Source organism: Atheta coriaria, unplaced genomic scaffold, assembly GCF_025399875.1.
Source record: "Atheta coriaria isolate IRGN ID8LTWV9N9 unplaced genomic scaffold, Caltech_Dcor_3.1 hic_scaffold_2_pilon, whole genome shotgun sequence".
In the NCBI taxonomy this organism is placed as follows: Eukaryota; Metazoa; Arthropoda; class Insecta; order Coleoptera; family Staphylinidae; genus Dalotia; species Dalotia coriaria.
In genome coordinates this window covers 944,783-1,482,833 of record NW_027045444.1, presented here as the reverse complement: position 1 = coordinate 1,482,833, position 538,051 = coordinate 944,783, and the positions used below count along the sequence as shown (strand labels likewise).

The 538,051-nt window shown below is 33.0% G+C and overlaps 33 protein-coding genes, 6 long non-coding RNA genes and 1 other non-coding gene across 50 annotated transcripts; 24 read left to right on the top strand and 16 right to left on the bottom strand.

Annotated features, from left to right (window-relative positions):
* Positions 1 to 27,370: 27,370 nt before the first annotated feature.
* Positions 27,371 to 70,610, bottom strand: bi (T-box transcription factor bifid). The gene is given in 8 exon segments (XM_065315130.1): positions 27,371 to 29,286; positions 29,289 to 29,359; positions 29,990 to 30,174; positions 32,147 to 32,223; positions 32,584 to 32,730; positions 55,400 to 55,553; positions 56,057 to 56,170; positions 69,648 to 70,610. Coding segments are annotated over 8 exon segments (2,061 nt in total). The 5' UTR covers positions 70,277 to 70,610; the 3' UTR covers positions 27,371 to 28,602.
* Positions 70,611 to 70,931: 321 nt separating this feature from the next.
* Positions 70,932 to 100,788, top strand: LOC135801172 (uncharacterized). 3 transcript variants are annotated; one of them, XR_010550322.1, is made up of 3 exons: positions 70,932 to 71,062; positions 95,301 to 95,487; positions 100,356 to 100,788. It is a non-coding gene; the product is annotated as an uncharacterized lncRNA (long non-coding RNA). The 3 variants fall into 3 exon arrangements; XR_010550321.1 differs by lacking the exon at positions 100,356 to 100,788 and adding an exon at positions 99,302 to 100,136; XR_010550320.1 differs by lacking the exon at positions 100,356 to 100,788 and adding an exon at positions 95,580 to 96,154.
* A 37,059-nt stretch (positions 100,789 to 137,847) lies between these two features.
* anchor (integral membrane protein GPR155 homolog anchor) lies at positions 137,848 to 142,680 on the top strand. Its single transcript, XM_065314541.1, is given in 10 exon segments — positions 137,848 to 138,509; positions 138,570 to 138,859; positions 138,922 to 139,188; positions 139,191 to 139,228; positions 139,287 to 139,408; positions 139,751 to 140,156; positions 140,212 to 141,023; positions 141,085 to 141,280; positions 141,336 to 141,637; positions 141,699 to 142,680. Coding segments are annotated over 10 exon segments (2,739 nt in total). The 5' UTR covers positions 137,848 to 138,396; the 3' UTR covers positions 141,892 to 142,680.
* A 1,616-nt stretch (positions 142,681 to 144,296) lies between these two features.
* LOC135803291 (uncharacterized) lies at positions 144,297 to 148,101 on the bottom strand. The gene is made up of 2 exons (XM_065316885.1): positions 148,066 to 148,101; positions 144,297 to 145,033 (listed from the first exon to the last, which is right to left on the bottom strand). Exons 1-2 carry the CDS (start codon positions 148,099 to 148,101, stop codon positions 144,305 to 144,307), a joined length of 765 nt encoding a protein of 254 aa, XP_065172957.1. The 3' UTR covers positions 144,297 to 144,304.
* Positions 148,102 to 148,459: 358 nt separating this feature from the next.
* LOC135803290 (neutral amino acid transporter 9-like) lies at positions 148,460 to 155,209 on the bottom strand. Its single transcript, XM_065316883.1, is given in 12 exon segments — positions 148,460 to 148,875; positions 149,163 to 149,205; positions 149,208 to 149,418; positions 149,481 to 149,585; positions 149,643 to 150,070; positions 150,147 to 150,311; positions 151,009 to 151,166; positions 151,530 to 151,638; positions 152,357 to 152,387; positions 153,786 to 154,011; positions 154,700 to 154,808; positions 154,905 to 155,209. Coding segments are annotated over 12 exon segments (1,761 nt in total). The 5' UTR covers positions 154,912 to 155,209; the 3' UTR covers positions 148,460 to 148,706.
* A 3,048-nt stretch (positions 155,210 to 158,257) lies between these two features.
* aspr (asperous) lies at positions 158,258 to 161,499 on the top strand. 2 transcript variants are annotated; one of them, XM_065315466.1, is made up of 6 exons: positions 158,258 to 158,415; positions 159,068 to 159,161; positions 159,702 to 160,019; positions 160,087 to 160,346; positions 160,431 to 160,843; positions 160,901 to 161,499. In XM_065315466.1, exons 2-6 carry the CDS (start codon positions 159,092 to 159,094, stop codon positions 161,337 to 161,339), a joined length of 1,500 nt encoding a protein of 499 aa, XP_065171538.1. In that variant the 5' UTR covers positions 158,258 to 158,415; positions 159,068 to 159,091; the 3' UTR covers positions 161,340 to 161,499. The 2 variants fall into 2 exon arrangements, with proteins under 2 accessions (XP_065171538.1, XP_065171529.1); XM_065315457.1 differs by having other exon boundaries at positions 159,068 to 159,503.
* Positions 161,500 to 162,021: 522 nt separating this feature from the next.
* LOC135797842 (uncharacterized) lies at positions 162,022 to 162,838 on the bottom strand. Its single transcript, XR_010549639.1, has 2 exons — positions 162,645 to 162,838; positions 162,022 to 162,316 (listed from the first exon to the last, which is right to left on the bottom strand). It is a non-coding gene; the product is annotated as an uncharacterized lncRNA (long non-coding RNA).
* On the top strand, positions 162,281 to 173,874 carry LOC135797797 (solute carrier family 26 member 6-like). Of its 3 annotated transcripts, none has more exons than XM_065310326.1 (13): positions 162,281 to 162,490; positions 167,200 to 167,834; positions 169,164 to 169,273; positions 169,388 to 169,545; positions 170,201 to 170,488; positions 170,549 to 170,713; positions 170,780 to 170,884; positions 171,472 to 171,605; positions 171,753 to 171,915; positions 171,989 to 172,165; positions 172,744 to 173,016; positions 173,091 to 173,382; positions 173,441 to 173,874. In XM_065310326.1, exons 2-13 carry the CDS (start codon positions 167,791 to 167,793, stop codon positions 173,569 to 173,571), a joined length of 2,040 nt encoding a protein of 679 aa, XP_065166398.1. In that variant the 5' UTR covers positions 162,281 to 162,490; positions 167,200 to 167,790; the 3' UTR covers positions 173,572 to 173,874. The 3 variants fall into 3 exon arrangements, with proteins under 3 accessions (XP_065166398.1, XP_065166406.1, XP_065166392.1); XM_065310334.1 differs by lacking the exon at positions 162,281 to 162,490 and adding an exon at positions 164,208 to 164,566; XM_065310320.1 differs by lacking the exons at positions 162,281 to 162,490; positions 167,200 to 167,834 and adding an exon at positions 168,543 to 168,682.
* On the bottom strand, positions 167,200 to 168,507 carry LOC135797836 (uncharacterized). The gene is made up of 2 exons (XR_010549638.1): positions 168,384 to 168,507; positions 167,200 to 168,305 (listed from the first exon to the last, which is right to left on the bottom strand). It is a non-coding gene; the product is annotated as an uncharacterized lncRNA (long non-coding RNA).
* On the bottom strand, positions 173,471 to 175,528 carry LOC135797815 (farnesol dehydrogenase-like). Its single transcript, XM_065310348.1, has 4 exons — positions 175,216 to 175,528; positions 174,694 to 175,158; positions 173,982 to 174,110; positions 173,471 to 173,919 (listed from the first exon to the last, which is right to left on the bottom strand). Exons 1-4 carry the CDS (start codon positions 175,321 to 175,323, stop codon positions 173,878 to 173,880), a joined length of 744 nt encoding a protein of 247 aa, XP_065166420.1. The 5' UTR covers positions 175,324 to 175,528; the 3' UTR covers positions 173,471 to 173,877.
* A 1,646-nt stretch (positions 175,529 to 177,174) lies between these two features.
* On the top strand, positions 177,175 to 180,744 carry LOC135803289 (uncharacterized). Its single transcript, XM_065316882.1, is given in 11 exon segments — positions 177,175 to 177,455; positions 177,522 to 177,569; positions 177,572 to 177,662; positions 177,727 to 177,982; positions 178,071 to 178,181; positions 178,262 to 178,370; positions 178,424 to 178,558; positions 178,897 to 179,064; positions 179,125 to 179,266; positions 179,970 to 180,336; positions 180,407 to 180,744. Coding segments are annotated over 11 exon segments (1,809 nt in total). The 5' UTR covers positions 177,175 to 177,331; the 3' UTR covers positions 180,665 to 180,744.
* A 151-nt stretch (positions 180,745 to 180,895) lies between these two features.
* On the top strand, positions 180,896 to 182,652 carry Cpr57A (Cuticular protein 57A). Its single transcript, XM_065310362.1, has 3 exons — positions 180,896 to 181,034; positions 181,079 to 181,259; positions 181,529 to 182,652. The coding sequence occupies exons 1-3, from the start codon at positions 181,023 to 181,025 to the stop codon at positions 181,972 to 181,974; spliced, it is 639 nt and encodes a 212-aa protein (XP_065166434.1). The 5' UTR covers positions 180,896 to 181,022; the 3' UTR covers positions 181,975 to 182,652.
* On the bottom strand, positions 182,201 to 185,279 carry LOC135797829 (brain-specific homeobox protein-like). The gene is given in 3 exon segments (XM_065310374.1): positions 182,201 to 182,373; positions 184,322 to 185,001; positions 185,004 to 185,279. Coding segments are annotated over 3 exon segments (1,017 nt in total). The 5' UTR covers positions 185,168 to 185,279.
* Positions 185,280 to 193,912: 8,633 nt separating this feature from the next.
* LOC135803128 (ankyrin repeat domain-containing protein 50-like) lies at positions 193,913 to 195,922 on the top strand. The gene is made up of 2 exons (XM_065316742.1): positions 193,913 to 193,933; positions 194,045 to 195,922. The coding sequence occupies exon 2, from the start codon at positions 194,063 to 194,065 to the stop codon at positions 195,500 to 195,502; it is 1,440 nt and encodes a 479-aa protein (XP_065172814.1). The 5' UTR covers positions 193,913 to 193,933; positions 194,045 to 194,062; the 3' UTR covers positions 195,503 to 195,922.
* A 1,157-nt stretch (positions 195,923 to 197,079) lies between these two features.
* On the top strand, positions 197,080 to 203,585 carry LOC135803288 (serine/threonine-protein phosphatase 6 regulatory ankyrin repeat subunit B-like). Its single transcript, XM_065316881.1, has 3 exons — positions 197,080 to 197,111; positions 197,198 to 199,087; positions 200,893 to 203,585. Exons 2-3 carry the CDS (start codon positions 197,216 to 197,218, stop codon positions 203,389 to 203,391), a joined length of 4,371 nt encoding a protein of 1,456 aa, XP_065172953.1. The 5' UTR covers positions 197,080 to 197,111; positions 197,198 to 197,215; the 3' UTR covers positions 203,392 to 203,585.
* A 359-nt stretch (positions 203,586 to 203,944) lies between these two features.
* TRNAF-GAA (transfer RNA phenylalanine (anticodon GAA)) lies at positions 203,945 to 204,017 on the top strand. Its single transcript has one exon. It is a non-coding gene; the product is annotated as a tRNA-Phe (tRNA).
* Positions 204,018 to 209,196: 5,179 nt separating this feature from the next.
* LOC135803286 (kinase D-interacting substrate of 220 kDa-like) lies at positions 209,197 to 210,219 on the top strand. The gene is made up of 3 exons (XM_065316880.1): positions 209,197 to 209,779; positions 209,886 to 210,126; positions 210,168 to 210,219. Exons 1-3 carry the CDS (start codon positions 209,197 to 209,199, stop codon positions 210,217 to 210,219), a joined length of 876 nt encoding a protein of 291 aa, XP_065172952.1.
* Positions 210,220 to 211,136: 917 nt separating this feature from the next.
* LOC135803358 (leucine-rich repeat transmembrane neuronal protein 1-like) lies at positions 211,137 to 214,138 on the bottom strand. The gene is made up of 6 exons (XM_065316951.1): positions 213,895 to 214,138; positions 213,571 to 213,827; positions 212,478 to 212,869; positions 212,214 to 212,421; positions 211,972 to 212,147; positions 211,137 to 211,551 (listed from the first exon to the last, which is right to left on the bottom strand). Exons 1-6 carry the CDS (start codon positions 214,049 to 214,051, stop codon positions 211,275 to 211,277), a joined length of 1,467 nt encoding a protein of 488 aa, XP_065173023.1. The 5' UTR covers positions 214,052 to 214,138; the 3' UTR covers positions 211,137 to 211,274.
* A 601-nt stretch (positions 214,139 to 214,739) lies between these two features.
* On the top strand, positions 214,740 to 215,343 carry LOC135803412 (uncharacterized). The gene is made up of 2 exons (XM_065317016.1): positions 214,740 to 214,862; positions 214,915 to 215,343. The coding sequence occupies exons 1-2, from the start codon at positions 214,818 to 214,820 to the stop codon at positions 215,257 to 215,259; spliced, it is 390 nt and encodes a 129-aa protein (XP_065173088.1). The 5' UTR covers positions 214,740 to 214,817; the 3' UTR covers positions 215,260 to 215,343.
* Positions 215,344 to 216,138: 795 nt separating this feature from the next.
* On the bottom strand, positions 216,139 to 217,029 carry LOC135800084 (uncharacterized). The gene is made up of 2 exons (XM_065313188.1): positions 216,872 to 217,029; positions 216,139 to 216,568 (listed from the first exon to the last, which is right to left on the bottom strand). The coding sequence occupies exons 1-2, from the start codon at positions 216,923 to 216,925 to the stop codon at positions 216,227 to 216,229; spliced, it is 396 nt and encodes a 131-aa protein (XP_065169260.1). The 5' UTR covers positions 216,926 to 217,029; the 3' UTR covers positions 216,139 to 216,226.
* Positions 217,030 to 218,703: 1,674 nt separating this feature from the next.
* On the top strand, positions 218,704 to 223,552 carry hoe1 (OCA2 melanosomal transmembrane protein hoepel1). Its single transcript, XM_065313539.1, has 9 exons — positions 218,704 to 218,856; positions 219,456 to 219,593; positions 219,668 to 219,843; positions 220,334 to 220,518; positions 220,591 to 221,064; positions 221,119 to 221,509; positions 222,055 to 222,765; positions 223,225 to 223,318; positions 223,391 to 223,552. The coding sequence occupies exons 1-9, from the start codon at positions 218,801 to 218,803 to the stop codon at positions 223,473 to 223,475; spliced, it is 2,310 nt and encodes a 769-aa protein (XP_065169611.1). The 5' UTR covers positions 218,704 to 218,800; the 3' UTR covers positions 223,476 to 223,552.
* A 1,834-nt stretch (positions 223,553 to 225,386) lies between these two features.
* Positions 225,387 to 242,702, top strand: LOC135803407 (scavenger receptor class B member 1-like). Its single transcript, XM_065317008.1, is given in 9 exon segments — positions 225,387 to 225,711; positions 235,199 to 235,417; positions 236,448 to 236,539; positions 236,785 to 236,945; positions 240,884 to 241,226; positions 241,375 to 241,768; positions 241,824 to 241,904; positions 241,907 to 241,941; positions 242,002 to 242,702. Coding segments are annotated over 8 exon segments (1,713 nt in total). The 5' UTR covers positions 225,387 to 225,711; positions 235,199 to 235,221; the 3' UTR covers positions 242,413 to 242,702.
* Positions 242,703 to 249,235: 6,533 nt separating this feature from the next.
* On the top strand, positions 249,236 to 251,607 carry LOC135800287 (farnesol dehydrogenase-like). Of its 2 annotated transcripts, none has more exons than XM_065313484.1 (3): positions 249,236 to 249,672; positions 250,546 to 251,013; positions 251,326 to 251,607. In XM_065313484.1, the coding sequence occupies exons 1-3, from the start codon at positions 249,631 to 249,633 to the stop codon at positions 251,518 to 251,520; spliced, it is 705 nt and encodes a 234-aa protein (XP_065169556.1). In that variant the 5' UTR covers positions 249,236 to 249,630; the 3' UTR covers positions 251,521 to 251,607. The 2 variants fall into 2 exon arrangements, with proteins under 2 accessions (XP_065169556.1, XP_065169545.1); XM_065313473.1 differs by lacking the exon at positions 249,236 to 249,672 and adding an exon at positions 250,076 to 250,454.
* A 96-nt stretch (positions 251,608 to 251,703) lies between these two features.
* Positions 251,704 to 253,625, top strand: LOC135800278 (farnesol dehydrogenase-like). The gene is made up of 3 exons (XM_065313461.1): positions 251,704 to 251,866; positions 252,779 to 253,246; positions 253,333 to 253,625. The coding sequence occupies exons 1-3, from the start codon at positions 251,771 to 251,773 to the stop codon at positions 253,528 to 253,530; spliced, it is 762 nt and encodes a 253-aa protein (XP_065169533.1). The 5' UTR covers positions 251,704 to 251,770; the 3' UTR covers positions 253,531 to 253,625.
* Positions 253,626 to 254,086: 461 nt separating this feature from the next.
* On the top strand, positions 254,087 to 256,233 carry LOC135801848 (farnesol dehydrogenase-like). The gene is made up of 4 exons (XM_065315373.1): positions 254,087 to 254,204; positions 254,320 to 254,422; positions 255,429 to 255,890; positions 255,969 to 256,233. The coding sequence occupies exons 2-4, from the start codon at positions 254,327 to 254,329 to the stop codon at positions 256,161 to 256,163; spliced, it is 753 nt and encodes a 250-aa protein (XP_065171445.1). The 5' UTR covers positions 254,087 to 254,204; positions 254,320 to 254,326; the 3' UTR covers positions 256,164 to 256,233.
* Positions 256,234 to 256,343: 110 nt separating this feature from the next.
* On the top strand, positions 256,344 to 257,898 carry LOC135801857 (farnesol dehydrogenase-like). Its single transcript, XM_065315381.1, has 3 exons — positions 256,344 to 256,485; positions 257,077 to 257,538; positions 257,622 to 257,898. Exons 1-3 carry the CDS (start codon positions 256,390 to 256,392, stop codon positions 257,802 to 257,804), a joined length of 741 nt encoding a protein of 246 aa, XP_065171453.1. The 5' UTR covers positions 256,344 to 256,389; the 3' UTR covers positions 257,805 to 257,898.
* Positions 257,899 to 260,793: 2,895 nt separating this feature from the next.
* On the top strand, positions 260,794 to 265,845 carry LOC135803411 (very long chain fatty acid elongase AAEL008004-like). Of its 3 annotated transcripts, none has more exons than XM_065317015.1 (4): positions 260,794 to 260,955; positions 264,602 to 264,915; positions 264,977 to 265,345; positions 265,556 to 265,845. In XM_065317015.1, exons 2-4 carry the CDS (start codon positions 264,667 to 264,669, stop codon positions 265,730 to 265,732), a joined length of 795 nt encoding a protein of 264 aa, XP_065173087.1. In that variant the 5' UTR covers positions 260,794 to 260,955; positions 264,602 to 264,666; the 3' UTR covers positions 265,733 to 265,845. The 3 variants fall into 3 exon arrangements, with proteins under 3 accessions (XP_065173087.1, XP_065173085.1, XP_065173084.1); XM_065317013.1 differs by lacking the exon at positions 260,794 to 260,955 and adding an exon at positions 264,227 to 264,412; XM_065317012.1 differs by lacking the exon at positions 260,794 to 260,955 and having other exon boundaries at positions 264,227 to 264,915.
* On the bottom strand, positions 261,288 to 262,491 carry LOC135803292 (farnesol dehydrogenase-like). The gene is made up of 3 exons (XM_065316886.1): positions 262,333 to 262,491; positions 261,798 to 262,262; positions 261,288 to 261,735 (listed from the first exon to the last, which is right to left on the bottom strand). Exons 1-3 carry the CDS (start codon positions 262,426 to 262,428, stop codon positions 261,550 to 261,552), a joined length of 747 nt encoding a protein of 248 aa, XP_065172958.1. The 5' UTR covers positions 262,429 to 262,491; the 3' UTR covers positions 261,288 to 261,549.
* Positions 265,846 to 265,979: 134 nt separating the features above from the next.
* LOC135803282 (fatty acyl-CoA reductase 1-like) lies at positions 265,980 to 268,240 on the top strand. The gene is made up of 6 exons (XM_065316879.1): positions 265,980 to 266,453; positions 266,536 to 266,939; positions 266,996 to 267,105; positions 267,162 to 267,354; positions 267,446 to 267,703; positions 267,979 to 268,240. The coding sequence occupies exons 1-6, from the start codon at positions 266,244 to 266,246 to the stop codon at positions 268,238 to 268,240; spliced, it is 1,437 nt and encodes a 478-aa protein (XP_065172951.1). The 5' UTR covers positions 265,980 to 266,243.
* A 61-nt stretch (positions 268,241 to 268,301) lies between these two features.
* LOC135803408 (putative fatty acyl-CoA reductase CG5065) lies at positions 268,302 to 275,554 on the bottom strand. Of its 2 annotated transcripts, XM_065317009.1 has the most exons (9): positions 275,416 to 275,554; positions 274,925 to 274,966; positions 271,346 to 271,577; positions 270,592 to 270,989; positions 270,289 to 270,398; positions 269,656 to 269,848; positions 269,354 to 269,590; positions 269,023 to 269,280; positions 268,302 to 268,752 (listed from the first exon to the last, which is right to left on the bottom strand). In XM_065317009.1, exons 3-9 carry the CDS (start codon positions 271,562 to 271,564, stop codon positions 268,656 to 268,658), a joined length of 1,512 nt encoding a protein of 503 aa, XP_065173081.1. In that variant the 5' UTR covers positions 271,565 to 271,577; positions 274,925 to 274,966; positions 275,416 to 275,554; the 3' UTR covers positions 268,302 to 268,655. The 2 variants fall into 2 exon arrangements, with proteins under 2 accessions (XP_065173081.1, XP_065173082.1); XM_065317010.1 differs by lacking the exons at positions 274,925 to 274,966; positions 275,416 to 275,554 and adding an exon at positions 273,315 to 273,566.
* On the top strand, positions 270,277 to 272,341 carry LOC135803413 (uncharacterized). Its single transcript, XR_010550796.1, has 4 exons — positions 270,277 to 270,370; positions 270,638 to 270,725; positions 270,782 to 271,007; positions 271,667 to 272,341. It is a non-coding gene; the product is annotated as an uncharacterized lncRNA (long non-coding RNA).
* Positions 275,555 to 279,879: 4,325 nt separating the features above from the next.
* Positions 279,880 to 281,158, top strand: LOC135803281 (fatty acyl-CoA reductase 1-like). The gene is made up of 3 exons (XM_065316878.1): positions 279,880 to 280,255; positions 280,681 to 280,935; positions 281,045 to 281,158. Exons 1-3 carry the CDS (start codon positions 280,055 to 280,057, stop codon positions 281,156 to 281,158), a joined length of 570 nt encoding a protein of 189 aa, XP_065172950.1. The 5' UTR covers positions 279,880 to 280,054.
* A 1,525-nt stretch (positions 281,159 to 282,683) lies between these two features.
* On the bottom strand, positions 282,684 to 284,947 carry Miox (Myo-inositol oxygenase). The gene is made up of 6 exons (XM_065317011.1): positions 284,813 to 284,947; positions 284,538 to 284,736; positions 284,257 to 284,465; positions 283,870 to 284,006; positions 283,565 to 283,795; positions 282,684 to 283,077 (listed from the first exon to the last, which is right to left on the bottom strand). Exons 1-6 carry the CDS (start codon positions 284,813 to 284,815, stop codon positions 282,969 to 282,971), a joined length of 888 nt encoding a protein of 295 aa, XP_065173083.1. The 5' UTR covers positions 284,816 to 284,947; the 3' UTR covers positions 282,684 to 282,968.
* Positions 284,948 to 285,312: 365 nt separating this feature from the next.
* LOC135803243 (uncharacterized) lies at positions 285,313 to 286,811 on the top strand. Its single transcript, XM_065316837.1, has 3 exons — positions 285,313 to 285,737; positions 285,917 to 286,057; positions 286,125 to 286,811. Exons 1-3 carry the CDS (start codon positions 285,620 to 285,622, stop codon positions 286,190 to 286,192), a joined length of 327 nt encoding a protein of 108 aa, XP_065172909.1. The 5' UTR covers positions 285,313 to 285,619; the 3' UTR covers positions 286,193 to 286,811.
* A 7,384-nt stretch (positions 286,812 to 294,195) lies between these two features.
* LOC135803406 (uncharacterized) lies at positions 294,196 to 395,802 on the top strand. The gene is made up of 11 exons (XM_065317007.1): positions 294,196 to 294,995; positions 311,746 to 311,871; positions 391,247 to 391,385; positions 391,450 to 391,517; positions 391,576 to 391,842; positions 391,905 to 392,460; positions 392,571 to 392,713; positions 393,070 to 393,177; positions 393,245 to 393,394; positions 393,453 to 393,716; positions 393,825 to 395,802. Exons 2-11 carry the CDS (start codon positions 311,817 to 311,819, stop codon positions 393,923 to 393,925), a joined length of 1,851 nt encoding a protein of 616 aa, XP_065173079.1. The 5' UTR covers positions 294,196 to 294,995; positions 311,746 to 311,816; the 3' UTR covers positions 393,926 to 395,802.
* A 9,849-nt stretch (positions 395,803 to 405,651) lies between these two features.
* Vps29 (vacuolar protein sorting 29) lies at positions 405,652 to 406,768 on the bottom strand. The gene is made up of 4 exons (XM_065316850.1): positions 406,615 to 406,768; positions 406,331 to 406,522; positions 406,013 to 406,248; positions 405,652 to 405,932 (listed from the first exon to the last, which is right to left on the bottom strand). Exons 1-4 carry the CDS (start codon positions 406,615 to 406,617, stop codon positions 405,815 to 405,817), a joined length of 549 nt encoding a protein of 182 aa, XP_065172922.1. The 5' UTR covers positions 406,618 to 406,768; the 3' UTR covers positions 405,652 to 405,814.
* A 642-nt stretch (positions 406,769 to 407,410) lies between these two features.
* CBP (sarcoplasmic calcium-binding protein) lies at positions 407,411 to 409,280 on the top strand. Its single transcript, XM_065313404.1, is given in 5 exon segments — positions 407,411 to 407,994; positions 408,320 to 408,457; positions 408,521 to 408,829; positions 408,887 to 409,055; positions 409,058 to 409,280. Coding segments are annotated over 5 exon segments (774 nt in total). The 5' UTR covers positions 407,411 to 407,895; the 3' UTR covers positions 409,117 to 409,280.
* LOC135800243 (uncharacterized) lies at positions 408,795 to 409,489 on the bottom strand. Of its 2 annotated transcripts, none has more exons than XR_010550126.1 (2): positions 409,286 to 409,489; positions 408,795 to 409,118 (listed from the first exon to the last, which is right to left on the bottom strand). It is a non-coding gene; the product is annotated as an uncharacterized lncRNA (long non-coding RNA). The 2 variants fall into 2 exon arrangements; XR_010550127.1 differs by having other exon boundaries at positions 409,342 to 409,489.
* Positions 409,490 to 409,810: 321 nt separating this feature from the next.
* On the bottom strand, positions 409,811 to 449,905 carry mbo (Nuclear pore complex protein Nup88). Its single transcript, XM_065316877.1, is given in 7 exon segments — positions 409,811 to 409,954; positions 410,019 to 410,264; positions 410,324 to 411,334; positions 411,337 to 411,529; positions 411,565 to 411,692; positions 425,918 to 426,087; positions 449,693 to 449,905. Coding segments are annotated over 7 exon segments (2,028 nt in total). The 3' UTR covers positions 409,811 to 409,887.
* A 46,247-nt stretch (positions 449,906 to 496,152) lies between these two features.
* On the bottom strand, positions 496,153 to 497,880 carry LOC135803200 (uncharacterized). Its single transcript, XR_010550763.1, has 3 exons — positions 497,367 to 497,880; positions 497,019 to 497,103; positions 496,153 to 496,231 (listed from the first exon to the last, which is right to left on the bottom strand). It is a non-coding gene; the product is annotated as an uncharacterized lncRNA (long non-coding RNA).
* Between the last annotated feature and the right edge of the window lie 40,171 nt (positions 497,881 to 538,051).

Sequence of the window (538,051 nt, the reverse complement as noted above, 5' to 3'; positions counted from 1 at the left end):
TGTGTGTATGCGCTTTTAATTCGTTTTAAATCATGCACGGGGGTAATAGACTGCTTAGTTACATGTAAATCTGTCAAGCGGTTGGATTTTTGGACGTTATTTATGATTCAATTGGGATATTTTTGTGAAAAATGTGGAAATATGATAAAAAATAAATGATTTATAATTGTAAGCAAAGAAAATTGTATTGGAGTGTAAAGTTTGAGAGATATTTGAGTTTAAAGTTGAAATTTATTTGAAAATTTTTTGTTGTAAATTATTTGCAACTTTAAACATAAATAACTTAAAAAGTAATTGTTATATTTAAACTTTTTAAAAAGTGGGTTTCAGATAGATTAATTCTTAATATTATTTGTTGATTCTGTAAAAATATACCGAGTGTTGTAGGAATTATGATCAAAATTTAAAAAAATACAATTTTTTGATTTTGTTTATATTTTTAAGGATTATTTATACAGTTTAAGCAATATTATAACCGTATTCACAAAGTATTATCTAGATTAAATTTTTTATCTTCTGCATGTTAAAAAACTAATTTTGATGTAATAGTTTTAAAGTTATTTCAGTTTAAAGTCAAAATTTACTTTTAAAAATTTTTACAATTTTTTAACCAAATTTTATACCTAAATATCTTCAAAACTAATAAATAAATTTTAAATCTGTAAAAACTGTCATATAACCAATTTAATTCTTAAGTTACACTACAAATTTTGTGCTAATTAACCTAACAGATCAAAAGTTACAAACAAAAAACAAAAAAAAAACAATTGACGTTGATGTAAGATTTGCTCCCAATGACACTCATCCCATACTTAAACTATACTTAAACTAATTTAAATCCCGAACAAATTTCCAACTGAAATCCTCCATTGTTTCTCATCTCGTCCACGTCCGCCCCCACATGATGACACTTATTAACCGACTGCCGGCAAACAAAATGTCGACGTGCAGCACCTACAATGCGCATTGTGTTACGCGTCAGCGTAATTCGTGTCTAACTATTTATAAACTATGAAAAACCACCACACACATGCGTGTAATGACAATAATAAAACGAGCAAACAGTTTGTCGAATTAGCGTTAAATTGGCCGGAACGCTGGAATGGGAACGCACCACGCGATCACGGTTGACAATCGACGCGCCATATTGCCGCGCATGCATTGTTTTCTTCTTCGACTTATATATTTGTAGTTAAAATGTGTGTGCGGTTTAAATGTTACCTGTGTATGCACATATCATGCATGAATTCGTTCGGTTCGGCTGGCTGGGATAGTTTTACGTCCCGCCTCACTTCGTGTCCGGTTTTGTTGTGTGTCGTCAACGTGTTATTTATGACTCGCAAGGCTGATGTCAGCTACACCTTGTTTTCGTGCATTAATCATGGGTTTAACGTTGTAACTATTTGAGCGTCAATTCGGTGTTGTTTTCGAAGATTGACTGACGCAGGGTTTTTGTTCTATTTTTAAGGAAACAGTATGTTGAGGCTTTTGTTTTGAATAATCGTTATTTTAGGAAATGAGAAAAAAGTTTAAGGCAGGATATTTGGTAAACTGTTAGGTATATTGTTATTTTGATTATGGCAGGTTAATAACAGACTAATTAGTTATGTGTATACTAATTTTTAGTTTAATTAATGTATTATTACAGGAGTTATTAAAGAATTTATGAAAAATGTCAAAATTTGCAAAACTTTTGCAATATTTTACAAAATCATCAATAATTCTTGTATCACTTTGTATATTAGGTTCAAATTGTGAAATTTAAATCTTAATTAGATAATCTATCATTCACATTTTACGGATTCAAATTATCTTTTATACTTTCCACGTTATTAACCATTAAATTCAAGTAAACTTATTATAATTAATTTTTTGAAAATTATTTATGAAAATTTTTAGTTTTTCTTTAATAACAAGAAAGCTATTGGCTTCATTGTAAAAATTTTTGAACTAGTGAATTACGAATTAAATTTTGCATCAGACATAATAAATATTTTAAAATTATATCTTGTATGTAACAGGTTATTAACAATTAAAATTCAAATTAACAATATTTACACCAATTACGCTGTATCTATTGTTATAAAACTATTATTACTTTAATTTTTGCATCTATAGACGTATAATTTAATCCTTAATTTGCTTGTAAAAGAATCAGTACGATATCTTAAAAATTACAAAAATTATTCGCAAAAAACTAAACAAAAACACTATTTATACTTCTCACTTCACAATATAGTAATACGTAAATATTACCAAACCAACACTAGTTATAGTTATGCTATATCGCCCCGAAACCCAATGGACGGTGAAATTTCCATCCGTCGCTAATAACACCGTCACAAATGTATCGAATTCGACTGTCGACGACTGTTGATAGCGGCGCAGTCGAGTGTACAAAACGACTTCGTCCGTCACTGCTGCTGACTAGCCTCATGCGCCTGGTCTATGGGGGTGTGGATTGCCCCACGGCCTACGAAATGCAATCGGCGTAATTAGATGCTGCTCAATGTGATAGAAAATTTGCAGTGGTCGTAAATATGCACTGCAGCGGACAGTCGAAGGAAAGTGATGTTTTTTAAGAGATGAAAAATGTATGTAAATGAATTGAAATTGGTTGTTTGTTACATTTTTTGTTATAACTTTTTTATTTTTGAGAATATTTTGTTGAAAATTTAGTACCTTATTTGTTTATAAGTTCCTGATAATACTACGTTTAATTCATGTTTTTTGCACTAATAGTCTTTGTGTAATTAATTGGTAAAACTAATAATTAGATGCGATGTTTATTTCTATTATTGACTTTTAAAACGCTGATAATTTATGCAATAATTGATAAAATTACACTAAACTACTAGAACATAAGAACAATTAACCTGACTATCAATACCTGAAGAGAAAATTAGTCTATCTTAATTAGTTTCACCACAATTAACTACTAAACTCATTTCATTATTTTTAAGTGATTTTTACACAAAAATGTGTCAACATTCAACATTTCCATCAATAATTCCTTAATTTGTTAATCAAAACTTCTGGAACTGCACAACCATAATACAATATAATTTTTTTATCGTTTCACCTTTAAAATTCTTATCTTTCGTTAATACTTACTAAGTTATCACTTAACAAACATCTTCAAACTAAAAAATATTTAAAAATAGAATAAATCATTTCAATTCTTTATTTAAAGGATCAAAGTATTTACTGCATGCCTCAATGAATACATTCACTTGTAAGACACGTTTTTCCGGTAATGGTGATGGTGGTGGTGGCGACTGCTGGTCATTTTCCAGTTGTCACTGACATGCACGCGCGCCGCCGCCGCGTAATGGATTGATTCGCCCCCGGGTAAGGGTGCGCGACCGTCGGCCGATCGAAGCGATCACTAATGCCTGCCAGACGGTAGCTGACCGGAAACATTTGTCGAAAATCAATCCGGAAGGCTGAGAGTCAAGATTTCTTACTTAGAAACTAAAAAAGCAAAAAATTTAAAGTTAAATAAAAAGAGCAATGTTTAGGAGTAGATATCTCTGGAACTAAATATGATAACAAACTTTTGTTTACGTGGTTTTATAAAACAGTTATTAATTTTTACTTTTTGAAAAATTTGTAATTTTATACAGAGTGATACAAGAATTATTCACAAAAATATAAGAAAAAGCAATTTTGACTTTTAATAACTTTTGATCAAGTTTAATAATTAATTATGTCTAAACTAACAAATATATTTGTATATTTTATTAACACACTAATAGACAATTTAAGTAGCTACCCTCATAAAATTTTTCATTTTCCTATCTCTTACCTAACAAAAGTTATGTGTCTTTTTGTAACTTAAATCGAAATCTTCAATTTCAAAAGAAAACGTCAATGAATTACATCATGAAATTATTTGTATTGTATCTAATTTAGACATTTCACCGCTGTCCAATACACACATCTCCATCACAGCCACCCCTTGTGTCTTTCTGACACTACCCCCCGAATGACATTTAACGGACCGTCGCGTCCGTCTGCCTCAGACATTAACACCCCCGAAGATACAGCAATCACTGGCAATCGGATAAGTAACCAAGTATCCGATATCTATTTCAACCCCTATTCTTCCTCTGACCTTTAATCTTTTAATCAGCACTAAATCAAATCCAAAATTACAAGCGTTCAAAATATTATTTATTTGCGCATTTCAATTTTCCGGTTTGAAAATTTGAAATTCGGTGAGTAAAACATAATTGTGCATATTTCTGTAAATAAGGGTGGTATTAGCGTTGAGGGATTACGTGAATTTGTTGGAATTTACAGCCCGCAACTCTTGGGTGGAGTTTTTTCGGCAATTTCCGGTTTTGCCGGAATTTCGTTGAATATCGCTGCATATCAATCAGCTTCGACAGCCGTTTCAGCTTAAATCCATATTGGCGTTGTTTTTTGCTTTAATTTACAAATCAATAGGAGTACGGTGATGAAATTTCAGAAATATATTTTTTAGTTAATTATGAAAACATGCATGCAAAAAAGTTTTAGTTATTTATTATGGTTTTTGCGTTATTGATATTTAAATTTGGCAAATGTGAATAATTTTTGAATTGAATAATCGTATTATGATATTTGTTACAATTTTGGCGGTAGAAGCTTGAATAATTTATGAATTGTTGTGAAATTTGGTGAAATTATTTATAGAATAGTGGTTTATAAGCTGTGGGTAAAATTATTTTATTTTGGCTTATATATTTTGTGTTAGAAGCTTTGAAATTTGATGGTTTAGTAAAAATTTAGAAAATGTTTTTTATAAAGTTAATTTACATTTTGAACACAAATAACTTAGGAAATAATTAAGATAAATAGAATTTTCTTTCACACGTACCTAGAGAATATAATTGTTAAAGTAAATCCATAATTTTATTCAAATATGCTAAATAATACGATAGTTATTTAGAAAAAACAAACAGAAAACAATTGTGTGCAAAAACATGTTCCTAGTATGTGTAGAGCTACTTTAAGACACTATAACGTAAAAAATAATTAAAATAATTTAATAAATCCTATTCCAGCTGATAAAGCAACTAATTCCTTATATGTGACCTAAGTTTCATAAGAGTATACAGGGTATTTCAAAAGTTATTAAAGAAAAACTAAAATTAGTCGTTTTTTTAGCAATTCTGTAAGTAATATCTAACGATAGTCAATTTTAAGCCCTTATTACTCCTAAACTAATTAAGGTAGTTACAAATTTAAATCATACACTTATAGAATAACTCAATATTAATAAATATACAAAATTTCATCAAAATAGCTTAAGTATTATAGAAATTATTCAACAAAAACCAATTTTTCCCAAATTTTTGCAAAATTTTTAGTTTTTTTAGCTTAAGTCACTCCACCACTTACTCACAAACATAATTACAACTTTAAACATAAATATACAAAGTAATACAGTTATTATAATCCTAAAAAATCCTAAAAACTTAATATTTCTCGACAAAACATATTTTTTTCGTTTTTTCAAATCATCTCACATGATTCATTGTGTTACGCTCAACGCGCATGTTTCACTCCATCCGCGGTAAGTAGCTAGTACTTACAAATTGAAAACAAATCACGTAGGCCGCGCGTCGGTAAGCGCACGCAAACCTCAACATAACCTCAACCGTGCCACACATACACGCATATAAATATTCCGCCGGTGCTACGCTTTAGTTTACTTCGCTTGTGTGTTTCGAATTCGCGTTGGTTTTTCGGCCGGCGTCCGCCTTTGATCTTTGTGCAAACAAAACCCACCAAGCCACATACACACACACACACACATTCACATATTCATGCACTTACACATAATAAATGCAGAATAAAGTAGAGAGTAGTTTACCTGAGCGACGGCACACATTTTAAGCAGCTACCTGAAGCGCACACGCACTGCAACTGCACTGCACCGGTTTGTTATTATTCCTCATCTTCCATAATCCCGCGATTCCGCGATGTAAACGATATAAATTCGTTTATGCGATGAAACCGCGTGCGTCGAACTTGTTTTTGCGTTGTTATTTCATTCACGGCGCAGGATGGAAAAATGTGCGCGTGCGTTTCATGAATGAAATCAGTGTGAGTCACTGTTACAATTTTTCGCGTTTGTGAAGCAACCAGCAGGTGTATGGGTATGAAAATTGGTATAGGTATTGCTAGATATATTGTTTATAATATACCAAAGGAAAAGTTGTAAGTTATTTAATAGTTTTGTTTTTATTTATGTGTAAAGTTAAAATTTGGTTTTTTAGTAGAAATTTTTGTTTTTTATTGATTATTTTGGTATCACTTGATATAATTTCTTAAAATTAACAGATTTTATTGTCAGAGAGTTGTGTTATCGATTAGTGAAAAGATTATTTAATTATCTTTATTACTTTCTGAGATATTTGAGTTTAAAATCAGTTTATTAAATAAATTTTTATTCTTAAATAAGCTTTTATTAAAAATGCACATATTTAGATTTATTGCAATAATTTTACTTTTACTAATAGAAAATCAATGAAACTAACCTATTATTATAACAATTAAATTATCTTTATTTTCCATCAAGGAGTAATCAAATATCTTGAATAGTTTAAGAGTTATTCGTCTTTAAACTTCAAAAAAATATTAAAAAAGAAGTATAAAACACTTAATTATATATTTTTTAGTAATTTGCTTATAATTTCTGTATCATTCAGTGTATTTCCATGAAACATTCAAAACCTAACTTGTATTTAATCACTTTACAAGTAACTTCCAAAAAGTTTGAATTCCTTCCGTTAGTTTTCGAGTAATTCCATCATAAACTACATACTAAAATTCATTCAATATCATTCCGTACACGCGCATATAATTAATAAATTCGCCTGATCAACACCCGTATATTATGCGCATTAATTTATTAAACCGCCTCCACCACCGCACGTCGTTATGACTAGTCAATTAACGCTGCAAGTTTTCCGCCGCGCTGAAGTTTAACGGTCTGCGAGGACAATGGAAATTCATAATTTGTCGATTTTCCACGTTTTATAATTTAGTGTTTACCGCCGCGTGCAGTTCGTTATCGTCGACGATTAGGCATTAAATGCATGTTGTCGTTAATATTGCATCGCGATGTGCCCGAACACGCAAAATCATGCGATTATTCTGTGTTATCCTGCGGGTAGCGTTAATTATGAACAAGTTTTGCAGAAGGAAAAAAGTTCAAAACTTTTCCGATAAATTTAAGTGCAAGTTTAGGTTTGATTTACTTACAAACTATTAAAGATAATTTAATTTTGTTTGCAGGGTTATATGCAGTGATTTATGCTTAATATATTGTGATAATATCAAGTTACAAAATTACTTCATTTTAAAGTTATAAACAAAAAAGTTGAATAAGTCACATAGAGCAATAACAATTTTGATTCAAAAATGAAACTTAAAACAAGAATAACGTAAAAAGTATTGCATATTTTTATGATTTTCTTGTTGTATTCTATAAATGCATTAAATATGTGTATTTTGATAAATTTTTGTTGTTATATACAGGGTGTAACTATAAATAAAACTCATTTTATTTCAGAAATCAATAAATTTCTGAAATAATTTAGTTTTTTGAGATTAATTATTGTTACACTCAGTATATTTTATTATAAACTAGCAATGTTAATCAGTATTAACTCCTTTATCACATACAATTTAAAATTTTAAAATCCATCAACAACTTTTCTTTTTATTATGATTTAAATTTGCATAATATTTTCTCACAACTGTTTCTCAGTTAATTATTTTATTAAACGTTTTAAAACACAATTAAAAACGATTTAATTACCCCACACACTCAGACAACTTGTGCCCCATCAATAATTAAGCTCTAATCAAGCGTAAAATTGCAATCCGGGTTTGCAAATCGAAATTAACGCGAATTAAAACGTTCAATTTCGAAAATAAAACCGTTTTAAAATGCATTCGCATTGTTTTTATGTGATTTCGGCGGCGTCCATTGTTTAATCAGTTAATCATTTATTAGTGCGTTTTAGTGCGTCTATTGCGTTAAGCTGCGCGCTTGCGTTTGCATCGGCGCGCTCGCAATTAAAAACGATTAAAATTTAAATTGAGCGCAATTATGGTGGGCGAGCGCGCACGACGGAGATGATTGTTTTAAATTAATTTGTCTCGTCGTTTGCGTTTTTATTGTATTTGGCTGTGTATGTATGTGTGTGGTTGGCGTGTAATTGTGTGCGGGCGAGTGGTGAGAATAAACATGTTTATTAACATGGTAATTGTTTAATTCGATGCTTTTTGTTTTGATGGACGTGATTTTACTATTTTGTCTGCTGTGTCTACAGTTTTGCGGTTATAGTAATGAAAATTGCTGGAATTATTTTTAATTACATGTGTAATCATCTAGTGTTATAATAATTAATTTTTGTTAATTAATTGTTGTGTTATTTAACTTCAAAGTTGATTATTTTAAAAGATATTGTAGAATTGTATTTATATTTAAACATTTGTAAATAACTTGAGCTGGATTGATGATATTTTGATAAAATTGTGGGTAAGTGCTAAAAATGCAATTGTTTATAAGTTAGTAAAAGAATTTACTAAATATTTATAATATTTTCTGAGTTATACGTCTCTAAACTTTGGGGAACTTAAAATAGTTGAACATAAATTTTTATTTTAGTTTTTGTTGTTTATTTATTGTTACACTCAGTATATTAACACGAAATTTACCAAAATTGTTTATAATTAACTGCTTAAGCAGATCAAATCAAAAAATTTAAAATATCTTTATTAGTTTTTGTGTTATTCTTCTCTAAACATGAAAAACTAAAAATAATCAAGGAAACAAAAATTTTATTTCAGTTTTATTGTTATAACTTTGTTAATACCCTGTATATTTAAACAGAACTTATCAAAATTATAAACAACTAAATTCTCTATCAACTCCAATAAGAAAAATTAAAATATCACAAGTAGTTTCCTTGTAATTCGCTGTCAAAGTCCAAACTTACCCAAGGCGTGCGTTTATAATCGCAGGTGATATTTTGTCGGCATTTAGCGCACGCATAAACAGCCGATAAATTATTATCAAGCCACTTTGACAAAAAGCGACACTTGCGTAACGGATACACACGTATACGAGCCGTCTAACCCTCTGCCCTCAACCCGCTTCCATCGCATCGAACATAAAACATCAATTCAACTCTTTCAACTGAATACTGTGTTGCTGGTTGGCAATCGCACGCTCGTTTAGCATTTAACATATTTGTCGCTTCGCGTCAAGAGTTCGAAAAACGATAAACAGCCGAATGTGTGTACGCATGGATGGGGGAGGTGAGGCGGGGAGCGCTACCATTATGACCATCATTACGCGCGCGCGGAGGGCAGCTAATGATATGCGCGCTCGTTTAGCACCTGTTTCGTTTTGTGCGCGCTTGTAAAGCGATACGAGCGGACAAACGAACGCGCTTAACTAATCAACTGCTTGTGATATACCTTGTGGGTAAGTGATATTTTTGTGCATGGGTTTAAATTTATTTTGGACGTAGTTTTAACTTAAAAAAAGTGATTTTATGTTTTTTGTTAGTATTTTGATGGTAGTTTCTGGAATACTTGGTATAATTACATAAAATATAGTATTAATATACTTATATAGTTTGTTTATAGGATGATGAAAACAGATCTTTAATATCTTAATTAATTTTTGAGTTATTAGCCTACAAAATTGAAATTTGTTTTGTTAAATAAATTTTTTTTATGATTTGCACATTTTGTTGAATTTTCACAATTACGACTAAACCACTGTATCCATAACAACCATATTTGCAATGATTATTTGCATATTAATTATTTACAATTTGCCGTAAAGAAAAATGAATTATTCGTATTTGTTCTTAAGTTATTTGTTGTTAAAGTTGAGCTTACTTTAAACCACTCTGTTTTGTAAACTTTTTACAAATTTTACTATAACTTCTATTATACCCTGTATATTTTATCAAAAATTTATTTTTATACACAGCGATAAACCCTTTTTAAAATACATTCAATAAAACTAATTTATTCTTATTACTTTTGCCGTAATTAATTCTTAAACTTTTATTTTAAACTCTATTACCTAAAATTCCTCTTTCCACGCCGTATATTTAAATGCTTGTACAGAATAAAACTGTTAAAATAATGAGTGATGGTTGTACACAATAGAGCAGAGTGGAAACGAGCGGATAACGTAAATATGTTAAACTGTTAAAAGCTCGACTGCACATTAGACACTTTTCGATTTCGTGCGAACGACACCCATATTAAACGCATTAGGCGATTAAACAAACGACATTAGAATCGGCGGTGTGTTGATAGGCAAATGCGCATTATTCAACGAAAACAGGAAGACGCACTCAGGAAGACGCCATTTAACATACAACAGAGGTCGTAAATTAGAAACAAATTCTCTAAACAGCCAAACAAACAAAAAGAATTTCATTTGTTAATTGCATGTGGAATTAAAGTTTATTTTGCCAATAATTAGAGTATTAAAAGGAGTAAAGGTTTGAAAATTCGTACATGTACGTAGAAATAGTTGCTTTATCAGAATCTGTTTAAGATTTGGTTGTTTATTAAATTATTTTTAGAGTTAATTAACTTTAAAATTGATTAAAAATAAAATTTTATTAATTTTTTTTGTTTCGATTTTAAATGTCAATATCTTTTGCTAAAATAAAGATAATTTAAATATCTTTTCAAAATTATAAATATAATCAAATTGTGAATATTTTTTGCATCTTTCAAGTCAAAATTTTTATTAATGCAAAAGTTATCAACAAAATCCTAAATTTTTCACCCCAAAAGTTTTGTTTTCTGTTTATGTTGACTTTAAATGTCAATAACTTTTGTTTAAATAAATATGATTTAAATTTATTTTCAAAATAATGAACATTATCTAATTGCGGATTCTTTTCCCAATTTTCAAGTCAAAATTTTTATTAATGCATAAGTTATTAACAAAATTACAAATTTTTTACCCATAAAGTTTTGTTTTCTGATTATGTTGACTTTAAATGTCAAATAACTATTGTTTTAATAAAGATAATTTAAATATCTTTTCAAAATTACAAACATAATCTAATTAAGCATATTTTCTGCAATTTTCAACTCAAAATTCTTATTATTGCAAAAATTATTAACGAAAACGCAAATTTTTTCCCCAAAAATTTTCCTACGTGGTAATATCAGATAAAACCGAAATAAATTTGACCAAAAAACCTGCGCCCATCCATGAAACAAAAAAAAAACGTGTAGTAAACTTGTAAGCCGGCTTGTAACGCGTGTTCTAAGCGCGCATATCTCTCGGAATATCTTCGGCTGCGCGCCGTCGGAGAGCCGATTGATTGATGCGCTCCGCGCGGCGGCGCCTTCGTGTGGCGACAGGCGGACAATGCGAAGAGGTCGAGGATGCGACTGATGCGAGGATGCGCCACCGAAAAACCCGGCACCGGCCGAGACAAACGAGACAAAGCCCAGTGTACCAGCGTATCGACCCACATAAAAACGCTCGTAAATTTTACGCATTTTAAGTATTTTCAGCGCCACGACGTCGAAATCAGAAGCAGAAGATGACAGTTTGTTAGCACTCCAACCAGAAATAAATATTTATAATTTAAAGCATAATAAACTCAAGTTTTAAATAATAAATTGCATGTTTTAAAGCAAAATTTTTATGTTTAAATCATTTTCAGTTATTTTACTCCTTTGTGTCTTTCTCTGCGTGTTTATTCTTCGCCGGCGATTGTCACAGATAGACGTTTGTAAAAAACACATCGTTGGCTTGCTACTAGTTGCCACCGTTGCGTTGTTTCCCAAGTTGACTTAACTTTAACTCAACTTAACTCGCAGTTGTTAAAGTTGAATGCGTCGCGTTGGAAGTGTTGAGAAACATCGCCGACGTGTCGCGAGAAAATCTCTTTAACTAGCTGCGAGAAGAACAAGCATGTGAATAGCGGTCCATCATCGTGCCATCAACAGCAGCCGCCTGCAAAGTGTCTGCATGTCTATCAAACTTTGCAATCTTGTCGACGTTTTGCGTGGAATGTGTGGAAAATGTTTTTTTTTAAGAAAAAAAATTTCAAACTTAAATTGCAGAAAAACTGATAATTAAATTTTTTAAAGTGTGATTGGTAGACAATGTCAGTAGGTATTTATACCCAAATTTTCAAAAAAATATACCAAGTGATACGGTAAATGTTAAGAAAATTAAAATTATTCAAAAAATTTTAACTAAATATTTCAATTTTAGGACTGAATAACTCAAAAACTGTTCAACCAAATTTAAATATCTTTCCAGATAAATATAAAGCAACTATTCGAGTCTCTCCTCCCCAATTTGTACCCCATTCCATCGAAAGCTGTGACTCCAACATCGAAAAATCGATCACGTTGCACTCTCGCCGTTATCTCACATGCATCTCCAGGGACGCAAACAAATTAAAAGCGTAGGAATCGACGAATATATCGAGAATTGGAAGCAGATAAGAAGTGGAACGCATCGGAACGCATTGAGGCATCAAAAGCTCGAGTCCGAGGGTGGTGGATAAATGAGCGACGTCGAGCTTATCTTGTTTTCCAGCTTTCCGAGTCGCGCGTTCGCATTTGTCGTCGCATTAATCTAACGTCGATTCTCGGAGGCTATCGGAGTCGAGGCTGAGTTCCGTGAAGTTGTCGGATAGCGTGTGTCTTAGGTGGTCTCGGCCAATTACGAGATGTAAGCGTAATAAAAGTAATAATTAGGAGATCTCCGGACGTAAAAAATCAAATTTTTAGAGTTTGAAGTTTGTGGTTGAATTACGGAGAAAGTTGAATAGGAATTGAAGATTTAAGTAGTGGGATGCATAAAGGGGTTAATAAGGAAGCATTTTGTAAATATTGTGTAAAAATATATAGGGTGTATCAAAAGTTATCGTAAAAAATGTAAAAGTGTAAATTTTTGTAGTTAGAAATTAAAAATATTTTTCTAACTGCTATAATATCCAACCTATTAAATATATTTTTGCTAAAATTAATTAGTGAACTTAGAATTAACCATATTTTATAGCAGTGTTTGCAAAATGATTCTAATGCCCTTAGTTTCTCTGTTATAAGTCATTAAAGTGTAGGTGTAATTGTTACACGTCATGCAGGTTGAGAGTAGAATAAACTTAAATTTTTTTTCCTTATATTTCTTATATTTTTACTCATAATTGCACAATTATAGGTGAAATAGATAAAGAGATAAACAATGAAGCCTCCGTGAAATTTTGGTAAAAATATACAAATTTTTAATTTGAAAACTAAAAATATTTTTCAACCTGCAATAATATTGACCTGAGTAAAGATATTTTTATGAAAGTTAGTCAATACACCAAGAATTAACCATATTAAACACTATTTTTTTACAGAATAATCCTAACTCTCATAGTTTTTCTGTTACAAGCCACCAAAGAGGCCCAGGTGTGAGTGTCACACGTCTAGGGCGTTGAGAGCACAATAAACTCGACTTTCCTCACCTATTTCCACGAATTTCCACGCCTTATCATCGAATTACGTCAAATTACATCCATTACGACGACTTCGTTACTTAGCCACCCCTTAGTGCTAAACTTTATCACCTTTTCAGCGACTCCTCCTAACCAGGTTAGAAAAACAACACAAATCGTAGCCAGGGCGAGAAATATTTATAGGCGTCGTCGATAATGGCACTTTTCGCACAGATGTGACCTAATCTATCCTAAAAATAAAATAAAATAACATAAAAAATAAATATATCATCAATTCACCCGAATTAAAACGAAATATTTGCTTTTTTTCTTTTCTTTTTTTCTTCGTTTAATTCTCGTAACAATTAAAACGCACAACACTTGCCTGATAACATCTGACATTCTTCAGTGCGTTCGAAGTCGGCATTTGAACTATTCGAAATATTCGTCAGTTAACAGCGTAGCTTCTTGAATTTTATTTTCGACTAGTCGCCCTCTCCCGCCACCGCTATCGGGACGTTTATCTATTTTCGTTTTTTATGCCTGCGTAGAGGTGCCATTAATTCGGCGCTTTATATTTATTTGTTTTAAAGTATTGCCTTTAAGAGGCGCATATGTTTGTCGCCGGGCATCGGGTGTTTCGGACAATTATAAACGATTTGATTGTGGGAATGAAGATCGTTGAATGAAGATAGGCTGCAAACCGATGTTAAAGTGACTTTGGGCGTTAATTACAGGTAAAAGAACTTAACAAATGTGTGTTTTGTATAGTGTAGGTTGAAGAGAATTTAATTGTAAATAAGTTACTAAAACTTCATTTCATTTTAATTAATATTTGATAAGTTATAAGGAATTTAATATAAAGAAACAAAAATGATGCAATAAAAAGCAATAATGAATTTTGATATTATTTAACTAAAGAAGTTTTTAATATAAATGTTTTATTTTTTAGAATTAGATAGATTATTTATACTTGCATAAATTGTCAAAATTTTAATTAAATATGCAGAGTGTTACAAAAGTTACACGTAAAAAACTAAAATAAATGATTTTAAATTTTTCCCTAAAAATTGTCAATTTTTACATCACATATCTGATAAAATATTTGAGATAAATCAAATTTTTCTTCAAATATATAAAGATACATTAATTTCATATAATCTATAAAATTTTTCTTTAAATATACTGAGTGATTCAGAAATTATAAGCAAAAACATAAAAATAAAACCAAATTACGCGTAATTCAACAAAAATTGTCACCAAACTCACACCAAAACTACAAAAACAATGTCAAATTCTACAAACTAGTCCGTCTTTATCATTCGTCACGATCAGTTTTCGTAAAACAACTCTTAACACGTCGCCAGCATGATTTCCAACACTTGAGCGCACTAACAAAGTGTCATCTTACATCGTTTACACGTCGTACATGCGCCTGCATGTTGAACGTTTCTCAGCGCATTAATTTTTCGGGTAAAATCTTTGAATCGCCGGCAAAAGTGTTTTGTTCGAGTTTATTACGTGCGCATTGCGTCGCGTATAAATTTATTCGTTCGCTTAATATTCAACGCGTCCGTCGACGAGCTCGCAGTTCGGTGAGAAGCGGTGTTACGTTTCACTTTTCGAAATTAAATTGGACCGACACAGCGGAGTAGTGATGGCTAGAATTTAAATTGGTGGCTGTCGTGGCCAGCACGTGAGAGCACGGACGGAGACACACGTGAAGACAACTGAAGACACCGTTGTTTAGAACAAGTGACAATTACGCTCGAGTGTTGAATGTGCGTGAATATCTCCGAATAAAACTTAGGATTTCTTGGAAAAATATGGTTAATTAATAGTGTAAGAGGTTCTTTAAAATATATGCCCTTTTGTTTGTTTTTAAGTTTTTGAGAAGTTCCCCAAAATGCTAATTAAAAATAATTTTTTTTTCTCTAAAATTTCAAAAAGTTGTAATGTTTAACACCCTGTCTCTTCTTTACAAATAAAGATATCTAAAATATTTTACCGTCATATTATAGCTAAGAAGGTCCTCTATGCCATACGTATTTTTATTATTTTATTATCATTAACAAAGTGCCTTAAAATTGCCGTCAAAAATTGGTATTTTATGAAAATATGTAAAATTTTCCACAAACAACACTCTGTATCTCGGGCAGAAATAAATAAATTTAAAGTTTCTTTTCACCTAATTATAGATAAAGATTCGGTCTATAAAATGAGTTTTTGTTTGACTTTCTAAACCCTTAGCAAGTGCCCTAAATTGACATACAAAAATTTAGTTTTTTTGAAAATTTTGAAAACTTGTCTTGGAAAACACTCTGTATCTCCTGTAAAAATTAATCAATTATAAAACTCTTTTTGTCATTTTATAGTCAAAGAGTGCTTCTATAATACCTATATTTTCTTAATCCTCTAAACCTTAAGGAAGTGCCCTAAATTTACTGTCGAAAAATGATAATTTTCAAAATTTCAAAACTTGTTAAATGCTTTTGAAACAAATAAAAATCAATTTTTTTACAAATAAAAAACCGACATAAAACAATTTTCTTGTCATCAAACTACAAATCACCTAATTACAACCAACTTGCGTAATTTCCAAGACCCGCTACAAAGCAACCGCGCACGCCAGCCGAAATCATATCGGAAATCGACATCGCAAATCCCGTTCCTCAATAAAATTTTAATTTTCGCACAAATCGCATAAAATCGAGCGAATCGCGCGCATGATGCCTAGCCGATAACACCGGCGGCTCGCGGCGACCGGCCATAAATGGTAAATTATGCATGAGATAATCGTCCGGGAGTCGCGGCGCGCCGCGCAAAACAAACAAAGCGAACGCAAATGAGCGCGCACGCAAATCCGCGCGCGCGTGCAAATAGAGATACACGCTGGCGTAGAACGAGTGCGCGAGTGCCCGGAGAGAAAATTTATTCTAACTAACGGCTAATTGCATTGTGCGGTGGTCTTTTTGATATCGCCGCCGTGAGCGCGCGCGCGCGAGCGAGAGTTGCGCGTCGCGCTTCTCGGAAACTGTTTGGATTTAAACTAATTACATCGGGCTACCAGTGTTGAGCGGGTTGAGCAAGCGCGGCGCAATCTTATTACTCGGCCCGGAGAAGATTACCGGTCGTCAGCGGACGAATTCGAAAGAGAAAGAAAAAAGCAGAGGAGAGATGTCGTAGAGTTGACTGAGGTGGTTCAAATCTTAGCGTGTTGTTGGTAATTAACAGCTTTATAACTCACCGAAGAGAAAATTGATTTTTATTCAAAAGTTTTATAGATATTCAAGGTCAAAGTTAAAAGTTTAAAGTAGGTTCTAAATTTTTGTTTTTATTAAATTAATCATAACTTTTTTAATTAATGGTATAATTTTGTAAAAATTTGTGCATTGATTATCAATTAGTTTTTCTTTAATACGGTTTTTAAAAAACTGAAGTATATTTAATACTCTCAGAGTTATTATGGTTTAAAATCAAGTAAGTTTTTAAATACAACATTTTATGTTTTTTGATAGAAAATTAATCATAATTTCTGATACACCCTGTATATTTAAATGAAAATGATAAAATCAGATAACAATTAATTGCTTTACAATATTATCCTTTTAAAATTTAATTATATTTAATACTTTCCTAAATATTCGTACTCAAAGTTTGATAAAATTTCATCTTTGAAATTTTTATAGGCTAAAACAAATTTCCTTATAACTTTTATAATATACTGTTTATTTTAACTAAAATTGGTAGAATAATTACTATTTAACCATACTATAATATTATTTTTAAAAAACCTAATTATCTTTAATATTTTCTGAGTTATTCTTCTTTAAACTTCCTTAATTATTTAACTTTCAAACTATCAATTTCCAAAAAGAATTATTACATTTCCACCCCTAAAAATACCAAATCACCCCCAAATACCTCACTGACCATACTAAATCTCCACCATACATCCCCACAGCGTGTCGAATTTAAACTTATCCTTAAATTCCACCCGTTTTTGTATCATCTACATTGACTTCCCCTCCTCACATATCTTACATATGGAATTCGACGCATTGCAATTCCGCAACCGCACAAACCGCACGAAAATGTGTCATAATATTAGAAAAACGTCATAAATTACATCAAATTATAGAGATTACGGCGAGGGCTGGGGTGCAGCGCGGTCAAACGCTCGATGGTTATCAATTTTGCGACGACTTTCGGACAGATTACTGTTTTGATTAGCTGCTGCCCGAAGGGAGACCGCACATTGCAATTTCATCTCTGGAACGTGACAATACTAGCCAAACATGTGTAACGAATCAAAGATAAACGCAATTGAAGTTATAGAAGTTAAATGATTTAATAAAATAAGTTGATATTTGCGAAAAAAGAAGATTTTTTAATAAAAATTATATTTTACTGTAAAATGGAACTTTGAACTGCGATAATTTATAAAATTGTAAAGATAATTAAAAAATTTAAAAACTATTTTATTTGAGACTTAGGTGTCTATAAGTGTTTAAAATTTTGTTAAATTATACAGTATGATAGAGAAATTATGAGCAAAAATTTAATTTTTGATATTTTTTTAGGTAAATTTTGTTTAACACTTAATAAAACAATAACTCTTAATTATTTTTAGAAAATTCGAACGGCATATGATTAAACATGCTACTTTTAATAATTGGTGAAAATTTTATTAAAATCTACCAAGGGATACAAGAATAATTTGCAGATATAGAACACTTTTCTATTTAGATTTATTTTTAAAAAGATGCAAGTTTAATCTGCAATAATTACTAAAATAACAAAGATAGCTATAAATTTTAAAAACCATTTTATTAAGAAATTAAATATCTACTCATGGTTAAAATTTGGATGAATTATACTAGATGATACCATAATTATATCAAAAAAATTATTTTTTGCAATATTTTTACCAAAATTGAATTTAACTCTTAATAAAACAATACCTATTACATATTTATAAAAAATTTAAACTGTATACTATAAAATAACTTATTATCAATAATCAGTAAAAATTTGATTCAAATCCACCGAGTGATTCGAGAATAATTCAATATTTACAAAACTAAAACAACCGCAATTAAAATAAACCAAAACTCTTACTCTTTTTATTTGTCCCGTTGTGTTGTTTCTCCTGCAAAACGTAAATTAATAAAAGCTTCTCGTTTGAGAACCGCCTCGCGTTCGCTTCACATCGTCACGTCGTAAACGCAAGCCTCTCCTGCGGTTTCTCTTCACATCGGCGAAGAAGCCGTCACCTCTTCGGTGATCCTGCGGCCGCGCGCAACGCATCCAACAGAGATGTAAAAGGAAGGAAGAGTAATTTAAAGGCGAACGCGGCGCTTTAACGCCGCCGATTATTGTGCGCCATATATTTATGGACGGACGCGAGCGGACGATCAAAGCGAAGCCGCGCCGCGCCGAAACCTCGACCTCTTCGCGTCCTCTCCGCGACGTCGACGACAACTTTGCTCGTCATACAACTCGTCCGCGATGGTTTAATTCATGCGTAAAAGGAGCATTTAAAGAGTGTTTTGTTGGTTTCGGTGACACACTGTATGCGCCTGTGTGTGCGTATGCGTGTGGCGACGCGGCGGACGGAAGGGAAACTCAATTAATCCATAATTAACTCGGTCGGAATTAACTCCGGGCAATTAGTTATGAAACCCACGGCGATGGTAAAACTTTTGTAATTTTATTACCAAATAGTCGAGCTCTCACACATACGTGCTTAGATATGCTTCGATGGTCGGGTGTTGCGTTAATTTTGGTTGTTTTGCGTTTGTTTTTCGATATTTCTTTAGCGACGCGCTGTTAATGTATTGAGCAATAAATATTTTATGCATTTTGTTACACTGGTTGCATGTTTTTATTTTGGAAATTTTATGATAACTTTTGATACACTCGGTATAAACACATAAAAATTACGGGGTATGTAGATGATTAATTTCTGTTTAAATTGTTGGAAAGAAAATTTGAATATGTTTAATAATTAAAAAGTTATTTGTAATTAAAATAGAACAAGTGAATATTATTTTAAGAAGTAATTTAAAAATTAAGTTTAAGCTTAAATAACGCAAAAACCATCAGAGGAAATCGTTTATTATTTACAGTGTCTTAAAGAGTGACTATACTAAAATGTACCACCAAAATTTGATCAAATTATACCAAGTGATAAAAAAGTTATACGTCCAAATATAAAATAATTTTTTTGAAGCATTTAACAAAAGCAATTTTTACAACTTCAAGGATAATTCATGCAGCACTCTGTATACTTGTTTGAAATTCAGTTATTGTATAAAAGATTAGTTTCTTTTTACGTTGCTAAAAGAAAATGTCAATTACTATCATTATTTTCATAATTATAGGGCCGCAAAATAGAATTTAATATAAATTTTTGTAATTTTTATTTCAAAATATTTTAAGTTGGACTTTAGTCATAAATATCTCAAAAACTAGTTAATAAAAGTAAAATTTTCTTTCAAAAATTGATTAAGTAAGTATTCCTAAAAACATATGCAAAATTTTGTTAACATATACAAAGTGTTGCAAAAATTACACCCCAAAAACTAAACTTTTTCAAACATTATTTTTCTTTATATTTTATTTTCTTAAATTTTTGTTTGTTGTTTTTTATTCTTTCCGTGTCCAGTTAGAAGATGTCAAACATTAAATCGACTTGTTGTCCTCGTTCGGGAGGCGCCTGGACCGAGGGCGCGCGCATTAGTCGCATTAGTCGAATCGCTGCTCCTTTTTCGATTCTCGAAACTCGACCACGTCGCCGAAGAGACAAAAAGTGAAACGCCAGAGAATTGAGCGATAACCATCTGATGTCTGCCCCGCGGTCCACGGAAGACTCGTCTTTTTTGGATGTCCGGCGTGCGCTTCGTGGAAGACATTACTGAAATATTTCCGATATAGGTATTAGACTTGAGCATTCAAAGATAGACTCGATTCTTTGGAATTAACCTATAAATATCCAAAAAATAAATTTAGGAAAGTTTAAGGATGAATAACTTTAAAACAAATAGAGGTATTGTTGTTTTGAAAGTGTCATTAGAAAATAAGGTTATGTGATTATGTACAAGTTAGATATGAGATGTATTATACAGGGTGATACATGATTTGTGTGCATAAAAGTGAAAAAAATCAAATTTACTTATACTTCTTGCAACACCTTGTATAATGGGTTTAAAATTTCAAATTCAATTTGTATAAAGATTCTTTTTATATATTTTCTAACAAAATTGTTTTATCTTTATTAGTTCTTGAATTATTCTTAATCAAAAATGGAACCAATTATTTTTGAAATCGAATTTTAACGCTGAATCATTTATTTAGTTTTTGTTAAATATCTTTATAATTACAAAGCAAAATGTTTTGATATTTGCAGGGATTATAAATATATACTTTCTTAATATATTGCGGTAAACAAAATGCTTATATTTTCATTATATTAGAACCAATTTGAATTTAAAAACAAAATTTGCTTCTATTTTAATTATTTTCTAGAAAAAAAATCATTTTCTTATCATAACTTTTGAATCACTTGGTATATTTTCTAAAAATTAACAACAATTACTCCCAAAGATCCAATCTATACAAATCTTCAAAGAAATCTTTTCTATTCCGATTAGTTTTCTAGTAATCTGCCATGAAAGTTGATTCACACTTTACGCAGAAACTTTTCACTTGCAGCAATCAGCGGAAAAAATCCTGTCACGAATCGAAAACAAACAGCAAAAAAAGAACACCGCGTAGCATAGCAAGCCGGCAATGCGTTTGCACACGCAGGTGGAAAAAAGCGAGCGAAGAATTCGCCATTAACGCGTCCGACTCGACAATCAGTTGTCGCGGCGCGCATTCGCGACGACCGCGCGCGTGATTTCGCTCTGCGCCGATAAGTCAAGTGACAAAGGCTCGTCAAGAAATTCCTGCCGTGTCCTTACAAAACCTCCTTAAACCACAGCACAATCACATACACAAATGCATACTGAATGTATCAATAACAAACCAAAATATTACAGAAAACTGCATGAAAACAATCAAAGAAACAAAAATTTTGCAAAAATTGTTTTAAATTTAAAATTATTACTGAAAATTTTATTTCTTGTACGTAATTTAAAGAAATATGATGTAATTATTGATTTCTGGTTGAGTTTCGAGGTATTTTAACGATTTTCCACGTTTGTTAAGTGAGTATTTGAGAGCTTTTTGGTGCGTTCGGTGTGTTTGGTGTTAAATAAGTTCCTTTTAAAGTGGCTGGCTCAAAGCGAGCCGAAACAAAGCCGCGACGGACACCCGACCATCCGAAGGTGACAAAATTTATCGTTTCGACACTTCGCGCCAACAACCTGCCACCGTGCGCACCTTCGTTATCGCTTAAAACTCGAGAGGAACGAAAATTAAACCAAAAAACATGTGAGTCAAGCTTAAAAGCTCTTGAACTTTCATCTTTACCTACAATACGCTTTTCACAACTACCAGAAATACGTTTTAAGTAAAATATACAAAGTGTATCACTAAATTTAATAAATTTTAAATTTTTTTATCAGTAACTTAAAAACTAATAAAAATTAATGAATTTTTTCTAAAACATTTTAAATATGATGTTTTTCTACATTAATTCTATGAATTTCAACAATTTTTACTAAATAATTAAACAGTTATTCAACAAAACTAATTTTTCAACTATCTAGGTCATTCCAGAAGGCCTTCCAAGCAATAAAATCAAATATTTGCGCATAAATAGCGCTTATTGTCGTTTTGTCGTTATGGGTCGATTATTACCGGCCGCAATTAATTATTACAGCAAATCGTAAAAACAAACGTTTTTAACGGCCGCTAACGCGTCGCGATCGCCAATAAATTGCTCAATGCGCACACAATGCAAGGTTACGACGATCGCCGCGGATAAATCGTCGATCCGCTTATGATACGCGCGCATAATCGGCGAAAAACATAAATTTCAACAGCTAATTAATTCTTTCTGTGCGATTTACGCGCCCGTGTTGAGCGTTTCTCACCGTGATTGATAATGCAAACGATTTGTGCGCCTAATTTATTGATCGCTAAATAGATTTGTATGAAAATTGCAACGTGGGTTTTCAAGAATGTGTTTTATAATCCAGTGAAAGAATCATGACGATATCTTTATTAGTTTTTGTGTTATTCTTGATTGAAGTTTTAAAAATTATTGTCAAAAGCAAAAATTTATTTATTTTATTCAAACTTAAATTACTAACAAACTATTTAATATTTTTCTTGGTTTTAAATACATAAGTATAGATAATTAATTTTTTTATAAGCATAATAATTTTTATATACAGGGTGTTATTGTAAACCATTCAAAAATCAATTAACATAAAATATTTTATTCTCAAAACACACAACTTCCTATTTTTCTGTTAAATAAATCAAAAATCGATATATTTAAATAAACCCTCATCTTTCTCCCGATGTTCCATGCCTCCTTAGAGACTAATATATTAAAAAGCACTTATCCGGAGCCAGAACGATCGAAAAATGATCCCTTAATCTCCTTGGTATCTACGGACGAGGGTCAGCGGTCAAGCGACGTTCGAAGGACCTAATCATAGGAGAATAAAAAGATATCCAAATAATACTCCTCGAAACGCACGGCGCGTGGGAGGCTATCAATGACATATCAAATTCTCGCTGATCCTTAGGGACAAGAAGGGACGAAATGACCACTGATAATCCCCAGAGTCCTGTATGGTTGGCTTTTCCAGTCTTGCAAAATTTTTGGGGTTTTCAAAACACATGCGTTTCAAATTACGCAAGAAATAAAATAAAATAATTTATAAAAATCAATAAAATATTTTTTAACACTTTTAAAATTTTTTCTGTAGATTTTAATAGATTACAAGGATTTCCATGATAAAAGACACAAGATGATAATAAGGATGCTATGAGACATTAGTCATTGCTGTACACGTTTTAGGGGGACACCTGCGGTGTTATCTATTGTATGGGGCCGACAGGACGCCGCTTCCTGCCTTCCTGCGCCATCCTGCTGTTCCCGCTGCAGAATTTGCAAAGCCGAGCTTTGCGGCGGCGACGGCGACCGCTAAATAGATTTTTATTACTTTTATTGCGACGTTTTACACACTCCGTGTATTTTATTGAGATTTACTGCGTCGCAGGAGAGCAGACTCCGGAAGGTTTAACAAACGAGGGTTGTATGTATGGACAGGTTGAGTTTCGGCAAGCTTTGAGCTTTTTTCTTATAGTTGAAGAAAAAATTAGTAGGAAGTCAATTTTAAATTTAAATTACTCAAAACACCCTGTATATTTTAGAGAGATATTTAAATTGGTATGCCTATATATGTATATTGTTTTTAATTATATAACTAAATATCGTTTGTAACTTTTGTTACCTTTTTTATAAATAATTATAAATAAAAGTTTGTTGTTTAGTCGGCTGTTGTAGTCTCCAATGAAAAATCAATTTTAAACTTAAATTACTCAAAACACCTTATTTGTAGAAACTTGATTTAAACATAAAATTATAGAGGGATAAATTATTTATATGCCCACTTAATTTTAAATACAGATAGTTTAATTAAAACTAATTAAAAATAAAAATGTAAAATAATTGATATTAAAAATTTTAATTTTAAGTTTAATTTTTCATTTGCAAGCTACTTTGATTTTTTAAATTGTTTAACTCTACTTTGTGATAATTATTAATAATATTGTAACATGTTTGACTTATTTTCATCAACTAATTATTAATTATGTCAAAAATAACAAGAAAAACTATTTTTAAATTTTAATAATAATTTCCTTAGAAAACACTGCTTATTTTCAAAAAAATCATTTGCCATCCTATACATGCTATAATTCTCTATAACATATTAAAAATTAATACCTCTAGCTTTACTACTTTTCTGTAAATTAACAAAAAACTATTTATTCTTCCCTACTCGGCTGTTGTAGTCTCCATGAAAACTAACCTCGCACAGCTTTGAAAATTAATGAATCAATTTGTATGTGACGCACAATCGGCTCAACATTCACTCGCTCGGCGATGAGTTGCGAGCCATTCTGCATTGTCCCAGGCGTTCGGTTTTGATCGAAGAGATTATTATATTATAAATATTGCCAACGACATCGACGACTGATTCATTGCGATCGCGATTCGTTATTGCATTCAACATTTTTAATCACCTGATTGTTTGCTAATCGTAGATGATGGCATTGCAGCATGTTATTGACGCATAAAACTTTTAAAACACAAAACGGACTTAAGTTAAGTAAAATGTGTAGTAAAGACTTAAGTAAGACTTAATGTGTTAAAAGTATACACAGGTGTTCATTGTAGGTCGTTCTAATTATTTAATATGTCGATAATTATTGTTATTATGAGTAATTATTGCCGGTTGAGTGATTGTGTTTGAAAGGTGTGTCGTTTTTAATGACTTAAATCCTTTTTAAATGTCAATTTTATTAAGTCTATTATTAAGGCAGTTGCGCATGCGCAGTAAAAAATAGGCGGAGCTCTTGACACCAAAAATATTTTTTTTGTTATTAATTAACAGTTAATAAAGCAGAATTTTGTGTTTTTATTAAATTTATTATTAAGATCAGTTGCGCATGCGCAGTAAAAATAGGCGGAGCTCTTACCAAAAATATTCCTTTTGTTATTAATTAAAACTGAATAAAAATAGAATTTAACATAAACATAAATTCACGACTTGTCGAATCGTAAAATAAATACAAAACGAAGGCTGAGCATAAAATGTAACAATTAACAATGTTGTAAGTTAATGACATAGCGGTGTGATTGGTTGCCTGCTCGTAAAATATGCTCTACGAAGCCCGAAATTGTATATAAGTATGAATCAACTCATACGAAATCATAGTTTATTGCTTTTTAATTAACAAAATCAACAAATCGTTAAAATTTCAAGTTTTCAACAAAAAATCATTAACTTTTTAGTTTACTAAACATAAAATTATGCACATGCTCCGCCTACTAACCTATACTATGAGTCTGATGCGTTTGCGCATGCGTATTAAAATGTTAATAATTATTTAATTAATTACGGCGGTGTGTGGCATTTGATCGGCTTGCGAATATGAAATGGAAAGGAAAATAAAAGCGCAAAGAGAAAAATTAATCCCGGACGATTAAAGCGCGGCGGCTCCGACAAACGCGCCGCGAATGGAGATTCGTTTCAATTTGCCGCCCGAACGGAATGCATATACACACATACGCGTAATTTACAATTTCCTATTTAATGATAATTAATAAAATTATTCCGACGCGCTTTTCGCACACTGCTTATAATCGCACATTCACATGTACACAAAAATACACCGAGAGGAAATATAGATACTGATATTTACATAAAAGTGTAGTGTAGATTAACAATCACTTCACGTGGATATTGTGGATATTGCGTATCGGTGTAATAAATATTATTGAAGAACTGGTAGTAGGTACTCTGGTGGCCGGATGAGAAGTTGTTGAGGAAAGTGAATTAAAGGCCTGAAGAGAGCTGAAATTGTAAACTTCAAAGTCATGCCGCCGTGGGAGATGCGTGAGAGAGTGTGCAAAACATTGTAATTTAATATTATTTTTAATTATCAGAGTAATTAGTGAAAATATAAAATTTTATAAAAATGGGAATATTTTAATTTTTATAATTGATTATGATAGTTTAGGTGATTTAATGAAGATTATTTTAGTAAAATATTTTGATAAAATGTTTAGTTTTAGAGATATTGATGTTTAAACATTTTTTTGAAAAATTAAAATTTTAAAAAAATTAAATTTTAGAATTATTGAGTTTTGATATATGCTTAAGTTAATTTGATTAATTTGAAGTAAAATATTTTAGTAACTTTTTTTCATTAAATTATTAATTTAGTAGTTATTGAGCAATAAACTTTTTTTTGCAAAAAAATTTAAAAATAATAAAAAAATATTTTTTAATTTTTAGTTTTTAAAAATAGATTATTCTAATTTGACTGTTTTAGAATAAATTATTTCAATAAAATAATTTAATACCATTTATAGTTTTCCAGTTATCGCGTTTGAAACTTTTTTTTTGACAAAATATTTTTGAAAAAAATATTTTTTTGAAATTAAATTTTTTTATTCCATATAAAGTTAATTTCACTAATTTAAAACATAATATTTAAATAAAATATTTTGATATCACTTACCATTTTCAAGTTATTGGCCCTCAAACTTTATTTTTGCTAAAATTCTCATTTTTTCATAAAAATCGCAAAAAATCCAAATAATTTTTAACATACGCGATAATGAATCAAGTATTTATTTATATTCATGTATATTTATAATATGTATAAGTTCATTTATGTATAGGTACACTATGCACTACGTAATACTCGTGTAAATATTTACAATTTATCATTTCACGGTTTTTGTTCAATTTTTGTTTCATATTTGCATAGTCAAGTGTTTAAAATGCACAAATCTTTAAATATCCAATAGTCAATGCATTAATTAATAAATTTCAATTGAATTAATGAATCATAATAAAACGTAATTCAAATTAAAATTGATTCCATTCACAAATAAAATATATTTTTACTTTAAAATGCTATAATTTTTCAAAAACTTGAAAAAATTTACGTTTTTCAGAAAAAAATAAAAAAAATAATTTGGAAGACAAAATATCATTAAAACAAATTTCAATTAATCAATAGTTTGGTAATTATTTAAATTAAAACCAAAAAACATTTTTTTTTAATTTTAAATTTTTTTGTTTGCAATTAAAATTATAGCATTTTTTAGTTGAACCTAAAACAAAACACAAAACACAAAACAACAGAAACAAGGCAAAGAAAAACAAAACGTGTACTTCCTGATAAAATTTTCGTCTTATATTTTTATTATTGCAAGCAAATATTTTCATCGATTTTCCACACATCACCTGCCAGCTCGTCGTCAAAACATTTTAAAGTATTATCTTACTGGAGAGCAACAATTTCGAACGCACAAATTAAATATTCGTATAACCTCTAATTGCGTTATCGTTATCAAATCGCGTTAAAATTTAAATTGTTCATTAGTCGAAAGATGAATCAAAATGTTATCTTTTCAGCTAGATTTACACATTAAAAAAGGAACTTTTTGAAAGTTGTCGTCGCTTAATATACATTTACAATTTAATTTACATTTATATAGTCACAGATGCATTTATTTGACGCAAAAAGTAAATTTTTCATCGTTTTGTTTGGTTTTTCGAGAATAACTCAAAAACTATTTGAGATAAATTAAAAATTTATAGAGATTCTTGTTAAGCATTAAATTTTACATCAATTTTGTTTTTGATATAAGTGACAACATTTTTTTATCAATAGTTATCAAGCAATTTGTAAAAAAATTATAAAAATTTTTATAGTCAATTTCAAATTGCAATAACTATGTGTTTATCAATTTAAACATCAAAACATTTGCTGAATTATATGTAAAATTTATTACTTTATCAAACACTGAAAGAATTAAATCGTTATCTCTGTTAGTTTTCGAGTAATCAATAAAAAACTAAAAAATTTCTTGCGTCAAGTAAAACCATCGCGACCCGCTCACATTCTCTCACTCGCGTAGTAATTCTCTCATCATGTATACAGTACAATGTTTAAACCTAGGACTTTATACACTTTTACATTCCTCGCAATTTGAAAAACTTGTCTTTACACATTTTTATAAGTTTCCCAAAGGTGATGATGTTTGGTTGAGGTATTTGCAATAATCTGTCAAAAAATGTTTAGAAATATCACTTTACATTTATACAAATTTCATTTTTCCCCCACTCCTGCCCGCAAGCACCACCATCGCTTAGTTCCTGCTGCATTACACACTGTTTATATTACTTACTCAAGAATTGGAATTATTTAATTTAATAAAATTTGTACTTTTTTGTTTCTCCTCAATTATTACAATTAAATTTGTTTAATTTGCATCAAAGTTTGAGTAGGTTGAGTAGTTTTAAAAAGCACTTTGTGATTCGTGAGTACGGACACACCTTTAATGTTTATTTTAATATAGTTTTTAATAATTGTTTTTTTTTTCTGTGTGGTTCATTCACTATTATTGATTCGGTTTATCCACTTTTTCATCGTTGTTGTTTTGCTTTACGTCGAGACCGTTGACCATCTTCTCGATACTTTTCAAATCATTAGGGCTGGCGGCAGTTTCGGGTTTGGGTGAAACCGTGCTGGACCTCACCGGTGGTGGTGTGGTTGACCCTCCACGAATGGTACGACTACTCGGCGAGTTGCTTAGGGAACGAGTATGATGACTGCTGGGAGTGACAGTTTCAAAGGCGCTGCCGAGTGGAGAAGACATTGCACCTGCTGCTCCACCGCCGCCACCGCCACCAGAGGGCAGTGTGTATGGTGTGAAGCGATGGCCGCCCTTCAGGTGGTTGTGTAGAGAGGTAGGTGATAAGTGGTGGGGGTTAGGATGCGCTAGATTAGAGTAGTGGCTGAATAATGCTGGATGTTGAGCGGCGAGGGCCAGCTGAGCGTTGAAGAGGAGTGATGGGTTCATGGTTGGGTTGTGTGCGCCGGTGAAGAGCGACAGGGGTGGTGCGAATGGAGATGGTGCACCCGCACCTGGGTACATACCGTGGGGGTATAGGTAGGGTAAGAGGTGAGGTGGTGGGTGAATTGGAGGGCCTACTGAGATGTTGGGTGATGGGTATTCACCGGGGTTTGAGGGGCCTGGGCCGTCTTTTGTTGGTGAGGACCCGCGAGGTCGGAAGGCTGTGCTACCGGGGACTCGGAGCAGGAGGATTCTGAACCGGAATCGTCGTGGAGACGGCGTCTAATGTCGTCTTCATGTCCTGAAACAACAGAAAACTCTAAATTTAAAATTTTGTGCGAATTTATTAAAAAATGTAGGAGATATGAGCATTTTTCTACTGTAAGTTCAATTTTAGCTAAAATGCACTTTTGGTTTTTAGTCAATAACTCTTGAACCAATAAATATTTTTGAATGCTCTAAACGCCATTTTGTCTTAAATTTAATTATCTATTAGAGTGATTATTATAATGTATTAATAATTTAATGTAACTATTATAAAAAGGCAAATTAAATCACAAAATACTAATTTTTAAACAATTAATTAACTTTAAACCAAAATAATTCCTACTTTTAGTAATATTATGTAATGGGATAATCTCCTATCATCAAGAGAATTTAATTTTGTATTGATTTCTTTTATTTTTTATCCAATAATATTGTTATCTAATAGAGATACAGAGTGATTTATAAAAAAATGTGTTGCAATTTTTTTAAATTTTGATTTAAAAACACCGTAACTACCTAACTAATTAAACTAATTTAATTTTGTAAATTGTATATGAATACTCAATTCTTTATCTTTAAAATGCTTTTTATTTCATGTTTCTACCCCTATTTTAACCCTATAAAAATTTAATTTTCCAAAAAAATCAATTTTTTTCTTCCTTACCTGAGAGATTCATTGAAGCAATCGACGTCTGCGGATGCAAACTAGGTCTAGGGCTATCAGCAGTACCCACAACATCCAATTCCGAGTCGTCCGTCTTGGAGACGGTGGAGCTGTCGGCGGACATGCGCGCCGGCAGCGGATGCGACGTCTTCTCATCCGGATGCCGAGACGCCAGCAACGCCTGCCTGTAACAATTTAGAGCAAATCCGATTAGAAACTGCGTTGCGCCGCAATAAATAAAACTTGCAAAGGCTTGGGGGCGGCAGGGCGGCGACGCACAGGGCCGCGAATTAGGAATGGAAATTCGGTGCACTTTATGCACACCCACGCGATCATCGCAAACACAGCGGGCGGCCGCGTCGACAAAAGGACATAAAAGCGAATTTAGTGGGGTTACAAAACGGGTCAGGGCATCGAATGAATAAATTTGCATTGTAAGATCTTCAAAATCGCGTAAATATTTAAATTTTTGGTGATTTTCCGTCTTTTTTGGAGGTTTTGTTGGGTTTTACGGAATTTATTGTTCATTTGTGTTAATTATTGCGTTGTAATGAGAGAACCACTTGGGCGTTATGGTTGAAATTTAGTACGGATGAAGATAATATAATAATGCATCTATTTTGCAAAGTACAATAAAATATCTTGAATGGTTTCGCCGTTAGATGGCATTATCTAATCATTTTCAAAAAAACGTATTTGTAACATTTTGTATTAAAATGTTGATAAAATGCGTTGTAAATAGAGAACCACTTGAGTGATCTATTCGAAATTTGGTGCAGATTAAGATAATATAACTATGCACCTATTTCCAAAAGCATGAAAAGATATCATATATAATCTCGCCGCTAGATGGCATTAAGTGAACATTTTGCAAAACGCAATTTTTGTAAATTTTGTATAAAAATATTTATAAAACCCGAACTAATGGTCCAAAATCCTCAAAATTTGGCACCCACCCTCCTAAGTAACCAATCTATTACCAATAAAAATTTCATCCCTATACATAAATTATTCTCAAAGTTACAGCATAAAATGTCCACTTTACTATGACTATCACAAAATAGTCTCCTTTGATGCGGTAAATAGAATAGCAAATTATCTCAACACCAAGGGTGACAAATGCTGCGACAGTTTGGCGTGCGCTGCCCTTTAATCAACTAATCGCAGGAATATTAAAAGCCACCGCTCGTGAAAATGTAAATTGGGGATGACACCGCCGGAGTGAGACACTGCCGGGGCGAATATAAAACGTTTAAAGTTTGCATTGCATTAGGAAGCGCGTCGCGCGCCAAGGGAGCCGACCCGCAAATTGTCGCCGACGGGGTCTTCGGGGGTGGCGCGCCCGAAAAGTTGCGTTACAATTTTCCGTAATTGCGAGCAGCGCGCGAAGAAAGGACACGGCCGGAATTAGAATCGAAACAGACGTTCCGGGGTCGGCGTGCATTGTGGTGGTGAGTGGTGGTTGGCATTTGGTGTTTTTAAGGTCAGCTACTCATCAATTCGCAATATACAGGGTGAAAAATACTTTTAGACTTTTCATCTTATTTTGGGTCTGGGGGCTAAAATATTGAAGGGATTTTGTTCAAATTTTCAGAAGATCTATTTGATAAGAGTAGGTAGCTGATACCATAAAAAAATTGTGTTTTGACAAGTAAAACGGCCGCTAGAGGGCGTGAAACTCCATATAATCTATTTTTAATCACCAGAAAAACAGCATCAGCATCATATTTTTACTGTACAAGCCAAACTATTCATCAAAACCTAACCAAATTTCACATCCACCCTTTCAATAAAACAATCTACCCTTGTTCTAAATTTGACTATAATAAAATTAATATTTTGGCCGCTAGATGGCTCCAAACATGAGTTTATAATTGAAGCCCGCAAAAATATCCACAAAACATTCAATATTCTGCCAAATAATGATTTCACCACCCTGCTTAACAATGAATCGGATACACAAAAGGGTATTTAAGGCTATGTTACGTTTCGGCATTAGGGTGCGTTTAAATTCGCCCGGCCGATGCGTTTTTTATATTCGCGTGCGTTTAGTGAGTTTAGTCATTGATACAACATCGCAGTCTGCACCCTATTCAATAGAGTTGTTCCGGAATGCAGGGTTGTGCCATAAGGGTGAGAAACACATTAGATACTTACTTCTTTTCCCGCTTGCCGGCTCCGGTGTCGCGGAATCCTTTCGCAAATGGATTATTGTCGATTTTCAATTGGGTTATCTGCAAAAACAAACAAAAATGTTTAATAATTAATTTAAGAGGGTTGTAATTATTGGGTCATGACCAAATTTGGTACAAATATTAACAATGATACTAAGAAAGTAGACTGATTTTTTGTTGGATGATATAATGTTTGGTTTGTCCGCTAGATGGCAATATTTGTATTAAATCAGTATTTTTGAAAATAATTCTTTTTCACCCTATAAGTCAATAATGGGTCATCTAAAAATTCTGAAATAATTCATGTATACTTTAAGGTAACCAATATTACTTTGTGCCAAATTTTATTAAAATTCATTGATTAGTTTCCAAGATATTTGCTTGTAAAATAAAAAGTTTATTAAAATTCTAGGAACTTACCTTCTCATTTTGATAAGCAGTAACAGCAATAAATTCGGTCTCTTTGAAGACATACGTCCGGAAGGTTGAGTAGGGCAGCTTGAGAATATCATTCGCTCGCACAAGATGAAACCGCGGCTGGTATTTGTGCATTGAGTTCAGTATCGTCTGCAAAAGAACAAAGCAACACGTGTTAATCCCAGAAATACTTAAAATAATCATCGAAATTCGGCATAAAAACAACCACCACATCCAAAATACATGCACACACATTCATTTTTATTTATACCCAACACTTTTCGGCATACTTTACGCGCGGTGTTCCTCTCAAGGCCCGCCGAAGTGACTTATTAATTAGCGGCGCGCCGAGCGCTGTTCGCACGGTAAATTCGCGAGTTTACGATCAATCCGAGCCGGCGAGCGCGCATTTTACGATCGCGTCGCGGTCCGGTTCGCGCCGGCCGCATGGTGTGAGGTATAAAATATTAAAATAATAAACGCGCCGCGATTAATACACCGTCGGACGAGGCGCGTACTGAAAGAAACGCCGCCGCCATTTCGAAGGTAATCAATGCGCTGGATTTTCGCCGTAATCGCACGAACACTGCGGCATATTTAAATTATAACATGTGCTGATATGTGTTGTGTTTTATAGTTCATGAAAATAACATGAAAAGTATTAAAATTTGAGTTTTTTTTTGGATGAAAAATTTGTAATTTTTGTTGAAAAATTTTACCTTGAATTTGACTTAGAGTTAAATATGGTTACTTTGCTTCAATTTTGCTCAAATTTGGCACAAAGGTAAATAATTTAATTAAGTTTAATCACGAAAATTTTCAGGGTGATATGTTGAATAGTTTAGTCGCTAGATGGCGACAAATGAAAAATTGTTAATACTGCAATTTGAATTTACTTATTTTACATTTTACCCCGTAACTTTTAATCCCTTGTATATATTTACTTCAAATTTTGTAAAACTACTTACAGGTATATTATCTAGCACAGTACCAAAATTCAAATGGATCCGTTATATAGTTTGCCCGCCAGATAGCAATAAGTAAAAAGTTTTAAGAGGAGCAGGTAATTTTTATTTGTCTTACGTTTTACCCTGTAACTTTGCACCTTTTTAATGGATTTTTTTTTTAAATTTTAAACAAATATTGCTATAGGGCATATCTATCTATGGTATAAAATTAATTAATTTGTTGTAATTATTTAAAAAGATATAAACAAAAAACTAAAAATGAAACTTTTTTTAACACTTTTTCTTCTTTTGCTTATAAAAAACTACTCTTAAATATAATTTTCCCAAAACTTTGTACACATATTGTTAGATAGATAATCTATACCCTGACAAAATTTTATTACAGTGTCACCCCCACAGAGTGAAATACAACACGTTTAATTTCCGTTGCGTTACACTCAATTTTTACGTTTCTCGCTAAATTTCCACCGTAACTCATCCGAATTGCAAGCATCCCGATGCTTTTCATCCCCCAGCATATCGTCTGCTAATTTAATTTATCGCCAGACTCCCCCTTCGCGCGCCCTCCACATCCTTCGCGTATCGAGCGGCAGCGCCGAAATAAACGAGGCGTTCTTAAAGTGATAAAGTGGGGTTTCCTACTCGACCGATCATCCCTTACACATCCCTCTCTCAATAAAACATCCCTTACAAGACACAAGACGTTTTGGCATAGTTACAAATATATCCAAAGTGAAATCCGCCAAAAAATATAAAATTTTTCAAAAAAATTTAAAATAACACTCTGTATAAATGATTAGTCTGCTGGAATAAGACGCACAGACTCAACCCTTATGTCCTCTTGTGCTCGCCTTTGCAAAATGCGATGGTTGGAGCGAGAACAGGAATAAAACTCGTTTTAGTAAGACGAAAAAAAATTGTGTGTGGTGGAGGTGAATGCGTGTGAGTGAAACGGCCGGTGGTGAGGAAGGAAGAGGGGCAGGAAGTCGATGCGAAACGACCGCGAATTTAACCACCACCACCCTTCGCTGCGAAGAAAGGATCGATGTTGCGACTTCCTGTGCGAGTCGACGCGAACATACGATTTTTTTCACTGCATCAGCACGAAAACCACCCTGAATATCGTAAAAATCTGCTTGGATTGAGTAAAAACTGAGAGATTTTTTACTATTTTGAGTGTTGTGATAAGACGGGTTGAGATAAAGTGATTTTTCTTAGTAATGGTTATAAAGGGTTAAATTACCTATAATTTGATGTATGGTAAGTGTTTGTAGGTTGAATAGTTTAAGAGTTATTGCAATTAAAAGTTGAGCAATATTAATTAATTACTGTTTTATAGATCAGTTGAGAGTTTATTAGAGAAATTGTTTAGTTTTTTAATGATAACTTAAAAACTATAAAAGATATATTAATTTTGTAAATTGAAGATGAAAACTATTTAAATTTTGCATAAAATAGTTTTTTTTATGAAGTTTCTAGACGTTTTAGTTTTAACGTGAGAGGGCGTTGAAGTTGACTAATTTCAAAATATGTTTTAGTTTACATTTTCTGTTGTAACTTTTAAAGTTTTTAACAAAATTAATTTCTGTAAAATGTGTTTTATAGCTTATTAAATTTCCTTTAATATAAAAATTATTTTATCATAATAGCTTAATTTTTGTGGCCTGTAGAGCAGTTTGAAAATCAGTTTAAAAACTCGCTTTTTTTGTAACATAAAAATTTGCATAAACTTGTATCTAAAACTAATTCTAACGATCGACGCTCGTCCGGTAAGTGTTAATCTTCGTGTCGCGGCGGTGGCACGCGAGAAAACACGCGCGCCGCGGCTATTTTCAAGCCACTTTCGTGCCCACGCCGCGGATTTACGGAAGATTACAAGACGGCTTACGCGGTGCGCCGTAAGCGCATAATTTAATTACTCGCGGCACGATATTCGAACTGGGTCACTTTTCCACACCACGAACGCATCCTAAACACACAACAACAACAACAACAAAACAAAACTCGTATTAATACCTACATGTGTCACAAATTAAAAACATAATTACAAAACGCAATATTTTGTTATGTTATGTTTACAAAAGTGTTATCAGGAGCAGTGGCGGCGTTTGATTGCCACTATCAACTATCACGATGTGTTATAATTATAATTAGTTCGATGTGTTGACCTCTGTGGACGCGCGCGTAATGAGAGTGTAATTTTAGTGCCGATAGCGGCGCCTTTATTGCGATATGTTGACAATTATCGTGGCGAGTAAAAATCTTCTCGGGACATTCGGTGCGTGATTTTTACGCCGGACAAATTATTTATCATTATCGCATGTGCTGCGGCAAGGCTTTGATCTTGAACCGCCGGATGAGAATTAAATAATATACTCGCATTACATGTTTAATTGCACGGAAAAACAAAATTTTTATTTTTTAATTTTAAGGGTGTAAAATGTGGTAGAAAAAAATTCAAACACATGGTATGTAGTAGGATAAATTTTCTACAAAATGAAACTAATTTCATATTCCTAGCATTAATCATCCCTTAATTACCGCCCTTTGAACATGAGACGTTGTTAAAGTTTGTTACTCTTTGATTTTTTTGCACAAATTTGTAATTTTCGGTATGAAATATTAAAAATTTTGAAAATGTTATAATGTATGTTAAACTAGAATAAATTCTGCTTCATATGATGTATTATTCATATTTTTAGCTTTTATCATTCCTGTATAATCGACATCTAAACTTGACATTTTATTTAAGTTATTTACACTTTGATTTTTTGAACAAATTAATAATTATTTATAACAAACCTTATAAATTTTAAAAATATAATTTAACTATCTTAAACTACAATAAATTCTGCTTCATATGACGTTTTATTGTTCTTTTTATCTCTTATCTACCCTTAATTATCGCCTTCCAAAGTAAAAAGTTAATTTTACGACGTAAATTTTATGTTTTTCTTTACTAATTTATAATTTTCAGTATGAATTCATATAAATTATAAAATTATCAAGTTCTAAATTAAAACTAGAATAAATTCCCTTTCATATGGCGCTAATTTCAACCCTCTACGTCAGCCCAAACGTAAATTATCGCTCCCTAAACTGAAAAGTCCATTTTGGATGTCTCGTCTGCGCGTCTAATTCGTGTTAATAACGGTTTCGTGCGCATTGCGTATACTGCGTTCGTGTGTGCGTCGGTAACAAATCCGTGTCCGATTGTAAAATGTCTCTCTAAAACTTCCCCGGCGGCGGCGCGGACATAAATTTTTCGAATGGCCTATAATTAGTGGAGATTTAACGACGCGCGAGCGCGGAAACAATGGCCGCCGAGGAAGGAAACACGTGAAAACGAGAAGTCTACACAGGTATTCTAATGCATAATTAAAGATTCTGACCGATTAATTAACGATCCCCGGCGCGGTGGAAACGAGGGCCAGACATGCGCAACGAACAAAAAACAAACGGACGATGGACAACGCACAACAACAACGTCCGAAATGCCGAAAACAATAGGTGGCCCACACGAAAAAACGACCATTTAATACTAAGTGTTGTAAAATGTACTTTTCAGTTTGATCGAGAATAACTCCTAAACTAATTATGATAGAAACATTTTGTAAACGTGGGTTTATGAACAATTTATTTGTGTATAAAAACCCGCAAAAATATTTCGAAAATTTTAAATATTACAAAAGTTATTGCAAAAAAACTATGATGATGCAAAATTTAAATTTTCAAAATGTAATGTTTTTTCAAAAGCTAATAACTCCTAAAATAAACAAGATATAATCTTCATTTAAAGTCATATTTGTTAATAATTAAACACTCTATCTGACGACGTTTTGAAAAGTTAAGTACCTACCCCTATTTTCACGTAATCATCCCTTAAACTTGAACTTTCATTAAATTTTTTAAAATTTTGCTAAAACAACGTTTTTCTCCAACATTCAGTGTATTAATCGGCGCTACGCATTTGTAATCGGATATCTACATACATACCCACACACACAAACCCATTTAGGGGTGGTAGTGGTGCCACCCTCGTGTTGACCAACGTGGGCCCGTGTTTTAGTCGACTTTTTCGGCCAGATCGGCATCGATTGATAACGGAGCGCTCGTTTGTTCGAACAATCGAGCACACGCCCCCTCCGACCGCCCCCGCCCCAGCCCGCAACCCTCCAAACAACAAGACAGCTTTATCGCCCATCTGAATTTCGGGCCGTGTACGCCAAACTCGTGTTCGGCGATAAATCCTCGTCCTGATCGACAACTGCTCGTTGGTAATTTTAATTAATTACCCTCCGATAGTTATTTCTAGGTATCTAGGTGGAGCTAGTGGTCAGTCAGTAAACATATGCGCGCATGCATACAACGTGTGTTTGATTTTCGAGGCGAGCGCGCCTCTGAAGTTAATTCGTGTGTCAATATTTGCCCGAGGTCCTTTCAACTGACGCCGCCGCGGTTTTTACAAAGTGCGAAAAACCGGTAGAGAGGCGCGCGCTTTGTTTGCCGAGTCGGTAGTGTGGTCAAACAGTGCGTTAAACCGACTTAAGTTGGTTACTCAAACTTGACCTAGCGTGCTTTGTGCGACGCGCGGGTTTTTTCAACGTACTGTCGAACCAATGGAGATAATTCAATTCTGTTTGATTGTGGTTATAGAATATTAAATTCTTAATAACCCACCATTTAAATTAATAATGTATCACTAATATTTTATTAGTTATGGCAAATTAAAGTTTAAAAATTAAATAAAACCGTTTATTTTATAAAATCTCTTGTATCTCCTGAAGAAATAAAAATAAACCTATTTTGTAAAGTAAAGCTGTTAGTGTAATAAATTTCCTACAAAGTGACGTTTAAAACATGTTAATATCTTTTGTCGTTTAAAAGATACCGTGTGTTAAACTTGAAAATTTTAATTTATAAAAAGTGAATTCGGCGCCAGACGTGTTTTCTCTATCAATTTCGATTCTTGTCTAGTCTCGTTAGCCAACCTGAGCGATGTTGAGTAAAACAATGAGCAATAAACGCAGCGGTGCATTAAAAGTGCCCCTTTTTCGCTCGCTTGCTGGCTGGCTGCGTTTTTGTTGGTTTAGGCGCCGCTTTTTAGGGCCCGGTCGACGCGGCCACGCCGACTTGTTGTTCTTATTAATTTTCCGGACGTAGGTAGACGAAAGCAAGACAAGAAGGCAGCGACCTGGCCTCCGAGAATAATCGAGTTATAAAAATGAAGGCGAAAGATATTATTTATGTTAATGATGTGCGCGCACAACCCAAAGACCCACAAAATCAACCAAAGATCTTTTAAAACTGCAAGGAAACTTGGTTATGGTTGTTAATTTGTTACTGCAACTTTGACGCAGCGTAACTTGAAGAGTTTTTGAGATATTGACATTTTGGAAAGTTTAGAGTATTAAAGATGTAATAATCTATTAAATTTATTTTTCAAATGTAAAATGGCTCTTTTGGTTTAAAATATATATGACTTTAAAATGGAATAAACAATTTAAAATCATAAAAATTAATTTTCTTCTTTCAGCCCTTATAACTTATGATATTTTGTAACTAAAAATATGAATTTACGTTATAATATACTTGATTTAATATTCTATAAATCAAACTTTACAAAATTGTTTTATCTTAATTAGTTTTTGAGTTACAAGCAATTATGTAAAAACATATTTAGTAAAAATAAGTTTTGAGGCAAAATTTTTGAATTTATTTTTCAACACCTTGTATCTTGGGAATTTTTAAAGATATTCATTCCATTTAAACACTATTTTGTTGTAAATTAAATCAACTTTAAAGTCCACTTTACAATGTCTTCTTATCACCTAATGTTTACACGTTATCAGCCCAAAAACTCCAAAAAACAATTTTATATAAAAAAATTATTAACCTCACTTTGCACCCCAATAATTCCAAAACTCTTATACCTACAGATACCAACTAAAAACCACTTTATAAAACATTCAATTCTCTGCAAATAAACTTTTAAATCAAGGCTCTATCACGACTGGTTCATGAGTTATAAGCAATTTCCTCTCTTTTTTCAAAAATGAAGAAAAAGTCATTAATGCAATAAATAAAATTTTTTCCAGATTGTCGACAGCTGAAAATAAAAGAGTCCAAGAGAATCTGCCAGCAGAGGGCCGCCGAGAGGCGTGTTGCGGTGGCGCCAAGGTGGCCACACGAATTAAATAGCCAACGCACAACCTCCACAACTCGTTTCTGGCTCCGCACACACAATCCACGCAAGAAGTAATAAACGATCATCGTTTTATCTCGCGCTCTCCTCTCTCGTTTATTAAGTTACACATGCACGGCCATCCAATAAATTGTTTAATTGTATGCCATTATAACATTACGCCCGGTACGTGATCGGTGTTATTACGGTCGGAGCTCATTGTGTGCTTGAATTTTCACACCGCACGTAAACTGCAACATACGAGTATATTTGTTTTGTATTTGTTCATTTGTGTTTTGTTTAGTTGTGTTGGATGTGTTTGTGTATGTTATGCATAATATCGCGTGTCATTTTAATTCGTTTCATGCCGCGTATCGTTATCACCATCGGCGATCTACATTCGCGCGACACTCTGCGAGAGAGTCGAGTGCGTGCGAGTATGTACAAATGTTATTCGCAGGCGTGTGGGTGATTAACGCTATGCCGCCCTTTAATGAAAATTAAACGCTGGTGACGCATGCTAATTAACATTTTTTGAAAAAAATGTAAAATGTTAAGTTTAATCGACGATATCTTCTAAAATAATATAGGTATATATGTGTTTAAATCGGTATGATAGTTTTTGAGTTATTAACAAAAATCTAAAAAAATTCAGGCAAAATTTTTTGTCAACTTTAACACCCTGTATTTTCTATACTAATAAAGCTAGGTTAATGTTTTAAAAACATTTTTATGTCAAATTTAATTGTTTACAATTCTATTAAAAGATATTTTATTTATCTTTTATAATAACCGAGATATCACTAAAAATGTAAAACATTTACTTTTTAAATCAAAAAAAATATTTTTCTGTTTTAAAACCTGATAACTAAAAAACTAATAGTGATAACACATAATACCAAACTCCAAATGACGTGTAATTTAATAATCTTCCAAATACTTTTTACAAAATCCTCAAATTCTACTTAGTTTTTGAGTTATGCCCATTTTTATAACCGTACTCTAAACTTATGAAAAAATCTCTCTAAAAAACCTCGCATAATAACTTCATGACTCGATAATCGCACTCGACATTAGTTCCCAAAGCATGGCGCAACGATTCGTAAGAAAGCCAGAAATTACAGGCCTGCGTGTGGCTTGCAGGACCTCTCTCTGGGAGAGCGGTTGCGCCTCCTCCGCGTCGTGCGTCGGATCGTTATGGGAGGTTGATCATTACGCTCGATTATCGTGCATTAAAGGTCTTAATCGGGAAATATTAATTTGGCTCAATCAGCGTGCAGACAACGGCAGACAATGTCTGTTGGCCCGACAATTACGGCTCCGGCCCCGGTGCCGGCCACCAGCGCGCGACTTCGATCGTGATTTGTGACTCGAGCCACACACGACGACGAGCTGATTATTAGAAAAAACAAAAGGAATGCGGTATTATTGAGTACACGAAGAATTATGATGGTGGAACAATGAATTTTTGTGTGTTTTTTTTGTTTTTTGAGCTTGTAAGGCGTTGTTTTGAGCGAAAAACAGGCGTTCAGTGTGTGGCATGGGAGAGTGATAAGTACCCCTCATCAATCATCACTGTTTCCACCGAAAACACTAACTGGGGGGACGGGACACTGACATTTATGGAGGAAAATACTAAATGTTGCAACAAATTCTGCGGAAAAATTTAAAACCAAATTTTGAAACCGCGTAACTTTTTAACTAATAAAGCTAGGGAATTGATTTAAAAACTATGTTATGTGGAATTTATACTTCTATGAAAATATTTTTTGACATTTAAAATATCATAATTGGTTTTGAGGTTATTTTAAATTTAAGAAAAAATACATTTTTTGGAAAAAAAAATTTTGACGCCCTGTAACTCTGCAACCAGTTACACCAAGATACCAGGTCTACGTATTAAAAATCCCAATTTTAATCAGCTATTAGTTGGTTTTTAAATTATTTTACTATCTATAATACTTTTTGATATATCATCAAATTTGTAACTAATTTCAAATTTTTGCAAAACAAAATTTATTCAAATTTTAACTTCAAATAACTCTACAACTTTTATACCCACATAAATGATCCAGAAGCAATATTTTGTGGAATTTACTCGTCTTTAAAATGCTTTTTGAATTTTTCAAAAATCTCTCACCGTTTTGGCACAAACCGTAAAAAACCAAACTTGTGATTATTCACGTGTAATTACCGCGAGACAGATGTTTGGCACGACCTGGTATACACCAGCTAAAAACGTATTCGTATGCGCGAGAGCGTACCGGAGCCATTTACTTTAGTTTTCGAGTTCATCATCGCCGTCATCATCGATGAACAACGCCCCGAGCTGTCCGAGCTAAAACAAACATATAATTATGGATATGAAGAACCTCTGCGCGAGCCCAAGCTGGCGGCCGTGTTGTGCCATCTCGTTCCAACGCTCACTCCAACAAGGTGATGACGGTTTGTGTGTTTTGTAAATACGTAGGTATCGGTCGCCGGCGAACCACCCCTGTTGCCGCTACGGCCCGAGACCGTGGCACCCGCCGCCGAGGCCCCAAACACTGTTATTATGCTCTCCGCACGCTCATCTCATCCATCTTTCGACGCACTGCGCTTCTTCGACTTGGACAATGTACATTATTCCTTCACGTTTATCGTCCGTTTTGTCGTTGGGAGTTGTTTTTGTTTGTTTTTTTTTCGTTGAGGTGGTTTAATTCATCGTTTTCAGAACGGAAAATAATGTTAATTTTTATGTCCTTACTTTGGGTTAAGATTATAGTATGATGGCAGTAGACGTCAATATTGAATTGCAGCTTATTTTAAAGGGAATTTAATTGGCTATGAGGTGCCTTTTGCAGAATTTAAAAATATTGCTTTTTGCAAAAGTTATTTAGCAAGTTCTAAAATAATTACAAAAGAAAAATTCGCTTTTTTCCATAATTTTAGTGAAGTTCAACACGTTTTTAATATATTAACAAATATGACTGTAACATTAAATTTAACATCAAAAGTTTTGGAATTTAATCGGCTATAAACTGGATTTTAAATAATTCTTCTCATAATTCTTCTTCTTATCAGCATTGACGTAAACTTCTAATTAGTAAAGTAATTACAAAAGCACCTACCAAATAAATCGTGTGTTTTGTTTTAAAATTAAACAATGACGCTATTAGTTATTAGATAATATTTTACTACTATTTTATAGTAAATTTAATTGGCAATAAGATGGTTTTTACGGAACTGAAATATATTAATAACAAAAAAAGTTATTAATAAATTTATAAACAAAAATAAAAGAAACGAACTTTTTGCAATTTAATTTAATCTTAACTAAATTTTGCAATTCATTTTAACTATAGATCCCTAAAGATATTTTTATCAAACTTTGTCTCAAAAGTTTTGCAATTTAATAAACTATTAAATGCTTTTTAAACAATTGAAATATTCTGAAAACCTACTGAGTGAAACACGAAAATGTAAAATATTTCCAAAATCCACAACAAAACATTTTTGGCGTTTAGCCTTTTTTCGAGTGTTATCCGTCTGTATTCTAAATTTTGGGGCAAACAAGGTTAAGCCGTTTAAAGGTACTCTCCAGTTGCACCCCCTCCGGCGCTATTTACCACTGCCGTCATACAAAGCAAACTCTTTCTCGATGCCCCGCGAAACACAAAGACGCCGAACAAAAGCCGCCTGAAAGAAATCCAGAAGCCCACTTACGAACAAACCATCCACAACACAAATCCAAACACCGTCCAAACACACACCGGGCTTTGCATAGGCAGCGGCCGTTTGTCGGCGTCTTCTCACCGAAATTACGGAATTACCCACATGCTGCTGCTGCCGCTGGTGGTGCGGTGCGTATGGGCATTAACCAAATTAACAAAAGACGATCGCCCACAGGCCCACAATGCGCGCAGGCTTCAAGAACAAATCGGAGCGGAAAATGAGCCATGAGAGACAACTCTGGATGAGGTGGTTGAATGAAGGGCGAGATGAAGAGATGAAGATGCGCTTGGCTGGAGGAGCAAAAAATTTCGGGGCGCAGATGACGAATAATTAGATGAGAGCGGAGATCAAAAGATTCCCGAAGTGGAGCCAGAGACAAAACGCGCTTGGTTGTATGAAGCAGATGAAGATCTCTTTGCGGTCGTCGGTTGTCATTTGCACCTTTTGGTGAGTATACCGAAAACAAGTGCTATTCACTGCTTTTTTGCTTATAAGACACCTGTTGTTGCAGAAATACAGATTTTAGGAGGATATTTTTTTGCATTTTTTCAAATAACTTTGAAAGTATTTAATATTTTTTGATTTTGTAAAAAGCATCTTAAAGGCAATAAAATTTTTCATTAGTATAGCTGAAATTAATGTTTGTTATCATAAGAGATCCTAGTGTTATCAAGTGATAAACTCAAAATTTTAAGAAATTATTGATACAATTCTGTATTCAAAAGCAATTTACATCCATACGTTTTGGAATTAGGAAATTTTTTAAAAGTCATCTTATTGCCTGTAAAATTCTCTTTATCATAACCTTAAACATTCCAACCTCAAAAAATTTTATGACAGTTTTATTTAATGCTAAATTTGAAATTAGTTTTTTTTCAAAAATATTTTTTTGCTTTAAAACTTAAATAACTTTAACAATTTTTAATATTTTAAAATTTTGTAAAAATCATCTGATAGACAATTAAATTCTCTATAAAATTGCTTCAAATATTTTTAATATTTATAAAAGAATCTATAAGTAATGATGAGTTAAACTCAAAAATTATTCCAATTTTTTTCCTAATCCAAGTAATATACTCAAAAACACCTCAAATTCCCTCTTATATCTCAACTCAATCACTTTTTCAACCTCACAATAAAAAAATAACCTCCTCGTTTGACAATAATGCGACCCGACACTCTCGCCCGAATGAACCCGGAGCGCGTCTCCTCGGCTCAGCATTAACATCGCGCTGAGGGTTTCCGCGCCGGTGACCAGCGTCGGAGGCGTCCGAATGTTGGGCCCCGACGTGGTCGGCGCGCTTTGGCGGCGAGATTCAGACAAAGCCGGCGGCGAGAAATTGTCCGGCCGGGCGACAAGTTACACGCACCTTCGAGGGCACGCCGCGCGCGGGGCCCAAATATGCGCGACAAGATATCCGCGCGCATCCGACCGTAATGGATGCGTTTAATTTTTGGCCCATCGGCTCGGAAAGTCAAAGGAGCCGCATGGTGCGGTCGCGATAGATGGACGCGTCGATATCGAGTACATTTCACAAGAATATTAGTCATTTTGGATCAAAGTTTTTTTGGTGAATTTGAGCAGTGGTTTAGTTTTTTGACTGGGAAGGTTTGAAGAAATTAAGTGAGGTTATGTTGTTATACATTTTCTGAAAGATAATTAAATTATCTATAAACTACTGAAAAGATTATTTCAGAATGTTTATTAGTTCTTGAGTTATTGTTCTTTAAAGTTAGAATTAAATAATTTTTTGGTTGTTTTATGCAGTGAGTGCTTCAATCAATATAACTCCCAAAATACTTTTTGTATTTTTTTCGTTTAAAAACCAGTTTATAGATAATTAAATTATCTTTAAAAGAATGTATCAACAAATAATTTGGGATTATTAGTTTGCCTATTACAACGTTTTTAAAATACAAAATATTTTTGCAAAAATTGAATTTTTGATATTTTTAGAAAACTGCTTCCAAATTCTAAAAACATGAAACACATAAATAAATAATATATATTCTTAAAGATAATTAAATTGCCCTTAAAATGACACTATGCATGACTTCCTAACCCTTTGCCAACCCTAATTGGCCGATGTCAAAGTTCAATGTTCATTTCGTAGCTCCGTAGCTTCCATCATTTTTCGCTTATTATTTGCTTATTAAGGGCAAAACAAACATTTTCCACAACCCGCCTGTCAACACATCGGTTTTCCCGCTATTCATTTGAGGCTTCGCCTTGTGCTTCACCCCATGTTAATCCATTTTGTCGGGCGTCGCACAAACGTGCTCCCCGCTTGTACATACAAGCAAAAGGGAGAAAAGGGTGCGAAAGGGTGTCACAGGGTTGGTGCCGTGCCACCCTGCTGCAGTCCTGCGGCCCTTGCACCTAATGCAATAACCACATTGAGGAAAAACGCATTTTTCAACCGGGCGCTCCCTCCTCGGCACCTCTCGAGGTCTTCATGGGCGACGCCCCGAGGCGTGGTTGGCCGGCGCGCGCTCCCGCCGAATGAAGACATATGTGTGTTGTGCGGGTCGAAGCGGGGACAGCAGGAAAGGAAAGAAAAAAGCTGCTGGCGCCGAACCGGAGTGAACAACTTCCACGCTAAGGAGAAGAAGTAGAAGAAGAAGAAGGCAGGACAAGCAATTGCAGCCGTGGTGGTCCGACATGGTGGGACATTTGTCAAGATTTAGCAGGACCCCCTCTCTCCACTCGGGGCCTACCGCACAGCAGGTTGGAGTAATCGCGTTTGTTGCAGGCGGTCATTTGTCTTACAAAACGAAATCCAATTTTAAACCGCAAATACCATCACTTCCAAAACACTTACAAGGGTCTACCATATATCATTCGAAAGGGAATTTAACCCTCTACCATGTTCTTTTTAAATATTTAAGATATCATTCTCAGTTTTTAATAAACATTAATTTGGTAAACATAAAAATAATCATAAAATTATTTACAGTGTTTTCTTTAACTCCTTGTAGAATTCTTAATTTTATAACCTCAAAAGATTTATATACCGCATTCTAACCTCAAATAAACCCTCTTTCATATGCTATTATTCCTAAATAGGTATCTTCTTTTATATTGTCATAATTCAAAGTTAAAATCAATGTTTAAAAATTTTTGTAAGTGCATAACATAAATCTGTTGTTTATTGACACTTTACGCCTCATTGTGATTGACATATGACGTTTTTGTCAGAGTAAATAGGTGCTAATTGTTGTACATTACTGCCGTTTGACACTTTGGGTAAAATTGTCAAAATTAGCAAGTCTTTCATTGGGTTGTATGCGTTTTATGCATGTTAAGTAGTCATAAAGTCAATATCAACATTTATTTACTGCTAAAGTCCAAGTAAAGAAATGAATGTCAACGTGTCATATATCACTGGAAAGCTTGTTAAAAGATGCATTAAATGAATCACTTGTTTATCTGTGATTTTTAGTTTTTAAGTTATCTTACATCATAGAAAAATTTTCAATTTTTAGTTTTAAAATGATTTTTGTTACTATTTTATTTATATCGTGAAGTAGGTTTTATTTGTTAATAATATCTTTTCATATTCGGATAGATTATTAAATTCTCTTTAATTTGACTTATCACATGTCATTGTAGACGTATTAAATACAAAGTAATCTTTACTCGAATTTGGCATAAAAAATCGTCAATTTTTAGCATTTTCACTATGATTTTGTTTATATTTTTGTTAATAACTAACTTAATATAAAATTTCTAAACAATTTTCATATAAACCTAGACAGGTGATTAAATTCCCTAAAATTTAACGTCTCCCCATTATTCTAATGATTATTATTATGGTAATAATCAACCATCAAACTCAAACTAGCTATATAATAAAAAACTCGATTACTGCTTAGAAAATACGCGCTGTCAACGTGCGTTGATTAATGGCATCATTACACCACGAGGTGTCGATGTGAGCCGGCGCCACAAAATGGATGCCCGCGCCATTGGGGTAGTTTTCGTAGAACAATACACCGCGGAATGAAAACCTAAATAAAAGCGCTTACAAACACACCCCTTCTGTGGCATCATGGCGCCCGAACTTATAATCGTTAAGTGCGCATTAGCATCGAGAAATCCCGCACAATCGAACCACATTTCCATCCCTTAGAGACCCAGGGCAAAGAAAAAAAAAACAGAAAACACAACACGAGTGAAACGCGCGCATTAGCGATATGATTATTAACGACGTGAAGGCGATAAATCGATAACGCGCTAGTATTCCTAACGACTGTTTGATGTTTGTCCATCGGGGTGATTTCCATCCCTGGCGCACACCCCTAACAAATGCAATATTCATTTGTGCAGGAAATTATTAAACACGAGACCGAGCAATAAGCAATAATCATAAATTTGTTACACTTTGAATTTTTAACCCTTAAAAACCTCGTATTTCTATTTTCATCCCTTTGTATAGAAAATGGAAACCACCCTTAGTTGTAGTAAAGACATTTATTATTGATGTCAGATGCATGTCGTATTCGTTTCGTGTCGTACTGGTACGTCGACGACGTTTTTCTTCGACTCGCCACCCTACATCCCCTAACGATAGACATGGCGGCGGCAACGGTGGCAGTGGTGGCGGTTGTCTATTTTTCAACAGTTCGCCGCGCGATTGTTTGTTTTGTCGCTCGTCGACTCGCGTTAGCGAATGCTTTATGCATGTCCGATGCGCTTTTACGTGACGCCTGCGTGTTCGTTACATCAAAGTTTATCAAATCGCCCGTTAACTATTCATCCCTTTTCAACGTCGCTTGGAAGGCATTGCATGTTTGTAAAAACTTTGATTTTTATTATTGTTTTGAAGTAAAGTAAAGAAGAGTAAAGTTTAATTTTTATGTTTTTGATTGTAACTTTGGTTAAAATAAGGGTAGAAAGTTGTTAGGGGTGTTGTTTTAAAGCCAGTTAAATTATCTTTCGGATAGATGTTAAATTTTGTTTAAAAATAAGGGTTTTGTGCTTGATTTCTACAAGTAAAGTTGATAAATATAAAAAGTTTATGTAAAAATGTATTGAGGTAGTATTTTAGCAATAACTAATAAAATATTAATGTAAATTTAAATTTTTTTAAAGAAATGGATAGCTAATAATATTTTCTATTGTATTCGGTAATAAAATTGTCAAAAATTGCAAGAAATACAAAAGATATTCACCCTCAAACTAAAATTTTTAATTTTTTGCAATTTTTGCGTTTTGTTTTTTACTTATTATTTTTTAAATAATTAAACTTTCACTAATGATAAATAAACGTGCTAAACACCATTTTGTAGGTGAATAAATTATCTACAAAATTAATTATAAGAACTGCCCAAAATCTTATGATTAAGTACCTTTTTTGTTGATTAAACTTAAATTTTCAAAAAAAGTTTTACAATTTTTACCATGAATTTTGCTTTTATTTTGCCTATAACTAACAAACTACTCATTATAAAATAAAACCCTATACATCATTTTAAAGCTGATATAATTTCCTTTCATGTGACACCTTAATAATTCTCTTATCTCTATTTTTTATCACCTTAACTTGACAATAAACTAGCACTATATGTCCACTTCCACTTTCCAACACTCAATTCCCGCCTTTACGATCGATTTTTCCCTCTTTCCCCACTATACAAAATTTGTCATCTGTTGACATTAATAAATTTAACTTTTCCCATTTCGACGCGCCGAAAAAACAACTTTTCCGTTATTACCCGTAGTTTTTCCGCGTTTTTACGACGCGCATAATGGAACGCGTCGTGCAACTCCCAGTTGCGTGCCACCCCACAACCCCCGAGGTACGAGTAGTGTGGAAAAACTACAACTAGAGAAAATGGCCACAAGAAGGGAGTCGGCCGGGAAAAAGAGAAAAAAGGTGGTAATAGCGGTCGTGCAGTTGGCTGGTTATTGAACCACGCACGAACTACATAAGGGTGCAGAGGGTATAAGGGTAGTTTATGTCAAAACCGGAAAAATAACCCACACACCAACATAATATTCAGTGTGTTGTTATATTTGTGTTTGTGTGGAAAGAAAATCGACTTGATGCAAGTTGTAAGTTGTAAGTTTTTCCATGTTGTTGTGTGTGGCACCCCTCGATACACCTTCCCGAACACCATAATTCCGTAGTGTTAATGCTACATCGAAATGGCCACTAATACAACAAGGTGTTCACTTCATGTCCGCGAAGCACGCGATCGTGCTCGCCTTTTTTCCTTGCTTGGTGTTTTTTCTTTCGTTCTGCGCGCGTTTGTAGCACCGCCATCATCATCGGCCAGCACACGCACTCTAATTCCGGCGCGCTATGGATTATTGCGTTCAATGTCCTCGAAAATTCCGCTAGATAAGTTTTTTCGGGGTGATTAGAGGCATTGCTGGACGAGAACAACTTAATTTTTAAATTCTCAACGTGAAACATTCCGCAAAAAGCGCCATTAGCGTATGTGGAATATGATCCAATATGGCCGACCTACGTCAGTACACAGGTAATTACCTGTGGTATAAACTAACGTTTACAGATTAGAGAATTTTTTGTTGGATAAAGAGTTATTTGCTGTCAAAGTTCAAATTATACTTAATTTTAGTTGAAATTTTTATGAAATTTTTCGACTTTAAAAGGAATTTATGCAAATTCTGATAAGACTTTGATAAAAGTTGATAGTGGAGTATTTAGAGAATTTAATTGGCTATCGAATGATATACCCTTTTAAAATAAATATTGATTGTGTCAAGAAATATTAAGGTTTTTCCGACTCAAGTCAAATAAATATTTTATTAAATATTCTATTTTCAATTTTTTCGAAAAACTTCAATAAAGTGCCTTACAATTTGTTCAAAATTAACAAGAATACACCAAATTAAAGCTAATTAGTTGCTCTATCAACAAACCTATACATATTTTAAATTAAATAATTATCTTCGGATTTATCCGCTGTCAAACTACAAACTTCTCTTAAAAATCACATTTTTTTTTCAAAATTTCAACTTCAATTAACAATTACTCTAATTTCCTATAAAACCTTCACACAAATGAATACATCACTTTATAGAGAATTTATCTGGCTTACCACTAACATCATCCCCTAATTCCTAGCTTATACCAATCGCCCGTTATCGCCTTTTTTCTAACACGATGCCACTTGTCAGCAAACCACTACTCTCCTAGTAGTTTAAAAACGAATAGATCTCAAAGATCTCCCCGATAACGCCGACTCCACAGCACTCCCCGATGGTTAGACCGCATCGACTGCCAAAGTTAACATCATCCCTTATCTAGATCTATCCGCGCTGCGTCTATCGACCCCAAAACCAAAAGATGTGCATCTGGTCGACGTAATCCAATCTAACGCATCTCCTATTCACTTTCGAACCATCGCATCCCCCTGGGCGCCCCTTGAATACGAGTGTGAGTGCTACCACACTTTTAAATCGACGACTCGATCATGCCCATTCCCATTGGATGCGAAAATATCGCCGAGTAAGGAATATCGATGAGAGCGCGTCCTGAGGGGAATACGCAATGAGAATCGGGGATGAAAATATCGAACGCGCACACATTTCGGCAAGGAGTGAGGCGGGATGAACAGGGCGAGTCGTGGAATCGCATTAAGTAAATTCGCGAGCGCGTACACAAAGTGCGGGAGGCGGCAGCCTGCTCGCTTTCATCCCTCAAAAGGAGGCGCTTTTCCCTTTTATGATGCCACAAACAGACACTACGTTTTCCGGGTGCAGCGGAATAGAGTACAATCGGTGAAATGGAAAGTGTAGAATGGGGTTGTAGGCCTGAGATACTTTTTGGACATCTTTAAAGCAAGATAAAAGGTGTGCAAAGTAAAAAAACTCAAAAATTTTGAAGAAATTTTTACAAAGTTTCAATTTTGAGGGTTGATAACTCATAGTAATCATGAGATATTTTTAAATTTTAAAATTCTAGATGATAGAGAATTTACTTGTGAATCAATATATGTCAAAATATTAGTAATGCATATTGTGAATCATAAGTTATTCTTGTTTTAGTAAAATATTACTCTTTTAAAAAATCTTACTATTGTATTTTTGTCTTACTTAATTTCATTTTACTAGGAGTTCTTTTAGGGGTAGAAAAGATTCTTGTACACCATTTTATAGGTGATTAAATTCTACATCTAACTGTTTTAAACAATGTCCCCATATCTGTACCATTCCCTTTGAAATTTTAGAGTAAACTTGTAATTTCCAAATTTTTACAAATTTTTCAACTGAAACACCCTGTAACTTTCATTAAACTTGAAAAACCTACTCACTCAGTATATCAAATTAAAGGGTATAAAATTCTACATGTGACAACCCTAAGAAACATCAAAACTCATTGATCTTCATAAAGAAATCTTCACCTAAACTTGAAATTAACAAAGTTTTTCCGTTTTTATCACCTAAAACACTCTGTAACTTTCTTCAAATTTGAAAAACCTACTCACTCAGTATATAAAATTGAAGCGTATAAAATTCTACATCTGATGACCTTAAGAAGTATCCAAAAATCATTGATCTTCCTGATGAAATCTTTACCTAAACTTAAAATTAACAAAATTTTCCCTTCTTTTTCCACCTAAAACACCCTATATCTCCTATAAATTTAGAGATACTTATTTCCTCTGTATATAAAATCAAAGAATATAAAATTCTGCGTCTTGTGATGCCGTACATTCCCATTTTGCATGCTGGCGTGTGTATGTAATCCGGTGTCAAACAAAGTGTTTGACCGAAGCCGCCTGACCATGAATCCGATATACCTGCGCGCATTAATTAATTAATGAACGCGCTCGTGGCGGGGATATTAAAACAAAACGCGCGAGCCTCCCGAGTGAAATCACCAAGATAGTCTCCGGTCTCCGGGGCCGTGGCATTTTTATTATCGCACTCGACGGAGCCTAGCGTCCGGCGCACGTCTAGCTGTGTGGTCCGCGCGCGAGTGTATCTAACTTAACTTAAGTAAGATACACTACACAGCCAGGAGGAATTAAAATAAAATTCCATATCGTCGATTTCGTTCGTTTCTCCTTTATATACACACACTTATCTCTATATGATGTGTGTGTTGAGAGTTGAGAGTTTCGAGCGCGGCGTGATTTGAGAAAAACCGGGCGCTAATTAAGTGTCCGACAGTCTCTTTTCAGCGTCGTTTAATAAGCGTCGTAAAAATCGTCGTCGAAATCGTAAAAATGAAATCTCTTTCCTGCGACATTGTTGGGCTGGCGGCGCTGCGAGCGTCGTCGGTGAATATCAAAAATTTCATCAATTTCACCGCAATTAGACTGGACCCCGACCGTTGGGCCCCTGCTCCGCGGAATCCATTTCCATTCAGCGATACTCGGAAATCGGCAGCGGCGCGAATAAAAATGCCGGGGATTGTTCACAGGCAAAGACACTTACGTTGAAAACTTATGCTATAACCGGACTGCAAGTGAAGCTTTTCTTGCGATATATACATCAAATCATAGGTAATTAAATTATCTATAAGGTGGAATAATTATTTTTATAGAAAAGTTTGAAAAAAGTTGGAAAATTTGATGGTAAAGTCAAAAATTTGAAAAATTTTTATGAAAAATTGTTTAAAAACAGTATAACTTCCGTTATAATAAAGGGATTTTAGTGGACCTGACTTCAAATTATAGCCAGTAAAATAACCTATAAGTTGATGTATAACAATCCTATTTTATATAATTTTTAATAAGAGTTATTTAACCTCAAAATCAAAACTCTCAAATTTTCACTTTTTGTTTTTTGCCTTTTCAAAGCAATTAAAGCCTATTTATTTAAAACTCAAATATTTAAAATTAACAACAATTATAGCCAATAAAATTTGCTATCATGTGATATGTCATTCTCTGCAATTGCTTTATTTGTTAGTATTTTATTAAAGATTTAAGTTGTAAAATTATTTTTTCCAATGAAAAGTTAAACAAAAGCCTTTGTAGAACTTTTGGTGATAAGAAAACATTATCGAAGAAAAGTCTAAAGTAATCAGTATTAAATTACCTACAAAATGATGTATTACACTTTAAATTTCCACAATTTCTAAAGGTAGTTCTTGGCCTTTAAAGTTGAAACAAAAAATTTTTTTTGCACATTTTTGAATTTTTTTCAACTTTTTCCTGTTTTCTCCGAAAATTGATGACTAAAACCATAATGAAAAATCGTGTTTATAATCCAGTGCCAGGCAGCTCATTAACAAACTCACGTTTCGCCCACCGCTCGCGTGATAACTGCTGATAAGCCCACATTTCGGGCATGCGAGACCGCACAGTACGTCCGCGCATTAACGGCGAGACATTAGCTACTGTTAACTGAGCCAACAAATATGTCTCCACACTCATACACGTACGGTGTGGTCTCCCGACCATCTTCACCACGGCTCACATTTCTCCGTCGGTTTTTATGCGTTTTATGTCCTCTGCACCATCACTCGGCCGCTGGAAAATGCCCGGTAGCCTAACGGTGGCCGGTGGCAGCGATAACGCGCTCGTAATTTAGATATCCGCGTACACCGAAAATCACTTAGTTTTAACGCTGCGCGACCGCTCCGAACGCATTACGTTATCTCCGCACCTTCTTCATCATCACCAGGAGTATCGGTGTGTGTGTGTGTTTTATTGTGCGCCGGCTCGACGAATCGTTTAACTAATGCGAGAGCGCTTCTGTTATTACACCTCGGTGGAGGGCGCTGCATCAAAGGTGTGCGCGACGATATCGCGCCGGTCGATCGCACGTTAAACCTGGTGTATAGGTTACTCGTACTCGAGATGGTTGGTTTTCTTCTGCGCTGGTATCGGTTTATGTAAATATGTCGATGCGCCGGGTGTGAGGTCTGAGTATTTTGTGTACGAGGAGAGTTTTTTGATGGTGATCGCGCGGTCTGTCTTTCGGGGACGATAACGGCGCAACTAAGTGGAGTACGTACAAATAAATTATGGCGTTTTATAGCGGATTTTAGTGGCTATCTGATGGTATGTTTACCAATTTTCTGTCATTACCATGGAAATAGTTAGCGATCATTTTCTAAGATCACCATAAAATTTTTTTAATTTGGTTGAAAGTTTTTCAAAGTTAAAAATATACCATTTGTAAATATATTTATGAATATTGTTATATATGTCTAGAAAGGTATTTAAACATACTTTATTTTAGTTTTCAAAATGGGTCAATAACTTTTTGCAAACAAAAGTTATTGTCCTTTAAAATACCAAGTGCAAAAATGAGTTGATTTTGCAAAAAACAGCATAAAACTTAAAAATTCGTAATAAATCAACAAATCACTCAAATTTATTAATTAATACTTCAAATTATACCTAATTAATATACTTTTATGATAAAAGTTTCTCCGTTCAAATATCTCTTAACCGCGCTTCATAATTCTGTGTCAAAATTAAATATTTCTAGATATATGCCGTTTTCAAACGTAATTTTTGTAATTTAAGTTGAAAATACGCCATTTTGAAACATATTCTTAAATATTATTAAACATGTCCGAAAAGTGAATTAAATATACTTTATAATGACCTTTTAACCACTTTAATAACTATTAAGAATCAAAAGTTAAAAGCATTTGAATTTTGCCTCTTCAATCAAAAAAATATTTCTTCACCATGTTTCGTCAGCTTAAAAAATTAGTAATAATCCACCTATTCAACCAATATTAACAATATTTACATCAAATTAAAGCCAATAAAATTTCCTTCCAGATAAAATTTTCTCCCATTAAAATATCTCATATTCTATCCCCAAATTCCCCAAAAACAAAGAAAAAATAAAAATACCCAAAATGGACTCCATTGACTTGAGTGCATCAAGGTGCTTTGATTTCTTCCCCACACACCCCTCTGACTACCAGGGCGCGTATACAATCACACACATTCATATACACATAGAGGTTTATAGAAGGGGCGAATGAAACGAACGTACAATACTTACAAAGCCGTGCTTGTCACTGATGTTGTTCGTCAGCTTCAGCTTGTGGAAGGAGACCACTTTCTGCATCCACTGCTCGCCGGTGGACGGGCTGTCCGGATGGATGTACATCCGTTTCGGCATCTCCGGGTCGGCTTTCCCAGCGACCATCCAACGACTGATAACAATAAAAATATTAATCCCCCCGAATATCATCAATAAAACTAAACTACTAGGTTCAAAAAGATTCTACAACTAAAAAGATAGAAAAAAGGATTTGTTTTAAAAGAGCTAGAAAGATCTCCGGTAATTGACTAAAAGTGTTTTCGTATGTAACCAAACTTGCATGCAAACTACCAATGAGTAAATGAGGTTAGGATTTTTGTATTTTGTGGTTGAGGTTAGGTTACAAGACGCATGCTTCGTGCCTTTTTGTAAATTTTCACGCATCGGGTATCTGTTTTTTTTTTGTTCTGTTTTCTTTTTTGTCGGATTTCGGGCTTTGATGAAAATTCCAAATCGCAGCAAAAAAACTGAATAATAAAAAAACAAACACCCGAAAGGATTTTTTTTTGTTTGGAAAAATTATCCGCGCACTAGTAAGTATATTGTTTGGATGGAGAATAAAGAAGAATGTTATTTGTACTTGTCCAGATTGAACTGGAGAATATGGTGGCTAACCTGTTGTGGAATTTATATCTACAATCGTCAGCGGCCACGATGTCCATTAGCAGAATGTATTTGGATTTTTTATCAAGGCCCGATACACGCACTTTGTAGGCAGGAAACATGCGCCTGAAACACAATATCGCACAATCGTTGGTAACGGAGGGCACACAGAGAAAAGAGGTGGTTTTTGTGTACACAGTGAAAACACTTTTAGTTTTTTTTTTTTGAGTGAAATTTTGCGATGGAAACCCAATAAAATCTTTCTAGCTCCGCGGAGAGAACTTTAGAGGGTTTCACCTGTTGTGAAATTTGTAGCGGTAATCGTCGGCGGCGACTATGTCCAAGAGGAGTATGTATTTCGCCTTCAGGTCCAACCCGCTCACTCTGAACTTCATTTGCGGGAACATTTGTCTGGAAAGTCATTCCCAAAACAATCATCATTTTGGTCAACGGCTAAAAATGTCAGTGTTTTAGCGATAACTCGGAGAGTTTTTAGTGTATAGGGACGCCATCTTGGATTATGGTTCTTTGATATATTCTTTATAAGATGACAATTGACAATTGGTAAATATTCAATAATGGGATCTATTGTTTTTTGACTGCCAAACTTTGAAAATATTTTGGGTTAAAAGGAAATAATTTTACTATTTTGGCGATAACTTGGAAAGTTTTAAATATATAGCAACGCCATTTTTAATTTCTCTTTTCGAATATATTTTAAATAATGTGACAACATTTTGTGATAATTCAAAAATTAGATCTATTGTTTTTTGGCTGCCACAAATTGCAAAAATTGAGAAAATGTAAAAAAAATTAAATAAAATTTACTTAAACAGTGATAACGCGGGAACTACTGATAAGAACACCACTAAATCTTGGATTTATATTTTTCATACTATTATCAACGTTGTTCCAAAATTTGGTTAAAATTTGATAAGCAGAACTATCATTTTTTACCCCTTAAACATGTGTTAAGTCCATGAAATTTCAAAATAAGAAAATTTAACTTTAAACCTCCATAACTCAGAAACTAAATTATCCATAACCTCAAAATTTTTCTCAAATATTCTCACATATCTAATAATAATATGTATAAAATTTGAACAATTTCCAATAATTATTACACCCATTTTTTATCCCTTAAAATAATTTTTTCAATTTTTTTTAAATTCTTTGTATTTTACTCTTAAAATCGGCCCAAAATTTTATAAAATCTTCTTCTTATCATTCTAATATTTTTAATTTGATTTAGTGAGGCACATATCGCCGTGGTTGACCTTTTCCTTCGCCGACGTGCCCTTTTAAACTTGACTCCCTGGGCGTAATTCGACACTCTTCGCATTTGACGCGCCACAAATTGCTGACATCTCTTATCACCAACAAGATAACACGCACTCGGCAGTCGCGCGAGTATCAATTAATCATCACACAAGACGCGCATTTTATCGCCGTCGACGCGATAAAAAGGCAATTTGTTAATGACACCCTGTCGCATAAATCATTCACATGATTGTCGATACCAGAATCGAATCGAATCAAATTGCGATTTGTACCATAACACATACATTTTTATTAATTCAATATTTTCATATTTCGACTGCTTTTAGCACTTAACAACAACAAAAAAATCACTTAGCACCATTTTGACGCATTTTTTTCGTCTAATTTGAGCGTTTGCGTTATCATCCTTGGAGATCTGTTTGTTTTGCGTCTTCTCGACTTGTTCTCAAACCCATAATAACTCATAATTATAATAAGTACTTTTAGAATACTTAATTTCTATGCGTTCGGGTACTTAATGTTCCATTCTTCACGTTTTTATTTCGGTGTGCGCGCGCGCTGAGGGACGAGTCTTCCTTATTTGTCTTTCATTACGTGCGGTGCACGAGTGTTGGCGAGTTAGTTAAGTAATAACGGCGCAATAAAGAGAGAGACGTGCGCGGCGCACAGGCGCCGCATAATTGAACCGAGGCCGAAAAGTCGCTTACCAGACCAGCACGGAACAAAAAACATCAAAATTTTTGTTGTAAAAATTTATATTTTTTAAATCTTTAAAACTCAAGAGGTTTAAAAGATACATTAATTAAATTTTGTATAAGTGTAGAGGGGTGTTATATGAATATTCGCTGAAAATTTGATGTAAATCCGACGAGTAGTAACAGAGTTATAAAGCTTTAAACTTTAAGTAACTTCTTTTACGAACTGACTTAACTACATTTTCATGAATAACTCCTAAACTATTAGGAATATTTTAACCAAATTTGGTACACATAAACATGGTACCTTTATCTACCTCTATATAAAATTTCATCCCTATAGTGCCCTTATTACACCCTTAATTTATTAATTAAAAATTTTATGATTTTTATTTTTGCTGTAACATGCAGTATGAGAATGATAATGGTCAGACGATGGGTCCGATGGGTTGCGGTGCGCCCCCCCACGGGGCCGGCGCCACCGTCCGCCGCGTGTGCACACGCAGGAGCAACAAGGCGCCGAACAAACAAGACGAAGACCCATGCTAAGTCGGGTACAAAACGTCGGGCCGTGCACGCCGGGGTATAATCGTTTAATATTTAACGGCGAATGCGCCAATGCAACCCGACGAACACGCCGCACTCGCAACGTGTGCGCGCGCGCGCTCTCGAACAAACGCTTTTTGTTTTATCGCTGCTTTCGCATCGCGATCAACGTTTTCGGCTTGTTAGGAGACACTCAAAGAGAGCAAAAAACAAGGGGCTGATGGCAAACGGCCGGGGCGATTAAACAAGCGTCGAAACTAGCATATTAATGACGTGGAATAATTTTAGCGGGCGCGCCAGTGACTTAAGTCGCTTTAATCAAACAGTGAAAAATATTCCGCAAGTTTAAACGTGGATTACTCCTAAAGTATTTGGTATATTTTAATGGGGTTTGAAGCAGCTTATAGAGAATTTAAGAAACTATAATGGTGTAAAGTTTCAATAAATTTGTTATTGTTAATAATAAATTACAGAGTGTTTAGAAAAATAGTGATTTTTCAGAGCAACAAAAGTTTGTGTATTTTGGGAGTGAATTGTAAGCGAACTAATAATGTTACAGAATTATGACTCAGTGATTTTTGTAGCAAATTTAATCCTCTTTAAAATACTTTTTGAAATATTGTAATATCTTAATTAGTTTCTGAGTAAATCTAGAAAAAGTACGAAGTAATTATGAATAAAACAAATAAAGTTTATATACATTAATTCTAAAGTCACCAAAAATTGATCAACTTTAAACCGCGATAATTTATAAACCAATCGGAATATTTGAATTATACTGAAACCAAAATAAAGGAAATTTTATCAGTTATAAGTCATGTAAATTTTGATATAATCCATATTACAATTATTGAGTTACAGGGTGTTTTGTTAAAAGTTGATTTTTCTCCTTCAAAAAAATTGTTCAATTTTGACACTAATTTATTAACAAACTATTATAACCACAAAAATGAAATAAAAACCATTTTGTAGCAAATTTAACCCTCTATAGAATGACGTATAAACAGAACCAATCCCATAATTACTCCCAATGGAATCTGTTAAAACCTTTCAAAATGAATTTTTGCACCGCAAATTAAGTCATTTCTGCTATAAAAGCAATAATTACAAAGATATAATGATGGGTGGTGGTTTTTATTAATGCCTCGATCCATCATCCGGGGTGAGGTCCACTATACGATGATGAATTAATGCCAGGCGGCTCGGGAGGTTTGTTTGCCTATCCTACCCATGCCCTCCTCACCTAGTCAAGGGGGGTTAATCATCCAAGGCGCGCACATAATGCTCACCCCTCAAATATAAACTACACACACACACACCACCAAACCCCAAAAACCAACCCCGAAACGTAAAGAATAAAGGTAAATAACGGAAGGTGCGTTTAAGTGGAGCAGCCTTCACGTTATTAGCCCCAGTATGACAGCTGCCACTTCATCCTCCGAAGAGAGAGGATACTCGAAAGCGAAACTTAAATTTCGATGCAAAATATTTCAAAACTAGACGTAGAAACAATAAAACTTAATTGTTTTATTATGCGAGCCGACTGAAAAGTCGAAAAGGTCGAAATTTATTCGGATTGTTTTTATGGGCCCGAAAGCAAACGAAAAATGCTTCCATCGGCATTAGAACGCGCCACTATAAATCACCCTGTCATCCAAGTAGCCAGCCAGCTAAAAGGGACACCGATGAAACCTCGTTTTTCTAGTTTAACATGGGTTTTACATTGTTTTAAATTAATTTTTGAATTTTAAATTCTTTAAAAATACACAACAACTTTAAACTTAGATTGCGGCTAAAGTATTTGGAATATTTTTAAAATTAAGACGGCATTTTATAGCCTAAGAAATACTGCATTACATAGAATTATGTTTGTTTAAATATATTAATAATTGTTTAAATTATTTAATGTTAAAGTTGGCATATATAAATATTTTGTAAAAAAATCTTGTTTTACTAAACACTCTGTAAGTACAAAGCTATTAAAGATTTTTTAAATGTAAAAGATTCCTTTGATAAACAATTAAATTGTTTATATAATAAAGTTTTAATATTTAAAATAAAGTTATTATTAAAAAAGTTACAACAAATCAAAGTTGATGAATTCAAATATCTAAATTTAAAAACGTAAAATTAATAAATTTTATTCGAAACGCTATAAATACCAAACACGTTTGTGCATTTCAAAGTTTTATAGCTCGTTTTGAAGCTAATAAAATATCCTATAAAACCACTTTTGAATTATAATCATAAACCTAATATTTTGTAAGTTATCGCATTGCAAACTAACAACACACATTTTTTTACTAAAAATAACAACATTTTAAACAATTAAAGATTACTCCCATAATATTAATAATAATTAAAAACTTTTACCAAAACATAAAAGCCAGATAAATATAGAATAAAATGAAACTTGTCCGACTATCATATCATTAATAGTTCGTCTGTTATCCGATTGTAAAAAACGCCATTGCAATTTTTTAATTAAAACTCGTAAACCCCATGCATGATCGGCGTTCGATTATTAGTCGAGTGTGTGGTCCACATATTATAACAGGTGGTCTGCGCATGCGCAGCGCGCTTAACAAGGTGAAGACACAGTCAGGAAATCATAAATCAGTCGATAATAACACACAACCGATGTACGGCTGCGCATAGTATTTATATGCCTCTATGTGTGTAGTGCGCATGTGTGCGTGGATTAAGCAAAGACCGAAATTAACGCTCGGATGAAAATGTTAGCCCCGACTAATTCCTAATTGGTAATAGTTTTTCGAAATTGCCCCTCGAGCCAAAACGAACTTCTAGGTGTATCATCATCGCGTGTCTTTCTCTACCTGTGCGCTCTCCATCTCGGTGTGGCTTGTGGCTTGTGGGTAATTTAGTTGTTACGAGCCCAAGCAACTTAAATCTTCATTTTCGTGTGTGTGGACGAATTTAGAATTTATTGCCGTAATAGAGAGGAGCATTTTTTTCTTCTCTCTGCTCAACTCGTTTTTTTCTTCTCGTTGCGCTCAAACGAGCAGTTCTTCGCTTCGGTTAAATAATTGCTAATTAGTCGTGGACCTCACACGAACGCCGCAGACGGCGGACGTGCCTTAGCTAAGACACTAACAAGTTAATAACGCTCTCTTTTTTTGTTACGCGAGAGCTTTTTTCCACGATTTAAATCAGTTAAGCAACTGTTAAAATGCGAGAAACACGGATATATTAAGATATGAATCAAACGCCCCGACAAACGCTCGCAAACGATAATATTTGCATTTTTATTGACAATATTGTATTTGGAATTTAATTAGCTACAAAATGACATATTAGTTGACAAAATCCGTTGAGGCGTTCAAAAGATATAAGGCAAAATGTAAACTATTACAAAAGTGGATTAACTTAAGTAACTTTATGTTTAACCTTTAATAACTCCTAAACTATTAATGATAAGAATATATAACAAACGTTAGTTTGTAAAGAATTTAGTCCACTATTGTGTGGATAAATTTGGTTCGTTTATAATAAATGGTTTTTGAGATACAGAGTGTTTAGTAAATAAATCACCAAAATTTAAATTATGAACTTTAAATTACAATAACTACTTAAGTAATAAAGATATTTAAAATAACTAGAAACCATTTTATCAACAATTTAATCCTCTATAACTTCCTGAAATTTGACATTGAAATTATTATTATTATTAACAAAATCGTAAAAAAACAAAAAATTTGTCATCTCTATCCAAAAACTAATTACATCCTAGTCCTAAACTCTTGCGCAACAGCATGGAATGTGCCTGATCATATAATTTCACGTTTTCTCGCGGTCCTCGTGGCCGTAGCTCATGGGTGTTGAGCGTGATGGCCGTGTTGATTTTGATAATAATACGTTAATCGTGTGGCGCACAGCGCTGATCGCCGGGAGTCATCGCAGCGATTGCGCGCTGGAAAATAACAAATAACAGTCTTTCGGGGCCGCAGCGAGGCGCCCGTAGTGGTATAACAAGAAGAAAATTGGTTCTGGTTAGCACCTCGCGTCTGCATCGCGGTGGCGCCACACCGGCCACGAGGAACACCCAGCGATCTAACGCTGGCGTCTTCACAGCCATCAAGAGCGGCTTAAGTATTTTTAAGAGCTGTTTGAAGAGAGCGTTTACAGCGTACGACGTATGGGCTTTTTTGATGATGGTAAACACAATGCTGGGAGCGACTTAAGTTAAGTAATATTTGTTTGCTGCGTGATTTAGGTGGTATCAGGGTTGACTTTTGAAAAGTGTTTTATATCATTTTAAAGAGAATTTTACGCCCTATAATATAGTTTTTACAAAAATGTAATATATTAAAAATTGTAAAAGTTATGAACAAACAAACAAATTTTACAAAATGTAAAATATTTCACTTTTTTTAAATTAATTTTGGTTTTAATATGGCATGTTTGGTAATTTTTTTCATATACTTGCAAATATTCTTTTATATTTTGTTATACATCATTTTATAGATAATTTAATTTGCTTTAAAATAGTATTTTTTGTAAAAAAATATCATTTGTATTCAAAAAGTTATAAACAAAAACAAAAAATTAAAAAAAAATTAGATGTAATTTGAACTTTGACATTAAATTTAAGTAATTTCTCAACTTAAAACATAACCTCCAAATACTAAATATTAAAGACAATTTCACCCTCTACATAATGACACCCTCCCCATAAAAATTCCACCCCTCGTTCCCTAATTATTGCATTTTGAAATTTTTAAAACCAAAAAAAGTGAAATTTCTCTCTCTGCGGTCAAAGAATGAATCTTCGATGGGCATCTCGTCCATCATCGCTCTTGTTTATTTTACGTTAACACCAAAACACCCGAGAGGTACAATCGAGACGTATAATTATACGCCTGGCGCTGGCTGGCTCCGCGCAACCGTCAATTACGCTCACGTCTACATCGTGGACACTCAAAACACGGCCATATCCTGCCGACCACACACACCTGAACTGACCATTGACCAACACATCCCCAAACGCATGTAGGTATATTTGGCGAAGGGGCAAAAAATTGTTGGGAAGTAGGAATACCATAATCAAGAAGTGTTGGTGCGTGTGGTATGCGAATGAATGAAGGAGCAGAGATGAGAAGATGTGAGGATGGGTTGTGTGTGAACACATGATTTCGACTCGACGGACAAACGAGGTATGGTTGTATGGTTGTGCGCTGCGGTGATTAGGTAGGTAGTTTTCTCACCTACCGAACCTATTATTAACGAAACACTGCAAACGCGGAGTGCATGCCCGCCGGACGGTGACGATTACATAGGTTGAGCTTAAAACCCACAGTCAAGAACAAACAACAGGTGCAACTTACAGAGATTCTTATTTTTGCGTTCAACAAAAACATTTTTGTCCATATCTCCTAAAATATTAGTTATATTTAATTTTGATAAAAATGTGGTGATAGAGGGTTAAAATACCTTTAAAATGATGTATCACACTTTAAAAATACGTTTTCTATGATGAGTAATCATCAAAAAACAATATTTGACTTAAATTAAGTCACTTTTCACTAAATCCTCAATAACTCCTAAACTACTTAAGCTAGAAACTTGTGTCACATGTCATTTTATAGATAATTTAATTACCTTTAATATTATGTATGACAAAAATCCCTTCATCCCTTGAATAAGGGTGTTTTTTAATGTTTAAACTTTTAAAATTATAATTTTAATTTAATTCAAATGCAAACAAAGCATTATCTAAACATTGCATCAGATTTTGAAATATTGTTGGCGCGCGTGTATGGCCGTTCATTAAGTCAGTTAACTTAAGTCAGTTTTCAGGATGCGGCCGCATGCAAGCCCCAAGGGGCAGCAGCGATACGAAAATTCGACAGCAGGTCGACGCCACTTGAAACACATACAAAGTGTTTGCATAAACCTTAAAATAAGTACACCTTGACTTGACTTAACTTAAGTAACATTTTGAGTAGGTATCAAAATATCGGCCTGAGACTCTTGTGAGGACGCGTAAGCTAACCTATAATTATCGAAAGATTGTGTGGAGGTCCGATGATGTCTTCTTTTACAATCGCTTTTTTGCTGCTCGCAGGAATAACGGCGGTGTGTTGTGTATGCGTGTAAGTGTATTTTTTCTTGTTGACTTAAGTCTGTTCAAGTGGTCAACTCGAAGCATGTGCGGCGTACGCGACCCAGGCGGTCAATTAAAAGTGCTCATTACGTCGGCTGCGCAATTAAGAACTTGACTGAGTAAAAAAATTGAGTTTTTGGTTGTAAGTTGTGAAATAATGTCAAATTTAAAGGACTTAAGTTAAGTCATTTTATGATTTTTGTTATATTTTTGCTTATAACTGCTCATGAAAAATAGGTATACTGATAAGCGACACGTGGGGTGATAGCTGATTAAATTTGCTTTTAAAAATGTTTAATGTTTTATAAACAAATTGTTAAAACATTGCTTTATTTGTTGTTAAAATTCAAGTAGTAAGTTGGATGTTTTGATGTTTTTGAAATTAATTATATTTAAACGTCTAACTCATGAAGTTTTTGAGATATTTTAACAAATTATAGCTTATTTGAAAGCTAATTAAATTCCCTATAAAATTTTGTATTTGAAATTGTATTATGTTTATTGTAACATTGTTTAAATTAAGCTTAAACAAAAAAATAAAATTTTTCAAAAATGTATATGTGTTTTTTTACACAAAATGTTTAATTAAAAACAAACAAATTAATTGAAACTATTTTAAGTTACATAGTTTGAAAGCTACTTAAATTCTCTTTAAAATAACATAACCTCAAACTTTCTACCCCACCCATTCCAGAGTTATCCACGTTCAAAGTTGAGCAAAAACTTTTGAACAAATTTTCACTTTTTGCGAAATTAGTTGAACTTCCGGCTTCAGCGGAGCGGAAAACACAAAAAGCGAGCGGAAAAGCGTGAAAAAGGGAAAACGCTCAATAGAATGCAAAAGCACTGTGTACACAGCAAGTAAATTAGCATTTTTCAGCGCTTTCGAGTGGCAATCATTACCTTGCACCCACTCGACGCCCCCAAAAACCACCCTTATACACATGTACCACACACATCAACACAAAAATTTAATAAAACGTCTTAATATTTAACTCAAATCTCTTTAAAAGTTTCAAAAAAATTTTTTCACCAAAATATAAAAAATATTATAAATACACAGCTAAGGGTAGTAAAAACCACCCCAGCCGGTCGAATATTGGTCGAGGGGTGAAAAAATACATGGTAAAATGTAAAAGGGTCGCAACCACCTCCCTGCCGCTCTCCATGCAAGTTTTCACCCTATGTTATAACACAACTTTGAACTCTCGATCGAAAGCTCGCAAAGCTCGCCGTCAAAGCAACGCATGACACACATCACATTTATTTTCAGAACACGAAAAATGAGAATTAGTCTTAGGCGTCATTTTTACGTTTTCACACTTCAATTTCGGCGTCTAATGAGAGCTTTTAAGCTGCGCACATTTTTAGAGCGTGTAATTGTTGATTTACAGATTTATTTTCGGGGCGTTCGCGTTAAGCGATTCTTCACACGAATTCGTCGCGCCGCTAATTAGGATGCTCGCACACAACGCATCACGCTTCATTATCTTATTTTATGTATTTGGATTTGTACGAGATTCACGCGTTTTGACCGGAAATGTATGTGTAAGATTTATTTGATTTTTGTTTTTATAAGAAAAATAAAATATTTTGAGTTAGAACACAATTTTAAGTCACTTCCTGGAGGAAATATGTGGATTGCATGGTGTCATTTTAAAGATAATTTAATTCTCTATCTAGTGGTATTATTATTAATATTATATACCGAGTGTTTCGAGAATTATTTAATAAAATGTTTATAAAATCATATTTTTGTAGTTTTTTTTTAAGTTTATCACTAATTCCATAAATGCAAAATAAAACCCTTATATATGTTCTAGAAGATAATTTTATTACCTACGAAATAACGTTTGGTTGAATGAATTCTAATAATTAGTTCCCAAGATATCATTGATTTACTGAATTAAAACATTAATTTTCTTCAAACACTAAAAATATTAATTTTACTTAAAAACTTTCAACTTTGAAGTCAATTAAAACAAATTTCTCATAAGAAAATGTTACTGTGTTATATATCACAGGAAAGCAAATTTAATTCCCTATCCACCTACATTTTTATAATTTTAATATACCAAGTGTTTCATAAATTATTTACAATAAAACAAAAAATAATTTTTTTTCTTAATTCTGACATTCATCATTAATTTTAATAAACTTCTAATTAAGTCCTGATTCATAATAACATATTTTCTAATAGATAATTTATTTAGCTACAAAATGATGTCTCAATGAATAAATTCCGACAAACCGCTCAAACCCCAGAAGCGATTTAGTAAAATAATTGATGAAACTAGTCGATAATCCACACAAAGTCGCCGCTAATGCACCTTATTATACTAGTTATTATCCACCAAACACTTATATTCGTTACCCGACGCCATTTTCGCACAGTGCCGCTTACTCAGCGAGTTTATTAAAGTTTTACTCAAGTTTTGAATATTTTCACCGCTCTGCCATCGCCTTATTAGGCACACAACAGCCGAACGTCTAGTGACACTCGCGCATCGAGTGTGTAATAAAATGCGCTGAATAATGTTCTGCGGCGGGCCGCGAGTCTTGGAGTAATCGCCAATTAGAATAATAATCGCGCGTAATGGCCGCGCATGCGATGCGCACATCACTACGATTATGCTAATCGTTTCATTTGTGGACTCGCCGCGCGGCGACTAAATTAACACTCAGACACACTCGCAACACGAAAACGAAACAAAGAATACATATTTATGTTACACTATAATTCATAATTCAAAACAAGAATAGGAACACAAAAGATGATTAGATATGAAGAGTGATACACATTAATTTGTGTAGGTTTTTTGTTTTTGTTTGTTAAAAAGTCTTTGTTTGTCGCCGAATTGGACTTGATTAAGATGCGAGATGATGGAGTAAATTAATGTGGGAATAAACGGACGCATTGCTGATTAAATCCGGTCGCTGCGACCAGCATAATGATAATAATTAAGTTGAAAAGTATTTAAAGCGAACGCAAAGTTTTTATTAGAAAATTACACTGTTTGTTTAAATTGAAATTATGGGGATTTAGCGTTAAGGAAATGCGGCTTGTTTGACATCATTTTAAAGCTTATTAAATTATCTGTCATTTGGTGTAATGTGTATAATAATATCATACTTATAACAAAAGTTATTTGAGATTTAAATGGAAAAAAGTAAAAATTTTCGCACGAATTAAATTTCTTTTTTTAACCTCAAATATTTCGTACTTGTGATGAATAAAAATAACATAGTTATACATCATTTTGAAGCTAATTAAATTATCTATCAAATTGTGTTTTGCTTATTAACGTCCCATTCTTGTATCAAAAGTTATTAACAATTCAAATTCACTTAAAAAATTAAAAAAGTTCAACTTTAACCTCAAAAATTGTTACTTTGCACTCAAGATTTACTTATTATTAGCAAATAATTATAAAGTCCATTTAATTATCTTTCTAATGATGTCTTCATTGTAAATTTCCGATGATTTGTTCAAAAGTTACAAGCAAAAACGTCTCTTGAAATTTTTCGCTGCGCAAAACGCAACTAATTAGTAAGCGTTAATTTATTATTTGGATAATTAACGAGTAAATAAATGCATTCAGAAGCCGGTAGAAACAAAGGCACGAATTATGAATTATGCTGCATACTAATTTTATAACTAACTCAATTCCTGTTAATTAACTTTTGTTGAGTTTTGTTGAGTTTTAGGTTATTGCAGTTACCTACGTGCCGACGGAAAGTGAAAAATGAACTCAAAATAAAAAAAGCAGAAGTTCTGTGAAAAATAGTGCCTTATTTTGTAGGGAAAATATTTGAGACATTTTAACAAGTTTGCTGCCGACGGTTTGTTGTAGTGTCTTATCAGTTATTACTTATCACATATCAGTTTTTACAAAGCGCGGTGTTTGTGTTTTGGCACCGCTAAAAATGTCAAAGTAATCACACGTCAACGCGTAATCAATGTTTCAGTCGACAATTATCACATACTACATTCATAAATGGTTCTTGAAATAGTTTTTCATGGTTTAAAGTATAAATAATAAGAAATTCCTTGTTCAAAAAAACAAATTTTTGAGTTTTTGTCAATTTTTGTATATTGTTTTTAAAATTTCGCTATGTTTATGTATATTATTTAAAAGAGGATAAAATTTTCTTTAAGATGAAGTTTATTTGAAAAATATTGAACATTGCAAACAGAAGTTATCTTGATTTGAATATACGGAAAATTTTATCAAAAATACTTCAATTTTGTTCGATGACAGATTAGAATATTTTAGCAACAATTTAGTTATTAAAACTAACATTGGTTATATACAAAATTTAATTGTTTTTCTTATCACGTTGAAAGCAGAGTGATATATCAACTACAAAAAAAGTTATTGATGTTTAAAGCAAAAAAATCAAAATTTTTAAATTGTCTTTTAAAAAAATTTTGTCAATTAGCAACTTTAAGGGCAGATTCATCCCTTTTAGCCTTATTCCACCCTAACATGTTATACACCATTTTAAAGATAATTTAATACTCTATCAACTCATTTTTGCAAAACTTCTTTATATATAAAAGTATTCGAGAAATTTAGTTTTTAAAAACGGTTGACTATTCCACAACTAATTATCTTAACGGTTTTTTCACTTTGGGGCTGATTTTAAAACACTTTGCTACCTCTAAACTCAAATTCAAGTACTTCTTTGCATGACAGATTTAACCAGCTACAATTTGACATATCGCTGGTCAAATTCCATAGCACCGTTCTTGAGTAACACGCCTTCGAAATAAACACGGATTAGTTAAGCCTAATCTTAAGACCTCTCCAGCGCGTTAAGTCAACTTGGCGCCTACTTAACCAGTCTCACATTACGAGTACCTACTACCTCCTCAAAAACCACAAATTCCTTCATTTGATTCGATTCGTTTCTATCCCTCATCATCAATCAACATAAACAAAAATAAATTTACCTTCCACTTTTGGTGATGACCATCTCCGTCCCCAACTTATGAAACTTCTCCCAAAGATCCTTCCCTTCAAGCGTAACCTTCGGATCATCCACCACACCATCCTCTTCCGGTTGTATCGCCCTCAACGGCCTCACCATAGCCGGATGATGCTGATGTGCCGCCACCGCCGCCAACACTACATCCTCAGCAGTGGTATACGGATGCCCCGACAGATGCGGATGATGCGGATGTCCCAATTTGGGAATCAACGTCCCCGGATAACAAGCATGTGGATTCTGCCCTCCGAAGGCAGCTAACGCCGCCGCCGGGAAGTATCCACTCGGTGGAGTTCCACCAGCGCTATGATCTCTCCTCTCGTTGGTATTCTGAACACCTCCACCACCTCCCGCACCTCCAGGGGACGTTGACGACGGCGAACTCGCACCCCGACCACCACCGGCACCAGCTCCCGAGGAGTTGTTGGTCGCGGCGGTCAGCAGACTGCTCACGGAGAAGTCCGTCTGTCTTGGCAGCTGCAGGAAGGGGTGGTACGCCATCGTCGTCTGCCTCTCGCCGCCGCCGCTGTTGATCGTCGCGATGCTCGTATTGCTGCTGGCCAGGTGGTGATCGAGGGCAGTTTCGAAACGCATTTGGCCGTCCAGTGCTCACCCAGGCACCGAGCTTTTTTCCGGGTCAACCGCACAAGAAAGTTTTAACTCAACACTCAACTATCCTCAGATCCCTTTGGATATCTTCCACGGATACAACTTGAAAATTCATATACTGCCCATGGGCGATGGAATCCACTCAAGGGTCATCCTTTTGGAGCTTTTCACTGAAACCAACACTGGAAAACAACACGCACTGTGGGATTTTATGTACACTTGGATATTATTCTACCCGCCGGAAAAAGGGTTGAATTGCGGTTTTTGGTGGTGCGCGGCGGTGGTATAGTGTCGCTCTCGACACCTCTGCGCCTCGTTGAGTGTAACGTAAGACTATGGGAAGGTTGGCGCGCGGCGCGAGAAACGGCTTCCTGCCAACGCGCCCCTCCTCAAGCACACCTATCGCGGCGCCGCGATAAACCCCCACCTAGCACACAAGTGTGTTAATGACGCGCCTTGCGACCCACACGATTGGTTCACGAGGCGTTTGAACCAACACCAGACCAACACCGTGCGCAGCCAATCGGGAGGCGTTGCGCCCCACCCAGATGGTCGCGCGTCCGGCGACACCTACTCATCTACCCCCACCAACTTTTGCGGATACACACCACACACTATCACCTCCTTTTTGCTGTGCGATCGCCTGTGTTGGTGAAAGAGCTTTCGGGCGATGTGAACGTGTCGGAACGCAAACTTTACGCGTCGGGTCATCGTGGTGTGAGTGACTGAGCTTTCACTGAGCTTTCATACACAAAACAACAAATATTAAACGTAAGTATTTTTTATTTTATTTTTTTCTATGATATCCATCTAGTAATTTATTAAAAAATACAAAAAATTGATTTTGAATTATTTTAAAAATTGTGATAATGGAAAATGTGAGCTTTTCTGGTGTGAAATAACCACGCCCTCAGTTTTTCCAACGCTGAGGAGTGGTGTCGATGCAGGCACTTTGTGTGTCGGGTCGTGCGGTGTGGTCGGGGCAGCACCACCTCCCCCACCATGAGGAGCGGGTGGCAGCGTCGGATTCGGCGCCTCGCGCAACAGCCACACCGCACACGTCCAACGGACACGAGAGATCGAGAGCTTTTAGTTGGCGTTTTCCCAAGGATTGGAAAAGCTTACACATTTTTACTAAATTGTGCTATCTATATCAACAACGGCTCTTATCTTGTTTCCACAGTTGAGTTATTCGTGGGTGTTAATAAAATGAAAGCTTTTGATATCAGCTTAGAGTTTAGAGTGTTTTGAGTGGGAAGGTTTTTATAGGAATAGTTGGTTGAATTTAAAAATAGGATTATTTTGGAGTTTTATGAGATAATTGATTTTTTTAAGGAGATAGTTATGAAGGAATTATGTAGGTGTAGGGGTGAATAATCTGGGTGGAATATACAGGGTGGTTAGGCTAATTATTTGGAGTGTAACAAACAGTTTTGTTTTGGTTGAAATTTATTAATTTTTAATGTGCAACTTTAATCAACTATAACTCATAAACCAATTGAAAAAAATGCATTTTCTTTTTTGATACGTTTAGAGAAATTAATTGTTATTAAATGTATTTTTATTTTATAACCACTTAATAATATATTAAGTGGTTTAGACACAAATCAATAAAATATAAGATTTGTCACTTTTATTATGTGTTTTTAGTGATATCTCCACTTTAATCAACAATAACTCCTAAATTAATTCAAAAAATTACTTTTTCTTTTTTTATAATTATCAAAAATTTTATTGAATAATACTAGGTGTTTCAATAATGTAGTTTATTGTATAATAACTTGTGTTTTATAAATAAAATTGAGAAATAATTTGTTTTTATAAACATCTTTTACTTTTCAAAATTAGGGTTAATTTTACCATCAAATAACTCAAGAACAAATACTGATAATTAATTTTTGTAAACATCATATGATAAAACAAGTATTTTAGACTAATATTGCCTAATTTCATTAAAGTTTAGCAATTATTTCTTTAGTTATTACCAAAAATATAAAAAAAGTTAAAAATAATTTGATTTTACTTAAGTTTTTTTTAAACTAGGATTTAATTAGCGAAATTTTCTTTCCTAAAACTTTTAAAGTAACCAAAATACCTATGTTTAATGTATTTAGTAAATAATCGATGATAAACTCGAGGTTAGAAAGACAAATGTGTTTCTCGAAGCGTACTAGACATAAATTTGAAACGTGTTACGCAGTTTGTGAGTTTGAACTGTTTGGGATAAAAGTACCTAGATGCGAATTGGAGCAGACGTGACGCAAAATGAAGGGATAGAAAGGGAGTTTTTGGAAAACGAAAAGAGTCGTAATCCGGGGCGTCGGCGGTGGCGTCAGCGGCGTCGCGACGCATTTTACTCTTTAACAGTTTAAAATAAATAAAAATGTTCCAGTTTACTGAGAATTTTTAAAAACACAAAAATACATTATAATGCTGATTTTGATTGACATTTCCTTATTGATCGGTTCTTGTTCTGACGAAAACAGAATGTAATGTAGAGGTACTCACCTGAATTCAGTGTTCTTCAGTTAGTTGTTTGAGAAAACTTTCTTTGCCTGCATCGACGCTCGTTTGTTTCTCGTCTTGAGACATCGACGAATAATGGAACGGAAATAAGCACCGGACGTTCGCCTTCGTCTACAAATTCAGTGCTTCAAAGCTTCAAACTTTGTTATTTTCATTCATCAATGCAATTGAGAGCTGAAATGTTGATCAATGTTTTTCTAAGCTACATTATCGAATGAAGAATGTTGTAAAATTTTAAATTTTAGAAGAGTTTACTTTAAAGACCAATAAATCGAAAAGTTTTGAAGAAATTTGACGGAATTTTTATCAATTGATGCAAAAACTTATCTGCTTTTTATTTTTGCAAGACATTATTTTGTATCTTTAATAGTTTTTGCGTAATTAGTAAAAAACTAACAAGTTTCATTTTGGAGAAAAATAATTTTTTAATTTGGTGTTTTAAAAGCTTATAACTAATGAACCATTATAAATAATTTCATTATTCTTTGACTATATTATAAAATAATTAATCTGTTTTTAAATCACGTTTAAATGATTAATAAATTTATAATACTTTTTGAGATATATACGAAAAACAAACTAAAATCAAATAAATATATTTTTTACTTTAAAAATAATAAAATCAAGTAAAAATAAGTGAAAATCATAACATATTTTATCGATGCCAGTCACGTGATAGTTGATTGAACACAGTGACATGCTCCCACGAGAAAAACTAATTTTCTTCGCGCAGCACAGCGACCTGCAAGCGATCAAAGTTAAACTCCTGTCGACTCCATCAATTTCCTGCGCACGACAAAGTGTGTGAACCGTCCGGCCTGCTCTCATGCACACAACACACATACACACACAAATACAAATACATATATTCCAATGTTTCAAAACGTTTATGAAAATGTCGTTGGATTTTCCTCCATCTCTGCCGATTGTGTCGCCGTCGCCGTCACCGTCACCGTCGCCAGTTGCGTCGTTACGCCTAATCGATCTCGCCGGAAAACCGAAAAACCGCCTGCAAACAAACACAACGGCAAGCATTCACGACATTCACGATCGTTAGCTAACATTTCACTAACGTTTCCTAACATTTGCGACTTGCAAGAGGCGAAAACGTAAGAAAAACGCAACAAAAACGAAAGCACACGCGAGTTGAGAGTGAAAAAGAGCGAAAACGAGCAAATTTCGTACGAGACGAGTTGTGTCAGGACCGTCATGACCGTGGAGACGATGTTCCATTAATTTTCCGAAAGTCACAACCGCTTTTCGACGAGATTTTCACATGAAAACGCACGGAAACGCAAATTATGATAAATTGAAATTTTCCCAATGCGACACTTTTTTTAGTTTTTAGTATTGCGCATGCTACAATTGATGGATTCTACTGAAATTACTAACAGAGGTAACCAATTAAATTATCTATTAATATATCAAAAGAAAATTAATTTTCATTGAGTGGTTTATGAGTTATAATTTGTTAAAGTTGACTAATAGAATTTAATTATGATTGATTTTTGAAAACATGACATATTTTAGTTTTTTTATGATAATTTCTACAACACTTTGTATAAAACTGCCAACTTTTTACAGATTGTTAATAGATAAATTATTTATAATTATAAGTTGAAACAATCGAATTTTGTGTACTAAATATTGACTTATTAAATATTAAAATTAATTAAAAGTTTTTTGGACAAATTTCACATTTTTCTCAATAATTACCAAACCACCCAGTATAAAAACACTAACTTTTCAAAAATTAACACATAATTAACTATTCTATAAACATCTGCAAACAGAATTAAATTTCCTCCAGTCGTTTTCATGTTATTGGCCATTAAACTCACCAAATCATGACCAATCACATTTTTTGTAATTTATTCAGTTTTTCACCCAAAAAACGGTCGCCAAGAGTCCAAAAGTCTAAATATTTCTACTCTGCTGTCAAGTGGATCAAGGTGTAGTCGGCGGTGGTCCGTGCTCGTCAAATTAGCCACAAATTTTCGGCGTTTCGGTGATTTTACGACTGCTCTCGGCGTCCAAATTAAAATATTAAAAATATCTCGATCTTTTACGAGACTACTTTTATGTGCGCTTATACAAATATTTACATTTTTACATTTCTATTAATTAAAAAGAAAAGAAAAAGGTTGTGGTCGATGGCGACGGCGACGGCGAAGAAGTTGGTGAGGTAATATACGGGACCACCGCGACTCTGCTCCGGGTCTAATTTGCATCTGGACATGAACATAATTCTCGTCGACGAGTTTGTCTTGAAGCCTTCAAACGAATAGAAACAGCAAGGGTTCCCTTGGATTTTGTTTATGTATTTAGGTTTTTATTTATTTCGAGATTTAGGCGTAAAATATTAATTTCTACACAATTTTTGTGTTGCGAGAACATTTCATCAATTTTAATCGTGAATAACTGTTAAACTATTAGCAAAAATATAAATGTTGTTTAACACATTGATAGATAATTTATTTCTTAATATTTATGTAGGTTTTTATTGATTTTTAAATATTTTTTTAAAAATTATTAAGGAAAATGTGAATGAAAACATTTTTATTTTATTTTAATGTGATTTTAGATTTTATGCAATTTTAAGTGCAAATTACTTTTAAACGAGTAGATATATCAATTTGATTCTTTCAATAGTTTAAACATAATTTAATACTTTATGTAATTGCTTAATTTGATAGTGATATATTAATAATTGCAGGATTTATAAGTAAAATACTAAAAAATGTCACAAAATTTTAATTTTTAAGTTGTTAATTATATTTGATCAACTTTAATTGTTAATAACTTAAACATTTTTAAAGATATAAACAAATTCTTTTAACACCAAGTAGATAATTTATTTATAAAGATCCACACATAATTTTATAAACATTTGACAATTTATAAACAAAATATTGCAAAAATCATAAGAAAATGCATTTTTGTAACAATTTTTTGTTCTGTGAAGTTTAATAACAAATAACAACAAAACTATTAAAGATATAAACAATTTCTAAACGCCAATTCAAAAAGAATTTAATCTAAAATATACCCTGCAAATTTGATAACATTATCTGTAATTCTCTAGCCTCTACATAAAAAAATATCTCCAACAACAAAATAAATCCAAACTAATTCTCTCCGCACACGTGATTAAAACCATTTCAACGAAGAATATTGCGAATTGATCACATATTCATTACGAATGCGTGGCTTGTCGCTCGTCGCCAAATAACGGCCACAATTGTACGCTGCACACGCATTGTATATCTCTACTCCAGTAAGTATGCATACGTGTGTGAGTGGGTGATTGTGCATTGCGTGTACACCGTGCAGCAGCGAGCATGAAGTATCGAATTACGCGCCCGCCACCATTAAATCCCACTCCCCGAGATCCGACCGGCCGATAATCGACATTCGACAATTCGATTCGAATATGATTTTGAGAGACCGCGAGCGTGTGCCGTGTGTACCTAGCTATATATTCGCTCGGTGCTTAATTAAGAACCTATCGACGGCACGACGCGCATGTTGCGTGGTGCGTGTGGTAAAATCGAGCATTAAACATGCATTAGATTTGCGTTGACACGGAGAGGTAGATGGTGAGATAGTTTATTAATGGTCAAAAAACATTTTTTTAGGAATTTTGGTGTAGCTGCTTGGGAAGTTGGTCAAACGGTATCAAATTTTGGGGAATTTATTGATAATTAAATTATCTATCATTATATGGAGTATTAGTTATATTTTGATTAATAGTTTGATAGTTATTAAGAGCTTAAGTTGGTTAAATTTAATTAAAACAATTTTTTTTGTTGTAAATAACAAATTTCTGTTTTTTGAGGATAATTTCTACAAAAATAACACAATTTGAATCAAATTTTGCATAAATATTAAGAAACATATTGTTTATGGATATCTGTTAAAATAATAATATTTTATTCAACGGTCTATTAGTTATTAGCAATAAAACTCGGGTCAAATTGATGAAATCAATAAAATTTAGTAAAAAACCTAATTTTTACTAATTTGGTTATAAATTCTTCAATAATATGATTAAATGGATGAAATTACGCAAGTATATTGGCAAATAAAGTATCTTCTAATCTGTTAAAAAATAATTTAAATAACTTCATTCATTTCTTTGTTATTAACGTTCAAAGTTGACTAAAATTGCATTATAAGGTTAATATAAATAAAAAAATCATTTCTTACATTTATGCGTTTTCAAACCACAAAAATAATTAACATATTAACAAACTCACGTGATTTGATAAAGAGATAAATTGTTTATAAAACACTAAAAAAATAATGCCATTATCTAAATAACTTTCGATGATATTAATGATTAAACTTCATTAACATTTTTTTTCGATAAAATTGCATCTTTTTACTAATATTAAGATTATTTCTAAATATACAAATAAAATACTAAACTCCAATCATATTATTATTAACAATTATGTATCTAAATTTGACAAAATATTTGAAATATCTCAAGTAGTTTCAAAGTTATTGAAGGTTAAAAATGCCCAAATTTTGCCAAAAAATTGATTTAATTTTTTAAGATGACAAAATAATTTTAAATAATAATTATTAATAATTCACCAATTCTACACAAAAATCAGCCATATATTCTTATAAATAATATATCCATATATCAACAATAAAAATTTCATCCCTTAATTATAATTGCAAATCAGTAAAAAATCAATTTTAAAAACCAAAAATTTTTCTTTCAACAAAAAAGCAACTAAAAATGGTTTCTGCATTTTCACTAACCACAACTATCCTTACCTATCACTAGTTCTACCTACCTAAGTACGTACTTACCCTTAGGTAACACAAGGCAACACTACGTAACACAATACATTTTTTCGTTTTTATTGATGCGGATGTGTGCAACATGCGTATTGCGCACTGTATGTGCATTTGAACCAATGACACAATACCTGAAGGGGTGTGTGCAGTGCCCCTTGTGCACTAAACCTGCATGGAGGTAGATGCGACCGGTGTGCACGCATAATGCACACCACGTAACGTGCAACTGCAGAAACACAATAGATGCATCGCCATCACCATTACCAACACCATTGGCGGCCATTTTGATTTTTATTCATTCATTCACAATCACGATCTACAAGAAATTCTATCTTCCAGATCAATGAATACAAAGTAATTCGATATTTTTGCTTTTATTTTACTTTATTTTCGAAAATTGCGGTTTGAATCTCATTCTGCGTTCTGATATAATTGGCGGTCGAGACTCAAACGCAGCCGAAAATCACACCGGCGCCAAGTGTTTCCTCTTCGAGTTGAAATCGCATGCGAAATGGCAAACAAGAAGACAACAAATGCGACACTGATGGAAAAAACAAAACAAACGCTTGTCTTATGTGATGTGCGGCAATTAAGCAGCGTTGTGGAGCTTTTTCGAAGCTTTCGCTCGGCTGAGGATGACGAGCGATGACATGACGGGACGAATCAAAGCGTGACGCGCGCCAGGCGCCGCATCATTCGTCATACGCGACCAAACTTTTCAGCATTCATACAGGACAACATCTTGCATCTGTTTGGAAGAAAGCTCAAAGCTTCGAGGACGTGCAATGCATGCTGGCGCAATAATTACGTCTTCAGTTGGCGTCAGACGGAAGAGTTGAATGTATTTATAGATGTTATGTGAGTTATGTCTGTTCATGTTGTGTCGAGTAATGTTTCAGCTAATAAATGAGCTTTAGAGTTTGGGTTTATCAAATTTTTATCAGGAATGTATGAAATATTTTGAATTATGTACATGAAAATGTGAATTGTAAATTTTTGAAAATTTTTCTTTGATTTATATGCTAATAACTTTTAAACTATTGGGAATAAATAAACAAATTTGACATCGTTTGATAGATAATTTTATTGTTTATTATACTGCAAAACTCTAAATAAATAAAATTATTATTGCAAAAGTTACAGCAATAAATATACAATATTGCATTTTTAATAAAAATTATAGTTTGATCAAATTTAGCTTTGAATTGCGAAGAGACTATTAAAGATAGGTATATTATTTAAAAACAAGTTGATAAACAATTTATCTCCTAATATCTGTGTTTAATTTTGTTTGTATTGTGTAATTAGTTTTAAAGTTATTGCGAAAAGAGATAAATATTGCATTTTAGCAGTTACAAGAAACTATATATAAAAATAGTCAACTTTAACAACGTGTAACTTATAAACGGTTACAAATATTGTTATTGTCTATCACTGATGATAGAGAATTTAATTGTTAATAACATTTGTCATTTTCAATGATATTTGCTTATTAACCCGCAGATAACAGAGCAAAATGTAAATTATGACATTTTTAAGTTTTAATTAGCATTAAGCAACTTCATCAACAATTAACACAAAAACTACTTAATGAAAATTAATTATTTCTTTAAAAAACAATAAACAATTTAACTTTTAACCACTTCTAAAAATTTCATGCACTTCCTGCAATAATTCTAGAGATTATCCTAAAAAAACAAAAATATTCCAAATTCCAAAATTTCATCATTTCACAAAATCCATCTAAACACAAATAAAACAATAATCAAGCAGTATTAATACAATTAATACACTTGTACACATCTATAAATTAGTATCCAATTATCAGCTACTCGGAAATAGTAATTTGGACAACAAAACATCGCCTAAATAGCGTTAAACAATGTCCGAAGCAAAACAAAAACATATTGCATTTACACGACTGCTGTTTGCCCTGCCGACAATCAAAACAATTATATCCTCCATCGGCCAATTAGAGTATTCGTGGAACATATCGAAATTAAAAACATAAATACACACACTCATGTGTATTACCATCGATTTCCGCATAACATATGCTTCCACTTAATTTTTCTTCCATTCAGTTCACTTCTTTTCTTCTCGAGTTCTTTGGTTCTTTAATTTTGTTTGTTCTGTAATTTGTATTAATTCCATACTTACTTATACTGATTGTTGGAAATTTCTTAATGAAAAGCTAATTACATGCGCATTAAGTGCAATTACTTAACGCTAAGTGCCATTCAACTCAATAATATAATAAAATAATAAGTAAATAATACGTTTAACACAACAAAAACGCAAAAATATTTTTTTTATATAAAATGAACGCAATAAATTATTACCCACCTGTTATCATGTAAAATAAAACAAAATTTAACGAAAAAAAATGGAGTAATAAAGTTATGATAGCTAATTAAATGGGAAAACGATAAAATTGCGATCGTAAATTTAGTCATTATAAAATTATCAACTGCGCATGCGCAGTATACTTACTTGGAACATGGACGCATCGCATGTTGAAGGTTTGAAAGTTTGAAAGTTTAAGGTACACGGTGTGAGGTCTGTTTAAATCCTCGTTTGGCACGTAATTAGCTTGATGGTTAAATTTACTTTTATCTTGCGTCTTGTGCACAACCACCGGCCGTCGTTATATGAATTTATGTGTTTTAAATAAACGCATAAATTACGTGCTTGCAGTTTGGGTATTGGTGAATTTTCAGTTTGAGCGGCTATAACGGCTGGACTAATTAGGTAATTTCGGATGTCTTTTTGGTACTTGATAGAGTACTTAATAATACATAATTTTTGTAATTTTCAGGAGATTTTATTGATTATTTTGGAAATTATAAGGAAAAAAGTGCATAAAATGAAGTTTAATGAATAAAAATTACGGAATTAATTATAAGTTTAACAATTAATATCTTCGCAACTATCAAAGATAGATTAATTTTGTTGAAAGCAATTGATAGATAATCTAATTGTTAATTTATATTATAATTTTCTAGTTGTTTTAATTATTGTAACTGGAATTATTTGCAATTAACTAAGCTGATGCAATATTTAAGTCAATAATTATTAAATAAATAAGGGCAAGTTTGACAATATATAACTAAAGAACTAATAGAGATAAACAAATTTTGTTTAGAAAATTTATTAAAACAATTAATTGTTAACATATAGTGTAATTTTGAATCTATTATACAGGTTGTATTAAGAATAATTTGCAAAAATGTAGAACAAAACAAAATTGAAAACATTTTTAAAAATTCAATTAAATCATAGATTTTGTGAATTAATTAAACAAAAACTATTACAGATAATTTCATTTTCTTTATATAACATGATAAAAAAACTCTTTTTTAATTTATATAAATTTTTTGATGTGTGTAAATAGTATATAGTTAAAATTATATGCCAAAAACTAAATTTGATCAAATTTTCATAAATTTATGTTAAAACAAAGTTTAACACTGAATAACTTTTAAAATAAATAAGATAATTACAATCTGTTTGCACTAATATATGTACAAATTATCTCTGTATATATCCTATTTTTCCTATATTTTTATACTGAGTGTTTCAAGTTTTATTAACAAAAAACTAAAAAAATCACATTTTTACTCATTAAACCAACTAAAAATAACTACAAATCCAAAATCTTTTACATAACACTATGATATAACACAATATATAATATAATAGTGCTATATCTAGATAATCAGCCGATTTGTCCGCCAGTTGTTCGTTCGTGTCGACTGGCAGCGTGCGTTCTGTCGGTTTTGCGCTATCATTACGACCAACCACAAAGTGTGCACCGCGCACATCGCACATGAAGCGTACCTGAACGCTCGAAACAAGTACGAGTATGAATTTATAAAAATAATACGAAAAAGAAAAATACAACGACAAGTAGGTACAAAGCGCACAAAGCGTACGAAGCGGACGAGTACAAAACTGTTATTAGCGTTATTACACGCTGCGGACGGCGCAACGGTTACGAATTAAATTAATACGTTGCGCACACTAATACTAATCACGTGTGTGGTTATACAGGTAATAGAAGGTAGTGAAAAGGTGAGTACAATGGTGCAGTACACAGTCGTACACAGATGTGAAAAAGTTACAAACAATGGCGGTGTACACGTGTATTAAACATGTATGGACTTTTATTAACAATATTATATAAACACTTGGGTTTTATTTTTGTGTTGTGGTGGTTTTGTATTGTTTTCTGTGAGAATATTGTTTTATATGCTAAGAAAATGAGGTTTTTATTAAGGAAATTGAAAAGAATTTGAGGGAAAAAAATGTTGTGACTTTAAACATTAATAATAAAAAATCTGTTAAAGATTTATAAGTTTTTATTTTAGTATTTTATAAATTTGTTATTTTTTTACTTATGTTGTTAATTTTGTTTGAATATATTAATAATTGTAGGTTTTATAAACAAAAGTTTAAAATAATTTTTTTTGTTATATTCAGTTTTGATTTCGCACGTTTTTTGTTACATTTTGGCTCATAATTTCTATAAAATTTAAGATAATTTTATGAAAATATACTAATTTATTATAAATAAATTTATCTATCTACTACAGTTTTTAAATTTACGGAAACTTATTTACTTTCAAAGATATTCATTGTCAAAATTAGATCTACTTTCAAAAGCACTATTTTTAGTTTTTGCTTATAATTTCTAAACATTTTAATATTTTCCAAAAAAAATTTAGTATAACAATTCACAATTAATCACTTTATAAACTCATAAAAAAATAATTACATTTCATTAAATACTTTTTGAGTTATTAACTGTCAAAATACACATTTCCTCAAAAAAAAATAAAATAAAAACATGATTGTAACTGAAAATATCCAACATAAAAGTCAGCATGAAATCCAAAATCAATGCCCTAATAACAATCATTATTGACACGCATGTAAATCGTGGCAGACAGTAATCACATATGCATATTGAGAGACGTCAAACAGGAGGGCGTGTTGAAGAGATCTTCGATTTTCATTCATTCATTCATCCAAGAATCAAGAAACATGAAACGTAAAAACATGAAGAATTGAATAAATACGTACTTACTTTAAGGTATTTACTTTAAGTAGCAACATATGTCATAAGTACTTAAACTGAGATTGCTAACCACCTGTTTCTTTAATGTTTAATTATTAATAATTATAGGCATTTATTAACAGCAAGTTCATAATTTCTTGGAATATTTTGTTTTGTCAGATATAAATGAGTCCTATTGTTGTAATACTTGGTAAATGTACATATAATTTGGAATAAGTATTGTAATTAAATATATTGTTATTATTTTAGAAAGAAATTTAGTAAATTATTATTGGTTATTGTGATATTTATGCCTAAAGTGCAAATTTCAAAAAATATGCATTAGTAATTTTAAACATTAATTACTCAGTAATTATTTTATTAATTTCAATTTTGCTTTTACCATTATTTGAAATAATTAATTTTAAATAATTTTGATGATTTTTATTAATAAATATTTATTTTTAGAGGAGTTATAGCGCAAAAAGTAAGAAAAATTATTTTTTGGATACATTTATAATCTGCTTCTTTTGTTTGTAATTTTGGAGGTTAATAACGGAAGTAATAACTTACCTATTTATAAAATTTTGACTTTACTTGAAAGAAAGGTTTATTATGTACACTTTTGTGCATTTTCGCTAACCTAACATAAGTTTTGAGGTATTTTTAGACAAAAAAACAGAAAAATTATATTTTTCCTAAATTTTGCAGATTTTGAGTTTTAAATCCAACTTTGAATGTTAATAACTCAAAAATGAAGACAATTATAATATTTCAGCTTATTGATATCAATTAAAAATACATTTTTAAACATATTTGCCAATTTTCATTAAAAATTATTAATATTTGCAGAATTTACAGCGTAAAATCAATCAGAAAGCATTTTGTCACTTTTTTTTTATTATACTCACCAACATTACAATTAAATAACATAAAAACTATTTATTAAAAACTAAATATTTTTATATCATCTGATAAATAATTTAATTCTTAATAAATGTGCAAAATTTGGTTAAAATATATCAAGTGCAACAAAAGTTGTGCAAGCAAAATGTCGCATTTCCATTTCTTCACGAAAAGCTTGTGGTAAAGCAATAATAGCAAATAATAGCAACAAAGAAATGACTTCCGGCCGCAACATGCCAACAATCACGACGTGGCATACACAAATTCGTAATATTTCACCATGTCGTGAGTGTGAGACGATTGTGAGAACGGAAGCGCACGAGAGAAGTACGAAAAGTTTTGTCGCGTAACGCGATGGCGGCGCCATTTTCGCGAGAATCGCGCAAATCGCACGAAACGCGACGCACGACATGTCATCAACAACGATGCACACGGTTTTCATACACGCCCACGCTTCATTATCCTTCATTATCAATTTCCTTGATGTCACTCTAACGCAAAACGAATGCGAAATAAAAACCAGACAAAAAGAATAAAACATAAGTTAAAAGTCTTGAGTGTGCATTACGCTTTGCTAGATGCGCACTTTAGACTAAATATCATGTGAATTGCGATTGGTTGGCTGGCTGTGAGTTGTCGGAAGCTAAAAATTATGTAAACGCGCAACGAGTACGCCTCGAGTAAGTACAAGTTGGAGGCACAAATTAGATGGGACGGATAAGTGGCAGGTTGTCGCGAGCGAGGCAGCGAGAGCAAGGGAAAATCGAGGAAATTACCGCACTGGACGGCGAATTAAACACACGTAAGGATTTGCTATGGATAGGCTTCTAGAAAGTTACAAAATGAACAAAGAATTTTTGAAAAGTGGAAAAATTATTGTTTTTCTTCGTTTTTTTATCGTAACTTTTACAAAAATTGAGATATTTGAGTGAAAATAAAGGAATTTGTTGAAAATAAGTTAATCTTTAAGGTAAAAATTAAATTTTTGTGATTCATAAAATATTTGATGAGTATTTACTGTTAAACTTTGATTAATATAAAGAAAATTGATTTAAATCTAAAATAAATGATTTTTTTACTAATTTGGCGGTAATTTCTGTAAATCTAATTAGTTTTCAACAAAAATTAGAAAATATATTTGCAATAACATGCTAAAGAGCTGTATTAGAGTTCAGTTAATTTTTTTTTTATTAGTAAATTAGTTATTAAGCTTTGAAGTAAGATTAAAAATGATAAAAAAAAGTTATTTTTCAAAAAATGATTTTTTTGTAAAATTACATATAACTTTTACAAAACTTAACATAATATTATTGAAACTACACAAAAATGTTAACAATAAATTGGTCTTTCAAACACATTTTTCGAAATTAAAATATATCAATTATTTCCAAAGTTATTCGCACTGAAACTTGCAGTTAGCAAAAAACTGATGTTGAAAACTACTAAAAGTGATTTCATTTAGTTTTTTGGACATAATTCCCATAAGAATTAATATTTTAATCTGAAATTAGCAAATATTATAAACAATTAAATGCTTTATTGTTTAACAAAAACAAAATCAAAATTGATAAAATATTTCTTGAGTTATTGACATTTAAACTTGAATAAACTTTCTATAACGTTCTAAACTGTTTCATCAACAATTTTTGTTAATAATAACTAAATAAACAATTATATCTAACAACTAATTACCTTAAAGCAATGCCAAATAATGAATCTATAAATACCCGTTTAAAAATTTAACTTTCCTCCACCAGTTCCCGAATAATCGTCCTTCAAACTTGAATAACAATTTCCTCGCTTGTTCGCCTTCGAATTCGAAGTCATCGCGACGCGGTCGTAGTTTTCACGCTGTTAAATATTAAACGATCACGTCAGCGCACCCGAGTTGGAAACGAGAGGACGTTCGGAATGACGCGCCGGGCGCCCTTTCACATCTCTTCTCCTGCATCTCCAGCATCTTCGCGGCGCGCGGTGTGTGTGTCTCCTCGTGAGCATCGGCCGAGCATGATTTATTCCGGTCGCGTCGCGAAGCGAGCACGACGTCGTCGGCGCGGCTCGGCGATCAATTTTTCTTCGGCGCGCCGGCCGCGCAATGAAAAACGTAACGAGACGTCGGTGGTGGTCTCGCCCGTTCGCCCGCTGTCCGCTAGCGCCGCCCGCGTGCCATATATGCTAAACATCTTTAACCATTTTATGCTTGTGGTGCTTTTTATTCTTCTTCTTTTGCTGCGTTTGTTTGTGGATGAGTTTTATTCAAGAAGAAATGCCGATGAAATTATTCATGTTTGGAGCTTCATAACTCAATTGATAAGGAAATGTGGATTTTTTTGGTGGATTATTGTTGATAACATTAATAATATACTATGTGCAAAATTTGGATTCGATTGATGTATTGTTGTCAGTTTTATTGCTAAAAATGTAAAATTTTATTTTTTAAACTTTTTATTTTGAAAAACCAACTTCAAAATCCAATAACTATTGAATTAATCAATATAATTTAAATTTTCTCACACAGGTCTTAAGAGAATTTAATAATGTATAAGTGAGCTCAATTTCGTATAAAAATAATAACAATTACAAAAGTTACAACAAAAAAATAAACAAAAATCATTTTTTACTTTTTAATTATTCTTTTTTATTTTTGATCAACTTTGAACTCTAATATCTCCCACATTTTTTAATAAATTTTAAATCTTTTTGCACACGGTTATTAAAAAATTAAATGTTACTCCATAAACATCAAATTTAAAGATAAATATGAATATTTGTAGAAGTTATTAATAAAAAACCCAAGAAAACACTATTTCTAGCATTAATATCCATTTTTATTGTTTATAGCTGAATGACAACAATTCCTTTAAAGATATTGAAACAAATCTTTTACAATTTTGTTGCCTGGTTAATAGTTATTAATATTCCAAATTTTTATTAAAAAATATCAAGAATTTAAGAAGTTATAACAAAAAAACTAAAAAACTAAAAAAATCAAAAATAAAATTTGTTTGAGTTGTCACAAGAAAAAATACGAAAATTCCATCGGTATGAGGGTAATTTGAACACAATGGGGTCGTGCCTGTTTGCTTATCCTTCTGCTGGTCGCCGGATAATTCCATCTTCCTCCTTCTTTGCGCGTTTGCAGTTGTAATGTCCACTTTTATTATGATCAGCGCGCGCGTTTCGCTTTGTTATATTTCAGATCAATCTTTTCCCCTCTCGCAATCCCGAAAACGGCGCGCCACCGAGCCGAGATGGTCATTTTCATCCCTTATTTGTCTTTTTGCCGAGTTTCTTTTAGTTCGTTTCCTTCGCTGCTTCATTTCGCCCGCGTCTGCTTCAATGGATAAAAGGACGAAGGACAACATGACGCAAGGGAAAAACTCTTTTATTTGCCGGACGTTTAGTGATGGAAATGATAGAAATACGTGCGGGGCGAGCGTGGCGAAAAATGAAAGTGGTCTGCGGATGGCACAGGACCAACAAGGACGATGGGATGTGCGGCAAGGACGCGACGTGCAACGCACGGTTTGATAAATCGTCCGGCGTCGTTTTTCGGTATGTCGAGAGTATTCGTGCGGACATGTTAGGGAAAATGCTGGTTCTAGGGGTGTAATTTGTGTTCACCCTTAAATTTCGACTTGGGTAGACCTTATACAAGTTTTATTTCATTTGAAACTTACAGGTTTTTGAAAATTTTAGGAAAAAGTGATATTTTTATATTTTTGCAAATTTCACAGTCAAAAAAATAAAATTTGAAAAAATTTTACTTAGATAACCTGTTTGAAATTAAATTTTCTTCGAAATAGTATTAATTTATTGTTTCTAATATGACCCAAGACTCTAAAAATTCAACTTGAAAGTCTATTCTTAATTTTTTTTGTTTTGAATTTAAAAAAATCATGTTTAACCTCAATTTTTAATAGGTTATAATATATTTATCAATTTGAAATTTAGCCAGATTATAATACATGTATTCCTCTTTCATATGTCATCAAAATTAACAAATTTGATGTAAGGAATAAAAAGTTATAGCAAATTTATCAAAACGTGTTTTTAAATTTTTTCTAAATTTTCAAAGCAAAATTTTTCTTTTTTGCTCAATATTTCTGCAAATAATACAATTTTCCTCAACATTCTTACGTTAAATGATCCTTGTGAATCCTCAATACACCTATTCTCAATTTGAGCCCGTTTACACAACGACAAAACCCTCAAAAACGCATTTTAAGTGCACTTAATTTTGCTCGACTAAATACGTAGAAACTCCTCAAGCTTAAACTTGACAAAACATAAAGGTAACAAATTGTATCTTCGCATTCTTTGCGCTAAATCTAAATCCTCTAATTGTCCCTTTCTGCCACTGTCCATTTTTTGCCTAATTGCATTTGATTTAATTCTATTCGAACGCATTTCGAGTTTTGCAATACGAATTTTTTGTAATCTCGTCTTACAAATGGAATATAATCAAAGAATTGTCGAAAACCTGCATGGCCCATTGCATTTGTGCTAATTTTTTCTTTGCAAGAGTTTAAACGATGCACAATAAAAGAGATAACAGGACAATTAAACATATTGTCCCCGGAAAGTTTGAGTTTTAAAAGGAGCCGCATGAAGACATATTTTGTATACAAAAGTGAACAAAAGCGGGCAGAAATAGGGGATGAAAGGGTCAAAAGCAGTACTTTCACTCGTTTTAACTTGGGAGGACTTGTATAATGTGGAAAACATATTGTTTTTGTAATTTCATAGTAATTTATATCTTTTAAACGCGTGTAAAGAAAGAAAAACACAAAAAAATTAAAAAATATAGGTTTTCAAAGTTTGAAGCGTTGTAACTTGAACACTCTATAGGTAAGTGATTCAAAGAATACCGCGTTTTAAAGATAATTTTATTCCTAATAATTTATTTAAGTAAAATTTGTTGTTATTGGCTGTAGTTTGTGAGATATTGTTAAAAATATAAAAATTAATTTTTTAACTGTTCAAGAAAAAAGTACAAACTTTGCAAGGCAATAACTTTAACACCCTGTATACCACGATATATGGTTGTACATCATTTTAAAGATAATTTAATTCTCAATAAATTATTTAAATAATTTTTTCCAAAATAATTATTAGTTTTGATGTTATTAACAAAATTCTATCAAAAAACATTTTTCAGCAAAAAAAATTATTTTTTTGAAATTTCCTTTGTAACTTTCCGTTTTTTATAAATTACGTGTGAGGTCCTATCCTTTTCATCCCTTATTATCTCTGGAACAAAACTGCAAACATCAAAAAACTGTATCTTTTACAACTAACCCGGCCGAGCAAAAAAATAAAAATAAAACTTTTTTGACAAGCAGTCGGCATGAGCCGTCACAAGGGGCGTCTTGTCGGTCACCGTCAAAAATCCACGATTACACGCGATTATAAGGGTTGCGAAACGATACATCGTCCACTTGAGAATCTCAAAAGGCTACCTGTCGTGCCAGTGCGGCGTCTAACGAGGCGCACACTCACTCGGAGTGTGTGCGCAACTGACTTAAGTCTCTCTCGGCGGAGACCGCTCGCTGCGTGTCCGATTAAACATTAAACCGACATCGACAATAAGCGGCTGTGAAAGCTCCGTAGTATTTCGGGCGCATTGCCATATCATTACATCATCAGTGGAAATTGTATCTAGGTATAAACACGTTTAAGTACTGCTACCACTGCCCGTCTACTTAGAGCTTTTGAGGTATTGATTTCAAAGCTCTCCGGGCCGGCCTCGGCTACCGAAACATTTAATTCGGGTTTCGGTGTGCGTTTGGGTAAAAGAAGATGCCGCAAACGACTGTGCGGTACATGCAAAAAGTGAAATTGTATAATTTTTGCTATGTTATCTTAACTTTCAAAACTGATTTGGAAAAATGATAAAAAGTTTAGATAAACAGGTAGAAAAAATTATATTTTATGTTTCAACTTTGAGCGACTATAACTTTAAAACTAAAAATCTTATAGATACAACAAAAACATCATTTTAAAGGTAATTTAATAAACTATCAAATATTTTTAAATAATTTTATTTATCAAAATAGTTTTAAAATAATTAAAAAGAATAAAACAATGCATTAAATTGAAAAATACAAATTAATCATTTTTGGTGCCAGATAACGACAACACACTGTACATTTTTGCAAAAATTCTTGTTGTAATCGATAAACAATTTAATTATAAACATTTTTATGAAATTTTATTGAATTTTGCACTAATAGTTTAAAAGTTATACTTGATTTTTGAAAAGTAAATTTTTGACTTGAATTAATATTCAATTATATTATTTTCATATTTTAGGCTTTAATAACTCAAACAATTTTTAAGCAATAGCAATGAAATATATGCCGTTTGATAGATAATTTATTCGATTATAAAATTATTTTTTAAATATTATTTTATCTCTTCTAATATTATCACAATTTTAAATTAAGTAAATTATTACATTTTAAACTTCTAAAAAAAATGTTCAGTTTTATCTGCGTTTAATGAAGACACCCTGTACAAATATTAATATTTTCTTTAACTAAATGAAAGATACTTTCATTATAAATAACTGTATGAAATGTTTATAATGATACAATAATTATTAACTGAGTAAATTTAAAATCTTTAAGCAATTGCATAATAAAATTATTTTTTTTCTTTTCTGAACATATTTAAAGCATAACCAGCTTCAAAAAGCTCTTGTAAAGCTCACTGCAAGAAATATTTATGACAAGATCTTGTTCGGTGATTGTGTCGTGTCGATCGCGTCTTTTAAAGTGTCACTTAGAGACAAAAGAGTGATTATTAGCCGCATTCAGGTCGTATTGGCCTCGACATTCTCACAACTTTTTTCTTTGCCTGGACAACAACCCAGCAATCCCTGATTTTATTCTTTCTCTTTTTTTTGTATTTTTATTTTATTTATATCTGGACACATTGTATGATGTCTGGTGCAGCAGAGAAGCAGAAAAGAGCAGAGCGCAGAGAACGAACGAGACATCGGAATTATTATTGGTATGCGATTGCGATAGCGACCGGCCCGCCGTGGAATTTATATTAAAGCGCACGATGGCACGATGGGAAACGCGCACAAAGAAAAATAATAGAGATGATGTCGCGCGGATGATAAAAAAACGAAAATATGACTGCCACAGACGCGTAGTTTTCACCTAGCAATCAAACACAAGTACTTTTTTGATTTTGTTTAGAAAGTTGAAGATTACTCGGAGGTGGAAAAAGATAGAGAGGTGAGGTTAACAAATATTGAAAAACAATTAAATTACCTATAATTAAACGTAAAAATTTTACGATTATCTTTTAAAGTTAATTAGTTACAGGGTGACAAAGTTACAAAACATAATTATGCTTGGCTAATGTAATTATTTTACTAATTTTTAAATAATGGACAAGCTTGATAAGTTATCAAATTAATTTTAACAGGTTTAATAACCAGTTAAATTATGTATATTTTGAAATTTATTTCAATTAAAAATCGTGCAAATTGTAAAAGTTACAAAGCACTAAACATGCGAATAAATTATCAGTAAAAAAATTATAAGATTTGAGTTTGCACATTTTCTATTGTAACTTAAAGGACAGAAACAATATAAAGTTACACATCGTTAAAAAGATAATTTAATCATGATATAAATAAAAATTGAATCAGATTAATAGCTCTATTGGTATTAAAGTTATTTAATATTTTATAAAATATTGATTTTATCATTTCTTAAAATTATTTGTGAAGTTTGCCACGCTATAAATAAAACACCCTGTACACTATAACAACACTCTATACATCAAATTAAAGATAATTTTATATAGAATAACAAACATTTTGCATCAACTCACCAACTAATATAGTTCTTAAGTTATCTTAACTTTTCTAAAAAATTACAAACAGCACTACATTTCCGGATAAAATTAGTATTACTGAGTAACATGACTGAGTATGAATACATGAATGCTTGAGCTTTGAGCGGGTCACGCTTGCGTACACCGCACAAAGCGGACGCTCGATAAAGAACGCTAATAATGCGCACGATATGTCCGTACGAGCGTACAGCATGTGTGCGTACACGGCGCGAGCTTTGAAAGCTCCACGCCGACGCCGCCGCGGAGCCCTGGAGCCCAGCAGCCCTGGATGAATGCGTTTCGCGACGCATCACTTTCGGCGTGTGCACGCTCGCTTTGCCGAATATAATGGCCGGCCTTATATAGCCTAGGCGCCACCGGCGCGCCGACACAGGAGGACTCCCGAGAAGCCGGCGAAGAAGTCCCGCCGAGGACGCGACTGTTTTTTCGAAGCTGAAAGATCGAATCGCGATTTGAACCCAGAAAAAATCGTGTTAAAAAGAGATATTTCTTTTTTTCAAATTTTGACGCCTTGTAACTTTTACATCCTTAGGGATAGAGTATTCAAAAAATTGTGTTTGGTAGAGAATTTATTTCAGATTCTAGTTTCAACGAATTATTAATTATTGCTTTCATTTAGCTATAAAAAAATAATTAGTAAAACTATTACAGTCAAATATTTTTAGGAAAAAAAATTGTTGAAGTTTAACATCCTGTAACTTTTGCAATATTTGAGATAATTTTATAAAATATATGTCAATTCATAGATAATTTAATATAGTTTCAGCTTACATAAAGTATTTGTTATTAAATCTTACTGTTTTTGTTTAAATAAATATTTAGTAAAAAATGTCGAAAAAAATTATTTTCTAACTTCAACACCATCTAACTATAACACCCTATATGATAATTTAAAAACTTTAAAACCAATTTATAGACAATTTAATTCTAAATAAGAAACATTTTTATTTCCTTTCTAACTTAATATTTAATATTTATTTTTAATTTTTTACTAAACCACTGCACATTTTGCTAAAAAATTCCCTAACACTTGACTTAACTTAAGTCCAACTGGCGCCAGACAACTAGAAAAACCTTCAAACAACTCATTGGAGTGCGAAATTTTGCTTGTTTTCGCCTCGCCGGTAAAGGATTAGAAAGGATTACAACATTGCACACAAGAAGCTTTGCAAGTGCTGCACGAGTATCGCAATAATAAGAGAAACATCGTTATCGTTGACCTGAGCCACGGAGCTTTCCGAAAGCCCAGGATTAGATGCATGTTGAGTACAAGATTACCAATGCGTGTATTATCCTAAGATTACACTTGAAACTGAGTACCAAGTACTTGAAACCGAAGAAAAGAAAAATTACTTTATTATAATAAAAATCAGTGTTTTCTTAATTCCTCTGTATAATACACTGTTATCACATTGTTTAATCTCGTCTACGACACGTTATGCAAATGTCGCCTCAGTTTAATTTTGTTTTTTTTTCGTTCTCCGCTGGCGTTTTGCGTTTTTATTTTGTGCGCCGGTTAGGAAACGTGCATCCGATGGTTTCGGATTACACAAACGACCCGAACCGACGCGCCACGAGATATGCCATCCGAGTCGGTTCTTTCTTCTTCTTCTGCGGCCGTCGATGAGACGTCTGGAGGCCCGCAAGCGCCGGCAATTACCAACCGGGCATCCGAACGATTTTCGGCAACAAACGACGCGACACATGTAAACATGTCTTTTATTAATTAGCCGTGCGCTCTCACATTCATCTTCGGCGAGATCTAAGCGCGCTGGATGCTTGGAGACGAAGAGGAATCGTCACTTTGGATTACTGTTAGGTTACTAACTTCAAGATGTGTATGTTATACATCACGGTGATGTGTAATGATTATTTTTAGGTCGTCAATCATTCGGAAGAGGTTAATTTGTGGGTTTAAACTCGGTAGCTTATTAGGGAAATGTGATTGAACTTTAAGGCACGATAACTTGAACATCCTGTGAGGAAAAGTTACATGTTATATGTCGTTTTGTAGGTAATTTAATTGTTAATATAAAATAATTTTATTTGTATTGATATGTTTATTTGTTTAAAAGTTATTTAAGAAAAAGTAAAAAAAATATTTTTATTTACGCAGATTTTGGTAGAGCTACTTTAAACATGGATAACTATTACACCCTGTATACAAATTTAACAATTTATATTTCATTGTGTAGACAATTTAATTGTTAATAATAATCAGTTAATATTTTGAATCAATTATATTTGGTTTATCTGTTATCTCAAAAATGCTAAAGTATTGCAAATATTTGCAAAAATCAAAAATTTGTAACTCAATTTTAAAATATCATAACTTTTAAACTATAAAACCTACATAAATGAGTTATATGCCATTTTAAAGATAATTTAATTGCAAATAAATTTTATTTAAACAAATTTTTAATAATACTTACAGATTCCTAGTTATTTGTATTTTTATAACTTAAAACATAAAAAACATAAATTTTATGTTTAAATAAATTTTTCTCTATCACCCTGTATAATATTTCTAAATTCCTTGCTATTATTTTGTAGGCAATTTAACAGTGAATCCACCAACATCTTCACGACATGTCCACCATTGTTGATGCGCTCACAATCGCAATTTTACTGCGCGACTCCGCGCTCTGATTTTAATCGTCGCTCGCGCACCATAAATAAATCTGCATGCGGGACGCGCACACATTTTTCGCCCGTTTTGTCTCCGCATGTCTTTGCCTTTGCTCTTTACACAGCGAAAGACGTTGACAAATGATGCCGTGGCGTCTCGACAATGGCCCGGGCGCAACACGAAATAAAACATGCGCTGATTTAATACCGCGGCGATTACGTGTAAATTTCTCGAGTCGAGATTAAACGGACAAAAGACCGGTATCAGTGGTCGCGCTGGTAGCATTTGTAACACGGGTAACACCTTTGCAGGTGGACATTGGGTTTTAATTGGGATTTACAGCTGATTGTCAGTGCGTCGGCGCGTCGCGCTTTGATTTCCGTGCAATTTACGCGCGATTCAGTTGTGCTTGATTGAGGTTAGTAAGCGGGACGTGTAAATGTCTTGAAGAGTTATGTCCTACGAGAAAATGGAGAGATTTTAAGCATTTTTTATTGGGGAAATTTAGTGTTTACTGTGAAAGATCAAAAAGTACCGGCAAATATAAAATTGTTTTTTGTTTTTTTCAGATAACAATTGCAAAAATTAAAATAAACAAATTTTGTAAAAATTATATTATTAACAATTAAATTGTCTATCAAATGAGGTATAGTTTGTTTAATTACTATACAGGGTGTTTGAGTTATATTAATTTAAAGTTTTATAAAGAAAATCAGGTTACAATATTGCTTTACAATGTTTAACGTCAGAAAAGTAAGGTTAAAAATATTACAATTTAGTAACCAATACCATCATTTAAAAGCTAATTAACTTCTTAATTCATATTACTTTTTATTGTTTTTGTAACTTTTTTAGTTTAGCTGTAATCTTAACTTAAAAAAGTTAAATATTAAAAATAAATTTATTTTTTAAACACTCTGTAACAATAACACCCTGTAAAATATTAACAACTATTTTACGGGAAACGATAGATAATTTAATTAATAAACAATGAGCATTTAAATTTTAAAATTATCTCTTATAGTTTTTGAGTTATTTATGTTTTAGTAAAAAATGTCAAAACATTGTATTAATACAATATCTACATTAGTAAAATAAGGGTAGTTTTGAGTGTTTCGAGTGTTTACACTCCAACATGTTGAAATCGTTGTCGCCCGCAAGTTGCAACATAATACCCCATAGCAAATTTGTTCCAGGATGCGTCTTTCGCTTTTTCCACCCCCGTGAGAGCGGCGCACATGTGCAGACTCGCACGCGCCGCGAATTCACCACCACGACCAGCGCCAAAAATGCAAATAAACTCGCTTGTGCAATTTTCCACCCTTGAGGGATGAAGGCGAAAAAAAAAACTCAACGGACGCCGGATGTTGTCGCACCGGAAGCGTAAGTAATTTCGTTTTTTTTCCTTCCGCTTTCCGTTTTCTTATATGTACAGCGAGATATAAGAGAGAGAGAAAATCTTATTGTCATTGTAGGGTGGGTCGCATCCAAAGGGGATGAAATTCTGACAAATTTTTATGAGCGCGTTTCGCTCGAGATCGTAATGCGTCATGCAAATAGTCTGAAAAAATTATCGTAGGGTGGTTTTTGTTGGAACTATAACTACCCCCGGGTTTGATTACCCCCTACCACCCCTTGTGAGCTGGTGGTGGATTGAGTGAATCTTGGCGATGACTCGACGTTAAATTATAATAATAGTGCGCAGTGTGTGTCGGTTACGGGTTGTTAATGTCAGGGCAGTTTTTTTGGGGGTTGCGCAGCAAAATCGCGATTTCACCGTGGCTAATTGTTATTGCCGCTTAACGCCACACGACCAATGAATAACAAATTGATATTCTATTAGCTCAAGGGTGGATTTTTGGATGATTTGAAACAAATTGTAATTAAAAAAGTAAGTTGCAAGTTTAGTTATTAATTATTTATAAACTATAAGAGGTAGAGACTAGAAACTTTCCACGCTTATAGAGAATTTAATTTATTTTCTATGGAAATATTTTGGTAGCGATGTGTTAATTACTTTTGGGCTAATTAATAAATTAGTAAAATATTATATATTTTTGTTTTTTTATTGTTAAAATAAAAATAACTCAATTAGTAAGAATGCTACTTAAAAAATAAAAATATGCCTAGATAGCCATATAAATTTTACACAAAACCAATTATATATATTTTTAATTATCTATAAGGTGTTTCCGTAAATAAATATTAAACTATAATTTTATTTGTTTTCTAATTTTTAAAAAACGAAAAAGTTATTGAATTCAAAATATCTTTTAAACCATTATAATTATTACAACGAAATTAATATACTTGATACATAATTTAATTATTTATAAATTTTTTTTTGAATTTTGTTCCTACCCTTATTAGTATCTGAGTAATTAATTTAATAATAAAATGTAACAATAATTTTTATTGACACGTAGCAGATAAATCTCGGATATAAATCAAGTTTTTATCATAATAGGACATATCAACATGCACTCAGCATGCCCCTGGATCTTCCTCGCCCTTCATTGCAACAGCCCCCGGCTTTACATCCCCATAGATACCATCTATTAGTCGAATCAACCCCGTTTTGTGTCGGTGCAATCGCACTAATACTCGGCCTCTGTCGGAAAAACGCCGAAAATTCCGCAATTCCCGAAATCTTTTTACTACCCCCGTACCCCCAAGCCTGCAGACTAACAATGGAATCGCCCTTTGTCGGACTAGACTATACAAAGTGTTCCAAAACTAAAAATTTCTTCAAAAAATGTAAAAAATGATTTTTTTGATATTTTACAAACACCATGTGATAATATATAAAATATAAGGGATGAAATAGGTAAGCATGGTTGTGGAATACGTTGAGAATGTTGGGAATGGTAAACACGGCGAGCTGGCGGCGGTGAAACCACCCCAAGTGCGAGAGCAGGACACGCGCCGTCCAAAAATGTTGATTTCGACGCTGGGGTCGAGACGAGCGAGACGCAATAACATTAAACATGATAATAGATAGAAATATTCGTGTTTATGAATTATTTATTAAAAATATTTGCGCGCGTGGTGGTGGCGGCGGTGGAAACATGTGAAAATGGAAATTTATTATGTTTTCGCCAAATTTCATAAATAGCACGCCGCCGAGGATGCTTTTAGGGGTTGCATACCGATGTGATAAACCGGAAACGTACGGCAAACATCCCTCTAGCAAGCAACACAATAAAAATTTCGATTTTTTGAAGGGGAATTTATTTTTATTGAATATTTTTGATTTTATTCCAAGTTAATTTCTCTTTTTTTTATTAAAATTTTTCTCTAGGCTTTAATTTTAAAGATATTGAGATGCTGTTAATTTTATTTGATAGACAATTAAATTATCTATTAGTTGCACTTTAAATTTTGTTGATAAAGTGCAGGGTGTTACCGTAATTTACGATTAAAATTGATATTGTTTTAAAATAATTATTTTTTGCTTTATTTTATAAAACAGTCAATAAATAACTCAAAAAATAAGTTATATTTTCATATGATAACATAAATTGATAAGGGATTAAATTTTTTATCAATCTATGAAAGTTTTAATAAAATATCTCTTTAAATGTTTAAGTTACACGCTTTCAAAGTTGAGGTAACTTTTTAATTTCCTCTCCAAACAAATCGAAACAAAAGTAACCACTTAATTCGGTGGTTTTTGCTGTTCTCCGACAATTTGCACGTGGCGTTTGTGATCGTTATCAACGCCGAGTGTTCCACCCTCAGTGCACGCTACATAGTAACCTAATACTCTTGAAATTCGCACCCTTTTCGCGTCCAAAAAGCGAACAAAAACGCATTTTCCTCGTTTCCACTCACAAACGCTGTTTATTCTGCCAAATCCTTGTATAATCAGCTGTCGAAGGTCACCAACAGAGGGATAACATCTCCTAAATCCATGAGGGTTGATATTGCGGGGATGGTAAATACGTGAACATCTCGAATTGAAAATCAAACGCGAGTGTTTTGCGGCCTGCAAAGCGGGTTTTATTATTTCGTCGTTCGGGGGTTAATTCCAACGCGCAACCCTTTAAATCACCCCCGTGACACTGGCGGTGTAGATGTGGAGGTGGTTTGTAGGTGGATCAGTAAAGTCGATTGCGTGGTAACGCGCTAATTGGTATCTGTTCATTCTTGGGGGAAACCGCCACAAAGCGAACGCACAGAATGTTATCAAGAGGTGGGGGGTTGGAAAAGAGCTCGGATTTTAAAACAATTCGCATGCGTAATGGTCGTATTAATTTGCATTGCATTCCAACCCTTGGAGCGTGGATTTAATTCCGAACGCAACTTTGATTTGCATGAACTTGTACTTTGAGGGATGATTATTCGCATGTCCTTGAACGCACAAGATTGGGATCAAGGACATTTGATCAGGAATTTATCTGTGAACTAGGGTAGGTATAGTAAGAGATTGATTAAATTTTAATTAGATTAATTTTAATTAATTATTTTTTTAGGTAATGTTTTTGTTTGCAGGTTACATGAATTGAAAAAATATTTTTCAAGTTTAAGGGCTCATAACTTTTCATCCAGTACAGATAATTGACTGAAGTAAAGTGCAGTGGATAGAAAATTTATTTAACTTTCCGAAACTGTCTAAACTTATTTTATTGCGCCAAAATTTCATTTAAATATTTTTAATTTTATAGAACATTGCAAAAAATATGTTTTGAAAAAAGTTTTTATTTTGATATAAATTTACGGAAACATCTTGTTAAATAAAAGTAGGTATGTAGTAAAATCTATTAGATAGCAAATTTTATCAGCTTTAAAATGATATTTTTGTTTATATGTTATCTTCATCCCTTCATTAATAATTTCACCTTTTTCTAAGTCACATTCCTCAAACTCAAATTCTTTAATTTTTTCTCCGTTAAAAAATCACTTTGCATCCCTCCAAAACATGATAAACACATAAAACATGCCAAAATCACATCTATTAATAACCCCCAACCTACCCCAGTCAACCCCCAATTCTTAACTTTAGCCCCAGTCCCAAAAATCGAACAAATATTTACTTTCCAATACTTTAAACCTAACATTTTGCATCATTGAATTCCATTGTGACTCTGACTCATGTAGAATAAGGGATGATTTATGATTTATTAAGTATTGGCATCTTTCCTCGACCTGACCAGGTAGCAAACACCCAATATAATTAATGTTCCGAAATTTTCAGACCCCCAAATGATCGAAGAGAAAAAAACTGAAAGGAAACCCGCTGTGAGGGTTTTGTTTTAGACGTGCGAGGGTTAACACACTGCAGGGGGTGTGGGTTGTGCAAGACATCAAGACGCAATCGTAAACTGTCGCCGAGGAGCCGAATATTAACTTTTGATTTTTTTTTCAAATTTTTTAATTTCGAAAAATCTTAAATATTTTACCTTTTAGGGGTGGGAATATAAAATAGTTAAGGAAAGGAACACCCCATGATGTGGTGTTATCTTGGGTGTTAATCTAAATTAATTTTGAACATTTTTTAAAAGAATTTTTGAGTTTTATTAAAATTGTTTGATGTTTTTGACAGTTTTTGGGCAGAATTTAAGGGTTGGAGGGTTAATATGTATATAAAATAAACAAGGGTTGATATTATGGTATGATAAGTGTTAATTTAGTGAGATTTTTATTGTTATTTTAATTATTTTTAGCAAAAAATATTTTTAAATGTTTAGATGTAAATAACTGCTACACCCTGTATAATGCACTTGTCAATTTTAGTGCAGTTAGAGCTAGTTTAATAATAATTCTAATAACATTTAAACATTTCAAATATCTCTTATAGTTTTACCATAATCTTCAATTTAATAAGTGGAAATTGTTTTTAAAATATTGAAATAAAGTTGCAACTTTATTAGACAATAACTTGAACACCCTGTAGACTACTAGATTGAAATTAAGTATAGAATGATTAAATTTAAGTGGCTTTCATATACTGTTTAAATTTATAAATTATCTTTATTAGTTTTTGAGTTATTTTGATTTTTCTAAAATAATATTTTTTTGCAATTTTGAAATATTTTCTAATTTTGCTAAAACCACTCCGAAACATTGATTTTTCCCAAGATTTATATTTCTCAAGCCATCCACCCTTGGTTTATTCTTACCTTTTACCCTCACACACTTATATACTAACCCCCTGTCCAGAGATATCCTCAGAAAAAGAAATAAAACCTGAACCTGCGAGCGAGTGGTCGAGCAGAAGTAATAAGCAATAAGTCGAGAGAATATTGCAGGTCGCAGGACGATGTCATCTTCTCCCCGAGTATCTCCGCATCGGATCTCGATAGCGATTGGAAAACTCGCCTTTTGTGGGATCCGTTCCGAGCCATGCACAGATATCTCTATTTTCTCGGCGGGTGTATGTGGGTGAGGGTGAACGTGAGAGGCCGAAGCAAGAGGTTGTCGGTTGCTAGGCGACGCGGATGACCTCTCAACTCCAGATGACTTTGCCGCACCGTCGACCGGCGACGGCGTCGGCGTCGGCGGCGGCGGCTGCGCCCAACCACCTCCCGGATGCCTTCGAGCGAACGCGCGTGTACGCCTCGCCACCCCCGGCGCCGCCACCGCCGATGTGACACACGCACGCGTTGCAAACGCCTCGATTTCGATTAGATTTCGTTTTTCTTGCTTAGAAAACTTCAAATATCTTTTGAACAAATAAAGATATTTTATTAAGTAAAACATTTTTAGAAAGACAATTAAATTCTACATTTAATGAAATTTATTTGAGTGTTATTGTATTATTAGTTTAAAAGTTATTGAACTTTTAAACACAAAAAAAATTTGTGAGAAAAAAATATTGATTTTCTTTAGAAAACTTTAATTTATTTTAAAACTAGTAAGAATATTTTATAAAATGATATAAATTCTGAAAGCTGGTTAAATTCTTTATCCACATTATGTTATTTAATAAATTTTGTAATGATATCTTATCCGTTATTCAAGATAAAACTCAAAGTAAAAAATTTTGATATAAAAATTGTTACTTTTGTTTAAATTAACAATAATTAAATAACTAATAAAGATATCTTAAAAAACTAAATTAATTACGAAAGACTATTAAATTATCAATTATTGTACCAAATTTCATGACCCTAACCCTTATGGTTCTCCCATAATCCACCCTTAAACTTAACAATATTTTATTTTCCGTAATAACCTCGTAAATCACCGTAATCCAAACAAATTCAATTTTAAACAGTTGTATCAATTTCAAAATTCATCCCCTGTGCCCCACATCCCTGCCACCACCACCCCCTGGGGTGAAATGGAATGCGTGCTGTTTGCACGCCGGCGTGTGTTGTCTTCATGTCTTCATGTCATCGTCATGTAAGTGCGCTAAGTGAATTTGTCCGCATTTCACCCCCTCACCCTCTCAAACGGCGAAATGCGCCGCTGTTTCGTTCCCGTCGGCTGAATTTCGAATTTCGAAAGCGCGTCCGCATCCGGGCCGCGTGCCACCATCCACCGTGCAACACCAGAGGGGTGCGTCTCGTTGTGCGCCGAGATGGATGGTCGGTGGAAATGACCATGACCAAGGCCACCCTCCGTGAAACCCCTAAACGTGTACCCCCCGGAACAATTCGCAATAGAGGCAGACAGTCGGCCACGGCCCGAGTCATACGCACGCACAACCCACAAACACACTCGGAAAGAGACAATACAACATTACATTAAACATAATGCATACAGAGTGTGACAGAAAATTTGTTTAAAAGTAAAAATTACTTTATTTTTATGTTAATTTTGATTTATTTTGGTTTTTTGAAGATATCTCCGAAACTGTTTGTGCAAGATTAATGATTTATAGCTTAAATTAAAGCTAATTAAATTTTGTGTTAAAATTGTCTAAATATTTATGTATTGCTATACAGGGTCTATCCGTAATTTTGTGTCAAACTTAAGTAACATTTTTTTTAATAAAAAAAATCATTCATTTACAAAATAATTAATTACAGCTAAACTAATTAACATAAATACAATCTGTAAAACCTATTTGATAAACAATTAAATTACCTATTACCTCAATTTTTGTCTATTTACCTGTGACAAAAACTTTATGAGTAATCTTTGATTAAACTTTCTTCACAACTTTTTTGTAGTCTAATATCAAACACTGCGTATATTCTTGTTTGAAATTGCGAAATAAACCGAAATAAAAGGGGATGCAAACGTAAGCGCACTTGGGCATTACGCCGGGAATCACAGTTGATGTGTTGGTGTGTGCGCGAGTGCTGCGGACGAGAAAATTCGGCGATTGCGAGCGCCGAAAAGTCAATGTTAGGGGCTGCACGGGCCGGATGTTCGAATTTCGGCGCGCACGCGACAGCACGCGCTCCATTATCGTCATTGAATCAGCGTATTTACATTTTCGTGATTTTCGAGAGGTGCCAGAGGAATATTTGCAATTGACTGTAATAAGTATTACTACTTCAAAGGCGGATTAGGCCTAAATCATATAAAGATGCTTAAAGAAAGTTATGTTTATTTAAAGATAATGTTTATAGTTGTCGGTTTTTGTTAAATTGGAGTTTGTACTGTGATTAGTTTAAAAGTTATTAACAAATTTATAAAATTTTTCATTTTTGGTGTAAATATTGACGTTGAATGTTTAAGATCCGATAACAGCTACATTTTAGGTTATCCAAACACCAAATTTAGCAATTTAATAAATAATTTACGTATCTTTAAGATGGCGTTTACAATTTTAAATTATATGAATTAGTTTATGAATAATTAAATATTTTGCAAAACAAAGCAATTTAGAAATTATTATTTTGATTTCTATGTTTGATGACTCATAATAACTACACCCTGTATAATATTTAAACAAAATTAAGAACACTACTCAAAAATTTATCTATCTTTCTAACGCACTTTCAATATTTTATTTATCTTTATTACTTAAAAAGTTATTAAACAATTTCTAACAAAAAGCAAAAATTTCCAGAACAAAAAATATTACAAATCAATTTGAAGCATTTACCAAACGCTGATTTTCAAAAGTCAAATATGAATGATGATTAATTTCCCTCGGACATTTCGACGCCGTGTAAATTTAGTTATTCATGTTCGGCGTGCGTGCGCGGGCCGCCGTCGTGTCCTTATTGGGTGGTCCGCCGCCGCATCCTTTTTGGGTGGCGCCAACGAGCAAGAACTCGACGTGTGCAATCGATTCGAGACTTAAGCCTACAGACTTAAGTCGGTTAGAGTTGAGTTAGTGCGCAGTGGGCAAGCACACAAGCTCACGCACGCCGCCGAAAAACCCACCGTCAAACCCTTTTTCAACGTTTAACTTTTTTTCCTTTTTCACGTGGTGTATAACAACGTGTAGTTTTTTAGGTGGTTAGGAGATGACTTCTCGTTCTCAATAATTCATTTCCGAAAGCTGCAAAGCTCCCAAACTTATAAAACCCACCCATATCGACGGATATAAATAATTTCGTTTGAATTTTTGTGTGGGAATTAAAACTTTTTAGCGATTGAATGACTTAAAACTTAAAATTACCGATTACGATGAGAGTTGTAGTTGTGGTTGGGGGTGTGATTAATTATTTCGACGAGTTGGCCTTAAGGAAACTATTTTTCTAGCGTGGAAAGCGTGGAAAACAAGTCGTAATCGTCTTTGGAAAGCTGTAATAACAGTTTGACGTCTGGGGTAAGTCGGGGGTAAGTCGGGGCGATTGCCGATTTGCTCAATTATTAATTAATTTGTTTTTCCACTTTCATGCGCGTCCAAGTTTCAAGTTTTCCAGCGTAGATGTTATTTATTCATTGTAATCGCCTTCGATTCGTGCACGAGAAAGTTTACTTTATGTTTTCAACTTTGACGCATGATAACTACTAGACGGTAGGTGCAAATTTGATAAAATTTTTATTCTAGGTATATAATTTAATAAACTATAATTGAGAATGAAAATAATTAAATTATGTTAATTATTTAAGCTAATATTCATTAATTTCTGACATATTGCGTTTTTGGTAAATATTTTTTATTATCTGATTTTAACTTCAAATTATGGCTATATCCTTCAAAATAATACAGCAGAAAAAATATTAGTGCTGTATAATTTAATTAGCTATCGATTGGTGTATTTGTTTATTAAATTTGTTTAAACACTAATTTTTAAATAATTATTTTTTCCCTTAAACACAAAAATCTTTCCAGTGTCATAAAAATTAAAATATTTGTCAACTTTAAAAGACCGTAACTCAAACACCTTGTATAATACAAGTACAAAAATTTCCTGAATAATTAATAATTTAACCCTTTATCACCTCAAATCAACCCCACTTCTCTATCTCTATCCGTTTATCAATAAATTGACTTTTACTAAAAAATGTCCTCAATTCACTATAACTTGACTATAACTTGAATTTGAATTGCATCTTCATAGCGGATGCGCTCAACTCGCTTGCATAGGGGTGGCAACGGTAACGGGTTGTTTATGGCGGTCGAAATTGTCGCCGCCGCCGGTTTGTGTGCTGTCCCATACGTTAGCGTCGCGTCGACGCAATAAATATGCGTCGCAACGACGACGCCGCCGTCGAGGACGACAGGAAGCGGCGGCGGCATTAATTCAACGAGCGGCGGCGGCTGCCCGTGCAAACTGTTAAATAACGAGCGTAACGATCGCTTTTTGAGATGTAAATTACGCGTTTATTTGCTCACAAGTCGTCCGAGAGTCGAAAGTTGTAGGAAAAGCGTTGGACAACTTATTGCAACTTTATGCGCCGATTATTTGCAAATCCTTTAGTCAACAAGAATGAAATTTTATCACGATATAAACGATATAACCGTTTTTAAATTAAACTATGTGAAATTTGTTTTATGTAAAAATTACGTAGTTAAATTAAACAAAGAAAATGATGCAAAAAAATCCCACAAAAATTTTATTTCTTTTGGTAAATTGTTAATTACACAAAAACTTCTTAAGATAATTAAATTATTTAAAATGTGTTTGATAACCAATAAAAATATCTAACAAATTCATTAAACTACGTTGTCGAAAAATACAGGGTGTATAATATATCCATTGTTAAACTTCGCTTTCCCATAAAAAAGTTTTAAAATTCTAAAATCAATATTACAATAACACCCTGTATGATTAGTACAGTTAAAAGTGACATAGTTATATCAAATTTCTTTGGCTACAAAACGCCGTTTAAATCAATATCCTACCTCTCTTAGTTTTTCCACAAATTTGCATTTTCCAAGATAGTGATTTACTCAAACACGGCTAATATCATTCTAACGATTTCCTCCAAACTTATAGGTCGTTAAAACCGGTAAACCACCCTAGAACCATTAAATTTTTTACTCTAAACGTTTTCTAACAACCCCTTAAACAATCGATCTCGTTGACGTGCTCTAAATTTAAGAAAAAAATCTATTAATTCAAGAAATTGAAAAAAACGAGAAAAACATCATTTCCGTTATGTAGGCGTGTTTAACCCGTAAAAACAACCCCTAAAAAACATGTGGTTGATTTATATTAAATTAGCAGATAGGTAATTTACTACAACTTTTAAAAATAAATTTAAAATACAAAATATCAAAACTCAAAAATTTGGTAGTTAATCACTGAACAGAAGCATCAAATCATCCCCAAACCTAAAATTTATATTTAAGTGTAGGTAAGATGAGGAAATTAAATTAAAGTTTTACTTCCCTGATCGAAAAAACAAATGTTTGTTTTTGGTTTTAATTTTTCTTTCTTTTTTTTTCTGCTTTTTTTCTCTTTGTGGTGGTTATGAGGGTTTGAAGACCCTGACATTAGAGCTATAACTAGATATAAATGTGTTTTCGACATCAGTTAGATGTTAGATGATGAGTGATGATCATGAGTGGATAATTATCGTCATTTTATGACGATCAGTGCGTTGAAATGTGACAGAATGTGACAAATTGATGAGAAAACAAAATGCAGTTGCAATATGTTTGTAATTTCAAGTTTTTGAAGAGACTAATTATCGGATCATGGTAAAAAATACATCAATTAAAAGGTAATTAAATTATCAATCCATTTTTAATCTAATTTGATAAAAGATTGATTGGAAAAATGATTTAAATTAATAAATAAATAAAATAATATTTAAAAGAAATTACTTTTTTAAGTACAACGTTTTAAGACGAATTGCGGCTACACCCTGTTCAATAAAAAATTGCTGTTTTGATAAATTAATGCAGAATTTAATTATCTATAAGATGATGTTTAGAAATGTCATTTACATTTAGTTATAAAGTTATAATAATTTTTCTAAGAAGAAAAATAACTTTTACTTGTTTGAAAATATTAAAATTAAATTGCATATTACTGCAACACCTTGTATGTTACAAACTTAATAAACTCCAAATATATCAAAAATTTAATATTCTTTCATTTACCGCGAAAACTAATCCGGTAACCCTTTTAATTACTGAGATAATCAATATTTTATAACTTATTGATTTTTTGCATCTTTTTGCATTTTCAACCTATAAGCAACTACCTACAAGTCGCGAAAATAAGGCAGCTAAATGAGCGATAAAAATAAAAATCGATTATCGCTCGATGCTCCTCGACCCGACGTGCTCGCGGTTGGCCGGCGATCGATGCGGCGGTCGTTAAGCGCGCTCGTTAATTACGCCGGCCGCGCTGTCTTGTCACATTGCTCGCCATCGCTTCATTTCTTCAACCGGGGCGCGCAATTAAATACATAAGTAATTAAACGACCAATCTACCTTTACCCACCAGCCTCAACAAAGGACACACAGTGCACAAATAATTCACAACAGGTAAGCAAAAAGTAAAAAAAAATCAACAATTTTAAACCTTGACTTAAGCGAAGTGACTTAAGTCACTTTTATCTATTGCTGATTCTAAGTGTTTCGAGCTGGAAAAAAGAAGTGCTAACGGTTAGCAGCTGTCGAATGGCATCTGACCATAGTGAGCGTTAATTAAGCGTTAAGACAATCATCAAGACGGCTTAAGTAAGAAAAGAGTGTAGTTTGCGCTCTTGCTATGCGGAATGTTGGCCGATGAAAGGTGACTGAGTGCGTTATTCTGCGCGGATCTCGCACGGAATGGCGTTAGAAAGCTGTGCGATGTGTGAGGCTGCGTTTGGTGCTTGCCAAATGCTTAATGTCTCACTTAATGCTGATTGTGAGAGAAAGATAAAGGAGATAATGGACTTTCTAATTTTCATGAGGAAAAAAATTTTTATTTTTTGTCAAAACAAAATATTCAATAATTTATTGTAATTCTGACAGTTTTAGAAGTTAATATATCAATTTTTTTTTAATTTTTAAAAATTTGAAGAAATTTTTCGAAAATATTTTTTTTCTAATATTTTTTTGTGAACTTATTTTTTAGAAAAATGATTTATTTAATAGGAATAAATTTTTTAAAGTAAAATTGTTCATTCTATACACAAATTCAATTTAAAAAAAAAAATTTTTGCAAAAAAAATCAAAATTAGAAAAAAAAAAGAATTTTTAACTTGAAATATTTTTGCAAAAAATATACTTTTTACAGATATTTTAATTTAACTTCTAAAACAACAAAATTAGTCTTTATTTTTTTTATTTTTCTAATCGTGGAACAAAAATAATTTCCTTGCGTTTTGCATGCAATTAACACAATTTTCCATTGCAATTATGAAACGTGCGTCGATGGAATTAAAAGCTTTCCCGCTTTTAATTTATGTACACGATAATACGTGTACACGTTTATTACGCGTCGGCTGTAATCGACAAAACGGCGACTGAATAAAAATTAAAAAAGAAAAAAGCAAAAAAAAGAAAACAGAAAACAGAAAACGCTCGTTTCAAACGCAAAGTAATGAGTGAAAAAAAGTGCAGAAACGAAGAAAAATCGTGCAAGGCAGGCGCGGGCGATTAAAACATGCGAATGGGAGTGAACAATGCGCGTCGAACCTATAATTAGTGAACATTTATTAGTCTCATTTAAGTTTCTCTTTGGTGTGTTTACTTTTTTATTTAGTTTTAGTTTTCTTTTGCGTTTTTCTTTTGTTAGGACGGTTTTTTTCGCTTGTGAGCGACACATGCTGGTACTAACTGTGATAAAAACGACATGTGTTTATTAACATGCTATTAAGAAATGAATATTTGAAAGTTAAATAATAATTAAAGACAAATTTTAAAAAAATAAAAAAGTTAATATTTAAGTAAAATAATATGAGTGAGAAACTTTGCACGATTTTAGAAGCCAATAACTCAAAGAGTTTATCAATTTTTGAAACAAAACTTGGGTCAATGATTAAACAATAAACCAGCTTTTAATTAAAATCGTTCAATTATTCATAATTAATTTAGTTTAGTTGTAATTTTGCATTTTGTAAAAAAATAATTTTTGAATTAACAAAAATCGGAAAAATTGTAAACCAAATTTAAATGAAAATAACTTAAACACCCTGTAGAATTCAACACTGATATTTGGCTCAATTGTAGAAACTTTAAATAGCTTTACTTTAATGTTTACAATTATATTCTAACTTATTTAGTTTGTCTGTAAATCAATGTTTTACCAAGTGTCACGTTGCAAAATAAATTGTAGTCAAAAATACAAAAAATAAACTTTAAACATTAATAATTAATCTTCCACTTTTTATATACACAAAATTGTGTATAGACACTACTAATGTTGTTATTTATCAGATATAAATTTTGTTTCTACGATAATTATTGTTTTTCGGGACATATCGTTATTTTTGTGAATTAAAAAGAAAAAAATAATATTTTAAGTTTAGCAATTAATTAACATATGTTACTCAATAGAAAACAAACATAAATTTGGCACATTTATAAACAATTTATTACCCAACAAAATTTATTTCATCGTTGTAACTTTATTAGATCTTCCAAAAATTAAAATTTTCTAAAAATAAATTAAACTTATCGAACTCTACTAATGGTTGTCATTTTATATTTTGCTTTAAAGCTCTCAAAGCTCCCTTCGAACTCTTTCTTTGTCACTTCCACACTATAATCTCCTCTTTTCGCCTCTTGTCGGCGGGACATTCAAGATTAACGAGGATTAGCCGTGTATGGAACCGACAATCGCCACGCCCATTTCGTTGAGCTTTTGTTTTACAGCTTCACATTTTTTTCATTCATTCCAAAAGCTTACACAGCGACACAGTTGACAATTTATATATAAGAATAACTTAAGTAATGAAAAAAGACGGGAAAGAATAAAATGAAGAAGTAAAAGTAGTACTGGAATGCAGTAAAATGGAAGGGAGTTAAGTAGGAAAGACGCTGACCAATCAGCGCGTAGTGGTACTGACTTAAGTCATGACTTAAGTCCACTATCGAGTATTGGGTGTGTTCCAAACAACTATCTCACTTTTTCTCATCTGTGGGTTAATAGATTCTTGTTTTACTTATATTATCTGCTAATAAAGTGACTTAAGTCATTACTTGACCCAATCTATTCACAAATTACACCACAATGTTTAATATTACATGTTATTAAAACATTTTAAACAATAATATAAAAATTATTTCCTCAAATTTTTTGAATTTCAACCATTTTTCGCCTTTTTTACTAAAACTGCGCTTATGAAAAAACTTTTCACTATTCACGCGAATGAATTGACGTGTCCGGTCAAGAGAGTGTTGACCAACCAGAAGCACACTAAGGGTGTAAAACGCCAACGGTGTGAAAGGGTCAGCCACCCTTTAAGGAGCGCCACAATCAATGTTTCCACACTTGAAAAACGTTGCTTTGTTTTCGGCCATTTTAAAACTAAATCTTGAAATATCTCCGCTTTTTGTGCACCAGCATAAGGGTTGGTATTTTTAGAAGGGTTGTGGCCGGTGACATTTTTCATTTTTATTTGTTCAGGGCGTAAAATGCGTGTGGACAATGGCCGAGCCATTACGAACCCGTTTAAACATTCAAGGGTGGAAAAACAGAAGAAAAACTCATGTCATGAGGATGAAAGGAATGAAAATTGTTGTTTTTGTTTTGTTTGCGTGGTTATAACTGATGATACTGATTGTTTTCTCAAGGGTTTTGGGGAAAAACAACGAAAGAAAATGGGAAAAGTTGCAAAAACGAGTTTTACTAATGGGAATAATGACAAAATAAAAACATAGCGTTACTAAATTGTTGATAACTGCCAAACCAATAAAGATATTAACATAAAATAAAGTTTATATGATAAGTAGATAAATTATCTATGTCTGTATATAATATTTAAATCAATTATGTACAGGGTGTTTCCGTTATTTATCGGTAAAATTAAATTTTATTTCTTTGCATGTCAAAATTTATTACTTTACAAAAAAGTGAATAACTACGTCGTAAATTAATATTTCTTTAATATTTAAACGGTATATAAAAGCTGATTAAATTCTACATAAACTACAATTAAGTATCTATAAATTCCTACTCTGCGTAATGCCGTAATTCGTCATTAAACTTGCATTTTGTTTATGGTCGTCGTTTATGCAAAGTTAATACAAAAACGCCGGTACTTTGGCGGCCATTTCTAGGTGTTTTCACATTTCCCCCGTTTTCCACGCTACGCTCGTAAACAAGCACACACTCCGCATACATAATACCCTGCGAATACATTCCGAAGGATGTGTTGTCGACAACAAAGCCGTGCGAAAAGAAAAAACAACCGGCCGCAAGGCGAACGAATGCGAAAGACGTCGCGTGATTCGACCGGCTACCGGAGAGTAAACTATTGCCACCGCCGAGGGGCATTACTAAACTATGAACCAAAGGGCCGGTGTCAAAAGGGCGCGCGGCAAGGACGAAGAAGGATCGTGGATGTGCGTGTCGGACGGCGAAAGCGTTAGAAGTTTGCCACCAGGCGCTGCAAACCGCCAATCACGCACCTTTTTGTTTCTTAAGGCGATGAGGTAAACACGCAGGGAGCTTTCAAAGCTCCTAGAATAATAAAAGTGTGGAAAGCTTTTTGTTTTCGTGATAGAAACAAAAATAAAAATTTTATTTTTTAAAAGCAAATTATGACTACACCCTGTATGATAATTAAAAAATTAAAACGTTAGTTGATAGGTAATTTAATTAGCTTTCCGAATATATAATTACTTTTTTTGTCACTCAAGTTTATCATTGTGAAAAATCAAAAAGAGTAAACATTTCCACTTAATTTAAAAAATAATAATTATGTGACTTTAATGAGCAATATCTCAGGAATTATTTAACCAAATTAAATCACGTAAACACTACCTTAAAGTGCACCTACTTGTGAATCGTAATTATCAATTTCAAGTTATTCAATGCACCGGTACCGGAGTTATTAAAATAATTACAAATGATGAAAACGCGTTGCAAAACAGAACAAACGTCTCTCAACGTATTTTTCTTTTAATTTTACGCTTTGTATTGAATTCCGTTTGTCGTTCACGCTTCGTAATGCGACTAATAACGCCCGACGAGTATTTATTACGTCTTTAACAATGCCGCACAAGTCACGAAATGTTTAATAATTCTTCGGAGGGGAAGTTTGCGGTCGGCACGAATCGAATTTATTCTTACCGCATTCGATTCGAGTTTCCTGGAATACGCTTTTATTCGTGTCACACTCTCTTCAAGACGTTGCAAGTGAAGTGTATGAAAGTGTATGAAAGCAGCGAGCACGACACGATAATTTGTAATTTTTGTAATACTTCGATTGGCGGTTTGTGTTTTCTGTTTTGTCACGCCGGACGAGTTTGTTCCGGTGGGATAATTCACGCAAGCAAAAGTCGCCGATTATTTTGTTATACCAAGAGTTATCACAAATGTAAGTACATCATTTTAAAGCTTATTAAATTGTCTATTAAGAAACGTTAAATTTATTTAATTATTATATAGGGTGTTTACATTATTGAGGTTTAAAATATACTTATAATTTTCTCTGCAATATTTTGAATTATTTTATTATTTTGTAATTAAAACGGAAATTAATTACCTGAATTATATAAAATTTACACAATTAATTAACAAATAAATGCACTTTATGATGGCGTTTAAATATTTCAATTTCATAAAATAATTTTTGATTTATTTGAATGTAAACTTTACCTAAAAAGCGTTTAACACATAATTTTAAAAATTTTAAAACTTTATTTTACTAATCAATTATTTGTAAACTTTTTAAAATAATTGAATAATTTCTTCATACGTTTAAAACGCAGTATTCTGGAAGTAAACATAATAAACTTCAGATTTATATACTGAGTGTTTCCAGCATAATTAACAAAATTACAAAAAAAAGTCAGTTATTTGCTTTTTTTTTAATTTTCTAAATAAATACCAACGCACTTAGTATATTGTACTAAAACTCAGCCAGTGGATAGATAATTAGCGCTGAAATTCAATTTTTGAAACAAAATGTACCTATCTCTTTTAGTTTCGGAGTTATTTCAAATCAAACTTGATTCTTTGAAAAATTTCCCGATTTTTTTTTATTTTCATCATTCCTGTTTGATTATTCCACCGTCGACGGTCTCCGCCTCCACACGAAATGCCCGATCGACTGCAGATTCGCAATCAGCAGTTAACAATCGCAGGCGTTCCGGATTCCGTTTTCCGCGTTTCCGCTTCCAGCTCTCAATTCCGGTCTAACCAAAGGGAATAGAAATAGAAATTCGCAGCTAACTCGGTTGGGAGCGGCTCATCCTATTGCCCGCTGTGCCTCTTGTGCCTCTCCTCGTGCTGAAATCCTGCATTGTTGTGTTTTCTCATCAGCCGGACCGCGCTGGCCATCGTTTAGCTAACTAACCGTCTGCGGCACGCCTGCATCCTACGTCCAGGTCGCCATCCATGGCTGACCAGGACGAGACGAGCATTGCTAAACAATCGAACGTCCTTCTAATGGGCAAGGATTCGGGGATCGAGAATTCGCAACGTTTGCTCGATTCATTAGCACGCGCGCGCAGGATGTGCACGAGTATTGTTCCTCATTGATTGTCCTTAATAAATGCTGCTCAGTGGAGGTAATTTGATAATGGCAGTGCATTGATTTCGTATTTTGCTTGTAGATGATGAAGGATTACATCTAGAGACTTGAAATTTGGTGAGAATGTAGCTACTTAATTTATTTATCAGATGGCGTCAAAATATTTTAGAAATAGTTATTAGTTTATAAGTTAATGTTGATTAAAATTGAAAATTTAACCAAAAAAGTTTTAAAAATGATTTATTTTATATTTTTTACAATAATTCTTGAATCACTTAGTATATCAACTAAATTTTGATAAGACTTATTAACAAATAATTTTTCTATATGGTGTTAAAGAAAAAATGTTATTAAATTAATTAGTTTCTAAAATATTCACTAGTAAAATAAAAATTAAACAAATATTTCTAAATTCTGCTTTTTCAAATAAATTACTCAGAAACTATTATAAAAATTACTACCCAATAAAAAACAAATAAACAATTTAATACTCAATAAAATTCCCTATCAAATGCCATTTACACCATCCCGCTATCATACAGGGTGTTTACGTAATCCACTCCCAAAGTTCGCCCTCAACTTTAGTGAGATTTGTTGTCGGTGCGGCTGCGGCTAATCAAGTTCGTTATCGTGTTTCGACGATGTTCTGTTTGTCGACGGGCTTAAAGAATTAGTAATTTATATGTTTGCCGCATCTGTGCTGCCGGGTGTATCCGTGTATCTCTATCAATCGACCCCTCCGACCCATGCACGGGCTAAACGAGTTCATCCCCCTTCTCAAACCGATGAGAGAACCAAAAACAGAACACAATCGAAAAGAAAAAGAAAGAAAGACTGATTGCCAAGTTCCACTGTTATCAGCAGATCACAAATTAAATTATCAGCTTTACTCGCGGTGATTTTTAAGGGTTACGTTTTGATTTACCAGCGTTAATTTGATTATTTTCGTAGTACGTGAGAAATACAAAATTATTCTGTGAAAAATTTTATATTTGTAGTGATAATAATAAAATAAGTTGTTCAGGGAATAATATTAAGGGTAGTTTTTGCTGTGGGGTGTTTTCTTGGATATTTTGTGCGATGTGTCTACGAAAACGTTATTATTTGACGGTTCAAAGAGTGCGAGACGTATTTATTGAATTCTTTGCATTCCAGAGTTCTGATATTATTTTAGGGCGCACACCCCTAAAATAAAACAAAATAATATCACTCGTTTTCCGTGGAAAACCAGCCAATACATCAGGGAATAAAAGGAATATTCACAAAATGTGTTGTAGAATGATGAATAGGAAAATAGGAAAAACATTTGTTTATATTTTTATTAATATCTCCTTAAATAATATGAATAAATACACAAAACTTCCCTGAATGATAGATAATTAAATGATATATCACATGCGATAAGGAATTACAAATTATCTCTTCCAATTTATTTGTTATTAATTATTAATCTTGATAGTTTTTACTGAGTACCAAAAATAATATTAGGTTGCTTTTTTTCGGGAATAATCTCAAAATATTTATTGGATTTTTATGAAATTTTGGTTTTTAATGTAGGTATAAATTTGCTAAAAAACTGTAATTAAAGTTTGTTCCTAACTTATTTAGTTTAGCAGTACCTAAATAATTACCGAACTTTAAATATAAATTCAATCACTACAAAGATTTAAAATCCTGTAAGTAGTTACATTTTATTGAATAACTTTTTAATTACTTCGTGAAATATAACCAAAATTATTTAACCTATTAACAATTAGTTGCTCTATCAGGTAATGAAACGATAATTAAAATATCTTAATTACTTTTGGAGTTATTTTCTCAAAGTTGTACTTATTTTTACTTTTTGTATGACAAAAATTCCAAGTTTATTTACGTATTTTTAAAGTTTACGACCTATAATAAGTTCCTTTGTCAATTACTAATCAATAAATATTCCTCTGCGCTTCTTGTACTTAGTTCTTCAAGTCTTATTCTTCTTTTTCCTTGCCGCTTCAAACGAGTTTGTTCATTTTTTGCGCTCGGTGCGTTGTTGAGTTTTGAATTTTATGAATTTATCTAGTCATGCTCACGTGAATTCCAATAAAATCAATTAAAGCCGAGCCGATCGCGTGTGCTGTGCGGCGAATCCTTGTTTTCCGCTCTCGCAAGACCGTCATTCATCATATTATTCTAATTGGACATTCCCGCGGCCGGCGAGAACAAACGCACCGCGCCGCCGCGCCGCCGAGTCGGCGCTCCTCCGGAGAGACACAAAAAGAAGCGCCGACTCCTGCAAGACTCCTTACTGAGATGCTCAGCGAAGAAGTGTTTTAATGTTTTATATTTAAACAGCTATAAACTTTAAACGCCTGCAAACAAATAAAGCATTACGTCAAAAACAAAAACGCTTTTGCAGATAGAATAATAAAAGTGTTTTGTGTTACTAAATTTGAATTAATGGGCAAACTAGTGAAGATATTGCAAAATTTTAAAAAGTGGTGTAAAGATACTTTAATAATCTTGTCTTTTTGAGATTTATGGATGAATTTATGGAAAGGTTTAGAATATATTTAGAAATATATAAAATTTTTATCAAAAATATGTTCACGTACTTTATGCGCTAATAACGTAGAAACTAATACAAATATTTTTAACATCTTTTTGAATACTTATAAAAAATCTAAGAGGTAAGCAATCTGGCAAATTTCATTGATATATAAATAAAACTGTAAAAGTTATTATAAAAAAAGTAATATATTACGTTTTGTTAAATTGCTTATAAATCATTTCTTCAGTTTGATGTTTAATTAACAATAAACTATTAAATTTACATTAAACATCTTTATTGTTAATTAAAGAAAATTTATACAAGAATGCGTATTAAAAATTTCAAAGCAATACCAGTTGTAGTTTATGTTTTATAATGAAAAAACTAAACAAAATGAAGAAAATAATTTTTGCCACTTTGATTTTGTGAGAAAAACATCTCCTGGCGCAAGAAAAAAAGGAGCAAAAGCCATTGGCGCCCGGGGCGCGCGCACAGTAAAAGTTAAGTGTGGATCTTTAAACGCGCTGGCGTCCCTTTGCCGCCTCCGTCTCGCCGGCGTCGTTTTGCGCCTTTTTGCCGATGCCATTCGTCCGCGCGCACGAAAATACGTCTTCGTCGGCGTCTTCCTTTTGTGGCTCGTTCGCGAGCATCCGAGCGTGTCGCTTTTGTGCGCGAGCGGCTGGCAGGCAGGCGGGCGCGGCGGGGCGGAGGCGGCGCGCGGCTTTTAGGAGCGGCGTCGCGAGTTGACGCGACGCCAGGCGCCTGCCAGCGACGCCCCCCCTGCCACGGCAGCGGCGCCGCTCGATCTCGCCCGGGCCGACGTAATGCGACGAACGACCGGCGCGCATACATCTTCCACTCCGCCGCCCCCGCACTGCACACACACATACACACACACAACTCTCCACTTCACCCGCCACCAGTGCTTCCACCACTTCGCACGCATCTTCCGGGGAATGTCGCAGAGTCGCGCCCGCTTACCCCTCGGCCAGCCGCCGCCGCCATCAACCACCGCCCCCGGTGAGGGTGGCTGTGGCTGTGGGTAGTTTAACCGCCACGTCGAGGGTGAGCCGGGAGAGAAATGCGCGACGCGTTGCCATTTCTTGGCAAGAAGCTTCGTTTTTGCCTCTGCCGACACCGCCGCCCCCGCCGCTGACGCCACCGAAGTCGATGCAGAGCAAAGACGTAAAACGATCGTAAAGAGCGACGATAAACTGTTTTCTTCGGGTATTAAAACCACTGAAAACTTACGTACGAAAGAAATACAAAAGGAAAGCTTCGAGGGGCGGCGTTGGGTGAAAATCTATAATTACATCCACTAAAGTAACATCTTATCTAGTTTTTTCCACTTTTTCTAGAAACAGTAAATATTAAAATGCCAGACGTTAAAAACTTTATGATAACTCTTAAACCAAGATGTAGATTTACACCAAATTTTAGAAATTACATTTACATTAATTAATTTAATCATAACATCAAGAAAAATTCAAATTTATTAATTAGTTTTTGCATAATTAAATAATAAAATCACAAAATGCACAAATTGTTTCTTAATTTACACCAGCATACAATTTTCTATATGATTTTTGTATCACTCAGTATAATTACTCCAAAATTTTTATACAGATTTATTAATAAATTCTTCACAATACTATAAAAAGATAAATATCTTGCATTCATTAGTTTTTGAGTTATTTAGTATTAAAGTCAAGATATACTTTAAATATTTTGAAATTTATTTTAATTTACACTCTACTACAATTTTGTTTATAATTAATGCATCATTAAGTACAATCAAACAAAACTTTGTAAAATTATTTATAGATAAATTCTTAATAAGATGGTAAAAAGATAAATAATTTAGGTTAATTATTTTGGAAGTTATTCGATTTTAAACTTGACTATAAATTATTTGACAATATAATGATATTACAATGACAAATTTTCTTTTTATGTGAACAATGTTGATTACAAAAAAGTTTCTGTCACGTGAAAGATGCAAGACAAAAACGACGACAATAAGCAACAATAAAAAATAATTTTCGTGGGAGATCTTGCGCCCAGCATTACAAAACGTGACGCAAACGTGTGACAGGCCACAATCGAGATATATTCTCCAGCGACAGTTTTGTTTTGTGTGAATATTCGGGCGCCAGATCGCACGCAGATTGAGCGCAAAGAGCACAATTTATATGCAGATTGCCACGAAACAAACAGTAGCAGGGTAACGGCCAGCAACACTGAATATGTGAGATATTCTTATATTAGAATGACACCAACGGGCCGTGAATATGATGAGATGACGATGGAAACGAGCACGTAAAGCTGATTGCAGGCCGTTTGTTTGTTTGTTTTGGGCTCATTTTGGGTGATTTTCATGCGAGCGCCCACATCTCACATTTATGCGCATTATTATGAGGAGTATTATAATTCATAGCGGTCCTCGACTTTTGGAGATGGTTATTTACGTGAAAGACAACGAAAAATGAAATAAACTTGAACTAAACAAAAGAAAACAAATTTGCTAAATATATTTTGTGTTTTGAAGCAAAATAAGACAAAAAATATAAAAGTTATATTAATTCTTGGGGCTGTTGTTAGTAAAATAGTTATTTAAGAATATAGTAGGGTAAATTTTGTGTAAAAATATTAAAAAATACAAAAGTTATGAACAAAAATGTAAAAAATAAAACTTAGAATAGTTCAGCGAATTTATATTTGACTTAACTAATTTTGACATCTTATAATTCAAAAAGTATTAAAGCGATATAAATGCTTTTTTGGCATATTGTAGAAAATGTATCTGTTATTATGCATTGCAATTTTTGGTTCAATACAATATAATTTGCAATAATCATTAAACAAATTGTTTCATAGTGCACATAACAGGAAACTTATTAATTCTTGAGAAGAGTTGTGACTTTGAGAGTGAATAACGCAGAAACTAATAGCAATATTTTAATTATTTAAAATGATTTAAGTAAAATAGCTATCTCAAAATAATTACTACAAGTTTCATTTAGAATAAATTTAAAATGCCTTAGTTACTTAATACAATATGTCACAATTCATATTAATACAATTATTGCACCACATAATTTTGCATTAACTTTGACATTGAATAACTTATGAACTCTAAGCCCAATTTAATTTATCTTTTTACCAAATTATTAGTAATTTTTATAAAAATAACTGTGCTTATTTTCATAAAAATATACAAAGTGATGCAATAATTATGATCCAAAATGTCTGAAAATGCAAAATTCCAATAAAAACTTCTTTATTTTTTGCAAATTTTAATTCTATTGTTAAATTTCAATATTTCTAACCCAAAATTTATTGCACTATGCTCTCTGTAATGTTTATTCGAGCAGTAATCCATTGTCCGGCAGTAATTGTCCATCCCCGATGCAAATTCTAAACACGGCGTGTGTGCCCGTCGAGTTTGAACAATTATACAACCCCCAAAACAGTAACATCCCTGCAACACAACAACATCGCCCACGCATACGAGCATGTTGTGGGTAGCGTCACGACGTCGGCGATTTCTAAACAAACGTTTACCGAGCAGCGAGGATTTGACGTCCTTTTGTTCCATAGTCCACCCTCAACCCTGCTCGCAGCGAGGTCCGGTTCGGTCCACTTAATGCGATCACGAAACGGCCAACCGCGCGGACCATGAGAGGGTCGTTTACGGTAATGAGAGACAAACAAACAAACAAACAAACAGGCAGACACATATTCGGAATAAATCCGGAAAATGTTATGTGGAAAGACATATTTTGCACCATATATGATCAAGAATTTAAGAAACATATTTTAATACACATTTTGATGGATAACGGATTTAATTCTTTAGATAATTTAATAAAATTTTTATAGTAATATTTTTAAATAGTTATTTTATCTGTGGGTCAAAAAATAATTCAAATATTCAAATGAGTTTCAGAGTTATTTGATGTCAAAGTCAAAATGTCAAACGTAAATATTAGATTTTTTATAATTTGAAAAATAAAATGATTTTGCTTGTAATTTCCGTATCACTTAGTACATTACAATAAAAATGGGCTGATTTATTAACAATTAAAGACTTTATCAGCATGTGAAAAGAAAATTAAAATCGGTCAATTATTTAATAAGTTATTTATTATTAAACTGTGTCAATATTATTTTTTCTTAAATATAACAAAAATTGTCATATATTTTGCAATTTGTTAAATAATTTTTGTAACACTTAGTGGAATATAATAATTTTAATTAAAATTTATTACTAAATAAATGTTTAATCATTTAGTGAAGAAAAATTTAATTTGTATCAAACAGTTTTTGTGAAATTTGATATCAAAGTTGACAATAAATAACTTTTAATTATTTCTGTTAATCCAATTTATTATCAAATATCTCAAAAACTAGTCACACTAGAATGAATTTTAATGCTAAAAATTAAAGAACACTTTATTACTGATACCTTTACATATTATCAACATTTTATACTGAGTGATACAGAAATTAAACACACATGAATATATTTTTGCACTTTCGCAACTTTTACGCAAAATTACAACGAATTTATCCCCTAATGGAAAACAGTTAAAATTTACAACTTCCATCGATGAGAAAACCAAGTGATGCATAACCAAAGAGGCCGACCACGCAGGCGCCGACGTCGTCGTGGACATTAAATTAAGGAAGCGCAGATTAACGTTGCGTGACCCGTGTTTGGCAAACAAAAGCTCTACACTTCTCATCTCAGGATACACCCAGAAGCAGAGCGATCGGATAATTTATGTCCTCGTGCTTCGGGAGGTCGCTTAACTACCCTCTGAAAGTGCTTAACTGCTTTACTACGAAATGAATTAGAAGAACATTAAGTTTGCGGCGCTATTTAAAAGCCCACTCGGTGGCATATAACACAGAAATATTTAAATTAATTAAAACCAAAGTATTGATTTGGATCGAGTCAATCCAATCAAATATAGATAAAAGTTGGTCGGGGCGATGCCGGCACGCTATTGGGTATTAATCACGCTTAGTTATTCCCACGTGTGATTAGGCTTTATTGTTATGCGGTGGATTGCTTTAGTTTAATCTTGAATGAGTGTTGAGTCATGTTTTTGGATAGTTATTTAATGATAAATTGTTACAGATAAGTTGAAATTAGCTGAAACTTATACAATTTGTTAATTATTAAATTTCTTATAAATGTGTAAAAAAATATTTAAATAATTACTAATAGTTGATAAAATATTTGATGTCAAAGTCAAAACATAAAAAAAAAATGTATAATTATATAATTTCTTGAATAATTTTGTAACCACTCAGTATATTATCCAAAAAATATTATGAGGTATTGTTTATTAATTACTTTTTAAATTATCGCATAAATAATTAGATTTGGTTTAATAGTTTTGGAGATATTTTAAGTTAAAAATGCAAATAAATTATTTTAAAACTTTATAATGCTTTATTTTGAAATATTTTAGAAAATTATTAATAACTTTTGATTCCATGGTTCAATTTTGATAAAATTTTATGGACATATAAAAAGAGAATAAATCTTTCTATTTTACTTAAGATAACAATAATACCATTTTCAGTTTTTATTTAATTTATTTTTAAACATGAATTTTTATAATTGGCAAACAATTTTTAAAAATTTACTTTTTTCCTAATAACTTTTTAAATAATTAGTTCTGTCAATACAAATTTTGCACACTTCTTCCTAAATAAATTATTTATGATTCCATAAAACGAAAACGGATATACAAAGTTTATTTTAAGAGTTATGACCTGTCAAAGTTGTCATGTAAGTCACACAACAAAAAATTCTATTAAATCGAAATAAAATACAAACTATAAACAGAAAAAACGTTAAATAAGCACAAAGGGCGTTGATAATGATGGTGGTTAATACCACTTACGGTAGTCAGTAAACCGCAGGACACGAATGAACGAATGAACGAATTTGTACGTGCACACATCGCATGTGCACATCCGAAATAACAAACACACACAAAACACTACAAAACCATGCAATACAAGTACTTGAACCAACTTCAGGTGTATTAGATGTGTGCTGTTGTTGTTGCTTCATTATTTTATTTACGAGAAGGACGCATCGCGGTTTTGTATCGACAGCGAATATAATGATAATGTTTAACACGCCGCGCCGCGCAGCTCAATGTCAAGGCATATGGCGCGACGTGTTCGTGTAATATATAATTGTGAAATTATAGAAATTACGAACGCAACGGCACGAAACTTATACCTACCTATACCCACACACACGTAGATGTATTCATCGGTACTGGCGTTATTTGTGCTTCTGTGCGGTGGAATTGTCAGTTGATTTTTTAATCGCATTGCAGGCTATAACAATGCGTATATTTTATTCAGGGTTTAGTCGCTTTTTATGCACTTCTGACAGTTGTGAGTAAAAATAAAGAAGAAATCTTTCTCACGATTCGTATTCGGAAATCAATTTTTCCCACATTCAAGGAGACGAATCAAATTATAATCATTTTCATCTTGAATTTAAACATCTGTTTGTAATATTTTAAACTGATTTTTGTTTTTTTAGTTTGAGTGAAAATATCTGCTAAACCAGTTGAAATATGTCAATTCTAGTAATAAGTATTTTAAAATATTTCAATGTTTAATAGTTTTTAATATTGTGTACTAAATATATTGATGAATTAAAACCAAATTCTTAAAATTAATATTTTTCTGTTTTGAAACTTTTTTTTTAATTTTGAGGTTAAATTGTTCATAAGCTATTTATGACAAAGTCATTATTTTGACATCTGTGGTTAAAGAATGTAATTTTCAATTTACTACTAAAATTACAGAAGTATTTATTAAATTAAATAAAAATTAGTAAACAAATTATGAAACAAATCATGTTCAAGATGTATTCTACTTTTTAATTTTATTTTGTGACTTTGATGTCAGATATCTTTGGAACTAACAGTGTAATTTTAATTTAATTATTGTTGCAAGTAGATAATTTACTTCTACATAGTACAATAAATTTGCAACAATTTATACTGAGTGGTATGAAAATTATTATTTAAATTACAAAGTCTTACTAGATTGTGAATTTTTAAAATTTTGCATTTTTGTTTTTCCAATTTATCATCAAATATCTCTGAAACTAATTACTTCAAATTAATCGCATTAACAAAAATTAATAAACAATTTATTCTTTAACAAATTTCTTTAAATTTTACTTAATTACACAAAGCTAATCAAAAGTTATTCAACAATTTGTAAACTAAAACATTTTTTTATTGTGCAAGACTTAAAAACTATTTCATTATATTGTCTTTTTATACATCTTGATAGTTTTGATGGGCTTGATGTCTGTTGCGTCGGCATTTCGGTTTCGGTTTGCGGTAAACGCAAATGTCTCTGGCGGAACAAGTGAAGTAATCCAATATCCTTGATCGTCCTGAGCCGTCGCGCCGCCGTAATCCGACGTGCTCGTAATTCGAGGCGCGCTTAAGAAAATTGTTGAATTTCATTACGAGCGTCGCGCATTTTACTTTTATTATTTTATTCTTATTACCCGGTTTTATATTTTGCGTTCCGGGTGTGCGGAATGAAGATATTACGCATAATTTCAGATACGATTACGTCGTATATATTATTAAGGAAAGATTTTTTATTTGCTTTGTAAACTTTAGAGGTGATTATCTTTTAAATTGCAAAAGTTATTTAAATTATTCTTTAATACATTGAAATAGCGTCTACTTGTTTATATTTATTGCAAATTTCAAAAAAATATAACGAGTGATGTAGAAGATATTTAACAAATATTAAGTTAATGCAAAGAGTAATATAAATTCTTTTAAAATTTTAACTTTTGGATTTTGACATTAAATAATTCAAAATCAAATTAATCAAGAATTATATTTTGAATAAATATCAATATATTGTTTATCAGGTAATAGTTACAAATAATTTGGAGGTTGTATACCAAGTGTTTTAAAAGTTATTGCATAAATTCACCAATTTTACACTTTTGAGCTTTTTGTTAACATTTTTATTAATAATAACAAATCAGAATAGTATTTGTACCTGAACATAACAAATCCATATAAAGTATTAAATCAACTATCAATCCTGAAGGTTTGATGTTAATCGATAAAGTAGTTTAGAAGTTATTAAATAATTTGCAAGTCTTTGCATAATTTTTTAAATATTTTTCTTTTCTATCAACTTTAACACTTAAAAACTATAAAATAACTTGTCAAACATGTAAAATGTAAATAATTATTAACAATACATCAAATCAATTGCCAATTCCTAAAATTTGACTAATATATACTGAGTGTTTCTGAAGTTATTCACTTATACATATACTAATAACACAAAACTGCATAGATTCTTTGCACACAAATCATTTTCTATTGACTGACGTCCACATTATGCTAACACTAACCCCGTGTGTGGTTTCATTATTATTCATTTTTCATCCGTGGTGGGTACGGGCGCGTTTCCGAGGCACCTTCGATGATTACGGTGATTACGCCTCGCGGCCGCGCCGTCCCTCCTCGCGGATGGAACACTCAATTTCGAACCCACCCCGCGAGGCCCAAGAGTGACTTAAGTACAGTCATAAAGGGCACGCAGCGCACACGGGCAGGTGAGACACCCAGCCAACTTAAACGATGCTTTCTTAAATATTATACTGAACGAATTAGTAAATCAAACAGAAAAAATCTGTTGATGAGGAATTTTTGTTTGTTTTTAGTGCGACTTTATGTAACACTTTGTATAAATTGGGTAAATTTGATGGCGGTGATGGACGTTTGGAACGTGCACGCCGGGCTCAAGGTGGATTCGATGTGAATGATGATTGTATCATAATGATGCGGAACACCCAGGAGTTTTCACGTTCGAAAGGTAATATCTATGAATCACATGGCTTGTTAACATTCTTTGAAGTTTTTAGAAAACTGAAAAATTTAACCAAAAAATTTGAAATATTAATTTTTTACAATATATTTGTTTTTATTGATAGTAAATTAGATTCTTAAGATTTTGCCATAAGAAATTTTTAATTATTTTGATTTGTTTATGAGATATTAAAGTTTAAAGTTTTTAGTGCTCCGCCCACTTGACACATTTTGATAGGTTATGTTTAGAGTCTCAAGTAATCACGCGGTCACTGCACTCACATTGATTGGTGTATTTTAAACTGACGCATGCGCAATTCAAGCCTTTCCCTCGGTAGTAACTTACGCACTAAGTTTTATTATTTTGCAATTTCATACTTTTTTGCTAATAACTTTTAATTGGTTTAAGATAATATTTCAAAATTTTCTGCAAAATAATCTTAAATAATTGCTTTATTTATATTTGTTTTAAAACTGAATTTATAATTATTACTTTTTGAGTTATTTTGATGTAAAATGGCAACATTGTTTTTACGAAGAAAATAAAGAAAAAAAGTATTATTTTTATGTGAGATCGTAAAAATTTGCAAACACGTCAAAGTAAAAAAGTAAACAATCATCATCAACAGGCAGCCGAGCGAACCCCTAATTATCGATCATTAAAGAGAACAAGGCATCGACGCCAGCTTATTAAAAAACACAACCACACGTTCACTGCGCCAGCACACCGTGGCAGATGATCAATAATTTCCTAAGAAGAAAAGAAATAAAACCGAGTTTGACCCGAGCTGCAGCAGCACCAGAAGAGCACCACAAGTGCCGAGAAGAACGTGATGAAATTGATGGATAAGAAGACGTCCGCAGCGAAACCGTATCATTAACAAAATCAACAAAATTAACGACGAAATTACATAATTTTCGAGCGTGCAGAGAGAAAGAGCCCGCACACACACTGCGAACGTGCCACTTATCGACCACGTCGAAGGCAGCTTAACAAGTGTAAAGATTGGTGAGTGAAGAAAGAAAGGTGGAAATGATGGAAAGGTGGCAGTGGATGAAAGGTGGGCCATGGGTTTCTGCGCGAAGATGATCGTTTCCGAAAACAAACATCGAATTAATACGCACACATAATGAGCGACGACGTTTTGTGCGTCAGATGTAGTTATTAAAAAGCGATAAAAATGGTTATATTAACCTCAAAAACATGTAGTTATGACAGACACAAATTATTGCTTTTTGGAATAGAGAGGAAAGTTTGCAAGGCGATAATTTCTGTCTCAGTAGAGGAAAGTAAGTTCTGCTTTCAGTATTCGATAAAATGGTTAATTGTTGCTATTGTCGACAAGTTTTATGGTTTTATACTGAGTGATTCAATAATTATAATATAAATAGTAAAATGTTTCAAAAATAATTAAAAATCAATTTAAACAAAATTTAAAGTTAAATAAATCGATAAATAATAGGTATAGCTTATTTTTGTTGTTAGTTATTTATTAAATATGTATTTGTTAACATTTACTGAAAATTTTAGATGCGTCGGCTTAATATTTTTTGAGTTATAACAAAACAAGTAACAAAAAGCAAGATTTTTAATTGTTTTCATTTTTTCCATATATAATTTCAATTTTGATAAAAGATTACTCCCTTTTCAGTTAAGATAACAATGATTTGATTATACTATATTATAAGTATGCTAATTAATAGTATTTTAGAAAAAAATTAGGTAAATATACCAAGTGTTACAGTAGTTATCATCAAAATAGTATCATAATGCAAATTTTAATTAAATTATTTTATGTTTGTTCCAATTTTTGATTTTATTGTTAAATAATCAAAAAACTAAACGAGATATATTATATATCTTTTTAAATTATTACCAAACAAAAATCTGAAAATTATTATCTACCTTTTCACGCAATTCTACTGGGTGTTTCATTAAATATTAATAAAAAATTAAATTTTTTCAATTCAATTCTAATTTTGATCATAAAAAGGAAACAAAATCCTCAAGACAATATTTCCTTTATATTTTATGCGTGTGGCCAACATTTTCACCTTATCATCTCCATCTTACCCAGTTTCCTGGTCGTGGGTGCGCGTTATCACGTCCGTCATTAGTCACATTTGCATCTCTCGACTTCTTTCTGCGTCCACTCGTCGCAATCAATTCATAACATCTACACTTACATCTGCATTTTCATCTTTCACGTCTTCGGTCTTCCTTTTTATGCGTTCAGATGAAATTCAAGAGTGTGCGGCGTGATTTGATGGGCTGCCGGTCGTTGAGATGCAAATGCGTGTTCCGAAATAAATGCGCGACAATAAAACATAAAAAAGCTTGGCGCGTACGGAAAAATAGACCGAACGCACACGCCGCCAACAGGAAACGTGCGTGAACTGATTTGTAGGACACACGCAGCATCTGATAAGGGGTTGGAGAGCTTTGAGGCGGGCGAAATGTGCGTGGAATATCAATTTTTAGTGACGAAATTAGCTTATGTCTAGGAAATTTTGTCTTTAAGGGAAAAGTTTGAATCAAAGTGACTTTGAAATGCAATTCTGTGAAAAGTAGTAGAGATAGAACAATTTTGTTTTTATGTACTGTTAAAGAATTTATTTGAGTATTACATTAATAATTTTTAATAAAATATACCAAGTGTATCAGGAATTATTTGGTTATTTTAAAAATATTACAAATTTTTGCTTTAACTAACTTTAAAGGCAAATATCTTTATAATCAATAGAGATAAATTAATTATCTCCTTAGATAAAGATAAATAATTTAATTAAATATGAAATTATTAAATTTGAATAAATTCTATTAATAAATACAGTCGTAAACTAAAAATAAATGTCGTAATGCATGTTTTGCTCCGAATTAAATTAGGATTTTGCAATTTTTAACTTAACTGTTAAATAACTCCAAAATTCATGCAAATAATTAACTATTTTATTATTATACAAATTAAGTAACTAATAATTAGTAAATATACCAAGATTCCAGTTTGTATACTGGCTGTTTTATAAGTTATTCTTAAATTTGCAAAATAAAACATTGCAAACCGAAATATGAATAAATATGTATTCAAAAGACATTGAAAAGCATGGAAAGGTCTTAAAATGTATCGTTCATGTCTTCAACAATCTGGGAGGTCTTTCATGTTTGCGTCGCATCGATGAAAAGTGGCTTTATTCAATGCCGCTCTTCGTAATCCTCGCCACTCTCATCTCTTCTCAACTTAAACATTTTTAACAACTTATTCGTCGCTAACCTGAACTATAAAATTTTAATATTGAGCATCATTCATTCACAGCCACAGTTTACGGCCTACAGTCAAAACGCTAATTAACGTCTTTCGAAATTAACCAAACTTGATGATGATTATGAACGAGATGACGAGATGACAAAACGTGCAGCGAATTGAAGGCATTAGAAACAATTCGTTAATCGACGAGGTTAACGAATGCCGATTGGCTAATTTGACGAGTGATTAATTCGAGATGTCGGCGGGTAATTAACGATGAGGACAAAGTCCTTGTCTAATCGTTACACAGACAAACAGTGATCAAGCGGAACTGAAAACATGTTTCTTGTTTAAGTTTTGTAAATTTGAGATAACTCAGGATAGGATAAGAATAGACATGTTGTTAGGGTCTTAAATAAGAGCTAATTAAATTATCTTTTAATTAGTGTACACTATGCTTTACGATAATAAGAGTAACTGTAAAATTTTTAAGGTTAAACTATTTTTTGATATTTTTTATGTTTTTCATTCGAAAATAATTAATAACTAATTAAGGAATAAAGTTATTTCTAAATTTTAAAATGTGTTTAAAAAGTATTTTAATTTACTATAAAACGATATATAACATGTTTCAAGAATATTATTGCAAATAGCATTTTTTTAATATTAAAGTCAAAACTTAATTTTTTTAAGATAAATTTGCAAGAATTCACTGTTTTTACAATAAAAACAGGTTCAATCAACCAAATTTAAATGAATTCTTAAGTTTTAAAGATTATTAAATTATCTTTCATTTGGTATATAAAACAATATTCTACCGCACTTCCTTCATATTCAAATTTGTGTTTGAAAATGACAAAAATAAAACCGATAAAACTGCGTTGTTTGTTTGTTTTCGCCTTTACGCCAATTTATCTATGCGGTTTTGAGACTCTCTCGGCGGTATCCTCCTGCTAACTTCTTCTTCGGGCTTGTTGTTCGTGTTTCTTTCCGTGGTGGATTGTGTCGGCTGGGCGTTCGCCTCGAAGGCGCTCGCAGTATGCAGTCCTTCGCGCGTTTGCGCCCGGTATAGTTATGATAATGGGGCGGGCCACCGGGTTTAAAACAAATACCAGACGGCGCCATCCGTTCGGCACGTCGCCACCGATGCCGAAGAACCCGAAGAAGACGAGCAAAACGACCGCGTGCGCACCGCGCGTGTGTTCGAAATCATTGAGGGCTTTAAAACATCCAACAACGCAAGCATACACGAGGATGTGTCTTGAGAACAAGATGCAATTAATCTCTAATCTATTAGGGAGTGGTTTTTATAACACACAAAAATTAGATCAAATTTTGATGCCGGATAACTAAACTTTGGGATGTAAGAAATTAATTTTGTTTTCACACGATCATAGATAATTTAGTTGAGTATATTTGTATCAAATTTTGTTAAAATATACGAAGTATTTTAGGAATTATGATTAAATATTTAATTTATTGCAGAAATGAGCAAAAATAATATTGTTTTTACCTTTGAGGTTGGATAACTAATTAACTAACAAATGTATGAACTATTTTGCTACGAATATTATCGAAGCAACTAAATATGAGTATTTTCACCAAATTTCACTCAAATATACTAAGTGAGACATAAATTACAGCTAATTTAGTAAAAAATATTTCAGCAATTTATGATTTATAGCGTCGAATATCAAATAAACCAATACAGATATTTCAACTATTCTTTCCCACATAAATGAACAATTTAACTGTTTATAAACCAACAAAATTTCACTATAATATACAGAGTGATACAAGAATTATTGGTAAATAACTATAGAAAATCATATAATTAAAATTAATTTTCTAATTTAACATTGAATAAGTCAAAATCTAGTAACAATATTTAAATTTTTAATCATAATCTCATAAACAATTTAATTATATACCATTATACACATTTTCATAAAAATATACCTAGTGTTGTCCGAATTAATAATAAATTTGTAAGCAAAATTAAAAATCGTGATATTACAATTTTTGAATTCCCAAGCCGAATAATCTAAATATCTCGACTCTTTCCGATACTCTGATACTATTAATCGTTGTCATGTCTTCGTGTTATGCGTGTCCACTTGTCGCGCCCTTGTCAACGAAAGGATCTCTTGTATTCGTCGCGTATTACACGCGTTTTTCGTTGGCGTTTCGTCTCTCTTCGCCCGCTTGCAATGCGTGCCGTCGATCGGCCGCGGTGTAATCTTTAAATGCCATCTATTAAACGCGCAGAACCCACAGATGGCCCAAAGGGCGACGGCGGTGGCGGTAAGAAAAAGCTTCAGCCCTTTGGGACGCTTCGGACAATGCGTCGCGAACAACTCAACTAAACCGAATCTGGGCGCACATCGTTCGCTGGTTTGCAGCTTGCAGGCCAACGAGCTGACACTTTTGGTTTTCGTTTTGCGATTGAGCGATGTGCGCTGAGGTTATTGCCTATTGTTTTAGTTTGGGTCGTGTCAGCGCAGCCAAGAAACAGAAACGTGAAATGATTCTGGGAAATTGATATAAATTTGTTTTGATTGTCTTAAAGATTAGAAATTTAAATTTTATGAAAATGCATTTTTTATTTATTTTAAGTCTAACTTTTGTACCAGTGGATATATTTTAATAAAATTTTGTATACTAATATAATATTAATTTGTTTATAATTTAGCAACAAAAATGATTGCAAAGTTTATTTGTTTTGCCAATATTCATTGTCAAATGTACCATTTAAATAAAATTGCGTTAAATGAGTATTCTGCAACAATTTTGTTAATAATTCCTGTCACACATAGTATATTCTTATTAAATTTTGTTCATTTATTCACGATTAAATTCTTTATCCCAATGTAAAATAAAAAGTGTAATATATAAATTTTTGTTTAAGTTATGTGCAATTTAAATTTCGTCTTTTTATAGTTAAAAGCAACTTTGTTTTCATAACTTATATTTCGCACAATTTTTATCATAGTTATCGAAACACTTTGTATATTATTTAAAAATTTTGACATATTATTACTTATTAACCGCGTTATCAATATATTTTTACAGATTTTAATTATCTTCACTAAAACTTAAGTTATACTCAATTAAAACTGAGAACAAAATTTGAGAAACTTTTAAAATATTTTTTTACTAATTTGTTGATAACTTTTAGAACAATATAGATAACCAGGTGAAAAATGATCAGAATATATATAAATAGTTGCTCTTTAAACCTATGAAACAATAATTAAATTTTCTTAATTACTTTGTAAGTAATCGGTGGTGAAACTTGGTATAAGTTTTAAGTGCAAAATTAAATGCACCCATTCCGAATAATTTCCGCTCTTGCTCTCCGGTTTTAATTTAATTACGATCGCCTCGACGAGCGTTCGGTCATTTACTCGCCGGTGCCGATAATTGATTATTGTCTTCCTCGTCGTCGCCGAGGCACCGGTGTGTGCCCGGGCAATAACTAACAGCGAGAAAAAGCCGCGCGCGCCGAGTTGAGACGTTTGGGAATTCGGTGGTGGCGCCAGGCCTTACAGATGTTTAGAATTCCGCCTCAGCGTCCACACCGTCGTCGTCTTCGTGGCCGTCGTCCACCCGAGAAGAAACCCATGCGCACCGATACACATAGATAGATATCAGCCTCGCAAGAAGAAAACGAAGAAGAAGCAGAAGAAGAAAAAAACAGCGCACGCCGCACAACGGACAACAAAACGGAACAAGCAATAAGAAGAAGAACACCAGCAAGCAACAAGCATGTTGCAAGTTGAGGACGCGCTTCTTCGCGGTGGTAAGAGCAAGCGCGCGACTGTTAACTAACTGAAAACGATGATCGTCCGCTCGCGCTCTTCGTGCCGCCCTAATTGCCTACACGGCGGCCCGGCTTCGGCTACATGCCTACATGCCTACATTTTAATACAAATCGATCGGGCGTTTTGTGTGTGTGCTGCGGTGTGTGCGCGGCTTGGGAATTAGGCGTAACAAGCTTCGTTTTACATCTGATTACTGCGATTTTACCCAATCATGCAAAAACACACATTTTTACTTCTCACGCCTAAACTATTAATAAAAATACTATTCTTTTGACTCTACCAGCTAGATAATTAAATTATCTTTAATTTGATATATTATTTAGTAATATTGGCCAATAAGAAATAATTAATTTTGATTTTTTTGCAAAAAAAATTATTTTATTAGTTTTTGGAGGTATTTCTTGAAACACTCAGTATATTTTGTTGATTGTATGTTATATTTACTCACAATTAAATTCCATATCATGATTTTGAGTAAAATTTATTTATTTTGTATTTTTTTGTTTAAAAAATTACTTTTTTGTAAAAATTGTTTTTGGAAACTTTTGCGACAAAGATTCTACAGTTTGTATAGTTTTAATATTTCTGCTCTTTGCCATTTGTGTGTTGTCCGCTTAACGCGGATGGACGACAGCTTAAAACCGTAAATAATCCCGATACTAACGCAACTAGCGCAAAAGCGATGCTAAAGTGTAGGTACGTGTTTTGTCCGTGCGGCGAAGAGATGAACGCGCGTCGATATAATATAGCGCCGCTGCTACCATTTCCACCAGCAGAGCAGAAGATCAACGCTGCTCTTTTGCTAAAGAAGAGGCCGCCGAGGGCCACGGTGCTCTGCCTTAGAACAAAAGGCAGGCGGCGAGATGCCCACCCACGGCGCGCGACCGGACTCGCGCGGCCCGCGAAACAAATGGACGCGCAGCCGACGACGAAGACGACGACGAGGGGCACCACTGCGAGACCGCGCCTCGCTGGCGCTTACGATCAACAAATATACCAACTGTTTTTAATAATTTTATATCTGACAAAAAATATTTGGATAAAAATAAAATTAAAAACTCATTTTTTGTTGTAAAAATATTAAATTACAAAATTTTTATTTGAGGAAAAATATTGGCTGATGTATGAAAATGTTTGAAACATGTTGTAGATATACTATGTAGGTACATGTACGTAGTCGGGAATAAATGCGCCCGCGAGTCACATTCATAAGATCTTCGCCGCCGTTCGCGACGTTCGACGGCCGGGACCGCCGTCGACGAACATCGTTTCGTTCGTTTCCTCTCTCGCCCGGCACCGCCGCATACGTTACGTTCATTGATGACAAGCTGCACGACGCGGCGCAGCGAATAACGAGGAGGACAAGAAAAATTGCATAAATAACTGCAAAAATGAACAACCTACACGGAAATTATTACAAAGGTGCGCGTAGTTTATGGTTACACCTTGTATTGAATGAAACTAAATTTTAATATTGTTTTGTTTACAAGGACGCAAAATTTTTATTATTTTGACTTACAAAATTAAGGGTGGTAATTGAATTTTAGGAAATAGTGTTAAAAGTTTGTTAATTTGTTTATAAACAAAAATCAGGCAATTTATAAGAGAATAATAAATTCACCATTATTAAAGCTAATGTAGGTACATTCTTAAGAGTGCAAACTTGTTTTACGTGTTTAATGCTATTTGCTTTAAACTTGATGGGACTTTTTTCATATAAAGATTAAAATTTTCTTAACAAATTAATATTTTTGAACTATGTTACTTTCATCAATTAGATTTTTAAATTCTCTTCAATCTAATGTATAACACTATTTTTGTTGACTGGTGGACAAGGCGGATTTTGAGACACATTTTGTATTATAATTATTTTTAGTCGTAATATTAAGCCAAATATGTAATTATTAATTTTTTTTTATTATAAAAATATTTTTGTGAGAAAAGCAATAAAAAAATGACTTGGAAATTATTTTTGTTTGATTTTGATTTAGTTTGAAGTAATATTTCTTGAACAACAGGATCAAACTAAAAATTTCTTTAAAAACGGCTTCTTTTTTTTTAGTTGTCGTGGAAAACACCCCGTATCACCTATAAAAATAGTGCAATTTGTGGTTTCCGTACGTCAATTTATAGACCAAGAGTGAATATACAAAATAAGTACCTAATTCACCTTCGACACCCTTGGAAAGTACTCTAAAAATGCCTTCAAAAGTTGCTCTTCTTTGAAAATTTATAAAAGTTATCTTGGAAAAAAAAACGTATCTCCTGTAAAAATAATGCAATTTGAGGATTTCCTACGTCACTTTATAGATGAAGAGTGCCTCTACAAAATAAGTATACAACTCACCCTCTAAACTCCAGGGAAATGCCGTAAAAATCTATTCAAAAGTTGCTATTCATTGACAATTTCTAAAAGTTGCCTTGGAAAACACCCCGTATCTCTTGTAAAAATAATGCAATTTGGGGTTTTCCTGCATCAACTTATAGACGAAGAGTGCCTCTACAAAATGAGTATCAAATTCTTCCTCTAAACAAATGGGAAGTACCCTAAAAATTCTTCATAAATTGCCATTTTTTTTAAAATTTCTAAAAGTTGCCGTGGAAAACACCCCGTATCTCTGGTAAAAATAATGCAATTTAGGGTTTTCCTGCGTCAACTTATAGACGAAGAGTGCCTCTACAAAATGAATATCAAATTCACCCTCTAAACCCATGGGAAGTACCCTAAAAATCCCTTCGAAAGTTGCCATTTTTTGAAAATTTCTAAAAGTTGCCGTAGAAAACACCCCGTATCTCCTCAAAAAATAATGCAATTTGGGGTTTTCCTCCGTCAAGTTATAAATGAAGAGTGCCTCTACAAAATGAGTACCTAATCCACCCTCTATACCATTGGGAAGTGCTCTAAAATGCCCACGAAAAATGACCATTTTTTACTATATTTTTCAGAAAATTTGTTGAAAAATCGACTCCATTTTGTATTATAATTATTTTTAGTCGAAATACAAACCCAAATATGTAATTTTTAATTGTTATAATAATATATTAGTTAGAAAATCAATAAAAAAAATTGGAAATTATTTTGTTTGAATTTTATTTCGTTTGAAATTATTTTCGACTGAAGAACAGGGTCGAACTTTTTTCGTTAAAATATTTTTGGTCGAAGAACAGGGTCGAATTTTTCCGTACAAATTTTTTCCATTGAAATCAAAATAAAATTTTAAATGCCTATAACTCCTAAACTAAAAGGGCTAGAAGGAAAAGGACTTCAAATCCTGAATGCTTAAAAAAGTCTCTATTACATTGCCAATTAAAAACAACAAATTCTCAATTTATTGTTTCGTGTATGTGTGAATTTGCATGTGTGTGTGTGTGTCCAATTTCTGGCTGAAACCAGTGGTAAAATCTAGTTGTGTTATCCGGATCCCAGAATGTCGAGGAGGTTGAAAACTTTCGCGGGATTTTTGACTAAATCTGTCTCTCTCTGATTTTATATCAACCTCTCGCTCTGTGTGCACGACAATTTCGAGCCGAAAATGAATGGTAAAATTGGTTTGTGATATTCGGATCCCAGAAAGTCGAGGAGGCTGAAAACTTTCGCGGGATTTTCGACTGAATTTGAAATCTATTTTCTGCCCTTTTTTCTCCCTCCGTCTCTCTCTTTCAATTTGTTTAATTTTGCCTCGAAACTAAGGGTAAAATTGATTTGGGGTACCAGGAACCCAGAAGTGCGAGGATGCTGAAAATTTTTGCGCGATCTTCGCACGAATTCAAAATAAGTTCAAATCATTTTTAAGAACTTTGCCGTAAATTTTCAGATATCAAGGAAAAAATGGGCTAAAAATACCAACATTTAAGGGTGTTTTTAGGACATTTATAGACTCTTTAGGGTACCAAAAATGATATCAGACGATAAATCAACTCTTTCTCTACAAAATAAAATAAAGAACAATCAAATTAAACCAGAAACAGCCGAGATACAGGGTGTTTTAGTAAGCGTGTTTTAAAGAATTGCAAAAAAGGTTGACTTTCAAAGTAGATATTAGGGCATTTGCAGGGCTTCTAGGAGGACAAAAAATATAATAAACGATAAGGCAACTATTCCTCTACCAAATAAATTATAGAACCCTCAAATTGAATCAGAAACAGCCGAGATACAAGGTGTTTTCGAGAGCGTGTTTTAATGAGTTGCAAAAAAGGTCGACATTTAAAGTAGATTTTAGGGCTTTTGTAGGGCCCTTAGGGCAACAAAAAGTATATCACACAATAAAACAACTATTTCTCTACTAAATAAAACAAAAAAACGCTCAAATTGAATTAGAAACAGCCCAGATACAGGGTGTTTTCCATAGCGTGTTTTACAAATTGTCAAAACAAACAACCTTGTAAAGACTTGTTTAGGGTTATTCTGGACTCTTCAGAAAGTCAAAAATACAGTAGAAGATAAAGAAACTCTTTCACTTTAATATAACAAAAAGAACGTCCATATCGAACTAGAATAAACAGAGATACAAGGTGTTTTCCAGTGCATGTTTTGTAACATCTATTATATGCTGCTGTTTATTTTATATGTTTTTTGAGTTTCCATTTACAATAATTTCTAAATATAATTACTTATTCAAATTTTGTAAACGTTATTAAATTATAAATGAATTGAGCTTTAAAATGATATACTACATGCTTAAAATATTTTTTATTTTATGACTTTGATTAAGGGTTGAAGTTTCAACCCTTTCTCAAACTACCCCTTTAATAAATATTGTTAAAATTGAAGAATACTATAATTTAATTTATAGTCTTTTAATTTCTGTTAAAACAAAACTGGTAGCATAAATAATTTCTTCCGTAATTAAACTACAAACATTTTTAAACTGGTAAATTTTATTTTTTGGTCTACTGAGTAAGTTCCTTGTTTTTACATATTCTTTCTGCAATAACTTCTAAACTATTATTAAAATTTGATATCTGTAAACGTCATTAAATAGAAAATTAAATTATCTTTATGAAAATGTATCAGTTGATTATGTTATCTTCTAAATAATAGTGTTAATTAGGGGTTAAAGTTTTAACCCCTTTACAAACCACCCCATTATATTTTATGTTTAAATTTTTCTCAAATGATACCTGAATAAGTGATTTTTCTATTGCTGTAAAATTTTTCAAAAAATTATAATTATTTCTTATTATTTTCAATTTTTGAAATAAAGCAAATTTTTCTGAAAATTACAAAAAATGTAGGAAAATGGATTAAGTTCAGATGGCTGTAACTCAAACATTTTTCAATCGATTTGAATAATACAAAAAGCATAAAATAGTACATCTTATAAACTTTTCATGCCACTATCAACAAATTGTTTTAATTTAGGTATAATATCTCTAAAATCATGTCAAAGTAAAAGTAACTTTTCGTTAATTAAAAATTTTACAAACAGTCTCTACTCTCTGCTGTGGATAGCCAATTAGTCTCAAATTCATATAAAATTTACAGAATGTCAAAAGCATATTTATTTATTTTTTTATATATTTTTAAACTTTATATTTATTAATTACAACCCAAATAAATGCAAATATTGGAAATTTCGGTCTTATAACGTTGTATTATTTTATTTTTGGTTGATAATATCCCTAATACATGTTAAAAACGCTAAAACCAACCAGAATATCAATTTTTCCATATGTAGTAGAATCCCAGACATGGCGGCATTCCGTAGTAGAAGGGTTAAAAATTATAGTAACATTTCCTAGAATTTCGTCTGTCTAGACGAAATTTCAATGGCCGCTACAAAACTGGGTCAACATGGCTACCACCCTAAATAGTTTTGTTTCATTGAAGAAATATGCAATTTTCTAGTTACAAGATTGGCAATGCACAAAAATTCATAACCCTAGAAAAAAAAGTCACCATGTCAAATTTGAAAAATTAACCGTTAAATGTGAGGTTAGAAACGTATTAGTAAACAAACGTGTGTTTTTAGTGCACAGAATCTATTTAAACATTGTTATTATTGTTTATTATGCTTTAAATGTTTAAACATTGTTGTAAGTATAAATTTCAGCAAATATTTAAGATTAAATCGCTATAAAAACGTGTTTTATCATAGTTACTTCAAATTCTGTACGTTGGGTTGCCTACATTCAAGGTGCACACAATTTGTAAATACTAAAAACAACACAAAACATTTACTAATTTGTTTGTTATTTTACAGAGTTCGTTATCAGGAAACCATCCAATGATTAAAACATGAAGTTTAGATATTGAACTACTTATTATAAATCATTGAACGTTAAAATTTAAATACAGCGCTGGATATTTACCGAATAAACATCAAAACACACGACAACCAAAGTTATGACGGTTTTAACCCGTCGTTTATCGTTCATTACTCGACCAAACAAACAATTCAATTAAAAATTCGCGCTTTGTCTGGCTTGGTAACGCCATCAGGCAACCGGCCCGGTGCACGTAACGCACGAACGACGATCAGCTGACTTTCATTTCTCAACTCATCGCCTCAGAGTAGGCGCAAATTCACGCAGCAAACGTACCATATTTACGCTAAAATTACCCATAAATAGATAACAACTAGTAATTAGCGATAGTAAACCCTGGTTGCAGGTTCGCGTGTCCACTGCACTAGTGACAAGCGTAAAAGTGCTAAAATGCGGCGCGGAAATATTAAACAACGACGCATTCGAGGACAACGCGATGCGGAAAATCGATAATCATTGAGGGAAAGCGCAGAAAAACAACGTGTGTGGGCAACGAAGTGTGTGGGACGTCCAGGCATCACCTACAACACCCACAGCACTAAATCCAATTCTATTCTGGACTACCTGGACAAACTAACCACCTCAAAATGGATTCCAGCATGAATTCAACTCCTGCGATAGAGCAATTGGATGTAGCCAATGTAAACTTTGACAACTTGATTCCAGCATTAGTATCATGCTTTGGAATCATATTTTTAGGGTGAGCAGACTTATTTTACTCATATTACAACTTTATAATCTTAATAACTTGTTATTTTAGATATTTATCAGGACGAATGAACCTCATTACTGAAACTGAACTCAAAGGCATGAACACTTTTGTCAGAGTGTTCGTATTGCCTTCCCTCATCTTTGTAAACATGGTGAAAATGGATCTCTCAACTGTAAACTGGTATTTTTTGCTTGGGATACTCATCGCTAAGAGTTTAATATTTATTGGTGTGATTATCATCTATGTGATGGTGTTTGGCAGCAAAGGTATTGCAACAGGTGGATTAATTGCTATTTTTTGCACACAAAGCAATGATTTTGCACTTGGATATCCCATAGGTAAGATATAAGTGTAACTTTTCTTCATAATTATTAAATTTTATCGAAAAATTGTATTTTAGTTGAAGCTTTATATCACAATTCACATCCGGATTTTGCAAGTTATATGTATTTACTGGCACCGGTGAATTTGGCGATTTTAAATCCAATTGCTTTCTTTATGATGGAAACACGAACAATATCCGATCAAATGGCGAGAATTCGAAACAGTTATCGAGTCAGGAGCGTGCACACTCTAAGATTAATTTATGTCTTGAATGTGTTAAAGAAAATCTACACAAATCCCATTATTTTCATGACTGTGTTTGGTATATTGGCAAATTTTGTTTTAAACAGAATTTACCAGCCTTTTTGAACAGTATTTTAAGTGTAAGTATTTTATAAATATGTTTTTGTCATTTTTTTAAATATTTTGATTTTGTTTTAGTCACTTGGACAAGCTTTTTCGGCGTGTGCGTTGTTTGCGCTGGGAATGCGAATGGTTGGGAAGCTGAAAACACTTTCGGGTGCCAAGTTGATTACACCGTGTCTGCTTATACTCGTTAAACTGTAAGTGTTGTTTTTTTAATCATTAAATTTAGTGATTTTTCTAAATTTTTAGAAATGAATTTTAAATCGTTAATAACTTTTTTATTTATTACTGGATTCTTAATATCTTAACTGATTATAATAGATATTTTTATCTATTTTCCAAAAATATATAACTTCATTAGTTTATACGGCAATTAAGGCTTTAAATATTAGAAAAACTAATTAATTTTACGAAAAGTAGAGGAGTCACAGTGGTTCTCAAAATGTGCGCTCGCGTACAATGGGTTGCCTACATTAACTTTCCAAATTTGAAAAAAATAATTATTTTAATTTTAATTTATTGTTTTTTGATTGTTTTAGACTGGTTCTACCATTAATAACCAGAGAAATCATCAGTATATTAAACGTGGGTAAAAATGCATCCGATTCATTGGACTGGAGCACTTTCGGTTTCCTCTACGGAACGATTCCTGCAGCACCAACAATTTTCGTGTTTGCAGTCGCTTATAACATAGAAATTGACTTGGTAGCCACTACAATGGTAGCTTGCACATTCGTCAGTGGTCCATGGATGTTTATCTCAGCAAAAATGATCACATTGACAAACATTGCACCGCAAAAGTACGTGCAACAACTCGTCGAGTTTATTAGCGATGTGAGCTGGATCAGTTTAGTTGCATCCATTTGGGTATTGCTAGTATTCCTGCTAACAAAACGAGCAAACAAAGTTCCACATAAATTTGTTGCTTGTTTAACTATATCACAGGTAATATAAATACAAAAATGTTAATCATTACATGTTTAAACTTATTTTTTCTTAGATTTTAAGCTGCGTGGGTGCTATTCTCTATCGCTACGTTGATTTGACACAAAACATCCCAAATCATATTCAGTTCTTTTTATTCACTACTGGCATCTACAGCGGACGCATCTGGACCGCTATTATTGCAATCACACTTTTATTTTTGGAATCTCGTAGTTTATGTTTTGTCATTTTCAAACTCCAACCAGCTTTCTATGTATTTGGATGGGCAGTACCAGCAGTTCTTTCTATTCTATTACTTGTTTTTGATAAGGATAAAACAATACCTCCGGACAACCGCAATCCAAACTTTGCCTATGGCACATTTCAAGCAATCGTCGCTGTTTTCCTGCTTGTTTTATGCTTTATCGTGAGTGCAGGATGTTTAGTCCTGTATGAGATGCACAAAAGACAACGAGACGCAGAGCATAGGCCTATTAATGATGAAGAACAGCCTGTAATTGATGAAAATGCAGATAGCTCTGAGGATGAAGAGTTATTGAGTGAGACTGAGTCAACCAAACAAACTGCAAGGATTACACCGAAGCAAAATGGTGATGCGAATGGATGCGGCTTGAAAAACTGTTGTAATAGTTCATATTGTACACAAAATCCACCAGTTCAAACTCCTAAAGTGAAAATTATGCCTACTATTCCTGAGATTGGGAATAATAGTCGTGGTAATACTTCACAAAAAGTGAATTCACAGGTTGTGGACATTGAGGATTTGTTTGCTGAGGATAGAACTTCAGATAAAGAAAGATTAATGCAAGATGATACTAGTACAAAGGCTGTGAAGAGATTTGGAACTCCACGAACACGAAACATTAGGTATCACATAAAAAAATTAACAATTTTCAGTTTATTTTAACAAATAATTGATGTTTTATAGTACAACATCTCAAGATTGTCCTTCTGGCCTGGTTTGTTCAACTTCTGAAGGAGATCAATGTCAAGGAATATTGTTACAATATCAGGAACCAATTGATGAAGACTTGGACATTATTGAAGAAGAAGTGAATGATCACGATCCCCAAATATTCAGGCATTACATCTTGATTATCATTTTATTGAGCAGTATGCTTGTTGTAAGTATTTCTTAACAAATTTATAAGCAAATCTATTAATTTGCGACTTATTTAGGGTTTGGCTGTTGCAATATGGACTTTAGTCATGGAACAAATGTCTGGAATTTATGTAGAGCTAAGTTTCCTGGATGCAAGTTTAAATTTTGGACAAAGTATTATAGTTTGGGTCATATTCGGCATTGATAACAAATATGTCCTTCTACCACTCATGAAAAAATTAAGAAAACTTTGGTATAAAGATGATAAACTCCTATTACCAATGGAAGACGAACTTTCTGCCGAAACAAAACACATTTGTGAGCAGTTCAAGAAGCATCACATGGATAAATGTGTGCTGGACATTGCCTGCAATCAAATGTAAGTTTAAAACTGTTTATAACATGATAATGGTTATTAAACTGGTTGATTTTTAATTTAGATATCGCCTAAAAGAATATCAACAAGTATTTTCTGGAAGAAGACTCGTGGATTGGTTGTTAGAGGTTGGTCTGGCACAGGATCGCATGACAGCCGTGAATTACGCACGACATCTTGTCGAAGGACGACTTTTGCGACATATTAAGTGTGTTTATCACTTTTATGACCGTAATTTGTTGTATACGTTCAACTGACGGCGGTCTCCACGGTGGGCTGTTGGCAAAACACTCACGAGGATGTTTGACGACTGGAAAAAGACAAACTTTTACTAACATAATCAACAAATACCTTTGTATACGTTTTATTTATTTTTATACTCTTGATTTTAATTGAATTAACAACGCATTAAAGCAGCTGAAGGATAAATCTAATCGGGTGCAGTATAAAAATAAGTAGAATGATTCTAGTCACAACTAATTTGTTGTTTTAAAAATGACATACTATTATATCATAAGGTAGAAACATTGTTGTTGAACTATGAAGTAATATGCGCTATTGTTAGCATATTTAAGATGTTTATCTATATGCTTTCTATATGAACGAGTGGCTGTGGTAATTTATGTGAATGCTGTTGTTGGTTTTGCAGTTTCATCGAGAGGCCTAAATATTTTCAAATTGAAGCAAAGTTTGCTCACTTGTGGTTTGTACAAATTGTGATTGGATGTTGCGTTGTTTCATTGAGCACAAAGATGTAGGTTTATTTTTGTATGACAGTGATAAATATGTATAATACAGCCATGATTACATATTTAATGTTACATAATGTATATAAAAGAGTATCGAAATGTTGAGATAAGGGCATCTAAAATTGTTTGCAAGTCTGACTTTAGGACAATATCCAAATACTGTTTGTAGTGTTGTAGTTGACATCGATGTTTGTTGCAACTTTGGCACGAATGTTTTCTATATAGTGGGCATTTAACTTTCGGTCCTTTGTAAAGGAATATTGATTAAAATTGCATAATAAAAATATTGTGAATTAATTCACTTATTTTGTGTTTTTCCCCGTCTTGTCGTTATAAATAAAACATTCAATGGTTTATAACAAGTAGTTAATTATCTTAACTTCATGTTTTAATCAATGGATGATTTCATGATAACGAATTTTGTAAAATAACAAATAAATTAATAAATGTTTTGTTTTTAGTAGTTACAAATTGTGTGCACCTTGAATGTAGGCAACCCAACGTACAGAATTTGAAGTAACTATGATAAAAACACGTTTTTATAGTGTTTTAATATTACATATTTGCCGAAATTTACACTTGCAACAATGTTTAAACATATTTAGCTATATAAATGATAATAACAATGTTTAAATCAATTCTTTACATTAAAAACACGCGTTTGTTTACAAATACGATTCTAACCTCACTTTACTTTTTCAAATTTGACATGGTGATTTATTTTTCTAGGGTTATAAATTTTTGTGCGTTGCCAATCTTGTAACTAGAAAATTGCATATTTCTTCAATGAAACAAAACTATTTAGGTTGGCAGCCATGTTGACCCAGTTTTGCAGCGGCCATTGAAAATTCGTCTAGACAGACGAAATTCTAGGAAATGTTGCTATAATTTTTAACCCTTCTACTATGGAATGCCGCCATGTCTGGGATTTTACTACATATGGAAAAATTGATATTCTGATTGTTTTTTAATGTTTTTAGCATGTATTAGAGATAATATCAATCAAAAATAAAATAATACAACGTTATAAGACCAAAACTTCCAATATTTGCACTTATTTGGGTAGAAATTAATAAATATAAAGTTTAAAAATATATAAAAAAATAAATAAATAAGCTTTTGACATTCTGTAAATTTTATATGAATTTTAGACTAATTGGCTATCCACAGCAGAGAGTAGAGACTGTTTGTAAAATTATTAATGAACAAAAAGTTACTTTTACTTTGACATGATTTTAGGGATATTATACTTAAATTAAAACAATTTCTTGATAGTGGCATTAAAAGTTTATAAGATGTACTATTTTATACATTTTATATTATTCAAATCGATTGAAAAATGTCTTAGTTTTGACCATCTTAACTTGATCAATTTTCCTACATTTTTTGTAATTTTCAGAAAAATTTGCTTCATTTCAAAAATTGAAAATAAAATGAAATAATTATAGTTTTTCAAAAAGTTATATAGCAATGGAAAAATCATTTCGTCAGGTATCACTTGATAAAAATTAAAGTAAAAAATACAATGGGGTGGTTTGTAAAGGGGTTGACACTTCAACCCTTAATTAACCCTAATATTTAGATTTACACTACTTGATGCACTGTGAGTAAACAAATACTAATAGGAAGTTTAAAAACCCCGTCTCACAAATAACTGTCGCGATGCGCATTTCGAAGGCTAAGCCTTCCTCTTCAGGCGAAGGAATTATAAAACTGAACTAAAATTGCGTCTAATCCCTAATTTACCTAAAAATTCTTAATCCCCTGTTTAATCCTTTACCCCCACTCCCTAAAAATGTTTTTCTAATAAAACCTATAAATTCATAATACCCTGTTTAATCTTTTACCCCCACTCCCTAGCAAAAATATTGCAGTAAAATCTATTTCCAAGTATTCGACAATTAGGTATTTTTGAAAAATATTAAACAATTAACTCAAATAAACTTGAAGAAATTGGCCCGTTTTCTTGATTAAGAAGATGTTTGTTCTTATGTTTTAAAATTTCTATGCTTTCATAGGCATCTAATTGTCTTTGATTGGTAATAGATTTTACCAAGAACAAATTTTCTTGTCGGATGGGATGTTCTGACTCTTTAATATGTTGGGCTACTGCGGACTTTTCGAATCTATTGTATTTAAAATGCGCGATGTGTTCTTTAAAACGAGTTAAAATTGACCTTTTCGTTTGACCAATATATTGTGAGTCACAACATCCGCATTTAATTTTGTAAATACCCGACTTTAAAAACGTTTCCTCTTTATCTTTCGGATTACCTAGTAATTCTTTAATGTTACTGGTGTTTTTATACGCGATTTTTAAATTTTCATTTTTCAAAATTTTATTTAAACCTTTAGTTAAATTAATGTCAAATGGAAGCGAAATGTATTTTGTATCTAATTGATCGGTGAACGTGTTTAAAGTCGAGTTATCACGTTGCAGTTTTTTGAATTTAAATTTGTTTATAATTCTATTAATAATTATTGGATCATAACCATTACTTTTTGCTACGTTCTTTATGTACTGTAACTCGTTATTATATCTCTGAGGTGTTAAAGGGAATGAAATTAGACGATGAACAAGGAAATTAAAAGCCGCAATTTTGTGTTGAAACGGGTGGTTAGAACTAACCTTTCCTTGTTCTTGAGTTTTCTACAATTTTAACAATATTTATTAAAGGGGTAGTTTGTGAAAGGGTTGAAACTTCAACCCTTAATCAAAGTCATTAAATAAGAGTAATCTTAAGCATGAGGTATATTATTTTAAAGCTAAATTAATTTATAATTTAATAACGTTTACAAATTTTGAATAAGTAATTATTTTTAGGAATTATTGTAAATTGAAACTCAAAAAACTAAAAAAATAAACAGCAGCATATAATAGATGTTACAAGATATGCACGGGAAAACGCTTTGTATCTCTGTTTATTCTGGTTCGATTTGGACGTTCTTTTTGTTATGTTAAATTTGAAGCGTTTCTTTATCCCCTGCTGCTTTTTTTGACTTTCTGAATGATCCAGAATAACCCTAAACAAGTATTTACAAGGTTGTCTATTTTGAAACTTTGTAAAACACGCTATGGAAAATACCCTGTATCTCGGCGGTTTCCAGTTCAATTTGCTTGTTTTTTATTTCTAGTTTAAAGACGAAGAATAGTTTCTTCTTTTGATATCTTTTTTGATCAACTGGAGGCTCCACAAATGCCTTAAAATCTACTTTGAAAGTTTTTGTAAAATTCTTTGAAACACGCTCTCAAAAACACCCTGTATCTTGGCTGTTTCTTGTTCAATTTGATTGTCCTTTATCTTATTTGGTAGAGGAATAGTTGATTTATTATTTGATATACTTTTTGTCTCCCTAAAGGCCCTACAAATGCCCTAAAATCTACTTTGAATGTCCACGTTTTTTGCAATTCTTTAAAACACGCTCTCGAAAACACCATGTATCTCGGCTGTTTCTGGTTGAATTTGGGCGTTTTTTATATTATTTGGTAAATGAATAGGTGCTTTATCGTCTGACATACTTTTTGTCCTCCTAAAGGCCCTACAAACGCCCTAAAATCTACTTTGAAAGTCTACCTTTTGTAAAATTTTTGGAAACACGCTCTCGAAAACACCATGTATCTCGGCTGTTTCTGGTTCAATTTGGGCGTTTTTTATATTATTTGATAAATAAATAGTTGCTTTATCGCCTGATATACTTTTTGTCCCCCTAAAGGCCCTACAAGTGCCCTAAAATCTACTTTGAAAGTCAACTTTTTTTGCAATTCTTTGAAACACGCCTACGAAAACATCCTGTATCTCGGCTGTTTCTCGTTTAATTTGATTGTTCTTTATCTTATTTGGCAGAGAAAGAGTTGATTTATTGTTTGATATTATTTTTGATAACCGAAAGGGCCTAGAAATGTCCTAAAAACACCCTTAAATGTTGGCATTATTGGCACATTTTTTTAGTGAATTCTGAAAATTTCTGGTAAAGTTCTTAAAAATGATTTGAACTTATTTTAAATTCGTGCGAAGATCGCGCAAAAGTTTTTAACCTCCTCGCACTTCTGGGTTCCTGGTACCCAAAATCTATTTTTCCCTTAGTTTCGTGGCAAAATTGAACGAATTGAAAGAGAGAGGCGGAGAGAGAAAGAAAGAGGCAGAAAATATATTTCAAATTCCGTCGAAATCCCGCGAAAGTTATCAGTCTCCTCGACTTTCTGGGATCCGAATAACACAAACCAATTTTACCATTCATTTTCGGCTCGAAATTGTCGTGCACACAGATCGAGAGAGAGGGTAATATAAAGTCAGAGAGAGAAAGATATAGTCAAAAATCCCGCGAAAGTTTTCAACCTCCTCGACATTCTGGGATCCGGATAACACAACTCAATTTTACCATTGGTTTCGGCCCGAAATTGGTCGCACACACACACATGCAAATTCACACGTACGTAAATAATAATTTTTTATTTTTAATAATTTGATTACAAATTCTTAAAGAGGATTAAATTGCGCATCGTTTATCCAAATAACATTTTCCTGTATCTTTTTTATTTACTGAGTTATTCACGTTTCAAAAAATATATTGTTTTAATACTTTTTGAACATTTCGTGTAATAGAGAATTTTTCAAGCATCAAGAATTTGAAGTCTTTTTTTTCCTAGCCCTTTTAGTTCAAAAGTTATAAGCATTTAAAAATTAATTTTAATTTCGAGCAAAAATAATTTTAACCAAAAGTTCGGCCCTGTTCTTCGACCAAAAATAATTTAACACAAAAAGTTCGACCCTGTTTTTCAGGCGAAAAATATTTCAAACTTAATAAAATTCAAACAAAAAAACATAATTTCCAAGACTTTTTTTAATGAATTTCTAACAAAAATATTATTATAACAATTATTTAAAAATTAATTAAAATATAATTAATTAATTAAAAATATTGTAAAAAATGGTCATTTTCCGTGGGCATTTTAGGGCACTTCCAAGGGAGTTAGAGGGTGGATTAATTATTCAATTTATAGAAGCACTCTTCATCTATAAATTGACGCAGGAAAACCCCAAATTGCATCATTTCTACAGGAGATACAGGGTGTTTTCCACAGCACTTTTTAGATATTTTCGAAAAATAGCAACTTTTGAAAGGAATTTTAGGCCACTTCCCATGGGTTTAGAGTGTGAATTTGATACTCATTTTGTAGAAGCGCTCTTCATCTATAAATTGACGCAGGAAACCCCTAAATTGCATTATTTTTACAGGAGATACGGGGTGTTTTCCACGGCAACTTTTAGAAATATTTAAAAATAGCAACATTTGAAGAGATTTTTAGGGCACTTCCCATGGGTTTAGAGAGTGAATTTGGTACTCATTTTGTAGAAGTACTTTCTATCTATAAACTGACGTAGGAAAACCCCAAATTACATTATTTTTACAGGAGATACGGGATATTTTCAACCGCAACATTTGGAAATTTTAAAAAATTAGCAATTTTTGAAGGGATTTTTAGGGCACTTTCCAGGAGTCTAGAGGGTGAATTATGTACTTATTTTGTAGAGGCACTTTTCAACTATAAACTGACGTAGGAAAATCCCAAATTACATTAGTTTTACAGGAGATACAGAGTGTTTTCCACGGCAACTTTTAGAAATTTTCAAAAAAGAGTAACATTTGAAATACCACTTTTTAAGGAATATTTTCGAGTACTTCCAATGGGATTTGAGGATTGAACGGAAAGATCATCTTATATAGGGTTCCCAGATCTATAATATAACAGTAAGAAACTCAAGATAAGTTAATTAATTCCTGAGATACAGAGTTTTTTCATACTACGTTTTTAAATATTTATTTATTGTTAATTTTAATGGGATATTTTAGAAATAGATAATATATTAAGCAATAGAATTTTATACTTTAAAAAATACGATTTTTTTGTAAAGTTTTTTAATAACCCAACTTCAACTTAATTAAAACTAATGTTAAATACATTGTAATAAGATTTCTAAGAAGTCCAGTGAAAAGGTTATAGAGGCACAAAAGGCAACCACTTAGTGATAATGAACATGATAGTATACATAAAAATAAATAAAAAGTAATGTAATAGTAATCTACATAAATTTATTCATTTTATACTGGCATTAAAAAAGCCACGATACATGTGATTAATACTGCTTCCTACATATAGGAATGTATACAATTCAAAACATTTTCAAACATTTTACAACACACAGACACACAACAAAAATTAAACTAATTGTCTATCTCAAAAGACTCAAAAGAGATTAATATAACAGATCAAAACAATATAAAGTGTGTATAAATTAATTATTAATTTCCAAAATTAATAATCACGAGACGAAGAATTGTAATGCGAGATTGGCAGCTCCAATGCAAATGATGGCTGCATGTAAAATAAACTTCCATGCTGTCAATGCATTCTCACGTTTCAATGCTGCAATTTTCAATAAGTTAGGCAGTGTAAATATGTAAACCATTCCACTTAAAGCTCCAGTGTATCTGAAACACAATTAAATTTATTAAAAACTGCAATAATATAAGTAGAAATTAAATTCAAAGATAAAAAAATGAAAAGAAAGTCAAAAAAATTTCTATAAAATTTTAGCTCCTTTTTTACTGCATTCAAGTATTGTTTTTGCAACAAAAAGTAATCTATGTTATTTTCCCAAATCTATTGAATCTGTATATGAAAATTCATCAAAATTCTTTTAGTAGTTTAGTCGCAAAACAGAAACATACCCACTGAACGAAAATTTAAATTCTTAATTTTAAAACTTAGTACTTACCGAATTAATGTTCCGATATGTGGAAGAAAACAGGCAAAAGTGTGCAGATCACAACCACGATGATATTTAAGATAATTACTCTCGTGTAAGTAAATTCGCCAAACTTTTCATTGCCAAAGATAGCTTTTGCGTTGTTCAGGATATTAACACGCAGCATGAATGAAATCAGTGGAAAGACGGTAAACAATTGAAAGAGCAGTAGCATTCTTGCGATGATTGTCATTGTATCAAACTTTGATAAGTTGTTTAGAATATTCTGTAAGAATAAAAAAATAAAATTATTACCACAATGTTCACAAATCAACAATGAGTACTTACATCTTCAATACAACTTTTTGCCATGGGGAAACAAATGTAGAAAACCACTCCAACGATAAGATACGTAAGTGTTACCAAGATGAAAGCAATACTTAAATCACGACCCTAAAATTAAATAATATTTTAGTCAAATATTTCAAAACTAATTCTAATAATACTTACATTATTTTCTTGGTGGCGATTATTCTTACAAATTGAAATAATAATATTGTGAATGAAGAAACTCAAAGAAAGCATTCCACTAAGTGCAGAAAAATTTGCCTTGATGTCAAATTCAAAAGACCAGTCCGGAATATGCACACCCCAAGTTGCACCCTTGGTAATAACCAAAAGCACAACATAACAGACACTAATCGTGCCTAAACTATTGAATTTCGTGAAAAACGTTGGGCTTTTGAAGTTGAGCAACGGAAACATAAGAATGCAAAGAAAAACAGGAACTGTCGAGTTGAGATTCCAGTAAATATCAAATGAATTAGTTGTTTTGGTTGTTAAATCAACTAAAGTTGTGTTTGGTTGATAGTTTTTCGGGCATATCACTTCGTAGGACGAGTTTGTGACCAGTGTGTCTTCTATTGAGTAGATGTAATCTAACAGAAAAGTTTATGTTATTGTATTTAATTGGTTTTAATTGATAATAATATTGTAGGGATGTAGGAAACTTACCATGAACAAATGTAACGGAATTGTACAAAAAGTTCGACATGAGAATCCAGTAAACAATGTTCGCGCCGATTAGCACGATGAGAGAGAAGATTTTTGCGATCATTTCAGCCCAACGACCGATTAACAAACGGCAGAGATCTGGTACTTCATTATTTCTGTAAATGCCTGTAAATAACAACAATTAAATTAAAATTAATTAAAGTTTGCGTTGGAAAATTTAAAAGTTTTTTGTTAGTGCATTTTTAAAGACGTGTATTATCTACAATTTTAAAGATATTAAAATAATTTAAACGACACATAATGCTTTGATTAATTGTTTATTAATTTTGTTTAAATATTTTTTTCCTAAAATTATTAGTTACGCTAAAAATTAGAAAAGAAAAAAAATCTTCCAAAAATTTTAAATTTAATTTTCTTTGAAATATATTCTAACTAATTTGTTAATATTTTTATTTCTAATAACTTTTGCTTAAATTATTTTTCTATAAAATAATTATGTACACCCGAAATTTCTTAGTGAAATATTAATAGTATTAAATTTCAAAAATCAATTTTTCTCAAAACATACTTAAACTAAATTGTCAATAATTCCTACAATATTACAGATATTTGCAAATTGTAAACAGTTATTAAAAGCTACTTAAATTCCCAACATCTTTTCCTAAAACAATTTTTCAATTACTCTTAATTTTCATTCATTTTTTCCTAACTAAAATTTGATCATGTAGAAACATCACACATTAGTAATATAGTTTGTAGTTAAATCACGCGTATCTAAATTTAAAAATAAATCTGCACGCGATAAGTTTATGTGTACTCGGCGAGGCAAGATAGGAAAAAACAACAAGTTCATTACACGCACCGTAACTTTCGTTGACCTTCAGTATGACGTAAGAAGTGTACAGACAAATGGCAGCAATGAGCAGAATCAGAATAATACCAGGCACGAGACCGGCCTTTTCCAGCCCCCAGGAAATCGCCAACAGCGACGATCCCATGATTGTATTCCATATCGCAAAACTGCAACAAAAGCAAACACAAATCGCATGTTTAAAATGTGTTACGCACCATTGTTTGACCCGATAACCCAGAAATACTTTTCGCATTTTCACTCGCTAGATCTCAATATGCGTACTCGATACTTCCCGTATTTAGTGACGTATTTTTTCTTTAATATTTTTGTTTGTTGGTGAATCAATGCAGTTTTATGCAAGCCGATAAGTTGTTTCATCATGCTTGAACTTTGCCGCACTTTGACGCACTTTGACGCGTTTGACGCACTTTAAACTTGCCGCTTGACACCCGCTTTGAGAAACGCGTTACAATGTAATAACAGTATGCGATTTAGGCCCAAATAAATTTAATATAAACTATGATACTTACATTGTAACCAGCGAGCTTTGCGTTGGTTCTTCTACGGTGACATGTTCAAAAGATTCTTCATTTTTGAAGCATCTTTGAAGTCTTGGAACGTCATTAATTTTCTTGGTAGCTGCAAAAAAAAAAAACTTGACTTTAATTGATTATAACTCCTAAAATAATGAAGATAGCAGTAAAATTTAAACAGAATATCATAGATAATTTAATTGTGAATAATATTTACTTAAATAATTTTTGTGTAAATTTAATTTTTCAATTTGAATAAATTAACAAAATTTAATTTTTATTTTTGTAAATTAAATTTGTTAATAACGTATAAACTATAAGAAATATCAAAATAATTTAAGTTGATTTGATTATCCCAGTTTATTATCTACAACTTTTACTAAAATAATTATCCGTGAAATGCACTATTTATTGCTGAAACATTAATAAATAAAAAATATGAAAAAATTTAATCACCAATATTTAATTGCTGATAACTCATTAACTAATTGGCATAAAATTAAAATTTAAACAAATAATGATAAAATATTTAATGGTCAATAATTTTTACTAAAATTATTTTACTGTATAATAACTCTCTTGCATAAAAATTATTAATAAATGTAAAGTGTGATAAATTTAAAAAAAATCAGGCAAAAAAACAAAATTGTTTTTTATTTGCTGATAACTTCCAAAGTAATAATCGTTTCAACAAACTTTAAACTAATTATTATAAAAGCTTTATCTGTTAACAACTTTTACTAAAATATTTTTTAAATAAAAAAAAATTTCACCCTTAAATTTGTTCTTGAAATATTTTTGATGTTTTCACACAATTCTCGTACCGTTTCCTTTGTAATCACAGAAATTGAGTCGTAAAAACGTTTGTTATTAGGTCTCGACCGTGTCTATCAATCAAACTTCTTGTCTTGAGCGCGCCAAAGTCGTTATCGAACTGGGTCGCAAAAATTCTTCGCTCCCAGACGAAAATCATTCCAACGAATTCAAATCAATTGTTGCGAGACTCGCAATTTCATCAGCCGTCTCCGCGGCTTAAATTGGAGCATCTGCATCTGCGCCGCGCAATTAATCAAAGCCGCAAACAATTTTTTATTCCATTCTCTTCTCGTGTTTAAATGCGTCGGCACATCGGCTTAGACCCGATTTTAATCAATTGAGTTCGCGACGCGACGCATTTCCAGCTTTGCTTCGCGTACACCGCACACAAGTTGAGCAAGAGCAAACATTAAGCAAAGTTCAAGGTTCTGTCATATCAGCGCACCACATTCAAACACATGCAAATCGAATTTCTGATTTTGCTCTTATCATTTAGTCATCGTAAATCACAAAATGTAAATAGAAATGCATTTTTTCTAAACATCCCCGGAATAGAGAGAAATAAATTAGTAATTTGTGAATTACTCGAAAACTACTTAACGAATCTTAATTATTTCTTCAGAATTCTATTCAGTATTAAATTCTACATCTGCTTAGTAAAGATTTTATGGTTAACAATTGTTTGTTAAAAGTTACAGACCAATTTATTTCAATTTGTCAAGAAAATTCTAAATCAAATTTTAATTGACAATAACTTTTTATGTAAAAACTTTAGCAACAAACTGTTTTAACAATTAGATAGAGAATTTATTTAAGATTGTATTTTTGAAAGAATCATCCTTCTAAAGCAATTTATAAGCAAGTTATAACCAAAAGTAATTGTTTTGTCATTTTTTAGCGAACAAAACTGTCAATAACATAGAAAAACATTAATAATTAAAGTAATAACAAATTATTGTTAATTATTTGTTTAGAACCTTATTCTATATTAATTTCTGAATCATTTTATGTAAAGATTAAATTGATAGCACCGTTTTATCAAAAGTTACAGTACAAATAATGTCAATTTTATAAATTATCATGAAATTTGTATTAAATTGTTAATAACTTTTTGCCTTGTAACTATATTAACATAATCTTTGCTGAATAATATATACAATTTTATCTAGAATCAATTTATACAAAATTTATGCTCCTATCTCTAATACTTTTCGTGTAATTCCCAAAAAACTATCAAGAATAACCGCCGTATTGGTATCAAGTATAGCGTAACTATATAAATAAAAATCATCCGATAGATTGAACTCATGGAGATGATTTAATTCCTGCTGCCTTTGCATAATATATTGCGTGATACTTATTATTCCAGACTTGTTTGATTGTGACTTTATTCAATATTTTTTATTTTAAATATGATTATCATGTGTTGTGACTTACGAGTGAATCGTCGATGATGACACTCTTGGAGCCTTTGTAGAAATACTGAAGACGATTGCAGACGTTGTGAGACGGTTGCTGCAGGAAAGAAAAGTCGGGCGATGTTGATTTCCCAAAGCGGGCCATATTCTGCAGTTCTTGATCGCTCATGCATCGGCGTTGATTGGCGAACTCGTTGTCGGTCATGTCCGAGTCTTGAGGAAATATGCATCGCTCATTAACAGTCCTAAAACATAGATCACATAAAATGATTAGTAATATTTGAATAGTTTGATTAATTCTTAACAATTTTTAAAAAAATAAATTTTATGTAAAGTTAATAATTCTCTGTTTAAATTAAGTTTGAAAAAAATTTATTTTTTGAAATTAAATTTTGGATAACAATTACTATTAATTATTGTAAACTGTTACGCACAGTTTTATGGCCTAATTTGACTTTTGTATTGAAGTAAATTTCCTCCTCTACAACTTTTACTAAAATATTTTTTATGTTAACTTATTTATTCGAGTCGAAATATTAATTTTAATAATTTATAAACATTTTGAGCATGTTTGCATGTTGTTGTCATACAAAAATGTTTATAAATTAAACAATTAATTATTTAAAAATTAACAAATATCATTAGTTGATAGCTAATCAAATTATCTATAACTTTTGTTTAAATATTTTTGTGATAAAAGGATAATTTCTAATGTTAACACAAAAGTAAACTTTATTTTTTTTATTTTCAAATTTTTCAATTTTTCAATTTTTTTCTATTTCCTGCTAAATATCTACCAAAATATTATTGACATTTAAGAATAATAATTGTTTATGATAAATAATTTCATAATAAACAACTTTTACTTAAATAATTTTGTTCTAAAGTAATTATTTCTTAGAGTAATTTTAGGTTAAAGTTTTTGTCACTTACCCAAAACTTGCAGTTGAAGAAATGGAACTCGTGAGCGGTTGGCTCTCTGCATCACTATCAGACGCCGATGGTTTACGACTCAAACGCATTTTGTAACTTCTTATTAGATCTTTAACATAAATTCAACCTTAGATTAATATTTTTAAATGTTTTTACATGTATTATAAATTTTCAAAAATAAATTTTTCCAAAATTATCGACTCACCTCGCATTTTACACTCAAACACTTCAAAAAATTAAATTTAACTTTTTAATTAACTACTTAATATATTTAAATATTAAACAAATAATATTAACGACTAAATTTTAATTTAATCAACTTATATGATAATTATCCATGAGTACACACAGTTTTAGTTTATTTTAAATCAAACTAACCGATTTTCATTTTTAATTAACTTTTCCACTTGGAAATGTTTAATACTTAATGAATTAATTGATTAATTAGTGATGACGATACGTGCGGCACGAATTTTTGCTCACTTATCAATGATGCGAGCCGGCTGACAGCTGCTTTATACTCGGCGGCGGTGGAGGCGCACTCGGCGTGGTGATAAAGCGCTGATAACAGGCTAAACTCGTAGATGAGAGACTCAGATGCAAGCAAAAGAAAAGAATGCTCGTAAGTGTGCGAAATGTAAATATTATTATACGTTTCGCGTGCGGAGAAGCGAACATGTGCGTGTTGCATGTTAGACAATGCAATGTGCAAGAAAATGTTCAATAACTTGGAAAGTATTTGAGATACGGAGTATTTTCAAAAAGTATGTTATAGATAGATAAATATTGTATAAGTTGTAAATATTTGAGTTTATACATATTATTATTAATAATAGAAAAATTAGTGTAAAATAAAATTATATTTTTAAAGATTTAGAATTGAAATTAGTTATAAAAATCATTATAACAATTAAAATAACCAACATTAAGTTAAAATAATTACTAAATAATATTAAGAAATATATTTACAACAACTTTTACTAAAATATTTTCTATGTAAAAGTAATATTTCATTGTAATATTTGACGTTGAATAAAACATCCAAAAAATATTTTTTATGGAAATATTTTATAAAAACTTTTATAACTTTTGAATGATATAAGATATTTTAAAAATCAAAACTGACTTTAATAAATAATTAAATTCTTAACAACTTTTATTTAAATAATTTTTTCCCCAAATATTATTTCTCTATGATAACATCCGTCAAACTTCCTCAATAGTTTTGCACCATTATTGACACACGTGATCACATCCGTTTCATTTACATCATAGATAATTGGCACAAATTATTTATTTATTTGTGTAAAATTTAGTTTGTGTTTACATCATACTGCTTATATTTACACAGCACACAAGCATTCATTCAATGCCAATCTTGGATCGCCCACCAAGTTACAAAGTTGAAAATCAAGAAAATCAAATCGCAAACATCCGAACGCGTCTGTTTACCACAGTCGCCATGGACGTTTGTTGAAATAAGAAATAAATATGATAACGCATTTCCGTTTTTGCGCCTCGTGATTAGACTCACGTACATGGACATACACAAGTAAATATCGAGGGTCGAAATATTGAATTCGTTGAACTCTCAAAACGCAATTTTTGTTTCAGGGTTGAAATTAGTAGATTTGCAGTTGTAGCGAGAAAAGTTTGTTATGGTAACACATTGACATGCGGAATAATCTGGTTGAAATTAAACTGATAAATTACATAAATAACATTTGCGTATTTTGCGGGGCGCAGCGCGAAATTGAAGGTCAAGAATTGTTTGTATTTTTATCAAGAACTAATCACACTCATTTTCGGGGTCAAACGAGTGACAAACATCTTTATAAATAACTAAAAAATACACTGATTAAATAGCAATAAGTTATACGTTACTCAGAAGTTGCTAGAATTAATTATTAGACGATATATTTATGATTTAAATAATTAGAAAATTCGACGTCCTTGCCATGTTTGACGCGTGAAAATTTTGGTACTTCAAGGACGACTATTAAAGGAGATGCTCATTACATAAATTTAGCAGTGATTTATTAACAATGAAAAGTGAAATTTAACAACAATAGAATTACATTTTGATTTATTTTAAATTTAAGTAGCGTTGTTGGTTCTTAAGTAAATAAATTAATAGTTAGTTAATTATGCAAGCCACGCGTGATGCAGTCATTCAGTAAACGCCTTAATTTGCCACTTTAAATGTTGTAAACAATTGCGTTCTGGTTTGGAGAACAAAAACAATTTACTAACGATATATTGTTGTTTTAAAGCGAAATTAATACATTAATACATACACACCTTAAAGTTCAGATGTTAAAAGTAATATGTCTGTTGGTAAATAAGAAAAAAACTACAAGAATACGGATTTTGACAAATTAGGAAATTCAACGTTCAAGGTTAAAGTCGATAATTATATGGGAAGTTATATAGTGGCAGCGCTCTTACTAAGCGAGTGAATAATAATGAAATTGTTTAGTTTTTCTTTAATAATATGAAAACTATTTGAGATATTTTGATGATTCTTTCAGATATTTGTTTATAATTAAATTATACATTAGATAGACTATTTATTTAGTTTATATAAATTGTTTTTCTAGTAGTTATTAACAATTAAAATAGATTTATGTATTTTTTTATGAAATTGATAGAAAACTGGTGTATAACTTCCTTTACAAAGTGGTTATTTATTAAATATTAGGCTAATATGTTAAACAAAATAGTAGTGAAGATATTTATGAAAGAATCATCAAAATATATTGATTATTTCTAAAGTTATAACTAAAATACTAAAATGTTATTTTATTATTTTTATTTAACTGCGTTTCTCAAACTAATTTACAAATTACTCAAAAGTTATAAATTATTCTGTTATTATTCTTTTACTATAGTTTTTCTACTTAAATTTTCTTTCAAATTCTTTTTAAATTTTGATAATCGTATAAATAACCAAAAAGTTATTTAAAAAAAAATTTACTTTAATATAAATGACGTCATAACTAATGATAACGTTATCACAAACAATAAAAATTCTCAGAAAACGTATAGAATTTATTAATTAATCAATTGCTAAAAGAATCATTGAAATAACTTTATTAGTTTTTGAGTTATAAACAAAAAACTACAAAAATCCTCAAAAATTCCAGTAAAACCAACACGACTATATAACAACAAAACGCTAAACTTAGAAAACAGTTAGGAACAGATCAAACGACGCCCACATTCTCGACGAATCAGAAACACACGAATCGATTTCGTTTGTATCACTACTAAATGTACACGATTATATTAATAATTTTTGTTGGGGCGACGTCAACATCACATAATCCTATGCTAATTTTCTGCCAACAATTACATAACCAAAACACAAATTTATCGACGAAGAAAAAATGCGATAAATTACTCGCCTTGAATCTACTTTTCGACATTGGATTCACGCTGAACATGAATAATCTGTATTGTAATCTGATGCAGGAAAATACGAATACAACAACCAATGTCACATATTTGCGTTTCAGTTGTATTCGTGTGTGCGTTTAATTGTGTGGCGGTCAACAGGTAATACATGAGTTTGTCGTGTGTCCAAAAGAAGTCATCTCAAGTCGAACCACAATGTCGATTTAACGACGGACAGCGGGCGTGGAGTGATCAGTCGACGAAGTGCTCTTCGTGAGTGTGGTTATCAACGAAAGTGTGAAAATTAATTAGATTGTAAGGTAATAAAGTGCGCAAGTTGAAAAAGTTTTGTTTTTTGTTTATAACTTTTGAAATAATTGAGATACAAAGTTGGTAAAAACAAAAATTGATAGATAATTAAATTATCTTTAAGATTATTTAATGATTTTAGTAAAAATATTTTTTTATTGTTGAGAAATATCGAGTTAAAATTTAGTTTAATAATTTTTCTTCGTAAAATGCATTTTCTTACTTTTCTTTGTTAAAAAATGATTAATAATTATGGTAAAGTAATAATAATCACCAAAAATGATAAATAATTTAATTAGTATTATAGTTCTATTTTAAATTTACAATAATTTTGACAAAAAACAATTTTTTCCATTTTTTGCATAAAAGTTACAAAATTTTAGTTTTTTTGGCATAACTTCTATAAAAATAGAGATAAATAAACAATAAAAACACAAAATTACAGATAATTAAATTATCTATTCCTTTAGAATGTAATTTTGGTAAAATAAATATTAAAATGTTAATAAATATTGATCCAAAGTATTGTTTAATTCTTCATATGAAAAATAATTAAAATTTTTATGCAATTTTCTCCAAAAATTATTTCGTAAAATTACAGTAATAATTTCTATAATAAATGTCTTTATAACAATTTTAATTCTTTTCTTTTTTCTCTACCAGAAATACAAATAATCTTTACTCAAAATGTCAACGCAGTTCAGCAGTATCTGCATACTCCTGCTGACGCTAGCCCTCTTTGGGCAAGGATCTCTAGGTGAGATTCAGTACCGTCAGTACCGCATCCTCTCCGGTTACGACCCGCAATACTACTCCTACTCCTCCCAATACTACACCCCCTACGTGCAACCCGCGCAGAGTGTCTACGTCAACCCTTACCGCTACTACTCCGACCGGTATACCACCACACCAATCCGCTACACCGCTCCTGTGAGCTACCCACAACCAGTGGTCAAATACCAACCACAACCAGTACGGTCTTATCCTTATCACGACGACAAAGTCTACATCACCGATAAATACGGCAGGACGACAGTGACCACGGACGCGCAGTACCGGCGGCAGTATGTGGATCGACACTCCTATGCGCGATATTCAGGTTCAAACAGAAACCCAAGACCTAAGACCCAACCCATGACCAATGATAAACCAGCTTAAAATCTTAAACGTGTGATTTAATCCCTTCTAGAATATCAAATAAAATTGATTTAATTTTTATTATTAATTTTAATATATAATTAATAACTTTGATTTTAATTTTTATTTCTTTTTATTAAAATTTTTATTTTTGTTATAGCTGATGCTCCTTCAACAGTGTGTTCAGGATCAACTTGTGGGAGCAATGCACAATGTTCAATGGTAGGTGGAAGACCTGTCTGCTCTTGTTTCCGGGGTTATATGGGTGATCCACTTCATCATTGCACTAAAGCTGAATGTTTAGACAATTCAGAATGTCGTGGACATCAGCATTGTAGAAATGAACGTTGTGTTGATCCTTGCATAGAAATCTGCGGGTCTAATGCACAATGTGAGACTAGGAACCATGTGCCTGTTTGTAGTTGTCCTTCAGGGTATACTGGAGATCCATTTACTCATTGCAGAAGATTTGATCCAGGTAAAACTTATTAAAAATTTATGAAAAACAAAAAATTAATTATTTTTAATAAAAATTTTATTTTTAGAGGAATTGTGTCATCCAAGTCCATGTGGGCAAAACACCCAGTGTGAGGTGGTTAATGGTATCCCTACTTGTAAATGCCTGCCAGGATATCATGGCTCTCCTATCGCTGGATGTCGTCATGAATGCGAAACAAGCAGTGAATGTGGTTCGAATTTAGCTTGTATTGAATTCAAGTGTCAGAATCCTTGTCATTCTCAATGTGGAGTTAATGCTGACTGTGAAGGAGTTAGAAACAACGCTGCTGTTTGTAAATGTCCTAGGGTAAGTAAAAATAAAACTAAAACTAATCTAAAAATCTTTTTTTTTAAAAAAATTTTTTTATTTTTTAAATTTAAAATTTTTTAGGGTTATTTTGGTAATCCTTACGCGTCTTGCAAAGCTGAATGTGTTTCACACTCAGATTGTCCACGTAGCAAACCAGCATGTTTCTATAACCAATGTAAAAACCCTTGTGATGGTGTTTGTGGTATTGGAGCTAATTGTGAATTACGTGACATTACACCAATTTGCTCCTGCCCAAAGGACATGACCGGTGATCCATTTGTACGTTGTCGTCCATTTGAGAAACGTGACCTATGCGAACCTAATCCTTGTGGGCAAAACGCTCGATGTGAACCTGGTTATGATAAATTGCATGAGGAACGTCCTGTTTGTACTTGTCTGCCTGGATATCAAGGAGATCCTTTGAGGGGATGTGTACGTGGGGAATGTACGGAAGATACTCATTGTCCTGATCATCAAGCATGCTTCAATTACAAGTAAATATTTTTATTTAATTTTAAAAAAATTAGATTTGATTTCTTTTTTATTTAAAGGTGTCAGAATCCTTGTACAGGACAATGTGGTTCCAATGCTGATTGTATGGCAAGACGCCATCTTGCCGTGTGTACATGCCCGCCAGGATACAATGGAGACGCGTTGACAAATTGTTATAAAGTGACTGGAACTTCGATTAGTCGCAGGTATTATAGACAGGTCCTTGAAATGGAGAAGGAGGAACAACGTGCGATTGCGAAACAAATTGATGCTATGGAGAAGCTTGTAAATGAAGAAAAACCAGAGGATGAGAAGAAAGAAGATGTGGTTAAAGAAGAGAAAAAAGAAGAAAAGGTAGAAGAGAAGAAAGAAGATAAGAAAGAAGAGAAGGTAGAAGAAAAGAAAGATGATGTTGCCATAGTTACACCAGAACCTAGCAAGGATGTAGCGGAAGCCATTAAAAATCCTGCTGTGTTAATTGCCAATCTTGCGTTGTAATAATAACAGGATAATTTTATTCTTCTTTTTAGAAAAGAAGAAGTAAAGTTACATGCGATGTTTTTAACTTATTAATATTTATTTAAGGACGAAATACCAATAAGTTGTCATATAATTGTAAGAAATGATTTTAAAGAAGTAATAAACTAATTTTTGTAAACTAATTTTTTCCTGCAAAAATACTCAACCTACAGACATAGAGCCACCTAATGCAGAAAAGAGAAAGTATATAGACGTAAATCTACAGCAGGAATTACAGATTTCTACTCTCCAACCAAATCTGTAATTTTTTTGCTAATTTTTTGAAATACGCTAAAAATAATGTTAAAATATACAGTGAAGCTTTAAATTAAATATAAAAATCATTTTTATTATAAATATTTAACAATATTAGCAAAATAGTTTAAAAATACATCAAATTTCTACAAAAAATAACAAAGTTCTAATGTAGCGTCATCTAACGGAAAGGAAAGTAAGTATACAGACGTAAATACTCAGCAGGAAAAACAGATTTCTATCCTCTAACCAAAACTGTAATATTCCTGCTGCTTTTTAGAAATACACTTGGGAAATGTTAAAATATACTCAAAATCCTTGAACTAAATATGCAAATCATCCTACATCTATAAATATTCAACAGGATCAGCAGGATACTATTTAAATTGATCTAATTCTCTCTGAAAAACAATTTAAAAACTAAATTTATTCGCAGGATACATTTCATACGTCTAACACTGTGTCACATTTCACAATGCATGAACTTTCCTGCGCAGTTCAACCATTTTGTCACTGTGTGCATGCATGTGACCAGCTGTGATGTTATGCGATGTGTAGCCATGTGAGTTTTCCTGCTTGCGCTGCAATAGGTTGGCGTCGTGACTCGCAACCAGCTGTTCCGTCATCGATCCGTGCGCACACAGCAGGCCAGCAGGAATCGCGCGTGTTTAGTCGTCGGCGTCGACAAAACGTCGCCAGTACTGTGATAATCACAAAAAAATAACAAATTAGATAATAAATTACTCCAGTTTTAATAAAAATTTTCCCACAGCAGGAATTTTTAAATTTCGAGATTAAATTGTGATTTTATTTGCGTGATAACACCAGGAAATTACTTAATATGGATTTACTTGACCTTACCTAACATTTTTATTGTAAGTAATTAATTATTTACGTATTTTCTATGATTTTATTTTATATACGTGTATAAAAAGTTGTATAACTTAAGAAATTTAACCTCAACTAACCTAACTTTTTTGTATTTGTATTTTATTTTAATGTGACATTGTGTTATAATTATAACCTTACTTTTGTTGGTTTTTTTTTGTTGGGATGTGTGTTTTGTCTTCATGGTTTTGCATTGGAATACGTGAAGGTGATAGTGTTTTTCTGCTGTTGTTATTCGTGAATGCCAAAGCCAAGAACGTGCAACACGTACCCGATGTAAATTCGTTTCGCTGACGGCTCGCGAAGGTTATTTTTAAACGTAAAACATACATGTGTGTTTTTCCGTTCAAGTTTGCTTATGTTAAGTGTGGTAGACGCGACGCTCTTACCTGACACGTGACTCAACGTCTAATAAGTTTAGTTTTTGTTTTATTCGAAAACTAATGAAGGTAGAGATGTGGTTCAAAAAGAAATGCATTTTGAATTACATTCTGCGCCAAGTGTTAAAAGGTTTATGTTGGTAGAATAATTTGTTTTAAAGTAATAAGCACTTAAAGTTGAGATATAAATTAAATACAAAATTGATAGAAATTAGTCTGTAAATTTTGATTAGGAAGCTTAATCAATTTGTTATTTATCAGGATTGATTTAGAATTTAATTCTGAATTGATTACGGAAGAAACCATAGATGTAGCTTAATTGGTTGTCGAGTAATTAATAAAAAACTGAAGCATTTTAGTACAATTCCTACGTACGTACGTCACGCGAGGAAATTGGGAGGAAATTCGTAAATAACTCTGAAACTATTTTCTCTAGAATAATGATTCTTTCAGTAATAGATTGAAAATTAAATTCTCCATTAATGTATGTATAGATTTTTTGCTATAATTATTATACAATTAGTTATAATTAATTAAAGTTGGATTTAGTAAAAATTTAGATACCTGACTGATATTAGTCTGTAGCTGTTAAAAATTTGTTATCAATAAAATATTGTTCGATTTAGCTCTGGAATTTAATATTAAATAGGCTTATGAAAGAATTATTCACTTAACTTTATTAGTTTACGAGTAATTAATAAAAAACTAAGTTACTGCACTATAATTTTTGCATACGTAGGTCAAGCAAAAGCTCTGAGATGAAATTCTTAAATAATTCAGAAACCATTTACTCTAGAATAATAATTCTTTCAGAAGTAGATTCAGAAATAAATTCTTCTAGATTTTTTAGAAATTATTATTATTTAATTAGTTATAATGAATTAAATTTGGGTCTAGTGAAATTTGGTTACATGTTAAAAAATACCCTGTAACTATTGATAAGAATTCGTTATCACTAAAATATTTTAAGTTGAGATCCAAAATTTAATACTAAATATGAAAGAATCATCCACTTAACTCAATTACTTTACGAGTAATTAATAAAAAACTAAATTACCGCATTATAATTTTTACAACCTACAACACCATTGTAAAAAGAACGCAAATACAACAATTACAACCGGATAATACCATAATTACGTCTACGAACAAGTCTACAATGTCATATAACCATATACACCATATATAGGAGCACATGATACCAGTATTATGACTATAAAACTTTTATGTGTGTGAGTAAGACAAACAATTGTTGCTTCAGTAGTATTCAAGTACCACAGCACCGCAGGGATTTAGCACTGTCTACTCCTAGCTCTAGATATTTAGCGGTTTTGCAGCAAGCAGCAGTCTGAACAAGCACAAAATAGTTATGTGTTTGTATGGTTTGCAAGGTTTCTGTTTCTGTGTCTGTTCGGTTTCGGTTTCAGTTGGTTCGCGAGAATCATCGCCTGCTAGTTATTTTGCGGCGTTCGGCATGTGCGCACACTGCGAAATTTATCGTGCCATTTTTATTTGATTTGCATAAGTAAATATTTTACATAGTTGTGTGCAAATACATTTTTACACAAGCAAATTTCGTTATAGATAGTTTTTTAAGTGAATTTTGGACTTGAAAGTGTAAAAAGTGGGTTAAAGTGAACTTAAGTGCAATTGATAGTGTACTTGATTTAATTTGTGTATAAAGTAAGTTTTGTTTTGTTGTCAAGTCATTAAAAAGTGGAAAATTTCGATGCAGTGAACTGAAATTAGTTCATCAATAATTCAACAGATTATTTTGTAAGTTATTATGTAATATATGAGTAATAGCGGTCTAAAATGGGAAGAAAACTTGGTTTTTGTTACTAATTAATTAATTACTTGGAAACTAAATAAGTTATCACCATTATCTTTTTACAAATCTAATTAGTATTAAATTCTCTATTTACTGACCAGAGATTTTAGTGATATTAGTTTTAGAATATAAGTTATAGACTAATTTATGACAAATTTATCAAATTAATTTAAGTCAACTTTAACAATCAATAAAATTTTTGCAAAAGACATATCAACAAAATCTTTAGATAAAACAATGCAGAATTTAATTCTGAATCTGTTTATAAAAGAATTTGTCAAATTAACTTAAAATTAATACTTTTACATTTAAATTACTATAAAATAACATAAAATTCTATTTTTAGACCGGTAAACTACACATAGCACAAAAACCATTAAGAAAATTTTTTCTATAGCTAATAACTTAAAAGTTTACTTTTTAAATGAATGCTCGTTATCAGTAATTGGTTTTCAGCTATACCAACATGTCACATTATACCTAAACAATTCATTCTTTGCGTAATTTACCTTCACAATGAAAAAAACTCGACAAACACGCAAAAATTAGTATTGATTATCATTTATACAAGAAAAAAGGCAAATAATATGCCATGCATATTTATTTTGTATATGTGAACTGAAGTGCTAATTGGCCAGTGCCCTAATCATCACTCTAATGAGTTTTGTTTCGTTATCGCAGCGTGTGTGAGAGTGATATAATTCGGTTGGACTCTGAAAGCAATTTTATTGCCGAGCAACGCGTTGCAATAACGCCACATGTTTCACATTACGGTCAAATTATTTATCTCTCATGAATAAACATCAAACATTTATCGAAATACATTCATACGCAACTCATAACTCGATTTTACGATAATATACATCCATATGCATCAAATACGAATAGGAAATGTATATTTGTTTGCCGCACTTAAAGTTTAAATATAACTTATTAATTATTTAGTTCTTATTAAGAAAAATTTATATTTTTAATCCTAGAATTAGATAAGTATCAAAGATGTGTCGTGCGCCACTTTGCGTACCACTTGTATGAACAATTGTTTAAATTGCTTTCGAATCGTGATCGAACTTAATTTATTTATTTTTATGTATTTTAGTATGGAGTGTACACGATAAGTGTACAAGTACATTCCGCGAATATATAATGGCATTTTTAAGCTTTGATATCTGTTTGATAGCGTGATAACATTCATGTTCAGATATGAATATATTTGCGTTTTTTTGTTCGTGGCAAAGCGAACAAGTAGTATACATCAAAGTTTATTGTTATTGTGAGTACCTAGTAACAAATTATAATGACAATATAAATGCAATTTAATGTCATTATATTATTATAATTTCGATTTGATATTTTATTACATTTTATGTAATAATAAATTCTGTTTGTTATATTTCTGTTTTATGCTTTGAGGTTAATTTTTCTTTTCTTTTTATGAATAAATAAATTTTTAAGTATGGGGATTTACAATGACATCATGTTTTCGTAAACTTCGCAGAATCTTGCAAACTGCAAATAATTTCGAAATTCAAAGAATCGTTTAGTGGCTAAGAGAAAAGAACTTTACTTGACTTATACGTTACTTAAGTCAATATTGCGTTGCACTGTTATTAACAATAAAACCGGTTGTAAAGTTTGATATGTCTACGTGTAATTACAGTGTAACCCAGAATAATCTGCCTGAATATATAACAATTGATGTATGTTTGTATGTTCCTCAATAACTCAAAAACAGCTAAGTCGATTTTGATGAAAATTTTAGACAACCTTCAAAATAGCTTTGTGTATGCTTTTGTAAAGTTTGGTAATGAAATTATTACTTAAAGAGCATATAATAAGGCGTTAAAGTTTATATGGAGATTCGTTCATAACTATAGTAAAATAATTTGAATCTAGGTGGCGTTTAATTGCAGTATTAAAATTTAAATTTAAACCCTTATTAGAGCCTACGGTATATACTAGTTTTAAGAAACAAAAAATCTGCTTGAATGAAGTTCAAGTAAAAGTTTCTTAAGAATAAATAAATGTATTTTAATACATTTTATGACATTGCAAAATTTATGAGGACTTTTGTTGATTTAAGTTGGTTTGACTGGAGTTGACTTAACTTGACTTGAACTAAATTGAGGCTTGCTTTGTGTGCACAATACATATTAATAGCATTAATTACTCACAGTTTACTTAAGTCCACAATTCATTGTTGCACTATTTATGCGTGAAACTCAGTTAATTTAACAGTTTGATATCTGACATCGCGTACAACAAGACCAATTCTTATTTTTTCATAAAAAAATTCCTTATAATTTTTAGCTAAAGCTTTCGAGGTAACTTAACCATAAAAATAAAGTATACTTTCACAATTTAATGAATTACAAATAAAAATTTGGCTAAATTGCTTGCATTTCTTGATACCACTACTAAAAAGCTAACCTAATATATAAAACTTTACTCTAAATATAAAAATTAATTATTTTTTCAATTTCAGATTTGGATCACCTAAACATTTTGAATTTTGCAACATATATAATAATTAATTATTATATAAAACCCAAACTGACCATGAAACTATGCTGAATCAACTCGACACTTAAACCCAAATTTTAATACAATTTTAATAACTATTACTTAATAATATAACCAAATTTAAATTTTGGAGTGTAATAAACATACACACACGCACGTTGATTATGAAATAATCGCTCAGATTCGCACGTTTCGCAGCGTTTAAATTCCATTATCCTCGTATCTCCGGTGGTTATTCGTTTTTTGTTGATCACCTGATTCCGGCTGATAGCTGAATTTCGGCCGCGTTTATAAATCGTGATCACACACCACGTCCAGGCTTATTGTTTGATCGGCTGTCAAATTAGACTAGACTAGACAAGAAAATATCCAAAAAATATAAAATAACAATTAAAACAAATGTGATTTCATACTAAACTTATAAACTTAAAATTATTTTTTAAAATTTAAATGAATTGTGATAAATAAATCCATGTGAATATTTGTGAATATTAAATTAATTACTTACGTATACGTAATTTAAACATACTTAAATATTATTAATACATAAACAATGGTGTCTGAAAAGGAACAACTTACAGATGCTGTAAAATTTGGGTAAGTTAATTTAAATTTAAATTTTTACGTTTTTTATGAGAAAAAAAAAACAAAAAGCAAATAAAAACATTACCAGTAGTAATCTTACCTGATAACAAATCTAGTAAAAACTTACTTTTTGATATCTCTTATCAGTCAAAGTTCGTAGCGTCATAACAACATAAAATATTAATAATTTAAATAAAACTTTTTCGCGTGACTTGCATTACTCGTGCTTCTTCCTACATTCATTTTTTTTTTCATTTTCTTTATGTTGATGTGAAAGTATGAGTACAACTTCCATCGGTCTTACTTTACACCACAATTTACAACCATTACCACACACTGGTTTGAAACTCAATTAACTTAATGAACGATGAACATTCCTATTAGTTATCGAGTATCGCAATACACTTGTATTCATGTATAGCAGTCAGTTGTGATTCGTCCAGACATAAGCAAACAATCAGCTTAATTGTCATCGTCATCGCGCTGAAAATAAAAAATAAAACATTAATTAATTATGTTATGAAAACAATAATAAATACATAATAAATAAATAGTATTTACTTGTGAACTGTAGCAGAATCAAGTCAGTAGTTAAAGAGTGAGCGTTGTGAGACTAAGTTGAGTGCTGAGTGTTTGTTATTCACGTGAACTCTGTAAATAAAGTAGTAAATATTATATTAAACTTTGATTAAAGTTGTTTGCGTTTGTGCTATATACGTAGTTAGTGGTTAGGTTTAGTGCAGTTAGTTGTGATTGTGATTACTCCTAAAAATGAGAAGATCTTATGTTGAACGTGAACCATTGATACCACATCAGGATCATGATACAGATGCACATGATTTTGTATTTCATTATTACAGGTAGAAATTTTATGTTTTTTTCTGTTAAAAAAAGTGTTTTTGTCGGAAAATGTCCTAAAAATGGAAAAACCACTAAAAATTGCTTTCTTTTTATGTTAGTGTTTGATAATCAAATAAAATACAATTAAAAGGTTCTTAAAGTTAATGTGAATGTCAAAAAGAAGAAAAATCTTCTCTAAAAGTTTTTAAAAATCAAGAAATTTTAGTTTTTTGATAAAAATTAAAGCAAAAAATTGAAAATACGACTTTCTGTCCAAAAAAATAGTGAAGAAATATAAACCTTTTATGCGAAAGTTAATTTGTTAATTGATTAATTGAGTTTTGTCAGTTTTCAATGTCAAAATGTCAAAATACAAAATATTAGCAAGCAGTCAACAACCAGTGTTAATTTTCAACTCTCGACGTGACCATATCATCTCCCTAATGCAATTAATACTTACATTCGCATATTTTTCTTCAATTATTATCATTTTTGTTTTAGTATCGTGGCACCATCACCGGATATCCCTCGAAACACCAACGAGCAGAGATTGCTTTATCATCAGAGCGAGCTGAATACTGCTATACAGTATGAGAAGCCAAAACACACTTGTAAGTGAAAATATGTATAATTAATAGTAATATTACTGATTAATTATTGTATGAAGTGAAAGTTAAGTTTATGATGTTGTTATACTTACTTGTATTATGTTAATTTGTGTGCAGTCAGGAAAACAATGCAGCGTGCATGTAAATGCAATCCGTTGGCGTTCCTGTATCGAACGATTCCGATTCTCTATTGGCTGCCGAAATACAAATGGCGCTCGTGTATTTCCGGTGATCTGATGGCTGGGATTACTGTTGCCATTATGAATATTCCTCAGGTAATTATATTTATCACTTCCACAATTATGATTTCTTTCTTTCTTTCTTTTTAAATTTATACGCGTTTTTGTTTGATGTAAAGTAAACGTGTATACGATTCACAAGCACAAATTTGAGGTTATGAGTTCCCATTCTCTCCCCCATACAATATTTGTCTTTTTGTGTCTTTTTTTACTTATGTTTTTGCTCATCTATCTTTATTTAGCAATTTCTTTCACTTTTGAAGTCTTTTGGAGACTCTTTTGCTGCAAAAATGCAACAAGTATGACTCATTCGTTCTCACCCTAATAAAAAGGGGGAAACTGGTTTCGGAACTTGTCATAACATACTATATTACGTGATCTCGCTCTAATGCATAGATGTAATATTTGAAGAGCGAGCAAATGTCAATACAGTTCTCGTTAATCAAGACACCCTATACTATACAAACCCACATCATTCTGATCACCCATCAATCCTTTCACTTTTATTCCTTTCTTCTTCTATCCTTTCTGCAAATCTGTCATCTGCTCTCCTTTTTCTTTCTTGTATATATTTCCTTCTTTTCAAAAAACTATTTCTTCTTTTCTTTGTTTACTTTTGTCTTTTTCCCCTTTTTACCCACTTCTATCTTTCTCACCTTCACATACTAATAAATCCTTCTTTTAATTTTAGGGTATGGCCTATGGTCTCTTAGGAAATGTCGCCCCTGTAGTAGGAATATACATGGCCTTCTTCCCAGTACTAATGTACACCATTTTTGGAACATCTCCTCATGTATCAATGGGAACCTTTGGAATTGTCTGCCTGATGACAGGAAAAGTTGTAGCTTACTACGGAGCTGACGAGTTCCTAGCTGCCAACACCAATGTCACTCACAATCCTGAACTCGGACCCGATTTTGAATCATACACCAATCTACAAGTTGCTGTTACTATTACGTTTACTGTAGCGATGGTCCACGTAAGCATTTTTTAATTCCTGCCCTTATCTTCCTAAAATCACAAATAAATTATTTTTTAGTTTGTGATGTACATTTTCCGCTTGGGAATCGTCGCAAACCTACTTTCGGAGACTTTGGTAAATGGTCTCACTTGTGCCTGTGCTTTTCACGTAGTAGGGTCTCAGTTAAAGGATTTGTTTGGTCTCCCAATTGCCAAACGTCGTGGATATTTCACTTTACCACTGGTAAATATTAATAAAATATTATTGCGTAGGAAATAATAAAAATTTGTTTAATTACCTTTTTTGTAGACACTTTACGATTCAGTAATGGCATTACCTTTAGCAAACAAAGCAGCTGTCTCCATGTCGTTAATTTGTATTGTTTGTATGGTCATAAACAACGAGATAATTAAGGTAATACTCAATTAAAATTATTTTTTATTTATTCTTTTAACATTCTGAGTAATTATAAAGATAAAGAAACTGTTCTGGGTAACGTGAGGTTGTGTCACAAACTGCATGACTTTGCATAATCTCTCCTCATTTTTTATAATCTTGACAGATTGGATATTTGATCTTCATTTGTTTTTAACTTCGGTTTTGCATTTATTCTTTTCTTGCTCTTACTGATGGGACTAGTATTATGAGTTGTGCGTTGAAAGAAAGAGAGCAGGAACGGTAAGTCAAACAAGTGTTCCTTGTGGGGGCGGAGCTTGCGTCCCCTTGCATGGCATTACCATGGCAACGAATAATAACGAGGGTGATAAAAGTAGATTCACTGTGAGGACTACTCGTACACAATCTTATTTAATTCAGTATACCAACGACATCAGACAATTTAGTTCCTATCCTCTTTCTTCAAAATTATTCTAGAAATAATATTAAAAAAAAATTATACGTGATTTTCAAAAACAACAGCAGATAAATTTAGAGATTTATTTAGAGTTTCATTTTGTTAATAAGTATTATTTGTGTGTAATTATTATAATTTTTATTTTTAGCCAATAGTAGCAAAGAAAACAAAAATTCCAATCCCAATCGAGCTTCTCGCTGTTGTCCTTGGTACAGCAGTATCATATTTTGGAAATTTCAGTGAAGTGTTTAATATAACCGTTGTCGGTCATCTGCCTACAGGGTAAGCTATGTAAGTTCTATTTTCAAATCAAATCAAAAACTAAATAAAATATTTTTGCTATAATATTTTAATATACTAGTATAGAAAGTTATATAGTAGAATATGATGTACTCGTAGATATTGACATATTCATTTTGTTTTAAAAAGATTTCCAGAACCGGCTTTGCCTCAATTTTCACTGATACGTCACATCTTTACGGATTCCTTGATGATCGCCATTATTAGTTATGTGGTGACGATGTCTATGGCGTTGATGTTGGCACAGAAGAACAAATATGAGATTGATGGTAATCAAGAACTGCTAGCGTTGGTAAGTTTTTAAGAATTAAGATTTATATGTAAGTATGAACTATGTAATGTTTTTTGTTTATTTTTATTTTTAGGGTATTTCGAATACAGTAGGTTCTATGTTTTCTTGCATGCCAATAACGGCGTCGTTATCGAGATCAGTTATTCAGGAAGCTGTGGGTGGAGCATCTCAACTGGCTTCGGTCGTTTCCTGCCTGATATTGATGTGTGTTTTGTTGTGGATTGGTCCCATGTTTTCGTTTTTGCCTAAAGTGAGTATTTTGTATATTATTCTTTCTTTTCTCTTTTCTGTTTCCTCATCCTCCTTTCATTTTCTTCCTTTTCTCTCTCCTCGTTTTCTCCTCTTTTTTTTCCATCATTCATATTTCCTCCATCATTTTCTTCACCGGTTCTTCCTCTCATTCTTTCTTTGTTCCTATATTTGTATCCTCTTCTCTCATAATTTCCTTTCCTTGACTTTCCTTCTTCATATGTTCTGCTCTTTATGTTTTATCGGCATTGTTCATCATCTACTAATTTATCGTCTCTTTCCATTCTTTCTCCACTTCCTAAATATATATTTTTTTCTTTTACACTCCGACTACTTTTTCTCTCTCATTGATTCCTAGAGACTTTTTTATCCTTTTCATTTTTTTATCTTTTTCTGTTCTTAGTTACTCCTCGTTTCCTTAAATCTTCCTCTAATTTTTTCGAAGCATTCCAATTTCGCTTTTTCTTCTGTCTATCTCAAATATTTCTTCCTTTTCCTTACATAAAAATGATTCTAAACGTCTATAAACTGCGCAGTAACCTATTACTCCAATCAATAATGTTTTAAATGATTTTCCAGTGTTTTCTAGCTAGTATAATCGTCGTAGCATTAAAATCTCTCTACATGCAAGTCCAAAATCTACCCAAATTTTGGCGCATGAGTAAATGGGACGGAATCCTGTGGTTACTGACATTTGTAACAACCACCACCATCGCCATCGATATCGGCCTTGGTGCAGGAGTACTCCTCTCCATTATCAATCTCTTCTACCACGGACAATATCCGTACACTTGCCTACTTGGATCTGTACCAAACACTGATCTCTATTTAGATATGAAAAGATTTAAAGGGGTAAGTTTTCATTTCTTAAAAAAAAAATTATAAAAGACTAACTTCTATTTTATTATAATTATTATTATTATTAGGCCCAAGAAATTGCGGGTATAAAAATCTTCCACTATTGCGGATCCTTGAATTTTGCTACGAAAGCAATGTTCAAACATTTATTAATGAAAACCACAGAAATGGAACCGCAGAAATTTTCGAGAAAAAGCGTTGATTCCGCAGAGAACGCCGAAAAACTAATGCCAACTAAATGTATCATCTTAGATTTGGCAGCCTTGACATTTATTGATCCTTCGGGAGTCACCCAACTTAAACTCGTACAAACAGAGTTTAAAGAGAAGAATGTAGAGTTTTATGTAGCTGGATGTTCAGGTAACCTAACATACCAAAATAACATAACCTCATTTCTAACCTATTTTGTTAATTTCAGGTCCAGTTTATGAAACGTTAAGACTTTGCGACGTTGAAGCAAATAAAGGAACACGTTTTCAAGTGTTTCCTCGTGTGCACGACGCCGTTATGTTTGCCAAATTGACATTTTTCACAGAAAACGAGTCATGATTAATCTACCAGGGCAAAAATTAGCAAATTTTTCTAAAGTTTTAATGAAAATTTAAAGTGCCTGTTAAAAACAATATTGATACAAGGATACCAAATGATAAACTATTTAATGTTATATTCTTGGTTAGAAACAAAATGGCTGCTATTTTTTTAATGTTATATTTTAGAGAAATATTCAACCTACAATTTATTTTTATATCAATTGTTGATATATGTGCGTGTGCATAGATATAAATATCTATATGAAATATTTATTTGTACAATCTACTATTATTGTTAAATAATAAACAAGTTTGTTTAAGATTTTTAGACGGGTTCTCCCAAAGGACGTATCATGATATCTTGAACCTAAAATTAAAAATTAATTAATTATTTAAATTTATATTTTTAGTTATTGTTTGTATATGTACTTGGACATGAGGTGGGGTGCTCAAGACGTATTCAAAAGCATCAGCAACGTCTTCCGGTTGAAGTTTGGGAAAGTCTGTTGCGCCGATGTCATCAAGAAAAGCTGTGTCGACGGGACCTGGGCTTACGCTCTGAAAATATTTTTTAATTTGCAATATCTTTTTTAGTTTCTCAGATAAAAATATGGATGATATCTTATTTTAAAGATAAAAAGTTATAGTTTTGGGTGGCATAGGTGGCGTGAGTGTGAAATTCCTTACCTCAATGCAATGGTGACCCAAAATGGTAAAGTGTTCTTTAAATTTAAGTCAACTTTAAAGCAGATTTACTCAGGTATTTTTAATCGGAATATTTTGAGTCTTATATCATTTTGTTCGGTGTTAATTACTCTTTTCGGTTGCAAAATTATATTACAATTGAATAGTTAGTTTAATAGTTATTAACAAAAACGTAAAAATAACTAGAACAAAACATTTAAAAAATAATTATTCATAAATAACTGAGTATTTTGCATTCTAAGACAATATTTTACTATAATGTATAGCTAATCATAAAGATAATTTAATTATCAATCATTTAAAGTTTAAATGATTAAAATCTGACCTTTCATAACCAAGTTACGGCGCTACAAAAATGAAAACTTAAAAAAATTTGTCTAAATTTCTTAAAACCGTTATTTTACTAAGAATTTACTAATTTTTAATTTTTACTTACAGTAATCCGTATTTTCGTTCCACTTCTAAGTAACTCCTGCCTGAGGGTTTCCACCAAAGCCCTCACAGCATGCTTAGATGCACTGTACATATTCAAATTAGGAATGTGCGCCACATAATGCCCGAGAACACTGCTGTTGTGCACAATATGCCCATCAATATTATTCGATTTCATTTGTTTGATAGCTTCCCTTGTAGCAATCGACACTCCAAGCACATTTGTCTCCAAAACAGACCGCCACATTTCCGTATCGCCATCAGAGAGGGTAGTTTGATGAGAAATACCTGCATTGTTAATCAACACGGAAACAGGTCCGATGTTTTCCAAAACATATGCAAACACAGACAAAATGTCTGATTCCACTCGCATGTCGCATTTTATAGAATGAAGGTTTGATGCTTCTTCTTCTGGTAAGTCTTGTTTATAAACTTCGATGAGATGTGGACGTCTTGCAAGTCCAACAACCTTAAAATAAAATTTTGTTGTTTAGGCAATGAAATGATATTGTTTTGGAGTAATTACAATCATTTTATGTTTTAATAACATTTTGACCACAGCTTCACCAATTCCTGTACTTGCACCGGTTACAACTGCAACTTTTCCGTGCCATTTCTCCATTGTTAGCACCATTTTGTCAAAAATGTGATAAAGTTTGAAGAAGAAGTAATTGTAAGTTTATTTTAGTGTTGGGTAGATGAAAGGTAAGTCAAGACTGCAACTGTACATTATTCTCAGTGTTTAAACCAGTTATTTCTTACTTTTTAATATTTAAACGATTTAAATTGCTTTCCGCTCGTTCCACACTGAATGAGCTATATAGTCGTGTTGCATTTACCAGACGCACAAATTAAAGTGCATTTTGTTAGTTTTTAGTTAATTACTCAGAAACTAATACAGTTATTTTGATTATTTAATTAGAAATTGTTTTGGTATTAAATTCATGACTAGGAAAATAAATTCCGTTGTGATCACTATTTTTAATCATAAGTTGCAGACCAATTTAACTATATTTTGTACTATTATTTTATCTTAATTTTAATTATCAATAACTATTTGAATAATAACAACATCAGTAAGGTGTAAACATATTTTGATGCAAAATATAATTGTAAACAACATACTTCAAGAATTATACCATTAGGAGTTATAGTTTTTGAGTAATTAGCAAAAAATAAAAACGTTTCATTTGTTAAGTATAAGCGTCGTAACTATACTCTTCAGATAAATCGATGAAGAGATCATTAATTCATGGCTGTTGCGTGTTCTTGAACAATTTTCAAGCGTAAATCTTTCTCTTTCAACGATGTAGGTAAATTCAAGGTTACAAACTTACAATGCATACAATATAATACAATACAAAACAATGCGATAAAAAACGTTAAACATTAAAATAATCATGTGTACATGCTGATTGATGAAAATTGTTATCATTTATTATTAATTAGGTAGTAAATTATTATTAAATGAGATTGCGTGCAGTGGCAATGTGAAAAATAGGTATTTCAAGGTTAAAGATGAGTTAAAGATGAGTTTATTTGATATAAAATTCATTTTATGAAAATTAAAGTGTGATTTTTTCTTGCTGCGTAAATTACTATTTTCATAGTGATATTATGAGTGTGTAAAGATGCATTTTTAAGCACTGCAATACACAAGCTATTTTTTAAACACTTAACCAAAAATTTCTTATGTTTTTGGCAATTAATTAACTTTAGAATACATTTATTTTGTTTTATTCATTTAAAACCAAATTTTCTCTTAGTATAAAAATGCACCTTAAAGCAAAAACGTAATTTTTTAAACTTAAAAGAAACAATTTTGCTGTGTTTGATATATTATCAAGTTCAAAACACATTTATATCACTTTATTCTCATAAAAAGATATTTTTACCATAGTTTTGTAAAGATTTGTACTTAATAACTGGTGTTAAAAGTTGTTCTTTTTAGCATGAGTACATAAATGTAATTTTTTAAACTCAAAGGACTCATTTTTGCACTTCTTGATATTTAATTATTCTCAAAATACTTTTTTGTTTCTTAATTCACTTAAAATACTGATTTTCCTAGTATCTCCAAGATTTCTAATCAAAAGTAAGTGTGCAAACTTGTACATTAAAGCACGAGTATGCAAAAGTAATATTTTAAACCCAAAACAATATTTTTTACAATTTTTAATATTTTACCAACCTTAAAAGCACTTATATTTCGTATAAAACATACTTGAAACACTAAAGATCTTTTCAATTCACTTTTAACATCATTATTAATATTAAAACTAAAAAAATCATTTTAATAAGCGTGAGACAAATAAAAAACAAAAAAATCTTTTCACAAAAACTATGTAACATCTGGCATGGTCAAATACTGGTTTTCAATGTGCACATATTCACATGTTTACAAACTTTACTATAACTTTACTCCTAAAGTGCTTCACATTACTTTGTGCTACCTGACTACGTGAATAAATGGATTGCCACCTCAGTCACCTGCAATCAGTGAGTGCTCGGTGTCGACTCGACCAACTCCGCAAATTGCTTTCACACTAACCAATTGACACTAACAAACTCACAAACACATTTAAACACATAAATAAAACAAGCAATTAAATAAAAATAAAAAATAAAAATAAAACAAAACAATGGCAGCGTTAATTGTTGGAGATGTGTCTAAAGAATATGAAAAACTAAAAGATCTCAAAAAGGATAATGTAAAAAAACTTCAAGAATGGTTAGCATGTCAACCACATTTACCAAAAATGACAGGTTAGTAATATTTATTAATAAAATCAACATAAATACTAAACTTTATCATTTTTAATTTTTTTGTAGAAATGCAAGTTGTACACTTTTTACACTCGAATTACTTTAGCAACGAGGGCGCAAAAAGTGTATTGATACTTTTTACACCGTACGCACACATTGTCCTGAATTTTTCCACAATAGAGATCCTAAAACAGTGGATACTCAAGTGTAATATTAATATAAACCAAAAACTTTAATTTTTTAATTTTAAGGTTAAAATTTTACATTTCAGGGTTATGTATGGTCCATTCCCAAAACTAACACCTGAAAATTACCGTATAATCTACGCACGACTAATTGACACCAACCCAGACCGTTTTAACTTCCCTCTGATGATAAAATGTTTCGATATGACAACAATGCTTATGTTAAACATGGATGGTCCAGCTGAAGGTGTCATTTATATACATGATCTCAAAGGATTATCATTTTCACACATTGCAAAATTAAATTTATTGCAGTTGAAGAAGTTTTTCTTTTATTTACAGGTAAATTATTGCATGTTACATAATTTGACAACACACTTACCTTGAATAACAATAACCTTGATTTTGTGTTTTTGTGTTGTGGTGATAGGAATGTATGCCAGTGCGTATAAAACAACTGCATTTTATAAACATCGGTAATTTCATGGACAAGATACTTGCCTTGATTAAGCCATTCATGAAGAAGGAATTAATTGACGTCGTGAGTAACCAGTTTTTTTTTAAACTGAAAGACCTTAAAATGTCAAAAATTTATTTTTTTTTTTTTTTTTTTTTTTTTAGTTGTATACTCACCCAACTATGGATACTATCTACAAATTTATTCCCAAGGATTATTTTCCGAGTGATTTTGAAGGCGGCGATCCTAGTTTCAGTGTTAAGTCATTACAAGGTAGTTTAATACGCATGCGTAATGTACTTAAGTAATATAAAGTAAATTTTTAGATAAATCAAGAGAATCTTTTATGGCTAATAGTGCTTTTTATGCAGAAGAAGAAAAACAGCAAGTTGACGAGTCAAAACGTCCAGGAAAACCAAAAACGCTGGGGAAATATTCGGCGTTGAGGGAACATTTAAAAAATTAGATATTGATTAATTAATTTTTTCTAAAATTAGTTTAATTTTTATTTTTTATATTTTATGGATTTGGATTTATTTTTACAATATTTACATAATATGTAATTTATCATGGCATTGTTTAGTTTAGTAATAGTCACGCATATTATATAATGATGTTACCAGAGCTCCGCCCTTCAGTACGTCACAGTGGGCGGAGCATAAACATACTTAAATGTACTACTGGTATAATGAATCGCAATTACTGTTTCGTAGAAAATTATAGTGTATTACAACTGTCATCGGTTGTTACACAAAAAAAGTGTGCAATGTTCAGTTATAAATGCGTTTCTATTCATAAACAATTTTAGTTTGTGTTGGATTGTTGTTAACAAAACATAAAATAAAAATGGCGTTAGTTTTGTGTGATCCGTCGTCAAAATATCAGGAAATCAACGGATTAAAAAAGTCTGACGTGGAGAGTTTGTTAAAATGGTGTGAAATGCAAAAATATCTACCGCAAATTACTGGTGAGTTGTTTTTATGGTTGTTATTAATGATGTAATTAATTAGATTTGTGTTATTTTTAGAAATGCAGATGATTAACTTTTTACATTCGAATAACTTTAGTAATGAGGCAGCGAAGCGATGCATTGATGATTTTTACACTGTGAGGACACACTGTCCTGAGTTTTTCCTTAAAAGGAATCCGAGGGAAATTCATTTGAAATGGTTATTATTAATTTTATTGTGGTTTAATCAGTGCAGTGCATTTTAGATAGAAATTTTAGTAGCATTGGTTGGTTTTTTGTTGATTACTCAAAAACTAATTGATTTATTTTAATAATTCTTTTGGTAATTTGTTTATTATGAAGTTTTATATTTATTTTGTTAAGGTTTGAGTTGATAACAGTTTCTTATCAAGAGTTACAGCAAAATTTGTCACCAAATTCAAAATTTGATAAACATAAATTTTTATTGTTAATAACTTTTTTACTAATAAAAAAATTGGCAAAATTTAAAAAGTACATTAAAACAAAGTTAATTGGCAAACAGTAACTTAAAAAATTGTTAAAATATCGGTAGTAGTTTTTGAGTAATTAATAAATTAGTACCGGGATATAATAAGCGCAAAAAATACCTTTGAATATTTGTAGTTTTTTATGAATAATTTTCACAATAATTTACTTAATTGAGATATTTTTTTGAAATTATATTTAATGTTAAGTTGCCAATCTAATACAAAAAACAAACTTTTAATAACACTGAACATTCAAAAGTTATTAACGAATTAATATCAAATTTATAATTTTCTTCAAAATCAACTTTAATTGTTAATAACTATACTTTCACCCAACTACTATCTACTTGTGTAAGAATTATTATCATATCACTAATATTTTAAAAGTTATTAACAAAAAACTTTAATTTTTAGCGTAATGTACTTCCCATTCGAGAAAAAAACACCATCCGGTGACAAAATCCTGATGTCTCGCCTAATAGATTACAACCCAGATATGTGGCACTTTTCAGACCAAATTAAACTATTCGACATGGCAACTATGCTTGTCCTGAACAAAGAAGGACCTTCCAACGGAGTGATATTCATCACTGACTTAACCGGCGTAACATTCACACACGTCGCCAAAATGAATCTTCTACAGTTAAAGAAATTCATGTTCTATTTACAAGATTGCATGCCGTTGAAAATCAAAGGATTACATTTCATCAACATTGGGAATGTCATGGACAAAATATTGGTATTAATCAAGCCATTCATGAAGAAAGAATTATTAGAAGTGGTAAGTATTAAAAAACAACAAATTTAACAAAAACAAAAAAAAAAACAAAAAAATAATTTAAAAATTTTAGTTGCATACACATCCAACAATGGAAACAATCTACAAAATGATCCCTAAGGAATTATTCCCTAAAGATTTCCCTGGAGGTCTCGCACAATCAGTAGAAACCCAACAGCGTAATTATACAAAGTGTATGTTAGACAACGCCGCTTATTTCCACGCTGAAGAAGAACAAATTGTCAATGAGAAACTTCGTCCAGGAAAACCAAAAAATCCTGGAGAAATTTTCGGTGTAGAAGGAACATTCAAAAAGTTAGACATCGACTAAAATATTTAAACTACAATACCCTGTATATTTTAACAAGTGTTAAAGTTCAATGTCATAATAAACACGTTTGTTTACTTCCATTCAAGGATTTCATGTTAATATTGAAATCTTGGCATCAAAAACAATAACGTTAATTTAATTAGAAACTGAATAAATTACTTATCTAACTTTTAAACACGATTTCATTCATTCTAAAGTCGCAGTCTGTTATTATTTAACGCTTTATATTCGTTCTTGTCTTTGACTTGGAGTCAACTTCGAAGAAACTTTCTCTTTCGGGGATTTACTCGCGTCCACTTCGATCCAGTTCATTCTTTAGTTGAATTTTGACTCGATAAGTTGTGTGTTTCGATTAAAAATGATTAAATATGTAAGTTAAAGTTGTTTTAAATAAAAATTTTATTGTTTTTGTAGTTTTTATTAAGTTTTGCAGTGCTGGAAGTAGTTTTATGTGGTTTAGTGAAACTAGAGATTGAAACAACCACAATTCCACCGCCTCCAAGACCTTATGCTTTTGGTTATGCTGCTGGAAGATATCCAGGCAGCGTGGATCGCACACATTCTGAAATAAGTGATGGCAGTGGTGTTATACAAGGTATTTATTAATTTTATTCACTTAAACTGACGATAGGTGGCGTTTTAGTTAGGTTATTAAAAATTTAGTTTGGTTATACGTTAATAGACTGCGCTACTACTGCGTTTTCTTCGAGAAGAAATCTGTAATTTAGATATTATACTACATATAAGTTTAGTTCACTCACTCGTTGATAGGTGTCGCTACAAGCTTCCCCCTCGGGGAGAAATGCTCCAAATCCGTACAAATCATACTACTATTCAATATTAATAAATTTTATTTGTTTCTAGGTTCCTATAGTTATCTAGATCCATCTAACAAGGTGCGTACTGTTGATTACACCGCGGATAAAAACGGTTTCCACCCTACGTTGAACTTTGCCCCGACTGACACACGTGCAGTGGCTGAAGCGAAAGCAAAACACGAACATCTTTACCATTCCATCGCAGAAAAACACCAGTCTGGTATTATTCACATCCCTCGTGATTCCGCTGCTGTAGCCCATGCTAAGGAAGCACATCTACAAAGATATAACCAAATAGCTGCTCAACAACATGTTCAACCTGGTGTGGTTCTTGTCCCGGTTGATACTGTAGCTGTTCAGCAGAAAACTCAAAAACATTTTGATCTTTACGCGCAGATTGCGGCGGAGCATGCGCGTATCGCTGCTGAACGCGAGGCGGAACGTGAGGAGAAGAAACGTCTTGGGCTCTTGCAAGACGATGAACATCTCTAATAAGTTGTGTTTATTGTATACTTCGTGTTTACAAATATGCTTAAGCTAATACAAGGTGTTTAGTTTAGTTTAGTACATGCTTGCTCTTTGGCTTAATTTTTGGCTTAAAATATTTTAGTCCTACGCTTGCTTTTTACATGTTTTACCCTGATTATTATCTGTGCTATAAATTACGTTCAAGATGCTATTATTGTTCTTTTGTTATTAGTTTTTTGCGTTTATTTTGTTAATTTTTGTAATAACTTTTCGCATCGCCGACTATGTCGATGTCGCTATCAGCGTCGGATTCATCACTGTCCTGGAGTGATCCTAGGGTACCGTGAAGGTGGCCAGGATGGTTATGTTTCGATGATGATGACGAGGACATTTGTTGTGATACCGAAAAGTCAATTGCACCATCTACAATTAAATTTAAGAATAAAATAAGTAATTTTTTTGGTTTAAGGACAAATTATCCAATCAAGGAGTTTGATATTTTTAGGTTGTTATATGTCATTTTAAAGCTGATTAAATTCTCTATTGGAATTGATAATCTTAATTTAAAAAGTCATTGTGGTCAATAAGATACAGGGCCTTAAAGTAAATTAAATAAAAATTATTTAGTTTGTAAATTTTAAATTATCAACAAATGTAAAGATAAAATTGATTTAAAATAAATGAAGCTTAAAGACACTTAAATTATCTATGAAATTACGTTTAAATTTTAGTAAAATATTTATTATTACAGAAGTTATAAGCTTTTAAAAATGAGTAAAATAATATTTTTTGTTTCTGTGTTTAAAAAGAAGTAACTTATTGTTTAAATTCAAGGTTTCACTAAGATATGATAATTTAATTTATTATTGTTATATATCAAATGAAAGCTAATTAAATATTCTTTCAAACTATAAAATTAGTTATTAAAAATATTACGTTAAGCCAAATATACGAGGTGTTAAAGTTAGATACAAAAAAAAATAAGAATAAAAAATTTATTTTTGTTTTTTCACAAAATAACAATGAAAATCAACGAAACACCTATTTTTAAACTTAAATCTACTTCAATTTATAAATTATCTATAATTTAGTTAAAAATTGATGTAAATATCTTTGTTGGTTTGAAAGTTATTGAACTTTAAAATTGCACTAAATTTCCCAATGCAAAATTTCTTCGTCGCAGTGTTGTTACCAAGTTAAATGGCATTCTGGTCTTTTAAGGGGTCGCTAAAGACGTCGGAAACTCGGTTGGGGCAACTTCTAAGATGTCTGCCTCGGCTGCCTAACTCGATTAATTACGCCGCGATCGTCGTCCGTAACGACGAAGACGCCGCCGTCTTCGGAAATTGCGTTTGCGACGCAAAAAGACCCTAACCGTCGTCGTCGCCCCCCGCCTCCGCCAACTTCAACCGGTTGCTACAACCCAACAACCCCAAGACGTTACGACCGGCCAAGATGGCAACCGACGACCGAAAAGAGAACCGAAAGGTCTGCGAGATTTCTGCAGTTTGAATGGCGCCTAATTCGATTCAGATTGAACTCAATTTGCAAGCTTTTCAACGTTGGCGGGCGTAAAAGTATCAGGGGGCGGGTTGACAAGATGCTTCGATCTTTTATTGATGATATTGACTGTCTTCAAGAGTTGAAAGTTGTGTGAGTAAAGGAAGAAATGTGATAGTTTTGAGTTTAATGTGGAAAGTAAAGTTTAATAACTTATAACTTATCATTAAAAAACGATTTTTAAATTATTTAAAATGTATTTGATTGATAATTTAATAATCTTTCAGATAATTTTAAAATATTTAAAATATATTTAAAAGTTTTTGTAATATTTGAGTTTAAACAAAAAATAATAAAAGTGCAAAAAATTTTGTTGTGTAAAATTAAACACCCTGTATCTTTTAAACTATACAAGTATTGTTAATAAATTGTACACCAAATTATAGGCAATTTAATTAGCTATTAACATACTTTTTAAAATATCAAAGTTTTGTAATAATTACAAGTGTTATTGACGTAGAAAAAGAAAATAAATAAATTTGTAAAAATATTCTTAATGATTTCTTTCCTTCAACTTTAGGATAAGATAAATTAGTGAAAAATCACTATATATAAATAATTTAAACTCCATTATTTAAGAAATTTAATTCTCTTTTGATTGGTGTATAAAAAAATATTATTTTCTTCAGGGATCTATAGTAAAATCAAGTTTTTATAAAATTTTACATTTTAAACCTAGATTTGTAAACTTTCAACTTTAACATCTTGTAAAATCTACACCATTACCCAGAATTTAATTATTTACACACCATTTAATAGATAATTTAATCCTCTTTAAAATGATATCCAACACACTAACATTAACCCCTACCTTGTTGTTTATCCGAAGTGTTTTTGTCACCTTTGTCATCCTGAACTTTCCTCAGTTGTTTTTTATGCTTCATCCGTCGGTTCTGAAACCACGTCTTCACTTGGGTCTCACTCAACGACAACGCACTCGCCAATTCCACCCTTTCCGGCGTTGACAGATACCTCTGCGCTGCAAACCTCTTTTCCAATCCAGTAAGCTGCGGGTCACTGAAAACCGTGCGCGCCTTCCGTCGGCGGCAGTGCTTCAACGCATTCAACGAGATCTCACTCGGCGAAGACCCAAAAAGGGCATGATGAAAGGGTATCCCTTGCGTCAGGAAATACGGATCCGTGATGGACTTATAAGGTGAACCCAAATAAGCACCCAACGCACCCATTACTTGAATATACCCTTCTTGACCATGTTGATGTGAACTTGGATGCCCATGTTGCAAACCCGGCTGCATTTGAGGTTGATGATGATAACTCGATAAACTTTGAGGGTTCATATTTGAATTTGGGTTGACAATAGGATTTTGTTGAAAATATGCGTAGGTCTTCTCTCTGGGCCTTTCCCGTTCGGGTTTATCTCTTTCCGAAGGGTTTTGAAGACCTTCTGGGGAAGGTTTCTGCCCACAAGGACTTTTCACAGGTGGATAACCAGTGGATATAGGTATAGGGAGATTCAAAGGTGATTTTAACGAAGACCTTTTTGATCCACAAAAGATTCATCCTCGGGGTCTGATTTGTGATAAGATAAAATATCCTCAATCAAAAAAGAAGTTTTGTTTTGATAATTTTGAGTTAATTCCACGTCCTTTTTGTTATAGTCTTTGAGTCTTAAGGGTTGGTCATCTAGGTGATCCATGTTTACACTTTAAACTATCACAACACTTAGTTTAACACATTTGTTTATAACTTTTATCAAAAGTTTATGATTTTAAAACCGCACGAATGATTCTTCTGCTGACTTGCGTGCCTGGTTGCGTTCGACTGTTGTAGATTGCGTTGGATATGTGTATGACAGCGCTGAAGGTGGTGGAGGGTGGAGGCAGATCCCGCCCCCGTTTTGCGACCCTTAAATCGCGGAAAGCAGTTTTGATACAGCGTGGCGTCGCCTGCTCGTCGACGATCTCATTATATCTACTTACAAGCCACATTCTCGTCCCTAATCTGATCATTCCTCAATGGAAACAAGCAAAATGGCCGTCTCAAACCCAAAGATTTATAAGGATATTCTGTAGAATATATAAATATTAAATAATGGATATAAAAGAAGAAATGTATGAAAAATATTGAAACATGTAAAAATTTGCATTTGTTGTTATAAAATGAAAAGTTATTAATAAATTTTAATGATTAATATGTCAAATTAAAGGTGGATAAATTGTTTATTGATATTTTATTATAAAATGTAAAATATTCAAATGGTTTAAAAGATATAAGCCATCAAAGTTGTCTATTATTCATATTTTAAATTTTGCTACTGGTGTTAATTGAACTTGTTTATTTTTTCATGATTACTCCTAAACTAAATGCTCAAAATGCAAAATTCAAAAATTATGTTTAAAGATAATTAAATTTGCAATTGAACACTGTTTGAATTAATACTATTACTTTAATAGTTTTTGTTTAATTTGATGTTAAAATTTGCTTTAATTTTTGTAGTTAAGTCATAAGTGAATTATGATAATGTTTTATATTTTTAGCGATAACTTTTAAACCAATAATTATAATTTACTAAACTTACTGTAAATTAATAGCCAAATAAATTCTACATCACCTAGTTTTTAAATAATGGTGCTATCTTCAATAGTTTATAAATTATCATGTTTTAAACTTTGACTTTATATGAAAAATTATAATATTTAGCGTTCAAAACAAATTTTACAAATTTTGCAATAACTAATTAACTAATACATCAAAATTAATGATTATTACACTAAATGAAAGCTAAATAAACACCCTTTCATAATATTATTTACAAAATATAAATACCACCCTTATTATACATGTAATCCGGTGTCAAAGTTGTACAAATTTCTACTAAACTTTCAAACAAACAATTTCGCAAATTAGCAAGATAAATTAACCCCGTTTAAACAGCGCTCAATTAATTCGCGACTCTCTCTCACGACTAAATTCACCCCTCACCCCCTCGGACACCACCACCCAGAATTTCCAGACTGCGCGCACGACATCTCGCCCTCTAATTGCTCACACAAAACGATCTAATCATGTCAATTTGCAGCTTTAATACTCAATTACGACTTGCTGCACACCCGCCGGATTTTATTCGTGCGCGCAGAGGGATGAACCAGCCCAAAACTTACTTCTAACTGAATCTACCGCATATTGCCGTCTAAATGCCCAATTTGCTTCAATACACCGGAGATTAGGGATGTAATATAACCCAGACGGAATAATGCGGCGCCTGCCCCTGGATGCAATCATCCCCTGTTTCGTGCGCGTGTCGAATGTTAGAAAGAAATGTCATCTGTTCGATTGAGGCTGCCGGCTGGTGATTGGTGGAAGCGCCGAGCGTTAGGGGTTGTTTTGTGTCGGGATTGGTTGGTCCTGGGGGTTGGTGTACGCCCAGAGTGGGTTCAGGGGATAAAATCGCTCGAGTTGCCAGCGATCGAGCGGCTTTATGGGGTTGTTATGGTTACTAATCTCCAGGTTAGGCGCAGGTTACCGATGGCACGCACACGGGCAAGGGCGTCGCGACGCCGGCGCTTTATCATCGAGATAATACGGATAAATTGGCCAGTTGGTCTTTTTTTGTGTGTGACATCGGAGGCAAACGTAGAAATTGATTTTTTATTTGTCACAATTTTACACGTTGAAACATGTTGTATGTGTTACTAAATGATTTTTGATTAGTTTTTGCCCTGTAACTTTTTAACAAATTGAGGTATTTTATTATTGTTTATATTGTATTTAAGATTATTAAATTCTACATAAGTGATTTAAGTAATATTTTAATTAGCTTTTATAGTTTAGAGGTTATTTAACCTCAAACTTGTAGTTTTAGTAGCAATATTGAATATTTTTTTCATTTTTGCTATGTAACTTATGAACAAAATAAGATATTTAAATAAATTTTACATCGTTTTAAAGATAATTAAATTATCTATCAGAAACATCAGTAATATTGCAAAAAACTTAAATATTTTAGAAATTATTTTACCTCAAAAAATGTTTTTTTAGTAAGAAAATTGCAAAAGTTTTAATTCATGCAATATATCTGATAAACAAAATAAGATAAGACAATATAAGTTATTAATATTAGCATTATTTTAAAGCCAATTAAATTATCTATCAGAATATGTTTTTGTATTTTAATTAGCTCTAATATTTGAGAAGTTATTCAACTTTAAACTTTTATTTTAATTCTAAAAATATTATTTTTGTAAAAATTAATATTTAATTTGACAATAACTATTTAACAATATTTAATAAGTCATAAAAATGTTTATAATTTAACAGAAAATTGAATTCCTAATAAATTTTTGAAAAAATATTTTGTTAAAAATGGTTTAATCATCAAAATTTGCCAAAAAAACTGATTTTTCGTCATTTTTACTACTAAAAACAATTTTTCATTTTAAAATTCACAAAAATTGTAGAATAAACAATTCAATTCACAATATAAATAAAAAATAAATACCTTAATTGTTAATAAAGACAATATTATACAAGGTAATCCAAAAATTTCCTCAAAATTTCTTTTTTCTTAGAATTTATTCAACAATTTCTGAATAACAACTCCGTACACCATCCCAAGAAGAAATATTTAATATTTAATCAAAAATACCTACCCCTACAGGGCTGGTAGCCACGTGTCGTCGTTTAGCGTCGTTTCATCTTTTATCAGCGCTTATTATCCTTCCGCCATTCTTTCCCATCTTTTCACGCTGCGCATTCGACGAGGAATTTTATTAAAAACTGCTCACGCTGTTTCACCTACCGCTAGTTTCAGGCTCAAGGATCAAACAAGGTGGAATCATCCGCACACCCCTCTGGCAAAGTTGTTAAATTAATTACGACCCGCCGTGTGAGTTAATAAACACGCCCCGCACGCACCCCCAATACAAGTGTAGAGAAGTATAGGGAATAGGGAATATCACAAAAGGTGACAATGCCCACACAGTTTGAACTTCACATATTCAATGCATAGGTAGATAAAATATCTTCTTTTGTTGTTTATGGTCCTTTTAGGGGAATTTGATTGAATTGATTAAATAGTATGTTTTAAGTTGTGAAATTGCAATTTTTGGGTTTTTACTATGTAACTTTTAAACAAATTGAGATATTTAAATAAACTTTGCGTTGATTTATAAACAATTAAATTATTTATTAGAATATTTTGTAATATTTTGATTGGCTATTATATTTTAGAGGTTATTTAACCTCAAAGTTATATTTTTATTTGCAAAAATGAGTTGTTTGATTTTGCAATGTAACTTTTGAACAAAGTGAGATATTTAAATAAATTTAGCATAGATTTATAAACAATTAAATTATCTATAAGAATAATTTATAATATTTTGATAGACCTATATATTTTAGACGTTATTTACCCTCAAAATTATATTTTAATTTTCACAATTGATTTTTTTTTTCATTTTTGCACTGTAACTTATGAACAAAATCAGATATTTAAATAAATTTAACATGGATTTATAAATAATTAAATTATCTATAAGAATAATTTATAATATTTTAATAGACATATATATTTTAGACGTTATTTAACCTCAAAATCATATTTATATTTGACAAATATGTAATTTTTTTTATTTATGCAATGTAACTTACAAACAAAATATCATAGGTTATAAGCATCACTTTAAAGCCAATTAAATTATCTTTTAGAGTAAAAAATAATAATTTAATTATCTTAAATATTTTAAGAGTTATTGAACCTCAAAGATGTAATTCTATTCGTAAAATTTATATTTTAAAAATTTTTCTTTCATTTAACTGTAAATTTAATTATTATTTAACAACTTTAACAACAATTATAAAAACAATATAAAACTTCCCCCACACTTTCAACTTCACATATTCAATACCTATATGCTTTTGTTGTTCCTCTTCTCCTTAGGGGAAGCAAAATATTTACTCGAATTTGGCTTATTCGATTAAAGGGTGCGTGCGTTTAATAAATGTCCAATATAACCCCTCTTCATTGTAGATGAAGATAACAATCGCGTTAATTGCTACTTTCATGCGTTGATAGCAGTGTATCAAAGGCGCGATATACTGTATATGCATGTGTCGTGTGTCTGCTAATTCAATTTTTCATTCCGTTTGGAGGTTTTCTTTGATTTCGCTGCACGCAAATCGAATCACGTCTCGCTCGTAATTTTTTGGTAATAAGCAAATTATCGTAAATGATTTTATTACAGAGGCGACTATACGAACGGTGGATATTTTATCTAAGGGTTGAGGGGCTGGTAAATTGAGTTTGTGATGCATTAAATGCAGTGCAGGGAATATTTTTCTTATCTGATTGGAAGTTAAAGTTTAAATGTACATATGGTATGGAAATTGTTAAATTTAGGAGTAGGTATAATTTAACGGATGATTTTGATAAAATTATATATGTACCAATATGAATAATTCAATTTAAAAAAAAATTATTAGTTTTTTTTTTTGCATTTTTTTAGAAAGCACTCTGTATCTCCTGAACCACAAGAGTATTTACTGATTTTTCAACGACATATGATAGATTTATAGTCCCTTTACCACAGTAATTTTTTTAAACTGTTAATATTACCGGAAGGGCATTAAAATGGCTTCTAAACATTATTTTTTTGATTTTTTTTTTAAATTGTAAGTTTTTGGGTGGAAAACACCTTGTATCTACTAAACCGATAGAGTAGAATAAGATTTTAAAATGACATAATGTACTCCAAAGAACCCTTTACAACTTCCATATTTTATACACTCTGCGAATCAGCAAGAAGTGCCCTTAATTACCCAAAAATGATTGATTTTTCAATTTATTTTCATTTTTCCCCCAATTTTTTTACAAAACACCCTATATCTCTTAAACCAACAAACAAATTATTTTTTTTCAGCATCAAATCATGCCCAATACATATATTTACAACTTCAACCCTTTAAACCTCCCCAAAAACCCTAAAATATCCCTAAAACCCCCAAAAAACAATTTTTCTCCCATATACAACCTGAAAATTTGATTAAGCGCTTCTAAAGTTACACGAAATTAGTGAAATCGTGCGGCTGTCCATCAGACACGTGTCCTCATTTAGCTACCTCTTGATTCCCTCGATTCACGTCCGCTCTTCAGCGCTATTCACCCTTACGCCCTTCGCTGTACTCGACGCATTCGAGTGCCGCAGCTCCTCCATGCACACCGCCAGTCAGCCATCGCCCCACAGTGTTTTTTGACACGTACTTAGATGTTTACAAAAGCAAGTATTAACATCCCTTAAATCTTTTACGCCGCTCAGCGCGCGCACGGCGAAAGGGCGACTGCGTTGGGGAAGTTAATTACAGTGTTTTTTATTGTGTTACGCAAGCATACGGTCGCATAATCGGAGATTTCAGAGATTTACACGTCGGATTAACTTTTATGCAGTGTAATATTTCATTAGGATTTGTAATTACCGATTATTTAAGATTTTATTAGCGGGAATTAAAAAAAATGCGTTTTTTGTGGAATATTAATTAATTAATTGATATTTTTGGTGATAAATGATATTTGTAGTTATTGGTAAAAAATAAATGATAAAGACTTAAAAAATCATTTTTCTATTTTTTAAGAATAAAAGTTGCGTTGAATTAAGATAGGCAACCCAATAAACAAATTTTTGCTTTTTATGAATTAAAATGCATGAAATTCATTGAATTCTTTAAAGATAATTGATAACATTAATAGTGAATATTTATTTAATTATCTAAAATATATTACATAAGTATTTATTATTTTCTAAGTGATAATTAACTCGCAATGAAAAAATGTAGGCAACCCAAATAACAATTTTTCAAATTCTACGAATTAAACGCCATTAAATTCATTGAATGCATTAAACCACTTGTCTATAATGTCTATAATCAAACACTTAATATAATTCCTTTCTCATTTATAAAAAATAAAAACATTAATGATGTTTAGATGATATTTACAATTCGCCTCGAACATTCTAGAAACGACATAATAAATATTTACAAATATTTATCTCTACAAAGAATGTCTCGTCGGTTGTAAACGTGGTTTAAACTTCAAAACAACCTCATTTTGCACCCAATTAAAGCAAGTCGCAGTTTCCCACCACTCTGCAAGGGCCCGAACGTGCTTAATCAACCTTTCGCCGAGCTTTGTGCCGCTTAATTGCGCTGTTGTGCAACATTTGAGAGCGGAGTAAAGCAAACACACGCACAAACACGTCGACAAGTGCGTTCGGAGAGAAAGAAAAAACGCCGGTTATTTTATCGTTTTATCACTGATGCGGCGATGTTGCTTCGGCCACTTAATCACGTAATGTTGGTGTTGGTGTATGGTGCACGGATGTGAAGCGTGGATTGTGTTTAAATGGAAAAGGTGACACATTTTTAAGAGATAAGAGATAAGGAAGTTATGCACATATGCTGTGATAACATTCTTTCTTATCTGATTCGGGCTTGTAATGCTCTGTAATTTTGAAGTTGATTTTATTAGCGTGACAAGAGTTTGTAATATATGTGGAGTTGGAATGCATTTTAGGCGCTATTCATTGGGGGGTGTGTGAATGGTATTGAATGTATTATGTGTTGTAATAAGGGATGTTACGGATCAAGTGCTTTTTGAGGGTATCGGGGAGGGTGTGTGCATTTTATGCTATGGTTATTACAATATAATCAATTTTTTTAAGTTTTTGAAAATCTTAAAAATTTAATTTTTAATCATTTCTAAAATTGGCTGTTTTATTATTTACTGTTTAAAAAAGAGCGAAATATTATAGAATGGTATTTCAATTGCAATATAATGATAAGAAACTTCAAATTACTTGATTGGGATAGAAAATACAAAGCGTTGTTTACCCTAAGTTTCGTTAATTTGAAAAAAAAAATGCGATTTTTCGTGGGCATTTTAGGGTACTTGCTAAATATTTTTGAGGGTAGAAAATGGAGAGATGTACCAAAGGGTCTCTAATACTATAATGTTAAAACAAAAGTTTGCCAATTGCTCTATTTGTACAAGAAGAACCAGATATTTTTTGAATGAAAAATTAAACATTTGGAAAAATTGTCGTTTTTGGAAAATAATTTAGAGCCCTGTAAAGGGGTTTAGGAGATGGAAAAAATATCAAAAGAGTAAAAAGGCTTATAGTTTACCATATAACAATGAGAGATCTCACATTACACTATTGATGTATAACATACAGGGCGTTTTATAACCGATGTTTTGCAATTTTGAGAAAAATGCGATATTTTTGATAGGCGTTTTATGATACTTTTTTAAAGTTTTGCAAGCAAAGAAGATATACAGTATGTGAACAGATTCCTAAACTATTAGACAAATTCAAAACAACACAAATTGGTCTATTTTTGTACGAGATACAGGGTATTTTTTAATTACTATTTTGGATATTGAATTATTTGATGTAAATAATTAGAAAATTCAATGTTTAACTTATTTAATATCGCAAATGATTATATCGGTTTTATAAAATATAATGTATAGCAGAAAAAATCGCAAAACGGGTGACTAGATAATTGGAAACCATCGTCATCCCTTGCAGCGCTCGGGCGTCGTTGACACAAGTCGAGTGCGTTTCAGGCGCTCGGTGCTCATTAAGGATGTCCTCGTTTTTCATACATAACGGTTTCAACGTCCTCCAAGTGCTCAATGTCCTCAATAATGTACAAGTAGAAGCCACAAAGCCTGTCACTGATTAATCACATAAAAAAGTTTAAATTAAGAAAATGCAGCCATTTATTAAAAATCAACATCATTTGTTAAAGCTTATTTTACGCATAGACAAAATAAAATAAAATTTTCGGTATGTTTGTGAAATCATATTTTTGAGTATTGTTATGGTCAGTCGCCAACAGGAATGCTAAACCTCCGCAGATGAATTTTACTTAAGAAAGAACCAAGATAAGACAATTTCTGTTTTTCTAAGGTTTAATTTTCTCATCAGAAATATTAGATATACATGACTCTGGCAGATATCTTACTGCTACTACTGATGAACTTTTGCAATAGTACTCTATACAATAAATCCTCCAACAGCCTTCAGCCTTACATGGATGAATGGAATATAAAGACTTCACAAAACCTGACGCACAAACCATAACTTAACTCCAACACACTTCATAAAGGAATTAAAAACAACAAAAACTCCTAATCATCTTAGAAGAGTCGATATAGTTACGTAAATAAATATTGCATTAAGCATACCGCCGCGGCGCCAAATCATAACAACATAACGTAATAATTACTGACCAATTAATAAAAGTGTAATCGAGCAGTTCTGAAAACAACACTTCAATATATATTCAAAAATTTTAATTGACGGATGAGGTCACTTGAATGAAGATAACAGATTACTATAAATTAATTATACATCAACTAAGACATCACACAATAGTTGAACTACTCTTCTATCAATCCAAGGTATTCTATTCGAAAATTAGAAAATTATTTATTCCAAGAATCTCTCTAATAATGATATTTTTACAAAATTACAAAATACGTTGATACTAAACTATTCATTATTTATTACAGACCTATCTTCAGTTCAAGATGACTGACCAGCTTCTAATTGCATCCAGAAAAGGAGATCTCTCAACTGTACGAGAACTATTGAAGAACAACGAAGATGTGAATTCAGTTGATCAAAATGGGAACACACCATTGATTTTGGCATCGCGTGAAGATCATCTGGAAACAGTAAGAGAACTCTTAAAAAATAAAGCAGAAATAAACCGAGCCAATAACTATGGTATGACATCTTTGATGATGGCATCTTCTGAAGGACACCTTGAGGTTGTCCACAAACTATTAAAGAAGAAAGCAGCTGTGAATTTAGCTGAAAAATATGGCAATACATCCCTAATGTTAGCATCGTCAAAAGGACACCTTAAAATTGTTAAAAAATTATTAAGAAGAAATCCAGATCTAAATCTTGTTACTAAAGAAGGAATGACTTCCTTAATGTTGGCATCTTCCAAAGGACATCTTGAAATCACACGAAAACTGCTCAAGAAGAAAGCTGCTGTAAATTTAGCAACAAAAACTGGCGAAACAGCGTTAATGTTGGCATCTGGTGGCGGTTATACTGAAATAGTTCAAGAACTATTAAAGAAAAATGCGGATGTAAATCAAGTTGATGAAAATGGCAAAACATCCTTAATGTTAGCATCATCACAAGGACATATTCATATAATCAAAGAACTATTGAAAAAGGAAGCAAAAGTAAATCAAATTGACAATAATAGCAACTCCGCATTAATAATAGCATCACATTCTGGACATCTTGAAACAGTCAAAGAACTGATAAAGAATGAAGCAAATGTAAATCAACGTGATAATTATTATAACACTGCGTTAATGTGGGCATCCGGTGGAGGACATCTTAAAATCGTTCAAGAGTTATTACAAAACAACGCAGAAGTGAATCTAGCTGATCACGATGGCAACTCTGCATTGATTTTAGCATCAAGTGGAAAACATCTTGATGTTCTCCGAGAACTGTTGAAATATAACGCTGATGTGAATCAGAGTGATAAAAATGGTGACACAGCTTTAATATTAGCTTCTGGTGGGGGACATTTACAATTTTTACGAGATACACCTTCACGCGGATGTCATCTTGAGATTGTACAGGAATTATTAAGAAACAAAGCAGATGTGAATCAGGTTGATATCAATGGAAACACTGCGTTAATAGTAGCATCATACTTAGGACATCTTCATATTGTTCTGGAATTATTAAAAAATAACGCTGAAGTTGATCTTGTTGATCAAAATGGGGACACTGCTTTGATATGGGCTTCATGTGGAGGTCATCTTGAAATTGTCCGGGAATTGTTGAGAAATAAAGCAGATATTAATATTGTTAATACAGATGGTAATACAGCTTTGCTTCTTGCATTGCGTTGTGGACATTTTGGAATTGTTCAGGAATTGATAAAAATAAAGCAAATATTAATCTTGCTGATAAAGGACATCTTAAAATTATAGAAGAATTATTGAAGAATAATTCAGAAGTTAATCAAGTTGATACAAAGAATGATAAATTGCATAATGGCAATGATAAAGTTGTCCCTGATTTGACGAAGAATGATGTGAATGATGTGAAAGAAGTGGAGAAAATTAAAGACAGGAATTCACTACTGCCATCACGTCCTAGAAGTCAACAAATACTACAAGACCTGCAAAAACATCTTGACGATTCAAAGTTGTTGGATTTGAAAAAGGCATCATCTTTGATATTTAGATCATTAAAAAGTCATTATAAACTAATTAGAAGATTAATTTAGTACTCGTAGTATTTTCAACATTTTATTGGGAAGCTATACGAGTACCTGAACTTGATTTTAGATTGTAAACTAATTGATTTTACTATATCTGATAAATAATCATATTTAACCATGTATAATCATGTATTGTTTGATTTGTATTCGTAGATTAATTGAACATGGAAAAATAAAATATAAAAATTAAACCACATTAATAAATGAAAGAATAACCCCACCTGAAAAAATAATTTATACGTTGCAAGGTGAATATGAAATAATAAGCTTGCCTCCTTAAGTAAGTTCAAAAAATTACACCCACCACCCTCCTGTTTTGATTAACCAATGAAAATATTTTGGTAATAAGCGTAAAATAGTCAATGTAACAGGTCTGTATGCTTGGGAATAGTAAGTATCTCACTATCATTTTTTAATAGAGTTCAAATAAAGATATATTTTAATGCATCAACCTTTTGAGAATTTTGCACTTAATCAATTATGACAATTTTTTAAAACAACCGATTCCACTTATACCTATTCTAAAGAAAATATCAACGCGAGCAAAGCCGAAACTTATCCTAACAGATAGTAATTCATAAAATTTTATATAGTGACTTGTCAAGTCGAGTTTACAGTGATTACAACAACATGCTTTTAAAATTAATAAAATGTTGATGTTTTGAAACATGTTGTAATACACCAGTATTTCAGATTTTGCGCAAGATCATGAAGCAAATAATCTAAAGCTTATGGTCTCAGAAAGAAGTAATAGACCAAACTATTTTTTTTTTCAAAAACCAAAGAAGCAGGCATTGATTAACACCAAAGGCATAAATAAACAAATAATGCGGGGAATGGAAGGTGAACGATTTGTTGTTCTAACAATGTTTCGATGTTCTAACAATTATTTGTTTAAAAGTTATTATTTGTTCAAATATTGATTTTTATGTTTATAACTTTATAAGCTGTAAAAGCTTAAAAGCTTCTTGAAATCTATTATAGATAATTTGGCGACAATAAAAAAGAGAGACCAATTGTTTGTACAAAATTGTTAATGGGATTCTAATTAAATTAATGACGTAGGACATAATAGCATCAAGGCGATCGCGGCGTCATTAATTACACACGCAACAACTCTTCAACAATTAAAAAACTTAAAAATTCTTATCGATTAGTTCCAAAAACAGCACTTCAAAATATATTTCATAATTTAAATTATTGGAAGTAATCACTTGAAAACAGATAACAAACTACTATAAATAAATAATGCATCAAACAATTGCATCATTCAGGATAGTGCATTGCAATCTAATACTCTAAGAAGTCCTAAAAAGGTAAATTATCATATAAAAATATAAATTATTATTATTTTTACACATTGAAAAACACTTACTATACTTTCTTCTATAATTCTTTAAAGACTTATTGTGGATCCAAAATGACAAATGCACTTGTGATTGCATCTAGAAAAGGAGACCTCACAACTGTACGACTACTATTGAAGAACAACACAGATGTGAATCTTCCCAACGATCACGGCAATACCCCATTGATGTGGGCATCGATCAACGGCAATCTTAAAATTGTTAAAGAATTATTAAAGAACAACGCAGATGTAAATCTAATCAATAACATCGGCGACTCTGCTTTAATACTTGCATTGTACCAAGGACATCTTTCTATTGCACGAGAACTGCTGAAGAACAACGCAGAAGTCAACCAAACAAATAAATATGGCAACACAACCCTAATATGGGCATCACATGGAGGACATCTTGACATTGTCCGAAAATTATTGAAAAAAAATGCAAAAGTGAATATTCAGAATGATAACTTGGACACACCGTTGATATTAGCATGCGGAGAAGGACATCTTGAAACTGTCAAAGAATTATTAAAAAACGAAGCTGAAATAAACCTGGCTAATAATGAAGGTTATACTGCATTGATGTTAGCATCACGCAACGGACATACAGAAATTGTTCAACAATTATTAAAGAGTAACGCTGAAATAAACCAAGCTGATAAAGAGGGTAAGACATCGTTGATGATGGCATCTTCCGAAGGACATCTTGAGGTCATCCAAAAACTAATGAAAAGAGAAGCAAATGTAAACCTAACTGATAAGAAAGGCTGGACAGCTTTAATGTTAGCATCAAATAAAGGTTATGTTGAAATTGTAGAAGAATTACTACAAAACAACGCAAATATTAACCACGTTGATAAAAAAGGAAAAACATCATTAATGTTAGCATCATCCAACGGACATCTTAAAGTACTACAAAAACTACTCCAAAATAACGCAGATGTGAATCAAGGTGATAAACATGGAAACACTGCGTTGATGTGGGCATCTGGTAGAGGACATCTTCAAATCGTTCAAGAACTCATCAATAACAACGCAGAAGTAAACCTAGCTGATAAAGATGGCAACTCATCATTGATGTTAGCATCATGTGGAAAACACCTTGATGTTCTACACGAACTATTGAAAAATAACGCTGATGTGAATCAAGGTGATAAAAATGGCGACACAGCATTAATCTTAGCTTCAGGAGGAGGACATTTACAAATCGTAGAAGAATTATTAAAGAACAACGCCAATGTAAATCTGGGTAATAACAAAGGCATCACACCGTTACTATGGGCATCATGTGGAGGACATCCTGAAATTGTTGAAGAATTGTTGGATAATAAAGCAGATATAAATCAAGTTGATCAAGGTGGAAACACAGCGTTAATAGCAGCGTCGTTCTTAGGACATCTGGAAATTGTTCATGTACTTTTGAAGAACAATACTGATGTTAATGTGGCTGATCAGAATGGGGATACGGCGTTGATGTATGCATCCTGTGGAGGACATTTTGAAATTGTCCAAGAATTGTTGAGGAATAGAGCTGATATTAATTTAGTTAATAGGGATGGGAAGACAGCGTTGATGTTGGCGTCGAAAAAAGGGCAGATTAAGATTTTGCAAGAGTTATGGAAGAGTAAGGCAGATGCGGATTATTTTGATACAAATACAGAGGCATTGCTTAATGGTGATCCTAAGGTTGTGCCTGAATTGAGAAAGGAAGATTTACATTTGAAGAAAGTGGATGAAAATGATGATATGGCATGGGTACTGCCAGAGTATGAAAAAAGTCATGTTCTTATTCAAAAACTGCAGAAATTCCTGAGCGGTAAGAAGTTAGTTGATGCCAAGAAGATAACGTCTTTGATAATTAGAGTGTTGAGGAGTTTGACATTGAAAAGTCAAAACAAAATTATTAAGATGTTGAAAAAAATTAGTAGAACTGCCAGTGCCATGTAATAAAATTGATAAACTGTTTGTGAAGTATTATATGTGTTAGATTATATGACTTTATCTGAATTGATTTAAGGCTTTAAACTAAAATAAACAAATATATAAGTACATTAAATCTATGACAACAATGCAAACACTTTAAATGTTTGCACTAGAATAAGATAACTTTTTGTAAAATTAAAACTAGCAGGGCAAGAAATTTAACTTGAAATTAAAATTAAAGTTGATAATTACATGAAAATAAAAACTTTTAACTTTTAGTCAAAGTATTATTATTCAAATACCATTAGTTATAAACATCAAAGTAACTGCCCTTTACTGTCATTCTTTTTGGGACGAGAAAAATCTGAAAAATGCACGAATGATTTTCATACTAAAAATATCCTCTATTGACGTATCATTTTAGACTGGAATTGTGCACCATTTGCATTTTTTAACACTTTGATTAGTTATTAAACATTTTAGCTGTTGGCTGATTTTGACTCACGTCCTTTGGTCCGCGTTGTATCGACTCTCTGATCTTCTAATTATCAGGTTAAATATTTCGCCACAAATTGCTGGTTGTTCTTGCTTCCTATCATCAACAACATACACATTCTCTTCTTCAGCGAATGCAAGCACAAGATGAGAACATGCTTTATCATATTCCTTTCGCAGGTTTTGCACATGATACAATTAGCCAATGGGCGTTCCAAACTTCGCCAGGTGGCCCAAGAACATCCATAACAAATCGGTGCTTGAGTTTGCGTTTAGTTTACCTAACCGATTTTTTTAATCTAGATTTGAAGGTTTGAGGTCATGAATTAGCCAGTTTCATGCCTTCCATGTGCAGAGTTAAATCTTCTTAAAACATGTACCATGCCTAATTCTAAACAAGTCACGGTAGTAATTAAATCTTTGTTCAAATATATCTCTTCGAGTTTTTTAGAAATGTGTAAATATCTTGTAGTAATGTAATTATATCAGAGCGGGATAAATCTAATATTTTCAAATTAAAAACTTCGTGAATTTTGCAGACAATTGGACAAACTAATGATTTTTAATGGGTTGTTTAGTAGATATAGTTCTTCAATTGTTTTTTTGATATGTTAGAAGACATTGTTATAAATTGTACCCTATCTGTTGTGGTTGAAATTAAGAATTTTCAAAGATTTGAGAAGATAACTTTTACAATCATTCTATAAACCCTTACATTTTACAAAAACTTAAAATATATTAAATTACCAAACATTCATAAAAGATACAAAAAAATTACAAAGTTCTAAGAATTATTTGTTTAAAAGTTACTATTTATTAAAATATTGACTCTTATATCTATGATTTTTTAAGCTATAAAAGCTTAAAAGCTTCTTGAAACCTCTTATAGATAATTTGGAGACAATAAAAAAGATAAACAAAGTGTTTGTACAAAATAGTTAATGAGATTCTAAGTAAATTAATGACGTAGGAAACAATTGCATCAAGGAGATCGCGGCGTCATTAATTAACCACGTAACACCTCTTCAACATTAAAAAAAAATTAAAAGTCTTATCAACTAGTTCTCAAAACAGCTTTTCAAAATAGATTTCATAATTATCTAATACTAAAAATGACGGAAATAGTCACTTGAATCAAGATAACAAGTTACTATAAATTAATATTGCAGCAAACAATTGCATCATTCAGAATAGTGCATTTCAATCTAATACATCAAAAAGTCTTGAACATTCTGAACACAGGTGAGATATTTAATTACTTAAAAGTAAATTATTAATATTCTTACCAATAACAAAATACTTACTAATTTTTTCTCTATGATCTTTTAAAGACTTATCGTGGATCCAAAATGGCTAATGGGCTTGTGATTGCATCCAGAAAAGGAGACCTCTCAACAGTTCGACTACTATTGAAGAACAAAGCAGATGTCAACCTACCCAATGACAACGGCAACACCGCATTAATATGGGCATCATATAACGGACATCTTAAAATTGTCCTGGAACTATTAAAGAACAACGCAGATGTCAATCTAGTCAATAACATCGGCGACTCTGCATTAATACTTGCATTACACAAAGGACATCTTGATATTGCACGAAAACTCCTGAAGAACAACGCAGAAGTCAATCATGTTAATAAATATGGTAACACACCATTGATTTGGGCATCATTCGGAGGACATCTCGAAATTGTCCAAAAACTATTGATGAATAATGCAGAAGTGAATATTATTAACATTCATGGTGACACCCCATTGATATTAGCATCAAGCGAAGGACATTTTGAAACTGTCAGAGAATTATTACAAAATGGAGCTGAAGTAAATCCAGGTAATAATGAAGGTTACACTGCATTGATGTTAGCATCACGAAACGGACATGCAGGAATTGTTGAACTATTATTAAAGAACAACGCAGAAATAAACCAAGCTAATAAACATGGCATGACATCATTGATGATGGCATCTTCTGAAGGACACTTAGAGGTCATTCACAAACTATTAAAAAAGAAAGCAGCTGTTAATTCAGCTGAAAAAGATGGCAATACATCATTAATGCTTGCATCATCAAAAGGACATCTTAAAATTGTCCAAAAATTATTAAGATATAATCCACAAGTAAATCCAGCTAACAAAGAAGGCATGACATCTTTAATGTTGGCATCATCCAACGGACATCTTGAAATAACAAAAGCACTGTTAAAGAAAAGAGCAGCTGTAAACCTAGCTGAGAAAAACGGTTACACAGCTTTAATGTTCGCCACTAATAAAGGCTACACTGAAATAGTTCAGGAACTATCAAAGAAAAACGCAGATGTGAATCAAGCTGATAAAAATGGCATCACACCATTAATGTCAGCATCAACAAAAGGACATCTTCATATAGTCGAAGAACTATTAAAAAACAAAGCAACAGTTAATCTAATAAATCATGAAGGCAGCTCTTCATTGATCCTAGCATCACGTGCTGGACATCTTGAAATTGTCCAAAATTTAATCAATCATAGAGCCGCTGTTAATCTACGTGATAATTATGGAGACACAGCACTAATGTGGGCATCCGGTAGAGGACATCTTCAAATTGTTCAAGAATTATTAAAAAACAATGCAAAAGTAAATGTAGCTGATAACGATGGAAACTCATCATTGATACTGGCATCAACAGGAGGACATCTTGAAGTTGTCCAAGAATTAATACAAAACAAAGCTGTTGTGAATCAAGGTGATAAAAAAGGCGATACGGCGTTAATCTTAGCATCAGGTGAAGGACATCCAAGAGTAGTTGAAGAACTATTGATGAATAACGCACAAGTTAATCTTGATGATCACAAAGGTGTCACTCCTTTAATATCAGCATCCTGTGGAGGACATTTGGAAGTTGTCCAAATACTACTGAAAAACAAAGCAGAAGTCAATAAAATTGATAATGACGGTGATAATGCTTTGGTATTAGCATCACGAAATGGACATCTTAAAGTTGTTCAAGAATTATTAAAAAATAATGCAAAAGTAAATGCAGTGGATAAAAATGGTGACACGGCGTTGTTATGGGCATCTTGTGGAGGTTATCTGGAAATAGTGCAAGAGTTATTAAGAAATAACGCTGAAGTTAATAAAATTGATAAGAAAGGAAACACGGCGTTGATAGTAGCATCATATTTAGGACATTTTAAAGTTGTTCAAATGCTTTTGAAGAACAAAGCTGAAATTAATCTTGTTGATCATAATGGCGATACACCTTTGATCTGGGCATCATGTGGAGGTCACCTTGAAATTGTTCAAGAATTGCTAAAAAGTAAAGCATATGTGAATCATGCTAATCAAGATGATAATACAGCATTGCTTCTTGCATCTCGGTATGGACATCTTGATATTGTTCAAGAATTATTGAAGAATAAAGCTGATATTAATGTGGTTAATAAGAAAGGGAAGACAGCGTTGATGTTGGCTGCTGATAAAGGACATATTAAGATTATACAGGAGTTGTTGAAGAACAATGCGGAGGTTAATCAGTCTAAGAAATATGTGGTTACATCGCAAAATATTTATGAGAAAGTTGTTCCGGATCTGTTGAAGAATACTGTTGTTGATGAGAAAAAAGTGGGAGTAGATAAGAATATTGATAAGTCAAAGACGTGGTCAGAGCGTGAAAGGAGTCATCGTCTTGCTCAGGAATTTGAGAAGCATCTGGATGATACCAAGTTAGTTGCTGCTTCAAAGAAGATTTCGTCTTTGATTCTTGCGGCGTTGAAGCGTCAGTATAAAATGATTAAGAAGCAGTATTATATTAAGAAAAGTAGTGATAATGCTAATACGATATGGTACTAAAGAGTTTTATTCATGAGCATTAACTATGATTTCGAATGTATATGTAAATAAATAGGGTTTTATTGTAGCTATTTTTTTCTTTCATAGTGATACAAATTTAAGAATTATGATATTCAACGTAATAGTTAAATTAAGCATTAAACGTCATTTGTATATATTCTTGTAAAGTTTAAAATAAAAATTTAAAATACAAATTATAACATGTTTTAATTTGAATTCCATTCAGGATGAAAAAGATTATAAAAACAAGAAAAACAAATAGATGACTTTTTGTCTGAAGATTGTAATATTTAAATGTCAAATATTGATAAATTGATGAAAATTGATACTCGTACATTTAAAATTCTCAAACATTGCACCAACTGCACCGTAAGTATCCCTTTCATAACGATATTGTGAGGGTATAGCGTACAGTAAATGTTTACTTTACTTTGCTTGTTATTAATACTCACCCTCTCGCAAAACTATTGTTTTTCAATACTGTTTTTCAATTTCTTATTTGTATAAAAACAATTGTTTGTATAGTACAATTGCAATAATTGCTTGTGAATAAGCCGAAATAGCTCAGTTGGGAGAGCGTTAGACTGAAGATCTAAAGGTCCCTGGTTCAATCCCTGATTTCGGCACGTTGCTTTTGCCAGAAATTTATCATACTACTGCAAAATGTCGTTTTGGTAATGGTATGCAAAATAACACCCTGTACCTTACAAACTAATTGATTTTTTTAAAGTTTGCTACCTCTAAGTTAAAGTTAGAAAGTTCCCCAACACGATGCATACATTTGCAACCCCATAGCTTTTCTAAAAATACCCTAAAATTATTTTTGAAAGAAGCATTTTTCACCAAAATTTAAATATGGTATGGAAAACACCCTGTATCTCGTGAACTAATTAATTTTTTGGCATCTTTTTATTGCAATATAAATGAAAAAAAACTCTCTATACATAGCCTATTTTTCCAACCATCTAGCACTTCCGTAAGTGATCTGAAACGCCCTTTAAAAACTGACATTTTTCACAAAATATGAAAACATACTATGGAAAACACCCTGTATCATCTGAATTAATCAAGTTTTTTCGATTTTTTTACATTCATGTTAAAGCTCGAGAACTCCTCTACACGACGCATACTTTTTTTATCTTCTACCCCTTTTAAAAGTACCCCAAAACTTCCTTTAAAAATTGACATTTTTCAAAAAAATTGAAAACATGTTGTGTAAAACACTCTGTATCTCGTGAATTAATCAACTTTTTTAGAGTTTATCACCGCCATTTTATAGCTCGAGAGTTCCTCTATATGATGCATACTTTTTCAATCTCCCAGCCCTTTTGGAAGTATCCTTAAATTCCTTTTAAAAATTAGCATTTAAAGAAAAATTTGAAAGCATGGTGTGAAAAATACCCTGTATCTCGTGAACTAATTAACTTTTTTAGACTTTGTTGATGCCGTGTTAAAGCTCGAGAGTCCTTCTATATGACGCATGTTTTTATAATTTCTTAGCCCTTTCGGAAGTGTCTTAAAACGTTCTTTAAAAATTAGCAATTTTTAGAAAAGTTGAATACATGGTGTGAAAAACACCCTGTATCTCACGAACTGTTGGACTTTTCTGGTGTTTCTTACCGCCATATTGAAGCGCGAGAGTGTCTCTACATGATGCATGTCGTTTCAATCTCCTTGCCCTTTGAAAAGTACCCTAAAACGTCCTTTAAAAATTAGCAATTTTTAGAAAAGTTGAAAACATGGTGTGAAAAACACCCTGTATCTCGTGGACTTTCTTTAAATTTCTTACCGCCATTTTTAAGTTCGAGAGTTCCTCTACACGACGTATTTCTCTCCAACACCCTAACCTTTCTAAAAGTGCCTTAAAATGCACTTTAAAAATAGCTATTTTTGGCATAAAAATTTCATTTTTGATCGAATAACAGGATCGAACTTTTTGTTCCAATTTTTTCAGTCCAAGAACAGGGTCGAATTGTGTTTAAAAATTTTTGGCCAAAAATGGATCAAATATTTTTCTTAAATTTTTTTTGTTGAATAACAGGGTTGAACTTTTTTGTTTAAAATTTCCCCGTAAAAAAATTTTTCCTGCAGGTCTCATTAAGTGGAATGTGCACTCACATCGAGACTTTAGAATCAATTATCTCAGAAACTAATAAAGCTACACAAGAACCAAAAACACCCCGATGTTCAGCATCAAATCCTAGATCAGATAACATTTAAAAAATTTCAAATATAACATGTGCCTAATAAATTTTCTACCGCGATTTTCTCGGAAAATAATAAAGATAGAAGAAAACTTTCTTCATTTAGTTCATGCCGTAGTAAGGATCTATAAAATGGCAGATTTAGTTTTTCCATTTTCCAAAGTTGACCAAAGACCACTCAAAAACATCAAGAGGTTACACTTGACTCTTTTTGGACTCAAAAAATTTTTTAAGCTAGAAGAAAATGGAAAACGCTAATCGATTGAGTTTTCCAAGGGGATGAAAGATATCAAGTCAGTTTTCCGATAACATCATTATTTCAGAAAATAGGTTATTCCAAAACAGTTTTTCGCATTTAAAAGAGCGAAATATTGATTTTATCGGAAAACTGACTTGATATCTTTCATCCCCTTGGAAAACTCCGTCGATTAGCGTTTTCCATTTTCTTCTAGCTGAAAAAAAATTTTTTAAGTCCAAAAAGAGTCAAGTGTAACCTCTTGATGTTTTTGAGTGGTCTTTGGTCAACTTTGGAAAATTGAAAAACTAAATCTGCCATTTTATAGATCCTTATCACGGCATGAACAAAATGAAGAAAGTTTTTATTATCTTTATTACTTTCTAAGAAAATCGCGGCAGAAAATTTTTGGGCACATGTTTTATTTCAAATTTTTAAATGTTATCTGATCTAGGATTTGATGCTGAACATCAGGGTGTTTTTGGTTTTTCTTTAGCTTAATTCGTTCCTGGGATAATTGAATTTTAAGTCTCGATAGGAATACACATTTCACTTAATGAGATTTACAGGAAAATTCCTTACTGCTATTAGGTGAAGAGTGTTTAAATTAAATAATTAAATAAAGTTTTTTTGCAGCACTTTTAGATTTGGAGATAATGGCAATTTAATGTTTCGACGGGAAAATTTTAATAAAAAGTTCGACTCTGTTGTTCGAGCAAAAAATTTTTTAGAAAAGAGTTCAACCCTGTTATTCGACCAAACAAAATTTTAAGAGAAAAATTCGACTGTTTTTTGACAAAAAAAATTTTAAAAAATTCGATCCTGTTTTTCGACCAGAAAAAATTTTACAAAAAAGTTCGACCCTGTTATTCGACCAAAAAATGAATTTTTTGGGACAAAAATAGGTATTTTTGATGTACATTTTAGAGTACTTCTGGAAGGACCAGGGGGTTGGAAAAATATGCATCGTCTAGAAGAACTCTCTAGCTTTAACATGGCGGTAAGAAACTTCAGAAAAGTCCAATAGTTCACGAGATACAGGGTGTTTTTCACACCATGTTTTCAACTTTTTTGAAAATTGCTAACTTTTCAAGGACGTTTAAGGGCACTTCCTAAAGGCCTAGGAGATTGAAACGTTATGCATCGTGTAGAGACACTCTTGAGCTTTAATATGGCTGTAAGAAACTTCAGAAAAGTCCAATAGTTCACGAGATACAGGGTGTTTTTCACACCATGTTTTCAACTTTTTTGAAAATTGCTAATTTTTAAAGGACGTTTTAGGGTACTTTCTAAAGGGCTAGAAGATTCACACGGTATGCATCGTGTAGAGACATTCTCGAGCTTCAATATGGCGGTAACAAACTTTAGAAAAGTCCAATAATTCATAAGATACAGGGTGTTTTTCACACCATGTTATCAACTTTTTTGAAAATTGCTAATTTTTAAAGGACGTTTAAGGACACTTCCCAAAGGGCTAGGATATTGAAATGGTATGCGTCATGTAGAGAAACTCTCGAACTTTAATATGACGGTCAGAAATTTTAGAAAAATTAAATAGTTCACAAGATACAGGGTATTTTCTATACCATGTTTTTCATTTTTTTGATAAATGCCAGTTTTTATTGGTTGTTTTAAGGCACTTCCGGAAAGGCTAAAAGATTGAAAAGGTATGCATTGTGTAGAGAAACTTTCGAACTTTAACATTGGTGTAAAAAAACTTGAAAAAACCTACTTATTTCACCAAATACAAGGTGCTTTCCATACTGTGTTTTTATATTTTGTGACCAATAACCATTTTTAAAGGGCATTTTAGGGTGCTTACGGAAGTGTTAGAATGTTGGAAAGGTATTCATTATATATTAAGCTTTTCGAACTCTTATATGGCAAAAAAAAATTTAAAAAAACTTAGCTAGTTCACGAGCTACCAGGTCCACACTATAATAACAATTTTTCTTAGAAATGCTAATTTTCAACGAGCTTTTTAGGGGATTTTCAGAAGGGTTAGAAAATTCAAATGGTATGCGTTGTGTAGGGCAACTCTTGAACCTTAAGATGTTGATAAAATACTTTAAAAACGTAAAGTAGTTAACGGGATACAGGGTGTTTCCTCCAGTATATTATCAAATGTTTGAAACAACACTAATTTTGATAGGCACTTTAGGACACTACTAGTAAAGCCTTGGAGGTGAGGAAATTACTCAAATAGAAAAGGTAATCATCCTGTTATCACTCCTAACCCATGAAAAATGAAAAAAATGCTGTATTAGGGAAATAGTTCCACGTTGCGGATTTTGTATTTCAACTTTTGAATTTTAAATCATCGAAATTTGCTCCCACACTTATACAAACTGTAAGGTTATAAGTGCTTTGGTGTGTATGTCTGACGTTGCGTGGCATTTTATACCGCCTTGTGCTGCTCCGCAGGCAAATGTGTAAGCGCATGCTCCGTCCCGTGCATAATGCAAGTAAATAATGAATATTATGTACGGCTTGGCTGTCCGTATATAAAGTACCACTTTTTGTGTCTAAAAACCGTGAATAAACTGGCACAATTAGAAAAAAGGTAATTATTTGTTAAAATATTCAATTTTCAATTTATAGTTAGTTAAAGGGTAAGTTACTAAATTTTTATGGATGATCAATAGACTTGTAGAAGTGTATTATTGATTATTCGCCTACGATAAAACACATAGACAAATTATTTGTACGATATAATTAATAGTATTCTAAGTAAATTAATGACGTAGGATAATTGTATTAAGAAGATCATGGCGTCATTAATTACACACGCAACATCTCTTCACCAATTAAAAAAATTAAAAACTCCTATCAGTTAGTTTCCAAAACAGCTTTTCAATGATATATTAATTATTAAGTTACTAAATTTTTTGTAAATTGATTGGTGATAAGAAGCCTTGTTGAAATCTATTTGCCGACAATAAAAAAGATAAACAAATAGTTTGCACGAAATTGTTAATGAGATTCTAGGTAAATTAATGACGTAGGAGACAATTACATCAAGGAGCTTGCGGCGTCATTAAATACGCAACTCCTCTTAATTAATTAAAAATTTAAAAAGTCTTATCGACCAGTTCCCAAAACAGCTTTTCAAAACATATTTCATAAGTAAACTTCTCGGAAGTAGTCACTTGAATAATGATAACAAATTGCTATAAATTAATAATGCATCAAACAATTGCATCATTGTGAATAGAGCCTTTCCATACTAATACTCCTAGGATTCCTGAACATATTGAACGGAGGTGAGATATTTAATAAAAATTAAATTATTAATATTTTTACTAATTACAAAATACTTACTAAACTTTCTTCTATATTTCTTTAAAGACTTATTGCGGATCCAAAATGACTACCCGGCTACTGATTGCATCAAGAACAGGAGATCTCACAACTGTACGACTACTATTGAAGAACAAAGCAGATGTGAATCAACTTAATGAAAACGGCAATACACCATTAATCTGGGCATCATATAAAGGACACCTTCCTATCGTCCGAGAACTATTGAAAAACAAAGCAAATGTGAATCATGCTAATAAATCTGGCGACACTGCATTAATACTTGCATTGCACAAAGGGCATCTTGATATTGCACGATTGTTATTAAAAAATAAAGCAGATGTAAACCAAGGTGATAAGTATGGTGACACTGCGTTGATGTGGGCTTCAGGTAGAGGACATCTAAAAATTGTTCGAGAATTATTGAAGAACAACGCTGAAATCAATCTGGCTGATAAAGATGGCAACTCTGCATTGATGTTGGCATCATATGGAGGACACCTTGATGTTCTACGTGAACTTCTGAAAAATAACGCTGATGTTAATCAGACTGATAATAATGGCAACACAGCATTAATATTATCATCCGGTGCAGGACATTTAAAAATAGTAAAAGAGTTGTTAAAGAATAACGCCCAAGTAAATTTTGGTAATAAAAATGGTGTTACAGCATTGTTATGCGCATCCTGTGGAGGTCATCTTGAAATTGTCGAAGAATTATTAAAAAATAAAAAATAAAAAATAAAATAAATAAGCTGATGTGAATCTAATGGATAGACAAGGAAATACAGCGTTGACAATAGCTTCATATTTAGGACATCTTGAAACAGTAAGAGAACTTTTGAGAAACAATGCAGATGTGAATCTAGCTGATCAAAATGGAGACACAGCGTTAATATGGGCAGCCTGTAGAGGACATCTTGAAATTATCCAAGAATTGTTAAGAAATAAAGCTGATGTTAAGCTAGCTAATAAAAAACATTTGAACAATGATACGTATATTAAAGAGGAAAAACATTCTCAAAAAACAAAATTAGAAAATACAAAGGAAGTGGCATCTTTGATAAGTACAGCACTAAAAAGTTTTAAATTAAAATGTCAGTTGAATGTTATTAACAAATTGAAAAAATATTGCGGTATTACCAATATTGTGCTTGACAATTATTCACAAACATTGTTTTAGAATAAAAATATAAAGTTTTAAATAATTATATTTATCGTTGTGGTTGTTATTTTTGTCATTGACTCGTTTTTTTAAATAAAAACTAATTTTACATATTTAAATTATATATAAAAATTACTTTAGTACTTTAGTCACGGGGTGGAGCTTGCGCCTGAGCATTTGCCTACGGTCCAGTTCAAGGCCTCTCGTTTAGCCACTTGATACTTAATATATTTAGTACTAGCTTTATCCCGCGGCTTCGCTCGCGTTGAATCCATCAAATAAATATTAGAAATCAATGAAGTTACTGCCGTACGCGTCTGTAGTCACTGAAGAAGTAACAATGAAGTAGAATGGCGGAAAGTTTAAAATGGCTGAAAGTATAGTGTACAGTCTCCATAGTGTAGTCAATTGGATTTGATGTTGACGTAGCTGTCGGTAATACAGTGTGATAATACAGTGTGATGGTACTATAGTACTTAGGTTTGAGCTTCATTGCTAGAATGCTAGATGGCGTTAAAGTAGTCAAATAGCCAGATGCAGAGGTGTTATTGGCTAAACAATTTCTTTATTTTATTTCAAAAATAATTTTTTTTTATTAAATAAAAAGTAGCCTATAACCTTTCGGGGACCACTAAGAATATGTGTACAAATTTTCATGATGATCGGTTAAGTTGTTTTTGCGTAAAAGTGTAACAAACATCAGGACTTTCGCATTTATAATATGAGTAGGGATTAAATTATAGTTCTGAATTTAATTGTCCAAATATTTTAGTATTAATACTATAAAATTATAAACATGAATAAATTTCGAAAACAAAAAAGAAAAAATTAGAGAAAACAATTACTTATGCAACAGTTTATTAAAACCTACACATATAGAAGCTAGCTTAAAATAAATTAATATTTATTTTAAATAAAATCTGACTCATACGACCATAAAAAAAACAGCTCCAAAAATATTTTAATCTATTTACGTATTTCACTCAATGTATTCATCTTGGGTCGTCGTCCTACCATAAAACTGCCTGGAATAAGCAGCCGGCGACTTGTCAAAGATTCCAAACCAGTGGCGTTTCCATGCATACACACCGAACAAGATAACAACAATACCAATCAGAAGACCCAGCATGAAACAAACAAGAATAATTCCATCGTTTTCCGGATGATTACCATATTGATCCAAACGACGCATCTTATACTTCTTCTCGTGTAATTCATAGAAAGTATATTGTTCCATTTCAATAGGTGCAGCACATCTAAAAATTATATACAAAACAATAACAAATTAATTTAACAAAGTCATAATTTAAAATTTTAACAAAAAATTAGTAGATTGAATTATAAATAACAAAGTAATATAGTTTTTGTTATAAGATTGTTTAAGCCTAGCATATCGAGTGTTTAATCAATGGATTGTATAACAATTTTTAGCCACGTGCTGCTTTTTTTCTATTTCTACTTTATTTTCACGTTTAGGTTTTTCTATTTGAACTTTTTTAATTTCAAATCATTGAAATTCGATCGAATACTATTGAAAAATGTGACTAAAGTTTGTGACTAAAGCACTTTAGTCACGACTTTGGCCATCCGTGTTTAAAGTACCACTTTTGGTGTCTCAAAACCATATAACTATCGATTTAAAAGTAAAAATTTAAAAAATCACAAAATTTACTTACTTTAATTCTTTGCATCGTTTTTCATTTATCTTGCAATAAACCGGCAGTAATGTATCAACAATCCATTGATTTTCATATTCGCAGGTCCATGGATTTCCATTAATGTCCAAGTCTTCTAAAGCACTCCAATGCATTGCCAATTCCAATCTTGTCAAAGCATTATTACTCAAATACAACTAAAAATATAACAAAATTATTTCCTCTTCCCTATATAATTACGTCATAACTCAACAAAAACATACTTTTTTCAAATATGAGATAACAGGAGCCTCTGATCCTGTTTCCACATGTGTCAAAGCACTCTCACTAATAGAATGTAGCTTAGGATTGTAAGCCATATGCAATTCTTTCAGTCCTGTTAAGGCACACAATGCGTGATCACCAATTACTTCCAACTCAGGCATTTTACACATGTGTAAAAACTCCAAAGTAGGTACTTCCGGAAAAGCACTAAAAGTATTATTATTTAAAAACAATAATTATTTGTACTTAAATTTTAATTTTACGTTTCTTCTGTGATGTTAATAATTGGGTTTCCACTCAAAGTCAATCTTTTCAATACGTGCGCCATGCCTAATCCTAAACAAGTAACGTTAGTAATTAAATTGTTGCTCAAATATAACTCTTCGAGTTTTCCAGGAGTGTGTAGAAAATCTGGCGGTAATGTAATTATATCAGTGCTGGATAAGTCTAAGACTCTCAAATTTAAAATTCCGTGGATTGCTTGCAAAGTGGACAAATCGATGATTTTTAAAGGGTTGTTTTGTAGATATAGTTCTTCAATTGTTTGTTCAATATGTTGGAAGGCATCGTTGTGGATTGTGTGCAGTCTATTGTGGTCCAAACGCAGGATTTTCAAAGATCTGAGAGGATAATCTTTGCCATCAAGTTGTAATCCCTGAAAATATTCAAAAAAGTTTAAAATATTAGAGAACCATACAAGATACATCATTAAAAATTTTATGGTGGATAGTTAATTAATTTATCTACTAAATAAAATTAATTTCAATGTTTTAACATTAATTGTTTAAAAGTTATTAATTGTTAAAATATTGACTTTTAAATTAGTGTTTATTTTGCAAAAAGTTACTAAATCTTAATTGATGATCAACAGAAATGTTGAAATCTATTTGTTTAATGACTATCACAAAGATAGATAAATTGTTTATACAATGTTGTAAATATCATTGAGATAACTCGTTTCGTGTAAAAGTTATGAGCAATCAAACTTGACTCATTGCAAAATTTTATTTAATTATAAATGTTTTGATTTACTTTGTTTCATTGTCAATTACTCATAATATAATTAACCAATATTAATTATAATTACTTTAATGGAAAGCTAATTAAATACCCTTTCATATTCTTAAAGTAAAAATTGTTTATAATTATTAGTATAAATTTTAATCGTCTTTCAAAAAAAGTTTTAAAAATTCCTAAAAATTGCAATAAATTTTTATTTTTTTAATTACTCGTAAACTAATAATTTCACAAATTAGCAAAAAGTATATATTACTCCTAATTAGAGTATCTATAAGTTGTTTCAATCAGAATTAAAATATCTTAAAAATTAAAAATGTTATACGCGTTTAAACTTACCTTAAACAAATCAGGCGATAACCCATCCAACAAATTATAACTCAATTTCAATTCAACCATCTGTTGAAGATTTTTAAACGCTTCATTGGTTATATCCATAATCATTGTATTTGTCAAATCTAGTACTTTCACACTACTGTTTGGTAAAATAGTATGCACATTCTCAATTGGTAATCCAGTCATATTTAAGTAATAAATGTCATACAAGGTTTGATTATCACTTGAAATGTCCACAAAATTAGCATCCTGATAGAGTTCTACACAAAATATTAATAAACAAATTATAATAATAATATATTTTTAAACAATACACGAATTACTTACCATTTACCACTAAATATGGTGAATGTGAGCAGTCGAAGATAAATTTGTCATCGTGCACCAAGCAAGTACAATTATCACACATCGGCGATGAATGCGTAATTGCTTTTGATATTAATGATAATATAATTAGGATATTAACTGCTGTAATTAGGCCCATTTTGACCAGTTTAATACTAATTACGCACAAACTCAAACTCAAAGTTTAGTGAGCAATGATTTTGTGTGCGGTAGAACATATTCTACTCTCTAGCTGTTTGTTTGATTATATGATGTGATATACTGATAATGGGATAACTGATAAGATAAGTGAATCATGGGTTATACAAGTACAAGCAGGTCTAATAAAAATTAATATTGTTTGTTTTGGTGTGTTATGATTTCTGTTCATCATAATTTCTTTTAAATTTTTAAAGAAAAATTTCAAAAATTTTAGAAAAAAAATTTGAAAATTTAAAAAAAAAATCATTTTTAGATGTTTAATTTGATGTAAATTTGTAAAATAATTAAGTTTTGGAACAAATTTTATTTCCGGTAAAAATAAAAATTGTTTTGTAATGATAAAAAGTTTATTTTTGAATGAAAACTTGTTATATGTGAATCAATCACTTATTTTGGCCATGAGACAACCATTCAACAATATTTTAGCAAACAGATTAAATTATATTTTATTTGAGTACATGTGTTATGACAAATAAACGAATTATTTTATTTCCATGATCATAACCTTGCGCCTAGATCACAATTACTTTATTATTTATTATTTACGTTTTTACTATTTACAGAAAAAAATGTTTTGGAAGGGATGTACAAATATACTATATAACTTCGAATAAATGTCATAAAAAATCATAATCCTAAAATATTAATTTTTTCATTCGAAAAAAATTTGATAAAATTTGAAATTAAATTAAAAAACAATTAAAATGAAAGTGATTTTGATTATGATTGTTGCAGTTGTCTATGCTGAGGTAATTTATATTAATATTTATGTATTTATTTTATTTTATTTTATTTTTACAGGCTTTACATACCAAAGAAAACGCTCAATTAATTCAGGAAAATCTGAAGAAATGTGGTGAGGAATTAGGTATTGATGTGACTCCATTGACACCTGGTCCAAAACTTGATTTTTCTATAATGGATGATGAAAAATACAAATGTTTGCCAAAATGTTTCTTGGAGAAGTTTGGTTTTATTGATGCTAGTGGTAATTATCAGCCTGAGAAAGTGAAAGAGGTTATTCCTGATTTACCTGCTGAAATTACTGCAATCAGTGATGCTTGTGTTAAGCAACATACTGAGGATGATTTGTGTACGCGATTTATGGGTGTGCACAAATGTTTGATGGATAAATTTACGCATTAATTGAGTTGATCAGATTCATCCTAGTCCTGATTTTATGTTTGTTTAAAAATGCTTTGTTTTAATAAATATGTGAATTAATTGCAATGATTTGTAGTGTTAATTTTCTTTAAAATTGAACCAAAGAGCGGTGAACTAAAAGATTGTATAAGAAACGATAGATATGTATTGCGTTAAGTACCAAACCAGCCCATTCTAGCTATATAAACAAAGTCGTGTTAGTTACACGATTTATAACTTAAGAACGATGGAACAAATTTTTATAATTTTTGTGTTTTTAGCTTTGTCTTTAATAGGAATAGGTTATGATATATTAAAATATAAGAAATAATTATTTAAAGAGTTTTAAATTAATGAATGAAAATTGATATTGAGAGTCAATTATCGTTATAGCTAAATAATTAAATCAGAGATGGCGCTAAAGTGCACTATTATCATTTCTCATTTTTTAAATATTTCCATGTGTATCTATAAAACTATTATTTATATATCTTCATTAAAGTAATTCGTAAATAAATAATTAAAATACTTGGATGCTAAAACAATAGATAGGTTTTAGTTCTTTTCTTAATTAGGCAGAAACTATTATTATCAAAAAATCAATTTTTATAAAATAGATTCTATATTAAATTTTACGTCTAGATGCATAAAGATTTTGTTGATAACTTTATTACTCAAAAAGTTATAAACAATCAAATTTTGATTTCTTTACAAAAATTAATAATTTACACAAATTGCTCTGTAACTTTTGATAAAATATCGTTATAAATAAAATCTTTTATATTTAAATTTAGAAAAGTATAAGTAAGAATTGAATAAAAGAAAATTTCATCCATTTTTACTAAAAACTACTAGGACAAATTATAATAATACAACTATATGTGCCATGAACGAAAACCTTTATTAACTCACACAATTATAATTTATAATGAATTTAAACTTGTCAAAACATCCAAAAAAACTGGATGTTTTACATCTTTTTCTTGATGATACAAAGTTGAACCTTTGAATACATGTCACACAAATCCGCCTCATTGGTTTCTTTGATGCAATCATTAACATGTCCAACGACTACATCCGGAATGTCTGGGAAAGACTCCTTAAGTTTCTCTGGTAAATATTTACCACTATCATCAACTAATCCAAACTGCTCCATGATGCATTTAGCAAGACATTTGTATTGCGGTTGGCTGATTGTGGCCAAATCGGGTTTCTGTCCGGCTTTGAATGGAGAAATGTCGACTTTCAACTGCTCACCGCATTTCTTCAGAGGTTCTTCCATCATTAACATGGATGCTTCATCATGGAACGCCTAATTATTAAGAAAAAAGGTGAAAAAGAAAAAAAAAAAGAAAATTTTTGATTTTTGATTGATAATATTTGATTTTCTAATATTTTTTAATTTTTACGTGAATTTAATTATTAATTAATTTGATTTTTAATAGGTTTTGTGATTAGGACAACATCAGATACTCTTTCTTTCGTTTTCATCGTTCGAGGATCAAAACAAATCATAATTCAATTCACGTAAAAATAAAAACTTTAAAAAATGTAAATGCTGAATTAATTATTCGAATACAAATAAAAAATGAAATAAATTTTGATTTTGATTTACCTGGGCATATAAAACTGCTCCAAACAAGCAGAAAACACTCAGGAAAACTTTCATTTTGATTAGTTTATTATTTATTATTCCACTGGAACTGGAACTGAAACTGTTGATGTTTTGATAATGTTTGCTGGATGTTTTATACTTTTTTTCAGCTCCCTTCCAATAAAATTCATGAATTAACACGCACCGAAAATTCTAACATGAAAAGTCAAATTAAAATTAGTTAGAATCATGATAATAGAACAAGGTTTCACGTGAAATACTAGTATGTATATGAATAACTAATTGTTTAATAGAGGTGTCATCATGATCCTGTTTATTGTCACAGATTATTGTTATAGTTGTTATTTCATATTTTAACAATACTTGGTATTTGACTATTTTGAAGGTTTGGTAACACATAATGTTTGGTTTATTGGTATCAATGTCATAACAATTTAGTTAGTGTTATTTCAATGAATTATTCCTGAAAATTTACTTTCATTCAATTTATTTTATTATGTAATTTGTTATTATTGCGTATACAAATGTAAGTTTATTGAGGAATATTTTTTTGATAGTTGTTGAAGTTTTAATTGCTTATAACTTTTTTGAATTCATATTTTTGAATTATTTAAAATTTATGTAAAAGATAATTTAATTTTTTATTATATTTGAAAATATTGTTTATTTTTATCTAATAAATAATGAGTTATTTATACTTTTGTTATTAAAACAAAAACAACACAATTTTTTTGGTAGATTGTAGTTTAAACTCTTGTAACTCAGAAATTACGCAAAATAAATAAGAAATTCAAAAAGCACTACGTCAAGAATTTAGTTCTTAATTAACAGGTGCAGTTTTATAGAAATATTGCTAAAATTGTTTAATTTATGTGACTTTTTATGGCTGCGTGTTTTCTTACTCAGCTAAAATTATTTTATAAATTTTACATGCTTCTAACTTTTTTGTTAAATTGAATTTTTAAGTCAAATAAAAACTATTATGACGATAATTTAATATATTATCACATACTTTTTAAAAATTTAAGATAACGCCTACAAATTCCGAGTTATTAATATTTTTGTAAATAAAACCAAGAAACTTTTAATCTCAACAACGTATCAATTTAAAACCATTATTTCTCAATTATTTTATACTCGATTAACGATAATAAAATATCCTTTTATCAATTATTTAATAAATATAATGAATCATATATCAAAAATGTATGTTTCTATGTACTAATTGTGAAAATGCGCTGTTTGACAACCTGGTCGTTATCACAAAGGTCAAATCATGACTCAATGACACGCCGCGACATAAATAAAGCACTGCGCAGCAAAAGGTTAATCGTCCTTAATATCGGCCAACGATATCAACTCGTACGAAGCCACTAAAAGGGGCATTTACTCCCGATGGCCCTTTAGTCAGCCAACTTTTAAATGTCACACCGAGCTATTAGCAAACATGTCTATTTTAAGTCTTTCACTAAGGAAAAAACTCTCTATTACTTTAGTACGTCATAAAATATAAAATCATGAATACTCGTTTGCAAACAGGATGTAGATAATAAAACAGTTCATTTTATTGATCCATCCAAGCGCGGTGAAAGTAATATTCTACTGTGTAACTTATGTTTCCATTTTAACGAAGTTTGTATATTTGGTTGTATACGTTAAGGTACTACAGTTTTATTTTTAGTAATAATTTAAATATTTTGTTGGATTTGATGTGAATTTTCACCTTGATTTTGATTTTGGTTTGATATTAGATTGTAGTTGTGGTTCAGATAAAAGAAAGTAATCTTTGACCTCTCTTTATGATTTATTTTCAGATGTTTTTGGCAGCTAGTGCAGTCTCCACGTGTTTCTTTCATTTTATTTCTGAGGATTATATATTTTAATTGTTGTTTTAATGTTTATTTATTAACTAATCAATTTGTTGTTAGAATGTTAAAGAGGTGCAGTGTAGTGAAGAATTTGATGGAAACCTTTACCAGTGAAAAGTAAGTTAAACACATTTATGTATTACGTAAGTTTATAAGTCCAAGTTTTAATTAATAAATGATTTTGTAAAATGTGTTTAATTAGGAAGTTATTTATATTTTATTATAAATTGCAGTAAATTTATTTTAGTTATTGGATTTTAAGTAATTATAAAAAAAAATAAAATGTTTAAAATTTTAGAAAGAACATTTTCAATCGTTTGTCATTTTATTAATAATTAATATGTAGCGTCAAATCAACATATTATAGGTTCATTAATTGTTTTTTTTAATTATAACAAGATAATTAACCTAACTTCATTATTTTTCTAATAATGAATGAAAATATACCAAAAAACACATTTTTATTATTTCAATTTAAATAGTTATGCATTTAAGTCTTCGTAACAACCAAAAAATTACATATAAAGACACAATAAAATTTATACTACATAGAACATTTACTTACCTATAAAATTCTTTTGGAATTATACTTTTATTTTAATTAGTTTCAAAGAAATTAAACAAAAAGCAAAGTAAAACACAAAATTTTATATAATTTTCACATTAACATTTCAATTATCTCTTTAACTAATCAATATAAACAATTGATATTTTAGACAGGCATCAACAAATCAAGGTTCTGTAAAATGCCCTCCTTGTGTGGGGCCAGCTGCCTCAATGTGCACCCCAAATCACAGAAAGCATCCAACTATCGACGAAGAAGTAGGCAGTCTATTTGCTTCTGACGATGACGTGTAAGTTATCTACTGAATGTCTTTCAATAATTATAAAATATTAATGAGATTTATTATTATGTTTATTAAATTAGTTTTGTGCAAGCGAGTACAACTCAAACCAAAAGACGTTGGTGTAGAGCTTCAATAGAGCATATAAAGACCACGATTTTGGTTATTATCTGGTTAATATGCAGTACTACTTTGATGATGAAAAACGAACGTGTACATGTGAGGCATCATCTTAGTATACCAAGGGATTCAACTAAAGGTAAGTATTCTTTCTAAGTTTATTAAAAAATTCAAAATACAAAACAAAAAAACTAAAAAACAATTTTTTTAAATTATTGGAATCACCCTGTAAATGTTGTTATTGTGGCCTGAAATTTAGGTATGTTATAGATAATTAAATTATCTATAAAGTGTATTTCGAATTGTTTCAAATATTTTATTTATTAGATAAATAACCTAAGTATAAACTTGACTCCAGAAAAGTCGGTTAATTTTTGTAATCTATTTAAAAAATATCAAATATCTCCGAAACTACTCTTCAAATTTTATTGAAAATAAAGTAATTTATTAACAATTAAAATATCTATAACATAATTTAAAAAAAAAAACTAGTTTAATTTATTTTCAACAGCAGTTAAAATAATTTAAAGTTGTATCATTGAATTTAAATTTGATTTTTTTAGTATGTTACAACTAATAAAACTTTTTATAAAAGACACAGGCATTTAAATTTTTTAAATAATTTTTAGGTTATATTATCTCAGAAGCAATAGTAACCCAAAACATGGAAATCAGCCTAGAGGGTGCCCTTTTACCATCATATTATGCCAATTTATCATCACACACAATGAATGTATGGGTACAACTAATCAAAACATCATTCCGACCCTCAAACATCTCCAACCTTCGAAGTTCAGATATTTTATCAGTCAAAGTAAGTTAAAAACCATTTCCACATAAAAAAAACTTTACTATCATTTTTTGATAAACATTTATTTACAAACAGAACGTATCAGAAGTCTGGAAAATCCCTATAGTTTCCGGTAAACTAATAGGAACAGTACCGGAAGTGCGCCATCGCAAAATCTACAAATTATACGACCTTGAAACACGCGAAAGTTACAGTCATTATTTCCTCAAAGTAAAACTTAAAACAAACATCAAAGCAAACTTACCACTATCAATCAGTTACAACGTTGAACCAATCAACGAAGACCACGGAATTATTTACGCCACAGGATTACTTTTACTATTATATGTCCTAATGATATCGGAAGTGGTACATCGTACATTGGCCGCCATGTTAGTATCAACCATGGCAGTCGCCATCTTGGCAGCTCTCAATGACAGACCAACTCTATCCGAGATTATCTCATGGATAGACGCGGAAACATTGGTTTTGCTGTTTTCCATGATGACTTTGGTCGCCATATTTACAGAAACCGGCATATTTGATTATATGTCTGTTTTAGCATACAAGGTATTTATATTATTATTATTTATACTTTTATTTAATAATTATTAAATGTTTTAGTTAACCGGTGGTAAAATATGGCCATTGATTAACACTTTAAGTTTCTTCACGGCGTTGTTATCCTGTTTTCTGGATAATGTTACAACTGCTTTGTTGATGACACCAGTGACAATTAGATTGTGTGAGGTTATGAAACTCAATCCAGTTCCGGTGTTGATCAATATGATCGTCTACTCGAATATAGGTGGCGCACTTACACCAATTGGAGATCCGCCGAATGTTATTATTGCGTCTAATCCAACTGTGCAGAAGGCAGGGATTAATTTTTCTATGTTTACGATGCATATGAGTATTGGTGTGTTTTTATCCATGATTGTTGTACATTTGCAATTGAGGTACATGTACAGGGATATTAATTTATTGAAGAATAACGAGCCGGTTGATGTGCAAGGTAAGAAATTTTAGTATTTTTTTTTATAAAAGTTTGAATAACTTTTAAATAAACCGATGGATTGAGTTGAAATTTGGGTATGTTATTAACAATTAAATTGTTTATGAATGTGTTTCAAGAAAAGTTTAAAATTTTGTATATTATGAGAGTTATGATCAGTTTGATATCAATAATTTAAAAAAATAGTTATTTTACAAAAAAATTTGTATCATGAGAATTATTAAGTCAATTATTACTAAATTTTAATATGTTATTAAGAATTAAATTCTTGACCAATATGTTTTCAAAATTTTAAAAAACGTTTATCGTAGCAAAAGTTATAAGCGTGTAAATTTGATTTCTACTCTTTTTCTTCTTAAAAATTATTTTTTCAATGTTTTTGTATATAAAAACCCTTGCAACTCAAAAGTTCATTAATCAAATATTATCAAATTTTAGTATGTTGTACACAATTAAATTTAAGACTACACGTATTTTTACCGCTTTTAAAAGTAATGCTCCAGAAAAAAGTTATTAGCTTTCAAAACTACGCCTTTATTTTTCAGACCTTAAACGTGAAATCGCAGTCTGGCAAAGAACCGCAGCATCCCTCAGCAGTTACAGCAAAGACGAGGACGTTGTAAAAGACTCCTTAATGAAGCGCACCTCCAGATTAGTTGGTAAACTAAACACTAAATCCAACAACAAAGGCGATGATTCTCCAGTCCAAATGCAAATGGACAACGAAATAATCCTCGACATAAAAGAACTGGAAAGGAAATACCCAATCAGAGACAAAGTCCTCTTGATAAAATGCGGGTTCACCCTGTGTTTTGTCATAGTAGTATTCTTCCTACAAACCATACCAGCCTTCAGTAAACTAGGACTTGGATGGACTGCACTCCTCGGTGCTCTGCTCTTGTTGATCATGGGCCAGAGAAACGACATTGAATCAATTCTAGCGAGGATTGAATGGGGATCTCTGTTATTTTTTGCTTCCCTGTTTGTGTTGATGGAAGCATTGAGTAGATTGGGATTGATTGATTGGATTGGTCTACAAACGCATGCAATCGTGATGTCTGTTGATCCAGACGCGCGATTGTCAGTTACGATTATTCTGTTGATGTGGGTGTCGGCCATTGCTTCAGCTTTTATTGATAATATACCGTTAACTACTATGATGGTGAGGATAGCTGTCAATTTATCGGATAATAGGGATTTGGCGCTTCCTCTGCAGCCATTGGTTTGGGCGTTATGTTTTGGAGCGTGTCTTGGAGGTGAGTGAAAGTAGTGTTTTTTTTTATTAGTGAGGGATAACGGTCTAAAAATAGAAATATTGTGCTTTTTTGATTTATTTTGGGAATAACTCCGGAACAGTTAATAATAGAGACATGAAGTTTTCATTTGTTTAATTAAAATTAAATTCTCTATCAATTGATGCAAGAAAAGATATAGTAGGTGTAGTATTTTCCAACTTATTAGCAATTGAAAATAACAATCTTTTTTTTTGTTAAATTGTTTATAATTTTTAAAATATTAATCATTTTTTCAATTTTAATATAAATTCGAATAGTGCAAGAAAACCACAATAAACCTCACTATCAAGTATTGTTACACAATTATTAGTTTGGTAGTTATTACAAAATTACTAAAAAAAACACAATTTTTTTATAAATTAGACCGTTATTCTGGACATAATACAAAACCATATAAAAATTTAACTAAAAAAATTTTAGGAAATGGAACATTGTTTGGTTCATCATCAAATATTATCTGTGCTGGAGTTGCGGAACAACATGGCTATAGATTTTCTTTTATAGAGTTCTTCAAGTACGTATATTCAACATTAGTAAAAATACAATAACAAATTAAAAATTTCTAACTTATTAAATTTTGTTTTAGGGTTGGATTTCCAGTCATGATAAGCAGTCTAATTGTAACAACAATTTATTTATTAATGGCTCATGTTGTCTATGCATGGCATTGATAAGAAAGTTTTATATTAAAAAAGTGTTATTTTATTACATTTGTCAATTTTATTACTGTTTAAATCTGAAATCGTTGTAATTTATCACTTCATTATTGGATCGTAAAAAACTGCCAATAAAAACTATAAATATCAACTATAAATAAATAAATAAAGATTGAATTTTACGATATACTATTTCGTACACAATTTACACACATTTTTTTGAAACAAAGTCAATCATATATAATTTTATTAATTGATTTTTAATTATTACATTTTTAATCAAAAATAGTGCAAATTACTTTAAGTGATTAAGACATTAAAATTATATTAAAATTGTTTTTTTAATATCTTAAACAATTTATGTTTTTTTTTTCACAAAATTTCTTCAAAAAACCTAAAAAATTATCAAAATAGTAATTTTTAACCATTATCTAGAGACTAAAACTGTTGAAATAAATCTATAACATAAATTGCGGTACTTGCGCAAAACATGGTGTAAAATATAATTTCAAGCGGGTTTTCTCGAAGGTGGCAATTATTTGCGTAAACAATTAGCACTGCGTGATAATAACTCACGCATTCTTGCATTCTGCCTTCGATCAGCGTATTCAACTTTTTGCAAATTGTAGATATAAGTAACTTAAGTAAATTGCTACAATAAACAAGTAGATAAAAGAACAACTCAAAGCAAAATTCATCAATTTTAGTAAGAAAAATCAGTTTTTTGGGATTTTTGATGACTAATTTTGAAAAACCAATCCAAAAAATCCAAAAATTTAATATTTAAGTTGAATAAAATATTTTTGCAGAAATTGTTGATTTAGAAGATGAAACCATCAGACTTTTGGTTCTAATATTGCTTGAAGCATTATTATTAAATTTAAAAAAAATGGAAAAACTAGAGAACAAAATGTAAATTTAACAAAATTCCATCAAACTGACGTTTGCTATCATATTTTACATTTGTTTTTTTTTAATTAAAAGAATCATCCATATTTTTAGTGAAGAAATAAAATGTTTTACTTTTTATTTTTTTTATTTAATTATTAATTAATATTTTGCACTATTTCACACAGAAATACCCATAAAAAAATCAGGAAAACAACAAAAATATTTTATTACACATAAACTACTTAAAACAAACATTTATTTGTAACAATTCTAATCCTTTCATAAAACAACATACAAAAACAAATATTTTAGGTTATATAAAAAAATGACGTCCATACATTTGGCCCGTATCTAATCCCTCCTAACCAACATCCGAATGCGGTGGTTTTACTTGTAGTAAAAGTGTTTTCCTTGTAATTCTTAACGAACTCTTGTAGAATTCAGCTGGATTTAGTTGCGCGCCGGTGTGCAATGCGTAATGTGTAATGTGCAAGTGCATCTAACCCACATTGCCCTCACTCTACTGCTGCATGCACTACGACTACACCTGGTTGTGTTTACTTCTTCGACTTCTTCGACTTCTTCGGTTTCTTCGGCGACGACGGCGGCCACAATTCATGGATACACCTTATAATATCCACACAAAAATCATTACAAAAACGTGTGAAAAATAAATTAGGAAAATGTGTGGCGTGTCGAGTGTCGCGTGCAGAACATTGACTTTAATTTAAATTCTGGAAACTAAACTGTAACGAATTGTTGGGAAATCGAAAAATAAAAGTGGAAAAGTTGCAAAATCGTTTAATTATCGCGCTGGAATTGTAAAAGGTGATTAATCTCAATCAAGGATTTTGGATTTTGGAGGGAATTTTTTAAAGAAATTTGTTGAAATTTTTTAAATTTAAAGTAAAATTTATTTGGTTAGGAGTTTTTGTTGTTTTTGTGAGGTGTATTGCGTTGGGTGGATTGTTTTTCACTCGGTGATCTCGTGGATCTCGTGGATCACGCAAAAGTCGCGGATTTCGTGAACGCATCGCGCAGTTCGCCGGCGAGCGCCACTCCGTCTTCATCTTGAACGATCTTAACGCTGTTGATCGACTTCTTTGCAATTTACATGTCTTCATAATTTTCGCGAACTTTAAAAAACCTTTAAAATTTTAAAAAGTGAAGTGAATTATAAATTTAAAAAATATGGAAAGATTCAAGACGGATTTTAATTTTTAATATTTAATAAATTTAATAATATTTATAGTAACTAAAAATCATTTGTAAAAAATTGTTTAAAGTGTTTTCAGTACTTTTTTAATCTGTTAAACTACGTTTCTTAAATTATTTCATATCATTGACTCATCTTTTAATCGTAAGTATTTTTTATTACTTTATTTTACTATAACTTGACAATAAATTAATAGTTTTTAAAATTTATTTTAGAATTAAAATTTATATTAAATTTAGCGTTAGTTTTTGTGGAAATTTAATCATTCTGTCATTTTAATAAAAAGTTATAGCCAAATATATCAATTTTTACAAAGTCAATTTTAACTCACAATGACTTTGTTTACAATAAAAATAATAACATAATTTTTACATAATTTGACGTATAATTTAACAGACTATATACCAGTAAAAGAAATTTTATTTTATCTCTTTTTGTTTTTGAGGAATTAATTAAAAACTAAATATTTGTCTTTTACTTTTTCGCCACGTTAGAACATCGTGTTTATTTTCAGTCGTTTCTGGTGTGCGTTTTTTTTTCTTTGTTGTTCATTGCATTTTTTGCAAAGTATAGCACGCTTGAGACAACAACGAGATTGCTCCAATTCTTGTGCATGTTTGATATTTATTTTTTGTGCACTTTATTATGGACAATCAAGTGCAGATTTTATTTTAGTAAAGAAAATTCGTTTTATTTTATTTTAATCGTGAATTAAATGAAGCGTATCGGAGATAGAGAAATTATGTTTAAGTAAATGTTATTGGTAATTTATTATAGTTTTAGAATATTTATAGTGATATAAATTTATTTTAATATTTATAGGTTAAAAATTTGTTTAAATGAATAAAAACAAAATTTCTTTGAAAATAACCTGAAAATATTATATTATCGGAGTTTAATCTACGACTACAGAAAAACTATAAACGTTATCAACACAAAATTTTAACAATTAGATTGAGAATTTAATAATCTATCCAGAATTACTTTAATAATATAAAATTAATGTAAATGTTGTTAATGATATGATAAAACATACAAAAAACACAAATCTTATATTTTTAAAATTAAATTATTAATAACTAAAAAACTATTTAAAATATTAACAAATTATTTAAACAAAATTTATAGCAAATTTAATCAGCTATATAAATAAATTAAAACCTTTAAAAATATTAACATAAACAATAAATAATCAAACTTTAACTAAAAAAAAAACACAAAATTTTCCATACATTTATACAAAACCACATTCAATAAATAAAAGTACAAAAAATATCAACAATAATTATTTAATACAACATTACTACTACTAATTCAAAAAAAAATCTAATAAAATTAATCATGTCTTTAAAATTTCTGAATGTACATAATTAATAAATACCATATTAACGGGTTATACTGACGCACAACAACAACCAACAAAAAACCCACCAAGAATAACAATATCACTTAATTTAAACATTTATTGTATCATTGAATGTTATCTACCAGAGCAAGAAGTAATTAAACTTTAACTATCAAAGAGCCACGAGTAAATTAAACTTGATTCAAGATCGAACTAAACCTTGATGTGTTGCTGCAACACAACAAATCAATTATCTAATAGATCATTATTATTATTATTATTATTATTGCAATAAAAAATTACACATTGATTTGCATAATGTTTATTATCTACTATTGTCAAATATTACAATTGGGAGAAAAAAATTAAAAAATAATTTATTATTAAAATTTGTAAGAAATATGACGTCATATTAGATAATTACACAAATTATTTATTTTGTTATTCCTTAAAAAGTGAATAACAAAAAAATTACAAGCTGTGATACAATTTATCGTAATTTAATTTTTTGTGACGCATTTGTCCGTTAATCATTGATCTTGAATTTATTTCGCGTTATTTTTTTTTATTTTCGGGGAATTTCGGTGAATGATGATGAGATAATGACAATGGAAGTAATTCAAGCGTGTGTGTAATTTTTATAAATTTACTACTCATGTCTAGTCATATGATTATTTCCACTGTGACAAATAAAACACAAAAAATTTTAAAAAAATGAAAAAAAAGTTGCTAAAAATTATTAATATTATTATGTTATGGTGTAACCATTATAAAATATTTTATTTTGACACCAAATTTTATTAGAAATATATTGCAAAAGTAAAATTTATAATATTTAATAATTATTGATTGATATTGTTTAAACTTGTAACGATTTCCAAGCGTGTCGCGCTCGATCGCCACTAATAATGTTATAACATTATCACGTCGTCGCAATTAATACCGGCGGTCGAGTGTGTTGTATTAGAAACGCGACTGAGGCGCGCGCGCATGCGCACTCACAAGTGCGAGTTATTCAGGTTATTTGCCACTCGAATAAACGAGTTGCGAAGTTTTCTTCTCCGCACAAATTGCATACAATCGCACAGAATTATATTTCACTTTCCTCTCAATCACTGCCACAACTCATAGTTAATCTTAAGTTTTTGATTTTAATTAAGTTTACTTATCCATGTTTTCCATGGATTTCTCTGCACTCCAATCTCGATAAATTTGAGTTTTTGTTGCAAAGATCTGGTCATCTTTGAAAAGTGAGAGTTATATAATTCGTTTATTTCCAATTTATTTATAAGCAGAAAGTGCAGCGTTGTGAAATTCGGTGACTAATGAAAAGGAAATGCGTACGAAAAAAGCGAACGCGTACAAAAGTTGAAAATGAAGCAATCGTTATGTAATTCCAACGAAAAGTGTGAGGAAAATTGCAACATCTTCGTGTAAGCTGTATTTTGCAGAATGGGTTTTTGTTTGGTTTCTATGAGTTTACACCTGGTTAAAATCATTAATCAACAAATGTTATAACAGAAATAGAAACTAGATTAAATTATGCATTAATTATAACAAATTTTATTTTCTTATCATTTATGGTTTTTATATAAATTGCTAAATTTGAGAAAAAAATTTTTGGAAATTTTTTGGTGTGATTTTTGTGTTTTAATTAAAATTACCTGAATTAATCTTTATAAAAATATATGTTGTTATATGTTTTTGTTAACAATATTAAATTTCTTACCAATCTGTAAAAATTTCATATTATTATCTCTAATAGTTTGTAAATTATTCACGTTCAAAGTTGATACTTAAAAAAATGTACAAAAAATTGTTTTTTCAAGTTTAAACCAAAAATATTATATTTATCATAATATTAAGATAAATAGTAATAAATATTCTAAAACTAGAATAAATTTTCTATAAATGTACACAAACATGGTGATTATATCTCTAATAGTTTTTATTTAAACCGTATCTAAATCTAACTCCTAAAATTCGTTGTTTTGAACGAATTTAGTTTTTGTTTCAGTTCATTTCTTGGGTTTTACCGCATCGTTTGCCACGATCAAAAAGCCTTGATTGCATTGAAACATGATTTGTCATAGTTATACTGTGTCTCATAAAGTGCGACCGGTGCAAGTATTACTATAATTCGGTGTCTTAATTTTTTTCGAGTTCAATTTTACGCTCAGCGTTCGCTTTTTTTCCTCTCTTTATTTATGGTATCGTAAAGTTTGAATTTGCGAGTACGAGTAGCTCTTGTATCTTAGCTTAGCTTTTTGAAGGTTGTGACGTCAATTGTGACTGAAACTAATTGCTAAAAGTGCAAAAAGTTCATTTTGTGCAATGGGATCGTAAATGTAACAGTAATAAGTTGTGAAATTGTAGATTTTCGAGTGCAATTTAGTTATGATTGCAATATTTTTATATTTGCGATTTTTGGCACAGAGATTGCAGTGTTTATTATTGGTAAATTATATAATTAGATGTAATCTGAAACGGTTTAATTCGTGGCAGTTTTATTCGATGCTGTGCTGTGGAAATAATTGAGTAGTTATCTAAGTTATTTTGTAAGAATGCAGAAGGAAACACTCAGAAGGAAGGTCGTAATCTGATGACAGATTACTGACAAGTAAATAGCAATATTAATATTTAATTGTGTTATAAGTCAAGATAATCTTGTTATTTTTCAGAATAGAAAGTAATATTATTATTTCATTTCTTTGAATTTGAATAATTCTGATATTTTTTTAAATTTTTACATTTTTTGAGAATTTAAAAGAAAAATGCAATTTTTTAAAATTTTTATTATAAATAATCATTAAATATGTATTTGTGGAAAATTTTTTAGTAATAGTTTTTAATTTTATAAATGAATTACAACTTTATGAGGCTTTCTTGCAGTTTTTAAAAATTTTGTAAATATGCAAACAAATTTTCATGCAATTCTTGACACAAATGTAATTAACGCTCATTAATATTATAGAAATAGGTAAAAGTTATATATTTTTGGAAACTAGAATAAATTATCTGTAATATACTTAAAAAATGAACTGTGTATAATTTTTAGTTTTTGAGTAATTCATACATGAAATTTGAATCATAATTTTTTTAAATGTGAAAATTTTGAAAACGTTTTTATTTAGTTTTTTGCAAATAAACATTATTTCCACCAATATTATTAAATACATTCATACATATTTGCAAACTTAGACAAATTCTTAATCATTTAGTGAAATAATCATTTAAATATCTTTATTAGTTTTCTCATAATTTAACATTAAACTTTGCTATCAATTAAACAAAAAAAAATTGTCATTTACTCAATTAGATTTTCACCAAAAATATCGTTAAGGAAAACATTTTCAGTATTTTTTTACTTGTACCAAACAAAGAAATATATTTCTTACTACAAATCAATTAAATTTTCCATGTATAAATTATTCCTCATTGTTTAGCGACTATTTACACTCCATCTCTTCTTTTCGCTACTCCATGCCTCTTAACCGGTAAATTCTTGCACATCGCAAACAATATTTAATTCTCTCCGTATTTGCACGTGTGTATACGATAATATTAATGTATTAGTATGATTGCATCAACTGTTTATTGCACACTGCAGAAATCGATGGTTTCCACCAGATAGACGCGAAATAGGAAGGTCGTCGGTTTTATTATCGCTGCTATTATCTTCAGACGCCTAATCTGTGGGCTCAGCATACAATAATAATAATAATAATTGTCAGTAATTGCAAATTGTTTTATTCGATATGTGTTAAACTCGGTTTATCGACGTATCTTCAAGGTATCTCATGTCTTGTATCATAATAATAAATTTTTTACTAAAATTTTCAACAAAAAAATTTATAATTATCTAAAACAATTAAAATATTATTATAAATATGTGTTATTCAATTGTGATATAAACTTGTGCGTTCCACATTCTGGCTGCATTTTATTTTGCATTTTGCTGCATGCATTTCCTCGTTATTTCAGCGCGCAATAAAATAAATAGTTATCTGTATCAGCGTACTGAATGCGTACCGAAATTAATTAGCCATTGACGCACACCTCGGTTAAATAATACAAACAGTATACACAATTCTATAAATTGAGCGAGTTACGTTATTTTTGCATGACATAACCGCAAATCACAAATCAGAAATTGCAGAGTAATTAAAACAATTGCATTCATCTAATAAATCATCCTGACTGCACATATTAGTAATTATTTTTTTAATTGTTAGACATTAAAAAAGTACACAATTTTTTTGGTAATAGTAATAAAATTTTATTTCGTTTTACTTTCTAATAATTTTTTTGCAAATTTAAGAAGTGCAATTTTATTTGTTAATAACTTTTTGCGCAATAATTCTATTAATGTTAAATAAACATAATTTTATTTGTTATTATGTTAGGTATTAATATCTGAAAGAATTTTTAAAATAACTTTTATGGTTTTTGAGTTATTAGAAAAAAGTAAAATATTTCATTTTATGAAAAATATTTTTCAACTTACTTTTACTGAAGTTTACAGTTAGATTATGAATTAACTAAGAAAGAAAATTTAATTATTTTTTCACGAAATGATTAAGAATTTATGTGGTTTTACGAATGTGTATTAATTTATTTGAAAATATTAGTGCAAGTAGTGCTAATTTCTAAAAAATTACCATAAAAACGTTTTTTTGATTTGTAAATTTCATAATTTAAGATTTACGTACAAATAATTTGAAAACTAAACGACATACGCAGTTCAAGTTTATGATTTTTTATAGATAATTTATTCTAGTTTTCAAAAATATATCATTCTATATTATTATTTCAATATTAATAATATTTAATTGCATTTAAATAAAAAAAATGTTTTTTTTTTTCAAAATTTCAAAATTAAATTTTATTTGTTTATAACTTGTTGCCTAATAACGCTATAAACATAAATTTTATGTAATTTCGTCCTTAATTTACGCAAATGTTTATATCTGAAAGAATTTTTAAATTATCTCTCATAGTTTCCGAGTTATACATAAAAAACTAACACATTTGAGTTTACGACAAACAATTTTCTAATAAACTGTTGATTTCAATTTTGTAATAAATTTCCTCAGTAATTGTCAACGCGTGTACGTTTATCGTTTATCGTACGTGGTTGTTATTAGGACAACAAAAAAGTTGTAGAGGTTTTTAAATTAATTACACGCCACTTGCAGGTAATAATTACCATCAAGTTTGAATAAAAAGTTGCGCAACACAAATCGTCTGTTTTCAAAGGAAATTTAAAGGAAATACGATGTGTGCAATTAACACATCTGATTTGATTGCGCTTTGATTGCGTTTTAAGTGATTTAATTGAACGCATAAACACTTTTATGACAAGAATTACTTTAAACTGTAATTAAATAAAAAGTAAAACGATACTTCCGTTTGGATAATGCTTTGATTTACGGTATAAGTTTAGAGCATCGGTTAATTTATATCAGTTTATCTTCAATAAATTTGATTCAAGGATAAAACAGATGTTATCGATTGTAAATCGTTTAGTCTTTTATTTTAACGCACATGAGTCTCATCCAAAAAAACGTGACTTAAGTTAAGTGTATGGAGTTTATCTGAACCTGTTTAAGATGTGCGTGCGCAAGTAGTTCTTGGAACAAAGCGAGTTGATACACAAAGACTTCCTGCTCCTTGAACTCGACATGAATCCTGTTTGCAGACCGTCTGCGGTGGATGTGGTGGTTTTGTTGCATTTTTGTAAACGTTTATTTTTTGAGCGAAGTTTAAGGTCGAATTGTAAATGAACTAATAAAGATAAGTAAATGATTTTTTTAGAAAATGATAAAGAATTTAATATTGTTTATGAATATGTTGAAATATGTTCAAAAATATTAGCGCAAATAGTGTTTATTGTTAAAAAATTAAATAAAACCGTTTTTGAAATAATGCAAATTTTAAATTTTAGAATGCATTATTCAAATGCGGATCATTTAAAAACTAAAAAACATACACCCTCAATATTTACATCAGTTTGTAGATAATTTATTCTAGTTTATATAAATATATATCTTTATGCTTTTATTGCCATATTAATAACATTAAATATTATTTAAATAAAAAATTGCATGAAAAATACCAAAATATTTTTTACACACTTTAAAAATCAAATAAAATTAGAAATACTTGAAATTTTCTTATAAATTTACAATAACTAAATAGCTAAGCAATGAAACTTTGCATATCACACCTTAGTTTTACAACTTTTAACCGGAATCAACTTCAAATCGTTACTGGAAAATTCCTGTCTATTTGCAAATTGACCTCTGGTACTTACCTGACTTAAATTCTACCGAAATGCATAACAAGCGTAATTTAGCACGAAATACATAATATTGTCAACATAACTATTGTAAATGTACATATTCAGAACATTTAACGTCTATTGATGACGCACAGAGATAACAATTGCACAATTTGCATATGCATTCATAATAACGATATAAATTGACTCTTTGTACGTCACTTCCTATTTTTACGCCGTCTGAGTAAAATGTATGTTTGTTGTTTGTTCAATAATTATTTATTAATAATTTTGATGATTTGTTTTTATTTCGCACGCGTAAAACGGAAAATTGGAGAAGTAGTGAAAATACTACGAAAACACGTGAAATTTTTAATAGTTTTAATCGCTATTTTTAATAACAATCTTATTATGTGTTATAAGTGTTTATTAATTGTTGTTATTGATCTATTTATAACAAAATATGACTAATTTAAAGTTGAAAATTGTTTTTTTGCTTAAAAATATTAAATATAGGAAAATTTTTCGCGAAAAAATTTTTAACTTTAAAATTAGTCTATTAACAATTAACAAGTTTGTTGTAAATGACATTGTGATAAAACTACATTAAATTATCTTTAATTTACAATAAAAATTACCCCATAAACTTAAGTAGTTAAAAAATGGCAGGCTGATAAACTTGAAACTTTATTTTTCTAATTATTTTGCTCAAAATGCATTTTCAACTTATTTTGCATATAAATTGGTTAATTTAATTGATAAAGCAATGAACTAAACTTTAAATTATAGGTTACTAGTCTAGTTAATAATTATCAGCAAAAATTTTCCGGAAATATTAATTTTTGATGCAATAATTAATTATTAATTGTTGAAACTTCTATAATTTTAAAAAATAAAAAATTTAAAAAAATGTTTTTTTGATTTACAAATACAATATTTGTCTGCTACTTGTTAAATATTCTAAAATTATATTAATTTACCTTTCATATACAGCAAAAGAAAAAAATATCTCAATTAATTAAGAATTGACAGCGAGTTGAACATGACCGTCATTTTCCACTTTAAATTCATTCTCCACCAACCACAATTTTTTATTCCCTTAATAAACAAATTAAATATACAAACATTTCAATATTCTAAAAAGTAAATTGAAGCTCATTACCTGTAATTATTGTCTGTAAAATTCCATTTGTCTGTCTCTAATAGTCAACCGCGTGTGAAACTTTGAACTTCAACAACTATTTTGTTGCGAATTTCTCTCAAATTTGATGACTTGCCAATTCTGAACCTAAATTCTGACGAAAAGCATTTTGAACTTGCTCCGAATTGACGTAATTATTGTTCTCGGTTGCCGGTCATTGTGGTTTCATTTGAATTCGCTATTCGCTATTTTTGCGAATAATTGCGTGCATCAATCACGCGTCCGTCGCATTTGTTTTCCGAGATGGCGCATGCAAAGACAAAACACACGATTACAATCATATTTATAATCATGCATGTAATTGGCGTTATTTTTATATAATTGGAAGACATATCGTGGTTTACATTACATTTGCGTACGTTTTATTAAATGGTCAATTAAAGTTGTTGTTTCTTTCTTCTTTTTACGCAAAAGTTTAAATATTTCTTATTTATGGTAAAAAAGTTGAATATTCTTATACATATTTAGATAGCTGATTTAATTATCTATAAAAATCATGTAAAACATGTTTTTGTAACATTTATAGTTTTATTTTTATTTTTATTTAAACTTTAGTAAAGTTTTTCGAAATTTTTTGTCAGAAAGATATTATTTATTTTATATTTTAATTAATATCTACCAATTTAACAACAATATCTGAAAATAATTTAACATAATAATAAACTAGATTAAATTCTCTTTCTTTTAGTGAAAACAGTGACTTTCTATCTCTTTTCATTAAAAAGTTACAAGCGTTTAAACTTTTAACAAAATTTTCACAATTTTCCACAAAAATTTAACCAAATATTTTTTATTGTTTCAGGACATTATTTATAAATTTTCGTCATGACGCACACAAATTACATCGCTGCGGTCCACGACCGTTTATTCGGCCGTGCTCCGCCCACCGGTGCCAACACAGGTGGCGCCGCAGTCAGCAATGGTTCAACGCGCAGCCGCACTAGTTCCAACGGCAGCCAGCTGTCATACGTCGACCATCGCACGCCTATACAGATGCTGATATCGCAAAAAATCAGCGGTGGTGAGTAAATATTTGACCACTTAATGACTGCCACAAAACACAAAATGTACCTACGCAGCGTCAATTCGTTCGAACATCGATTGGTAATTATTCCAGTTTATAAATATGAGATGCGCTGTCAAAGTGCAGTTGGTGAATTGCATCTGCGGTGTGAGATGCGACGCGGCGATAAACGATAAGAAAATTGGCATCGGTGTGAATTGAATTTTTAAATAGAAATTGTTTTTATTAAAATGATAAGTTTTATTATTGTTTAAATAATTATAAAGAAAAATGACATATACGGCTGTTACTGAATTGTTTTTGAAGTATGATCAGCACATGCGCATTGAGTCTAGTTATAAAAAGAGGAAAACAAAGTTTATCAAGTGGTGTAAAAAGTGTTGCACAGGTAATTTTAGTTTAATTTTTTAAAGCCCAAGGGCTGTAAAACAAAAAATTAAATGATTTACAGCCCTAGGGCCACACATTTTTTTTAAATATTTATTTTTTGAAAATAGAAGAAACAAAAATATGTTTATTGATATTTTTGTAGCCCTAGAGCGAAAAATGATTTTACTGCCCGCCAAAACGTAAAAATCAATTTTCGGCACGTAATAAATTAATTTCAAGTTAAATTAAAAAAATATTATTAAAATATGTAAATTTTACAATTTAAGAACCTTGCATAACAAGAAAACATTTACGCGCACATTCATGAAAAAACAATTAAATAATTCTATTACAAAAACTGTAACCGCACAAAAATAATTAGTTAACATAATTATACACAAGTGACGCCTCCGGCAGGAAAACAACAAATTAAATCATATCTGTCACAGAATGTTGATATCAGATGCTATGACGCTGATTTCAAGATTTTTTTAAATAACATTAATTAATTTATTATTTGAATATGAAGTTATGGGTTTAAGTATATATTGCTTCGTATGTGTTTGAAAACAAAATTAGATGTAATGTAAAAAAAAGTGACGCCGATAAAGTATTATTAAAGTGTGTTAATTTTGTTGTTTTGATTTTGTTATTGCAGGTCGAATAGCTGTCATATTATTAGGTATTTTCACTCTTACGATCGGGATTATTTTCTCGTCGATTCCATGGCTTGATTATTTAATTTTAAAGGTACGTATTACTTCATTTTTTATTAATAATATTTTAATGTTGAAGCAATTATTTTAATTACTAATAATATTATAAGAGATGAAAAAGTCACCTTTAATTAAGTAAAGTTTATTGACTTATCTTTTTTGCTTTGGTCTTGGCTTAAGAATAAGAATAAAATTACGAAAATTAAAAATACAAAAATCAAAAAATTTAATAAAATGACAAATTTTTGTTAATTGTTTTTTTTTTTTTAATTTATTTAGCAATTGAAATTATGGAACGGTTCGATATCTTATCAGTATTGGCAGAAACCGGGTGTCATCCGACTGACGAAGGTGTATATCTTCAACATGACCAATCCGGACACCTTCCTCAGCAAACAGGAAAAGCCCAAACTGCAGGAAGTGGGGCCGTTCGTCTATCGGTAAGTCACTTAATTACTCAAACATTAGTTAAGTTTCTAGTTGATTAAAAAGGTGGTATTAGTGTGATTGCTATATCTAATGAGATTAAGTAGACTTAATTTAAGTTAAAATCATATATATTTACAACTTTCTTGCTTGGAGCTAGAATTAAAAGCGAATTATTGTAGATTTTAATTAATTACACCAAAACTATACAAGATATACAAGATATAATTTTATACAGATGATTATCAGTTAAATTCCACGGGTAATTATTTAAAAAATTTGAAAATCGGAATATTTTTTCAAAAGTTATTAACAAGTAAAATAATATTTTCTAATAATTTAAAAACTCAAACACATTGCTTTGTATCTTCTTATAAAAAATTGACATTAATACAGAAAAATATCAAATAAACGTAGAATTTAATAATTTATAAACCCCAAAAAAATTATTCAAATAGCTTAATTAATTTACGAGTTATTAATAAAAAACTAAAACATTTCAATACAAATCAATATGAATTATGCACTACTACGTTATTAGCCCTAACGTAACTATAAATGTAACATGAAAGTCTTTGCCAAGGTGTGTCAAGTACCTTTACTCTTACTCAAACTCACTTAAGTCACTTACCTGTAATTAACGTTTTACTTTACGTTTTAGTACTTGTTGCTTGCTACATGATTATTGATTTGCTTGATTTATAATTCGTGTGAAATTGAAAGTGAAATTTATACACAGACTGAACTTAAGTCACATTGCAGTTACTTAAGATAGGTTACTTCAAAACTTAAATCAAGTATTTAATGTAAAACAAATACAATGCATCGTAAATCTAGGAATGACAATAAGTACCAACCTAACTTAAGTCGTCTTAAGTTTAGTCTTAAGTAGGCCTCCAGAACAGACTTAAATCATATTGCATGCAATAAGTTACTTGTGGGTTAGTAGAGTAGTAAACTTTTACTTACGAATTTAAGTAACTCAATGTCAAGGTCATTCGAAACAAGTCTTCAGCTACTTTTACTCTCACTTGTATAGTAAGTACTGTTACTTAACTTTCTTAACTTACTTATCTCGCTTACTGTTGTTATCCAATCAGATTTGACTTACTTTCTTAATTCTTATACAATATTCGCCATATCGTTACCGACTTGCCGCAAATTGGTAATTTTTACAAACTGATCAATAATGTTTAAGTCAGCTGCGCATGCGCCGTAATCATCTTTATGCGAAATTCCATATTTATGCTTTGACATGTGTAAAAGATTTAACGATGCATTAAAATGCCGTAAATAGAAAGTAAAATGATCGTATAAAACTTAAATCTGCGCTGATATGACTTAAGTCGTAAAATTTACCCAAACAAATTATAATATCGCCTTCCGCATGAATCAAATATTAAAACTGATTAAACTAAGTCAATTGTGGAAATAAGTCTGTTGTTTCGGTCGTGTGTGACTTAAGTTAAGTCAAGTGACTTAAGTCTTTGTCTTGTCGTCGTTGCTCATTACGTAAGTCTTTAAACTCTTTAACTGTTTAACGGTTGTACACAGATTGTGCTTGCGTTCGTAATGCTTTAATGCAGTCGCGCCGGCGCATAGAAAAGAAAATAAGAAAATAGAGAGCGCGATCGAGGAAAACGCTGCTGCGCGCGCCGCGCCACGGTCTGAAAACGACGCGAGTTATTCGTGCCAGTAGGCAAGCAGCAAAGCGCACGAGTCGCGGTTAAGTCGTCTTAAGTTAAGCCAGTAGAGCCGCAGACTGACTCGTTAACATCCTTTTTATGTTTATGACCACAGACAACCACAGTGTAAACTGCATTCAAATGAAAATCGAATAAAAACGATTCTAATCGATTTCAAATTAAGGAAATGCATGAATGACATTTTTCTTGGAAGATTACACTTTCGTTATTCATTGATTACTCAAAAAGTAATAATGATAGATTTATGATTGAAATGTCAAATTAAAGATAATTTAATTGGCAATCAACGTACAAAATTTTGTTTCGTTTGTTTTAATAGTTTTTTTACAATATTGAGAAAAGTAACAAATATCAATATTAGTACTGCAGTGATTTGTTTAAGAAAAAAAACTTTAAATAATTTTTACTCAAAAACTACTTAAGTTAGAAAATTGATTTAAACGCCAAATTAAAGATAGTTTCATAGTTATTAACAAATTAAATCAACGCATTTGAAATATAATTAGTTTTTGTTTAATTACAATTTTAACAAAAATAAAATGTTTTCACACACAAAATCAATTTTTCAATTAAATTACTCAGAAACTAACGCATATAAATTGATTATTTTAACGTGAAATTATCAACAATTCAATTATTTATCACTATAAATAATTATCATTACCATCGTATCAAAAAACACTGTTGAAAATCGTAAATTTGATGAGTAAACATAATTAAACTAATAATATCAGAATGCACTCATCATGCAGTGACTGTATCACTGTTATCTCATGTTGTTTGCATGTGGTGCACATGACATAATTAATAACTAAACATTTAATTATCGTCCGCATAACTTTATTGCATCGCAATGCATTTTAATGCGCTGCGCAGCGCGACGAGAAAGAGCGCATTACGCAACCTTTCACCGAGATGCAAGTCTTGCACCCAAGGCGCTTAACTTAAGTCACATGCGCGGTCTTTTTTTCCATGCATCGCCGCTCTTACTTTTCTCGCTGCGATGGAAAAGTAAACGAACAAGTTGCGGCGGCCGGCGCGCTGTTATCGATACTCTTTGTATTTTGTGGTTACATGATGAGAAACAACGCGACACACACGCTAGGGGTGGGGGAAGATGATGGTATGATAGCTTAAAGTGCATTACGTGATATACTTGACTTGTGTAACATGACAAAGAGTTAAATATTTGCAATGAAAAAGGTTGGTCAATATTTTGTTTAAAGTTCAATTGTGGCTAAAGTAATTATAGTACTTTAATTATTTAAATGTGATAAGAAAGGTAATTAAATTTAGCATTTATTACTTTTTAGAGAAGATTTATAATGTTTCTAGTTTATGAGTTATTTTAGTTTAAAGTTAGTGATAAATTTTTTGGAGAATTTTTTGAAATTGTTTATTTAAATGAAGATTATGCAACAATTATTCAACTTTCTTGATATGTTTAAAAACTGGTTTAGAGAGGAATAAATTGTCTATTTAATGCATTTTAAATCATTTTAATATCTTAATTACAAACAAAGTTATTTAACGTTAAACTTGGAATTTAATAAAAAAATAACAAACAAAACACAATTTATTTGTTTATACATTAATTACCATTAAATTAACAACAAAAACTATATAATTAATACCAACACGTAAAGTTGACTTATCATAGAACACATATTTGTTTAAATCATTATTTTATCACTATTATTTTCTGAGTAATCTTCTTTAAGGTTAAACTGTATTGAATCCAAATATTTGGCTGCAGTATAAAAATGACTTAAGTCAAAAGTTGAGTAATCAAGATTACGAGGTTGATTGCGCTCGTGGTTTACCTCGAAGGAAAATTCCTCGTCTCGCGTTTGTCTCGGCCGAGTGCAACGGCACCTTACTCAACTTAAGTCACTTTTAACTTCGAGCGCCTTAAGTCGAGTAAAGTGCAATAAAATGCACTGGGAGCTAGAGTATTAAGTCAGTCAGTGTGTTACTTAAGTCATGCGCGCTTAAGTCAGGTGCCGATGCGTGTAACGTAGAAATGAAAGTCTTTGCCAAGGTGTGTAGCCGGTGTCGTTTCCACGTTATGCAATATGGCAATCATGAATAATGCAACGTGCTACATGAAACATAATAACCTGTAATTTACGAGATATTGACATGTATTAAAAGTTTCCTGTAAACATACGTAATAATGTGAAATTCTATAGAAAAAATATTCTACATCAAATTTAATTACAGAATATTTATTTTTTTGATTTCAGAGAAGATATGGAGAAAATCAACATAAAATTCCAGAATAATGGAACAGTCACATTCCAACATCGGAAAATTCTACAATTCGTTCCAGAATTATCCATCAGTAATCAAGAAAAACTCACAGTGCTCAATGTTCCTTTGATGGCATTATCAACACAATCAAATTCTTTGGGATATATGATTCAGAAAACGATATCATTTATTCTAAATATGGGAAACCACAAACCATTCATTACGCTAACTCCTGATGAATTAGTGTTTGGTTATGATGACGCCATTGTTACTTTAGCGCATCATTTTTACCCTAAACATAAGAAACCGCTAACTCAAATGGGATTACTTAACGGGGTAATTACAGAATTAATATTTTAAGAGTTATTTGAGACTTAGAATTTTTTGAAAATTTTTTATATTAAATCCAATGTTAAAATTAGTTAAAATTAAATATTCTGTAATTTTTTGTATCTCAGAATTTTCACAGAATTTGTATTTTCAGAGAAATGGAACAATAAAAGACATCCAAACAATTTTCACTGGTGAAACCGGAATGGAAATGTTCGGACTGATGGATAGAATGAACGGTAAGGATACCTTGCCATTCTGGGATCAATCGCCATGTTCAGATTTAAGAGGAAGTGAAGGATCTTTCTTCCCACCAAGATACTTCACGAAAAAAGATGTTCTACATGTTTTTGATAAAGATCTGTGTCGAATCATGCCAATAATATACAGAAAATCTGAAGTTAAGAACGGCATCAGTGTAGATCTCTATACTCCACCGGATGATATCTATGATAAACCGGAAGTCAATAAAATAAATAAATGTTTCTGTCCTGGGAATCAATATTGTCCTCCGAGAGGACTACAGAGTATAGGACCTTGTCATTATGGTAATAATATTATTCTGTGATACCTAAAGAAGAAATTCTAAAGTTTGAATTACAGATGCACCTCTGTATGTATCCAATCCTCATTTCTACAACGCTGATGAAAGTCTATTGGATTCCGTAGAAGGTCTTAAACCAGATGCAAAAAACACAGCAGTTACTTTAAAATTCAACCGGTAAGTATCAAAGACTTAGAATATCAAAAAATTCTAAAACTGAAAAATTCTGTGTCTTAGAAATTGGGAGTACCTCTGGAAGCTAAGGTCCGGTTGCAGGTCAACATGAAAATAGACCACGCACCTAATGTCCGATCAGTCGCCAACTTCCCATCAATCATCTTCCCAATCATGTGGATAGAAGAGGGTATTAGTGATGTGACCCCTTCAATCCGCCGGTGGATCTACCTCGCGACCACTTTCGCAGACATGGCTTCCCCTATGTTTACCTATGGTTGTATCCTCCTAGGAACCTGCATCCTCATCGGGATCTTCATCAATACCTATAAAAGTATAGTTTTTACAAAGGAGACTATCGAAGTGGGTATGAAGACCTTCCGAAGGGGCAACTCCTTCAACAGTCGCTATCTCATCGTAAGAGATAGTTACTCACTACTTCATGATCAGCGAGAACAACGAGAACAACTCTAATTTATTAAAACATGACATTCTAAGGTGATTCAAAGACTTTTTCGTAGAAAAGTCTTAGAATATTTATTTGCTCAACCGATTAAACGCTCAAAATGGAACCTCATATATTTAAGCATGATAGTGTAGAATCTAAGATAGTTTTAAGCATTCTAAGACAAGTTATATAGTTTTAAGGATTTAGATTTTAAAATATTCAACCTTTTGATATTCTGATATTATAGAAACATTCTGAAATACTGTATTTTTGAAGGATTTCATGAAGAAGACAATAAATGTGATATTGAATATAATACCCAATTTATTTTTTCTCAGAATTTGTAGAAATATAATAATTCACTTAGGAATATAATAAAACTAACTCCCAGACCAATTATTAAGATGCCATAAGGACCTAGAAGGTGATTATTGGTCATAGTTGTAGGTTTTGAGTTTCTTCTAAAATTGGTACTACTTTTTTAACTCCTTTGATGGCCAGGTTACCTTCCATAATGGAACTCAACATATTCTCCATCTTGTAGGTCCAAATTGAATTTTTCGGAGAGTCATAGACATTGAATCCTGGTATGACCACTGTATCCAGAATTATGTATTTGTTTCTACCATCAGATGCTTTCCGATTTGCTATTCTAGAAAGAATGGTTTCAAGTCCTACGTAGGCCATGTCTGTGTTAGAAATTCTGTGATTATAGAACATATGATTCCCCAGTTCATAAATGTTATCAAAGAGGACCACTTTCATTTTGGATAGTTCAGGCTCGTTTTGATAAATAGCTGTTTCAAAACCATTTATGATACCTAATTTTAATTCTGTATTTACAAGTTCTTGGATGGTTTTAATTGGAGGATAGTAGGTTTTTGCTACAAGGTTACTTCCAAGTTTAGAATTAAATGAAGAGGAGATGATGATTCCGAAAAATGTTAAACATATTAAAAGTATTCTGAGAGAGATTCTTGGAGTTCTGAGTCTTGTGTAGGAGGTACCCAGGAACATACAGAAAGCCGTCATAAAACAATCTATCAAAGAAATTTCTTTCTCTTCTTCAATTATTTTATAAAAGATATAGAATATTATAGTATTGCCCAATAAAAATATCAACAAACTCAACCATAATATCACAGAAAATATTTGAAATATTTGTTTGTAATGAGGAATTATTTCTGAATTTGGTACTGCACAGACTATGTTTTCTAAGACTGATGGTCTCAGAGGGCTTATAAGGTTTATTCCTGCAAACCTCCGAGCAAAAACCAAATCCACTGAATTATTTGCAACCCTCTCATAGATTTCTTTATAATTATCAAAAACTTCCAATTTGTAGGTTGCATTCAAAGCTTTGGTGATAATCTTCAGATTTTCTAAGTCTTCACCGTGGAATGTTCCGTTTTCAAACCAATTACGAGGTGGATCATTCATCATAACCACTTTGAAGGTATAACCATACAGGTTGTTTAAAACACTATCAAAGTTAATGATATTAGTAGATAATTGCGATTCTGTATATAATTCAGTTACAGAATTTTTTGAAAAGTGATTATATTTTGTGATATATACAGTTGCGTTGTTTTGATGAATTAACACATAGTTTATGATATGTGAATTCCATAAACATTGATGTAAAATCTCAGAATTTTGATTATGACTTAGAATTATATAAAATTTTCCATATGCATCAACAAAATCTGAGATTGTTGTGGTATAATTATCACAATCGTCAAAATTTTCAAAAGGTAGGAAAATTAAATAGGTTTTAGTTTTGAATAATTTAAAAAGAGGTTTTTGTGATGCAGAATTCAGTTGCAGAATTCCAATTACAAAAGTTTTATGAAATTCATGTTTTAAAAGATCTTCCATTAAATATAAATTATGATTATCTTCTTTCCAAGCAATTATTCCAATCACCGAATTATTATTTTTGGTAACTAATTGATTATGTAAATATTCTACAACTAGATTTTGTTCACAAATAATTTCTGAATCTATTTTTGACAATGTCAAAATAATTACAAAAACCCCGGTCAACATGTTGATATAAACCAGTACAAACTATATGAATTCTAGAATTGTTCTTTCTATGACCCACATTCCATTCTACAACCTCCCACTTACCCCAACGTTATTACGTAGTCATTAATCCATAAATCATCCTCGCATAAAAAATAAAAAAATAATAATTATTATACAGAATTATACAAAATTATATTTTATTTCTGAAAACTGGTTTTATAGAATTTCGTCTGCTGAAACAATTCACTTAAAAATACAATAAAACTAACTCCTAAACCAATTATTAAGATGCCATAAGGACCTAGAAGGTGATTATTGGTCATAGTTGTAGGTCTCTGACTTTCTTCTAAAATTGGTACAACTTTTTTAACTCCTTTGATGGCCAGGTTGCCTTCCATAATAGAACTCAACATATTCTCCATCTTGTAGGTCCAGATTGAATTTTTCGGAGAGTCGTAGACGTTGAAGCCAGGTATGACAACTGTATCTAGAATTATATACTTATTTCTACCATCAGATGCTTTCCGATTTGCTATTCTGGACAAGATTGTTTCCAGTCCGACGTAGGCCATGTTTGTTTCAGAAATTCTGTGATTATTAAACATATGATTCCCCAGTTCGTAGATGTTATCAAAGAGGACCACTTTCATTTTGGATAGTTCAGGTTCGTTTTGATAAATAGCTGTTTCAAAACCATTTATGAAAGCTAATTTTAATTCTGTATTTACAAGTTCTTGGATGGTTTTTATTGGAGGATAGTAGGTTTTTGCTACGAGGTTACTACCAAGTTTAGAATTGAATGAGGAAGAGATGATGACTCCGAAAAATGTTAAACATATTAAAAGTATTCTGAGAGAGAATCTTGGAGTTCTGAGTCTTGTGTAGGAGGTACCCAGAAACATACAGAGAGCTATCATAAAACATTCCATCAAAGAAATTTTTTCATCAATGATTTTTTTGAAAGATGTAGATTATTAAAGTATTACCCAGTAAAAATATCAATAAACTCAACCATAATGTCACAGAAAAAATTTGAAATATTTGTTTATAATGAGGAATCATTTCAGAATTTGGAACTGCACATACTATGTTTTCTAAGACTGATGGTCTCAGAGGACTTACAAGGTGTGCGTTTATTCCTGCAAACCTTCGAGCAAAAACCAAATCAACTGAATTATTTCCAACCCTTTCGCAGATTTCTTTGTAGTTATCAAAAACTTCCAATTTGTAAGTTGCATTCAAAGCTTTGGTGATAATCTTCAGATTTTCTAAGTCTTCCCCATAGAATGTTCCATTTTCAAACCAATTACGAGGTGGATCATTCATCATAACCACTTTGAAGGTATAACCATACAGGTTGTTTAAAACAGAATCAAAGTTAATAATATAAGTAGATAATTGCGATTCTGTATATAATTCAGTTACAGAATTTTTTGAAAAATGATTGTATTTTGTGATATATACAGTTGAATTGTCTTGATGGATTAAAACATAGTTTATGATATGTGAATTCCATAAACATTGATGTAAAATCTCAGAATTTTGGTTATGACTTAGAATTATATAAAATTTTCCATATGTATCAACAAAATCTGAGATTGTTGTGGTATAATTATCACAATCATCAAAATTTTTAAAAGGTATAAAAATTAAATAGGTTTTGGTCTTAAATAATTTAAAAAGAGGTTTTTGTGATGCAGAATTCAGTTGCAGAATTCCAATTACAAAACTTTTATGAAACTCATGTTTTAAAAGATCTTCCATCAAAAATAAATTATGATTATCTTCTTTCCAAGCAATTATTCCAATCACAGAATTGTTATTATTCATTGTTAATTGATTATGTAGATATTCTACAACTAAATTTTGTTCAGAAATAATTTCTGAATCTATTTTTGACAATGTCAGAACAATTACAAAAACCACGGTCAACATGTTGATATAAACCAGTACAAAGTACAAACTATATGAATTCTAGAATTATTCTTTCTATGACCCACATTCCATTCTACAACCTCCCACTTACCCCCAACGTAATTACGTAGTCATTAATCCATAAATCATCCTTGCATAAAAATATAACATAATAATTATACAGAATTATACAAAATTATATTTTATTTCTGAAAACTAGTTTTATAGAATTTCGTCTGCTGAAACAATTCACTTAGAAATACAATAAAACTAACCCCTATACCAATTCCCCAAATAGCATAAGGTCCCAAAAGATGATAATTAGTAATACTAATAGGTCCTTGTCCTTCCTCTGCAACTGGTGGTATCTTCTTAATCCCTTTTGAAGCTAGATCACTTTCTAAGACACTACTCAACATATTCTCCATCTTCCTAGACCATATAGAATTCCTCGGAGAGTCATAAACATTAAACCCAGGTATCACCACTTTATCCAGAATGATAAATTTATTCCTCCCATCAGGTCTCTTACTATGAGATATCCTCTCCAAGATAGTTTTCAGGGATATATACGCCATCTTTTGTTCTGGTATACTATGATCACTATAAACCATACTTTTCCCTAGGTCGTAGATATTCGCAAAGGGAACAACTTGCATGTTGATCAATTCTGGAACACTTTGAAAAATAGCTCCTTGGAAACCATTGATCATCCCCAGTTTCAGACCAGTATTCGCTAACTCTTCTAAAGTCTGTATAGGAGGATAATAAGTCCTTGCTACCAGATTACTCCCAAGTTTAGAATTAAAAGATGAAGCTATGATGATTCCGAAAAAACTCCAACAGAGTAAAAGTATCCGGGTTGAAGTCTCAGCTGATTTTATTCTGATGTAAGAAGTACTCAGAAACATACTCAGAGCTGTCATGGATGCCTCCTTCAAAGAATGTTTCTCACCAGTGAGACAATCAAAAATGTAGATTAACAAAGCACTTATCATTAAAAATATCAACAAACTCAACCATAAATAATTAGAAAAGATCTGGAATATTTGTTGGTACTGAGGAGTCATCTCAGAATTCGGAACAGCACAGACTATGTATTCTAAGAGTGATGGTCTCAGAGGACTTACAACATCTCCTTTCTCACTTAGAGCAAATCTTCGCGCGAATACTAAATCCACTGAGTTGTTTAATACTCTTTCGTAGATTTCTCTGTAGTTATCAAAAACCTCCAATTTGTAGGTTGCATTCAGAGCCTTGGTAATCACCTTCAGATTTTCTACGTCTTCTCCTTTGAATGTACCTTTTTCAAACCAATTACGAGGAGGGTCATTCATCATAACCACTTTGAATGTAAACCCATAGAGATTGTTTAAAACTTTATCAAAGTTAATATTTGTAGATAATTGTAATTCTGTATATGAGTCAGTTACAGAATTTTTTGAAAAATGGTTGTATTTTGTGATGTAAACAGTTGAATTGTCTTGATAAATTAATATGTAGTTTATAATATGTGATTCCCATAAACAATTAAATAAAAATTGATTATAATTATTGATATCTCCGAGGATAATATAAAATTTTCCATAGATATCCACGAAATTTGTTATAACTTTTAAATATGTATCACAATAATTATTTTCTAAGTCTAAATTATTTCAGGGAGGAATATGATGTAATTTTTTGTGTTAAACTTTTTAAATAAATTATTATTGTTGTTATAATCACTAAATATTTTTATCACAACTGTTTCTGCTTTATTTCTTCGATATTTTAATATATTATCAATAATTTCTAGATTATTATAGTTTTTCTCCCATGCTATGATTCCTATTATACGATAGTCACTATTTGTTATCACTTGTGTTTGTAAAAATTGTTTTATTAAATTATTGTTAATATTATTATTGTTTAAATCCATTATTGCAAAAATTCCAGGAAATATGCAAATAAACATCCACATCCACATTTTCTTCACTTCCGATAGAATAAAGATATAACTAAATTTCTCACCTGCACGTTTTGTTCATCTATATAATATTTATCCGCGTTGTCGGGGTGTTAAATTATTTATTTTCAATTATCCATGAATGAGTTTGTTACAACTACGAGTACAAGTTTTCAGGATAAATTATTTATGAGTTATTATTTGATACACCATGATATATCATGGTCATAATGAGTATTATTTTTGTTTTATGATTATAATAGTCATTAGCAAAAAAGACAACTAATCAAATTTTATAACTATGACCTACCACATTTAATATATGTTTGTATAGATTATAAATAAATATAATGGTTTTTATTAACATGTAAATTGTGGGTATTAAATTCTCATTATGGTAATGATTGACAATTGACACGTATTTATTTGTTTTTTGTTAAGTAGAGTATTATGTTATTTTCGTATTGATATTGATTTTAAGATATAAATGTTGTAAAACTGTTATAACTCAAACAGAAACCTGTTTGGTGGAAGTGAAAGTTGGTTGCTTTTAGTTGGTTTGGGACTTTGAATGGAGATGTCTCGACATGTCTTAAATATTCAATAATTTCTTATTAAATTCACTTTTGATTCAAAATTTAAACAATTTTTACTGCTTAAAACAAATAACTAGACATCATTGTAATAAATTGTAACAATATCTTTCATTTTTGTGATTTTATTAAAGCTAAAACATTACGAATTATTTATTTATTCTCATACATTGATAGTCACACGCACTTTTACAGTAAACACGGAAATATTTAGTTATTCAATTGTTAACGCCACGTGCCATTTCGATAAAATCACTAGAATCAATTATTATAAAAAATGTGTTAACAGTTGCTTTTACTGAAACAATGGAGTATTCACTCCTACTTCGGTCAAGTTTATAAGTGTATAAATTTATATTTTCAAGTACTCGCAATTTAAAATGTCCTTCAAAACACAATCAACAATATTTTTAAAACCTCATAAAATAAAATGCATATGTGTATAATTCATGCATTTTTATGATTAAATAATTAGCAAAATACGTTTTTATAATATACTAGCTTTAACCCGCGGCTTCACTCGAGAATATCTAAAATAATGAAGTTGCTTCCGTACGCGTTTGTAGTCACAGAAGAAGTAACAATGAAGTAGAATGGCGGGAAGTTTAAAATGGCCGAAAGTATAGTCTATGTAAGTATAGTGTACAGTCTCCATAGTGTAGTCAATTGGATTTGATGTTGACGTAGCTGTCGGTAATACAGTGTGATAATACAGTGTGATGGTACTATAGTACTTAGGTTTGAGCTTCATTGCTGGAATGTTAGATGGCGTTAAAGTAGTCAAATTGCCAGATGAAGAGGTATTATTGGCTAAACAATTTCTTTATTTTATTTAAAAAATATTTTTTATATTAAATAAAAAGTAGCCTATAACCATTCGGGGACCACTAAGAATATGTGCACAAATTTTCATGATGATCGGTTAAGTAGTTTTTGCGTGAAAGTGTAACAAACATCAAGACTTTTGCATTTATAATATTAGTAGGGATTATAAGAATATTTGAGTCTAAAACTTTCAGGAATCTGTAAAACCATTATATTAATATAAAACAAAGTTATGTTAGTTACACCATTTATAACTCAAGAATGGCTTGACCGATTTTTACAATTTATGATGCATTGAATTTATCTTAATGTAGAATAGCAGAATAATTACTAAAATATCAAAACTAATGTCTTAAGGGCCGTCAAATAAGGGATAAAAATTAGTATAGAGATTCCATAATAGTTTTAGTTAAAAAATTTAATCAAAAATTGGAACCAATTTTTTGGTGTGACTCAAACGGAATATAAAGAAATAAACTTTAAAATTATTGCTTAAAATACATATTTTATTGTGTAAACCTTTAAAATTTGGAGATAACAAAGTATTTATTTCGTATATTGCCAAAGGTTGTAAGTACAATTGCAGTTTTTACAATACCTGCGTATTCGCAAACATATAAATACTTTTGTATACCTGAGTAGTGAAAGTTTGCAATTCAAAATGGATCGTTGGTTTGGTAAAACAGCAATTGTGACTGGAGCAAGCCTAGGCATTGGGGAAGCTATTTCTGAAGCATTGGTCAAAGCAGGCATGCAGGTATCCATCACATTCATCAATCTTCTCTCCTCAAACAAATATCTTTTATTACATTACTTTATTTTACGATTTACTATTTATTTACAATAAGGTAGTGGGTCTTGCTCGTCGTGTAGAACGTATCCAAATCAACGCATCAACCCTCTCTTCTCTCAACTACCCAGGAAAACTCCATCCATTCAAATGTGACATCCGGAAAGAAGAAGATCTCTGCAATGCATTCACCTGGACAACAAATAACATCGGAGTAGTTCATATTTTAGTAAACAACGCAGGTGTATGTCTTCCTACTAATTTGATCAATGGAGACTCAGAAATGTGGAAAGCTATCTTAGAAACAAACATATTCGGACTCTGCGTGGCCCAGAGAGAAGCCTGTAAACTCATGACTACCCACAATATATCAGGACATATTGTCAATATTAATAGTATCGCTGGACATGGGCATTACTATTTTCCATCGACAAGTATCTACGGAGCAACCAAACACGCATTAACGAATATTTGTGAGATGCTCCGGAGTGAATTGACAGCTAATAAATCAAAAATTAAGGTTACTGTAAGTATTAAAGAAGATTTGATTAAATTTAAAACTATTTTCTACTACCACCTTTAAAGTGTCACTTTTTTCACGGTTTTGAGGCACAAAAAGCGGTACTTTAAACACGAACGACCAAAACCGTGGCTAAAGTACTTTAACACTCACCAACACTCTTAAAATAGATTAAAAAAGAGTATATTAGGTATCAAGTGACTAAGCAGGTGCTCTAGACACAAACTCCACCCCGTGACTAAAACCCGTGACTAAAGTACTTTAGCTACGACTTTCTCAAAGGTTTGTGTCTAATAGTCGTTTTTAATCTATTTGTAGAGTGTTAGTCCAGGTTTAGTCGATACACAATTAGTAACCGAAGAGTTTTCCTTACCTGGCGAAATGGAACTCATGGAAGGAGTCCCCTTGATGGAATGTAAAGACATAGCTGATGCAGTAGTTTATGCTTTAAGCACATCTCCAAGTGTTATGATCAATGAAATAACGCTGAGAGCAGTTGGATCTCCCGTTTAATTCCTTCATAAACACTGCACTCGTAATAATATTTGCGTATTGTATTTGGCTAGAGCAATAAAAACAAACAATAAATATTTATATTCATATGTATTTGTTACACTTATCACGTCACATGTTGTTGAATATAAATGCATTCATTAACTGATTAAGGCATTGCCACAATGCAAATATACGAGTAATTTTTTAGACGTATAAATATCATAACAGTACGTAATGCACTACATTCGGTTGTAATCTGCTGAAAAACATGGATCGTTGGGTTGCAAAAACTGCAATTGTGACTGGAGCTAGTTCAGGGATTGGGGAAGCTATTGCTGAGGAATTGGTTAAAGCAGGAATGCAGGTAATAAATATATATTTACTTAATATAATTGTTTGACTGTGGTTTCGTCAAAGTAGTTTTTAATAAAAATGTAATTAATTTATATTTTTTGTTAAGGACTTAGTTTTACTTGATATCATCAATAAGATTTGCAATTTTATTTTAAAGGAATTAAAATGCGATTAATGCACTAAAGCGCCACCTAGGATACAATTATTCAACTAAATTTATGATTGAATCTCTATACTAATTTTTATTGCTTCTTTAACACCTTTTAAGTAATAATTTTTTTAAATTTTAATAACTATTCTCCTATTCGGGACCAAGACAAATATAACAAATCATAAATCATCAAAATCTATTCATCCGTTCTTGAGTTATAAACGACTAGCTTTAACCCTTGGCTTCGCTCGCGAATATCTAAACTAATGAAGTTGCTTCCGTACGCGTCTGTAGGCACAGAAGAAGTAACAATGAAGTAGAATGGTGGGAAGTTTAAAATGGCTGAAAGTATAGTCTATGGAAGTATAGTGTACAGTCTCCAAAGTGTAGTCAATTGGATTTGATGTTGACGTAGCTGTCGGTAATACAGTGTGATAATACAGTGTGATGGTACTATAGTACTTAGGTTTGAGCTTCATTGCTGGAATGCTAGATGGCGTTAAAGTAGTCAAATTGCCAGATGCAGAGGTATTATTGGCTAAACAATTTCTTTATTTTATTTAAAAAATAATTTTTTTTATTAAATAAAAAGTAGCCTATAACCATTCGGGGACCACTATGAATATGTGTACAAATTTTCATGATGATCGGTTAAGTAGTTTTTGTGTGAAAGGGTAACAAACATCAGGACTTTCGCATTTATAATATTAGTAGGGATGTAACTAACACTACTTTGTTTGATACAAAAATTATCATTTTTAAATTTTTCAGGTTGTAGGTCTTGCTCGTCGTGTAGAACTTGTCCAGGCCAACTCTGAGAAACTTACTCAAAACAATTACAAAGGAAAACTCTATGCGGTTAAATGTGACATCCGCAGTGAAGCAGAAATTTGTAAAGCGTTTGAATGGACAACTAAAAATGTTGGGATAGTCCATGTTTTAGTCAATAATGCAGGGATTATTCTGCCTACTAATTTAATCAATGGAGATGCTGAAATGTGGAGGACCATTTTAGAAACGAATATATTTGGTCTCTGTGTTGCCCAAAAAGAAGCCTGTAAATTAATGATGGCGCATAATATAGCAGGACATATTGTTAATATCAACAGTGATGCAGGACATGGTCATTATTATTTTCCCACGAATAGTGTTTATGGAGCTAGCAAACATGCATTAACAAATATTTGTGAGATGATGAGGCTTGAGTTATTAGCTCATAAGTCCAATATAAAAATTACAGTAAGTTTAGTTTAATTTTTTAATTTTATTTTTATTTTTTGTATTTTTGTGGAAATTTTAAATATTAAATGTTTTTATGTTTTTAGAGTGTGAGTCCATCTGAAACTAGAACTGGTCTAACAGCTCCTGAATTTATTTCAGAGGAAGTCTTTGAAATGTTGAAAGATATGCCAATAATGGAGAGCAAAAATGTTGCTGATGCTATTTTGTATAGTTTAAGTACTCCTCCTGATGTGTTGATAACCGAAATTAGTTTAAGAGCTATTGGGAACAAATTTTGTTGATAAAGTTTAAATTTTTACTCATAAAAAAGTTATAAGTAATAAAATATTTATAATTCCCTAAAACAATAAAAATTCAAAACAAGTTTTTTAATCTACGCAACTTGTTGTACACTATTCCCAAAAATAACCTTAATTTGAGGTTAGGGTAAATACGAAATGCATTTTAGCATACATTTTACATTTTATTGATAAAGTTTAACTACTTATTCATAAAAAAGTTTTAAGTAATTTAATAAAAATTTAATAAAAATATATATAAGTCTATGAAACAAACAAAATTGAAGCAACTATTGTTTACTCTATGCAACCAGTTACACATGCTTTTCAAACATAGCATTAATTTGAGGTTAGGATGTATACATCACGCATTTTTAGCATATGTAAACACTAATCAAGTTCCCCTCGTGAATATAAACATATTGTTATCAATATAAACAGCAACTAAACCATCTCATGTAGCGTAGGTGCGTTAAGCTTAAATTACACCTCTTTGTTTCCACATGCTGCAATTTAATCCTCATGACTTGATAGTGGTAGGAGCAACTTGCATGCGCTCGAATTAAACACAATCATCAATTCAACGAGGTATATAAATAGCTTGCGCAGGCGAAAACTACGCATATTCTCATTCGTGAACAGATTACCAGCAGGTTTATACCAGTGTAATAATAAAAGTAAGTTTAATTTTATAATTTTTATAAAAAAAATGTAAAACTAACGCCCTCTATATTATAATAGTTCTTATGTTTTCATTTTAATCACTTTTTCTTTATTTTTGGGAAAATTTAGTCTTAACATGGAGCGTTGGTGTGGAAAAACTGCGATTGTGACTGGAGCAAGTTCCGGGATTGGTGAAGCCATTGCTGAAGCTTTAGTCAAAGCAGGAATGCAGGTAATTTAATAAATCAATTAATATAATATTATTTAATAAATAATTTCAATAGAAAATTCAAATACTTTAATAATTTAATGGAACCTTGAATACTGAATATTTAACCTTGACCAATGTCGCTTCGTGCTAACCAACTTGTTATTTAAGTATTTCGCTTCATAGAGTTCTATTACATAACAATAACCCAATAACGTACAGTGTTATTTCATAGACTTATTCATATTGAAACTGTTGGCAGTTAGTACATTGTTTATTAGGTTTATTATCGCGTATTCAGTTTATAGTGCACTGTTTATCGCTTGCGTGTCGGTTTCGTTATTGCATTTTTTTATGCAATTCGTTATAACTTTGGTAATATTTATCGAATTTCGAATGTTTAAAGTTTAAATGGTTGGGTATTAAATTGTGTAATTAATAGAGTATGAATTTGAGTGAAATATTTAGTGTAAATAATTTTTATTTAACGTTAAACTTGATTGTTATAAAAAATTACAAATTTTTACTTTGGATGGTAATAAATAGAATTTTGAGAAAGTATTGAAAAACTAAATTAATATGTATTGTAGATAATTTAATTACCTAACGATTAGTGTTTAAATTATTCAAATCCAAGCATTTTTGTAGATATTATAGCAAAAACTAAACAATTAACAAAAAATTTAAAAATTTACAAAAACGGTCATATATAATTGCTTATCAGTTGAAATCTTTCGAATTTAGTGTTAATTAAGAGCCAATTAAATTATCTACCAAGTACTGTGGCGAGTCAGGTAGATTATATAGTATAAATGTTCTAAACTTAAGACGAAAGAGAATATTTAAATATAACATTATTTTTTAAATTCTCTTCTAATTTTAAACCTAATTTAATGACGTTTAGAACAAGAATTAACTATATAAACCCAATAGACTTTATTAAGCATTTAATTATCTTTAAAATGTATCAAAAATAATCAAAATCCATCAACAATTTCCCAAGTTATACTCAAAAAACTAAACATTTTAGGTTGTTGGTTTCGCCCGTCGTGTAGAACGCGTCCAAGCAAACGCCGCCAAACTCACCAACTGCACCGGAAAACTCCACGCTGTAAAATGTGACATCCGTTGCGAAGAAGAAGTCTGCAAGGCTTTCGACTGGACCACAAAGAACGTCGGAGTTGTCCACGTGCTCGTCAATAACGCCGGCGTCCTTCATCCGACCAACTTGATCGCTGGCGAGGCCGAAAAGTGGCGCGCCGTGTTGGAAACCAATGTTTTCGGTCTCTGCGTGGCCCAAAGAGAAGCATGCAAACTTATGATGGCCCATAACGTCGCAGGACACATTATCAACATCAACAGTATCGCCGGACAATGTAATCTGTATTTCCCAACGTTGAATGTTTACGGAGCTAGTAAACATGCAGTGACGAATATTTGTGATTGTCTAAGACAAGAATTGACTGCTAATAAGTCACCTATCAAGGTCACGGTAAGGAATATAATGTTTTTATTATATTTAGGCGAAAATAAATTGATTTTGCTTTTTTTTGTGTGTTTCTTTTAACAGAGTATTAGTCCAGGAGCTGTCAAAACTGAAATTTTGACAGAAGAAATATTCCCACCGGAAATGCGTGAGATGTTCAAGAGTATGCCAATGATGGAGAGCAAGGACATTGCTGACGCAGTTTTATACACATTGGGAACACCGCCAAGTGTTATGGTCAACGAAATTACGTTGAGACCTGTTGGTTCAATTCATTAAATTGAAACAAATCGTTGAAACTAAAATTATACTTTGGTTTATATTCAATAAAAAATGTTTATTAACTTTTTATTATTATAATAATTAGAGAATTTATACTTATGTTAATATTGAGTTTGATATAAATAACTAGAGTAGATGCTAGAATATTTCTCAGTTGTCAACAATTTTTTAGTTATACTGTTGAAGTGATTTAAGATTTTAAAAAAAGTAAAAATTTGTAAAAATGGAGCGTTGGTATCGAAAAACCGCAATTGTGACAGGAGCAAGTTCAGGAATAGGTGAAGCAATAGCTGAGGTTTTAGTAAAATCAGGGATGCAGGTAAATTTACTACAAAATTTAATAAAATTTTATAAAAACTTTATTTTTTGCAAATATCTAACTTTAGAGCTAATTTTAAATCATATACAATTATATTTTATTAAGTAGAAAACACAAATCTAATATAAAATTTAACTATCTTTAATTTGCTCTCAAAATGTTTGAAATCTGTTGATTGTCTTAGAAGTTATGGTTAAAAAACTAAAAAAAAAAAACACAAATTTTTAGGTTGTAAGTTTTGCGCGTCGCATTTAAAGCAAATTTTATGCAATTTAAAATAATATTTTACCTAACTAAATTAGCAAATCTAATGTAAAATTTATTTATCTTTAATTTGCCACTGATATTTTAAAAATTCATTGATTAGTTTAAAAGTTACGCTCAAAAACTAAAAAAAAAATATTTTTTTGAGGTTGGAGATTTTGTTTGTCGTATTTAAGCTCAATTTTATGCTATTTAAATTATATACTCTAAATCATAGAAAGTAAATTTAATGTAAAATTTAATTATCTTTAATTTACCGTCAAAATTATAAAAATCCATTAATTATTACAAAAATTATCCTCAAAAAACTATTTTCTAAAATTTTAGGTTGTGGGTTTTGCTCGTCGTATAGATAGAGTCCAAGCCAACGCAGCAAAACTCACAAAATACACCGGAAAACTCCATGCTGTCAAATGTGACATCCGCAGTGAGGAAGACATCTGCAAAGCATTCGAATGGACAACCAAAAACGTCGGCATAGTCCATGTCCTCATCAACAATGCAGGTGTCTTACCACCCACTAACTTAATATCAGGAAACGCTCAAAACTGGCGTGATATACTCGAAACAAACGTCTATGGTTTATGCATAGCTCAAAGAGAAGCATGCAAACTTATGATGGCGAATAAAATAGCCGGACATATTATTAACCTCAACAGTATCGCTGGGCAATCACATCTGTATTTTCCTACGTTTAGTATTTATGGAGCTAGCAAACATGCTGTTACGAATATTTGTGAATGTCTTAGACAAGAGTTGAATGCTAATAAGTGTAATATTAAAGTCACTGTAAGTATAACATGAATAGGAATATATGTTCCAAGTTTTTATTTAAAAAAAAAACATTTTTTTGTTTTTTGTCTTTTTTGCAGAGTATTAGTCCGGGTCCTGTAAGGAATGACATGTTGGCACCACAAGTGTTTATGGACCAATTTAAGGGCATGCCAATGTTGGAGAACAAGAATGTTGCGGATGCTATTTTGTATTCTTTGGGAACTCCTCCGGATGTTTTGATTAGTGAAATTATTGTTCGAGCTGTCGGTTCTGATTATTAATTTATTTTGTTGTATTCTCTTAAAATAACATAACCTTTATAATTTTCTTTAATTTTTGAATATTTTTCAATCAAAATTTTATTTTATTTTCTTACTTTCGGAGAATCGGTCTTGTTTGACTTGTTTCTTCAAATATTTTTTGATTTTCCTTGATTTTCCTCTTCATTATGCTTGTATTCTTCACTTTTTTTCTTTTTCTTCTTCATTTATTCAAAGATTTGACCATCAAAAGTTATAATTCCTTCCAAATGTCATCAATTCCAGTTTTCTTATTCGTTTTCTTTAAATATTTTAATGAATCTCTTCTTCATTGTTTTTAATTTAGTTTTTTCTTTTGATTCCTTCATATTTATCTAAATCTCTTTTCAATTCTCAATTTTCTTTAAAATTTTCATAATTTTTTCTAATAATTTTTCAAAATCTTCATTAAATTACTTAAAACACTACTTTCTTTTTCATTTCATCTTCCAATTTTCATATTTCTCTTCATTTTTCATCAAATTTTGCATTTACTTCCAATTCTTTTAATTTTTTCCAAAATTATTCTTTTGATCTAATTTTCTCATTCATTAATCTCTTTCCCCTACTAAAACCTTAAAATAAAACTCCTCTCCCTTTAATTTCTTACATAATCCTCTCCGTATATTCTCCAATTAGTTCTATAATGTTTGTCGACATCACGTTTCACTTGCAATGATAATAATTAGCAAATTATACACTCTTACGCTCACCGCGATCCTTAAACAAAACAATTGCTCACAACCCAAACGCACAAACACACAAACTCATTTAATCACTACTCAAGCCTCCACCAGCAACATCAACATCACATCAACATCAACTCACATTTCAGAATTAGAATATTTGAGTGTGACGTTGATTTAGTGCCAGTTGCATAATGCACTTTTTGCTAACCTTTACGAGCTGTTTCGCGCTTGTTCAGCGAATGATGTTTTCCATCACTTTGACTTATTGCTTCACTTATCTGCTCATCAAGCCATTCAGCGAGATGAATTTAGGTAAAGCGCACAATTGGCGTTTGGTTTCCGTAATGATACTCATGACATCGTAACATTTACGAAATTCGTATTTCCCAAATTGGTCAACGGCGCATTTTTGGACACAACGGAGATGTTTCCTGTAAAGATACAGTTAATACAATGATGATTACAGGATTTTTTGCGTTAAATTAATCTAACAGTAAGAAAACAGTAAAAATTTTTGGGGAAAGGTTTAATACTATGCCTCGATGTAACGATAACCTCCATATAACGTAAAATATCAAAAGTTTGAATAAAATCTTAATATTTTTCCATTTTTTGGTTTTTAAACTTAAAAAAATAATTTTTTAACCTAAAAACAAAGAAAATACTCATCTGACATAGAAAATATCCTAGAAATGAGGTTAGAAATTATAAAAATAAAGTCAAGTAAATAATTATCATAATTTTAACAATTATCATTGTTATTTCAGCAATAGAATTATATTATACTACATTTTGACCTTGAAATAATTTCCCAAAGAGTAATTTAAGTCTTCACTTGAACTTAAATGAACGTGCAAATGTGCAAAGTGCAATTTGACGACTTCCTATTTTCTTTTCGCCGGCGCACCGCAATAGAGGCTACCAGGTCTGTGGTATAGCGTGTATTGGTGTAACGTGTAACAAACACGTTTTACATTTTGCGAATGCACTTTCTTCGCCGTGTACGCACACATTTATATACATATATAGTCGTAGATAGGCGCTAAGCGTTCTGTTCTTGGACTCAAGTCCACTAAGCTTGGTTTTCTTCGTCTCCGCCGGATGTAATCAGCCGAGCACGAGACTGCATTCGAGGTGCATTAGAGGAAGAAGAACGTCATCGCGGTATCTAGTACACCAACAATCCGACAATCATTGCAACGTAGCAGGTTTCGTTTCGAGAGAGTTTTCGAAGTCTTTCATTCATGGAAGGAGATAAGGGGATTGGTTAGGTGTTTTAGAAAGAAATATATTAATTATGGTTGTGTTATCTGATAAGAATGTGTCTAGACTTATATTTTTTTGATAATTAAATAAGAAAAAAAAAATTGCCAAAATTTAGTTTTTTGAAATTTTTAACTTTTCCAACTCTTGTAACTTTTAAACTAATATACTTAGGATTATTAAATTTGGCAAATATGTTGATAATATTTTTGTAAATAAATGTACAAAATTTGAAGTAAATCCGTGTAACGGTTTTCATGAAATCTTAATTTTTGCAAAAAATGAATTTTTTGATAAAAAGTGGCAAAAATCATAATTAAATCATTAATAACTCTTAAACAATTTAATCAATCGAAGCCAAATATGACATTTAGTTGTATAATAAGATAATAAATACATATTAAAAATTGCAGAATATTTGGTAAAGCAGTTTTCAAGATATATCATTTTTTGCAAAAATAAAACTCTTTTTTCCAAAAAAAGTTTAAAACCTCATAACTCCTAAGAAAATACTTCAAATGAGTCCAAATTTTCAGAAAGTATCAATCATTTTCCGAAGATTGACATAAAATTTATAAAAATAATAAATAAATAATTTTACTTAATTAAAATAAATAATATATCCCCTTAACTTACTTAACTAACTTGACTAATACAGATTTCCAATTCAAGGTCCAAGGTAGTGCCACTCACTAATCATTTCTACTATCTATAATACACTATGTACATACTCTATTTGTTTAACAACATATAAACAATCAAAATAAAACAACCTTATTACAATTTAATTCACAAAATAAAAATTTGATTGCAACTCAACCTATAACACAACATTCCACTCGAACACACATCTCACCTCATCTTCATTTTCTATTCGTAATTCCGCAATTCTATTCACGTGTGCTCGTTGCAGTCGTGGTTGTGGCGAAGAGTTATGATGGATTGTAGGATTGTTGTTGTCGTGGTAGTGAAATGAAGACGACAATAATTTCGCCGGCGACGCGGCGAACGACTCTCAGCGGACAGTCGAGAGGACGACCGCGATCGGTGCACAACGCATACATACACCGTGAAAATTAGCAACAATCAGCATAATATATTCTAAATTCTGCAGTGCACCCAAAGGGGAGGAATAATAAATTTAGTGGATGGGAAATAATCTGGATTTTTAAATATTACAAGTAAGTTATTGAAATAATTTTTATAAAAAATTGTTATAAACAAATAAGACACAAATTTTTATTTATTTGTGAGAATTGTTTAATTTTATAATAATTATTTAAATTTTTATTAAAATAATTCAAAAGTTACTTACATAGAAAGCAATATATTAAGAATAACGGTCTAAAAATGAAAAAAATATGCTTTCTGCAATATAATTATTAATAAGTCAAGAAATATTAAAAATTTCTTAAATATTTAAAGATAACGAAATAGAATGTTAAATTTTACATTTATTACATAAATTTGGAGTGTTTTTATCTTACAGTTAATTAATTATTAACAAAAGAAGTTGCAACTTTAAAAATTTTAATATAACTGTTTCATTTGTCAATAAAAGCTACAAAAACAATTTCATAACTTAAAATTTAACATATATACATGTAAAATTTAATATAGAATCAACTACTAAAAAGAATTTTAGGATATCTCCATTATCTTCTGAATAAAATACATAAAACTAAACAAAATCAAAAATTTTCTATTTTTAGACCGTTATTCCTAACTTAATGAAAACAAAATTTTTACATTCAAAAAATTTAACTAAAAGTTACTTAAACTGGTTCACCAATAGGTTTAATAGTTAATTCATGCACTTGAACATGTTTCGGTGTTGATAGCACATAAGCCACCCCATCAGCAATATCCATAGGATTAAGCGCCACAGCTTGCGGCAGTTTCTTACATTCAGTCGAACTGTTATCAAAAATCTCAGTTTGAACAATACCAGGACTCAAACTCTATAAAAAACAAAACCACACATTAAACAACCAATAATATCACAATTTAAAAAAATACTTACAGTGACTTTAATCTTTGATTTCTTATCAATAAGTTCCTTTCTGAGTACTTCCGTCAAATTAGTAACTGCATGCTTACTAGCCCCATAGACATTAATCCCATCAGCATAATAATGCATATGCCCAAGTATACTGTTAATGTGTATAATATGTCCGTCGATTTTATTCGCCATCATTAATTTTATAGCTTCTCGAGTCCCAATACATAATCCCAACACATTAGTGTCTAAAATTTTCTTCCACAAAGCCGTGTCGCCATCTATGAGATTAGTATCAGTGAGAATCCCTGCGTTGTTGATTAAAATCGACGGCGGGCCATATTTAGCAACAATTTGCTTAAAGGCTTCCAAAATGGACGCCTCGGAAGTGACGTCACAGTAAACCGCGTGTAAAACTCCGTTTTTGTTTGTTTTTAATGTTTTTGATAAGGATTCAACACGAGATGTACGTCTTGCAAGCCCCACAACCTTGAAAATTATAAATAATTAGTTAATTATTTAAAAAATAGAAAAAATTTTTAAAAAATGATTTAATAACCTGTAATCCTCCTTTGACTAGACGCTCGCAGATGGCAGCACCTATACCGGAACTAGCTCCGGTGACAATTGCAAGTTTACCGTGCCACTGCTCCATATTATTAATTATAGTGATAGTTATCCGTTAAAACTGTTCTCAGATTATTTTCATCGCGGTATTTAAGTGCTTTTTAGATGTGTATCCTCAAATAAATCTAATGCACAATGTTGATGTAGGTTTGGACTTTTGAGATTAATAAATCATCGCGAAATTTATTGCGCATAGTTACATAAATATTTATATGCGTACTAATTTCCTCCAGACAACGAACAAACTGTAATTACATATTGTATTAAGTCAATAATTGTTTAAGTACGGCGGTGCATTGTTAGAGGCAAAATGTGCAAGGTTGAAACGCACTGAATGACAGGAAAAAAAATTTGTGATTTATGAAGCATACAGACATGGATGTTTGTTGGGTAATTTATTATTTTTTTATGCAAATGCTAAATTTAAAGTGGATATATATTAGGTATTCATGTGGTGTACAGATTTAGAAAAATTATTAGTTGTAGAGTATTTTTTTATGCTAAAAACTGTTTTTTGCAATAAATTGTTTATAAATTATTAAATTATGAAGATATAATAATAATTTTAATGGTAATTTCATTACAATCAATTTTTACATTGATTTTATTAATTTTATAAATATTAATTGTTTATAAACGATGATATTGCGATAAAAAACTGAAAATTGCAAATTTTGCATTTTTTTTTGAAAATAATTAATTCTTGGAATCAACAAGCAGAACTTTTAATTATTTCAATTTAAAATCAAAAATAATTGTTTATTATATTCAATTTCCGGAATTTTCATTAAAAAAATGTAAAAAACCTGATTTATTACAAAAATTTGGAAAATTGTTAGTAAATTGTGCATAACTCCGAAAATATTAGTGCTAAACAATTTATCTTTTTAGTAATTTATTTAGTATTCCACTGCGCATAATTTCTGTGAATTTTCCGGTTAAAACGTATTTTGATAAGAAATTTTAAAGGGAAAAAGGAAATTTTCAGAATTTGTACTAAAATAGCCAGAAATTTGTTTATAACAATTTAAATAACGTAGTTCCCAATAAAATAAATATTGGGTTATACGTAAAATTTAATATTACAAATAACTGCTAAAAATTATGGCGGTTACTTAAGTATTTTGTGAGTTATTAATTAATTACTGGAAAAAATGAATATTTTCATATTTTAAATAAAAAATCGAAAATTTTATGGATTTTTTTGTAGTATTTTGTAAATAACTCAAGAACTAATAAAGAAAAAAGCAATATTTTTTCAGTAATATACAGAGTATTATATTCCACATATCTTCTCTTAATACTGTTAAAATATACAAGTAGACAAAAAAGTTATAAACAAAAAAGTATAAAAATGAGAAAATAAATTTAAAATATAGTTTTTTGTTTATACCGTCGAAAATATTTATTCAACAAAAAACTTTTATACAAAATTAGATTCAGAATTTAACCTGGAATAAATATCCGTTTAAAAAATTATACTAACTTAATTAGTTTTCTTGTAATTCATAAAAAACTAATGGAAAAATACAATGATTCACTTTTACTCGTACATAACTCATAAATATTAAATACTGAAATTCTTCAAATAATCCACTTTAAATATCATATTTATTTTAGTTTAGAATTCGGATGCAATGTCAAATTTCAATCACGCACATTAAAATACTCAAAATACTTCAAATACTCCGATAAAACCCCACACTTCCTTCATAAACAAAACCTAAACAAAAAAAACCACAAAAAAGCAAAACTTCAAAGAATGTTTTCCTACGAATTAAAGAACAAAAAAATTCATGTTTTCCACTTTCCGCACATGAAATACCTCCCCAATCAGTATTCGCCACTCACGGAAACAACTTGTTTTCCCAAAACATTCACAAACTAATTGTTTTCGCCAGTTTTTCGCACGCGTTCGCGACGATAAAAATAAAATACCTTAATTGCAACGCAACTACCACATAATCACCATATATATTCCAGCTAGAAACAAGTACATAACTAGAAATAAGGTAACCTAAAAATTAAAACCAAACCAAACTAAAGCAAAGTAAAGTAAAGTAAATTAAAAAAAAACGGAAAATTGACCTATAATCATCCATATCATCATCACAATTGTATTCAAATCGATTCATTGAATATGAATGAATAACAAAACGGAAATAAATAAAAGCTGACCAGGAAGTGTGTTTACTTTGCAGTTTGCCATCAGTCATCAACTCCATTACAACCACTACAACATCAGTAAACACACACAGAAAAAAAAATGGCGCTAGTATCAAGCATATCAAACTGGTACCATCAAAATGTCGTCCTCGGAGGTGACCCACGTACAAAAGGATGGTTCATGGTGGATTCACCAATACCTGTGTTTTTTATCTTGGTCGGATACTATCTGTTTGTTCAAAAGATTGGCCCATGGATTATGAAAGACCGTAAACCCATGGAGTTACGTGGAATTATGTTGGCGTATAATGCTGTTCAAGTTGTGTTATGTCTTGGATTTTTATACCATGTAAGTAACTCTAAAATCAAAAAAATTTAAAAAAAAATTTTTTTAAAAAAAAAAATTTTAGATAAAAGAAATGCCGTTCAAAGAAAACTGGATCTGTTGTGAAAGACTAACAGACGACCATGACCGGAACTACAAAATGGCCGCCATGGGCTGGTTTTATTACATGGTTAAATTCATAGACTTAATCGACACGATTTTCTTTGTCCTGAGGAAAAAACAATCACATATTACATTTTTACATCTCTTTCACCATATTTCAATGGTGACTGTCTCATGGGCCTTGATGAAATACATTTCCAGTGGAGTCCTGGCAATTGGGCCCTTATTAAATATGTGGGTGCATTCATTCATGTACACATATTACTTTGCTGTGTTGTACTATGGTAAAATAAGTCTCTTCTGGAAGAAACTCATGACAAAAATCCAAATTGTAAGTAAAAACTCATAAAAATACTCTTAAGTCAAGTTTTAAGTCATGATGACTTAACACATAACACACTTGTGACACTTACAACGCAAATATTGAGTTTTCTCTTTGGCGGACATTTCGAAAAGTGAAATTCATGTCACTTTACTCAAATATAATATATTGACTTAAACTTAAGTCTGACTTAAGTCAACTTTACTTATGTCATTCCAGGCGCAGTTTTTGATCGGCACGTCGATCTTCATCGTGAACTTCGCCAATCCGTACTGCAACTTCCCGAAATTGTTATTGGTGCCGGTGATAATGCATGGATGCTCATTTATTTACCTCTTCAGCAAGTTCTATTACAACGCGTACATCCGCAGCCCGCTGAAACAGAAAAGTAATTAGTTGGAGATAGATTTAAATATTTAATATGCGATAATTTCTAATGATTTGTAAAGCTTATTTAATGACGTTTTAATGTATCGAGGACAATGTACATTAAAAATTATACCGTTCTAGTTTTAGCGCGCATGTTTTACATAAACCAGTGTGTTTGTTACTTTTACAATTCATCGGAAGGATGCGAAATGAGGAAGGAAATGATTATGAATTATTGATGTGTTGTGTAAATTGGATATTCACGGCGGTCATTATTAAACGGCATTGTTTTTGAACTTTGAGTGTGGAATTCTAGGGGGAGCTCCGCCTATTTGACTTAAGTCATATGCGCATGCGCATTTATACGACTTAAACGCAACTTTTTTAAAATTGTTTTTTTTTCTTTGAATGAAGCAAATTGACTATTTATAAGTCATTATCAGTGTTAATTCACTATTGTTGTTAAAATTATTGTTTAAATTTTTAAATACTACGGTATATAAACAATTGACTTAAGTTGTGTTTGAGTAAAGTTAAAATGAGTGATTTTGAAGAATGGCCCGATCGTATAGCGGAGTGTTTTGTTGGGAAAACTATTTTGATAACAGGCGCGTCCGGTTTTCTCGGAAAAGTGCTCCTGGAAAAACTTTTACGATGTTGTTCTGGTCTGAGAAAAATTTTCATCATAATAAGACCTAAGTATAATTTGACTATACAAGAACGTCTGGATAAAATCTTCAAAAGTCCAGTAAGTACTTAAGATACTTAAGTAAGTTACTTAAGTCATATTACTTAACCTAATTTTTTTTTCTTTTTTTTTTAATTTTTAGTTGTTTGATAAACTTAAATCAGAAAATGATGATTTCTCTTCACTGTTTTCAAAAATACATCCTATTTCTGGTGATGTAGGTGCTGAAAATTTAGGATTATCAGATGAAGATGTAAAATTGTTACAAGATGAAGTTGAGATTGTTTATCATGTGGCTGCAAATTGTCGTTTTGATGAAACTCTGAAAACTGCTGTGTTCATTAATGTCAGAGGGACTAAACTGATGTTGGAGTTGGCTAAAACAATGAAGAATTTGTTATTATTTGTACATGTATCAACGGCGTATTGTCACTTACATGAAAGGGTGATTGATGAGGTGCCTTATCAACCGCCGGAAGATCCCGAGAAGATACTTACGATTGTTGAGGGATTGCAAGAAGAAGAGCTGGGAGTATTTTTACATAAGTATTTAGTATTAATTAATTTATAAAAGTTTGTATGCATAAATTTTTGTTTTTAAGAATTTTAGATGATATTCCTAATACTTATACCTTTACAAAAGCATTGGCTGAAGGATTGGTTAATCAGGAGCTGTCAAAAATGCCTATAGTTCTTTTACGTCCTTCTTTTGGTAAAATTTTATGAGGCTTTTGAAAAAAATGAAATTTTTATTTAAATTTGTTTTAGTAATACCTATTTGGAAAGATCCTATTCCAGGATGGACTGATACTATCAATGGTATAATTGGTTTTGAGATAGCTTCAGGTAAAGGTATTTTAAGGACGATTTACACTGATGAAAACCACTACGCTGATTTTCTCCCGGCTGATGTTGCTGTTTCAGCGTTTTTATTCACTGTTTTCGAATATTTAACTTATCAGTAAGTCAAAATGGCTTGAAATTGTTCTGAAGAACTCAGCTCACATGTTTTACAACAGGGCTGTATTAAATATGTTTTTTGTTTTTTCTAGAAATAAGTTACCATTAGAAAACCGACAAAATATACATAATATAACAACTTCTTCAGAATATAAAGTGACATGGAAGGATATAAAGTACATTGGTGAAAGAGTAATTGCTGAGAGAATTCCTTTAAATTGGGTTGTATGGTATCCCAATACTCTTATGACAACCAATTATTACCTCTACAGTGTTTTATATTTCTTCTGGCATTTGTTACCAGCATTATTGCTGGATCCAATTTTGATCTTTTTAGGTTATGGTTCAGTGTAAGTACACACAAAATAACCTTCTTTTACAACTATTTACAATATTAGTTATAAACTGTGACGTCAGGAAATATTTGCCGGCAGTTTACTTGAGTAATATAGTTTTTAACCTGCTTAGGATAAAGCAGTTGTCTGTTTGCTTATAATTGTAACTTTTGTATTTTTTTGTGCCTTTATGTAACGACATTTTGTACTATTATTATCAAAATTACTTGTCTTTTGAGTGTCGTTAAAAACATGCTTTTTTTAAACTACAAAATAATTTTCCATTTTAGGTTGTTGAAAGCCCATAAACGGTTATTAAAAGGATTTGACATGATGGACTATTATAGTAAAAACCAATGGGAGTTCCATAATGAATGGTCCTTGAGAACTAGAGAATTGATGAATCCCAAGGAACGACAGCGATATATTTTATTCGGTGATGGTATTGATTATATTGACTACTTTTCTGATTGTGTTTTATCTGCAAGAAGGCATATGTTAAATGAGAGTGATGATACAATACCAACAGCAAAACGACATCTAAAAATGTAATCATAAAATGTTTTAAACGTAAATGTATTAATTAATATGTTTTAGGATGTATTACATCGACTTGATTACCAAATTTTTTATTGGATACTATATAATATCCAAAATATTTAATTATTTATTTTAAAAATGTATTTTTTTTTGAGCATGCATAAAAAATTATGTTTTGGAATTACAAACAAGCTGATTTACAAATATGAATTTTGTAAGAATTAACATTATAAAAAATTCATTTTAGATTATAATATTGATTATAATATAAAACATTTACATACAAAATCTACAAAATATTAAGTATTTTTATTTACTTATATCCTTTCCTATTACTTTCTTGGCATTTTTACATCCCTATACTTACATCCATCATTCCTGAATCAATAATTAGTATTTGGTGTACTGTGACCTTTATTAAGATTAATTATATGCCTAGTATTGGTTGAACAATGTTCGTGTAGAGAAGATACAGCATCCAGAAGAGGAAAGCGAATTTCACTATTTTATCCACACAATACATACTAAAACAAAAATATTATTAAATTAGTTATTTTAATTAATCTAAAGATAATAATTTCATATTTTCATTTTATATATCGTCTTGTATTGCAACTTATTTTTAATTCTTATTTATTTTCATTTCTCTCTCACTTGAAAATGCAAATATGGCAAAATGTGTCACGAATTAAAAATAAATTGTAACATAGCACGTTATAAGAAAATAAAATGTAAATAAATAATATTAATGATACGTTAACTTCTATAAAACTAAATAATAAATATTTACTTACATTTTCATATGTCTCCTTGCCGTGGGGATAGACTCATCACTCTCTTTCAGAATGTAAAGTCTTGCAGCATGCACGCAATCAGTGAAATAGTCGTGATAATTAATGCCATCGCCATGCAATATATAAATAGACTTTTCACGTGGATTCATCTTTTCTCTTGCAATTAAGGATAAGTCGTTATTGAAGTCCCATTGGTTATTAGCATAGTATTCAAACATTTCGAAGCCTTTCAGGATACGTTTGTGGATTTTGATTAACCTATATTCAATTGTTTATTATTAAATTCCTCTTTTGTAAAACAAAACTAATAAATAAACAAAAATTTACTTACACTGGACTATATCCCATACAAATCAGAAGAAAATCAAGAAATACTGCCGGAATCAAATGGAAGAACAACACACAGAAATTATGAATTAATCTACTTTTTTTCATGGATCCTCCAGGATACCACACAACCCAGTTCAACGGAATCCTTGTTGCAATTACCTCTCTACCAATATCGATAATTTCCTCCCAGGAAATTTTATATTCTGCTGAGCTGGTTAGGTTATAAATATTTCTTTCTCTAAAATATTTGAAACAAACATATTTAATATTTTGTCAAAGATAATTTTTAATTTTTAATTTTACCCATATTTAAGAAAGTCGCAAGACGCAACCAATACACCATTCACAGCAATGTCCACCGGGAGATAATCGGCATATCCTGAAGAATTACAGTACATCGTCCTGATTACACCTTTCCCTGCTCCGATGAGGAGTCCTGTGGGCCCGTTAATGTTATCAGTCCATCCAGGTAAAGGATCCTTCCAAACAGGTATTACTAAAATAAAAAGATAATAAAATAAAAATTTAATGAAAGTAACAAAATAAAATAAAAGCATCACGTAATGCACTATCAGAGTTTGTAAAATTTATCATGTGACCGGAAGTAAAAACCATGACTATGCAGAATTTAAATTTAACTTTAATTTGTACTACACATGAACGTTTCTTTTTTATGTAGAACTGTTTGATTTGAAGAGTTATAAATGACTAAACTATAAGAAAAGGATTGAAAAAAGGGGGCGACAGGACGAGTCAACATTAAACAGAGGGGGAGTACGCGTAGATTACAACGTTTCGCAGCGTTGCACAGTGTTTTGCGACGTTGCACTACACCCACGTGACACATCCTCCGCCAATCAGAACACCAAAACTTTACTCCCGCAACACTACAACACCGCACCTTTCACCCACGACCAGTACACATCCTGAACTTACCAACTGAAGGCCTCAAAAGTATAACCGGCAGCTTCCCCAACTCGTCGTTAATCAATCCCTCACTCAACGCTTTTGTAAACGCGTAAGTATTTGGCCATTCACCTAAAATCCTTTTTAAAAACACAATAATAAATATTAATAAAACAAACAAAAAAATCTTGGTTTATGATTACATAATTCATAATTTACATTTTATAATATTTTATTTTTATGTGAATTTAAATTTTATTTGAGTTTTTACATATTCAAAACTTAAAATTCACGTAAAAATAAATCATTACAAAACAAAAACTAAATATTTACTTATGTGTGATGCTTTCAACGATATCATCATCCATCCACTCAACAGTCTTGATGACATTCAAAGGACTCGCCGGAGGTGCATACGGCTTCTCATACAGGATCCTCTCATGCAAATGGCAGTAAGCAGTAGACACGTGAGCAAACAGTTTCAATTGTTTCATCTCATGCGCTAATTCAAGCATTTGTTTAGTTCCGCGCACGTTGAGCAGCACAGCGCTTTTTAACGGTTGATCAAAGCGTACGGTGGCAGCGCAGTGGAATACAAAGTGTACATCGTCAATAATTATCTGGCGATCTTTATCGGAGAGACCCATGCCCAACAGACTTACATCACCTTCGATTGGGACGACTTTATCGAAGATACTTTGGGTTTTCATGTTGCGTAACATGTCGAAGAGCTGCACATAAAATTTAAGGTAATTTATAGCCAAGTTTTAAGTAAGTACCAATTGAGGTATGGTTGATGTTTAAATTGTTTTTTGTTGATAATTTTATAGTCTTTAAGATTATATAGAAATATTTAGTAATATTTAGTTAGAAGTGTAATTATTTTTGACATTTACAAGAAATTGCATGGGTTGGTGAAGATTTTACGTTTGGAAGTTTTACAACTCAATAATTCAATCATCTTTTATTTAAATATCAAAATTTTTTTTTTAATTTATAAATATTTTATTTAAGTTTAATATTTTTTAAGAAATTTTAAAATATCTTGAATATTAAGAGAGTTATAAAGGAAAATGTAAGTACTTACCGGATTTTCAAAGATAACTTTCAATCTTTCAATGGGATCCTTGCCTTTTTTGTTTCTGACTAACAAATAGATCCTTTTAACATCATCACAGGTACGTAGAATTTTCTCCACAAGGACCTTCCCCATAAATCCTGTTCCTCCAGTGATGAAAACTGTATTCCCTGCGAACATGTCCGCGATCCTGTTGGGATACTGATCCAAAGGTAATGTTGGCTCCATTGTTGGATGTGATCTTAAAATTAAAATTGAAACAAAAATTAATTATTTATAATATTAAATATTAAAATATTAAAATAACTAACGCTCCCATTTTTGTTTTAGGGTTTAAGCAGTTTTACTAAGAGATTTTAAGCAGTTTCCACGTTTTTTAAACTGACTTAAGTTAAGTAAGTTAAGTGAAGTTAAGTTTTTTTATGCGCGTGTATGACTTCTCGACTTGTCTTTTGTTGAATGAGCCCACTTGGGCTTGCCTCGATTTCGTCAATTTCTCCTTCCTTGGTGAAAGAAAAAATCTTACTTTTCGCACTTCGCCACGCATTGCGCTTGATATTGATCCGTGAAGCCGGTGTAATGCTTGTGTACGCATGCGTGTTTACTTTCGGCCGTTTTTTTCGTCATACCAAACATTACTACATTACTTAACGCACTTAACTGTTGCATTACTTAACTTAAGTCAATTGTACACACACTTTACTCTACTTGATTCAACACTACAGCATATTTAAATCAAGGTATATCATAACCTAACCTTACTTAACTCAACTTTACTTAACTTTACTTAAGTTAAGTAAGGTTAGGTTGGAATAAGTTGAGTTAATTTTATAATTTTGTTATAACAATAAAATTATTGATGTTATCTTTGACATGCTAACATAGTTTATGGGCCATAAAATAAGTATTGTGGTTATTTATTAAACAATAGTTGGCAATACGTCGTTAAATCATTAGGTGATGCAAAAACGTTTATATTTGTTTATATTGTTTATAACTAGTACAAGATACAATGGATTGCGTTTTCGACGGTTTTATGACTAAGAAAGAAGAAAAAACATTTTTAGGTTAAAAAGCTCATAAATGCAAAAGTAATCATTAGATTCTTATCAACAAAATAGTAAATTATAGATAATTTAAAACAATTTATAGTTATCTTTAAACAATTAAATAATTTCATTGTAAATTAGTGTTATCAACAATTTAGTCGGAAACACATTGTAACTGGAAATGTAGTGACAGTTTTAATTGAATTTAAGTACTGATTCAATTAAGCAATTCACTTGAAATTTAGAAACTTTAAAGATAATTTAATTATATTTAATTTTTTGTCAAAATTAATTAAATGTAATAATTTGAAGTCAAGTTATTGCATATTTAGTAAAAATTAACAAAAACATCAAAACTCGTGTTTAGAAACAAATTGTTTCAAAAATCAATAACTATAATGCTCTGAAAATTGAATTATTTTTAAACAATTTAATCACGTTGAGAATAACGTTTAAACAATTAATTTTCAATAATAACTTAAAAAGTTATAAATAATTTAGTCAAAAGTAGTTTTTTTTTTGTAATTTCTCAAAATAAAATGTTTTTGTAACTTAATCTTGCAATAACTATTATTGTTATAACACAAATCATTTGCATTTTATAACATTTAAAGATTATTTAATTATCTATAAGATTCATTTAACAAATCTTTTTTATCAATATTATAACAAAAGTTATTATTAATTTTATTTAAAATTAGTAAAATGAAGATTAACATGTGTTTAATGACTTGTAACTTCATTAATAATTTATTTATTTTCAAGAACTCAATCTCATCTTGTTGCAAATTTATCTAGGTTTATTGCAATATTTAATTAATCACGATTGCTTTAAAAATTAAAAAGTTATTAACAAATTACTAAAAAAAATTGACTGCTTAAATTTCTCAGCAAAAAAATCAATCATGCATTCTATGTAAATTACTCACATTTAATTGCCTGTTCAATTAATTTTTTTATCACCAAATATAAATCTATATAATCCCCTGAATGATAAACGATAATCATCCATTTATTAACACATTATTGCACTCATTGCACACTATAATTTGCCGTTAATGCTGATGCGAATCTAATGTAGTACCATAATAACTAATAACCTGGCCGAACGTGTGTGAACGTGTGAGCAATTCAATGCCGAACTAATTTCTACATTGCACTGTTGCACAATGTGCAACCTTCCGTTTGTTGCAACTTTTCTAGATTTTCCACGTCAATAATCATCGCCGCAAATTACTATTAATTATATTTGTTCACGGGTTCAACCTGTTTTAATTGTTTCCAACGCATCGGCCGTTTTGTTTGGTCATCAGATAACTATCAATCAGTTAGGTGCTTGTGGTTTGCACAAATTGCACACATTAATTACTTTCTTCCTAGGTAAATACGTAAATGGAAATGGAATTTTTATAGTATTGTTTTTTTGCTTAGAGATATCATATTCATAATGGTATAGTAAGTTTATAAAAGTCAATAATAATGGCGAATGATTAATTATTGTAGGAAATTTATTTACTCATAATAATTGTGTCTGAAAGAGATAAAAATGGTATAAAACTAGATTTTACTTGCAATTTTCTCTGATTTTAAGATAAAATATGTTTGAAGGAATTTAGGTTTCAATTTTTCTTGATTCTTAGTTTCATTTTTAATTTTTTACTTGTTTTGAAATTTTTTGCTACAAAATTTAGTCTATGTCCTATTTATATAAATAGACAGTAATTTTGTAAAGTTTTATCAACATTGCTCTTGGAATTTAGTAGTGATAGAGTTACAAACCAACAAATAAACAAATAAATTGCATTATTATAAAAATTCATTAGGTAAAACTGTTTTTAAAATGGTTAATCAATAACTATAAGAAAAGTAATGCATGGTTTTCAATAAAAACAAAATACGAAAAAAAACTACGACTGAATAAAGTACTTTAAATTGATTATAAACTAAATTTTGGTAAATAAATTGTTGGTTCATTCATTTCTGTATTGTACAATTGAAGACCTTGAAGTGGAAGATTACTTGCGAACATTAACTTTTTTTGATACCAATAAAAGTGGAAATACCAACTTACCACATCATTGCTCTCAACAAAAACAGTTTCAAATTATGTTTGACCGCTATTTACTCTTGTACTCGTTCTTCAATCAACAATTGTTTAAATCTATCAATGTTCTTGGAAATACCACCAAAATACTAACAATAAACAAAATATTTTTTTAATAGTTTATAATTAGGCTCATTTTATATCTATTTTGATATAAATTTTGATAAAAATGGATTTAAACAGAAAATTATTAACAATTTAAATAAATATTGCCAAAATTGACTAAAAAATTACAAAACTATCAATAACTATTGAGAATACACAGTTATCAATTCAATATTTAGCTAACAAATGAAGAATTTATTACTAAATCAATATTTGAAGTAATTATTAAAATAAGTTGATTGGTTTTTAAGATATTGCCAAAAAACTAAACAAAAACATAATTTTCAACTAACATTTTACGATATAAGTATAGTAATATATAATTCTTACCTTTTCTCTTTGTTTCCAAATGTAAAATTGTCTTCAAAACTCCTTAAAACACAAACACAACAATTTTAACCATTAGCAATATAACTCTCTCAAAACACACAAAAATTACGTCAAAAAATGCACAAAATTTTGGCAATTTCTCTAAAATGTTTATATTTACTACTGTTACGCGAGCATTTATGACGCCATATATACAAAACCCACACTTTCTAACTACCTAATAAATCTTTTCAAATTTAAAACCAAAACAATAACAAAATAATAATTTTTATAAAAAATTTTTTTTGTGATTTGAATTTTCTTTATATTTTGCATATAAATATGGCTAATATTAATGATAATATGTATCTAGTGCACTTATTAGTGCATTAAGAATTTAGCACTGTTTTGCAAACGCGGCGAGTAATAATTACGCACGTCTTAATCGCGCAGTAATTACGCAAGCCGCGGTGGCGCTGGTCGTTAGAGACGCACGCAAAGACCGCGCTTACCTTCGATCGCGTTCGCTTGTAGACTGGCGGTGTGGCGGCCTGTATTAGATTCACTTTCGATTTTCGATTCCTTCGACCTCTCCTACCTGGTGTGCCGTGGGTATGCGAACTGTGTCTAACGACCAACAGCCGACCGACTGACGACAAAACTAACGCAATCGCACTGAGTACTGATAGATTTTTAGTTTAGTTAAAGTAGTGAGGTTACGAGCATCTAAAGTTGGTGATATTGGTTGATGAATATTGCGTTGACATCATATATTTATATTGTGTTTATTAGATATGAAAATATTTTTGCAATAGTTTAGTTTTTGATGAATATCTTTTGAAGTAATCAACTTAGGTTGACGATTATTCTGGTAACCTATTCTCTATGAAATTATCTATTAATTTTATAATTATTTAGTTCATATCTATTTTTAATCAAAAGTTACAGACAATTTTGTCAAAAAAATTAAAAATTTGAGTAAATTTTAATTTTAACAGTTAAAAAATTATTTTTTAAAGAAGTGTGGGTACGAGCAACTAAAATTGGTGATATTGGTTGAGGATTACTGTTTTAACATTAATAAATTATCATCATTGTTATAATTTATTTGATACGAAATTAATATTACATTAGTTTAGTTTTTATGAAATAACTCTGTAAGTAAACAACTTAGGTTGACGATTTTTTGGTAACCTATTCTGTATGAAACTATCTATCAGTTTTACCAATATTTTTTGGATATCTATTTTTAATTAAAAGTTACAGACAATTTTGTACAGAATTTCTGAAAATAATAATGCAATAGTTTAGTTTTTGATGAATATCTTTCGAAGTAGTCAACTTAGATTGACGATTTTTTTGGTAACCTATTCTCTATAAAATTATCTATTAATTTTATCATTATTTAGTAGATATCAATTTTTAGTCAAAAGTTATAAACAATTTTGTCAAAAAAATAAAAATTTGAGTAAACTTTAATTTTAACAGTTAAAAAAATTATTTTTTAATGAAGTGTGGGTACGAGCAACTAAAATTGGTGATATTGGTTGAGGATAACTGTTTTAACATTAATAAATTATCATCATTGTTATAGTTTATTTGATACAAAATTAATAATATATTAGTTTAGTTTTTATGAAATAACTCTGTAAGTAAATAACTTAGGTTGACGATTTTTTTGGTAACCTATTCTGTATGAAACTATCTATCAGTTTGGCAAATATTTTTTGGATATCTATTTTTAATCAAAAGTTACAGACATTTTTGTACAGAATTTCTGAAAATATTTATGCAATAGTTTAGTTTTTGATGAATATTTTTGAAAGTATACAACTTAGGTTGATGATTTTTTTGGTATTCTATTTGGAATGAAATTATTTATTAGTTCTACAAATATTTTATTTATACCTAGTTTTAATCATAAGTTACAGACAATTTGGTAGAAAACAAAACTTTTTAAAATTTCAGAAAATATTAATGCAATAGTTTAGTTTTTCTTAAATAAGTCAGTAAGTAATCAACTTAAGTTGTTGATTTTTTGATAATCAATTCTCAATGAATTAACCTATTAATTGTTGCCATTGTTTTATTAATATCACGTTTTATTCAAAAGTTACAGCCAATTTTTTTACAAAATTTCTAAAATTTTCAAATTTTTTCAATTTTAATTGTTAATATCTTTATTAATAACAATAATATTTACACAATATTACCCAAAAATTGGCCCAATTAATACTCTATCAATAAATATAACAATTATTGCTATACAACAAATACTTTTTGAATTATTAACATAAAACTAAAATATTTGCACAAATTTTTCCATTTTTAAAAATTAGAATCCAAATTATATACTTTATTTCAAAACTCATTCAAATTAAATATTTATAAATAAATTATGAAAAATTATCATAGCGATCACACCGGTAATTACGGATAATTGCCCATGCGCAAAAGTGTAATCGATGTAGCGCTCCGTGTCATAATAAGCAATGAAAACGAAACGCAACGAAACGATGAAAGCGCCGGTGAAAAAGACTGCGACTAATTGGTTACTGCGTTACCGGTAGTTGGTCATTGGTCATTGCTTGTTACACGTTGTGGAAATTATGATTTGATGCTATTAACGCAAGTTCAATAACGATTTTAAATTGCTTTCAATTTGCAAATTGCAAATTACAGTTTTATGAGCGTAAACTAATTTTATTTCCAAAAAGTGGAAATATATTTGTTACAACAATAAATAATCATGTTTATTATCAATTAAAACATAATATAATTAATTGTTTATTTATTTTTGATGAGAAAAATTGATTTTTTTAAAGATTTTTGGCGCAAATTTAGAAAAAAATTGAAAAAATAATAAAAATTTTAATTTTTGTGTAATTAACATGTAATTTATATCAATTAATTAGTAAAATTATAACATTTTACTATATAATAACCAATTAATTAATATTTTTATTGATATTAATTTAAAATTAATAAATGTACTCATTAGTTGTCAATTACAAACAAAATGCACACAAAAACTTTCTAAATTTTGTAAAAAATTTAATCCAATTAATTACAATTGGTAAATACTTAATTACTAACTAACAATTAATATTTACATCAACAAAACTGTTTCAAAAGCTTACACATAATAATTTAGTATTTTTAGTATTGTACACAAAACAAATTTCAACGAATTTTAGTATTTGTAAGATTTGTAAGAATCACAAAAAGAAAGTTTATTTAATTCACATTTCGTAGCGGATTGCAGATTGTGTTGTGTGGTTAGACGGAATGGAATTAAATTCGTTGTTCGGCGTCGTTGAGCGCACAAATATTTCATTTCGTCGGGCCGTAAAAATGTTATGCAACGAAGGTGAGTGCGTAAAAAATCATTCACATTCACATTCACATTCACATCAAACTACAAACAACTTAAATATACATTATGTTCACTTTAAATAAAAAAAATTTTTTCTTAAAATTAAATTTTTAATTTAAAATTTTTATATGTGAATACTATATATTATACACGTTTATATTTTATAAGAATTTTTAAGAAAAAAAAGATTTTGATTTGAATATTTTAAAAAATTAATTGCAACACCCTGTATATTTTATACTACACAGGTGAGCTATTATGTAAGCTCGCATTTAAGTCACTAAAGACAGTAACCAGTTATACACAAAAGAAAGAAGTGGAAGTCGAAGAAAACGCAGAAGACGAAGAAAAGTGAATACGTAGACGCGTACAAAGTCAGCTGTGACTTGCGCAGAGCAGAAAACTCGCGACTTAACTCGTAAGTTAAGTCAAGCCAATTCTACTTAAGTCTAAAGTCCAGAGACCCACAGAGGTAGAGGTCTAGAGTTCTACATTGATGATGTTGGCAAAACGGAGAAAGTTTTAAGAATTTCATTCTTCAGTAATGCCATTATATACAGAGTGTACCAAAACAAATATTTCAACTATTTCACTAATTTATTAGTTATATTATTTTGTATGTAGTACAAGTAATGCTTGTAGTATGACAACTTAATAACACTTAATTTTTATACGTTTAATTCTAGGAACGTAAAATGTTGCTAAACTGAAGTGAATTGATTAAATGTGTGTTGAATAGAGAATAGAGGAGTAATGATGCTTTATGCGTTAATTGATAAAAAATGCTGATGTAATGAATTGTTGAATAATTTATTGTGAGTATAGTAATTTTGATTAAACTAGTTTGGAGTTGCACGAATTGTTAAATTAAAAATCAAACCTGTTCATGGGTAATTTTATTAATTTTAGGTTTTTTTCTGCTCTAAAAATGACGTCAATTGTTTATTGTTCTTTTGACGTCATGATTTTTTATTATACGAGTATTTAGTAAATTAATAGAATAGGTATTAGCTTTTTTTGAATTTTGTTTCTTCTGTAATTTATTTAAATAATTTTTGATTTTTTTTGTTTTTTTAGAATTATTCTACAATTTGAAACAAAAGAAAGCAAAGAGTTGAAAAAAATAATTTTTCCACTTTTTTTATTAAATGGCAAGTTTTTACACGGTTTTGAGACAGAAAAAATGGTAACGGTTGGCCAAAACCGTGACTAAAGTACTTTAGTCACCGACTTTAGTCACGGGCTTTAGTCACGGGTGGAACTTGAGCCATATGAATTTTTTGTAAGGTTATGTAGTTTGACATAACCTATGAGATCGTAAGCGTCGTAATATTTAAGTGTATAAAACGTAGTATTATACTAATCTATAATAACTATCATTATACACTTAATTTTAAAAAAAGATTATTTTTTGAGAAAAATAACTTTAAAAAACAATTTAAATACTAACAATGCATTCAACTATTTCTAATTAACTCCTCATTGAAATATAAATACCTCCTAATGAACTTTTGTCATTCATTATTCTCTTCATTTATTAATATTTTTTTCTTTTCACTATTCAATCACTATACAAATTACTTACCTGCGTATCGAATCGTTTCGTTATAAATACTCAACGCGAGGAGCGGTTGAAAATTTTCGTTTCGTAATCTTTGATTAGTCCAGTCTCGTGTCTTACGTGCGACGAACATTTTGCAATCGACGTATTGAACATAAATTATAATTTTAACGAACTATTAACGTACCTATCTATAATTTACGTTGATTTTAAAATGGAAAGAGCCGAAGATCGAGTTGCAAAAATGTTTGCTAACAAAGTTATTCTCATAACTGGTGTTACAGGATTTGTTGGAAAAGTGCTTTTGGAAAAACTATTGAGATCATGTCCTGGGATTAGTAAGATATATGTTATAATCAGGCCGAAGTATAAGATGACTTCGGAGGAACGATTAGAGAAGATATTTAAATCAGCGGTAATTATTAATTATAAAATTACTAACAAAATAATTAGTTTTATTGTTTTTTGATTTATTATATGCCAAATTTGTTAATAATATTCTCAGTTTTTATTTAAAAACAAGAAAAATGTTATTTATTCACACATCACGCCAACTAGATGCAAATTATGTAACTAAATTTATCATAAAATCTGGATATAAATTTCCAACCCTTCTTTTTCACCTTTTTAGTTAGAATTTTACAATAAAAATTAGCCTATTTTATTTTCTATAGTTCTAACTCTCTCCATACCAAAATTTATCAAAATTGGTTTAAGGGTTTTTGCTTGAAAGCGTAACAAACATAATAATTACACCAAATAGTAAAGTAAAGTAAATAGTAAAGAAAAATAAATAAATAGTAAAGAAACTGTTTAGTCCCTAAAACACTTATTTTGCAGTTATTTGATTTATTTAAACAAAATCCTTCGTCTCACCAACAAATATCTCAAGTGTTCGCCATCCAAGGCGATATCTCAGCCACGGACCTCGGTTTGAGTACCACTGATCGCTTTAAGTTGCTGTCTGAAGTGGATATTGTGTACCATTGCGCTGCGCTCCTGCGCCTGGACGAGAGCCTGAAGACCTCGGTGTTGATGAATGTGCGAGGTACAAGGAGCATGTTGGAGATGGCTAAAAACATGAGTCATTTACAAGTAATTATTTATTAATTAAATATTTAAACAAATTAATCCTTTGATTTATTAATTTATTTATTTTGTAATTTTACTTCAATGTATGTTCTTTTATTTTTTTGTATTAAAGTTATTTTGTCATGTTTCATCGGCGTATTGTCATGTACATGAAAGGATTATCTATGAGAAAGCTTATGATCCTCCTGCGGATCCTGAAAAATTGTTGAAATATGTGAAAATTTGAATGAAGCGGATCTTTCTGCATTTACGCATAAGTAAGTTTATTTTAAACATTTATTTATAAACACAACTATGACAATAACAATATAATTTTAATTTTAAGGATTTTAGACAATTATCCAAACACTTATTGTTTTTCTAAAGCATTATCTGAAGGATTAGTCAATAAGGAACTAAATAAACTGCCAATTATTCTACTGAGACCTTCATTGGGTAATAAAATCAACAAAAACACAAAAAATCACTTAAACTACTTAAAACATGCTATTTGTGGTTTATTTTTATTATATTTATTGTTTTAGTAATTCCGGCATTGAAAGATCCTATACCAGGTTGGACAGATACAATAAATGGTTCAATAGGTTTCCAAATAGCAGCAGGAAAAGGCATCCTGCGCACTCTCTACGCCGATGTTACAAGATATCCAGACTTGATACCGGTCGATATTACAGTCAACGCGTTTATATGCGCTGCTTACGATTTCCTGCGGTGAGTAAAACGTTTGTAGCTTTCACACATAGATGGAGGGAGGTATTTCTGCAGCAGCAAGAATTTTATAATTATTTTGGAATCAATTTATTCTTTCAAGATATAATATAAATATTTGAGTACTGAAAGTAATAGTTGTGTAATAGTGTATCAAAATTTGCTTTAAACTCGTTTTTAATAATAATTATCAAATGGCAAGCGTTTAATTAAAAGATTAACTCATATTTTATTAATTTATTCAACAAATTTCATTATTAAACTTTATAATGAAATAATATTTACTCCCAAGTGTATAAAGTATTATTTTACAAAAGTATAAAAGTAAAACTAACCTTAATTTTACTTTTATTAATATTTTTACATTAAAAAAACTTTTTCTTCTTTAATTTACTATTTTTATTTATTTTAGGCATCCTGAAAATAAAAGACCAAGGAATATTTACAACTTAACAACATCTGACCAATACAAAGTCTCATGGTATGACATAATCTACATCGGCAGGGATGTCATCCTTAATTCAATCCCTTTAAACTGGGTGGTGTGGTATCCGGGTGGAAGTATTAAAGGAAATAGATTTCAACACGATTGTACATTTTTTATTCAACATGTCCTGCCGTCAATTATCGTAGATAGCATTTTATGGATATTTAATCGACCACCAATGTAATGATTTTTAAATGAATTTTTCTAAAATTGGAAATGTTGACATTTAAATGTTGTGTTATTTTGTAGATTACTTCCGATTTATAGAAGAATACAGAAAGGATTTGAAATTTTAAAGTTTTATAATGGAAAACAATGGGATTTTAGTAATAAAGACTCAAGAGAGGCAATTGATAGTTTAAATCTTTATGAGAAACAGAAATATAACTTTCATATCACTAAATTTGATTATAAGGAATATTTTAGGGATTGTACTCTTTGTGCAAGGAGGTATATTTTAAAGGAAAGCGATGAGAGTATACCAAGGGCCAGGAAACATATGAAAATGTAAGTCAATTAATAAATTATAAAGTTTAAACATTAATTAAAGCAAAAATTAATAATAATCTTCATTGATTATTTTATTTTTATTCTGAAAAAATTAACAAAAATTATTTACTATCAAAATATCAACTTTTAATTTTTTTATAAAAATATTTTTATTTTATGTTTTTCATTTTTATTTTTAGGATGTATTACGTGGACAAAATTGTCGTGACATTTCTGTTATTTTGTATCATTACGATGCTATCAAAGTACATCTATAGGATATTATATTAGCCAAAGACAACAAGAAATCAAAACAAAAATAACTAAATCAATGACAACGTTTGTTTAACCTTCACCAGGATAATTCTCCTGGAATATATTTCTCGATCAGGCTTTCATAGTATGGCCAAAGTGCTTCAATGTCTGGTATTTTTGTACTTTTAGTGTACAAATCATATTTGCTAAAAAATATTTAAATTAGTTTCCTGCATATTATTTTAAATTGTATATGTTATAAATAGCGGTCTAAAAGTAAGAAATATTGATTTATTGTATTAATTATGCAATAACTTTTGAACCAATTATCGTATTGTTATTTATTTTTGGAAATATATTTTGTATTAAATTCTTAGTCAAAATGCATTTACCAAATATTGATAATATGATTAATTTGCATTTGAATTTAGCCGTAACTAGATATTATCAAAGAATATAACTTGATTTTTAAAAATCAATAATAAATTAATTCAAAAAGGTAATTTATAAATATTTATGGTAGTGAATGTAGAATTTAATGTAGAATGAGCTACTTAAAAATTTATGACACTGCCTCTAACCGTTTAAGTCTTATTTAATATTTAGTTAAACAAATCACAATTTTGTCACTTTTAGACCGTTATTCATAACATTTGAATATTCAAGGTACAATAAATATAAAATTAAACTTACTTAAACTTAAGCACCCATTCCTTCATCTCCTCATCCTTTTCATTAGTCAAATGTTGATAATCACCGCCAGTGTGCCACGGATAAAAACTATGAAATCTTATCATAGCCAGCGCTTCCTTTGGTAGAGTTGACTTGTTATGCTTCAACATATGATACAAGTACTCGTCGTGACCCCATGATAACAAAACATTTTCCAAACCACAGTTTTCCTTATACATTCCTAATTTGGTACTATTAACCAAAATAGAAAAATAAAAAAATTAATAGTAATAAAAATGATTTTTAAATTAAAATAATAATCATACTTGTATCTCGGATTAGTTCCATCAGGATTATTCCGAAAACTAGTATCTCTATACACGATACTATCAGCAAATTGACAACCAACGACAAAAGTGTCACCTACGACAGCCCATTGCGGTTCATCATGGAAAGCCATAACCTTTTAACATAAAAATATTGTAATTAAACAAAATGTGTATGTTTGTCTTCATTTCAAGCTTAAACCACTCAACCAATATTTATAAAATTTGGTACATATATAGATTAAACATTAAAAAAGAATATAGACTACTTTTAATTGCAAAAATAATATTTTTAAAGGGTAAAAATTTGATTAAAAGTTTAAATAGGGAATCATATACAGTGTTAGTTAAATTATTCAAACATAGGTGACGCTACTAAACACATACCTTTCCTAAATCATGAATCAACCCAGTCAAATGAAACCAATCCATGTCCGGATAATCTTCTCTTATTTTCTCCGCAGTTTGGAAAGCATGCACAATATTAGGCATATCCACATCCGGGTCACTCTCATCCACTAAGTCATTTAGCTTAATCAAAGCTTCCTTAACAGTCGCTTGATAATGATCAAATTTCAACCACAAAGCACGTTTTTCTATTTAAAACAAATAAAAACAAAATTTAATAAAAAATTATAAAATATAGAAAAAAAATTGTTTAAATTTACCTTTAACAAAATCAACAGTCTGATGTGTATGCATCAATTCATAGGTGCGTCGCACACGTTCCTTAATCGGATCGTTTTCGTCTATGGAATAATCCCGGAAATTGTCGAGTGGTTTATCCGCAAACTTCGCTTCCGGTCGATAAATCTGCGACGGATCAATCAACTCCGTCAATTCATTACGTTTCACTTCTAATAATCTCTAAAAACACCAAAACATAAATTAAAACTTCATCTTCTTATATTATTTAAACAAATGATTATGATTAATAACTAACCATGATTATTGTTAAGGAGACAAAGCACAAAACCAAACTGAATAATTTTAAGACAAATCAGAATATAAATTCAATATTTATCATCACATTTGTTTCTTCGAAGTTTATTTTTTGATAAAATACGTTTATCAATGTGATTTATATTCTGTCATAATAATTATAAACATTATGCTGATATAAACTATTTATCCAAAAGAATATATGACGTTTATTGATAAGAACAGTAAAGGTCATTGATTAGTTAAATATTAACTAATTATTTATAATAAAAAGTGCAGTATCATTATATTTCCACGTGATATAAACATTTTTCAATTTTTTTTTTTTTTGTTTTGTTTTATTTTGTTAAGTCAAGTTTCTCTACTTGACTTATCTTAAGTCAATGATTTCTGCGCGGATAAAATTCCACCTACTTTCACTTGACTTCAATGCTATTTTCGTGATTTTGCGTTTCTTTATGTTTTACTCACTCTCCTCTCCAGTTGGTAGACTCACTTGACTTAAGTTGAGTCAAGTCACCTTACACACACCTCACAGGCGTCATACAATACACACCACACAGTGATCTAATCTTCATCTATTTTAGTTTTATTCTATTCTGCGCAGTGCGCACACACTGTTGACTTAAGTCAGTTTACTCGTACTTAAGTCATATTACTTATTTTGGTATTGACGCCAACGTGAACCGATTGATATTGATACACCTGTTCAATCTAAAATTTAATAAAAGTGATTTTTATTGTAAAAGTAAAAATTGTTTGTGTTTTAAGAGTGAATTTGTGTTGTTTTTTGTTATTGTTATTAAAAATGATGTTGAAAGTGATTTTGTGCGCACTTTGTGCGATATCCTTGAGGAATTCTAATGTTTTTGTTGAAGCTGTGCCAACAGAGTATAAGATGAATGAACATAAAATCTACGAAGCTGGTAATTGTTTATAATAATTATTTAAACAAATTATAAGTAGTAGGTTAAGCTAAAATTAATTATTTTGTCATTGGTTGTGTTAATAAGCATTAACAATTTATCATTTTCGGTAAAATGTCAATTTAAACATTTTTCAAATATTTTTTTTCAAATTTTTTGAATTTTTGCTTTTTTTGTAGAATTGGTTGCAGTTTCTTCAACAGTTATTCCTTTACCGATCTATGAAGTCCACTCAAACCTTAAATTCCCAGGAAGAGATAAAGATAACAAAGAAGACAAAGAAATGAAACCTGTTGGACCATTATCTCTTATCACATCAAGTAAATATCAATTTTATATTTTCAATTTTTCAAAAAAAAATTTTTTTCTAAAAATACTTATTTTTAGGTAATAAAAAAGCACATTATCAAAAATTCAAATCCGACGATGTATCAACAGTAAAAAAATTACCATAAACAATAATAAAACAAAATTTAATCAATTTTTAACTAATTTATAAAAATAAAACCAAATCAATTAAAATTTAAATTAATTACAATTAAACACATAAAAAATACAAAAAAATATTAAATAAAACAGTATTCAATATTTATCTAGATGATTACACCTTCAAAGGACGAAAAACAGGACAAGAAGCGTAAATGAATAATTAATTGTCCACGTTGCTTACTCAAGTTAATAACGCTGTTAATTACTGAAAACATTCCCTTTGTTCCGGCCAGGATACACCAGAATACTTCTCTCCCCAAAACTCCTCCCAGGATCCTCCAGGACTTGTCAGGATGCTCGAAAACAAACAAAAATTGTTGGCGACGAGTATGATGCGATAATACACGTTTTCAATTCGAATGATCCTCATGATCCTTGATAAACTTGTGCATTGAACAAGGAGCCAGGATGGCCTAAGACAGCAGCAGCAGCTAATGAATAATGTAGATTAATTTAACAGCATGATAAATAATTGATGCGCGCGCTTCGGAAGCGCGCACAACTTTGCGCAATAATTAATTCGTCAGCGTTTGTTATTAAATTAAATAATAATGTACGTGAAATAAAAGGATGTTTACTAATGCCCTCGAGTGAGTTTTATTTTGACTGACTGACTTGCTAAAATATGCAAATTGACGCCGCGATGTGAGAGATGAGTTGATGCGACGGGAAATTCGCGGAGTAGGACGTGGGGTTTTGTTGGAATTTTATTAAATTAGTTGAGAATTATACTCAGATAAATTTTACATCGGTGAAGTGTAAAAAAGTTTGAAATTTTTGTTAAAAACCATAATTTTTTGAGGTTTTAAAAATTTTTTGCAAGAAAATTGATTATTTTAGGAAATAATTAATTACGCACGTATTAGTTTATGGAAATTTAAAATTTCAAAATATTTACAAAGATAAAGAGTGCATAAATTAGTGTACTAAAATTTATTAGTGTGACTATACAGAGTGTTTCATAATTTTGATTTTAATTTATAGTTTTTTAAATATAATTGTCACTAATTTTTATTTTACAACTAGTAACTAAAAGTTGTATAACTAATACAATTTTACTAACAAAATCAATTTTTTAAGAGGTAGTTATTAACGAATAAATTCTCTAATAAATTGTTTTTAAACTTTTAGCGTACTTTAAAGTGTTAATAAGTTATAAGCTTTCAAACTTTTGATACAACATATTTGAAATAAAAATTGTTTATTACAGAAAATAATTAATTACGGGCGTACTAATAATTCAAAATCAAAAATTTATAATATTTATAAAGCCAAATAGAGCCTTAATCAGTGTGCAAAAATTTGTTAATGTTACTATACAGGGTCTTCCAAAATATTTTTTTAAATTTCAATTTTGAAAAACGCAACTTTGCTTTTCATACTTTTTACAATTAGGAATTAAAATAGTCATAATTACTACAATTTTTACTACAAAATAAATTTATTCATAAATAGTCATCAACAATTAAAATATCTATCTACGTGATTTTAAATTTTTGATCTATCTTTAATCATTTTTTTTACAAAAATTGATTTTTTTATAAATCTATAAATAACGACCTAATAATAACTATTATTGAAACATACTTCTTACCACAATATAAACAAATAAATTACCTATAAAATAACAAAAAAATCAACTAAATACCATAAAAACTCAATAACTTATAAGCAATTTAATTCCACCAATAATTCCAGTATCTACTTACGTCAACTGTCAACAAACAAAACATAAAAAATTGTCTTTGTTTTCGGTCGCCGCCACAAACCACCCCTATCCACCCCTAGGGTGGACAGTCATTAGTCATTAGCATTACCATTATTACCATTACGCTCACCGATTGACTATCGAATCGTTTATTTATTCATCGGTGAGCGATGGTTCTTCCATTACCAAAACTACCCCCGTGCGCAAACAACCACCCCCAATATGTAATCCATACTCGTATTAATATCAGAATATCAATGTTTGATATTTCAGCACCGGCAACATACAGACTACATCTAATAATCATTATCATAATCATAATTTGAGATACAAAATTTGTAAATGTGTGAGGGCGGAGGGTGGAAGTTTGCTTCGCTTCGTCAATTTACGTATGAATATTTCATCGATGTGTTTTCGTATTTGTTCAATGTGCGCAACAAATTTATTTAATATGCAAACGTGAATAATTCATTAGTTTTTATTTGTACTTGTAGATGGCGTATACGTCAGTATAAAATGTGTATATTGGGTTGCATACCTACACATTGATGTTAACATAAATTTTTTGATTTAATCATCTTGTTTTGTTAGGTACACGCGCATCATTAGCAAATTACACGCTGGAAACATGTTTTGAGGGGATGATTTTAAGGGTGAATATGTAATATGCTTAAATTTATTACAAAAAATGTTTTTGTAGGTTATATTGTGTTGCGTTGGTAGCAAACATAATTTAAAATCGATTTTCTATTTAATTACCACAATCATCCCCTTCGGGTCATTTTCGGTCATTGTCGGTCACTTTCTCGATGGCCGGACCCAAGAATGCAATAAAACGACCACGACGGCCACAAATGACTAACCCTTTATTGGTCATTTTCATCCCTTATTTGCTACCCTCTATACTCCTGGTCTAAAACCGAAAATTTGCACATTTTCACGTTTTCGACATCATAACTTCCACAAAACTCTTAAAGGACCTTCGTACTTGCATCCCCTTTGGTCTAAGCACGACCGAAAGTCGTTATTGAACATTAACGGCCGGTTTTAATCGCCACTGGAGAAGAGTAATAAAATTTTCAATTTGCTCCTGGCCAGCAGAACTATTTTCCTATTTTTATCCCGCCAGGAAATAAATTAAATAAAATATAGAAAATTCAAACAATGAGTGACAATTTCACAATTAAATTTTTATTCCTACCCTCGAGCATTATTATTAATCAAAATTTATAAAAATTTATTTTTGGTGGGTTTTGTTTTTGAATTTGTGTTTTTGATACCTTCAAAAACTTAAACTTTATTTATTTCAGCGTCAGGACATCAAAGCAGCCTTTGATCCTGAAAATGGAAACGAGATAACAATTAACGTTTGATGCCGCGCGCACAACATCGGGATCAGGATCAGGATAGCAGTTTTCAGGAGGAAAACTGAAAGCGGTAAAAAATCTTACTTATTCCTAGATATAAGGAAAAAATATTAAATGTTTGCGTTGGAAGTATGAAACGAAAAGGACGAAAATGGATACAATAAGGTCTGTGGTATTAAAAAAAGAGGGAATACACGAGATGCGTCTTAGAGAGATTTGTGCAATCATGTGTGAGACGTTTTGATATTTTTACAGGGTCGTATTAATTAATTTTGATAAATTTTTGAGAATTTTTTAAAGGATGTGAGATTTTTGATTAGTTTTTGCTTGTAACTTCTAAACTATTAGTTGGAATTTAATTAATTTAGTGTCAAATTAAAGAGGATTAAATTGCTAATAAAATAGTGTTTTATACTAAGTGTTTAAAGAAAAGGATAAAAAGATTAGATTAAAAATACATTATTTTTGTTTTTGTCTTATAATTTGTTAATAAAATAAACAATGGTTTTATAATATACATCAAATTAAAGATAATTTAAAGGCAAATAAAATGGCATCGAAAAAAATGTGTTATCTTTAAAATTAACAAAGTTATCAAAGTTTAAAAACCAAATTTAATGACAAAAAAATATTTTTTTCGTTTTTTGTCGATACCAATTAAACTAATTAGTAAATTTATAAAAATTATACATAATATTAAAGTTAAATAAATTATCTATAAAATGACCTCAAATTTAAGCATTTTTATTAATAATTAAATAAGTTATCAAGCTTTTAAACTTTAATGTTTTACACTTTTTAAAATCTGTTAATTCCTTTACGTAAAATAATATCCCTATACATTTTAAAGCTTTGTTTGTGTGGTCCACCCCTGTGTGATTTTTTATAATCGTCAGTATGTGTGCGCCTGTAAACATTTGTTGCTATCAGCGGCAGTTTCCCGATTTTAATTGCGAACGGCGCCCGAGGCAACGCGCTCGCACAAACGCGAACACAACAAGCGCGCAATCCTCGGGAGCGGCAGCGGCGGCAACAGCTATAAGCACCCACACATTATATGTGTGTCTGTGTGTATATGTACGTGTTTGTGAATATATGTGGAGGCAGGCGGGGGCGTGTGTGCACGCGTGAGCATGTGCTCGATGTGCGTGCGCGCGTCTGTTTCTGATCGCGCGCTTAATTAATTTAACAATTTCCGAACGGCGACGCCGTCGGGGCCGGAAAGCCGGAATACGCCGGAATATGTTATGAGATGGGCGCGCACACAAAGGTGGAAATTGCCTGCGACAGGTACGCAAGGCATTGAATTTGATTTAAGTAGTGGAAATATAAGTTAATCACGAACAGAACGCAAAAATGAATTGAAAGTTTCGAGATGTATAACAGCCGCAATATTTGCTTTGAGGATAAGAGATTGTGTTCATTTGATAGCAAATTTAATTAGCTTTAAGAATATATCATAATATCAATGTTTTAGAATGTATAAACCATTGAAATGTTGAAAAAAGTAAAATATTGGAAAAATTTGTGATGGAAATCAAAACTCAAGTTTACCACTCTGTATCTTCTGAAGTAATTAAGATATCGTTGCAAAATGCACGTCATTTTATAAAGAATTTATTATAATTTTATAATACTAAATATAATATGCGATTTAGACAACCTGACTTATGTTAAACACTAATTTATGATTTGTGGAATTTGAACAATAGTGTTTAGTATAAATTGTAGTTTAATTTCAATTTATGAATAAACGACAAAACATAATACTATTTAGTAAGCAGAAACTGATAGATAATTTAATGAGCTTTAATTTGATGTATCATATGCATTGTTAATATAGATGAGTTGTTATTTAAACTAAGTTTAAACAAATTATGAATATTACCACCAATTTTTTTTATAAAACTTTAAATAACTATTTTTCTAATCAACGTATTACAAATATCTAAACAGAAACTGAAAGATAATTTATTTATCTATAACGTATTTATATATACGTTTATTCCAGGACCGTATCTTTAATATTTAAAAGTTACAGCGCTTTAAACATTTTTTAAAATCAAAATATCAAAAACTCAAATTGCTTCAATTGCCAGTAAATTACTGTTTGAATTAGACTTTTTTCTGTTCGTTAATAAAATTGCGTTAAACGATGACTGCAAACGATTTACATCCCTCGCAAAGGATGAGCCATTATCGTGACCATTAAATTCGAATTTTATTCGCATTCGAATTGCCCGAGTCGACTCACTCGCTCACCAATTAAGAATTATGAGCCGTTTTATTTCGCGCATAATCGCTGCAGAAAGCGGCGGTTTCAGTTTGCACAAATCTCCATTAATTTACGACACAATAATAAATAAAAATAAATAATCGTCAAAGTGGTTCCGTTTTTATTCCGGTTTTTATATGCAAAATACTAAAATTTGCGTGTTTTTTTTAAGTTTTTTAAGGATAATTTTGTTATCGATAAGGATAAACGATTTAAACGACATTGTAAAGATAAATAAATTTTCTATAAGAATATATTTTGAAATTGTCAATATTAATTTTTGAGAATATTTTAAAATTAAATTAAAATCAAAAATTATTTTATATCATAAAAATTTTTAAATTTCAAAGTCCTGTAAATCCTTAATCCTATAACAAAATAACTCGAATTTTTGGCATTACGTAGATAAAAATAATATCTATATGCTGATAATTTTTTGTTTTTGAATTCCTCCCCCAAACCGGATAAACCCCTAAAAATCATGAAAAAAGAGATAAAAATTATGTTTTTGCAACTTTGAAGCCTTGTAAATCTAATAAATAAACATAAAATTAGCAAAAAAATATATTAGTTGATAGATAAATTATCTCTCAATAAAATAAAATTTGAATCACATCCCTAACCCACCCCATTCTCTTGTAATCTCAAAAAAACACATAAAAATCATATTCACTCAAAAAATCCATACGCACCTACGAGTACAAATAATTTCTCTCATTTTTCATCCCATTATTAAAAATTCATCCCCCTGCAGCGATATGTGCTGATATGTAGCTGTCGTCTTTGTGTACGCTTCGGCGTGTCGTGTGTGCACACCCGCCACCGAATTCCGAATTCCTCGAGGGGCGGTGTTCGCTTCGATGTGTGTGGGGTTCGATTTCGTGCCCGCGGGCCATTTCACAGTCGTCGGCGCCCATCGACGCAATCACATTGTACGAGCGAGTAATAATATTATTGCCGGTGAGCGCATGTCCTGCAGGACGCAGGACTCTACAACTCCGTGAGTGGTGCCTGGTGTTTAGCCGGCGGCGAACGCAACGACCACTAAGCACGCCATGATAAATATTGTATGACATGAGTTTCGCCCTCCCCGCGCCGGAATGGACACTGAACGACAGTTTTCGTGCATGAAACTAAATTGCGGCTACAGTTTTACATCAACGCGTAGGTACTCACTCATTCATGTACTTTTAGACGGAAAAAAATGGAAAAATTGGTGAGTTTTAAAAGTTTTATTTTAGTTTTTTACTTATAAAAGCTATAATATTTGCATCATCTTGATTTTATATGATTAATAAAGAAATTCTCTTTGAAATGATGTATACCAATATATATTTCAAATTTTGCAACTTAATGTTATTTTACTTTTAAATTACAATTTAAATTTTTATTCAACTCCAATTATTGATTTTGGTTAGTTTTTTACTCATAAAATTTAAACTATTACAGTAATTTCTAAAAGGTGAAAAGGATTGTATTGCCAATTAAATTGTCTTTAAGATGATGTATATGACAACTTAATTCGTGTTTTAAAAATTAATAATAATTGAGTGTAAAATTAAGTCTTACAAATTTTTTTCGAAAATTGTTTTTTATTTTTATCACCCTGTAAATCACTAAATAATTAAATTAGGTCATTTTGTAAACTTGCAGTCGATAGAATATTAAATTATCTTTAATTTGACATACAACTTTTGTTGATATCAATGGTGTACAAACATTTTAATAGCATTCGAACACAATTTACTTTGCAGAACAAAAATATGAAAATTTTATATTTTTTAGTTTCTTTTTTTACTATTATTTTGTCAATAACTTTTTCATTTTTTAAGTAATTACAATTGTTCATACATCAAATAAAAGCTGATTAAATTTTCTATTAAACTGTTCTAATCAATTTTTAAAATTTATGTTCTGAATAAGTTTAAATTAATAACAAACTTGAAATTTTGATTTGATAAATTTTAAAAATTTTTATAAATCTTAATTTTATCGATTTTTTCAATAAATTATGCACTTTTTTAAATAAATTAAATTAAATTAGCATTTTGAATGTTTATAATTTATAGCACACCTCAACCACCCCCGCGTGGTAACAGGGGTGTGCCACGCGTCGATATATCATTAAAATTGCCAATTATCAATAACTTGCGCTCGATTTTTAACGAGCAAACGCTGCTCTCCTTTTCTTGCCTTTCATCCCTTCATCCCTGTTATTCCCAAACCACGTGACAGGGCGGCGTCCACAATACATTTATACATATACAGCTTAAACTTAGCATAAAACCACATTTAATAAACTACACAACAAAAACCAACAAAAAACAAAACTAATTTAATCACAAAATCAACAAAATTAATTATATTATTATTTTTAATATTAATAAATATTAAAAATATGTTTAAAATGTAAATATTTATAATTTTAGTGATTTTATTCAAGCATAAACACATTGTATGTTTGTATGATGTTTAGTTATTCCTATTCGCGTGTAGATGCCGCGGCGCGTTGTAAACCAAAGCGTAAAATCTATAACCGTCCGCCATGATTGTTCCCTCTCCCTATTCTCGCAGTTCAGATGAGCGTCGGCAACAAAAACATCGCCGGCGCAGCGCCGCGACGCCAGTGATCGTAGCGCAGCCCTTCGGTGATGTTGCGCCACCCTTAACGCTCGATTTCACGCGTCATGCTTAAATTACACCCTTTTACCAAATAAAAAAATAATAACAACGCTTAAATAAAGTGCAGAGTGAATTTAAGGGTTGTTGGATATTTTACCCTTTAACACTTTTAAACTATCAATAATAATAATAAAAGTTTTACTGTTTAAAAACATGAGTGTTATTTGTCACGTCAAACACGTTGTGTGACTTAAGTTACTTTACTTATCAAACTCAATTGTGCGCTGTGTGTGAGTGTGGTGAGAGTGCGGTGCATTCCCGAGGTCGCCGTCGACCTCAAAGTGACTTAAGTCGCATCGCTGGATTCATTCGACTTGAGTCGAGAACGTAGACTGGTGTTCCGTGCGCCGTGCGCTCAGTGTTATTGTATTTAACCTAACAAAACATAACAAATTGACTTAAGTCGTCTTAAGTCAACCAAAGTGTGAATATATACTCCGCTGTGCGAATCGCCTGATATCGGATTAGTATTGCCTTTGGATTGCGGTGGTCTTGTGTGTTATATTGCTGTGTGTGCATGATTCTGGATTATTATCACTGTTGCACCTCTGCGCTGTTATCGGCGCCGGTGACGTGAGCGCGCGCGCGCATTGTGCTTGTGTGAGTGTGAGTGATTAACGCCAGTGTGCGCAAGCAATTAGCGCCCGGTCGTGGACGCGTTCTGTCCGATGCGATGAGTGGTAATGGTTCGATGCACCGACCCGGCTGCGGTGCGGACGAAGAACTCGTACGTTGAGGTGAGTGCAAAGTTTAAATAGACTTAAGTCACTTTTATTTAAGAAAAACATTGGGATCAAATGTTACTTTGTTGTTTAAAACGCGATAACTTTTGTTGTATCAGTCGTATAGGGTTGATTGTGGTGTCAGAAGAAAGGAAATTTAATCAGCTTTCAAATTATGTATAACAAGTTTAGTTATTTTTGTGATAAGGATGGTTTATGGACAGTATAAGGTAATAATGTTTTTTCGAGTGATAAATTGTTTTTAATGCATTAAAGTTTGGATATTTTATGTATGCGTTGAGATAATCAAAACTTGTAAAGTGCACTGAGTAGCCACTTAAATTGCGCTTCTTGTGAGGTATGACATGTTATCACGCAATTATCAGAAGATTGTGTAAATTGGGCCTAAATGTGTTTAAAGTTTTTGAATATCTGGAAATCATAAATTTTTCTTTTATAACTTTGAAACGTTATAAAATCTTAGGTTGTTAATATATTTTTATGCGGATTTCACCATATTATCGAAAATTTAATCACCTTTCGAATAATATATAACATGACACATAATTCTGCAAGAATGAAGGTTTTATTCACGAAATAATACCAAGTTGCTGTTTTGTACCATAAAAAATTAAACTCAGACAAAAGTAACAATAACAAAGGAATGTTTCGTGATAAGAAACTTATGTAAAGTGTTTTAGATAGCCAAGAAAATTACCTTTCATTTGACATATAACTTGTTATCACCACGTTATCAGAACATAGCTAAAATTGCTTTTAAAACAGAAATAATTTTCAAAACCATAGTAAAATTGCTCTAATTACAAATTCAAGGTTATTTCATGTTGTAACAACAATTGTAATCATTTTCATTGAAGTGAATTCGAAGAATCCGTGAAATAAAAACACGTCGACTCGAATTTCTGCGAAAACCGCTCGTTAGGACAAGAATATTGTCGACAGCGTTCGTTCGAATTCCGGCAGATTCCGAAAACCGCAGCACAAAACAGCATAATGCAATCTAGCATAACGCCGGTTGTGTAGTGCACACTAAGCACATTCATTTTCTACGCTACTCGTAGAACTCACTCTGCGCTCTAGCAATGCGAAAGCTTGCTTGCTGCGCTGGTTCAAAAGTTCTTCAGCTGTTTGTATGCGCATGCAGAGCAAAGCGAGCAGTTCACACACAGAACGCCGGCTTGCCCGCAGGCATCCGCCATAGTCATAGTCAGTCGATGGTCGTAGGTTGTAGTGTAGTCCCCTTTTTCGCTGCGAAGGCTTTGTGAGTGCCCCAGCGCACCGGCGCAGGTAAAAAGGGCACTGAAGCGGCGCGCAGCATGACAGTCACATATAATAACGTAATAAAGCGTGAAAAGGGAGGCACACACTTCAAGGGGTGGGCAGGGAGGGTGGAAGTATACAGCGTTTACGTGTTTTTCATGTTCTCGAGGGTTTTAGTGATGATATCAGACTTTATAATGCGAAATTTTATAGTTTTTGGGGAATTCCCGCGGAAAATATTTTGTGATGAGTTTAATGTGCAATAACTTTTAAACCGTTTGTTGAAATTGTATAATTTAAAAAGTATTTTGTAGGGAATTTAATTATCTTTCGATTGATGTATAATGGGTATAATTTATTTATAAATATCATTTAGAAATCTGTTGAAAGTGTAAATAAATGCGAAATTTTAATTTTTTGTTTGGTAAATTTGGAAAAAAATATTTGAGGCAAGTTTAATGTTTAATAACTATTAAACCGTTGGGTGAAATTTAAAGGTTTAAAAAGTATTTTGTAGGTAATTTAATCAGCTTTCGATTGATATATAACACTTATAATTTGCTTATTTATATCTATTAGATATTTGTTGAAAGTGAAAATAAATGTAAAATTAAAAAATTTTTTTACAAAAAAATATTTTGCTAAGTTTCAAGCTTAATAACTTTTATGTGATTTGTTGAAATAGAAAGCTTTAAAAGCTCTTTTATAGAGAATTTAATTAGCTTTTTATTGATATATAAAACTTTTTATTTATTTATTTATTTCTTTTAGTAATCTTTGTTTAAAGAAAAAAGTATAAAAATTTACAACTTTAATTTTAACGCCCTGTATCTTTTTACCTATTTATGCAAAACTGACCAAATATTTTTTATTTTACGCAGAATTTTATCCACTACAAAATGAGATATTATCCCATCAATAAAGTTTTATACAACGTTCAATAATAATTGTTTTATGCAAATAAGAAAATCAAAAGTCTTAAAACTGGTTCTATAATTCTAAAAATACACCTTTATAGCATAAAATTACCATCTTTTAATGATCATCAGCATTTTCGACGTGTTGAAGAAGTTGTACGACCAGCAATATCAATGAAATGCGCTGTGCCTTGGCAACGGCAGCAGAAAAACGATTTAATAACCACGCATGTGCTTCATGCACCAATTTCGCGTTCGCATCGGAAGCTAATTTTTATGCATTTCTGCACTCGTCTGCACTGCTTCATCAATTCCCTCGATACTGCCTACTGCGTAGAAGCAGACACGCAATTATAAAACCAGTCGCTATAAATATAAATAATTGTCTGATGTCAAAGTAAGCAAAACGAAGTGTTTTGATACGTCGCTTGCAATCACTTGCAATATGCAATCATTGCTATTCCTAGTAATGGTAGTGCTGGATGTTTGGGCGGTAATTTTACAGGTAACTAGAGAATGAAAAAAAGGGAGACATTTGTTGCGCACCTTTTTGGGGCCGTGAGTCGTGGGGACGTTCATTCATTTTAGTTCGGCTTTTGTCGTCGGTTGCTGGCCGGTAATTTGTTCCAGAATGACGAGAATAATGACTTTGCGTGTAAGAATGACATGTGTCATGTGGGCACAAGCTGGTATTACAACGAGGTTTGAAAAATTACATTTGGGTTGTGGAATTTTACAAAATTTAGGCTTAGGAGAATTACTTGAACATTTAGATTTTTTTGGTGCATTTTTTATTTTACTGGTAAATAACTCCTAAAGTATTCATTGGATTTTTTGTAAAAATATTTCATTTTATAGATAATTTAATGATGTTTCTAATTACATTTAATTATATTAATTTTTGTTTAATTTTTTTGAATAAAATGAGTTTTTGTAACAAAATGTCAAAAGTTTCAAATTTTGTTTTTTAATTTTTGGAAACGAATAACTTTTAAACTAGATGAGCTAGTAATTAACGGAAAACGTTGAATTGTAGAGGATTAAATTATCTTTCATATCGTGTATAATTTTAACAATAAATTATTTGCGAAATTAGTTTTAAATTGATACAAAACTGAAATATCGATGAAAATTTTTCATTTTTTGGTTTCTCTTGTTTGAATGCTTATAACGCCTAAACCAATCTTTAGATTTTGTTGAAATTAATGTCAAATTAAAGTTTATGTATTTATCTATCATTTGCTTTAACAATTTTTAAAATTTGTTGTTTATTTCCAAAGATACAGCCAATTTAAAAAAAATATGTTTTTTGCATAAAAAAAATTAATTCCAATTTTCAACGCCCTGTAACTTTTTACTAATGTAACATTTCTTAGCTATAAAAGTTTTATTTGATAGGAAATTTAATTACCTTTCCAAAGATATACGACAATCACTATAGCAATCAAAAATTCATACTCTAACCTAAAATTACCGCTTTTTATGCTAAATCCGAATAAAATTGCGTATGAAAATTAATGAAAACATCGCAGATTTATCGTTCGCGACGTGCACTAATTAATTTCCATTGGGCCGAGATTTTAATTTCCTATCCCGCTCCAATCGGGTCGTAAATTAATTGCTTCCACTTTTCGTTCGACGGTTTCCATACTGGGCGCCGTGATCGTAGGCATGGTTACGTTCACTCACACCCGCCGCCTCATACTGGCGCACATATGGGACAATTTCCTCCGATATTAATTAACACTTCTTTCCTGTTTCCGGTGTCCCTTTTGCCCGCGCCGGACTAATCTGCTGGCCGGCTCAAAGGCATTCTTTCATAATGAACGACGCTGTTGTGTATGCAGCCAAACGTTATAAAACAAAGCGGTTCGCTGCCGGCCGCAATATTTAGTTTTAGTGCCTCGGCTGTCGAGTTCATAAAGCTTTCATGGTGTTTCAGAGCTTTCAGGATTGATTTTAACGGGTTTCTCGGGTGAATTAATCTTGGTTTTTAAATTTTGTTGTGACAAAACAAAAATATTTTAAAACTAAAATTTTATAGTCGAAATAATCGACGTTATATGATTGTTTATATGGTTTATGAAAGCTAATTAAATTCAATTTAATATGAACTATTGATATGTGCTGTCGAACGACCGGAAGTTGACTTAAAATGGCGACAAAGTAAAAAGTTATGTAAAGTCATAAACACAGTTACATTGGCCTTAATTTAATGCTGTCTAACTATTGACACAAACAACATATTTAAGTGAAATTTATGTCATTTTGTAGATAATTTAATTAGCTTCGATATGATAATGAAACATAGTAAAATTAATTATCTTAAACCAGCTTAAAATCGAATTACGCAATCGATTGCAATATTGAAACTTTTTCATTTTAAACACTTAGTATCTTTTAGTATGGCCATACTAATTAAAAATAAAAATTATCAGGTTATGTATTGTTTAATTAGCTTTCTAATGATGTATAACAATATGTATTTTTGTTTTCCTACTTAAGGAAAAAAAATTTAAAAAAAAATGCAAAATGCAAAATTTTACAAAAAATTTCATCACTTTAAACACTCTGTAAATATTAAACGGAAACTAGTACAATCACTTGTTATACTCAGTTTTATAGATAATTTAACCAGGTTTCCAATGACATATAACACTTTGTATTTTTATCATTCCTAGTTGTATTTACCTAGTGATAAATCAAAAATGCCACAATTCGTCATTCTTTCTCCGCGTTCTCCGCACTGAAATAAAACTACAAAACACGTTATCTTATCTGGTGTCGTGTGTACTGCAGCTGCTTGATGATGCTTCGATGCATGTCCAGTCCAGTATAAATATCGAATAACCCGTTTCATCAATCCACACAACCACAACGATAAAAACGTGATGTGAAGTGAAGCAGAAGAAAAAATAAAATTGTTTAATGGTTCGTAGTTTTGTAAGCTGCAAGCCGACCGTCGGGAATTTCTTGGCTGTGTTTTGTTCGTGTTGATCGGACGATTATTTGGATCACGCCAAGCGCCGATCAAATCACAAATGAGTGAAACTGGTATTAATGATATTAAGTGTTCCTCTTGAAGACTTGAAACTCGTTCGTGTGACTCAGCGCCGCAGCAGAGTAAGTTTTGTGAATGCCGAACCAGCATCATCATCATCATCAACACATCTTGATTTAGTGCCGAGTATTGTGTACTAATCAAGCAATGAGCATAAATCATTTAATTTCGTTTCGAGATGCTTTGTGTGCCGATGAAACCAGTTTCATCTCATGCTGCGAGCGAAATTTTTTGAAAGATTTTTTTATTCATTGTTAAAAACAAATTAATGGCAATGTTTATGTATCATTTGAAAGGGAATTAACTATATTTTTATAAAATAATTTTTAAAGTATTGATTTTTGGTTTACTTAAATGTTACAGAGTGTTAAAGTACACATTACATGTTTTTAATTTTTATTAATTTTGAAACATTTTATTAAATCGTTATTTAAACATATTTGTGCTTTATAAATTAACATAAATTAATTATATTATGAAAGATTATTAAATTTATGATAACATGACATTGGTTTGAAGTTGAAATGTTATCAGAATCGGCTGTTATAGGTCATTGAAGTTGCAGTAACATAAATCTATAAATTCCAAATATACAAATTTTGACTTTGATGTATTTTTAAATTAACTTCCCACTTAGCAACATACAAAAATTAATTAGCACATATACATCATTTAATTATGTACTTATTTTCTAAATTTGACGATATTCGGAAAAACAGTTCAAAAGTTATAGCCAAAAAATAAAATTAGTATAAATATGCAGGTTTTCGACCATTACCGACATTACAGTTTCCTGTACTCATAAATCATGATTCTCTATGATGATTTACGTCATGTCAACGAAAAGGTACTTGTAGTTGTACTTGTAGAAGTGTAATTAAAATTTCTGCACTCTAAAACCTCTGTGAAACTTTAACTTTAGCACGAGATCGGCAATTATAGATATGAACAAGTTGCGCTCTCCGGGTTGGTACGCGCGTTCCATTTTTTCTACTCTTTTCATCTTCTCTCGGCTTAAGGGTGTGCAGTCACTTTGGTTTTTCCGGGCAAATCCCTCGCCTGTGCGCGCGCTGGAAATCAAAAATGCATAAAACTTCGCCAGCAGTCAACATGGAATTAAATTCATAAAAAAACCAAACCAAACTTTCGACTTACTTCCACAACTTGCTCAACCCTCATCCCCGTGCCTCAATCATCTCACAAATAAGTATGAAAGAGTGAATAGGCGAATGAGTAAAGAAATTTTTCCGGGGCGTAAAAATAAGGGGTGTACGCCGCGATGTCTGTCGATTGAGGGTGGAACGGGGGTGTAGACAGAGGGAGGAAATGCAAAGTTCATCGAAAGTTTCCGTTTTTTAATGAATTTCGCGCGCGTAGCTAGAGTTAAAGTTGAAAAGTTTTTTACGATTTGCAATCGACGATTTCCAATCAAATATCACAATTTGCAGAAAGACTTTTCATGATAACATCTTCCAGTGATAAGAAAAAATATTTTTGAGTTTTATTCTCAAAGGGTATAAAAATAAGTATTTAACTTGAAAATTTGATAAAAATCGGATGATTAGTTTAGGAGATATTTTAAAAAATGTAAAATTAGTGTAATAATGTGGATTATTGAACCATTACCGACATTACAGATTCCTGTAACCATATTAATGCGTTTTAACGGTTTTTTCTACATTATTATGCATAAAAATTACAGGAATCGTCGATTTTCAACCAAATATCACAATTTTTCATGATAATGCCTTCCAGTGATAAGAAAATGAAATTTTTAACCTTTAAACTCAAAGAACATATAAATAAGTATTTAACTTGAAAATCTGATAAAAATCGGATGATTAGTTTATGAGTTATGATAAAAAATGTAAAATTAGTGTAATAATGTCGATTATTGAACCATTACCGACATTACAGATTCCTGTAACCATATTAATGCGTTTTAACGGTTTTTCTACATTATTATGCATAAAAATTACAGAAATCGTCGATTTTCAACCAAATATCACAATTTGCAGAAACAGTTTTCATGATAATGCCTTCCAGTGATAAGAAAATTAAAATTTTAATATTTAAACTCAAAGATCATATAAATAAGTATTTAACTTGAAAATCTGATGAAATTCGGATGATTAGTTCATGAGTTATGATAAAAAATGTAAAATTAGAGTAATAATGTCAATTATTGAACCATTACCGACATTACAGATTCCTGTAACCATATTAATGCGTTTTTAACGGTTTTTTACGCTATTATGCATGCAGCTGCGGTGTTCTCATCGAAAACAAAACAGTGCATGGAACAAAAGACGGAAACCATCCAAAATCGTTGTTTTTTATGCTTGTCAACCGACCGGAAACCGCACAATGACTGCAATCGCATGCGAAATGCATTTTTAATGTTTTAATTGCACGCACGCACAATTAAAATAAATATGAATGGAACTGCGAATATATTATACCTAGGTATAGAAAAAACTTTCATAATAGGGGATGTAAAGGTTGACATATCAATGGGGTGTGCGCAATAAGGAGCGAATTAAATTCGGCATGGAAATGCACTTAAAATATTTCCATTCGAGCAGCAATGTGTTCCGCAACGTGATTTTCAACCCCTTTGCACCCCCGCACTCATATTTTCACCTCTGCCTGGGCTATTGTGTGGACTTTGGGGTGGTTTTTAGAAATTAAGTAACTATCGCTGTCGGAAGCAATATTAAAGCGGTGTGCGTATATTTAGTTGCATAATATTTTTGTGTTTTGACGTTTTAAATGGTTTAAATGGGGTGGATGTGCGCGATTATTTCGCGGACGCCTTTTGGACACATGGCGGATGCAGTGTTGGACATTTGATGTAAATCGCTTGAGTAGTTTTCATGATTTTGCGGAAAATTTAATAATTATGGAATTGTGCCGGTTTTTCGACGATGATGGTATGAAAAATAATTTTTGTTGATGCATATTATTATTTATGACATTGCACTTTATTTTTAATTACATTTTCATATTTTTGTTTGCGAAAAATGTTGGTTATGTGTTGTTTTTGAATGTTTTATTTAGGTTATGATTGATATATTGTGAAAATGTTTACTTTTTATGTTATAATTATTAAACCACTGATTCGCTTGTTGTAAAATTTTGTATATACATAAGTGATTCTTGATTCTAGCCACATGTAAATTTTGGTTACGAAGAGTAGATTACTTTTGAGGTTATAACCAGAAAAGTAGCAAGAATTTGGAATAAAAAAGGTTTACGTTTACATTTTTGACCATAACTTTCAAACTAATTGCTGCCATTTAACCAAATTTGGTAATATTATACCTATGATGATATTGTTTATTAGTTTTAAGTTTGAGGCCTATACATTATATAGTTTTCTAATGATTTGCATAAACGTTAACGAAATTAAAATTCACAATTATTACTTTGTTCATTTAAAAAGCGATAACTTTTAAGTGACTTAAGTAATATTAATCACATTTGCCACAAATACGTATTAGAAATTAGCTAATCTATGCACCTAATATGAGTGATGTACGACTATTACTTTTGAGGTTATGGACATAAATCTAAAATATAACATTTCAGTTGCAGTTCAATTAGCTTAAATTGTTATGTTTATGGTCATAACTCATAAACTAATAATCACATTTGTCTCAAATTTTGCAAGAGCATACTTACTAATATAATCTATACATATACTAAATTTTACTGCTGTACGTTTTTAACTTTTGAGTTATTACCAAAAAACTTTCAATTACTATAATTGCCTTCAAATAAAAATGTTTCGCCATCAATTTAAACGTAATACTCGTACCACACAATAAAAAAATCATGAAAAATTCGTATATGTAATTATACCAATCGTAAATAAAGTCGTCCTTGTCCTGTCTATAGGAATAACCAACACGTCCGCGCACAACTCGTCTAACTGGAACGCACGATAATGATATTTATTTTATGACTGCGTACAAAATGTGTGCGCATTGTGAGTGCGTCTCGATCGCAGTGCTAGTTAACTTTAGCATTAACGTTCCGACTGTAATATTAACGTCGGGAAAACTCGGAGTCGGTCGAGGAATGAATAATAATGTAATGATCAATAAATTCAAAGAAACGCGACTTTATTACGGTTATTAGTAATAAACCTTATAAAATAACTCACTTTGAATGGTCGTGACGCATTAAGCTAGTTGCTGTGCATCGTCTGGAGTGTATTAAGTATTAATCAGGATTCAGGACTAAGTTTAGTTTGTCTCTAATTGGAAAAAAGAAAAAGAAGAATTGATTTGTTGAGTTGTTTGAAGAAATAATTTTTATTGGTGAATATTTTATAAAGTTACAAGGATAACAGGATGAAATTCTGGATTTAGGATAATAAGGACCTGTTTAAGGACATGCGATGATTAAATTATTGTAATTTTAATATTTTATTGTTTATATTGAGCTTTTGTAAAAAAATATTTTTAACTTTTTTAGAAAAATTTTATGTTTTGCCTTTTAACTTCAAAAATATCAAGGATAATAGGCTGTAATTTGGATTCCAGATTGATAAATATATTTGGAAGATATCGATCAAATTTGAACGCTTTACTTTTATTATTATAAAAGTTACAAGGGCGTAAAGTTGGGTTATTTTTAAATTATCGAAATAAATTTTCGGTAACTTTAACTGACAATAAGTCAGAAAGTTTTGCAGATACATTATTATATTTTTAGATATAGATTAAGCATATATCTATTTATTTATTTCCAAATTTTGAATAAATTTCATCGTCAGCATAATAAGTTACAGGATGTTTACCGAAATTTGTCCTTTTCTCATCTGAAATTCCCTCCTGGTTATACTTATCGCTGTAACTTCAAATGTAATAACGGGATTTTCAAAAATTTTGTTGGATTATGTTCCAACTGAGTTTGTTCTCAATTTGTTTCGATCTCTGCGGCGTTGATTATCCTGGGGAAATCTCTGTGGGCGCAGATGTCATTGCTTGTTTACTCATCAAAATGCATTAGCCGTGTCACGTCCGACGGCGTTCAGATTACGAATTTCGATTAGTTTCGAACAATATCGAGCGGCCGCATATTGACTTGCGCATTATCCTGTCGAGCCGTCATCTCGATCCTGTCATAGTCCTGAGGCCAACATCCTAGATAGACTATAAACAAAATTATGGATGCAGGAATAAAATTTACATGATTTATTTTATATTTCTATGATTACTCGTAAATTAATTAAGGTAACTTAATGATTCTTTCAAGAATTTATTCTGTCATAGATTTTGTATCTATTTATGAAAAGTTGGTATTGATAACTGTGTCCTATCAAAAGTTATTGACAAATTAATGTCAAGGTTATGAGTGAAAACATTATCAAACTTTAATTGTTTATAATCCTGTGTGCAATTACAAAAAACAAATTGTTGTTAATAAATCAGATTTAAAATTTTATTCTGAGTTTAATTATGAAAGAATTTCGTAAATAACGCTAATAGTTTTTGAGTTTTTAACAAATATAATCATGACAACCTATCGTAGCCTTTGATAGGTGATCATTTTAGATTTTTGTTAATTATTTATAAACGAATAAAGTTATTATAATATTTCTGGTGGATACTGGTTAAGAATTAAATTGTACATCTATTTTTATAAATATTTTTAATCTTATCACTCTTATCACAAGATACTGATAATTTTATATGAACCTTTCAAATTTACACAAAATTAATTTCAATTGTTAATAACTTTTGATGTAATATATTTATCAACAATATCTTTTATTCCTTTGATGTAGAATTTCTTTGGCAATATATCCCAAAAAATCATAACAATATCTTCTATAGTTTCTGTGTTATCAACGAAAAACTAAACAAAATCAAGTATTATTTTCACTTTCTCAAAACCGAAGAAAAGAAAAGCTGCGAAAATACTAGTTATTTTATGTCTTGTTCTACTTGACGATAATGGCTTAATGCATAATTAACGACGGCGTCGGAATGTCGCCGAATCGAATTAGCGTCGAGTTTGCTGCGCGTCCTTGCGAAAGGACGAATTGCGTCTGCAAACATTGACAGAGGTGTAAATTTAACCCAAAACTCACTCTGAAATCTCCAAATCTTCAAAAACACCTCTATATTCACATCTAAACTATAAACTAGTAATAATTTATTTACTTGAAGAAAATACATGGATAACAAGTCAATTATCCTGAAAATTACAGTCACCACAACAACAAAATATTTTTATCCTATTATTGGTGATTCATGACATGACAAAAGTAGAACTTATCCATCAATAACACTAATATATCCAAGACATGATACTTTACCTCGATGACGATAATGATTGGTCCTTCGAGTCCCTGCCGCTTTACATTTCAGTGTTTTTTTTCGTGTTAATGCGCCGCATAAAACAAGAAACACCAAATAACTATAATCCATCAACGGTATTACGCTCCTTCGTCCTTTTCCTGCGCGTTATCCTTAGCGTGGGAAAAACGGTGTCGCGATTGGGAAATTATATACGCATACTTATACATTGGAGGATTGTGTTGGGGAAAACGATGAAAATGGAAAAGTTCGGCATTGGGGATCGCGTGCAGCTCCATCTAGATTTTATTATGTTGCCGCTAATAGCATATTATTCATACGAGAAATAGGAAATATTGTATTACGAAAATTACTCAACATTTACTGCGCCGTCGATGGTGTATTGCTCATGTTTTTTTTTTGGGTTGTGTTGTGTTGTTGGTGTGGTGGTGGAAAATGTGTTTTCCGTAGCGATTTTCCAATGCGCGCGCGCGTTTTATGCGATTTCGTTTTACAATCCTCGACTCGCGGTGCTTGGCACTGGATGGTGGGTTGAATATACGTCTCGTAAATTACTAATTGCACGTTGGATGGTTGCCATGTTTTATATACAGTGTATTACATAACCTTAAACACAAAAATTTTATGTAGGTTAATAGATTTTTAATATTAACTTTATCATGCGATAAGTCAATAATGACTAGGGTTATGATAATGAAATTTTGTTGAGTTATCAATAAACTTATTGTTTATTTATAGATGAAGATTCATGTTCCTAACTTTATTTTTGGTTCAGTTTTTTGGGCAAAAAGTAAATTTTTTGAAACATTTGCAAATATTTACTAAACACACTGTAGTTTTTTTTGCTTTTGATTTATGGTTTTCATTTTCTGGAGAGTGATTACCAATGAAATTTTTTAACCGTATACAAAATTTGGTTACGATTGTACTAATTATTATTAAGATACAGGGCGATAAACATGGTGTTAATAATATGGAGTTGAAATTTAAAGTTTTTTCTATTGTCAATTGTTTATAATTAATTAACGACAAGAATCATTTAACAAAATTATTTGAGGCTATCACTAATATATTCACAAGTTTTTTTGCAAAATTTCACATACATAACCCTATTTTTAACCGAAATACAGGGTAAAATGTAAAGAAAAGCAATTTTCATTTTTAAAAATCATTCAATTTTAAACACATTGTAACTATGTTAAAATGTAATTTATTTCTTTGTAATTTTGCATGAAGATAGGGGAAGAATATAATATTAACCACATAAAATTTGATAGCAATAGCTTTAAAAATGGCGGAGTTATAAGCAGTTAAAGTTGCTATAATTTTTTTCATGAATATTTTACTTTTAAAATTGTGTTTTTGCAATAAAACATCCTGTATTTTATAAAAAATCATTTTTACATTTGAGGCCATTTTGGTGATCGATTAGCATTGAATGCTTAATGCCGGTTTGAAATTTTAGCTATTGTACCGCAAATAGCCTGCGATTTATTGGCCCACAAAATGGATATCACTTTTATGCATTTTTTATTTCTATTTGTGAAAATGTTATTTTTATGCTTTATCACTCATAACGACCAAACCGGAAGTGATAATGTAACAAAAATCTAAACCCACATTAACAAATAAATTTAAAATATATTTTTGAAAGAATCAACCCTCTAAGTGTAAATCTCTTTGAGTTATTGAGTAATAAATAATTAACCGACTTATAACAAAATACTTAAGAGCTTTCCGACGCAAAATTACGAATTAATCCTTTAACTTTGTTTTATTTTAACAAACAAAAATATGAGTTATTGTTAAGCATGGCTATCGGCATGTTAGGCTGTATTTTAAAAGCTCACTCCGGAAAGCAACCCTCGCAGGCGAAAAAAGCTCTCGAGTCATTCCAGGGACGAAAATGTGGAAATGTGGAAAATGTTATTTATGACTTTGGGGCTTTTTGTATTAACAGGACGCGCTGGCGGGGCTGACCACACGACTCACCCTCATACCACACTCTTCATCCCCCTCCAGCATCGTCTCCTTGTTTTCCGCGGTGTGTATTAAACGCAATACACGCGCGTTTTAATTATTACCTAAGGGTCAGTACATTTTCTCGACTCTCGACTCGACGCTGGACATGTTTACATTTTGTACCTTTTCTAGCAGCGCATACCATGTGTCCGCGGTGGTGGATTTCACGGGCGAGAGCTTTTGCTGCGCGCAACTTTTTAATGAGACTGTGTTTGTGTTTGAGTTGTGTGTGCGCGGGCGCGGAAAGTTGCGTCGGGCATCAAAATGTGAGTTTTTCGCTCTCGGGGGCGGCGTGCAAAGCGGCGCGGCGCGTGAATAATGCTTTCAAATTAATTAATTCACCTCCGAGGCACGCGCGGCGGCAACTTTGTTTGCTCATTGAGAAAAATGTGCGTAATTGTATTAAATTTTTAATAACTGCCAGGGCGTCCGGTTAAGGGGCGGTGAGCTTGAGCTTTCATGGTGGATATTATCGCAATATAAATATTTACCAACAACACAAATATTTTTAGTTTATAATTTGATATTTTTTCTGCAAAATAAGAAAAAAATTGAAAAAGCTCGGAAAAAGCTCTACCAAAGTAGGAAAACTTTCAAATTCTGAGCTTTGGGGGTGGTTATTATTGGAATATAAATATTTATCATACAACTTAAATATTTTTAGGTTATAATTAGATATTTTTATCTGCAAAAACCGAAAAAAATCAAAAAAGCTCAGAAAAAACTCTTTTTCAAAGAAAATTGTGAAGTTTTGAGCTTTCAAGATGAATATTATATCAATACAAATATTTACCAATCATCACAAATATTTTTAATTCATAATTAGAGATTTTTTCCCCAAAATACGAAAAAATGCAAAAAAGCTCCAAAAAAGCTCTTTTGGTACGAAAACTTTCAAATTTTGAGCTTTTAGGATGCATATTATATCAATATAAATATTTACCAATCAACACAAATATTTTAAATCAATAATTAGATTTTTTTCCCCAAAATACGAAAAAATGCAAAAAGCTCCAAAAAGCTCTCCTGGTACGAAAACTTTGATTGATAGAAATTTCAGAAATTTCAATCGGTCTTCTCTTCTCTTTGCACAAGATTGGGGGCGGTGGCGGCGATGATGGCGGCGTCTGCCGCCGAGCTTTCACAGAAGAAGAAGGCGTCCTTACCGATTTATATGTAAATTTAGTACAAACCAATTTACTACTACAAGCTTTGCCAGAGGTAAATTCTCGCAGAGCTCCGGAGTCAAAAAAACAGATAACCACCCCCCAAAAAGTAAAAATCAATCAAAACTTTGAATGCTTGATATTCAGGTCAAGAAAGCTGGTTTTTATTGAGGAAATGAGAAAAAGCGCTTTTGTGTTACTCGGGCAATTAAAACCACAACTTTTATTTTCTGCGGCGTTCATAAAAAGCACGAAAGTAAAAAGTAGAAGAAAAAAAAAAAGCGAAAGTCGAGGACGTGTTTTATGATCCGCGCCGAGCTTTTAGGAGCTTTTAATAGTGCGTAAAATTAACAGAATAATTTTTATCCGTCAAGGATTATTCTGATTATCCTGTACATGTTACTAATTATTTATTTTTTATTAGTAAAATTGTGTCCTTGATGTGTTATCCTTACTGCGTGTGGCAGTTATATCCTTTTTACGATTTTGAGGCTGCGAAGGGTGCGTTTGAAGGTTTTTTAGGGTGAGGTCCACCCCCATGCACACACACACGTCGTCGCGCTTCCTGACGCACGCGAGTATCAAAAAAGGGAAAATCACGGCTGGAAAGCTCGCGCTGGAAAGTGGAAAATCGACTCCCTCCAGAATCCTGAGCGTTTGCCAGGACGCCGTCGTGGTCGTGGACACGCCAATAAAAAGCGGATCGATCGCTCGCGCGCATAAAACACGCTTTTTTCCTGCGAGCTTTTTATGACTCGCTACAGTGTTATCCTGCAAACCGGAAATATTTTTAATTTGGATTTTGGTTACACATTAATAGTTTATAGTAAATATTTTATTTTTAGGTTATACTTTGGACACATTGTATGTTTTTTCCGGTTGCAGTTTAATTTGTTATTTGATGTAATATTATAGGCCTGTTTAATGTTTCGTACGTCGTTTTCGGGTGGGGTCACAAGCGCGAGAGTAATAAAAATCTGTAACGAATGGAGGGATAGAGGGAATCACGGAAAAGCGACAAAAATTACAAAAATCCTAACGATTTTTCGATTTCCGTGAAGTGATTAAAATTAAACTTTTTAGAAAGTTTGGAATTGTGAGCGAACCAAGAGGGCGATTTTTAAAATTTGAACTGCTATAGAAAACCAATTAGTTGTACTTTCTAAATGACAAAGAATAAATTTTATAAAATTTTTAGTTTTCTTTTAATTGCAGTTCAAAGTTGGAAATTTTTTTGTTTTTATAAATTCACGTTTAAAACTAGTTTTTGTTAATCAAATATTAATGATTTATACCTTTTTAGAAAGCTGATTAAATTTCCTTTATTATATTGAAAACAGAACTCAAAAATATTAAATAGGTTATAAGTAATTCAGCTGTAAACTTCAACTTTGATTTATGAATAAATGTGCGATGATTTCAGAATTTTTACATCACAAAAGTCTCTATTACCACTTTATTTGAAAAGTTATTTTAAACCGGATTTAATTCTTTTATAGCTGATAAAATTCTGCATCTTTTATAGTTTATACAGTTTAAAAATCTTGTTCCGTTGCTGCATTATAGCTCTTCAAAGTTTCAACTTTCAATTCACTGTCCTCTGGACTGTTATGACTTTCCGTGGAAAATCGCAGATTCCTAGCGAAGCATAACACCGATTTTCATAAAGTTTACACATTCGGAAAGCCACAAAGTTTCCCTACGATGCAGCATCTTTTTGCGTTTAAAAAACCGTATGCGTCCGCTAATAAACCACCTCCCGCAGCCGGCGTTCTAAACTCCAGATATCGCCGAACTGCGAACTGGCCGCGTAAAATCTGATTTAACGATTTTTCCGAGTTACAGCCGCGCGCGGTCAGCGAAATTCGACACAACGCGCTCGTGCGTTACTTATTCGGCCGTTTACATAAAATGTTTTCGAAATATTCGTTCGCTATATGTGTGTTTCGTGAGTATTTATGCGTTTGTTTGCTTCGCTTGTTGCAGATAGTCGAGAGTGGTTCGAGTTTTTCCGCACGTCGTGCACCAGCCAACCAGTGAAAATCACCGCCAGCACGATGGGAACGTTTTCGTACTTTGTCTGCCTGATGACTCTAGTGGCGTCCACATACGGTGAGTGCCTGTTTTCCCGCTAATCTGTTTTATGAATTTTGTTTTGGGGGAAATTTACGATTTGGATTGAATCTAATCGGAAAATTTTTAAGCGGAAAATGTATTTTGGTAGAGAATTAAATTATTGATAATATTTCTTTTAAAAGTTTTGTATAAAACATTTAATTTTTGCGTAATTTGCTTTCAAAGTTAACATAACTTTGTATTTAATTGTCTTATTTTATTGACTACTTTTGAAAAATTTGCTATAACTTTTCCAAAAATTTTCCAAATTTGTTTATTTTGCAAAATTCTGAGAGCCATTGAGATGGAGTATATGATTGCTTTTTGAAATATTCAAAAATCTTTCCGGGTTTACTAGAAATTTGCTGGGAAACTCGATCTTCTTGAATTTATAAAATTAATATTTTTGTTTGCTAATTAGTAAATTTCAAATAACTTTTGTGTTAATTGCATGATTTGTATAAATTTTGCTGCATTTTGTAGTCAGATAAATTCTCCATCTATATCAATTTGAAAATGGTGAAAATACTTCCCAGTTTTCAAGAAAATCGAATTCAAAGTTGAACTTCATTATATTCCGACGCCTCGTGGAAATTCATAAATTGTGCCAATAATAAACAACCGATTTAAACGCTCGTTACGAATTCTTAAAGCGTATACTCGCAGCTACCTAAATCGCTTTTTATTTCCTCGAAAATATCCCGGAAAACGCTTTCGCAGCCTCTCAAAACTATAAAAAGAATGGGAATAATGTCCGAGCATAAATAAGCAAAGTGCGTTCTTCCTGTCTCAGTTCCGCACCGAAATCTGAATACGAATACAGAAAGCCGGGAATCGAAAAGCGTCGGGAAATCGGAAAATGCAGAACGATAACATAAGGCGTGTAGATTTCCAGCACTCGCCGACGGGCGAATATTCTACCAGCGCGCATTTCTATCATTTTCGGCAAACATTTTTATTATTCTACGTGCGAGGCCTACACACGTCGACGGCGGTCGGGAAAGCTGCGAAATATTTTCCAGATTTTCCATGATCTGCACACAGCCCGTTCAGAACAACTCACCAGATGATATGCCGAGATAGTATAGTAAAAAATAAAATAAAATAAAATAAAAATGTCTGCTCTATTCCGGAAAATTCATTTTCCGGAAAAACCAAACATGTCACCACTGGAATCTGTATCGCCACCTCTTAACAGATGAAAATGTGCGCAAGGCGGTGTTTGCGTTAAGAATGTTAAGAACTTTTAGTTTCCCGGGGGTTGTTTGAGTGTGAATGTGTGTAATGGGGGCGGCGGGTGGCGGCGGGAGTAGTTGGCGAAGTAAAGGGTAGCGCGCCGACACTCGTATGTAAACTACACTCGGAAAGTAATTTCACTGTCGAATAAGATTACGACAGACTCGATTTTCCGCGTCGGGGAAAGCGGCACGATTTTCGCAATCAAATGTTCGCGCTTTGGTGAACTTCGGAGTGGCGAAACAAAAGTTGGAATTGAAACTTTTTTTTTCAAACATTTTTTGACCTCAATACTAAAGTATGGAGGCGATTTTTGCAAAATTAGGAATTTTAGGATGCCAAGAAAATTTGGAATGTGTTGGTCAAAAGAACTATGTGGAAATTATACAGGGTGTTTTGTAAAGTGGGTTTAAAGTGAAAAATTGAAACAAGTTGTATTTTTTACTATTAAAGGAAAACCTGTTAACCGATTTTTATGTACAAGATATATTCTGAAAGCTAATTAAATTCTGTATAACATAGACTAAACAGCTATTTAATATTACATTTTGTTTACAAGTTAGTGAACTCTAAAGTTAATTTTTATAAAATTAAAAATTATTTTTTTAGTTTTTATGTTTTTCTGATTCACCCAGTAGAAATTTTCAGATTTTTTTGTGTAATTCTGATAGCCAGATAAATTCTTTATAATTCCTGATAAATTTTCTTCCAAAAATATTTTTCCAACCTGGTGTAAATCGCATCCAAAGTCAAACCTTGAAATGTTTGTTTTGTAAATTCCTACTACGCGACTTTTCCGACTTTCCGAAGTCTGAAAACTCGCCGAGATCGCGACTTAGAGTTCAGGGACAGCAACAAAGAGACATCCTGTGTGTAGGAAAAACACACATAATCATCTTCGACGCTTGCCAGCAAAAGCGCTCCTACATGGAGTCTTAATAACGTCCATAACTCTCACAGGCGATTTTTTTTCCTGCAACACTTGCAAGTTTTTCCAACCCTTTTTCCCGGCACTGGTAAGGTTGTTTGCCGGCGAAAAATAGAAAAATATGGACGTTTAAGGACGAAAGAAGATGTGCACGAATTAGGAAAGACGAGTAAAGGCCGAAAAAACGCCAAGGCGAAAAGAAAGGAAAGCGCATTGTCCTTTTGGTCCTTTGGTCTTTCGCGCAGGACGAAGGAGTCGCAAATCACATGGCTCTTAACGTCCGTCCGCCCGGTCGTCCATTATATTACTCGCGACGCTGCCGCAAATGATGTCCCCATATTTCTGGCACTCATAAAAACGTCCGGCGGGCCTCGCGGAGGAGGACATTTCATATATTTTCGGGGAGGCGTGCGCTTTTATCTTCGGCCCCGGGATCTATTGTTATGCGGCATGAAACAAACCGATATGAGACGAAGTTTTATGCGTCCCGGATGCTAGTTTTCCGTTTTAAACTTTTGCCCCGCAATATTGCGCGTGGACCGCGCGTGCAAGGACGAAATTGATAAATTCTGGAGAGGCAATGAGCTTTTTGGCGTCGTTGCAACTGTACTCGTAGGAAAGTTTCGTGTGCGCTTAGTTCTTGAAGCGTCGACAGGATAATCGATATTGCAAGAGTTTCGACGCAGATATTTTTATGATTCAAACTGTTCTGGAAAGCTGGTAAATTTTTGCATCAAAATGATTTACATCTGCAATTTAGAATATTTTTATGGTTAACTTTAATAGCTCATAACTTAAATTTTAGTTGTTTAAATATTTTTTGAAATATTGTATCACCCGGTATACTAAGGAATATATAATATAATAGATAATGTAGGCAGATAAATTATCTACAACTTGGTTTTTACTGCATGGTGATATCTTTTTTAATTATTTAGATATTTCAAGTTTTCTAAAATATTTTTTTTGGAAAACCAGCAGAAAAGTTGTTATTTTAGAAATTTTCAAATTTCAAGAGAAATAATTAAGATATTCCGATGAATTAAACGAATTCTGATAGTTTAATAAATTTGCTATGTGATAGTCTCAATTAAAATTATGTTATTATCCGCCATCTTGGATTTATTACCATTTAAAATCATCTTAATAAAAACTCTCCTTTGATTTACTTTAGAAAACTACAAATTCTGACTTACCCTGTATAGTTATTCTAAAAACTCTTCAGATTCTGAAAGCCTATTAAATTCTGTATAAATTTCCATCAAAATATTTTCCGAAAATTGTTGTAATCAACATGAAAATGAGTCTTTTTCCAAACTTTGTCACTTAAACTCCACGTTTTTGGCTAAAACCATTCCCTAAAAACGTTCCCACATCGAATATCTCCACAAACTTGATAAATTCGACTAGCCAATGAGTTGTGCCGCTCTGAGCCATCAACGAAATGACATAATTTAGCGCCGGTTGTTTAGATTTACGCTCGCAAAGTGCCGTCGAAATTGAAGTGCTTACAAGTTTTTTTTCGACTCGCTTCTCCCCGAAGGGTCGTGGCACGCCGGGCACTAAAGAGTGTCGCGCACTCGTTGTAAATTTAAAAAGGGTAATGAACCGACCCCTATTTATATCAAGCATCATTCAACATTCAGCCGCGGCGCGCCTAAAATGGGGGATGTTCTCGCACAACATTTCGCTCTCTTGTTCTCTTTCTCTTTTTCTCGACGGATAGCAGCAAAGTGTGGGCGTTGGTGGTATGAGGGTAGTGTCGTGACGTTGGCGTAACGAGGGTACGTCGGTGTGGCTTGACGTTTCGCGGCGCGGCGCGGTTTTTAACGTCCCATTCGTCTCACTTCGCCGCCGCCGACGCTTTTAAAAAGCGCGCTGATTTCATAATTAGGTCACTAAAAGCCGAGGCGCACTTTACCTTTCCCTGCTGCCGTTTTCGTTCTCTCCTTCATCCCTCTTTGCCAGACTCATGATTGTAGACTGTAGTGTGTGCAAAGCTCACAAATGTTTTTCGTGTTTTTCCCGGGCGATAACACTCCTGCGTGAAGATGAATGATGTCTGAACTCCGAAAAGCTCACCGGCGAGCTTCCCACTACCACCGGAGCCCTTTTTTTACTCATGATTTCTTTGAAAACTTCAACTCTTGGTTTGGTTCGACTGAACTTTGGATAAACGGGGTTAGTGGTTCGGAAGCTTATCTAATCGGAAAGTTTTTGGGGGTTGGGATGACAAGATACCAACGTCCGGTACCCAAATCCTAAAGGGTGAAGCCCTACATTTTCAAAAGCTTGATTTCATTCATGTTTTCTTCATTTTTAATCATTTTGATAAAAATAATTTTGGAACACCCTGTATATGCAGAATTATTACCTCACATAAACGTTAAAAGTCATTTCTTAACTACAGGTAGGTTCAAACAAGTATTTTGGACTCTTGCTGATTGTTGTATTCCTTAAAATGCATATCACAGTTGAAATATTTTAGAAAACTCAAGATTCTGACGAATCTATGGCAGATGCGATCACCAATCAAATTGCGTCTGATAGCTGATTATTTTCTGAACAATATGTGATAAATATTTTGTACAGGGTGTTTTAAGTTTTCACATAAATCAAGATTTTGTCTCATTACTAATTTTTAATGTATTTTTCATAAATCTGTATTTTACGGATTACCCTGTAGAGATACAATGAAAATTTTAGCACATTCAGAAAGCCAATGAATCAGTCTACAACACTGAGTTAATTAAAGTTTTGTTACACTGCCTTCATAGACTTTATACCCTTACAAAATCCAACATTGAATTTTGGCACTTAAATTTCAACATTTTAGAAAGTTTAACATAACTCTCAATCCAATCGAGATATTTGGCTAAACCAACCAGATTCTAATACCTGAATACTTTCTCTCTTAAAATATACTTAATTCATGTACAGGGTGTTGTGTCTTACTGGATTAATCTTTGAACGAAACTCGTATCTGGAATTTTCCGTAATACTCGTTCTTTGTTCGCCCTCATTTCCCCGGAACAAAACAGAAACAAAACACATAAAGGGATGAACGCATCCGGATGGCGGGTGCGCTGCAGGAGCGTTGAGATTTAATCATCTTATAATCTCTGCTCTAATCTCCAATTACAAATACCTAATCCCTATTTGTTTCAATTTATTTTTGTTTTCGCCCGACGCCACGCCACCGCGCTACCCCCGGCGGGCGCACAAAGAGACAAAGAGAGCGAAAACAGCCGGCGTGCGCGCACTGGGTGCATTTTTGAAAGCAGATTGCTTTGAAAAGGGACGCGAATCAATGGCGGAAAAGAAATGAATGCGCCGCGCCGAAGATTTATCAAAGCGCAAACGCTAATAGGCTTTTATTAAATCTAAGGCGGACAGGCGGCGGCTTAAATCTGAAGAATTCTGACTTGCGTTCTTCTTCGTTGCTTTTTTTGTTTGGATATTTGTTTGTTCAGTGAGTAGAAGACATGTCAACAAAGAAAAAAAGATTTATAGCCAAATTACAGAAGTTATTGTGACACCCTGTATAAATTATGTATTGCAATTTATTGATAATTTATTTATTTATCGGACACCCTTTAAACAATTGTTAAATTTTTATTCTTTTCGGAGTAAATTCAGATATTCAATAGAAAATAAATTTTTACTAGGTCAAACTTTAATCGCAATTAAGTGATATTCCGTGAAGACTCTGTATAAAATAAAATTATTGGCTTATAGAGCAACTAATTAGCTATAAATTACATTTTGAATTTATACTCTATCTCATTTAGTTTTGTCATAATTAAAATTTAAAAAATTAATGATTTTTGAAATGTATAATTTATATTTTCAATTTATTACTTTCTTTGGTGAATACGTAATCCATGTTGTATATTTATAAAAAACTAGTTAACCGGGCAAACGTTGTTTTGCCATATAAATTATTTCTAGTTTCTAGATAAATTTTAGTGTAGACAAAAAGTAACTTACTTATTATAAAAAATAGGGGTTGGTGATAAGAAACCAAAAATTTAGGGTTGTATGTATATTTTAATGCCACATTAAAAAAATAAAAACAAAAAATTTCGACCAAAATTTAAAAAAAAATAAGGGTGAACAACCCTTATCACTTAGAGATATGAAGTTACCGATTCTCAGACCTACTGAATACGCATATAAAAATTTTCTTTGAGCGGGATCAAAAATGATTAAATTACTAAAATGGCTATAAAGAAATAGGGGTTGGTGATAAAAAACTAAAAATTTAGGGTTGTATGTGTTTTTTAATTCCACATTATAAAAAAAATAAAAACAAAAGAATTTGTCCAAAAATTTAAAAAAAAGTTAAGGGTGAACAACCCTTATCACTTAGGGGTATGAAAAATAGATGTTAGCCGATTCTCAGACCTACTGAATACGCATATAAAATTTGGTAAAAATCGGTAAAGCCGTTTCGGAGGAGTATGGAAACAAACACTGTGACACGCAAATTTTATATACAGTAGAATCCGTTTATTATGACTCCGCTTATATTGACCAACCGGTTATTATGACGTAACTACACTACCAAGTTTGGTTTTCATATAAAATTCTGTATAAAAAAGTCGGATATAATGACTTCGCTTACAGTGACATGTCGCTTATTATGACCCATATTTAATAGATTATGTTCGGTTATAATGACCAACATGATTCTTTACACCTCCGGTAATGTTCGTTGATACCCGACGACGTTCGACACATGGCGAACTTTTTATATTTATTGCTACATTTTTTTATGATTGTCAAATTACATTTATATATTTACTATCGGAAAGACCAGCACCTTGACCACGACTTAATCCGTATTTTCCATTAATCCGAATTTGGCGTGGGTCATTCGACAATCTCAATGCTTTTTAAAGAACCATAACCGTATTAAGCAATCGTTCAATTCAAATGTTTTGAAACCGAAGAGGCTTCGAAAATCACAAGAAAATTAATTAAATGAAAAAACAAAAGCAGACAAAAATTACAGATTACTTGCAGTAAAAAATACACTTGAATGTGTTATAATGTGCTGATTACGTGCAATTTTGATTTTGATTTAATATGTATGTATATGTACATATTTACACAAAAAAGGCTTTTCATTTCACAAAACGCTTTGTATGACGTCCGCTTATTATGACGTGTTTGTCAATTCCCTTCGATGTCATTATAACCGGACTCTACTGTATATAGATATTTATTTATTAAACATTATACGTGATTTTGGATTTACAATTTTATTTTTGAGTTGACATGTTTCGCCCAGAGGGCATCTTCATAAATATAGTATATTTTCAACTTTAACTAAAGTTTATTAAATTTCTGTTAACACCATGTACCATATAAATACATCAGATTATTCCAAATTTAATACTCTATTAAATTTCGTTTGAATTTTTGTCCTATCATGTATAGTTTGCTTGAAATTCTCAACTTTCTAAAAAAAATCGAAATAAATGTCTCTTGATGCGGCCCTGGATGATTGGAGTAAAACCCGCTGTCGTCGACGGCGACATGCTAAGATGTGCCGACTGGGAATCGATAGAACGTCCTCTCGAAAACCTAAATCCAAAACGAAGACGCCCTTCCGTGCCACTGTTCACCCCACACGCATACACCACCCTTATTTCCACCACACGCACACTCAGCGATTTCCATGTGTGCGTTGTTCAAATTGGGGTGTATAAGTGTGTGACCGAGACAAAGCCCTTGGCTCGGCAAGGTCGTCGACAATAATTCGCATCCGCAACGTGCAAACAATTTGCTCTTTCGTGCAAAACTACCCCGACGCTATCTAAATTTTGTTTTCGAGATAAACAGCCCTCTTACATTCGCACAACATCGAGTGTACAGTCATAGATGAATAGAGGGTTGTGTTGTAATGCTGAAACCTACAAATATCTTCATAGTGGTGGTGGAGGTAGACGCAGGTAGACGAGGCATAAATGCAGGATTAGGTATTTGTAATTGAGGATTAGCGGGCGGATTATAAAACGATTATATTCGATGGTAGCCGACCCAAAACAGCGCGCAGCCGAGTGGGAGCTTTCAAGTGGAAGCGGCGCTATTATTTCGCGCCCGCTTGCGAATATAGATATATGCGAGGATTTGCACGGCCCCGCACAAACCAAAGATATTCCGGGGCGCTGTGTGCGACCGAACGTGAAATAAACAACTTTGTTCGTGTAGGTAACCAAAGAGCTTTCCAGCTTTCAACCAAAACTCACATTTATATCATTCACAATGTTTGCGCTGAAAAATAGTTTAGGAAATCTCATATTACTCACACTTCCATTGTGATAATATTGGGTTGTTATACATTTTCTGATAGCTATTAAGTTTATCTATTTGTTAATGAAGAAAAACGGTCATTTTTTCCAAGAAATTTTCTTAAAAATTGATGTTAAACGTGAAATAATTACTTTTTTAAGGGAAAAATTTATGTTTTTCTTTAGAAAATTGGTGATAACTTAGTAGTGATAAGGAATTATAGAAATATGTGTAGTGCGTTTTAAAGATAACAAAATTTTGAACAAAATGACGTCAAAACCATATTCGTAGTCCTTATACTTCTCTGGTTATTTGCTGTCAAAATTAGAAGACATTTTGTCCTATAATTTTAAAATTTTTGTTTTATTTTAGAAAATTCTTTATAAAACCTACATAAATCAAAATTTTTCTAAAATTCTTTTATACACTGAAAGACAAATAAATGATCTATAAAACTGTGTCAAAATATTGTACAGGGTGTTTCGCATTAATTATTAAATAATTTTTAAAATTGTAAAAATAATTTTTCTGACATTTTTTAGAAAATTGTTAATAACTTTTAAAATATAACGAATTTCCTGTGAGCTTTCCACATTATGAAAGCTTATAAAATTCCCCACGTAATACATGCTTAAAATATGAATAAATATTTTATTATGTATGAGTAATCCCCGCGTAAAGTAAAGCTTCTGCTCCACCCCTGTTTAATACGAAACGTGCGGGTTGTACATCGCCGTGAGACGTCAGCGAGGGGTGGTGGCGACGGCGGTCGTGTGGAGGTTTTGTAATAATTATGCAGGATGACTCTGAGAGAATACCATATTCGAAGACGTCTTCCACGACGTCGGCGGTGCGACTTATGCGCGTTTCGGCTTTCAGCCTGCCAAAGGTGGGGGCTGTGCACGCCAACCGCCTCACTAAGGGCGGCGGGACTCACCTACATATATTCGGAGCTAATATTCATCGCGCGCGAAACCGCAGCCCCGCATCTACATTCTGCGGTCGGGGTGTAACTACAAATACGCTTTCGGGGGTGGCAGTGGTGGTGGCGGCGGCTGGGAAAGGCTTGTTGCGCGCTCCCCTATATAGCTAATTACGAACGCAGAGAAACGCCTTAAATAATCGACACCTTAATGCATTAAAATCCAACGAAAAGCCATTCAAACGTAGCGCCACGAATTTTGGGGGGTGGGATAGGTGGATGGTGGTGGGTGAGGGGGTTACAAGGTGTCGGCCGCACGTAGGAGGCGCGCGTGTCGGCGCGGGCGGGCGAAACTTGATTTAAATGCACAAAGCGTCTTTGCCAACCCGGAGTTGTGAAGCCCGCCAAAGTTTCAATGCTACAACCCTACCTATATTAGACAAATTGTATTGTATATCATTATATCGCGAGCCGAGCGCGTCGACGTGCAGGTGGAAATTCGAGGGTTAAATTCAATTATTCAAACTTTTACGGCGTCTCCTTTGACACGCTTTCAAAAATTGCATCAACGGCTTAGAAAAACTGCGATAACTCTAAAGAAAATTAAGATATTTTACAAAATTAAGCGGCATATCAAAGTTTACAAGTTTTTACATTATTTTTAGTAGAAGTTATTTATTTTCTGTATTCGTTTATTACAAAAAATTAAAGTTTAATTTTTAATTATTTATTTGATATTTAACTTGGAACACCCTGTATAAATTTTGTTCTAAATTTTAAAGGCTGTCTAATCAGCTTTCATATAAAGTTTTAGTTTTCTAAATAGGTCAATTATTGTCCGAGTTATCAGCGATTTTCTAAACTAATGCATATCATAAAATTTTACCTCCAAAAGAGACTTTTCACTTTAATGCCCAATAACTCACGAACGGATAATGCAACACTTGCCAAATTTTACAGTTTTATGAAAAATTTATTTTCCTTTAAAATTATGCAAAAATATCTCAAAAATTTTAATTAGTTTCGAAAATATTCGCAACTTTCTAAAATATTTACATTTTGATTACAAAAATTATTCTTCTTTTTATCCCCAAAAAATGACTACTAACAAATTTTTAAAATATTCAACATACATAATCTGGAAGATAAATAAATAATCTTTAATCTATAGCAACTTATTTATACAGGGTGTTCTCTAATCGCTAGTAAATTAAAATGAAATTTTGATGTTTCGACAATCGTGTTTGAAAAATACACGAATGAATAAACAATTCGCAAGCGAACGCACCAGGCAAATAAAATTATCGAATTGTTTGCCTATTAATTGGATGAAAAACCCTCGGCCCAAAACTACCCTTTCCTGTTTCCCCCGCACCTCTTCCTGTAGTCCACAAACGCGGATCATTATTACTACACAATACAATCAACTGAAAAAGCGCCAAACGAACCTTATTCAAACCCACACATACACACACACCAAATACATTTACACACCCTCACAGAACCACAAAATAGGGGTGGTAAATTTTATTTCACCACATGTATGTATATGTATAGTCAGTTTATTTATTTATTAATTTATTTATTCAAAGCATGCGAATAAAATTTTCGAATTTTGAATGGCGTCGTAATAATGAATATATACAGGGTGTTTGAATGTTATTTTAAATTTTCAGATGTTTTTGGGAATGATTTTTGTTTGTGTTGGATTTGAAATTTATGAAAATGCGAAACGTCCTTGTATGAAATATGAAGTATGAAGTATGAAGTGTGAGGGATGTTTGTCCTGCGTCGGCGGCGCGATGATAAATAAAATATTTTCCATTATCGACTGGTCGGCCGCGCGCCGCCGCCGCGTATTATTATTATTCATGAGTTCGTCCCGATGTTTATTCGTTCGATACGTGCCGAGCATGTTTGCGCTCTGCGGGTACGCGCGTTTTCCCACCCCCCGTACACCCCGATCAGCCCCCGCGGGAATACCGCATACCGGAAAGTTTCTAATTACGCGCTACCAAGACTGTCGATGTTGATATTTGCTTTTAATTGATGTTTTTCGATGGATAATTTATTTTGAGTATGTGTTGTTTTTGCAAGCGTTTAGAAAATTCAGGATAACTCAAACAGGAAAAGAGATATTTTTTTAGTCGAAACAGGAAATTAAAGGCAATTAAATATACTATCAATGAGTTGTTTTGTTATTTTGATAGTTCATATGGTTTGACTGTAAATGGCCCTTAAAGTGAAAAGTCCATTTTAGGAAATTTAAAATTACTTTTTACTATTTTGCATATAACTTTTAAACTAATCATAATTCTACAGTTATTTTTTCATAAAATTATTGTCAATTAACATACCTTTCTAATGATACCAAACTTATATTGTTTATTGTAATATATTATAGTTTTATTTATTGTTGAAGTTGAGTGAAATTTTGTAGGCAAATGTAGTTCAGTGCATCTTTTGCAACAATCAAGAGTAGGGGGGTGCCGGTGGCGTTTTCGGCGGTCGTTGCACGCACTCGTCGACCCACGACGAGACGATGCGCGGCGGCGGCGGTGGTGGCGGTGGCGGCCGACTGTGCCGCGCGCCACCGCCGTGGAGAGAGGATCGATACCCGAAATGGCCCAACCCCGACCACGCTCTCTGCGCGTTCGAAACCTTTCGAACAAAAGTATAATTTTTAAATTTAAGGCATACAAAAACATTCCCTACTCTACAAAATAAAAAAATACATTCCACACCATTAAATTAAAGATATATTTTCATTCAAATTTGTAGTTTTTATTGGTTAAGGGTAGTTTTCGAATATCTGCAATATCCACACGCAGAACGTCAGCGGATGTCAGCCGGGATGGCTGAGACGGATTTTCAATTAGACACATACTTTGCCTGCCAGTTTGGCTAGGCTCAACTTCCACCCCCACCCCATCAGAAAACCACCCTTCTCTTGGCGGCGGCCGACCGAAAACGTCAATCGGGCGTGCGACATCTGCTTCGTTTTGTGCGTCAAACTCGAAACTCAGTTTTGTCCTTTCGACACCCAAAACTACCCTTAAAATAGCAATATAAGGGTTGCAACACAAAAACCATAACTTTAATTTAAAAAATGTCAGCGATTATCACTACAATCCCGTGAAACAAAACACTCTAAGTGAATTCTGTTAAGGGATGTTTTTCTTTACGTCACGGGGCGTGTGCACTCGCAGAAAGTAAATTAATTTATCAGCGATTTGTTTTTATTCGCCTCGGAGCGTGTTTTCATCTTCATTTGGGTGAACATTTTTTCTTACTGTTTCCCTTCCTTCGTTTCCACCCCCTTTCACCCACTTGTGTCTGAATCTAGATGTTTACATCCGGATGCAGGAGCAATGCCACTGCAATTCCTCGCAAAACTACCCCTAGCCGAAGCAATTCAGAGTCCATCTTGTGTTGTGCGTCGGGGGTTGTTTCGGCCTCTCGAAGATTGATTCGGTTTCGGCCGGCTCGCCGCCGACTACAACTGACTGACACAATAGGGAGCGATCTCGATTGCTACCCCCAAAAACCACCCCCGGAGTAGTACTACTAGCGGCAGAAGGAGAAGTGAGCAAGGGTCACGTTTAATTAATTATTTGTACGAAACGTTTTCGCCACACATCTTTTTTATCCTTTATCCTTCACATCCCCGGAAATAACTACCCCTAGGATAACAGAAACAAACTTATCTTTTGTTGTGTAATAATCTTTTGCTTCAAACACGTTTTTTCGGTGTTTTTAGGTTAGAAATGAAGAATATGCTAAGTTAAACTTTTAGGGGTGGTGAAAATGGGGTTGGTGGTAGGGGTAGCGGTTCTCGAGACGCGCTCGACATCTCTAATACTTTCTAAGCCGCTTAAACATCTTTTAAGTCATCAAACTGTTTTCCTTCATTCTTCTTAGTTCTGTTTCAAAACTGTATTATGACATTTCATTAATCACTTGTTTTACTTTCGATTTTAACCTATAGATGGCGCTATGCGAAAATTTAACTGTATATCAGTTTATGTTAATACACGATGTTTTAAATATTATTTATGGCGGTGTTAATTTAAGCGCAGCTTTCGAACGGAATAGTATTATTATATTTGTATGTAAGTGTTATTTCAAAAGTTGTTTTGAATTCAGCGGAAAACCAACAAATCAGCAAAGCCGGAAGTCGGCGGAGCGCTCAACGCTCAACGAAGCTTTTGAATTTCCACGTAAATGCGAATTCTACCCCTATTTACACCACCGCCAGGGGTGCGTGTTTATAAAGCCGCGTTGTCTGGCCAATCAAAACAAAGAAAATTCATTTGCATTCAATTCTCAAAATGTGGCTGTTCATAATATTCAAATATTAATTATTATAATCTGTATTCCGTGCGGAGAGGAATAGTTTTTGTGCATAAGCGAAGAATCACGGTCTAAACTTGCCAAGAAATTGTTTTGTTGAACTTAATTGTTAATAACTCTGAAATGAGTTGAGCTAGGATAATGATTCTTTCAACAATTGATTCAAAAATAAATTCTTTATCCAAATACTTAAACAACTATCTTGAAAAATGATTATTTATATCATTATTTATAGTATAAATTTGTTTAAAACAAATTTTATAAAATTTGTGTTTATCCATCGATTAATTAAACAAATTATTTTGCAATTGTTGTAAAAATTTACAAATATGTACAGAATTTAATTGACAATCGATTTGTTTTTGAAACATTGTTCTACCTCATTGCGTTTTTGAATTATAAATTAATTAGTGGAACAAAACAAGTTATTGTCATTTTTAGACCGTGATTCTTCACTTGACACAAAAGCGTATTCTATAATTTCTGTTTTTATTAAAATGAGCTTTTTTCGTGATACCGTGATACTGGGTCATAATCATCCCCTAAACAAAGACACCAATAAACCACCCAAAAATGTCCCAGAAAAAATTTTGTACAACAGCAACAGAAAGCTCACAAAAAGCTCACAAAAGCATTGACACTTTTGTTGAGCATTTTTTCCGCACCCTTATTGTAACACATCATCTCTTTTCACTTTTCTTTGCTTTGCTGTTGGTTTTGTAAAGTTTTTTCTCCACATTTCAACCCCTAGTGACAGTAGTGACACTTCTACCCTGTATTGTAACAGTTTCGGCGCGTTGCCCACTTTTAACGACACCACCGTCATAACAATAATCATCATCAACGATCACTCACCCCCAGTTATGGTCCGAAGGGATGATACACGAAAATATAATGCGAATAATACGAATAATGGCGCGATGTTGAGATGAGTCGAGAGATATGAATATGGAAAGTTGCGAACGCGTGCCGTGTGAACCTTAAGGGGGTGCGCGCCCCAAGCGGTGGACAAAGCGAAGGGTAGTTTTGTAAATACGCGCAAACGGCATGATTTATGATCGGCAATTGATGTGCGCGGATACGCCAATAACAATACTCGTAAATTACCGACTTCAACATGGCGTAAAAATTAAAATTTCATCCCTTAATCACATTTTTTCATGGTAAATGTGAAAATTTCGAGAATTCGAATTAAACTTGTTTGATTGAAGGGCTTTGAAAGGACGGCCCAACCGCAATACATACCCTGTGTTGCTGCACTTGCGTTTGCACCCCTTCGCTGCTGACCACGGCCACTACCCCTTTCCCTTGCGGTCAGGAAATGCAGTCTGCGAAATTTTCAACTTTAAATTAAACACGTGAGCGTGCACTAAGTGCACACTAAACGCTGGACGCGATTTGAGCGCACACACGATAAACCGCCCCTAAATGCACTCGCACCGCACCGAAATGCGTGCAACTGACACGGGTTAGTTGAAAAAACACAACACAACCTATCACAAACAAAGTTGCGCATAATCAACGCAAACAAAACAACTCACTTGAAAAGTAAATAAAAATTGCGCGAAATATTCTTCTGCTTATTTTTTAATTTTTTCTAGTGGAAATGTAGCAGACAAAAGTAAACAATTTCAATGTGTGTTCATGACGATGTGAGGATATTGGGGATGATGCGCTAACCTTCATCCCTTAGGTTAGGGGGTAGCGTTTGCAACAAAGCGATGCGTAATCGTTAAATGATGTGTGCCGGCGGTAAATATTGACCCGATGCGCGAACCGCCGCATGAATATGTTTATCGCATGCATCGAAACTACCCCTTGAGAACGTCTCAACCCCAAAACTACCCTATTTATTTTCGTCGTGGATTTTTCCCGACTCGGACGCGTTTAATTCTGAGACAAATTTCGATTTTGTACAATTTCACTTATTGCGTCTGGAGTGAGTGATGGCGGCGGGGGTGAGTTGTGTAATCACCACCTTTACACAACGCACTGCGATGGAGATTAGAATTTATGGTTTGGGTAATAGTTGTATGCGCTAATAGTGGCGAATAGTGGAGAATAATCGCCAAAGCGAGGGGTGGTTGAGATTTTGGATGCCGCACGGGGGTGACGACTTGCTGCTTCCCTCCGGGGGATGAAATAAGTGTAAGTGCTGCTTTGAGTTATAATTCCCACCGTAAACTGTTACTAAACTTGCAATTAGGGAAAAAGTAAAATTTTTGGGAGAAAATTCAAGTTTAAGTTTCGATAACTTTAATGGTAGTTGAAATATTTACAATTTGTTTTTACGATATGATAGGGAATTTTATTGTTATTATTTGTTTAAATTTTCGTTGCAATAGTTCAAAAATTGAAGGAGTTATAAAAGATTTTTTAAACTTTTGAAATTTTTGAATATTTATACTTTGTCAGGTTGTAAGTTTGACGCTTCATATCTCAGCTTATAAATTAGGTATTTAAATTTTCTTTAGAGGATATTGTAGATAATTTAATTCTCTATAATAGTGCAATATTTTATTACATTATTTTTTAAAATGGATGAGTTACAATCAATAAAAAAGAAGAAAAGATTTTTTCGAAAATATTGTGCAACTTTTTATAAAACACTACGTATCTTCTATAATAATAAAAATATTTTAAAAATTTAAATGGCAATTTAAACCTAATAAAATGTTCTATCAATTGTTAAAATTTAAAAAATATTCGTTGGAAATACGCGCAGTTATTGCTATTTAAACTTCATATTTTTTTGTAAAAATATAAGAAAAATAGCATTTAAATTTTAAACTGGTTATAATTCTATATCTATTTTTATTGTTTTATAATTTACTCCAACTATGAAATATGAAACTCAATTTGATCCTCTTGCACATTGTGCCATTACTGCACATCGTAGCGTGTGTTTTTCTTTTCTCGTTTCCAACTCGTCCCGCGCGTGGAAAGCGAAGGAAATTGCCCGCCTCGTGCGTTAAACGTTTTCTTAACTAAATATTTGCGCAGCGAAAGACATTCTCGCACACACACTTACACACGTCATGCGGAAAATGAACCGAGACTAATTATAACAAAGGTTTGCACAGCGCGCAGGATGTTGCGACAAAACAAAACCAGGACGACTTCAGTGCACGATATGAAAGGAAATGTAAAGCGTGGGCGGCGCGCCGAGACTAAAATAAATACAAATATCTGTGTAATTTATATTTGCGCAAGACGTGAACTAATTGTGCGCCATTAGAAAAGGATTAATAAGTTTGACTTGCGGTACAAGCAGCGAACGTCTCAAGATTGTTTGTTCATTCCGAGTGAATGGCGGCTTTTTATGTTCGAAAATAAAGTATTAAAACGACTTGACATGTACGTCGATGTTCTCTTCGTTCGTGCGCGTCGTCCTCGGCCTCGTTCTGGTCTCGGGTATGCGACGCGCAAGGACGAGTTGTCACGTAATAAATATCCATATCCTTCTGCGTCGTCCTTGCTGCAGCTGGCGCGGTCGAACATGCATTCGACAAGTTTAACACTCGCCAAGACATTCAAGGATTTGCACTAGACTAGAATTTAATTTATTTTTCTGGGAAATATTATAAAATTATCCTTAATCTTAAATCCTTACTAGTGGTGGATAATTCGTATGGTAATATTACAAGGGGTTGACTTGGGGTGGTTTCATCCCTGTGAGGAGTCAAGAGGTGCGTATGGTGTGTGTTTCCTTCTTGATTTCCAAGGCGAGTGTTTCAAAGGATTCCCCGCCAGAACCCAGGAGGATTACCTGCTAGTCGACTTAAGGACTTGCGTTTTGCAAGGATTATATCATCAAAGGAAACTTTAATCTTGCCGACTTGCATTTAGAAAGAATACAGGGTGGTAAAATATGCATTAGTTAAGCAAAACGGTCTAAAAACGTGGAAAATTTGTTTTTTGTTACTAAATTGTTAATAACTCGAAAAGTATTAAAGATAGAGACGCCATTTTTATTCAGGGTGAATTGTTATTAAATTTTCTTATATACTTGATCAAAAATTCAGTTTATTTATCTCTTATCATATCATTTATTATGAATTAAAATTAGATTACTTTTATTTTGATAATTGTGTTTTTATTTGTTTATAACTTTTTACTCGTTTGTTGCTTTAATACAATATTTTGCACTAATAGGCAAAATTTAATCAGGAATAATCGTATGAAAAGATTTTTTGATTATCTCGAAAACTTTATGAGTTATCAATAAAAAACTAACAAAATCAACTTTTTCTAGTTTTTAGACCGTTATTCTTAACATAGCGTATTGAAAAATATAAAATTTTTCAAAAGAGCGAAAAAGCGTGAAAAGAATCCGCGTGTTGAGTTAAAATTAATGAAATTCCTTTGTTTTCGACAAAGTTTTTCATTTTTTACAATCAGATATTCATTTATTTCCGTAAGTGTCACAGGACTCAGGATTCCTCCATTGTCCTCTGACACTCCGTCCTGGCGCAAATGTCACACCGAACGCAATTATGGATTCGATGATTTATTGAGAGTGGAAAAAAATAAATGAAAAAATATAAGGGCGGCGGTTATATTTCTAAAACACAAGTATTTTTTGAGTTTTTTCGCGCGGAAAACGCGTATTTGCTATCGATTTTTAACGGGGGCTCTACTTTCACCCTATAATACCTACCACCCTTGGAGGCAGCTTTTCATCCCTTGTATATAGTGCTCATTCGGGAAAGAAAGCAAAAAGTGGGGAAGGGCGCAACATAATATGAAGGGTACGAGGTTACCAAGGGGTGCACTTTATGGGGTTGACTCAGGTCATGGACCTTAGACTCATATCACATCACTTGTATTTAAAAAATAATTTTTAAATTTTAAAATTTTTAAGAAAAAAATCAAAATCAAAATTTCGTTTTTTAATTTTTTTAATAATAAAAATCGAAATATTTAAATTTTTCCAATATGCTGACCATATGTTGAAATTTTGGCGCGGGTATTATACAGGGGTGGGTTGGCCACCCCCCGGGCGCGGCGCACATTAATTCCCACTAATCCGCATTGTCAATCACATCGGCGTGGCCGGCGCGCACGCGGAATTGGATGTGTTCTGTTATTCAAGTTCAATTTGAGCGTAATAAATAGAGCCGGGGGCGGCGCGCGCTGCGTCCATCGCCGCAGATTGTCTCGCGGCGTTCGTGTGCGAACGCGCAGCTTATGCGAAGCGCGCAAATGCGTGCAGATGCGTGTATTTTCCGCAAATCCATTTGTACATCAACCCCTCGCGCGCACTACCCCTCGATTCGTTTAACGGCCAGCACTACAAGCACTACTGTGTGATGTCAGGGTTTGTTTATGCGTTACGCCCTCAGGAATGATAAACATTTGGCGATTTCATAAAAATATTGCGATGGATTTATAGTTTTGAAAAATTTTGCGGAAAAAGTTTCAATTTTGGGGATGTTTTGGGTGGTTTTTGGTGGAAATTTTGATATAGTCGGAAAGTTTGTTTTATTAGCTATTGGGAAAACAATAGTTTAGGGATTTTGGATCGTTTGTTTATTTGTAATTGACGTTTAAAATTTTTGTGTTTTTTGAAGCAGGAATTTGGTTGTTTTTGTTTAAAAATTAAATAAAAAATATTACAAATTAAGTTTTTACTTAAATTGTTTTTGATAGTTTATTAAATTCTCTATCTTATAAAGAAAAAAACAGTTCCGCAAAACTTTTTATTAAATAGTTATTCAACTTTTAAACTTTAGTATTTTGAACACAAGTAAAATTTTGAAATAAAAGTCATCCTTTAAGAAAATCAAAATATTTATAAGATCCCATTGACTTAGATCAAAACTTGTTTCATAGAAATGTAGTTCATTTAATTGTGATTTTAACAACTATCAATTCAATTATCAATGTTAATTATTTTGTATATACTGGGCGTTCAAACTTTTTGTGTTTTGGAATCACAAAATTTTCGTTTCAATTTTCAGTCTCTGACAAACCATATTTATCAATACATTTTTAATCAAATTTCATATAAAATAAAATCTTAACTTGTTTGGCTATCATGTAGTGGTTAAATTGTTTATTTCTAATGATTAGTTTTTGTGTAACAGACGTTTAAACATTTTGTGTTTTCTGCAAAATGTTCCCGAATAAAAATTTAAATATTACGCTCGTCTTTAACGTTTTAAAGATTTTCCAGCGATGAAATAAAAATAAAATAAGAAAGCACACACCCACACAAGAAGGAAAATAAAAACTGTAGCAGGATGTACCTACTTCAAGATGCATCCGAGCAGACGCGAAGCAAAGCAAAGTAACGCAATGAAAGGCGATGTAAAGCAAAAGCGGCGCTCCAAAGCGAACAAACCGAATCGAGTTCGCCGAGCAACCGAAGCGAAAGCTTTGTTTGCTCGATCATGTCCTGCGCCCCTCTTGCACCCTCGCAACAACGCTGCGCAGCATCTCGCCGCCGCCGCCGTTTGAACCGCTCCATGTTCAGCGTGTGCTTCGCATGCTTCGCGAACGATCGAGTGGCGCGATTTGTTCCCCCACCCCAAGCCGCCCCCGCCGCCTGCAACCAAAGTGATGCCTTACTCATGCACACTTTGAGGACGGCGCGGAATAGTGTGCTAGTAGTGGGAACACACCTTTTCGGATTCGAAATCCATTAACTATTTTAAGGCTGCTTTCTTATTCCTTTGTCGGGCGTTTGCACAAGAAGGAAAATAGGAAAATTTAAAGAAAATTGTACACCATCCCTGTTAACATTGCATGTGCTAGTGGGAGTGGCTATTTGTTTAGGTCTTCTTTGTGTTTTCGTAGTTTTTCTAGTGTACACAGTGTTAAAATTCCTGCTAGTGTCCTGCAAACTCAACAAAGAGGTGGTCCAAGGATTCATTTGATTTCCGTTTTATATTTATGGCTTGTATGCTCTGTTAAGGGCAAATTAAAGTAAATAATGACACATTGAGTAAGCGCATCTTAAAGTTTACCTCTTTGGCTGCTAAGTGACCATTTGTATTGGATTTTATTAGGGGTAGTTTTTGCTCTGGAAGGGTTGAAAGTTTTTTTGATTTTTTCGGCAAAGTTTTTTTAATTTCAAGTTTTAAGACATTTTAGAGTATTTTACGTAGTATTTTTTACATATTTAAGGGTAGTTTATGAAAATTTGGTTAATTCGCTATCTAGGTGAATTTATTTTGAATATACAGGGTGTTTAGTTATTCTGTAATTCAAGTTTGAAATAAATTTGTATTTTTTATATGTTCACATCAAATTGCTTATTAATTTTTAACTCGTTATTAATAATATTTCCGACTTTTGAATATGGTTTTTGAATGAACTATATTAAACTATATTTAATAGACTTTCAATCAACGTTTGAATCATGTTTATATCATGAATAGTTTTCGAGTTATCAGCAATCAAACTTGATAGATTTTTTTTCCAACGTTTTAGCCGAAATTTATAACTATTGTAACGATAGAATAGTTATAAGCAATATAATAACAAATATTTTGACATGACGATAAACCACATTCAATCCTTTATGCATAACCAAACAATCGTATATACAGAGTGTTTATTTTTCCATTTATTCAACTTTTTATGTTTAAAGACAAAAAAAACATAAAAACAAGAAAAAAAGGACGAAATAATCCAGTAGCAATAATTTTTGTATCCCCCGCGGTCGGGTGGTGAGTTTTCGCGCATGAATAATCCCCGCCCCCGTAGGCTAGCGCGTTTTAACCCTGTTGGCGCACGTTGTATTGTTGTTTACGTTTGGCCTGCATTCCTGCATTCCTGCAGGCGTGCGAGTGGCGCAGGGGGTGGCTGTGTATTTATTGAATCGTACGCGGCGGCAGCGCGAGCAGCTGCTCGGTTTTACACACCGCAGGCTTTAAACAAACCGACAACCGGCGGTCAATAATTAACATTTCACCGAGAGAGTGCGAATATACAAGGTGTGCACATAAACTACCGCCGTAAAAATAAACAATTTGTTGTGTTGTATTTAATTCTAAACTGTGAAAGTTTCAAGGGGGTGGAAAAGTTTTGTGCTTTTGCGTGAAATTTTAAATTGAGGATTATCCTAGGATGAGAGTCCTTGTTGCGTCGACGAGAGTACAATCGATATTTTGCTCATTATTCATATTATTCTCGTGTTATGCGAGCGCGCATTTAAAAACATGAAACGCAAACTTTTCGCCGCCTCCAAAACGTCTCGCGAGATGACAAGATGAATTTGCGTACGGAAAACTAATTTATACTTTTTTACATATTAATTTCTTTCAATTATTTATAAACCAGTTTTAATGGAAAAACTTATTTTGAGTGCAAATATCTTAGGATCCTGAAAAGATACAAGAACAAGATTTGGGTACATGGTAATTTATGTTATTTTTTGTTAATGTTGAAAGTCTGGTTAGAAATAAATTCAAAATGGCGGAGTTACAAGGGGAAATGTATGAAAAAACATTTTTGAATATTTTTTGTAAATTTTTATATGAAGAGCTATTTTAAGCTTAAATATCTTAGTGTTCCAGTGGACTGAAGGATCGGTCAAAAATGGCTGACTTACAACAAAAAAACATGAACAAAAACGTTTTTCACTCTACCGTCAAAAATAAAATTCTAAATATAACTTTTATCCTTAAATTAGGAACCCTCCTACACAACTTTTAAAAAATTCACCACTTTAGTCCTTTAGCTAAAATTATCCTTTACATAACCTAAAAAAATCAAGTAAATTGAATTAAAAATAGCCGAGATATCTTCAAAAACAGACATAAAATCAGATTTAGAAAATAACTAATTCCAGCAATGTTCAAAGCTTTTATTTGCGCTGTCATGTCATTGTTGAGTTATCCTTGTGAAGGACGCTAGGACGACTGTCCGATGATAAACGACCGATTGCGGCCGCGTCGAGATGACGAGATGACGGCAATGGCGCTTTAATTAAATTCTGTTCAACTCTTAAACATTCATTAACACTCGTCCTTCGTCCTGAGCGTCCTTTATCCACTGACTTTTTACGCGTTCCGTCCGGCTTAGCTTATTACGCGGTTTGCTATCATCGGCCATTCAATTCGAAACCCATTCGTGTTTTTCTACACCAAAACAGGATAAACTAACATACAGAATCAGGATTCACACAGCATAAAAACACGACGGCTATTAAATTACGCTTTGGTTCGATTGCAACAAAAATATACACAAAACATAAAAAAAAGTATTATCCTTTAGAATACAGGACGAAATGATGAAACGGTGTGTGTAAGGGTGTGAAATAGGACGAAACAAAAAGTCCTCATTGTCATCATCGCGCTCGCGTTGTTTTTCGTCCTTGGTCCTTGATCATCGTCCTTATTCAGGCGTGTTTGTGCTTTGCTTGCCTGTGAATGAATGCTAATTCGCGCGGAACACAAAAACGCACAACAAACGCCCGGAAAGTGCTACAGAGCGAAAAGGACGACAGGATAACGAAAAGAGGGTTGAAAAACGGCGCACGTGCGTACGCTTAATCCTTTAAAACTTGCGTTTGTCATCCGTTCATTCATCCTGTGCCTTCTAGAACTCGCAGGATCTACCGGATTCACAGGACGAATGGCAAACAAAAAGCCGTTTAATTCATTCCGCCATTCATTATTCTCCCATTGCGGCAACGTCGCCGATAGACAGCCGAGTCAAGAGAGGCAGGACAATCAGGACAATCAGAACAATGTGTCCTTAGTCTCAACTCCTTAAAATCCTTATTTTCGAAGTAACTGTCGAATTTGTTTTGTGAATTTAATTTTTTTTTTGTTATTTTTCTCCTAAATTAAATTACAAGGTCCTTTTTTCTTATTATGATAACAATGTAACATTATTACCAGATGTTTTTCTTGCGTGCGTGTTATCCTTACGTTGTCAGGCATTTACAGAGACGTTTTCTTACATTTGTGTTATGCTGTTATGCTCACGTTACATTACGTGGCCGCCATCTTGCTCCTTGCTGCTGAACACACACGAGAGAGAAAAGATGTGTGTTTTTTCGCGACACATATTGGCCGGCGACATAATAATGCGATGATCGCGTCGAGCACGTACCATCCGACTGCATTAGGCGCCGAGGATAATATGTTCCTGCCACATCCTGCGAGTCCTGCGAGTTTAACACATTTTTCTTTCCGACGCACGCCGCGAAAAATGAATGTTGAATGCGGTTTTATTTACGGAAATTTTCCAGGATAAATTATCCTGGATTTTATATTATCCTGATTTTTTTCTTGCGAGGGATAAAAATTTAAAGTTTTTTATTTTTTTGATCTGTTTGTGATGGATTTGATTTATCATCATGAATGCATTTTAGTTTTTCGAAGTCAAAAAATAGAATTTTGTTTTGCGTCGTTTTCATAATGGCGACGGCGGTGGCGGCTGTCAACGTCGTGTTCGTCTTCACCCCCGGCTGGCGTTGTTGTGTACGTGTGTCGCTCTCGTCTCTCGCGTCTCTCGCAAAAATGGAAGTGTCCGTAATAAATATTCATGAGCGAGCGTGCGCTTGGTGGAGGCGCGGGGCGACTGCCGGGGTACGAAGGCGACAACGCGAGCGTGCAGGCGCGCTTCTGCCGACGTTTTTAACTAATACAAGATGGCGGTTATAGATTACTAAGTGTCACGGTGAATTTGTGTTTGCCACCCCCAAGACTCACTCTTAGAATGATGCTACAATTTCAGGACAACATTCGAACATGAAAATTTTCACTCAGACTTTCTAAAACATTTTATTTTAAAATTTTTCTTTAAAAATAGAAAAAAAATTGTTTTTCTTGTAAATTTGTGGGAATAATCAAGAAAACGATGCGTTAATGACATGAAACGTGCGTGGAAATACCGACCGAGGGCGCTAACGAGCCAATGACTAATCCTTGCGTATTTTTCATCCCCGAGGCGCATTATTTTCGTCCTTAATAACACCCCAGAGCGTACGCCTTCAATTTTCCACCGCCGAAAAATGTCTAATTTAAATTTCAACGCAGTTAATCGAATAATCAGTAGCAGTCAAAGACATTCTGAGTGTAAAGTTATTTTCTCAAGTTTGATGCCGAAAATTGATGTCCTTAACGTACTTAATGCGATAATGTAATCACGAGTGGGAGTAGTCATGGCCGTAATCGAATTTTAGTGCGAGAAAATGAGGGGTGCATGCTGAGGGTGCCTCCCGAATAGTGTTATTGAAATATGAAAGTACAATGAGATGGCGAAAAATTTGCTATTCCCCGTTTCTAACATGTCAATTACAGAAATTACCAAAATTGAAAATCCACGCAAAAGTTTCACAAAGTTTACAAGGCGATAACTCACGAAGGACGAATGGGATTTTGGTCATTTTTTTACGATTAGATACAGAATAAATCATAGTTTTAGGGTGCACAATATTATTATACTGGGTGTTCAGGAAATATTTTTAACAAATTTAAATAAAATTTTTGGGTTTTTGAACAAATTTTGGCTTCAAACTTGATTTGCAGAGATCCGAAGTTCATGAAATTTTATACAGGGTGTATAAATAATCCTCAATTACAATATTTTTATTGTTTTTGTATACAGAGTGTTAATAAATATTTTATTTGCAAAAACTCAATTATTTCATTTTTTAAACAAAACTGATTTTTAACATATTACAATATTTTCTACAATTTTGATATTTTTAGGGATGATTCATAAAAAGCATAAAATTCTCCTCCCCTAATATTAATTATACAGGATGTACTGAATTAATTTTATCAACCACTAAACACAACATTTGCTCCTTATCACATTTTTCCCCGTTCAGTCAGTTTCCAGCCATAAATTTAATATTATTAAAAACACCCCTGAAGCATTTCATCCCCTATTGATCTACCCCTAAATTTTTATCGATCTAATCCAGATTACTCTAATTCTAAACGCCGTTTTGTTCCTTTCCAGCGCGCGCGCTCTTAAACTTCCCGTTTGCTGCTTGTAGTATGAGCGAAGGGTGGTTTTTAAGGGTTGGGCCGGCCATATCGGAATCCACTGGCCGGCGGAATCGCTCTAATCTTCAATTAATCCCGCTTGAAGCCCTTGCCGCGCACGCTTTCACCCTCTCGGTGGGGCCGAACGTACTCACATACACACGCGTGTGTGCGGGGGCGGTTAGATTACGTGAAATATTGACGATTATGGAGTGTCATGATTAACAGCGCTCCGCTTCGAAATGCGAGAATTATTGAGATATTTTCTTCCTGATCCTCGGCAATATGTGGGAATCGATTTTATACTCACCTGAATATCAATTATTTATTACGGCGATTGTAAAGTGGACTTTAAGTTGCGGTAGAGGGATTAAATTTTTAGGGGTTAAAGTTTGGTTATTTATCTTTATATTTACAAAAATTTAATAAAATTGATTAAGTAGTTTTGACATTATTTGACTTTAAAAAATAAGTAATTTTTTTGAAGCATAAAAGTTTTGTTGATATAAAACCCTCTGTATCTTTTTAGTAAACACTCGGTATAACTTGTTTTTTGGCTAGTAATTTCCAGTTAGATTATACATATAATTCCAAAATTTTGTTAATCTAGGACAATTGTAAGTTCACTTTTTTAAGGATTATTTAGAGACAAAGTTTTTAGATAAAAAAATTAATTTTTAGGTTATAATTTGATTCTAAAGCGTTTTTTACAATTTCTAACCTCAACACCATAAAATATAGTTCATTCTGTGCCACGTACAAAAAGAATAATTTAAATTGTGCAATTAGTTTAGTTGTAGTTAATTTCCGAAATAATTTTGTTGATTCCTCCGTAATTTCTGAGCAAACGTAATGCACTTTAAACCCGTTCAAGGGCGTTGTCCTTTCTTCGGCCTGGTTAAATTTACGATTGCCATTCGTCCCGGAGGCGGCGCGTCCTTCCGGCGTAATGAACGGCGCGCTCCGTCAGCGCCAGAAGTAGCAATCAAACACTCGGCGCGAAAAAGCGACCAGCGCCGACTTTTTCGAGAGTCCTGGCGTGACGTCTAGCGTGTCGATCCTTCGCCACCCCCAGCACCCACCGCCTCTTATACACCCCCACAACCCACGACTCGCGGCAGGGGACATTATTACACTTTAATAAAACTCCGACGAGCGCGCGCTATTTAATTTATTAAGCGCGAGTCCTGGAGTCCTTCGTCTTTAGTCATTTCGTTGTGTGCGTAGCAGTTGAGAGGTTAATTCGTGCAGGAAATTAGAAATTTTATGTGCGGCGCATTTTTGTAGCCGCAAACGTTATTCAATTATCGAATGCGCAGTTTTCGTGCCGTGGGGTTGTAAAACGCGACATAAAATGTTTTGTAATGTGTAATTTAATCATCTGAGATGCTAGTGGGCGGATAACTAAACGTAAAATAACGATTTTTTCTTGTTTTTGTTACAGGTGAGTTTTTTTTTCGACAACAAAACTTCAAGTTGAAATTACACACTGATAAGGGATGATAAATCAAACAGAACAGGTATTAAATTGTAGGTAATTTAATAGTCTACACGGTAGTATAATAAAATGTTTAAAAACTTATGTTTTACAACAAAATATTTATGTTTTTAACAATTTTTTCCAACTTTTTTGAAACTTTTGACAATTTTTGACAAAAGTCTTAATAACTCATGAAATAATTGTTAAAAATTAATGAAATTTTCAGCAGACATAGATTTATAGTTAGTTTATCTAATTTCATAATTTCATATATACAGGGTGTTCCAAACTATATTTATTTTGTGCTTAATATAGAGGTAATGTTTTAATTTTTCACAATTTTGCCAATTTTGTCCAAAAATCTTAATAACTCATAAAATAATTGTTCAAAATGAATGAAATTTTTAATAGACATAGATTAATAGTGAGTTTATCTAATTCCAAATTTTCATATATACCGGGTGTTCCAAACTATGTTTATTTCGTGCTTAAAACAGAGCTAATGTTTTGCCGTAAACAAAGTTTGCTGGTGCGAAGAAAAACGCAATTTGTTTGCCGCCGCCGCCAGGAAGCGGGGGAAAAATGGTCGCGGGAGCGGCGCGCGGGCCATTAGACTATTAGTCAATGTGTAATGCGCCTTCATTTTTCATCGTTTTCGGACGTCCCCGCGTTCGCCGCTTAACGACGCCGAGTTTGCAAACTTTGTGTGTGCCATCGAGTTATCAACCGTGAACAGGTCGAGGAAAGCGTCCTCCGCCGGAAACAAGCGAACAAAAAACTACGACCAAACTTAAAACACGAAAAGAAAAACTTATGGAGAAGTCAAGATTGATTTTTACAAAATGCCAAGAGTTTTTAAAAGGATTAAAGATATTTTAAAAATCGTTTAGGGAAAAAATTTGGGTTAAAAATTTAATTTTTCGCCTTTGAAACATTGTTTAAACAGATTATTTAAATGATATTGTTTGAAGTGGTAGGACAGGGGTACTACGCTTGTCTCTGCGGAGTTCAGCGGCCCACGCGTTAATTAAAACGCAGGTTAATAGGTAATTAGCGGTGTTAATTCCGAGCCTCGGCGCGCTGGCAGCTTTCGAGTTTTCCGGCTTATCCTCGGCAATTTCCACGGTTGCATTTCCATCTTCGGTTTTGGAGGCGCCCAAGATTCGGCGGAGATTTGAGCAGAGAAAATGGAAAATTCGAGGATAAGCAAATTCCGCCGGCTTAATTTGAAATTTCCAAATTAAGAGAATTTGATTAGCTTGATTATTTTGATTAGGAAGATTACATATTTTGATGATCAAAATGGCGGCGAACAAAATGGCGTCATGATTATAAAACACTGGAAACTCAAGAAAAATGAGACTTTTAAACAACAAAACGAGAAAAAAATAAACAACAAAAACAAATGAAAACAAAAAAAAAAATAACCGCGTTCACAGAGCGAGAGAATAAAGAGCATAAAAAGTGCAAAAGAATACAAGGTATGAATAAAGGACGAGGTTTTTAGTATTCCGCGGCGGGGATGGCCGCGCCCGCCGCCGCCGTCGTCGCCGTCGCGCGGGCGAAGAATGACTTTTAGTTGTTGTTGTTATTGCCATTGTCGGCGAGATGTTTGCTTGCAGGGTAAAAAATTAAACGGGGAAACACAATGCAAAAAAAACACAAAACGCAAAAAAGGATAAAACGAAAGAACATGAAAAATTGGAAGGAAGGACGTTGAAACAAAACAAGCAACAATGAGAAACAAACATGTTGGTATTTAAACAATGCCAGAAAACAAAAATTTAAATAATTATTACATACTCAACATTTTTTACGCTTTAGAAAGTTGTTTGTTTCCGGGATTTTCACTTTTTCAATAAATTTTTTGCATTTGTTTTAGAAAATTGCTCAAAAACAGCAAAAATAATTATTCTTTTTCAATTATTTTTTATGTACAGATTTACTGTTTATCTGGGAAGGTAACCTCCAAATTTTAAGTTATACAGAGTGTTTTTAAAAAAGTTATTAAGCAAAAACTAAAAAAATTCAAAAAAAATTAACATTTTGTTAAAACTATAATAACTACTGATTGCATGATTAGATATTTTTGAAATTTTATCACAATACTACTAGAAAATGTAGGTACCTTCATACCAAATTTCAAACATACAGGGTGTTTAGATTTTGTTTAAACTTAATTTTAAATTCTCTTATTATTTTTAAGTTTTAGTGCTTAAATCCATGTGCCGATACGATAGTGATTTCCGCCCGAGCGCTCCATGGAAAAAAGCAAGCGTTCTCTCCCCCGTGGAGCGGAAATAATTATCTATTATCGCCCTCTAGCAACCACCCCCTAAACCCGGGAAGTGTATTCGTGTTCATGCACACACTGTGTGCACGCTTTCATTCGGGAAGAATTATGAAGAGTTAAAGAGTGAAAAGTGACGATTTGTAAATCATTCCGCTCTGATGAGACTTTCCACCCACTCGCCACGAACACGCACACATACACATACACATGCATGAAGGGGTGAGTTAGGTGGGGGTATCTGTATCAGCGGTCGGCGTCGGCGGTTTTCGGCCGTTTTGGAGCTCGTCGCTCGCCCCTGTTATCTGATGATGTAGTCCGACCGTACGAAAACAATGAGCGGGTATGAAAACGTTTTCCACTTTCCAGTTTTCCACATTTCCACGTTTTCGCCCCGCCGACATGCTATGAAAGCGAGGCGATGCAGGAGGGTGAGTCTTATCGCCTTCAACATTTATCCAACAATGCACATAACAAGCTATCGGCCTGCTGAGCGAACAACGCGACGCGTTTTATAATTCAGCAGCTCAGCAGGTCATGGACGAGTTCTGGATATATCCCGGATGTGTCCTGAATGTGTCCTGAAAGCTTCAGATTACTTGAAATGGGTTGAAATTGAAAGAAAGTCAATAAAAGCTATTTATAAATTGTGCCAATCGGTGTCAGGCTGAATATTTATTTAGTGGTTTTAGAAAGTTGACCAAAAATGGCACTTTGGGTGATGTATTTTTGATGCAAATAATGTGGGAACTAATTTGGTTATTGAAGAGTCACTTTTGAAAATTTGACGGTTTAAAAGCAATTTTCTAGAAAGTTACAAGCTAAAAACTAAAAAATGTCAAATTATAGGAAATTTTAAACAAATATTTTTTAATTTGTTATAACTTTTTTATTAGTTGTCTAAATTATTTCAAATTTTAGGATTATGTGCGTGAAGAATTAAAGTTTTAATATCCAAAATCTTGATTAAATTGGATGACTTTTACCATAATTATTTCACATTTTAATATGTTCTTAAATTTGTGACTAATATTAACTTAATACTTTAGAAAGTTGCATGAAAATAGTATAAATAATTGTTAAATTTTAACAAAATTTTTACCCAAGGTGTTTTAGTTCCCGAGAAGCTAAATTTCATAAATTGTTTATAAGAAATGCATACAGGGCGTTCATAAAAAATGTTAATCATGGAACAAAATAATTTCTCATTTTCAAGTTTTAAACAAGAGTAACTCAAAAAGAATAATGACCTGTCCATCAAATTTTATGATATTATTCTAAGATAATTAGACAATCTTTGTACCAATTTATATTAATACCGAGTGTTTAGAAACCTATTTATCTCTGCCTTAAATTATAATTTTTGTTTTTGCTTTATACTTGTATCATTTTTTTACTTGCGTGCAAGAATACATCTTCTCGCCTTACGAACATGTGTCAAAACATTAATCAGCGTCTAATTTAGTGACGAGTGTGGAAGTGTAGAAAACCGAGTGGGCGTGGGCGCTGACTGCACTTTCTGCGCACTGTTTGTGATCTTACTGAGCAAGTTGTGACAAACGGTCGGAAGCGATGGCGAAAATAACTCACGAGAGTGCAAGATGCATAAACACACTTACAGAGTGATACATGAAAGTATTTTAATTTCATATTGACATTGGATACATACACTAGAATAGTAATAGTAGATACACTCGGTAGAAATAAAAAATATTTAAGAAAATAGAATATAAAGACAATGCAAGAAGTTGAAGTTGAATACTATGCACACAAAATGATGAAAGGAAATATGAACTAGGCGGAGACAAAAAACAAAAGTAAATCTAGGGCGGAAATATGAGATGACATCAAAGGAACAATTTTTAGAATACAAATCGGTATTTGTTAAAAAAAAACACAAAAAATTGTAATTTTTTTGTTTATTTTTTAAATTTCAGTTAAATTATCATATTTTCTTAAGTTGTGAATAACAAATTATTTAGTCCATAAAATTATCTGTCATTTGGAGCAAAATTTGTATTTTTATTTCTATTAATGTCCAAGTTACAGTGATTTTAAATTTGATTCAATCAAAATATGCAATTTTTTACTTTTTCTTCGATAACAAAAAAACTAAAACACTTACAAATATTTCCTTTAGTACGATAAATCTTCTTTAAATTACCTTTCTAAAAATGTTTCAATCAAATTCCTAGAATGTTTATCAGCTAAGTAATAACGCTTTAAACTTGCATTTTAACATTTTTTCTTTTTTTATTTGCAAAAAACAAGCAAATTTTTATGCAAGTTTGAAAATGCAAGCCACGCTCATAACGTCATAACAAAAGTTGAAGCCATAAAAAGAAATTCGCAGGAACCGCCATAAACGGCAGGAACCAGCAATCGTGCAGGCCAGCCAGCTTCATGTCTATGAATAATATGCTCGTGTTTCTTTGTCCTCCTCCGACACTGTGTTTCGATGTGTTTCCGCACACGCCGCCGTCGTTTTCATGCGTTTGCGTTTTAATAGCCTCGAAAGCTTTTGAAGCTTTGCATCAGCTTCACGTCTCTGCGTCTGCATCTACAGCAAGATCGAGTTGTTGAACTTCCTGCCAGCATTCGGCATTCAACATTAAATCACTAAAAATGAAAACAAAAGGTGAACGTTGGTAAAAAGCGAGCTTTTGCTGAAGGAGGGGCAGTTCCAAGGAGTAAAATGCATAAAGCGAAATGAGCGACGACGTGCACGCGTCCCGTAATTAACCTCCTCGGAAAGCTCGCGCGCGCGCGTCTGTAACGCGACCTGCGATATTTTACGATCGCATAAAATGCACTTAATGCGCTTTTAAACTGCGCGCACTGCGAACGCATAACAAAGATTTATTCTGCAGCCAGCTATTTAAAACATTCATCTTAAATGATTAAATTATTGCAGTTATTATGATTTTTGGCTGCAAAAAAGCATTTTTTAGTCGTTTTTTAAATTCAGGCAACTTTGAAACGTGATAACTCAGCTGATAAAAATCGTAGAGCTTTGGGCAAATAATTTTTAGAAAGGTAATTTTAATCTGAATAAGTCTATATAAAGAAATGTTTAAAAATTTTAATAGTTTTTAATTGGCATGCAAAAAAGTGAAAAAATATTTTTGAAAAAAAAAACAGAAAAATCGAGATAACTCTCAAACCACAAGTGATAACAAAACGATTTTTGTTTCATTAGGTGTATAGCAATGCAAGTAATCATATTTCACAAATAAATTAACCCTATCTTTAATAATTTTTCGTAAAAACCCCAAAAACTATCAAAAATTCCAACTTTTTTGCCTTAAAATGAAATTTAATTACTTAAACGCACTGTATATTAAAGTTATTAATACCTAAGCTAAACTCGAAGATGATCGTTTTACATGTGTTGACACATATCTCTCGTGAATCTCTTTTCCTCGCGCGTTCGAGCGTAATTAACAACTTAACTTAGACATTCTACGAAATCTTGTGTCTCATTTCAAAATTATCACTACCGAAAGCTGTGCACTGAAATGACTTCAAAAAAAGGCTCGGAAATGCTCTTTTTTAATGTGTGTGTGCAGTCAGTGAAAATTAAGATAATGCCGGTGTGTGTCGACAAGCCGGTTGATGGATGGGCCAGTCCGGCAGACACACATGTGCACTACTTTCATATTAAGAAGTCAACGATGAAGAAGAGGAAGAAAAAACCGGGAAACATTTTTGGGGGAGCGCGAAAGTGAGAAAGTGACTTGGCGGCTACCAGAGAACATGTGTTCTCATGTTTCATGTTGCAAAGACATTTGAGACATTCAACACCAGATGTGAAATTATACTCGGATAATCTAAAAATTATCAGCAGATTTGGATATATTTATTTTTTAGTGATAAATATCTGTAAATATGTATGAATATATTATATTATCAAAGCTATGGGTGGCTTAAAAGGTAGACAAAAATAAATATTTTGTTTAGTCATGTTTTTTTGAAATTTTCTTCTGCTTTGTTTTACGATAACTTTTAGAAAAATAAAGATAATGTAAAGGGAAAAATACGGTCTTGTAGTGTATTTATCTAGCTTTCTTATGGTGTATTACAATATAAATAATAATTGTTTGTTTAGTCTAAAAAAATTAAAAACCAAAATTTGGAAATTTGAAAAATAATTTTTGTTTTTTTCTATAAAATTTATAAAATTAATTTATTTCTTATAAATAAATAATAACATTAAAGTACATCATAATCACAATTAAATTCTCTTTCTAAGAGTTAAAACAGTATTTTATTATCTTTATTATTAACAAACTTACAAGCTTCTAAACTTGAGCAAAAAAACTGAAAAATTTATTTCCGATTTTTGAATATTTCTCATGTTTAAACTCCTGGATATCCTGCAAAAAACAACCAGGATAAAGAAATCAAACATTTCCCGTAATCGCCACTCGGTAATAACGGTAATCAGCACGAGTTGGCGCGCGGTTTGATGTGTTCATAGCGGTTCATTTCGCTGTTAAATTATTAACACCCCTTGACGCACAAATACACACCCTTTGCCAGGTATCCCGGATAATAAGTAAAGAACAAAGCCAATCCAGCAACAAAACAAAAACCCAATAATACTAGTTTCCACATCACCTATACCACCTATACACCAGCATAAATAAACACACTGTATCACTACTCAAAGGGGTGAAAAATATAAAATACAGAGTGTTATGAGTTGCATAAAAAACGACATCTGTGTGGGTGTTATATTAAAAGTAGTAATTTGAAATAGATTAAGTCTAGGTGATTTTGACTAATTCACATATCGCATGTTATGCCACGTGGGGCGGCTGGGGGTTGAAAGACAAGCGCACCCTTTCCACTACGTCATATGTTCGTACTCACAACAATGATTCTTGAGTTTTTTTTTTCATTTCACAGTCACAAACGTTTAATTTTTATATGGGGTGGGTTTCAAGGGTGGATCGATACGTGGACAGAAAATCACATCAATCATGTGTTTGTAATAGTTTTTCAAACGAGAATATATTTATTTTTTAACGCTATGTAGAGGTTTGTGTAATTTAAGGGGTGTTTTTGGAAAAAGTCGAAAAATACGCTAAAAAGTTTCGAAACAGAAAGTTAAGAATAACTTATGCCACACACACATCTACAGGCGGCGTAACGTCGTCAACCCCCTCTTAAGGGATGTTAAGTTAATCTATTGTGTTTTGCGCGTGACAAACTATATACAGAGTGTTTATATAAATGTTTAAAGTTTTATATTTTTAAATGTAAATATATTGTGTGGACATATTGTATATAAAGTTTTAGGGGTGGTGGTTGGAAAATGTTTAACTAAATGTATTGGCAATACATCTCCGGAGGCGGCAGGTAGAGGTGGTGGTATGCGTATGCACGTAGTTTACTCGCTCAACTTTCGCCTTTTTATAAATTCGTTTTTCGCCGCTCTTGGAAACTTTCGGCGGCGGTAGCGCGGAGGCGGCGTCTGTCGAGGCGATATTAAATTTGCGAGTTTTCAGCCCCGGGGAGACTTGTCGGAATGATCTTTTCTCTGCCCGGAAATTGAATACCCTCAGCCATCCCCACCGCCTTCTTTCGTACGAACATACATTCCACTCGCGTGCATTTTTTTTTGCTTTCTAAGTATAGTAATGTAGAGAAATTCAGGTACTAAAAAGTTGTTAATTTTTTTTCGCAAATTTTTTTATTTTTAGGGGTAAATTGTGGGTTTGGGGTGGGTGGAGAAGTGAGGAGGTTGGTAAGTTTAACAGATACGTCTTCTCCTTCCATGGAGAGGTTTTATACACCTGAGAATTTAAAATATTTGTTTGTGGTTTTTCTTTTCTTGGAAAATTCGGAAAAGCTGGAAAAACATTCTTAGAAAAGTTAAGCGCAAAGAAAACAAGAAAAAGGGAAATGTAAGGATTGTTATACAGATCACAAAAATCATCGAGATAAAAGGATATAAAATAAAAATAAAAATTTGTAGAAAAAATAAAAAATTCAGAAAATATTTAGAAAAAAAAATTACCTCAACTTTGGCACACGATAACTTTTTAACCAAAAATGCCACAATTAAAATAAAAATTGTAATAAACAGATAATTTTATTGGCTTTTCGCTTATATATAACAATATTCAATAATATTTATTCTTTACCTATAAAAAAATTAAAAACAAAAAAAAAACTATAAAATTTTATTGATTTATCAAAATTTTTCTTTTTATTTGAAGAAAAAATAGAATCCCATCGGATATCCTATAGAATAATCCTTAAAATAGTCCTAGAACATTCGCACTCAATCAGATTACGTGCTCGTTTGCGGCGGCGTCTTCCGGTTTGTTTTATCGCACCATCCTGCGCGACAATATAACGACCCGTTCGCTCGACGCGTCCTGGATAAATTCAGGACGACAGGCAACGCCAGGACTAAAATGACGTCGCACGTCCGCGCGACAGACTTGGGAAAACAACAGGACACGCGGCGATAAAAGGACGAAGGACGACGATTCAGGTTGAAGTGCATTACGTATATTCACATACTACGTACACCCACACATCAATAACACGCTTGTAGAATAACAATCTATTGTTGCGACACGCTTTTCCAGGATAACAAGCGACGCACACGGAAAATTTACGCCGTGTGCTTAATTTCCTTTATAACGAATTTATTTGTCGGCGTAATCTCGAAATACCTGCACCTTGCTAGGTTTACCGAGGTGAGGAAGTATTTTCCAAGTATCCTTAAGCTTTTCCAAGGACTTGCAGGACTCTATAGGACTCCTGTAAGTTAGAGGTGAGTTTGGTTCATCCGCTCACGCGAACTAGCAACTATGCAGCCGCTTGCAGCTTTAATATATAAACTGCGAAAACCGCCCCCGCGTAGTTAGACTTCCTGCCGCCCCCACCGCCGCCCCTTGGAGCCGTATAAAAATTTAATAAAAATTTATTGCGCGACTCAGGTCGGCAAATATTTTCCGGTGCGCGCGGATAAATCTAGTCCTTTTTTAGACAGAGTGTTATAAATCTTCGGATGGTTAATTTTTCTTTTATGGATTGTTGTTTATTGCAACACTCGGTGGGTGACTGTTTATACCTTTATGTATACCTGCAGGATGAGGCCGGGCGAGGACTTATTAAATCTCGGAATGTTCAATGTTCAACTATGTTCGCGCTGCAGGAGAGGAAAAAGGACGAGGAAAAGTGGAATGGCCGGGAAAAGCGCAAAAAACGCCTTTCCGGGTTTCGCCATGCAGACGAAGTAAATATCGAGAGAGAGTCTTCATATTGTATCGCACAGCAACACTTTTTATTACAGTTTTCTACTTTTTTAATATTTGCTAGAAAAATCTTTGACAGCAGATTACTAGGCAACCAGTTACGTTATTTTGTTGTGTGATACATCATTGGAAAGCGGAAAAACTATAGAATCTAATAATTCAATTGGATTTGTTATCACTGTTTTATTTTGTGCGTTATCACAGGTGAAATGAAGAAATTACACATTTTTTGCTACGTTATTTTTAGTTTTTAATTTTTCCAACCTAAAAACGCTGAAATTAAAATGTTATAGTATACATTTTAATAGCTCATTAAATTAGCTATAAAACTACATTTTTCTTTATTTTGTAGCTTCATTACTTTTTAAATGAACTGCTTTAATATTTGGTAGTAACTTTTTATTTAAAAAACAACTTATAAAAATCTTTTCATTAACATCGAATTGTGATCAAACCTTATCAGCTACAATCATGCAATAAACAACATACTAAACATAATTTCATACAGTTTTATAATATTTTTGAAATTTTTCTGTAACTACTCCGGTTTCAAAGTTATTGCTTCTCAAAGTTGATTTTACTTTCAAATTATCAATTTTAGTTTTAACCTTGAATGACCTTCAAGATAAGAGATAAACCACTATAATCTTTTAACCATAATAATCTATAACTTTTCCACTTTCCAATGATGTATTTCACTTTAAAATATCTCTTCTGGTTCGTCTGTAATTTGCCATCAAAGATTAAAATTAACTTTTGTTTTTCTTAAACTTGCATTATCCTGGTTTTCCTTGCAAGTATAATGAAGGCGGAGGACGTGCCCCTTCAAAAACAAAACTCAAAAGTCTGCGTTTGCATTGCAAGTTTTAATTTTAATTTGTTTTTGTTTACCGAACGCACTGTATGCATTATCTTTCGGAAGTTTTTCCGGCTTCAGGATTAGCATAAAATCTATTAACTGAAAAAACAAGTTGAAGAGCGTGACGATTTGTCAAACGCCTACTTTAAACTTGTTATTTTTCGTCCTGTGAATTTTTCAAAATTACCAAAATAAGTTTAAGTTTTGTATGAAATCTTTAGATTTTAGGATATTGTTTAATTTTGTTTTTGTTTTTGTTATCCTGGAGGCAGCAGGATATTATTCCAATAACATTGCACATCCGGCGCATCCTGTGTGCACATCTTGCGCGCCCGAGTTCAACATGTCGGCATTATTATTGTTGCTTTTAGTGTTTTCGTGTTGTGCTCGTCTCGGAGGCGGCTGCCACGACGTCGGGGGCGGCGGTATCGATTTTAAGCAGGTGCACCCACGCTACTCTCCCGCTTCCACCTACTTCAATTTCCTACATTTATATCTTTAAATTTGTTTAAGTTTTTTTTGTTTTTCCACCGCCACCACTGCCGCCTCCATTAAAAAAACTTTAATAATTAATTTTATATACAAACGTAAACAACGCGTGGTGTTTTATGAGTTTTGCGCATATTTTCTTTCGGGGGTAGTTTTGGAGGCGGCTGGAGGATGGGGCGGCGGCACAAAATCGCCGATGATACAACAAGGCACACAAACGATATTTCAGTTAAGACAAAATACGTGCCGATACACTGATCCGACTACTTTGCTGCCGTCGCAGCCGCCCCTGAGTCTACGGGTCTTTGCTTTCCAACTTTAAGGGAGGATATTTCGGAGGCGACGATGGCGGCGAAACTGGAGCCGAGCGCGTGGGATTTAGGAAACCTTTTATGAAACGAAGTGCCCAAATCCGGCATTTTCTTTTTGCCGCCCCCGGTTTGCGCGGCGACGCCCTTTAAATCAAAATAACAGGTTTTCATATTTATACTAGCAACTTTAAAACGAAATTACGAACTAACCAACAAAGATATTTTAAAAATTCTTTCATACACTCAAAGTATATTTATTATAGAACGTAAGAACAAAAGTTGGTTTATTAAAATTAATTTGTTTATTATTTATTAAAATAAATTCAAAAATATTTCATTTTAATTTATTTTTTGGAAACTCAATTTTTAAAACACTGTAACTCTGAATTCCACCGACAAAAATTTGTTTTGTTTTTACAAGGTAATAGTAAATTTATTAAACTACATATGCTGTTATTTTTACTAATTAACACTAATTAATGTAGTAGTAATTAACGAAAACATAAAATATTGCATTTCTGACAGTTTTTGCAATATTGTAAATTTAACCGATTTTTCGACTGCAATAACTCGAAAAGTTTTTAAAATATTTGCAAATTTCTTTCAGATTCTGATAAAGCACATATTTGTTTATATCTATTCCAAAATTCATACAAATATACCAAGTGGTTAGGGAGATACAACAAAAACATAAAAAATATCAAAATTTAACTTTTTCCATTCCAATACAAAGAATTTGAATATTTTTATGCGCATTTTGCTCCTGGAAATATCTCTTTCGCTGCAGGACTAGAAAAGCACACGACACTCTTGCAAACGACTCGAAAGGACGAAAAGCGCTTGATGTATTTTTAATAAGACACTATTCCATTTCGCCCTCGCCGGCAATAATATACATACAGTCGTAAGTGCATTGGCATGAGTCAGCCTCCTTACCTCACCCCCACGGCCTCCTGTGCCGCCCCCGCCACCCCTCGACGACGATATGAGCGCGCGACATGAAATTCCCAAATGGCTCGTCGCGCGACACGCCAGTACAGTATTACCTTCTTGGGGATCAGAGCAGTATTAAAATAATTTTTAGAATTTTACACGTTTTAAACACAAAAATTAATCGATTACATATTTTTTCATGACCGGGACATTAATACATCATTTACGTTCTTTATAATCATTAAAAATTAATTCTATAATGATACTGGGTAAAATTAATTAGTCTCAAGTCCGGTTCTGTTCGTTTGCTATGACAACAGTTGGAGATATGTTACGTTACATGTCGAGCCAGCACGTTACGAATAAGACCGCATAAAAGTCACTTTTAGTGCCAACCTGCTGCCTGCCGTCATGCCTAAAAGGTACCTTAAAAGTACGTAAACCTAAACGAATATACCTGCGAATGGCCGAAGCAGTCGTCATCCGGTGAGTATCCTTTACGCCCACGCGAATTGAGACGGCGTTTAAGCGCCGCGCGTTGCGGTGCGTTTTACGTCGTAGTTCGCAGGATAATTGTCGCAGTGTGATGAAATTTCGGCATTATCTTGATGAATAGTTACATTATTCATGTGTACAAATAGCGGCGTTAAATTCCTAGTACTTTCTCAGCAATTCGAACTTAAAGCTCTTTTTTATTATCAAGTGATAAATTTTACATTTTCATGAATAACTCCTAAAATATTCACGGGAATTTAATCACATTTGGTGTAGTAATAAACAATGACATTGTTAATAATAGTACTGAATTATTTTTACTTTTAATTCAATTGTTTTCGTCTAATTTAACTTTAAAGTTCATTAATTTTCAAAAACCTTTTGAGTGCTTTTACAAGGATTAATAATTCTATTGATAATTTATTAATTAATTGAGATAAATTATTTAAAATCGCTACGTTAATAGCTGTATAGTTGAGTGATACAATATAGATTGATTTTTGAATGTAGGTCAAACCGTTCGTGAGTTATTATGTATTAAAGTTGCAATAACAGTTTTGATTACCTGAGTGATTGAATTTTGCGCTGCGAAATATTTTACAATTTTATTAGTAATTAACAAACTCTTTGTGTTACACTAATGAATTTTGCCAAACACATAGCCAAATACCGTATCTTTTATATGCTTTAATAATGAAGCTTTTACTTTTAAAACTTCTGACGTTATTCCAGCCGAAAGTTGCATTTATTCTTGATGAGTATTTTGATGGGAAAAAAATGATTGCGTTTAGTCGGGCGAAAATAAATATAAACAAGACTGATTAGCCGGCGAAAAACTTGAGGAAAACAAGACGAAATAAGAAAAGAGCGTGCACGCAATAATAATTTTCCCCCCATCGCGAACAAGTTATAAAGCGGTAGGAAAATAAGAAATTTCTTCATCATCGGGCACGTCGGGCGCGTGGAAATCGATTCGTTTATCATCAAACATAATAATTCCACTATTTCAACGTCGATAACGCAATAATTACATTTTTCCCGGAGCCGGCGTGTTTCTTATATGAACTTTTGGCCTCTGTCTGATGTGATATCACGATATTTTGTTTGCGCGAGCGTTTTTTGTTTGATTATCCGCTTCTTTTCTCTCTTATTTTTGTTGGCAGTTTGAGTTGTGACGTTTCATTACTTTTTGCGTTATTTTTAATATTGTCTGGTATTAAAAACGTTATTTTTTGCTCATATACTAACACGTTTTCTACATTTTTTGTTTTACACTTTGATATCATTTTTAACACCTTGTAAATAAGTTATTATTAACGCTACAGCTGTTGTTTAAACATCATTTGATAGGTATTTTAATCATCTATCACATGTTCAAAGATAATATTTGTAATTTTGTTTCCGTTTGAGTTATGGCGTTTTTAGTGAAACATGTTTAAATCAAAATAGTTACCTGATTGAAAAAATATGTTGTAATTAAATGCGTGATAACTTTTAAACGGTTCAGATATGTAGATATTTTAAAGTACTATTTGATAGAGAATTTAATTAGCTTTAAAACTACCTACTGTAATTTACTGAAAGTTTAAAACTTTATTAGTTATATTGATTTTACTAAACAAAATCATTTTTACTTGGAAAATTATTTTTTAAACTTTAACACCCTGTAAGTCTTGAATTAGCAACAATATTAAATATCTGTTTGTACTATTCCATCAATAATCTATTTATCTGCAATTCTATACAAGAATGAACGTTGTATATTGCAAAACAAAGGAAATACGCTCATTTTACTAAAGTTTCAATAATGTACTACACGCTTGAACAAAATATTTAGTTTGTAAGCGTACAACTTTGAAAGCAAAATCGATAATTATGATTAGCTTCGTACCAGCTATGAATAATTTAAATAGCTTTCAGGTGAATCAAATCCAGGGAAAATATTTACAAATTTATAGAAGTAACTGACATTTTAATGAAACAACATTTTTCGAACACAAAAAATATTTTTATTTTTATCGCCCTGTAAGTCCTACATCTGCAAAAATATTCTTATCAGGTTACATCATCGGGTAGAAAATTTAGGTAGCTGTAAAATGATATCCGAATGAAAGCTCTATCATTAAAACAACGGGAGTTATTCTCATTTTACTAAAACTTTGCATTTCCATAAAATGCTACAAATCATTTATCTATTCTATACAGTAAAACCCATATAATTTTTTTAATACAAAAATGACATGCAGGACATTTTTATGTTTCCATTACACTTGATTTTCTTAGTAAAGCATATTTTTTCTTCTCCTGTATATTTTTTATTAAAGTAGAGTCATGCATCGGTTGATTTTCCTCTTTGGTGTATGAGTATAGCTTTGAGCCCTGTATGAGAACCTGCAGGACTCGAAGGACTATGAAATGCATCGAGTCCACTTCGTTACACAGCCGGCCGGCTAGCACTATGTTTATTCAAGCGGCCGGACCTCACTTTGTGTGCGAGAGCCGTGCTCGTCCTGCGCAAAGTTGTCCTGCGGCGGCGCATCTCCTGCCGGTGCACGAGTGCAACGCAACAATAACATCATGCGTGTTATTAAACCGAGCCTCGCCGTAACTGAAATTCACTTTGCGTTATTAAGCTTGTTTGCGCTAATCCTCGCCCCCGTATGCACTTCACTATCGCCGCCATATTCTTCCTGCGGCAGGATAATTATCATTTTCTGCATCAACTGGTTATATTTTCATATGCTTTGCATTTCTAAGCGGTTAACGATTAATTTCTGTTTAGAAATTTTAGTTTATCATAAATTATCTATTCTAAAATAAGGATAATAGTGATTTTAAGATTTTTGGGCATTAAATTCATCATATCTTCCAAACGCGTAATCGCAGAACGATAAAAAAGGGTTTATTTTGTAGATAATTAAATTTTCTATCACGTTGATTACAGAAACAGTTATGATTGATGTTTATTTGAGCGCTAGATGGCGTTAAAAGAAAATTATTTATTTTTAAACTAAAAAATTACTTTTGCTAAAATTAAGTTTACGTAAACACCTTGTATGATAAAATAAATATTCAAACGTTTATTGATAGCTATTTAAATTGCCTACAATTTGCTTTTTGAATGATATCGATAACTTTTTTATTTTGGGAGTTATTAACAATTGATTCTGAAATAATTTCGTATATTTATATTCGTTAATTCTTGACTTTTTGTCGAAGTGGAAAATTTAAATTGGAGTAAATCGAGCGCAGGGGAGTTGTTGATCGTTCCGGAATTAACAAGCTCGTCCTGTTCATCTCCCGCGCGCCTTGACTCGTCCTGGCAGTCGAAGTCCTGATGGATATATTGATTAAGGATTCAATCTGCGCCGAATTCGTTTTCGCCCTCTTCACTCCACACCTGTTTCCTCTCCGTCCTTCACCGCGTCCTGTGTGTCCTGATTTTCGGCGATTTCGCGACTAATTTATTTGAATGGTGGTTTCGTAAAAAACCATCACCATCCGGTCGTGTACAAGTATAGCTAACACAATGTGTGTGAAAATGTTGAAATTCTCAAGGATATCTTTTGGGGTCGCGCGTGGAAATTCCGTGTGATAAATTCGGTTCAGTTCGTCAGGTATCTAAAGTCTTGATCAGATTGCGTCGAGCTGGATCGGGATTGAGGTGGAAAATCGACGGGGGTAATTCACGACGTGCCGGAATAGGACGCTCGACGTCGACGGGTGAAAATTTAAGGAATTAACAGAAACAAGATGTTTCATCCGGCGCCTCCACCAACCGACGCTTTTCGAGCTTCCAGCTTCGATTCGTTTGGCCTTATTTCGTTGCGCTGTGGAGCTCGGAACGACGCCCAATTTCTCTCTTCTGCGATTCGGCGTTCGAAAAACGTCCGCTACGAATCTAATAGAAACGCGAAGCATCCGAGGGCTTTATTTTATTGTCGCACATTTATTATTTGTAATTTTTTCAATAAGAGCTTTCACTACAGCGCTTCAATTGCATTTGTTGGAATCGCTTCGGGACTAAATTGCACATAATTTCTGAACGCATAATGGTATCGACTTTGTTTAAACTTTATATGGGAGTGAATAAAATTTTATATTTAAATCCGTTGAGGGAGCAAATGTGTTCGTTATAGTTTCTCCGCTAGGTGGCGTCAAAGTTGCACAATTTTATTATTTGTCGTTACAAAAGTTATTTTACTAAACTTTGAATAACGGGCATATTTTAAGTTACAAATTATTTTTTTGCAACATTTATTACGAACATTTAAATTGTTTACAAGTGTGTTTTTAGGCCAGTATAATATCTTTACAGGTTTTTGAGTTATTGTAGATTGAAATTTCAGTTTTAAGTGAAAAAATTGCGAAACGGAATTTTGTTACCTTAATATAAATGTTTAGATTATTTCTAATTGGGATGGCAAATTAATTTTGTTTTTTGGCAAACTGAAGCCAATTAAACTCTAAATAGTATTCAGATGAAATATCATGATTGACAGTTACCATTTGCCCGCTAGATGGCATGGAAATACATTAATGATATTTTTGACTAAAAATTTTACGTTTTACTAAATTTAATTTTCTGGAAACACTTTGTATGATACATTATTTATTTTACTGTATTTGGGTAGTCAATAAAATTGTTTATAACTTCTTTTTTGATCCATATCGATAGCACTTTCACATAATAAAATATTGACGGTTAAACTTGACAGTTAAATATTTTTGTATGTACAATAAAACAAACTTACAAAAACAAAGTTTTCCATCAATAAAAAATGTATTTCCCGGAAAATTTGCCTTGTGTTGTTTTCCCGGGATAGCTGGTATTGGTAGCTTTGTGTATAATTCAACCGCTGTCGGTTTTTCCGGCGTTTTTCTCGCGTTTTCCAGGTGTTCGAATGATTTCGATACTTTGGTCGAAAACGTCGAAAATGTCGAAAGCGTGGTTAGCGACGTCGGGCGTCGCGACGCCAAAGCGCTGAATTATTAATTCGGTTTTTCGTGAGTTTCCCGACTCGTTCGCCGCACCAAAAAGCGACGCCAACGAGTATCGGCAGAATATAAAAGTTATTTTAAGTAATAATATATGCCGACGCGCGCCCGCGCGCCCCCGAGCGAATTAAAACTTCGAGACTTTCTTGCCGCCCCCGCCATCGTCCCTCACCTTGTAAGCTTGTGCGGGTTTTCATCCCCAGTGCTCCCCATTCACTTGAACCACCTTTTGGGTTAGTGCGGAGTCGTTTAGACTTGCTTGTGTTGTTTTCTTGACTTTTTCCAACTGCAGCCGCTGGAAAGGGATGCAAGCGGTGAGGAAATGGTGGAAAACTAAAACCCAAACGAAACGAAACTCAAAGTCGACTTTTACTTCTTCTTCTTCTTCTTTTGCTGCTTCTACTTCTCGGTGCGGCGTGTACCTTGTACCTGTCAGACTGTTTTATTTATTCTCGTTTTTCACTTTTTTCGAGGTGGTTTGACTTCTGCGAGCGCTCGACAAACTTTTGCACGGCGCGAAACTTTGAAATGTTGCGCGTAATGTTGTGTTTAACAAGGATCAGCTTTTTATGGGCGCAAAAAAATTTAATTTATTAAACTCGGCATAACTCTTGATCTAAAACAGATAGGAACTTGATTTTAACGTTTGTTTATAGACTATTAAATTATCAATCTAATATTATTTAGTTTTTAACAAAATTCGTTTTGGTTTATTATTTATAACAATTTAAAGTTCACAATTTTTTAAAACTATTTTTTATTTAAGTCTAGTTTTAATCCTTTGTAACTTTTTAAATATTGCCCGTTTCTTAAAGTTTCAAGATAAAATTGATAGTATATTTAACTGTCTACAAGATGTTATGTAAATTGTTATTGAATATTACCTAAGTAAGCCCTAAAATTAGTGTTAAAATAATTTTTCAAAAAATTTTATTAAAAAATTAAATGTGTAATTTTGACTCCCTGTATATTATAAACTATGATAGGTACGACATGAGCCAAAAATGAATTAATTAAATAATTTCAATAGCTATCATGTCGTTTTTACAGAAATTAGTTATTATTAATACTTTAGCTGATATTTTAATTTGAAAATTATGTGTCAAATTTTGACCAAAAAATGATTTTTTTTATTAATTTATGAATAATTCAATTAATTACGACTATATTTTAAATCTTTATGGTCTATTCAATAGTCACTTAAATTCTCTTTAAAATGACATATAAGAATCCAATTTATCAGTCTGGGTTCCCAAATTATCACAAAGAGTAGCGACAGTAAGTTTAAGTCTCGAAACTTTTTTGTCTACGCACGCGATAAATCCCGGATAATTCATCACATCTCAAACAAAATATACCCAAAACTGCGCACAAACAAACCCAGTCATTGTTTGAGCATGCGTCTCTCAAAGTTAAACGTTTTTTTCGCCGTCTGCAGACAGACGAAGATGATCCGAGATAATACACCTCCACTGTGTGCTTACAGCGCTAAGTTACGTTAAGTGCCTCATCGCCCGAAGAGCTGAGGCGCTAATTAAGCGCGCGCGCGGGCCGTATTTCGTTTAATTAAGTTTCTCTGCATGTCACACTCGACACGCGCGACAGATCGAAATCTTCCGACAATTTAAAGCATTCTGCACGACCAAGTTGGAAAACACTTTCGCGTAATTTCCACACTCGAGACAATTTTCGTGTTTGACGGAAATTCCTAATATCACTTCTTCTTGTTCTTGTTCTCTTGTTTTATTTTATGTCAGTTTTTCAGCGGCGCCTCCACCAAACAAAACTGTGGTTGTTGTGTGTGTGTGTGGGCTGTCAAACTAAGTTTTCGGTGATAAAGTATCACGCGCGCCCCCGTCGTTTTTCACCCGAAAGGCGCGAAAGATGAAGAATGGAAGTTTTTTTGTACTTCTTATATTTTCTGCCCCACAGCCTCGCGCGGCGAAAAATTGCCAGAGCGTGCTGCCCGTGCATGGGGAGGAAAAGTTTGCGAACATTGGCAAACGTTTTCAATGCTTCCAACATTTTAAACAATGTTAAAGAAATACGAGAAGAAAAAATCGAGAAATATCATTTTTATAATGCAGGAAGTTTTTGCAAGTAAAATTAGGGGATGTTATTTTGAATGTAGGTTGATGATAATATATGGATTGATACAGAATTAAATGATCTATTATATAATGTTTAAAACATAATATTATCAACATTAGATAATTTGTTATAATTTATCAAAGTTTAAACTTTATTTTAACCAAAAATGAAATTTTTAAAGTACATCGTATTATAAAAAATTATGTTTGAGGTTATAATAAAAGACATATTGCAATAATTTACACCAATATGGATAGCCAATTAAATTATGAACAATATAAAGTTTTTTTCACTTGGTTATCTCTACTGGTTCATGAGATATCAGCCGCCAAAGTTAACATTTCATTTTTGTTTTAAAATTGAAAAATGAAATATACACCTAAATTTAAAATTACAATAATTACTAAAATATAAACAATACTTTATGTTTTACTTTATATTCAAGTAGCTAATTAAATTATCTATAACATAATGTTTAAAACATAAAATTATCAACATTAGTTAATTTGTTACAATTCGTCAAAGTTTAAACTCTATTTTATTCAAAAATGAAATTTTTAAATTACAACGTAATATAAAATTTACATTTGAGGTTATAATAAAAGACATATTGAAATAATTTAAACTTATATAGATAGCCAATTAAATTATGAACAGTATAAAGTTTATTTCATTTTGTTATCACTACTGGTTCTTGTGATATCAGCCGTCAAAGTTTACATTTCATTTTTGTTTCAAAATCGTATAACTAAATAAACACATATTTTTAAATTTACAATAACTTTAAAATATAAACAATAATTCATATTTTACTTCACACGAATATAGCTAATTAAATTATCTATAATTTGATATATCACACTTGTTTGTACGCCATATATTAACCCTTTTATCGCGACGTCAAAGTTGAGATATCAAATATAATAATACTTTTAAAAGTTGATTATAATTAACATGATAATAAATATGTTTTCTGTTACAGGTAAGCAACCCCAGTGATCAACTTTCATGCCGCATAACTCAAATTGTCCGCGCTTGGGCATGCCACCCTTAAAGTAGTAAGTGATACCCTTCGCCGAGCGTCTGTTCACATAACTCTGCGAAATTGTTGTCCGTTATTAATATCATCACGACTCAACTCCACGCAACATTGTGGGTCTTTGCATAGTTTCGTCCTTGGTCCTTCATCCTGTGTCCGCACCCTTTGAGCTAAAACCGACCAAGTTGGCGTTTGAGGCGAAAGACAACTTGAAAGGTGTCTCCGATTTGCTACGCTCGACAAGTTTCAACCAGTTTCGAGATAACTAAAGGATAACGGATAAAGGACGAAAACCCTATAGGGTTAATAACCAGGTGTATAATAGTTTATCACATACCGATTAAGTTTTGACTTTGGGTTTCATACAAAATCAACTTTTATTCTTTTTTTTGTCTGTTTTTATTTTTTATGAAGAGGGTGCAGAATGCAATTGTACAGTTTTACGATCTCTTGCCCTGTGGTCAATTCGGGTCCTCTTCTCGAAGGGTGTGATTGTTTTCCCATTTTGGGGGTGATTTTGGGCGTGAGTGTGTGAGGACAAGTGTGTCCTCGCCGTTTGGACATGCGATATGTCCGCTTTGCTTGATCATCAATGCATTCGAGGGGCAGACGAGTGTGTGTGCAGACTCTACCCTCTCACCCTTCCTGAAGGATGGGATGCGTGGGATGGCGGCCCTTATTTGCTTCGCGCGACGCGTATTGATGTCCTACGCCGCAATTTCCCACAGGAGCACGCCATGCGCAGATGTTTTAATCATATCCCGATGCCTGCCACCCCCGCAGGTCATCTTCGAATGTATTTCATTTGTATATCCTGTATTTTTAAATTTTACATACAGTTTGTTCAAAATTTACTGATTTAATTGTGATTTTTTTTACTTTTTTGAGATTTAATTGAAAAGTATTGGGTTTAGGGTTGTTTTATAAACGGGGTTGTATAGGGGATGAAATTGTTTATTATTTGGGATATTTTTACATTTAAAAATATTTAAAATTATTACTTTTACAAGGTGTTAAAAACACAAGTATTTTTTTCAAAATATGATTTTATTTCTTATTTTGTTTATAACTAAATAAATATTAATGATAAAGTAATTTTGTTTGCTCAGAATTAAAACCAATTAAATTCTCTATAAAATACATTTTATTCCATATAAATATCTCTTTTTGTTTATGAGTTATTGTTAAACAAAATTGGATATTATTTTTCCTGAAACAATACTTTCGACCAAACTGTATTTCAATTCATCCCTATGCTTGTAAAACGTATGACATCATTCTCAATGTATCATGGTCTGTACAACGGGTAGTGAGCTTTCAGGAAAATGTCTGGGGTCCGCTGGAAAATTCAATCCACGCCCGCAGGACACGTTTTTAATTTATTCGATCCGCTGCGCGTCGGTTGCAGCCGATGGACTCCTCCGCAAAAAGCTCACGGGCGCGCATGTTGAAACTAAAATAAAAAACGCACTCGCGCAACAAAACAGCGAATTTCCACGGCGCGCGCGCCCGAGCGGAAATCGCGGAAAACGCGCCGACATTTTTTACGAAAAAAACGCGCGCAATTTTTGCAAGACTATAGCCGAAAATGTTTTTCGCAATCAGGCGGCGCCATTGTGGCGATTGTCACGTGATTGATTGCAACCGGCGAACGGAACTAAAGGAGGAATTAGAGCAGGAATGCTGCGCGCGAGCTTTTTTGCGCGTTTTGTTTGATTTTTGCAGTTTTGTGTGGCGGAAACATTGGTTTTCATTATTGAAATAAATCGAGTTGTGGAAATTGCGGGTTTATTCATTAACTAATCGAGGTGGGGAAAAAATCTAAACTGTTGCGGATAGAGTATAAAATTTGGCACAAACTTCACCAATTGTTTTAAATTTTGTTCAAATGGTTGCCTATTTATTAGGCGCAAAACTTTTTTTTCAATTTTTTTTGTATTGCCGTAATTATTTGCAGATTCCGGAAGTATTAATAAACTTATTGACTTGAGCAAAATATTTTTTAAAAGCTGATAAAATTATCTATAACGTACATTTTACAGAAATAAAATCCATTAAATAGTTACCTAGTTATAAGGCGTCAAAATTGAACAAAATTTCAAAAATGTTTTTTGTACAAAAATAATATCACTCAAAATAAACATTCAAGAAATCTCTCAATTTCTTCATATGATGTCGCATTTGCTTGTTTTCACATACATCCAATTCAATTTTCCATTTCTGCTGATACGAATGGAATTGAAATATGTTTACGTTTCGTACGGATATCCCGTCCATCATATGTTTATGCAATGACGGCAAACCGGAACGCATTATTAAATATTCAGCGAACAATATCAAAACACATCGGGCATAACATGTAGCAATAATATATTCAATTATAGTTTTGTTATTATAATATTATACAATTTCAAGGCCCGCGAGCGGCCTATACGTTCAACCCACACGCATTCTGTTCATCTCGCAGCTTATTTTGGAGAATGGGAAACTTTTTCTGGCGGGTTTGACGTTTCGCTGGTAGGATACACTCCGGAGGGTTAATTTATACGTATTGGGAAAAGGTTGTGTTGTTTTGGCTGCTGATTTTGTTGTTTATGTGAGTTTGCTAATTTTTGAAGTTTGAAATTCCAAACCGGATGCATATTTGCATATTATTTGAAAATAACATAATGAATAATAATGATAATTCCAGGGTTGATAGAGAAATATATTTTCAACAAACACACGTCGAAATAATACTTGTATTGTTATTAGTTTTCCTGATATCACGTTTCAAAATTTTGCATTTTAGTTTGAAACTAATTACGATTGTTTTATTTTGATAGGTTATAACTTGAACATAAAAGTAGATATTAATCAGGGGTTGATTTCAGTTAATGCAGAATTTAATAAACTATTGATTATCAAATTTTCATAAATATTTATTTGGTAGTTTTGGTTTAATCTTGATTTTTGTAAAAATGAAAAATTAATAATATAGTTTAAAAAATTTAATTTAGGGGATGATAATTGATAATTCGATGGTGTAAAATAGTTTAAGGGTAAGATAATTTATCTATTAATTGTTGTTGGAAGTTTCATTGGTTTCTGACTGTTAGTTTGGAAGATATTTGAATTTTTGTGAAAAAAATCGTTTTTTGCATTTTTGGACTTTTTGCAAATGAAATGTGAAAAAATAATAGAATTTGATGATTATCACCCTTAGTTACTTTCGACACATTTTAACAAGTTTAATCTCGCAAATTCTCCCGCGGCGAAATTGATTTTCCGGCGCGCGTCTCGAGCGCGCGATTATTTCGAGTTGTTAGATATTGAAAAGCTCTCGAAGCTCGCGCGCGTGGTGAAATTGCGGCGGAGCTTTTTCACCCGCTTGGCAGGCAAACTCGGCCAACTTTCAAGTTACGATTCCATTCGGCGCTTCCATCTTTTCATCGTTTTCTTCATCCCTCCGCCTTTCTTCGCGACTTGGCGAAATTGCGCACATTATGTATTATTGAAAATGTACTCGAATCACATACATTCCACCACCACTACGAGGGGATGATAGCGAGTGGCCCATATTTCTTTGTTTCTTGTTTTCTCTTACTTCAGCCGGGAGTTTGGCGCGAGTCCAAATTCGTAAAAGAAACCAAGTCATGAATACCCACCATGCTGGAGTATTAATAAATACGCAGGAGCAGCAGGAGTAGCTGTGTTATCCTGTAACGCTTGCCGGCAGCCATGATGTTGTTGTTGATGATGATGATGATGATGATGATGGGCTGAAAGCTGCCACTCCGCGTTAAACGCGCATCAAAAACGCACATTTCACCTATATATTTCCAATTCTGGTGGTGGGGGCGGCGGTACGGGGGTGGGGTGATGAAGGGATGAAGTCTGAAGTGCGAGGTGCGAAACAATCGACTTGATTAGATAATGACGGGCGGACGTGCGAATAATTTACTTATAGCGTGTTTCCAAATCGTGAGCTTTTGCATAATATCATAATTCCCGGCGCCTCCACTCTATTAAAAGCCATTGCAGTGAAAACAAAAATTTTAAAAATTGTTTTCGATTTTACAAAGAAACTATTGGGTGGATTTGTTTAAAATTTTATATACAGTTTAAATGATTCATATTTTATCAAATAAAATTTATTTCGTGTAGTTATAACTAAAACTATCTGGTTTATGAAGTTTTAAAATTAGTATTGACATTTTTTTAAACTAAAATTTGATTGTTTAGTATTTTTTTAATAACTTTCAAACTAATTTATGGATTTGGATAAAATTTGCCATTGTTATTAACAAATAAATTTGACATAAATTGACATCAACCTCATTTTTCTAGGTATTTTATTTCCAAAGTTATGATTGATTAAAGTTTACAAAAAACGTCAAAAAAGAAAAATGTAATTTTTTACATTTTAGCCAATATCTTTGTTATTATCAAATTTGTTATAAAAATGATTCCATACACTTATTAACAATTAAATTATCTTTCTAATAAACCACCCCCGAATATTCTACTCCTTACCGTTTTCGTGTTATGCGACTTTAAACTTTGACAATTTTTGATTATAAACGATGTATCGTTTAGATATTGTATCCAATTCACTTGGGGGTGGTTGTGGCGGCAGCCACCCCTATCAGGTTGCCCTCTCCAACCTAAGACGTTACGCTAATCCCGGCTGGAAATTCCGTACGCGTGCGAACGCCGAATTATGAATTCCGCGCGTGTCTCGCGAATATCTCCCCTTCCGCCCCTCGCACAAGGACCACCCACCTGTGCACACCACCACCACCACAACACTCGACACAGGATTCGGCGGGCGCGCATCCCGAACCCTTCTTTAATGTGCATTGTTATCTTCTGGCTTTTATCTAAGCGGCGCATCTCGACTCGCAACACTATTACGTAATGCTCGGACGTCTTTGTCCTTGCAGGACTCGCAAGGATATTCAAGGCAACCCGAGACGCTGGGTATATTAAACATAACTGCATTAAGAGGCTCGTAACAATGACCGTTATTGCGTTAAGGGATCGTGTGACCAATGGAGGAAGACATTAAGGCGAAGGACGTTTTGCTCGGCGCCTCCACCACCGTTACCCCGCCGCCTCCACCCTCATCTGAAGAGTGTCGGTGCAATCTAATCGCCCGCCTCGTCTTGCATTTCACGTTGCCTTTTCTTCACGTGTTTCGGTTTTGTGTTTGCGTGTAATTTCATTGTTCTACCGCCCCGTCGAGAGGCGGCGGTGGGTTTATTAATGGCATGCGGGAATTATGTTTAATTACACCCACCTGTACCCCGGTTGGCGTATTGTCGAACGCGGGGGTTTCTTTCCGGCTGGGGCCGGCAGTAAATGTAATTAATTGCAAATCGATCGCGGGCAAGATTTTTGCCGAGGGCGGCACTCAACGGGGGCATTGCCATGTTTTCAACCCTTAAATGTTGGGTTTTCTAGAGGAAAACATTTATTTATTGCGAGATTTTTACTGTTCACTTTGCGGGTGAATTATGTGGAAACTAATAGGGGTAGCTACATGAACTAAAAAGGGATTTATAGACAATTTAATTATTTATAAATGTTCTAAATTTTGTGTTTTTATAGTAAATAGTTTTTGTGATATACAGAAAAGTAATTTATGAAAAGAAATTTGCAAAAAATTATTGTTTATTATTTAAAGGTTAATAATTCTGGAACAAGTAAAGATAGAGGGATGAAACAAAAAATATTTTATAAACAATTTAATTGTTTATCAGTATACCAAATTTCTTTATCGTTACATTTACCGTTTTCGTATAATTTAAAAAATATCAAAACTACTTTGGTTTGTAACATTTTTAATCCCCATTTATTTTATAAAACTTTAAATAATTTTTTAACTAATTACTAAAATCTTTTAAAATTTGGCACAATTATGCAGAAATAAATTTTTCATAACATGCAATTTGCCTGAGATTAACAACCCTAATACTTTTTAATATACAGGCTGTTAAACAAAAAACAAAAATTGCAATTTTAAGAAATCTACATTATTCCTTCTGATACGTTTCCACCAAAATCCCAAAACACTTGGTAGTTGAACCAGTTGAATAGTTGAAAGTTCGGGGGGCGGAAAACAAGCGACATTCAAATCGCATAATTCCACGATGACCATTAGAAGGCCAATATCTCGGGCTGAGCTTGCTCGAAGCTTCCTGTGTTTTGGGCCGCTCGGGCATTGTTGTTATTACAACCAGCTCGCCCGCGCGCGCGGGACTTCCGGTCGGGGATCCATTTCCTGTTTTCGGACCGGAGCCACCGTTCGCCCCGAAATCTCCACGGACCGACTGCTATTATTACGCTTCATTTATGTGTAATATCGGCTTGCTTGGCGCTTGACCGGTCGGCATTCGATTTCGGGAATGCCACGACTGCTGCACACTTTGTTGGGGTAGTTGGGCAGTTTGAGAATACCGACTGGCGGGCGCGAGGAGTTTGCGAGCGGAACTGCCGAACGACGATAGCGAAGGAGTTGACCTTTGAGCAAGTTCAGGTGCGGCCTGCGTGCGGACCGGTCGCGATGGAAAGTTAAGGGTGGTGGCGTTAAATGCGGAATTTAAGTGGTTATCAACTGTGAAATTTTGATAACAATTCATGAAGTGGTTTTTGTGATATTTTAAAACTTGCAACTTTAATGAAAGTTGTTTGATTGAAACAATTCATCAACTTTGAGGCAGTATAACTCGAAAATTATTAGGGGTAGGACATTGTTTTAAAAACTTTTATTCGCAGAATTTATTTATTATATTACATTGCAATTTATATTAATATATCTTTCATATATCCATAGTTATAAGGACTTTATTCCGATAAATGGAAAAATTTTACATTTTTGTATCATTTAAACATATTTAAACAACAATAACTTTTAAACTAAAAGAGATATCAATTTGCGGATGATAACAGATGAGGCATAATTAAGTAGGTTATTGATTAGTACAAAAATCAATATTTTCCATCTAATGGTTTTACAATTATATCAAATAATATCCATATTTCCCCAAAATTTTCTAAGAAATTTTTTGTTTTTTAGTAATAACACAAAAAATAATAAAGTTAAATTATTATTACTGCTTTTATTTGAAGCTAAATCTTTCTATATATCACTATGCAAAATATTAAACTTGTAACTATTATACTTCTAGAGATATAAAGCATTTTTGAAAGTTTTGCACTAAATTATCGTAGTTACTGCAGAATTCCACTCTGTTTCTGTCATTATTTATTCGATTTGCATGCGAGAGCGTCGGAATGAGGCGGAAATGATCGTTTCGTCCTGTGCGGAGGCGGCGTGTGTACCTAGGCTAAATTAGCAAACTCGGCGGCGGCGGCGTCCTGGAGCGCGAGGACGAAAAGACCGATGCGACGCGGCGCACTCTCGTGAGAGCCGGAATACACACGCTAGGGTACTAATTAAGGTGGTTAATTAATCAAATATTCAATTACACAGCGACCTGCTATGCGCCTCCACTACCTTGCCGCATAGATCTACTATTACTATAACTATAAATTTTCCTTTTTAAAATTATAAGTAAATTTTATTTATATTTTGAGAAAAAAAGCAAATATTAAGAAAAGTACTTAAATTATTTAAATTAAATTTAGTAAAATTATGAGAAGGTTTATTATCGAGTATTTTGTGTGGGAATATGGTGACCTTAGAAATTCTGTTGATTTGTAATTGGTAATTAAAAACCGAATAATATAACTGTTTGTTTCATTGATTGTGTTGAATATTTCACTATAAATCGACTTTCTACAAAATAACCGGCGATTGTTTTTGTTGCAACGATTATAAATTAAATTTAGTTTTATTTTGTTATATTTTTATGGTTCTAGGAATGAAAATATTTGATTTACAGTGTAAATTAATTTTGAATTCAAAACAAAGCAAATATTTTCAGGGTTTTTTGTTTTATTTGTTAAAAACTGTTTAAATAATAAAAACATGCACATAAAATTATAGTGACAATAATAAGAAATAAATTATGTATGAATTACAGCAAAAACTGATTTTGTAAGGTTTATAGTTTTTCAGTTATTTAAGGTTAAAGTCGAAAGTTTAATTCTTGGAGGGCGTTTATTTTCAGTGCAAATGTTTTAATAATCAGCCGATAACTCAAGTCAAATTACTTTTAGAGTAATGAATTTTTGCACAGTTATGAAGGATTAAATTGTGCATAAACTAGAGTTTTTCTGAAAGTTGTATCTTTATTCGTGTTTGTGTTACAAGCACAGAAAGTTAAATATTGTATTGTGTCAAATTTTTCTAATCGAACATTGAATAAAAATACACAATGATAAAGGACGAAATTCTTGATAAAATGCCGTTATCCTTGATGCTCTATCACATTTAGTTTTTGAGTTACGCGGACACAAAATGAAATATTGTTTCCCATGCAGTTTTTAGGCGTTTGTGATACGTTTTGGGTCATTTAGTGTATCCAGCAAGGATCGCCAGGACCTTCCACGCCCACGCACATGAATTAGAAGGCAATATGCTTCGTGGACCATCCCCCGAAAAGGGTGTATCCTATCTGCGACCGCATCAATTAACCGCTTAATGGAGGCGAGAAGGTAAAAGGAGGTCGGCAAGGAGCGCCGAAGGACCTCCGCCGTCTTCCAGGACACTAGCCACACACGCTCGCTTGCAATTTTCTATTTTTCTCTCGTCTCCGGGCACTATTGGATTTTTAAAGCCACAAAGCCACGTTTTACGGCCGCTTAGGGACGGCCACGACGAAAAGCGTCCTTTTCGTCCTTGCGCAGCCGGCGAAGATATATTCCCCGAGGATATCTGACTAAGTGTATGCGACCGATATAATCCCATCAACTAACTGCAGACGCAGCCGAAACGAACCGTGTTATCCTACGAAATTATCCTTCAAGGATCACCACATCCGGGGCGAAAAAACATTTCCTCATTTCGCATAAATTCACTTTTTTTGCGATTGATACAACTAAGCGGTCTGTAATTATTTCTCCGGCATTGATGAAAGAGGATTTTTTTGCCTGTGAGGACAAAGGACAATCAGGACGATTTATCCTGATTTCCCGGACGTTTGCTTTGTGTGTTGCGGTCGTTACACGCGCCGAGGCGTCTTTGTCTGTCGCGGAGCTTTTCGTCCTGATCCTGCGAGAGGACTTTCCGGGAAATTCCTAGCATACGTCCGACGGGGCATAATCTGTGATTCTAGGCACGCCCCCATTCGGCGGATCCTTAATATCCTTCTTCCTGTGGTCTGGCGATCCTTGACCAGGACGAGTCCGCCAGACCGGAAGTCGACGATGTCGTGTATTGTATGCTGAGTATGCTCGGACAAAGAAAAACATCCTGTATGTTGAATAATGTGAATATCTGAATAATCCGAGGGAGTCCTGGAAAATGTCAGGATGTGCTAGAATATCAAAGAAAATGTTATATTAACCATGCTCTTTGAGATGTTTTGATTTTCACGATTTGGAGATTTGTGCCCGATGCGCTTGATCCTTCCGGAAATATGGAAATTTTCCAGGACGAATGTGCTTTTGCAAGGATCAATGTTTTAGTTGCTTAGGCGACTTTCTTTCCATGCTCGTACATCAAAAGGATGGCGTGCCGGGCGAAAAACAATATGGACGCACTTTTTCCGCGACGTGACGTATGTGGCGCGCATGTAGATTTATGCATTTTTTATTTTTGTCCTTGCGAGTTTTCCATCTTGCGAAAATTTACTACGATAGTGACGCATTCCGGGAATTCGTCTAGCGATGGCTTTTCGAACCAATTGCGTTTTATTGTGCAAAATGAGAGCTGAAAGTTTTGCGAGGATTGCACTTTCAGGAATCGTCGGAAAATCTTTAAATTTTCCAGTTGTGCAAAGCACAAGATTTTCTATCACATAAAATTTTGTTTGGTCAAATATTATTATTAGTTTTGAAATTATTTAAGGTTAAGTTGAAGTTAATTTTAAAAAGTTAAAATTGTAATTTTAGAAAAAAATTAATTTGTGGGAACACTCTGTTGCAAAAAATTGTGAAAATAATTATGTAGGTAGTCAAATAAATTTTACACAATATAAAAGTTTAAATTTATGTATAGCTTGCTTGCAAATAGAATTTTTAACAATTTATTAAAATAATTTCATATTTCATCTAAAAAAAATTACGTTGACTTTAATTATTAATAACAAATAAACTATGAGAGGTACAACAAAATTGTTTGCACTAATTTGAAGATACAACATTTCCTAACAAATATTTGTCCGAGTTAGACAAATTATGACTATACATTAGCAACAATCTTGATAAATATCATCAAAGCAAAATTTGACAATTGTAAACTACTTGCAATTTGTTTTGCAATTTACACTAAAACTATTAAAGATATTGCAAAAGTTCAAACTGCATATCGTAAACAATTTATTTAGGAACAACCCCTAAAAATTTGATAACAATATCATCAAAAGTGAAAGAGTAATCGTCAAAAGTCCAAAATAATAATTTTATTATAACCATAAAAATGTTCATCAAAAACTTTTAACTCATCCCGAAGCGTAACGTATATCTGTACACAAACCCTAGTAAATTCACCCCTTCGGAGTACTTCTTCCTCCACGAATGTTTGAATGTTTTACATTCGTATTCAGCACTCGCGATGTATAAAATTACAATGAAACGTAATGAAACGAAACAAGTGGCGCACACCGAAATGAACGATTGCCACACAACCCCACCTACCGTGCGATAGCAGCGAGCCGAACCCGCGTTCACAATAATAATAATAAAAGACTTAAGTACAGTTGAAATGGCGTGACGCGTTCCGCAGTCGTGTTTCGCGGGAGCGCGCGATGTCAAACGAATCAATACTACGAACGTAAACCCGCTGCCGCCGCCGCCACCCCCTCGCGTGGCGCAACCCCCGGCAGCGAAAGAATGGCGGCACGTACGCGTCCGACCACCTTTTCGTAGTTTAATTACTTATTTGCATTAATTAAGTGCTAATAACTCAATTTATTTACTCGTTGTCGGGGTTTTTTGCGTTACTTTTGTTTGTAAGCGTATGTTATAAGGGTGTTGGTGAGTGTTTTATTACCTTTTGTTTTTGTCGTGTGATTTTTTTTATTACCTTTGATCATGAAGAGAGTTATGGGGGTTATACAAGGTGTTTTAAACGCTTTAATCGTGTAAAAATTAACTTTTATCAAATTTTAGTAGTGCATTGGTTTGGTTTTTTAAAGATAACACAATAATTATTAAAGGGATATTGTTGAAATTTTGGGAATTGATTGTTAATAAAATTCTGCTTCTTTGGGTGAAAAAATAAATCGAATATTAATTACGGTTTGGAAATAATTAATGCTCAAAGTTGAACTTCAATTCAAAATTGATTTGTGTTACATTTTTTGAGGTTATGCTTACATGCGACATAATATTTTGGATTATTAAATTAATTATTAATTTTTAATTATTGCTTTACAAATACCTGTAAAAAAATTCCAGATAACTCTAATAACAAAATAATTATAAGTTCTCAAAGTTGAGTGAACAATAAAAGATTAAATATTTAATGTCCAAAAACGCAATTGTTGTTTAAAACCAGTATTAAATGTAAACAAATGTACGAAATTGTTTAAAAATTGCCACAAATATTACCAATCAAATATTCTATCAATTGTTAAAAACAATATCCGCCTATCATGATTGGTTTTCGCGTTATTCACGATAAAAGTTAAAAATTAATCTGGAAATTCATTGCATTTCGGCAAAAATAGCCTCGAAAAACACGCATTGTTCGCGCTAAACAGCGCAAAGCGGTGGCTGAAAAGACGACGCAAACAAGCGGGGTAATTGAAATATTGCAACATTTGCGCCCTCGGGCGCTGGACGCGCGCATTCGATGGAAATCGATACGGAAGTTTTGATCGTTTTGCGCGAATAAATTGCCGGCGCACACATTCGTCTCGCTTGGCGGGCGGCGGCAACGTACGGTGAATATGCGAGAAATGGGGGTTGGGGGGAAGGGGTTGGTGTGTCACGGATGCATTACACATTACAAATTAGCCGGCTATTTATATTCGTAGCGCCAGCGCGCAGAAATATGAATATTATATAGGGCGGTAATTAAATTGCAAACCAACCCCTAGCGGCAACATACAGTATGTCAACACAAACACACCGAAAAATTTTATTATGAATATTTTTAATTTTTAAAGAATTGTTATGATATTTATGGAAATTAAAAATTAAATTTTAATTTAGGGGTAGTTTTTGATATCGCACTGTATATATGTGTATTGGTTTGGAGACACGGTGCATGTTCGCAACATTATAACCAAATATTAGTTCGGTTGTTGTTGGCAAATACGCGCCATTAATAAAACACGAGCACCCACTTCAGGTCGTGCTCGCTCCGGAACGTGCATAAATATTGCATTCGTGTCGGGGAGAACACCCCCGAGTCGAGGAGAAATGGGGAAAAACAAACATATTGCGATTTTTATCATTTTCGCCGTGTGGAAACAGTGAAATTATTTCATGACATTTTAAACGTGTTTATTTCAGCAACCACTTGCGTTATAATTACTACCTTTACATCCCCTAATAGACAATTTAATTGTTAATGCATATTTGGAACTAATAATGTTTTTTGTTTATAATTGTAGGTTTTATTTAAACATTTACAAGGTGGTGACTTTTTTGACCATCAATAAAAAGTTTCAACTTTGACCTTTGATAACTTGGTTTGTAATAGGGGTAACAATTTGAAATAGACGTTAATTTATAGATAATTTATTTGTTTATAAGTGATATAAATTTTGTTTATTTTGTCGAAGTAGTTTTTGTTTAAATAACGAATTTACATCGAACGGTTATTTTCAAAACTCAAAATGTAAGAATATTAATTTTTGTATTTTGTTTCATTATAATTTAATAACTAATAAAGTTATTTTAATAAACTAGATCTCAAAATGTTACAAAATTATCCTTAAATCACGGTAAATATTTTCAATAACTTAGTATTAGAAGTTTACTAGTTATTCAAGATTTTCTAAGGAATTGACAAACATTGATATTAAAAAAAATCCGAAATTGTTTCAAGGTCATTATGGCATCTAAAAAATATTATTTTTACAAACTTTTATTTTTATTATATAACATAAATGTATTCTTTATAACATATTGAAAGAAATTTGAAGATATCTATTATAGTTTTGGAATAATACGACTTCAAAGTCAAAACTTGAAAATTTAAACGCCGAAAGTTGAAATTCATGTCTTCATAGGCTCGAAACTTTTATTCTTGTCTACAAGGGGTTGTTTTGTTGTCTTGTCTGCCAGTCGAAGCAGAGTATAGAATTAGAAACGTGTGCCCCGAGTACACGCGGCATGAATGTTAATGAAGAAAATGATGAAGCGGTGGAAATTTTGGGAAATAGTTAGAAAGTTGATGCGCAACGGAAAGTGACGAGCGTGCCCCGACGGCAGGGGGTGGAAATCAAAGATATGCGCAAAGTTAATAACGGCGAATTTTCGCCTGGGATGGCATGTTGACGTCGCGTCGAGCCGTCGAGACGCGCCGCCACCCCACATCTTACAAGGGGTGTAAACAGGGTAAATGGTGGAGAGCGCGCGCAAAGTGGATGTTCATCTCGCGAAGGGGATGAAAATGGAGAATTTTGGACGAGCGCGGCGAAAATGTCGAAATGACTGGAAACGATGCGAATTGAAGAAGCAAAATGCGAAATGTACCGAAATAAGGGATGCTGAACAGGAGATTGAGGGGTGGAGGGATGACATTTTAGGGGTATATAGGTAAAAGTCACATTGTCTTGTGCGAAAAGGGTGAATTGTGCGCATAAGTTTTGAGTTCAACTTTGTGCTATGATAGTAATGCTGTTGTGAGAGCCAAGTTTTCATTTTGAAGCCGAATAAAACGAAAACTATGAGAGATACGACCAAAATTCTTTCAAAACCTTTTAGAATATGTTATTGTTTATTAATAATCAAAATATGAAGTAATTTTATTGAGTAATAAAAGGAATAACAATAAAAATGTAGAACAATGCATTTTTGAACAAAAAATAATGTATAATGTTGAAGTTTATTAATTAATTACTAATTAACGGTGACTGCTAATTATAAAGTTATTTCATTGTTTTGTAGATAATTTATCTGACAATTATATGCAATATATTTTATAAAATTTACTCTAATAGTTTATGAATTATATTTAAAAAACTAAAAATTTCATTATTTCGATGAAATTTACTCGATTTTCACGAAATTTTAATAATTAATTAAAAATTAACTAATTAATTTACAACCACACAATTATCGCCATTAGATGCGCAATTTAATCATCTACCAGTACACCAAAAATAAAAACCGTATCTCAATCAGTTTCGGAGAAATCTCGGAAAAAGTAAATCATTCCAAAAGAATCAATAAACATTGTTTTGCAATGCTTAAAAAGTGTTTCTAACTGGGTGAAAATCACATGGGTTCACATGCCATTAAAAGCGCGCCGCGTGAAAATCGTCCATCACGCGCTGGTGGCGGCGGTGCGTCTGGTGCGAGGACGATAAGGATAAAGCTCGCGCGCCACGCTGCGGATTTATATTAAAATAAATTTCGTGTGTTAGCCGCGACTGCGGCGCTGGTGGCGTAACATTATTATTTATTGTTATATCGTTTTGCACGGGCCGGGATCTCGTACCTGTATCCCGAAGACGAAAATGTGGAAGACGAAGGATTCAGGTAAACGCGAGCGTAAACGTTTGAGGTAATTTAATAACAGGATAACGGAATATGCAGAGCCGAAGAATATTTGCTCAAGGATATTTTCATTCAGTGCATCTCAAAATGTTTTCGTTGTAAAATTTTTAGTAAATTTTATAATTAACAAGAAAAATATTTAAAATAATTATTGATGTAATTGATTTTGAAGAGATTTTATTTTAGGGGTTGTTTTTCTAAGGGTAGATTTGTGATTTTGTTGGTCACTGGTTTGTAGCAAGCTGTCCGTAATAGCGCTTGAAGCATGTGAAACATGCGCGAGTTCCGAGTACTGGCTCGGGTTCGGTTCGCCTAGACAAACATTGTTTAGCCCGTAATCCTCGTGCCAATTAATGTTTACATTAATCATAGTCCTTTATTCTATTACACACGGCGGCGTGGTGCCCGGCAATTATTTACGCTTTTACGTTGCGCGTGCCGAAATTACCTAATCGCACGAAACTCGCATTAATCGAATTTTTTTCCTGTTAATAAAATATCAGAAATATTTACCGCGATTAAATATTTGTGGAGTTTTGAGGGTTGAAAGAAAGAAAAGGATCAAAACCGTGAAATTTTTAAGTGTCTATTGTGTGCGTCTGTCGAATTTTTTCACGCTTGAACCACACCCACATACAATGGCGAACGCGCGCTGTAAGGATCTTATCCTGTAAGCGTCAGGACGCCCGCTTGCTGCTCGGCGGTGGGAAAGAATTAGACGCACGAGTTGCACGCCGTCGTCGTTCGCTTTGTGTTTAATCTTTGTGTGTTGCGAGTTTTCGAAATTCTTCCGAGTCCTTAAACTCGTCGCCCGCGCGCACCATAACAAGCGGATAATATCCTTTCGCGAGGACTCTTTTTGTGTCCGGTAGGTTTGAAAATACGTATCGTTTCGCTGGTATTATACCGCCAGTCTTTACTCGGTTTTTTATTTTTATTTTTTGTTTGCGAAGCGCGGCTGGGAAAACCGCAGTGAAAAAGATAAATCGCGCGCGCACAGACGGTGAGATGAAGGTTTTTGAAGGGATGTAAAGGTTGCTTATGGGGTGGTTTTACGTGGGTGGGTGTTGCGCGGCGGAATGAAAGGGGCATGGATGCGAAAGGATCAAAAACCGCGATTGTATGTTTAACCTTTTATTATATACATTCTACACAAAAATAAATCGGGGGTTTTTTAAAATTTAATAAAAAATTAACCAATAAAGATAGAATCAATCTTTTTTCACAGAACGGTAGGAAATTTAATTTACAATCTTAAATATGTAATATTTATTTAAATATTATATTTGTTATGTTCTTAAATTGGAAATTTGTCTGAAAAAGCAATTTATTTGCATTATTTCACAAAACCATAAATTTCTGTTATACCCTGTATATTTAACAAATTGTTATACAGGCCAGTTTATAGCCATGAATATTGTCTTTCATTTAATGTAAAATACATTATCATACCGCCAAGAATAAAAAAGTTATGCCAGTTTAAAATTATCCTTAAAATATTTGGTGGTTATTTTTGCAAATTTGTTGTTTGTTTTTTTTAAAGTAAAATAGAAAATGAACTAATAAGCATAGAAACAAATGGTTATTACTGGCCGATAGAAAATTTAACTGGCTATCTGCTATAGTTAAAATTTATTAAGATAATAAACAGGGTGTCCCCAAAATCACAGATTTTTACAAGAAAAACAATTTTTTGAATTTTATTATAAAACATAGAATAACTAAAAGTCTACAAATGTAAACTTAGTGAATTAGCAATAGGATGGTAGCTGAGAAGTTTGCCTACAATTTGCTGCACAATCCATAAATTTCGCCCAAATGCAAAAAAAGTTACGCCACTTTAAAGTCGACTTAAGAAAAAACCCTCGCATTTCACTTCAAACGATCCGCGTTAACGCTCATTTTTCCACCTCGCGTGTCGTAAATTCCCCGTTGTCGTAATTGTTAAAATATGAATTACGCTAAACGGCGGTGACAAACGCGCGATGCGAAAATAAGGACGACTTGAGTGTGGGGCGTTCGGGCGCGCGCATTAAACTTTTCCGCCGTCGCTTTTGTCTTGCTCGCCTTTTTATTTCGTTTTATTTCGACTTCTTAAATTTTTCGCAGCATCGCAAAATAAATATGAGAAATGCGTGTCGTTAAATTGAAAAATTCGCGAAGTGTCGTTGCGTAATGTTTAAAAATTGCAAGTTTTTCCGTGCGCCCGGCGCCTCCACACGTGCAAAAACGTAAAATAAAAACCTACAGAACCATTTAGAACGCGCGGCATGTACGTACGTGATCTATGAAATAATAATATTTAATCATAGTTTTTCTTTTAAAAATTTTCCACAGTGCATATAAACATTTTATACACGAAAGTGTTTTATGCAATTTTTTTAAATTAAAAATTAGCTTTTACGCCAAAATTTTCATAAAACTTGAAAAAAATACTTTAATATGTATAGTGTTTTAGGTTAACCACCACTATGCAACCCCTGACCAAAAATATGAGCGCTCATCTAGCATTAAACTTCTTTGCGTGCGAGGTCAAACTCGGATGCGCGTTGCGGGTGTGTCGATGATGAATATCCGCGGTTCGCCGTTGGGGGTTGGCATGCATATGTTACCCGACGGCTATTTTTCGCCGCCCCTCGAGGAAGGTAGCTATAATGGCGGCTCTCGGGGACTCCCAAGGACGTTGTTCTTCTTTGACGGATGTCCGCGAGGTGGACCGAACGACCGCGTCAATTTTTTATCGGCGTCCCAGAGGGTTGAAACTGACTAAGCGGGGGCGGGTGGTTAAGGGTTGCAGTTTGAAAACTGTAATTTATCTGCGAGTTTTGAGCTTTAACAATTTAACAAACAAAAAAATGCAACATCTGAGAAAAATATTTTTTCAAGGGTAGTTTTTGAGATAAATAAGGGTTGTTATATATTTTCTGAAAGGTGAATAACTACTTTATAACGTATAAAAAATTTGTATATATGCGATTAATTTTAAGAGAGTTATTTAAGATTGAAATTTGAATAAATCAAAAAGAATGTAATTTTAACTGAGAGAACTTTGACGTCACAGAACTAATTTCGCAGGCATCAAAAGTAAAAAGCTTTTTGCGTCTGGCATCCGGTAGCTCATTAGTTAACCGGGCACATATAACAACGCATAATTCCTCATGCGCAACCCTTATTAAAAATTCATTTCCGTGCACTTTCATTTCATTTGACTCTATAATATCCATTTCGTAATAATTGCTTTCACATTTACTTTCAAACCCGGAAAAACATCACATAAAAAACTGAAAGAAAATCGCCTTGCGCGCGGGGGGTGCGTCAAATAATATAAATATTAAACGCGAACATCTTTCTACAATTTTTCTTTTCTTTTCTTTGCTGTTTTCGTTTTTTGATCGAATAAAAATGTTTCCATTTCCATTAGCGCGCGTTTTCCATTAGCCGACGGCGTAACTTCGTAACGCTTCCCGTAGCCATGTGTTTCATCCCCCGGCAACCCGCGCGCGCCGCCCCCACCTCTAGGATTTTTCTTGTTCCTGCCGCCGCCCACGCGCAGACAGATCCATTTCAATTTCATTTAAAGAGTGGCCCTCATCTGCGGGACATTATATGCATGTGAAGAACGCCAAACAAAAAGGAAAACTTAAAAGGAAGTCGGAAAATGTTCGCCGCGGCTTTCGTGCTTTCTCTTCGTTTTTTTTTCGGTGTTTTTGTGTCGTTCTGGCGCTGTTTTTTAAATCGAATTCTAAAAGTGTGGAAAAATGTTTGTAAAGCTTCTTTTGCACGGCTGTGAGGGTGCAGGGGGGTTGGGAATCAAGCGCCGGAAAATGGCGTGGATTCAAGCGATACAATTGGCAATGAATATTGAGAAAAATCAATCGTTTCAAGGCTGTAAATGGACAAAAGTAGGCATTTTTAGTAATGGTTATATTCGAATCATTTCAATTTTCTACTTTAAACTTTGATAACTTTTGAACCGAAAAAGATACTGGAATCATTTTTAGGTCATTGTGTTAAGCAAGTTTTAGTGTTTGTAAATATAAATTATTTTTTCTATTTTGTTACAGGGTGTTGTCATAATTTAGTGATAAATGTAAAAAAACGTTTTTGTTTTGACTAAAAATTGGAATAAAAACAAAAATATTTTAATAAATAAACAGTAAACTTGAAAAATAGTTGCAAATGCCAAAAATATATATTTTTAGCTTGCAAAAAACGTATCGTCTGTAGAAATCGAACGTAAACCACCGGAGTTATTTTAAATTAAAAAATTTATTTTTTCGTTTCTCAATTTTCACGTCTTAAAATTATTCATCAAAAAGAAAACCTCCACAAAAGAAAAATCTAAAGCCATAAAAGAGGCGCAAATATATATTAAGACGCACACAAAAATGAAAAGTAATGCGCACTTAATGAACGGCTCAGCGACGCTTAATGACTTTCGAAATTAAAAGCGAACGCAAAATACAAAAACAAAAAATGTGTGCGCAAGAAAACGTGGAGATGTCGCACGGAAACGAAACGAAATAATAAATCGTCACCCCGAAAATCCCGCGGGGACGAGAACCCTTTTCGAAGCTTCTTTTTGACCCTTTCAACGGTCGTGGGTGGAAATTAAAATTAACTTGTTTTTGAAACGTGTTTTCATCGCGCGAATAATCACGAAATTAAATTTTATTCACAAAAATACATTAATTTACCTTTTTCACGCACTGAAATAATTTCTAATTAATTATTCTTTTAAAAAATAATATTTTAATTGAACAAATATTTAAGGCTTGTTTTATTTGTCCTTTTAAGGATTTAACTTTTAGACGTTGAAAAAAAAAACAAAAATTGTAAGTAACGAGTAAGAAACGCGCGCAAGGTAAAAATGTAGAAAATGTGGAAAATGTAAAAACGTCAGGTCGCATTTTCTTATCGCGTTTATCGCACCCCGCACGCGTTCCCTAATGTTGATTAAACGTGCGAGCGGCAGAAAAAAAACCGCGCACTTGTTTCGTCTTGATAAAGCGAATTAAAATTCTGTTTGTCGCTTTTTTCTACCTCTACCACCCGCTACCACTGCATTCATGTGCATCGTTAGGGTAGTTTTTCAGGGTTTTTATCGCTTTTCCTGCTAATCATTTAGCATCTAATGTCTGTCGTCTGTTTGTATCATTTTATGCGTCGCCGCCGAGTGGTAAATGGCAAATAATGCCATGGGGGGTTGAAGGGTTGGGCAATGGCGGTGTGGGGGTTGTTATAAATTCACCCCGTGGTAGAAAAACATGTCTCGTAAGGGGAAAAACATGTTTTCTTGTGTTTTTCATATGTGACTTGTGATGTGTTTCAATCGGGTGACATTTAGTTGAATTTTTTCTTATTCTGCGTAAATGGGGTGGTATTTTCATATGAAATTTTAAAGGGTGATTTGGGATTAAATTATAAACTATTATTCAGTGAGAAATTCAATTTTATAAATTATTTTAAAAGATATAAAGGTTTAAAGTTATTTATTGTTTTTTATTGAAAATTTGTTAATAACTTTTAAAACACTTGGTATATTTTTGTTAAATTTTGTAATTTTGTAGTTTATTACATTGTTAACAATAATCCGCTGGAAAAATTTATAATTTTGCATTAGATTATTTGTTATAATTTATTAAAATTAACTTTTAATTTTTATCAAAATGAAATATTTTACAAAATCCTCCATAACTTTTAAAACGCTCAGTATAATTAAATAAAACTTTGTACAAATAAACAGAAATAAATTACGGTTACGGTACCACAAAGCAAATTCATTTATCTTTTGTAGTTTTTGAATAATTAAATATTACACTTGTTTGTTTTTAAAAAATGTTAACGACGACATTAGAACGCTTGAGTTCTTCGATGTTTGAGGGCTGAAAAACAAAAAAAAGTTTGCTGGCAGGGGCCGCCACATCAAGTTACGTCTGTAAACAATGATGTCATAAATATGTAGCGTTTGTTTTCCATCGCGCTGGGAACGAGCGAGTGACTGACGTCCCCGCGGCGTTTGCGAAACAATGCGGCTGAGCTCCTGCCCGCCGCCCCCAACCCACCAGAGGAAAAAAAATCAAAATGAAAAATCCCGGCTGCTCCGCGTCCATCCGGGCGCGTAGAAATCCAACGCGCGCGCGCACACGTGTGTTGTTCTTCCACGCGGGCGTTTAGATAATAAATCCTTCAAAACTGAAATAATATCCATAAATCCTTTTAGCGTACTAATAATTTTCCATCCCCGCCACGCCCTGCACATCCACTACCGATGGGTATGAGCGAGAAAAAGAAGGTTTTGGGTTCGAAAAAATGCTGCTCTAGGAAGAGAGCAGTTGAATATTCATGCAGCGCTTGGCGTATACGCACACTCGTATTTTTCGGACGGGGGGCGAAACCAAACAAAAAACGTATTATGATACGCAACAGCGACGACGACGATGCCGCCGCCGGCGCTGGAGGTGGCTGCGGGGTAGAAAAATGAAATAAAGTGTAAAAATAATAAATTTCGCTCGCAGCGCGCGGATTTTCATAAATAAACATAAATAAACATCAAGGTGGCCCACATTTACCCTTGGAAACATCCCTGAAGGATTTAATTCTTAAAACTTATGCTTGATAACCACAATAAAATATTTTACGTTTTAAGTAAATTTTTAAAAATTAAATTCAACTTTAAACGCAAATAACTTCACAAACTATAAGAGATAATTACATTTTTCAAAAACATTTACATAAAATAACTAATAATTAATTACTTTTATAATTTTCAATAATTTATACAAGGTGTACACAAAATTATCGCAATTTTTCTAAAGTATTACAAATTTTACTTCAAAAATATTTTAATCAATTTTATTTGTCCATAACTAAAAACTATTAATAATAATTTAATTTTTATTTCAGTAACGTATAAATAATTTATCTGGTAATAAATGCTGAAAGTTTGAAGTGTGTATCATGAACGCTACGAGAGTTATCAATAAGTTTATGACAACAGTTCATTCATCTTTGAGTTGAGGGCGTGCGTCGTTAATTGGCGTGGCGGTTCGGACACGCGAGAGGGCTGTCCAATCGGAAATTACAAATAAATTTAATTACCACCCCCAGCCGCCACCGCGACGGTTCTCAACTAACTTTGCCACCCTTATATTCCACCCCTATTTGCAACTCTCAAATTGTGTTCCGATGTGTTACAATTGTGTTTACATATGCATGTCGCCTAAACTAAAACTTTTTACATATACCAAGTGTTAAAAATTAATAATTTAATCAGGTTATGTGCATAATCAGTGAATACATCTTGTATTCGTAAATTCTCTACAGACTGACGACTAATCACGTCTGGAAAGTCGCTTATTGTTAATATCTGGCGTGCACGCCCTTTGAAATTGTTTGCAAGCTTCATCTCGATACACCTGGATACAAATTATAAATTATAACTAGCTGACACGCTTGCAAATACCTTTCTCTGTGCGTTTGATAGCAGTCTGTGTGTGTGTGTGCGTGTGTTTTGTGGATGTGGAGGCGCCGGGCGAGCTGGATGCGATGTTGCGATGCGCGAGGTATGTTCGGAATTTCTAATTTGGATTCGCGACTACTGTATTGAAACTTGGCGTGGGCGTCGATGGATTCGCATTCGCCAAGGAAAATAAACGAGGCACGATGATCAAACGATAATTCCATATTGCACAGCGTGCCGCGTGCCGAATTTTAATTGCGAATGTTTCGGAATTTGGCGTTGATTTAGTTTTTTGTACTGAAACCGTTGAAAGGAAATTCTTAAAATTTTACGTGTGGACTAAGAATTAATTAATTTAGATAAATATGAAAGGAATAATTTAATTTTATTATTATTGTCTGTTTTATTTAGAAATTAAATTTAATTTCACTAAAAATTTTTGGTTATGATACACTTCGTATATTTTTATAAAAATTTGTAAATACATTCTTAAATATATTTTCTATCAAATACTAAAAAGAAAATTAAATTACTCCTCTTACTTTTTACGTTATAAGCTTCTAAAGTTGCAGTAACAAAATAATTATTAATAAAAATAAGTAAAGGTAACTTTAAACACTAATAAAACAAAAACCAGTGGATGAAATTTAATTTACTTTTCATAGTTGTATAAAAATATTATTTGGCTATGAGTGTACGAAATTTAATACGTCTACTTAAAAAATTACGCCCGCTACAAGTAAAAATGTAAGACGTTGTAAACGTGGGTGATAAATAAGGTTCTCTCTGCGGGGCGTCGCTCTCCGCCGCCGTCGTCGTCGTCGTCGCGCCGGGATGACGAGAAAATGGGGCGAATTAGAAAACTGTGACGACCCCCGACCGTGTCGTGCCGAGTCGCGCTCTCGCGTATTTACGTACGTAAATGACGTCGTTTCTTACCTACAAATTTCACCGAGAAAACTGCGAGGAAAACCAAACCGTCAAAAAGAAAAAAAAGACAGAGCGCGCACGAGCGGAAAAGCACCCGGTGGTAGAACAGAAAGTTACCGCATGTCGCTGGGGTGAATAAAAACCTGGGCGAAACGATGCGGAAAACGAGCAAATAAGACGCTTGCCACGTTTTCGAAAAAGTTAGCTTTCTGTCAAAGAATTAGATACTAATATAATACTTTTTACAAAACAGGCGAGTTATTTTATATTTAGCTGCCTGGAGTGAGGTGAAGTTTAAAAAAACAATAACTTTGCAATTTGTATGATTGGAAAATCGAATATTTTGGTATGTGTCGGGAAATTTTTTTGATTGACACCGAAACCGGCCGTATATCCAGCAGTCAATTACAATTTTCAAATCTATGCTTATGTGTCACTTTCCTCTGTGTCACACTCTCTTTTTCGATATCATTGTGTGTGTGTTTTTATCGTTATTCGTTTGGAGTTTGGATTTTGGAATTTCCATTCGGAAAATATTCGCTATGCGCGTTTTTATTTCAATTTCCATTAGGCCAAGTTAGTCCGACCTGCCAATCTGCATTTAGAAAACGTGATTTATAATGCGCGCTCAGTTCTCTTCCCTTGCGTTTTATCAATCGCGATTCGGATTGCAGAAGCCGGGGTGTGTGTGTATATAGGTGTGAGCCAACGCCCTCGTATTTTCCGGCGAGGCTTAGGACATTTTTGCATTTTCTATGCGCCTTCGTAATGCCTACATGTGTCGGCTAATTCGATAGAAATTGAGAAATTAGTAATGTCAACTTTGAAGGGGTCTTACGCGTCAATGAATCAATCAAAGTGATTTTTTTGCTTGAATATTCAAAAATAGTTAATTGGGAATATATTTAGAAAGTTTCATGCCGTTGTCATGCATTCTTTAGTAAATATTTGATAAAATATAAAAGAAAATTTTCAATATTTTTATTAAATATTTCAAATATTTGTCAACTTCAAAGCAGTATATCTTCGAAGTGTGATGAAATAAATAAATTTTATTTGCATGATGATTTTATATTGTTAATAATTAATATTATTTGACGTTTTCATTATTGATTATACAATATTTTTGTAATTAAAGTCAAAACAGTGAAAATATGCAAACGAAATGAATTTAATTTGTAATTAATTATAATTATGTTAATAATTATTGTATTACTTATGCAATAACAACCACATTAATTTCTATTATTATTAATTAAATTCTTTTTAATATTATAAAAAAATGATTGATATTACTTTATTAGTTTATGAGTTATTTTATTTTGAAATTCATTGTTTGAAAAAACAACATTAACTAAACTAAACTAAAAACAACTCGAACAAAAACATTAATAATTTATTTAATAACACTCAAAAATAATTAAAATTAATATAATGTATTCTCAATTAAGTACTCTTTAATATCCCGCAAGAAAATCTAATTTTCCTCGATTAGTTCCCACGTAATCCTTGCTGAAACTCGAAAGTTTAAGATTTTTCCGTTTTTCATTCACGTTCGCCGATGAATACTAAAGTTCCGCTAAATTCAAACGGAAAACCATAAGAAAAACTTGTTTTCCGCCGCGCGCGTCTTTTTTACGAGCGCAAGCATCAAAGCCACTAGGACGAGGACGAAAATATGAACTTCACTCGGCGTGAGCTTTTATATACCTCCAGCGCCGACGGGTCCTAGTTGTTCTCAAAGGACAATTACAGTAGCGAAAGGATAACCGGGTAAGAGATACGAGGGTGCTCCAGCGTTGAGCACCCTTATCTTTATATTGTCTCTCTTGGATACGCCACTTTTTTTTCATAGGCTGCTTTTTATGCCTGAGCTTTTAGAAAAGGGCGCAAACAGGACTAAACAACAACACATCAAGTATTAAATATAATAAATTTACTCAAAATTAAGTTTATTTTACTCAGAATTTTAGGATAAAATATTTTTGTTTATTTTTTATTTCAAGGATAATTTTTAAACACTCTGTATAAAATAAAAGAAATAGAGCGCGAGAAGTGCACGTCGTGATGATGAGCAAGTTATGACCTCGTTCTTTTATGTCCTCGTAGTCCTTGCGATGTGCTTTGCGGGTCCTTGGAGTCCTTCAGGACGACTTGAACGAATGGCGACCGAAACCGCGAAAAAAGCTGGTTTTGATGAAAATTAAAAACTGCTGACTAATTTTTTAACGGGATATTTACATTTCATTATGCGGACTAATTAAAAATGTTTAAAAAAATCTAAGAAAAATACTTCCGCTAGATTCTTGTGATCCTTGCATGTCCTTACAGAATCCGCAGGAGTAGTCATCATCGTAGTCATCATTTGCGCGCTCGACGTTCGTAAAACAAACAGATTTTCCAAGCGCGCGCGTTGCAGGATCGCACGATTGCGTTCCGGGAGGCGGCGGGGTTGAGTCCTGGGGGTTGGTTTGGCGAAAACAGCATTAGACGCAATTAGGCGTGATTGTAAGCGGCCTTGTCTAAATTACACCATTTCCACACGCCAGCCAGACCAAGCCAACCCCTAAGTTAATTATAATATCGCGCAATCTGCGCCGCCACCGCCGCCCCCACCCTGTACTTTCCTACCCCTGCCTGCGCCAAGCTCGTCCTCGGAACTACAACTATTCCACCGATCCGTGGATCGCGGATAAGGCTCTAAGACTCAGATTCTCACCCCCTACCACCTTCATCCCCTATTTACCACCACCACCCCACCTTCAATCTTTAATCAACTTTAATATATTTTTCGTGCACAAAGCAGGCGCAAATTTTTATTGTTTGATTATCCTGTATAAAACATGAAAGGGTGCAAAGGGACGCAAAAGGGGTACAAAGGGGCGGCAGGCGTCTGGTGTGTCTCATGACCGGGAATAGTATTTCCGGTACGTGCACATCGTGGTGAAAAGGACGCGCTCGTCCTTTTTGGCATGCAGAATATGCGCGATATGCGGGCGCAGAGGGGTGGGCGGCAGGCGCGACGACGGCGGCGACTCCTGCAGCCTGCAGGACATGTGTTTTTATTTACGCGCCGCGCATAGCAATCAGTTTCATTAGACGTTTCTTTGCGATGCGCCGGATTTTTCGCATTCTGCGACGCGTTTGACACGTCCGGTACTCGTTCTTTTTTTTCGCTGTAATTCGAGCACCGGTGCTGGTACAATCATCAAAATTGCACTGGACATTCCTAGTTAGTTGTTTCATTCAAACATATAGAGAAAATTTAATTATCTTTGCTACGTTTTTCATAATTAATATTTAAAATAGAAAAAATTTAAATTTTTTGCTTTTTTAATTAAATTTGTTATAAAATCCACAAAAATTTGAATTGGTGTATGAAAATTTTTGGTATAATTAATAATTAGTTTATCTATAGCTTAGTTAAATAATTTTTTAAATTAGTCTAATAGTTTTTGTTAAATTAATTTTTTTGATCAGGAAAAAAATTTCATTAAACATTAATTTTGTAACTTTTTTACTTTTCTTGGTATATATTAAAAACTATTGCACGTAGGTTATTGAAAGTTTGGTTATTTAATAACAATTTGCCATTCTATAACCTCCTGAAAACAGATTTGAATTATCTCAATTACTTTATGAATTATTGGCACATAAATTTGACCCTAAAACGCAAAAAATACATTTGTTTTATTTTATAAATTGACCAATAATTTTACAATACTTTGTATAAACGTTCCAAAATATTTATAATTACTAATTATAAACAATCCTATCATCCTCTAAAAAAATATTCAAGATATCTCTTCTAGTTTTTGAATAATTCACCTTTTAAATTAACCTACGAAATCGTATTTTTGTGTTTCCTCTTAAATAAATGTTTTGCCAACATGCACGCATCGGGAAAAAATGCGCATCCTTCTTACTTTGAGGGTGCGTATCCCGCTCGCAGGTTTCCTCGTCGGCGGCGTCTTTTTCAATCCTCGATCCGCAGCCTAATACATATATAACCGGCAAATCCAATTCGTTCTAGCCGATTACGCAAGCAAATCGGCGAAATCAAGGAGAAGCGAATCGACGCGCCATGGAAAATGCTGAGAGGAATAAGTTTATTGCCATTCAAGTCTTCGGTGCGCTTTTCAACGCTGCGAGCGAGCAAATCTCGTCGATACACACACATATTCCTACTTATTTTGCATTATTTTCTTTTCCTAATATTTTCTTTGCGCTGCGCTCTTATTTTCTGTTGTCGGCTTCTTTTTTAGAGATTGTGTATTCTCCCCGCACTTTGCTTGTCGCTGGTGCTTGTTATGAGTACTTTTATGTGCATGTTCAAAAGCTTTCTTGGAAGATTCTCAGGGAATAAGAGTCAAAGAGTTTTACGGAATAAAGGAGCGAAAATGTTTTGCCTGCGACGGTTTTAAAATGAATGTTTGCGTTGATAGTCTCTTCTGCTAATTATCTCCATGATACATAGAGTGTTTTTACAAAAATTTAAATTAAATATTTTTAAACACTTTGTGTATCTAAAACTATCATCAGATATACTAAAACTTATAAAGTTTTAAGTATATAAAGCGATTATTGTCTAAAATTATTTTCTAAAACATTTTTTGTGCATTTTTTAAGCGTTTCCTGTTAATTACCGCTATAAAAATTTATCGAGACACTTTGTATGATTTATATTTATGTCTACTGTTTCCTGCGACTGCAAAAAATATAAAACGCATCGAGGGTGGAAAGAAACTGTTGGTCGACGACACTTTTTCTTCGTTTCTTTGGCGTCGCAACCGCCATGACTTTAAACGCCTTAATTGGCTTAATTACCATTTATACTAATTTCGTGCACCCTCCGACGGCGCAAAGGTGCATAATGTTTATACGCGGCTAAATTGCACAGCTTCCAATGCGATGCAATGCGTTTTGGCTAATGAAAGCTGCGATAAAAGGCTTCAAAAGAGCATTTTACGACCACATTTATAAAACTTAAAAGAAACTTATTTATTTTGTTCATTAATAAATAATCGTAAAATTATATCACAGGTATGAAATTAGCGACAGTTATAAACAATAAGTGCGATTACAAAATGCTTTAAACAGCAATGATTTAAACCCTATCGTTTGAGAATTATAGTCAATTAAAAATCGTCATGAAAATGGTATTAAAACGACTCGATTTTTGCCATTTTCCGGAGGATTTACGCGTTATCCTGCTGACGTTATCAAACATTTACAGCGAGAACGTCTGTCGTTGTCCTCTGAAAGGGTGCAAATTTTATCGCACTTGAGTTTTATTGTTTAACGCCTTAGGATATTTTCCTCCACGAAAAAAAATACAAAATGACGTCGTAATCCTAGAAAAACAAGAAAAAGGAATTAAAATGATGATTAAGCCATCAAACAAACAAAAAGTAATTAAAATCAGACACTTTGTGATTTGTAACCAACCACGGATATACTTCCATCCTTACAAAAGGGGGTTAATCCTGCTTAATCCACCCCAATTTCTTTTGTGGCATTATGACTCGTTCAATTTCTTAGATATCTCAGTATTTGTCATATTGATCAAAATCCTTGGGGAGTTGTGGCATTTTTAAGCGTGTAACGAGAACAGGTCCTGCACGTACCATATAAATATAAATAAGTCTTGTTTAAGATATCGTCACCAGACGCTCCACGTGTCATCTTCCGCATGGCGGTATTTTTTTGCTTTCTTTGTCCTTCGTCTTGCCATCATCCTGCAAGCCTGCAATAAATCCGTGCCGAAGAACCAGGCATTAAATTACGCCCTGTAAATTGATACCCAGCCGACGGTAAACACCTGCTGCACGTCGGCGTCATAAAATTATACAGAGTGTTTTCTTCAAAACAAATTTTGGAGAAAGGACGAAATAAGAAAGTGGGAAAATAAATGAGATGTTATACAAATTGAACAGATGTGCTCACGTTTGTACAAGGTTTACTGAAGGGGGTGTACACGTGTGTGTTTGTGTGTGCTATGCACATCCAGGAGGACGACTTTAAGGACCCTCTTCCTCGAAAGTTCATCGTTTCGAATGCGGCGAGGTAATAAAAAGCCATAAATAATAAACAGACACGTCGCGTCTGGCGTCGCGCGCATCCATTGCACGAATTGTGATCCTGCAACAATAACATCCCCTTTACGAAATCTTTCAAGATAATTAACTATCACCGAGCAGGAAAAAAAAACTAAAAGTTTTAATTAAAAATCAAGTTTTATTATTTTTGTTATCCTGACGTTATTCTTGTTATCTTAAAACGTCCTTTTCATTGACAGCGCATGTAAATCTTGTGCACGCAATAAAAAATAAAAATATAACGACAAGGATAATACAAGGGTGGCAGGCTCGTAAAAATGTTTAATGTACATAGCCTTATTCCTGCAGATTCTACTAAAATCAAAGGCGAGGTTGTAATTTTCAAAAAATCCTGTTGAAACGAAGGCTTTGCACTTGGTCAGGATAACCCGCAAATAATTTCTGTTTTCAACGTCCCACTGTGGAACACTGAAGATAATAATTTTTTCGCCCGAATTTAGAATCCAGCTGAGTCGACATTTTTGTCCTGCAGGAGAGGACGTGGTGCATGTTCAGTGCACCACTGGTGGAATTATCATTTCGAGGTTTTGTTCCCGCGTACCCTGGTTGCGTTTTTTTACGTCAGTGAGTCCTTACAGCAGGATAACGATGCAGGAATGGTGTCGGGAGCATTTTGCATGCGCGCGCGCGCACAACTAACATAAAAACTCGTTTCGTTTGCTTGCTGCGAAGGAAAAGACTCGTCCTTTGCATGTTCCTGCTGTTCTAGCAGGATGTCTGCGGTGTTGTGTAATATTCTCTGCGAACTGTTATGTTTATTCAGCGCAACATTGGTTCGAATTTAACTTGTAAGTTTTATGATTATTACCTTCTTCCTACGGTGATGCAGGATTTTCAGGACTCTGTTTACACACACCTAAATATTACAATGCAAAACATCGTAAATTGGTAGAAAAATTTTACTTTTGGGAAAAATTATATGATTTTTTTTAATAATTTTATAAATTTTGTTGTTTTTGGTAACATCCTGTATAATAAACATTCAAATTACTTGTTTTACGTTTGCATATGTTGTTTTGGGAAATGTTAAGTACCTTTAAAAATCGTTGCAAGGATATTTCAAGGATGTCACCGAAAATTTCTTATCACACATATTATCCTAAAAATATAACTTTTAGGCGTTATCTTGAAACTTGTAGAATAATTTGAGGATAATTCAAGGATAATTTTCCGGGATAATTATAATTATTAACATTTTTAAGGCTGGCGCGTGCTTAAATTTTAATTTTCGTAAAACGCGAGGTGAATTTTAAACAGGATAATGAAATAATTGTCCTGGGAGGTATTTATCCTTATTTTTGTAAATGTGTTATCCTTGTTTATGAAGTAGTTGTGTAATTTTTGTTTTTCTGGTATTTTTCCACTCGTCACCCTCGTGCTTCGACAAAGAACAAGATTATCCTTCATTAGCGAAGGGTTTCCTTTGTGCCACTCCTGCCACTCGTCGGAGAGCTACTCCTGCCGCTCCTGCGAAACGCGAACGCATTGAATATTAAAGACGCACACGCCCGGCTTGCGGTCGCTTGTTATGCAGTCAACTCTCATCTCTCTCCACTCTCCGAGGACTCTCGAAACTAAGATCCTGTAGGATACATCATGTCGTCATAGAAACCATTTCTAAGTCATTATATTAATAATACCTCTAAATATGGAAATGGTAATAATTCTGCATTTGTATGAAAATATTTCAGAAAAAATATAATTAGATGTTTGGATTGTTTACCACTTGAGTCTGGTATAATTATTGTATCGGATGTTGTGCTTCCTGCAGGAGTTCCCGCAGGATAATCGATGATGTGAAGCACGCGGCTATGTTTGCACTTTCCCCACCTCTTTTGCTCCACCATTCTGCAACACGCATATTGCGCGCAAACAGTTGCTTCCAAAAAGCACCCCCGGTGAATAGTTCTTCCTGTGGGATTGTGCATTCCTACAGGATGCAGAATCATGTGTCTCTGTGTTTAGTAAACAAACAAAACACAATTATTACCCTTATCGGCACTGTATCAACAATGTGAATAGGCGAATTGCATTTAATCACCAATTAACGATTCTGAATATTTCAAAATTTAATTTTAGAAATTTAAATTTAGATTCATAAATTTTGTTTTTGTGTTTTTAGGTGGATGTGAGTTTCCGAAAGCTTGGTCTGGAACATGGTTCCAATCAGGACTACCATATCTAAAGATCAACTCGACACACATCGATACCAAGGGCGAATGTTACGAGGAGCAAGGAGACAAATATTTAGTCTACGATAAGTAAGCAATTTAAAATCAAACTCGAGATTTATCTGATGTGTAATTCAATGTGATTTATTTCTAGAATGGATAAATGCTATCGTTGTATGGCAATTCATGAAAAACATGCAAGTGTTCTTCAATATAAAGAAAGTAAGTCTTAGAATATGATACAGAATTATTTTAAGAGTGTAATTATGTTTGATTTTAGCATATTGTGAACCACATTCTACATTTAACGACATCTGCTATGGAATCACAGGAGATGCTCCTTTATATAGCATGTTTAGAAAACATCCTGAGGGCAAAGCTGCTCCTGTACCTTGTCCTTTCAAAAGTGCACCATTTGCGTTCAGCTACAATCGCGGTGCAGGCGATTGTAGTAATCCACCCAGTAAGGCTGAGTCCTGCACGGACGACTCAAGACTTGTTCTTAAATATCAGGCTTGTCCGGATATTCCTAGTACAGAAAGTAATGGTAAGATATCTTTACCTTTTTTTTTAAATCTTTTGAGTTTAATTCTTATTTTCTGTGTCTAGTTGAAGAATTAGTCTGCCTCGCAACTTGGAAAGAAGGTTCAACCAAATATCTCATTGGAAAGATAATCTCGCAAGGAAATCGCCGTGCTATGCTCACCGATGAAGAGCAGTATCGTTGCTTCATTTATCAGAAGGCTACCGAAAAGAGCAAGACTGTTTACCATATTGCCCAGTCTGGTGATGCAACCTGCACAGGTCTTTCCAATGTTTTCGAAGGCAGTCGCACTATGAAATTCACAGTCATGGATAATCACCACAATCGGTGCAAGTTTCCTTCGTGGATTACCATTCATCATACCTGGTTGAGTTTGGATCATCGTAAAACTTACAAATTTTCACAACGCAATGCCACCTTGAAGATCCTCGATGAGGAACCTAAACCTAATAGAGTTGTTCAACCAGTACAACCTGTGCAACAGTTTGGGTTTCAAGAATTCGGTTTTGAGTCGCAGGATCAACGCAATCCAAACACAGAAATGCGTGTGATTTGTCACAGTATTCTGCAGAGTCAGGAAGAGAAGAAGGTGCAAATTGTTGCGCATATTACAGCTGGATGGTGAGTAGTTACAGAATTTTTAAATTTTAGAAATGTGCAGTTTTTCTGTGTGTATTTAATCTTGTTTTTGATCAGTATTTTAATCCAATTTTGTATTTGTTTATTTTTAGCGATAGCGGTTACGTCTGTATGGTGTTCTACAAACGCGATTCGAACGTCATCGAGATCCAGGAATCTGAAACGTACGAGGATAATCCGGACGACGCTTGTAGGCATTTCGATCCGGCGGAAATTCCCTACACGACGCTGATCAGTAAGCCGCTTTTCCGGATCTATGCGCCCTCACTGCTATTTTCCTCGTTGGGCAATCGAAGGATTAAAATTTGCGCGTGTTTCAATGTTTTATTGAACAATAGCCAATAAATATGCAGACAAATAAAATATCACAAAATCTAAATCTAGGGCAACAGAAACAAATTTATTGTTTGTTTTTTTATTGAGGATAATAGTTTATTTATCTGGAACACTAAATGAGATAATTTATATTATTTAAAGTAAATATTTTGGGAAAATGTTTAAAATTACTCGGAATTTTTTAACTTTTAAAATATTGCATTTTACTATCACTATTTGTTACATTTACGTTATTAATATATACTAATTTTACAGCTACTTCTTTGCATCCTAAAAAATGTCCTAATTTGGGGCGTTACGTCGTGAATAATCAACCCCCCGTGGTCACAGAACGTCGAAAACGACGCCAGCAACAAAATACAGGTACGTTTTACGTTATTACATAATTTTAATTCATTCTATACAATTTTTTCTATTTCTATAATTTTAGGACATGATATTCCTTTGAACAATGGTCCTGGAGCCGGTGTAGTAAGTCCTGAATGCATTTCTCCGACTTATGATAGTCTTGCTGTTGGATGTGGTGGATCAACCGAAACTATGGAATTCCGAACTGGATGTATTCAACAACCTATTAAAGGTAATTATTTAAACATTTTAATATTTATTAATAATAATTATATTTTGTTTTGTCTTAGGATACACATGTCATGGTGCCTGGCAAGATAACGACATGGTTTATGTAATCACATCGCCGACGTCACGTAAAAGCACTGATACACTACGCCACTGCTTCGTCTACAGTATTGTACCCTCATCAACCGCCCCCGTTGGCGAGGGTGGTAAACCGCCGCCTCCTGGCGGACCAATGATTCTACGGCTTTCAGCCGTTGCAGACTCTTGTCATCGTCACATACGTCCTGGAATCGACGGCATATGGGCTTATAATTTCACTAGTAATGGTACGTAATAAAGTTTTTACTGCGCATGCGTAGTAGCGTAAATATAAATATGGGCGTGGCACCGATAAGTTTATAAGTTGTTTTAATGTTTAATTTATGTATTTTTAGGTACATGCGCTGAATTAGAGGGTTACAACGCCGCCCTCGTAATGGTGGTGCCGTCCCTCCTCCTGCTGGCGTCACTGTTCTTCGTCTTTATTTCGAGATGATGAAGACGCTGGCGCACGCAACGGCGCGGTTACACCGTCAACGAATAACTTTATTTCTTCAGAAATCAACTTTCAACAAATCCTAAACCAGAAACCCAACTAAAATCAACTACAAGACGATGACAAGAGGACAAACAAGAAATGTTTAAATAAATCGTGTGTGTGAGCTTGAACTTGTTGCGAAGCAGGAACTATTTAATTGAGGCGGATAATAATTGTGAACAGAGACCAAAAAATTGATAGGTATACACAAAAGCTAAGAAATAAATAAAATGCGCAATCTTTACATGGACGCAAAACAACAACCGAAAAGCATAAGAAATCTACATTACAGATGTTAATTACATACATATTACATAAATTAAAATAATTATAAAGTATATATTTAACTAAATGGGTGAAAATTGCTTATAAATACAAACAAACAAACAAAAAACGTTGAACGATGAATGAAATACAAAATAACAACACAGACACAAACAAAATGAAGCGCTATAAACGAAATTTGTTTATTTAATCAAGACGTTTTGAGATATCGGTCTAAAAATCATCAAAATTTTATGTAAATAAAGTTAGAAAACCATTATCTAATTTGTGCAAATCAACATGTATCATGTGGATAGTCAATTTTTGCTATAATTTCAAACTTTCGGTATTAAGTATACGAAGATAATAGCATCAAGATGAAATTGAACAATGTTGCTTAAAACGAAGAGCTTGCTTCAGTGTGTCTCCTAAGCCAATCGCGTGTTGAGAATGTATTCGAAGGATAAGCCTCCTCCTTTGCTCAAAGACAATTCGACGTTTTTAATGATTGTACATAAAATGAAGTCTAAAATACAAATACTATACGATATTCTATCAAAAATGTAATTTATCACTCACGCATACTGAATGACGAAGGTGTGTTCGAAGGATTAAACAAATAAACTCATACAACGAACGTTTTTTCTACCTTGTAGGTGTAAAGTTTTACAATTATGATAATCCTGGTGTGCAAGGAGGAGGCTTGAGGAAGATAATGATGCGAGAAATAAGTGAAAGATGCTTTTCGTTGTTGATTATTTGTAATAAAATAACTAAACCATATATTTTAAATGAAATATAAAGTAAGGCTATAAGAAAATTGTAAGGATGAAGGATTTGTGAACAAAATTTTTAATCTATATTTTGAAATGTACATATTGTAATTTTTTGTATTTAATTAGATAGTGAAATGAAAATTTGAAAAATTGTCGGGGAAGATGTGTATCACAATGATGGATTAGTTAATGAAGAGAGACAAAAATTGAAAAAACTGTGATGATGATTCAATGAAAAGTGTGTGTACAAGAAAAATTCGATGGCAACTGAAGCGAAACAATCGTTTTGAAACGAATATTAGGGTGAATAATAATGGACAAAGGACGATGTGCGGAATTATTATTAATGTTTGAGCGTACGAGTATTTATCAATATTATTCGAATTATCAGTCTATTTTATTATTCAATTGTTCTAAATGTAATGCATTCTGCGTGGCTGCGTGAAGAAGCATTCTTTTTAATGTGCATCGATTTTTGTAATATCTTTTCTCTGGAAAGCTGTTGGTGCAGGATGCATTTTTGAGAATGGAGTAGGGAAGTTATCGCAAGTATTTGGATTGTTTATTTAAGAATACAGAATTACAGAGGTTTGATATGAACGATATGAAGTGTTCCCCCCAAAAACCACCCGGATTATATTACCCCGTTTACGCCCATGATATCCCGCCGCCCCTGAATACAATGACGAACAAACAAGCCGTGTTATCAAGCTAGACTTTTTCGATTTTTGACGATGTATGTTTCTAATGTAAATATTTTAAAATATATTTATAATGCAATTGAACCAATTCAAACCATGTTGTTTATTTAAATTTAACCGTACAATTATTCTTCATCTCCTTTTTCCATATTTTTTATTCGAAAATGTAGATGTATGCCAACTGCTTTTGAGTTGCAGGGCCGTACTTATTTTATATTTACTAGTGTGCAGGACCGTCTTAATTTAATAAATTTATTTCTTTTCTTGGCATCATTCCACTGTTCCCCCCACTAATACTATTACTCAAATAAAAGGTGTGAAGTTTAAATTATTGATTATCTGTGGTTGAAACAATACATATAAATTACTGGATGAATTAATAGTCTGATAACAAAATGTTACTAAAATAAAGTATTTAAAAACACGTTTCCAGGCGATCCTGCCTATTAATAGTAATAAAAATTTCAAGTTTTATTTTTCCTTTTTTCTTTAAGAAATGTTAGAGAAAATTAAAAATCTGTTTTTTTTTGTAATCTATTAAAGTTAAAGAAAAATGGGTTTCAGATACTCAATTAGGACAATGTTTAACATTATTTAAGACTTGAAATTTTTTAATTTTTCACACTTACGTAATAAATGAAAATGGTCAATATCTGGAAAACTAATTAAGATATCGTTACGAAAATTGAATTATTGAACTTCTGGCATTGTTTCTCATTAGTTTGGTAAGTTTTGTGAAAATCTGAGTTGTGGATCTATTTTGACAGTTTTGATTTCACCACAAACTTTTTGAAATATTGGTATTATCGGAAAACTGACTAGATATATTTCATCGCCTTGAAAAACTCTATCGAATAGTGTTTTTCATTTTCCTCTAGCTCAAAAAAATATTTTTGAGTCCAAAAAGAGGCAAGTGTAACCTCTTGATCTTTTTGAGAGGTTTTTGGTCAACTTTGGAAAATGGAAAATTTAAATCTGCCATTCTATAGATCCATATCACGGCATCAACAAAATGAAGAAAGTTCTTTTTTATCTTTATTATTTTCCGAGAAAATCGCAGCGGAAAATCAATTTTCACTAAATTAAAAATACAAATTTTAAAAGCTTATCAGATGTAGAATTGTTTTGTTGACGTAATGCAATTTTTCGTTTTTGTTTATTTGTATTAGTTTCTGATATAATTGGTATTTAAATGTTGCTGGATGTGCACTTTTCATTTAAATGCGTCTACAGGACAAACCGTAAGTACTAATGAGCAAAAAGTTATAATTATAAGGGTATTTAATGCCTCTCCATTTAATGGTATTACTAATTTTTAAAAATAATTAGAACTATTTAGTAAAATGTCAGGCGCATCCGCCAAATTTGGATATATTACTTATATTTTTCAGGATGTCTTCAAAACACAAAGTTTAATTGCTTATTATCATAGGACAAGTATGACAGGTGTCATTATTTTAATACATAATGGTAATTTTACACCACATGTACATGTTAAGTTTAATAATATGCTTTAATAAATAGTTTCTTTGATGTTTGTTATCACATTTTTAAGTAAATTATGTTCTATTCGTCTGTTAGTGTTATTGAATCGGGCATTTGATAAGTGATCGTGCATAGAATTGAATGGCGAAGTAAACGTGTACCTGTAATCGCTCGTAATTATTAAATTAAACACCAGAAATTAAACATACATACTATATAGTACTAGATTATATATTACATAATATCTGTTGATAAAGTATAAAAAAATAAATTATTTAAATATGTTTTACTTTTATGATTTAATTTCAAGCGTAAAATAAGATAAAGTAAATGTAAATTGATAAAATGCGCTGCTGCGATGATATGATAAATACGCGAGAAGATTTTTGTCGAAATGGACGTCTTAGCCACATCTCGGAATGACCTTAAAAGTCTAATTTGAATTCGTCTCTTTGTTTATTGAATCGTTCAAGGTTGTGATTTGGGAGTGAATCTACTGAATGACAGAAACTATAACAATTCTGTTATGCTGTTTATAAATCAATGAACTAAATTACTTAGTTTAAGTTTTTTATCGCCATATTAAAAGAGTTTAAAAGATTCTCTACACTATCCCTATTTTTCAATCGTCCTAAACCTTTCAAAAGTGCCTTAAAATGTACCATTAACAATCAAAAAAATTAACGTTCTTGCAGTTTCTTAGTCTAATTATCAAAAGACTCTCTCCAAGATGCGTATTTATAAAATCCTCAAAATCCTTTGGAAGTGCCCTAAAATATCTTTCTAAAATTAGCATTTCTCAAAAAAATTTAAAAGCATGCTGTACCATTCTGCCATCCTGTATCACACCAAAATAATTCGAGTGTCTTCCATTTAACATGTAATTCAGAATTTGAAATTTCCTATATGTATGAAAACAATGATTTGTGTAGTATAATTGCAATAATCCTTTGCCAATAAGCAATTAAAATGTGTTTTCTTAGTCGTCAGACAGTTTGATGGGTTCTATCATCCAGTTAGATGGAAAGTGTATAACAGTTGCAATATTAGAAAATGCCATAAAATGTACTCTTAATAATCAAAAAAATTAGCGTTTTGCAGTTTCTCAGCCTCCAATTGTTTATCAAGAGACTCTCTCCACGATGTGTATTCATAAAACCTTCAAAACTCTTTGGAAGTGTACTAAAATAACTTCTTCAGAATTTGAAATTTCTTATTTGTATGGGATAGCGTTCGACTGAAGATCTAAAAGTCCCTGGTTCAATTCCTAGTTTCGGTACGTTGCTTTTGTCAGAGATTTATCGTAATACTGGAAAATTTTGTTTTTATTGTGGACTGCAAAATAACACCCTCTATCTCCCCTATACGATGCATACATTTGCAACCCCCTAGCAATTTTGAAAATGCTCAAAAGTGTTTTTTTAGAAAGTAAAATTTTTCATGAAGTATGTAAATATGGTGTAGAAAACACCTTGTATCTCGTAAACGAATCAACATTCTTAAAGTTTGTCACCGCCATATTAAAGCTCGAGGGTTCCTCTACACGTTGCATATCTTGTCAATCTTGCAGCTCTTCTAGAAGTGAGCCAAAACTCTCCTTACAAATTGACATGTTTCAAAAAAATTAAAAACATGGATTGCAAAACACCCTGTATTACGCGAATTAATTGAATTTTTTGAAGTTTGTTACGGCAATTTTAAAGTTCGAAAGTTTCCCTACGCCATGCATTTTTTTCAATCTTCTAACCCTGACAAAAGTGCCCTAAATTAACCCTGAAAAATTGACCTTTTTCAAAGAAAATAAAAACATGGTGTGGAAAACACCTTGTATCTCGCGAACTAATTGACTTTTTTAAAGTTAGTCACGGCTATTTTAAAGTTCAAGAATTCCTCTACACGATGCATACTATTTCAATCTTCTAGCCCTTCTCAAAGTACCCTAAAATACCGTTTGAAAATTGACATTTTTCAAAAAAATAGAAAACATGGTGTGAAAAACACCCTGTATCTTGTGAACTACTTGAGTTTTTTTCAGTTTGTCACCGCCAAATTAAAGTTAGAGAGTCTCTCTACACGACGCATACCTTTTGAATCATCTGGTCTTTCCGGAAGTGTCCCAAAATACCCTTTAAAAATTGGCATTTTTCAAGAAAATTGAAAACATAGTGTGGAAAACACCCTATATCTCGTGAACTATTCGACTTTTTTGGAGTTTCTTTTCGCCATGTGAAAGTCCGAGAGGCCCTCTACACGTTACATTCATCTTCAGTTTTTTAGCCCTTTTAAAAGTGCCCTAAAATACCGTTTAAAAATGAGCAATTTTCAAAAAAATTGAAAACATTGTGTGGAAAACACCCTATATCTCGTGAATTCTTTGACATTTTTGGAGTTTCTTTTCGCCATGTTAAAGTTCGAGAGTTCGTCTATACGACGCATATTTTTTCAACCCCCTAGCCCTTCCATAAGTGCCTCAAAATGTACTTCAAAAATAGCTATTTTTGTCCCAAAAATTTCATTTTTGTGTCGAATAACAGGGTCGAACTTTTTTGTAAAATTTTTTTTGGTCGAACAACAAGGTCGAATTTTTTTGGTAAAATTTTTTTGGTCGAACAACAGGGTCGAACTTTTTTGTTAAAATTTTTTTGCTCGAACAACAGGGTCGAACTTTTTTGTTAACATTTTTTTCGGTCCAAGAACTGGGTCGAATTTTTATCTTAAATTATTTTTGGTCGAATAGCAGAGTCGAACCTTTTTCTTAATTTTTTTAGTTGAAACATTAAATTAAAATAAAAATAAAAATTAAAAAGTATTTTATTAAATTATACTATCTAAACAACTTTTTACCTATCAGCAGTAAGGATATTTCCTGTAACCCTCATTAAGGGAAATGTGCACTACCATCGAGACTTAAAAATCAATTATCTCAGAAATTAATTGAGATAAACAAAAACCAAAAACACCCCGATGTTTAGCATCAAATCTTACATAATATAACATTTAAAAAATTTGAAATATAACATGTGTCTAAAAATTTTCCGCCGCCATTTTCTCGGAAAATAATAAAGATAGAAAAGAACTTTCTTCATTTTGTTCATGCCGTGGTAAGGGTCTATAAAATGGCAGATTTAGTTTTTCCATTTTCCAAAGTTGACCAAAGACCACTCAAAAACATCAAGAGGTTACACTTGACTCTTTTTGGACTCAAAAAAATTTTTTTAAGCTAGAAGAAAATGGAAAACGCTAATCGATTAAGTTTTCCAAGGGGATGAAAGATATCAAGTCAGTTTTCCGATAAAATCAATATTTCGTAAAATAGGCTTTTCCGAAACAGTTTTTTGCACTTAAAAGCGCAAAATATTGATTTTTTCGGAAAACTGACTTGATATCTTTCATCCCCTTGGAAAACTCAATCGATTAGCGTTTTCCATTTTCTTCTAGCTTAAAAAAAATTTTTTGAGTCCAAAAAGAGTCAAGTGTAACCTCTTGATGTTTTTGAGTGGTGTTTGGTCAACTTTGGAAAATGGAAAATCTAAATCTGCCATTTTATAGACCCTTACCACGGCATGAACAAAATGAAGAAAGTTCTTTTCTATCTTTATTATTTTCCGAGAAAATGGCGGCGGAAATGTTTATAGACACATGTTATATTTCAAATTTTTTAAATGTTATCTTATGTAAGATTTGATGCTAAACATCGGGGTGTTTTTGGTTTTTGTTTATCTCAATTAGTTTCTGAGATAATTGATTTTTAAGTCTCGATGGTAGTGCACATTTCCCTTAATGAGGGTTACAGGAAATATCCTTACTGCTGATAGGTAAAAAGTTGTTTAAATAGTATAATTTAATAAAATACTTTTTAATTTTTATTTTTATTTTAATTTTATGTTTCAACTAAAAAAATTAAGAAAAAGGTTCGACTCTGCTATTCGACCAAAAATAATTTAAGATAAAAATTCGACCCAGTTCTTGGACCGAAAAAAATGTTAACAAAATAGTTCGACCCTGTTGTTCGAGCAAAAAAATTTTAACAAAAAAGTTCGACCCTGTTGTTCGACCAAAAAAAATTTTACCAAAAAAATTCGACCCTGTTGTTCGACCAAAAAAAATTTTTACAAAAAAGTTCGACCCTGTTATTCGACACAAAAATGAAATTTTTGAAATAGCAAAAATAGCTATTTTTGAAGTACATTTTGAGGCACTTATGGAAGGGCTAGGGGGTTGAAAAAATATGCGTCGTATAGACGAACTCTCGAACTTTAACATGGCGAAAAGAAACTCCAAAAATGTCAAAGAATTCACGAGATATAGGGTGTTTTCCACACAATGTTTTCAATTTTTTTGAAAATTGCTCATTTTTAAACGGCATTTTAGGGCACTTCTAAAAGGGCTAAAAAACTGAAGATGAATGTAGCGTGTAGAGGGCCTCTCGGACTTTCACATGGCGAAAAGAAACTCCAAAAAAGTCGAATAGTTCACGAGATATAGGGTGTTTTCCACACTATGTTTTCAATTTTCTTGAAAAATGCCAATTTTTAAAGGGTATTTTGGGGCACTTCCGGAAAGACCAGATGATTCAAAAGGTATGCATCGTGTAGAGAGACTCTCGAACTTTAATTTGGCGGTGACAAACTGAAAAAAACTCAAGTAGTTCTCAAGATACAGGGTGTTTTTCACACCATGTTTTCTATTTTTTTGAAAAATGTCAATTTTCAAACGGTATTTTAGGGCACTTTGAGAAGGGCTAGAAGATTGAAATAGTATGCATCGTGTAGAGGAATTCTTGAACTTTAAAATAGCCGTGACTAACTTTAAAAAAGTCAATTAGTTCGCGAGATACAAGGTGTTTTCCACACCATGTTTTTATTTTCTTTGAAAAAGGTCAATTTTTCAGGGTTAATTTAGGGCACTTTTGTCAGGGTTAGAAGATTGAAAAAAATGCATGGCGTAGGGAAACTTTCGAACTTTAAAATTGCCGTAACAAACTTTAAAAAATTCAATTAGTTCGCGAGATACAGGGTGTTTTGCGCGCAATGTTTTAAATTTTTTTAAAGAATGTCAATTTTTACAGTGAGTTTTGGGGCATTTTTAAAAGGGCTAGAAGGTTGACAAGGTATGCATCGTGTAGAGGAACCCTCGAGCTTTAATATGGCCGTGACAAACATTTAAAATGTCAATTTGTTCACGAGATACCGGATGTATTCTACACCATATTACGTATCATGATTTTAGAAAAATGCTGCTTTCTAAAAAAACACTTTTGAGTATTTTCAGAAGCGCTAGGGGGTTTGCAAATGTATGCATTGTATAGGGGAAGTCTTTAACTCTAACATGACGGTGAGATACTATAAAAAAGTCATATAGCTCTGGAGATACTGGGTGTTATTTTGGAGAGAGTCTCTTGATGGACAATTGGAGGCTGAGAAACTGCAAGAACGTTAAATTTTTTTTATTGTTCATAGTACATTTTAAGGCACTTTATAAGGGTTTAGGACGATTGAAATAATGATAGTGTAGAGAATCTTTTAAACTATAAAGGGGCAATCAAAAAACTCAAATTAAGAAAGTTAGTTTATTGATGTATAAACAGGATAACATAATTTCTATAGTCACTGTCATTCAGTACATTCACTCTCCCATCACCACAATGAACGATTCAATAAACAAAGAGTCGAATAGGCTGACGAAAGTCTGGCCGTCACGGGCTCTTAGACTATTAAACAAATTATTATAACATTTGTTTAAGTTAGTTTAAAAACCCCAATGACCTCCTGAAATACGGCGAAGAAGTGCTCGCGGCCGAAATTACGAAACTTATCAACATCATCCTGAAGCATCAGAGAGTACCAACTGAATGGAAATTGAGCACACTAATAATGATGTTTAAGAAAGGAGATAAGCAAGAACCATCCAACTATCGAGGAATAGCTCTGCTAAACACCACCCTGAAACTAACAACTCGATTACTAGCGAACAAGATATTAGCACACACCACACTATCAGACGAACAACAGGGCTTCAGGAAAGGAAGGTCCTGTAACGACGCAATATTCATAATAAGACAGGTGAAGGAAAAAGCCGTGGAGTGGAACAAACCGGCTTTTCTTTCCTTCGTGGACCTAAGGAAAGCGTTTGACAGAGTGCAGCTCCAAGACATAACCAGCATACTCCGAAAAGAAACATCGCATCTGATATCATCAATACTATAAGGGACATCTACAACAACAACGAACTGCAACTAGCAATAGCCGAACAACGCACAGACCCCATAAAAGTAGGAACAGGGGTAAGACAAGGCGATTCCCTAAGCCCCCTGCTATTCAACTTCATCATGGAAGAGATAATTGCAAGAGTCCGACGCTGTAAAGGATACCAGATGGGGGGGAAAGAGCTGAAAGTTGTGTGCTACGCGGACGATGCCGTGCTAATTTCCGATAGCGAAGACAACCTACAACGCATGATTCACCAGTTTAACATTGCCAGCAAAGCCCTCAACATGGAGATAGCAACAGAAAAAACCAAATGCATGGTCATCGCACCACATCCAATAAGATGCAAACTTGAAGTCGATGGACAAATCGTACAACAAGTGAGCGAGTTCCGATATCTTGGTATAAACATATCCAGCAGTGGAGGAGTGGAAAAAGAAGTAGCAGAGCAAGTTGAAAAGGGCCTGAGAATAGCAGGATGCCTAAGGAACACGATTTGGGACAACAAACATCTAAGAACAGAGACGAAAGTTTCCATCTACAAGGCAGTAGTCAGGCCCATATTTACATACTCGGCAGAAACGCGTGCAGAGACGACAACCACACAGAGATTGCTCACCACCGCGGAAATGAGGACACTAAGAAACATAGATGGCAAAACACTGCTCGACCGGATAAAGAACGAAGACATCAGAAGAGCGTGCAACAACATAGAAGACATAACACAATGGTGCAAAAGACGCAAAATCGAGTGGAACGAACACATAGAACGGATGGACGAAACCAGAATAGTCCGAATAGCCAGGGACAAATCGCCAAGGGGAAAGCGATCCCTGGGAAGACCCCGAAAGAGATGGAGCGACCACCTAAACCCTGTCTGAAGTAGGAACAGGCAATATGCCTACAAAAGAAGAAGAAGAAGAAGAAGAAGAAAACCCTTTAAAGTTAAAGTAATTTTAATCTAACTTATAAGTTCACAATTTATTCAAAAGTTGGTCAGTGTATTCCCAAAGAGTCACAAATTCATATTCACTTTTGTTTTGGATCAAAAACAAATTTGTTATTTTTTTGATGAATTTATAAAAATTAGTTTTTATAATTTCAATATTATAAATTAAACCAAATTTAAATTTAAGTATGTGTGTTGCTGTATTCTTGAATTTTCTCTTGATACTAGTCCCTAAACCATCCTTAAATGGTCATTAACGCATTAAATACCAATATTTCAATTTTTGACAACATTCCAGACATTCCGGGGATTCCATAGTAAAAATGTAGTAACAGTTCTTAGAATTTCGTCTGTCTAGACTGATTATGAATGGCCAATACAAAACTAGGTCAACATGGCTGCCAACCTAAATAGTTTCTTTTCATTGAAGAAATCCGCATTATCCTGGTTATATTGTTGGTAATTCGTAAAATGACAAATCCCTAAAAATTTGACAGTTTGACGCGAAAAAATGACAATTGTAAACAAATCACTTTATTCTTTAATTATACATCATAATTATTTCCCTCTGAAGCATCTGTAATCTAAAATACTAAATATAGATGTGCATTATCAGTAAAAGTTATAGATTTGATGGATTACTTTTAAACAACGCCTGTGTAATTGGTAATTATTGAACTTGTTTTAGTCTGTACATAGATGTAGTTTTTAATCATTGACTGTTTAAAATTGTGGAAATCAACAAAGATAATATTAATGAAATACATTAGTGAATGTTTTGATATTTTGATTTATTGTATTAGATTATTAAATTCAGGTAAATATCAGAGTTTACGTTTATAAATTAAAATTGATGCATTCTTGGTTGCCTAAATTTAGGCGCAAATATGTTAAAAAATTACAATTTTCAAGGGTCATTTTAGGGCACTTTCAGGAGTTTTAAGGGGATTAGACAAAATGCATCGGGTAGAGGGTTTCTTAATTTACAATATCACAATGACAAACTCCAAATAAGTGAATTATTGCGCGAGATACAGAGTGTTTCCCACAACATGTTTGTTTTAAATTTTTAGATAAATACTAATTGTCTATAGACACTTGCAGACACTTTCCAAGTAATTTAAGTAGTTAAAAGGGCGTGTGAATTGTGCAGAATCTTGTAAACTGAAAAGGTGTGTACTGTAATGATGACATATTCATAATCTTGTATCAATACTAACACTTGTGTGCCTCAACAACCTCTCTTCACAAGCGTTAAACTACCTTTGTAGTTTTGAAAACTGTATTTTGTTCAATTCCTTAATAATTTTGATATACATTTAATAATACAAATTGTACATTACTATTTTACATAATTCATATAACATAATCTAAAGCTATAGATTTATTTCAATTTGTAAACTTAGTTTTAAATGGAATTATAATAAACGAGTGTAATTGCAATATCAAAGTCCATAATAAACTTCTTAATTCTTTTTATATTCAATCCTTTCCACCTTAACTTCATCCCCAACCAGTTGATAAACATATGTAACCACAGTAGTATTTTGAATATCCATTAACACAAATGATGGTGTAATTGCACTGCAAATAAATCAAGTTTAATTATTAATACATATTCTATATTAAACAAGATTTAAGTGACTCATTAGCCAAAGCCATACTTGTCCAAAGCATTGTAAGCACCAGTAGCACTTCCAGGATTGATGTAGAACTTGTTATCCAACTCATATGCTTCAAACTTGTGTGTATGACCAGAGATCAAAATGTCTACATCCAGTTGCCTCTGAATCAAAGCCAAAGACTCTGGATCACCCCAGGGAACCACTTGATGTCCATGTGACAAACCAATGCGAAAGTGACCAACTGTTACAACTTTCTGCTCTGGGTAATTCAAATTCTAAACAAAAACGCATACATACCAATAAAATAACACTATACAATCAAGTTTTAAACAAATTCTAATGTTTCTAAACACTTACATCATCAAAATCTCCCCTTACAACATGCACATCACTGGCCAAAGTCTTCAAATAGTCAAATGAGTCTTTTGTGCACAGATTTCCTGTACAGAGAATATGTTGTATCCTACCAGGCACCAGCAGCTTCTTGAACTTCGCCGGCAACGTGCTGCATCTGTGTGGAATGTGCAAATCTCCCAAAACTAACACTAACTGCAATAAGAAATAATTTTATTAAGAAACATTTAATGAAAGAAAACCTAAAACTGCATTCATTTTCGAAGTACATCAGACAAATAACGTACCATATTTGCTACTTATTATAAAATGCTTTAAATTAGTCTGAAAATGAAGATATTTTCCTTAACACTTTGCAATTAGTTACAGTAATTGATAATCAACACATTAGAGAGCGAAACTCTTGACAACACTCGCCTACCGATAAGAGGAGAACATTTTGAGAACCACAGTGACAGCGTGATTCCCCTAAAACTGATCATACAGTGTGTCCATTGACATTTTAGTTTTAACAATATTTGAAAATTACGCATAAGTTCTTAATCGTGCTATATATCAAATGATAGAGAATTCAAAATGCTTTCGATTGATATATAATTCATGTATACATCTTTTATATATCCGCAGTTAATTTAATTTTAGTGATTTAATACAAATATTTTAAGTTTTTCTACTTAAAACTCAAGTTTTCCTAAATTTTGCAATAAAAACATAAACCTGCAGTAGTTCAGTTTAAATAGTGCTTAAAATACGTTCTTTTCATATTAATAAAGAATAATTCACCGCTTGTATGGCACGTAGAGTTAAAAAATGCTGACTTATTTGATTCATGGCAAAATGATGACTTTAAAGTGTTATAAATTGAAAGATATTTAAATAATAAAGCAAAACGTAGCCCTATTAAATAATATCAACAACCGACCATTTCTTAAGCGTCTACAAGGTTAATCCAGTTTATTATGCTGACCTAAACTATATTTGCCAAGATATTTATAGAAATCTTGAGGAACAGATAAGAATATTCCTAACTATTTATTATCCATCCAGTCACGTACGCAGAAATCGGTCACGTACTCTTCTGCACCCGTTTTTACAACATATTCAAATAAGGCAATAATATGTAAACAAAGAAACGCAGTTTCAACACCAGAGACACCGGCACGGTGCGGGTTGTGCGTTCAATGTAGAAAAATTGAAGAAAATAACAAAGATAGAGATTGTATTAGTGCATCTAAACGCTGAGTTTAGAAGCTTTAACGCCTAGAGTGGGATGACAAAGCGCACGCAGGTCAAAACTCCAAACCGGCCTTAACGCAAACGGCACAGCACGCAGTAGGGACTTAAGTAGGGGGCTAGAAGACGCACACATATTTTTTTCAGTCTTTCACTAGCTACACAGTTTACAACAAGTGTCTGGATTGATCGGGTCGTTGGAAATAGTCAAAAACATATGGAAAATTACTAAAATTACAAATTATCAAACGTACATTAAATTTTCAAAAGTTTTAAACAATTTAAGTATTTTACAACTGTGATTTTGGCTTTAAGTTGAATTTTAAGTGAGAAACATGTTTAAACTCATTGCGCGTTCAGGCCGTGAGCTCATTAAACATGCCGAAATCAAAATGTCTGCACAATTGTTAAAATCTCCAATTCCACAACCAACCGTAAGTGATTTTACACTGTTTTTGTTTAATACTATACAGTTTTTAGTAGTTATTCAATATATATCACATTAATTGTATTGTACATAAAAATACTGCGACGTGTTTATAAAATCAAATCGAATTTTTTCGATATCACTGTTTACACAAAAGGAGGTCAGACGCAAACAGCTCTTTCATTATCAGGCATCAGCAGCAATCCAAATGTCTACTTATCTTGCAGTTTACTTCGTGTAACATAACTTCGTGTAATACTAATAGAATTACTGTAATATTATATTAATGCTTTAAAATTTGAAAAATAAATCATATTTTGGATAAATTTCAGGCTGCGTTTGGATTTCTTCGCTCAAAACATCAACAGAGTCACCATGTCACTGTGCGCAACTATGGCAAACCCACAAAACGTGAACAAGCACTTGATTATTCCACAACAGATGGAGAATTCGAAGTTTTGGGACATAAAGTAAACATTTCTAACGTTTTTTAAACATTACTTATTATAATAACGCATTTTTTCATGCTTAAGGGTGAATCTCTATTCTGGCGACAAAAAATCCGAACTTTTCATGCTATCCTCGACGTTAACAAAGACGGCGTGATTTCTTTCAATGATTTTGAACTCTTGGCTGATCGATTCATTGATCTTGGACATCTCAGTGATAAAAACACATTTGAATTCCGCAAATCAATTCGGAATTTATGGGAGACCCTCTGGGGTGAAATCACCCCTTATAATGTTGTTACAGTGGAACAATATCTTGAAGATATGCACCATGTGCTCAATGATAAATCGCGCGTGGTTAAAGTGCATGCTTTCTTGCCATTTTTATTCAAGGTGAGTTTTAATATCTTTAAATGAATGAATGTGGTAATAAATATAAATGTGTTTCAGGCTGTTGATAAAGATACATCTGGTGAAATCTCAATTGAAGAGTTCAAACTCTTCTTTAAGTGTCTTGGACTCCAGGATGAAGATGCTAAAGTTGCTTTCCTATCAATTGATAGTAATAATGATGGTAAGATCAACATCCATGAGTTTGTCTCACATGGCAAGGACTTCTTTTAACTGAGGATCAAGAACGTGTTAGCAAACACTTCTGGGGCCCTCTGGTTGATCACTAAACCTAAAAATACATGATTGTAATCCAGTTATTGTTGTGTCACTGTTTGGACACAAATTGTTATTTATAGACTTAAATTTTGCACTGTTTTATACGCTCTAGCTTTTATAAATGAACTTACTTGCAATTTTATACTATAACATCGAGAATAAATAATTTAATGTACATACTTTTAACGATTCACAACATTTCTGACTAGTTTGATAGATTACTCGGCTCAACATACTTTTTCACATAACCTGTGACTGTAAAATATGATCCACTATGATCAACTTCTTCTTGAATGTTTACTCTTGAGTATTTCACTGTTTTTAATCAAGAATAAAGTGAATAATTAAAAATTTGGTTTGAATGAAGTGTGCAACGGCTGTCAGTTGAGCTGTCAACTGTCAAGATTCTTGAGCTGCGCTGTGATTGGCTGAAATTTGAATTTCTGGTAGGACCGCCCAACTTCCGGTAAAATTCATGATGGCCGCAATACATGCGTTGTTATGGACCGTAACTAAGGAAGTTGAAAATCCATGATGGCCGACTTGTCACATCTGACGTCATCAACGCGCCAAATTTAAAAAATGTAAATTTGAATGTACAAATTCCTTTTTGCTAATAACTTGATTAGTTCTAAATAGAATTTGACAAAACTACTGTTAAGTTATGAATAATATTAAAATGCATACACTGACTTAACTAAAAAGTTATATGAAGAAACATTTATTTAGAAAGTAATACAAACATGTTTTTAAATCGAATTAAGGTATTAAGGGAAATTAATTCATTGAATATTTAGTTGATTCTTGTACTGTGTGACTTCCTTCATCATTTCGCTGATTTTGCGAGTTCTACAAAACATAAAATCAAATTAAATCATGTAATCACACAAAATAAGATTATGCAGCAACTTACGTTTCGTGCAGAGAATTTTTGAACGATTCAGATTGATCCCTTGAAAGTTCTTGATTTTTCTGCGTCTGTACTTGATAATTTTTGATCTTACACTCCTGGTATTTAATCTTCTTGCGTAACTTGTCAATGGCATCAGAGAAATCATCGATTTTCAATTCATTTTTCTTCACATTAACGTGGAACTCTTTTTCTGCGTTGGAAGGCACGTCTTGATGCTTAGAAATTGAAATCAGAAGTTTCTGACACCTACAAACACAAAAACATGTAAATCCCATCTTAAAACTATTAATTTGATTTAATAATACCTGTTTGTAATCTTAATTTGGCGATCATTCAAATCCTCGTACTTTTCTGCTAATCTCTCCGCATTTTCTTGTAATTCAACCCTTGCCTCATTCATTTTGTTCAATTCCTTCAGTTGATATTCCTTTAAAAGTGTGAGAGACCTCACTCGTTTCTCAATCTCAACTCTTGCGCGTTCATAATTAGCAAACTGTTCGCGTAATGAAAGCGCTGATCGCTGACTAAGTTCGTAAGAATCTTGCTGAGTCTTAGTTTCAGACGAGGATAATTTTAGAATCGGTTGCGCTGTTCCCTGCTTCAAAAGACGCTGTATTTGTAAATCAAATTGATTATTATGCAGTATCTTGAGCGGTGAACTCATTGTTTCCACATCGTAATCATCAATGTCTTCTTGAGGCAGTGAAGAAGTCTCAATCGGAAGTGTAACAAGTTGTCCGTTCGCAAGTAAACACAAGAAACTATAACGATTATAATACAACGCAAAACCAATCACAGGATTATTCGCTAATCTATCCTCTGATGTTTTAGTGCAAAGCAAATAATAAATCGAAGATTGCTCGTTAATAATTCCCTCCAACGCTTCTTCAAAATCATCTTCTTTATCATCAGCCAATTTATGCAAAAAATCAACACAACCCATCTCAATCGAATGTACTCCGGTCTCATGAGTAGCAAAATAATTCCCTAGACGTCCTGCATCCTTGTGCAGGTAAATCGGACAAGAATATTCCGAATCCTTGGAATAATTCCCAACAGTATATCCCAGTTCAAGTTCCAAAGTTTCCAAAAGCATTAAAATCTTGTTTTTCTTTTTGCCATTCTCATTAGCATGATCATCCAAAACCAAAACGTGCGAAATGTGCCCGTTGCAGTTGGCAACAGCCATCACCGGCGGAGTAGTTCGAAACACCGCAATTGAACAATATTCGCTGTTCATTTTCCCATCGGGCAAAGGACGAATCTTAAACGGGCCAAAAACTTCCGGCTGAGTTTTATCCCCGAGAGTAATCGTCACCATATGAACAGTGGCATCACCAGCGAGGAAATACACAGGCCATTTGAGGTCTTTTTAGTTAAAGACTTAGGTCGGGCTGTGATTTCCGGTGGACCAAAATCAAAATCAACCGCAACTTCACCCAAAGCTTCCTGCATGGACATAGAAGAAGACGGTACGGCGCAAGTGATACTTGGACCAACTTTGAAGACACCTTGCGGAATCACCGTTGAGTTTTCAATGCAAAACACACGAAAACGTTGTCGTTAGTCAGCAGACAGACGTGATTATCACGAGTTGATCCTGGATGGAAACGCACTTGCCGCACCTCGATTTTGGTGCTGAAGGCAAGCGCACGTTCATGAAGACTGTGCGTCCTGGAAACATTTAAATAAATAAATAAATTAACACACCGGAAAATCATAAATTCGCGTTGAAAGTTAAGTCCCCGAAATTCGGGACAGTGGAAAATTATATTCTGACCACCAGTGTCAACATAAACATTCGTTTGTAAAGAAACACCAAGACATTTTTCACACGCGAGCAATTTTATGCAAGTTAATCTTTTGTCGGAGGCAGTCATTTTTCTTCCTGTGGACATGCAAGTGTGTTGTTGGCAATTTTTCGGCGCGCAGATAAAAAAATAAATTTCCGGAAAACGCAGTCGTCAGAATAAAACAGTTTGTTGAGATATACTCTTAGAGCAAGTATTCCGGAGGAGAAAATCACACGCGTCATTTTAGTCAATTTATTTCTACGAAAAAACACCAGGTGTGCAAAATTTTTCGAAAAATTACAGACTAAAAACAAAAAATTGATTAAAACACGTTTTTCATGTTTAAATCCTGCTAATAAGTTGTATCCGTGTTCGATTTGATGATACCTTAGGGTATGGTTGAGTGCTCGCCGAATTGTATTCGTCCAACACCCTTTTCGCAGCCGCCCCCGGCGACAAAAAATCGCTGTAAACATCGCGAGAACACGCGCGCGCGATACGGCTTATCCACTTGGGACAAGAGACGCAGCCGCGTATTTCATTTCGTCCTCTTGCTCACTACCAACATATTTGTAATATTTGTAATATACAAACATGCAGAACGCAAATTACACCCCTCCGACAAAATAAATGCGCGCGGCATAGAGTGAGTGAGCCCCGAAAACACATTCGGAATATGTAAAAACCTCCCGAAAAGTAAAAGCCCGAGGAAAAAATATTTATTAAGCTCCTACACACTGCCACACATTTACGCCAGAATGTGTGCGGGCGGCGGCGGCACGGGGCAGGCAGCAACTGGAAACGTTCACAAGACACGTCCAGAAAAGAGCTAAAATAACAAACAGAGTCAGAAACAGAGTTCGGAGGCAACTTGTTATGTAACGTAATGTCACGTCGGCTCGACGGCAATCGCGCGAAATGTATGCACGCAGGACGAAGGACAAAATCTACGCCGTCGAAAAAATAATGCCGAGAGGGGTGTGGGCCGGGGTCTCTCTTGTTACGTGCGATTCGTACAAATTATAGAAATTAATTTTTCTTCCAGCGCACGCGAACGCACACACATCTACATTTACACGCACGCCGGACACATTCAGGACTCTTTTTTATGACCACGCATTAAAAATTTATAATTAAACGAAAGGCTTGAATATATTTTGTTGTCAAAAAATGTACAAAATCATATCTTCAAATATTTTTTGTGAAAATTTGAAATATTTCAACTTTAACTGTGATTTATAGATAAACTATTAATTAGAAAATTATGCAAATTTGCAAAAATATAAATAATATTATTAAATATTAGAAAATATTTACACAATTCAAATATTTCAAATAGTTTTCAAGATATTTTAAAATTAATGAACAAGTTTCATGCAAAAAAGCATTTTGGACTTTTTCTTCAATAATTAGCAAAATTTATGAAAATTTCAACTTTTTATTAAATGTTATGAAAAATGATTAAATTTTAAATAATAATACTAAATTTTATTAAATTTGGTAGATTAGTTTATTAATAATCGCAGCTAAAAGTTGCAAAAAGTTGTGAATTTCATGTTTTACTTTAAATTTTCCAAAAAAAATTGAACAATTTAAACTATTTGATAGTTTTTAAAGAAAAAGGTTTAAACTTAATTAAATTCCTTTCAAAATGTGAAATTTCCCATAAATTTCCACGGTAGAGTTTTCTCTCTATTCAAACTTAAAGTACACATTAAAAACGCCAACACAAAAAACCGTTATCATCTCGATGAGTATTAGTCGTGATGCTTTACAGTTTTACACCCTTTTACGCTTTTATTTGCCAACTTTTCTCTCCGCTCTCATTGTCGCCGGCCGTCGTCATTGTTATTTGTTGTTTTCTTCGCGCGGTAATAACTCGAGTTTTGAGTTCGGTGCGCGTATGCTATAGCCCGGCGCCTTCACATCGCTGCCGAACCATCCCGCCGGCGCGCCGCCTCCTCTTCACTTACTTCACTTATAGCGTGATGTATCGCCGCGACGCCGCCGAACATTAACGCCGAACACATTCGGGCGCGTGTCGGGGCGGAAAACATCTTCGCCACTTTGCACACTTTTCGCAAGCACACAGCCGAAGACGAGGCGGCGGCGAGACGTACACAAACACAGACGTTATATTATTACCGCGCGGATGCAAGCCGCGTGTATATATTTATTACTTACTTATATATTTTATAATTTATCGCAATGGCGAAACGCGCGCGCGGAAGAACGTTTGCAGCTAATTGCAGTTTGGATGAAAGTTTTCAAAGTTTTTGGGCGGCGAAGGCGGCAGCGGTGGCGACGTTTGTATTCTATGTTATAAATCTACGAGAGTACAAGGCACACTCAACAAGGACGTGTCGTTAACAACTAACTGCTAAAAAAGATGCAACTTTAAAAAATATACACAAATTTTGAAATAAATCATAATCATCTTCATTTTTAATTTCTGGGCAAACCGTTCGAGATATTTCAAATATTTAAAATGCATAAGAAAGGCAAATAAATGATCTTTAATTTTGTGATAAACGTTAGTTAATAAATATTAAAAAAAGTTGTTTAAAAATGTTTAAAACTTAAGCTTTTGATTTAAAAATTGTAAAAACCACGAAAAACTTTCATTAAAGTTCAAATATTTTATTAATCTCAGGTAAAATTTAAAAAAATCACAACCATCCGAAATAATTATTAAATTTATGATAATTCTACATATTTGTTATTAACATGGGCAGATAAATCGCATTAATAATTACTGTCGAACAAAAATATTTTTTTTTGCCGAAAAAACGATCCAGTTAAAGAATAAACTTATTTATCTCAAAAACCATTCAAGATATTTAACATTTTCAAAAAGTATTTGATACTTATTTAAATTGTTTGACCAAAAATTGAATTTAAAAATTTAAAAATTTTGAAAAATTTCTTGCTGTTGTCTTGAATGTTTGTTCGCACCGTGTTTTAATGTTAATACCGATGGAGGCGGTTTAAATCCGGAACGTGGTGGCTGCTGAAAACCCGACTTGCACCGACTTGCCAAAACTTAATCCGACAATAATTTTATCGCTTTTTTATGCAAATCGCGCGCAGCGCACACGTATCGCCAAGTTGGTTACTGTGTGTCTGTGTTTGGGGAAATCTTAAAGCCGCCCCCGAGGCGAGCGGCGGTTATTACCGGCACCTAGAGATTTTAGGAGCGCCGCCACCGCCGCCGCCGCTGTAAGAAACAACCGAACAACAAATAACCTCCTAAATATATACGTTAGACATATATTTCCGACGATGGTCGCGCGCTTCCTGGGACTTCCTACGCCGTTGTTACAGAGTGTGCTGCTTAATTGCCGCCCCCGCCTAGCGATACGGCAAGCTTTCTAGAAATCTAGTAAATACGAAATATACTTAGATGCACGATGAATATTCATATATAATTAGATTGTGCGCACTTTGCTTCTCGCACTCGTTCTCGTTCTTTTGAGTGGGTGTCGGGGGGCGGCAGTAAAGATGGAGCGGGTTGAATTCGCGCGGGGTAAGGCGGAAAGAAACCGCAAGAAGTCGAGCGCGATGCAGGTCGAAGTATTAATGCTGTCGGCGCGCGGGGCGCGGGCGTTTTGCGTTTGCGAGGGAATTAAAAGTAAGCGAGAATTAAAAGTGCGCGAGGAGATCATCATTAAAGTGTTTACGTTTTGCATTTGCCGCGCTTCGTTTGCGCCATCGTCGACGCCGCCACCGTGGCCGAAAGGGGATGTAGAAGAAGGATTATTACTCGAGTCAATTTAAATTTTCATTTTTAAATAGGACACGAAATCAACGTTTTAACTAGCTGCAAGATTTCAAATTCCAACAAAACGGATTGAGATATTTGAAATTTTTAAAAACACAATGAAAGATTAATAAATTATCTATTATTAATATAAAATTCAATAAATTTCAGTTTACATATTTCTTGTTTCATCAATGCAAAACTTAGTTTAACATTTATTTGCAGTAAAAATGATTTTATTGATATTTATTGAAATTTCTCGAAGACGGTTAGAGATATTTGAATTTTTAAAACAATTATGTTTAGAAATAAACTAGGTATAACATAGTTTAAAACCAACTTTGTACGTAATAAGGTTGTTAAATAATTTACACCCAAAGTTGACAAAAATTTTTCTCCAAGTAATTTTTCACATTTTTTCAATCAAAACCTTATTTCCTCTCAATATTTGATCAAACTATAAAATTTTATCATCTGGCCTGCATCCGAAATAAATAATTCTCACCAAGGATAAAAAATTCATCAAATTATCTCCGTTCCATCGACTGCAAACGATGAAAAAGTAGTAAAACTCGATGGCAAACTTGCGCTGCGTCTAACGACACGCATCACGAACTTTCCCAGCCGCAAAAGACAAATTGCACGCACTGCGATCATCTCCATCATGTCGATACTCGTCAGTCCTTCAGAGCCCTTCGACCCCTACCTGCGCGCATCCGCCAAAAAGGTCGAACAAGTTGAGTTATTACCCGAGTGGCAGCCTCGGCACTCGGTCGGTTTGCGGTTAACTGCACAAGTTAAATATTTACAGCTTTTCTTTACCGCACACGCAAAAGTACGCAGCAACGCAAGGATCAGCAAGCGTAATCCGTCACGTTACCTCGTAAATTCCTCAAGCGTTGATTCGGCGCTTGAAAAAGTTTTAATTTTGAGATTTTTGCCGTCGAAACAAAATAAAAGCATACTCGGTTTTTTGCTTCTTAATTTCGTCCTGGTGACACCTGCTAATGTAGAAAACGGCGGCGCAAACTTTCGAAATTGCCTCGCAGGTCGCCGGGGGTTGTTATCTAGAAATTATGTAAAAACTACGCCGTGGATGATGGCGCGCGCGGGGGTGGGTGGTAATTATTTTCCGTTGAAGTTGTGCCGCGCGCGTTTTCAAGACTAAAGAGCGTGAAAAATCCGGCGCGGGGGTTGGAAAGTAGAAAAATGCAAAAGGGGTAAATTACGAAACGTCTTTTTAAGTGGCACGTTTCGCCACTTTGGCCACCGAGCCGCCGCGTCGTGCCGCCACTTGTTGTTGGGTGAAAGGAGCGTAAGAAGGACCGTGAGGGTGGTCGAGCAAGGGGTGAGGGTGGCTTAATTTCTTTCGGAAGGTGGCGCAACACCTGTCGCGACTTTTCAAACTTCCATTAGTGTCCGTATCACTCTAGACAAAAGAGATGAGGAAAAAATTTATTTCGAAACTAACGAAATTTTAAATGTTTTTCTAAAAATTGTAAGTTTTTCGAAAAGTTTTTACATTTTTTGAAGATAATGTATGAAAATAATTAAATTATATTTAAGGTGACATAATATTTATAAAATATGCTCTAATGGTTTTAAAAATAATTCAATGCAAAGTTAAGTACTCTTAGAAATTTTAATATTTCATAATTGTTATTAATTTTGAAATAAAACAAAAACTATTTGAGATATTTGAAAAATTTAAAAATATCTGAACACTCAAGTAAATTTTCTAAAACATTTTAAAGTTTTATTAAATTATCTTGATTGGTTTACCTTTTACAAGAACTTTTATATATTTTTTTGTCAAAATTGATACCCAATTCACTTTTACACAGAAATTTTAAAATATCTCAAAACCTGTTTGAGATAATTCAAAAATTCAACACTTCCTAAATGCATAATTAAATTACAAATAAACAGTAGTAAATATTAGTAATGCCTTTTGTCTTATCTTTTAATTATTATAAAATTAAGTTAAAAAAATGAAATTAGTTCAATATTATATCAAATTTTTTTAATTTTCTAATAAACCCAAAAATATTTGAGATACTTTCGATGTTTAATATGTTTTATATTCTTAAATAAATAATCTACAATTACACAAAAAGACATAAACTAATCTTAATTACTTTCGGTGTAATTCACTGTCAAAGTCAAATGTAATCTGTAGATTTATTGAATTGTCCAACATTTGATAAATTCCAACCCTTCTTTTTTTCATTAACTCAGCGAGTAGTTAGTTGCTACCCATTTTATTGCTATTACATCGGGACGTTTCTTGACGTTGATAAAACCTCCCTCGCGGGGGTTAATTTCCACGTCTCGCAGCGTTTTTCCGCCATGTCAAGACAGTCCATCTTACTCCTGCCACTCTTTGCTTTTTTCCGTACTTCGCAAAGCTTGGCAGGATGTTTTATTTTTATAATCTTGTCGCGCGTAAAAAAGCAAAATCGTCTTCAGATTCTTCGCTCACCTGCGTTCGCAGAAGGGTGAAATGAATTTCTGCGCTCGTCAAGGATTTTTAAGGCGAGCTTTTACGACGCGATGCCTCAAAGTTGGTTAAAAACCAGTCGTAAAGTTCGAAATTTACTTAATGAAATATTTTTTAATATTTCTGGAAGCATTGATTTTAATTATTAATATTTACAAAAATATTTGCAAAAAAATTTAAATTTCAAAAACTCCAAAAGTAGTAAAGATATTTTAAATATTTAAAAAGTGATTGATTCCTCAAACATTAATTTACAATTCCCTAAAATTACAAAAATGTAGCTTTGACGGTTAGCTTTAAAATCAGTGTCAAAGTTGAGCTTTCCACATTTTCAAAAATTTAATTACAAATTTTTGTTGGTTTTCAAGTTAGTTCCAAACGATTTAATAATTTTTCGTGCGGTTAGGGGTAGGTCCGAAGGTCAATATTATCTTTATCTCGTGCGTATCCTGCGTGCGCGACGAGGGGGTTAATTTATCGGCGAAAAGTTGAATTTCATTAAAGCTTTCGGGCGCGCAAAAAAAAAACCGCGCCGAGCAAAGGAAGTCGTCGCCGTGTAGTCACGCGCGCGTGCCCAAAGGGTGAAATTGATGATTTATATTTTTAGCCACCGGGGGTGATTCAACCCGCCGCCCGGCCCCCTGAAAGTCATTTTTACCGTGGACCTATTAAAACTAATAAATTTCGGCTACAATCGCACTTTCGCAAAGTGCGCGCAAAGAAAGCGAATTTATTAGCGTCCAAGGGGGCGGAAACATTTTTAACAAATCGCATTTCACTATCAGTGGGTGGATATTTTTCATTATACGGCGTAAATTACCCTTTCAAATGGCGTATTAAAATAAAAACTATATTTCGAGTGTTGGGAGATATTACCCAGCGGGGTTGGCGCGGCGGTAAAAGTCGCCAAACAGCTTAGTCGCGCGTGCAATTAACGGGATTATCTTATTGTTTTAATGTCTTTTCGACGCGTCGGCTTGCCGAGTACGCAAAGTAATGCAAAGGGATGCTGTTTACGTTTGGGGTGGCGGCGCAGTGGCTTTCGATATTTGCATGCGGCATAAATAACACGCTAAGAACCATTCGCAAACATTTCTTAATTTAGGAATGCCTTTCGGTACAAATATTCATCCCTTGTTTTCGGGTAATAGGGGTGTCTGTGAGGGCGGCGATGTACCTACAAGCGCACAAATCAATTATTAACGTTTTTCTTTTGCGGCTTTCTTTCGGCGGAGCGATTAGGTAATAAAACAACGTCGCTTGATACATAATAAAACACGGGGTTGAAATATCGCCGCGCGGTGGAGGCGCCGGGCTGGATTATAGGAAATGCACCCCACCCAGCTACTCGGGGCGCACGGGCGTCTTTGAGGGCGCTTCTTTTGTAAACGTGGCCATATCTTGTAATCAAACCGGCTGCTTGTTGTTCACTGCACTCGGTGTTTGTGGCGGCGGCGGAATAAGGATGCGACTAAACGGGGATGCTGGAGCTGACCAAACTTTATTTATTATTAATTCATTAATTAATCTATCAAGTCGAGCGCGAACGGGTGTAAACCACACTTTTGTAAGACCGGAAGAAATTGGGTTGTAAAATAACCTCATACACATGAACCGGCAATATTTTTTTAATTTGCAAATTTCTCGAAAACTTGCAGAGATTTTTCAATTATTCAAAAAACATTCTGCACACACTTAATTAATCTACAATTTCTACTATAATTTTATTAAATTATTCTTTATATTCATAGTTTAATTGATGGTTGAAATTGGCAAAAATAAAAAATTATTAAAAATAATTTTTCATCTTTAATTAGTCACTATTAATTACTGCCTTAAGATAGAACAGTCAATATTATGTCAAATGATAGATAATTTAATAATCTTTCAAAATATTTTAAATTTTTTAAAATATAACAATAAATTGCATAAAAATTCAAAAATTTCCAACCCATTACAAAATATGTCTCCATGTACAACAACACACCTCAAGTAAAAGTTTTAATTAAACCTCTTCGCCTTTTTCGGTTCGCGCCTCGAGCACGCCCACGCTTTACGATAATGCGACGCGTCGCGACGCCCATTTTCGCCGATTCGCAAATTTTCATTTACTTTCGGGGGGCGCGCGCGACTTTTTGCGTCACTTTTTGTCACCTAGTTTTGTCGTAAACGAAGGTGCGCGCATCATCACCTCGCCAAGGGGGCCAAACGGAGGCGGCAACTGGACGACGTGCGGCGTGGCGGCTCAATTAAGAAAGTTTTCCATTTGGTAATAGAAACGATGCGAGAGTTGGGTAAAAAGGTTTCACACGCCGAGGTTGAAATATTCAAAATATTACTGCGCGCCCGATGGTGGCGGCGCCGGCGGTGGCAACCTCGTGGGGCGGTGATGTCGGCATACAAAGTTGCCAGTTGGCAGTTAAAAGTCAAAGTTGTTTTTAGTGCAGAGAGACAGACGGATAATGCCAAAGGCGCGAGCTGCGGAGTGTATCTGACAATTAAATCATAAACATGACGAAATTTTCGCGTGTTTATTTAAATAATTAGTGGAAAATTTACAAAATTTCAGATTTTCAGCATTATTTCTAGAGTAAATCATCAAAAAACAAAATTAAATCAAATTTAAATCATTTAAACTAAAATTTGCAAAATGTTACATTTTGTTTGTTTATGCAAAAACTAATAAACATTTTTCAAATTTTTAAAAAACATGTTATAAACAAATAAATTCAGAATAAATTTCCAAGTTTTCAAGAAAAATGACGAAAAACCTAAGAGTTATACGCTGTCAAAATTACCACTTATAAATTATAAGAAAAACACCGAAAATTACGCATTATTTTACTAAATTTGAAATATTTCAAAAACTATCAGAAATATTTGAGAAAACTCTACATATTTATATTCTCAATTAAATTATCAACAAATTAAAACAATCCCCAACATTTTCACCGCACCATTCACATTTTATAACAATTCAAAGTTGGACTTTCATTAAAACAGCTACCAAACTAAGCAAATAGAGTGAAAATCATGAGAAAAACTCAATTTTCACAAAGAATCCTTGCAAATTTTCCCACACATTGTTTACCCTTACACGCCCACACCCCCCTTCAACAATAATTCATTCGAATGTGAGCAATGTGAGCATTCCGCACGCCGGGCGCTCATAATTGTGACGCATTTCCGCGGCGTGCGAAACTTTTTAATGTCCTCCTTGCGTAATCGAGCCTCCGCAGTCAGGACTCGTCCTCGTCCTGCTCATCCTGGCATTTCCTCATCCTGCACACATACTAGAATATTACACTGCGGCAGGACTAATGGTAATAACTGACATTGCGCACGGTGCGCACCTTTCTAAAATTCTTCGCGACGTAACGGCCTGAACGGGGGAGGAGGCGGGGGGATGCGCGCAGGATAATGATAATAATGTTTAAAGGACCTTTCGGCGCCGCGCAAAGAAAAAACAATTTATTTTCATTTGCATCGTGCTTTAATCTTAAAACTTTCAAAATAATTTTTACAAAAATACAAATATCTCTTAAAGGTCCTTCAAAACAAAATAATTATAATTAAAAAAATAGTTTTTCTCTAGAATTAAATGAATGTGGCATGCGGGAGCGAAAAAAGTGTGAAAATTATTCGAGTCCTGAATAAGTCGCCGTGGAATGAAATTATGACGTGTCGGTCCTAGCTCACTTGAAACTTTATACTTTATTTATAATAATGACCAACACTCGTTGCGCAACGCGTGTGCAGAGGGCCCGAAATGGAAAACTCAACTTGCCACCCCCTTCGGCTGCAGAAGCCACCCCCTCACAACGCGTCGGTGTTTGTTATTTAGGCGCTCTGCCTGGCCGTCGGCAAACAGTCAGATGTAATAATGCTCTTTTGCCTTGGCTAATTAGGAAAAATTAACGTCAGCCGAGGGATGTGGCCGGGCAGGAGTTCTTTGGTTCCTGCGCGTCATGCATGCGAATATATTACTCCTCTGTCGGTGATGCCGAGGGCACAGCTCCGCTTTCTCGGTTTCGTATTCGTTTTTATTTATTTTATTACCAGAGACGAGTTTTAATGCAACAAACATGTGTGTGCAGGTGTGTAGGTGTGTGCGCCTGCGAAAGATGAGAAAAATGAACGGCAAGCTCTACCGCTCTTTATTTATGAAAATGTTTACATTAATTAAAAGAATAATTAGCGTTTTATAACATCGCATAACGGTTCATCATGTCCGCGCCGCTCGCGCTTTAAATTGTATTTTATTGTAATGCTCGAGTGGAAAACGCAAAAAATCTTCACGGGAGAATTTTAGTCATTTTAAAGCTGCAAAACATCCGTACGTGATATTTTCATTTAGTTTTTAACATATATTTTATAGAAGAGTATATTCTCTATTAATTATCATGTTTTTTATTAACTTTTATTGCTTAAATCTCGAATTATAACGGTTTAAATAAAGTTCACTTAAAATAAATTACGAAACCAGTGAATTGAAATATTTTAGTTATTTTAAAATTGTGCAAAAACTATTAAATATTTTGGGTTTATTTAATTAAATTGTTATAGAAAATTAAATTTCCTATCATATACTAAAATTAAATAAAGATTAACAATTAGTTTAGCCATAATAACATGAAAAAGTTGAATATTTTAAATAAATTTAACGTGATTGCAAAAATACCTTGTTTTCTTGTAGTTATTAACAAATAACATAAAAACGAATAACATTTTGAACCAGATTTCTTCAGAAACTTTTTCAGAATTAAATTTTGAACAAAACCACATCAAGATTTTGTTGATATCAGCTTTGAATCAAAAGTTATAGCCCAATTTGTGATCATTATATAAATATTGACAAAATTACTTTAAATTGTTAATAACTTTTTGAAATTTAATCTCACAAACAAAATATTTCACACATAGATGCAGAATTTATTCCTGAATATATTTCTGAAAGATTCTCCTTTTATCTCAAATAGTTTTCGAGTAATTAATAAAACAAGCTTCTATAAAACAACATATTTAAAAAAATCTCCGGCGATTAGTTACCGCCACCCTCAAACATTAATTTCATATATTGTATTAAAAAGTACGCAACTTTATGGTTTGTGTAATCGTAATCTATCAGAAAGATACGGTGATTCATTACACTCCGAAAACATTAAAAACGCGCTCCTCGTGGTTTTTCCGTCTCCATCCAGCCGCCCCCTGCGATCGCGTTTTCTCAACTTCCTCTCGTCGTTCTGCTCTTTGTCATTTTTACACACGTTTCCAATTTGCATTGCGCTCAGATGAACAGAACACACAAAAAAAACCGCAGCAGCGACCATCGCTACCCCGCGGCCAACACCACCCCCATACCACAACCCTCACCCTCTCTAACACACACCAAAATAGAAGAAGATATCGCGCCCGCCCAATTTTCCATTTTCGCGAGCACCAAACAAAGTCCTATCTATAGCCTTCGACTTTTTTAATCGTTCGCATTATTTCCCAACGCGGATGGGGGCTGCGCGGACTCGCCGGAAACCGGAAGACCCTTAGATGACGGGTGAAATACGATGCCGCGCATACACACCCACACCGAGAGCAAAAAAAAACTCATTACCCGAGATTTTTTAATCAATTTATTCGTTCGGCTTCGCTCGTTCCGCTTTCTGAAAATACGAAAATGTGAAATGGGGGATGCGGGCGTAAATTCGGCGGTTTGCCCGGCGCCTTCATCGTCATCTTCGAACGGAAACGGCTCGCCACACGCCATTTAACAAAACCGCCACTATAATTCTAATTACTTTGGATTTTTTCGGCGGTGCGCACAGCGTCGATTCGGATCGCTTTTTAATTTTTCGCCCGCTGCAGCTTGCAAATGGCAATTGTGGGTCGTTAATGGCGGCTTTATAATTGTGCGTAAGTCGTTAACTTTCTACGGCGGAAGCGAAAACATTTTTCCAATACATAAAATCAGATTCTTATTCACATCTCAACGTTTCGGGCATAAATCGAGCTGAAAATCTGCAAGATTTGCGAAAATCTCAAATTAAACTCAAACTGTAAAAGATATTTTAAATCTGTAAAATGTTTTAAATAGATAAATAAATTATCTATAATTTCCAATATTATAAATTAATTTTTACTAATTAGTTTTTGTTTAAACGTAAGTTAAAGTTAAAAATAAATTTTATTTTTATTTTCAACCGTGCTTTTAAGATATTTTCATAAATTACTCGAAAACCACTGGCGATATTTTAATTATCCAAACAGTAGCTAAAAGCTGACAAAATTCTGTGTGCAAGGTGGCAAAATAATAAATTTTTCCTCCTTCGCAGTCCTTGATTTCGCGCCTCTTAATTACCGCCGAGAGGTGCGCGTCCGCGCACACTGAGATAATGAAGAATTAGGAACGACAAAACTACATTAATTAATTAATCCGCATTAGGCGTGCTGCCACACTCGGAAAGAACTCGAGATTGCCATTTGCACCTTCACGTCGCCGCCCCTCACCGCGCCCCCACTTCACTCCAAACTTGCGCAATAATAATGCGGAACTTGAACAATAAATAATCATAATGAGTATATATTTTCGTCGCGGATATATTTTATATAATATAATTTATTCGAGGCGGCAGCATGCGGCGGCGGAGGCGGTTGCAGAAGCAGGCGCGGGGAAGGTGACTTCAACGAACGCCGGTGTGGAACGCCGTCGTCGGGTAGGTTAGTAGTGGGAGGCAGCAGCGGTGGCGGCACCGACGGTAGTGTAAGGGGGTGGCAAAAGACAAAAGTCGAGATGCGGCGCGCAGCATCGCGGATATATGTAATAAAAGATTAGAATTGCAAAGCGGGGCGCGTGAGAGCGCGCGCGAGCTGGCGAGTAGATATATTTCGGCGGGCGGTGGCGGCCGCCCCCCGTTAATCCGGTGTTATATTGCCGAAGTTTTAAGAGAGGCGCGCTAAATACCCGCCGCCCCCACCTGCGCGATGCAAACGCTTGTACACGCTTCGCATGCGAATTTCACCGCCGCCGCCGCCGTCGAGAAAGCAAATACAAATAATTATACACCTGGTTGTGGGGATGGAGGCGCAAACGGGTGGGTGATGGTTTGTTAGTGTTTAGGAGTGGGAAAGAGTCTTATCTTTTCATAGGGGGCGGCTTAATACACTCGTTTCATAGAGAAAATCACAAAGATTCACTTAAAATTAATTTGTTTTAATAAACATTGTAATTTTAGCAAAAATTACAAAAAATGAACAGAAATATAAATAATAAATTAAATTTAAAAAATCATCCCTTAAAAGTTGAAAAATTGCGTTTAAATCTCCAAAAATCAAAAAATTAAATTTTTTACAAAATGATAAAAATCAACATAAAATCTGAAAAAACCACGTGTACCTTTATACTGCGTGGTCAAACAACCCCTATATGATTCTCTAATTTATCGATTGGTGCCAACCCTCGCGCGCGTTAAGAGGGTAGCACTTTAACAAGCCTTGACGATGCACAACGTCCGAGGACCTTCAAATTGCGAATCATTGTTTAAGCAACCTGTACCAACGCACCCCAAATGCCGCCTCCAATGCCCCACACATACACATACTCACCAGACGCAAACGAAAAAAAAATCGACACGAATGAATAAAATCAGAATATCAACACGAAAAAAAAATCGCCAAAGAGAGGGTTCGCTTCTCGCTTCGCATGCGAGTTCATAAAAGGGTTACTTTTATTTTGTGTCCGGCGTGGAGGGTTCTTTTACGTTCGCAAGTTCATAAATCTTCGTACGGTCAAAGGGTGGCGAACAAAAATCGCGTATATTCGTAAAATTCTTATAAATAATAATAAATTTCATACCTGACATAATTGACGTCTTTGTTGTTGTAAAAAGTCCCATATGGAGGTGTAAGGGATGGTAATTCAAAGACAAGCACCCCGTTGGCTCCACAAGCAGCAAGAAGACTATTACTCTCGTTCACAATAAGGCGATCCGGAGTGAACAGGGGCGGCGAATACGGCAACAAAGTCTGAAAGCATTTTTAAAAGAATCGATTAGGCAATAAAACGCAGAGAAATAAAAATATTAAAGCTAAAATATTACTTCCACCCCTGAAAAGCATCCACCCGCATCCCTATTTTACTTGCTTGGCGGTTATTGCCTAATTTAAATCGTTGTTGTCCTCCATTCTACCACCCTCCGCGTCTCCCAAGACGATGCGAGAGAAAAAGCTGTAAAAATTGCAATCGGGGGTGGCTGCGCGGCGTCGGCTTATATAAATTATTGATATTATTATATTAAAAAATCCATCCCGGAGAAGTCAAAGCGAGCCCATTATGCTTAGCGCCCAAACTAATGGCGTTTTTTTCTCGTTCGGATAAGGCGACGGTGGAGGCGCCGGGCATATACCGCAACCCCTTTGCGCAATTTCCATTAGGCAAACCGAAAAGAATTTGGAAGCATGGAAAAAATTAAACCACGCCGCGCGTAGAGGCGATTTATGAAAAAGTGATCCGGTTTTATTACTTTTATTACGGGGGATGCGCAAGATGCCGCAAGGAATCGACAATATAGATGGGTTTTCTTTAAGGAAATGGGTTTTTCCGTCTATTAATCAAAGATAAAATGAGGTATTTAACCATTTTTAAAGAAAATTCATTAAAACAGTAAAAACGTTAATTAAAGCAAGATTTTCTATTTATAAAATTTTATGAAAATTAAAATTTGCAATTTTCTTACATTTTCATCATTTACAAGAAAACTATCAACAATAAATTAAAAATTTAAACAGTTTTAAGAACCTAATTAAAGCCGTCATAAAATACACGCTAATTATTGTTAAAATATTACAGGGTACTCTCACAAATTAACTTTAAACTAAAATAAAATTTAATACAACAAAATTTTGAAATTTTTTAATTAATTTAAAATTAAGGGATGATTTTCCAATTATAAAATTTTATTAAAAATCCACCCAATATCCTGATTAAATTACCTTTAATTTGAACCATCCCCCTAGAATATTGCTCAAATATCTATTAAACTAGAAGGGCTCAAAGTTGATGTTCAATTTGGCGTTTCACGTTTCCAACATAAATAACACCCCATTATTTCAAAAACGATCACAGCCACGTGTGATCCTGCATTATCCTTTGATAAAATAATTTTCGCAAAACAACCACCTCTACGCACGCCAGCACACGCGCGTGTTCAAGTTTAAGTTCCCCGGTTCCGTGAACGGGACATCCTGGCGCAGGATCTCGTCGCTCGTCCTGGAGGACGATATTTAATAACAGTTATAATAAACGCACACATCTTCACGCGCACCCTCCACAGCGTACGCACATCCGGCGCATTTTCCTGCCTTTCTAAGACCTTCAGATACTCTTTGACTTCATATAGATACCAAATAATAATATGAATTTTATGCCATCACCCTGTACATCCTGTAGGATGTGTAAGAATGGAAAGGGTTGCGCAAGGAAGGAATCGAATATAAACGACTAAATAACGCCACGCCGGGTGCCCTGTGAGCAAACACACACCGTTTGGGGGTGGGTGTGTAGAGGTACTCTTGCTCCAAGGGGGTGGTTCTCAAGGGTAGCGCGGTGAAAAGTAGGGTGTGAGTGTGTTCTCTACAAGACAATACATTATCCCGCCTCGAGATGCTTCTTGCAAGGTTTTGGTGTTTCTTCCGCGTGTGTGTTGCGCGCATTACATCATCCCTTACGGGATGAACAGCACCACCGCCGCCGCCGCCGCCGCTGGCACCCCGAACCGAATGTGATGTTAGTTTATTGCCGAGTATAGAAAAGCGAGCCGCTTGGAATGTGTAATGTGTGTGCATGCATACACAGCCGAGTGATGGTGTGGGGTGTTTTCGGGGCTGTTAATTTACTACCCCTTATTAAATACTATATTATGTGTGGGCAATGTGTGCGCCGACTTAGCGCACGTTTGCGATACAAAAATGCATGATTTATTCGAATACCGGCGACGCCGCCGACGTTGGTGGAGCGCTAAGGGTCGCAACCCTTTATTGCCATGTTAGTCATCGGAAAATTACGGTCTTAAAGTGGTTTAAAATCAAATTCTACATTAACTCGCCAGAGATAATAATTATAAGCAAAATGTTACAATTTGTATTTTTTGATGTTTTTATTATTTACGAGAAAACTATCAGCAATAAATTAAAAATTTAAAAAGTTTTAAGAAGCTAATTAATGCTGCAATAAGTTATGAACACTTTTATGTAATTATTATACAGGGTACTCTCGTAATTTTTAGTTAAACTAAAAAAAAATTAAATTTTACACACAATTTTGTCATATTTTTAGGTTTTTCTAAAAAACTATAGGTAATAAATCAAAAATTTAAAAACATTTCAAGAGCTAAACAATACCACAATGAAATAAAATCAAATGTTTGCAATAATTATACAGGGTATTCCCGTAATTTAAAGTTAATCTTGGTATTAAATAAATTTAAACAAAATTTTAGAAAATTCAAATTTCCACAAAAACTATTTAATATTTCTAAAATCAAATAACATTTTATGAAACCTAATAAAATTCCTCATAGATCCTGAAAATTTGATAAAATTCCGTCCATAGCAAGTGACTTAAACCCGACGTCAAACTATCGCTACTAAAATCTGGCGATATTTTTATAGCCAACAAAGGAGTGGATATTTTAACGTTGATTACGAGTGTTTAAATTTCGTCTGCGCGCACGCTAGACTAATAAAATCGTGCAATTTTTATCTGCTCCTCTCACACGTATAGTACATCCTTTTTACTTGCGCACTTTGTTCACTCTCTCCATGGATATCACCTACACCTATACCTAATTCATCCATATAAGGGTGATTTGTTCGTCGCGTCTCTTCTTCTCCTCTCTTGTTGTTTTTCCTAACGGGGTTGAAAGCATAGGGGGATGATGCGCCGCTTTTGTTTCCCGACAATTTTTCGTTCGTTTCCTCGACGCAGTCGAATTTATTTTTATTTTTGCGTTTTGCTCCGTCTGGGTCGCTCATATTCCGCGGAGATTAATAAGGCACTCGCATGTCCCTCGTCTGTTATGCCTTCAACCCTCCCTTATGTGTTTTAGTCGACAAATTCGATTTTTTGCGAGGCAAAAAGCATTAAAAATCAGATGTCCTTGAAATTGTATTTTTCATCGTCAAGGTGTAAGCAACAAAAAGTTTAAACTTTGATAATAAATTACTATATGATATAATTATTGGATTTTAATAAATCTTGTGTCAAATTGTAGATAATTTATTATACTTCCACCTGGTTCAAAAATAATTACAAAATCTTTAATACTTTTCTCATAATTAACATTTTACTAAAATAAAACATATTTTTTAATTTTGAAATCAACCCTTAATAAAATCTAAACAAATAAGGGTTGAATTATCAAAAATATACTATTTTACGTAGAATATAATCACCTTTCGATAACTTTTTAAAATTTTAAAATCCCATCAATACTTTTAGAGTAAATGCCAAAAAAGTAATTAAATCACTAAAAATGAATTTTGACACACTGTATATAAAAAATTGGTTAAAATTTTAGATATGTGAGTGTATGCAAGCTAAGCAATGGAAAAACTGACAAGGTGCGCGACGTCCTCGCCGCCGCCGCTCGCCTCCACCCCTTAGTCTGGTCTCTGGCAAGCAAGGGTGGATGTTTGAATATCTGTCCCTTATAGATAGCCGAAAGGGTTGGCGGAAGTGACGGCGACGCATAAATTCCGCTGATAATTGCCGGTCGTTTCTCTCGTCCTCTCATTTTTTCGCGCAGTGAGCGTGTGCGCTTTTTTTTAATATATAAATATTTCATTCGTATTTGCATCGTCGCGCTTCACTTGGACTAAGTGCAGGGAGAAAGCCCTTTTTTGCGCGCGCGGGCGGGCGTTTATGATTTTCGCGAAAATAATAAATGTGTTCAAATTTTATTCGCGAAATGGGCCATTGTTTCGATGTTTTATGCGTTTCATCCATCGTGCAAATGCGGCCGAAAATGTGGGCGTGTGTTTTTTGCTTCGTCCTCGATGTTTGATACTTAAATTTAACGATGTAGGAATTTTATTTTTAGTGTTTATTTTAGACAAATTAAAATCATTTGAGGAGCAGTTTTTGAAATATTTAAATTAAATTTATTCAAACATTTTTTCGATTTACTTGCAAAAATGAGAATTTTTTTTTAAGTTTAAACAAAATTTACGGCAACATCCTGTATAGCACAAACACCAAATATACATCATTTTATTGGAAATTTAAGCATATTTCAAAATAATTCTAAAATTTTGATTTTTCAGTTATATTTTTTCCGTAAAACATCAAAATGTATCAAAAACAACAAACAAAAAACGTATTTACTACTTTAAACCAAATTTACGACTACACCCTATACAAATTTATCAATTTATCAAAACTAGATAATAGAAAATTTATCCAGCTTTCCAAAACTGCAAAAAATACTTCCGGGATCCTATTAATTTTCTAGTTATCCGTACTTTTACAAAAAAAATCATTTTGCGGTTTCATTTCCGGTTTTCAACTCTAATTAATTGAAAAAATCACCGCATCCTAATTTTTCCACTCCCGACAGGAAATTAAGATTTCAATATTCGCAACCCCCTTCGTTCACGCTTCACGCACGATCGCCTTTTCACTCCTCGGACTTTTTAACCTCTCCACGCCTGCTTAGCCAGAACCATCTTAAAGAAGCGGCGGTGGCGGCGGCAGAAACGGAGGCGGTAAGCTTCATGCTGACGCAGATCATCCCGCCGCTTCTCAACACGCATCACTTGTCTTAATCTACACGTTTCAAGCACGTTTTAAACAACTCCTCATTTTTATGCGCCGTTTAAATCCTAATTGCTTATTCCTTGTTGGAATCGTCCTGGCGAAGCAGCAGCAGCGAAAAAAAAGGACACGAGGCGTACAAATCGTGCCCTCATCAAAGAAGCACCTTGCGGCGATTCTAAAAATAAAAAAAAGAGAAGAAAATGTAAACGATTTTACACTCCGATTCGAATTTTTGCCCTCGTCGGCGCAAACCCACCCCCATTAACGAGGGGCGGCATGAAATTCTCCATCGTTTTCCATCATCTATGTACAACTTTTCTTATTATCGAAACAACGCCTTGTATCCTCGTCGGGCAACGAGAGATGAGGAGGAAAAAATTCGCTTAGCGCGGCACTAATAGGAATCGATCCAATGTATGTGTGTGTGTGTGTGTTCTTCCTTCAGGACCAAAGGAAGTGTACGCGAGGAGCGAAATTAATAAGTTTCCCAACTTGTTCCTGCGCTCGTCGAATTTTTAACTACCCGAAGGCGATTTTAAAAATTGGAATTTTTCCTTGTCTCTTTTCGCCTCAACATCCTTATCCTTACCGGGAACAGGAAAATACATTTTTTTCTCTTATTTTATTCCGGCGCGCGCGCTCCGAGAATCTAACTGAGTTATTTAGTTATTATATGCGAGAGGACGTTCTCATCGGTCGGAATTTTAAATTTTCAATTTTCAATTAAAAACATCTCTCTGGAGAAATTCGTCCGGGAAACTTTCTTCGTTGCGCCGCGCGCGTTTTTTTTTCTCTGTGTGTTGTATTCCTGGGTCCTGCGACCCCCTCGAGCTTGATCCTGTGCGCGTAATTTTTCGCGTTACGCTAATGGTTATTTCTCCCGCTAGATATTCATCGCCCGATGGATGGATGATAAAAAGGAGCAAAGGACTCACAGGACTTTCAACTGCACAAATACGTAATAAGAATTCTTGCACAGTTAAAAAAATAAATTCAGAAAAATTTACGAATTCATGTGTTTATCGTATCACTCTGTATATTTTATTTTCTTTTCAAGGATATTTATGCAAATAATTTGAGCGTGCCCAAATAAAAAGTGGCAGTTTACATTTTGCGCCGACTTTATAAAACTCGTTGACTAATTCATGGACTCTGACTCTGTGCGCGTGCATGAGTCGGTTTCCTCTCGTCGTCCTGTGTTTTTTTTTTGTTTTCGTCCTGCGGAGGTGAGCCTGAATGTGCGCTTTCCTTTCACGGCGGGGCGCGCGCGCGAATTCGGCGTCACCTCGCCCCACGGGAGCGATACCTGCTTATTTTTCCTGCTCGACGACTCGTCCGGCCACCCCCCATCGCTGCCACCCCACGGCCACCCTCGGCGCAGACAGGACGAACGCGCGCCCTTGTCGACGTCGTATTAATACGGATTAACGAAAATACAAGTATTTGTAAATGAAAATATAAATTGAAAAAAATAAAATATTTTTTGCAAAATGTTTGATAATTTGGAAAGTTATTATTGGATTTTTATGAATAATATGTCAATCGATAAGTAATAATATTATCTAACAGATGACCAAAAATTATCCATTTTCATATATAGGGTGTTGCGTAAATTATTAATTTTGAAAAAATATCTCAAAAAATTTACTATTTTTTCATAAAATACTCAAAACTCAAAAATAATTTAGTTTTAGCAAATATTTTTAAATATTTAGAAAGATAATAAAATTATCTATCAACACACAAAATTTCATCCCTGTATCTATTCAGGGTGTTGAATTATCGCCTTTTGAAAAAAACAATTTTATCTTAAAAACCCTCAATACTCGATAATTTGCATTCATACCTCGCGTGACCACAACAAAGCACAACGAATAAATAACGAAGTTTATGTAGCAAACTCGAACGCACATCAATGAAACCCAATGCGAATCATTTTTATTACCCGCGTATAGATAGCGATTGATTTATACAGACACGAATGGTGTTCGCGTACTGTTTGCCCACGCAAACAAATCGTTTTTCGCACCCTGCGCACACATTTTTCCCCGACAACCCCTTCGACAATCCTTGCAACTGAATTTTCGTTCAGTCATCAGTTCTTTTATCAATGCGTGAACATACGGCCGTTAAAACATTCTCAAAACACCAAAACAAACAAAAAAATTAAAATAAGAAAATAAATAATTTAAGAACACATACAAGAATAAAGATAGTAAAGTGTGTGAGTGATCAATATGTTTAATTAAAACGTGATCCTCGCGCGCGTTTGATCATTTGATATCGCTCTAATTAATTACCAATGTCGGACATGTGTGCGACACGGGGCACTTAATTGAAACTCGAGCGTGCCAAGGACCTCAAGGATTCAAGAGGATTCAGCTTCCCCATCTTGGCTGATATGATGTAAAGGCAGAGTAAACACGCGGCAACACAAAGGTAAAAGTAAAGCTCGTGTCCGCGCATAGAAAACGTATCTTAAGCAGCATGCAAGGCGAACAAAGAAGACGCACATGAATAAAACAGAGACGCCGGGGCGCCTCGGTGAATTCTATAAGGTATAAGCGATCGTTGATAACGCGGAAGGCAACGCGAAGAAAACGGACGTCAAGGATGCACACAGGACTCAAAGGTGTCTGTGGTAGGGGGTGAATTATGGCCGCCGACACCGGCGCCTCCACCAAGAGGGACACCTGTTTTAATGAGTTCGCTAGGCGGGCAGGTTGCGCCGTTCGCATGGTGACATGTGTGCCGCGACCGCAGGCGAGGAATATTAATTAATAGTCCTTGAAGATGGCGATGGCGGGTGAACCACCCCAATATCACAATTTCAAACAACATAAAATCACTCAAATACACACAAAAACACAAAATGTGGAAAAAAAAGTGTATCATTTCCTCATGTCGCACGTGAATTATCCTTATCCCAGTTCGTCCTTTTTTGAGTCCAGCGCGCGAGCGTGAAATTCAATTAACTTAATTTGATTAGCATGTAAATCAAACCGCAAACTAATAAACCGAAGCCCGGGACGCAACTCTTTTCATTCGAGGGTGCCTCGCAGGACTAACACGCAGAACAAACCCCTCAGCGGCGTATAAAAAAAAAGAACCGACACGAATAAACGCCGAAGAGGGACCACACATACAAGATACATTCCCGAGGATTAGCGGCAGGACGACAACCGCAGGACGCGGACAAGAGGCAAGATTTACGAGTGCTGGATAAATGAAATTTATTTGCGTATCAAATTTTAAAATTTAAGGATAATTCAAGGAAAAATTTATTTTTTCATTATTAAGACTAATATGATGCTTTAAACGTGTTTTAAAGAGTAATTAAAGATTTGTAGATATTTCACCCTTGAGGGTTGACACTGTACCCAAAAATTCGTCCTTTTTCTGTAGCATACCGACATAAACCATCGAAAACACGACAGATACGCATAAAAAGTGTCATTGAACAAGATCTAAAGCCCATTCAAGTCAAGGGTAGTTTTCTAAAATAAAAAGGGGTGGATGTCCTTACACAGTCGCCGCAGTCCTTAAAGCATGGCTGACTTCTCTCCTTACGCCAATAACTGCTAATTAAATTAACTTTTTAATGGGCTCTTTTTCACTTTTCCACGCTACCCCAACGCTCTGGAAGCATATCGCGATGGCACGTTTGCTATCCGCGCCCAAAGACACTTGTTATCTGCACATTATCTTAGAAACCCTCCAGAGTCAAAACAGCGTCTTCTAAAGGGTTGAAAGGCCAAGGCAAAAGGACAAAAAGAGAAGGACGACGAAAAAAAAAAGATAAAACGAAAAATGTGGTTTGATCATAAACGCAAACGGAGAAGGGTTATTAGTACACGCGCAGAGGGCATAACCGTAAAAATACGAAAACCAAATAATAAAAAAAAAACGCAGCACAGGGGATGAATGTTCTTGTTCGCCCCAACCTCCTAAACCTAAACATCCTGAATATCCATCCTTTTTTTTGCGCTTCTTAAATGAGAAGACAAGAAGTGTAATAAAAAATGTTTGCTTTCTCAGCGTTGCGTTACAATCCTGTTTTACACCCCCAAACGAACGAACGGAGGAAAAAAACGGATAAAAAGTAAAAGTAAAGGGTTGTTTGGCCGGAACAGCGAGGGTCGTAATTAGAATTGTATTATTAAATATTAACATCTGTCTTTTGTCGGTTCGTCTCGGGCTTGTCTTGGAGTAGGAATCCTTACATCCTTTTATTTGTCTTGCTCAGCTAATTTTTACAATTTCAGAACGAAGGGTAGAAGATGATAAAAATAAAAAAAGGAATCAATTTTTCATAATATTAAAGGCTACGTTTCTTGCCGCAAACAGGAAACGTAATAAAATAAGTTGTAAAAAATGTTAATTAGAAATTTTGTTTATTTTGGAAGAAAAACTTAATTTTTTTGGAAAAAATTATGAATTTAAAAAAAACATCAAAAACTAATAAAAAATGAAACTATGATTTGAACAAAATATCCAGAAATAAATTTGGATAAAAATTTTAGGAAATTTTTTTTTTTGCAAAAAACTCAATTTTTTAACATTTTTTTGGAAAAAAATTAATTTTTAAAAAAAAAATTAAATTTTGAAGAAAAAAAATTAATTTTTGGAAAATCAAGCAAAACTGAATTAAAAAAAAATATATTTCTACATGTGATTACGATAAATTCTGTTTTATATGAAGTAACCCAAGATAATATCCTTGTTGATTTTCCACAAAAGCAATCCTTGCATACAATCCAAAGGAAATTGCTTCGGAAAATTTGAGCAAGCAACTAAGGTGAACCTTACGCGAAAGCAAATCGTTTACTAAATAATAAACTTATTACGTTCGGTAAATTAAGCAAAACAATTGAACAGATTTCCCCGAGCATTTCCGACCTTCAGACGCCTCGTCCTTCGTCCACCCACCCCCGCACCATCCCACAACCCCAAAAACAACACACCATTCGTATTCGATTGTGTGCCTCGAACAGAATGCGCAGAATGTGTCACTACTTTACTCCGGCACGACCCCGCGGGCGCACAAAAGTGTAAATTTTCTGAGGGGCGGCGCGGAGTCCTTCCACACACACACACACAGCACCAAAACGGAGAATTGAAACATTCGCCGAGATTGAAACATTGAATTGTCTCAATTCGGAGCTAAATTACTGGAAATCTTAACGCCGCACGACTATACACACACAAACACCAACACACATATATTGCCGCCTCCGGCTGCAGGATAAAAACATCCCCACATTTCCCAAAACACAAAATAATTAAAATTAAACTTACACACTCGCTAAACGCGATAATCTTGTACTATTGTATGATTAGTGCTTGTGTGTCATACGCAAGCGAGAGCACCGCCGCCCCCGCGCACAACCAAGACGATAAATTTCGACGGCGAACCGCAAGAATCGTACACGGCAAACGCACGCGGCAGTAAAACCTGATTGTAAATTCTAAATTCCGCAACAATACCCACATACATACACCCCCGAAATGTTCACGGGGGTGGTTGCCAAAGGGGATGCGAGGGGTGGCAGAAAATGTGCGAAAATTGTAAAACGAATAATGAATGAATAACGCACGCACTATTCCTGTGCGCAGGAATGGTTAAACATACCTAACGTTTATTACCGTCCCTTTCAACCGCCCTTAAAATGTTTTAAGGGATGAACTTAATACTTCAAAGTCTCACATTGTTCTCTCATCAAGGATAAAATCATTAAATGTTAAATCCTTAAAAAAATCAAATTTTTAAAGCGTTTTTAGTAATATTTTAATAGATTTTTAAAAAATTAATTTTTGAAAGAGTTTTGAGGTTAACATATGACTAAATATTGTGTTACCCACAAGGTATGTGAGTGCTATAGTCATTTCGCGACGATTTCGGCGTTTAAAGCCTCGCGCGCGCTAAAGCACTCATCGTCGTATATTACGAGGCACCCTTTTCGAGCTTTCGGCGGCGGCCGATGCTCATGGGGGTGGCTGTCGTCGGTCGGCGGCGGCAGCGGCCTCGATACGCTTTATGTGCGCGCTCGAAACACGTTTAATGTTCTATTAATGAACAACAAGAATTTCATTAAAGATTGTTTGTATATCAACGCGTCCACTAAATTATAGCGTGCGCCACCCCCGAAAACACCCCGTGGCGGCGGCGCAAACTCAATACGCGCACGCTGACATACTCATACGCTTGGTATTTTGTTTTCGCAAGTCGCTCTTCAATACAAAATTTTAAACATAAAAATTTAAAAAATTACATAATAATATGAATCGGGGACGGTTGAACAGGATAACAAATGAATAACGATGAGTTTTTTCGGCTGGCGGTGGTGGAAGCGCGGACAAACAAAACAAAAGGAAATTTATGTCTCGGCAACATTTCGGCATACCAAATATTGCGGCTGTTCCTGAAAACCCATCCTGCCACCGCCGCCGCCCCCACCGCGTGTTTGACAATGCGAAAATCGTGTCCTCTTCGAGGTGTCGCTAAACATGCGAAACACAAATCTCGACGTCGAAGACAAATCGCCGGTAATCAGCGGCAGAAAGCCGCGCGCTTTGCCAAACCACCCGCACCACCACCACCACCGCCCCCAACACCCACCGCATTCGAATATGTCACACCTTACCAAAAGTCACACACAGCACGACGCGGCACGTAGGCCGCCCTGGAGAGAGAACAGATGATGCATACATATTCGAGGGACGGCTGGATAAAAATTACCCCTTTTGATAGCCAACCACCGCCGCCCCCGCGGGATACAGTAACCGCGCGAGGGACAAAGCTTCAGAAATACTAATATCTAACGTCGTGTAGCGTACAAAACGCAGCTTTTGACAAACGGTCAACGAAAGGTGTCATCATAACCATATCGCGCGCTGCCGCCTCCCAAACCACCCCTAAATATCAAAGCGTAACCACTCAGTCATCTTTTGTGCGGTTTTAAAGTGGGAATTATTCCGCCAGCGCAACGATTCACCATTTCACATTCGTGCTTATATCCCGCCGCCCCCCAACCTAAAACCACCCCCAATGTGTGTGTCTGCATACTCGTACATCTTAGAAAATGGATGCGCGACAATTTGGAAATTTAATAACGGCCCGGTGTGCCGATGTGCGGCGAGCGCATTTTGCATGTTCTCCAGCCGCCCCCGACACGACCGCAAACAACACCTATTACTATAACCGCATGCAATGGCGTCCGTAGCGGCGGCAGCGGCCGATAACAATAGCACAACTTGCGCGGCGTGTGTCGTGTAACAGATTAACGTTTTTGGTCGATGCACACACAATGCCACCCCCGCTGAAAACCACCCAGTGGGTCGTGCGGCTTGCCGGTCCCGTAGAGCTTAGAAAGCAACGGCGACGACACAAGTATTAGCGAAAGTTATACAAGAAAGCAAAGCTTACAGCGCTGTGAGCGTGAATAGAGCTTGTTGAGCTTTTATTGCTCGCAGAGGGTGAAAAATTTTATTTTCTACTAAACTGCTCGTAATTTCTAAACGGGTTGACCAATTTTCTTCGAGAAAGTGTCATTTTAAAGCCAATAAACACAGCTTTAACAACATATTAAAACCGTACAAAAATCAACTCATAAATATTAATTAAAAACATTTAAAATAAATTTTTCCTAAAAAAATAACGAAATATCAAAAAAAGGGTTTGGTACAAAATTCCGGTATTAATTCGCTATTATTGATTCAAATTAGGCCGCAACATTAATTCGATTAGCGCGTGGATAATTGATTGCGTTGCGTGCGTAGTCCACCCCCGCTGCTTTTGCATTCTCATTTAGGCGCGCCCGGCGCCTCCACGTGTTTTTCAATCGCGAATGCAAATCCCATATCGACGTAACCAACTCACACACCTTGTAAACGCAAAGCAATACGCTCGTGGAGTCACTAATTTACGAGTGCTTTGAGTCGGTCGGTCATCAATGCTTATGAAAATTAATCACTCGCATCGCCAATGAATGACAAGCGTACCACACGCGCTGATACTCATCATCGTCCGTTCGGACAGTGGCTATTAATGGATTAATTTCGATACGAGTTTTGTTAATCAATTAGCCGTTAGCATGTTGCTAGTTGTAGGTCGTGCCCAAAAATTGATGGCTATTCCCGGCAGACTCGTAAGAACATGACAATGAATTATGAATTATCCGAGTTTTTTGTGTGTTTCGGACGTGGATTACTTGTCAGCATTGATAATTGATATTAATTTATCTCGCTTTTTTTGAATTAAATTTTATCGAAAGGTGTGGTGGTTTTATACCGGAAATTTATGCATCCTTAGAGGCACATCAATGTCTCCTAAACATATGTCGCCTTAAATTACGCTAGTTTGTACGATTTTTTTCGTTTCTATAATGCTGATACTGATCGTAAAACGCGCTCGTAAATAAATCCAGTTAATGTGTCACCTGCGTTTTCACCGGCGGCGATGGGGTGATTTTTGGGGCGGCCGGCACAAAAGTTTTCGCGTGATGTTGTCAAATATACGCGGACGCGTGCCCAAACCACACACATAGGTGTATACAATGTGGAAAAAAGTGAAGGTGCAGGATTATAATTTGTCCTTTGGTGCTCTATCCCCTTTTCGGCGGTGACAAAGGACATCGTTGTTGTCGACGTTTTGGATGCGCACACGACATAATGCGTGATGCACGAAGTTTCCAATTTTTTAATGACGTCGTTTATCTTGCCCACACCGACCGTGTTATCGCTTTGAATGGAAAGATTCGAAGGACGAAGGATGGACAAGCATTAATCGTAGTCAAGTGGGAAAAAATGTAATTTTTGTTTTTGTGGATAAGAAAAATGATAAATAAGCAATTTTTTCGATAATTGTATAAATTATTAATTATACTTTTATAATATGCAATGCAAGTTTATAAATTTTCCCTAAAACTACCCTTAAATTGAAGAAAAGCAAGAAAAAATAAAATTTTACTTTCCAAAACCGTGTTTTTCAATTAAAACACTCTGTACAACCAAATTACATGTAGACACTCATTATATTTTTATACAGGCTAATAGATAATTAAATTTGCTTCAAAACAATATAAAATTTTCTTTATTTATCCTTCGGAAAAGTCTTCTAAATAAACTTTAAAAATCACAAAATCAAGAAAAAACTTCATCATAAGTAAAAAAAAAAATGCCTGATGCAACAAAAAATATTTCTAATAACTCTTATCTATATTTTATGCTAAATTAATTATTATCCTTGTCTAATATGTCACATTTCTTAAAATATTTCAACAAAAACTTCCCTTAAATAAAGAAAAAACACTAAAAAAGAAAAATCTTCTTTCAAAACCTGATTTTTTTACTAAAACACTCTGTAGATCCTAATTAAAATCCATCATTCATAATATTTCCTCATAGTCTAATAGATAATAAAATTTCCTTTAAAATAACACCAAACTTTTTATATTTATCCTTCGAAAACCTCTCCAAAATTAACTTTAAACTCCCTTCAGCAACACCCAAACGCAAAAAAATTTCCATCATGTGAAGAAAAAGTGCTCAAAGCAAAACAAAATATTGCTTATAACCTTTATCTATATTTTATGCAAAATCGGAAATTTTCCGGCTCGTCTGGCGCAGGATAACGAACGCGGCGGATAACGGCGCGCCCGGCTAAAAAAACGTTTTAACATAACTATGGGCCATCATTCAAAGAGGCTCTTAAGTTAATTTTAATGTTCCTTTACTGTTACTGCTCATCCCTGAAAAAACTACCCCCTATACACACAAGTGCAACAAAGACGCATAACATATAAAACTCCCGCGTGGAGATGCAACAAGGCAAGGATGCAAAGACGGAAAATGCGAGCGCGAGCAATATTGGAATTGATAATATAGCGTAATGGCTAATGGCGAATGAGAGGCTAGGGGGTGCATGCACATCCTTGAAACCTTCGCCGGAGATATTAAAACCGAAAAGGAAAGGAAGAAGTCTGAGAAAAAAATCCGCAGCCGATACGAACGCGATAAATCAGTTTTTTTCTTGTTCTTTGCTCGTTTATGCGCGCATCGGTAAATTCAAGGGATGTCGCACCCCATATTAATCGTCCTTTGTACTTTCGGCGCTGCGTCAATCCCTTAAAACATTTCTTACGTTTGCCCCGCGTGTGTAATTTGCAAATTAATATTTGGTAAACAAAACATTGCTAGACACACAAATCATCCTTAAGGATAATTCAAGGATAATGTATTAGTATCTAGAGTATCTAACAACTTCACATAAACAAAAAAGTAATAATTTTACTTTTTGTAAAATAACCTAAAAATTTAAAACCTAACCTCAATTTTTGTTAATTTTATGATTTTTTGATTAAATATTAAACACCCCGTATAAAATATCAAAGTTTTCTTTATAAGATAAACGATAGCATTCCGGAATCTGCGATTACAATCGTTTTTCACCGTTTGCAGGACGCGTAAAGACAACGATGGATCGTCCTGACGTCTGGACCAATATTAACCACATCGGCGTCATCAAATAACCACCAGACGTGGTAAAACAAAAAATAATCATTATCCTTGTTCTGTGGATACAACCCAAATAGTCCTGCGCGCCAAAGTAGGGTAGTAATAAAATAGAGACGCACAATATTAAACCGATATAAATCGCTTCCTTCATCAGTCTTACTTTCCTTCGGTCTTCATTTAATGCGTCAGGGTGCGCGCAGGATTCATCAAGGACACCACTATCCAAAGACAGATAAATGACAAACCATAAAATACAAAATAAACATTTTCAGACATAATCAATAACAGGATAATTGAGTGTAAAAAAATTTAAAAAATTAAAAATTAAATTTTTAGTCCGGACCTGTATTTTTATGCAAATTATTACTAGTAATAATTAATCGTGCATTGTCTCGACATGCACTAGGCACAGTCAATGTCGTAGTCCTTGTAAATTAATATCGACTAATTACCTGTTTTAATTAATCCTGAAAATGCATTCGAGGCGCGCTCGTAAATTCAGCGGAAATGAAGCGCAACAAATCGTCCTTCGTCCTCGCGCGACGCGAATAATAATCAACATTAATATCGTTAATTTATAAAAATTATCATTAAAAGCTTGGCGCGCGCGCGCGTGGCAAACCACCCCTCCCGGAGGAGATAAGATAATGCTCGTAAAAGCGACCCGGCGAAACGAAATTAAATGAATATAGAAAAAAAGGACGAAACATTCACAGAACCGGATTTAATTTAAAAAAAAAATTAAAAAATAAATAATTCTTAATATTATTCAATACAAACAAAAATTATTTTATTAAAAAAATATTTTTATGATAAAATAAATTTAAAAATAAATCCGACCCTGGAAAATAAAATAATATGCACACATCAAACGAATACTCGTTTACTTTAAGCATTTTTACCCGCGCGGGGTGTGTTTGTGATAAATACATCGACATTAAGCATCGCGTCGACGGTTCATGTCCCTATGGATCACGCCGCCGCCCCCAAAACCACCACCACAACCACCCTCTTAGGCGATCAACACGCTCCTGACTAAATACCTCATCGCGTCTGAGTCAGAGCGCGCGAGAAAAAATTAAATCACCGTCTGCCAACCTACAACCTACTCCACCTCCTCCGCCGCCCCCCGCCGCTAAAAACAGGACATCAGGTAGAAGGAAGCGCGCGGCGACAGTGAGCAATGGGACGTCGAGATTTCTAATCTCAGCGGCGACGGTGGCGGCGTGCTTGAATTATTAATATAAATAATAATCAGCGTCGCAGGATTAAATCCGCCGACATGCTGCAAATCCTCGCGCGGAGACAAGCAAAACGAATCAGGAATACACAACACAATAATTCCAACCAACCAAAACAACGGTTATTAAATCAACATTGTATTGATAATATGATAATTTAGAGGTTAAGGTGGATATTATCACTAATCGAGTTTTGAAAGTTTCAAACTTCAAAATATCAACTCGGAAGGGCAAAACCCTCCGCAACCCTAAACAGTCTGACCGGCGTGCGGCGTACGCTCGGACATCGGGCACCTGTTGATATCCGGCTGCATGGCCCGGTCAACGCACCACTCATCCTCTTACCCGGGGTACAACGGGGTTAAACCACCCTCGCGTACAGCCTACACACCCCTAACTAAAGTCCCAGCGGTGGTATCGAGTGTGTCACACTGTTCATATTCCAATCGGGGGGTAGTTCGGTCAGCTGGTAGACCATTTACACCCTGACCTCTCTACCACAAGGATTTAGGCCTTAAACAACCCTTAAATTAGTTTTTTCTTTAAAAAAGTATAAAAAATCAGGAAAATTGTAAATTTAAAATGAAAATACGTAAAAAATTACTTTTTAGTGTTTTATCCTTGAAAAATTAAGAAAAAAATAAATAAAAGCAATAAAACATCCCTTAAGTCAATTTTTACCTAAAATTTAAAAAAAAATCTAAAAATTTAAGCAAAAACTACGCTTAAATCATTTTTTTCGAAAAATTAAACTAAATTGGAAAAAAATAATTTTTCAGCCCTTTTATCTATGAAACTCTTGAATAAAACAAAAATTACTACCCTAAAACAACCCCCAAATAAATTTTTTCCTAAAAATATTTGAAAAAGTCTAAAAATTATGAAAAAAACTTCAAAAAATCAAAAAATATTTTTTCTCATTTTTTATATGTGTAAAACTCTGATATAAAACAAAGTCGATAATTATAATAATTAATAATCGCCCTTCGTAGGTTCGCATGGTGATAATTACAGCAATTGCGCTCAGAATGTCCTGTCGCCGCGATTTGTAAAACTCTTGTAAAACATGCAAACCACCAACCCACTTGAAACCAACCACACCACACCACACCACACGCCTCAAGCATGTATTACGAATAAAGGATCAAAAAAAATTCAAAGTATAATAGAAAATATGAACAAGAATCAAGACCTCGGGTTAATGCCAAGTGGGTGCTTACCACAAACGTTCGACAATAGATTGAAACGTGAACAATTTAATTGTCCTGCACGTCCTTAACTTATAAACATCATATCCTTACAAAACCCAACTTAAAAACTAAAAAAATTCAAGTGTATAAAAAATGCACCCTTACGCAACACCCCAACATCAAAAAAATATCCGTATACGTACTTGTATGTACATTAATCAACAAAATATCGAAAGCATCGATCTATTAGGGGTTGATGCAACTGAAGGGGTGGTTTTCGGTAACAAACGGCATGTCAATAACAGATACAAACGCACCGAGTACTCGCACGTTTGTAACTGCCCGAAACACACACACATAAGGGGTAGTAAAATAGAATCAAGGGGTGCAACTACCCCTAAATGAACATTGCACGCAAAACGTAAAAATGACAAATGTCACAAAAGTACAACCGGAGTGTATATCTTATTAGGATATATCGACATGTACCTACACAAGAAAAAAATTACCCACCCCCATCAACCCCCGTGGAAAATTTGCATACGCTGTACGTACTAATCCCAACGGAGAGATTTCCTTGTTTGAGGTATACACTACACTAATAAATAATTTATGATTTATGCAAGTGGATGTGTGTATGTGTAACCTTTGTGCAATTCAATGAATATCTCATTTTCCGGTTTTCCGGTTGACGCAATATGTTCATTTTTCACATTTCGTTCTTCATCCACCGATGAAGATGACATTTGATGCCGCAAATCTACGCTGTTCACCACATTTTCCGGTTTTCCGCTGTGTGACATTTTTACAAAATTTATTGCCGAATGTTATTTACATGCGCAAGAGCGCGAGCTTCATTCGATAGAGACTCAATAAAACTTTACGGAAAGGACAAACCCCCATCCTTCGTGCGCTTAAGGATAAAACATTCCGCAAACATCGCCGCCGGCAGCGCAAGAAAAAAAACACACACAAACCGGAAAAGTATAGCGAGTATGTGGCACGGGTCTCGCCGGTCGTTTAGAAAATCACCGAGTCGAGGATAACGCGCGCAAGGAGTATTCTCGCGAGGCGCGAATGATGGAGCCCTCCGTCCGCCGTCCTTCGGCAATCGGATAAGGATAACAAAGATAAAAGGACAAATAACCGAATAAGCAATTGCATCACGCGCGCTGGAGAAAACAAATCAAAATGCGCGCACGCACCGGAAGAATATAAATGTTTAACCCGGAACGGACGATTTGTTATCGAAGAGTAATGGCCGTCATTGTCCTTTGAATTCTTTCGAGAATAAAAACCCAGAAAAACTGATAAATCATTAACACAACCACAAAATAAAAATAATTCGTCCTTGGATAGCAACAATTACATGCAATAACAATAATCATCCGAAACAAGACCCCGTGGTGCACATCCTTGAAGATAACCTTCAAGTGCCCTAAAGTGAAGTGTAAAGTATGTGTCCACGATGTCCGTCGATGGTCATCCAGAGTCCGAGGACGAAAATTTCAAAGTCCTTCTCGGGCTGTATGGAAAAGGATGCAAGAGGATGGCGAGAGGATTAAGCCTGCCGGTCGGGGCGGCGCTAATTCGCGCGCGCGCGCCCCGCCTTCCCCGCGCGACATCGCGCCGCGTCCTTTCTCGTCCTTGCGCGTCCTTTAAACTTAAATCGAAGCTGGCGAGCGCGCCAATGACGCCTCTGACCCAGGTCGCGTACCGCCGAGAGACGCGCCCACCTTTTGGCAACAATAATCATCGTGGTCGCATAGCGCAGGACCTCTGAGCAGGACTCTCACAGGACTGGCAGGATAATAATAACAATCATGTGTAAATCCAACCCAAAAATCATTTTTATTCTAATTTATTTTATTTTATGCTTAAAAATAAAATTTTATTAAATTATATAAAATAATTGTTCTTCAGTGATGTAAAGGATAATCTGCTCTCAAAATTTGCAAATTCCAAGTGTTCATCACTGAACAATTACGGTGTTGAAGACGCTACGTATTCTACGATTATTGTTTGGTGAAGAAAGGACGTGGGCGGGTCGTGAACAACGCCGAAATTCCAAAAGGACACTTTACGCGTCCTCCAAGTCCTTCATGACCGTTGGCGCGCAATAGTGTGCAATAGTTTCAAAAGGACTTCCTTCGACTACTCGCTCGTAATCGTCACACCTGTAGTACACGTCCTTAAACGTTTCGCCTCTGATGATAACCGTCCAAACGGCACATTACCCGAACGAAACTCTTGTCTGACTGCGCGTCGCGCAGCACTCGACAAACGAGAGTGTCGAATGTTCCAAACGTCGAATGTCAAAACGTAATAAGGTCCTTGCCGCTGGCGAGCAGGAAATAAGAATTCTTCAACAGTCATCAACACATCACATCGCACACACCAAGACACCAGGGGGATACTGGGAATGGGAAATAAGAACAAGATGAAGTGAAGCATAAGGACGAATAGTCCTCCCCGGCAGGACACTCTAGTCGAGCAGGTGTAATTGCACACGGGCGCGTTCCAATTTCCTCCCGCCGGCTGCCTGCTGGAGTCTTTAAATTAACATTCCAACACGGGCGCGCGTGTTCTTTAAATATATTAAGGACGAAAGGACCTCGTCGTCGATGATCACGACGAAATTAAAGAATTAATCAACTCAAACTCACGCAAATAATAATTATTATCCTTCTGTCGCAGAATAATATATATAATAGTTTGTGGACAATGCAAGTCGCTGTGAAAATTATTAAATTACGACCGCCACATCCTGGATTTTCGCCTTGAATCCTTAGCAGTTTCCTTCGCCACGGGCCGGCGAGCGCATGCATTGAATTTCCTTCTTTGCCATTGCCAGCAGTGTCGGCGTTGTCGTCTTGAGATGGGAAGCCGGCTTCCGCTCGTCCTGCGCTCGTCCTTGCGCAGGATTCAAAGGTAATAAATACGCGAGGACAATGCCGCGCAGATTTTCGAAAACCAAACTTTGCGCGCGTGTCCTCGCAGCGTGTCGTTCGCTAATAATAATAGTACGTTGGCGGCGGCGGAGGCGGCGGCATAAATTACAAAATTAAGGACCACGGCCTGCGAGGGCGAAGAACCAGAGTGGATGAATGGTGGACCGGTATAGAAGTGCAGGATGTCGAGGAAGTTCTGCCGGAACACAATGTCGCTTCAACCAACCCTCCAGCGGCATACCACCCCCCAAACAAAAAAATATCCTTAAAATTATTATTATAGTCATTTTTAGAACTATTCTCTTTAAAATTTTGCCAAAAAAATGTATCAAAAAATTTTGAATGTAAAATATCGAATTTTAGGGAAAATACCAAAGATTTTTAAAACTTTTTGTAAAATTTATAGACAAATTCAAAAAAATTGGAAAATAATTGGACAAATTTCAAAATTTTTGAAAAAATGCTGAAATTTTGACGAATTTTTTTGTAAAAATTTCTAAAATTTTGACATTTTTAGAAGAAATTTCAAAATTTTTGAATTTCTCTAAAAATTTTGGCAAAATATTTGGAAATATTACAAAATTTTGACATTTTAAGAAAAAAATCTTTAAAAACTTGCAAAACTTGAAATATCAACATTTCGGCAAATTTTTTGAAAGATAATCAAAATTTTGACAAAATTTTTGTAAAAATTCCTAAATTTTCAAAGAAATTTCCAAATTTTTATAGAAATTCGAAACTTATGGCGAAATATTTTGACAAATTCAAAAAAATTGGAAAATAATTGGACAAATTTCAAAATTTTTGAAAAAATTGTGAAATTTTGTCAATATTTTTGAAAAAATTCAAATTTTTTTAAATTTTTAGCAAATTTTTGGCAAAAAACTTTTGTAAATTTTTTTGTCATAAAATTTAAATAAAAACATTCCCACCTTGAGGAAAACTACCCCTAATTCCCTTTCAAGAAAATATATTCCGGTAAATTTTTCTTTATCGCGCGATTGAATCGCGATTGCACAACACAATTGCGATCGTATTGTTGGGGGTGCAATTTGCGCAGCCGGGGCGCATAATTTTTGAATTATTCAGCGCGATTCGACGAAAAGCGTCGCAAAATCGTCGGAAAATCGTCGCCAAACGGCTCGCAAACATCATAAACTAGCAATTTTCCGCATACATTGCATACATACATTCATCCCCTATTGTTCCACCCACCCCAACACACCCACAACCCCTCAAAACTTGAAAAATCTGCTTCAAGTCTACCGAAAAAAAAAACGCGTGCGAAACAAAAGAACGAATCCAGAACAGAATTTCTCACTTTCGAACGCGCATGAATATTCAAATAAAATTGAAAACAATTGAATACTAAAAAGGACACGTCCTTCGAATCAAAAAAAATAATGAAATTAACGCACGGTCGGGAAAACATTGAAAAACACAACGAATGGCGCCGCGAGACGAACAAAAGTAGAAGAAAAGAATTAATAAAATTAATAAAAGCGGAAGGGATGGCGCGCGGCGGGAAACAACAAAAGTTAAACCCACCCCATCCGTAATGCCGGTGTGTGTGTGTACCGGAAAACCGGAAAAATCATAAAATTCCTATTGTTTTCCTCGATAAGTAATTCCGAATGCCCGAATTATAAATGCAGGCGCGCGTACGGGTACATTCACCCTCATCCCCTTTTGCAAACGCAAAAACTCACATCCTTTCGAGTTCATTTTAGCGCTGAATAAAGGCAATAGCCGCGAACAAGGGATGGCCGAACCTGCGTTTTTGAGTCTCGATTATCATTATCACCAGCCACCGCCGGGCGGTGGTTTCCTGATGGTGATGGTGATGGTAGTCTTTTTCGCTTTCTCTTAGGGGTTGTAATTCTTTCGCAGCGCATCCGGATTCGATTGTGCGATACGACCACGGCCAGCGAACAATTGCCGAAATATAAATATTCCCGGTGTGTGTCTATGTAGAAATGGGGTTGTGGGAGGGTGAACGGGGGTTGTTTTTTAGGTTAGGGGTAGGTGGTAGATGCGCCGTTGCGTCTCGGATTGTAAAAGTATGCAAATCGACTTCGGACAAACGATTCGCAACGATACGACGCTCGCCAACCTCATCCCCTAAACTGGTCGTGTCCGGGGTGGAACAATAGGTGGTGCACAATGACGAAATTTATTGCGTCGCGGTGTACATTCAAAAAAAGTTAATAAAAGTTTGATTTTTTGTATAAAATTTGAATTTTCATCATGATGGGATGAGATTTTAGGGTGGTATTATATATTAATTAATAGGGGGTTTAACAGAGGAGGTTTTACTGAAAATTTTATCAAATTTTATAAATTAGTTTAAGAATTATTAACAAATTTATTAACAAAAACATGTTTTTTCCTTGCAGATGCGAACTATTTTGATGTTTTGGTATGAATTCAGTATGATTTGTACGCATAATTATATACCATTAGAAAGAGAATTAATTCAGGTACAATTTGACATCAAAATAATAAAAATCTGTTTATCCGTTCACTAAATATTTAAACAAATAGCTGAAAAAACATAAAATCAAACTTGTAATACAGAAAAATATACAGTTTAAACTGTAAATACACACAAAATATACACAAATACTTATAAGTCTTGTAATTTTACATAATATTATCCAAAATTGCATTATTCTAGGTTATATTTCTGAAGTTTTATTTATTTCTTTACAATTTGACTCATTTCATTCTTGTAACACTCAGTATATACATCGCGATCGTCACTCCCCCACTAACAGCTGCCGATCACTTCGGCTCGCTCACAGCACACGATTCGGGTAACCTCGCACCCGAACGTTTCAAACTCTCAAAATCAAAACAAACGTCTTCACAACTTATCCACACAGAAATAAACAGGTAAAAGAAACAATTTCCACTAACCTGGTGAGGAATATTTTCGCCTTCATGCAGCCGCACGGTTTTAATGTTCAACGCGAGTACGCAGTTATCGCGCGCGTCCCATGCGTACAGCATGTCATCACACACGGCAATCAGGCTGCTGGCTTTCGTCGAGGCGGACGCTTTCGGCAACGAACTTCGCAGTTGTGAGAAGAACTTGTGCTCGCTGAGCTGCAGAAAGTCTGTGTGGGACATTTTATACTGAAGATTTTGTTTCACTGACACAATTAACACGACACTGAAAAGGTAAACAAACGAGAAATGCGGCGCACACGGCAAGGTTATGCGATGTTGCCGGTTGGCTACGGAGTGGAGTCAGCTGGGAGTACAGAGAGGGGAATACATATACCGAGTGTCACAATACATATTTATTTGAAATTTGAATTAAAAATGATTTTTTGTTGGTTTTAGTGAATATTATGGATTAAAAAAGTCAAAACATCATGTTTTGTATCAAAAATAGCAGAATATCTATTAAAATATGGATAAAACTTGAAAATAAAGAAATTAAAGACGAAAAAGTAATTTTTCTGTTAGGTTATGTTGTTTTACATAACCTACAATATAGTCTACTGCATAATAATTACTGTAGAACCTGAATATATTGTTAAAATGTTTTGTCTTTAATTTTTATTCACAAAAACATCAAAAATATACAAAAATCATTTCCTAACCTCATTTTGACCATATAATAACCTAAAATATAACACTATAACAGACAATTTGACAGTGCAAGTAAGTATTCCGTGGCTTTAATCAACTTTATTAAATTTCGCACCCCGAAAACTAAGATTCAATAAACGCAGATTAACGTTTAATCCTGACGAATCGTTGTCTTCGCCTCGCGCCATTAAATCAGCTTCTTGCACAGTGCTCAACTGGCCAAACCCTTTGCGCACTCCTTTGGCGTCTTCACTCGGAAGGCGCCGAAACTAATAAAACGAAAGGGGTGAATTTATCAGCTGCCCGGGCATGATGTACACGCTGCGCGCTGGCCAAGAGAGCGAGAGGCGTAAAAAGGGATGTTATTTACTGTAACGCCTCGGGCCATCAGGGGGTCTCTCTTTCACCAACACCCAAATGGGCTCGAAGGGGGTGAATCTTGTTCCGTATCTTTGTAATACCGGTCCTTGGTGTTTGGTGCATCTTTGATGGTAAGGAATAGTAATGTGAAGATGTTTAGGGGTGCAAGAGGTTGGTTTGAGGTTTGATTCCCCTTTACAAACGATACATGGGTTAGAGTGTTAAGATAAACAGTGTTATCGACGCAATGTGTTTGTTTTGCGTGCTTTGGCGGAAAATTGGATTGGTATTAGGCATTTTTCGTCCCTTAAATAAACATGTATGTTTTCTGGTAGTTATTTGGGCATATCTTTTATAGTTTAATAGGTAGGGTATTGAAATTTTCAGATATTATTAACAATTAAATTGTTTATATTTTAATGCATAAATATTTAAAAAGTCTTTAAGGGTTTGCCTTTTATAGGGGTTGAAAATTGTTAATTGGTAAAAATGTGTTTTTGTTACAAAATATGCGATAAAATGTTGGGAAATGAAAATTGTTATTTGGTATTACGTACAGTTAATGCCAGATAGATTATCTATCTGAATTTGAACAAATAAATATTCTGCCTTAATTAGTTTCCGAGTAATTGTTAATTAAAGTTGGTCTTGAAGGGCTTTGAAATGTAGAAGTGTTAAACATGTATTTTTTTACAAAATAAGCGATAAAACATTCAAATATAACAATTATTATGTTAAATTTGGTATAGTTATTGCCAAATATATTATCTGTCAGAATTCAAAGAATAATTACTTTATCTTGATTAGTTTTTGTGTTATAGGTAATTAAAATTCATTCTTGAAATTAATCAAAAAAAAAAATGAAATATTTTACAATTTTTTAAATAATTGTCATATTTCAACCACAAAAATTATGAAAAAAATCACAGTGTTACCCAAATAAATTATTTATAACCTAGTAAAAAAATAAACAATTTTCCTTAATTACTTTAAAAGTTACAGCCAATCAAAATCGAAACTTGTTGTAAAAACAAAAAAGAATAAAATTTATTCTTTTTCTGAAAGTTTTTGTCGATAAATCTGTTCCGCCTTGACTAAAACTTTACCCGACGGTATGCGGGGGTGAGTTTACTGATACCTACCCCTATGTTGCACGAAGCAGGTAATTAAACGTATTGCGCCGCCGCCAAAGTGCAGCCGAACACACCGGAACACAACGTCGAAACAATTCGACGAAGCGAAACGAACACACATAAACAAAACTACCCCTTGTAGTGAATATACACCACTATTGTACAAGACGTTGTTTGTCTTCGACTTTCGATTAAGAGAAACACGTAACTCACCCTTGGAAACATACAAACTGTGCTTAATTAGAACTTTAGGCTTCCAAACACATAAAATACTCAATAAAAACAAAAAATAAAAAATTAAAAATTCTATAAATTAAGATAAATAAAAATATATATTTTGTGTTTTTTTAGTGTTTATTTAAGGGTAGTTTATGATAAAAGTGCCAAGAGGGAGATTTTTACATTGCAACCTCGAATGTATTCATAAACAACGTATACGTAAGCGATATCATTGGCAACAGTCACGAACAGTCCACCCCCGAGCCACCACCCCCTGAATAAGGGTGATCAGGGGGTTGTTGAGTGGTGGAATTTGAGCGAATTCGATTTTCCACGTGCGGAGCCAATTTATTTGTATTTAAATCGCGCACGTTGCTTAGCAATTAGAAATTTCGATATTGATTATTATTTGCACCCTCGAGCCACCCTCCCTGACGGCGAAAAAAGGGTCAGATGTCAGAGGTATAAGTACTCTTACATGTGTAGCGACTAGCGACCGGATAGATATATTTTCCAGATAGATATGCAAATGTGGGCCGGTACGCTATCGATTCGCGGGTGTTGTGTTGTTTTTTTTTTATAAAATAATTTCTATTCGGGGGTTGTTTTAATCGCGGTATTAATTACACGACGATGACGCGCGGAATAAATCAATTTCGCTCGCAGTGGTGAAAATAAAGTTTGCGTGTGCCGTTTTCTTCGGACTTGGGGAGGTTGGGGGTGGCATGTTGTATGTTTTATTAGTTTTTATAGCGGTTCGTGACGTTCTTTTAATAGGTTTATTGTTTATTTATAAAATATAGGGTGGAAGGGAGATTTAAAGGAGATTATGTGTCGATGAAAATTTGTAAGATTAAGTTGAATGTTTGAAACACTCTCAGGGGTAAACTAATAAAGATAATTTCATCAAATTAAGATGAGGTGATAAATAATTTAATATAGTTTATAATTGTTGATAGTTGGTTCAATTTTGTTTAAAAATAAAAAAGTTATTCAACATTTTGTAAAACACTGTTTTTTGGTTTGCAAATTTTTTAATGGCAACTTTGATAAGATTTTGTGACTAAACCATAAAAGCTATTTAAACAAACTTTTAACCAAATAATGAATAATTTAATTGTTTATTAACTTCGCAATTTTTATATATTTTTATCAAAAATTGTTATAATTATAGTCAAATATATAAAGCATTTCATTTTAACAAAATTTTAAAAAAATGTTTTTTTGCATTTTTGGTGTTTAAACAATTAATTATTTAAACAAATAACCAAATTATCAAATACTAATAAATAAATAATTAAATTTTACACATTTCCTGAAAATTTCAACTAATTTCCTCCAATAGTTTAAAAGTTATTCAAATTTAAAATAAATATTTTTACCTAAAATAAAATATTTCATATATAACTCTTAATATTCAACTCCAACTGCACAATTAATCAATACTGATCTCAGGAGACATATGAAAAAACCCACCCCCGAGCAGAATGCCTGAAACAAATGGATATTACTTAACGAGGCGGCTCGCTTCGATTTTAAGCAAACAGCTCACGACACATGTCACCAATCATCTCGATATATGGATGGCATGATGCATTGTCGTCCTGCTCCTGTTCTCCGCCGGAGAGCTCCTGTTATTAATGACATCGAGGCTAATGAAATTTCGTCCGTCGTCCGGCAGTCGAATCGAATCCCTATAGACGTGTCTCCCGTCTCTTCGTTTATCCCATTGTTCCTTTCACTCCTGTGTCCTGCTGAAAGAAAAAGAAAACAGCAAACAACAGGAAAAAACACGCCGTGTGTTCGCTGGACAATAATATTTCGAGTAATACATTTAATGCCTGCGAATGTCGGACGTGCGCATTCATTGGAACATGTTATTATACAGAGTGTTGTAGAAAAATATAAAAAATAAATTTTTCGTTTTTGGTGTTTATATTGGAAGAAAAGGATTAGATTTTTTAGGTTATGTTTTGGGAACGTTCAGTATATGAATTATGATTTATCTAATAAGCACAAGGTGTGTGTATGGGTTGGTGTGGGTGTGTGGCAAAACAACCCTCGATGATAACAATAAGAGGTGTTTTTTGGACGCACGTGAGCGCGCGACTCGGCACTTCTGTCGATCCATCTTCGAATTGTCAAAGAAAAATATATTAGCTGGCAGACAGACGGTAGAATGATGTTTGGCACGTGACTCACGCCAAAATAATGGAAATGGAAGAAAAATAATCACAAAATACAAAAATGACACAAATTGTTAAAATAAGAATAACTTTTAATTGTATGATTAGAAATGCATGAAATTTGGTGTGGGTATAAACAATTAAATTATCTATATAATAACGTGAGTTTTAATCAATTTTGCTTTATCAGTTTTTAGTTATTTATTGTTAAAATTGACAATTTGAAACAAAAATAATTTAGTTTAATTTGAATTAGTTTATTAAATCGTTAATATCTTTCAAAATATTTCATAATTTTTCTTGAAAATCTCGGATTATTTACAAAAATAAATTATCTTTAACATAGCTTTTAAATTTTTGTGATAACTCAATTCTAAGTATTTATTATTAATTTTTAAATTTTACATTTATATTTTTTCAACTTTTTACACATTACTCACTAAACTCAATTTTTGTTTGCTATTTTCTACATTTTCTTGTATTTTTAGTTGCAGTTGTCCTAATCCTCTTCCTAATTAGTAATCCTTGCATCCTTGCTGATCCTTACGCATCCTTATGCTCATGCCCGTATGTGCTTTGACAATCCATCCATAGGATTCCTAGTCCTCAAATTGTCCTCATGTGTTTGCTACACGCAGAAGGGTTAATTACGAATCGTTGTGAATTAGCACGTCAAGCTCGAAAATTAAATAAAGGATTAAGAAAAACTACTCGTGGGGCAAAGACAACTGAATTTCGCGTTTTTCTTTTGTAATTCACATACAAACTGGAATAAAGGGGTAGGTAATGTGTCATAGGGGTGAAAAAACAAAAATAAACAATTAACAAAGAATTTCCGCAACTTCTAAAAGGTAATTTTAACAGAAATCTTTAAATTATATAATAATTTGATTTATTAAAGTTGGAATCAAGGAAATTTTTGAAAAAATTATTTTTTCTTCAACTTTGACTTGAAATAAATAAAAAAGTATAGAAAAAATGGCGATAATTTATTTATTTATCAGAAAGTATATTATTTATTTATTATTATTCCAAATTTGATCAATTTTTACTTAGTGGATATGAAATTATTTGCATTTAAAGATAACAAATCATTTTCAGACTTTGACAAAAATTTACATATGTAATTTTGCATAAAATTTTATTTATTATAATAACTATAAATTACAACTAAACCAAATTTTGTGACATGATCCACATATAAATTATCTATACATTGTCATAAATGATTACGATTTATCTTATCATTATCAATTTTTTCTGATTTTTAAACTTGAAGCGCAAAAAATATCATTATTTACCTAGAAACAATTTATCTTCTATTTTGCGATTAAATAAATCAAAAAATATTAAAAATTTCACAATAGTCTATATATTTATTGAAAGGTACATTATTCAAGTATTATATTCTGAAATTTCATAAAATTCTAGCCAGTAAATACAGAATAATTTGCAATTAAAGATAACCAATCATTTCCTAACTTTGACTAAGAAAATAAATGAAATATTATAGAAAATGTAATTTGACTTAAAAATTCTTAATTAAAAATAAACCATATTTTATCACATAATACTTAAATAAATAATATATCAATTTTTAATACTGATTGCATGATATCATATCATTATCTATTTTTTGTTAATTTTTAAACTTGAAACGCAAAAAAAATGTGATTATTTGCCCTCGACGTATGTAAAAACCTGAAACCTAAAATGCAAGTACATTTAACAAGAATTTTAATATTTTGCATATTTATACAATGTGGTACCGCGCACGTATTTTCATTATAATCACCATCGTGTCGCACACGTGTGTGCTTACCTCAAAAAAGGGCACCACCTCCGCCTCCACCTCCGCCAACCACTCATCTATCTCTCCTCGCGTGTCGCTTTTGTGCGGCGGCGAAATAATTCTTTCTCCCTTCGTTAAATTCTCGTTGTGCGCGTTTCACGTTGTATTATAATCATCGTGACCGCAGCCAGAGCCATTCCTCATGCTCTCGCGCGCGCCGCCGCCGCCGCTAAGTCATAACTGTTAACATTAGACCTGGACCAGGGCGGCGAGTTAAGAGCAAACCAAAGGAATATTTTTACTAACGCTGGATGCTGGCTGGTGGATGGAAAACGCGTTAAAAATATATATTCTTGTGTTGTGTGTGGGTGTGTGTACGCTGGCGAAAAATGCAGAGTGGCCAACGGCGAAACGCGCCGAAAAAAAGCAACGAAAGGAAATGATGAAAAGCGCTCGGGCAAACGAAAACAAAACGAAATATTTTTATCAAAAGAATGAAGAATATGCAATATTTTTTGTGTGGTGTAAGGGTGTTTTTTCCCCGCATGCTGGTCTCTCTAATCTGGGAAAGAGTGCGATTGAAGTTTAAGCTTCAAGTTGATGCTTTAAGCTCTCAGAGCTGAGAATAAAAGAATTACAAGTATTAACACTGTGCATATGTAAAATGTTTAGTATTTTGCTTTTAATGCTAAAAGTAAACATTTCAAAGTTTTCATTTTCTACCCTTATATCTATCTTTTAATATTTTATAAAAATTGAGAAAATTTATCTTCAAAATTATAGTTTTTTATTAATATCTTTAAAACTAATTAAGATATTTCAAATTTTGTTTCATAGTTTTATTTATCATAAAATTCTACATTCCATATATTAATATTGTATTGATAACATCATTTTATCAGAAGTTATCAGTAAACAAAGTTTGTTTCTATAAATTTTCAATAGTCAAATTTCAATTGTTAATAACTTTTATAATATTCACAATACTATCAATGTTTTTACATATTCCGATAAATAATTCAATTAGAAATAGTTTGTTTTAAGAATTTTTTAAATGTACATGAATAGTTTTTGAGTTATTCAATAAATAACATTAAGAAACATAACTAATGTGAAATCTGGAGTGAAAGTTGATCATTTAATCATGATAACACCAAAGTTTTTAAACAATTAATAATTATTTTTAATACGCTTTATTTATTATTAAATTATTAACATATTTTGTTTAAATAATTTGTTGATATCTGTTACCTATCAAAAGTTACAGAGTAAAAAGTAATTATTTGAAAATTTTTAGTAAATTCAAGTTTATTTGCATATAAATTGTTGTACCATTAGTTTATAAACAAAATTATTAAACAATTATATCACAAATTAATTTCTAAAACCATTTACGCAACAATCATGATTCTAATGCAATTATTTTATAAATTATCCCAAATTTTCTAAACAAATTCACCGTGAATTTCATTCCTGTCTTTTATTTCTTAAAACTTTTCCTTTTAAAGGATTAATAAACATAATAAAATATACTTTATCCTTTAGCCCTTTTCGCTATTTGCCTCCTCACTCCTGACACTTATTATCCTGGCACTCTGTATGCGTCGCATTCATTTTCTAATTAGAAATAATTAGAAATTATAAATTCCGAATCGTTTCGATGCAAATTCGCCGCGCGAGCACATCCATAATATAAGACATCGCGCGCGGGATCTGCAGAAACAACTCAAGAAGCGGTTGAAATAAGGGTTGAAATTTTCGGCTGTGTACATGCCACCCTTCTTTCATTCGGCGGCGGAAGGACGGCGAGGAGAACGTGCTTTCAAGTGTTTGAACATTTCGCACGCATTCAGGATATCTGCAAGGATACAAACAAAAAATAAAAACAATGCAGTTAATTAATATGCAAAAATTAGGTTATGGTATTTTTTAAGGTAAAAAGAAGTATTTTATTGACTAGGCATTAAAGTGTAAATTTACTGCCTAGGCAGTAAAGAAAATAAGTAAAAAATGCAAAAATATCAACTAAAATTAAACAAATCAAATATTTAACCTAAAAATATTTTTTAATGTTTAAAAAAAAATTATGCAACACCCTGTATATAAAATTTTGTTGAAAATGTGAATTTGTTGAATTTGTTGAATTCGTTGAGTTGAAATGATACAGCCTCTATAGAAATGAGTAGTACAAGTGTATAGATGGATGGAGCGTGATATCTCCGGCGTTTTCGGCACTTTCCACGCGCACCCCCTAGCACACAGGGTGGTTTAATGTGTGTCTTCAGAGATGAGGAGACGAAACTCGGTTCGAAGATATCGCGCGTCCCAATGGAACGCTTTCGTTTTCGTTTTACGACGCGCGAGCTTTATTCTTATTGTAAGTTCAAAATTCTACAAATCCACCCTTAAAGAAAGGGGTGGATAATATTTAACAAAGGTAATTTACAATAATATACATGTTTGCATATACATTTTTGGTAAATATTGTGAAAATGTTAAAATTTGAATTATTTTCGATTAAATTAAGGAAAAAAAATAAATAAAAATTTTGGTGGGGGTCGTTTTTTATTAAGGGTTGATAAATTTGTTTAAATATTTGTTAAATATTGAATATTTTTTAGTTTATTTGAGGTTAAAGATCAAAAAATTAAAAATTTTGATGAAAAAATTATTATTTTTGATGGATTTTTGTTAATAACTTTTAAGATAATGCAGCTATTGCAAAATTCTTCTGCCAAATGAAAGGTAAATAAATTATCTTTCAAATTGTTGTAAAATATTTAAATAATTTTGATTATTTTTACAGATATTTACTAAAATGTGAAGCAAAATTATTCAATTTTCACGTTTTTGTAAACTTTTAATTATTTTTGTTCTCTAAACGTATAAAAAAATTCTCAATCAAAAATATAGCCGCCTCCACATCACAGCCCCACATCTAAAAGTTAGATAACATTCGCGGGGCTTTATTGTAGCGCAACTTGTTTGCGAATTTTCGAGTTGTGTCAGATCGGAAAATGTGCATCAACGTGTGTAATAAAAGAGCACACGCACGTTCCTGCCGCCTCCGCCGCCGCCGCCGTTCGAATATGCAACACGTTGAGCACATTGGGCACATCGGGCCGCATTCAAAAGGGAGATTGTTGGCTGCTAGTTGGCGCATGAAAATCGCGCATCGCAATCCGCAGCGCTGTCACGGAAATGTAAATGCGCAACTTATTTTCCCGCCGAGTTTTCGACGCTTTTTGACGTGGCGGCGCGGCATTACCCTACGGTTTTGACAACGATGACAAAGGATAAGTTGAAAAGTTGCGAGCGATTCGACCGTGAAGAGGCAAAAACCGAATGGGAAAATGATCAAAAAAGGATCGCGCCGAAGCGGACAAACAAAAATTTGCGTAGGCACTGGATTGATATGTATATTTCATAGACAAGGCCTGGATCACGGAATAAGGACAATAGGATAATAGCAATGCAAAACTTTTATAGAAAAATATATTTTTTGCAATATTAACCACAAATAAAAAGAAAAAAATTACAAAAAATTACAAAAATTTTATTTAATGGTCGAAAACTAGTATAATCAATGAATAATATAAATTTATTTTAAACTAATTTTGTAGATAATTTAATTGTTTATAACATACTAAATTTTTGTTCAGATTTATAAATTAATTTTTGAATTATTAGAATTTTTATGAAAAAAGGCGCACAAAAATTTACTTAAAATTATATTATTTGTATTTTTCAACACTCCAAAAACCATATTTGCAATACATAAATATATTTACTAAAAATATAATATGGTAGAAAATTTAATTCTTAATAATATACCTAATTTTTGTTAAATTTTATTAATTAATATAAGAATTACAATAATTTTTATAAAGAAAAACACAAAAATTTTATAAAAATTAAAAAATTTATATTTTAACACTCCACAAACAATATTTACATTATCTAAATAAAAAATTTTAATATATAATATGATAGATAATTTGGTCCTTAACAATGTCTAAAAATTTTACAACATTTTATTCTTTAGTTTTTGATTTATTAAACTTTTTATAAAGAAAACCACATTGACGTGACTTGCACTGGTCATTTATAAAGATGAAGCTAATCCGCTCAATTTTCGATCCTGCCACATCGTCCTTTATTACCAGGATCACTAACACGCCAGGACACGCCCGTGACTGTGATGAATTCGATGCAATTCAATAACTGTCATTGAATTATCCCCCATTAGCTTTTTCGCGTCGCAATGTGCACTGCATTCTTCAACAGGACATTTTCAGGATTAGAATCAAGATCAAAATTAAGATAAGATACCACCTAACCAACTTGATTTCCAAAAATTAAAAATATTAAAAATAAATATTTTATTATATTTTTATTATAATCCAGTTTAATACCTGACTGCAATATCAATTCATCCTCAAAACATCCTTAAATATCCTTGATATCCTATTGTTTGAATTTAGTCCACCCTTGTTTTCCAGCGGTATCAGTGGCTTGAGAAACTATGTGCGGAATGTCCAAGCGATTTTTCACCCCCTGATTTTCGTCCTTCGCCTATTGTGTCCTTGGTCCTTAAAGTTGTAGTATTCAATACGCATCTTTGTTTTCCCCCACGGAGAACAAAACAAAGTGGAGTGTACAAAACAAACATATGGGAATCGTCCGGAATGCCATTTGCGGGAGTGTGGGGGTGGCAATCGGGGGCGGCGACGCATCCTAGACGATATGTTTGATGGTGATGATCCGCGCACGACGAGAATATCAAATGCGTCAAGGACTAATGTTTCGACATTTCAGACACAATTCAGACGTTTCAATATCAACCATCCCCTATCATTCAACCCCTAACCAGGGGATGGAAATACATTCGTACTCAATTTATCATCAGGTGAGTGTCACATGTGATCTATCAAAATATAAAATAAAATATATTTTTAATGTTTTATAAACTTTTATCCTGAAATTCTTGCTGAATATTACATGTCCTTGCGGTGTGGCTTAAGATTTTGTTTTCCTTTCCGCTTAATTAAAACACTGTCCTGTTTCGCACGTCGCCACACATTCACGGTAATAACCGACAATGTTTCGCTCCTCTGCCGCCCCCACTGCGCCTAAACAAAGTCTTAAACTTTATACTCGCGTCAATCCTCCAGGGATCAAACGTTAGACGTTAGAGACGTCGAAAATGAAAACGAGCCAACACACCGCCGCCGCCCCCAGTCCCAAAAAACCACCCCCCAAAGGAGTGCGAGCCGTGATAAAGCAAATCGCGCAAACCTCAAGTCTTCTTCACGTTTAATTTTTGGACCCTAGATACCTCTTCGTATGCGTGCGGTGGGGGCGGCAGAGGTGGCGGTGTAGTATAACGGTAGCCGGGGTGGATTAATAAAACGACCGACAGTGTGCGAGTCACGCACATTCGCGACTAATTTCGAAATTTGAAATCTTCGCGAAACTTTCCGCACGTGCCGCCCCCGACGAGAATGGGAAAAGTAAGGCGTAAGCAGTACGCAAGTAGGCAACTTGCTAGATGATTAAAATTATTATTATAGGCAATAAAAGTTTCGAGTAAATCCGGGCGCGTCTCACTGACGATTGCGATGCAAAAGGACGAAGGATAATTCCAGCTCGTTATCCTGCGTGCGCGATAAGAGTGATTGTTCTCTTTTAGTTTCTATGAGCCTACATACTAACACACCTAGAGAATATTATTAGTTGTTAATTACGCATTATACACAATTATCCTTAAAAGAAATTTTTTTTTAATATCCTTAGAAGTCTTTGATACTTAATCTTTTTATCCTTGTTTAAGACGTTTGAGATGTAATCGATTGAATATAAAATTTTTTAATATTTGACGATTAAGGATAATTTGGTCCTTGATGCGTGAATCCCCAATGTCTTTAATGTCTTTCGCTCAGGCAGATCTGAGACAGTGTAAACATACGGGTGGGATTATATCAAGCGTGAATCAAATTGAAAATCCTTAGATTTTCCTTCAGAAATATATCGAAGGACGCAGGACGAAGTGGTGCAAACAAACCGTGAGCAAATGTTTGATGTTTGATTTTGGTTATGCGCGCCGTCTACGATTATAACCAAAGTCAATGTTTTGATTTTCTATATTTCCTTTTATCCTTTTATTCTTTTATCCTGAAATTGAAAAATCAAGTGTAAAAAATGAAAAATCACAAAAAAATGTTTTTCTTCTGTTTTAAGCTAAAAATCAAATTCAATAAAAATACAAATTAGTGCATAATAAGTATTATTATACGTCAGTTAAATACTGCACTTTATTCACAAGTGATTTATAATCAAAAATCTCTAAAATTCTAAATAAAAAATTTTAAAAACCCAAGAAATGTCCAATAAATAAAAATAAATATAGAATATATGTCATTATAAGTTAGTCAAATACTATACTTTATTCACTTGTCCAATTATCCACTTTTTTTTTCAAAAATCACAAAAAATTATTTCCATTCTCTTGTTAAATGAAAAAAAAAATTGAGTGCTGGCATATTCATTGAATTTTCCTTGTCAATTCCATCACACATACAAATTTAGGGGTTGTTTTCCTATGGGGTGAGTTTTCCGATCGCGCACATACACTCCAGAGACCATACAATATGCATGTCTCAACACATAATTTACATGTCTTAAAAGTTTAATGTCAAAAACTCTAAGGACGCCAAAAAAGTCCCAAAAATTCAAAGAAAATCGACTGTGGCGTTTTCAATTTGCGTTCAGTTTGAATTTTGCGTCGATTTGTGTAAGTCTGCGCGAGTGTTGATACCTTTGAGGGGTGGATTCGTGCGGGGGTGCGTTCGATGTATTTATCTTTGCCATGTCGCGAGTGCTTTTCATATTACGCGCGCGCGCATATTAGACGTGTGTTCATAATGCATGCATGTGAAAAGAAACGAACCGGCGGAGGGTGGTGCACCCCCGGAGCACACACCCTGCATCACATCATATGTTTCTCATATGCATATCTCAGCCATCAAACAATCGAAGTGAATGTTAGAGTAAGAATGAAAAAAATGAACATGGGAAATATAATAAGATGTCAAAAGGGATGGAGGGTGGAAAAAATGAACATTTTTAATTTTGACATATTTTTTTAGAAAATGATGAAAAAATTATTGATTTGGGTGAATAATGATCATAAATCACTAGGTGGATAAAGTGTAGTATTTAACTTAAGTATAATAAAACTCTTAAAAAATGTTTGAAGCGTTTTTTAAATTTTCTTAATGAATTTTTGGTAAAATCGAGTTTTGAGTGAATAATCATCATAAATCACTAGGTGTATAAAGTGTAGTATTTACCTCGAGTATAATTAGATTAATAAAACTAATTTCGTAGAAGTATTTTTTAAATTCCTTATGTTATTTTTCGGTAAAATTAAGTTTTGAGTGAATAATGATCATAAATCACTAGGTGTATAAAGTACAGTATTTAACTGCTACATTATAAAAATTATGAAACACAATAAAATCATTTTCTTCAATTTTTGCTTAAAAATTTTGCATTTTTTATTTTTGAGTAATTTATGTTGATAATTCACTGCGTGTATAAAATGTACTTTATTCATTTCAATATGTTGAGAAACAATATCACATCTCACATGTCATATTGTATATTGTATTCATATTGTATTCATATTAAAAGACATAAATCCGGTCGCATATCGGCTCGGCACATCCTTCCCTTCGGATGTATCAAGAAAATATCAAAGGACATTAAACTTCACTTTGTTACATCGAAGTGAATAAAGCTTTTTCTATTCCTTTTATTTCCCGAGCGCGTTTTTTTCTTCCGTTTCTGGTGTTTCCAATGCATTCAATTGTGTTTTATTGCGTAGTGAATCGACTAGCGTCAAAAGGAAGCAAAAAAAAATAACAAAGGGATGCTGGATATAAGGGTATGAAGAGAAAGATCTCAAGAATTTACGATTTATAGCTTTTTAATCGCGTGCAGACCGAGAAAACGATAAAATACGATTTGGTAAGATACAATTTAATATTTATACAAAATGATGTATTTTATTCACAAGTGATTTATGGATGTAAAACACTAAAAATATAAAAATTAAAAAAATACAAAAAAGAATAAAATTTAAATAAATAGGTAGTAAATAATAGTGATTATATGTCAGTTAAATACTGTACTTTATTCACTAGTGATTTATTATCATAAATCCCTAAAAATTAAAAAAATTATAAAAAACAAAAAAGAAATAAAAATAAAAATTAATTAAAAATTTAAGTCATTATAAGTTAGTTAAATACTATAGTTTATTCACTCTTTTTAATTATAGCTAAAATTTTCCTAATTACAATTAGAAAAATCAAGATTTTGTTAGTTTTTTGTTATATTAGTGATTAATGTAGTTTTATTATCGTCACGCAATGTCTGTTGTCCTTTCGTTATCCTTTTTGTGTGTGTTATTAATGCGTTGAATAAACGCGCAACTAGTCGACGATGGGCTAGGCACCCCGACAAATTTGTCATTTTTCAATTAATTTTATTTCTATTATCATCCCTTAAAAACTACCCTACATATATTATATTAATATTAAAATAAAAATAATTTTCACAAAAAAAAATTTTTGCATGATTTTAATGAAAAATAAGGAATTCTATTATTTTCTGGTCAAAATATCAATTTATTGGTCACAGAATAACGTTCCGGCTGTCATTTGTCGTCACATGTCAACTCGTCATTTCTCGTCGTGCGTTTTGTCACGTTTCATCATGTGTGTTTGCCACCCTTCAAAAAAAATCCACCCCTTGATATGTGTTCGAACATTCGAATATTCGACTGTCGGTCAAATATCCGAGTGTACAAACACATCCCGATACGATTTTTGACAAAACGTCCGTCGCAAACAATTAATCTTTTACGGAAGTCAAACATATACAAAGTGTTACAAATTCTATTCAAATACCTCACTCATGCAGAGGAAAATAATTTTTTTCACGTTTTACAAGTTTTTTTTCAAACAGAATGAAAAATAAAAAAAAAGTGCGGGGGTGGTTTTACGGCATCAATCACGGTATCACTCATCAAACAATCAAACATCACATTCGAACACAACACGAACTCGCATGATTTGCATGCAGATATTTCAGCGTGGGCAAATAAATACACGTTTTAGGGGTGGTTATTGATAAATGTTCTATTGTTTCGGTTTTTTTCACTTTGGTCAGTTATTTTTTGCTTCATAGCGTTTAATACTCGATAAATGTCATCAAATAAAATATTATTTCACATGGGAATAATAAAAATCATAAATCACTCGTGAAATAAAGTTCAGTATTTTACTAAAAATTTAAAAATAATAATTTTTAGTTTTGTTATTTTTTTTTCAGGAAAAAAATAATTTTTTTTGTTTTTCTTGAAAAATGATCATTATTCACTCAGTGAATAAAGCATAGTATTTAATTCAAAGATTATAAGTGTTATAAAACACAATTAGTTTTTTACTGGGATCAATTTTCTAAATTATTTGTTAAATAAAACAGTAATTCACATGGGAATAATAAAAATCATAAATCACTAGTTGTATACAGTTCAGTATTTAACTCAATATAAAAAAAATATTATTTTTAGTTTTGTTATTTATTTTTTAAGGAAAAAGTTATATTTTTTGATTTTGCTGAAAAATGATCATTAATCACTCAGTGAATAAAGTATAGTATTTACCTCAAACATTATAAGTGTCAAAAACACTTTTACTGAAAATATTTTATAAATATTTTAAAAGCGTTTAATAAAACATTATTTTTCAAGCCAATAATAAAGTTCATAAATCACTAGTTGAATAAAGTTCAATATTTACTTCAAAATTTAAAAAATCATAATAAAACCTTTGATACTAATATTAAATGTAATTATCCATGATAATACTACTTCGCCCCGAAATGATCCCTTCCTAAAACCAGGATAACTTTCGAATAACTTGTGAACATGCACACGCGAGCGCGCAAAACAATAAGAAACATCAACATCAACCGCGCGGAGACAATAAGACGCTGGCGCTGAAAGAGGTAGCGGGTTGGTGTGCGCGGGGGTGGCACCTTTTATTGTCCGCGGCGTCTTATTGTTAGATAACGCGGGCGTGCTTTATGGCCGTCGTCCGTTTTGTCTCGCGTCTCTTGCGTTTTGTTCGTTCTTCGGTCGTTCGTATTAGCAATAGTTGTTATCTGCAAGGATTCAAAGGATAACAACCGGCAGCGACCGTTATAGTCCTTATTGTATTGAAGTTTTAAGTTTTCACGTTAAATTCGTTTCATTGCCCAACTTGAAATACTTTTAATAAAAAGTTTAATTTACGCATTATTTTTGGATTAAATACTGGATTTTATTCACTGAGTGATTAATGAACTTATTATTCACGTTTTTTGAAAAAATTTGTAAATAATAAATATTATTTTGTCAATTTTTCCAAAAGAGAAAAAATGTAAATTTTGTTTTTTTTTTGTTTTCAAATTAAATACTATACTTTATTCACTCATTTTTAAAATGAGAAAATATGAAGTTAATTATAAAATTAATTATTAAATGAATGATTTATACAATTTAGTGAAATAAAATTTTATATTATATTTGTGTTAAATACTGTACTTTATTCACTGAGTGATTAATATTCATTATTCACTCGTAATAAAATTTTCTAAATTTATTAAAAAATTGATTTAAAACACAAAAAATGACGAAATAAATAAAATTTAATTTTTTTTATTTTTTATTAAATACTACACTTTATTCACTCATTTTTATGAAAAAATAAATAAAAAAATATAAAAATAATTTTGTTTGAATTGATGATTTACATGATTTACAGAATTAAGGTGTGTGTTAATAGCTTAATTGTAATATTACATATCCCTATTAATGGAAGGATAATAAATAGGATAATGAAAGGATAATGATAAAATCGATTGAGTCAATATTGGTATAACGTTTGTAAGGCTTTTACTTTACACACGTGTGCATTACCAGTGTCAACAAATTAACCATTTAATGACCGTTATCCTTGTTAGTCTAAAACTAATACCCTTTAAGCATAATAAACAAAATTATAAAATTATAATACAAAAAATAAAATTTTAAAAATAAAAATAATTTACTCTAAACCATGTTTATTATTTAATAACTGTTTAAGGAAACTATTTCAAGTACTTTCGAGGATATTTCCAGGACAATTCCACCCTTAGATTAGAGCATGCCGCATAAATTCGCAGTTTCTTCCTCTTGACAATAGAAGATGAGCAGTGAACAGCGCAAATCTTAGATAGCGTCTTGTCGAACTAACCCCCATGACGGGGGGTGGTTTTTAGGGGTAGTTTTCGAGTGGTGCGCGCGAATATGTGTTATTGTGCGAATGTGCCGAACGAGTTGTTCGAGAGATGTTTTAACGAGTCGGCGACGGCGGTCAGAATTATTGTGCTGGGGGGCGGCTGGTGGCGGTCGGAGGCATGCTGGTCTTGCGGTGGCGGCGATGCGAGCGCGGTGATTAAAGACAGAGGGGCAGCACACAATATCAAAGATAGCGGAGGCGGTGGCTACGGCGTCTTAGAGAGGCGGCTAAAGGGGTGGTAAAGATATATGTTGTTGCGGCGTCGAGCCGAGGGATATTTATGCGTGCAAACTTGTACGTAGATTATTTCGTTGTTAATCCGTTTGGCTTCTGCATTGCCACCCCCCTTTTAAAAACCACCCCCAAAACATAAACCCTTAAAATTTAGTAAAAATATTTTTTTTTTGGCATAATAAATAACATTAATTAAATTATATTAATTTTAATAAAATCCTTTTAGGGGTTGTTTTGTCCTTGTATGAAATCCATGCTAAATTAAGGATGGGCCAAGTAATTTAGGACACAAAAATCTTTTCACCAAATAAAGGCAAAAAATGTCCTTGGGATATTTTGTAATACGAACTAATCACGCACTTGAGTTACGTCTGAGCTAATTAAATCTATGCTTAATTAAATGAGTCAAAATTAATGTGCTGAAACATCACCAAAACTAATAGTCACGCAGGTAAAATTATCTAATTAATAATATACTATAATAAAATACTAGCATATTATTTATCATAAATAATATTCATTATACACGATCGTGTATAATAAAATATTTTTTTCTAAAAACGCAAAACTGCGATTAATTAAAATAATACAAATATTACTTGATTTATAATGTCGGAAGTGAAGTTTTTATGTTAATTTAATTCAGGAAATTTTCTTTGTTTTTCTTTTTGTATTTAAGGGTAGTTTTTCCGTTTAACATGTGTAACAAATAAATATAATAAATACCATAAATATTCTAATTAGTAATTTATACGTGGCATATGTTACATGAAAATGTAAGAAAAAACGTAAGCAGTTGGAAAATTGTCGGAAAAATCAGGAAAACAAAATAAAATAAATTACACCAACAAAATATGGAATACAATAAAGGAAAGAATTATCGAAACAGCAGATGTAACGAGCCGATTATCGGTATGAATTACGTGTAAATTATGCGATTTTCATAAATTTCCCAAGGATTGTTAAGGGCTGAAAAATGACGAAAAACATGTATATGTTACAGTCACAGGGGTAGAATTAATATACAACTAAATATTATTTATTAAAATGTGTAATTTATTCTTTTTTCATGATTTTTTTATTTTTTGGAGAAAAAATTGCAAAAAATTGTTTTTTAGGAAAAATATTTGCAGAAAAATGGTTAATTATTTTTCCAAATTTTATTAATTTATGTTTTTAAGATAGATATTGTTGAAACATGTTTAAATTGTGTAATTTTCCGGGAGTTTCCCAATTTGGAACATTTCCTGGTAAGTTTGGACGTTTCATCATAGATGGCGCAACGTGTACTGTTAGGAAAATCTGCAGGACAAAACAGCAAATAATCACTTTTCCGAATAAAACATTCACAATTTTTCTTTATAAAAACTTAAATTTATAAAAATTTGATTGAAATATAAGAAATTTTTATTTTTTTTTTCTCCTCTGGAAATAATTAAATGTAAAACACAAAACTAGGGTGCAAATCATCACTTATTACATTTCTCACCCGGCTCCTCCACCATCCTCAAACATCTTCAGTTTCTAATGCTTGTATTTCATTAAGTCCGTTGTTTTCCCCTGCTTCACATCAACCACCCCCGAAAAACCTGACGTCAACATAAAAAGGTTTCATTTAATTCGCCGTGCACTCATCTCTTCTCATCTCACAATGAAATATCGATATGATATTTGTAGGATACGATACGATATGATACAGGAGGACAAAGAGGGTGTAGGTGGTTGCGGGGGATGATCGTAATGATGATTATACACGAGCCGCACGCTTTTTGGGCGCTCTTTTCGCGTCGAGTAACGCGAGAAACCCTTAATAATAAAAGGGGACGCGAGGGGTGCTTTGCATACGCGCATTCGAATACTCACACACACACGTACATCACTGATTTATTGGCTCTCATCAAAGCGCTATTGTTGAGCGCCAGAGAATAAGGGTGCAAGTAGCACAGGGAAAGCAATGCCGTAACGACACATCAATATATAATAAGCGCACGAGTCGTCATTTGCATTCACAATGTTTACATCCACCAAGGACACTTTTTTGATTATTATTCACTTGAATACTACGCTTTATACACGGAATATGTAATACAAAAACCTTTTAAGATGTCCTTGATGTACCTACTTAGAGATTAAGCATAGTTTCATTTTCATACATAACCTTTATTCCTGCACTTACTTTCATTCCACGCTGAAAGTTATGAAACTTGATGATGTTATACACTTTGTCCTTTGACTCCTTTGCCGGTGACACAAAGCAAAACTATATTATTCCTAATGCGTTTTCGTCACATCCTGCACACACATACACAGGACAATTATCCTTATTAACACTCGCAGGAAAACATTAGAATGTTACAGTGAGAATGTTAAAGCATTAGCGCATTAGGACATAGACGTGTACGCAATTTCTTATTCCTTCTTATGTCCCGAATGTGAATTCTTAAGACTGTGTAAGGGGTTGAAGTGTTGGGGGTGCGAGGCCGTGGCGAACGTGACACTTTCTTTGACTCTTCGCCACTCGTTTGACACTTTGGGGGACTATTACGTATTCTCAGTTATGTCTAGTAATGGCTGGTGTAACAACGCATCCTTTAAGGACGAGTCCTTGGCGGAATATTTTGCGACAAACGTGCAAAGAGGTGAGAAGTATGGTTTTGACATTCTTAAAGAGAATTCATTTCGAAAGTTTTTGTGACAATTTTTGGATTTTTTGTTATAACTTTTGTGTTTTTGTAGAAATTTATAATGTTATACATGAAATTAAAGATAATTAAATTATCTATTAATATTTGTTTACAAAATTGTATTTGTTTATTTGTTTAATTGTTATTCAGCTCTAAAATTAAGTATTGATGAACTTTTTTAAAATGAAAATTTTTATATTTTTTAAATATCTTCCAAGTTTATAAACAAAATTGATATTTATTCGGCTCAAATTAAAAACAATTAAATTATTTATTAATATTTGTTTATAAAACGTAGATTTGCTTAAGAATATTATTGATATTCTGCTCTAAAATTGATTTTTAAAATACATATTTTTATTAAGTGCAAATTGTTAAATAATACATTAATAACTATCAAATTTAACAACAAAATCTAAATTGTGATACATTAACTTAAAGACAGTTAAATTACCTATAATTTTGTTTTTAAAAAATTAAAATTTCTCAAAGCATTTACCAGTTATTCTTCTTCAAAATTGATGATTTATAAATCAAAAAAAACATTTGTTTGATCAAAAATAGTTATTAATTCTTAATTAATGTTTAAACCTTACAACAAATTGTACATTGCTTAACATTATATTAAAGATAATTAAAATACCTACAATTTGGTATATAATAATAAACATAAATTTGTTTCTAACATAGTTTAAACAATGTTTAAATGAAGAAAGTTGATCTGCACCCAAGAATTATGCGCTTTTGGTAAATCGGAAACGCGTCGCGCTAATAACCACACATCCTGCACGCGACGATAACTTTCCCCAGCATACACACATCCACCCCAAACCACCCCCAAACCGTCAACCACCCTCGCGTCGCGAATCTGTTCGTTTATCGCTCGCGCCTCGTTCGCGCCGATATTAAAGGCTTTCGTTATCTATCCATACAACGTGTTCGATGAAACACTTCCATACACCCCACACACCCCAATATAGCCTAATACACAATTGCCGCCGCCTGTGCACATCGCTACAAACACATCAAGTGTGTTGACTTATTTCGCTTGCAAACACCAAAACTACTTGTATTGCATGCAGTCGTCTGCGCGCGCGAGACGAAACTGCAATGCGTTGTCGAGTGTGCGTTTAATTAAATAACTGCGACTACGGCTACGAATCGGATCCTACTTAGTTGCTATTAGTTGCAAACAGTCGAAGCGATGCGAGATTGAGAAGGTGGAGGCGCCGGGCGGCGAAGGCGAAACCACTTAAATTATTTCAGCACAACACCCCCACGCCGCGAATGCTGTGGCTGTCTTTAAGAAGACGATCTGCGGAAACCGACAGCCGGCTGGGACGCATTCCGAGCAGACACATCGACAGTTTAGATAAATTTAATTAAACGATTGCTGACGAGTGTTGTGCATGTTTTAGTTTAAATGCGTGTTGAGGGCTTTAAGGGGGTGAGAATATATATTGTTGTACATCATTTTAAAGAGCAATAAATATGCTAATAGAATTTGTTTAGAAAAGTTTAATATTTGGATTATTTATAAAGTTACGGGCATTTGAAGATGGAAAAGGCAATAAAATATTAAATTTTTGGTGAAAATTTTAGTTTAGACGCGCGTTTAGTCCTTTAATAAGTGATAAAATATATCAAGTTATATATCATTTTAAACAGGAATTAATATACTATTAAAATTTGTTTAAATAATTACAATCATTTGTTTATTTATGAAGATACACGCGTTTAAAACAGAAAATATAATAAAATGTTTAATTTTGATCAAAAAACAAGAAAATTTTACTTTTTTCCCCAAAAAATACCATTTTCCTACACCTAACCAATTATTTGGTCCTGGCAAAAGGACCTGATTTACTCCTCCTTGCCAAAACATCAAATACAGATAATTTACTGCTTGGTTCTGTTTGTTTGCTTCGGCATCGAACACATTGAAAATTAGCCAAAGGATAAAGGCGCGCAAAGGTCCTACCCCGGAACCTCTACGTCCTCCAGGACTATCAGAACATCAGAACTACGCTAGGACTACAAATAAGTAGTGGCATGTACGCTAGGAACTGGGGATTGTTCCTCGAGTCTTGGAACTCGTGTTTGGTGCGCAAGGAGCACGGAAACAAGAAGTGTGCGCCCACTACAAATAGCGTTTAATCTCGACCTGAACGGAACCAAACAGTACTGAACCGAATATTTGTCTTGGATGCCTTTGTGCGGGCATTTCGAGCAGGTCTAAGGTGAACGCAAAGGGTAATAGTGATTGTCTGAGATGGACAACTTTGATTCTGATTACTCAAACGCGAATTCAGCAAAGGGCAGAGGGTTGAGGAGGTGTTGTTATATATCATTTGAAAGGGCATTAAATTACCTATCATGTGGTATTGGTTTGTTAATAATAAGTTAAATTTTGTGGAAATTATCGGCGTTTTTAGAAGAAAATTCTTGACAAAAAAGTTTGACTCATGAGTATTACTTTTTACAAATTAATCAATATCTCATATTAATCAAATCTTAAGATAAGAGGGTTATATATCATTTGAAAGATAATTAAATTTGCTATAAACTGCAATTTGAATAATTTATTTTGGTTAAGACGTTTAGCACTTGCAAGCATTTAAAAATTGATAATTAAGAAATAATAGAACTCAAAAAATTGACCAAGTTTAGGCGTGAATATCTAATTGCTTATTAATGATATTTGATGTGAATAAAAACTACATGATAGATAATTTATTGCTCTATAGTTCAATAAAAAATAATCAAAATCCAATGATTATTGTTAAAGTTATTGTTGATTTTCTAAAAATTCTTTTTTGAAATAGCTTCAGAGTGATTTTTGCAGTGGTTTGATCCGTAATTAATTCAATTTTAATAGCATGTGCACTTCAGAAGCAGGTCTAATTATAAGTCATGAGGCGGCGGACTTTCGTTTCGACTCTTTCGTGACATGTTGTTACACGTTGCGCGCTCGCATTAGTCGAAATTTCGGGGGCACACACACGGTTGAGCGCTCCGCGTCGCATCTCTGCAGGAGACGCTGTCGCTTCGCCTGAATATTTTCACCGCATTTAACACGAGCAGAGCGCGCACGCCGTCGTCTTCCGTGCAGGCCTGTATCCTGTGTGTATTTAATCGTTAAACAGTTAGCGTTTAACGCGCATTAACGAATAGAAATATGGAAATTCACGTTTTATCCGACTGAATTCAGTAGGTACGGAATAAAATGAAAACGAAACAAATCTTTGTTTTGTTTTGTTTGTTTATTTCAAACATATAAGTCCTGAAAATCCAACAGAGGTATAAAAATGTTTAAAATACAGAATTAAAACGTTTTATTGTATTTGTATTTACGAATGTTCGAATTCGTGGCCAAAAATTAACATTTTATCCCCCCGCCTCCAAACATCCCCTTTGGAAACTATGTGCGATGTGTACACACGCCAGACGTCCGCAGATGCGGGAAACGCAAGGAGCGGCGAATGTAAAATCCCTGCAGTTGACATATTTTAATTATCATCCACCATTCCGCGGCGTTGGAGCGCCGGAGAAGAGAGGAGCGGGTCGACAAGGATGTGGTGTGCGGATTTTTTTTTCTGTAATGCCTTCTTTTTGTTTTTCGGCTGTTGTGTTTCAATTTGTGCATAAACATGCGCATGAAGCGTGTGCTTAATGCTAAATGAGAATGTAATTATCGATTTTGGAACGGAACGTAATAGAATTTTAAGGGTGGTGAGTTTAGAGGCTTGTAACAAGCAAACGCGTAGGCCGATTTTTGTAATTTTTTTGGGAATGGATGCAGAGTTTAATTTACTTTTATATTATATATAATTATTTGTTAAAATATGTTTTAAAATAGGAGGAATTTAGATTTTTCTAAAATTTGTTTTTGAAAATAGGATAATAAATAATGTCACAACTTTAAACAACAATTAGGAGCAGTAAAATAAATAATAAAATATATTTATTACTTCTATGTTGTAAAAAATTTAATCCTCTTTAAATTGACGTATTGCATGAGAAAATATCTTCAATTGTTTATTTATAAATGGCAAATTATTGACCAACAAACATAACCTAGTTGAAATTTAGAAGGGGTAAGTTAAGAAGCCTTTAACTTTTGAATGACTAAATCCATTTCCCTAATTCTTTCAACAAATGATGAAAAATTTAATTAGCTTTAATATTCTGTATAAATAATTTGAATATAAATAATGAAAGCATTATAAATTTAATTTTTTCCAAAATGTATCTTCAAAACAAAACAAAACCAACAATACATCTATTTTAAACAATAATTAAAGACAATTGTATTAACAAATTAGTACATAACCTTCTTTCATGTTATGTAAAATTTAATCCTCTTTAATTTGACATATCACATGCCAAAATCCTCTTATACTTTGTTTATAAACCCCAAAAAACTTTCAACAATAATTTTCATCTCATTTTTTATTTCTTTGATTTGTACATTGTATCAATGCATTTCATGGATTAAGAACCTCTTAAGCCCGGAAACGCGGAAAGCGCATCGTTTCTTACCACCCCCCTGCAGACACAAAAATGTAAGGAATAAAGGGCCACTCTCGCATTAGGCAAATGACGCGAAATGTCGCGACGTCCTGCATCGCAGGAATCATGCAAATCTGTTCGAACTAAAGACGCGCCTCGATGGATGAGCACGCCGCCGCCACTAGCACCCACCCCCGCTCACTGCACCCCGATCGCCCGAGCGTCGAATATGAAATGAGACCGCGAGTGAGCTCGAGCGCCAGCAGGAATGGTAAATGATGCGAATATCAAAATAGAGAAACAGATTTTTCTTATTTTCCTGTTAGGTTATAATATACAGGGTGTAAAAAATATATTTTTCTTTAAAAAAATTTAAAATATTTATAAATCCTTTAGAAAATAATTAAAATATTTTTTAAAATTTTTAATAAAATTTGTAAAAATTGTAACACCCTGTATAATTTATATTTTTATTCAGAAGGGTGGATTTGAAAGAAATATATACGTATCTGCATATTGGCGACGCATAAGCATGCATGACATTCGGAGATTTTCGAAACTATAATAAACCGCCGGTCGATGGGGGATGAAAGGGGTGGTATGCGCGTATTTTCGGGGGTGGTGGTGGCGACGGTGATTTATCGCTTGATATTTTTATGCACGGCTTCGGAAAGCCGCAAAATGTCTTTCTTTATATGCGCCGCCGCTTTTCCAAAGAGCACCGACATGGAAACCCCCGTCGCGGCGGGGGCGGCATATCGAGAATGGAAATATTTCAATTTCATTTGTCTTCTTATTCACATACTTCGATTTTATTACCTAGACATTCACATATTACATTCCAGTAATAATATTAAATAAATTTAAGTTTATTGTCTTTTTAAGTTTTTTAGTTTTTTGAGGGTGTACATCTGTAAGAAAACAAAAATTAAAAATTAGCGACTCCCGCCGTTTATTTTTCATTTGCGTCGGGGTGACCTTCGTTATCCAGCATTTTTACACCCTAACCGCACCTCTGCAACGCTGGAGTAATCACGAATTCATCTTGGTTCTCTTCGTTAGTGCAAGTTTTAAGGAAATTCATCTTCATCGGAAGTTTTTTTTTTATTTTTCTCGTCTCCCTTAAGGACTTACCCAGCGCTCGAAATTGGTAATAAATAATTGAGCGGTGCGAAGATTGGAAATTTTCAGATAGCGACTAATTAAAGAAGCCTACGCTGGAAAAAAATTAGGGGATGTTTTTAGGGGTGTGTATAATTTTTTAATTTCAATTATTTTTTTGTTTTTATCTCAATCTTCATTAAAAATTCTTTGATAGCAGCGAATATATTATCCTGTAATTTAATTAAAAAATTTCTAAATGTTGATTAGATATATTCCTGGTGCGGCGATACATTTGGTAATATTGTTAAAAATTCAAGCGGTAATCTCGCCATCCTGCCGGTTGTCCTGCGGAATTGCAGGTCAATCTATTGCTCAATTCTGTGTGCGCCCGCGCGCTGCCACCATCCCGCACAATTCGTCTCTATATATTCCGAGCCTTCATGGGATTTCGTCCTGCAGCGCGTGCACCCATCAAACCGCGCGTCCGCCTGCATAACGCATGCCGTCCATCTCCATCTATGAATCTATAAATTTGCATGCGCACTTTGACCATTTGACCGCTGACGGAGTAGGGGTTCTCTGACAGGACAATACAGGATTACGAAGCGGGATAATGTCGCCGGACAGCAGGTGACCGATGGTCAATTTGTACAATGTCGACACATGTGATGATTACTTGATAATCACACTTTTCATTCTTCATCAAATGATTTATTTTTTTGTTACTTTGAACACATTGTATGTATTGATGTATATTGTAAGGTTTGTGTTTGGTCTGACGAAAGGTGAAAAGAGAGTTCAATTTACGCGTGCGGGTTTTGCGGTCGTCGATATGTTCCTGTTCCTCTGTGTGTATTTGAGTGGTTGGAGGCGGCTGCGTGTGGCGGTGGCGGCGCGAATTTGTTATTGATACGTTAATATCTATGCATGGACGCCTCGCGCGCGACCGAGCCCGTTTATGGCGTTTCTGCAGGAATTTCCAAAGCCGTAAACCGCAATCGTACCATTCGCCGACGCATCCTGCCGCCCCCGCAACCGCATTACCTGCGTGTAAAGTGCGTAATAATAGATCAAAATGGGGTGCAACTTCTTTCAAACTGATATTACTTTTGTTCAATTTTCAGTTGAATCATGATTACGGGGGTTGTTTTTGTCGCAGAAGGGTTTATCATACATCATTTTAAAGGTACTTAAATTTTACATAATCTGAAATATAAATAAACTATTTAGGAAAAGTTTTTAATAGGTTAAATAAAAGATAAAAACATTTTTGTTTGAAAAGTTAAAACATTTTATTTTGTTTACATTTTTGTAAATATCTACTAAAATATTATTAATTTTTACAAATTTTTGATGGATTACAATAAACAATTAAATTCTGCATACATTGCTCTTAAAGTTTATTAATTATCCCCAATCGTTGTTTATTTATACGGAAGTAAATTAGCTATATCAAAATTACTAGAATATACTTTTACAACTTTTGCTTTTTTATAGTTAAATTGTGATAACTAGGTTAATATTTATCGTAGAAGCAATATTTATACTTCATTTTAAAGACAATTAAATTCTGCATATGCCAGAGAATTAACAAATAATATATGTATTGAAATTTTGACATAAAACCCAAAAAACAACATTTTTATAAAAAAATAAATAATTTTTGATTTTTTCATATTATTACAAATATCTCCTAAAATATTATATATTTTACAAAATTTTAACAGTTCCTAATACGCAATAAAATTCTACATATAATGCTTTTTAAATTTTTTAAATCCAACATATACTTCCCAAATTATCCACATGTAAAATTCTACTATCAAAATGACCAAAATAAGCAATATGACAATATTTGCAATAACGTCGTTTTATGACAGGAAAACGCATCGAAAATCGCCCGCGGAGCCCACAACGTCACCATAATATCACCCCCACACTATCCCTGCACTCTTCCACCCGCACTCGTCCCGACATCACCCAGCAGGATGATTTTTGCATACGCACTCACCCTCGATTGCCATTACTTTATAGTCGTGATAGTCGCGAGTCTACGTCTGAAGTAGCAGCGCCGGCCCTCGCATATCGCCCGATCTCCTGCTGGCTCTCCTGCTGGATGGATGACTGGCTGACATCGGGAATAATAAAAGATATATCCATCCGTCGCTGCTCAAACATAGATGCATATCTCATATCTGCATATACGCCAGCAGGAATGGCAGGAATCGCGCTGTCATATATAAAACGCGACATAAAATATATGTCTTTATGGCCATCGACTGTCGCCCTCGAGGTTTTAATGCGCGCGCGTAGCAAACACATCCAATACCGGAAATGGCACTCTTTTTCTCTATTCCTGCTGCCGTCGAAATCCGAACGCTTTTATTTATTATTTATTTTTTTATTGTCATGCAAATATCTAGGGTTTCGTTAAGTGCGCGTAAATTTACGATGCCACTTGGCTGATTTCCGGTTATGCCTCCTGCTGTGTGTAAGATTTTGACTTGACTGGAGCAAGGGTTGAGTTAAGACCGGTGGGAATTGATAAGATTGGCGCGATGCGCTTGCGGTCGAGAGGGCGAGCAACACCTCGAACGCGCTACGGTCAATTGAGTTACGAGGATGCCTGGGTGCACTGCTATCTTGCAGGAATGGCAGGATGCCGTACGATGGACGCAGAGTGGCGGCGGCGTGTCGAAACGCAACCGCATCCGGACCGCTAACATAGCACATGCTTAGTCGAACGTTCGTCTTAACTGATTTCACTGATTTCACACCGCAGGAATTCCTGCTGGGATAACCAATGCTAACTAATATTCAAAATTTCGATTTTTTTAGTTTTTTGTTATAACTTTTAGAATAATTGATATTTTTACATTTTGTTAACGGATTATTATAAACAAATAAATTGTTTATCGATAGCAGTAAGAAAATTTGTTATTAATGATTTATTTGTTTATTTATTATGATTTAAACTTTTATAATTTTTTTTTTGTGATAAAAATGATTTTGTGTATATTTTTGTTAATAACTTATACAATTATTAAGTTACAACAATTATCTAAACTTTATCTGCTAGACTATTAAATTCCACATAACCATAAAAAAGCATGACTCATCTATCTAAAACACTTTTCCTATAAATCGTCTTTAAACTTGACCGAGAAAAATAATATTTAATTAATGTTTTAATTTTAATCATTTTGCATAATTTAACGACGTAAAACTGAAATCTAAATCAAAATTGATTTAGAGATTAAGGCATTTGTGCAAACCACTGTAAACCACCCCTAGCATTGAGATTTTTTCCGCATGAAAAGCCATCTTAATTCTTTTTCAAAACTTTTCCGCCTCGAGAAAATTTAAAGATTCACGAATTCATCCGGTCGTCACGCTTCGCAAATTGATAAAGAAACGATAACTGATGCCAATCCGAATGCGCAAAAGTTTCGCAGATAAAAAAACATCCTCGAAATAAAGCGAATTCCAAAGAAGAAGCGGAAAAAAGGAAAATTCTCGACAAATCAATTTAACGGGTATTAAAAACGTATCAAAATGCTAATTTTATGTTAATGCAGAAATTCTTTTTTTCGTCTTTAAAATAATGATTTTTATACAAAAAATAAATATTATTACACCCTGAAAATGTCTGAGAAATAAAATATTGAAACATCGTAATTTTTCTTTTCATCCCTTATTACATGCGCATGTAATGTATGCAAACGCTGATGAAATTTTCATTTTCATCTGCGTCGCGGATCATTTTCGATATATTTGTATCCACATCCCTTGTTACTTGTACATAATGCTTTATTACGATGCTCAACTGGCGTCTCCGTTCATTGCGTTAACTTTCGGGGCAAACTTCTTTGTTGTCTATCGCGCGCGTATTTTTGCGCTCGCCAGACTGAGGGACGGCGGCGGTGGTGGTGGTGAGACGCGAATGAAACACTAAAACATTGAAATACTAAACGACTGAAGGACTGTGTTGTAGAGTAGGAAATGGTGAAACGCCGAAACACTGTAAATACTAAGAATATCGAGCAAAGGGGATGAACGATGATGTTGTGTGTGTGTGAATGTAGGGATGCGCACGGAGAATTGTAGGGATGGCTTGAGGGTGAACAGCGAGCAGACGCGCGTCTCGTTACGATTGCTATTCTACATATTCGACAATTATTGATTATAATTTCAACCCCTCAAGATGAGAGTAAACACATACAAATGCAGAAAATGCGAAATGTCAGCGGAATCGTGTACAGGAATTTATTTTTGTTTGGAAATTTTCACTTTGAAGGTAAATTACTATGTGAAGGAAATGAGCAAAAATGATAAAATTTTGTTGGTATATAGAGAATTTAATTGTCTTTCATTCTGTGTATTAACTTTAACATCTTTATTTAAAATAGAGCAGTTATTTTAAAAAATAATAACAAAAAATGAAATTTTATTTGATTTTTTAATTTTAAAGGCTTGTAAAAAACGTTTTATTATCAATAATATAAATTTTATGGTAAATATTGGTCAAGTATGAAATTATCTAAACATTTTTATAACAATATTTCGTATTTATTTAAAAATGTTGTCTCTAATCAGTAATTTAAAGCAAAATTCAATAAATTTCTTCATGATTTTTCCTAAAAATTAAAGTTTAAAGCTTTGTAAAATTGTTATTAATGCAAAAAGTCTCAAGTTTCAAATTGATTTTGAATGAATAATTTAATTATCTTCAAATTTCTATAAAGAATTTAAAATTTTAGCCAAAACTGAAGATAATATTCAAGAAAAATTAAAAAAATGCAAAATTGGTACTAAAAAGTAAAAAATATTCTTTTCAACTTTAAAAGCCAATTAACATTTAATGCTCTTATCAATTGAAGATAAAAACACAGATATTGATATAAAATTTAATTCTCTTTCATTTCCTATATAAACTTTTAACTTTTGAATAAAAACTGTAGCATTAATCACTGATTTCTCGTTGACAGTGCACAAATCGACATTCCTCAATGCCTCTCTGCAAACCATTCCATTATGCCCATTGTCCTGATCCTTTTTTTCCGGCACACGCGAACGTTTGCCTATTTTCAGTTATTAATAGCATGCCATTACAGACCCCATTGAATATCATGGAAGGATAATTCCTCCCGTCTCCGGCGCCTCCACCGCACCGAATCCTAAAGCGCGCGAGCATCCAAGCCTACTTTCGAAAATTGAATATTTTTTATGCCTCGCACCCTCTCTCAAAACCCACCCCCTCAACCAACACCTTCACAAAACCACCAACACTACCACAACATTCCTTGGCGTTTATCTCCGCACGCATTGTGCGGGTCTATAAACATTTTAAATAAATTTCGATCCTTTGCGTTATCCTCGAAGAAAAAAGGCGAAAGACGGAAGAAACAAGTTTGAAAAAGCGCGAATGCTCGCAGATATCTTTGTTACATCCGGTTGTATATGATTTTTGCGGTTTAATGCGCGCGGGCGAGATGGTGAGCATTATGAACCTTGCCGCCCCTACACCCCCGCATCCTCATACCAGTGAAGCAAGCGCGCGTTACATTATCTCGTATTATTTAAAACGATATAAATTGCTGCTCATTTATATTGAGTTTAATATACGCGCAAAGCGTAACGAGCGCAAGGGATGAAAAAAAAAACAACCACGTCAAGGGATGTTTCGAAAATGATTGAAGATCACGGAATTTTCATGTTAAATTAAATGTCGGTGAAATATTTTTTTTTTTTTTTGATGTGAATACTAAACATTATTCACGATCGTGTATAATATATATTATATGCATTGGGGGTATGTGTGGGTAGATGGTGCCCTGGATTAATACTCAGTTTGTAATTTCGCCGCTTCCGGTGGAGGAAAATGCTTACGAATGGAGATTCCATTCGGCATTTTCGGATTTCGGATTTGCCGAAACAAAACTGAGAGCGCCCGGCGAGGATTTGCAAGAACCGAAACGATTTGCATTCAAACGCCGCGGCGGAGGCGGCGTGCAAAACCGAAACGTCGAAAGCGGAGAAGAGGTTCGTTCGGGATTTATTTGGATTTTCGGAGCGACGATTTCGAATTTGGTATTAGCGTCCTGCCATCAGCCAAGGACTACAAGTACGTTTATGTTTGTTTTCCGCTGGTTTTAGTGATTTTACAGATTGCAAAAATTTTGCTATTTTCAAACGTCAATAACTTGGACAATTTTAGTTATAGAGATTTGATTCAAACTTTATATTATAGATAATTTATTTGTCTATTAGGTTCATGTTTGTTTTTATTTAAAAATTTTGCATAAACTTATTTATCAAGCAATTAAATCAAAAATTTGGCAAACTACTCCTGAAATCAAATAATTTTGTCATTTTTCAAATGCTTGTAACTGACCTTCGATAACATTTATGGTTTTGAAAAAAACTTTAGATTAAAGATAATTTAGTTTTCTATTTTCTCCAATATAAATTTAATTAAAAACATTGCTAAATAAATAATTACAACTGTTTATATTAAAAAAAATCAGTTAAAAAAGCAAAATTTAACACAAATAATATATTTTAACGTTCACTAATTGCTAAAGTATTAATTCAAACAAATTCATAGTTATACACCTAATAAATAATTTAATAACCTACAAAATGCTTTTTAAACCATAAAAATCCCCAATTATTTCCTGAATTATCAATAAAACAATACAAAAAATATATTTTTATCCATCAGCTGAGTAAACAGATTCTGACATGACGTACATTCACAACGACTGGATTAGAAAACACAGCCTCTCCTCAAACCCACCCCCAATGTCCCAAATGACGTGACGCCTTTAGCCGCCCCCGCACGGCCTGCCGCTTCGGATAAATATATTCCACGATTTCGGGATAATAGAAAGAGACTGCGTCTGAACGAAGCAGTGACTGTCCACTCACTGGACACCACCACCACTACCACCACCGCCATCATCCCCTAATAGAATAGAAAAGAGGCACACATCTATACTCGAACAGAAAAGAAAGAGAAGAAAACGGGATCAAAACGTCGGCGTCGTCGAAATGACTGAATTTTCGTAATCCGCTCTCGGACGATTCAAAAATAGGGGATGAAGGGGTATAGACTACTCTACAATATAGAAAATAAGGGTAGGATGGTTGATCGACATGCAAAACAATTTTTATTTAATGTATAAACGAGAAAATGTAAAATTTGGAAAAAAATTATTAAAGAAAATTTTATGTTATGTATATGTGCGGTTTAGGGGTGTTTTCATCCCCTAAGAGGTCGTAAATATCACGCGAAATAATAACCCGATGTTGCGAATAACTATAACTTATCCGCCGCTTCTGCAGACATTAGCTGTATTAGTGGTTGGGAAAACATTTTCACACAAGTGTTAAGGACGAAGGATAACCGAAATATTTCCAAAAATCGAATTTTCTCCGACAATAAAAGTAATAAAAATAATACGCAATATGCAATAAGGATTTTATTTCTATTTCCGGAAATGAAATATTTAAGCATAATTATGTTTAAATATGTTTATATTTAATCCTTTGTTGTAGTGACATTGTTATCGTTTCTTCAGACACATTCAGACATCCGCTTCCGGTTTCCGGTTTCTTGCCGGCACACGTGGCACGTAATACGATTAAACGTTTAGTGTTTAGCGTTTGGCGATTAAACGTTTTCGTCCAACTTTGCCGCCATATTCATATTCTAAGTCATAGTCCTGTTTAGCCGCCCCCTCACATGTTTAAGGGGTGTGTTGCCACCGCCGGTGCAAAACAAACAAACGTCCTCACTAATGGATGCTAATCTTTCGCAGCGGCGACGGTGGTTGTTGTTCCAGAGACAAAGTGTCCCAAGCCGCCCCCAACATGTAAGATTGTAACAAATATTGTCTTATTGGATCAGGTAAAAGCCCGTGATTTTAATTATTCAGGATTATTAAAGTTGTGGAGATTACAGCGACATCGTTTGTGAATTTTAAAAGTAAAAGAATGTGTGATGTGTAATGTGTAACGGAGGCGGGTGATAAAATCAAGTTTGCTCAGAATGTTGCCCATAACACAATTATCACCGCCGGCGGCCGTGGCGTTATCAATTACGCATCGCTTCTCGGATAGTTTCGCATGAACAAATCGAAACTACATCGCTTCGGTCCGAAGTTTTGCGCTTGCCGCCTCCGCCGCCAAAGTTCGACCGTGGTCGCAAACTACTAATAGTTTGCGCGGGCCACGCGCGCGCGCCCGCGCTAATAATTGCCACTACCGCCCCCTGCCCCCTAAAACTGCCGCCCCCGGCCGAAAATTGGTAATTGCCAAGCGAGGATAATTCATAATCCAACTACAACGCCGTGGTGTTAACTACGTAAAACCGTCATGCCTGTACTGCTGCTTCCATTGCTGTATCGGTGCATCGAAATTCGAAATTCAAATTTAAACGATGAACTTGGCGTAAGTGAATTATAAGCCGCCACTCATGCATCGCGCGCTTGATTTTAGTTTTCAGTGGGTGGAGGCGCCGGGTTGTCCTGCAAGCGTAGTTGTTGCAAATCGAGGAAACAAAATGCTTTATTAACGCGCCATTGAGCTAACGCGAATGCCGAATGCAGGAACTATAATACGCGAGTGTTTCTCTCGCGGGGGCGGCAGGACAAGCGACTTTATACACACACGTTTTGGGAATGGAAAGGAAAATGGAAATTTGTGAACGCAAGTTAGTTTTAGACGCCAATGTATGTATCAAACATAAATCTTATTAAATCTAGTTTTTGGTATGGGGGCGGTGGGATAAATTCAAAATGGCGAGCTCAATTGACTTGATATTTTAGAAGATCATTACTTTTTTGAGGTGGAAAATATTGTTCAAGTTTAAAGAAGGATAATTTAGGTTAGAAAGGGGATAGGAAATTAGTTTAAATGTCATTTTGTAGATAATTTAATTGGTTACCTGAATTATTAATTTTGTTAATTTATAATAAAAAGTGTTTTAGTTACAGGGTGTTTTATAAAATATAATTTTTGTGAGTGCGTAAATAATTGTGTTTAGTTTAAACTGTAATAATTAAGCTACCGTTAATGATACTAGGTCAATCTATAGCTTATTTTAAAGATAATTTATTAATCATTATTAATCATTCACTAAAATAATTTATAACTTTTATTTATTGGTTAAAAAGTTATAAACAATTGAAAAATAAAATGAAAAAAATGTTTGTAAAAAAATGTTAAACTTTAAATAACAATAACTTTAAACAAAATAATGATATCATAAAAATTTATTTACCGAACTAAAGATAATTTAATTGTTTATATACTTTATAAAATTTATCATAATACAACATATTGTTTAAAAGTTATACGGCAAAAAGTAAATAAAATCATTATTATTTTCACTTCTGAAACAAACTTTAAGTATAAACCTATAAAACTGTCAATGAAAATTTAATTTTTAATCATCGCCACAATTTTCAACAGTTTTGCAATGAAATTTCTTACCCCGCCACTAATTTCGGCACTTTGGACACATTTGTAGCGCCGAATGCGCGCGATAAACATGACTAATTAAAATCGTCCTCGCGCAGGACAAACAATGTGAATTAGTAAACGCTCGGACGTTTCACACGTTCCGTCGAAATATCATGCAATATGTAATAATAATCAGCGCAATACGACGCGTGCTCCTGCAGGAATGCGCCGGGAATTGTTACAGGACAATTCCACACGCTCGAGGACGACTGACGTGTTGCCGCCACCACTCCAACAAGCAGTGGGACGAGAAAAGTATATTGACGTGTGCAAACTTGTTGTCGAGAGTTGTGTGTCGCTGTTTGCGTTTTAGGAGTTTTCATTTGCCGCCCCCCAGCGCGGCCGGGCGAAAGTGCAAACCAGGGAGTCATTGATATTACACGTGTATATAAATATACATTAATACAAATAGCTATCATCAAAACAACGCCGCCGCCGCGTGATGGGGGCGGCGACAGAGGCATTTATTGCCTCTGAGGGTGTGAAAACTTTTCGAATTTGTTTCTTAAAAAATGTTTGTTATTTTTTCTTCATCCAATAAAATTTATTTTTATTTTTATTTTTAGGGGATGAAAATTTCAACCCCCTGGAGAAAAAAAAATTATATTGTCTTGAGACTTTGTGTGGAATGATCAAAATATGAAAATTTGAACGTTTGATAATTTCGTTCGCACCGAAGGCGACGATCCCCTAACTAAGGGTGCAGGGGGTGCGGATATGAATATTCATGCGTGTGCAAACTGCCTCAATCGAACTTTCGAACGTTCGACGCACAAACAGAAAATGTCATTTTCATATCCCCTTTTACCACCCCCGCCAACCCCCGTTGAATTTCATATTCCATTCCATATTCAAATGTTTGATATCAAGTCAACCCTTTTAAACTTTGCAAATTGCCTAAAACCGAAATTTAACTCGTTTTTGATGCGCAGGACGATATATCCTGCTGGAGATGTCTTGGGCGGTTATTTTAAGAGGTTTTAAGGAGGCGCGTCAAAGCGCGCACACGTTTGCATAATTCATGCCTCGAATTTTTGAGTGTTTAAGTGTTTAGTTGCTGATTTCTCAAGGCGGCGGCAGGACATTAATAGCGAAAGGCTAGCACTTCATTAGTCCTTTCACTTAAAAACTTTTACCGGTTTTACCTCGCAACTTGCATGTTAATATCAAGATTAAGATTTAGGGGTTGATTAGCATGGATATGAGGCAAATCTTTTAAAGATGGGAGTATTTTAGAAACGTGTTACAGGGTATTTATGCAACCAAAATTACAAAATTGTAGGTTTCAAAAATTTTTGATTTTTCAAATTACGATAACTTTTTTTGTAATAGAGCTAGAGTATTGTTTTAAACGTCATTTTATAGACAATTTAATTGACTATTACGTTGCTTAATATTGTTTATTTATTTATATTAAAAATAAGTTTTTTTGTGTTTTAAAAAAGTAGTAACATTTTGGAATATCAAAAAAACACATATTTTTAATTTTCTAATTAAAATAATTTTAAATCAATTTTTTTAAAATAAAATACAGGCTTATTAAAGTCAATAAATTTGTCTATTTATCCATAAAAAAATCAAAAAAATAGGAAGAATAGTTTAATTGTTATTCGCTTTTGAAAACCCTCATCATAAATTTTTGCTCAAATTTTTAAAAATCATTTACTTTCTAATGATTTCTTTGAATTTATCACATTTCCTGTATAAATAAATAATTAGAATTAAAAAATAAATATTCAAGGACACATTATTTTTGTCCTTCGACAGTGAAACGCAATCAAACTTTCATCCTTGTCCTTTTCCTCATCGCACTCCCTCGATAATGATATACATAGATCGTTCATATTTACGACTCTCCTGAGATGTTCCTCTTGCGCCTCTGATCTCTTAATGTCACTCACTTTTTGATCCTTCCCACATCCTTACATAATAAACACAGCGCCGATTTCTAATCTCACATCACTTCACATCCGCAACGCGTTAAATTAACAAAGAAAAACTTTGTTTGTCCTGCGTCTTGCGCGTTTCTTAGACACTAGTAAAGTGTAAGTATTTATTTGTATGTGGTTGGATCCCAGGACGCGTGAGAAAATCATAGACGTGTAAAATAACTTGTCACGCACCGATTGGCGGCGATATTGGGTTTTGAGTTTGGGTCGTCGGCGGCGGTGGTGGCGGCGGCGGTTTGGGAAATCTATGAAATCGTGTCGGCGTGTCGGCGCGTCGGCGAGACGTCAACCCGCATCGTTTAGGACCTCTTTGCGCGGCGTGGAATTTCCCGCAGGGATGTCCCGAGGGTGGAGGCGCTGGTCAGGATGGAAATTTGGTGGAAAATCAACAAATATCTATGATGTGATCATAAAAAATGTGTCCCGGAGGTGAAATATGCAATAATTGGATATTTGAATTGTGTTATCATACAGGATAATAATTTGTTTGATTGATAAATCAATTATTTAAAAAATATTGAACAAAAACGTTTGGAAAACAAAATTTTAAGTTTGTAATTTTTTTCAGACATTTTCGAACACACTGTATATTATTGTTATATATCATTTTAAAGGTAATTTAATTGGCTATAGATTGTATTATTTTCATTAAATTTCCTTTTATATACTGAGTGTTACAAGAAGTTTTATCAAATCACAATATTTTTAACATTTAAATTTTATATCCATTTTCATTAATAAATTAAAGATGATCCTTATTAGTTAGAACTGACATCTTAACATAATTTATTTAAGAATCTTATTACCTATCAAAATATATTTTACTTAGCTTTCTAAACCTTTTTGTTGTAAAGTTATAAACCTAAAAGTAAACAAAAAGAAATTCAATCAGAATTTTCACAACAGCAACAAATTTCAATCTTTAACAATAAATAAATAAATATACACAACATCTGCAATGATTATTTATAGCTACAATGATAAAATATTTAATTAGCTATCTAAATTTGTTTAATTTATCCCTCTACCCCTTTTGGTTCTAATGTTATAAGCAAATAACCAACCAAAAAGAAATCCACTCTGAATTTGAACAGTTGTGATCAGTTTTTTTTCTGTTTAAGGTCCAAAAGGTTCCAGGATAATAAACATAGTCCTGTTGTTGATTAGCCCCGTCCTTTCATCAAACGCGCTAGCGAACCACCCCTCGTTTAACGCGTTTCGGTAGCTGTGTGCGGTCAAGCAAACCCGCTCTTTGACTCAACCCTCCACAACTCGTTCCATTGTCTTCCGTGTGCGGCTGTGGGTGGCCCGCAGGACCTCCCGGTCACCCCGCGTCGAATAACGATCACAATTACAATCGTAATCAAACGTTCGCTTCACTTTTGAGCGCGCACATTCGAAACATAGGTGACGGCCATTGCAACGACTACAAGGACTACAAGAATGTCCTTTCACCCCATTCAACATCCAACATCTACGGGGCGAATTTTCGGTCACTCTTTGACCACGCTCGTAACGGGGTGTAATTCGAGGCGAAGGAACAAATTTACGAGTGCCACTTGACTCAAGGACCTTCTCGGATAAAGGACGCGCGCAGGGGTTGTGCCAGTGAGTGAATTAGAGAATTACACAATTAGAGAATTACAGAATTACAGAATTACAATCGAAATGCGGATCGAAATTCGTGTCCGAAAATTGTTCGCTTGGAACACGGAAGCAGGACGAACACAACCTCTTCGTCCTTGGAGTGTGTAGTGAAGTCATCGGAACGTGGCGATACTTTCAGGACTCACAAATTTTACGTTCTGCACGCTCCACTAATTGTCCCTTCGGTTTAATGATCCGACTATAGGCAACCCAACATACACACAACATACATAACCAAACTAAACAGAAAAAAAACACCTTAAAAAGATCTTGAAGTAGTAAATTCTAATTATAAAAATTACACTTTTTAGATTTATCATCTGCTGTGGTCCTGGAAAATTCAAAAAAAAAAAAAAACGTCCTGGTTGTCTTCGCGTTTGCGTCGCAATGAATTTATTATCCTCGGGCTCGTTGCGGACGCGTTGCGGTCGTCCTCGTTTAACCCTTGCACCCTTTGCGTCCTGCAAACAAAAAAAAGAAAACAAACGCGAGAAACGTTATTTATTCAAAAACTAGAGGGTTGAGCTCCTGCAGACACATCCTGTAGGACTACCAACGGCGTCGCAGGATTTGCGGTTAATTGAGAATTATGACAATTATGTGTGCGACTCAGGCGACAAATCTACATTTACAAATTTTACACACATAGAAAAATCCTTAAATAATTTTTTTGTTGAAAAAATTTAAATTTGAGTTTTGAGATGCAAAAGGGACCAATCAAATTAATATTCATTTAGAATTTGCAGGATTCCCTAGATGAGGGGTGCTGGATAACATTTTACATTTGGTTATCGTTCAGGATCGCCCGTTCTTGATATTAATCATCCCCCAGTCGAGTGTCGTTTGTGTAGTCCTGCGAGTCCTGCGACAGTTGGTTTTTTCATAATTACAGTACACACGCACGGGCGTGAAAATGATACTTACAGCAGAGGAAAAATTCAGGACTCTGGCTCCGCCTGCAGGACCATTAGCAATAACGAAGTGGATGTAAAGATGATTTCTTGCATTTTTAATTAGTTTTTATCATTTTTTGCTGCGTCGTAATGAAAGTTAAAATTCTTCGTCCTGCAGGACGAATATTAATACCGGAAACGAAGAAACGAACCAGTGTATATACACGTTTCTGCTTACCGGAAGTTTATAACGTTGAAAAAAGCGCGCAGCAAATCGAAAATTATCCTTGCGCAGAGCGCGGTAAATTAAAAATTATGTTTCCGCGTCGGCGTTATCGAGCGCCGGAATCGTTCACAAATTATTATTTTAATTAAACTTTTCCCACATCCTGCAGGAATTCGTCGCGCGACGTGCCCGGAGAAAAATTATCCATTCGAAAAAATTCCGCATAAATTTCAAGCTATCTGACACACGGACTCCAGCCAGGACGAAATACATCAAGGACTATCTTGCTTGATTACCCCAAGCGTTTCGTACCGGAAATCGCGCGTATAAATTACGTTAATTATCAGTTGTCATATTTTTATCCTTCAAAAATAAAAAAAAAATTCAACTTTATTTAATCACATCGATAAATTAACGTAAAGGGTTGAATATTGGTCTGTGTGGGTGGGTGTAGCAATTAGAATTCAATTAAACGTTTGGCGAGCGTTTTCAGGGCGCATGTTTATTGCTCGCAAATTTATTCGCTCGCATTTGGCAACTGAACGAACCAAAATTCGCCAGAGTGTAGCAGACGATAGTTGTTTTTAAATTTACGACTCTAAACGGCAATATTCCTGCAACCGCACAACATTTGCGCACATGTGCGCAAATTATTTATTGAGCACCAGTGCAGGAATAAGAGGATATCAGTAAAACAAAATATATACGCACACACAAACAGAGGGATGATAATTACTGTTTGATTTTCAAACGTTCTAAAGTATCTTCACTTCCGGTTACCGGTTAATTCCGGTTTAATACCCGACGACGTATTACGTTTTCCAACAATTCTACATCCGCTACTTTAATTTCGCGCGGTAGCAGGATAACCAAAGGGGTGGTTTTGGTGTGTGTGTAAGGGTGGAGCATTCATAACCAAAATCCACCTTACCGGACTTAATTCGCTTTTAATACTCTGATAGATAATTTATATCCGTTCGTAATAACTTCCTAATATGCGGCGGAGGCGGCTGTGTGGGGTTGCCTTGGGGGCAGCAGGAATTGAAGATTGATATACTTCCGGTCGATACCGGCATGCCCTAAATATCTCATGTCGATTTTCATCTAGATACTAATTTTGAGATAACGGGCGTATCAAACCGGATATCAATTTGGTTTAAACGGTATATGATAGAGGATGAAATTCTACATAATTATCTTTTTACAGAAATACTAAATTATTGTTAGTTTTATTGTTATTAACAATTTAATTTCGGTCTAAAGAAAAGTTGAAATTTTTTGATTTTGAAATTTTTTACATTTTTAATAATAACTTTTTTTGTAGAACAGATATTTGTATCAGTTAGACATAATTTTAATTACAATTAAATTATCTATAAAATGCTTTTTGCAGATTTTAAATATCCTTATCAAGAAGCAAGTTAAACTGTGTTAAAGTTGCATGTCTATATAAATTTAACAATTTTAGTGTTTCCAATGCCAAAAAGGCACTTATTTCAATGAAACCTATTCCAAAAATACATTTATCTTAAAGATAATTTAATTACCTTTAAAATAAGCTGTAACATGACTAATTTAAACAATTTTTACATAAATTACAACTAAAAAACTAACAAAAGTCATTTTAAGTCACTTTCCCTTTATTTAAGTAAGTAAAACAAGTTGCCTATAGTCAGCCCACGTTTCACAACTCTTAAAACACCTTAACCTGCGATAACCTTGACTTAAGTCACATGTTTGCCTAGGTTAAACTCCCATTTTACTTAAAAATCAAGCACTTTTACTTAATGTTAGTTGAAGCAGTTAAACCAGCTATAAAGTGGTCGTTATTGTCGACGCAAAGAAAACGAAAGTTTCCTTGCTATGGCACGAGCAGGATATTCTTAAACTCCAACACATATGCTCCCAGAGTGCACAGGATCCCCAGGAACTAGTCTGGTGTCTAAAGTCTGCGGAATGTGACAACGGAAAGCAAAATTTAGAACTGGCAACTGAGTATGAAGCAAAACGCCGTGCAGAATGTGCAGAAAAGCGAAAGTAATGGAGTCGTAAACGTTTCTACAACGATCCTTCCAACACTCGTCCTTTTCGTCCTTAAAACTAAAAATTTTTATTTTTTTATTTTTGAATTAATTTTATTTTTGTTGCCATCAAACGCATTAAATTCACGTTTGTGTCAAAGTAAAGCTTTTATCCTTTTAGCAATTAATAGGATATCGTAGGAGCGAGCAAAAGGATTACACGTTTAGGGTGCTTTTATCCTGCACGTGTCTATTTTCTATTTGTTGGCTTTCCTTTGAACAGTTTTCCAACATCCTTTACCCGCGCAGACATGAAATAAACTTATCAGGATCAAAAACATTTTTTGTTAATAAATTTTAGTTTAAAAAATAAAATTAAAATTTATGAGAATCAAGATTGGTCCCGATTATGACATGAAATATGACGACGATTCTGTAGTTATTTTTTAACGGCTTCAAGTGAATTTTTATTCATATAGTTATGATCTTGTTGAGCGGTTTTCTCGAAATTTATGTAAAGATAGCGCGTGTTGCGATGTTGATTTTTCGATTTCTCGGTAAGCGACAAACGACCCAAGCTTGGGAACTCACTTCATCACATTGGCGCAACAAAGACCGCTGTGGATTAACCGCCGCAATAAACAGGTAGCCAAAATGGGCAAGGTAATAACTACTTGAGGTTAAATTTAGATATTCAGATTAACAAGAAATTTTATTCGAATTTCCAAAAATAACCAGTTTACACACAACAAAAAACATTAAATTTTATTTAAGTCAAGTTGACTTAACTTAAGTCAAGTATACTTAAGTCTAGTTTTCTATTGTTTTGGCGTTGCGATGCGCATCTGAAACTTGAATCATTGATTGTAACGTACTAATAAGCAAACACAGTGTCTGCGTTGTTTTCAAAAGGCTATTGAAAAGCCATATCGACACCGAAACTGACACTTTGAACACTTGGACACTGAAAACCGAAATCAACATAATAGAAATATCAGCCGGCGGAATAATAGCCGGCAGCGTTGTGTGGCGAAACTAAAAGTGAGCGCGATTGGGGATTGAATGTCCAATTGTCCACGCGTGGTCCTTTGTCTTCGACTCGATGTCCAGTAACTATAAACTCCACAGCGCGCTGGAATTGTGTATAGTTCATGTGCGCGGTGAGCGTTTACGGCGTGAGTTATGGAGTTATAGACAAGCGTTCGCCGAAAACGTCGGCGAATTGTTGTCGTTGTCGTGGAACTTTGCTGATAAATACGCCTGGCGTTCATTATATTTGTTTGGCCATTCCACGCATGATATATTCCTATCAGTTTGGACATTCTGTGCTTATTTTATTGTATTTGCACAAATAGCTACTATATTTTACTTATATACTAAAAGGATAAATTAATAAATTTTTTTTTTGCAATTTTAACGCATTTTTGACGATTTTTACAAAAAAATTAATTTTTTTCCAAAAATTTTTCAAATTTTGTGATTTGTGTTTAATTTATGAAGTTTTATTGTTATTAATTGTTTATTATGCACCTAATTTAATACAATTTATAGCTGTGAATTAAAAATTTACAAAAATGTACAAAAATTGCTAAAAGAATTAAAAAATTTGCAAAATTTTTGGGAAATTTTTTTTTGAAACTTAATATTACACAAAATTATTAATAATTATTGACAAAATCAACTTCTAGAAAGCCATTCTATTAGAAATTAGTATTTATTTCCAAAAACTGGTGAAATCAGAAAAAAATCCATGTTTTTTTGGCAAATTTACGAAATTTTTTGCAAATTTTACAAAAAAAAAATACAAATACTGCATTTTCTGGTAAATTTATTAATTTTACTGTTTAAGTATACTGCGCATAAATGACTTAAGTCAATTAAATAAGTTTTAAGTAGGGTAGACTGGGTACGGTTGTACCATTTTTTAGATTTATGCCTGTAGGCTTAATAGGATTTTACTTAGCGCAATTGTACTTGTCATAGTTTAATGCCTAATCATCTGGCTACGTTTTGCCCATATTTTTAATCCCTCAAGTTTACAAGTACCTTCATAAATCTAAATTTTGTTGTGGGTGAGAAATGGTACAACCGACCTCAGGCCTCAGGACGGTTGTACCAGGGAGTGGGGTCGATTGTACCATACAGAAATAAAACTTATTTATTACAATAAACGTATTTATTACAATAAAGAAAACACTTTTAAAATTATACTTAAATGCCCTGCTATATGTGCAACAATATAATTAGTTGGAATCACAATTATTGCCTACGTAGCTGGGTTCTCCGTCAGTGCATTGCTCATGAGCCCAGTTCTTACACTCAATATTTCCTATTTTGCGAATACGTACTCGTGGCATCTAATATAAAGCAAACGTTTTACGTTTAGAAAGAAAAAGAAATTTTACTTTAAAATAATACAAGGCATGGGGTCGTTTATACCGGTACAACTGTCCCCATATTATTTGGTACAACCGTCCCCATGTGGACATTTTCCAAATTATATTTAATTAAAAAAAAAATAATAGGGATACAAGAATTTGATTAACATACCTTTATTCTTCAAAAACCATTTATTTTCAATAAACACACACGTATAATATAACACGCAAGACAAGATTTAAAAACTAAAAACAATTCATCATCAAATATTTACTTTTGATCTCAAAAAATCAAAAACACGTCCTACACGCGTGTAACTGGCTTTGTGTGACTCAACATACAACTTACATACTTCAACTTGTATGCGGCTACTATCACTCCTTGAAGGCATAGGGCTGTGCTCAACTGTTCACGAGATATTTGCTTTGGTACTACCACCCCCCCTGGTACTACCGTACCCAGTCTACCCTACCCAAAAACTAAGAAAAAGCCTTAAAATGCTCCAAAAACCCAAAATTTTTGACAATTTTTTGAAAAATTCGTTTTTTTTTTACAAAATATATCTTAAATCAATTCCAAAAATTAAAAAAAAAACTTAAATATCTTAAAAACAATAAAATTTAGACAATTTTTTGCAAAAAAACTACTTTAGAACTTAATATGACTTAAGTCAATCAAGATGGCGACCAAATAAACATTTTTCCTTTAAATCCTTAAAAAATGAATCCCCTGGCTAACAAAACCCATACTCAGTAACAAATGTAACTTGTCGTTGCGCGCGACAACATTACATTACTTAACTCGCGCCGTTTGACACGGACTAATCGCGACCGCGGCGCGCCGCCATTGTGTCGAGGGTCGCTACCGTATTTTTCGTCTTGTGCGGCCGCTGTGTATGCCTGCAATCGATTCGCGTTCGAAAAACCAAACAAATCCAAACTAAAGTAAAGCTTACGGCTGCAATGATCAAAAGCTCAATGGTCAATGAACGACGCATCGAACAATGGCTAAATTGGTTAAAGTAAGATAGAAGGCGCACAGGCGCGCAAGACTTAAGTCACTCGGCCGGCATGAATTCGCCCCCTATGGTGCGGACAAGCGCGCACGCCACAAACATCGCCAACGACAAATGACCGAACCAAACTTGCTCAACTTAAGCCACGCAGACTCTATGCGCATGAGAATCATATCAATGAGATCGATGCATTTTAAGTGAGTTTATTTCTATTCAGTATTTATACTCATACATAACTTAGGAAATAAAAAATTAAAAAATAAAAAAAATAAAAAATTACAGCCAGTAGGAGAATATGTGGGTGATTTTTAATATTGTCATTTAATGACACGTGATCAATAACATTATATGGCTACCAGCTTTGAATTTTTTATTTTTCACTGACAGATTTATGAATCTTCGATGTAGATACAATTTTTTTACAAAGTTGGTTAATTACGTTGCGTTGTAGTTTTGAACAAATCGATTAGTCATAGGTTAAGTCGGTCATATTTTTCGTGCGCACGTGCGGCTTTCAGGCTATTAATTCCGGTAGTTTTCGGGTGAGGATTTTTTGTTTGTCTCTCGGCTTCTTTTGATCAGCTTTCTAAGAGGGAATCATAGTTTAAACACAGACCGGAAGCAATTAAGTGTGGGGGTGATGATTAAACATACCATCATCATGAAATGGGTTAAAATTAATTTTATTTTGTTTGTAATTATTCAAAATTAAAAATTGTACTAAGAATTAAGGTTAATTTATTTTAATTCATACATTTAAGCAATTTTTTTAAATTTTTTAGATAAATTTTTGTATTTTTTGCAATTTTTTGAAAAAAAGTGAAATTTTTCTAAAATTTTTGCAAATTTTGTAATTTTTTGATTAATTTCGGATATTTTATTATTACTAATTGTTTATAATTTGCAATAATGCAATAAAATTTATGATTTTGAATGAAAAATTCACTCAAATGTACAAAAATGGCTCAAAAATTCAAAAATTTGCACAATTTTTGCAAAATTTTTGCATTTTTAGAGAAAAACTAAGCAAATTTTAGTAAAAAAAATTGCTAAAGTAGTATTTTCTTATTAATTTGTAACAAATTATTATTATTTGTTTAAGGATACTGCTCTTAAGTTGCTAAGAGTAACCCAATATAAAAAAAATACAAAAAACGCCTAAAATCCAAAATTTTTAAAAATTTTTGCCAAAAAATCACAAAAAGCAAAAAAAATGTTTATTTTTTTGTAATTATTCAAAAATAAAAAATTTACTTGAATAAATTTTATTCTTGAATTCTTGTAGGGCAAAGTGAGTGATTTATAACGGCCAATCAATTTCCGTTAAGCGAACTTAACGTCGCGTATAAAATCGCAATAAATTCGAAGCTTACCGATCGAACTCCGCAGCCGCCGCCGCCACTTTATACTCCTTGTGCATTGTGTCCTTGGCATTCATCCTGTCGCATCCCCTATAAGCTTTAAACGGAAGTATGACAAATCAAACTTGAACGGCAATAAATCACAAATCAAAATCCTCAAAATAAAAACAAAAAACTAAAAAAATAAAAAAAAATCAAATATAATATACGAAGAATGTTTGTGGGGCGTCCAGTCACGACTTTGTAAATGATATCTTGACAACCAATTAAAAACCGTTCGGAGCACGTCTCATCTCTCCAATAATAAAGAAGCTGCGAGCTGCGAGAGTTGCGCGAGCGCGGAATAAATTAAAATCGAACCTTCGTTCTTCTCCCGACTCTCAAGCCTCAACATTCAAGAGATTCAAACTCGATCCGAAGATGAAAGAAAATCTAGAGACTATGATCAAACTCCAATCTTGGTTTACAACTTGTCTTCTTTTAATTTTGTTTTGTTTCTTTATACGATTGTAATTTCTTTGTTGCTGGCACACGTCAAACTCATCTTCAGTAACTCTTTTATTTTCCGGCTCATAATTAGACGTATCGAACGCTGGTCGGCGCGCGCAGGTGAAAATGTATAATTATGTTTGATGTTTGATTTGAGATCTCGAAATACCGTCCGTAAACGTTTTGAGCAACCGTTTGATTTGACCGTTTTGAGGTTTTGGGTTTTCGGTGGGTTTGACCTGTCAAAGATGTCAGAGGCGCGCGGATCGAGGCGATCTCAGACATCTCAACGCCCCGGAACGCGCAGCATGCGGTTGAGTTGTGATGGACATCAAGCGTATCACTTCTTTTTGGATTGATGGCTATCGGCGATGTAGGTGTACGATTTGATCAAATCGAAGAGATAGGAGAGGTTAACGTTGACGTTTAACATTTTTACTAACAGAAGTTAATTTTTTTTTTGTTTTTTAGGTTAAAAATAAAATTGGTCAATATTCTTGTCAATATATTGTCAATCTACCATCAATCATTAATTTTTTTTTTGTACAAATTTCTTGCATTTTTAAAAAATTTAAAGTTTTTTTCATTAATTTCAATTTTTTCAAAATTTATATAAAAATATCTAATTTTGATTGAACTAACCTCTAAATTTTCTTGTCATTCACTCTCCGCAATATTTTCTACAACCGCAGATTTATTTTTGAATTGTAATCAACTGAGCGGATGGATTTGAAGTTGTTGCCTGCGTATAAATTTATAAACGTTTAATAAATCACGTAGGATAAGCATGACGAGTGCGCGCACTCTTTGAGCAGGCGCGTCGAGACGAAAAATCAAAGAACAAGACGAATAAAAAAGGCTGAAACGCGCGGCCCCAGAAAGGTATCTTGGACGACGCAGGCGAAGAAATGATGAAAACACTAAAAACCGATAAATCACGGCATTATTGTCGCGCGGGCCGAAGTCGAGTCAAAATACTGATAAATTATTATGTGCGCGCTTCTCGATGTGGGAGATTCACTGCATTCGCGGTGTCACATGTTGGAAATTCTTTAAAGTGCACTAGAATTTCAATAAATAAAAATGGAAAGGTTTTAAAGACTCAGAATTTGCATTATTTGCTAGTAATTGACTTGAATCATAACAAAAACATTTTGAAAAGTGAAAAATTTGAAATTTTGAGTTTTTTTTTATGATAAACACCCTGTATGTTCTGCTTTAAGTGTTAAATTTTACAGAAAATGAGTTTTTACAATGTTTTGACTCATCTAACACTAAAGTTTATTTGTTTGTGCAATATATTGATGAAAATATTGAGACATTTTGCAAGTTGTTCAATTATTTGCTAAAAATGGGTTAAAATCATGTTAAAATTATTCAAAAACATCAAAAAACTAAATTTTTCTAATTTTTAGAAACATTTGATAATAAACACCCTGTATTTCCTGTCTTAAGTCTTAAATTTAACAAAAAATGATTTTATACAATATATTGAATCGTCTAACATTTGATTGTACAATATATTGATGTAGATATTGGGTGATTGAGCTTCTCTTTGCTGTAATAAAAGAAAAGTGAGAAATAAATTTATTCAGTTCCTGTGAGCGCGCCGGGTTCATCGCATTGCCGAGGCGTGACGTGCCATAATGCGCTGATATTTAAGCTTTATGGAAACAAAGGCGATTATTGAGTCTAATTAATGATTAAATAGAATTAGCGCGCGCATGCATCTGTCGATGGGTCGGCGGGCGCCGAGGCGACGAAACGCATGACATCACATCCTGTCGATGATCCGCTTACCGACAGACACGAATATCATTTCAATTCCCTTTCTCGATATCATCTTTACTTTTGCTACCAAGTGTAGACTATATAGTCGCAGGAGCAATGCAGAGAATAAAAATAAAGAATGAAAGTTTCGTTTTTTTGGGGATTACTTGATAACTAATTGAAGGATATTGATTAATTTTTGGATATAGATTAATAATTAAATTCTACGTTTATATGTGAAAAGATTTTGTTAATTGAATTAATAATTAAAAAGTTATTAACAATTAAATTTCAATTTTAATTTTTTATAAATTAGTCCGTAACTTTTAACTAAATTAATATTTTTATTAAATATTTAGTTTTCAGTTCCGCTATTTAATACTAAACAAATCCCATAAAAGAATTTTCAAATAACTCAATTAGTTTCCAAGTAATTAATTAAAAACTAAAATATTCACCAAAAAACTAACCTCATATTGCAACCGCGACTATATTTTTACAAAAATAGTATAAATACACCGCCCATATGAAAAACAAAAATAAATAGATGTAAATTTGTAAATTTAGCTATTTAAGTTTAGTCTTAAATGATTTTTATTTTGAGCGCCTTCTTGGCGGTTCATAGAAGAAGCAAACGAAGAAAGAGTTGATTAGTTAATTGACGCGTGTGGGCATCGAGAAAATATGCGGAGTGGATGGAGGATGATTATAAATTACATCGCCGACCGGAAGCGCGCATTTATTACGTGCGAGTGCGTTACTCATTGGCAATCATCAATTTTAATTCCAATTGAATGAATTGATGCAGCGTTACTACTTACTGCAAGACTTGAACTTGAATCGAGTAACGAGCGCTTTGTTTTTTGATTGTATGAGGTTCAGTTTTAAAGATATTTGAAAAATTTAAAAAAGGATGTATTTGCGGTTAAATTAGACGTTGGTTGAATGTTTTATATACGGGGTGTTGTAAAAATTGGGGCGGTTAATTGATGTTAAAGTCAAAAAATAATTTTAAAATATTGTTGATTTTTGATTGTTGATTACGGCTACAGTTTTAGGTACACCTTGTATATTAAAATTGAAATTATTGAAGAATTTATCTGGCATTATAATGCAGTTTAAATTTTTATGATACTTTGCGTAGTTTAGTTGTAATTAATTAAAATGTGAAACAGTAATTTTTTTTCAAAAAACTTTTTTTTACAAAAACGTGATTTTCTTTGAAAAAAAATTAAAACACCCTATACAAACTACTTCAAAATGATAAATATTTTACCTATATACCTAGTTTTGAAACAATTTGTCTAAAATTAACAATATCTACGTAGTTATTGTAAGTTTTCCTGCTTGTTTGCAGATTGATTTCACTCCCCTCGGAATCAAACCGCTAAATATTTATCATAAATCTGCGAATCGCGCCAAACCGGATACAGGTTTACTCTGGTGTTTGCCGTAGGTTGCGGCGAGCACAAACATGCGAAATGCGCACGCTAAATACGGCCGATAACCACCCTTGCGCCTCGTTTTCGCTTATCGGCTTGTTCGGTTACCGATACGAGAGGAGCGCGCGCCCGGAAAGCGCCGTTATTGGTTTTTGGCTTTCGAATGTTTGGCGATAAACCGAGCGACGGCGACGCGTCGAAGGTGGCAAAACCGCCGCCACCGCCGCCGCCAGAAACACGCTTCCGGCGATGCGTGTGCGCCCAAAATGCCAAAGCGGGTTTATTTGGCGTAATGACGCGAAAGGGTTAACCATTTCACGCCTCGATCCTGTTGATGGAACGATGTTTAACTGATTCATCCATTCACAATCTAAATTTGTATAATTTCACATTAAATTCACCCAAAACACAAAAAATAAATTTTATTTCTATTGAGATTGACACAAAACGACATCCAAAAGTCAAAGGACAATGATTCATCTCGACGTGCGTTTGTGTCTGCATGCACATCGGCCCCGAATAACCTCGATGCAATGGGATGACTTCTCGAGGGAGCATTCGAACGAGTGCCGTTTTCGCATGCGAGAGAGGTGCCGCAGATAGATGCATGCGATATGTGACTTCCGCGATGCCTTACAATTTCCTGGCGCTCTCGGAACAAAGACGAAGAAGGCGAGGAGGACGTTAAGTGAGCGTGTGACATGTGTGTCGAAAAAATTACCAAGACATGCGACACGCGACGAGCTCCAAAGACATCTGAATTGACATTTTCCCAGAAAAGGAAATTCTTCAATGTTTCAATTTCCATCACTTAAATTATTGACAAATCAATTTATATTTAAATATTAAATTAAAAATAAAACATAAATAAAAATAATTTTTATTTATTTTTTATTATTTTTTTATTTTGATGTTATTTTGATTCTCCCTATTGAATATGTCATGGATACTTGTTGTCCTTGTAGCTGTGGATGTCCAACAACCCTCTTCGTGTGCACGCCTCATTGGTTATTCCCACAGCGCCTTTTTTTCGCCCTTTTCTCCGTTTTTGAGGTTTCGACATTGACATCAATTGGCTGTGTGTCCACACCGCCTCCGTTTGCGCAGCGGGGGCGGTCAGGAAGGGCCGTTTAGCTTTTAAAATCAGTGCGGCGTGGCAAAAAAATAAGAAAAACGAGGGTGAAACGGTTTAAGTGATTGAACCCAATTGAGGGAGGTCGATTCCAAGCGCAATTGCTGCGTTTGGGGTGAAAGGGATAGTGGTCATCATGACACGCAGGACATTACCATACATACCGCAGAATGGCAGGATTCAAGGATTTGAAAACAATAAAATACAAATAAAAAACTTTTTCAAGTTTTTTTTTTATTTTTTTAAAAAGAAAAATTTGTTTAAAAATAAAAAATAAATAATGTGATTACTATTTGATTATCATAATTTTTTCTTGAATTATTTACCAATTACAAGTAAAATAAAAAATATTTTTTACAACTTGTGCAAAACAATGGATATTTACGATGTAATAAATATCAGTGAAAAAAGCGCGGTGTCCTACAGCGATATCAAAGAATCGATGGTGGTCTTTGGGTTTAACGAGTCGGCGACGCGGTTTACGATCGTTTAGCGTTCATTAAACACGCATATTTACAGCTAATTAATCGGAATATCATAAAAGCGTTATTAATCGACCGCCGGCCGAACTCGTCGCATCCGAGCCAAACTTTTATTATATCGATTTTTATCTTGTAATCTGCGCAAGGGACACCAAACCTATAAAATCGTTTATTATATCGATAATTTACTTATTATTTGCTTTACAGCTGCAGTTATATTGAAAAAATACAAAAAATACGAAAATATAAAAAGTTAAAGAAAAAAATAAAAATTTTGTTTAGTTTTTTGCTTGTAACTTATGATGTTTTTAATTTTTTGTAAATATTTTGACATATATTGATTAAGAATTAAATTATCTAAAGATTAATGAAAAAATGTACAGGATGTCTTCAAAATTCCCATAATTATCAACACTTAAAATTTAATCATTTTTTGCATTTTTTTAAAAGTGATTTTGTTTAGAAATTTGTTAATAACTTTTTAATCTCAACTCAAATTCCAATAATTTTGAAACAGTCAGACAGAAAATTAAATTCTCCATCACCTTCATCTTTAATTTATAAAAATATCTCATTTCTTGTCAAAGTAATTTCATTTTGAAATAAAATATCGATATGTGTTTAACCTGTTGGGTGTCTTATAAACTTATGACACCATCAATCCACTTCCCTTTCGCCTTGCGGCTTGTCCACTTGGGTAGCATATTCCTGCAAGTCCTATACACCCTACCAACCTTGGGGTCCATCGAATAGATAGATATAAAGCGATCGAATAAACTTAACAACGATAAAGTGGACTTTTCTGGGCGAGCGCGAGCATCGGGCGTATTTTCCACTTGACTCGAACGGAAATATATACAAGAGCCTGCAACCCTCGGCGGCGGCGTCTTTTTCACTCTTGCAGAACTCTCTTCTCCTCCCTCTTTTCGGCGGCGGTCCAGAACTAACCAATTTTCCTTGTAAATGTATTGTGTATATTTATCTAGGCGTCAGTATGGATACCCTCGACTTTTAGAAGAAGAAAAAAGAAATATACAGTGTGTTTAGTGTTGAATGCCGAATATAGTGATAGAAGGATGTTGGTATTTTTTGTTTTTTTAAGAGGGACAGTTGGTATGTTGTGAGAGAGTGTTTGAATTGCTTTATAACACACTGTACGCACGAAGGGAATAAGATAGCCGTCCAAAGACATACGGACACAATCTGCGAATAAATAGGGCTCTCTGCGAAGGCGCAAGGGCGAAAAACCTCGAGCGAGATAAATGGTCAGATATCAATAAAAAGTGACGGCCTAGGGTCGAATTCCGGCAGGATTTTTAAAATTTTTAACTTTTTATTGCAATAAAATGAGTTTATCATCAAATAAAAACAAAAGTAGTAAATATAGGTCTAATTTTAAAACATATTCTCATAGACAATTTAATTGGTAATCATTTCATAACTATTTTAGTAAAAAAAAATTAATAATTCAAAAGTTATTAACAAAAATGTGTCTTAATGTTTTTTGACAACGTGGTCTGTGAAGCATTTTATTAAATGTTATATAAAACAACAAAATATTAAACAATTTATAGTTTCTTTGACAATATTAGATGTAAAATTAAATTATCTTTCGAATGATATTTTTATCAAATTTCTATCACTTATAGTTTAGGAGTAATCTTTGTTTTTATAAGTAATTAAAAATTAATAAAAACGTAGCAACCTCAAAAAACATATAAAAAGTTTGACATCAAATAACAACAAAACAAATAAATATTTCTTAATAGTTAAAAAACCTTATAATAAAAAATTTATTTACCAATAATTGTCTAAAGTCTTGTCCAAATTAAATAATTATTTTAAAAGTTATTAATAAAAATGAAATCACATGCTTTTTTCAAATTTAGTTTTGCTAATCGTAATTAATTGATTATTTATTCAATAATTATTTATTAATTTAAGTTTTTGCTTGAATGCGTTAATGTAGAATTTATCTAGCTTTCGAATGATATCCTTATCATTTTGCTACCCCTGATAGCCGATGAGTAATCTTTGCTTTTCTAAGTAATGACCGAAAATTGTCAAACGTCGAATGCAAATATCGAATATAAATCACCTAATGCACATTTAGAAGGGCGGTTTATTTGCGCGTTCGCTTGTTCTCGGGGGCGGCTGCAATGACGGCTGCGGTCGTCGGCGGCGCGCAATATGCTCGTGTGAAATCCGCCGTAATAGCACCTGTCAATAACACTATCAATTCGAATTAGTTGCTTCGTGTGACGCCAGCACACGCTCGCTGAGCCGCCGCCCCCCTCACCAAAACAACCCCCTCACTGCCACCGATGTGTAGAATCACGTCGGTTATGAATGACGGAAGGACTAATCGGATGCTTTTGATAAAGCGGCATCAACATGCCACCCCCAAAAACCACCCCCGGTGACATTTCAATTAAACTCGTATGTGACATTATAAAATCAATTTCAAACATTACACATAATTGAACTTTTGATTTTATAAAAAACTTTAATGGGGCGGTTCATTTAAAACTTTTCTTTCTGAAACACCCTGTATATAAAATAGGGTATTGAAGTGGATTCGACCGTTTGTCTGCATCGAGCATTCGACACACATCACACATCGATACGTCATGACATTATGTGACAGTTTGTGCCCCGGGGGCTGCAAGAGGCGGCAGGGAAAGGGGAACAGCTGGTCGACTGGGTTGCATTATACATGAATCGGCTCGAAACATCGAAACATCGAAACAGCTGATGGTTATCAATACTATTGTACGCGATGCGCACCCCGCACGCCGCCGCCCCCACTAAACCGCCACCGCGTATATATTACATCATGCGTTATTGCCCAATTACATCTGCAATTGCGTTCGAATTGATTTATACGCGCGACGGCCGGTCGGTTCCTGCCGGGGGGCGGCGGGTGAGCATCCTGCACTGCAACAGGACTTAATAGTTATCGATGGCGACGAAATTCGTGCGGTCATGCACGCATCGCTTGTCTTCAATAGGCAACATCCGGAATACAGAATTTCAGGAATTCAGGATGCAAAAGGGTACAAGAAGCTTCCAGTTTGGGGGGTGGGGGTGGGGGTAAAGTGCCGGTGCTTTACGTTTCCGGTGTTTGTGGCCGCAGGTAGAAATCCTTCTACAGGAATAGCATTTAGTTGTTTCCGGGTGCAAGACCTACAACGGGAAGTGTTTCTTAACTAAAAACAAACAAACCGGAAGTGACGTTATAAAACAAAAGTAAAAGGTTTACAAAATGCGGTCAATCAATACATAAATTATAATTTTTGAAGAAATCAGAAAAATATGGATTTAAGGAAACCGGAAAACCGGAAGTGACTAAATTAAACAAATATAAAATGCGGTAAAGTAATAAATGTATTGTAAATTTATATAAATCAAGTAAATATAAATTTTAACAAACCGGAAAACCGGAAGTGACGTAATAAAACAAGAATAAAATGCGGAAAATCAATAAATAGATTATAAATTTTTTATAAATCAGGTAAATATGAATATCTGCAAACCGGAAGGACAAAAAAAAACTTCCGGATCCAAAGTATACTTCAGTGCCTTATGATTTCTCCCTTAGGGGTAGTAAAACGACGCCTAATACGGACTGATAGGAACGTCATAAACTTTCGAGTTTTGGTTTTGCTAGTCGATCCTGCAGGATCATAAAATATTACCTGATTTTTCAAAAAATCATAAATTATCCTTCATATAACATAAAACCCCAAAAACGATTTTTAACAAATATATTGTGTGTATTTGTTGATTTTGTAGACAATAACAGTTAGAATCGAATTCTATTTAGTCCTAGTGCCAAATAGTAGTCCAGAGTCCTGCAGGATAATTCGAAGGGTCAAGCGGTCGTAAAAGTTAAGCGAAGTGCGAAAACGGCATCGAGCACTGCGTTCGCTGTGTTTTATGTGGATTGAGGGCTGATTGCCTGCCGATATAGGTCCACCCTTAGCCGCCTCCACCATCACAACCTTCCTGGAGGGCGGTTGATAGTAAAACACATCGCGGTCTGATCCCTTTCGACCGCAACACAAACGATTGTGTTTCACAACACTCAACACACAACTCCTGCAAGACATTAGCCATACTCTTCTTTATTATTTTATTATCCTGCAGGACAATGCAATAATCAACTGGATACATTGAAATACTCAAAATCGATTAATTAATTAATTAATTAACCGAAAACGATAATGATCGCGTGACATGCATCATGCGTATGGTGTATATGGATGTCATATATTAAGGGGTGGTTTTGGGGTGGAATGCGTTTCGGGGGTGGGCGAACAGCGATCGAGTACGTTAATGGCCGATATAGATGACGATAGACGTGACATATGTATATCATCGTAATCTGCATATCAGTGCGACGACGCCTGCCGCCGTCCGCAAAACCTCCCATCCGTCTAGTGGCCTGGGGGTGGTTTTGGGGGGCCGTCACAGTGGCAGTATGTTAATGGGCGAACTAATTGTGGACAGTTGGCGGCACTACATCATACCGACCGGTGTCAGTGTTATCGAAGCTAATTAATTTCAATTATCCTTAAAAACAATCCTAAAAAGAGTTTTATTTAAATTTTATTTGTAAAAAATACAGAAAATGTTGTAAATTAATTTTTATAGAAAATTTTTGTTTAATAAATAATTATTTAGTGTTTTGATGGAAATTTCAAAGGATAATATCCTTCGTCTATTGACATGTATATTAGGTGCACGTCGAAGTGATTTATGTCCGCTGGCTTTGCACGCATGAATCGGATTTTGATTTATGACGTTGCAGGACTCACATCCTGCGAAAGGATACAATGTCAAATGCCGCAACGAATCAAATCATACGTCAACTACTAAATTCACTTAGACATAACCTCAATTCACGAAAAATTACATTTTTATCTTTTAAAATCAGTTTAAAAAATTATTTGTAATTTGATGAAAATATCCTTCAGGAAATCACTCAGCAGGACAATGTGTATAGTGACTCATCGCACACGCATCTATTTAGCAATTTAACATTTCCTAATTGCACCTGTCCGCAGTAATAAATCACTACACCACCAGAATTGCTAAGGATAACTTTACAGGACGATTATATTGTGGTTAAATTTATAAACAAAAAACAAAATTTCTGTGACTAAAATAAAATCTATAACAAATAACTACCATCCAGATTAATTGACGCTCGTAAAAGGCAGAAGCATTTAGAGCATTAAACATTTCGTCCTGCTGCTCGTTTCGTCCTTTATATCGCGTTCGCGTGATGCCGCGAGTTTGGCAATCGCCGATACACACGGCGGGACGAAATTAAAAGGGGAGGCGCGCAGCCCAAACGTCTTTCTATCCCCCAGACACATCGTCCTGCTTTCGTCCTGCGTTTATTTACACTTGTAATGCTTTTCGTATTAGTCGAAGCGTACTGAGCAGTCGAGTTAAACGATTTCGGCGAATTCTGTGTGCGGGCACAATCCGCCCGAATGGGATAGTGCGCCGTACGACTGGGGTAGTAAACAAACGGTTTGCCATTTAGGCATTGAACGTAATGGGCAATCGTTACGCGTGTTAATGTATTTCGGTCTCTGTATCCTGCGAAAAGTATCATGCCAAACTACTAAGAGAATATATATTTACGACGAAAAGCAATAGTGAAGAATAAGGGTCTAAAATTAGAGAAAAAATGATTTTGTTAATAACTTTTGTAAAAATTAAGATACGGCCTTGATTTTTTTATTAATTTGTTTATAGATAAATTTTACATCGATTTTCGTTAAAAATAAATTAAATACATTACTATTTAATAGATTTTTGTGTAAATTAAAAACATTTTCATATTTTTAAACAAAATCAAGTTTAAATCATTATATCTCCAAAACTAATTTTGCTATTTTTATGAATCTTTCATAAATTAACGTAAAATTTAATTGTGAATCTAACTCATTAATAAAATTTAAAATATCACTACCACATCAGAAGTTATGATTTTTGAATTAATAAAAAACACGTTTTCTCTAATTTTTAGATCGTTATTCTTAACATATACAAACATTAACCGAATATTTTTGTGTTGCGATAAATCTTTAGAAACAAGAAACACATCCGAAAGTATTTGGAAAGCAACTGGCAACCCGGAAAAGAAACACGGAAAACACTTAACTTCAAATTCACTCCTCGATCGGGTCCTTCGAAGAACTCGAAAGCTCGTGAGCTTGAGAGCCTCGAAATCCTGGAAATCACAACCCCCGCCACCTCCGCCACCCCCGACGGACTCACGGCAGAGAGTGGCCTCTCGAAAGTGATTTACGAATCCTCGACGAGATTTACTACCCCTGAAATAAAAACAAAAACAAAAAACACAACAATTGTAACATTTTTACATTTTTATTTCAAACTTGCATCCAAAAAAATAAATGTATCTCACCCATGAGTGAAAAATAGCTCCCTTTTGTATAAATATGTCAAAACGTGTTGAAAAACTGCCTAAAATTTCGATATTTCTATTCTAATAGTCGTGCAATTCCTGCTTTTACCATTTGTCTTCTTTTTTTCCTTCGCCCTTATATCTATTTGGTGTAAGATGTTAAAAAACGCATATATAAAAGAGAATAGATGTCTTGAAATAGTGAGACATTTTTGGTGAGGGGTTAGGGTTGAGTCTAAGGGTTGTGGTGCGAATTGCACACTTTCGACGTATTTATGGCGTTCGGATGAAGACGAGCGTGACGAATAGGTGTTCGATGAGGCGCAGCATAACGCACGAAGGCATTTTACAACCCTTAAAAGTATATTTTAACAAAGTCATGTGAGGTCCATACCACCATGAGCGCAAGACATTAAAACACATAAAGTTATTATCATGAGATTATTATCGACAATCAACATACATGCAGAAGCTTGAAGAGGGAATTTTAAAGTCGTTTAAAAATTTAAATGTCGTTTAAACATCGTTTCAATCATCTTTATATTGCTCGATTACCGATACTTTAACTTACAGTTTTATCATTTATTATTTATCGTGTGGGTATGCAAGAGAAAACGATGTTCAGCGTTTAATTACAGCTGTAAATTAAATAAATTCTTTGTGCGGTATTGTACACTGGTAAAACCGGTAGTTATAAACATAAAATTTATTTTTATTTAAAATTAGGTTAATTTGTTTAAATTTAGCAAAAAATAAAAAAATTTAAAATTTGACTTAAGTCATGTAAAATTATTTACTAAACTTAAGTAAAATTTAATTTTTTTAATTTTTACACAAAAATCAAAAGTTTTTAGAAATTTTAAAACTGTACTTAACTTACGTCAAGTAAAATTATTTACTTAACTTAAGTAAAAATTTTTTTTAATTTTTACACCGAGAAACAAAAGTTTTAAGAAATTTTAAAACTGTACTTAACTTAAGTCAAGTAAAATTTATTGCTTGACTTAAGTAAAGATTACTTAAATTAGATTTTATGTTGAAACTTGCTTTAATCATAAAATAACACGACTCACATCAACACTTTCCGCTAAAACTAAATTTAGTAAACCTTAACTTAAGCACTCTACAAAATAATAAAACAAAACATAACCTTAGCTAAACTTTATTATTACTATTTGAGTGGAATGAATGCGGACTGAATATTGAATTCGATTTGAATATAAATAAAACCGTAATCAGTTTGTCTTGTTATTCGAATCTCCACAAAAGCTCGATGAACAATGCAGAGGAAGCTACCGTTCTCTTTTATTTTGCTTTTTCTTCATCCTCCACTTGTGATCATCTAGAAAAGAAGTAGGTTCGGTTTTGTATGGATTCGTTTGGTGCGCATTTGTCGTCGCATCTGAAAGGGATGAATAATGAGTACGTCGGCGATTGAACTCTGTAAAGCTCGGTAGCACTTTGAGATCGTTGTCGATAATAAATGAGAGCTTTATGTGCTTTATAGTTTATAATCCAAAGCTACGAGTATTCAATCATCAATTTTATTTTTATTTGGAGAAATATTTGACTATTACATAATTAAGTATTATTCAGCCTTAAAATTTAATTTTTTTATTAAAAATCAAAGAAAAATAAAAAGTGTTAATAAATATTAATAATTTGAGGCCAATTTTACGTTTGTAGCTTTATTAGTTTTTGAGTTATTTGAGTTTAAAGTTTCGGGAGCTCCGCCCAGTGAAAGTACTGCGCATGCGCGTCGCACTCAACAGTCTGCGTCGCTCTACTACATCTCTAGCTGTAATAAATTAATTGAAATCAACACAATATGACTTTCTACTTTAGTTTATCATCAAATCGGATATTATTCCACACTAAAATGCTAATTATAATTAAAAACAATATTAAATTGAAATTTACTAATAAATGTAAACAATTTGAGACTAATATTACATCTGTAGCTTTATTAGTTTCTAAGTTATTTGAGTTTGAAGTTTAGGGAGCTCCGCCCAGTGAATGTATTGCGCATGCGCGTCGTACTCAGCTTACGCTGTCTCCCTGTTACATCTCTAGCCGCAATAAATTAATTGAAATCAACACCAAATGACTTTCTACTTTAATTTTTCATCAAATTGGCTATTATACAACACTAAAATGCTAATTATAATTAAAAACATTATTAAATTAAAATTTACTAATAATTATAAACAATTTGATACTAATATTACATTTGTAGCTTTATTAGTTCCTAAGTTATTCCAGTGAAAATTTTCGGGAGCTCCGCCCAGTGTACTGCGCATGCGCGTCGTACTCAGCTCACTGCGTCACCCTACTACGTCTCAATCCGCTCACACAACAAATTTTATGAAATTTTATATGATTTGACCATTACATAATAGTTTAATACCTAAAACATAAAAATAAAGTCAATATCACAATCTTCCTCACATTAATTCACATGAATAATTTTTTGACTTACTCATAGTTAATAAATATGTATTACCTCGTTTTATATTTAATAACACGCCTGCCACCTTCCTCCCTCAGCACGTCACTCAAAAGTGATATTGATACTCGTGCTCCGACTCGAAAGCTGCACGTCAAAAAAATACAATACATGTACTCTTGCATCTACTCTTCTATGTCTATCTCGTGAATTGAGCATCGAGCATTAACTGCATCCAATTTTTTTCTCATATGAATATGTTATTTATTTTTTACTTTCTCTGACTGATTTTTTGACGCGTCTCACAATACACATGAATAATTTCACAGATTTTTTCTTTTTGTTTCACTTCAGTGCGGAATGGAATTTATTGATTTTTATTGTTATTGTCATTGTTCTACCGACTGAATATTTATGTGGAATTGTGTGGAGATATTGATATACAAATTGATATTCAAATGAGTACGCTTCTTGTGTATCGGCTACAAAAGCGGCAGCAGTCTTTTATGGTTTTATATTGGTTTATATTGCTATTGTGTTGAGAAAATAAAATTTATTCAATTTATAAAAATTTACATAATTTTTTTCTTAACAAAAAAATAATTGAATTAAATTCTCCAAATAATTATATAAAATTTGAGATCAATATGAAATCTGTAGCTTTATTAGTTTTTAAGTTATTTGAGTTTAAAGTTATGATCGCTCCGCCCAGTGAATACACTCCGCATGCGCAGCGTACTCAACACAGCGCGTCGCCCTATTCCACCGCCAGCCGCTGACGCATTAAACCCGTAAAATTGAAAATAAAAATGTTTCATTTATTGCGTTGATTCCTATTATGGATTTATTTGCGTTTCATCTGCGTTCAATTTACTGCTCGCAATAGAGAGATAAAGATAAGTGGACATAAAGCTTTAAACTTAAAAAAAGCTCTTTCGAAATGTCTTCCAGCACAAACCTACCCGCTTGCATTGCACGGGTAATAAAATAATTAAAAAACAATTAAACGCATCGCATTGCATCAAGCGACTCCAAATTTAAAACGAATAATAAAAAAATTCATAAAGCTCTAAAAGCTCATTTTTTATGTGTGTGCTGTATAAATCGTTCTTCATTTTATTGCGGACACGAATTAAACATTGTCAACTCACGCTGAAATTTTTGTTCTTTATACAAAACTAAATGTTTCGATCAGATAAAAACTAAATCAATAACTTTTCGTGTTTTACAAGATTTTATAAAGCTCGACATGATTGCGGTGGGATTTTATGACTTGGCTTGCATTCTTTCGCGGGATATTTTTAGTCTGTCGTCGATAATTATCGAAGACCGAAACAAATTCGAACCGAGTTTTATTACTCGCTCAGCATTCCAAACAGTTCGAAGAATTTCGAATTAAAATCAACAGTGGGCAAGTAATAATTTGTTTAAGTTTATTTAATGTTTATATTTATCTTTTTATTTTGTTTTTAATTTTTGTTTGAACACATTGTATGTTTGTAGTTTCTTAATGCACTGTACAATTGAATGATTTCGACTGCTCTGCAGCTTTTGTTTTCCTACCGGCTGTATTTGTTGTAGCTTTACCTGCCGTTTCCTGCCGTTTCCTGCTTTGCGTCGCTTCCTTCCGTGCGTTAGTTTGTGTTTGCTTAAGACGCTAGCGATTTATGTACGCACTGATTACGCTGCTTTCAGCTCACAACTCGAAGATTTCAATTTTCAAATAATGCTTACTGTCTAGTTCTAGCGGATTAAGTCTAGTGTGGTTGTGAAAGTATAGTGTTGAGTGCGTCGCGCATGCGTACTACATTCACTAGGCGGAGCTCCCGCAACTTTAAACTTGAATATCTCAGAAACTATTGATGATAAAAATTTGAAAAAAATTATAAATTAATTATTATTAATTAAAAAATAAATCTTGATGTCTAATGTTGTAAATTCAAAAACAAATTAACCCTTAATTCCACACAGTCGAAGAGTTCAATTTTCAAACAATGCCTACTGTCTACTTCTAGCAGGTTAAGTCTAGCGCGGTAGTGAAAGTATTCTCTTGAGTGCGGCGCGCATGCGTACTACATTCACTGGGCGGAGCTCCCGAAACTTTCAACTCAAATAACTCCAAAACTATTAATGTTAAAAATCTAAAAAATTACAAATTAATTATTATTAATTAAAAAATAAATCTTGATGTCTAATGTAGTAAATTCTAAAACACATTATCCCTTAATTTAAGCATGGGTTAAGTTTTGGGTCCATACAGCAAAGCAATAATTTAACGCAATAAATTCTCCGACCAGAGAGGGGATGCCTATTACGACATACGAGAGCGTGCGACATTTCACCCGCAACCCCCGCGCTCCTCCATGTTGGCTCCTCATCTGCATCGTGACGACGTCGTTACGCGGTCGATGCTTAGTAAATTGAAATATTTTGACCGCCATAAACATCGTTATGGGCACTTCTTCACTGCGACCTCATTGCGCGTAGGATTCCTGACATCTTCGCACTATTTCATTGCTCTCCACATTGGAATAGGAATTTTATATTTATTTGAAATCGTGAAAAAATGCAATTGACTATAAAATCAAGTACAATTTAATTCTATTGCTTTTAGAGGGAACACTCTGTATGATTTGGTGTTTAATACTGAACGGGCCAACGTAGTAAATCGGCCATTTCTATTCTAATATTTTGTAATGGCATATTTGCGCCCTTAAAGTGTCTCATTTCGGGAGGCGGTGGAAAAGTCGATTCAAATTTTTGGGCGCGAATCGTGAAGCAAGAGTCTTGCGTCTTTTAAGGTCGTTTCTTCGACGTTATTGAAATAAGTAAATTTTGGAGATGCAAAATGGTTTGAAGGATGATGAAGTCTTCGTGTTAAAATGGTTTAATATGGAAAATTATGGGTAAAATATTCAAAAATTGACAATGTTTCTCTTTTTTGTAAATTTTTTCGCTAAAATTTTGCAATTTTTCACTTTAACAAGCTATAAAACTCAGAAAAATAATTATACTAACAAAATTTTATTAAGAAGATATTTTCTTACTTATCTTTTATCAAACTGTATTTTTTTAGGTTTTTACTTTTATATTTTAGAAAATAATCAACTTTTAGTCAACTTTTTCATTTTTCAATATTTTTTTGTCAATATTTTACTTTTTTCGTCATAACTCGTAAACCACTTGATAAAATTTGACAAAATTTACAAATAATATTCTCAATTAAATTATCTTTAAGAAAATATTTTAACCAATAATTTCCAGTTAATACTTTTTAAAATACAAGGCGTTAAAAATAAATTTTATTTCATGCACTTTAAATCTTTATCAAAATTAAGTCCAATTTCTAGTTTAAACTTTATTTTGTTGATTTCAAATTGAACAAAGCACAATATCCAAACTCGACGTGCACATGTCAAGGCACAGCGCTGAAGTTTGATAACTTTGATGTTGATGGCAAAGTTTGAATCGTTAGTTAATACGCCCGCGAGCGATCGAGCACATGCGAAGAAAACCCGAAGACCGAAAACGAGACTGTGACTGAAATCCAATATATATTAAAATCGTTCTGTTCTCCTCTGTTATGCCGCTGCAAGATGAACATGAAGATGAAGAAGAAGAAGAAGAGTTAAAACTGTCAGTCATACACTCGGATACGCTTCGGACACGCTTATAAAACCATATTTATATTGATGTATAAAATTATAACATACAAAGTGTTTCAATAACAAATTTATATTTAAAAACGTATTTAATTTAGATTATGTACAAAACATGCTGTATATAATTATATATCAGGAATTCGTCAAACGCCGGAGGTGAATATCTTCAACTTCGAACTTTTGGTCGAAATTCGAATATGAATCTCATTTGAGAAACAAAAGACTTTGAGTTGTTGATGTGGTTATTTTTTTGTTTTCGATTTAAACTTGAAGAGTATAATTTTTAATTGCTTTGTGAATCGAGGCGTTGTTTTTAATTTTATGCAGACTTCAATCAACATCACCGAAAATGATGATTGCACATGGTTCAAAACAAAAAAAAGAAAAAAATAAGAAAAGAAAAAACTTGACGTGAGGAGGAGTAGAAAGTTTTATAATCAAAAAAGAGAATTGTAAGCATACATTGTAATTATTTTTTGAAGTCTATAACCACCTACGTTAATATTTAAAAAAAAAATTAAAATTTTGAAAAAAAAATTTTATTGCTAAATTTTTTTAGAAAAAAATTAAAAATTAAAATTTTGAGGTTTTAAGAGCTTTTAAAAATTAAAAAAAATTAATCTCAATAAAAATTTATTTTTTTCTTCTATAGAAGTAAAAAAATCATTAATTTTTGCGCATTTGAAAACTTCAAAGGATAATTAACGAGCGTCAACTTTTTTTTTTCAAGGTGCAAACGCTCGCTCAAATGCAGTCTGAGAATGCAACATCGAAAAGCCGCACGCACTTGACAAACCCCCGCAAGTATTGAAAATATCTGATTCGGAAGAAATTAATTGAGACGCGACAACTTCAAACAACTTTCAAGTGAACAACAGCAAAAATCTCTTTTTACTCATAATATTTTTACTTTTCTTATACAAAAATCAATGCTATCATAATATTGGATCATTTAACAACCCCCTATTCGTTAATGTGTAAGGTATTAAGTCGTGGGGAAGAATTTCCAAGGATGTTAATGAACGAACGAGTGAGTGAGCGATCAAACTGATAGAACTATCGAAACGGGTGAAAATATCGTTTGACGGATCGGCGGATCGCATGTACAGTTCAGCCCCTATGTTGTAAGTATGTACTACCCTTCAAGTTTATTGCGAGCTAAAGTAAAATCAATACGATAAAAATTATGAAAAAATTTTGTTGAACATATCGTGTCCAATCTTAAAATTTACATTGTTAAATGATTATTATATAGTGGGTTGTAGATGGGGTGTGTCTTTAGGGTTGAAGATATAAATGAGTTATTATGGCATTGAAAGAAGGGTAAATTTGCAGTGTGCACGCTATGTTTGTTTGAGTTTTAATTTTTAATCATTTATTAAAATCATAGAATTCTGAAGAAATTTTTTTCTTCAAAATTTAATTTTTTTTCGAGTTTTGAATTTTGCAATTTAAATTTTTTGTATATTTTGTAAAGCTTAAATAATAATTGAAGGAGGCCATTATTTTTTATTATTATTTACTATTAATTCAGAAAAAAAAAATTTTTTTTCTTCAAAAAATCAATTTTTCGCATTTTTTCGCAAAAAAAGTTCAGAATTTTGCAAAAAATTAGCAAAATTCTGTTTTATTATTGTTAAATGATTCTTTTTAAACATATTTTGTTGTACAATATATCAGAAGTTTCTTCAAAAATTATAATCAAAAAAATTTTTGAGTTTTCAACAAGAAAAACTCGCCAAAATAGCAAAAAACAAAATTTTTCAAAATTTATTTTCCCAAATATCTAATTTCTACTCCATTATATCACAATCAATCCAGTAATTAATACCTATTTGATCCACAGGCTTCAATTTGCGGTAGTCCTTAACGGCATTGTCCTTCGCGGATGGTCAAGAAGATCGGTTTGACCCTCTTTAGCAAATAATGCCGTTAATAAACCCTGATAACCAATTAATTACTATTACATAATCTGATCCTCGTGTATCACGGCGCGCGCGGTAAACCCTTTGCAATATCCTTAAATACACCTAGGATTCGGTCGGCCCTTCGTCCAGTTCGAAGTGTGTTTGCACAAGCATTCCAGGGGAGCGCCCGGCTGGCACATACATCACGACAAGGGTGCACGCAGGACACGGTCAACGGAAGGTCCTGCAGGATTAGCGTCTTATTGGATTCCTAGCTGAGACACGCATAGACCCGTCTCGCTTTCTACGTCGATGCGTTATTGCACGCCGAGACGTATACCGAATTAATCCTGAAGGAAATTCAAAGGACTATTTAATGATAAAAATTTAAAATTTAAAGAAATTTAATTTCTACTTTGATTAGATTTGTATCTAATTTATATTTCAATTTTCTTTTCATTATTACTCTTTGGTCCTTAGTCCTTAGTCCTGTGTCCTTAAACTTTACTCTTGAAAAAAAAAGTTTGATTAACCAGCGTGTAACAGCAAAAAATAAGGGTAAAAATTTCCCGGTTGAAAACTCAAGGAGCGTGAAGGACAATGCCCACAGGATTCTTATTTATCGAGCCTTTGAATAATGCAGAGTCGAAGCCGCGTACCGAAACGAAGTTCAAAAGGGTTGAAAATGTGGTTAAAACACGCAAAAAGAATGCGAATAAAAGAAACGCGCGCAAGCGGCCGAAAACGACGAATGGGGGAAGCCCGAAGAAAGGAAAAGCAGAAATTGCTTAATTAAACTTTTTTTTTGTATGCTGGTGTGTTTTTTCCCTTTACACCCGCGTCTGTATCGCTTTGGAAAAAGTGGAAGGCAAACAAAATCGTTTGGGAATTCTTTTGTGTCGTGAATAAATTGGTTGATTCTTAGATTCGATCAGAAAGACTCGAGTCGTGGGGCAATTTTCCAATTTTCCAATTTGTCAAACGACACTCTCGCGATGCCTATCTTTCGATTTTCGGTCATTCAAGGGGTGCTTTTTTTATTTAGACAAGAAAATCGATGGAAATCCAACACCAAAAGAAGATTTTCACTAAATGTAAAAAAAAAATTATTTAAATTTTTATTTTCCTTTGAATTATTCATAAAAAAACGCTTAAAATTGACTTAAAACTCAATTTTATGTATAAATCACTCATTTTAGTTAATTTTTCCACCGCTAGATGTCACCACTTGAAATCTCTAAAAATAGATGGCGTTGGTAGTCTGCTAATACACAAAATAAACTTCCCATATGTAAATCATGTGCGTGTGTAGTTATTATAAGTAATAATCCTGTTACACTAGTACAGGATTCCCCGGCAGGATAATTCCTGGCGTAGGAGAGTAAAACGATCAATTACTAGCAAATTAACCCACCTATGCGATGACTAAATACAATATACGCTCGCGGTAATAATGAAACCTAATCAAAGAACAGGGCGGCGGTGCGCCAGTTCTGAGGGGTGGCAATTTCGATATTAAACCACCGCCACCGCCGCCGCCAAACTTCCGAACCCCAATCGTAGCACACCGCGCTACCTGCGCGCCATAATTGACTTAAAATAGTTTCGCGACTCGTCATAAATTATCTATAATTTACCTCGCCGTTAACTCATCACTTTATATACCGGGTGTTGTCAAAATCAAACGATTAATCACAATCATTGAACGTGTAAACAAGCAGCACCAATGTTTGATGCATTGGCGCGAGTATAGTTAGTCATAATTATCGCTTCAGTCACGATACGACGATTATCATGATTCCCGATGCCTGATTCGTCCTTGATTATCAACCGAAACGCATGTTGTTAATGATCGTGTGATTAATCGCGGATGTACGTTTTTCGTTTGTTTTGGTGAAATGGGAACGTGTTCTATTGTTTTCAGACATGCCGGAATTGGGGATGAAGGATAAGGGATGAAAGGGGTGGTAATAAGCTAAGATTCGAACTTCGAACTTCGAATAATCACGTGAGTTGTGATTTGATGATGTCGGCGCAATTTTCCGCCCGTTTTGACGCATTATTCAATTTTCCCGGAAATATCCTGCAGGATAACACTGTGTAAATGACTGGAAAATACATTCAATTTAATCATTCAATTTATATCTTTGTTTATATAAAATTTTGATTTTGAGTTTATTTTTTGACGATAGATGTCGCTAGTTACTTTTATAATAAAACTGTTGGTCGTTGATGAAAAAATGATTAATTTATCAAATCTAACTTAATTCGTCCTTGTCATTTATTTCCTGCTGACGCATAATCCTGCGCCGACAGCGAAAATCCGTTATCCACTTTTCGAATAATATGTGTCGTTCGGTGTGTATTTGGGTTATTTCCGGTGAAACTCACCACTTCGCCGCCCCCGGCAGCTTCGATTCCTGACGCAGGATCGCAATTCCTGCGACGCCTGCGACGAAACAATCGCTCAAAGTCCGCACCGGCGCTGATCGGTCAAGATGATAAATGACCGGTAATTAAATGAGCGACCGATCATTGTGAGTCGGAGCATTCGAAGCTTTCGGTGAGCTTTCGGAGCTTTTCTCCCTGAAAACAGAAAGAATATGGTTGCAACCATCATAAAAATATTACAAATCAATAAAATCATTAATATTTGATTTTTGGTAAAGAGTGAATAATGTATAGTATTCAACACAAGCATAATACAAATCAATATATGATTTTATTTAGTTTTTTGTAAATAACTCATGTAAATATTAAAATATTTTAATGATGTAAATTTTATATTGAAGATAATTAAATTATCCATCCAAATAACAAATAATAATTTGTTTCAACCTTTAAAAACCTTCAACACAAGCATAATACAAATCAATAAATGATTTTATTTCGTTTTTTGTTAATAACTCAAGTAATTATTAAGATAATTCAATGATTTAAATTTTATATTGAAGATAATTAAATTATCTATCAAAATATCAACAAATAATTTGTTTAAACCTTTTAAAAGCTTCAACACAAGCATAATACAAATCAATAAATGATTTTATTTAGTTTTTTGTAAATAACTCAAGTAATTATTAAGATAATTTAATGATTTAAATTTTATTTGAAAGATAATTAAATTATCTATCCATATATCAACAAATAATTTGTTTAAACAATCAAAAACTTCTTAAATTAACCTCAAAAGATTAAAATTTAATACAAATGTTATTCTATTAATATTACTAACGAATGGACGTTGTCCATTACACAGGGTGATAAGAAATCTGATAACGCTGTCATAATTCATCCTTCACCCTGTTGTGCGCCGTCCAAATATATTTCGCCGGTGCACAAAGTCACAAACGCGCGCGGCAGTTCTTATCGTCGCACATACATCACGCATGTTAATGAACGTCCTTCTGCTGGGCGGCCAGGTGATTGGAATCTAATTGCCATAACCGGCTAATATATGCTCGAGAGATGGCGCTTTGACGACGCGCTATTCCTTATCTTGAATTTGGTTATGCGGTTTACCCTTTGCACTGATATCGAGATATTTAAGTCCCACACATGCTACATATTATAGTCTATAGCCCAAAAGTGAGGTTAGGTTTGTTTATTTTTGATTTTTTGTGCTTTCGCCCTGTATATAGGAAATTTTGTTATTTTTGAATTGAGAAACACTAAGATTATGATATTTTAGTGCTTTAGATGTGATATATGACGGTGTAAAGCTTAAAATTGAGGTTAGTTTTGTTTATTTTAGTTTTTTCTTATTTTTTCGCCCTGTATACAAGAAATTTGGTTATTTCAGGACTGAATATCACTCATACTAAAATATTTAAGTCCTGTACGTGTCAAATATTATATTCTGTGGCTGAAAATTGAGGTAATGTCACTTTATTTCACATTTTCTTCCTTCTACGCTCTGTATATGACAAAATTTCGTTTATTTTGGTGGCGAGTGCTTCGAATGTGGCCGCAACACTTAATCCGATATATCAAATCAAAGATCTTCAGCTCTTAGCTTCCTCCATCTTTGTTATCCGTATTCTTCTCCCCTTGTCCGTCCTGGAGAAGCTTTTCTCGCGACAGTCTTCAATAAATGCGCTTCTGCGGCGATTTGCGGACTAATACTTTCGGCGCGACACTGCAAAGAAAATAAAAGCAGGAACTCAATAAGTAGTTTCTGGCCATCATCTACTCCTCCACACACAGGCGAAGAAAGACGGAGATAAAAGTTTATCCTTGTTGTGCGCTTTGTCAGTGTTTCGATTTCTTTCATTTCTTTCCCGTTTGTCGCGCTTTCAGAATCAGCAGCGACGAAAAAAATGCCCATATATCAAGAGCTTTTGTATGGGAATAGTGTCTTCGTTTCCTAAGATACTTGAAGTATACTTGGAGTGGATTCCTAGTTTAGTTTAGATTCCCCTCTATCACTTTTTTCGCACTCATTGATGTGTCCGAAAACAGAAGCTTTTTTCGTCTACGACTGATTGCTTTAACATAAATTTCCGAAATAAAAGCTTGGCTACTAATGGACGAAAAATTCAACCGCACAAAGTTTTTATTATAAATAATTCAATATCTTAAACTTTTTACAAAGCTTCTGTCAACAGATGTGCGCTTTATGTTTATTTCAATTGAATTCAGAGAAACATTTTGAATGCTAATGAATTCCGTGATGATTGTCGATCATCAGCATTGAATAGTGAGACGTTTTTGTTATTTATCTCGCGCTTCCTCCGGATTCGTTAATCTCTTACCTTTTGGCTGGTGGCCGCGTGGGTGTTGATTGTGTTCGAAACGTACACACCTTTTCTGAATCGCACCGGACGTCGATTGTTATACTTTTTAATGCTTGAGGTTTTTTTGTTGTATTTTGACGCCTGCACGAATTGTGAATTGAATTATTCCGGTGATGGATCGATAAATAATAATTTCGTATGGTAATCTAATAAAAAGTGAACTTTCGAGTGTGACTCATTAAAAAAGCACGAAATTCGTATACGGAGAGTACACTTCAATGTGTGCTTTTTTAACGATGCATTCAATATTATATTATGAGCAATATGAGCAATCTCCTCTTGGAAATCTATTCATATTTTTGCCAGTGATATTCAAAGATTCAATAGAGGGTTGAAAGTGCACTTCAGAAAGCTCCTATCAAAGTTCAAGCATTGGTAAAGAGACAACAAAATGACAAATTGTATTTGTATATAATATTAATTTTTTTATGTGAAATGAGAGAGGTTTTTGTGTTAAAAAGCTCAAAAAGCTCAAAAAGCTCAAAAAGCTCAAAAAGCTCAAAAATTAATTTTTTGTTTGGAAAAATATTTTGCATTGTAAAATAAGTTTTAGAAAAATTAGAGCTTTTAATAGAAAATTTTAGAAAAGCTCAGAAAGCTCAAAAAGCTCAGAAAAATTTAAAAACTTAAATAATATGCAATTTTCTGCTCTAAAAATTAGGAAAATCGAAAAGTATATTAGATCTTTTTAAACTAAAAGCTCTAAAAGCTCAAAGAAGCTCCAAATGCTCAAAAAACTCAAAAAACTTTAAAACTTAAATAATTTCCAATTTTTAGTTTTAAAAATTAGGAAAACCCAAAAATATATCAGAGCTTTTAAAACTAAAAGCTCAAAAAAGCTCAAAAAAGCTAAAAAAATTAAAAAATAACAAAAAATTTTACTTTTATGCAATATTTTTACCGTTGTATGAAAAAAGCTCAAAAAAGCTTCGAAGCTCTATAATAAAAAAAATTGATTTTCCATGTAGTGTTGTCTTGTCGCTTGTCTCACGAAACCAAGAAGGGTGATTATTAATTAATGACGATTGCGCGTCGCGCCAGCAAAAGTTGTATCGAACATTAATCACGCACTCCAAAAGGGGCAAATTTATCGATGCATAGGCTTCTTCTCCTCCACAAGCAAAGAGACATCTCCCTATAACGGCGCGACTACGGTATGGGTTAATGTTAATGTCGCCCCATCGGACAAAAGCTCGTATTAGCCGGTCGGTCGGACGACACAAGACAAATGAGCGTCGCGGTATTAATTGATGATCGCTTTGTCATATCTCGAGTGGTTGATCTTCCCGAACGCTTCAAAGTGCTTCGTGTTGCGAGTGCAGCTCGTGCCAAACCACACACATACTCATACCATAATAGTATTAGTTAGGAAAACACTCGGTATGTGTGAATGGCCGATGAAAGATGAAACATGTGTGTGTGGATAAAAGCTCGCGGGTGGTCCGCGTCACTCCGAGCGGAATTTTATCGATCGACGTTCAATTATTATTTTAAATCGCACCCATTTCTTGCTCTCGATTGTATTCGTAATGTGGATGCATTTAAATATTATTTTATCGTGGCCACGACGTGCGGTCGATAAATCAATGCGTCATTGTATAAATATTTTCGGGTTTTACACTTGGAAATTATTGAAGTGTTTTTTCAAGTTTGCAATCAATTATTATCATGTTGCAGTTGGAGAATTGTTATGTGTTATATATCATTTTAAAGAGAATTTTATTGACTTTAATAATCCGAGATAATAATTATATTTTGTTTATTTATTTATGTTTTATTTGCAATAAACTAAATATTTTCACAAATTTTATTTTTCCACGAAGTTTGCTTATGTTTATAGTCAATTACTATTAACTATCATTACGACAATCACAATGTGTTATACACCATTTTATAGATAATTTATTTGACTATCATCTTGTGTAATAACAATTAAAGTTTATTTGTTTATTTATATTTTATTTGCAATAAAACAAAAAATTTCAGATTTTTTTCACTAAATTTCTTAAAAACAACTAAAAATAATTATGATAAATAATAACAATCACAATGTGTTATATATCAAATTAAAGACAATTTTATTGTCTATTTAATTATTTAATAACATTTATAAAATAGGTATTTGTTTATATTTTATTAACAAAAAACTAAATAATTTCCTATAATTTTTACCATTTTTCCATCAAAACAACTAAAAATCATTATATTAAAATTATTTTTATAACAAATAACGTTTACTTGAATCCATAGAAGGGGTTGAATTATAAGGGTTGTCTTTCCTGTAGCTCACGACTCAAAATAATGGCACATTACGAAATTCACATGCGTGCACCGAAAAAAAGCGAAAGTAATTAAAAGAATTTAATGTGCGCCAAATATAAAATTCCGCCCTTAAAAAACCACCCCTTGACTCTTCCACACTTATACACCTACACCCACACACATACATTGTAAAACGCAAAAAAGAGAACTGAACCCAAAGAGTTACCTTTCCATTTTCGTATGTTCCGCATGTCATGTGTAGATACATGTGTAGCAACCCTCTAAAAACAGAACCACCCTCTGAATATAATATATATTTTATAAAACAAGCGCGTACGAAGAAAAATGCAGATGTAGAAATAAAGCACGCGCGCGAGAAAGGGGTGCGATTTATAAAAATGTGATTAAAACCTTTTGCGCGCGTGGGAGGGTGGTTTGCAAGGGGTGTGGGTGAAGGATGGCAGGCAAGGGGTGTTATCGTATGCCCGAAGATAATAATTGTAATTAGTGTGCGGTGCAATTTAACTTTTTAAATTTTTTATATTTATTACGGTGTGCGATCAATCTTGTTATCAGTTTGAATGATTGATATGAACACACCATAAGGGTGAGTTTGATGAAATATAGTTTTTCGGGTAGTTTGGTTATTTAGCTATAATTTGTGGTGTTTATTTTTTAATTTAGTGTTAAATTAATATTTTTTTTCAAATTTTTGAAAAAAAAAGTCAAAATTTAGTTGAAAATTATTTTTTATCATAAAGTGTGAAGTTTGAGGGATTGATATGGGCAAACCATAAGGGTCAATTTCAGGAAGTTTGATTTTTCAGATACATTGTTTAATTATCTACAATTTGTATTATTTATTTTTTAATTTTGTCAAAAGTTCATTTTTTTTTTGAATTTTTGAAAAAAATTGTCTATATTAAGTGGAAAACTATTTTTCATTAAAAAGTGTGAAGTTTGAATGATTGATATGGACACTCCATGAGGGTTAATTTTAGAAATTTATTTTTTTATGATACTTCATTTAATTATTTACAATTTGTACTATTTATTTTTCTGTTTTTTCCAAATTTACAATTTTTTTTGAATTTTCCAAAAAATATTCAGATTTTCTTAAGAAAAATTTTTCTTTTATCAAACAATCATCCCCCAGAAACCAAAGATTATCAATATTTATGATCCACTTTGGGTCTTATTTGCCATTAGTTGCACAGTGTAGTTAATCAAAGTTAATCAAGGATAATCAGCTTTCTTGAAAGATTCCGAAATTCGCTGCAGAAAAAGATCAAATGACGATAATTTCCCAATCATAATTCATAAAAGATAATACGCTTCGAATGTTTTTCGACTTGCAGACGCACAAGGGGGAAAATGAGCCGGCCAAGGACCGGTGGAGAAAAACATAACTCCTAGTTTTTGCCGCCCATTCCGGGGCCCCTTCTTGGGCTTAATATCGGCGCCGATATTATTGCCAATATTGTGCGAGATATAATTTGCTTCTAATGATAATGGAAACTCGGTCCACGCAGGCGAGCTAAGGACTAAAAGGGGGTGTTTTTACGATCGACGCTTTTATAGCTTTGCTTGACAAGAAATTATAACCTCAATATGTGAAAGAGGACACGGAATTTTTTTGGTCAAGTTTGAGGTCAAATATCTTCAAAATTATAAACAATATAACAAAATTATTTAAACAAAAGTTATAGAAAATTTATTTAGCTATATTTTTATAATAAACTTGATAAAATATTTTAAAGGATTATTAGGATATTGTTATTTTAATAACTGCATGTTTTTTAAGTAGAAAAAATTCAATTGTTTTAGTTTTTTTGTAATAACGTAACAATAAATCATTTAATTAACAAACTCTTGTCGTTACATAATAGCTTAATAAATTGTCTATAAAATGGTTTTTATTTGAGTTTGATAACCTTAAAATTAAGAAAGTTACAGCCAATTGAAAATGAAGTTTAAAATTTTTTTACGTCCTGCACATATATTCTCTATTTGTTTTATTAGCAGTTTCCATACCTTGAAAAAAAATTAAAGGAAACTTACCCCTTCATCTAAACCCACCCCCACCGGCATACTCGCGGTCCGGTTACGGATGTTGCCCTGAGGACCTTCCATTTTTATCGCTCACGGTCAAAGCACCTTCAACCCCCATCCCCCACAATTCCACCCCTTCGCTGCACGCTTAAGGGTGGCGGCACAAACGGGTAATAACAACCAGAAATATGTATCACGTATGAATTTTTCCCTCTTATATGCTACGCGCCGCGTATTTTTTGTTTTGTTCCGCGTTGGTCCTTGTTACAAGGATAATGCGAAACAAAGCAAGATGAAGTTGGCGCCCAAGGGTCAACCGCATTCGCATTCGCGCTCTTTGCATTTTTTACCCTTTGGGTTCGAGCGCGTTTTCTTTTTTCCGTCGTCCTGCAAAGGATATGAATTTTATTTGAAGCGGCTGCCTGCCGGCTCGTTTTGGCTTTCGAAAAATGTTTTTAATCTCGTTGCGCTAAGTAACGAGCATATAGGAGGTGAAAAAGCGCGCGGAAAACTCCCAAGGATATTTTTATTCGACTGTCATATTTTGGTAGGACCCTGTGGCGCACTCTCAGGGGTAGGGGGTTGAAGTTTAGGGGGAAGAAAATGCATTAAGTGTGTGTGTACGCTTCCGGTACGTGTTTGGCTATTAGCGATGCATAAAGATTAGCTGAATGTGTTGGAGTTTACCGGGAGAATCCTTTGGATTTTCCAGGGGATGTTTTACGACCAGAAAGGGGTTAACAAATGAAAATTGTAATGCATTATCATGTGTGTATGTATATAAATTTGTTATTGTAAGTGAGTTTATTTTTAAAATATTTGTTATTCTAAGCTTTGAATTAATTTTTTGAAAAAATAATTTTATGCAGAATTTTATTGTTTATAATAATCTGTGTATAATAACTTTGAAAAGTTAATTGTTTATAAATTATCGTTAATTGTTTAATAAAAAACACAAGCAAAAACATATATATATTTTTTAAATTATTTACGTTTTTAACGATAACTTATGAACTAATTAAGATATTTATTTAAACTAAACGATATTTTATAAATAATTAAATTGCTTGTTAGGTAGTAGTGACAAAATTGCCAGTTTTGTATTATTTATATTTTATTTTGCAATCCGAACTCAACACTTATTTTTAAAAATATTTCTAAATATTTTTCCAAAATTTTAATTATTTTTAAAAATAAACAAAAAATATTATTATTTTAAGCAATGTAGTTGTTTTAACAATTTAATTGTTTATATAATTACGTTTAAAAATTAATTTATCTTATCTAGTTTAAAAGTTATAAGCAAAAATATAAAAATTTTAAATTTTTTTGAAATCATTTACGTTTTTAGCGATAACTGTTGTACCAAATAAGATATTAGTTCAAACTAAACGATATTTCATAAATAATTAAATTCCTTATAAGGCCAAGCTAATAAAAGTTCCATTTATCTATTATTTATATTTTATTTTGCAACCTAAACTCAACACTTATTTTCTTAAATATTTTTCTATATTTTTCCAAAGTTTATTAATTATTTCTAATATATAAACAATAAAATATTCCAAGATTTAACCCCGCAGTTGTTTCAATAATTTAATTGTTAATATTACTACGTTTAAAAATTAATTTATCTTGTTTAGTTTAAAAGTTATAATAAAAATTATAAAAAATTTCAATTTTATTCCAATTAAATTTCTAAATTTAGTACATCTCAAACAATCAATTATCCTTGCAAGCAAGTCCTTAAATTCACAATCTAACTGCCTGACTGTAATGTTTGAAGTTGATTCAATTGAAGAAAACGGATAATTACGCACAAAGAAAGCAGCATGTAGGCATGTAGGGAGGAAAACAAAACGCCGCAACTCTCTCCGACGCTGCCAAGGATGCTCGCAAGAAGACGCACCCAGCAAACACAAGGTACACATGTATGAATTAGACGATAAATTAGATGTTTGGAGGCGGGCGAACAATGCACCCGGATGTCTCTCGCTGCTTCTGCCGCCGCCGTGCGATAATTCCACTCCACCCTCGCGCTTCGATTGTTGTCGCGAATGCGCGCTTCCCGATCGCACAATCGCGGCCCGCAAACAAACACGCCGTAAATTCAGAAATCAAGCAAACGCACAACAGCCAAACGTCCTGTTCAATACGAGACAAACGTCTTCTTGTCTCCCCAGCAGCCAAGGACGACGCCGGAGACGTGCGACAAATTTACGTATATCGCAATTACGCCCGCAACCGGCGGGGATGGAGCGGCGGCGCCCGATTCCTGATCACTATCAGCAAGACGCAAGGAGGAATGGCAAAGGAGGAGGACAATGAGAGATGTGTGTTTAAGATATTCCCACTCGCAGTGCGTTTGATTTCTATGTGATCGCGAGCGCATTGTTCGGCATGCGACGACCTTCGTCACGATATTAATTAATTAATTGTTTGCGCACCCGCCAAGACAACCAATGGCGGATTTATTGATAGTGATAATTAAGTTTCTGTCAACTCGAATATGTCAGCGGATGCTTCATTTAACTATTCATGGTGGAATTACAATCGTTTAGTGTCTGAAAAACGATTAAATTCATGTTTGACGCAAGATATCAAAGATTACAACGATAATTATCAAGATGTAAGAAGTGTATATTAAAGATAATTTAATTAGCAATGAAATCATTTTATATGGTTTTGTTGATATTTTTATTATTTTATGAGTTATTTGGAAATTAAGAAAGAAAAACATTTTTACACATTTGACAAAAATATTAGAATTTTTTTATAAATTTTATTGTAACTCAAAAACTATTAAAAATTTTGCATTGAAATTTTTTTTCTCAATAGTCAGATAAATTCTCTTTCTAAAAATATTATTTGTTTGTTATAATAATTAATAGCAATTGTTTAAAAAATTATGAAAAAGAAATTTTAATTTAAAATATTTTTATTTTTACAATAAAATACAAATTTATTACATATTGACAACAAAATATATAAATAAGTTGACATAATATGATGCAGAATTTGATCCTCTTTCGAATGGCGTTTAAATCAAGTAATTTTATTTATAGGATCAGGAGATATCCAGGAAAATATAACCAAAAACAAAAACGGAATTTTTCAATTTTTCTGCTTCTGAACAGTTATCGTTTAAAATAATGTGTCACGAGTTGATATTCTGATATTCACAGAAGCAATAACATCCTGAAAGTATGCTCGGTTATTCCCTGAAAGAAAAAACGAAGGATATAAACAAAAGGATGCCATAAGCTCGAAATAGCGCTCATCTCTGGCTGTGCGCTCTCCGGAAATATTTTAAAATATTCCTCGACGTTTTCCTATACGTGACTCCATATACTTAAATAGAGGTATTGAATAATTCGCGAAAAAGCGCACATTTGAATGCGCAGCACCTACAGCCGCCTCCTGAAACCTCAAAACGTCAAAAAATTCAAAAGTAAAACTCATCCATGCGATAGATATTTCCATATCATACAGTGTATCCATGTACGTATAGCAAGCAACGTCTTGTGCGGTTTTCCACTTTTCCATTTCGGATTCTATGGGGGCGGCGGTTGGGGGCAGCAAAATCGTTCTGTTTTATTCATGCGCGCCGCGCGTACCGCGAGCAAAGTAAGTAAGTATGCGATACCATTCGATGAATGCGATGTACACCGCACACGATGAGATGGAGGCGGCGGTGGTGATGGTGGTGGTGGTTGAATGCGCACGACACACGATCGCACGATAAAAGCCGAAAAGACTGGCGCTGGAATAAGTCGGCGTTCGGCGTGTTCAGCGACGTGAGCTTTTAAATGCAACTTTTAACATCTCGCGTGTGTCTTTCGACTTCAATAGCGGCGGAGCGGAGGCGGCGAGGAAAAAATGTTATTTAGGTGAAACGACCGCGACTGTTGAATGCTGAACGCTCCAAACGATGCGCAGCGCGGAACGTGAACCTAGCCGAGGAGTGAATAATTCATATTTCAATTGCTTCTAAATCTACATCGTGGTGGCGGCGGCTGCTGGCGGCGGCGTTCGAACGGAACGACACGTTACTGTTGGACGCACGCCGCAGGAGATGTATTTTTCAATGATTTGTGTACTTTGTGACAGTTTTAAACCAGCTACACAACCGCATACAATACTCGAACTTCCAGAGCAAGTTTACCATATTTAACAACAATTTTTTAAATGTTTATATACATCATTTTAAAGGAAATTTAAGTTGGTATCAAGTGAAGTATATATTATTAAAATTGTGTTAAAACTAAACATTTTATGGTTAAAAAACTAAAACAAATCAAGTTTTGTTGTAAAAAATTTATTTTTTGATTAAATTATTAATAACAAATGATTAAAAACAGATATTTTACATTTTCTTTCACAGAATAAATTTCCATGAAAGTAGCTATAATTCAAAATTTAGAACATAAGCCAATCTTTATTATTAAAAAAGTTATTTGCATTTAAACAACAAACAAATATTTTTACTCAAAAAAATCATGAACCACTTTAAACTTAATTTATACAAATTCCTTATTATTTACAAAAAATAAAATATCATTTTCTGAAAGTAGATAAAATTCCGCTTCCAATGACGTAAAAACCACCCTTGAACTCCTTCCCAATTAGAAACTACGAGTAATTATTTAAACCGTAATTTCGATGCTAGTTTCCAACCAGTCTGATGAAAGTCCTTGGAATTAAAAGATACACCACATAAAAGAAATCTCTGAACTCCTGAAGAATCCAGCAAAAAACTCAGCTGAAAACAGCAACCACCGCGTTCGCACACTCATGCTGCATGCTCCAACGCGCACAAAGATGAATACCTACCACCTACCCCCAACGAATCACTAATGAATGTCGGAGATCGCAAAGCTCGCAAAAGGGTTGCGCGGAAAATCGTGGAAAATTGAGGAAAACCCAAGCGCAAATTATAGAATTACGTATATGCATTAGATATTCATTACATATCGCAAATTATAATGATGCGCGCCTTCAGAACGCAAAAAGGGCTGAAAATTAAAAAAAAATGAAAAGAAAGCATACCGGAAGTGAGCAGTGGAACAAATTTAATGAGCAAGTCACTGATAATAATTAAACTTGATTTTTTAATTTTATTTTTTTAATAAAATTCCTGAGAGAGGAATGTCAATATGGTTGAATTGAAGGACATTTCTAGAATAGAATAGGGTGGAATGCCACAAATCGTAATATTAGTGACGAATGACATTTACGTAAGTCTTTTGGACATTCCAAGGACAAACAACGGTCAGTTGTTTACGTATGCAAGCGATTCGGAATGTCTCACAATGTTAAGGGATGAAATGGGGAGCGAAACAAAATTTAATATAAAAAAGGGTCGTAGACGTCCGGATGTGTGGTGGAATTTAGTTATTTGGACATATTGTACATATGTCGACATTACCGACATTATTGTCGGTTGGCAAAGGGTTGAAAAAATAATTAGTTTATTTTTTTCTATTTTTTTTGTTTGCTTTGTGATGAGCCTAGATCCGCTTCCGTTAATCTTCTCGTCACAGCATTTAATGCGTCAATAAAATTTATGTTTCGCTTTGACGACGCATATAAAAATAAGGGATGACGGAATGTCTCAATTAGTCTCAAGGCTACTTCAATTAGTTCCACTTTTTTTAATTTTTTTTTTAGAAAAAAATTTTTTGGTTTTTTTTCTAGTTGGAAAAAATTAATAAAATTTTCAGAATAAAAATAATAATGTGATTTATAAAACTGCATCCCTTAATATTCAGCAGGGGATGATTTTGCTCTTGACCACTTAAATTTTGTGTTTTTTGCGGGGAAAAGCCTGAAATATGATAAAATCGACAAATTGAAAGGCAAAAACATGTAAATTCCATACATCCCCTTGTGCCGGATCGTATTTTTAACAAGGACTCTCTTTATAGGATTCATCCTATCAATTCAAGTCGATAAAGCGCGGAGGGTCGCAATCGCCGGATGAAAAAGTGGCGCGCCATCAATAGGCCACAAATATGCACGCGGCTGCATCCAAGGCCAAAGTAAAGCCAACAAGGATTCAATTGCCAGGACGAGCTTTTTTACTCGGGGGCGGCTAGAATGCATCGATGCGAAACTATTTTAACAAGCCAAATTACCGCAAACATGTCGAATCAAAAATTGCTGGGGAAGGAAATATTGAAATAAAAATGTTTTGAAAAGAATTGGAAAAAAGTTTGGGAAAATTTTTTTCAAAGAAAATTTTGCATTTTCAAAAATATTGTTACTATTTGTTGATTTGTGAAGTTTTAGGGTATGCAATAGTGATTTATAGACTTTTTTCCTCATATTTCTTATTTTTTCGACAAAAAATACGAAAAATTGTGAAAAAAAATTTTAGAAAGAAAATTTTTTAGAAAAAATGGGAAAAAAGCCATATTATTGCTAAAATTTGTTATATAATTATTTTATAACGTGTTCAATAAAAAAAATTGGCTTATTTTCCTTCATAAATCGACTTTTTTTCAAAAAATTTCAAAAAAGCCGAAAATTTTGGAAAAAAAAAATTAAAAAATAAAATTTTAGCAAAAAAGTGTAAATTCTTTTATAATATCACTATAATTTATTACTTATTAATCTAAATATATAAATAATAGTTTCTTGTTTCTTTTCCTTCCTGACATTTCATAAACTTTTACGATTTTCCAAGCTTTCCACGATTTTCCCATCACAACATTGTATTGTATCTCTTCCAGCAAAAACCATCGAATTCTTGGGAACGACACCAACTGTCATAACTTTCAATAATCCGATGACAACTAATAGCCACCCTCAACCACCCTCACCCATTGTCCAGCGTACCTCATCCCTGTTTCCGGTTCCGCTTCTCTCGAATTCTTCGCCGACGCAATTCTTTGCTGCCTTTCCGTTAATACCACAAAGCGGACGCTCTTGTTTATCGTGCGCTGCTCTGTAGTTTATATGAAAACGTACGGCAGTGGAGGCGGCGTGTGCTCAATTTCGGTTCCGACTCTAAGAAGAAGATATTGTGTCATCAATGGCCACTGGACATTGATGGCTAATAAATAAGATGATTTTCTAATAACCACCGCAAGATTTCTTCGAGGGGAAGAAATTTTCGGGGTGGTAATGAAAAATCAATACTTTTCGCCATGTCAAAAACGGGCAATTATCAAACCGGTGAGGTGTCATAAGCATCGCGGTCTTCATCTTTCTTAATTAATTCTGACTTATTGATTATTCCACATACAGAGTGTTCAAAAACAAATTTTATTCCGATGAAAATCTATTTTCACCTAAAACAAAACGTTCGGTATGTGAAGGAAAGCCAGCGGCTCGTTAAACATCCCCGCTTTGTGCACGCCTGATTGGGGTTCTTGTTGATTATACACAATGTACTTAACACCCCCTCCCCTAGCCCCGCCAGGGAATCTTTCCCCATATTTCAAAGTTTGAGGTTTCGCGTAAGACGAGACGAAAGACGCGTTCGACGAAATTGCGACCGGGGGTGGTTTCATCCCCAGGATGCGGGGGTGCGTGCTGTATTGGAGCTGTACACAACTCGGGGGTGGGTTGCTACCGGCTGGCTTTTTGCGCGGCTACAAAGCGGGCTATAACTTTTTTAATGTCCAGCACTTCGCTCACCAGGAAGAAAGGGGTTGCGGATGGGGTGAAATCGACGGTGGTGGTCTTGCGATGTTGGCGTTAAGTGACGAAAAGTGCAGAGACAAAAAGTACAAAAAAGTTTTCTAATAGTGAGATATTTATTTATTTAGTGATGATTTTACGCTTTTTTTAGGAAAATTAAGTTTTGACAGGGAAGTTTTTAATGAAATATTGATATTAATAGCTTGTATTGAAGATAATTAAATTATCCATCGAATTTGTTATAAATTTTTTAAATAAATAATTTTTTACTTATAAATATCGGGCGTTAAAGAGAAAAATTTTTTGAAAAAAAAATTTTTTTTATGAAATTTGTTATAAATTAATTAATTACACAAAAACTAATTAATATTTTTAAAAAATTTAAAAATTATTTGATAGCCAATAAAATTTGACAGTAAATACTTTTTACAACAAAATAATCCGATTGTTAATAACAAAGTTATTCTTGTGTAAAGTATACGTTTAAAAACACAACTTTTTAAAATTGATTTTTGTTCTATTACCGCATATAATTAATAAAATAAAAATGATAATAAAAATTTAATAACAAAATCTGAAAGTCCGTTAACCCCCCTTTCGATTGATGTCACATTGACATAATCCCTTCGATGGTCTTAGCCATAAAGCAGCAAAAAGAAAAATTCGATTATCCTCGAAGCGTGTGCATCTGCCGGCGAGCTGGATGCGTCGTGCGCATTAATTGGATTTGAGAGCCAGGCGGCGGTGGCGGAGGCGGTCGCAGATGAGCAAGAGTAGGAGGGCAGCGGCGGCGGTGGACTTTTTGCCCCGTCCAGCCATCCTTTTATCTTTTAATTCGTGGCGCGGACATGTCCCGGCCGGCCGGCGAGCGGATACTTGCTTAAATCCGTTCGGTGGCGGCATTGGAGGCGGCAGCCGCCCCCTTAAAACTGTCTCCAGCGGCGTCGTCGGCGCCCGGCGGTTTATTGCATTAGAATCGCGGTCGCCGGCCGAGGGGTCAGGCTTAATAAAAACCAGCGATGGAGAGGGGGGCGGCGAATGTCCACCACCCCCACACACATGTGAAAGAGTGTATTGTGCGCGGAACTTAAAATTCACATCATGACGATGGCGTTTTTTTGAATATTCGTAACCGAGTGTGACTTCGCATACACTTATTTGATTTATTTATTCGCCGCTCCCAGGACGAAAGAGGACTCAAAAAGGACCTGCATGGATACCACAAAAATGAACATCGCAATAAAACTCATCACGAAACCACACAAAATCACACAGAGCAAAAAAACAATTTTTTTAAAACTTCTTTAAAAACACACTGTATAAAGCAAATATATAGCAAAGAGGACACAGGACGAAACAACGTGTTATTATATTGTCCGCGGTCAGATTGCGCGGCATTTTTATTACACCCCTTAGATTTTCCAACCAGCGTCCGATTCAAAGGATGCAGGACGCAGGACGAAGGACGAAAAAACGTTTTGTACACCTTGGCTTGCTTTGCACGCGCGTAAATTTTATTTCACCAGGAAAAACGGGATTTTTTAAAAGTTATTGCACACGTGCGCCGCCCCCACCCGCCCCCGGGGCACATCTAACCCGCTACGTGAGACTAATTGTAATTAAGACTCTGCGCCGTCATGGGAAACCTGGAAAAATTATGCCGACTGTTTGGTACGTTCAGAAAAAACAACGTTATTATCCTGGTTACATCCTGGATGGCATACAGGACAATAATAGATAATTAAATTTATGTTTTAAGGGTAGTTTAAGTTGGATTTTGTTACATTTTGTGTATGTTTTGTGTTAAAAAAATGTTTTTTCAACTTTAAGGACGAATTATCCTTTGAAGGATTTTGTGTATTATAAAGTGTTATATGTCATTTTAAAGATAATTTAATTGGCTATCGAATGGTCAAAAAATTTATAAACTTTATATTATATTTTGGCGGATATTTTTGATTGAAGACAAAAAAACGTAAAATTTTTCTAAAAATTTTCAAAATTTTGCAAAAATATTTTTAAAACGTCAAAATTTTAATCATTGCATAAATAATTTTTAAAACATTTTATGGTCGTTAATTTTCTTCTAATTTCTAGTAATTTTTCTATTTTTTTCTAATTTTTATCATTTTTCCGATTTTTTCCAAAAACTTTTTTCCGCTTTGAATAAATTTATTTTGGTGTTTGGGGCGTGATATCCCCTTGGACATGCTTTAAATAATGTCTTCGACTATCCCTCCGTGTCCTGGGAGGTGCAACCCAGGTCCTCCCAATGTCTCGAAGTTTTTTCGGCGTCGCCTTCGCGCTCGATTGCATATTTGATGAGAACCATTCAATTAGCATGCCTAATTAGCAGTTTAAACAGGGGAAAAATTAGACGCAAAAAAATATTATTAGTCTTCTTGGTCCTTTTGGTCCTTGGCACTTTTCTCGCTTCTTTCCTGCGTGTTTTTAATTTTTTGCTTTCGTTTCTCGAAGGCGTGAAACCCTCGGTTTGGGCATTGAGGGATTGGGAGATCGACGCCTGAAGGTATTCGTCCTTTGCGTCCTTATTTTTGATACGAACTGAAAAGAGGAAGAAAATGAGGAGGAAAAAATTAGTAATAAAAACTCGGGCGAAATTATGTATAAGACTAATCAAGCGACCCGCCGGTGTAAGGACGAACGCCTCGAAGGACTCACAGGACTCACAGGACTTGGATCGGGGCATAAATATTCAATGCGTCGAATTAACATCTAAATATCCAGCGAGAATTTTTTTATGGCTTGAATCGCAAAAAATAAAAAAATCAATGTTTTAGAAAATTTCATAAATTTTCCCAAAAAATTTTTAGAAAAAATTTTTTTTAATAAAAATTTGATTGAAAATTTTCAAATACATCCTTGAATGTCCTTTGATGATTGTCCCCAAATCTGCAATCAAATTCGTATCATTGTCCTGGTTTTCCCGCACGCGCGCACCCAAAATGTTAAATTTAATATGAAAATCGATGCTCCACATTGTGCAAACAAGCAGATGCGCGAATCGACGCCGAATATCGAGGGGTGCGTTATTACATTGCCGCCTCCGTCACAACCCGCCACCCCACCGATCGTTTGACGCGTGTTCGACGGCCGGAAGCAGCCGTGCGACGTGCCGCATTATTACAAATCGACTTTATTGCGAATTTATTAATGCCTTGCAAACAGGATGCGCACGTTTCACTTTCCAACCGCCCCCGCAACAGGAAAAGACTTTTCAATAGATCGCACATCAAATTACCTCCTTGTACTCGTAAATCTAGAATTAATATAAATTTGTCATATTGGGGGTTGTTTTTTTGTGATGGGGTAATTATCGCATCAAAGTCCTTAATCAAGTGCAATCCTGGTAATTGAAACTTAAAAATGTCGAGCAAAGGGTTGGAGTTTAGCGCGGGTCAATTAACCCCCTGGTCGGCGGTGGTAATTTTTTAAGGGTGGCGTCGATCCTGAAAAAATGTCCTCGCTGGCATTAACGAGCATGTTAAACGATTAATGGCGCTGTAATTAGCTCTTTAAAACGATGTCATTTCGATTTTTAAAGCTTTCAAGCTGTAATTATCCTTGAATTATCCTTAAATACTTTTCTAGGTAAAAATTTTTCCCAAAAAAAATTTTTTTAAAGGATTTTTATAGGATATGAATGCGCATAGTGTCGTCCAGACGTTATAGGGGTAGTTATGACGGCCACTGACCAGCCGCAGTCGCAGCCACCCTTTTCTCTGACCGCCACTGACGAATAAACGAATATTAAATAACGAAACGAACATGCACGCAATTTTGACATTCCTATTTGCGGTCGACGGTGGCGGCTCGGAGGCGGCTGATTCTTGCTCTTTTTCCTCGGCGGGATTCCATCCTGGATGGTAGACAAGGATTTCATAACTTATTCATTGCTTTGCATTACTTAAATGGCTAGACTTTGCAAAAAGTGTTTGCAAAAAAGTTTTTTATTGATTTATTTCCAAAAAATGTCAAAAAATTTGAAAAAAAAATTGGAAAATATTGTACAAATCCTAATCAAGGATCACCAAATGATGTTTATTTGTTATTAATTGCAAAATAATGTAGAAAATCCGAAATAAAATATTTCTTATAATTTTTGAAAAATTTCCGGGAAATTTTTGTAAAAAATTTTTTAGAAAAATTTTGTGTCTAAAAATTTTGCTTGTCCATTTATCCAAAATTTCAAATAATTAAATATCTTAGAAATTATTTTTTAAATTATTGAATTTTTGAACAAATTTTGCAACATTTTTGGAAAAAAAATTTTTTTTATAAAAATTTTAGCGAAAAAAAAATTTTGCTTGTCCATTTATCCAAAATTTCAAATAATTAAATATCTTAGAAATTATTTTTTTAATTATGGAATTTTTGAAAAATTTTTGCAAAAATTTCTTACAATTTTAAGATTTTTTGGAAAAAAATTTGCATGACGATTATTTGATATATATTTTTGTCGTTTCTGGCAATGTCAATGAACAATTTTTTA

What these genes read in the sequence shown, in the direction of transcription:
- LOC135800287 (XM_065313473.1), top strand. Translation starts at nt 250,359, where the DNA reads ATGGATCGTTGGTTTGGTAAAACAGCAATTGTGACTGGAGCAAGCCTA. An exon ending in TGGTCAAAGCAGGCATGCAG is followed by an intron (nt 250,455 to 250,545) that starts GTATCCATCACA and finishes ATTTACAATAAG; the next exon opens with GTAGTGGGTCTTGCTCGTCG. An exon ending in AATCAAAAATTAAGGTTACT is followed by an intron (nt 251,014 to 251,325) that starts GTAAGTATTAAA and finishes ATCTATTTGTAG; the next exon opens with AGTGTTAGTCCAGGTTTAGT.
- LOC135801857 (XM_065315381.1), top strand. Translation starts at nt 256,390, where the DNA reads ATGGAGCGTTGGTATCGAAAAACCGCAATTGTGACAGGAGCAAGTTCA. An exon ending in TAGTAAAATCAGGGATGCAG is followed by an intron (nt 256,486 to 257,076) that starts GTAAATTTACTA and finishes CTAAAATTTTAG; the next exon opens with GTTGTGGGTTTTGCTCGTCG. An exon ending in AGTGTAATATTAAAGTCACT is followed by an intron (nt 257,539 to 257,621) that starts GTAAGTATAACA and finishes TCTTTTTTGCAG; the next exon opens with AGTATTAGTCCGGGTCCTGT.
- LOC135797815 (XM_065310348.1), bottom strand. Translation starts at nt 175,323, where the DNA reads ATGGTGCTAACAATGGAGAAATGGCACGGAAAAGTTGCAGTTGTAACC. An exon ending in GAACGAAAATACGGATTACT is followed by an intron (nt 174,111 to 174,693) that starts GTAAGTAAAAAT and finishes AAATATTTTCAG; the next exon opens with AGCGTAAGCCCAGGTCCCGT. An exon ending in GCACCCCACCTCATGTCCAA is followed by an intron (nt 173,920 to 173,981) that starts GTACATATACAA and finishes TTTTAATTTTAG; the next exon opens with GTTCAAGATATCATGATACG.
- LOC135803128 (XM_065316742.1), top strand. Translation starts at nt 194,063, where the DNA reads ATGACTGACCAGCTTCTAATTGCATCCAGAAAAGGAGATCTCTCAACT.
- aspr (XM_065315457.1), top strand. Translation starts at nt 159,092, where the DNA reads ATGTCAACGCAGTTCAGCAGTATCTGCATACTCCTGCTGACGCTAGCC. An exon ending in CTCCTATGCGCGATATTCAG is followed by an intron (nt 159,504 to 159,701) that starts GTTCAAACAGAA and finishes TTTTTGTTATAG; the next exon opens with CTGATGCTCCTTCAACAGTG. An exon ending in CAAGCATGCTTCAATTACAA is followed by an intron (nt 160,844 to 160,900) that starts GTAAATATTTTT and finishes TTTTATTTAAAG; the next exon opens with GTGTCAGAATCCTTGTACAG.
- LOC135797797 (XM_065310320.1), top strand. Translation starts at nt 168,594, where the DNA reads ATGAGAAGATCTTATGTTGAACGTGAACCATTGATACCACATCAGGAT. An exon ending in ATCAAGAACTGCTAGCGTTG is followed by an intron (nt 171,916 to 171,988) that starts GTAAGTTTTTAA and finishes TTTTATTTTTAG; the next exon opens with GGTATTTCGAATACAGTAGG. An exon ending in TGTTTTCGTTTTTGCCTAAA is followed by an intron (nt 172,166 to 172,743) that starts GTGAGTATTTTG and finishes ATGATTTTCCAG; the next exon opens with TGTTTTCTAGCTAGTATAAT.
- LOC135803292 (XM_065316886.1), bottom strand. Translation starts at nt 262,428, where the DNA reads ATGGAGCAGTGGCACGGTAAACTTGCAATTGTCACCGGAGCTAGTTCC. An exon ending in TAGTCAAAGGAGGATTACAG is followed by an intron (nt 262,263 to 262,332) that starts GTTATTAAATCA and finishes ATAATTTTCAAG; the next exon opens with GTTGTGGGGCTTGCAAGACG. An exon ending in AATCAAAGATTAAAGTCACT is followed by an intron (nt 261,736 to 261,797) that starts GTAAGTATTTTT and finishes TGTTTTTTATAG; the next exon opens with AGTTTGAGTCCTGGTATTGT.
- LOC135803406 (XM_065317007.1), top strand. Translation starts at nt 311,817, where the DNA reads ATGGGAACGTTTTCGTACTTTGTCTGCCTGATGACTCTAGTGGCGTCC. An exon ending in TCCCTACACGACGCTGATCA is followed by an intron (nt 392,714 to 393,069) that starts GTAAGCCGCTTT and finishes CTAATTTTACAG; the next exon opens with CTACTTCTTTGCATCCTAAA. An exon ending in ACGCCAGCAACAAAATACAG is followed by an intron (nt 393,178 to 393,244) that starts GTACGTTTTACG and finishes CTATAATTTTAG; the next exon opens with GACATGATATTCCTTTGAAC.
- LOC135803286 (XM_065316880.1), top strand. Translation starts at nt 209,197, where the DNA reads ATGACTACCCGGCTACTGATTGCATCAAGAACAGGAGATCTCACAACT. An exon ending in TAACGCCCAAGTAAATTTTG is followed by an intron (nt 209,780 to 209,885) that starts GTAATAAAAATG and finishes AAAATAAATAAG; the next exon opens with CTGATGTGAATCTAATGGAT. An exon ending in AAACATTTGAACAATGATAC is followed by an intron (nt 210,127 to 210,167) that starts GTATATTAAAGA and finishes AAACAAAATTAG; the next exon opens with AAAATACAAAGGAAGTGGCA.
- Cpr57A (XM_065310362.1), top strand. An exon ending in TGGCAGTGGTGTTATACAAG is followed by an intron (nt 181,260 to 181,528) that starts GTATTTATTAAT and finishes ATTTGTTTCTAG; the next exon opens with GTTCCTATAGTTATCTAGAT.
- LOC135803282 (XM_065316879.1), top strand. Translation starts at nt 266,244, where the DNA reads ATGAGTGATTTTGAAGAATGGCCCGATCGTATAGCGGAGTGTTTTGTT. An exon ending in ATAAAATCTTCAAAAGTCCA is followed by an intron (nt 266,454 to 266,535) that starts GTAAGTACTTAA and finishes TTTAATTTTTAG; the next exon opens with TTGTTTGATAAACTTAAATC. An exon ending in TTTTTAGGTTATGGTTCAGT is followed by an intron (nt 267,704 to 267,978) that starts GTAAGTACACAC and finishes TTTCCATTTTAG; the next exon opens with GTTGTTGAAAGCCCATAAAC.
- LOC135800084 (XM_065313188.1), bottom strand. Translation starts at nt 216,925, where the DNA reads ATGAAAGTTTTCCTGAGTGTTTTCTGCTTGTTTGGAGCAGTTTTATAT. An exon ending in GAGCAGTTTTATATGCCCAG is followed by an intron (nt 216,569 to 216,871) that starts GTAAATCAAAAT and finishes CTTAATAATTAG; the next exon opens with GCGTTCCATGATGAAGCATC.
- LOC135803243 (XM_065316837.1), top strand. Translation starts at nt 285,620, where the DNA reads ATGATGTTGAAAGTGATTTTGTGCGCACTTTGTGCGATATCCTTGAGG. An exon ending in ACATAAAATCTACGAAGCTG is followed by an intron (nt 285,738 to 285,916) that starts GTAATTGTTTAT and finishes CTTTTTTTGTAG; the next exon opens with AATTGGTTGCAGTTTCTTCA. An exon ending in ATTATCTCTTATCACATCAA is followed by an intron (nt 286,058 to 286,124) that starts GTAAATATCAAT and finishes ACTTATTTTTAG; the next exon opens with GTAATAAAAAAGCACATTAT.
- LOC135803408 (XM_065317009.1), bottom strand. Translation starts at nt 271,564, where the DNA reads ATGGAGCCAACATTACCTTTGGATCAGTATCCCAACAGGATCGCGGAC. An exon ending in AAGTTATCTTTGAAAATCCG is followed by an intron (nt 270,990 to 271,345) that starts GTAAGTACTTAC and finishes TTTTATGTGCAG; the next exon opens with CTCTTCGACATGTTACGCAA. An exon ending in GTTGAAAGCATCACACATAA is followed by an intron (nt 270,399 to 270,591) that starts GTAAATATTTAG and finishes GTTTTTAAAAAG; the next exon opens with GATTTTAGGTGAATGGCCAA.
- LOC135803358 (XM_065316951.1), bottom strand. Translation starts at nt 214,051, where the DNA reads ATGGGCCTAATTACAGCAGTTAATATCCTAATTATATTATCATTAATA. An exon ending in TTATCTCATATTTGAAAAAA is followed by an intron (nt 212,148 to 212,213) that starts GTATGTTTTTGT and finishes TTATATTTTTAG; the next exon opens with TTGTATTTGAGTAATAATGC. An exon ending in AAACGATGCAAAGAATTAAA is followed by an intron (nt 211,552 to 211,971) that starts GTAAGTAAATTT and finishes TATAATTTTTAG; the next exon opens with ATGTGCTGCACCTATTGAAA.
- LOC135803412 (XM_065317016.1), top strand. Translation starts at nt 214,818, where the DNA reads ATGAAAGTGATTTTGATTATGATTGTTGCAGTTGTCTATGCTGAG. An exon ending in TTGCAGTTGTCTATGCTGAG is followed by an intron (nt 214,863 to 214,914) that starts GTAATTTATATT and finishes TTATTTTTACAG; the next exon opens with GCTTTACATACCAAAGAAAA.
- LOC135801848 (XM_065315373.1), top strand. Translation starts at nt 254,327, where the DNA reads ATGGAGCGTTGGTGTGGAAAAACTGCGATTGTGACTGGAGCAAGTTCC. An exon ending in TAGTCAAAGCAGGAATGCAG is followed by an intron (nt 254,423 to 255,428) that starts GTAATTTAATAA and finishes TAAACATTTTAG; the next exon opens with GTTGTTGGTTTCGCCCGTCG. An exon ending in AGTCACCTATCAAGGTCACG is followed by an intron (nt 255,891 to 255,968) that starts GTAAGGAATATA and finishes TTCTTTTAACAG; the next exon opens with AGTATTAGTCCAGGAGCTGT.
- LOC135800278 (XM_065313461.1), top strand. Translation starts at nt 251,771, where the DNA reads ATGGATCGTTGGGTTGCAAAAACTGCAATTGTGACTGGAGCTAGTTCA. An exon ending in TGGTTAAAGCAGGAATGCAG is followed by an intron (nt 251,867 to 252,778) that starts GTAATAAATATA and finishes TAAATTTTTCAG; the next exon opens with GTTGTAGGTCTTGCTCGTCG. An exon ending in AGTCCAATATAAAAATTACA is followed by an intron (nt 253,247 to 253,332) that starts GTAAGTTTAGTT and finishes TTATGTTTTTAG; the next exon opens with AGTGTGAGTCCATCTGAAAC.
- LOC135803291 (XM_065316885.1), bottom strand. Translation starts at nt 148,101, where the DNA reads ATGATCTTTCCGTTCAATCCTCAAATCCCATTGGAA. An exon ending in ATCCTCAAATCCCATTGGAA is followed by an intron (nt 145,034 to 148,065) that starts GTACTCGAAAAT and finishes TTAAAATTGTAG; the next exon opens with AAAACTCAAGAACAAGGAAA.
- LOC135803281 (XM_065316878.1), top strand. Translation starts at nt 280,055, where the DNA reads ATGGAAAGAGCCGAAGATCGAGTTGCAAAAATGTTTGCTAACAAAGTT. An exon ending in AGAAGATATTTAAATCAGCG is followed by an intron (nt 280,256 to 280,680) that starts GTAATTATTAAT and finishes CTTATTTTGCAG; the next exon opens with TTATTTGATTTATTTAAACA. An exon ending in AAAACATGAGTCATTTACAA is followed by an intron (nt 280,936 to 281,044) that starts GTAATTATTTAT and finishes TTTGTATTAAAG; the next exon opens with TTATTTTGTCATGTTTCATC.
- Vps29 (XM_065316850.1), bottom strand. An exon ending in TAAGGGGAGATTTTGATGAT is followed by an intron (nt 406,249 to 406,330) that starts GTAAGTGTTTAG and finishes GTTTTTGTTTAG; the next exon opens with AATTTGAATTACCCAGAGCA. An exon ending in GCTTACAATGCTTTGGACAA is followed by an intron (nt 405,933 to 406,012) that starts GTATGGCTTTGG and finishes ATTTATTTGCAG; the next exon opens with TGCAATTACACCATCATTTG.
- Miox (XM_065317011.1), bottom strand. An exon ending in GACTGTTGATTTTGTTAAAG is followed by an intron (nt 284,466 to 284,537) that starts GTAAATTTAAAC and finishes TGTTTTAAATAG; the next exon opens with AAAAACGTGCTTTGTGGTTG. An exon ending in GAATGGGTGCTTAAGTTTAA is followed by an intron (nt 283,078 to 283,564) that starts GTAAGTTTAATT and finishes AATATTTTTTAG; the next exon opens with CAAATATGATTTGTACACTA.
- hoe1 (XM_065313539.1), top strand. Translation starts at nt 218,801, where the DNA reads ATGTTAAAGAGGTGCAGTGTAGTGAAGAATTTGATGGAAACCTTTACC. An exon ending in CGAGCCGGTTGATGTGCAAG is followed by an intron (nt 221,510 to 222,054) that starts GTAAGAAATTTT and finishes TTTATTTTTCAG; the next exon opens with ACCTTAAACGTGAAATCGCA. An exon ending in TCTTTTATAGAGTTCTTCAA is followed by an intron (nt 223,319 to 223,390) that starts GTACGTATATTC and finishes ATTTTGTTTTAG; the next exon opens with GGTTGGATTTCCAGTCATGA.
- LOC135803288 (XM_065316881.1), top strand. Translation starts at nt 197,216, where the DNA reads ATGACAAATGCACTTGTGATTGCATCTAGAAAAGGAGACCTCACAACT. An exon ending in GTAGAACTGCCAGTGCCATG is followed by an intron (nt 199,088 to 200,892) that starts TAATAAAATTGA and finishes GATCTTTTAAAG; the next exon opens with ACTTATCGTGGATCCAAAAT.
- LOC135803411 (XM_065317015.1), top strand. Translation starts at nt 264,667, where the DNA reads ATGGCGCTAGTATCAAGCATATCAAACTGGTACCATCAAAATGTCGTC. An exon ending in GTCTTGGATTTTTATACCAT is followed by an intron (nt 264,916 to 264,976) that starts GTAAGTAACTCT and finishes AAAAAATTTTAG; the next exon opens with ATAAAAGAAATGCCGTTCAA. An exon ending in TCATGACAAAAATCCAAATT is followed by an intron (nt 265,346 to 265,555) that starts GTAAGTAAAAAC and finishes ATGTCATTCCAG; the next exon opens with GCGCAGTTTTTGATCGGCAC.